Source organism: Tachypleus tridentatus, chromosome 5 (genome assembly GCF_004210375.1).
Source record: "Tachypleus tridentatus isolate NWPU-2018 chromosome 5, ASM421037v1, whole genome shotgun sequence".
Taxonomy (NCBI): Eukaryota; Metazoa; Arthropoda; class Merostomata; order Xiphosura; family Limulidae; genus Tachypleus; species Tachypleus tridentatus.
Window position 1 is genome coordinate 10,348,756 of NC_134829.1, and position 500,718 is coordinate 10,849,473.

At 34.4% G+C, this 500,718-nt stretch overlaps 8 protein-coding genes and 2 long non-coding RNA genes across 35 annotated transcripts; 7 read left to right on the forward strand and 3 right to left on the reverse strand.

Annotated features, from left to right (window-relative positions):
- The first annotated feature begins 20,463 nt into the window (after positions 1 to 20,463).
- Positions 20,464 to 36,504, forward strand: Nxt1 (NTF2-related export protein 1). The gene is made up of 4 exons (XM_076501092.1): positions 20,464 to 20,554; positions 26,594 to 26,680; positions 35,687 to 35,831; positions 36,195 to 36,504. Exons 1-4 carry the CDS (start codon positions 20,534 to 20,536, stop codon positions 36,374 to 36,376), a joined length of 435 nt encoding a protein of 144 aa, XP_076357207.1. The 5' UTR covers positions 20,464 to 20,533; the 3' UTR covers positions 36,377 to 36,504.
- A 20,719-nt stretch (positions 36,505 to 57,223) lies between these two features.
- On the forward strand, positions 57,224 to 175,373 carry LOC143250489 (uncharacterized). Of its 9 annotated transcripts, XM_076501094.1 has the most exons (11): positions 57,501 to 57,871; positions 63,232 to 63,326; positions 63,682 to 64,529; positions 74,225 to 75,103; positions 83,846 to 84,043; positions 104,647 to 104,723; positions 107,182 to 107,292; positions 107,505 to 107,619; positions 121,943 to 122,062; positions 159,614 to 170,287; positions 170,358 to 175,373. In XM_076501094.1, the coding sequence occupies exons 4-10, from the start codon at positions 74,249 to 74,251 to the stop codon at positions 161,513 to 161,515; spliced, it is 3,378 nt and encodes a 1,125-aa protein (XP_076357209.1). In that variant the 5' UTR covers positions 57,501 to 57,871; positions 63,232 to 63,326; positions 63,682 to 64,529; positions 74,225 to 74,248; the 3' UTR covers positions 161,516 to 170,287; positions 170,358 to 175,373. The 9 variants fall into 9 exon arrangements, with proteins under 9 accessions (XP_076357212.1, XP_076357209.1, XP_076357211.1 ...); XM_076501096.1 differs by lacking the exon at positions 63,682 to 64,529; XM_076501095.1 differs by lacking the exon at positions 63,232 to 63,326.
- Positions 175,374 to 183,937: 8,564 nt separating this feature from the next.
- Arfip (ADP ribosylation factor interacting protein arfaptin) lies at positions 183,938 to 220,309 on the forward strand. 2 transcript variants are annotated; one of them, XM_076501086.1, is made up of 6 exons: positions 183,938 to 184,067; positions 184,684 to 184,941; positions 185,410 to 185,573; positions 186,943 to 187,286; positions 209,995 to 210,169; positions 216,920 to 220,309. In XM_076501086.1, exons 2-6 carry the CDS (start codon positions 184,698 to 184,700, stop codon positions 217,070 to 217,072), a joined length of 1,080 nt encoding a protein of 359 aa, XP_076357201.1. In that variant the 5' UTR covers positions 183,938 to 184,067; positions 184,684 to 184,697; the 3' UTR covers positions 217,073 to 220,309. The 2 variants fall into 2 exon arrangements, with proteins under 2 accessions (XP_076357201.1, XP_076357202.1); XM_076501087.1 differs by having other exon boundaries at positions 183,979 to 184,487.
- Positions 220,310 to 235,830: 15,521 nt separating this feature from the next.
- Ostgamma (oligosaccharide transferase gamma subunit) lies at positions 235,831 to 274,168 on the reverse strand. 3 transcript variants are annotated; one of them, XM_076501088.1, is made up of 11 exons: positions 273,975 to 274,168; positions 269,326 to 269,498; positions 268,012 to 268,129; positions 266,728 to 266,810; positions 261,460 to 261,517; positions 259,270 to 259,410; positions 248,137 to 248,223; positions 247,735 to 247,798; positions 247,129 to 247,203; positions 237,656 to 237,746; positions 235,831 to 235,973 (listed from the first exon to the last, which is right to left on the reverse strand). In XM_076501088.1, exons 1-11 carry the CDS (start codon positions 274,062 to 274,064, stop codon positions 235,958 to 235,960), a joined length of 996 nt encoding a protein of 331 aa, XP_076357203.1. In that variant the 5' UTR covers positions 274,065 to 274,168; the 3' UTR covers positions 235,831 to 235,957. The 3 variants fall into 3 exon arrangements, with proteins under 3 accessions (XP_076357203.1, XP_076357206.1, XP_076357205.1); XM_076501091.1 differs by lacking the exon at positions 259,270 to 259,410; XM_076501090.1 differs by lacking the exon at positions 237,656 to 237,746.
- Positions 274,169 to 275,065: 897 nt separating this feature from the next.
- On the forward strand, positions 275,066 to 290,845 carry LOC143250493 (mitochondrial import inner membrane translocase subunit tim16-A-like). 2 transcript variants are annotated; one of them, XM_076501116.1, is made up of 6 exons: positions 275,066 to 275,354; positions 276,150 to 276,327; positions 278,840 to 278,924; positions 282,235 to 282,323; positions 289,322 to 289,441; positions 290,345 to 290,845. In XM_076501116.1, exons 2-6 carry the CDS (start codon positions 276,325 to 276,327, stop codon positions 290,441 to 290,443), a joined length of 396 nt encoding a protein of 131 aa, XP_076357231.1. In that variant the 5' UTR covers positions 275,066 to 275,354; positions 276,150 to 276,324; the 3' UTR covers positions 290,444 to 290,845. The 2 variants fall into 2 exon arrangements, with proteins under 2 accessions (XP_076357231.1, XP_076357230.1); XM_076501115.1 differs by lacking the exon at positions 276,150 to 276,327 and having other exon boundaries at positions 275,068 to 275,354.
- A 9,446-nt stretch (positions 290,846 to 300,291) lies between these two features.
- Positions 300,292 to 326,805, reverse strand: LOC143250490 (transcription factor AP-4-like). Its single transcript, XM_076501103.1, has 5 exons — positions 326,313 to 326,805; positions 323,546 to 323,711; positions 304,530 to 304,701; positions 303,553 to 303,779; positions 300,292 to 303,294 (listed from the first exon to the last, which is right to left on the reverse strand). Exons 1-5 carry the CDS (start codon positions 326,399 to 326,401, stop codon positions 302,872 to 302,874), a joined length of 1,077 nt encoding a protein of 358 aa, XP_076357218.1. The 5' UTR covers positions 326,402 to 326,805; the 3' UTR covers positions 300,292 to 302,871.
- Positions 326,806 to 337,099: 10,294 nt separating this feature from the next.
- Positions 337,100 to 358,674, forward strand: LOC143250495 (uncharacterized). Its single transcript, XR_013028214.1, has 3 exons — positions 337,100 to 337,335; positions 355,480 to 355,617; positions 358,268 to 358,674. It is a non-coding gene; the product is annotated as an uncharacterized LOC143250495 (long non-coding RNA).
- Positions 355,932 to 376,364, reverse strand: LOC143250494 (uncharacterized). Of its 2 annotated transcripts, none has more exons than XR_013028212.1 (2): positions 376,236 to 376,364; positions 355,932 to 358,438 (listed from the first exon to the last, which is right to left on the reverse strand). It is a non-coding gene; the product is annotated as an uncharacterized LOC143250494 (long non-coding RNA). The 2 variants fall into 2 exon arrangements; XR_013028213.1 differs by lacking the exon at positions 376,236 to 376,364 and adding an exon at positions 359,266 to 360,221.
- Positions 374,052 to 393,191, forward strand: LOC143250491 (uncharacterized). Of its 10 annotated transcripts, none has more exons than XR_013028211.1 (9): positions 374,052 to 374,731; positions 382,866 to 382,925; positions 385,016 to 385,103; positions 385,611 to 385,637; positions 389,957 to 390,058; positions 390,490 to 390,668; positions 391,152 to 391,444; positions 392,561 to 392,694; positions 393,053 to 393,191. XR_013028211.1 is itself a non-coding variant. In XM_076501111.1 (9 exons), exons 3-9 carry the CDS (start codon positions 381,811 to 381,813, stop codon positions 393,093 to 393,095), a joined length of 735 nt encoding a protein of 244 aa, XP_076357226.1. In that variant the 5' UTR covers positions 374,340 to 374,731; positions 377,979 to 378,104; positions 381,720 to 381,810; the 3' UTR covers positions 393,096 to 393,191. The 10 variants fall into 10 exon arrangements, 9 of the variants coding, with proteins under 9 accessions (XP_076357219.1, XP_076357220.1, XP_076357222.1 ...); XM_076501111.1 differs by lacking the exons at positions 382,866 to 382,925; positions 392,561 to 392,694 and adding exons at positions 377,979 to 378,104; positions 381,720 to 381,813 and having other exon boundaries at positions 374,340 to 374,731; XM_076501108.1 differs by lacking the exon at positions 392,561 to 392,694 and adding an exon at positions 381,720 to 381,813 and having other exon boundaries at positions 374,644 to 374,731.
- Positions 393,192 to 424,571: 31,380 nt separating this feature from the next.
- On the forward strand, positions 424,572 to 487,259 carry LOC143250497 (cyclin-I-like). 4 transcript variants are annotated; one of them, XM_076501122.1, is made up of 8 exons: positions 424,572 to 424,650; positions 426,646 to 426,823; positions 449,927 to 450,061; positions 462,495 to 462,569; positions 466,010 to 466,150; positions 474,294 to 474,524; positions 481,325 to 481,438; positions 484,510 to 487,259. In XM_076501122.1, the coding sequence occupies exons 2-8, from the start codon at positions 426,710 to 426,712 to the stop codon at positions 484,603 to 484,605; spliced, it is 906 nt and encodes a 301-aa protein (XP_076357237.1). In that variant the 5' UTR covers positions 424,572 to 424,650; positions 426,646 to 426,709; the 3' UTR covers positions 484,606 to 487,259. The 4 variants fall into 4 exon arrangements, with proteins under 4 accessions (XP_076357237.1, XP_076357236.1, XP_076357239.1 ...); XM_076501121.1 differs by having other exon boundaries at positions 424,575 to 424,765; XM_076501124.1 differs by lacking the exon at positions 426,646 to 426,823 and adding an exon at positions 442,678 to 442,750 and having other exon boundaries at positions 424,636 to 424,650.
- Positions 487,260 to 500,718: the final 13,459 nt, after the last annotated feature.

Sequence of the window (500,718 nt, forward strand, 5' to 3'; positions counted from 1 at the left end):
ACTTTAATGAACAGGAGATTCAAAGTTCGTGGGGTTCAACAATTTTCCGTTCTTTTCTACAGGAATATGGAGTCTCTTGGGGTTGTGTTTTGAGTGTCACACTTTTCAGTCTAAAGATTAATGCCATCACTGAACAACTCCCTCTTACTGTTGCAAGCAGGCTCTATGTCGATGAATTTCACATATCCTGTCAGTCCTGGAATATGAAGTATATTGAGCAGTAGCTACAGACTGCCTTCAATCATTTACTGAAATGGACCATGGCAAAGGGCTTTAACTTCTCTCTCTCTCAAACAGTTTGCATGCACTTTTGCTGCCGATGGAATATTTACCCTCATCCTGAACTCCAAATCGGCAAAGTTTTGGTTCCTGTGACAAAGTTCTTGGGGCTTATCTTTGACCATAAGCTGACCTTTATACCACACATCAACCAGCTATGGGTCAAATGTACAAGAGCACTGAACATCATCTATGTTCTCTCTTCCATCACCTGGGGTGCGGATCGATGTTCTATGCTGAATATATATCCTGTTGTTATTCCTTCAAAGCTTGACTATAGATCACTGATCTATGGCTCTGTATAGGAGCGTTCTTGCACTTCCTCAGTTCATAGCTTATATGTTGTTACATGAACCTTTTTTGTACCTCTGCCATTTGCAACTGTCTTTACTATATGCTTCATAACTTCGTTCCTTACCAAAACGTCCCACCTGGAATTATGTTTTCCTTCCTCTGTGGGCCATACTTGTTCAAAATAGATGATCTACCATTGCTCCTTTTGGCCTTCATATCCAAGCACAGTCAGATGAATAGAGTCTGTCCTTGGATAACATTGCTGTAACCACTGGTCAGCCCATCCCACCATGGCTTATTACAGTCTCCAAATGTGATCTGTCTTTAAATAATCTGAGAAAAGCAGACATCCTGATTGAAAATACTGTTTGTTGTTTGTTAAACATCTTTCGAACCATCCTTCCACTCCTATTTATACAGATGGTTCAAAATCAGGTAACTATGTGGGCTGTGCCATGGTTTGTTGTGGTTCAGTGGTTGCACGCAGAATCCCTCAACAGCGTCTGTGTTCACTGCTGAACTGTATGTCATTAATCTCGCCCTGAATTGCATAGATGCCACGTTGGTATTCGCGGGAACGAGCTCGCAGACACGGCAACTAAATCTGTCTGCTCTGGCACTATCACCACTGTGCCTGTTCCATACATGGACTGTGGTCCTGTATTCAAGGCTCGGCTCCATGCCAGTTGGCAGTCCACTTGGAGTGAGTAATGCGACAACAAGCTTTTTTAAATAAAACCCTATATTGGGCTTTGGCCATCTAGCTTCCGTAAGGTTTGGAAAGAGGAAGTTGTTCTGACTGGACCATACATTGGTCACAGTTTTTTAACTCGTCGTTTTCTTTTATCTGGAGCTGTTGCACCAGTGTGTAGTTTGTGTAACACTCAAATCACTGTAAGCCACATTTAACTTTTTTCCATCGTTACGACTCTCAACGACGCCACTGTTTTAAACATGTTCTGTCCCAAGGTTTGTCCATAACGTTAGTCAGTGTTATCAGTGATGGTGACACTTTCCACCTTGGAAATGTTTTTAGTTTTCTAGTGGCCATCAATCTTTTTAATGCCATTTAAGTTTTTAATTTGTACATTAGACCTTTTTAATGAGATTCCCTTTAAGAATCGCAGTCCATCTCATTCGATTTGAAATTTTCAAATGGTCGTAAGTCAAGTAATTCGAAACCAGGAATGGAAAGGCCATTTTCAGGTGACTGACGCTGCTGTTCGAACTACCTGTTAGTCATCCTGACGAGTTATTATGAAAATTTTGTTGCAAATCTTTTAAAACCTTTTTATTACTTTTCTGTTTGAAAATGGCCATAACGTCAAATAACTCGGAATCAGGACTGGAAAGGCCAACTTCAGGTGACTGATGGTGGTTTTTGTACTTACCTGTTAGTCTTCCTGGCGACTTAGGATAATTACAGTTATGCTACAGAAAGTCCTCTACAACTTGTATTACTGTAGTTTTCCTCTTAAACATAGACGTAAACATAGGTTTTATGCCTATTTTTAAACTTTGTTTTATTTTATCTTAATTTCCTTTTATAAATTTCCTACTTTTTACTGGATGTTTGGCACAAATAGCCTAGCTGCTTTGTGCCATAAAACACTAAACCAACCAACCTTTAAACTCCCTTGAATTTACTGCATCCATCACATCTGAAGACAACTCATTTCACAAGCCAACTATTTTGTTAGAAAAATGAAGCTGTCTTAGCTGAAGATGACTTCTTCTCCATCAAAATTTATATTTCTTTCCTAGTTTTACCATTTTCACCATTAAATATAAAATGATAATGCATGAACACTATCAATTGGCTTAGCAATCTAAAACACCTTAATCTTTTAACTCTTTTCTTCAAAAAACAAGTTCAAATATCTTAACATATCCTCATATGATAGCATTACTATCCAAGATGTCATTCTAACAGCCCTCCTCTGAACATTTTCCAACAATTTAATGTCGGGTAAGGAGCCCACGACCGAACACAATACTCTAAATGTGGCATAAGTCACGACTTGGACATTAACTTGTGAAATTTCTAGACTTGTACTCAGTGTTTTAGTAGATACGAACTAGAATCATATGTTCAAAATGGGTAACGTTTGCCTTGCGACTTTTTACTCTGCATGGACAAAAATTATATTGTTGCGTTTTATATTAATTATCACAATACATTTCTTAGAAATATACTGATTTCCTTCCACACTAAAATATTATTGAATCTCTTTCATTTCATATAACCTGGTGGTTAGGGCACTCGACTTATAATCTAAGAGTCCCGGGTTCGAATCCCCATCACACTAAACATGCCCTTTCAGCCATGAGGGCATTATAAAGTTATGATAAATCCCACTATTTGTTATTAAAAGAGTTGGCAAAAGATGGTGCTGACAAGCTACCTTCCCTCTAGTCTTACACTGCTCAATTAGGAACGGCTGACATAGATAGCTCTTGTATAGCTGTGCGCGAAATTCAAAAACAAATAAAAAAAAAACATTCCATACTCCTCCAGAATCTACTTCAACTCCTTGAGATTGTTTAGATATTGGCGAATTTGGTTTTGCTGCCAACAGTTTACACACTTTTAGTTACTCCCCATACTATTTTGAATTTGACATGAGGAGTTATTATTGAGAGGGGTTTGAAGAACATCTTCAAGTCAGAAACCCTCGCTGGTTTCTCCACTCAAGGAGCTTCTGCAGTGAAATATATCTCCACACGCAAAGATGGAATTGTGCTGTCTAGTAATGTCCTAATTTTGACATTTACATCACCACGTCCACATGCCACCATCAAGGCATAGTTATCTGAATTGTAAGATGCAGCCATTTATTTCCAGCCCTCTCAGATGTTTCCAACATCAGCAGTTTAGTCACTCAAAGACCTCGTGTCATGGTTCCTTAACATGTGCTTGTAGCAGTGGTAAGGAACATGATGCCCACGATTACAAAAATAAACTTTCATTATCTTAATTGTAGTGGCTGTTACCGCTCTTACCTTCGTTCTTGTCCTAGGTGAATGGAGGAAAAAGTGGTACAGTGTTTTAAAATGGTTCACAACACTTCCTATCTCAAGTCTCGAAAGTTACTGTCCACCACACCATCTCGGACAATGTTGCTGAACTCTATTTCATTGATATAGTGGGAATACAGGCATATTTCTCCACGCCTCCGACAGAGTTGGTTTCGAATCACATGAAAAATCTTTTAACCTCTGTGATTGATAGAGCTGACGAGTCAACACCTGTCTCTAACCCACTATTCTTTCCTGTGGCGACCCAGATTCACTTCCTTTGGCTCTGGCTGCTGGGATTTCCTCGGGTCCATCTTTTTCTTTTGTCCCAAGCTGTAGAACAATTATTCATTCACGCCCTAGGTCACTGGAGTCTTTATCTACTGATAGAGGCCTGCCCACTCCACCCAGGGCAGATCCATGGTCGGAAACAGAAGGGCTCTTTGCCCAGTTCTCCTTTACATAAGTAAAACTGCCAATTTGATACAATGGAACTGTCGAGATTTGCATTCTAATTTGCATGACATCAAAGTACTAATTGATTCTGACCATCCTGTTTGTCTTTCCTTACAGGAAATATTTCTCAAACTTACTTAAACAGTCACCTTTTGGTAGTTTCCATTGTACAGAAATGACAGGATGTGTGATGGACGAGTGCGTGAAGGGGCAGCACAGTCGATCAGCATGTGCCTGCCCTGTCTTTGACACTCAATACACCCTTGAAGACCGTAGCCATCCGTATTTCTTTTGGTCGTACCATCATTGTTTGTTCTCTCTACCTGTCTCCTGGAAGGACCAATGATCAATCAGATCTTGATGCTCTCATTGAACAGTTGTCATCTCCTTTTTTTAATTATGGGGACATTAATGGACATAATAATTTTTGTGGTGGTGCTGATATTGATGGTAGGTGTAGTTTCATAGTGTGTATACTCTTGGAACATGATATTTCTCTTTCAATACTGGTTTTATACCAATTTTCGTGAACTAAGTCTCTCAGTTATCATAGAGATTGACAGTGACTCACGAGGTAGTGATCATTTTGTTATCATTTTGAGGGTGACTGACCGTGCCCAATACCACTCGACCCACATGTCACGATGGAAGCTGGACCAGGCCAGCTGGCACTCTTTCACTGATCTCTCAGAACTTGATCCTGCCATTGTTTGTAAGTCATCAGTAGGCGACTGTGTGGCAGCAGTATCTGACTGTGTTGTCCAAGAAGCTTCTCAATCTATCAATAACACCTTGACACATTTTCCACGATGTCCTCGTCCATGGTGGAATCCTTCCTGCCATATGGCACTGAAGGCTCAAAACGAGCCGGGGATACCTTTCATAGGTATCCCACACTTTCAAACCACATTGCATTCCAGCAGCCCTGTGCACATGCTTTGGAGGTAAGACGTCAAAGCCGGAAGGAATCTTGGATTAAGTTCACAACTGGCATATCTTCTACTACCAATTCCAAAATCATATGGAAAAAGATTCGGAATGTCAGTGGGCAGTATGCTTCTGATCCTCTTTCGATCTTGCTCTCTGATGGCCAGGAAGCTATCGATGCCCAGAGCATTACTGATACTCTCACCAAGAGCTTTTTCTCGTGCATCTAGCACTTTTGCCTCATCTCCCACCTTCTTAGCCATCAAGATTTGGGCACAGCAATCACCTCTTTCCTATTAAACTTATCATCTCTATGAGTATAATCACCTCTTTACACTGGTGGAACTCAAGTTTGCTCTTCATTGGTCTGGCAGTACATAAGTCAGACCAGATTATATTCACTACGAGATGCTACGCCATTTCTCTCCTCCTTCTCTTGCTATTTTTCTGTTGTTTTTTTTAACCAGATCTGGCAGGAGAATGTTTTTCCTGATGCTTTGGCACCATGTTATTGTTCTCCCTTTTCTAAGCCTGAAAAGATCTCATGGTTCCTTCAAACTACCATCCAATTGCTTTGACAAGCTGTACCTGTAAGATCTTAGAGGGTATGGTTAATGCTCGTTTTTTTGGTTTGTTGAATCAAACAACCTTTTCTCACCCACCCAGTGTGGGTTTTGATGACAGTGCTACAACGAAGACTACCTGATTCGATTTGAAATGTCAATCATGGAAGCTTTTCTCAAGTGACAACATTTTGTTTCTGCATTTTTACCTTGAGAAAGCCTATGATACTATGAGGATGTATGACATACTTCGAGACCTCCACTCATATTCATGGCCATTTCCCTTTTATTAAACATTTTTAATGGACTGCTGATTTCAAGGTCCTGTTCTTTCCCACAGAAACTTGGAATCCTTCAGGGATGTGTTTTGAGTGTCACACTTCTCATTATAAAGATTAATGTCATCAGTGGACAACTACCCTTGCAGTTGCAAATGGATTCTATGTCAAAGTCTTCCACATATTATGTCAGTCATCGAGCATGAGGGTTATTGAGTGGCAGCTACAGACTGCCCTCAATTGTTTATTTAAGTGGACCACAGCAAGTCGTTTGCAAGCACTTCTGCTGCCAACAGGGTATTCACCCCTATCTCGAGCTCCGTCTCAGAGAAGTTGTGCTTCCTGTGGTCCCCAAGGCAAAGTTCTTGAGACTTATGTTTTACCATAAGCTGACTTCTTACATATCAAGCAGCTACGTGTCAAGTGTGCAAAGGCACTAAACATCTTTCATATCCTCTCTTCCACTTCTTGGGGAGTGAATCGATGTTCTATGCTAATGATCTATCATGCTCTCACTCCATCGAAACTAGACTATGGGTCTCTGGTTTTTGGCCAGTCCACGACCTCGGCCTTGAAGATGTTGGGCCCTGTTCACCATCAGCAGCATTGGCTCTGCACAGGGCTTTCTGCACTTTTCCAGTCCAAAGTTTGTACACTGAGTCTCATGAACCTCTTCTACTCTTCCACCGTTTGCAACTGTCTTTACTGTATTCTTCAAAACTTCGATCCTAACCACAGCATCCACCTGGGGTTGTTTTTTCCTCAGTGGACCTTGCATTTTCAGAATAGATAGTCTGTCATTGTTCCTTTTGGCCTTCATACCCAGACGCAGGTGGATGAATTGGATCTGTACTTGGATGACATTGCTGTTTCACTGGTCAACTCATCCCATCATGGCCTATTACCATCCTCAAATGTGAGGTCATCTTTGAGTCATCTAAAGAAGACTGATACTCCTGATTGGAACTTCCATCTTTTCTTTGCCCAACATCTTTTGAACCATTTTTCTATTCCTATTTATACCGATTGTTCGAAATCATGTGACTCTGTAACCTGTGTCATGGTTTATTGAGATTCGATAGTTGCACACAGGATCCCCTCTACAGTTTCTGTACTTACTGCCGAATTTTACGCCATTTCTCTTGCCCTGGATCATGTAGAAGCTATGCAGTTTACGAGATGTACTATTTATACCGACTAGCTTAGCTCTCTACTGGCCCTGTAATTGCTTATTTTTAGATTTTACCCTGTTCTTTTCCATATCCAAAACCAACTGGCCAATTTCTGTTTATTATTTACTTCTATCCTTTTTTATGGATACCAGGCCATGTCGGTATTCGCGTGAACAACTTCGCTGACACCATAGCTAAGTCGATCTACTCTGGTACTGTCACTGCCTTTGCTGTTCCTGATATGGATTATAGTCCTGTTTTCAAGGCTCGATTTTGCGCCAGTTGGCAGTCAACTTAGAGTAAGCAATGCGATAACAAGCTTTTCCAGATCAAACCTTCTGTTGCCATTTGTCCGTCTTGCTTCAGTAAGGATCGGAATGAGAACATTGTCCTAGCTAGACTATTCATTGGTCACAGTTTTAACTCATCGTTTACCTTTATTTGGGACTGATTCACTAATATGTGGTCTGTGTAGCACTCAGACCACAATTGTCTACATTTTACTATTGTGCCGTCATTATGACCGTAAGCGATGGCACCATTTTAGACACGACTTTACCAAGGGCTCACCTCTGACGTTAAACAGTTTCATTGGCGAAGGTGATACCGTCTACTCCAACTGTGTTTTTAAATTTTAATGGCCATTGGCCATTTTATTCTATTTAAGTTTCTAATTCGAAAATTGACCTATGTTTTATTTCAATATGATTCATATTTACCTATATTAATAATTTTACTTTTATATTTTCCCGGTTGCTTTGCGTTAATAAACGCCAACCAAACAACTAAGAGCCGTAACAATTATCAAGCAATGGTAGCTCACTCACTCAACAAATTTGGAGTGACACACCATACGTTAGTATCCAGAGCAGAATTGAAGAACAGGATATGTAGAAGAAAAGAGATAATGGCTCAACTTCTATAAAACGTGGAAAGGCCTGCCCATTTACTTTATCCAGAGCTCCTCATGATATGATGTATTAATGAGATTGTGACCAAGTTATAGAGTCCATAATGGAAGATGTGCAAATTGGGTTGAATTAAAGTAGGTGTACCTCTTTAGAGGACGATCTCCAATTGGTGATAGAACTTCAGATCATTAAAATTTAGATGGACTATGCAAGGTGCCATCTAAAAGTTATGGAATCATCAGATCCTGTAGTGTTGAAACATCGAGTCTTCCTAGCAATAGTGTATAGAACTCAAAATTAGTTAGATAACTGGTTATACAGAATGGAAAAATAAACCACAATAAGATAGGTGTTTCAAATGTTACTTGAAAACACATATTTTAAATAACTGTAGAGCCTGTGTGGAATAAGAAACCCTTTATTAGGATAGTAGATAAAGAGAACTTGTGAGAAAAATGATCATACAGCCGAGACTGAAATAATGCAGCAGCTATTAGAAGTAAAAAAGACAATACTATTATGATATGCTTAATAACCCAAACATATAAAAGAAATAATAAAGTATTAGCCAGAAATAAAAAATACAGGAACGAACTGGATTAATGGGGCAAAAGTCAGTTAATAATATTCTATTTACCTCAAATCAGATGCGAAACTCATTATTTGAAGAAAACCATTCAGTAATTCATTGGTTTGTTGGCGGAAAGCCTTGCAGTATACTAAATGACACTGGTTCTACAGCTAAAATTGTTAAGTCCAATTTGTTACTAAAGGAAATTGTCCCCAGGGATGAATAAAGAAGGTGAATTGATGCTGTGAGAGAAATTGTAGTCATTATTTGACCAAGAAGTGATATATATATATATGGTTTGGTTTGTTTTGAATTTCTCACAAAGCTACTCGAGGGCTATCTGCGCTAGCCGTCTCTAATTTAGCAGTGTAAGACTAGATAGAGAGAAAGCAGCTAGTCATCACCACCCGCCGCAGAAATATCTACTGCTCAAAAAATTATAGGAACAAGTACGTTTTCTTATATAATTTATCTCGGTGTTCCAAATGTGATAATATTTTTATTTTTAGGTAATTTGCCTCATTTCAGTTCCATCTGTATCCATTTTTAATGTGTGATGAACGGTAAAACATGGAGAAATAACTTTTTAAAAATGACCAATATCACCAAAACTGATATTCCATATGAAACAATACTTTAAACAGTTTACATGCGTTTATTCAAGAAATGTTTGAAACATTCGATGTCTAGTGTGACCTCCACAAGCTGTGACACACTCCTGACACTGATTTGGCACACTTAGAATCAGTCTATCGATGTTATCTTGGGGTATAGCAGCCCACTCGTCTACCAGGGCTTGTCAGAGTTCCTGTACATTCTGAGGAGGGTGCTGGCGTTCACTAACACGCCTCGACAACATATCCCAACAATATTCAATCAGATTTAAATCTGGAGATCTGGTGGGCCATTCAAAAGTCTCTATTCCTTCCTCATTAAGGAAGCCCATACAGAGTCTGGTGACGTGGGCTTGCACGTTCACTTGCATGAGAATGAACCCATCGCCGACAGTAACGGCAGAAAGCCTCACAATGGGTTCCAGAATTTTGTCTTCATATCGTCGTGCGTTAAGAGCACCCTTGTCGAGTATGAGTAAGTCTGTGTGGCCACCCAAGCATATGCCTGCCCAGACCATCGCAAAACCTCCTCCAATAAGCGTTGACTTGCACAAAGTTACAGGCGGAAAATCGCTCTCTCCGGCGTCTCCAAACTCTCGCACGTCCATCATCACGAAACACAATGAGCCTGCTCTCGTATGTCCACAGTACGATGGCCCATTGACGAAATTCCCAGTCCAGGTGCTGACGAGCAAACTCCAACCTTGCTGCACGGTTCCACTCTATCAGAATACGCCACTTGCAGGCCGTCTGACCCTAAAAGGTCCTTTGTGCCGATCATTGCAAACTGTTTGGGTCGACACACGGGTTCCAGTGGAATGCTGAAGGTCATTTTGCAGTGACTGTGCTGTAGCTTACCTGTTCCACATAGCGGTAGTCATGATGTAGAGGTCCTCTCTGGCTGTTGTGCAGCGATGACGGCCCTGACCTGGTCTCCTGCTATAAGAGTTCGTCTCCTGGTACCATCGCCAAAGTCGATTGATAACGCTTGGTGACACACCGACGTGATGTGTCACCCTCCTTTGGGTCTAGCCATCCTCCAGCATCTGAACTGCCCTGGCCACCTCATTCTCAGTCAGATAGCACCTGACTGCTTGGGTACACAAGCTGAAGGTACACACTGACACAACAAGCCACAAAATATCCATGTTGGTGTTTGTTTCGAGAATTAATGAATAATGCACGGTTTCACGTGACAGTCTAAGATAGGGTACCTTGAGTTGTATTCTCCTTGAGTGAGGTGAGTTTCATTTGAGTTGTTTCAAACTTCACTCGCAAGCTTAAAAAATACACTTGTAGACGAACAGATGTTTTTCATACATAAATTTAGTTATGACAAAAATGTACTGAAATATGTACTTTTTCCTTTAATTTTTTGAGCAGTATATATGCCAGTAGGTTTAGCAGTAATTCTTTGTCAAGCGACTGGAATGTGGTGAAACCAAACATTCTGGTATATGTTGAGAGATTAGGCGAATTGTATGTGACTTTAAAGAGAGAAAACTCAAATCAGCTTGTGATAAAACAAAAAGTCACTAAGAAGTTAATGTTGAGAATATTGGATTTCATCAAAATCATATGATATGGTTGAACCATCACAAGAGATACAAACTTTAAGGTTAAATTTCGAAGAGCTATATACTGTATTGAACAAAATGAATGATGTGACTTGCAAAATACAAAAGGAAAAGCAATCCAAGACAAAGGTCGACCTTAATTTTCTTTGGAAGTACATTGGTGAGACAATAGCCACTGAGTTCTTAAAGTTCCTGAAGTTCTTGTCCAGACCACTTTTTGAGAGTCAGTACAAATAGAGCCACAAGTGAATTCACTAAACCATCTACTTTTGGAAGACTTCTCACAATGACAGGACAACCAGTGATAACAAAGGAGAAGAGACCGTCCAATCTGTATACGATAGGCCTTGAAATAAAATAAAAAACATAAAAGAGACCAGACAATTTAGTATAGTGTTTTATTTTTGTATTAGGAGTTTTCAAGGGACTTCACAATCCTGGAACGTAGCAGTGTTGTTAGCTATATCTTTAATGTTTCAATTCAGACAACGTCTGAAAGGTGCACAATGTTAAAGTAGGCCTAAAATACCTAGAATGTTCTGGATGACATCAAGAAAATCTAGTAACTACAACTATCTAGAAGTGAGAGATCAGTTATAATTATGAGTTAGTAGAGTGAAGTAGAAGTAAAATGTCAAAGTGAAGTATTCAGGTTATGAATACCAAGTACTTGTTGATCGAGTATTAGTTTTCAGAGTAGAGTGCCAGTCAAAGTAACATACTCACATCAGTGTTAATTTTCGCATACATTCATTTATTTTATTGATTGATTATGAAGTTGTAGAAGTAAATGTATTTATACATTAATCATAATACCATTAGTGAAGTGTTTCCATTGAAATGTCACTTGTAAATTTAGACCCACAAGTTACCATGCACACACAGTTTAAAAGGTAGATAGCCTGTAGACATGTTGTAGAAAAGAAAGAAAAAAAAAAGAACTAATTTTTTTTTTGTACATGGACGGGAATTTTTTCACCAAATAATTTAAATGAATCTCTCTAACAATAAAAACAATGTTACTACTATACTGTAAACCATCCATCGCATAACATTTGTTTCGTACAGATCTCATAAATCCAATAGTCTAATTTTCTCAAAATGACACCTAGACTTCACCGTATAATTTAGTTTTACTGTTACACTTATGACCTTCTCATTACAATTAAATCTCAGCAACTTAAAGTTTTTATTGGTTTATAATTTCCTGTAATGTCGAAGTAGCTTCTCTGTTTTGGTTTTCACTGTTTACCTCATATACAGTAGTATTCTATTCCAGTGCTTCACAACCTTTTACAATATATTTCACCACTATAAGTTTTCCCAACTTATTCGTCCCTGTTTGAAAAAAAGACAAAAAGTTCTAAATTAAAAAGAAAAATTCTTTATTATTAGGACTTAGAGTGAATATAATGTAAACAAAAATAAATATATTTATCAAACTACAATTAGAATAAATAGTAATAACTGATGACTTTTTTTTGCTCTTGAATTTGTAGTACAATTGATAATATTCATTCCCCTGCTATTTACCTTGTCATTTTCATTTACCTTGATTCTGATCTCATTAAGCACTGGGTGAACTATTCACTCTGTTGAGAAACACTACTCTATAATAATCGATCAGGGTGTCAGATACTAAGGCTGTGTTTGCCACTTTCCAGTTAAGAGCTTTTATTATACTTCTTTTCGTATCAATATCTACTGGGTTGTTGCTACTAGGCTTAGAATTCCTCTACAGCAGTGGTTCCCAACCAGAGGTGCTCGCATCCCTTGGGGGTGCCAGATAGCGTTCCAGGGGTTGCGAGATAACATTTCGGTTTGTTTGTTTGTTTTATATTAAGGGTACTGTCCTATATATTCAAAAATTACGTTAGATTTTTATTTCTTATTTTCTTGTTACAGACGTAGTTTTTTACCTTGTTACAATAAACTATCGTTTCTACCGTAATCGGCGCAGACCGAAATCTTAATGCACAACTGTAAACAAACAACACACGAAACGTAAACGCTTGGGTGCACAGGCAGACTTGCGGATTGCAGTCAGCAACAAAGTGCCACGCTTTGAAAAACTCGTAAGAAATAAACAGGAACAAAAGAGTCATTAAATTTAAATTGGCTTATGAACATTTCAAACTCAATGAAATTTCATTTCATGCATGGATGAAAATTTATTTTTTTGTAGGCCATGTAGGGTTTATTCAACTTTTAGTTTATTGTAATATTTTTCTTTTCAAATGTTTCGTTTTTTGTTTATATATCATTAAAAAACTAATTATAAACATATGTTTTGGCCACCTTCACCTTTATTCTTAAATAAATAATTACTGTGAGGGGTGCGAGAACATATTAAAATTTTCTAGGGGTGCGGGGCATAAAAAAGATTGGGAACCACTGCTCTACAGTATGTGTGTGTCACTGACTTGTTGCAGATAAATTATAAAATAAGCAAACAACATGCACTCCACCTGTTTACAAAATAATATCGTTATTAGTTATTAATATTATATGCACATTATTAATATACATATTCAGAACAAGTTAAACGTATGTAAAACACATTCTTTATATTATAGAGATCATAGGGATATCATAAACACTAAATGGTTTTCTTCTTGTCGAAAATGTACTCAGACAGATTCAATAACTTTAGAACTACGCTTTGATGTAATTAAATTATTATTATATCGTTTTCTACTGTTGGTTTTACTATAGTATATTACACATTAGGCTGATCACTTTTACTGTAGTTAACTTCGCGCCGACACTGACTTCACTCTCTTTTGCTACTGTCTTTGTCTGTCTTTTCTTGCTCATTTCGTACTATGTATATATATACACGTTTATTACTGAATTGTCTGCTCTCTATATTTTCGATATCAATGAGTTACAAACACAACTTTCAATAATTGTCTGTTTTTAACTCTAATAATTAAACAACTAAACAATTATAGAATATTCAATCACAAAATAAACTAAATAATAATATATAAACCAAACAATATTGTATATCATGACATAAACTTCTCTTCAGGAATTTTTTTTTACTGCATGCAAATACTGTTCTTATTTTATCCACAATATTTGCTCCAACATTTACAATCCTGTTAATGGCTCCAATATTGAACCTGTAGCTCTGAAGGTACAATGCCCGTCTCATGATCCTTGCACTATTGATTTTCCACCTTTGGAGGTATGCAAGTGTTCGATAGTCTGTCTGGATGATGAACTCCTTCCCCTATAGCTTGTTATGGAACTTTTAAATAGTAAATATGATGGCCGGACACACTCTTTCAATCACAGATTAGTTCTTCTCACTATTTAACAACTTTTTACTTATATATCTTAGTGGAAACAATCCGTCTTTATATTCTTGTAAGAGTACTGCTCGAATTCCAATGTCTGAAGCATCAGCCTGGATAATGAATGATTTGATGCAGTTTGGCATTCTAGAAATCGGCGAAATTCCCAACATAATCTTTAATTTCTGGAATACTACCCAATGTGGTTGTTTCCACTTCACCTTGTTAGGCAAGCCTTTCTAGGTCGGGTCAGTCAATGGTGCAGTTGTTTCAGCATAATATGGGATGAATTTCCTGTAGTACCTGCTAACCCAAAAAAATAATTTGTCTTACTGCGTGGGTATACCTTGTATGCAGAATATCTTTTCCTTTTCCAAAATGTTTTGATAGGTGTGGTTCAATACTCTTTTTCAGTTCTCAATTTTGTATGTCTTCCTTGTTTTATGCTTAACTTCTTCTCAGGCACTGTCCCGAAGTTTCTGCAGTGAAGTGTTTTTCTTCTGTACTTCCTTCAGCTTTTGTGAACTTATATTTGGGATATCACTTTTGAAGAAGACTTTAAAAAGTTTCATATCTTGCTTGCTACATTTAATTTTAGCTCTTCTGATGACTGTGGTTGCTTCAGAAGTTTTACTTTTGTCTAGTCCCTCTAAATTCTTACTACCTGGTATGCTTCTTTTCACCAAGTTGCAGAGTTGTTCTTTGATACACGTAGTTTTAAAGTATCTTACATAATATGAAATATCCACTTTTATTTATGCCATGAGATACTTTCTCATTGTCCCGCCAATTATCACACACAGACATACCTTGCCTGTCATCTGGTTATTGTATACTAGACTGGTTCTTACTGCTACACTACTGCACCCAGTGTCTCGAAGAACCTTTACATATTGGCATATTATGATTTGTTGGCACATTTTCCCATCACTTTTGACACTGTTGATTCATCTGCTAATTTGAGCTAACCATTAGTTGTGAAATGATCAAGCATGATTTCTTGTGTTGAATCTGACAAGCAGTCTTCATTCTCTTTCCTCTGGCAGCAACATTAATGGCGCCAGTCACTCTTTTCTGGTTTCTTACCAGCACTGTCTTTGTAAATAGTTCCAACTGTTTTATGTTGAGGTTTCTGCTGTTTTTTGTTGGAAACGGGCTTACACTCGTTTGCAATGTTTCCCATTTTATATCAAACATAGCATCTCTCCTCCTTTCTGTTTATTAACCTCCTGTTACCTTTGGTAAACTTTTTTTTTCTGGTTATCTATTACTGGTTTTGAATCACTGGGTTTTCATATATTGTTCTGCGAGCTTAATCATCTTCTCTATACCATTTGATATTATTTCCTTCAAGAACTGTGATATGCCAGCTGAACATTTGATCATGAACTGTTCTTTAACTAATAGGTTTGTCAGTCAATCTGGTGAAATATCACCGCAGATATGTCACAAACTGAAATATAGTTGTTTCTACAGTGTCAAGTTTGACTCCTGTGAACTTCTGATGAAAACATTCAGTTCATATCATTTCAGTAAAGTCACTTTTAATTTGTCATAATCCATGGTATCTTCTGATTTTATGCTTGCATATACTCATAAGCTTTTTCTTGTAAGAAGTGGATTAAGAAATACTGTCAAGTCACCTTTATCACAGTTTTGACTTTGGACAAATCTTTCATATCTCTCCAGAAAAGCATCCATGTGATTTTTACATTAATCAGATTTAGGCAGCTTGGATAAGCTGGCCTTACTCCATTGTCATTCTTGGGTCCTTCTCTCTTTGATTAGATAAGCCTTTCGATAACAATTTATGCTTTTATTCTCTCTATTTCAAGTCTCTACTCTCTCTTTTTCTCTTAATTGATATTCTCGTTCTCTCTATTTCCAGCTTCTATCTCATTTTCTTCTTTCAGTCATTTTCTTTCCTTTTCCTCTATGCTATTCTCTCTATATTTATTGTAATTGCTTATTTATTTATCAAAATCACTTGACATGGTTATATGCAGTAATTTTAATCTCTACAACATTTCCGCTATTTCTATAGTTGTGCTTATATAGATCTACGTATTTCTACTGTCGTTCACGTTTTTTTCTATTATCTGTTACTACTGTATAATCCTCGCTGTCAATTGTCAGATGTTAAGATTGGGTTTGCCAATTTTCAAGTAAAGGCTTTTATTTATTAATACCTTTTTAATATAAATGTATAATATGTTGTTGTTGTTGTGCTTAGAATTTTGTGCAGTAGGTGTCTGTAACTTGTTGCAAAAACTGCAATAATAAATGAATTGTACGCATTCTACTTGTTTACAAAATAATAATATTTTTAATATTATAAACATATATATATTATTAATACACATAGTTAGAACAAGTTGAAGGTATGTCCAACAAATTCCTTATACTATAGAAATCACTTGATTCTCTTTTTGTTGTAAAAAGTCTACTGAGGCTTATTCAGTTAGAGTTGAAAAGCTAAACTACATTTCTCTACTTCTAATGCACTAGTATTCTGTATATAATTAATTAAAATGTAACAGGAGTTACAGCAGTTATCATTTGGTATTCTTTATTCAAAATATCCTCTGTTCCTTTTGAAAAAGCGCACTCAGGCCGATTCAGTTACTTTAAAAACGATACTTTGACGGAATTCAATTATTCTTTTTGTGTCTAATTCAAATGATAGTTTTACTCGAAAATAATGTATGTTAGGCTCATGACTTTTAAAGTACGTAATCTCACTTCGAATTCTTTCTTTGCACTGACTTTATTCTGCTATTGTCTTTTTCCCACTCATCTCATACTATTTATATATTTATTACTACATCTCTGCTCTTTATATTCTCGACACATGTCTATTCAAGACGTATTGGTAAAAATTATGAATATAACTTTTTATTGTTTTGAATTTATTAATAAGGAGCTTATTTGTACTATCAAAATTATTTTACATTGTTAGTGTACTATATGAATTTAAGACAAACTTTATACCCCTAAGCTAGCTGAATTTCGTGGGATATTATCAGGATTGACTAAAAATAAATATTGTAGGAGTGAGATTGTATCACTAATGAAACAGCACATTATAATAATTATATTAGCTTAGTTATTACCATTATTAGGTTGATGTTTTATTTTGATCTGACTGTATGTCTTGATTTGAACATATATGAATATTATAATTAATTATACTTGTTATAAACACTACGTTAGGACTAGTTTTCAAGAATCAGAAGAGTGTAAATTAATAGCATTTCAAACACACTATATTTGTCATATCCAGATTTCTTCAGTCTGTACTGTATATACACAACATGGCCAAAAGTATATGAACATCCGACCATCACACCCATATGCGCTTGTTGAACATCTAATTCTAAAACCATGGGCATTAATATAGATTTGCTCCCCTCTTTGCTGCTTTAACAGCCTCCATTCTTCTGGGAAGGCTTTTCACTAAGATTTGGAACATGGCTGCGAGGAAATGCTCCTATTCAACCACAAGAGCATTTGTGGTGTCGGGCAAGAAGACCGAGCTCGCAATCGGCTTTCAAATTCATCCCAAAGGTGTTCGATAAGGTTTAGGTTAGGGATCTGTGTAGGACAATCAAGTTCTTCCGCACCAACCTCGGCAATCCATATCTTTATGGATCTCGCTTTGTGCATGGGAGCATTGTCATGCTGAAACAAAAAAGGGCCTTCCCCAAACTGTTTCTACAAAGTTGAAAACACACGTCTCTAGAATGTCATTATATGCTGTTGTATTAAGATTTCCCTTCACTGAAACTAAACAGCCTAGCCCAACTCTTAGAAAACAGCCCCATACCTTTATTCCTCCTCCACAAAACTTTACAGTTAGCACTATGCATTCAGGCAAATAGTGTTCTCCTCGCATCCGCCAAACCCAAATTCATTCGTCAGACTGCCAGATCGTGAAGTGTAATTCATCACTTCAGAGAATGCGTTTCCACTGCTCCAGAGTCAAATGGCATGTACTTTACACTACTCCAGCTGATGTTTAGCATTGCGCATGGTGATTTTAGGTTTGTGTGCGGCTGCTTGGCCATGTAAACCCATTTTGTGAAGCTCCCGACGAAAGCTGTCGTTGCTTCCAGAAGCAGTTTGGAACTCGGTAGTGAGTGTTGCAACTGTGGACAGACGATTTTTACGCTCTACGCGCTTCAGCACTCATTGGTCCAGTTTTGTGAGCTTGTATGGCCTACTGCTTCGTGGCTGAGCTTTTGTTGCTCTTAGACGTTTCCACTTCACAAGAGCAGCACTTATAGTTCACCGGGGCAGCTCTAGCAGGGCAGAAATTTGACGAACTGACTTGTTGAAAAGGTGGCATCCTATGACATTGCCACGTTGAAAGTCACTGAGCTCTTCATTACGACCCACTCTACTACCAATGTTTATCTATGGAGATTGCATGGCTGTATGCTTGATTTTGTGCACCTGTTAGCAATGGGTGTGGCTGAAATAGCCGAACCCATTAATTAGAAGGTGTGTCTACATACTTTGGCCATGTAATGTATATACAAGCCATTTGTTATGACAACAACTATTATGGTGTGATATGAACGCCTTTTACAGGCTGGCGAAACATACTTATAATTAATTATACTTTTCACAAGGCAGTATGCTAACCCTATATTATATGGGTCTACCATAGTTTCCCTAACCCCTACGGTAACCACCAGTTAAGAGGATGATGGTTCTTCACTCATTTATATAGCTACCCAGGGAAGCTTTAAAGTCTCAAGATTACCATATAAGATGCATTCAAGTTCTACTTCTCAACACCACATTTTTTTCCTGTTATATGGATTTCTCTTTGAAATTCTGAATATATTGTCCCTCTCTACAAATAAATCTATTATTAAAGGTAGTAATAAAGCTGTTTTTTTCATATCCTTCCTATCATTCATAGTAAGAGTAAATTCCAACCCTTATATCTTTATCCCTTTCTTTATTAATTTAACCTTCTACCTTATACTTTATTTATTGTTGCTGTTTAAGAAGTTAAACAGCCATTATGTCCACCACAAGCATTAGTTTACAACTACCCCATTGCCATCCTGTATTTACTTTTAGTTCCCAATATGTTAGATGATGTTGTCTTAAATTAATTTATTATTTAATACATTTTAGATATTCAAGCAAAAATTGATGGTATATCCACTTCAAACTTTCTCAACGAGAACACAGCTTACGCAGTTACAATACAACTGCAAGTATAGGTAATAAAATATTTGCAATAGATAAATCTCATTATATTTGCATAAAGTATACATACAATCGAAATTTTACGTATTAAAAATTTAGCAATAACAGTATAATTTATATATTAATAAGTTATGTGATCACGTACATGATAACATTCTCTAATTTGTTTTAACGTAAACAATTAGTTTTTAAAGAATAAATTTTAATAATTATGATGGCCTGGCATGGTCAAGCGTGTTAAGGCATTCGACTCGTAATCCGAGCTTGGCGGATTCGAATCCCGGTTGCACCAAATATGCCCGCCCTTTCAGCCATGGGGGCGTTATAATGTGACGGTCAATCCGTTAATAAAAGAGTAGCCCGCGATTTGGCGGTGGATGGTGATGACTAGCTGCCTTCCTTCTAGTCTTACACTGTTAAATTAGGGACGACTAGCGCAGATAGCCCTCGAGTAGCTTCGTGCGAAATAAAAAAACAAACAATAATTATGATATGATGCCCCAGAATCAATTATTAATATTCCTTTTATTTCTACAGCCAACCTTCTCTGAACTATAATACTCTCGAAAATGACATCCTTTTAAAATAACAGAAGAGAAAATGGGAGCTGAACTCACAAAGTATCATTATTCTTCTGTTTGTTTGTAGTTTAAGCAATGCCATAAAATGGGCTATCTGTGCTGTTCCCACTAAAGGTATCGAAACCCGGTTTCTAGCGTTTAAGTCTTTAGACATGCTGTGCCACTGTTTCTTTCGTAATTTTTCTACATATGGTTTAGTAAATATTGATGTTAGAGAGCGCTAATAACTAAAGAGGAGAATATAGAGAAAAACAATAAAAAACAGTTTGTGTGTTATTCTTATAGCAAAGCCACATGGGGCTATCTGCTCAGCCCACCGAGGGGAACCGAACCCCTGATTTTAGCGTTGTAAATCCGGAGACATACCGCTGTACTAGCGGGGGGGGCAAAAAACAGTTTAAAAACGTGTATTATAAGAAAATAAGGCTCGAAGTGTGGGAATAGTTTCAGGTTATTTATTTGAAATTGACTTCGGAGCTGTTTAAAAACTGTCGCAGTGTTTTAACGTCTATATATCTACCTACATACGTAGATATATAATGGTCAAATGTTCCTTATTATACACATATGAACATTATAAGTTAATACTAAGAATGTGTGATGTGTATTTATTCATATTATATTCTTTATTTATTCATTTTTTATATGGTTTATACTTTATAGTTTATACGATACTGCTGTGCCATTGTTTCTTTCGTAATTTCTATACTCGTGGTTTTGTAAATTTTGGTGTTAGAGTGCGCTAATAACGTTTGCTTCGAATTATGGCTGCGTTTGTTATAGTGGTAAGATTCTTATGTGTTGATATATATAAAATAAGGTATCATAATAAGACTACCGTATGATTATTTTTACACTATTTAATATTACATGTGTTTGTTATATAAATAGCGATATTGCATACAACTTGTCAGGGAGAGTGTTTTTAGTTTTAGGAAGCTCAACGCATTGTTAGGCGTGTGTAGGTTTATACTATAGTAGTACCACCATATTATGTTAGGTTTAAATTTAACCGAAATATCCAGTTAGGTACTTTTTTTTTTTTATGATAGAAGTAATACATTAATGAAAAGATAGGTTGGTTTGATAATGTTAGTTAATATTAAATAAGTGTAGTACCAAAAAAAAAAAAAATCTTTACGTACGTTTTGAATTGTTTCGAATTCCACCATCACTGTTTATACTAAAAAAAAACAACTAGTTCAAATATTCTGACTAATAAACAATAGCATTATTTAATAAGAGAATGATATTCCTATGTAATGAAATGTGCATTGTGGGAGGGCATAGTTTTCAGATGTCTGACCTCAAGAATGGGTTTGTCACTGTCTGTCATCTAGTTATGGTTAGTAAAACTACACAGTCTGGTTACATCTTAACCATACTACATTTTCTGGCTTGCTAACAATTCATGTTCAACTAATTGGTAGGTTATGGAAATATCCCACTCATCAGTGTAACACTTGGGGATCTTTGGCCTTTCCCTGTTTGTCTTTCTAGGTGAAAGGTATACTATGATTGAAATAAAATGCAGTTTCACAAAGATGTGTCTTTATGGAGCCCCTGCTATCAGGTGTTACACTTTATGTAATTTCTGTTTGGTTATTTTCTGAAGGGAGCTCATCTAGATTAATCAGTGATGTTTCAGTAAGGTATTTTAGCTATTCCTTGTGTGGAGGTATCATCTCAGAGGTTAACATTTTATTTTGCTTAAAATGCATTTTTGATAGATAATTGTCTTCACACTTCCAGTGCATTTTCTTCTTGCCTCATCTGAGAATGAACTTATTTTGAGTAGAAATGCTTGGGGCACTGGTTTTCAAATTTTAAGTATTTATGCCCCTAGCTCAGCATTATTATTCTTGAGGTTCCCTCTCTTCATACTGAATAATTTTCACAAGTGATAACAACAGCAAATATAGAAGTTTCTTTACCTCTCTTTAATCAGTCTGTTTTTTTAAGTATAAGCAGGAACATTTAAAGTGGTAAATATTTATTTCAAAGATCATGAAACAAGTCACCTTTATTAGTGTGATGTCTAAGCTTTTTAATGTAAAATGTTTCCACAAGTCATGGATTTATTGATTAAACAGAAACTCAAAAGTTTTTCTGTTATCATCTGAGAGCAGTACTTTGTTTTCATGACAGCAACAGCAAACAATCCTGTTTCACTCAAGTACGATGTCACAAAAGGTTGAAGAATTTTTGTAGTCTTCTCTGATAAGGTGGGATACTCCTTTTTGATAAGCAGCCAAACCCAGTGCAGTTCTCACAAGTTATCTAATTTGCATATAGAAATTTGTCAATAATACTTAATTTTCCACTGCTGTAGCTCTTCCATCAGTATGTTTACAAAACAACTTGACCTCTAACTTTGCTGCCTGTAACATATTGTCCATAAATAATTAAATGAGCATTTTTTATTACACTTGTTGTCTCATCCACTTGCAACCTACAATGTGAGGTTTTAATTTTTTAAGTCAACTGATCACACAGGTCTTCACTTATGTCAGATATTCTTCTTCCAACCATGTTATATGTAAGTGGAACACTGTATAACTGTTTGGTAGTTGGTTTCCTGAATATAATTTTAAAGATATTAATAGCAGCAGATAACCAAACTTTCTCCAGTAGAATGAGGCTACACTGTGATTCTGTATGTAAATTTGTAAAATGCAAGAAGTGCCTTTGATTCAACTATTATGTTATAAAAATTTTATAAAGGCTTGCTTTTGTGTGTAAAATCCTTCTAGTCTTCTTTAGAAGATGTCTAATGATTTATCAAGTTCATGATGCAATGTTTCAAGATGCCACTTTAATTTATTAGACTTCATGCTATAGTCATACATAACAAACACTGAGGTCTCTCCTCTCCACTAACATTAGTATTTGTGAATTCAAATGATAGTTATCATATTTTCTGAATTTTTTTACATTTCTTTGTATTGTTTAAAGTAGCCCTACTATCTTTAGTTTTCTATGCTCCATCTTTCCTATTGTAGTAAGTAAAGAACTTCTCCATCTTTTTAACTTATTAGATTGATTACCTGGTCTTTCTACCTCTGCCAAACATTGCTATGCATGCTAGTAGATTTGCTGATCATTTGAGATAGGATACTGTCATGTCTTTTTCTCCACATTTATCAGATCAGCATGCCTAGTTTTCAATCACATAGATAGTCCATATTTGGTTATAATTCCCTTCTTCCTGTTTGGGGTTCTAGGCCTGATACCAATGTTTATCTTAAACTCAGTTTCCCATTTTTGTCTATCTCTTGCAATAGTTTTGCATTTTTTATCTTCTTTGTAATTGTTGTCCAAGTCTATCACAGAACACCTGTTAAATTTTCAAAGGATCATAGGCATTTATTGACATCTACTTTGGTAAGCATGAAAGTGCTTACTACTCCCAATTTCCAGTTGTGGAAGTGATGGATAGAGGTCTGTTCCACTTGAGTGATGCTTGAACTCATTTCACTCAAAGAGAAGAGGGCAAAGTCGGGTGCCCTCTTACCAATAATTGTTGATGGTTTTACCAGATTTGTGGTGGGAGTAAAACCAGCTTATATGGAAGCCTCCTCATAATTCTGCTTCAGAGATGACACTTCTCTATCCAGTTCAGTTGAGTGTGGCCCTTCTTTTTGGCCATTGACTTTGATTTGATGATCATGGAAGATGGTTCTCAGTTCCTCATAATTCCACATACAGAGCATCAATTCTGTGCCTTTTGTTGCACTTTGTTTGTTCCATATCTCCTTCATAATTTTGGAGGCAGGAGTTCCCTCACCTCTCAGGTTGAGGAGCTAGGGTTTTTGTTCATAATCCCAGGTTAGGTAATTTCTATTTCATCATGAGGGAGACAGAAAGGTTCCTGTAATTCTGGGTTTGGTTTGTTGTATTCATGTACAATATTTAATCAAGGGTGGGTGTTCTGCACATCAGATAGCTGACTGACTGTGAACAGATGTGTCTGGTATTGCAGGAATAGGTCAGTTTGGGTATAGTTATCCTGTTGTTAGGGTTTTTGTCTCTGTGACTGGTCAGCCTTAGGTTTCATGTCGACTTGGCAAAGAGAATACCTGTTCCAGAAGTAATATGGACAACCGTGCTAGCATGTTATTACTGTTTCATTTTTACACACTTATTTCATATGCAGATGTTTTATGTGTGGATCTTGCTCTCATCAGTCCCTCCACCTTGTCAATGTGGGATACTAGTTAGAGTGGAGGGAAGTGTGTTTTGGAAATTCACATTTTCCAGTATTGAAAATATATTTTGATAATACTTGCTTCTTATCACACACTTCCACTTTTCATCCCCACAATAGCCTTTTTTTGGGTCTGTTAGTTTGAACAATCTTGGAAAAATGAATAGGAAGTAATGATGGAGAGCTTATTTATGGATCTGGGATAGGGGTGTATTGATATAGGTGGAGAGAATCATAAGATTTAACTTGCTCTGGAACAAGCAAGATAAGATTCTTACTAATATGTAGATGGGCAGAGAAAACTAACTTTTGTTTTGATGAAGCTATAACATAAGAGAAAGTAAATATTAACAGAAATATAATTTTGGTATAAAAATATGTCAACTTTTGCAACTGTTGTGTTAGCTTGAAAACATCTGTACAGTCTAAAGTACAAAAATAGTGGATAGGAGATTACTAGGAAAATAAATAACTATAATTATTTAACTTTTGTTCAAAAAATAGTTATGTAACTTGTATATAGCTTCATTAGGAAACTGACCCCTGGTGGATCTAGGATGTACTGTATTTCCCGGCATCAAAAATGCACCCTCCACCATTTTGATTAGCTAAATTTTAAATAAAAAAAAGATAAACATAAGAATAAGTTTGCAGCACTTCCACCAGTCTTACCAAGATCTTTTGTGAATTGTTTAATGACTAATGGTACATAAATTATCATGCCCACTTCTCATTTTTTGTGAGCTATATGGTTATCATATCTATCTTTTAAAATGTATATCTTATTTTACCATTGTAATGTATGTATTATTACCAGTAATAACATTCTTCTAAGCCTGGGAAGTTAAAAATAATGCTGGTATTACAGCACCATATGTACAGTGACCTTTTCTTGTTTTATTTATTTGTTATTTAATACTAAGTAACTTATACATTTCATTCTGGGTCATGTAGAGGGACTTGGATCACTGTCTTGTAGTCCTTCCCCCCACTAGTACAGCAGTAAGTCTACCTATTTACAGTGCTAAACTCAGATGTTTGATTCTCCTTAGTGGGCTCAGTAGATAGCTCAATGTGGCTTTGCTATAAGAACAACACAAACATACTGTCTGGTATCGAAATGCTTCCTCTAAGCTTAGGTTTAGGCCTATGAGCAATGTAACCTTTGGCCTGGAAGATACAGGGTAAATTTTTTAGACTTATTTTTGGGGAAAAATAGCATCTTTAATGCTGTAAAATATGGTAATTGTATGTTATTGGGTCACCAGTGAACTTTGACTTTTACAGTATACAGAAAGCTATTTTTCTGGGGGTGTAGAAATATATAAGTAAAGCTGAGAAGTTACCTCAGTTAAATGATTGCCTATGAGAATTGATTAAATCAGTGTCACATAATTTATTAAATTTCCTGTTATTACTGTTTAAGTATCCAAGTGTATTTGACTAAGGAGCAAAACAGGACAAGCAATTTTTATTTATTGAATGTTCGGTCTGATTAAATAATCCAAAGCCTATGCTTACTGTCTTATATTTAAGCTACCATTATGGACCAAATATTAAAGGGAGTTTCTGCAACTAATTACCTAAGTTCCTACCAATTTTTTAAATTTATTTCTTAGTACTTTTATAGTTTATTTGCTTGAGGAAGAGATATTGTAACAGATTCATCTTCTCTTTTTATTTCAGATACTTATATTAAAAGATATATGTCTGCAAAGTTTAAAAAATAAAGATAACATATTGAGAAAGTCATGAAAAATGTTTACTAGAAACGATAAGAGATTTTGCACTTAACTAAGGAAATCTCACAGAAATATTAGGGATTTATAAACTTACAGGAATGTTAAGGCAGGCCTTCACAAATACTGGGTGTTAGGTCATCATGAAAACTAAAATGCCATCATTATGCCTAGAGCTTTCTCCAATTTTATTCATATGTAGGGCTGTGCTAAAGAAAAGTTGAATGTAGAACAGCATTGGACTCTTCAAAGTCCTGAAGTATTTTCACTCTCTTTGAATTTTTAATTGAACTGTATTTCTAGGATTTTAATGATGGATTAAATTCTTCATTTGTTTTCAGGAATGAATCTTTGTGGTTACACAATGTATTGCTAATTTTTTGCCATTTTGTTTTTCTTAATTCTCTCAATACAACCAATCAGTGATCATATTTATACTCGGACAGGAATAAAGGCAGTTAGTTTTAGCAATACTGTCAAGTTGTTGATATTATGTGATTGTTAATATGCACGTGATGCTGTGAAAGTGAATAACTAATACGTATCCAACATTTTCCTGCACAAAAAGTTGGAAAGTTAGACATATTTGGCTCTTGAGTTTTTGGACAAACTCCTAAATCTTAAAATGTTTGTTGAAGCCTTGTTTAGAGATTAATGATTTATAGGTTAGAGAGTTCTGAACTTGCATAAATAGTACAGAACTGTAAACTTTGAAATATTAAAGGATTTATTTATTATATAATACAGAAAAGAACTTGAAAGTTACTCTTAGCTTGAGATAAAATATATGTTTCTCAGTAACTTTTTAATCTATAATACTTATAATGTTTTAAATTGTGTGAACAGTAGGTTAACTTGTTTTTGTTTTGTTTTTAAAGGACAAAAAGACACAAATAAGTCAGGCTTGTCAGTCTGGGGAGGAATTTGCCAGAATCTACTATGAGAAATTTGACAAGCAGCGGCATGTAGGTGGAAGAATTGTCTCTAAGTTTCTACAACATTCTTGACTTTGTAGGTGATGAACTTGTCTTAAAATTCTGTTCTACATTCATGACTTTGTATATGAAGATATTGTAGGTAAAACTTGTACAACATTTGTTGTTTTGTAGCTGAAAAAAATTGTTATTAAAAATATAATATTCTTGATTTTGTGAGGAAAACAATCAAAAAATGTTTCTTAATTTATATCATTCATGGTTTTATAGGTAAAGAGATTGCTCTGAATTTCTATTGCATTCATGGTCTTCTGAGTGAAAAAATTTCTCCTAAATCTGTGTAACATTCATTGCTTTATAGGTAAATAAATTGTTTCTAAATTTATGTAATATTGACAGTTCTGCAGGTATAAAAATGGTCTCAGTGTGGTGTGAAATGTTTTGTTGTGTTCAGTCATAAGTTGTTTTGATGTATTTTGATACATACTGTCACAATGTATTCTGAAGGAATTTGCTACATACACACACAATATATTCTAGTGTGTTTTGTTGTTATATACAGTTACTGTGTTCCATACTAGTGTTTCTGTTTGATGTTGGGGCTGACTTCCTACTTGTTTATATATTTAAAAACAGCATTTTTAAATATATAATTTTCTCTGCAAGTGGGTTTTCTCGTCATCACGGATTATGACTCCCTACTGTTGTAGATCACTAAAAGGCAGTTACAATGAAAAACACATTACAATGTATGTATGAATATTCTGTCTTTTCATATTTATGAAATCTAATGGACCAAGATGTTTGTGATAGACCAGCACTGATCCACTGATTGGTAGTTGAGAATCAGTGTTCCAGAGGGTTTTATATAGTGAAATTGTATTATTGAATCTTATTATACGTGGGGGGTGGGTACAGGAATGATGAACATCAGATTTTATTTTTCTTGAACATTACTTCTATTTTTGTTGAAAGTTTGGAATTTATTAATTCTATCATCAGTACAATTACTTCAAAACAACAAATTTTAACACATTTTGAATCAATTTATCATCACACATAGATGAAAATGTTTTCCTTAAAGGAAAAGTTAAAGTGAATACAATTCTCATTCTATCAGAATAAATGTGTATACTGGAATGAAGTGCAATTGCATGTTATAAAGAATATATATATATATGTATGTGTGTGTGTGTGTGAGACAGAGAGAGAGAAATAACATTTCACAACACTTCCATTTGTGTGAGTTTGGGCATTTAACACTCCTATGAAAAGTGGGGTCTAATAGGCCCCAGAGCAACTTGAAAGGTTATTAATATCAGGCTAATAATTTTGTATTTAAATGAAATTGCCATTTAAATCCATTAATGAATGGATTAATGAGATTCCCACTGTCCCTATCTACTATCTAGCGAAACCACAGCCAGGCTTGGAGAAATTGGGACTAGAAACGTCTTTTCGTAGGAGTGTTAACTGGTAGTTTGTATACCATTAAAAGTAGTCCAGCAGTTCTCACACTTATAAATGTAAATAATTCCTTGGCTTTTGGTTTGGTATCAAGTATGACACTGCTGTTTGTTTTCCTTTCTGTTATTGATGGTGTTTTATGGTCTGTTCCTTTTCTTCTCGTCCTTTCTTTGGTAACGTTCCTTATGTGAGTAGCATCTATTCACAATTATTCTTCTATTTTTGCATATTCAATCTGCTCTTTCAGATGTCCTCAGACAATATTTTACCCTTGCATCCTATGTTCCAGGTACTCTCACTTAGATTGCAGTCTTTTTTCATATTCTGACATTCTACCCATTAGAATGGTCTCTTGATTCTCTGGTTTTCCAGTGACTTTATCTTCCATGAGATTCTTCCAATAAAAATTCCTTTACTTTTAATCTCTCATTACCTCTATTTGTGGTACCTCCTCCTCAAGCTGAGACTGTTGATGCCTTCAGCTGAAATTGGTCCCACAGTTTTCTGTATGCTTTCTTCCCTCCCCTGTCCTTATACTGCCATGGTTGATTCTCCTCATCTCCATGATTGTTCCTTAATGGCTGGCTCAACTGTGATTTCCACAACTTATCCAGCTACAACTTTTCTTCCACTGCAGATTCTTTTGTCTCTTGCCCTTATTCTTCCATTTTGTTCAGTAATACTCCATGTGGATACTCACATCAGTAATCTTCATGCTTGGCTTTTATTCAGTCCATGGTGGAGAAACAAAGTTTATATCTGCAGGTAGCTTTCTTTTAGCTTGTTATATTTCCTCTTTTTTAGTGGGCAGTTATTGGTGCAGTAAATGAATATGTTCTGCAGTTAACCTACAAGTCAGGGATTTCCCACAGATCAAACCCTTGTGTCTCAAGTGGCAGTGTTTTTCCCTTGGTTTCCTGACTGTGGTTCTTTGGTCCCCTTGATATTGGATTATCAGGCAGCCTTGTCTCACATCTTTGTTTTTTCCCTAAAACCATGGCAGTTTACCTTGCCTATCCTTACTATCCTTTGGATTAGTCATCCTTCTCAACTGCATATCATTCTGACCTGGGATATTTATGTGATTTTTTATTCTCTCACTTTACCTTTAATTGCATCATTTTTCTCATGTTCCATGTTTTATCTTTTCTTTAAGCATAATTCCTTCTCCTCTATGCCTGTGTATGTCAGAGGTCAGATCATATTTGCTATTTTCCCACTCCCTCTGTACTCCTTTGTCTGGATCTTTCTCTCCTACTCAAGACATCAGCATCTAGGGGAGGTAACTTCTTTTACCTAATTCCCTTTCTTTCATTTATCTTTTTTTTTATCTGTGTTCCAATACAGATCATTTGAGATAATTCTCCTCCTGCCCCACACCAACTGTGTTTTACTTTGATCTTTTGTACTTATACCCCTTTGTTGTAGTATTTGTAGACTTTGTTCCAGGAGTCCTTTCATCAGGTTCAACATCCTTACTTTTTCTCTGGCATCTTGTCTTTGTTGGCGAACTCCTGTATATGGGCATGAAGATACTTGATCTCATAATCACCATCCTTTCTTCTAGTAGTGTGTGAGAGCCCTTATCATTTTCCAGTTCCAAGTAAATGAGGTGAATGGGTTCCACAAAAAGATGGCTATAACCATTCAGTCAGTAATAAGGCAGTGGTGTTCTGCTAATGTAAGTGGGACATAGCTTCCAGAGGAGTTGAGCTGTCACCTTGCTGGATAACATGAACTCTTTATACTGTTTACACAACCATTGGAGTTGAATCATCGAAAATGCAGTTCACCTCTTCAGTTGTGAACTATTGTCCTTCTGCTGGATGTTGATACCCAGTAGCCTGTGTTGGATTTAGAGTGAACCATTCAACATATGTTTTCACAAAGGTTTTGGGGTGTTTGTCTTCCTCTCTCAATTTCCTCTGTCTGTATTGTGGGTCACTGTAGTGGTATGTGGGATAGCTTTGGTTCTGTCCTTGGTTATTTCTCATTTTCTTTCATATGGGGATGTTATTGCAAATTTGAAGGTCATAGATTGTTTCACAGTTGGGGGGTTGATTGCATGCAATAGACATTCTTTAGATACTGGGTATCAACTTTCTGGATTGATAGCTCAGAACTAATCTGTGTGTCATAACCAGAAATTGGAGCATTTTTCTCTTGCATGGATGTTGGTACCTTGCTAGGAAGTTTTGGATGTAGTTGACTTACCAAGTACAGTCCACCACATCATAGCCACTCTGCATCCAAGGGCACATCCCTTGTTTACCAACTTTTCTCATTTTGAGATTGAGTTACAATATCTTTCTCTTGTTAAGATCACTTTCCTATCACATTCTCTCCTACGCAGATGCACTTCTCTCATTTTCCATCCTAGTATCTTACACATTCCACAGAAGGGCAAAGAGTATACCTGACTTAGAAGTGGTGATGTTTCTATCTTTAGATATGACTTTCTCGTTTATGGGAGTACCTTTCAGATACTTTTGGGGTTGGGGGGGTGATGTCTGTTGTTCCTGCACACCAGTCCCTTCTTCCTAGTTTATGTGGGATTATATCTCATCTTGTGAGTGGAAGGAAATACCATATCAGAAGTTATAATTTTCCTGTACTAAAATGTATTTCTGATAGGTACATCCTTCCACTCATTCTTCCCACCCTTCCTCCACACATACTTTTGGTGCCTCCTTACTTTCTGTCAAACTACAAAGCAATAGTTCAATAGAGGCAAGTAGAGGCAGACTTACATGCATCACGTAAGTATACTATGCTTCTGTTGGTGGAGAGGTAATGCATGATGATTTACATGAGATACATTGGAATCACTTGATTCCAATAGGGGGAAACAGAAGGTCTGTGGCATGTGTGAGTAAAAATTTTAGATATAAGGGGCAGCAAAGAACAAAAATAGCTAATGTGAGTGAAGGGAAATAGCTATCCAAAATATATTGTCAGAATAGGAAAATGTTAACTTTTAGGAAAAGTGTGTAAAAACTATTTTGTAGAGATTCATAATTGTATTAGATTTTAAAAGCATCATCTAGAAGAGTAAGTATATGGTTTTAGTTACAGTTGATTAAGGAATTTTCAACTAAGAAATGATGATGCACTATGACTTAAATATGTTGAATAATTTTTGTGTTTTGAAGTGATATTGTTAATGGTGGAAAAGTAACTTCTGAAACAACCAATACAACTACGATTTTTGGTTTATAAATTAATTGTATTTTGGATTGATTTCTTGTATACATTTACACTTTAAGAGTATTTTTGTATTATACAGTTATACTGTTTTACAGAATGTCTTGTAAAATGTTACTGTGTTATTTAATGTTTCATTGTCTGCATACTGCAGTGTTTTGTTCAGTCACATTCTATTTTGAATTATTTCTGTGGGTGTTGTGTGAACCAGTGTTCTGTTTAGCTCAGTGGCAGCTCTAAGACATGCTGTATCTGGAAATTGTGTTGTTGTTTTTGTTTTTTTTTGGTATGCCTCCCCGATTGAAAAAAATAGTACTCTCTTACACCCCACTCACTCAAATTTAAAAACCCCTGACCTACAACCTCATCCCATTTCATCTGTCATCTTGTAATTCCATTAAATTAATGAATCAATTATGCACCTCAAAGCATGTGGTTAGAATAAAGCAAATTTCTCAGGTAGAAACGTACATTTATTTCACACAATTCACATAGTCAATATAAGCTGCAGCTTGAAAAGATTCAGAGGTTGCAAGGCAAACTTTGGCAATTTGTTTTTTGGTATTAAGATTTTACCTTTTTATGCTTTTTCTTAGTAGCAATCTTGTCAATGATGTAGACAAAACATTCTTTCTCAGTCGCTTGAATGGCTAAATTAGTTAAGTGCTCCCGTGTCGTGGTTGACCAAAGATAATTTTTATGATTTTTAATTTACTGAAAGATCTCTTCCAAGTGGCAACATAAATGGGCATTATTAATAGAATCTGCAAGGCTGTGCACAGATTTGGAAAAACATCTTTCTCATATTGAACAGTTGTCTTCAGCAGCTCTTCTGGAGTTTCTGGTAGTGAAACTTCTGAATTTTGTCTTTTCCAAAGTATCATATGGCAATTCAGTATTACTTCATAAAGTGACATTCTCTTGACATCATACATATTAGCAAAATTGGCACACCTGAGTATCAGTGTGTCTAGATCAATATCACCACTGATGAGCAATTTAACATCCAGTTCATTTCTTCAAATCATTTACTACAATCCTAGATTTCTTGAACTAGTCCATCTAAAGCTAGGCTTATCACCATTCTTATCTCTTGCACAAGAGTTAGACATTGATTAGTACATCCTCACTAGGGATTCTGTTCCTGTCTAACACATTTATTAGTGGAGATATCCCATGTTTCTACAAACACTAGGCCTTTGTCATTTTAGCTTTGACATAATTAGGAACATTGTATAAGAAAATTCTCCTTCAGGGTGAAAAGATCAGCTTCTTCTTGCAGATTCAGACTGTAGACACTTTTGAACAACACTGATTTTTTTGTAAGACATGTTTCCAAATCTGTAGTAAGTGAACAAAATGAAAAGCCAGAAGACTGTTAAAGGAGTGCCTAGCTTTTGCTCTTGTATCAGCTGTTTCCAGTTCACCTTCACTCAGAGATTGAAGAAGCATAATAAAATCATCAAATGAACTCGCAATTAAGTACACTACCCCATCTCTAGCACTCCAACAAGTGTTGGATTTGTTTTTCACAACTAAATAAATTTTGCTTTTATATTCTTCCATTGAGTGGTTGATCTAGAGAAGAATACATACACTTGTTCTACTGCTCCAAAGAATGTATTATGGAAGTATCAACAGATACTGAATGTATTCCTGCCAAGTTAAGACATTAGATGTCACAATTTGTAAATGTTATCTTGTGGTTTTTCTCACTGAGCCTTGCCACTGAGATCATCTGATATAACAGGTGTGTTGTTGTGTGTCATACATTTGAGCCTGACAATCAAGAAAATCCAACCCATGTTTACAAATTTTCTTAATGAGTAAGTCCTCATATCTAGCAGCATGCTTTTTCTTAAGTACCAAGAATTTGACAAATGCTTTTTTGACAAATGGCCAAATTATTTTGGACAGTTGCTCTGCATGTGACATATCAGGAATTGAATCGAAAAGAATACCAAAGTATTTTACCTCTTTGATCTGATTTTTATTTGTTTTTAACTGTGTTGAATAACAGAGAAACAAATAAAAATTAGATCAAAGAGGCAAAATACTTTGTTATTCTTTTCGATTCAATTCCTGATATGTCACATATAAAGAACAAATTCATTTAGGATGTTGTATGGTAAGTAGGACAATGAGCATAGGTTTTCTCAAGTTTTCTGCATGACCTCTTGAAGCAAAATTTTGTGAAGATGGGAGCTTTATTATTTCCAGTAATATCTTTCATCCTGAATTTGCTTGTCTAATACTTCATGCATCTTACCTTGTTTCATCACTTCCTGCTTCTTCTCTTTGCATTTAACAAATGCTCTCTAATGGTATAAAATTCCCTCAGTAATTTTTAGCTTCTCTGTTTTCTTCCAGTTGAAGAGACCATGTTCCAATTCAGAGTCCAATCTTGAACTTGAAGTACTCTATGGAAAGAGTAGACAGTAGAATAAAACCAAAATGTGACTTCTTTCTTTACTGAATATATTAGCCATGTGCATTCAACATGCTCTCCATCTTCTAGATCTTTGATGAACCAATTTTGGGTTAACCCTTGGCTCACAGCCTTTGTTCAGCATTGTACTTTAGCAAGGATAACACCTGCATTTTGGGAGGAGTTGGTCCCAAGTTTGACCATTGTTTTCTTGAGAGATTATTCAATACAAGGTCACCGATTTGTTAACAATTTAATGTAACCAACATCCTTGAAAATTAGAGCAGCTAGTTCAATAAAGTTCATAACAGAATCAGCTTTTAAACTTTCAACCAGATTGCATCTGAAGTTGTCATCTTTACCCATTATCATTTCTTTCTCATCCTCACTATAATGTAATTCATCTGTATTTTCACCTGGGTCTTTTTCTACCATGGTGAATTTGAAATTTCATCTTTATTATTTTCTTTCTTACTTCCTTTTTTTATCCCTCTAAAAAACAGGCATTATTTTATTTGATATTTTCACTTCTTCACATTATTCAATATTATATTTTAGATTCTGCACAACAATAAATTTCCTTTCAACCATCTTTAATTGGTGGTTTTGTTTTTACAAGTAAAATTCAACTTTATATTGAACAATAGTTGATGTTGTATGACTACACTTGATCATTTTATGAGAATATATTTTTGTGTCAGTTTAACATAAGAGCAGGTCTTTAAGAGTTATGTCACATTAGTATGCAAGTTCAATGAGAAAATTATATTTAAAATTGAATAAAAGTTTTAAAAGTAAGTCAATAAATAAAATATATGAAACATTTACAATGTTGGTGACTAGCCCCATATGGTACCATCTTTTGGGTGGTATCTAGGGGCAATTACCCCTACAAGCAGCCTCTCTTTGCATCTTCACTAATTTTTTCTCAGATCTGTTACTTTCACCACATGCAATAAAATTAAACAGTATTCCTTTTAATATAAATTCAGCAGTCTTTAATTTTCCATGTTCTTGAATTTATTAAAGTGGCATTAATATTTACATTTTGTTAATAATAAGTAATATATATTGATGCCATAAAACCATAATTCCTAGATCATAGTTCAGTGTAAAAGTTTGTCTGAAATGTTGACCACTTGGTTTCATTCTTCTCATTCACATATGTACAAGTTTTACATGTGCACAGCATCATTTCTCTAATAATTAGTGAATCTCAGCTAACAGTGTTAAATCAGTGACTGATATTCACTTTTCAATTATTGATGGTATTTTTCTCTGTATAATTCAGTGTTTCTTCTTGTTGATGCTGTTCTCAACAGCTTTAACTGATATTTTCATAGTCAATTTTATCAGATTGAATAAAACTATTCTGTAACAAGGGAATGATAAATTATTTTGCCATTTTGGCCTTACTTGTTAATCATATTGATCTATATTCAGTAGTTTTCAATCATATTCTTTCATTGTTTTTTGGAAACTGATTTATGGCAAGGAATGATACAATCATCACAGTTTGTGGTATAACTTAATTATAACCTTGCTCTGCTGCTATTTACAACAACTTTTAGTATTTTATTTTTAGTGATGGTTATATTATTTTATGAAGCTTTGTGGAGATGGAATGATAGACCCCTTCTCAAATTTGTTTAAACTTTAATATTAAACAAGTAGTTATATTTAGAAAAATGTGTTTATCTAAGATGATAAAAAATTTTCCATTGATCTATTTAAATAACAACTATGTGAAGAAATGTAGCAGATTTTGTTGTATGTTTAACTTACCATTTGCTATTAATTAAAAAAAAGTTAAGTTTTGATTTTATACTTTTTTTATCTTCTGATGGTGATCTAAGTTTTGAAATGCTAACATTCTAGTGTGAGCAGAAATGTTTTTGAAATATTAAACTTCTGTTGCTTTTTTACAATTTTTTTAGCTAATTTCCAATTTGTATGAACAGTCTGGAAATGTTGTCTGGAATGGAAATTATGTCACTGGAAGAGAAAATATTGGAAAGTTCTTTCAAACTCTTCCAGCTAGTGAAAGTGATCTTCTTAGTTTAGATGCTCAGCCAATTTTAGGTGGGTTTATATGTAAATTACATAAAAATAACTTGGTTTTGGATTATACTAAAAGGTAACTTGAATTTCAGTTATTGTTCTATTATTGAATTGTATTACTTGGTAAGTTTTATATTAGTTACTGCAATAAAGTTTCATTGCTTTGATTTAGAATGTTTAAATGATAAATGGTTATTTATGTTTCATTTTCCTAATAACAATCTAAAATAATATAATTTTTTTTTAAAAACAGTATTTACTTGCAGTTACTGTTTAGTGTACATATGTATGTGCTTGTTTATGGGAAAATTTACCAGGTTGATCAACTATGGCTTGAAAGACAAACTTTAGGTAAAATAAAATTTTACATTATTTCCATCTTAGATGAATTTGTTCAAGGGCAGACAACAATTCTTGTTCATGCTGCTGGGAATATAAAGTTTTCTGGGAAGAACAGATGTAAGTTTTCTGAGTCCTTCCTGTTAACAGCCAAACAAGGAAATGATGGAAGCGTGTGGAGAGTTGTGTCTGACACTTTCAGATTCCATGAGCCTATTCCAACGTGATGTGACATAGGAGAAAAGAATATCTATAGATTCAAATATCTTTTTGTTTAATATCCGTTGTATGAATATTTTGAAAATTGATAGATGTGTCAACTATTTTATTAAAAATAAAATTTACAATCTTCAAACTAGGCTATAAGTCAATTTCTATATTTAAAACAATATTATACTAAAATTTCCTGTACAATATCTTACCTGTTCTCACATAAAAAAATTTTATTATTGCTGCCCTCTATATGCTAAAATCTTTTGCTCACCACTAGCCTTCGTTTAATGTGAGTCATTTGTGCTGTAGCATATAAGTAATCGCATAACAACCCTCCACCTATAGGAACATGTCCTTGTGCAGTTATCTTTCTCCTTAAATTATAGTTTAACTTCACTTCTTGATGCCCCTGCTTACTGTAAGTCTACAGGTTTACAATGCTAAAATCAGAGGTTCTATTCCCCTCGGTGGGCTCAGCAGATAGCCTGATGAGGCTTTGCTATAAGAAAACACACACACTTCTTGATTTTATACCTGAATGATTAGAAGCTGAGCTTCTAATCTCACTGAGCTTTGAGATTTCAAATTTTGCTTACATTTATTTACAGTGTTCCTTTCAATTCTATGTATGTAACTTTGATCTTTGGTAGTCTAAAAGTAGTTGTGTACAAATTGAATTTATTTTGTAAACTTTTTTATGTTTATCCAAACATACTTCTCATCTTGTGTTATTTACTCATTTTGAATTAAATTATGAATTTGCAGTTTAATTTTATAATTTTGTTCAACTGCTACTACTATCTTAGATAAACCACCTGTTGCTGGTAACATTTGGTGCAACCAACTTAATGGCAGAGAAGGTTTCAGCAATTATTTGCAATGAAATGGAGTCATTCATGGAGAATGAAGTTCTCCCAACCCTCAATTTGTTCTCCATTATTTTATGGATGCTGGATAAGGAGATGAAGACTTAAACAGCCTTTTCCCTTTGCTTTGTTTGATGTACAGTCTCATGCAGATGCAATTGATACATCTAGATTTTCTTCAGATTTTCTGGGCTTGGTTCTATGAACTATCTCCTTGATTGCATGACACTCCTTCTGAATATTGTTTGTGATATGGTCTCACCTCATCTTGCACAAAGCTAATTCAATCTTTCTTTCTTTTTCTTAAGCATTGCTTAAAAAAAAAAGTCAGTTCACCAGTCTATATACAGTGGAGTGCCATTAAGCCGCAAAATCGCTTAAGCCCCTGTAGCAAGTCTTGTCCCAAAATGTTTGATGTATTTAATCTACTACCTGGCTTTTTAAAGTTTCTCACACTCTCCTTGTCTTTATAACTTCAAGGGGATATTTAAAAAGGATTTGCTTTAATTTGGGAAATAAAATAAAATATATTACAACAGAAATCGACCGTTAATCTACCTTATCCGCTCTCTATGTTAGCTTTATGGAGGCCGCCATTGTTACCGAATCACACCTCTCCATACATTAAAGTTAATCCGCGGTAAATCCGTGAAAAAGTGATCAATAGTTAAAGTATTATTTTTAATTCGATAATCCGATATTTTTATGAAATTGTATAAATATTGGCCACAAACCCAATAGAAATCACTTCAGTTTCTGAATTAATAGTGAGCATATTAGTTACTGCAATAAAGTTTCATTGCTTTGATTTAGAATGTTTAAATGATAAATGGTTATTTATGTTTCATTTTCCTAATAACAATCTAAAATAATATAATTTTTTTTTTAAAAACAGTATTTACTTGCAGTTACTGTTTAGTGTACATATGTATGTGCTTGTTTATGGGAAAATTTACCAGGTTGATCAACTATGGCTTGAAAGACAAACTTTAGGTAAAATAAAATTTTACATTATTTCCATCTTAGATGAATTTGTTCAAGGGCAGACAACAATTCTTGTTCATGCTGCTGGGAATATAAAGTTTTCTGGGAAGAACAGATGTAAGTTTTCTGAGTCCTTCCTGTTAACAGCCAAACAAGGAAATGATGGAAGCGTGTGGAGAGTTGTGTCTGACACTTTCAGATTCCATGAGCCTATTCCAACGTGATGTGACATAGGAGAAAAGAATATCTATAGATTCAAATATCTTTTTGTTTAATATCCGTTGTATGAATATTTTGAAAATTGATAGATGTGTCAACTATTTTATTAAAAATAAAATTTACAATCTTCAAACTAGGCTATAAGTCAATTTCTATATTTAAAACAATATTATACTAAAATTTCCTGTACAATATCTTACCTGTTCTCACATAAAAAAATTTTATTATTGCTGCCCTCTATATGCTAAAATCTTTTGCTCACCACTAGCCTTCGTTTAATGTGAGTCATTTGTGCTGTAGCATATAAGTAATCGCATAACAACCCTCCACCTATAGGAACATGTCCTTGTGCAGTTATCTTTCTCCTTAAATTATAGTTTAACTTCACTTCTTGATGCCCCTGCTTACTGTAAGTCTACAGGTTTACAATGCTAAAATCAGAGGTTCTATTCCCCTCGGTGGGCTCAGCAGATAGCCTGATGAGGCTTTGCTATTAGAAAACACACACACTTCTTGATTTTATACCTGAATGATTAGAAGCTGAGCTTCTAATCTCACTGAGCTTTGAGATTTCAAATTTTGCTTACATTTATTTACAGTGTTCCTTTCAATTCTATGTATGTAACTTTGATCTTTGGTAGTCTAAAAGTAGTTGTGTACAAATTGAATTTATTTTGTAAACTTTTTTATGTTTATCCAAACATACTTCTCATCTTGTGTTATTTACTCATTTTGAATTAAATTATGAATTTGCAGTTTAATTTTATAATTTTGTTCAACTGCTACTACTATCTTAGATAAACCACCTGTTGCTGGTAACATTTGGTGCAACCAACTTAATGGCAGAGAAGGTTTCAGCAATTATTTGCAATGAAATGGAGTCATTCATGGAGAATGAAGTTCTCCCAACCCTCAATTTGTTCTCCATTATTTTATGGATGCTGGATAAGGAGATGAAGACTTAAACAGCCTTTTCCCTTTGCTTTGTTTGATGTACAGTCTCATGCAGATGCAATTGATACATCTAGATTTTCTTCAGATTTTCTGGGCTTGGTTCTATGAACTATCTCCTTGATTGCATGACACTCCTTCTGAATATTGTTTGTGATATGGTCTCACCTCATCTTGCACAAAGCTAATTCAATCTTTCTTTCTTTTTCTTAAGCATTGCTTAAAAAAAAAAGTCAGTTCACCAGTCTATATACAGTGGAGTGCCATTAAGCCGCAAAATCGCTTAAGCCCCTGTAGCAAGTCTTGTCCCAAAATGTTTTATGTATTTAATCTACTACCTGGCTTTTTAAAGTTTCTCACACTCTCCTTGTCTTTATAACTTCAAGGGGATATTTAAAAAGGATTTGCTTTAATTTGGGAAATAAAATAAAATATATTACAACAGAAATCGACCGTTAATCTACCTTATCCGCTCTCTATGTTAGCTTTATGGAGGCCGCCATTGTTACCGAATCACACCTCTCCATACATTAAAGTTAATCCGCGGTAAATCCGTGAAAAAGTGATCAATAGTTAAAGTATTATTTTTAATTCGATAATCCGATATTTTTATGAAATTGTATAAATATTGGCCACAAACCCAATAGAAATCACTTCAGTTTCTGAATTAATAGTGAGCATATTAGTTACTGCAATAAAGTTTCATTGCTTTGATTTAGAATGTTTAAATGATAAACATTGGCACTTGTCAATTGTATCTGAATAGTCTATACATTAATATTATAATGATCACGCAATGGCCCGAATGAGGCTCCTCGGCTGAGCTGTTGGCGACTTCGGCTTTTCAGTCACAAAGGTTTAAGCTACAGTTAAGCAGGTTGACCCCCAAATAGCGAAGCTTAACAGTGCTTCACTGTATATCTCAGAAATATTTGTGCCACTTTTGAACATATATATAGTATGTGACCACCTTCCATCAATATTGTTGCACCACCTTTGTTGGCAGAGCTAGCTCCTGCTCATTTTTCACTTTGTAAATTAGCACAGTATTATTTAGATGTGGTTTTTGCATGTGACTAACATCTTTGATTGTACTTCATTGACAATTCAGTACTTTTTTCTACTGTTTTCTTCAACTGTGATTGCATTTAATTACTTTTCATAATGGGTTGGCTGGGATCCACTCATCTCGTAACCACAAAGGTATCAATGAGAGTATTTATTCTATGATTTTTGATAATGTATTGTTATATATTATAATTTACGTAGGATGAGTCTCCAATTTATTATATTACTTATTACGATTTCAAATAGCCAGAAATTTTTATTTGAATTCGGAAGGTAACTAAATGTTAATGTGTATCAAATTTATGACACTTGCCAACAAGATTGATACACACAGTTTTCTTTCTTAACACAAGTATATTTTAAGATATAAATAAAAATGCAATTTATAATGATTATTATAAATAGTTCTTAAAAATACTGATTTATTTACAACAATTTTAGAAACTTGCAGGCAATATCCAGTCTAGAACAGAATGTTTTATCAATAGTCCAAGTCCACGATGAGCAAATTAATTCTGAAATATATATGTAAAAACGGCTCGTTTTGGTTGAGAAAATATTTTACATAGAGGAGTGAACGACGTTTTGACCTTCTTCGGTCATCGTCAGGTTCACAAAATTCTGAGTTGTTATTGTTACACCTCACATAAACTAGCTAACTTGGTCTGCATCAGCAACTCCAAAGTTAATATACTGAAGTTGAACAGTTTGTAATGTTCAAAATCTATAAACATTCCTGGTACAATTCTCTAGTTTTCCAATTAATAAATGTTAATCACATTTATGGTTTCCAAGGCTAATAATATACTGACTATAGCTGACAAACAAAAATATTCTGTTACTGTTTCTCAGCTAGTTTCTTTTATATGAACCATACAAGATTCTTGAACATTCAAAAACTAGTATTTTTGTAAACTACATATTGTTGATTCTTGTTCTCAAGAATCTTCTAAATATTTAGAGAACAGGCAGGACTTGTCATTACACATTTAACAATGTTCATTCCATGCATCAAACTGAAACATAGGTATTAAAATAAACATAATGGTAAATCTGTTACAGTGTGTATATGTTTATAAAATTTTGCAGTTTATTAGAAAACATTAAAAATCTTTTGTACACAAAATATCAGGTTTTTAAATTAAGTATTAAGACATATTAATTAACAATTTTCTCAGTTTTTTTCTCAAAATAATAACTAGGCAACATGCAGAGTAATTTTTATTTTAAGATTAAAATGATGTTTGTGCATGAGAAAACATTCAAATTTCACATATGAAATCTTTATAATTTCCATATAATTATCAAATGTTTTCTAACAAAAAACCTCTTTTTTTCTGTTATTTTCACTATCAAATCAAAATCTTTGTACATGTTTGATCGATTTCACTGATCTCATAACCACCATAAGAAATTAGGAAGTAAATATAAATCATGCTTTTTTCTTTCTAGAATGACCACAGGTTATAACTCAAAAATACAAATGTTTAATCTAAATAGCTTAAATGTTGAAACATTATAAATTTATATACATGTATTATTTTTATTATGTTGGCCTTTCAGCTATTGCTGGCCAAGATGGAAACGTATAATGATGCAGCATACATGTACTTCTTACCATATCCAAGAGTATAAAACTAACCTTGAGTCTTTATAAAGTGACTTGTGTTGGCAGTATTTTAATGGACTAGTATTTTGTATATTATGTGTGAATTACATTATTACTGGTTACAAATAAGATTTTAAACTTGTTTTTCTTAAAATATATAACAGTAAACAAAGAAGTAAAAGAAACAGTTATCTCTTCTAGTACCTCTTCTTTCTTATCACATGATCATCATTCCTACCTGCATGTCTTAAACTGAACATAAATCTGTGAAGGTCTAAAATGGTATCACTGAAGCTTTTCTATTCGTTGCAATAGGACAATTCACTATAGCTATTGGATGATGTATACAATACAAGATCATAAACTGCATTGCTAGTGATTTATGCTTTTGATGATCTCTGTTAAAATTTAAAAAAACTTGTAGAGGGAAATATCTATTGGAAATGCATTTTCTGTGTAGGAAAATTATACTTTCCCCCATTGTTTCCTGGAGTGTCTTGATGCTTTTAGCAGGAAAGTACATAAGGGTTGAAACATTTAATACTACATCAATCAAGATATCATTTCTGATATTTAAATTTCTGACTGTTATTTGTTACAATGGAGCAACAGTTAGCAGATGAGCCTGTTCACAGCTCTTCAATGTAAAGTTTTATTGGGTCTGCTGTATTTGGTAACAAAATGCTAAGCAGCTTAAGTACATTTCTGTGGTACACGTATGTTTCACAATAAAATAACTTCCAAAAAAACTTTTTTTTTAAACTCTTCATAAAGACAATAGCTGGTCTTTCTGTGTGTAGCTTTATATATACATAAATATGAGGTATGAAATTCATATGTAGATGAGTTAATTTTATAGCATTTTCACGTAAAACAACATGTAATGGGAGATGTTAGTATGCTCTTTTTGTCTTTATACTGTTTTTTAATAAACTTATTCTTAGATGCACAAAAAGTATAAGAATTGAGATTAAAAATTATATGAACAATTAAGCTGATGAATTGTGGATATTTAGCGTTATGCAACTTCAAAAAGTTAAGTTTATTCTTACTCCCTCCTTCATTAATAGATAATTCGGCTCTCATCTCTTAGGCCATCCAGCAGGGGGGCACTCGTTCTTGGTTCCTATATTTTCAAATGTTGGACCTATTGGGCACACAACCAATGCATTCACCTGCAGGTTTGATATATTCTGGGTGCACTTAAGCTGGTTACAGATTGGTTGTCTTGTTCTAACAGGAATTTCCCCACTGAGGCGTCCCTCAATCTACAGGTCTTCTTTTTTCTCTGCTTTCAGTTGAATGTGTCGAAGTTTCATGCTTTTGCAACCTATCAGAATACAAACCCATTTTTGTCTTTTGTTTTGCATTTCTCAGCTCTAACAATAAGTGTTCAACCAATACTGTAATAACTAGTTTTCCCCTCAGTGTGGATTCCTGTATGTGGAGAGGGGACCTCCCAGGGAAGGTTCGGTTTTTCAGTTTACCTCCTCTGGGATCTAAACATCCACCCACGTGTTTGCCATGCATGGCAGCCCATGAAGGGGAGGAGAGGATCCTGGTGGTTGTGAGGGGTCCAACCCGAACACACCACATTGGCCTTGAATTCCTGTAGGGCAATTGGCTGGTCTACTTGGGCTAGGGTCAACCAAGTACCAGTGTTGGAAGTTCTCAACAGGTGTTGTGGACATTGTGTCTCATGCTGATGTTTGGGTATAGTGCTTACAAAACCCTGGCATTGATGCAGTGTCCTTGCTTGGCATTGTAGTGCATCCTCTTGTAGAGCTCCATAGTGGATGGGGTCAGTGGGCACTGAAATTTCCTTTTTTCCTATGAATCCTACAAATAAAAATTTAAATAAAATAGTGAATAAACAGTCAATAGGTAAACGACCACAGTCTGTGTTCACTGCTGGACTGTAGTCATTTCTCTTGTCCTGGATCTACATAGAAGCTGAGCAGTACTCCAACTGCACTATTTATACTGACTCGCTTAGTTCTCTACTGGCACTGGAATTGCTTTGCATTAGTTCACACCCTGTTGTCACCAATATTCAAAACTGACTGGCCCATTTCTCTTTAACATCTACTTCTATCCAGTTTTTCTTGATATCGGGCCACGTTGGTATTTGTGAGAATGAATTCGCAGACATGGCAGCTAAATCTATGTGCTCTGGCACTATCACCACTGTGCCTATTTCATACATGGACTACGGTCTTGTATTCAAGGCTTGGCTCTGTGCAAGCTGCCAGTCGACTTGGAGTGAGCAATGCGAATACAAGCTTTTCCAAATAAAACCCTGTATTGGACTTTGTCCGTCTTGCTTTGAGAAGGATTGGAAAGTTGTTCTAACTAGACAATGCATTGGTCACAGTTTTTTAACCCATTGTTTTCTTTTATCTGGAACTGATACACCATTGTGTAGTCTGTGTAACACTTGAATCACAATCAGCCACATTTTACTTTCTTGGCGTCGTTACAACTCTCAATGACGGCACCATTTTAAACATGTTCTGTCCCAAGATTTGCCCATGACATTAGACAGTGTTATTGGTGATGGTGACACTGTCTATCTTGGAAAATTTTTTTAGTTTTTTAAAGGCCATTAATCTTTTTAATGCCATTTAAGTTTTTAATTTATACATTAGCCCTTTTTTACAGTGGTTCCCTTTTTAGAATAACAGTCTCTGTTCAATTTGAAATTAGAAAATGGCCGTAACATTAAATAATTCAACATCAGGACTGAAAAGGCCAACTTAGGTGTCTAACAATGGTTTTTGAACAACCCATGAGTCAACCTGATGAGTTATAATTAAAATTTTGCTGTAAGTGTTTTAAAAATTTTATTACTTTCTGAAAATTACCATAACATCAAATAACTCAGAACCAGGATTGGAGAAGCCAATTTCAGGTGACTAACGCTGCTGTTTGAACTTCCTATTAGTCATCCTGGTGAGTTATTATTAACATTTTACTACAAGTTTTTAAAACTTTTATTACTTTATTTTTTGAAAATGGCCATAATAACACATAACTCAGAACCAGAACTGGAAAGGCCAATGTCAGGTGACTAATGGTGGTTCTTCTGTTAGTGTTCCTGGTGGATTATGATAATTACCATTATGCTACAGAAAGTCTTTTACAATTTCTCTTACTGTAGTTTCTCTCTTAACATTGTAGACTAGATGTCAACATTGGTTTTATTCTATTTATGTTTTTAAACTCTATTTTGTTTTACTTTCATTTCCTTTTATGAATTTTACTACATTTACTTTACTTTTACCTTTTTACCAGATTTTGGGTGCAGGTAGCCTAGCTGCTTTGTGCCATAAAACTCTAACTCAACCAACCAACCAACCAATAACTGGTTTTTATGTTTATCATCCCATCTGTCTTTTTCCATCATGTAATGTTCACCATTCAATCCACTCTATATCATGTACTTCTGATAGTTATCACCATCTTTTTCTCTTCCTTCTTCCCCATTTCTCCTTTATAAACCTCATGATATTGATTTTATTCATTTATATCTACAATCCGACTTCATGCATGTGCATTGTCCTGTTCCTTGTCAAAAGGGATAATTTTTTCTCTCAGGTACCTTCTTTCATATCTCTTTCTGCCTGCACTTCTTTTATCTGCTTATCAACTTAAGTATCACGTTTTACTCCAGTGATTGCTATACTGTGGCATCATTCCTTCTTACCCTACTTTGCTCTTTTTTTACACATCTTATATTGACTGTTTGACAAGGGTTTCTCAGTGTCTAAGACTGCAGGAAGTTGGACTGCCTTATCCTCTATTTTCTGTTTTTCAAAGTGCCATCATATTTTCTCATCTCTGGTTTTATATATATATACACACCTTTTTTAAAGCTGTGACATCTTGTTCCCAGCACCATCTTACCTTAAATTCTAGTTCATTCTTTTATCATTACGACGTCATTTGTCAGGCATATTTGCCGTTAACGTCTATGTATCCTTTACCATAGCACATATGACCTCCTTTACCCAGGTAGAGCCTTCCTTCTCAAGACTTCTGCTGTTTGTGAGGGTAATTTTGCCTTCATTTCATTTCCCTACCCCTCAGTATTGATTATTGTGTGTAGTGAGGGGACCTCCCAGGGAAGGTTCTGTTCATTCATTTTACCTCCTCTGGGATCTAAACATCCACTCACGTGTTTGTAGGGCTTCATGATGGGTAGGGTCAGTGGGCACCGAAATATTCCTTTCTAATTCTGGATCCTCCAAATAAAAAATAAAACTGAAAAAACAGTTAATAGATCAACGACCACATCTTGAGGATTCTGAGAAGCAATCTTCAACATCTGTAACACCTGTTGTGCCTCATTTTCTTATCCCACATTCTCTTTCAGACAAATCTTTGGGCTGCTGTCTCCCTTTTTCATTCACAAAAGATTAAAGAAGCTTTGATCTTGAGACATATTGGTGGAAACATCCACATCTCAACACACTGAACTCCTCTTGCATTCAAAGGTGGTTGAAGATATACCTATTGAAGTTGCACCTCTTGCTGCTATGAATTCATCATGAGGAGTTATTGTTGTAAAGGATTTAAAAAATATCCCTGAGTCAGAGATCCTCGCTGGTTTCTCCACCCAAGGAGTTTCTGCAGTGAGGTGTATCTCCACTTGCAAAGATGGAATTATGATGCTGACCAATGTTTTCATTCTGTCATTTACATCATCACGTCTACCTGCCACCATCAAGACAGATTATCTTAATTGCAGGGTATGGCATTGCATTCCAAACCCTCTGATGTTTCCAGTGTCAGTGGTTTGGCCACTCAAAGACGTCATGTCGTGGTTCCTTGACATGTGCTCGTTGTGGTGGCAAGGACCATGATGCCTATGAGTGTGAAACAGACCTACATTGTGTCAGTTGCAATGGCTCTCACCCATCCTGCTTTCGTTCTTGCTCTAAATGGTTGGAAGAAAAAGGGGTGCAGGGTTTGAAAACGATTCATAACATTATTTACCCAGAGGCTTGAAAGTTGCTGTCCACCACTTCATCTTCAACGTATGCTGCTGCACTTCATTCTACTACTACAATGGGAGTGCAGACAGATCACTCTGTGCCTTCAAGAGAGTCGTTCTCAAAACAAATGAAAAGTCTTTTGACCTCCATGGTTAAAAAAGTTGATGAAACAATTTCTACACCCATCTCTGTCCCTTCCATATAGTCCAACAAACTCCAAGACCCACATCCTTTGGTTCCAGGTACAGGCATTTCTTTGGATACATCTTCTCCCACCTCAAAATGCAAAATAGTCATTCGTTCATGTCCTCAGTCTCTGGAATCCTCTTCCAACAGCAAAGCCCTGCCCAATCAACCCAGGGCAGGATCCATGGAAGTCGATAGATCTCCCTTGAATAAGGACAGTAAGGAAAAAACGTAGTCGTAAATAGAAGGGTTCTCCACCCAGTTCACCTACACATAAATAAAAATTGTCACTTTGATACAATGGAAATGTCAAGGTTTACGTCCTAATCTGGATGACATCAAAACACTGATTGCCTACTTCCTGTATGTCTTTCCTTACAGGAAACATTTCTGAAACTTGCCGATACAGTCACCTTTTGGCAGTTTTTTTGTACAGAAATGACAGGCTGTGTGATGGACGAGTTTTTTGAGGGGTAGCACTGTTGGTTTATCAGCATGTGCCCACCCGGGCCTTTGTCACTCAACACACCCTTGGAGGCTGTAGCCATTCATGTTTCCTTGGGTCACACCATCACTGTTTGTTCTCTCTACCTGTCCCCTGGAGAGACATATGATCAATCAAACCTTGATGCTCTCATTGAACAATTGTCGTCTCTCCTTTTAAACCTGGGTGACATTAGTGGTCATCATCACCTCTGAGGAAGTGCTGATATTGATGGGTGGGATCACTCTGTAGTGTGTATCTATCTTTCTTTTCAATAGTGGTTCTTCTTCTAATTCTCATGCACCTAGTCATTCCTTTACTGCTATTGATCTCTCAGTTTGCTCCCCTTCATTATTCTCCAGTTTTTCATGGAGGGTTGACACTAATCCACAAGGCAGTGATCATTTTCCTATAATTTTGAGAGGGACTGGCTGTCATTGGTGTCACCCACCCCACATGCTCCTGTGGAAACTGGATCAAGTAAACTGGTCCTCGTTCGCTGCACTTGCAGAACTTGATCCTGCCATCGTCTATGAGCCATCAATAGATGACTGTGTGGCAGCAGTAACTGACTGTATTGTACAAACAGCTGCTCAATGTATTCTTAAAATCGACAGGTTTTCAGGATATCCTCGTCTGTGATGGTATCCTGCCTTCCACATGGCATAGAAAGTTCAAAACCAAGCCTGGGATACTTTTCTTAGGTGTCCCATACTCTCGAACCACATCGCTTTTTAGCAGGCCCATGCATATGCTCAGTGGATAAGATGTCAAAGCCAGAAGGAATCTTGGATTAAGTTCACAAGCAGCATATCTTCTACCACCAATTTCAAAGTCATACAGGACAGGAGTCGAAAGATCAGTGAGCAATATAATTCTGTCCCCCTCTCGATCTTGCTTTCTGATGGCCAGGAAATAGCTGATCCCCGGAGCATCGTCGATGCTCTAGATGAAAGTTTTTGCTCAGTATCTAGCACTTCTGTTCCTTCATGAACATTCTTAGCCATCAAGACATTGGCAGAGTGATCACCTCTTTCCTTTCGAGCTTATTATCTCTATGACTATAATTGTCCCTGGTACACTGGTAGAACTCAAACTGGCCCTTCATTGGTCTGACAATATATCAGTTGGACGATGTACACTGTGAAATGCTGTGCCATCTATCACCTGCTTCTCTTGCTATTAATTTGCTTGTTTTTAACTGGATCTGGCATGAGAATTTTTTTTCCTGATGCCTGGTGCCAGGGTATTATCTTACCTTTCTCTAAACCTGGGAAAGATCCCAAGATTCCTTCAAACTACCATCCAAATGCTTTGAAGAGCTGTATCTGTAAGACCTTAGAGAGGATGGTTAATACTCGTCTTGTTTGTTTTACTTGAATCAAACAACCTTTTCTTGCTCACCGAGTGTGGGTTTCAGTGACAGCATTCCATCGTGGACCATCTGATTCGACTTGAAACGTCAATCATAGAATCCTTTTTGAGATGATAACATCTTGTATCAATATTTTTTGACATTGAGAAGGCTTATGAAACAACATAGAGGTATGGCATTTTGTGAGACCTCCATAATAATAAGTTGTGTGGCCATTTGCCCATTTTTATTAAAAATGTTTTAATGGACAGGCGATTCCCAGTTCATGTGGGTTTGATACTTTCCTGTTATTTTCTACGGAAAGTTGGAGTCCCTTAGGGCTGTGTTTTGAGTGTCTCACTTTTCAGTGTGAAGATTATTTCCATCACTGAACAACTCTTTACTGTTGCAATCAGGGTCTTTGTCGAAGACTTTCACATCTGTCAGTCATTAAACATGTATATTGAGTGGCAGCTACAGACTGTCCTCAATAGTTTACTGAAGTGGACCACAGCAAATGGTTTTTAACTTCTCTCTCTAAAACCGTTTGCATGCTTTTATGCTGCCAACAGGGTATTCACCCTGATCCTGAACTACGTATCGGTGAAGTTGTGCTACCTGTGGTCCTTGAGACAAAGTTCTTGGAGCTTATCTTTGTCCATAAGCTGACCTTTATCCCCCACATCAAGCAGCTATATGTCAAATGTTCAAGAGCACTGAACATCCTCTCTGTTCTCTCTTCCACCATTTGAGGAACAGATCAATGTTCTATGCTGAAGATGTATTGTGCTGTTATTCAATTGAAACTCGACTATGAATCACTGGTCTATGGTTCTACCAGGACCTAGGCCTTAAAGTTGTTGAACCATCTTCATCATCAGGGGCTTCGGCCTTGCATCTAGGCTTTCTGCACTTCCCCAGTTCAGAGCTTATACACAGAATCTTATGAATCTCTGCCATTTGCAACTGTCTTTACTGTATGCTTCACAACTTCGTCCCTTAACAAAACATCCCACCTGGGGTTGTGTTTTCCTTCCTCAGTGGGCCATGATTTTTTCAGAACAGATGATCTGTCATTGTTTCTTTTGGCCTTTATATCCAGAATCAGTTGGATGAATTGGGTCTGTCCTTGGATAACATAGCTGTGTCCATTGGTCAGTCTATCCCATCATGGTTTATTACAGTCTCCAAATGTGACCTATCTCTAAGTCATCTGAGAAAAGCAGACACTCCCGATTGAAAATACTGTCTGTTACTTGCTGAACATCTTTTGAACCAACCTTCCATTACTATTTATACAGATGGTTTTAAATCAGGTGACTCTGGGCTCTGCCATGGTTTGTTGTGGTTTGGTGGTTGCATGCAGAATCCCCTCTACAGCTACTGTGTTCATTGGTGAACTGTTCGCCACCTTATCATCTTACTGCGGCTTAAATGCAAATTCCTTGGTGGTGTTGTTTTGGATTAGAGCTTGATCAACCAGTATACAAGTCCTCACTTTTATAAGACAGGAGTAAGTATTCAAACTACCAAGTCACGTGGTATAAAGTGGTGCTGGAACTACAATTGACTCTTTGGGTTTACAGAGGTTGTTTCAGGCCAACTAAAATCTGTTGCTTTTAGAAAGGGTATGTAACAGCTTTTTCTGATGTAAATTATTTATATTCTCGTACCATACAACTTTGTTTATATCTGGGATTTTTTATACGAGTATATTCTTTTTACTTGAAGGTACTGAAAAATAAAGGAAAGTGGTTAACTCTGCAACAAACCACAACCCAAACGTGGTAAGCAACGGATAACAATTTTTGTATGCGAGAATCCACGAACGCAAAATTTAATAACAAAAGCCATCCAGTAACCTGAGTGATATTATGAAACATGATTAAGAAATGTGTCTGCTTAGAAAAGTGAAACATGTCAATAGTAACACATTTCAATCAGCTATAAAATGAAACCGAAAGTCGTGCCACACCATATGATGTCTGAAGGTTAAGGTGTAGACTCGCAATCTACTGGTTCGAATCCCCGTCGTCGATCATGCTCACCCTTTCAGTCATAGAATATTGTAAATAATAGTCAATCTCACTATTCATTAGTAAAAGAGGAGCCACAGAATTGACAATGGATGTTGCTGATTACTTACCTTCTTTCTAGTCTGTTACTGATAAATTAAGGACAGCTAGTGCACTTATCACCCGCGTATCATTGCGAAAAATTCAAAAACAAATAAAGTACAAAGATATGTCGGTTCAGTTGTGAAATTGCAGTGTCTATGGATTTCTGTGTGATCATACTGTTGGTTACAGGTGCTAGGAAACCATTGCTCTTGTACACTAAATGACTTACCATTGCTATGCAGAGAAAGGGATGTGCTTTAAACGTGATAGTTATACGACATTCTTTTGTGACGAAAATTTCACAACAAAGCCATTATTTAGATTCACGGTCGTCACATAGCATAGGATAATTTATATACTGGCTCCATGCTCAACCTCTATAAATAATCAAATCTGATATAGATATGCTTATGAGATTCCTAACGTTTTATATGAGTGAATGGATTCCATCCAGCCCATATCTCCCAGTGTAACCTTAAAGTGATTATATTCCAACTTGTTAGTCTTGTGTTCTTCCTCTTTTTGTTAGTTGAGTTTGGGAATCTTGATTTGTGCTCTTATTCTCTGCTTCCTTTCATTCCTCTTTTTTCTTTCTCTCTCCTGCCCAGAGATTTAAGGTGCTTGACTCGTAATTTGAGGGTCGAGAGTTTGAATCTCCGTCGCATCGAACATGCTCGCCCTTTCAGCTGTGGGGGCATTATAATGTGATGGTCAATCCCACTATTGGTAAAAGAGTAGTCCAAGAGTTGGCAGTGGATGGCTTCCGTCTCGTCTTACACTGCTAAATTAGGGACAGCAGGTGCAGATAGCTCTCGTGTAGCTTTGCGTGAAATTCAGAAAACAAAAACTTTATCCAAGGACATCATTTTACTGGTACAGTAACCGTAAGAAAAAGTTTATACTATACTTTTTTGCAAGAAGGTGCACCAGTTTATTGATGAAACAATACCACTTCTAGGAGCTGCAGTCTATGAACCAAGTGAATGGCGATTGATACCTCCAAAAGAAGTCTTCTTCACAATGGAAACATATATGCTACTGTTTTTATTAGTCTTTGTTCACTTGAAAGAAATGTACGAAAATCTCGAACTTCTTGTTAGTAAGACCAAATACAAAGAATATAGTTGGTATTTTGTGAAAACTTAAAAGTACTAAAGTGGGTCAACAATCTGGTTATACAAAGTTTTAATTTTTGTGTGAATGTGACAGCAAAGCACAAAATCAGCATGGATAGACAGCTTGAGACTAGGATAAAAATCATTGAACATGAAAGTTTGGTTGACAGAAAGAAAGTCCTATAACCTCCACTTCACATAACACTGGGTTTGATGAAGACGTTTGTAAAGGCCTCAGATAAAGATGGTGACTGTTTGAAGTATCTATGTTGACAATTCCTTGGTTTTTTGGAAGTGACACTTAGAAAAAGGATTTGTTTTGGTCCACAGATTAGGAAATTGTCTTCAGATGAATAGTATAAAAGAACAATGAAGAAAGTTGAAAAAGAAGCGAGGATTGCTTCTAAAGATGTCATTGACAAATTTTTAGGAAACAACAAAGACCCAAACTACGAAAATATAGTTAATAACATACTCGATAAGTTCAAATAATTGGGTTGTAATATGAGCTTGAAAGTTCGTTTCTTACACTCACATATTGGTTATTTTCCTGAAAATCACGGTGCTGTCAGCAAAGAACAGGAGAAAAAAATTCATCAAGACATCGGGAAAATTGAGAAGAGGTATCAGGGACGGTGAAACATCAGCACAATGGGTAACTTCTGTTTGTCATTGAAATGAGATGCTACAGGCGCAATACATAAAAGAAAGACAACAATATGTAGTTAGTCCTGAGACCAAAAGACACAGAAAATCTATTTGAATGAAAATGTATAATCGTTTGGCATTAGTTCCCCTTCAGTTTTTTTTTTTATTTGTTTGTATTTGCTTAACAAACATAATAGTAAAATATGTGCATTGTGGTGAACAAAGTAATAATTTGATTTAATAAAAAAAGGTTTTTTTTCCTGATTTGTAAGAAATTCTTTAGTGGTAGAAAAATTGAAATATTATATTCGAAATTGTGTAGTTGAACTATAAAAAACATTATCAAAACCAAATAAACTTTTATGAAGTTTGAAGTTGTCTGCCTATGTAATGTCTTACATATTTTCTCTAGCCCTCGGGTGACAACACTAGTACGTATAACGAGGAAACTAAAAAAAACTTTAGAGTAAGACGGCATGAATAGTATTAAGAAATCTTACTACAACAATTCAACTTCATATCCAACGTGTGACTAGTATGGAATTGCATACGAAACTTGACAGAACTATCGCTTTTAAAATAATTAACTTTTAACACTTGTTATGAAAATTAAATAATCATTAAGTATTAAATCACTAAGTAAATTGAATAATAACTCTCAGAGATCCTTTTATATTAATCATTTTACGTAATCCACATAATATAACAAGTAAATGCCACAATCAATTTCCTGCAGTAAAGACTAACGTCTACCTGCTTGCTTTGTTGAATTGCACTTACTAAAATCTAATGTTAATATTTGATGTTACAAACCATTTTAATCTTGATAGAACATATAGAATAGAATAAATTCTTGGAGTAAACCGTAAGTGGCCATTTTTCTTTCTGACTTCATTCACTAATAGTCCATGCAGAACCTCACGGATCTAATCTTTTTCTTCACTACTGTGGTGGGTAATGCCGGAGAACTAGTATTGGGTTTTCTCACTTGTCTTTTTATAACCTCTCTCTGTTCAAAGACCCCAATCTGTTTTGCAAGTGGAAGTTATCTGGCCTATTGACATATTGGGGTTGCGTCTCTGATATCGATACTATGAGATATTTTATTTGTCCAGTCTAAGTCACGAGGTTTGATGAAAAAATTGTTTTGATATTCTGTGAGCTTGCATGTAACCACTGACACTGTTCAGTTCTAAGACCTATTCAGCTCCAATCATACAACTCTTGTAATTGAGACTGCAATGTTGTTAGAATATTATACTGGAGTTTTTGCAGCATCGCATATTGCAATGTCCCATCTAGATTTGATACAAATTGTATGTTTTTATCTTATTACCCAGATGATAAATTTTTTTTTATTATTTAGGTAGAAGATAGCTCTATCAACCTTTAATCAGTCAACATACAATGGAGTTTTAAATTTTATTACAGCACAGTATGAGTATTTCGTTTTTAATTGGTACAGTGACCGATATTCTTGTTTACAGAAAGTTCAGTATTTGGCATAATAATTGTCATGTAAAGCACAGGGATCTCCTGTGTATAATCATACTGTATAGTTACTTGAAGCTAGCCTAACCTTGCTTATATGATTTAACATGAAGCCAGTTCCCAATATTCACTCTTTCTCAGCACCAATTACCAAAACATGGGGCATAGCGAAGTTTCCTACTGTACGAAAACTTTTAACTATCCTCTTGCTGTTTGCATCACTCTCTTGTTTTCTTAATTTCTTGGGCAATTTACCACCTTTCATCACCGATTGGGTCAAGCAATAATAGTTTTAAAACCAGTATGGATCAACACACTGCAAGACTTCCCATCAGTAATTCAGTGAATTCATTCGTGGCCTGTTTTTGAACTGAACTTTGTCCCATAATTCCAAGTGATTCCTGTTTCCAGATATCTAGTTAGAGTTTTGTTCTTTCTTTGATCTGATTGGACTCTTGGAGATTCATTCTTAGTGTTCTGTCTTCTGGTGTATTAAAACTTATTGATTTCTTTCAGTCTTAGCTGTTATATCCAAGTTTCAAATAATACTTCTTTATTTCTGGTACCATTTCTAAAGAATTTTTATTCCTTTTAGGCTTTTGTTTGCAGTTCCCGGGAATATATCGTCGCCAGTTACATTTAAAACACTTTTATCTTGTGCTTTATTCTCTCTATTCTGTGTGATAATTGTAATAGTTATACAACCAACACTAACTACCTCTGAATTCTTATAAGCTAAGGAAACGATTTGGACACTATAAAACCCGAGCTACATTACTTTGTTGATTGATTTTGAAGTGATACACAAGGCTTAATTTGATTATTGAGTTGGTGTAATAAATTAACTTAATATTCCATGCTTTATATTCACTTCACACCAATAATGTGCTTGATATTTCGTCACTTTGAAATAGGTTCGGCTTATCTTTCTCTTTAGTTATTAATGAAGAGCGGAATTTTCAGGAACTGGTGTAACCGAATAACACATGTTGATCAAAGATTAAATTGAATTGGATTTCCCTTAGACTTAGACTTTGAGATTAAACAATATTCGGAATACTAAGTTTACTAATTTTACCTGTTACTGTGCGCACTATATAAGGCGGAGAACTGCATAGTGGCCAATAATACTTTTTCTTCATTTCGCCTATCCAGTGTGCAAATTTTACTCATAGGGAATACAAAGCTGGTTTACACTAACAATTTTTAAACAAATAATGCAAAATAACCTGCTTCACAATATAATTAGAAATAATTAAAAACATTAATTTTAGCAAAACCTTGGAAGAAAGATAAATATCTAAGTTACATATTATATTTTTTAAATGTTATTAAGAATCATAATATTATTATTTACTAAATTATTATAATGTTATTTACAGGATATTGAAAGGCTTTGAAGGGATATTATCAACGTGTAGCTTAGTGTTTTATGCTCGTAATCGGTTGGGTTGGTTGGAAGTTCGAGGTTTGCTTGCGACGTGTCTCGATGTTCTTGAGTAACTGTTTCAATCTAGCCAATTGTTATCTAGGGGTTAATATGCAATGAACTGAAATCCTGTCCAGAGGAATGTGTCACCACTCTCATCCACTTCTGCCTATAAAAGTCAAAGTTCAGCATCAGTTCTTAAGTGCCCTTTCGGTATAGGAGGGATTACTATTATTATTGTGAGAGAGTCTTTTGCCCCATCAAAGTTATCCTGATCTCTCTCAACAAAGAGAAAATTAGTTACTAAATTTAATCTTAATCATCAAGATATTGATAATCTCCTTCCTTAAACTCCTGTAAAATTTTAGTCTCTGGTAATTTATAGATATAGCAATTTTTTTTTTTTTTTTACAAAATAAACGTGGAAATGCGTTTGACCTTCCAAAATGTTAAGTTTATTACTCTTTGTAATATTGTTCTCAGAATACAAATCGAACAAATCTGAAGTATAATTTTTATGAATTCCCTTAACAATTGTGAATACTTAGATTAGGCGTGTGTATGTGCTTTTATGTTTTTGTTATAGTAAAGCCCCATCAGGCTATCTGCCGTGTCGGCAGAGGGGAATCGAACCTCTGATTTTAGCGTTGCAACTCCATAGACTTACCGCTGTCCCAGCGGAGAACTTCAATTATGCAAAAAAGCATATAGGCAAAAAGTGTCCATTTGGTTCTTTACTGTTGTTTTCCCCAGGAATTACCAGTTTGTTATTTAAAGTTTTCCTAAAGTGCCATCCTCTTTCACTGGTTACGACAACTCATCCTATCAGTCATTAGTCTTTTTATTTTTAAACTATCCTAATATGACAGCCCATTTATTTACAAAATTCGCCTAATAACTTCTTTGATCCCTGTCCAGCAGCTCAATATACTTCCTAAGATAAAAAGACCAAAATGCAAATAAAGCCTTGGCCTATTTAGATATGTTTTATATGAAATTATCTTCACAGACAACTCAAAATTCTCGTATGTTTTACAACTTACTTGCATTAGTTTTAGCCAAGATCCATTTTAGAGCAATACAATTACCAGAAATAAAAATAATATACTTTAAAACACATTTATATACATATTCGTTATGGGCCAAAGACCATTTATTTTCTCTTGAGGGAGTTATTTGTCTCAGAGAAAAATCACATTGGGTTCTTTGATGTTTCTTCCAGAAAGAATCGAACACCTGACTTTAGTGTTGGAAGTCCGTAGATTTACTGCTGTTTCACTGGGGACCTCTTGCAAAGAGAATGATAAAATGTGATCTTATTGAAGTTAGCAAGGTTATTCGAGTGATAGATAAGATAAATTCATCCGATTTTTTTGTATCACATTCTGAAGACAATGGAATAAAAGTATTAAAGTTCAATATTGTAAAAATAAATGCTTGGTGCCAGATCTTAAGAGTTTTATCTTGCTAATAATCGGAACTATTGACTTTTGGAGGTAGATGTTGTTCGCATTAGTTGAGGCTGATACATTATAAGAGATTAAAATTCGGGGTCGATATTTCCCAGAAAATAAAAGGTGAATTTATTTTTTACTTTTTCTTTTCGTGTTATGGGTGTGTAAGACCGCTTTAAGGGATCAAATGGTCCTGTGTTGTTTCTATCTTAAAATGTGTGGAGACTTCATAATTTTTTGTACAGTTTTTAAATCAGATAAATTTCGCAGAGCACTTGTTACAAGTTTAAAAAAAAAGCAGTAAAGTACATTACTGAATTGTTATAAATTTAAAAACTTATACATATACCTCTTTTTTTCATAAACAAGTAGGATGTGTATCGCTTAACGATTATGTATTTGGCCAGCAAAAATAACGTGTATTTGAATATTAAATTACAACAACTGTAATTTCTTTTATTTATGTTTGCTCAAAGAACAAAAAGTTATAAGTAAAAATTATTGTGTAACGTATAAAAACACAGCAGTTATTTGGTGAGTAATACTAATAATTAGAACGTTTAACTTTTTAATCTGATGTTTAATGCATGTCTCTTTCGATAGTATTACTGTTAGTGTGAAATTCAAGTATATCTAATTAAATTTAAAGATTTTTTAAATTATTGTGGAACGTACGTTAGGCCTAATTATAAATTCACCTAAAATGCGCATCCTAACAACTACAAATCAACGCAACACTTGTTGAAACAGAATGTGACTAACTGAGGGATTGATTGTCATTCTTTACCAAAGCTACAGCTTGGAGTACAGGGAATATATTGTGGCATTGTATGTATTCAAACACGACTCATCGATTCCAAAATTCAGATTTCTGCTAGAGCCATTAGTAAAGTTGGAAGGCCAACCCATAACCTCTATTAGTATTACAGTTTAATAATTGAATATCGTTTACCAGTTATTAGATGTTTCAAATTATCTTTTAATACCTCAGCATACGTAGTACAGAGTTTAATATCATTGCAAACTTCAGTTATTTTACTATTTATACCCAGTAAGTGAATTAATTAATGTGAATAAGGAAAAGCAAAGGCTTGAGTATTATCATTAACCAGGTGTCTTGGTTCCAGGTTCAGCAGCAGATTATACTCTATCCTGATCCACTGCTTGGTTTCTTTTAGCTACTGACCAGGGGGTAGATTACCTTCAGTTTGCTAGCATTAATTTTGAGCTCTGCAGTTAGTTTTGCTGCTGTTACAGTGTATGTATGTTGATATGGTTTTCCCAATTACAATTATAGAAATCCTTTTTAATCAGATTAAAGTGCATATATAGAATATATTGATTCTGCACAGTAAGAAACTGCAAATAATATTTTGTAAAATTTGTCTTGGCAGTTTTTCTAGTGACTGTGAAGATGTATTGGCAAAACTACAATACTAACTATCAGCTTGCTAGTGTAAATTTTGAATCCTTAAGTTAAACATGTAATTATTAGTATGGTAATTCATTTTGCATGACAAAGAAAAAAGTTTAACAATAACAGAAACTTTCAGTATTTGTTTTTAAAGAGATACCTATTTAACTGCAAACAGTATGTTGTCCTTCAAAATTTGTAGTGCATACTGCAGGGATTTAGATGTTTAAGCAAAAAAGATCAGAAAAAAAATCTGAATCGTGTATATTAATTATGAAGAAGCAGCGAAGGTAAAACATTGGTTAAAATAAATTATGTATATGTGTATACATATATATCCAGAGTGTAAAGGTTGTTCTTTCTAAACTTCATACTAACAGAAATAATTCATTCCCTGGAAACTTCAGTATGAGCAAAGGTGAAAAAGAATGTTATAATATGCCAACCATACAACCTCTGGCACATCCAGTGCTGAGGTTTTTTTTTGTTTTTTGTTTTTTAATTATATGCTATAAACAAAACTTGACATCAGACAAAATGGGATATGTCTAACAAACTTGGATATATAAATATATATTAGTACAGCTACTATCCACCACCTAATGCAGTAGGTAGGAACAATACTGTCATATATTGAAATTGATATTTGTAAGTTATATGCAATGTGTAAAATTGCTTAAAAGTACTGATTACATTACCATTAAACAAAATTATAACCATGAAAGTGTGCATGTGTTGGAGTTAGAGAATGATAAGTTAAAAAATCAACAGCAGAGGTGTTATGACATATGCAACACATCACTTAAATACAAAAAGGAACCTGTCAGCTCAAAAAGACTGTTCCAGTTAATAACTAAACCCTAAAGAAAAAGAAATTCAAAACCAAGTGTTATCATTTAAGTATCTGAAGTCTCTCAAATTTACTACATTTGAAGTCAATCCATTCCAAAGGTAAGCTACCCTGTTAGAATAATAAAACTGTCATGGGAAAATTTATATTTTTGTCTCTTTGTCCAACCATTCTCATCATTTAGTATGAAAACACAGTGCATCAAACCCATGAATTCTCTTAACAATTTTAAACACCTGTCAGATCCCTTTTAACTCTTCCTTTTGGCAATAGAAAACAGTTCTAGAGATCTTAACTTCTCTTTGTCTGATTAAATTTTCATCCCAGATATCATTCTAGTAGCTTTTCTTTGAGCATTTTCCAACAATTTAAAGTAAGGAGCCAAAGACATGAATACAATACTCCAAATGAGGCCTAAACCATGACCTAAACAGTGAAAATATGTTAGATGAGTTTTATGTCATATTATAATTATTTAGCCTGTTCACAATGTTAGGAAAACATGTAGGTTAAAAAAAATTCAATTTAAGACAAAAGTACAAAACCCTGTAATAATGACAATTTTTAAAGGTAGTCTACCTTTAAAACAGTCTGTTCTTCATTAAGAGTAAATTTAGAATGACTCTTCTTTACTCTGTTTTATTTGTTGTTGGTCATCTTTAGCAGAATTACACCCACTTAACCTAGTCTAATAAAACATAATGGAGGTAATTGATAGGGATTCTCTGATGACGTGATCACATTTGATTAACTGGAACTTTACCAACTTTTTATAAATGAACATGAAAGGTTTCTGTCCATAAATACAACAAAGAACAAAGCATATATTTTCTTTATAATGAAAGTTTAAAAAGAGTAGCACAAAAATAAATAAATAAATCTATGGGATAAATTTTACTTTGTACATTTATTTATTAATTTTTGCTACTTTTATATTTAGGGTTCAAAGTTTGCATGCCATAATCTTTCATGTAGTGCCTTTCAACATGGTATTACATATTTGATGTAAGAGTTATCAACTGTTCATTTTATCCTACACTACCGATTTAGCAACAGTTTGTGCTAAAAAAGAATAAATATCAGTTACAACATAGAGATTTGCTGAAAAAATTTAGATATACATTTCTGAGATTTTAGAGGTTATGTAGATGCAATATGCAAAATGTACATTGGACAAAATTTTTTTAACCTTTGTGTTAACATCACCTTGCATTTTAACTTTTCAGAGCCTGAATCAAATTGTTGTTATTGATTCACAGACACAGTTTGAGTACAAATACTTTAGTAACACATCTCTTTTTTTTTTGTTTGTGACAGATTTGTACATTTTAGTCAAAGCTTACCATATTTTGTGGAGATACATATAGTAAATTTGGAATTATAATCAACTTGTTTCCTCCAGTATGGGACCAGTCTAATGGATCAAGTCTGTGCACATTTGATTAATGATTATCATTAATATAGTTCAACATACAAAATATTATTAAATATAAAAAAATTATCAATCTTTGTACTTCATTAGTTGCTTAGTTAAACAGATGTTTTTTTACACTATCAGTCATCTGCTTGTACAGCGGTAAATCTATGGATTTACAATACTAAAATCAGGGGCTCGATTCTCCTCTGTGGACTTGAAAGATAGCCTGATGTGGCTTTGTTATAAGAAACACACACATGCACACTATCAGTAGTTTCCAGAAAGTTACTTGGCTATGAAAAAACAAACTGGTACAAATAACCATTATGGTAACATTAAGTACAGAATAGTGTGTGTAAAGTAAAGGAATGGATTAATATTCAAAACTTTCAGAAATAATTAAATTTGTATACAAAACTGCTGTATAACAATGCAAAAAACAAGCTTTACAACATAAAGTAGAAACTAATCCAGCATCAAGGTGGCTAAGTGAATAATAAATAATGAGATGTCTACTGTATAGCACTTCTCACCATTAAGGATCTGCTGCCTCCTATCCTGCCTCAATAAACAAAGTTAAATACTAAATCCAATTATGGTTTCTCATGTATTCATATCCCATTTTTAAATTCCTTTCAAGTTGTAGTCTCGACCATTCTAGATGACATTTTGAAGATGACGTGTCTGACCTTTCAAAATCTTGAAATTTTTGTATTTCTTATTTCAAGTTCTGATCAACTTGGAAAATAAATAAACAAAATAATCTAGGGATGGTTAGGTTGATAGATGCTATCTTAGAAAGAAATTAACAGGATAAACTTATAGGAGCTTCATGCTAATTGAACTAACATTAAAAATGTGTTTGTTCAGTGTCTACAATGAAAATGGATTATGCTTTAAAAGTGGTAGAAATAAATATATTAGTTTCACTGGTGACAGCAGCTACCTTGTAATGATTTGTTTCACTTGATACATTTAAGTGTTTATAGATATTTCATTGTAGCAGCCATAATGTTAAATCCCTAGTTCTGTATGTTCATATTAGTTTTAACAAGAAAATATCATATGGTATGAAGTTCTATGACCTTTCATCCCTATGTTTCATATCCTAATATTAAAATATCTACACAATAAATGATGAGAATATGAAATATAAGGATGAAAGGTCATAGAACTTCTGTGAACATAATGAAGCAAAATAATATAGCACTGTGAATTTGGATTTTATGAGAAGTATGTCGTCTATGTGGCTTTCTTTTATTTTTGTTACATGTTTTGTAATGCATGAAATTAATTTCATTTCAATTGAATATATATTTGAATTTATTGGCAATGCCAAGTTTATCATAACTAACTTCTGATCAAAGCCATCTACTTAAATAGAGTGGAACTAAAAATTAAAAGTAATCAATATAGCTAATTTAATATACCAGTTTTAATTAGAAGTATGCAATGTTATTAAAAAACTTACAATTAGAATGCATTGATTCATCAGTTGGTTATCTTTGCTGTTCATGATATTCTTGCCCATGATCTCAGTTGTATGTCTTGAGGTTCAGCCAGCTTAGGAGATTTAGGTTAGTCCAAAATTTGTATATATTAAGCTAACAGTGATAAAAATGTGTGATTAATGTATGCCACAGCCTTAGTGTTGACTGCTATGTGATCAGTTGCAGCTAACTGGGATTGTAGTATGTTTGTGAACAATTGGTATAAAATGTGAAGGAAACATGAATCACTTTACAATCTAGCATTGTTAATACCTTTCACAATATTTGTTCTATTAAGTCTTATTACGAGATGAATATTTTGTTCTCAGTTTCATTTGTATTTATTTTCTCTGTTGCATCACCTGTATGACATCTGGGAAAAATGAGTAACATTAATTTACAGTAGCATAATGTAAATCTCTATGTTCTGTGAGGCAGTGTCCTATGCAACTAATGAAGCTGTTTGTTTGTTGTTGAACATGATGAGATATCTGGTATTAGGAAATAGGTGAAGACATTCAATAACTGACCAGCTATTGAAGTGTTGCAATTTTCATACATATTTGGAAAAATTTTCAAGAAAACTAAGTTTTGTTTTATAACATACTGTGATTGAGCTTTCTTCATCAACCAAACAATTCATCATCAGTAAAAACAGTGTACCCATTGCATTGATTAGCAGGATAGGTCATTTTTGATTAAGATTATTTTATTTTTTAACAGGATGATTGGCTTTTGGGATTGGTTTCTTCAGATGTGTTGGGTGCAGTACATTTATGCAGTTTAAGTGAAAACTTGATAAATATTTAAATAATAAGGTATGGCTTTGAGTTTTTTCTAGTATATGAGATGAACCTGATGGATCAACAGACTTCTTGTTCTTAAATTCTATACTATAGTGTAACTCTTGTAAACTTTCAGTAGCTCAAGGCCACACATTTAACTTTAATATTAGAACTTGTAGACTTAAGTCTGTTGCAGATTTTTGTAATCCTCACATGCTTATATTTAGGTTAATGTGCAATATAGTAATAAAAACTACTTTCACTTGTCATTATGGTGTTGAATTTGTTTGTTTAGCTCCTTTTTTGCTTCCTCTAAAATCTTTGCTAAAACATGATACACTCTTGTGCAAATTAATTGAAACAAATGGTCATTTTACAATATTTTCAGCATGGCGGCTGGTGTAGGCTCGCTGGACCTGCTGATTTCCTTCAATAGTCATTTTTTGACACAGATGGCATCATTAGCTGTGTTTTGCAGTACGGTCAATTTATTTTTGGGATATATGACGAAATTTTGAGAAATATGTCATTCGAAATTGCATTAGAAGGGCAAGGAGACCAGTCAAAAAACAACTTCTTACCAACTCAATGAAGAAAAATGGTATCAATGGAGTCTGAAATACAAGAACTGGATGCAATAATAATGGAGGAAGGTGTTATTCAGTGACGAGACTCATTTCTTTGTACAGGGTCAAAGAAGTCTGCATGTTTGCAGATCTCCAGGTGAGAAACTTCAAGAATCTCACATCAATCAGTTCGTAAAACATCCTTTGAAGAAGATGTTTTGGGGCTTTTTCAGCTACTATGGCGTTGGAGGCTTTACATATCGTAGAAGGTATGATGCGAGGACCACAGTACATTGAAGTTTTGCAGAGAAGAGTCGTTCCAGAATTGAGAAAGAGATTTCCAGATGGATCTGGCATTTTTCAGCAAAATCTGGCTCAGTGCCACACATCAAAACTTGTGAAGAATTTTATGACTACAATGTGAATAAAAGTGCTGGACTGGCCTGGAAACTCTATGGACTTAAATTCTATTGAAAATCTTTGGGTGATTTGTAAAGAAAGACTTCGGGGAAAAGGCTGTACTACGAAAGATAAGCTAATTGAGGCCATAATTGAGGTGTGGCACCGTGATCCAAAAATTAGTAAAGATTGCAGTCAACTCGTGGACTTGATGCCAAAGCAGATTAATGATCTTCTGAAAAATAAAGGCGGCCATATCATGTATTAATTTGTGAGTAATTTTTGGATTCTCAGAAATAAAACAAAAAAATTGAAGAAAATCATAATTTTTCGTCTTGTTTCGATTAATTTGTACAAGGGTTTAAAGATGCATGTACCAGAATATAATGTATTTAGTAAAAGGCAGCCCTACATATAGAAAAATAACCCAGAAAAGCATTAAACATTATCATATTTTCAGTTAGCCCTGTTGTATTTGTTGTTAGTCATAGTAAGAAGTAAGAAAATTTTAAAGCTACTCTGTCATACAGAAGTGTGACCACTTGAGTCTAGTGAGAAAATTAAATTTGAACTTTGGGTTGTGATACCACTAAGTATCACAAGTATTTAAATCAAGGCATGTAAAAATAAATTAAATTTTTATGTCTTATTGGCACATTTTTTGTTTTACAATCTGCCTTGTATAAGCTATTCCACGATGTTATATTTAACACTCCTATGAAAAGTCGTTTCTAGTCCTGATTTCTCCAAGCCCGTTCCCCTGGCTGTGGTTTCGCTAGATAGTAGATAGGGACAGTGGGAATCTCGTTAATCCATTCATTAATGGATTTAAATGGCAATTTCATTTAAATACAAAATTATTAGCCTAATATTAATAACCTTTCAAGTTGCTCTGGGGCCTATTAGGCCCCACTTTTCGTAGGAGTGTTAAGTGTTGAGTAGTTAATATGCAGAGACAGTGTGGTACTTCAGAGAAAAGATATGCTGGACCAATATAGAACCTTTTCCAACAAAAATATTTCTTTTTTTAAACCTTTTTAATTTATCTTTCATAGGTTTTCTTCCACTTATTCTTAAAAAAAAGAAAAAGCCTTTACCCTCCAACCCCATTTGTCTTCCATCTCTTTAATTTTCCCCTTTTCAGAAACTTAGAGTTGGCATTGCTTTGCAGTAATGTGAATTTAATTTGCAACACAATTTGCATTTAACTTTAAATCACCAATTACGTCAAAGTAGTCCCATCTAGGATTTATTTTGAATTTTCAATACTTAAGAAGAATGGTTCACTGGATTATCTTTCAAGTTTTTGTTCCAGACTTATATTCTTTAGTTCAGTGTTTTTCTTCTGAGTGATTGGTTCAGTCAGGGGTTAATGAGATCAGAATCAGGGTGAATGGTAGTGTAAATGAGTATTATTAATTATACAACAAACTGAAGAGCAAAAAAAAAAGTCATTAGTTGTTATTATTTATTCTAGTTGTAGTTTGATAAATACTTCTAATTTTTGTTTATTTTATGTTGTATTCATTATAGTTGTGGTTTGATATATATTTAAGTCATAACAAACAATTTTGCATTTTAATTTAATACTTTTTTCTTGTCATTTCGAACTGGGGTGAATGTCATGTTGTGAAAAACTTGCAGAGATAAATGTTAGTGGAAAAGGTTGAGAAACACTGCCTTAATTTTAAAGAAACATTGCACTAACTTAGAGTGACTAGTGCTACTCAGTCTCACTGAAACCTAGGTGAAGTTGTGACATTGTGGTATGATGCAGATAACTAGCAAAACATTTAAGATAGGCCTACTAATAGCAGGAGGTTATTAAATTTCATGTTTTGATGTATACTTCCGAAAGAGTTGTAACAGTTGAGTCACAAAGAAAGGTCAAACATATGTTTATACAAGACAAAGACATAATGGTAATCTCACAGTTTGAAATACAAATAACAATGCACTACAATACAGAAAACATGTATAGTTTACAGTGTGGCAGATGATTTTGTGTTTTTGTATAGATAGGTGTAAGACTAACTAAAGCAATGAAGACATTAATAAACAGTAAGTTTGTCGTAGTGTAGGTTCCTTACTACCATAATTTAACAGACTAGAATATAAAAGAGAACTACTAACAGAGAATGTACCTAATTTAACATGTAAAATAATAAAATTAACCCTTATTTTAACCTGTACAAAATATTTAGATTTCACACAAACAGTAATAATCTGCACTTTAGATATAAACTAATGTTTTAATATCTCGTGAAGCAATTTAAACATACAAGATTTGCTCAAAGCAAGCATGAACAACTCAGTTAACTTCAAGTGAAAGCCAAATGACACCTGAATGAATGAAAATTTAAGTTAATATTGTGAGAAAAACTGAGGAGCTTAAATGAAGTAAAACAAGAGAAAAATATATTAATCTGTCTTCAGAAATTGAAAGTGAGAACTTTATTTATTGCTAGAAGTTACTGAAACATTCTTAAATGTCAGTCTCTCATACTGTATATAAAAGTTTTATCAAACAGAGGTGTAGGAACCAAGTTAGAAGTGTGGACTTAACTTTTTTTTTTTGACCAAGTGAAACAAAGGAATGTGCACTGTAGGTGAACTTGTTATGGTTGGGTTCAGTTACCTTGGGGACCCTGTAAGCTCATGGACTCTGGATTAAGTTTTATTCATCTTCTGTTTTTCTTGAGAGTAAGTTTCTTAATTTTGATGCATTTGTACTAGACAGATTGAAAAGTGAAGGGACTCAGACCCCTTACTTATTTATACCTCTGTCTGTGAGAAAAAAATTTTAATTCTGCATTTATATAATCTGTATAAATATCTGTAATTATACTTTCTCTAGTCAAAACACTTCTTTATATATGTCAGTAGATTGTTAGTTTTGATATGGTAATTACCTCCTTTCACAATATCAGATGTTCTCATTCAGTGCTGCCCTCTGTATGCAAACTTTTTCCTTAAGCATGCCAAAAACCTTCTTGTTTCCCTTATTGGAATCAAATGATTCCAACATGTCTATCATGTAAATCATTTTGTATCACTTCTTGACCAAAAGAAGTGTGATGTACTCACCTAACTTCACATCCACAGTTGGTTTTTCCCCTCTCCCCAGATATTTGGGGACATGCTAACCACTTAACAGCTTCTATTACATTTCCTTATACCCTAATAGATGACTTGCATTGATAGTTAAACAAAGTCCTTATATCGGCAGGCATTCTGCTTCTCCTCCTCTTCTTCTGGATTTACATCTGTTCACAGACACATCTCTTCAGAGCTAGGATGCATGGGTCAGTCACAAAGAAATTTTGAATCATTTGTCTACTGATAAGAACTCACATATCAATGTCCTCAAGCTTTTCATGGTCCATTGGACTTTGAATTGTGATATTTCATTCTGACAGTTTTACAGTGGTAGCACATAACGATCACGTTTTTTTTTAACATTGGATTTCCTGTATTGAGCCCACATACACCACATTTATCTCATTGCATGTCACACACTGGGTGCTTTCAATCTAATAGTGGATCATCTTTCCTGCCAAACAACATTTATTTGTTTAGGTTTTTCCCATGTAGATGCATTTGCCACATTCCTCAATCACAAATTACCCTTATTTTGGTTTTGAGTAATGCCTTCCTTACAGATTCATTATCTTTCTAGATAGCTCAGTCTTATGGACTGGGATTGCAGTGTGTTTTTCCATTCCTTCATTTTCTCTCCATTTAAACCTATTTATTTTTGCTCTATGTTTCACCTTTCCATTTAAACATATTTCTTTCCCTTTTTAAGCTGTGGACATTGATGGTCTGATTTATTTGACATTGATGTTTCACTTACACTTTACCACACTACTTTTCTGTACTTGGATCATTCCAAATACCTGGGCAGCAAAGGAGGGCAACTCCTCCTTTTTACCTGAGCTCTTTCATCTGTTTTTTTATCTCTACCCTTGTTTTGATCCAGTTAGAGCCAGTTTCATGTGATGATGTTCCTCTCAACTCTTCAACAAGTTCACAACCCTTCCCTTTTCTTTAAGCAACTGGAGTTGTCATATACTGAGGCACCTTCCTGAATGGGTTCCACACAAACATGGCTATAACCAGTGCAAAGTAGGATGGCAATATTTTGCAGATGTGGATGGTGTGATATCCTTCAGTATGCATTATACAATCACAAAGGAGTGAGGCATTATATTGCAGTTCATCCTTCGATTTGAAACCCTCTACCTACACCTTCGTGGGTGTTGATGCCCTGTGGCTAGGTATTGGATTTAGAGTAGAACCAATCAAAATAAGCTCTTCCACGTATATGGTTGTCTCTAATCCTCTTTTGATCATATTTCATCTGTGTTGTGGGGCACAGTGGAGTTAAGGGGGATTGTTCTGGTTTTGTCCTTTTTGATATTCCTTGTATCTTATGTCAAGGATGCTGTTGTTTTTTTGGATGATTCTCATCAGTTTTTCTGTTGGAAGAGTTGATTTTTGTTATATATACATCCTTTTGATACCAGGTGACATGTCCCCAGATTAATAGGTCAAAGATATCATGTCATGCTTGGGAGTTGGAGTGGTTCTTGCTTCTCTCCAGTCTCTTGAACCTGAGTTGAAGACAGTATGATTCCCAGTGGCATGAGGTTTGGATGTAGTTGACTTGCCAAGTAGTCTGTCTTGCTCTGCCATTTTACAGCTAGGGGCACATCCATTAATTTACCCACTTTTATACTAAGTTGTATTGAGTTTTATATCCATTTCTTGATTGGGATTACTATCCTGCTAAAGTTCTCGTCCTTTTGGATGTGTGTCTCTCTTTTTCTGCCTTTATTTATCTCTTACATATTAATGATTGGATGAAGAGTATACCTGAATCAAAACTAGTGAGGTTCTCCTCTCATCAGATCTGAATCTTCATCATTTCTGTGAGTATCCTTTGGACACTTTCAAGTGTTACTTCTGTTATTCCCTTGCACAAATCCCACTTCCTCTTCTTTGTGGGATTCTAGCTAATTTTGTGACAGGAGGTAAGTATTTTATCAGAAGTTTTGATTTTTGTAGACTGAAAATGTATTTCTGATGGATACTAACCCCCTCTCACACTTCTTCCCCCACTTTGTATACAAAGAACATTACTGGACAAGAATAACTGATCTTATGAGAGAGGTAATTAACTGTTTGATATACATTTTCAGTATAGGAAAATTATAACTTCCTGAAGCAACAACAACAACAAAAAACAACAACAGTGAATAACACTACTTATATTATCTGGCCAATAGGCAGTGAAAGGCAAGAGTGAGTCCATTTGCAACTGTCATTTAAGCTGCTACCAAAACCAACGTAGCTCATAAATGCAATGATGGTATTTCTGTAAAAGAATCAGACAAATTTAACATAATTCACCCTTAAAGGAAAGTGAAAGTTAGCAACTCACTTGAGCAACAGTGTGTTCCAACTATGGAACTGTGACATGTAATGTTTATAAAATTTTACATTTTAATTAAAGGGGCACTCCCATTCTACAGTCAGAATGACTGAAGAACAATGCTGCCAACATTCTATACCTGTGCAACATTATAGTGCTTTCCTGACAAGTGTTTTCTAATAGAGAAAATAAAAAAACATAGGCAGTTAGAACAATATCAAGCCAACAGTTAATTGTAATTTAATCCCACTGCATATTACATTTGTGTTCTGATTGAGAAATGCCTCTTAAAATATGTCACATAGATGCCACAACACTTAGGTGATTAGAAAGCTTGACTTGCAATATGGTGGCCACAGGTTTGAATATCTGTTACCAAAAATATTCACCTTTTCAACTGTAGGGACTTTACAATGTGTGATGATCAGCCACACTATCTGTTGGTAAAAAGAGTATAATCCTTGAGTAGCTTTGTGTGAAATTCAAAACAAACTAAACAAATCCTAATTCTCAAACAGATAAAACATAATCTGATTTGGTAAATATACCTCTTAAAATAGAAATGAACTACAGAAAAAGAAAAAAACAAAACATTCTATATATAAAAAAAAAGGAAACCCATAAATAATACAAGCAAACACACACATTAACATATATCCTTTAATAATGATACATAATATAAGGAAAATCCACTGACATTGATTTTACAAATAACTAGTAATGGAAGATGTTACATTCACAGTTAAAATAACCCTTTTTACATGAATAAAATCACATCAGTATAGGAAAATAGGATATATTTTAATAAAAATTGGAAGTTACAGGAGAAATTTGAAACAAAATATGTGTAAACAAGTAAATAGTAAAGCTGAAGTATTTACTATATGCATAAAAATAACTTACACCACTATACATATGAAAAAAATGTACTTACTACTACATACAAAACTAGAAAAAATCAGTATCCTGTAAGAATGATAACAATAAATGTAAAACATACCCCTTAGTGAAAAAAACAAACAAAAGACATAGATGAATAATAATAACAAGATTATTTAAACAGGAAGAATAGGGATCTTCAAAAACAGAGAAACAAGGTATGTAGTGTAAAGTGAAAATGTAGTTGCAGAAAGAGTAAACAAACAAGATGTTCTATACAATGTAGTAGGGTTTTTTTATGGAATTTGGTGCTCTGATAAGCAGTATGTCTTTATGATGAGGTGTACTTTGTAGCTTGTTTGTCAGTACTGCTCAACTCTCATGTTTTTTGTGATCCACAGATACATCAGCTCTATACTTTCTGGCTATGGGAGGCTTATCACTGTTCCACAATCCACCAATATTGCATTTAAGTGCCTGTTGTTTAACCTGCTGGCATGATAGCTTCAGTTGGTAAACATCATCCACCAACAGAACACCCAGTCTGTCTCAGATGTTGAAAGGCACTGAACAAAGCTAGGGTTGTATTACTCCAGGTGGCATAAATATGGTGGTCTCATTGTTCTATCTGGTTTGATACATATTGATTTCCACATCATTGTTAGGATCCTTAGTCAAGGAAAATAGTACAAAGTAAGCATGTATATGTTTTCCTTGTTTCTAGAAAGTAGTAGGTTTCACTCAGTGGTGGGTCATCACCCTTGGACTTCCCAAGTAAAACAGAAGGGGATTTCTGCCCATCCTTGCTGACCCTTTGATTGAATAAATTGTAGCCAGTCTGCTTTTGAAAATGGGGATTCTCAGACACCCATTTTTTTTTCTGGTATGAGATCCCTATGGATTCCCCACCACGTTTTCTTTCCCTTTTTTTTTCTGGTAGTGAAGCACAGGAGTCTTTACCACTTTTCAGTTCCCGGTCACTGGGGTGATGGACCATGGAGTTTTCCTCCTGAGTGAGTTTAGAAATTTTAATTTACCATACACATTCATGATTATACTCTCAGTGAGAAAAGGGCAAAACTGGCTTCACTCCTTCAATTTCTCCTGGATGCTTTTTCCCTAATGGACAACTGCCATTTGGAATAAGTCCAGTCTACTTGGTATCCTCCTTGAAATACTGGGTTCAGGATGACATCACCCTATTCCTACAGTTGTGTGCAATAGAGACCTTTCTTTTTGTTAGTTTTGGTTCCAGGAGGTTCTTTCCATGCTTTTGAGTGGGACTTCATTAGCCTTGTAATGCCAGCAACAGGATATGTGTACAATTTTTGTATGGTTGAGCAAATTTTTCATGTCCACATCATAATTATGGATGCAGAATGTCTCTTCCTTTCATTTATGGTTGAGTGAATAGTAATTTCTGCTTGTAATATCAATTACAGGTATTACCACGTTCTTGCAGTTTAGTTAAGGCAACACAATAACCCTGTAATTCTGGGTTTGGTTTTGTACTTGCTCCTGTGATGGTTTTGTGAGTTTGTTCAGTTTCAGCTAAAAGCTAACTTCCTCTTTGTAATTCTGTTTGCTTGATGAATAACACTTTGTTTACTTATGGTTGGGGTTGATGAGTATATGTAACATGGTCCACATGCCCTAGCCACAATATATTTATTTTTATCTTTCTGATCCTCAGCTTCCTATTACAGAGAACAGGTTATGGAACCTCTTCTGTCTAGTTGAAGTTGTGTATCCACATAGATATTTTACTATGGATTGTATTTCTCAGAACAAATTGCCCCCCAGTGGCTCAGCGGTATGTCTGTGGACTTACAACGCTAAAAACCGGGTTTCGATACCTGTGGTAGGCAGAGCACAGATAGCCCATTGTGTAGCTTTGTGCTTAATTCAAAACAACAACAACAACAGAACAAATTGTACTTATGCACATCCTTTTTCTTGCCCATATCAGATTCTTTTCATACTTCAAAGATGAAGAGCATACCTATTACAGAAGTTGTGTGATACCCCACACATTTTATTTTGATCTTGGAACACACCCATTCATTCTGGGCAGTTGCTTATCACTTGATTTCAGTGTTGTGTGCCTAAACTAGTACCTCTACTTTGTGTGGGATTCTAACTTTGTGAAGTGAACATTTTCTTATAGTGAAAATGTATTTCCAATAGGTACTTAACTCCTCTCACACACTTCTTACCGTTCTTCCCACTGCTGGTATTCTTCCTTTAAAGCCTGACGATTCTTAAAAGTGAAGAATGAGCAGGAATAGCAGGAGGAGCTAATTTCACAGATATGGGTAGTGCAATACTACTGGTGGAGAGTAGGCACATAATGTGTACATGTGAATAAATGGCATGAAATTGATGGTGCATATAGACTGGTGTGTTGAGCAAAAAACTTTTAGCAATGTTCAGTGGGTGAAAGATATTTTGTGTGAAAGGTAATAAGAACCTATTGGAGATGTATTTTTAGTGTAAGAAGATGTTAACTTCCTTAGTTTGATAGAAATGTTCCATTTATCCAGAGTGACTAGAGCTACTCATGTACTGGTAATTCTCATTGTAACATTAATTCATAACCAAAAGATATCACCTAAATGACCATTGAAGGATACAACTTTTAACATGAGTAAAATTGTAGCAAGTTTGACTCATCTGTAGGAAAAATGAACATTACCTACTAAACAACAGTAAAGGCAGCTGAATAAAACCAGTTAACTGGTATTAACTACGTGTTATGTGAAACCTGCATATATAGAACAAAGAATGAATTCTGAATAAATGCTGCAGTATTATAAGAAGATAGAAATACATAGTATATTCATATTCCACACTGCTGCATCCTACTTAGTTTATAATGTTTCCTTTTTCCAAAAATTTATATTCGCTTGTATATATTCTGATGTATTCCATAGTTTCTAGTGTCATGTGAAATGAAATGAAATAAATTATTTAAGTTTTCAGTTATTTGGCCTAAAGATTTGACCAGGTATTTGGCATCTGATGAAAACACTATTCACTATGATGAGGTTAATAAGTAAAGTTATTTGACCCTGATTACTCAGATTAAAGGAAAAACTAATTACATTGTAAAAATGAATGAAACAGTCTTTCTCTGAAGTTCTCATCTTTTTAAAAAACTAATTACATTATAAAAATGAATGAAACAGTCTTTCTCTGAAGTTCTCATCTTCTTAAAAAACTAATTACATTGTAAAAATGAATGAAATAGTCTTTCTCTGAAGTTCTCATCTTCTTAAAAAAAATAATTACTGAAGAAAAGTAGACATATAATGGGCCTCATACTTAAGGTACTCAATTAACCTAATGATAATAAAAGTTATTATCTGAAGATGAATATATAAGTAATCACACTTCTAAAGTTTTAAGTTATTCTAATGAAGAAAAAGATTTGTATGAAAATGCTTATACATACTTATAAACAATCTCACCCTCAAGTCTCCAATTAGCCTAATCAAATATGAGTTCAGAAGAAAAATGATGTACTTATTGAGCATGGTGATCAAGTTTAAACTGGCCTGATATTTCCCCAACAAATGAAATAATAATTCTGTGTATATTTTTTGGATTGACTTTTTAAAAGTTACCTTTTTTTATCCTTATCTTTTCAGGAAAATTCTCTAAGAAACTTGAAGATGAATGACAGAAGTGATAGAGATGAGAAAGATATGAGCCTCAGTAATTCTTATGAGCTTTCTTGGAATATTATGAAACATTCCGCACAACTCTCAACCAAGATATTTCCAGAACAGTCAGGGAATTCTTTATCATCAAAAACCAGCTCTTTTACTGATAGAGCTAATATTGTGCATAATTTTCTTGACAGCAAAAATGCCAGTACATTAACAGTTGCTGAACAACTATGTTTAGACACAAGAGACAATGAACAAATGAGCCAATTAGATGCATTACATATGCAAAGAAGAAATGAAGTGATGGAAAGAAAATATCATAACTTTTCGGATCATGAGGAAATAAGTAGTATTTCCAAATGTAATGAAAGTTCAAGAAAAGATCCTTGTATCTTTGGTTGTTCAAGTGCAAGTGGGAACTGTCTTTTAGATAGAGTGAATACCGACAGCAGTAATGAAAGCCTTCCAGATAATCCTAATGACAAAACTGATAAAAATATTTCTTGTGGTAAAGATGATGTTGACAAATACAGCAGTGATGAAGACCTTTCTGAAAATCCTGGTAATAAAAGTCTTGAGAGCTCTTTACCTATCAGAAATAAAATGCATTCAATTTTAGCCCTAACAACTTCAGAAGAATTAGTGAGAGACAAGATTGTTAATCCTGAAATCAAACTTAAAAGAGATATTACAAGCTCTTCTCACCTTATCAATCATAATAAACCAAAAAGTGACACACACTTGAAACCTGCTCCAGGTCTTACAGAAATAAATACTTCAGATTCTGTATGGTCGCAGCTATGGTGTAACATTTTAGGTCAGTCAGACAACTCTGTTCATAAGGAAGGAGTTTCAGAGGTAAGAGCCTTTCCAAAACCTGTTGCACTGAAAATATAACCACTTTTAAATTTACTCCTTGTATTGACTCTTAACATATTATCATAATTGCATACATTATTTTATAGTGTGTAATACAAATTCATATTCAAGTTTTATTTGTTTTTGTTTTATGTATACATTAAGAGACTTAAGTGGTAAACTTATTGAGAGTTTTAAACTTTTTTTATACTAAAGATGATGACAGTAAGATGCCATAACTACTTAGTATGTTTAAGGTGGTGGGAAGAACTTTTTAATGTTTTACGTAATTTCATTGAACCTTATAGATAGTAGCTTCTTGACTATGATGAAGCTTATTCAGAAACTGAGTAATATGTTAGTGAGGGACTTTAACTAAAACACTCTAGAAATTTTTAGATATTGTGGAAATGTCTGACAACATAGTTTATGGGTTTTGTGAATTATTAAAATTAACTATCAGGGATCACTTGGAAAAACACCTTGAAGGTTGAAATTTGATTAATAATCACAAGCATGCCTTTAGAAAGGGGTTTTATTTTTTCATAATGTTGAAAATGTTGATACAGCATTTGCTCGTCTGGATGAGAGAAAAGAGGGCATAAGGTAGCTCCATAAGTTGAAAGTGCACCAGAAAATTAGATAGAAAATAAAATAGGGTGTTCAGGAATTGATTAATGAATATTAGAGGGATTTAAGATTATCTAAAAATGAAATATGAGGCTTTCCTTGACTTAAAGTGTGTTTAAATGAAATTGATATTTTAAATCTCAACCTTCTTGTACATTATTCAGAAAAATGCTAAAGGTGCAAACAGAAGCAACATAACCTTTAAGATAAGTGAGAACACTTTTAAAACATATAAATATATCCACATTTATCCTTCTCAAAAAGTATTGAAATAAATTGACATTCTTAAGTTCTATACTTATACCTCATAAATATAAATTGGTGACAAATGTTGGGAAATAAAATGCAATTTTGTAAAATTAAAATGTATCAAAGTTAATGTAAAATTTAAAAGGTCATACATTATAAAACTTCACTTTTGACAAAAGATCAAATGAATTATGAAAACTAGTGATAACTGGCAACTTTATTCACAGGTTATGGCACATGTTGCACATGGGTTTGCTCTCTACCAATAGAAATTAACATGCTGCATTTTGCAGCTTCACATCTTTGTAGAACCTGTTTTTTTGCTTTCTCATTAGGCAATATGTAACTTGTCTAATCAAACTCTTCTGTTGGCATGACAGTGGGTCATATTAACACATATTCAATTTTCTTTGTTTGAACTCATTTACTTTGGTTTGTGCAGAAATATTAAGTTGTGAGTGAAGCTTTAGCAGCAACTACCTAATATATTTTTACACTTTCATATGTCATTACAACTAAAACATAAAAATTGGTGAAATGTACTTGGTATATATTTAAGATTAAGGACATAGAAATTCTAGGTGAAGCAATGTTTCATTTGCCTCACCTGTTGAACCAACATTGAATTATTTTATTAAAAACTACTTTGCAACTTGCACCAGTTATTTATAGAGTTGCTAACTATTTTCATGTTTTTTCTGATGGACAGGACATAGAGATCATTTGTCTGGCCTAATGAAATGGCCCTTATATTATTCTTATTGTGGTTTGGTTTGATTTGAATTTCACTCAAAACTACAAAAGGGCTATCTGTGCTATTTTGATTGTGAGATTTAATTAAGGAAAACATAAACTTTCAAATTACATGATTCATTGGTTGGTGTATTTGGTGTTTTATGGTACAAAGCAGCTAGGCTATCTGCACAAAATATCTGGTAAAAAGTTAAAATTAAAGTAAATTTAGTAAAATTCATAAAATGAAATTAAGGTAAAACAAAACAAAGTTAAAAAAACAACATAAATAGCATAAAACCAATGTTTATATCTAGTCTGCAACATTAAGAGAAAAACTACAGTAATACAAATTGTAAAGGACTTTCTGTAGCGTAATTGTAATTATTGTAACTCACCAGGAAGATTAACAGGTAAGTATAAAAACCACCGTCATTCACATGAAGTGGGCCTTTCCAGTCCTGGCTTCGAGTTACTTGATGTTATGGCCATTTCAAAAAGTAAAGTAATAAAAGTTTTAAAAGACATGTAGCAAAATTTTAATCATAACTCGCCAGAATGACTAACGGGTAGTTAAAAGAACAGCATTAGTCACCTGAAGTTGGCCTTTCCAGTCCTGGTTTTGAGACATTTGATGTTAAGGCTATTTTCTGATTTCAAATCAAACCAGATGGACTGTGGTTCTTGAAAGGGAATCACATTAAAAAAGGTCTAATGTATAAATTAAAAAACTTAAATGGCATTAAAAAGATTAATGGCCTTTAAAAAACTAAAAAAAATTTCCAAGGTGGACAGTGTCACCATCACGAATAACATTGTCTAATGTTATGGACAAACTTTGGGACAGAACATGTTTAAAATGGTGTCGTTTTTGAGAGTCGTAACGATGGCAAAAGTGTAAAATGTGGCTTATTGTGACCTGAGTGTTACACATTGGTGCATCATTAAGCTAGTCAATGTAAATAATGCAATTTGAGTACTACTTAGCTTCTGTGCGGTCCTGGGCAAGAGAAATGGCGTGCAGTTCAGCAGTGAACATGGAAGCTGTAGAGGGGATTCTGCACACAACCACTGAACTACAACAAACCATGGCAGAGCCCACACAGTCACCTGATTTCAAATCATCTGTATAAATAGGAACGGAAGGATGGTTTGAAAGATGTTCAGCAAATAACAGACAGTATTTCCAATCAGGATTATCTGCTTTTCTCAGATGACTTAAAGATAGGTTACATTTGGGGAACTGTAAGAAGCCATGGTGGGATGGACTGACCAGTAGATACAGCAATGTTATCCAAGGACAGACCAAATGGCCCACCGAGGAAGGGAAAAAATTCCTAGGTGGGATGCTTTGGTAAGAAATGAAGTTTTGAAGCATATAGTAAAGACAGTTACAAACAGTGGAGGTGCAAAGAAGGTTCATGAGACTCTACGTATGAGCTCTGAACTGGGGAAGTGCAGAAAGCCCCAGTGCAGAGCCGAAGTCCTTGATGATGAAAGGCGTCCAGCATCTATAAAGCTGAGGTTCTGGCAGAGCTATAGACCAGTGATCTATAGTTGAGTTACAATTGAATAAGAGTACGATATATCTTTAGCATAGAAAATCTATCCCATCCACAACGAAGGATGTTAGTGATCTTGTAAATTTGACCTGTAGCTGTTTGATGTGTGGTAGATAGGTCAGCTTACTTCAAAAATAAGCCCCAAGAACTTTGTCTCAGGAACCATAGGCAGCACAACTTTGCTGATACTGAGTTCAGAATCATGGTGAATAACTTGTTGGTGGCAAAAGTATATGCAATAGATTTTAGAGAGAGATAGTAGTTAAAGCCGTTTGCTGTGGTCCTCTTCAGTAAACGATTGAGAGCAGTCTGTAGCTGCCACTCAATATACCTCATGTTTGATGACTGACATGAGATCACAAAGTTGTCATCATAGAGTGTGTTTGTGACAGTAAGAGGGAGTTGTTCAGTGATGGCATTAGTTTTTATACTGAAAAGTGTTACACTTGGAATGTAGCCCTGTGGAACTCCACGTTCCTGTAGAAAAGAACAGGAAAATGTTGAACCCACACAAACTTGAAAATCTCCTGCCTATTAAAAAATCTTTAATAAAAATGAACAAATGGCCATGCTACCCATATATGTGGAGGTCTCACAATATGCCATACCTCCATGTTGTATCATAAGCCTTCTCAATGTCAAAGAATACTGATACAAGATGTTGTCATTTGAGAAAGTCTTCTCTGATTGACTTTTCAAGTCAACATAGGTGGTCCACGGTGTCATCGCAACCCACACTGGGTGGGCAAGAGGAGGTTGTTTGATTTGAGGAACCAAACAAGACAAGCATTAACCGTCCTCTCTCAGGTTTTACAGAGACAGCTTGTAAAAGCAATCGTATGGTAGTTTGAAATAATTTTGGGATCATTTCTAGGCTTAGAGAAAGGTAGGACAGTAGCCTGGTACCAGGCATTAGGAAAAATATTCTCCTGCCAGATCTGGTTAAAAACAATCAGAAGAATAGCAAGAGAAGCAGGAGGTAGATGGTGCAGCATTTCATAGTGTATATCATCAGGCCCAACTGATGTACTGCCAGCCCAAATAAGGGTCAGTTTGAGTTCCACCACTGTAAAGGAATGATTATAGTCATAAAGATAATCAGCTTGAAAGGAAAGAGGTGATCACTCTGCTTAAGTCTTGATGGCTAAGAATATAGAGGAAGAAGCAGAAGTGCTGGATACCTGGGAAAAGCTTTCACCTAGAGAATCGGCGATGCTCTTGGTATCAGCTATTTCCTGTCCATCAGAGAGCAAGATCGAGAGGGGGACAGAATTATATTGCCCACTGTCCTTTCAAATCTTGTCCAATATGATTTTGGAACTGGTGCTAGAAGATATGCTGGTTGTGAACTTAATCCAAGATACCTACTGGCTTTGACATCTTACCACTGAGCATGTGCACAGGCCTGCTGGAAAGCGATGTGGATCGAGTGTGGGATATCTACAGAAAGTATTCCAGGCCTGTTTTTGAGCCTATCAAGCCATGTGGCATGCAGGATTCTAACACAGACGAGGATATAGTGGAAAATGTGTCAAGGTTTAGGAATACATTGAGCAATTGCCTGTATAATACAGTCAGTTACTGCTGCCACATAGTCATCTATTGATGGCTTACAGACAGTGGCAAAATCAAATTCAGCAAGAGAAATGAAAGAGGGCCAGTTTGCCAGATCCAGTTTCCACTGGGACACTCAGGTCGGGTGGCATCAACTACAACCAGTTTCTCTCAAATTTATAGGGAAGTGATCACTGCCTTATGAATTATTGTCAACCCTCCATGAAAAACTGGAGAATCATGAAGGGGAGCAAATTGAGAGATCAATAGCAGTAAAGGACTGACTAGGTGCATGAAAATTAGTAGAAGAACCAGTATTGAAAAGAGAAAGGTTGTGATCAGAGAGCGTATGCTCCACAGAGCGACCCTTCCTATCAATATCAGTGCTTCCCTAGAGGGGATGATGTCCATTAAAGTCCCCAAGGACTAAAAATGGAGATGGCAACTGTTGAATGAGAACATCAAGGTCTGATTGATCATATGTCTCTCCAGGCAAGAGGTAGAGAGAACATACAGTGGTGATATGACCCAAGGAAACATGGATGGCTACGGAATCCAAGGGTGTGTGGAGTGGCAAAGACAGGGTGGGCACATGCTGACCAACCAGCAGTGCTACCCCTCCATGCACTCGCCCATCACACAGCCTGTCATTTCTGTACAAAGAAAACTGCCGAAAGGTGACTGTATTGGCAGGTTTCAGAAATGTTTACTGTAAGGAAAGACATACAGAATGGAAGGAAGCAATCAGTGTTTTGATGTCTTCCTGATTAGAACATAAACCTTGACAGTTCTATTGTATCAAGGTAGGAATTTTTATTTACATGTAGGTGAATTGGGTGGAGAACCCTTCTGTTTATGACCATGTTTTTTTTTCCTTATCGTCTTTATTTGAGAGAGATTTATTGACCTCCTTGGATCCTGCCTTGGGTCAGTTGGGCAGGTCTTTGCTGTTGGAAGAGGATACCAGTGACTGAGGATGTGAACAAATGATTGTTTTGCATCCAAGGTAATGCCTGTACCCAGAACCAAATACTCCTTACTGCAGAAACTCCTTGTATGGAGAAACCAGCGAGAATCTCTGACTCAGGAATGTTCTTAAAATCCCTCTCAACAATAACTCCTCGTGATTAATTCAAAGTAGCATGAGGTGTAACCTCAATAGGTATATCCCCAATCACCTTTGAATGCAAGAGGAGTTCATTGTGTTGAGATGTGGATGTTTATCACCAGTATATCACCAGATCAAAGCTTCTTTACTGACTTTGGAGAGCCAGCAAGTACCTTCTGAATGAAAAAGGAAGACATTTGCCATAAAGGTTTGTCTGAAAGAAAATGTAGGATAAGAGAATGAGTTACAACGGGTGTTATTGAGGTTGAAGATTGCTGCTCAGAATCTTCAAGACGTGGTCGTCTACCTGTGGACTGTTTTTTCACTATTTTATTTTAGTTTTTATTTGGAGATCCATAATAAAAAAATTAAATTTCGGTTCCCACTGACCCCACTCACCATGGAGCTCTATGAGGGGCCTTCTACAATGTCAAACAAGGACGCTGCAGCAACAGCAATTTAAGGCCAAAGTGGTGTGTTAGGGTTGGATCCCTCAACCACCAGGATGCTCTCCTCCTCTTCACTGGTCGCCACGCATGGCAAACGTGGGTGGATGTTTAGATCCCAGAGGTGGTAAACTGAAAGAACAGAACCTTCCCTGGAGCATCCCCTCACCTCATACAGGAATCCACACTGAGGGGCAAATTACATGAATAGTTATGGATGTTACAACACTATAACATTGTATGTGGCCTAGTTTAAAATATACAGTAGAACGTTGATGATAAGGGCACTTTTCTGACCTCATCCAAATGCTCTCTGTAACAAGGTGCCCTTGCTATCGAAATTGAGCCACAGAAAGCTGGATTTCATACTGATCGTACTAAACTTTTAAATTTTTAGGCCCCCCATTTTGTTTGGTGTATACATTTAAAGCCTTTTTGTTACATGCATGGAAGCAGTATTTATGTTTATATTGTAAAAGCATTAAATAAATGGAACAAAATATATGTTTTCTAAATTTACTTTTATTACCTGGGTATGAAAATACATTACAGGTAGAAAGTTACCATGCATTTGTACATCACATACGTTAGATAATAAGTGCAGATATGTGTGTAACAAACTTATATTCGTATTCTTTATATCATTGGTTATGTGTTTACTTTGTAAAAATGTCTGTTATAAATGATTGTTTGTCACATTTACACAACTGGTGTTGCAATTGACTCTAAAGAGTTATGACAGTGTCCAAAATGTGTGACAAACCTTGCTTATGTGCATTGTGTTTTAGGTCAAAAGCCAGTTGTTATGCCTGCATAAATGAGTTGATGTTGGTGGATGGTGGTTCTGGCTCAGACAAAGGAGCTGGCTTATCATCATCCAGAGAAGTGTCATTACTTTAAGAAGGATTTCTTGCACTTTATTCTTCAATTTGTTGCTCTCAACCCTCTGAAAATTCTTCTGTGGCTAGAGCATCTTTGTTTCAATGTCCAAACTATGCAGCAGTGGAAACTTCTTCATTTTGGTTTTCTGTGACAGATATGCTATTAGCTCACTTTGTAGAATATTGTTTTCATTTTCACCTCCAGGAACTGTTAAAATTTCATTTACTTTTATTTCAGAGAAGTGGAAGCTCTTCTGCAAATAGTTGTAAAATTCTATTTTTTTCAGCCAAGTAATTTGTCAGCCGATAAACACTTTTTATTCACAAATGATTAAATTTTAGTTATTTTTATTAAACCATGAATAAAAAAGCAAACAACAGCATACTATACTGCATTCCATGTGAAGACTGCAATAAAGTCTGCATACGTGAAACTGGCAGAGGTCTGACAACAAGATTAAATGAATACAAAACAGATTTCAGAAGGCATAACAAAATCAATGTGATAGCATATGCAGAGGAAGCAGGGCATCTATGTACATGGAAAGAAACTAAAATCATCAGCAAAGGAATGGAAAAATAACAGATAAAAGTAATGGAGGCTGCTTACTAGAAAATAACTTAAACACCACATCAGAAATTCACAACTGGGTAGAAGTGACTGTAAGTCTGGTGAAATGATAACAGAATGCTGATTGGTCAGATAGTGGTCAACAGACAGTGATAGTGGATCAATCAAAGTGAGGTGAAGCAACCATAAACTTAGTCCAAAAACATTTGTATAAATATTTTTTAAGGCCCCATAGTGCGATAATATCCTGAAGAAGACTTGTAGTAAAAACCTTCAGAATGGAAATTTTTGTCATAGCATTCATAGTCTCATGCTACCTCAGTATCCACCTGTTTGGAAAAGTTTGACTGTTTGATTCCAGAATGATCTGCCTTGGAACTTCTTTGGTTATTATCTATGTTAGTGATATGGAATACTGTATATATAGTTAGTTTCATTTTGCTGATGATACTTATCTGCTGGGTAAGGCTGATTATTGAATATGCTTCTTTAATACAAAAAGAATTGCATAGTCTTGGTGACTAAGTTAAACTGCAAAGAATTGGTTTGAATGTTGAGAGCATCAAGCAATGCGCATACCTTGCTTTTTGTGCTTTGATTTGTAATATTATGCTTTGTACTGGTATTGAGTTCTTAGAAATTCAGACATTATTAATGATGCTTTAATTTGTATTGTTGTACCATATGATATCATATTCAAAATATTTACAAGTAGTATTACATATACAGTACATTTTAAACCATGCAAGTTTGATAAGTACAGGTATTGTTTAAAAATTATATATTTATTTTACATTTTCTTGCAGGCATATAAGAAAAATTGTTTTGCTTGTTCTTATTTCTCATTATGATTACTTTATATTGAAGTCAGTTGCTAATCTTGAGTAAGAACAATAATTTACTAAATTTAAAAATTGTTTAAAAAGCTGTACTATAATACCCAGAAAAATATTAAGAGTCTGAATGGTGACTGCAAATAGTAATGTGATTCTTATGCAATTTTCTCAAGACCATTTTGAATGACATAAATCAACACAATAAACAAGGAGTGGAAGAGGTAGTGAGAGTAATGATGAAACTTATTTGTGAACATGTGGATGACAAGGAAGTTTACTCTCTCAGTCCTGCCTGTGCTCTTTTGAAACTTCAGAACTGTCTCGATAGATACAAAAGTACTCTAAAGAACATAGTTGAGAGAAATGATGAGGTTAGTAATTTTTTCAAACAGCAGTAATTACTACTTTTTTCATGAGTAAATCTCAATAGTGCTTTGACCAAATTCATATTCAAAGATACAAAGCATTTGTAGGTAGTTGTTAAAAGTATCAAGATGTTTTATGTACATAACATTATATAAGTTTTTCACAACTAAAAGTTTAGTAGTGATTTTAAATAAATTGTATGGTGATAACATAAAGCTGAAATATGGCATGTTGAGTCACATTCACATAAAATATGACTATTACAAAAATAAATAAACCTTAACACTATTATGTGTTTTTTTTTGTAGTTATTTTAAATTACTTGTACATTGTTAGAGTGGGAACCAGAGATGTTGATTCATGTCTCTAACTAAAGCTTCTAGAAGAATAAGCAAGCCTTCTTGCTACTAAATGTTTCTTGTGATTTTACTTTATATGAAAATTATTATTGTGAAGTTAGTCTAAGATATTGATAATTGTATATCTTTAAAATGAGGAAAAACTTTTTGCAATTATAATCAGATATCTAGTCTGTGTTAAATATATACAATGTATAATTTCATATTGACAAAAACTAGTTATCTAGAAAATTTTGTACATTTTTGATGATTCACTTGTATAGTTCCATGAAATTAATTTTATATTTTTGGCAGATAATCTCTAAAAACAGTTTTGTGTTTCTTGGCATTGTGCTTGCATTGCTATAATACTAGTCTTTAGTCCATGCTAATAATGAAATCAGTTTCAATTATAAATTATATTGTTACCATATTATCATTTTGAATGAGTATAATGCTTTCATATTTATATCTACAGTTTGAATAGTGTTCCAAATTTTGTTGCTGTTGCATATTTACCTTCACATACATACCAAAGGGATTAAATAGAATGTGGTTATTTTGGCACAGGTGTTGGTAAACTCATCCCTGCATAGGTTATACAGATAAATATTATATTGATCATCCTTCACTTAACACACACATACTGTATTTGGTGATGTGCTCTACCTAGTTAATACAAAAGTATTTAATGGGTTTACTCATATCACAATTAATACAGAGATACTAGATGGTTCAATTGTGACTTCTTAATAGAGGTATTAAATGGTTCTCATAGTTATTATAGAGATTATGGATGGTTCACTCTTGACATTTGGTTAAAATAGAAATATTGGATGGTTCACTTTTGTCAAATACAACAGATGTATTGGATGGTACACTTTCATTATCTTATATATATTGTAAACTGTGGTGGCTGCCTGAGCATTCATCTGTCTCCATTTTATGGCAACCATTTCACACACTGCATTCGAAAAGCTACACATGCAGGTAAAGCTCAATATTCACTTTTGAAATGATGGGGGAACAAGCAGGAAGTGCACAACAGTTACTTTTTTGTGGTTGGTGATATAAGTATCTTAAAGTTTTTATTCTGAATGAAGCCAAAAGTGCAGCACAATTAACCTTCTTAAAGTGCCTGGAATAATTTAAATTGAGAGATTGACTTTTTCCATCACTGGTAAAAAATATTTTTGCTTGTTGTTAAAAAGATATTGGGTGTTTCACTCTTGATCCAATTAATACAAAGCTTTCAGACATGCTAACTATCTTTCTACAGTACTAATGGCTATAATCTCACATGTAACTGCTCTGTAATATTCTGCACATGCCACAACTCTTGAATGAGTGGCTCCATGTATTATGCCACTATATGATGTAACCATTGTAATGTTGTAGCCCTTCACCAATAGGAGGATGATGTGACTTCCATGTACAGTAAACTCCATGAGCATCAATGCATTATCATTAGCTTATACTTTTTTTGGCACTGCCTGTTTCCAAAACATACTTATCTCTGCTGACAGTATAGCTGTTTCTCGGTCTCTATGGTTTCCACTCTCTTTGCCCATCTAAGCATTGAAAACATCCACTTCAGTCTTTTTATATCCCACTTGAATGGTCTAGACAAATTTTAATTTGCAAATTTCTCCATGAACATCAATGCACGCTCTATCTAGATAGTGTGAAGAAGTACCTCATTCACATAATGTATCCGCTTTTTCTTGATGAAGCATTCAGCATGGGCTTTTGTCAACAGAAGTTTTGTGATTATTCACAATTTATGTCAAGGAAGTGGTCACTGTCATTTGAAGTCATTCATAGCATGATGCGTAGCCAGATGGAGATATGGACCAAGGGTATCTCTCCAGGAGGCTCTGAGGTGGCATTTGCAAATGACCCAGGAAAAACTGGTGAGAATTTAGATTTGGTTTTTCTATCTCCTTCTTTTACTAGGTCAGCCTTAACAGAGGATAATTTTGATCATCCACCTCTAGCTCCATTTATTTAGATGGTTACTTGGGTTTGCGAGGTGTTGGGGTTTTTTCCTGTTGCATTTGACTCTAATATTTGGTTGTTAGCAGAAAGGATGGCAAGTAACTACTTGTTTCATGCTGGGGCATTTGCTGTTCAGTTACATGACAGGATAGCTATGTCTTGTTCTCCCATTTATTGGATCAGCATACTTTTGCTTATCCCTGCCAGGAGGAGGTTTATTTAGATTCTCAATGGAGGGACCTCCTCTTGGACTTATGGGGATATAGATTTGAACTCGTGATCACTTTAAACAATTGACAGTTTTGTTGTATTTGTCTTACACACATGACTGCCCTGAGATATTTATCTTTCGTCCATGGGTACTCCATGTTCTGGTTTCAGTGTTGGTCATTCATTTTACATCACCTCTACCTCTGTCTACTCACCCTACTGTCTCTTCACCTACAACAGATCCATGGCAAGCATGACCATAAGAGAGTTATTAGTCAAAAGGACAATTAATCCCATTCCTCTTGAAAGTTTATTCATATTTATTCATTGTTCCCATTTGGCATCCAATCATCAATCTGTCTTGACTCAACCAGTATTTAGAACCTCCATGCTTTACAATGGAATTTTTTCAAAACCTATGATGGCACTTTGTGCATGGGCTTTGGGTGATAAAGTTCGATGTTACAAACACTTAGTTCTTTATACCCCTAGCAGAATCTTCTTGGAGGTTTGTCAGATTTGTGCACAAAGTTAAAGTGCTGCAGTTCAGGACTCTTGTTTTTTGGTCTTGTAGCAGCACCTTATGTCTTCTGCAGAGTTGTTCAAGCCTTTTCTTGTTACCTGCATTCTTTGGGCCTGTGTACACATTATATGGACAATTGGCACCATCCCATAAACTATCAAAACAACACTCTCAGATTCTCCTTTCAGAAGCCACAAAAGCAGGCTTCCTTATCACACTGAAGAAATCTATGTTGTTACAGATGTAATATCATGCCCATCTGGGTGTGCTTTTCAATATTCATTTGTTTTCAACCAACCTTCATAGGTTTCAAATCATGGAAAGAGCCTTCAGGTTTTTATTTATGTTTGCTCCTACTGTGAAGATGTGGGCATTCCTCAAGCCTCTCATTCCTTTGGAATGAGCACATGAGATTCCTTCAGTGGTCAATATTTGACTAATGGATCATGCATTCTGATCCTTTAAATCATCCTCTCATTACTCAGGAGCAACATTGTTGATTTTGAATGATGATTAGATTGGAACAGTGCTGCTATTGATGTACCCATTTCACCTCTTCAGTGGAAATGGAATATTTATCATTAGTGATGTATTAAGAAACTTAAACCCTCTTCATCCATACCTGTTTTTTAGGTATTTTAGAAAGGTCTTGTTTTTTTTACTGTGGTTATATATAAGGCATCTTTATCCACTGTTTATAGGTATTCCAAATATTTGAAGACTTTTGAATCCTCAGTTCTATCAGGGGTATTAAAATAGTTTTCTATTCTTCAGTGTGAACAACTATTTCAGTTACTGAATTAGAATTTTACAGTTGTTTTACTTGCATTGTCTCATCCTCCTTTTGAGCTCTTAGCTGTGTTTTCATTGTTTAACCTTCTTTATAAATTGTATTTTTTGTTGTTGTTGACTTGTGAATGTCATTTGTTAGGGTTGGTTGCAATCCTTTTGCAATGGACTTTTTTATCATTCCACATTTGTCCTGCTTTATTCTGATAGTTATTTTCTTCCCAAAACTCTGGCATCCAAGAAAGGCGAAAGATTCTCTCACCAATCAATTTGCCAGTCATTTATTTACTGCTTTGATCCTAATTGTTTATGTTCTGTCAAGGCCCTCAAGTGCTATGTGGCTCATACTAACTCATTTCAAGGTACTAGGAACTGATTGTTCATTTAATTGGATCCTTCTATTTCCTGTGACTTAACTCACGTTTTCATAATGAGATGGCTTTGCAAATTGATTCACATGGCCTTGATTATCATTAAAGGAGAGGAATCTTTTTGTGTCACATCTCACTAGAAATGAAAGAGTATATAACTGAGGAAAATACTCACCTATGTTTGAAATCTAACAGATGTGGTTAAAATAGCTACAGGGGTAGTCAAAAACCTTCAGAAGAAGAAACTGCTAGATCATGTAAGTAATGAGATATGAAAGTATTAGGAGTAGTCCACATATCAAACCACACAGTGTCTTACAAAAGGCAGTTCAACCACACCTCCAATTACAAATTTTGTCCCCTTTCACATCAAGTAATTGGGTTTGTTAGCTTATTCATATTGCATATTCTTCTTTTGTTGGGCCTGATTGTACTCTGTTTCGTGTCTTCTCCCACCAGATTTGTCATATTACAGTCTCTCCTTCCTCTTTTCATCACTGGCCTTAGGAGGAGACTTTAATAGGCTGTTATGTGGACACACCTAAAACTTACATCATTGGGCATTTTCATGTGCCTCTGGTTTTCATCTTCCTCCAGTTAACAGTCTATAGTGTACACAGAGATTGTAGTCTGTTGTTTTCAGTCATCTTCATGTGTTTCCTGACACTCCTATATGTATACCATGAATTCTGTATACATTCAAAGAAATTACAAGTTGAAACTTTGTAGAGTGGATGGCAACTGCTTGTTGTGGAAACACAAGTGTATGGGGAAGACTTTCAAAACATTGTCCTCTACACTTGTCTCTCCACAACAGGCAGTTGTCATCCATTTTACAAAGTTTCATCATGAATACTCTGCCTGAACAATCTATAACAAATATAAGTTCCTCATTTAAAAACAAACAAACAAAATTAGATATAAACAAATGTCAACAATAAAACTATAAACACAAACCAAACAAGATTAATCAAGACAAGATTCATCAGATTAATTGCTACTTGATGAACTACACTGTGTGTTCCTCATGCTTAGTATCATCAGAACTAACAAGTAGCAATAGTTGTCTCACATGGAATACTTACCCAAAATTTACTTTGAATGGGAGGAAATGGAAGGTGTTAAACCCATCTTTCACTACTCAGTTCCCACTGTTGAGATGAAGTTTTCTGCAAGAATACTGCAGCAGTATATCTATATTATTAACAATACTGTTTTTGCACCTTTTACAAAATCATAAACAGATAACAATAGGTGTAGTTCAGCCTCACATCTGACTCATGCTTAGTATCTTTAGTTGTAGTAACCTATTGCACTCTTTGTGCCTGATGGCAGTGGTCCACACACAATGCAGTGTTTTTCCTAAAGGATATTCCACTCATTCTTTGTACATCGCATGGGAGAACCCTTACTTCCTCAGTTTCAGGTGTTGGGGATGTTGATATGAACAGTTTTCTCTGGGAGTGATGTCTCCCTTTGTGCATAAGAGACTAGTTGGGTCCATCCCTTGTTTGGCAAGATGCAGTGCTGGAGTGTTCTCTAGAAATTTAGTACAAAACACACTGTTACAACATCTCCTAAGCTGTCGGGTAGGTAAGTCCATTAGGATGGGACTTGACTTAGCCTTGGGTAAGAAGTGAGAGCTCCTCTTCCTCTTGTCATTACAGTATCTGTAGCATGTGTTTCCTTAAGATGAAACTGTATAGACTTCTAACCACACTATTGACTTTAACATTCTGCCTAGGCTTTGTGACACATTTCAACTGGCATTGAGTTGACCAGATACCTTTTACTACACATCCCCCTGTAATGTAATGAAATATATCATTGAATACCTAATAAGTTGAGCAAAGATTATTTTATTCTTGAGAAGGTTGTGGTTTCTCACTGGGTGCTGCTTTATCATGCCACTCCTAGTATCATGAATGTCATGCTCAATGGGGTTTCTCTTTCTGTCACTTTTAAGAAAGGAGCTCACTTTTATATCTGGTCTGCACTGGCTCCTCCATAATATTCAATGCAAGATTCTAGTTCTTAGTGGTGTAGAGTTAATTAGCATTTCTGAAGCTAATTATTTTTACCTGACTGTAATTCAGATACCTCTCTGCATCAGTTTTCCACCCTTCCTCTTTACTTATAGTGTATTTTATTTAACCTTTCAAGAATGAACCTGTGATCATGTACTGGTGCTCATGGAATTATTGTGTATTAATGCCATGTCACCTTCCTTTTAGTGAAGAGTTACAGCAATATGACTTTATATTATAGGCTGGTGCAATAAATTTGGACACTTGTAGGTATGGGAGTTTGTTCAAGACTTATGGCATGCTAAGTAAATTCCATACCAGTGGTACATGAAGTAATAGCTCTTTGGGTGCAGAAAGTTAGGTATCTATCTGAAATAAATTTAAGGTAAAAAAAAAATACTAACATTATACAGTTAAATTTTAACATAATTAATAGAGAGATTTTGAATGGTTCATTCCTGATTTATGTAAGACAAAGATGATCTATTGTTTGTTCTTTATATGGTTAATACACAAGTATTGGTAGGTTTGCCACTACTTATTAAATGTAGAAATAGTGGTAAGTTTACAAAAACAACCAAAAATGTAAAGCATATTGGTAAACTTGTATATTAATTTTTATCATTGTGTAAATTATTTATATTGAGAATAGCCTGTATTTATGTGAATGTTTACACCTGAATATATTTCACTGTATATGTATTCTCTCTAAACTCAGAGAAGAAAGAGAATTGTATCCAAACTACTTTAAAAACTGTTACTTTGTATAGAAACAATCTTTAAGAAATTAGAGAAGAACCTTGAATTTCAGATTTTATTTTAGAAATGAGACAGTTTATCTTTGAATCAAGAGTTCTGAGATGGTCATACTTCTCTTTACCCAGAGCTATCTCAGTTCTGGTCTTTTTTATGAACATAGCTGAAAGTTTGTACTAAAAGTGCACCACTATTTTATGCTTCTCAGTTCATGCCATTTTTCTTTTGAACATTTACTGATTATATGTCAATTCTCTGTCAGTCATGTTGTGTTATTTATACTGGTACATCTAGCTCATTGTACTGTTCTAGAACAGACCTTACTTTCTCAATGAGCATTCCAGTGTTCAGACATGTTTTTGCTCACTTTTCATGTGATTACAGACATTTGGTTGTGCTTAATCATGTATTTCCATCAGTTTCTACTTCAGGTTTTGACTTCCTGTGTGTGTAATTTTCATTGTTTTTACTTGTCTGTCTCTGAATTCTACATTGTTCATGCTGACTTTAGTATTTCCTATGTTGGTTGTTTAATTTCATACTAAAAGTAAACAGTGGTTCTACACACATCTCCAAGTCTCTATCTGTTGGGGAAGTCCAGGCTGTAGTTTTCAGGGGTTCTTGTCTTACATTCAGTTGACTATCAGTTCCTTTCACTTTTGTTTTTCAGAGGAAAGTTATACCTACTGAGTGGAAAATTCTTAATAGGGCACCTTGTACCTGTTACCATCTCTCAATGTAATATCCTGTGTTAAATATTGCTCTTTTTCATAGTGCCATCCTCAGTCCAGTGGGTATTCCCATGTTTTGTTGTTTATGTGTGCTTGCATGGTTAGGCCTATTTCTCTTGAACAATAATCTAGATCTTTTTATGTTTTTTTTTTCAGTTCAGTATTTGATGTGTTAGATTTTTATAATTCCTTTACCATCTGAGTTACTTTAGTTTACCTTTATGATTGGAGTTTGATTATTCTTTGTTTTTGGTTAATTTTTCAGTGTAAGTCCAAGATTTGCATATTAATTACTCCTTAGATAATTTGTATCCTCTGTTACATTTGTGGGTGTTTTGGTTCATTACTTATACTTCCCTCACCTGTTTATGTTGGTTAGTTTGTTAGTTTATTCTTGTCTGCACTGTAAACAATTATTAACAGGGTGCCTTTTTTGTGTTATTCAAGATAGGTTTTCCTTTTGTATACTTTTTCTTATTGGTTCAGTGAGTGGACTTCTGTGTTTGATACTTAATGTCTTAATTTCCTAAGTTTCTTTAATGTGTTTTTTCCTTTAGGATGTTGCTTATTGTTTTTTATTTTAGGTGGAATTCTATAATTTTGCAAGTTTGTTATTATTAGGTCATTAGTAATGTACACTTTCTTTCAGTGTACTTACTTTGTGTCTTTTTGGCTACACTTCACTACCATTTTGTGGACTCTGTCTGAAGGTTTCTGCTTTCAGTTCTCTTCTCCCCTCTCCACTTTTTTTTTCATTTTCATTGGGATTGTAACTCTCCAGGTTGTCTTGCTTTGTCTGTTCCAACCCTACAACACATAGAGGCAGACTGTTAAACAACTGTGACCCACTCAACCTATCTGATTGTTGCCACTCGTAAGTCATGAGATTGAAAGTCTGTCTTAAACCTGTATTTGTTGAACTCTGATCTGGAGCTGTCTCATTTCATCATGGAGTCCCATCTCTCTCTTCAGAGATTCCACAGGTGCTTCTCTTTATATTCCTACTACTCCAGTGTCTCATTTTCTTATGTTTATTCATGAGAGTTGCATCTTCGGTTGTAAGTGATGCCATTTGGCCCTATTTTGGCTCTGTGTGTTTTGTCAGGAGGTATGCTTTTTTGTCTGACATATTTGCATGTTGGATCTTCAGACTCTCTTCATAGCTGACTGGCTTCTGCTTGCCTTTTCCCATTCCAAGTTAGTATATCACACCTGCTTACCTTTTTAGGTAGTATATCACTCCAGCTGGAGTGAAAAAGGTTGGGTTCAATGAGGAGCAAGCTGTCTTTATAGCAGTATCTTGTTTTCTTGCTACATGAGGGGGTTTATTTCTTTTGAATATATAAGCTTCCATGGAAGCTCTCACTCCCTTGAGTTGAGCTCACATGTTTTCTTCTTGACCAACAGACTTTCTCCCACAATCCTTTAAATTTTCCTTGCTTGGTGACTTGATAGAGTTCTTGACCATGGTAGGTGTTCCCCTTCATTCACCTTGTGTCCATGGACTCACCTTAGGGAGTTGGGAGATTTTCCAACAAATTCCTGATATCTGGTCTTATGATGTGGCTACTTTCTATTTTTGGCATTCCAGAGCTTTTGGCACTTTCATGGGCTCTGTATTGTCTCTACCCACTTCTGGGTGGTTATGATCTGTTTTATCTTTTCCACTGTCATTAGGTATATCACCTGGCAAAGATGAACATAATTCAGATCACCGTGTTTTCTGACTTTGTTTCTTCTGTACTGAGCCCATGGTCACCACATGGTGATATTACCATGACACATTCCTGTTATCATGAATCTGGTGGTTGATTACTTACAATGACCCAACCAGGTTTTTCCCTAAAAGTGGTCTCTTTCTCCATGGGTGTTTTGGTAGGTGTGTTATCACTTGGTAATGCTTCATATAGATGTGTTAGCCACTCACTAGATTACCATATTCCTTTCTTTTGGTCTCTGGTTTGGCATCCATTGGCTGTGGGAGTAGATGCTTTCATTCTTGTTTGATGGGTCTTCATCTATATATTTACCTTGCAGTCACACTTCTCTCCATGGTTTTTTTCATTATCCAGACCATTCCTTTCCATGCAGTATTTTTTTCCTCTAGATGAGTTGAGTTCCCTCTGCCCTAATCCTTACCTTTGCCCTTACCTCTATCCTGGTAATTAGTTAAACTACTGGAATTGGATATCATTCACCCCTGCTGTCACCAACAGGCTTTTTTCATGTGGCTGTTGTCAAGTTCCTTACTTTGGTTCACAATCTCTTCCCTCATGTAGCATATGTGCTATCATGTAATTGACATTCCTCATTGTTTGTTCATGTTGGTCTACCTTTAGACTTTGGTTTATTTGCTGTGGCTTTTTCTCCTCAATTCCTTTTGTTCCTCATTTGCCCTAATTCTTCACTTGGTTGTTTGACCAGGATTTGTCCATGTCAACTGATGCTTATTTTAGAGCTGCCCTGTTGAACATCTTCTGTTTCTCCAATTTCTGTAGAGCTATTTTCCCCATTACTTCCATTATTTTCTGTTCCTTTTGTGTGGTCTGTCCATCATATTTCTTTGTTCTTCAAGGTTTGGATCTCGTTGTCCTGCATGTCCTTCTCTGGTTCACCCTTTGAAACCATTGGAACATGTTTCTTGTACTGCCCTTCTCTTCAGTCCTCTTACCTCCTCCTCCTAGCTTACGTTCATCATCATTCAGATATTTATGCCATTAATGTTTCCTGTTTCCTTTACAATTCCTTCTTTTTTCTCATACTTCCTTACTTTCTATCTCTCACATATACTGCTTTGGATCTGAAGTGAGTTCTTTGCCCAGGTTACTTTTTGCTATATTATGTGGCTTGTAGTGCCTTCTATCATGGTTTTTATACCTGTTTGTTTATTTGTGGTGTCCCTTTGTTCCGTGTGATCATTCATCTGTTACCCTTACTGCTTAATTCATCATCTAATACAATTCACATATTCTGACTAGACCCTAGAGGATCTCTGTCTGCTCAATGTTTCTTCATGCCATCTTCATCATCTGCCTATATCTTTGGCAGGTCAAACCTGACAGCCTTTGGAGGGCAGCTGTATGTGGACATTTACCTTTGTGTCATCCTAAGTCAGGTATTATCTTTCTCCTGTTGTAATTTTGCATGTGTCTGATTGCTCTGGAATAAGTTAACATTATTATTAATTATTAGATCATTTTCAATACACTTCATCATATTTCAGCATCCCACCTGGTGCCAGGTGTTCTCTGAAGAGGTATGTTTCATATTATATTAGCACTAGTTATTAATATTTTTATAACATTCAATGATGAAGTGAGGTGTTTCTGTAAGAACACTGGCAGCTTGTCTGGTGGCATATATATGTATATATATATATATATATTTTTAATCAAATGTTTCTTATTTTGCAGTCTAGTCATGGATTTAATGAGTAATGCAGATATGGACTTCTGCCTGTTATTACTGATTCATGATTCTTATAATCAGGGTCTATCTGCATTTGATAATATGGTAACACAGACACCTATTGTATTGTCTTCAGTATGTTGTTCCTTTGGACCCCTTATCATAAATTTCTACTCCTTTTTTTCTAGTGAAGCACAGGAAACCTATCCACTTCTAGTTCCCAGTTGCTGGAGTTGTTGACTGAGGAAGGTTCCTCTTGAGTGGGTTTTGTACAACAAATGCAAATCAAAGTGTATATATCATGAAAACCCAATCAGTGAGAAGAAGGAAAATATTATTATTATACTCATTGCAGTACCAAACAATGACAAATTATGCAGAATCCAGTTAGCTTTCCCATAATGTTTTTGCTCATTGTTCCACACTTGTTGATCAAACCAATTCCCTCAAATGTTTTCTGCTTGGACAGACCACACCTGGCCTTATGTTAAGTATCCAAGCCACTTACCCTAGGTTTTTCAAGGGCAGATCATGCTTGTTGATACTACATCTCATACAGAATGCTTTCACTGAATGTTTCTACTTGGTTGGGTTACACTTAGCATGATCCATCATATCTCAAGGTGCTTCATCTGAATGTTTTTGCCCAGGCAGACTTCATTTGGCTAACATATTATATATCAAAGGAGCTTTTCCTGAATGTTTTTTGGTGTGACAGGTTGCACAGACAACCACATTATCACTTTTTTATCTGTAGATGTTTTTTCTTTTCATATTAAGTATCCAAAGTGCTTCCAGAGAAGGTTCTGTTCTTTCAGTTTACCTTCTCTGGGATCTAAACATCCACCCACGTGTTTGCCGTGCGTGGCGACCCGTGAATGGGAGGAGAGGATCCTGGTGGTTGAGGGGTTCAATTCTAACAAAACCACTTTGGCCTTGAATTCTTGTAGATGGGCGGCCTTTGGGTGGTCCCCCTTGGGTCAATCGGCTGGTCCATGTGGGCAAGAATCAACCAAGTACCAGTGTTGGAAGTTCTCAACGGGTGTTGTGGACATTGTGTCTGATGCTGGTTTTTGGGTATAGTGCTCACAAAACCCTGGCGTTGCTGCAATGTCCTTGCATGATATTGTAGTGCGTCCCCTCGTAGGGCTCCATGGTGGGTGGGGTCAGTGGGTACTGAAATTTTCCTTTTTTCCTATGGATCCTCCTACAAAAAATTTAAATAAAATAGTGAAAAAACAGTCAATAGGTAAACGACCACATCTTGAAGACTCTGGGCAGCAATCTTCAACATCTGTAATGCACGAACCTCATTTTCTTATATTACATTCTCTTTCAGAAAAACCTTTAGGGCAAATGTCCCCTCTTTTTTATTCAGAAGGGACTTGCTGGCTCTCCAAAGTCAGTAAAGAAGCTTTGATCTGGTGACATATTGGTTGAAACATCCACATCCCAACACAGTGAACTCCTCTTGAATTCAAAGGCAATTTGGGATGTACCTATTGAGGTTACCCCTCATGCTACCTTGAATTCATCATGAGGAGTTATTGTTGAGATGGATTTGAAGAACGTCCCCAAGTCAGAGATTCTTGCTGGTCTCTCCCCTCAAGGAGTTTCTGCAGTGAGGCGCATCTTCACTCGCAAAGATGGAGTTACACTGCCAACAAATACCCTAGTTTTGACATTTACATCACCACTTGCACCTGTCACCATCAAGGCAGGTTATCTAAATAGCAGGGTACAGCCATACATTCCAAACCCACTTTGACGTCAATAATGTCAGAGGTTCGGCCACTTAAAGACGTCCTGTCGTGGTTCCCTGACATGTGTTTGTTGTGATGGCAAGGACCACAATGCCTATGAGTGTCACACAGACCCACATTGTGTCAACTGCAATGGTTCCCACCCTTTCTATTTTTGTTCTTACCCAAAATGGTTGGAGGAAAAAGAGATGCAGCATTTGAAAACAACCCATAACATTAGTTATCCTGAGGCTCGGAAATTGCTATCCGCCAATTCATCTCGGACATAATTGCTGCACTTCGTTCCACAACTGCAGTGGGAGTGCAGACATATCTCTCTGTACCTCCAAGAGAATTGTTTTCAAAACAAATGAAAAGCCTTTTGACCTCCATGGTTAAAAAGGTTGATGAATCGACTTCTACACCCATCTCTGTTCCTCCCATACAGTCTAACAAATCTCAAGATCCACATCCTTCGGTTTCAAATAGAGGCATTTCTTCTGATACATCTTTTTTTCCAACCCCATGATGCAAAACAATCATTCATTTGCATCCTCAATCACTGGAGTCCTCTTCCAACAAGGAAGACCTGCCCAATCGACTCAGGGCAAGATCCATGGAGGTCGATAGACCTCCTCCGAATAAGGACAGTAAGGAAAAAATACGTGGTCGTAAACAAAAGGGTTCTCCAGCCACCATGATACAATGGAACTGTCGGGGTTTACGTTCTAATCTGGATGATATCAAAACACTGATTGCTTTCTATCATCCTTTATGTCTTTCCTTACAAGAAACATTTCTAAAACCTGCTGATACAGTCACCGTTTGGCAGTTTTCTCTGTACAGAAATGACAGGCTGTGTGATAGATGAGTGCATGGAGGGGTGGCACTATTGGTTGATCAGCATGTGCCCACCTTGTCTTTGTCACTCAACACACCCTTGGAGGCCGTAGCCATCCGTGTTTCCTTGGGTCATACCATCACTGTTTGTTCTTTCTATCTGTCCCCTGGAGAGACATATGATAAATCAGACCTTGATGCTCTCGTTGAACAGTTGCCGTCTCCATTTCTAATCCTGGGGGACTTTAATGGACATCATCCCCTCTGGGGAAGTGCTGTTATTGATAGGAGGGGTCGCTCTGTAGAGCATATGCTCTCTGATCACAATCTTTCTCTTTTCAATACTGGTTCTTCCACTTATTTTCACACATCTAGTCAGTCCTTTACCACTATTGATCTCTCGGTTTGCTCCCCTTCATTATTCTCCCATTTTTCATGGAGGGTTGACAGTAATCCACTAGGCAGTGATCATTTTCCTATACTTTTGAGAGAGACTGGCCGTGGTCGATGCCACCCTACCCGCGTGCCCCCGTAGAAGCTGGATCAGACAGACTGGTCCACTTTAACTGCTCTTGCAGAACTTGATCCTGCCATCGTGAATCAGCCATCAGTAGACGACTGTGTGGCATCGGTAACTGATTGTATTACACAAGCAGCTGCTCAGTGTATTCCTAAAACCTCGACACGTTTTCCACGATATCCTCGTACGTGGTGGAATCCTGCTTGCCACTTGGCACGGAAGGCTCAAAAACGGGCCTGGGATACTTTCTGTAGATATCCCACACTTTCAAACTGCATTGCTTTTCAACAGGCCCATGACATGCTAGGTGGGTAAGATGTCAAAGTCAGAAGGAATCTTGGATTAAGTTCACAACTATGCATATCTTATACCACCAGTTCCAAGGTCATACGGGACAGGATTTGAAAGGTCAGTGGGCACTACAATTCTGTCACCCTCTCAATCTTACTCTCTGATGGCCAAGAGGTAGCTGATGTCCGGAGCATCGCTGATACTCTAGGTGAAAACTTTTGCCGGGTATCTAGCACTTCTGCTTGTTCCTCCACCTTTTTGGCCATCAAGACTCGGGCAGAGCATTCACCTCTTTCCTTTCGAACTGACTGTCTTTTTTACTATAATCTTCCCTTTACACTGGTGGAACTGAAAATGGCCCTTCGTCGGTCTGGCAGTACATCTGTTGGATCTGATGATGTACACTATGGCATGGTGCACTATCTTTCTCCTGCTTCTCTTGATATTCTTCTAATTGTTTTTAACTGGATCTGGCAGGAGAATGTTTTTCCTGATGTCTGGTGCCAGGGTATTATCTTACCTTTCTCTAAACCTGGGAAAGATCCCAAGTTTCCTCAAAACTACCGTTCAATTGCTCTGACGAGCTGTCTCTGTTAGACTTTAGAGAGGACGGTTAATGCTCGTCTTGTTTGGTTCCTCGAATCAAACAACCACCCGCTCAGTGTGGGTTCCACCATGGACCACCTAATTCGACTTGAAACATCAATCAGAGAAGAAACATCTTGTTTCAATATTCTTTGACATTGAGAAGGCTTATGACACAATATGGAGGTATGGCATTTTGCGATAACTCCATATATATGGGTTGCGTGGCCATTTACCCGTGTTTATTAAAAAATTTTTAATGGACAGCAGATTCCAAGTTCGTCTGGATTCGACACTTTCTCGTTCTTTTGTACAGAAACTTGGGGTCCCTCAGGGCTGTGTTTTGAGTGTCACACTTTTCAGTATAAAGGTAAATGCCATCACTGAACAACTCCCTCTCACTGTTGCAAACGGGCTCCATGTTGATAAATTTCACATTTTGTGTCAGTCGTCGAACATGAGATATATTGAGCGGCAACAACAATCTGCCCTCAATCGTGTACTGAAGTTGACTACGGCTAACTGCTTTAATTTTTCTCTCTCTAAAATCATTTGCATGTACTTTTTCCGCCAACGGGGTATCCACCCTGATCCTTAACTCCGTATCGGTGAAGTTTTGCTGCCAGTGGTCCCTGAGACCAAGTTCTTCGGGCTTATCTTTGACTGTAAGCTGACCTTTATACCACACTTAAAGCAGCTACGGGTCAAATGCACAAGAGCACTAAACATCCTCCCTGTCCTCTCTACTGCCAGTTGGGGAGCAGATTGATGTTCTGTGTTAAAGATGTATCATGCTCTTATTCGTTCAAAACTTGACTATAGATCAATGGTCTATGGCTCTGTCAGACCCTCGGCCTTAAAGATGCTGGACCCCATTCATCATCAAGGATTTCGACTCGCACTGAGGCTTTCTGCACCTCCCCAGTTTAGAGCTTATATGTGGAATCTCATGAACCTTCTCTGCACCTTCGCCGTTTGCAACTGTCTTTACTATATTCTTTGAAACTTCGCTCCTTATCAAAGCATCCCACTTGGGGATGTGTTTTCCTTCCTCAGTGGGCCTTACTTTTTCAAAACAGACGATCTGCCATTGCTCCTTTTGGCCTTCACATCCAGGCACAATTGGATGAATTGGGTCTGTCCTTGGAAAACATTGGAGATTCCACTGGTCAGCCCATACTCTTATGGCTTATTACAGCCCCCAAATGTGACCTTTCTTTAAGTCATCTGAAAAAGGCAGATACTCCCGATTGGAATTACCGTCTTTTATTTACTGAACATCTTTCCAACAACCTTTCTATTCCAATTTATACGGATGGTTCAAAATCAGGTGACTCTGTGGACTCTATCATGATTTGTTGCGGTTCGGTGGTTGCGTGCAGAATCCCCTCTACAGCTTCTGTGTTCACTGATGAACTGTACGCCATATCTCTTGCCCTGGATCATATTGAAGCTGAGAAGTACTTAAACTGCACTATTTATACTGACTCCCTTAGTTCTCTGGTGGCATTGGAATCACTTCACGTTGACTCACACCATGTTCTCACTGACATTCAAAACTAACTGGCCCATTTCTCCTTAACATCTACTTCTATCCAGTTTTTCTGGATACCAGGCCACATTGGTATTTGCGGGAATGTGCTTGCATACATGGGAGCTAAATCTATCTGCTCTGACACTGTCACCACTGTGCCTATTCCGTACATAGACTATGGTCCTGTATTCAAGGCTCGGCTCTGTGCCAACTGGCAGTCCACTTGAAGTGAGCAATGTGACAACAAGCTTTTTCAAAACCCTATATTGGACTTTGGCCGTCTAGCTTCCATAAGGTTCGGAAAGTTGTTCTGACTAGACTACGCATTGGTCAGAGATTTTCAACTCATCGTTTTCTTTTATCTGGAATTGATGCACCAGTGTGTAGCTTGTGTAACACTCAAATCACTGTAAGCCACATTTTACTTTCATGCCATCGTTACAACTCTCAATGACGGCACTATTTTAAACATGTTCTGTCTCAGGGTTTGTCTGTACCATTGGACAGTGTTATTGGTGATGGTGACACTGTCCACCTTGATAAAGATTTTAGTTTTTTAAAGGCCATTAATCTTTTTAATGTTATTAAAGTGTTTGATATTTATTCATTACACCTTTTTAACTGTGGTTCCCTTTTCAGTCTCAATCTCTCTGGTTCAATGTGACATTGTAAAATGGCCAGAACATTACATAACTGGACACCAGGACTGGAAAGGCCAACTTCGGGTGACTAACGCTGCTGTTTGAACTATCCGTTTAAACTACCCGTTAGTCGTCCTGGCGAGTTGTTATTACACTTTTGCTGCATGTCATTTAACACTTTTATTACTTTACCTTTTAGTACTGGCCATAATGGCCAATAACCCAGAACCAGGACTGGAAAGACCAACTTCAGGTGACTGACAGTGGTTCTTGTACTTACCTGTTAGTCTTCCTGGTGGGTTATGATCATTACCATTTACCTAGAGAAAGTCCTTTACAACTTCTCTTACTCTGCTTTCTCTCGTAACATTGTAGACTAGGTGTGAACAATTATTTTATACTTTTTTGTTTTTCAATGCTGTTTTGTTTTACCTTCATTCCCTTTTATGTATTTTACTACATTTAATTTATTTTTACCTTTTTACTGGACGTTTAGCGCAGATAGCCTAGCTGCTCTGTGCCATAAAACACTAAATTAATCAATCAATCGACTAATCAGTGATGACGAGAAACCCACTTGTTGAGAAATTTATATGCAAAAACGGCTCGTTTGGGCTGAGAAAACACTTTACATAGAAGAGCGAACAACGTTTCGACCTTCTTCTGTCATCGTCAGGTTCACAAAGAAAGAGGTAACTGACCGGAAGCTGACCACATGTTTGAAAGGGGGTTGTGTAACTGTGTGTCGAAAATGTAGAGGGCGGTATTAGATGTTTGAATATATAATTTTATTTATTATATTAATATAGGTATAAAGGCGTTCCTTTATATTGGTTTATTTTGGGTTTAAGTTGTTGTATAAGTAAGGCTTCTTTAATTTTACGTTTGTTTCTTTATTTAGTATTTGAGTGTTTTCTATGGTTATGTTGTGTTTATTTGACTTGCAGTGTTCGAAAACGTGTGAAGGTGACTTTTATGTTCTTTGAATCTGGTTTCCATTTTTCTACTTGTTTCTCCAATATAGAAGTCGTGGCAGTTATCACATTGTATTTTATAAATAATGTTGGTGTGGTGTTTGTCAGTGTAGTTTTACATAGTATAGACCTCAGTTTTGTGCGGGTTTTGAATAAATTTGGTATTAATTGGAATGTCATATTTTGTTACTAATTTTGCCAAATGTTGGTTATTTGTTTGCTGATGTCGGGAATATATGGTATACAGCAGTATATGGTTTCGTGGTTTTTTTGATTCGTGAGCTGTATTTACTTTAGTTGGTTGATTTTGCTTTCTGTGTAGGTGTGTGCATATAATGTTTTCTACGGTTTGTGGAGGAAACTTATTGATGTTGGTGAAGTATTGTTTTATTTTGTCTAATTCATCGCTAATTTTATCTGGTGAGCATAGTTTTATGGCTGTGTTTATTTGGTTTCTTAGTATGTTGAGTTTTTGTTTTGTTTCATGTGCTGAGTCCCAAGGAATGTATAGTCCAGTATGGGTGATTTTTCGGTGGATTTCTGTTTGAAATTGTGTATCAGTTCTTGTAATTTTGAGGTTAAGAAATGATATTTGATTGTTTTCTTCCTGTTCACATGTGAAGTTGATGTTGGGATGTATAGAGTTAATGTGATTGAAAAAATTAAGTATGTGTTCTGTAGATTTGAATCCAGAACCGTGTCATCTACATATCTATACCAGTATAGTGGTGGATGTAATGCTGTGTTAATTGCTTGTGTTTCAACTTGTGTCATAAAAATATTGGCTAGAACTGGTGATACTGGGTTGCCCATGCTTAGGCCGTTTGTTTGTATATAGTTTTGGTTGTTGAACATGAAGTTTGTCTTTATCGTGGTGAATTCTATGAGGGTTGCTAACTGGTTACTGGGAATTTCTATAGTTGGGTTAGGGTCTCGGATATAGAGTTCTAAGGCTATCTTGCAGGCTTCAGTGGTTGGAACTTCTGTAAAGAGGATATAACATCGAAACTGGCCATTAAGGCTTTATGATTAAGTTGATTTAGATTAGACTTGAAATTAAAAGAGTCTTTGATAAATGAGCTGGCTGATGTTACATATTTGGAGAATGCCCATGCTATGTATTTACCAAGGTTGTAATTAAACGATTCATATGTGGACATTATTGGTCGTAATGGACAATCTGGTTTATGAGGTTTGGGGATGCCGTATATTTTGTGCGTGAGTCGGTTTTACGTAGGTAGGAATAAAGTGTTTGTGAAATTGTGTTGGCTTTTTTCATTTGTAGTAGTAATTTGTTCAGTTAATCTCGTGTGTCTTTGTTGGATTTGTGTGTATTGTTTTAAATTTGTTAGTGTCTGATAGGATGTTATTCATTTTTTGGATGTATTCATTCGGTGTTCATTATGACTATAAACCTCTATCTGCTTTTAGAATTTTTATGTTTTTGTCTTGTTTTAGATTTTTTGTGCAATTAATGTCTCTTTTTGTAAGGTTGTTTTTCAGTTTTCTGTTTTGTGAAATTATGTTGATGGAAAATTATTATTATCATATTATGTAAACATAAATTTGCTATACATATGGCTCATTAGTTCATAATGAACTGGTAGGAGAAGATAGGAACCACTCTCCTGAAATAATTTAACTTTTCATTAGATGTTGTTTATCCAGAAATGTGCAGTTGTGACAAAGGGATATCAGTTGTTTTTATGGTTAGTAATTATGTGATCATCTAATTCATACATAGAACTAGAAAGTACTAATTTATAACTGTTTTTAGTATTATTACATACTTATGAATTAGAGCCCCAGTGACAGGGTAGTGCACATACCTTTTCAATAAGAAAATCTGGGAGTTAAATGTTAGTAAGGTTAAACAAAATCTGAGAAGTAATGTGTTAGATTGGAAGTTTAATATATACGTGAACAAATATGATAAATAGTAAGTTTCATGTATCTATAAAGGTGTATGTAAGAAAGTAACTTTTAATGTTTATTATTGAATATAATGAAGAAAATATGCAGTATGTCAACCAAGCTACATTTGTCACATCTAGTGCCAGCAAGGACTTTCCTCTAATACCAGTGTGTATGAGACTAGCTAGATTGACAGTAATGGTTGAGATGCAATGTATATTATCAACTTACATAAAGAACAACTGTTAAGGTGTGAACTAGATTAAAGTGGTAATATGTGAAGTCTTTCATATCTAGGAGAGAATATGTTTGTATTTGTCCACAGTATTTACATTAACCAAACAGAACAGTAAAAGTCGTGAATGTTTGTTGAATTTGTAATAACAGCTTGTTATATAACTGTGATAATCTTACAGCTTGGTAAAGAGCTGAAGGAAATAAAAACAGCTGGACATGCAAAGTATCAAATTCTTGTTCAGGAGCACAAAGACAGGTATGCAAAATCTGTTTCTTTAGTTAGGAGAAAATCATTTAAAACTCTAAATGTTGGATGTGTGAAAGTTCAAACCTGACTGATAAGTTACCCTATCATGATGGGTTATGGGTCAAAGGCCATGTCATCTCATTTGTTTACTTGCATTCCAAATTTTAATGAACTACTATTTTTATTAATTTATGTTAATACGTTTGGTATCACATTGTAGATTATAATTCAAATTTTAGTATTATATATTAGTTAATTTTTAATTTGAAAGTAAATATTAAAAGAACACACCTAATATTGATTTTTGTATGTCACATAGTATGTTGAATGCATCACGTGTTCAAATTAGATGTTTGTGATGTCTAAATACTAAGTATGTAATTTCACACAAATTACTGACATTGACAAACTCAAATAATTTCCTGTCTTTTGTGTTTGTTGAGATGTATTGAATCAAACGTAGGGGTCATGGTCACTTCTTTCCATTTTTGGAAACAGTCTCTTATATACACTTACTTCAATATATGATAAGTGAATAACCAGTAAATTGCTCAAAATGTCTCTCTAGTAATTTTCATAGCCATTTTAAAGTGTTAGGAAACTATCTTTCTTTTTTTTTAATCCAAGGTTTCAAGGCTGTTTGCTCGAAATTACATATTTTTTGTAGACAGAATACAGTGTAGTTACTAAGCTGTGGAATTCTGTGTTATCAGTATAGCTATTTATAGCTTTTTGGTTATTTCAAGTATATATACATACCTATAGAACTGAAAAAAATGATTTTATTTCAAATCCTTTACATGTGAAATTCGAAAAACTTAGGAACCTATGGCAAATAGAAAATGATTAAAAAAGGTCATCGTAACTAAAAGATATAATTGTTTGTTTAATTTATTTATTTACTCTTCTGTGTTTTAAGAAAAATAAATTTAAGAAGTAATTTGTAAATAGTAATATTCTCAATACATATATCATGAATAATTGAAATGTGATTATATTTTACCAAATACTTGTCCACTAAAGGCCAGTTTAATATTAGTGGATATGATAACCTGAGTTCATGTGTGTCAGATCAATGTAATTTCTGTAATATTAGCCAGGCACAACTGGAAGGGGACTATAATAAACATATGTAAATCTATAAAGTTTATGAGATTTCAGCTATTTAGACTAAACTCTTGTGTTTTTGTTTTATAATTTATAATCATTTTGGAACAAAAAAGCATAATTTATTTTTCCTAATTTTTTTATGGTAGTTATGAGATCAATCATATTCACAGACCCCACATAGTTAGGGTAGAAAAAATGACAGACAACATATCAAGTTTTAATGAAAACAAATGTTTGAAATTTATTTAGGAGGTTTTAAGAGATTATAGAGATAAAACTTGAGATTGTTTTGGACCAAAATAGTTTTTGATCAAAGCATGAAAATTATTTTGCACTTGGACTTGTAACAAAACAAACTGAGTATTTTTACAAACAAATTTTTGTGAAAATACTTCATTACAAAAATCATATTTTTGTGTACAAAAGACTTGCAATCTTTACTAAAAGTTTACTAAATTTTGTGAAGGTTCATATTCTGTGTCAAAAAGTATAGTGTAAATACTTAACTTTGTGTGTTATACTGAGCCCTTTGTGAGAGGGTGAACATATAGTGATATACTTTTAGCATATGAAAAAACTAAAATACCTAATCCATGAGAAAATCTACATGTAGAGAAAATTATGTGTGTAAAAATGGCTGGTATGGATAGAGAAAGCACTATGTAGAGGAATGAATAACATTTCGACCTTCTTTGGTCATCGTCAGGTTCACAAAGAAATAAAGGGTTACTAACCAATAGCTGACCATATGTTTGAAGGTGGTTCAGTGTAGGAATGTAGAGAGCATGCTTAGATGTTGGATATATTTATTAATATAGGTATAAAGGTGTTCCTTTGTATTGGTTTATTTTGGGTTTAAGTTGTTGTATAAGTAAGGCTTCTTTAATTTTGCATTTGTTTATGTTTGTTTCTTTATTTAGTATTTGAGTATTTTCTGTAGTTATGTTGTGTTTATTTGAATTGCAATGTTCGAAAATGTGTGAAGGTGACATTTTGTGTTCTTTGAACCTGGTTTACATTTTCTATTTGTTTCTCCAACATAGAAGTCACGATAGTTATCACACTGTATTTTATAAATAATGTTGGTGTTGTGTTTGTCACTGTAGTTTTTACATGGTGTAGATCTTAGTTTTGTACCTGGTTTTTGAGTAAATTTGGTATTAACTGGAATGTCATATTTTGTAACTAGTTTTTGACAAATGTTGGTTATTTTTCTGCTTTCTTTACCCATACCAGCCATTTTTACATATATAAACTAAAATACCTGTTTAAGAGGAGATTGCTATTTTTGTAAGAACTATCTTGTTTTTGTAGTAACATTTTATAAGTTTCATTTTCTTGTGCGTTACTGTTGTAGGTTGGTTCGTATCATAAGCGATCAGGAGAAACAGCTGACTGCTGCTGTTGAACGAGCTGTTAATGCAAGGAAACAAGCTTCAAGTCTACAGATACAACTGTACTTTGCACAGTAGGTATTTCCCTTTTGTAATCAGTCTATGTAGTACATGCTTAATTGTTGATGTTAATACTTAATTAAAAAAAAAGATATATATATATATATGTTTTATAACTTACTTTAAATTAGGGAAATTTAATAAATATAATTGTCACTATTTGTAGTACATAGAATTGTTTGTTTGTATTTTATTTACCTGAATATCGTCTTTTTGTTGATGAGAGGAGGAAGATACAGAATTTAGAGACATCAGTAGAACAATTTCTTGCAATGAAAACAACAGAAACAAAAGGAAGAATGAGCAAACTGCAGGAAGGTAATCAACATATGGAAACAATGGTAATTCTGACAGTACATAGATATTAAATATTTTGCTCTCAGCCATATCCCTGCACTTTTTTTATTCCATAGCAATAATTTTTAGAGTGGCTGTTTTGTACAAATATTACAGAATTGTGCAGAGTAATAATTTCAGTCTGCATATATTTCATTTGTGAAATCCTAGTTACAAACAGGCAAGGTTTTTTATTTTTCTGATGTGAAAATCAATGTTAATTTAGTCTTGGTCTTAAGTATTAAGCATACTATTTGCCAACTTGACAACAGTCTTTTAATATTATAGTCTAGTTTTTCCCAGGGAGTCTGATTTATTTATTATCTTAGTCTAGTCTTAGTCAGTAGATACACAAGACTATTTAGTGAAGGAGTTATTATTTAGTTCATTTAATGACCTAATATTTAATAATTATTTAGTTTTAAAGCAGCAGTGCTAAAAGGAATTATTTTAAAGATGATAGTTATGACACATTCTGATATGGTACATTTACCTTACCTCTTCTTACATATTCTCATTCAGTGCTGCCCTCTATATGCAAAACATTTGGTATATTCATGTTCAGAAGTTTTGTTCTGTTTTATTGGTACTCTTTTTGTGATTAGTGATTTTAATAGTTCAACTTCTTAAGTAGAATTTCTTCACTATTATTTTCTCTTTATACTGATGAAAATTTTTGATTTAACTTAATTTCCCAGTCTTTTTTTCTCACATGCATATTTTACATCACTCACTTTTCTATGTTTTACATTTTTCTGCAATGAATTTTGAGGTTCATTTCCCACTTCAGGTGTTATACCTCTAGTACTATTTTCACAGGCTGATGGTGGAGGGAAACCTGTTATTAGATTTCTCTGCTATTATCCTGGGAGTGTGAGGGGTTTGATAGCCCATTATGGCTTTGCTGTAACAAAACACACACATATGCTATTATCCATTGTGAGATTGTTCTCTAAAGAGGATAACCTTCTCCTGAACATGCCCCACTAATCTTCTTGAACAAACCAAGCCTCTTTGAGCCATTGAAGATTTGATAACCTTTTTACTCCACTGGAATTTGGTTATTTTTCCCTACTCCTCTTGCAGAATCAATTTCTCTCACTGTTATCATGTGCCTTGTTCATGAGTCAGGATGTATGAGATTCCCTCTGGTCTTATGAACTTGAGGTGAAGAAGATACGATCCTGTTTTCTACACCTGCCAGATAGCTAGGTTTTGGATTGTAATTGACTTACCACCAGAATGATTCTCTTTACTACCAGCACATGGATGTTGGTTGTTTATGGGTTTTCAGTTGTAATTGAGTTAACGATGTTATGATTCTTATCTTATCCCTGCATGAATTTTGGATGTAGTTGACTTGCTGTGTATGATTCATTGCGCTCTAGTCACTCTACATGTAGGGTACATCCTTTTCATTTTACCCACTTTTATAAGTTCTGGGAGTAAGTTTCATAAATATTGCATGGCTTGGATGACTTTCTGGCCATAATCAGTGATGTCGAGAAAACCCACTTGTAGAGAAATATATATGTAAAAACGGCTTGTTTGGGTTGAGAAAATGTTTTATGTAGAGGAGTGAAAAACGTTTCGATCTTCTTCAGTCATCGTCAGGTTCACGCTCATACGATCATTAAGAAACTAAGAAAATTAAACCAAAGAATTATCAATAGAAGAAATGACATCTATTTTGTTCAATAATGTAGAAAAGAACGACTAACCCCTAATTTTAAGTGAACCTGACGATGACCGAAAAAGGTCGAAACGTTCTTCACTCCTCTATGTAAAAATTTTTCTCAACCCAAACGAGCCGTTTTTACATATATATTTCTGGCCATAGTTTTCTTCCAGTTGTATGAGCTTCTCTGTTATCTTCTCATTTATGTGACATCTTTCTATGATGGGTGAAGAGTATACCTGTTTCAGATATGGTGTGATTTCCCAAATCATATCTTAGGATCTGACTGTCTCATTTTAGAGAGTGTATTTCAAATACTTTTAAAGAAAGCTTCTTTCTTTCCCTCTATCTATTTAGTGTGGGATTTTAGCTATTTATGTGAGCGTAGGTAATGTGTTTTATTAGAAGTTATAATTTTCCTAAACTGAAAACGTAATTCAGGTAGGTGTTTACCTTCTCTCACAGTTCCCATCCTTCTTCCTCACTGAGTGCTTCTATCTTTTGCCCAAACTCAAAATGATAGTTTTGTAGAATTGAATAGAGGGAGTGGCATGCATCATGAGAATATATTGCTCTCTTATTGGTGGAAGGTTGATGCGTGATGATTTGCATGAGAGATGCCTTTGAATCAGTCCTTTCCAATAGAGGGAAGATAGAAAACTTGTGGTATGTGTAAAATTAGTTTTGCATATTGAAGTCAGCTCTGAATGAGAACAGCTATTTATGTGAGAGGAGGCAATTTCCTATCAGAAATACTTTTTTAGTGTTGGAAAATAATAACTTTCATTATGGGGCTCAATTAGAGTTGTACATTTTGTGTGTATAGTTTAATTATTGTAAGTTGATGTTGTATTACTAGAACCACTTGTATTGTTCTTGTTGTTGTAACTAAGTATTGTTACATTACAGCATCTCATGGTTTGTAGAAAAGTCTAGGTTTTACCTCAGTTGGGCAAGATATATATGTATTCAGACTGTATTATTGTTAGTTAAGCCATGATGGGAAGTATCTAAAGTGAGTTTCACAGTGGTATTCTAACAACAGAGATAAAGAATAATTTGTTTTGTCAGAGGGTGTTCTAAAGTAATTGAACCCACATATGTGGACTTTGACAAAAAGGCAACAGTTATTTAAAGTTCTGACTACAACTGTGGAAACTCACAGGGTAATGTAAGCAATTTTATCACTAATTCTGTTGTGTGACTGAGCTAGTGAGTGTGGACTTTTGATAAGAAAAGATAATTATTTTAGGCTTCAGATACAACTGTGATACTCAACAGTGTGAAAAATATTTTGTACATATGTTTGACTTGTTTTGAATATATTATTTTAAAACAAGTGGATTGTGTACTCTCTTTTTATTGTTGAAATGTTTTGGCAACAAATCACAGACACCTAATGTAAAGAATCTGGCCCATATATATATGAAAAAGAAAAAACAAAAATGTGACAATCACAGCCATAGTTAAGTTGTTTCAAGTGGTCAGACATTTCTAGTCTTAATCAGTTGATATTATTTTCATCACAGTCATAGTCTAGTTGATTTAAATGATCAGACATGTAGTCTAGTTTTAGTCCATGAACATTATTTTCACCACAATCTTAGTCTAGTCAACTAAAATGGTTGAATATGTAGTCTAGTGGTTATTCATGGATGTTGTTTTCATCATCATCTTAGTTTAGTGAACTGTAGTTGTTAAATATGCAGTCTAGTCTTAATCCATGGATATATTTTTTAGCAGTGTTGTAAACTACAAACTCAAATGATAGCAATATAATAAAGTATATTATATAACATTTGGCAGATGTATCTATATATATTTAATATTATTGTTAAGAGAAAATATAATAAAGAAAAGCAAAAACATATTTTTAAGCCACTGTCTTTAACAGTTTTAGACTGTCTAAAATTATCAAACATTTTAGTCATGTCTTAATATTTTAGGTATTTTTGATTTTAACTTCTGAACAAAGGTGTCATTCCACCCAAAAAGTCATATAAATAATCATATCATAAAAATGCAGTTAGATTTCCTTTACTTGTCTTCCTGTGGCTTGCTTTATAATTTTACTCAATTTGTTTCTGCAGTTTCTATTTCCAGTTACTTTATCAAGAAAAATAAAGTAATATGTTACAAATAATTAAAAAATAGTATCATATAATTGTGGTTATGAAATTACAATATATGTGAATTCATAATGATGCAGTAAGATCTGTAAACAATTTTATAATAAATCAAAACATTTTCTTCAAAACTTTTTGTTTACTAGTTAGATGAATTATAAAAAAAGAAAAAAGTCAATAGATTAGTTGTTAGCCTGTTTTATAGAGAATTCTAATTTGAGTTACCTAAAGATTCAGATAACCACAAATGTTAAGTAAAATTAGAAATTAAAACAATCTAGAAACAACTGTTAGGTTAAAAAAAAAAGTACTGAAATTAGTTAAGCATGGAAAATTAAATCCTATACTTCAGTTATTCCTGATTTTTACAAGTACAAGCAACACACTCTTAGCTTGTTAATAAACGTTGAATGAATATACAGGGTATTTTAGCACTGGAAATAATATTTAATGACTTTTTTTTTAAGATAAAGGATAGGATAATAGTAGGATCAAAAAGGTACTAATCGTGTGGTTAATTTGTCATAATTTCAATTAGCCAAAAATATACCTAGTTAGCCACAAACATTAATCATTGTTTTGAACTTCTGACTGAAGGTAAAGAAGAGAATGTAGTAATAATAATAATAATGTGTTAACCACACTACTTCTGCTATATTCAGTACTGACTAGGCCTTTTGTCCAGTGTCAGGGTTCTTCAGGTTGACAGTATAAAGTAGTAGTTGAAATGTTATTGATATTAATTTGTTGCTTTATATTAGTGGCTTTACAGATACTAGTTATAAAATGATTTCAGGGAACTTTATTTACTTATCTGACACTATCAAATGATATAGCAATTGGTAATCTTTCTGACCTGCTTTATTTTAAACTCCAAATTTAGAATAAGTTTCAAAATGTGGAATAAATGTGGGATCAAAATGTAAGCTAATAGACCTGATAACCTAATAAGGTAAGTGTAAGCTGTATCTTGCCAAAGGCTAAACTGTTTAAGCTCATGATATTGCTTGTTGGAATTATTTGAAGTGTGTCAACATAGATATTAAAACATATGAAATTGGAAAGGAAAGTAAAACATTAAAAATTAAAACCTGTAAAAAGGCAAAAACTTGAAAAATATGCATGTGACTCAAAGAAATTTTAAAATTATTCAAAAGAGAGATGAAAAGTATGTGTGCATAAATGTCTTAATTTGAAACACTTCATTGCACTGTATGTTACAGGTAATAGCTAGAGTTAGAGGTATGGCAGAAAAAATGAAAAATGAAATGTAAACATTTAACTTAAAAAAGAAGCTCTAGGATCATTTAGGAAGCTCTTGAGATTATGAAAGTGAGATGTGAAAACTGTTATCAAAATGTAGCTTTTTATAGTTTTCATGACAATTATCTTATAGGTGTACTATTTAGAGTCAAAAACTACATTAGGTAAAGAAATTTTATCATAGACAACAGAAAAAAATGAAAATAATTTTTTTTCTGAAACTAAATACTTTTAAATAACTTATTGTCAAATTTCAATCAAGTCCATCCACTAGTTTTATTTTTGAAATGAAATATGATGAAAATGACACTGCTTCCTAATAATCTCTGTAGCTGGTACTCTTAGGGTTAGGGCAGTATAAATGTTTCCAATGAAGACTTGAAAATACAGCCCAAAAATCTGATTGGCATGCAAAGTGATAATGGCATAAATAAAGTCATACAAATAGTGCTATAATTAGTGTAAAGATAGCCACTGCTTACATTTATTAGTGATATGTGATAACATAAAGTCTGAATATCTTGAAATATTTGCATTTTTTGTTTTCTTAAACTTTGCAAATCTGCAACACCCATGAATCTCTATATCTATACTTTGTTTCAAAATAGCAACACAAAGCATGAATTATCAAAATACACTTTTCTCAATGCGTGACTCTGGCTCTGCTTATAAGAAAGAAATATGCAAAAATTATAAGCCATTGGAAATTGCAGTTCAGTTTTGTAGATTGACAGTTTAAATATAATGGTAGTTGAGATATAATACTTAACATCGTATGAATGGAAGCTTCTAGTGGATAAAACAGTAAATTTCATTGAGATGCTCTGTATTTCCATGGAACTAAAAACATATACAGATTATAAAGAGGAAATAAGAAAGTGATAAAGAAGGGAAGGGGCATGGAAAATAAAATTAGCAAAGATTCAGTATAGTTTTAGATTTTCATTGCCACTGTAGTGAATAGTTGGTTTCTCTTTATTTCGTGCTACTAATAATAACTGGCAAAGTAGCAAATTTCTAGTACTGGTACAGTAAAGATTTTTATAGTCTGCATGTAGCTTTATCAATCCATGTAAGAATTGTTTATGATTCACCAGTAATTTCAACATGATGTTTTACGTAACAGCTTTTATTGTTCAGTGCTACCCATTTTATGGTGGTTATGCAACTAGTAGGGTACTCCACATTTAAACATTTTTATCACCCATCTCAAAAACAAATTATTATTCTTTTGGTTCTCAGCCCTTCATCCTTTGCCTTCAGCATTAAATGCCTTCAGTCAGTATAGAACCAAAGGTTTATGTCTGCTTACACTCCTCTCTTTCTCCATTCCAGGGTTCTGTTTGTCATCTGATAACACTTTTATGGTTGGTACACATTGAGTTTTTTGTTTTTACCATACTTGAGCACCGTTTGAAATGACTAATTATTCTTCTTATAACTATTAAACTGTGAATTTCACTTTAAAATTTCATCTACATATACCTTGTCTAACTTCTTCTTCTTCATGTGTCAAATCTGCGGCAGACATCGACGACCATGGCATGCCAGACTTCTCTGTTGTCAATCCTTCTTATCAACTCGATGTTGCTCATTGAGTTCTTGGTGACATAGTTATTGAGGCTGTCGATATATTTAGTTCTTTGACACCCTCTGCTTTTCCTCCCTTCTATTTTTCCACATAGCATCTGTTTCTCTATCCCATTCTTCCTACAGATGTGTCCTAGAAATTCCATTTGTCTCTTTCTTATAGTTTTCATGAGGGACCTTTTGTATCCTGCCAAACTTGTCTAACTAAGACCTGGAATTTTCAAAAACATTGGAGATGATATGATGCAACAATACTCACTTGGCAATAAAAGTGTCAAAGGTTTGAGTAATGTGACACTAACAAAATTACTAAAACTTAGAACAACAGTCAGTTGCATATAAAACATATGACTTGTACAAATTTATTCAATGAAATTTGTCACAGTTAACACTTTTAAAACAATCAACCTTCAAGCTAAATAATTAAAGTCACAAAGTAAACTAAATAATAATGCCTACACTAAAAAGTATTGAATACCCAACACCATTGTCCCTTGGAGGAAATCATCCAGGCTGACATGTAGACTACATTTAATGCTTTCTTCTCCCATTACCACCATCGTGTAGGTGTTCCTTCCTCATTCATATTTTGCATATTGTCTGTTGCTGTACTATATACATTGGTTCAACTGTGAGTTGGTATGTTTACTTTTCATTTCCTTTCTTTTCCTTATAGGGTCACCTCCCTCTATTATATTGGATCCCATTCAGTGGTAAGTGGTGCTCATACTAGTATACATATTGGTTTCTGGGTGGTTTGGTATGGCAAAAAGCTAGGCTTGTCACTAAATATTTACTGTACATTCTTTTACAAAAACAACTTGAAAATACTGTCTGGGTAACCCTTGGCAAACCAACCGCTGCAAGTAGCAACTTGTAAGTTCTTATTTCTGCCCAATTTAGTGACACTTCTGAAATGGATAAAAACTATACCTGGTACAGAAGTGATGTAGTTTCCCATTGGTGTTTTCCTTTGACAAGAAAAGTTGCACTCCATCTCCCTTCCTTGGATGGTTTTTGAAGGATGCTCATCTTGGTACATTTTGCATCTGTCTTTTCATTTATTCAGTATGAGATTCTAGCTATTATGCAAATAGAGGTAAAATATTGTATTAGAAGTTAACATTTTTTTTACAATGAAAATATATGTACAATAGAAACTAGCCTCATCTCATGCTTCCCACCCTGCTTCCTCACTTCATGTGCTCATTTTGTACTTAAACTCAAAGTGAAGACTGGATTAACCTGTGTAGTTAGGGGCTGTATCAGGAGGAAGGGTCATGCTTTTATTAATGGAGAACTGCTACATGTTTCTTTCCTTGCTGAAGTGCAGCAGAATCCTTTTAACCTTCTCAATATGAGTATCTGAAGGTCAGAGGACACGTTATCACGTTTGCAGATATGCATTCAAACTTTTATGGAACTATTATTTGATAAATGAAGTCAAGAAACCTGGTATCAGGTTGTAGGTTTTAATTCAAGTTTATTATTATTATATATTAATTTCTTAATTTGAAAATAAATATTAAAAAAAAAATGTTAAATAATGATTAAAGTGGGTTACACTGGTGTGTCATCTTCTGAGTTTGGTCAGATACCTTTTATAACACCCACAGTACAATGTCTATAGTTTTCTTATTATAAACAGAATTATAAACTCAAAAGTTCTGATATTGATAAGTTAGAATACAAAACAAATATCTTCTTTCCTAATTGCTGAGATATCATAATGTTTATTGAATTCACAGTATTGGCTCTGCCCACTACTTAATCATTTGAAAAGACTTGTTTATTTACACCTGCTTCTTTATGCCTATAAGTTTACAATCAGTCAAAAACTTTACATTTCCTCTGTATAATCCTGTTAATCCTTCTAAATTATTTACGAGAGAAAAACCTATATTGATCAATGCTATTTTCTGAACAGAAATTATATTTTTCCAGACCCAAATACAACATAATTAGAAAGCCTGGTGAATTACAAGAGGTTTTTGTGATATTGTGTAGACATTTGTAATTTTTTGGTATTCATAATTTTTTTCTACCTCATAAGTGCAAAAAATATCCTCACAGCATCATAAGTAATGGAGCTCATTGCTTTTTGAATATTTTTTAGTTACTTTTCTATGCTTTATGAAAAAAGTAACTGAAATTTAAATATTTATTTGTAAATAGTAATAATACGCACGTGCACACATACATTGCTGGCCAATCTTAAGACCAATGAACATAAAGAAAACTATGCATTTTGCATTGTTAGACTCAACCAATTATTTGAGTAGAACTTTGAAAGATGAAAATAAGAAAAGGAAAAATAAAAATAAAAAACATTTTTAGCATTTAATAGGGAAAATGTGAACACTATGAAATTAACCTAAATACTAGCTGGTCAAAAATTTAAGACCATACCAAAAAGAATTCCTAAACAGGGTAAGAAATGCCCAAGAAGAAATCTCAGTAGTGAGTTGCACGGCCGTCATTGTGAATAACTGCAAAGATTCACTTTGGCATGGTTGATATAAGCGTTTGCAGAAGGCTGGCTGGAATGTTATTTCAAGTGGTGAAGATAGCTTCACAAAAATCATGCACTGTTTGGAATTGATGTCCATTTCTGTAGATTTCCCATACCATTCACCTCCAAACATTTTCAATGGGGTTCAGTTCAAGCGAACATGCTGGATGGCCCAAAACAATCACGTTATTTGCCATGAAAAAGTCCTTTGTCCTGCAGGCATTGTGGATTGCAGCATTGTCCTGCTGAAAGATCCAGTCATTTCCACACAAGCAAGGGCCTTCAGTCAATAAGGATGCTCTCTCCAACATGCAAATGTAGCCATCTGCTGTTTGGTGCCTCTGTATAACCTGAAGCTCCATTGTTCCATGGAAGGAGAAAGCACCCTAGATCATGATGGAACCTCCTCCACTGTGTCATGTAGAAAATGTCTCCAAGCTTTTTTTCTTTCCTACTGAGCTTCTTGGGGAATTCTGTGCACTCCAGGATCTTTATTTGTGGTCCAACGAAGACACCAGCTTTGACCTTTGCATCATACAACTTAGGGAAGAAGTCTTGAAGGTACTTGAAGGCTGCAGACTCCTTATCAAAAACAGTGACAAATTGTTTCATAAGACCCAATTTTATGTGCAATGGTAGGAACAACACCTTCTGGAGGTCCACTAGTAGCTCACACTTGAAATTGTGCCTCCCCACAGAGAACTTGGTCCATTGTGACCAGTGCTTTCTGTTGTAGTGTGCTGCAGTGTCCTTGCTGTCCCAAAAGCAAAGATAACAGGGAAACTTGGTAATGCCTCCTTGGAGAGCCATCAGGAATGTTACCATTTTGAAGTCTCTGATAACCTCCCAGCCATACTCATCATACTTCAAGGCTTCTAGCAAGGTCTTGACACTGTTGTATTCCTCTTTGAGGTGCACCAAATGAGCTAGGGGAAGAGACAGATACTTATTCTTGTAATGGAGCAGCACAGCTTTGAGACTTCTGGATGAGCTATCAATGAAGAGGTGCCACTTGTTTGGGTTACAGGCAATTCTAATTGCCTTGCACAGACCGGATACATTGTGACAGAAGCAAGTGTACTAAAATATGCTTTGTAGGCTTCACAGATTTTAGCATATGCTGTCACAGAGTACCTTTTTGCTTTTGTCTTGATAAATTGGCCACTAACATAGCAGAATGAATCAGGAGAATGCTTGCAGCTTCTTGATGCCATCTCTGATAAATCATATAGGTCTATGTGTTCACTTAGGCAGCTAGAACTAAACTGAAGTGGTGAATGGTGAGCCCCTTGTATATGCATTACTATGGAAAGTTCTAGAAAATTCTTGGAAGTTCAAGAAATTTCCCTATCAGCTACTTAGCACTGAATTTACCTGGAATGTTCTGGAAAATTGGTAAATTTGAAAACTTCATTACCCAGGTCGCAAAAGCAAAGTTTGAAGAAAAAAATGTGTCTTTTCCATTTACTTTAGGCATAAGCAATTGGAAAATAACATTTTTTGTCCAGGCACAAGAAAAAGTAAAAATTTTGTTATATAGTTTAATCTGTATAACAAAAACCATTTTATAAATGTAAAATGATGTAGGTATGTCAGTGGCAAAAGAAATCCAAACAGAAATAAAGGGATGATACAGCTGTACATAGATCATTCTTACATGACTTTCAATATTAAGATTTCATGTTACACTGTGAAATCCACAAGTACAAAATGGTTACAAGATCAGTCAGTATGATTAGTCTTTTAGTGAGAGTATGTAGTACTCAAGTAGTTGTAGAATTATCTTGAATGAAACAAAAAGAAAAAATATAAACAATTTGGTGAGTTGGTCACTTTCTGGTTCGTTATTTGAGTGATGGTTTCTTGCCTTATTTTTAGGCTTGTTTAGTAGAGAAACAAAATGAAAATGAGTGGCAATGATTTTTTAGAGTAAAAGTCTCTTTTTCTCTCATTGTTGATGTTTTTAACATGCATACTTGTATTGTGCCTGTTGAGCACCCTGGCCAATTCTACATATAGTCTACAAACTGCATGGTTTATACTTTTTACTGAAGCTATGCCAAATTTTGTAAAGATACTGGTACATTCTGTATGTGCAGTTTCGTGATTGTGTGGTGACTATAAGGTTATTCAAATTGACTTGACTTTGATCAAAAAAAGATAAAAAGAAATGTGAGACATAAGTCATTGAAACCAATTTATTATGAAACCACAAGGGTACTGGTAATATTTGATGAAATGCTGAATTTGGTTGGACTGTTATAATTGCTGTCTAAAAATATATACATATTTATATGTATTTTTCAATTTAATAACACTTTTTTATGGGCTAGATACATTGCACCTAATCTGTAACCACCAAGGTAACCATGAGTAAGTGTGAAATTACCTATACTATAATTTTTGATAATGTATGCATATCTTCTTTCATGGAATTTGATAGACTATTGGTAAGTCTTGCATGCAAAAAATTGATTTTTTTTAATTAAGTATTTTTTGTAAAAATTTGTTCATGAATGAATGGTATCAAACTCACTGAAAGTGTTTACTGCTTTGAGTGCAAAGTGATTTTCATGCTAAGATTAAAAATATTTTTCTTCATCTTAAAATTGCCACTTTTCATTTGCATAATCTTTAAAACTCACTAAATAAATATCACTTTTTTTTCCCTCAATTTGACCAACCTTGTAACTACCATAAAAAAAATTAGGAAGTAAATCAATATTGCCTTTTTTTTCTTTCTAGTCTGACTGAAAATTGTAACGGGAAACTACAGTTGTTTATTCTGATTAGCTTAAAACTCGTACATTGTACATCTATTTATACTTAATTTTATTGTTTTATTGACATTTGAATCATGTTTAACTAGTAATGTTGCCACAAGTTCTAACTCACTTGGTGAATACAGTTCATGTCACTATATCGAATTATGTAAGACATAAGCTGCCCATGAGCATATTTCATGAAGAATTTTCATTGTTATTATTCTTTATTATCTGAGATAATCTTCATTGAACTTAATAAGTTTCAACTTTTCATATTAATATTAAAAACACTTTGCTCTTCATCTGAGAAATTTCAGATATCATTTATGTAATCTCTAAGTCCTTCTATGTAAATATTAAACTTTTTTTGTTAAACTTTATATTTTAACTTATTCTACCCTAACTTTATATGGACTCAGTTGATTTGACTTACTTCATAACCACCATAAAAATGTTAGGTAAATCTAAGTTACCATTTTTTTATTATTATTTATTGTTACTTTATAGAATTACTACATATTATAATAGGAAACTACATTAGTTTAAGGCTCATAATAATTTATTTCTGGTTATTGTTGCTTTATTATCCTTTGAACTGTGTCTAGCTAATAATTTCACCACACAAGATGTAAATAATTCAGTGAATGCATGGCTCAAGTTTGAATGATGTAACACAACAGCTGGTTGAAAGCACACTTCTTGAATAATTTGTATTTATTTATTTATTTTTCTTTATCGTACTTTTATGAAAGTTTTAGATTTTTATAACAACAAATAAAGAAGACCCATGAAAAACAAGAAATATGGTACTTACCTGGATCTTTGCTTTTGCTGTTGACTGTTGATGAAATTTAAAAATACATTTTTAAACTGATGGTAGTGCTACATTTTATAATTTTTTTCTTACTTTAGATAATGCATCTAAAAACACAGATTAATAACATGTGAAAGAGGACAATGTATTTCTGTCTATCTAATTATAAGGTAAGATCCAATAAAAATTCAACAAAGCTTGTTGATGGATTTTCCTTGGGAATAAAGTTTGAACTGAAAGTGAAATAGACAATACCTTGTACAGAAGGCAATGCAATATGATTTGTCATGTAACAGTTTAAAACACTGGATTTCTATGGGTTATAAATAATATAGTATAAGATGTTATAGTATCAGATGTCAGAGACAGTTATTGTCAATTTGTGAAAAAGAAGAAATGACAGGTGGGCATGGCAAAATGGTGTGATTTTTTAGCCTATTGTTCCATAAACAAATAAGGTTAAAGACTATTAACAATTTTCTTTCCTTCAGTCATAACTATATTATGATAAGTAATTTACATTAAATTCCTTACTTTTGGAAGATGTGGTAAATTAATTAGAAAAGAGAGGAAACCCAGAAAACAAATGTCACAATTCTTATACTAGCATGAGAGTGATGGTTTTTTAAACATTTCCTTATAAAAGTAAATGCTTAAAACTTATATAATTATTATAATTTGATTTATTAACTACGTTTTCATGCCAAATTTATTTGTATACATTGATAATAAAGTAGTTTGATTAAATTTTGAATGTAACTCTGTTAAAATAAAATATAAACAAAAAATGTCATGACATGCTCAGAAAAGATACCCCTAGTGAAAGAGTTACTTGCTATTTTTACTTGCTGAAACTAAAACACCACTTATAAAGAAAGTGTTCTGGTATATTCAGGTGCCCTGATTTTCTGAAAGGTGTACAAGTTAAGCTCCAGAAAATAACACATTGTCTGACATTAAATATACCATGAGGCAAATCTGAATGATATGAATTAAACTGAGTTTGAAGAAGGGTGAAAGTAGCCATAATGCATGGTATACATAACTTACAGAAAGCTTTCTCTTAAGAAGATACAGATGATATCTCAGATGAATTACCTGCAACAACAGGTAACTAAGGCAAAAGGTCCTTGACTACCTTTTGTGATTGATGTTTTATGTTAAAACTACCTACTCCTCCATAGGTGATATATTGAAAATTTCTGTATTGAATTAAGGGGCAGAAGACACATTATCATTGCATACCACAGTTTTAAAACCTGTTTGTAAATTTGAAGAATTTGTTTTCATGTTATGTTACTAGTGATAATAAAAAAATTTTTTAATCAACATGTTCAAACCCATTTAGAAAATCAAGAAACTTGTTTTCTTGTTGGCTCTGTAAGAATAACAAATTACATTCATGAGTGGTTTGCAGCTATTTATGTAGTAGATTTTCAGTGTGTTCTTGCAATTATAGAAAAGAAGGTAATATTAAATGTATTTTGTAAAGGTTTGTTGCTTTGTAAGTCTAATGGCTGAAGCCAGTTAAGAAACACTTTGTCATATTTAACTATTTTTTATTTGCAATGACTTTTCAGTTACAAGAATTAACAAACAAGTTATTAGAGAAGGACAAAGAGATTGCCAACCTTCAGACCACCAACTTTAGTCTGTCATCAAAAAGAGAGTTTGATTATTTTGTTGAAAAGAGTTACATGGTATGAAATTTATGGTTTCTTACTCTTAATGCTATGATTCAAAGGAATATATCTTGCCTGAAGTTTAAATATAATCATTTGAATGAACTTGAAACTTTTGATTCACCTAAAGCTTCAGAACATTTTAGTAATTTTCTAATTACTACCAAAGGTAAATACAAACAGTTCAAATATATAAAAACAACAAAATGTTTTGAGTATATTACCTTAGAAAATATTGTAGTTATGTGATTTAACCAATGTTTATATGTCATTACTTAATGAATACACAATTTCGAGCATTAAGAACACGTGGTAATGTGTTTTCAGTAAAATTCATCATAGTGGATAGTATTATATAGGGTACATAGTTAAAATTAAACCTTGAAAAGGAATATTTTCAAAATTTTAAAGAGGACCTAAAAATCTACATGCATATGTTTATTGTAAAATGGTATTTAGTATTCAGCTTTAGTTAATAAGAGAACTTTAATACATTACTAGTTTTCTACAGTTCTTGTTGTTTTCATTAATGCAACTTTCTCAGCTTCCAACTTTAATTATGTTCACATTAAATGTAATATATACAAATGTCAGTTACAACTACTATTGTGATGTTCATTCTGATTCTTTGCATATCTTTCTTGATGTTTCAAAGGGAAGATTGTGATTTTACTGACTAGGAACTTTTTGTTACCATTGTGCATGACTTTATCTGAAACATTGAGTCAGTTGAGATGGTATTATTTTTACATATTTAACAAAGTAGTTTGTTCTTGCATGAAATACTAATACTGAATTTTCTGCTGTCAAGTCATCATGTTTTGCCCAAATATTTTCAAATTCTTAATATTACATGAGTGAAGATGGTTCTTTATATTTTTCTGGGTTTAACAATATATACATATATGCCATAGTTGTAATAATTTATATTGATTGATTAAAACCATCAGCAATCAAAAGTGATAAGCTGCTATGATCATTTGAGTAAACATTGGCAATTAACGAAGTGGTTTGTTCATGTACATATCCCACAGAATGAAAATTAGTTTGATATGGTGCATGACATAACTAATTCATGGTTAAAGTTTTTGAAGTACATTTTACAAGTGTCAGTTAACATCTGTTATTTTAAATTGATAAAGTGATTTAATATTTGTTTTGAAAAATATAATAAAAATGTTTATAATGAACTTAAAATCATATTGTTCCTGCATATCAGATTATTGGGGTGATCAAGGACAATTGAGAGACTGATCAAAGCAGTGTACATATATGTAGCAACAAGGTTAATAGAAGTTATAGTTACTATGTTGTCGTCAAATGAAAATCTGCAACATAATACGACAAAAGATTATTTCCATAACAAATATTATATTCTTCTCACTATTTATAGTTTCTCCTGTGATATGCAAACATAGCAGCTTTTATGCCTTTTACTAACATTGGCTCTTAAAGGCTCTAGGAAAATAGCATTTATGGTTGCCACTGCACTTGTGTCTGTCACAACATAAGCACTGGTACATGTATTTCCTTACACTTGTTGGAAATTGTATATCTAAATCTTGAAGTATACTTAGATATTGTATAAGCATTTTTAACTTCAGTTGTTTGACTCTTTTTGTCAAAAGTTATTTGGGATCAGTGTTTAAGTCAGGAAATGTAGGTATTGCATAAACCTTTTAATTTATTTCTTTATGTGGGTAGGATATAGAATATGCTAAATTTTGTTATTATGACTTCATGTCTTTGCTATTTACATTCATAAAACTATTTCTGTAGTATGTTAGTTCCTTTATACACTCAAAAATGGCACAAAATTCAGCATGTGTCATGAAATATATGTTGAACACATAATTCCTTTGACAAGCATCAGTAAATGCAACCACTCCCATGAAATGCAGCAGTGTTCATAATATGAATAAAAGTACAATTAATGATATTTATTAAGTTGATGAAAGGGTACAGAGTGAAACTTTGAAAGATTCTCATATTAACTCATAGACCGATTTAGAAATCTCAGTTGAAGAAATTTATTCTGATATTCAGGCTGAATCTTTTGATGGTGGCTAGGCTTGCAAGGTAGTAAGAGGTATGCATTAATGTTTGTGGCAATAGTAGAGTGAAATTTTGTGTTGATGATGGCAAAAATGTTCATGGTATTCTCAGGTTAAACTAATTTACCCAAAAGTGTTAGGAAGGTTGATCTTATGAAATTGGCAACATTAACTGAATGGGATTTGTAAAACAAAATGAAAATAATTTTTATTTATTTAATAACCTAAAAATATTGCATTAACTTGTATTAGGACACCTGATAATTGCTTTCTATTGGAATCATGAATTAATTAACTGAACTTTCCCTTTAAGATGTTTTACCATCAATCTTGTGGTACTGTATAGACTGTTTAAATCTAAAATATCTCACTTGAAATGTCAGATTTACCTGCACTGATTAATACTAACCATGACTAATCATTCTTATTCTACATATGGGAATCCATAACATCTGCCCTACCAGTGAAGAGCACTGCTGTCATTGACCTCTTTGCTCAGTGTACAGTGTTAAAGCAGTAATCTCCCTGCAGTAGTGTAGGTATTATCTATAAAGACCATCAAAGAAACAAAGACAGATAGGACAACATCACATTATCAGTTGTATGGACCATATGTTATGTGAAAACTGCATAGACTTAGAATAAATGATTAATTTTGAAACATTTTAATTTAAACTGAGAAGATATTAATTGCAGAGTATGCCTGCCTACTACAGTTTTTCTTCCCTGTGTTTTTCAGGCTGTTTTCCTTTAAGGTAATAATTAAATTTAATATTCATGTTCAGTGATAATTATTCAATGCTTTCAGTGTGTTTACATCCTCACTTCATGCTCTCTTGGCTTTGAAAAAATTAGAAAGAATGAGTTCAACAAAACCATTATTTCAAAAATAAAACACACATCACAATACAGTACAGAATCATCTAATGAAGATAACATGACAGAAATAGATCATGGAGATAATTTAAGATTCCTGTAAACAGAGGGGACAAAAAGTGCCAAAGTAGTTGGTGCTTTTCCAGATAAGTTATTCTGTCAAAAGCCACAGTTGAGCAAATTTTTTTTTCATTTGGAAAAGATGTGCTGAGAACAAAAAGAGGAGGAATGTGTGATGCCAGCTTCAAAAGAGCTGCTTTCTTTAAATGTAACCGTTATATTGGCCTTCAAAAACATTAGTTCCAGTACTCCATTTATTACATGAAATAAACTCTTAGATTATTTCACACTAATTGATAGACAACTTATTATTTATTTTAATCACTGGTACTGCTTTTTCTTATATAAGTTATACATTGCTCTTATTTTGAATATCATAAAGGAAGTATAAAAATAGCTTCCTTAATTGATTTTCTAAAACATCCAAATGTATTTTTTTTTAAATACTTATAGTTCACTTACATATAAATATGTATAATATAGTATACTATGTACAAGGCACATGATTTATATACAGAATACAGTTATCTAGTTGAAATGTAACAAGTAATGAATCATTACTTATTACATTTTCAAATAAGTAGCATTTTGGGTAACAACACTGCTGTTTTTAGCAGGTAACAGCCAAAGTAATATTGTTATTTTTACCTAGTAACATGATTTACACACCTCTACTAACAAAGACAGCAGGCATATTGTTATTGCATTGTGTCCACAAGATCTCCCTTGAATTCTACTTTGAAATTTGTCCATCTTAGAAACTAGAACCTCGTAATCATTGTCAGTGTCACTGTCATCACTTGGCTCATGAGTTCAGCTTTGACATTACTACTGTAACCATTCGTATCATTATGAGTCATATTTTATTCAAAATTATCATTAGATAGTTCAAGTTCAAAATCAGGATTATCATAAATTTGCAGAAATTCATCTGTCTTTTCAAGTGTGAAAACACTGGAACAATTTTATACCAGCTAAGGTCCATTTTTTGATAAAAATTAAACACTTTTTAAATGCATATATTCTGATTTTTTTAATAGCAGCATATATATACCTTGTTGGACACAAATCATTAATTGTACAAATTAGGCTTTGTCTGTTGATTTTCTGTATTGAATTCACATTTATATGGGAAATTCAAAATTCATTATTCAATGACCATATGGCAACAGACATGTGTAATGGATTAAACAAAGAACCACAACTCTTAAAATCAGATCCTTTCTGAAATAGTACTAACTCTTCTCACCCAAAGTGTTCAACAGTGCATCAATCTATTATACTCCTTCAATTTTTTGCCATTGCATCAACTTGTGCTGATCATGTTACTACCCTCCACCAATCATACTGCACCATCTATACTATAACAGGTAGCTCCTTCTATCATTGCAGCAGAAATCTCACTTTCTCAGTTAGCTTTCTTGTGTCCAGAAGTGTTTTAATTCTTTCAGTATGTGACTACAAAATTTTGATTGTGCTTGAACACAAATTTATATTTGTTTCAGACTTCAAGTTTTCACTTGTGTTTCTACTCATTTGTTTGACATGTTTCTGTTTTCCAAATTTTATTTTTTTACATATGCATTTGAGATTTAATATAGCAGATGATTAAATTCAGTTAGACAATGGTTCTGATACAAATGTGTTATCAAGATGGTTGGTATAAGTATTAAAACATTAATTAAAATAAAGTACAGAACAATGCTTCAACCTTCTCAGGTCATCTTCAGGTTAACCTTAATCTTCAAGTGGGTTTCTCATCATCACAGGTTCTGACACTAGTTCCAGGTCTTAGAGAAGACAATATCTCCTGAGGAAGTACAGGCTTTAATTCATGGGGAGTTTGTTTCTTACATTTGGTTGGTAATATTGTCCTGTGTGGAAATTGTTTTTCTGTGGCACTTTTCATCTAATACCAGAGCTTCACTTAACTTGCTGTGTTAAGCATTTTTCTTTTTCCCAAGAGATCATTGGAAAGTTTTTAAGCATTTTTTTACTACCTTCCTTAGCCATACCCATGTGTAATTAATTTGTGTGAGCCAGCATGGATAAGTCTTATTTCTGTACTCAATAATTTGTGTTATTCATATTTTCTCTGCTCAGTGTTAGATAACTTAGATTTTTAAACTTCTTTTACCATCTAGGCTGTTGTAGTTTAAACTTGCACTTGGAGTTTGATTATTCCTTTATTTTTGTCTAAGTATTTACTTCTTTTTACTGTTAATGTTATTTATTTTTTAAGTTCTCTTTCTTTGCTACTTGTCACTATTAATTGGGAATAGCTTTTGTGTCAAACTGTTATTGTTAACTGGGTGCCTTTTTATTTTCATATTATTCAGGGTAGGTTTTATTTTTGTGTCTTTTGTCTTATAAGCTCTTTGAGTGGACTTGTATATTTAAGGGTTATTTATCTTCTATGTTCCTTTAGTAATTGTATACTTTAGGTGTTAATTATTCTTTTATGTTTTTGGTTATATTTCTTAGTTTTGTAGATTTATTAATTTTCTGTACTTCATGGATTCTACATATTTCTAAGTTTTGTTACTTTGTTAGTAATGAGTCCTTTCTCAATGTATTTTTAGTTTCTACACTTCGTGACTGTTCTGCGCGTCATGCGGGTCCTGTCTCAGTATCTTATTTGTTTGGAAACGAGTAGTTATGATAGCCCTACCTTCTACTTTTCTCTCTGTATGAAAGGTTCTATTTCTTTCAGGAATGTGGGTTCTTTGGTTGGGCTCACATGCATTATCTTCACTGAATGTTTCTCAACCAGTGGAATTTCTTCCACAATCCCTTGAACCATCCCATCTCCCTTCTATCTGGGATCAGGGTTAACCTTACTTGGTGATTCAACAAGGGACTTGACCATGGTGGTGATTCCCATTTCTCTATCTCATCTTGAATCTCATCTGTTCATGGATACTTCCTTGGTGAGATAGGGAGCTTTCCTTAATCTTACAGAGATTTTGTGTAGGTGGCCAGTTGAGAAGGTTACCCCCATATCCACAGCCTGGAACCTTTGGCAGTTCATCAAGCTCTGCATCATTTCCTCCCATTTTTGTGGGGGTAGGTGGTTGTGGTTTATTCTGACAGTTCAACTGTTGTCAGCTGTGTCACCAAGTAAGGGGAGACTGAGTCCAAATCTCTGTCTTTTTAGACTCTAGATTTCTTGTACTAGGCCAATAACCACAACATCAATGTTCAGTCATTCTTGTTCATTGATTTATGATTCTTGTGGCTAATTGCTTATCATGTTCCAGCCAAATTCATTGTGAAATGGTCCCTTCATCCACAGGTATTTCTCTGTGTGTTCTCCACTGGGAACACCACATATATATATATGTATCTTTCTCATTCACTGGAATACCAAACTTCCTTTTTTTTTGGTCTACAGTTTCTTATCTCTCAGCTCTGGATGATTTCAGTCAAAATTGGTGAAGTCTCCACCTATATTCTTACCCTTTGATCAAACTCCTCTCCTGTGTCTTTTCCCATATCCAGATCACTGTTTGTTATCTTGTATTGGTTGCTTCACATTGTCTGGTTCAGATGTAATTCTGTTTGCCCTGGCTTTTCCTGGAGCAACAGCCCCTATTCTTTTCTCTGTTTGCTCACTCCTCCAACAGCTACAATCATATGTTTTTCACCCCAACATCACCACACTCCATCTTCACATATGACTTGTTTTATCTAGCCCCATGTCTCAGTTCTGGAACTCCTCCCTCCTTGAGCATCTTTCCTTACCTGTACCTTTTACCATTTCTTGTCTATGTTCCAGAGCTTTGGTTTTACTTCAGACTTTGGTCTGTTTGTTATGGCTTTCAACCATCCAATCCTTTTGTTCCTCACTTGTCCCAATTCTTCATCTACTTGTGTGATTAGGGTTTGTCTGTTTCAATTGTTGCACTATATAGGACTGCCCTGTCATATATTTTCCATTCTTCCACTTCTGGAAAGCCTCCTCTTTCCAGGTTATTTCCCTTATTTAGCATTCCTTTGTCTGATCCCTCTGCCATATTCCTTTGTTCTGTTAGATTGGATCTCTACATTCTTGTTCATGCTCTGTCTGGTTCTCCCTTTGATCCCATTGTAATGTGTTTCTTGTACCATTTTCCCTTAAGACATAATTCTTCTTCCTCCTGTCATATGACCATTTCATTTTAATATTTATGCCATTTCTGTTTCTTGCATCCTTTATCATTCTTTGTTTTTTAATCAATATCTGAATTGAGCCTTCCTTCCCAAGAAGGTTATTTTGCCTTTTCTCCTATTTTCTTACCTTCCTTTTCCCACCTGTATTCTTGTTTAGATCTATATCATCTACTTTGTCCATTTCATTTCCTTCTCTTTTAAAAACTTGTACTGCCTCTTTTTATGATTTTCATTCCATGATGTTCCTTTTTTATTGTGATCTACATATGTTTTTCCATCCCAAATTCGTCATCTAGCTAAATCTTCAGCTGATCAAAACAGCCATATTTTGTAGATCATTCAGACTGGTATATGGTATTGTCTTCGTCTTATGGCAATTCCACAAATTTCTGTTCACAATTAACAGGAACAAGTTAATGTATTATTATTTTTATCTTGTTTTATCAATATACATCATATTTCAGGATCCCGCCTAGTTGTTTGTTGCCTGGTCAAGCATGCTGAATTTCATATCTTAGCACTAAATATGTACACTTCTATACTGCTCACTGTGGAGATATGATGTTTCTGTAAAACTGTCGTTGCTTATTTAGTACTGTGTCTGTATCTGTGTATATATATATATATATATATATATGGATAAATAGCTCAGTTGCATTTATTGCTAATGGGTGATTTTGATCAGCACTATTAAACAATAAAGAATTTATAATCCTTTAATAGTTTTTAAGAGTCATCTGTAGCCATAACAGATTAAGGCTTATGGTAATAGCACCCTAAAAGCATTGGGGATATCTCAACTATTAGGCAGAGTCCAAAATATTGAAGTTAAACAAGTTGACCATTATGGAAAATCAAGGCAATAAATACAAAAGTAAAGTATGTTTTTGCACTGGATCTCAGTAAAGTTATATTTTGTACTACCCACTTCTGCATCCCCAAAGTTTTAAAGAATGCACATTATTTCCACATTTCTAAATTTTATAATCCAAAAAACATTTTCTGTACCTCTTGATAACACCACTTTTATATTTTCAAACAAGATATCTAAAACTTTGTTAAGTACAGTGGAAATGGATTTGGTAACAGTATTTAAGTAATTAATAATAAATCTAAATTTTATGGGATTCTTAATGGAGTTTATGGATAGCATATGAAAATTATGAATTATAACAGTTTGTGTAGATACTTCATTTTTAACAACATTCTTCATATTACTGCTAATAGTATCTTTCTTTGAAGCACTTTTTGTAAAAGTACTTGAGGTATTGATTTCATTAATTAAAATTTGGTGTATAACTTTTTACATATAAAGCCAAAATTACATTCAGCTTTATCAGTAGGTGCAATAAAGTTTATCTTGAACTTTATATTTTTTAAAACATATAAGGGACAATTCTGTTTTATATCTAGATAATTTAAGGTTTTGAATGGGGAAATATATTTTTTACTTATTTCAATAATGTAGTTATCAATATTATTTTATAGCTTTTTAAGAAACTTGATCCATTTACTATTGCTTTTACCTTTACCTCTCTATTTATTGTGGTTGAAATTACTGAATTAGTTTTTATATAAATATTTTTACTTAATATTTCAGCATTTTGATATTGAAAGTCCTGATTTAGTCTACAAGGATGAAGGTTTTTTCTTTTAAAATATAACATTCTTCTCTCTCTCTGTCTCTGTTAATAACATTTTTTCTAACATTATTGAGCAAGTATTTATTAAAATGATCTATTTCTATTGTGTGAGGAAAACCCTTTCTACTTTTGATGTACATACTGCGTGATATCACAAGGTGTTTCTCTCACTTGTTGATCACAGTATCAGTTACAAACAAAAGTTGAAACATGTAGTCTTATGTAAGGCACTTCCACTGGATGGACTGCTCTTGAAATAATCTTATGTACACCAAGGTGCTTCCCCAAATGTTTTCCCCAGGCTGACCATGCTTGGCTACCATAATGAATATTCAAGGTGCTTCCTCTGGATATTTTTTGCATGGCTGGACCACACTTGTTGACCTTACAAACTTATGTAAGGCACTTCTACTGTTGTTTTTGCCCAGATGGACAACACTTAATATAATCTGTTTGTATCCCAGGATGCTTCCCCTAAATGATTTTTTCCTTGTTGTTTCACACTTGGCACATTCATGTATGGTCCTTTAGCTCTAGCCATGTACTCTTATATCTGATTACAAGCACCTTCTTGTAATCCAACTATCTTTATATCACATGCTAATGTTTTTATATATTGAGATACCTTATGTACTATCTGTTGTCCTTGGGTGGAATCTGTCTTGCATGGCATGGTGTCTGTCTATTAAGTTCTGCTGAGTGTAGTTTTCTTTGTTTGTTCCGAGGTGAAAAGGATGCCTGTTTCTGAAGTAGTGCTATACCCCACATTTGTGTCTCCTTTTATAATTGTGGCACACCTGTTCTCTGCTTGTTTGGTAACTGTTTCACCTTCACCAGTGCAATGTGGGATTCTAACTTTGAGTGAGAGTAGGTAGTATCATTTTGGAAGTTAATATTTGATTATGCTGAAAATGTATTTCCAGTAGGTACTTGTCTCCACTCACCCATTTCCCATCTTTCATCCCCACTGATTTCCTGGTGTTTCTGGTTTGTACCTGCCAATTCTTAAAAGTGAGGATTATCCTGCAGTGGTAGAGGAAGTTATCTATGCTAGTATAGATGGCACAGTATAATTGGTGGAGAGTAGTCACATGATCAGCACATATTGCTGCAGTGGTGCAAAAATGAAGGGGGTGTAATAGATTGGTGCACTGTCAAAAATTTTAGCAGTGCTTAGAGGGCAAACCAAGGCTGAAATAGTTTTTGGAGAGTAATCAAATATTAAGAATATATGAAAAACCTTTATTAATTCAATAATAGCTGGTACTTTAAAACACTTAACAACACATACACATGTGAAAATGTTTAGTGATGAAACATAACCAAAAATAAACCATTTAACAAACATTGTAACTGTGTACAAGCACATGTACAAAATACACTAAGAAAGAAAATTCATACACAAGAAAAATAAAATGATTACTCATCTCCTTTAATTATTAGTACAAAGGTACTCAATTCAACCCATCTTAGAAACATGAGACTATGCATACTCTGAATGCACCTAATATATAAGGACATCCCATAAGTAATGTTATTTGTAACACCAAAATTTAAAAGGAGAAAAATAAACTCAAATGACAACTTTAATCAATTATATATATTTTCCATTACTTTCAATAACAGTCTACCAATGTTTCAAAAGATTTTCAATACCATGCTCATAAAAATCAAGTGATTTTGAGACAAAAAAAGGTACAAAGGCTATTTTTTAACTCATCCATAAATGTAAACTGTTTTTCATTCAGATGATGTCACAAGCCTCTGGAAAGATGGTAATCTGAAGGAACAGTATCAGGAGATAAGGGAAATGGGGGAAGATTTATAGTTTAATTGTCTGTACATAAGCTGTTGTCCTTTATCAGAAATAATAAATTACAATGAAAGCCCATTAGCTGTTTCCCGTAAATTGTAGGTAAACACAACATATTTTTTGCAGATATGATGTAATTTTCCATAAACCTCAGTAAATTTCTTTCTCGTACATATTTCAGATATGCATGATTGAAATGTGTGAACAATTACTGTATTGTTCTCAAATACTGGGATTGATAGACCTCTACATCACAGATTAAATTTTCAATTGTACCTTTTGTGAGAAAAAAAGAAATCTGTAATATAACCATAAACAATTGATCCACTGTATAATATTGAATAATGAATTAAGCACAATGCCGTTAATGAGTTAATTTAGGTTACTTTATGATGAGTGGCACAAGGACACAAAATCCCACAATTATTATATATACATCACTGTTGTAAGACCTCTCAGTGGTTTGTTTGTGGACTTATAGCTGTAGAAACTGGGTTTTAATACCTGTAATGGGCAGAGAACAGATAGCCCTATATGTAGCTTTGTGCTTAACATCACACAACAACAACGATTACAAAGAGTCCTCACTGTATTTCTTTGGTTTGCCAGCCTAAGCTGTCTTGATGAGCCTTGAATAGGCAAGACTGCATTCCTCCACAGAGGACATGGCTAATCAAAGAATGCATATTTCCAAGGTCATTTATTACAGTTAACTTCATATCACAAAGTCTTAACACTGAGATCAATTTTTTTGTCTCCATGCATGTGTTGCTTACTGCCATGTTCTTTATGTAATTGATATATTCATGGTATATAATACTCTTGGATGACTTTATGTAATGTTTATATACATGTGTATGATGAAAAATACATATTTGTTTATATACCCATATTGTATATTATTGTTGAGCAGTTATGGTGTTTGCTTATTAATTAATAGATGGTTACATTTAAGTGATAAATTAGTACAGTGTATCTCAAATCCTGGCACATACAAGCAAAGGAGAAAGAAAATAAAGGTTAGCAGACACAATCACTAATTCAACAAGAACAAAAAACAATGTTTGCAGTGGGTATTAATAGCTAATTATCTTCCCACGTGTCATCAATTCAAAAAGAAAATTAAAAGTTGTTACAAGTTGTTGTTTTCTTCAGTCAGTAGAGCACAGCTAGCCCTTTATATAGCTTTGTGCTTAACATCAAACAAACATAATAGCAATATTTTGAATAATCAGAAATGGCAATATTGGAAGCTGTAAAATTTTGATTAGTTTGTCATTTTAATGACAGTTGATATAGTCATAAATTTGATTAATCAATTGTTGGAATAATTGGAAATATTGATTTTGAATATTTGATTCTCTTCATGACAGCTTAATTGTGATTTTGATTTATTGATTGTTTAGATACTTGAAAACAATAATAATTGGATATACTAATTTTGATTAATCATACTTTGAATCAGTCAGGGTGTTTTCCTGACACTAACTGCTATAAATGTTGCTCATAGGTATTTCATTAAATTATTTAGCTTTACTTTATATATGAATAACCCAATTACAAATTATCACATACTCCACTAGCTTATTACAAACTTTCTGCAACTCCCATTTAGAATGTTTCAATAACCTTCTACAGCAGTTTCACAAGAACAGTGGTCTCATAAGTTGCTGCCTTCTAGGAGCTATTAAATTAAATTCAGGTTTCATTTCAGGTATCACAAACTCAATAATCACTGCCAGAAATTAGCCAAATAAGACTTTTCAGCCAGGAATGATCTTCATGCTTTTACTGCTGTACATCACTTTACACCCAGAAAAAAATACAGCTTCTTCACTGCATATGAAATAGAATTGATGTACTCTTCAGGTGTATAAGGGAGGGTTTACTGAGTGTGAGGCATCATGCTCCATAAGAATTCTTACCATTAAGTTAGGTCAAGGAAGTGATTCTCTCAGAACATAACTTTTTCATCAGAAAATTCACTCACTGGTTTGGGAAGCAAGAGTAACCATATATTTTCAGTCAGTGATGTTTAACTCACATAACTAGCTTCTGCAGTAAGTCAAGTTGCAAATGCAAATGTAGAGCTCACATTATACTGTGAAGTATCACCTGATATGATTGAAACCAAGGGTCACAAAACCACTTCAAGTAGTTCAAACTGTTGATGTGGTAGGTATTACATCTGCTCATTCTAGCTGTTTTAGCTTCAAATACAGATAAGTGGTAAATACACATTTAACACATACATTTTAGTATACTACCAAACAGAGAAAGAAAGAGGGGGTTGCAATTCTCTTTGAACTGTTTTACTTGAACTTTTTGAACCACTAGCTATCATCATCTGTTATTGAAACTGATTATGTATTAGGCATTACATTGACTACTTTCACTTATTGTAGCTTGTAATGATTATTTATTTTTACCTATATTGATCGGGAGACTATCAGCGAAGTGCCTAACTGTCAGATCTTTTTTTGCTTCTAACTCGAGTGCTTCCTATCTGGCTCATAATGGAGTGCCAAATAAGTACTTTCATCTGTTTTTCTCTCTCTCTCTTTCCCCCACTTAACAAATTAGTCAGTATAACTTGAGATGGCATCCTTGTTCTCCAAACAGTGATCAAACCACCATATGCAACATTAATCTGTGATATATGAAAGCAGCTTTTTCACTTATGTGTGCTAGAACATGTCATCAGACTAATCTACCAGAGTAGGAGATATGGATGAGTCCAGCCAAATCCAAGATGCTTTCATGCTGCTAGCATGCACCATAAATGGACCCAATCTCCACACTAATATGTCAGTTTCTTTACTATCTGCTATAACACTTCTTTTATGAAGCAGTCATTTTAAGTTGTTGATGGATGAATTTGTGCATGTTGAATAATGCAGGTCTTAGCTATTCCATGTATTCCTGTGAATGTTGTGGGATATATTTCTCTTGGGAGAAAACCATACATCATGTTAACATTGTATAGTATTCCCCACCCAAACATGAGTATGTTATTTAAAGAGTTTATAAGTCTGTTCAGTTGCTGGCCTGGCATGGCCAAGCGCGTAAGGCGTGCGACTCGTAATCCGAGGGTCACGTGTTCGCGCCCGCGTCCCGCTAAATATGCTCGCCCTCTCAGCCGTGGGGGTGTATAATGTGACGGTCAATCCCACTATTCGTTGGTAAAAGAGTAGCCTAAGAGTTGGCGGTGGGTGGTGATGACTAGCTGCCTTCCCTCTAGTCTTACACTGCTAAATTAGGGATGGCTAGCACAGATAGCCCTCGAGTAGCTTTGTGCGAAATTCCAAAAAACAAACAAACAAACTGTTCAGTTGCCTTTTGTGCCATAAGAGCATACAAGTATTCATCCAAGTCAGTTTACTTATGTTTAACAAACTTGGCAAGTATATGATTGTTAGTCTGTATTAACTCTTATGCTAAACTGTCTAACTGGTTATCCTGTGTAGAGGATATTCAACAGTTTCTGTAGGGGTTTTTACCTTGCCTCAGCCAGTTTTTTTCTGGATGGTACACACTATAGTATTTATATTAGTGCCAGATATCTGTACCTGAATATGGCCAAAATAATTTCCTGACTAAGAAATATAAGGGCTATTAGCTGCAGCACAGGCAGAGAAACAACACCTGTTTGTTTACTAGTGCTGCCTGAAATTTATCTTGTTGGATAGCAAGGAGTGACCTTGGTAGATATGGGTCTTTTGTTTGATGTTTTCAGATATCTCAAAGTGTTAATCATGGCATCCATCTGCTAGTGAAAGCTCCTACTGCATGGCTAGATGCTGCTTTGGCAGAAATAGCTTCAATTCCATGACATTGTCCTGGATGAGGTCATAACACAAATGGACAGGATCTTACTATGCAGTGAGATATTGTGTCATTATTTCCATGTTAAAGATCTGTGTGTTGTTGTTGTTATTGATAGACTATAATGCCTTTCAGTTCTTTAAGTTCATTAACTATTTCAGTAAAGCATGGCCCACCTGGACAATGAACCTCCTATCAGAAAAGTAACAGTGATAATGCTTCTTGAAGCTTATAACTGCAAGCGGTTTTCTCTTCATGGTAAAGTAGCTCCATTTTTTTATCCATAAGCATATGATTAAGATACATGGTTACATATTATATATATGTAAAACCGGCTCGTTTGGTTGAGAAAATATTTTACGTAGAGGAGTGAACAACGTTTCGACCTTCTTCAGTTGTGATAGCACTATCCCAGTTCCATTGGTGTTATGTCATTGTCTAATAAGTATTCTCTCTTTTATAATGGATATGCTAACACTGGAATATCCTGTTAAGAAAGCTTTAGGGTTCTCAATGCTTCATCATATACTTTTTACCATTTGAAATACATCTTACCATTATTTGCTATCAGTAAAATTGTGATTATCTCAGAAAAGGCAACTACAAATTGTCAATAATACAATGTTAAACCAAGGAAACTGTAGATTATTTTGTTTATTACAGATTGCCAGTCTCTTACTGATGCTATCTTAGTGGAGTGTATAGAAACTCCATCACCTCATACTGTGTGACTAAGAAACTGCTTCTGTGCATATGAGTGCACATCTTCCCAGCTTGAGTTTCAAGCCTGTTGCATTTATTCACTGGATTACCAGTCTCATGATCTCATCCTTAGATTAAGACACCAAAACATATTCAAAGTAGACCAGGCATTTGTTACCTTGCAGCCCATACAATGTAAGCTCTCAAAATTGTGGGCCTATTACACAGAACAAATGGCATGTCACAGAATTCATACAAGCCATATCTTCTGTTAAAAGCAATATTAAGCCTGTTTACATCATGTAATTCAACTATACAAATATCTGAATGCTATATATAAAGTGTATGAACTTTCTGACGTGTCAAGACATTCAAATGTTTATGATAAGGGATTGGTGTTAATGTCAGTTGTTTACCAATTTAAAATCAACATAGAATCTTGGAAAATCTTTCAGTTTCCTAACATTCACTACTGGAGAAGAACAAACACACTCTGCAAAAGGTTTTATATCTCTGTTTTCTTTAGTGTCCACAGCATTTCAGCACTGACTAAATTCCTGCTGCACCAAAGAAGCCAATGATATAGTTACTTTATCAGACACATTATCTTTGCCTGTACTTTTAGAAATTACTATTCTTCAATACAGTTGGATGAATAGTCCCAAATACATCTACATTTTGAAAGAATAAGTCATTGTGTTCTTTTTCCTGTATTAAGTCAAGATTTTTTGCACTGTTCTGAACCAAAACCAGACCCAATCTGCATCATCTGTGATGTATGGAAGCAGCTTTTTCACTTATGGGTGCTGGAACACATATGTCATTGGACTAATCTACCAGCTCCCCAGTGGTACAACAGTATGTCTGCAGACTCACACTGTTAGAACCCAAGTTTTGATACCTGTGGTGGGCAGAGAGAAAATAGCCCATTGTGTAGCTTTGTGTTTAATTTGAAATAAACAAACTAATCTACCAGAGTATGAGGTATGGATGAGTCCAGCCAAATCCAAGATGCTTTCATGCTGCTAGCATGCACCACATCCAGATCCAGTCTCCACACCAGTATGTCAGTTTCTTTACTGTCTTACTATAACTTCTTTTGTCAATGTCACAATGCTGCTCCAATGTAAAGATGCCTGTCTGAAACACTTCATAAAACTGTTCACTGTTTTACCTCTGCATCTGGGAATATCAGTGGTAAAATCTGCTTGACTTTACTCACAAAATCATGTGGTGCTGGTCAAAGTTTCACCACTGCTAATGTCAGGAGTATGAAGAAGTAGATGATCTAGGGAATTTTGATACTTTGATAATTAGTAGTCCCTTGTCTAGGGCAGCAGAGCAACAGTATGCTCTCAGCAGCTCATTCTGAAGCTTGTTATAATCCCAGGTTTCCTCATCATCCATATTCATCTTGGCAGGATACCTCAGGGCTCAGAGAGACTTGTAACTGCCCAGGGTTTGCAGTCTTTTCCAATTGATACTTGCTGTCTCATACATCTAGGAAACAGCTTTGAATGATGGAGGGCATCCACCAGCTGCATGTTTAGTTCTTGGATAGTCTTGACCAGAGCTAGGGCTATTTTACTGATTAGTAAAGGCTTTGGAGTCCTGTAGAGACCACTCCATTTGGCCTCAGAATCTCCAGGTACCATTCCTCCTTTGCTGTTGCTTTCCTTGAACCAAGATTTATCCTCAAGGGGCATTGTCCATTCTGCCATTCTGGTCATACAACATGTTTGCTAATCTTCTTTAGTCTCTGGTTGCAAAGAGATTGATATCAGGGACTTTCACAACACTGACACAAGTCCTATGTCAAGTAGAAAACTTATTCTGTACTTGGTGTCTCTCCCATAGAACTTTCTTTTTGTTGCTGGTATTTCTGCCAGAATTTTTTTAAGCAAAAGATATTTTCAGTAATATATTGTGGTCACTGCATTAAAATTTATCCTTCTTACCTATTATATGGCATTTTTGGATTAAACATTTCTGTTACAAAATTTTAGATAGATCCAATTTATTTGTATCTAACTTTCAGAAGACTTATTAATAGATTATTTAGAAAGTTGGATTATTGTGAAAAACACTATTAATTCCATTTGTGTGTTTTGTTTTGGAAGTTGATCACATGTAAAGAGCACACATTCTGTTTTAGGTACTTCTTGTCTCTGTTGCATAGACTGAGTCATACTTTATCTTCATGAACTTAACCTGAATTTAATTGAATGCTTTACAAGTTTTGTTATTATTTTGTTCCACCATGGCAGGATGTTATTTATATAGAAATTATTGCCTTGTCTTTATTTGATAGCAGGGAGATAGTTGTCTAATATTGCAGTCAGGTAACTTGATGTTCTTGTATTGGTTTTTAAATAGTTTTATACCATTATGTTTTTCAGTTTTCACACATGCATCACATCAAGTGATCACTTCTGACAATATCTTAACTATACTAAGTAAAGATTACACTCAAGACAAAACAAGGATGCTGTCACTTTTGTGTTCACTTGCTCATGTTGGCTAACCAAGTTTCTCCATGTGAGGTTGGGTGGCTACACTGCTGAGAGCAAAATGTAAACATTTGCTTTTAGTGTTTACACTTGAATTCCAGGTGGAGTATTTGGCATTGAAGTTTCCCATTTCTATATAAATAGGAATAATGTCAGACAGATTAGGCAGGAATCTCTACTCTTCAGCAAAATGTGCTATGTTACATTTCACATACTTTAGTTATCCACACCTGTCTAGACAACTTCAGACAAATTATCTGGAAAACAGCTTGCAGTGGCAAGTGTTCCACTAAGAGTTATCATAATTGATAGAGTATATTACTATCATATCAAACTGCTGTGGCCATCTCACTCATTGGATTAGCATATGGTATGAAGTTAAAGCTAATGATAGTGAACTTCTTAGGGCTGAGAGTTAGTCTCTTGCAAATATGATGTCATAAACTCCATTAAATTTGCTTCCTCATGATCCCCCTGACATTGCAGCAACCTATAATAATGTGGGACCAGTAAAGCTTGCAACATTATTTTTGTGTAAAAATTATTTACCAGCTTGGTGTTTAGGCCTTGGTTTTCATGTTTCACTTTTTTTCCCGATCCTGTGGTGAATGAATGAGTTCTGTTTTTCCATTGGGTACTCACATGGATGCTGTCTGTAATTTATTATTGTTTATAGCTTGTGCATTAATACATCTGGATTATAAGAGTAATTTGCTTGTTAATTAGTCATTTGGCTTATTCATTTATTACATTCAACTAATTGATTATTCTTATGAAATGTCTCAAGAAATTAAGAAAACAAAAAGTATTGATTATTATCACAGGTTGGCTAAAGTAAAACATATTGCTGCAAATGTGTTTTGATACTGAAAGTGAGAAGAGGTAGTGGAAACAATAGAAAATAGTAAACATTTGAAACCCTAATTTCTGTTAGTTGATTATTTTCTTGACACTAATTGATTTAAACATATATATGTAAAAACGGCTCGTTTGGGTTGAGAAAATTTTTATGTAGAGGAGCAAACAACGTTTCGACCTTCTTCGGTCATCGTCAGGTTCACAAAGAAAGAAAGAGGTAATTGACCAAAAACTGACCACATATTTGAAAGGGGTTGTGTAACTGAGTGTCTGAATGTAGAGGGCATGTTTAAATGTTTGAATATATAATTTTATATTATTTATTTTATTATTATTGTTTATTATATTATTCTTAATATAGGTATAAAGGTGTTCCCTTGTATTGGTTTTTTTTGGACTTGAGTTGTTATATAAGTAAGGCTTCTTTAATTTTGTGTTTGTTTCTTTATTTAGTATTCGAATGTTTTCTATGGTTATGTTGTGTTTATTTGACTTGCAGTGTTCAAAAACGACGTGTGAAGGTGACTTTTTTATGTTCTTTGAATCTGGTTTCCAATTTTTACTTGTTTCTCCAATATAGAAGTCGTGGCAGTTAGCACATTCTATTTTATAAATAATGTTGATGTTGTGTTTGTCAGTGTAGTTTTTACACAGCATAGACCTCAGTTTTGTGCCTGGTTTTTGAATAAATTTGGTATTAACTGGAATGTCATATTTTGTTACTAGTTTTTGCCAAATGTTGGTTATTTTTCTGCTGATGTCGGGAATATATGGTATGCAGCAGTATATGGTTTTATGATTTTTTGATTTGTAATATATATTTACTTTTGTTGGTTGATTTTGCTTTCTGTTTAGGTGTTTGCATATAATGTTATCTATGGTTTGATGTTGATGAAGTATTGTTTTATTTTGTCTAACTCATCATTAATTTTATCTGGTGAGCATAGTTTTATGGCTGTGTTTATTTGGTTTCTTAGTATGTTGAGTTTTTGTTTTGTTTCATGTGCTGAGTCCCAAGGAATGTATAGTACAGTATGGGTGATTTTTTGGTGGATTTCTGTTTAAAATTGTGTATCGGTTCTTGTAATTTTGAGGTTAAGAAATAATATTTGATTGCTTTCTTCCTGTTCACATGTGAAGTTGATGCTGGGGTGTATAGCATTAATGTGATTGAAAAAATTAAGTGTGTGTTCTGTAGATGTGAATCCCGCAACCGTGTCATCTACATATCTGTGCCAGTATAGTGGTGGATATAATGTTGTGTTAATTGCTTGTGTTTCAACTTGTGTCATAAAAATATTGGCCAGAACTGGTGATACTGGGTTGCCCATGCTTAGGCCATTTGTTTGTTTATAGTTGTGATTGTTGAACATGAAGTTTGTCTTTGTCGTGGTGAATTCTATGAAGGTTGCTAATTGGCTGCTGAGAATGTCTATAGATGGGTTAGGGTCGGTCTTGGATATAGAGTTCTTAGGCTATCTTGCAGGCTTCAGCGGTTGGAACTTCTGTAAAGATGGATATAACAGTGAAACTGGCCATTAAGGATTTATGATTAAGTTGATTTAGATTAGTCTTGAAATTAAAAGAGTCTTTGATGAATGAGCTGGCTGAGGTTACATATTTGGAGAATGCCAATGCTATGTATTTACTAAGATTGTAATTAATTCATATGTGGACATTATTGGTCGTAATGAACAATTTGGTTTATGAGGTTTGGGGATGCTGTGTATTTGTGGTGTGCATGAGTCGGTTTTGCGTAGGTAGGAATAAAGTGTTTGTGAAATTGTGTTGGCTTTTTTCATTTTTAGTAGAATTTTATTTAGTTGTGTTTCGTGTGCCTTTGTTAGATTTGTGTGTATTGGTTTAAATTTGTTAGTGTCTGATAGGATGTTCTTCATGTTTTGGATGTATTCATTCATGTTCATTATGACTATAGTGTTTCCTTTATCTGCTTTCAGAATTTTTATGTTTTTGTCTTGTTTTAGGTTTTTAATGGAATTTATGTCTCTTTGTTCTTTATTCCGTGTTCTAGATTTGATGGCTTGTGCATGTAGTGACACTAAACACAATCCAACTAGAACATTACATCTGTAATTAATCAAGTTTTAATATTGTATTTACAGATCAATTCACAGTACATATTTGTAATTGAAGCTAAAGTATTAGATCTGTAATAATGTGTAGTAACACTGTACTTATGACTATAGTTTATAACATGGCACATTGTTTGAAACAAAACATGTATGTGACACACACTAAATCTTCATACTTGGTAACTCTGTAAAGTAAGTGAACTAAATCTATGGGAAACTATATTTACCAACATAACTTAATAGTAAGTAATAGTGTAACTAAATCCATATCCACGTGGTAAATTAGAATATAATATTAGGGTTATAAAAAAAATGCTTTGTAAATTAGTATGAAATATTTTGAATTTAGTTTTTATTTTCTTCTATTATCCCTTAATTGTTAATCTGGAGAGCCTCATGTCTAATCCTGAAATAATTAGGATAAAACTAAATGTTTCAGGATATACTTAATTATCTACATGCTACAACATGTCAAAAGTTCCATGCTGGCATATGGGGTGAAATCCTAGTTTTTTTCAGTAACAACTTGCCACTCCTTTTCATAACAAGAACAGAAAATAAGAACTTGTAGACCATTAATCAATGTGGATTTAAAAGTCAGGATGCCTGACAATCATTCTTAACACCTGAATCCCCAACCTGCTCTTTTTTTTGTAAATGTAAATCAACCTTTAAGATACTGTTGGGGTGGAAAGGTTAAACCTTAAATTTCTTATAGTAAATATTTTGTTCTGCTTTTATACATATATATATCACACACAGTTAAAAAAATTGAACTTTTTCTTAATCCTTTGTTTAGTTTTTATCTGACAGATAAACATGAATAGAAATTATCATGTAGTAGTAATTCTTGAAATCAAATCAATTAAGAACACTGTTCATCCTTATATTTTTTTTCATAGTGATCAATTTGTGTTGTATTTGTAATGACTGGAATAATCACGAATTTCACTTTTTCATAACTAATATAGAATATATATCTTCTTTTGGCATAGTCAAATAATATTTTTCTGAATTTTTTTGGCAGTTTCTAAATGGGATAAGGGTGTTTCCATTGACTGGATTTCTCAGTGCGGTAAACATGCATTAATTTTCTTACACAGGTGAAGGCAACATACTATGACCTTTGTCTTTAAGTCTCAAGTTAACACATATATATTTCCACATGGACTTCTTGTAAAGTTGCATATTTAAAAGGCTATGCAAAAACTTCTGCACCTTACTTACCTGTACATCTTACTTTGCTAAATATTGGATGCAGAAAAATGGTTAAGGTGTGTAACCCACAAACTCATAGGATACCTTTCATTGCTTTACTAGAGTATTTAAGTCAGGTATGTTCATAGATCTTCCTCTTGATTTTAGCTGTCATTATTTTTGATCTTGTTTATCTCAGCAGCCAAACTAGACAGAAGAAGTCTGGCTAGTTGTTGGTAATGGAATGCTGTTTTTGTAACTAAATAATTTAAAGAATGTTTGTATTTCAGGCTACACTCTTGCCTTTTTTGTTTTTCTTTATTGTCCTTTTTCAAGTTATTCATCACTCTATAGTCCTGAACCTGTGATTTAAAGAAACTTTTGGCCTTTCTGCTAGTCATCATTGTACCTGAATACCATGCATTATTGCAATTTATGCTTGTTTACTCACTGCATCTTTCTGAACATGACATTTCTGCTCTTCAACACTCGCAAGTCCAGTTGCAGCCTTCTCTGCAGTTACAAATTCTATTACTTAGGATTTTGTGTGCTTCCGGTGTCAGGTGTTTGAGCATAGGAAACATTCGTTCATTGCTAGTTTTTCACAGGAAGTTCATTCCTTAATCACTGTTGAACTTAAAGGTAGGTCCTTAGCAACCATTTTCAAGCAGCTGCACTTCTTGGTGGAAGAATAGCCAGGTAAAGTGTCACACTGTAGAACTAACTACCAATGGTTCTTTTGAAGGCAGGTACTGGTGTGCATCTAATATCTTGCTTGCTTATTCATTACATCAGGCCAGAAGAAATTTTTCAAAAGCTGGTGTTTCATTGTCACAGTTTTTGGATGCAGTATTGAAGGCATGCATTTCTTATGAAAAGCCACCATTAGTTCAGAAAGGGGTTGACATTATATCCACATTCTATAACAGTATCAGAAAAAAAAAAAGGACATTATTTCACTTCTCCTATAATTTGTTGTGAATTCTGAATGTTGAACAATTTCTGCAGCATTTTAGTAGTGCTTGAACAGCATTAATACACTAACAGTAGGGCTTGTCTATCCTACTATACTGGTGTATTAGTGTTGTTACAACAGTAATTGATGGAAACTTGTCAGCATTAGTGATCATGTGCAGCTATGTTTTCTCAGAGTGTCACAGATGATATGGCAAAGTTCTGATAAGGTGATATTTGTTCCAGCCATTCATATCTTAATAACTCTGTTTGAGCAATTGTTGTGAGCATTCAGTAGAAGGTACCTAGCCAAACTACACTTTTTCTCTTATAATCATAGAACCTCTATAACCATAAAATTCAGCTGTTGCAGATGAGTGGTATTGGTTCAACAAATATTTCACAAATGTAATGTATATTTCTCCATATGTTTATGGGTGTGGCCAATGTACATAATGATGGAGTTTGCCCTCATTCACAGGTAATCATCCATTATCAGGGAGCCAAAGATGCCAGCAATTTGACTGAAGTAGACTTCACTGAGCTCTTTTTTTTTTTTTTTAATATTATCAATGAGGGATGGAGTTCATGGAGTGAATTTGTACTAAATGAAGCCTGCAAAGTCAGAGCTTGAGTTCAAAATACAAACAGTGTGACTGAATAACTGTTGTTCTTATTCCATATTTTATTGGTATTTTTATTGAACAAATGACACCACCTGTGCAGTTTCTGAGGTTCCTGTTTCAACAGCATTGGTATAATTGACTGAATTGTCAATCGTAAGTTGAGTAGCAAAAGATGTCATCTCAGTAGAAGAGTTTTTCTCAAATGGCAATGTGATTCAAACAATGTGAGGAAAAACCACTGTTGAGAATAATGCAAATCCTCATGCTGCTCACAGGTGGTAGATATAAATCCCAGATTGTCATATATCTTCATGCACAGTGGAAAAGTGACATCCTACACATGGATTAATGAAGAATAGAGCTCCATGCAGCTCACCTCATATCCCCCTGTACTTGCAACTTCATCTGCATGTAACCATTCAAGGCTGGTCATGGCAATATTTCTAGCAGTCCAGATTGAATCAAGGGTACTGATTGCTTGTGATTCTGATGTAGTTTCATAAAAACTGTTATATGCAACAAGTCAGAACAGTTGTCTTGTAGTTCTTGATTTGTATTTTTCCATGAGATCTAACAACATTGGCATTAGGGAAATTAACATCTTGAAGAACCACTAGGTTATGATTGGCTCTGTCAGCCAGAATCATGCACCTGATGTTGCCTATGTTATGAAAGGAGTGTTATATGAAATATTTTACCCTGAAATCAACACTGTAAGATACAAATTGCACAACGCCTTCAGTATCTTCTGTGGGAGTTGCATCAGACAGCTGAAAGTACTCCTACAATTGTCCTTCTTTGTAACTTGTTAATATTTGAAATTGCTTTGTTGTTCAATGACATGCCTAGAACTGTAATGGCAATATATGTACAAAGCAATGTTGAGTAGTATTGGTAAGATGTATGATTGAGCTTAGTTCTAATTTAAAGCATTTCTGTTATGTGCTGACTGAGTCATTACTTCTTCCATGAAGTACTTCAAGGTTTCTGGCATTGAGTTTTCTACATGCTGTTCAAAAGTTTTTGGTGGAGTTTGTAAGTAGCAGTGTCATACACAGTGAATGCTTCTCAAAGAATAATGGCTACTGTCTTAACAATTACACAGTGTTTCTCTTTGATATTAAATTATTTGCCGCAATATCAGTTATCCTAAAGTACCATTTAAGCTGTGTTTGAAAAACTGACAGTGTTGTATTATCCTGATTGTTCTGGTGTATTAATATTGTTAACATAATAACTCAGCATTAGTTTTTTACTGCTTTGCTTTCTATCCAACCAAGTTTCACTTTTGAGAACCAGAAGGTCAGATAGTGAGTACTTACACTTACCATAACATTATTATTTAGGAAGTCTTAGAGTTAAGCAAATTCTCTGGTTTTCAGAAGATCCTTTTCTTGACCAAGCATACAGTTTGCCTCCTGGTTTAAAATCTCTGACTTATGAAAGAACTGCAAACTACATAAATGGTGTGATACTTCAGTGACCATGAAGCCTTTCAAAGTGTTCACTTGAGCAAAAACAATTTTTCCCAATTCATCACTACAGTCTGTGGCAATGACCATCTTTGGTTATCATTGTTCTGATTGTATGCACTTTTCTTCCCTATTCTGTTCTCATATACATCTTTTCACGTACTTCTTTGCCACAGAGCATATACTTCCACTTGCAATTGAGAGGATCAGCATACAGCATTTGGGAAAGTTAGCTTGTTAATAAACAGAATGAAAAGTCCACTTAAATGTATTTCCTTTCTTGAATGGCATAGATAGTTCTTGGTCAGTGTTAATATTTTAGAATGAGTGTTTTACTGATGCTATTGAGACAGAAAGTGAGAAAATAGCAAGCATGCTAAATAAAGTACGTAATTGCCTACCATAAATAATGTAGGAAGTTCTTTCACAGATTTTAATTTTGAAAGGTTAAATGTCAAATATATCCTTAAAGATAATAACTGCTCTAGTGTTGCAAATCTGATTTGTAAATCACTGTTAGCAATTCTCCTATGGTGTAAAGCTCATAATCTGTTAAATTAGTTAATGATTTTTGTAGTATGAAGTGGAAATTATTGATTGTTTCCATAAGTCCTTTAAATCAGTTATTTAGCTATGTTGGTATTTTATCAAATGTTTAAAAGAACATCAATTTTAAATCTACTTTCAGCATCACTCAGTTGCTGATTGAGACACAACTCATCAAAATTCCTTCTTACTTGAGGATCTTGCTTATCTTTAAATTCTGTTTTAGTATCCAAAGTTGTTGCTATTTTCTTTAGTTTGTTGAATTTGATTATCAAAAACGTTATTTCTTCAGCAGAGTCTTGTAGCAAGCTATATACTTTGCTCAGCTATCATATGTTTGACTGCAGCAGCTTAGATACATTATAGATACACTTTAATGTTTCTGTTTAAGTTACAGTGATAAACACATTACACAGCTGCACATATTTGAGTAAAGAATTAACTTCATTACATATTTCAGAATTTTCTACTGTAACTAAAGTTTTTGATAAGGGGTTTTAAGACATCTGTAAATCTATATTTTCACCTACAAAACAATTATGACATGAAGACTAATAGGTGGTAAATGTATTGTAGTAGGTTTTTATTCCACTAGTGCTGACAATAAAGCCCACCCTTTAATACTGTATCCAAAAAACACACACAGTTTCTAAAGCAAATCAAAAAAGTTTCTTATTTTTAGTACAGGCTGAACAAAGTCATTTAACAATAAATGTAGATTGTTTTCTACAAAGTGTTCATGGTACTTATATGAAACTTATATGCACACTAACCACATTTGAAGCACCATCATGCCCTTGTCTATAAAGTCTTTCCAGATCAAAATTTTTTAGTTCAGAAACTGAAAACTTTGCTTTTCAAGATCAAATGTTGATTGATTCCATATGCCTTTAAGTCCTAGAAATGTCTTGTATTTTCATTTCAGCTGTTTTACCACAAGCTGTAAATCTTCCTAATGTTACACACCTCATAATTTGGCTCAACTGATTCTTTCTTGATGTGTCTTAGGTAGGATCAGTGATTACTGAATAAGAGGGTACATTCTTGACATCATTTATTATGTCTTCCTGAACATAGTGTGCTAATACTGTGAGAGTTTTATTGTAGTGTTTACAAAAGAACCTTCAGACTTCCTCAGCAGTGTAACCTGGCATGGCTTGGTATTTAGGGCTCTTGATTTGCAATCTGTAATTTACAGGCTCAAATTTTGCCACTGATCTTTTTCATACTTTCAGTCATGAAAGTGTTATAATATGACAGTAAATCTCACATTTTATTATTAAAGATTAGCCCAAGAGTTGCCAGTAGAGAGTACTGATTCTTTAGTCTATCACTTTTAAATTAGAGATAGCTCATCAGTAGATTTGCAAAAAATTCTATAGAGAGACAAATCTTTAGCATTCCCTCCAACATAGAATAATATTGATTTAGAAATCTTGTAATGGAGAGAAAGTTCTCACAGTCATCCTGGCATATTTCTTCCATGTGACCACTGAACACCAAATTCGAAATAGGAAAAGTCAGAATTAGTTTAATGATACAGCCTGTTATTTGATGCTAGCAATTACCTTTCTGCTTCATATTAATCTTGAAGTGTTCATTTAATTTTCTATGTATCTGCCACTCTATACATTAACATGATTGTATATGATATGCTGACTATATTTCTACTCAAGTACTTTGATTCTAAAAAAATACAGTTGTGCAAACTTAAAAATATTACACTTTCATTTGTTTCCAAAAAGCCAACAAGGCTCACATTAACATTTGCTGATAGTCAGTAATTGAGAAACATAACCGGGTTCCTCATAACTTTAAACTGGCTTTAAATAATGTCTCCTATAAACAAGCATTGAAACTTCTTTTGTTGAGTTCATCTATATCATATTGGGAGAGACCTGATGATTGATTTAACATTCTTTGATCTGCATATACAACCACAAAAACTTAGCTATATCAAATGAGTGCTTGCTGTTATTAACTGAAACAGTAGAACAGTTGTTAAGTATCTTTGCATGAAATTCAAAACAAACCAAGAATAATTGTTAATATTATTAACTGTTGTGGACTTAATTTCCTGAGTATTCAGTTATGGCTTAAGCCTATCACTGTTAATACCATCACAAGTTAAAACAGATGTAAATTCATTTTTGACAGTATCACTAAGCTTGTTATTTTTCACAATCTCTTGGTTTTCTTCTGTTAAATCATTCTTAAGCCTACTTTCAGCACTTTCTAACCCTAGGCCTGCATTATTGTTATAGTCAATGGGAGAATTAAGACTAAACCTGTTTTCAGTGTTGCAGTTTTCTCAACACCTCTTTCAAAATGAATTAATTAATTTTTGGTAAACTCTAATCCTGCAATTTTACTTCACATTTTCCTTTTCCTTTCTATAGCACCTCTTAGACATACTTCATTTGACACTGTTATTTAGAATCAAAACTACAACTGGAATATGACAAACACAAACAACAGTGTGATTAAATGAAATATTACTTAGCAAATGAAAAAAGTCCATTCTAGTCTTTATAAGTAAGAAAGAAAGGTTGATTTTTAGTTTTACTCTAAGCAGGTAATTTGTAGTGATTAGAAGTTAATTATTAAGATACAACAAAACCAAACACAACTTGAATCAGTGAGTGCAATATATGAGCACAACATAACCATATCTCTACAAGTATTAAGAGACAGCCAAGCCAAATCACAACATCAAGCACTAAATACAACACATGAACTCAACTACAATTTCATAAGTATTAAGAAACATCCAGCCAAACACAATAAGAAGCACTAAGCACAACATATGAATACAACCTAACCACAACTCCACAAGTGTTAAAAAACAGCCAAATCAATCATAACATGAAACTCTGAGCACAATAAATGAACACAACCTCATTTTACTATGTTCATTCAGTCTTGCAAAGAACACATTTATACATAGCACCATTCATGGACCATTTCAGACGAAATATTTTATTCACAATAATTCTTAGAACTTTTTTGAAGAGTCTCTAATTTTTAAATGGAAACAACCTTTTCTACATTGCTTTTATTTTTTTATTTTGAACTTATTGAACTCTAACTTTATAGCATATATTTTGTTTTCTATCTTCTTTAGTAACTTAGAAAAACTAAATTGATTATTGATTATCTGTGCTGTAATGGCAATGAAATGATCTATAAAGCTGTTAAAATATTCTCTTTTATAGTTCTTACATTTCTTTGTTTTCTACAGTGGGTGATGTCTCTTCTGACCATGAGGATATTGCAGTATTTTGTATGGGTTTGAGGTTTTTAATAAAAGGGTTAGTATTTTAATATCCTTTGCTGGCTGAAAATTATGTTGATTGAACTTAACAACCAATCAATCTATGAGCTAACAAAGGTCACAAGGTGATGCTATTAGCTAGACATAGAAAGCAAATGTATTCTAGCACATTTTCTTTATCCAGTTCTACTAGGAGATTGTTAAGTTAAGACTTACTTTAAGATCCTCATGTTTAATTTGGCAGAAATCTGTATTGAGGAAGATCATCATATAAGTGACTGTTTTTTTTCATGGGTGCAAGTATGTTCACTGTGTTTTCTTTTTTGTCTGTCAAATAATAAAATTGTTTTTATTTGTACCAAATTGTTCAGTCTCATTATTTCACATGTACCAAGAGGACTCATTTATCTACCACAGGACATTCTTATTATTTCCTGATAGGATTTGTTGCTATAATGGGTTTATCATATTGATTCTTTTAAGGAAATACCACACTATTATATCTAACATCAGGTGTATCATCACCCTTGAGACATGAGTGTAGTTGCACTCCTTGGCATCCCCTGTTACTATGTTTTTGCTTCATACCCTTCATTTTGTTCTTGGGGCATGCATTATCTTTGTTGCATTTGGTGTGCAGTCTGATAAAAACATTTTGCAACTTTACAACATGTTTGTCCTTACTTATTGCCCTGGCATGGCTATGTGCTTAAGGCACTTGACTTGTAATCCTATGGTCATGGATTCGAATCCCAGTCGCACCAAACATCCTCACCCTTTCAGCTGTGAGGGCATTATGTTATGGTCAATTCCAGTATTCATTGGTAAGAGAGTAGCTCAAGAGTCGGCTGTTGTTCATGATGATTAGCTGCATTCCCTCTAGTCTTACACTGCTAAATTAGGGACAACTAGTGCAGGTAGATCTCGTCTAGCTTTGTGCAAAATTCAAAACAAACTAAACCAAACCTTATTTACCAAATTAGAGTGTATGAGAGTTGAGAGTTATATACTTACTCCTATGATATTTCCTATTTTTAGTATGTGATGGAATTTTAAGTAGTTATTGATGGTATTGATGTGAGCTATATATCTGATATTTTACTTTAGATGTTTACTAAAGAGAGCTTGTAATTTTAATGACTCGGAGAATTTTAGGCACTATATAAAGATGGTAACCAGTTAGTGATGAATAGTGAGTAATGGATGAGAATTTAATGAACATACAGTGAGTTGATAAAAATTGCTTGTAGTTCAGTGTTAAGAGTGAGTTGCATTTATTAACAAGGAAATTCTGAAAGTAAGTTTATTTGTAAATTAAACATAGTCCCATTACTTCTGTTGAAACATTATTAGCATATTAGATCTACAGCAGTATCTATTGAAAAGTTTTGTAATTTAAGTTGAGCATCCAAGTAAAAGCAGTTGTAATAAATGGTCAAGAAAAAAATAGATTAATCTCTTCTTGTTTCAAGAACTGAATCATGTATTTTGATAGCAAATAATCTACAAGAACATTTCACCTTACTGTTAGAATATATTTATAACATTGATGTTAAAATTTGTATTATTTTTGGGAAAATAATATAAACATTTGATATTAAACATAAACTTCAAGATAATATCCTGGGCAAGAAGTGAGATAAAACTCTGCTGGAAATGCTTGTTTGTTTTTTGAATTTCTCACAAGTTAACATAAGAGCTATCTGCACGAATTGTGCATAATTTAGCAGTGTAAGACAACAGGGAACACAGCTAGTCATCACCACCCACTGCCAATTCATGGGATACTCTTTTACCAATAACAGTGTGATTAACTGTCACATTATTATGCTCTCATGGCTGAAAGAGTTGCATGTTTAAAGTTACTGGGATTCAAACCTGCAACCTACAAATAGCAAGTTGCAAGTTGAGTGCCCTAACTGCCTGACCATGTTAGCTCCTGCTAGAAATGTAAAAAAACAATTAAAATAATTTAAAGAAGAAAAAGAAATGTATAATAAATTTTAAAAAAAGATTAAGAGACAATAATTTAAGAGAAAATATAAGACAGTTAAAAACAAGATTCATGAAGCAGTTTTAAATGTACAGAAAAATATCATTGAGGTATAAAAAATACCAGTGACAGAATGAAACATGCAGGAAACAAATTGTTAAATTCAAAACTTAAATCAGTTACATTTGAAGAATTCCAACATAAAATACTGTTTACTATAAAGTATGGAACAAGAAAGCCAATGTGGTTTAAACATTTTACCCAGGGGCAGATTAAGGGCAATTGATGCCCTAAGCACAGCTCAACAGTGGTGCCTCCCTCGGCCCCTCCATTGCTTAACTGGCAAGACATTAAGACTCAATAAGTGCTGAAAGTTAAATAAAAGTTTAAAAATTTATAACTCTTTTTCAGTTTTCTTCCAGGTTAGACACCTTAACTATATTAAATAAAAACTCTTTCATTTTATTTATTTAAAAGATTGGGCATGGATCAAAATCAAGCAATGACTGAGGCCTTTTATTTAGAAAATAAATGATTAATGATAATTAAAAAGAATTATTTTTACTGTATATTTGTTTTTACTCTGAGTTAACAATTCTCACTTTGACGTTAACAAAAATGAAAAATTTACTCACAACCCTTTTATTAAAAAAATTCTCAATTTGATGTTAACAGTTTCTCACTTTGAATTTAAAACCCTGTAAGCAAATTATTTACTTATATCTTAATATTTATTTAAGTTTTAAAAAGTTTCTTCTAGATTTTTTAATTGTGAAGTTTTTGATCAAGTCTTCAAAACTAATTTGGTGTAACAAATTTGCTGAAATACTTAGCAGAGACAAGGCATCTAGCCTGTCTTATCACATAGTTGTTTTGTTGGGATTTTATTTGCTTGAGTTGAGAAAATTAACACTCAGCTGTGCAATTTGTGACCATTAATGTTAAAAATATCCGAGGGCTGTTCAAAAAATACGCGGACTGTTTGAATTGCTCGGCTCCAGTTGGTTCCAGGGGAATCCACTTGGTGTCGCTAGGTTTGCACAGATCACATGATTACGACGCCATTTCCCGATTGCAGATATCTTCATTTGTGTATTAGCTATGCAGTTTTAAGTGAAATGCGATTTTTTCGTTTGGCGGATTTCAGAATGAATGACCTGAAGGAGCAACGACTTGCTGTGAAATTTTGTGTTAAACTTGGAACATCTGCGACTGAAACTTTTGCTATGCTTAACACGGCTTACGGTGATGTTCCACGTCAACTGACGACTCACACGTCGACAAAATCAACACCCTGGTGCGGGGCAAATCGACGTCTGATTGTCAGGGAGTTTGCTGAAGAGTGTGGGATATCAGTTGGATCTTCTTACGAGATTTTGAACGAAAAATTGAAGATGCACCACGTTGCTGCGAAATTCAGCCCTCAGAACTCGTGAGTTTTTGGCCAAACACTCGATCACTGTTCTTCCCCACCCCCCTACTCTCCTGATCTTTCTCCTTGCGATTTTTTCTTGTTCCCCAAACTCAAAAGACCCTTGAAAGGAAGAAGATTTGAGACGATTCCCGAGATTAAGGTAAATGCGACGAAGGAGCTGGAGGACATTACAAAACAAGCGTACCAGGACTGTTTCAACAAGTGGAAACACCGTTGGGATAAGTGTGTGCGTTGGGGAGGAGAGTACTTTGAAGGGGTCCCAGACCTGTAACTTCTAAATAAAGTACATTTTGTTTTATGACATCTGTCCGCATATTTTTTGAACAGACCTAGTATGCAATGCAATGTGTACGTTTGGAAAAGTGCACTCAATTTTGTCTTCTGAAATTATTTTATAAAGTTCAGTATGACCGAATCTGGTTTTTACAGTTTTTTTGTTGCACTGAACTTATGGTGCACATATAAGTGAAACTGCTGAAACTCAGCAGAGAGACTAATTTCCAAGTCCTCTGGGTAAGCATCAATTAGGTTTTAAGAACACAGAGAGTACGTTTTAGTCTCAGCTGATGAAGTAACATCATTTGGCACATCACTTAGGAAAAAAATCTATTTCTATTTTTTTATACACCTCTCCTCTTCTTCTTATCTGGGTTTCTAGTTTGTCAACAATTGTGTAGAAGGTGGTGATATGAAATTTATCTCTGGCATTCAGATCTACTTCTTGTGCATCTCCATCATCAAGTACCTTCTTTCTGACACATTTGCGAGTTTGAGCTTCTTTGTAATCAACATCTGGTAGTATTTCCTTTGCAACTGCTTCATCTTTCAAAGTCATCCCTTAAAGTGCATAGTTGGTCAGCTAATGACCCATACAGATCTGCACATGTTTTTAAGTTTATATCCTCATTTTGCAGAATTTGACTTGCTTTATGAAACTTTTGCAAAATCTCATCCCACATGATCAACATAAAAAACAAATTGTAGCTCTTGCATCTTATTTGTAATATTGTCTGCTTCTCTTCTAGTGTCTTCCTTTTGTGACTGGTCTTCAACTAGATATTCTAAAATTTCCAAAATCTTGAAGAAAGACTTCAAAATTGCTATTGTTGCCATAGCATGTGCCTCCCATCTGATATCAGAGAGGAATTTTAACACACTTTCATTTCCAAGACAAGCTTTAAGAATTTTCCACTGTCTGGTTGAGGCTGAAAAAAATGTGTAGAGCAAATGCACTGTAGAGAAAAAATTAACTACCACTTGACAGCAGTCAACAGCTCTTCAGCCTACCAGGTTTAGTGAATGGGCTGCACAGGGCACACATACGGCAAACTTATTTTCTTCTAAAATCTTTTGCTGCATCTCCTTATAATGTCCAGACATGTTAGTAGCATTGTAGTAAGACTGACCCCTACATTTTGAAAAGTTAAGTTTGCAACTTCACGTAAGTACTGCAATACCTGGTTTGCTTTTCCTCACTGGTATGGCTCTTCAGTTCCAGAAAGGTTAAAAAGCATTCAATAGGCTGCCTATATTTTAAGTATCAAAGTAGCACACTTAACTGATCTATATGTAATAGATCTGGTGTTGAGTCAACTGACAAGCTAAAATAATCAGAAGAATTTACTTCACCAACAATGAACATGTGGACCTTCTAAGCAAATGGTTCAATGAGTTCTTCACAGATGGTTTTGAACAAGTAAGAAGAATTTCCTTTCCAAAATTTCCATATTTTGAAATGTGCCCTGTTAAAATGGATCAAACTGACTTTATGAGCTTAAGCAGCCCTAAAAAATTCCCTTTCTGTAGTGAACCAAATTTTTCATCTGTTCCTCCAAAAGCCAGGCCATGTTCAGCTAATGTACGAATAACAGCTATTACACACTCCAAGACATGTTCCAGGTAATTGAACTCTTCTTTAATTTGTTTTTCCAACTCTTGTTACAAGCCTAAACCTTGTCTGTGAGTTAAGTATGTTAGCATAGTCTCTGTGAGTAGTGCTTCTTTCATGATGATCAATAACAATAGTATTTTGCCAGTCACTGAACCCTTCTCTTTCAACAAAATGTAAGAAAAATTTAAGGGCAAAATGTTTACAAACAAAGCAGTAAACTGACCCTGTTGATGGTGAATACAATAACCACTCTCTCTTGTATTGCTCACCAATGGCTTCTACCCCAAAGAAAAGTTTTTGCTAATGTTATCTCGTTTGTTTATCACTATTGAAAGTATGGTAAGATTTGCCAAATGGTCCATTGTGGTGTATTGGACTGCTTGTGGACCCACTAACTGTCAACACCACAATGGACCATTGCTTCATCTTTTGTGGACTGAAACATTTTACCATAGTCCAGTAGATTTTCAGCAATTATTTCAACTTCAGACTATCATGTAGAGCAACTTGCATCAACATTAACATGAGAGATATCAGGAGAATTTACAGGCAAAGTGAGATCAGTTGTGAGACTTGTGCCAGTTGAGCCAGCCTGCAACACTTCAACATCATCATGATGTTCTAACCTTGAAGTGGATAAAATGATACTTGTAGGTGTGGAGTTTGGTTAAAATTCAATCTTGTTAGAGTCAGATGCAGTACAAATAACTTCTTGTGGCAGAGATGGGTTTTGATTTGGAAAATTATTGTGTAAGTTGAGTGAAAAAATTAGTCAGCTTTCCAGTCATGGCCACTAAATCCAAAGCCTTTTGTTGGTTCTTTTTTGCCAGTTTTCTCTTTTGCTCACTACTTAATTGAACAAGTTTCATCTTGCAGTCTGAAAAATACAGAAACAAAAATAAAATTTAAAAAAAAGAATATGGATCATATATAGTTATAATGATTAGGCAAACACTGGAATTCATAAAGAAAAACGTTGGTAAAACAGTCAAACATACTGAACTCTTTGTCTACATTTCGACAAAGATTGTCAGAAAGTTATCCTAGGACAAAGGTCCATCAGCACATAAACATGAATTCATGAATACCTTTAATGATTTGCTGCATTCTGACTCTTTGAAAACTATTCAAGATCATTCTCAAATCGATTTGAGACTGGCTTCAATCCATTTTATGAGAATTAGTTTTCAGTCATTGCAAAAGTTTCATTAAGGTTATTGCTATGGTAGCTATATGCAAGAAGCAATGTCAATGGTAGTTTACAAATCCGTTGTGAGCCAAAAAGTATTCCAAAGCAATTTGTGATCAACAACACATACTGTAGTAGCCTATATACACAGTGATCATTTTGTATTGGTACAGGTACACATACATAACATATAATCAATTGTAAACTGTACTGCACATTGAACTACTAAATACTGGGTTAGGTCTAGGCTAGAGTACCTTAATCCTAACCAGATATTCTATCTGAAGGATGAGTTATAACCTCAACTTTGAGCTCAGTTTTAACCTGGAGACTTTAAATGAGTCAACAAACCATACATCAACAAAATAGGCATATATCTGAAACTTTATCAGCATGCCTGGATGTGAAGGCAAATTCAAAAGGACGGCCTTAAATTGGGAATAGTCCACTTCATTATTCCAGGCGACAGTAGCGTTTTCAATATACTTGCACTCAACTATTTACAGTATTTAGGCCTAATGTTATTGTCACTCAGTTCTCAGATAACAACACTAACATTAGGCCTAACATACATTGCAACTGAGGCCACTAATGTTAAGCCTAGTACTCAGTACTAATCTTGCTCACATGAACTTGTTCAATTCATGCACTTTTTCAGACAATCCTAAATCAATATTGTTGATTTGTTAGTTCTTTAAAGTATTTTTGTAAGACCATGGTGCCACTACTGCTAGTAGTATGGTGTATATACACAACAACATTAAGGATCATGTTGTCGTACATGTTGAATTCTTAAGCAATTTGACCTAAAATTCGAATTATCGCCTTTAGACTACTCTGATCAGTCAATTGTTTTCCCAATTTTTCAGAAATGTAATAGAACACATACTGATATGAATTTATAGTTGAAATATACTTAAAAGTTTGTCATCGTTGTCTCTGTGTTTCAGTCTCGGATTGTTCATTCGTCTCATAAAAATATCACCAGAAGGCTGGGCTGGGTTGGGTTAAAACATTATGACCTCAGGATAGGATCAAGAAAGAAGTAAGGAGAATATAATTGTGATCTCAATTTTTGAGTCTAAAAAATTACATATTTGACAAACATTTGTTGGCTATTTATCCCCGAAGTAAATCTCAGCTTCAGGTCTATTTATATTATTACTTAATCACAAGGGAATACATATATACCCAAATACTCTTATAAGTTACATGTAATATCTGAATGGTGGCTTTGCTACAGTGGCAATTCTTTCTAAATTTTTTCTTGGTATGATAAATTTCAAAACATGTACTCACACACAAAGGAGTTTTTTTTACAGCAGTTTGTTTGAAGCCAAAAAAATTACAGCTCAGAAAATCTTCAGTGACAAACATTTATAAAAATATTACAAAACACACATGAATAATGCAATACTAATGCAAATAAAACTAAAACAAGCAAGACAGTAACCCAAATATAACATATGAAAACAGAAGCCAAGAAAAAACAAATTAGCTACGTCTCTGGACACATCTGTCACCATTTCATTTGACTTGTGTTTCTGTAGTATTATACTCTTATTTTTCTGTAAATGTAACTGAATAAAGCAGTAAAAATTAAAACAAAACAGTTCCACTGCCTGTAATTTCTTATAAATAGCCACAACAAAAGGAATGATTGAGAAAAATATTTTAAGGTCAGACATCATGACATACAATTATCTTTTACATGAAGTGACAACGTGGAGAGGAAGAAGTGAAATACTCATACTATGAGTAATTAAGAATAAATCTACTTCTAGTGAGTAAAATATGGTGGAATAAAATCCTGAAACTTATTCTGAGGAATTAATGGTTGGAAAATGAAAAGTTGCTGTGATCTTAATGCTGATAATACCAGATTTCATCAGAGTGGCATTACATGGCTTAAAAAAAACCCATTAAAAGGAAGATCAAGCTCCAGCATCACATAAATGTTGAGAGTTTTAATGAAAAAATCACTGATGTGGTTTTACGGAATTCAGAAAAACATGCAGTCAACGCTAAAGATCATCAACTCTGATTGTCTTTTAAAGTATGTCAATGACAAAATGGCCAGCTGAGTAGTTCCATACAATAATTTGCAAGCAGAAGATTAACCTGCTGAAGAGTCCAGAGTTCTTTTTAAGTCCATTTTTAAGGTTGAATCACACTATAAGGTGTATTAATGTTATATTACTCACAGTGTGGAATCACACTGTGTTGTGATGTTATACTGTACTCATTGTATAAAGTGTTTTAAAGAAGAGAAGTTAAATGCGAGATTTAGTTAGTCTAACTTGATGTAAAAGAGTATCTGTTGCTGTAGCAGTTATATTCTACATTTAGCTAAGTGAGATATATATATATATATTGAAACACTATTATTTTTTTTTTCATAAACAGGAACAGTTAGAAGAAATGTTAGCAGACAAAAAAGCTGAGGTTGCGGCTATAAAAAGAACTCTTCAGGAGGAGCATCACCGAAACCAATGTTTATGGAAGCAAACCAAATATCAGGAGCAAGACATAGCAACTTTAAAGTCTCGCTTAGAAGCCTGTCAGAGAGAACTACTATATAGGGATCGTCTACTAGTCATGCTTAAGAAAGAGTATCTAGATACTTGTTCTGGTGCTACAGCAGAGTTTTTCCAGAATCATCTGAAAGAACTGTATCAACCCAAGCTTTCTGGGTCATGTCAAGTCATGAATGAAGAACTTAAAGATACTGATTTGTTTTCTTATAATCCTGACAATGTTAAATCTACCCAAAGAAGCATAAAAAAACAGAAAATTGAAAAAAATACTCAGGCTTCTGAACATGAAAAAGAAGGAAAATTGGAGGTCAACTCTCACCGTAGTCAGGATTTTGACTGTGTGGAAATTACAAAGAAATTAAACTCACTTTCTTCACTTTCAGAAAGTGAGAATGACCAAAAGATATCAGAAATATATTCAGTAAATCAGTCTGTGCCTGCTACATTAGTAAATAATCAAAACTCTGCCATTCAGCATTTATGCAGTGTGGCAGCAAATGAAAGGGATTCAAATTCTAATAATATTTCAAAACATGGTTCTCATCTTATCTTCAGTAACAGTAAATGTGTTGGCTTCTCTGAAGAAAATAACAGGTTAGTAGGTAATTCAAGGAAAAAAGATGCTTTTCCTGCAGAATTTGATTATACAAACTTTCCATCTAATAACATTGGTTTATCTGCTGAAACAGGTTATATCACAAACAGTTTGGCACCTTGTGGTGGAACTGAACAAAATGTCTGTGGTTCATTGTTACCACAGTTATCTTCAATACAATCATATAGTAATTACACTAAAAACAAAACAGTGGGTGTTTGTGGCAAAATGCATGATTCATTATTAGCACAGTTATCACCAGTGGTGTCATCTAGTGAGAAAACTGAAAAGAAAACAGTAGGCATTTATGACAAAAATCATGATTCATTGTTACCACAATTATCCCCAATAGAGTTGTCTTATAGAAAAACTGAAAACACATTTGAAGATGTTCATGATAAAATTGAGAATTTAACAATATATCATTCTTGTAGCCAGTTTGAAACAAGTTTTTTAAGTGATGAAAGTGCAGCTATGGAAAATGTTTCTGATAAAATCCATCATTCATCATCATCACCACTTTTAACACCACCAGATCATTACATTGAAGACATTAGTCAAAGTATTAAAAATACTGGATATCCTTGTGATATTAGTCAAGTATCATCCTTTGTCTTTTCACCAGGAAGTGATAATAGATCTTCCCCTGGTGGCCAAACAGAAGTCAAGCACAATAACAAGACAGCTGCTAGTTATTTCTGTAGTAAACAAACTCAATCATTCCTCACAGATGGACAAAGTGAATCATATTCTGTTCAACCATCTTCAGACGGCTTACTACACAATGTTCATCAATTTTCAGAGCATTTCTTAAATATGCAACCTCCTGGAAGTGCTACAAATAATACAAAAACAAAACTTAATTTAGAATCAAATTCTCTCACTACCATTTCATGGAAAACTACTAGACCTTTAAAAAAATCTGCTAGTCTTTCTAACTTGAGAGCATCCACTAGTCAGTCATTAAATAAAGACAGCATGGACCAACTTCACAGTCCTGTTCAGCCATTAGGTGAAGATAGCATGGATCAGCCTGTTAGTCCTGTTCAGCTAAATGTAAAGGTGGACTCTCAGGGTGAAAAGTTTGTGAAACATTCAAGGTTTGATAATCTGCCATCTATTGAATGTAACATTTCTATAGGTTTTGGTGCACAGAACAAATGCCATATTAAATAATATAAAAATTACTTTATATGTGCCAGTTTATGTTAATCTGTTGTGTTTTTGACATTAACATCACATTTTATATTTCAGTTATAAAACAGTTAGTTTCTTTAATTGTTATTGTTGCCACTGGAAATCATAGTTTAATTTACTAATATGCAAGTTAAAAGTTTCATGGAGATAATAGATTCTAATAATGAATAAAATTCAGCAACTTTAATCTGTCATGTTTCACATCTTGCATACAGTACTTCTGTTATTGGATAACATACATGCTTATTTATTCTGTTCTTTCTTCAGGCTAGTGTTTAGCTTATAATATGTGGGTCAGTTGCTTGTAGACTACCAAAACCTTTATTTTCAAGTTTAAACCTTGAGCAGTAATACTGATTTAACTGCAGTACTGTATTTTACTGTTTTATTGACATTTCAATTATTAATCAGAATTTCTTGCTAGCAAAGAAATCATTTGTCAGAGCCAAAATGTGATGGAACATTTCTAAGAACTGAAATCTTAAATTATACACTCCCCATATGACACACAAATATTGCAATTTATAAGAAATTGACTGGTTATCAGGTGTTATTCTAATCAAAGAGATTAGTGAGAGATTGGTTGTAGCCATTAGGTTATTAGAGAGATTAGTGAGAGATTGGTTGTAGGCATTAGGCTATTAGAGAGATTAGTGAGAGATTGGTTGTTAGGCATTAGCTAATTAGAGAAAGACTTGTTTGGTGGTAAATACCCTAATTAGAGAGAGACTGTTTGCCAGATAGTACTCTAATTAGAAAGAGACTTGTTGTTAGGTAGTACCTTAATTAGAGAGAGAGAAACTTACTGTCAGGTGGTACCAACATTAGAGAAAGTCTTATTGTCACGTATCATCTGAATTACAGACAGACTGGCTGTTAGATATAATTCTAATTAAATACAGCCTGGTTTTCAGGTTTTATCTAAATTTTAAATACTGATATTAACAGAAAAAGTGATTGCCAAGTATTATCCTGATAAAATACTGGTTGTCAAGCCACATATCTTGTAAGAGAGAAGGACTTATAATAGACAAATTAGTTGTCAGGTGCTTTTTTAAGTAGAGAGAGACTGATTATCTGGTAACAGAGAGACTGGTTGTCAGGCCTTAATCTGATAAGAGAGGGGCTGGTTGTAAGGTGTTATTCTGGTAAGTGAGAAACTGGTCATCAGATCTTGTTCTCTAGTAAGAGAGAAACAGATTGCCAAGTCTTGTCCTAACTTAAGAGAGAGTGGTGATACTGGATTTTTCTCTAAGGATAGGTAGTTCAGTTATCAGACTATGTTTGAAAGATAAAAACTGGTTATTTGGTCTTATCTTGAAAAGAAAGATACTTAATTCCAGGTTTTAACAAATTAAAAGTGAGACTAGTTATTTGGTTTTATTAAAATAAATTATGCTGGTTATTAGATTTTATTCTGATGTGTGTGAGACTGATTGTTAGGTTGTTGCTACCTTGAGATTAGGTAACATAGAAATATGTATTTAATTAAACAATTTAGAACTGTACATCAAATTCATTTAACACAACGTTCAATTTTTGTTTTACCGGTTCTTCCAAAATAGATATTAATCCTTCAGTTGCATTTAATGTTTTACTCATAACGTTAAATTCTGACTGAACCTTCAGACACATCTAGTTTAACCACTATTAGATTGAGTGTTAATTCAATTCTTTTTTTAAATGGAGATTGAATGGTGGATTTTTTCTATATATGCTAGTGCAAATATCTTTTGTTGTTGAGGTTGTTTGACTTATGGCTGCTCAGGAACTCCCAGACTCTTGAGCTAGGCTAAGAAAATTTCAATTTATGCTGTCTTGAAAACAAGGCTTTTTATATTCAACAAACAGGGTGTTGGCAGTGTTGTACAAAGAACCAAAATCATAACTACAGTGAATGATTCTTGATTAATGTGTGGTTGTTTCTCACACATTACTAAGGTCTCACACTGACCTTGGTACATGGTATCAAGCTCTTATTACTATTTCTTCTTCAGATACCTTAGAATCTGGCATACCTTTATATATATCCAAGACGTGCTTAAAAGTTCAGGCTACTTGAATTTTTGGTCTTACATGTGTTCTCTTTGCATTCACATCTACTTTGTTGAGCTTACATTTCTTGTTATGATCTCAATTGTTTCTTCAACTCTAAACTGCTTACTGAACAGGGTGTATGATAAATAATTTACATTTGATGGTTATGCCTTAAACCTTATAAACATCCTGATGTTTTACTAACTAAATGATGTGGTGTTGTTGATAACATCATTGGTTTATTATGTAATGTTCCAAGCTGGAATGTCCTTCTAAATAAATGTGTACCCTTGTGGCTTTTTATTATTTCAGTACCTTAGCTCGTCATTGTGTTTACTTATTGTTATCAGAATTTTTCTTGACCGTATTTGATTAATTATGGGCTTCCTATATTTTCTATGCTACATAATACTTTTAATGTGATTAACAAAGTTTTTCCTTCCTCTGTTCTTACCAAGCTGACACATTCCTTCCAGGTACTTTTCCTCCCTGGTGTCCTACTTTTCTGTATTAGACCATTCATGTGGCCCCTACATTCCCTTAATCTACCTCCATCTGAACCACTTCCTTGTGATCCATATTTCATCATTCCAGTCAAATGTATTTCCTTCCCTGTGCCTGTGGGTGTCAATAGTCAGATTTGTTTGCCATGACATATCACAATTTTATCACCCTACCTGTCTTATCTTTTATCCTGATACCTCTTGATACCCTAGAAATGCTCCTCCCTTCATGATTTTTACATTCTACACTTACCACTGTGGTCTACCTTATGATTTAATTGGCCTATTTCTCCCTATCTTCTTCCCAGTCTTGTTCTTCCCTCAGATTCAACACCTTACTCTTTTCTTAGCTTCTCATCTTTGTTGTGCAGTACAGAAGATTTTGCAGTCAGGCATATGGACTGTTCTCAGTGTGTTCATCTCCCACCATCTCTGTCATGTCATGGTTTCTTCTTCATTGGAATTTTTTTAATACCTGTGGCCATACTTCAGACTTTGGTGCTACTCTAACTAGAAAGTTTTTATTCATACTTTATTTTTCTCATGAGCTTTTATCTACTTTTTCTAACATGGATCCCTCTCTGTAGAGGGTAGTACCTAACCAGATATTCTTTTACTCTAAATCTGCACTGTACACCTATGTTGACACATGCTTTACCTTCTATAGCTTTACAATGCTCACCATTGAGATAGAGTGTTTCACAAGACTGCTTGTATATGAATAACCTCATGATAGTTTCCTTCATAAGCATGCCTGTTCGATCACCCATTGCACCATCTCAGGTGAAGAAATTACTCTGGACTTTTCCAATACATTTTCATCTCCTTTTTCTAGTGGAATATGGGAGTCTTTACCTCTTACCAATTCCAAGCAGCTGGGATGGTTGACTATGGAGACACCATCCTGAATGGGTTCCACTAAAAGATGGCTATAATAATTTAGTTCAGAATCGGGCAGTGGTGTTGTGTTGATGTATATGAGGTATAGCCTCCAGAGAAGATGAACCATTGAAGATGCAGTTTACCCATTTTACTGATAGTCTTCATCCTAGCACCATGATAATGTTGGTACCCCACAGCTTTGTTTGAATTTTGATTGAATCAACTTTTTGGTGTTTTCTTTCTTAACAATAGACATTTTTACAAGAAAATTATATCATAATTTCATTTCACTGGTCTGCAACTTTTTAATCAACTGCTCTTCCTTGTTTGAAGCAGCATTTGTTAAATTTTATTTTTCCATTTCTAATTTGGTTTGGATTTTCTTCATCATTTTTTTCATAGTCTTACTTTATTGTATAATTTATCCTTGTAGGTGGTAACATTACATCTCTACCATATAACAAAAAGAAAGGAATTTCTTGTTTTGTGCATTTCTGTTTTTTAATAAAAGAATGTGCTTATTCCTAGGTTTTCCTGATTCTTCTCACAGTACTGATATCATGTCCAGCAAAGTTTTTTTGAAGTGATTGGCAGTAGTATCAATTTTTTTCTCTCCATACTGTTCACAGATTTCCATCATTAATTTTAGGTCTGGCATGGCCAGGTGGGTTAAGGAGTTTGACTCGTAATCTGAGGGTTGCAAGTTCGAATCCCTGTTGCACCAAACATGCCCTTTCAGCCATGGGGGCATTACAATGTGACAGTCAATCCCACTATTCATTGCTAAAAGAGTAGCCCAAGAGTTGGTGGTGGGTGGTGATGACTAGCTGTCTTCCCTCTAGTCTTACACTGCGGAATTAGGTACAAGTAGTGCAGATAGCCCTTGTATAGCTTTGCGTGAAATTCAAAAACAAACAAACATTAATTCTAGAATGAAGTTTATTACATCTGTCTGTTAGCAAATATTGTGGTAAATCATATTTCCTAAAATGTGGTGTAGAAATGCCTCTGTCTCTGTTTTTGTTCTGATAGACATTACTTCAGGAAATTTAGTTAAATAGTCAGGAACAACTAGTGTGTATTTATTTCCTGTATGAGAAGTAAGTAATGAACCTAAAATATCCATAGCTATCATCTGAAATGGCATTGTTAAGTTTGGCATTTTTTTAAGGGACTATTTCTTAAATGCCAATTGGTTTTTTGCCTCTGCCATTTCATACATGACTCGCATTAATTCTTACTGCCCTTTGATGTTTGGCCTAAAGAACAATCTGTCTATATAACTTGGTATATTTTTTACAAAATGCTAAACAGGCTGCAAATGGATTGTCATGATAAGTACCAGTACTCATGACTTTGTTTTTCAAACTGTGCGTAACTCTGTTTATATATCCTTATCTTTCACTTTTCTGCATTGCACATCATTGTTTTCTCCTTTTAAAACTCTGTTTCTTACCATATATGCTGCAGTATATTTCTTTTGTTCATTAATAACATGGTCCAAGTCCTATACTATCTCATAAGCATCTTCACTATCACTCCTTGTTTATTTTACCTTGTTAACTGCCAGTTTATCATCATTCACTATATTTCCTACTCTAATTGTAGATAATGCATGAACATTAGTGTCTTCTACCTGGTTGATGTATAACAAAATCCTGCAAACAATGACCATCTTGTTGACCTGGAAGATATGTCCTATAAAAGTTATTAGCCATCTCAAGAGTGCATGATCTATAATAATAATGAACTTTCTACCATGCAGATAACTACTGCTAAACATTTTGCTTGTTAATAATTTGTGAATTAAAAGTTATTGAGTAATTCATTGTAGCCTTTTCTAGCTGTCTATATTGATATATGTTTGGGTTTTCTTTCTTGTTCTCATCTAATAGTAATAATACTGTATCTACAGCAAAACCTAAAATGTCTTTACTTATGATACACTCATTACTCAGTATTGGTGCTGTTAACAGCACATCTCATAATATTGCAATTGTTTCCAGTATTTATCTGTCTACTAGAATTCTGTGCCTTTTTTAACTCAATTAAAGGTCTGGATAACATTACAAAATGTGGGATAAATCTTCTATAAAACCTTAAAAATACACAGAATCTGTTACTGTTTTTATGTTGGGTAATTCTTGCATCTAATTTTTTTTAGTCTTGTTTTACATCTTTTGTAGTTATCACATAACATAAATCAACTGTTTCTTCCTTAGAAACTGAAATTTAATGGGTTTCAGCATTAAGTTCTTTATCTATTGAACTCATCTCTTAACCTCTCTGAAAACTTGCATCAAAAATTATAACATCGTCTGACTAAGAGAAAAATTCCAAATCTTGCAAACCTGATAATACTACATCCATCAACCTCTGGAAATGTACGAGGATTATTACTGACCTTTGTTACTCTTTAATAAAGCATTTCTTTTACATCTGCTTTTAATTCTACCCTGTGCTTCTCTGGTGTTTTGTGAGGTCTCTGTGCCATATGTTTGTTACTATTTAAATACTGTCTTGTGATTCACCTTATTTGTAAATCATTAAGGTCACATTCTCCAACAAGTATATCTGTATACTCTTTTAAGTAAATTCACAAATTCTTGTTTAAATTTCTTTTCTATATCTCATAAAAAAAATCCCTGGCTAGCTTACTTTCACCTGTACATTTTTATTACATTTTGTATTATGTCATCTAACTGCAGTTATTTTTTCTCTACTACTGTTTACTACTCTTTATTCTCATTGATATTTAAATTTTTTATAAGTACTGTCTCTTTCTTAGATACCGTACTAATATAGAATTATCTGAAGGGTGTGTGTAGCTATTTAACTGTCTTGTGGAAGTTTATATAAAAAACAAAGAAAATAACATAGAGGCTATTCAATGCTGAAATGTCTATTTAATTAAGTAATTCATAACTTAACATCAAATTTGTTTAACTCAACATTAAAATGTTCATTTAACAACTCTTCGAAAACACATATTAATGCCTCAATCTTATCCAACATTTTTACCAATCAATTCAATTATAACTAAATCTTCAGACTTTTATTTGAAAGTAAACACAAAACTAAACAAAGTTATCTGTCGTTTGTCCACCATGGGTATCAAAACCTGGTTTCTAGCATTGTAAGTCTATATTGCTGTGCAATTGGGGAAAACCTTCAAACCTATCTAAATAAACTAATACTGGACTGAGGTTGAATTGTGGAGGTTTTTCACATAGATGCTAGTGCCGATGTCTTTAATTATTGAGGCTGTTTCACTTGTTGCTGCTCCAGAACTCCTTGACTCTTGGGCTAGATTAAGAAGAACTCAACTAAAACTGTAGTAAAAATCTATGTTTTTTTTTATGTTCAGCAAACGGAATGTCTATGTTGTGAAAAAAACCAAAACCGTAGGTACAGCACATGATTCTTGACTTTAATTAGTTGTTTTTCATATGATAACTAAAGCATCGTATTGGCCTTGGTACATGCTGTCAACCTTAGAATTTGGTGCATCTTTGGTTAGATCCCAAATGTTCCTAGAAATTCAGGCCACCCAGCCTCTAACCTTGCATGTGTTCTTTTCGCTTCTTAGAGCTCGTGTATCCTATTATGATTTCAATCATTTCTTTAGCCTTGAACTCTTTCCTGGATGTGGTGTACAATAAATTATTTATATTTTACAACTACACCTTAGACTTTATTAACATCATGCTGTTTTGCTAATTAAATATTGCCAGTTTCATATTGGTAAAATGAGGTACTTGTATTTTTACCTATTGTTATAGGTTGGAATGCATTTCTAAGTAAACTTGTACTTATGTGACTTGGAATTCTTTTATTACCTTTTTTGGTCATTGTCACTGGACGTTTTCCTGATTGTATTTGGTTAGCTGTTGGCTTCCTGTATTATTATGCCATATAATACTTTTGATGTGTTTAACAAAGCTTTTCTATAAAGTTCCAAACACAAAACTTTTTCTAATAAGCAATTGTTTTAAAAGTGAAGTTAGTTATTGGGATTTAGTTTAATGAATTTGGCATTTTATCAGGCTTTATCTTTATATGAGAAAGACTGAATTTCAAATTTTACTTTTCCATAGTCATAAAGATGTTCACATTTATAGTTCAGTTAGTGACATTTGACAGATTTAAACATGCATTTTTATGACATGCTGTACTGATAAAAAAAAAAGCGAGTCCAAAGCTGATATCAGTGCTCGAGTTGTAATGAAAACTTATAAAGAATAGTTTTGTTCTAATGTTACATACATGATGAATGTAATGATGTCATGAGAAAGTAATCACATTAGATTGAGAACGATTAGCATTTTGTAAGCTCTTAAAATAACACAGATGTTACCAGGTCTTGTACTATCAGTTGGTGTTTCCTGTTCATTTTTACAGTTGCTGTAGGTTAAACCACTCTCTTCTGCAACATTAACTTTCAATTAGAGATGGGTGATTAATGGAATTTGCTAATTAATTAATCTCATTAGACTTGGATAATTGGAATAACTGAGAATAGTAATAATCAGATACCCAAATTTCAGTTAATTGGTTATTTTCATGGGTTATGACACTAATCAATAAAGGTAATTAACTCTGCATTAATGAAAAATAATAATGAAATATTGTAATGAAAATAATAATCAGAAACACTAATTTTTGCTTACTTGATTATTTTTATGACAGCAATTGATTTAGTCATAATTTTGATTAATCTTGTATTTTACATTATACCAATTGATATAATAAATATCATACTTCATAATGACAGGTAATTAATTATTTGCCCAACTTTTATTTTCAACTGGCATTTCCAGTGTTCAATTAGATTAGCATCAGTTTTGAACCAGCCATTTCATAGCTTGTATATCACCAACTACCTCCTTCAGATCTCTTATTTAGCAGGGTAGTATGGTTTTCCTTATTATCCTGCTCAAGTTCAAAGCCAGGCCAATTAAGCATATTTCATTGGGTGTTATGAACTAGAATTTCACCATGCTTTTGCTGCTTTATAAATTCATAATTTTAATAATCATACATTTATATCAGACAAACTTACACTCTCTTACAAACATGTCACATATGATGTTCTTGATCACAGCTCAGTGGTTGATGTTTGGGCTTAGTTTAACAAGAAACTTGTAGAGTAAGTATGTAAATCTTTTTGTATCTGTGGCATTGTTGTTGTTTTTTAGTGTTCCAGAAGTTACTACTGGAGTAAGTAAACTAGCCCTTTTGGTTGTCTGTGACATTGTTCTAGTTAAAATATTCCAGAAATAAGTACACCAGACATTCTTGTTATCTGTGGCATTGTTTTGTTTGAAATGTTCCAAAGGGTATTTCTAAAGTAAGTGAACCAGTTTTTCTGGCCATCTGTAACATTGTTTGTTTGGAAGTTTCCAGAAGGTGCCAGTAAAATTAGCATATCAGCTCTTCTGGTTATTTGTTTCACTGTTTTGTTTTGAATTTTCCTAAAAGTATTACTAAAGTAAGCATACCATCCTTTCTGGTTATCTGTGGCATTGTTTGTTTGGAATAGATGAGTGGCCAAACCCCAGTAGGGACTTTATTTTGCAAGTTATTTGCATGCATCTGTTAGAAAACTATGCTATATATCAAGGAAAAACTTATCTCCCAATCTCCCATTTCATGATATTCCTGTTGCTTTAACCCGTCAGGACAACACTGTGAAAATCATGTATGAACCATACTACTATCAAATGGATGTGTTTTACAAGCAAGATTTTACCCATTTAAGAATATCCATAATAATACAAGAATGTAGCATTTAGTTTGTACATAATTTTTATTTATAGTATTGGTATTGTGATAGTATATTGTATGATAATTGAAACATCTGAGAATTTGTTATCAACATTCTTAGCATAATTCATTGCTATGTCATTCCTGTAATACCATGTATTCAAATAGAAATAAGGTATAATGTATTTTGTGTAGTTATTATTCATTTATTTTGGTACAAAAACAACAAGTAACTCAAAAGTATTGAATACCTTGCTTCAGTGAGTTATCATTGTCATCAACAACATTGTCACAATTTATCTAGAATGTTTATAGATTGAGGCATCTCTCTCCAGTGTAACATGGACATAACTCTGTACAAGATAGATTTTGAACCAATAAAGCTTGGCATATCATGGTCTCGTTTCAAAGTAGCAGACTTGTTGATATGTTTTTCTCTTTTGTTTGCATTTTATGCAGATGAGTGATGGATTTACTTTTCTCTTGATGACATGTGATGCAAGTTGACAAATCCATACATGTAATACTAGTCCTTGTAACTTGTAAATTGTGCTAAGAGATATACTTGGATGTGGTTTTTGATGAACATCTCACTCTGAAGGTGCAGTGAATGACAAGTTCCTTTTGGTGGTGTATTTTTGGTAACAATTTCTGTGATAGAACACCTCAGGAATGGTCTTATGGCTGTCACTATATGTTTTTACAAATTTAATTTAATTGAGAACATCATCTTGAAGAACCTTTACTGCTTCAAACAAACTTTGATGGCCTACTTCACCTGCTATACTCAGTTTCTCTTGACTTGCCACTTGATAAATTATACACATTAAAAAGGTTTAGACTGCTTGTATCTTTTTGATTTTCATCAGCTTTAGAGGATTATCTATGTTAAGGAGATCTAAGCATTTTTACAACTACCATTAAGCTATGTGTTCATGTTAAGCTACACCACAAATACCTGCAAAGAAAAGTAAGAGAGACATTGTAATTAAATTATAATGCTTTTATTTTTAATGTAAGCACCAATATATTCTGAAAAATGTTTAGTAATCTGAGATAAATTTATGAAATACTATGAAGTGAAATCACAAGCAGTGAAGACTTGTCCACAGCAGTTGCCTATGCAGTCACAAGTGTGTGTGTACCAAACATACACACAGAGTACATACATACACATAATGAACACATAAAAGCTGTGAAAAATGTAAACAGTATATAAAATATTTCTGAAAGGAGATATAGAAATTATCTATTTCTTCTGATTGGGGAAGGAGTGTTGTCAAGCAGTTTTCACATGTTTCTACCATTTATACATCAGTACAGCAAGAGAAATTTTGAATCTGACACATCAAGCTTTTATATATACTTTGTTGCTTTGTAATATAGGTTTGCATCCTGACACTCATTGCAAATGTTTTGAGTCTGTGCTCACTCACCTAAAAGTTTCCACAACATACTACTGTTATAAGTGTACCAGCCCTTCTGGTTATCTCTAGTATTATTTTATTTGGAATGCTCCAGAAGACAGTACTAGAGTAAATGTGCTAGCCATTCTGGTTACCCATTACATCATTTGTTTGGAATGCTCCAGAAAAACTACTAGAGTGAATATGCTAGCCATTTTGGTTACCCATTACATCATTTGTTTGGAATGCTCCAGAAGACACTACTAGAGTGAATATGCTAGCCATTCTGGTTACCCATGGCATCACTTGTTTGGAAAGTTCCATAAGATACCACTAAGGTAAATATACCAGCCATTCTGGTTATAAGTGGCATTGTTTTGTTTGAAAGGTTCTAGAATATACTACAGAAATGAATAAACCAGTCATTGTGCTTATCTGTTGCATTGTTTTTATATATGTATATGTATTACTAGAGTAGCAATGCTAAACTTTATCAAGTGCCTAATATCTTTCTAATCAAATAAATTTAACTTGGAGATCATGTGCACAGCATATGAATATATAAAAGTTAAAGTGATTGTAAATCAGGAGTTTGTTCAATATATATATGTGTTTTTATATGAGAAATTAATGAGGTAATATAACCTTGAATCTTGTTAGCTGTTTTATTTAAATAAGAAACTTTTGCCTTGCAGAATTTTGTGAAGATTGTATGATACTTCATAAATGTAAGGTATTTATAACTTATTATATAACAACATTTATGAAACATCAAACCTTCAAAATAAGGGTTTTGGTAGTAGTGTTTTTGTTTACTCATTTCTCCACATAGTTCTATAGAACCTTAAATTTAATTACTAACAAATTTGCAGTACCACCTAGTAGTATATTAATGTAGTTACTACAACAAGGTATTGGGGTTTTTATTGTGACATTTATACAGATCTCTACAGTCGTTGAATACAAAATGCTCCATTGTTATTCACCCTTGTAACAGGAAATGATAAAATTATAGTATGGAATTTATTTATCAGGAAACATGAAACAATAACACAAAAAACAAGAAATTATATAACATTCAGGAGATATGGAATGATGAATAAAGAAAATTGGACTTAAGATAATCAACCTACATTCACTGAAAAACAGTTTGGTGCTATGTTTCTCATGTTATAAATAAATATATATATTTTTTTAATATTAACTTGTTCGTAAGTTTATAAAAATAATGTAGGAAGTTAAATTCAATAATATTTCTATTCTGCATACAACTAAGGTGCATTAGTGCACTCATACTTTGTCAACAAAATGCAACTAAGATTGCATGAACTCCAGTGTTTCTTCAATTGGCTCTTGTGATGAACTGTAATAGATCATTCATTTGTTAGAAACTACGTTCTCAAAATATATAGACGTTAAATTTTTTTAATTGTGTAAAAACGACAGTTATAGGACATGTTAATCTTATAAGGAGTACTAGTAATATTATCAATGTATTTTGTTGTTGATCCCATTATTTGACATTACAGTGTATGTGAAACCTCTTGAAGCATCATTTTTGTATACTTTCATAACAGATGTATTTTCTTACTGCTGTTGTTAGTTGTCCATATAGTGATCACTTGTTATATTATATAGAAGCTTCTACAGTCTATGGTGGTTTGATCCTGAGTTGGCAGTAGTATCTCACACAACTCTTGGGAAACTCGGTTATTTTTTGTATAACATTATTATCGTAGAAATAGATATGAGAAACATGGTACAATAAACCAATTCTGCATAAAGTGTATAACCTAGTCAGTTATTACACATTATCTTTGCAGAGGTGTCAATATCAATACAAAATGTTAAGAGTTTAAACCTAGTCACTTATATTATGCCATGTTAAATCAGCGGATAACGGTGGGCGGAGCACAGATAGCCCATTGTATAGTTTTGTAATTAATTTCAAAAGCTGAAAGAAATAACCTGACCTGGCTTAATAATATGTGAGTTACAGGTTCTAATACTCACCACAATGAAAAAATTAACCCTCACGCTTATGATGCATCAATAATCCAAAAGTGAGCAATTTGAGGCAACAGGATACGAACTATAGATATAGTTGGTTTCACACTATAGCAAACTAATCGTTGAAATACCGAAATAGTGGAAAAGTTAAATTTAAATCCAAATGTACCATATAGTGAAACATCCGCTCAAGCTGGATTATTGTGTAAAAAAGACAATGTAATAATTACATTACAATCGAATCGTCCTATTCAATACAATAAGCACCCAATAAAATCAAACTGAGTTGCACTTTTGCACATAATAGCAAGAGTGCAGTGGAAGGAAATGGCCAATACTGTGTGTAAAATTCTTCTTCCTTCTATTGACAAAACGTTTTGAGAAGAACACGTTGCTTGAAGTGCATTTAAAGCATCATAAGTCATACCAATACCAAATATATTAGAATGCAGACATAAAGAAAGAAACGCGTATTTTAATATAAGCAACGTCACAATTATTTCAAAAACAACGATTATTTTATACACAATTATGAAAATGAAACAGTATCCAGTCTCAAAATTGCCATAACATACGAATAACTTACTGTACAAGATTAAATTCAGTAAATTGCCGATGAGATTGAAATACAGTCTTATCTACTCTACATGTTTCGACGTATATAAATGCTTCATCCTCAAGAGTACAATGCTTTGCAAAAAAAAGCGTGATTTGTAGTTACAAGATGACCAGTTTGGACATTAAAGAATTTCACGCCATCTACTGACAACATTAACATCAGATCCATCATTCTCACTTAATAACTTAAATGCCCCCCTGTGGCATAGTGGTACGTCTGCGGACTTACACACTAAAAATCGGGTTTCGATACCCGTGGTGGGCAAAGCACAGATAGCCCATTGTGTAGCTTTGTGCTTAATTCTAAACAAACGAACAATAATAACTTAAATTTAAGTTGTTTTTTTTCTTTACATTTACTTATCTCAGTAGACTCACGTACATTCACGCTAATTAAACTTCCAAGTGTGCTAAAATAAGTTGTTGTTTTTCCGATTAAATTGTATATTTACTTTCACTGATATGTTCTGCTAAAGATGAAATGCTAATATTATTGTTTTTAACATTTCTTTTGTGTTCACTCATTCTATATTTTAAATTTATTCTAGTTTAACCTATGTAATATAGATATTTTATGTATACCAAACTTTTCAATTAAATCAGTTTTATCTTTAATTGTATCATGAATTTGGCTAACTTTGTTTATCGAGTTAGTTGTTATTTTTGTTTGTTTGTTTCTTCAATTTACGAATTCAAAAATCTACGCGAACTGAAAAAAAGTAGCTTTTAAATTAAAAAAAACCTTGTATTCCGGATATATTATTCTGTTTGAAGAAGTTTCATCTGCATAATATGTTCATATACATTCATATATGTTTTGTTTTGTTACTAATTGAATGGTATATTGCCCCCCGCTAGTACAGCGGTATGTCTCCGGATTTACAACGCTAAAATCAGGGGTTCGATTCCCCTCGGTGGGCTGAGCAGATAGCCCTATGTGGCTTTGCTGTAAGAAAAACACAAACACACTGAATGGTATAGAGAGACTTCTGAGGTGATAACGTTCCTCTTCACACAAATTAGCTATATTCTTCAGCCATTCAGTGCGTCTGTCATAAAGATTTGCATGTCACTAGTCTTGAGGTATCTCACACCTAATTCCCCTGAAATTTACATTAATTATGTAAATGATGATATTTGTCTTGAGACCTTCACCATGCACAATAACTCTTCCAACGTGCTTACTATACAAAAACTTCATTCTTCCCCTCGACACCGTATTAATTGAGTATATTGTGACTATATATGATTAATATTTTCGTTTGTGTTCAGTTTATTGAGATTTGTACCATCAACAAAACGTTGCTTTTTCAGCTTACTTTTTAAAAGCTTTACTTTTATCATGACTTGTCAAACGACAAAGATTTCTTCTTAGTCCCAGTTATAAGATGCTGTTAATGTTTAGGCTTAATTTCTGCTGTGTAATTTGGAGACCCATTAATTATCAAAGTTATTGTAGCCATTGTTCAGCATGATGTGGATTATCGCGTTCTTAATGGGCCTTCTCTTGTCTCGTCAGCCGAAATTCTTTCTCCACAGTTTGGAATGATCTTTTGGAATACAACCTTCACGTAATTTTCTTTGGGTAGTATTCGACTATTCGTGAAACAACTTTACCCTTTCAATGTCTTCTGTAATACATTTGTAGGTATGTTCGGTTTCATTTTTGCCTGTGTTCATTTTTTATATTTGTTCTCTTATTCTATGATGGACAGTTCGTGGATTTATTTTATCTTATTGCATGTTATTATGTTTATTTCCTTTCATAGCCCGACATGGCCAGGTGATTAAGGCACTCGACTCGTAATCCGATGGTTGCGGGTTCAAATCCCCGTCACATCAAACATGTAAGCTCTTTCAGCTATGGGAGCATTATAATGTAACGGTCAATCTCACTGTTCATTGGTAAAAGAGTGGGTGGTGGTGACTAGCTGCCTTCCCTCTTGTCTTACACTACTAATTAGGGATGGCTAGCGCAGATAGCCCTCGTGTAGCTTTGTGCGGGCCCGGCATGGCCAAGCGTGTACGACTCGTAATCTGAGGGTCGCGGGTTCGCATCCCCGTCGCGCCAAACATGCTCGCCCTTTCAGCCGTGGGGGCATTATAATGTGACTATCAATCCCACTATTCGTTGGTAAAAGAGTAGCCCAAGAGTTGGCGGTGGGTGGTGATGACTAGCTGCCTTCCCTCTAGTCTTACACTGCTATATTAGGGACGGCTAGCACAGATGGCCCTCGAGTAGCTTTGTGCGAAAAAACAAACTTTCTCTCATAACTCCTTTCTCGTGCCTGAATACCTTTTCCCCGTGTTTATGATTACTTTTGCCCAGGTTTGACAATTTTTCCTTTTATTTCGCTTTCTGTTCCCTATTTTAGTATTGTTTGTCTTTCTATCTACCCTCTTGTATTCCCTCTCTTTCCACATTTTCGTTTCTGAAGCATTTGTCCATGCTTCTAGTGGCTTCTATGAACATTCTTTTCTTTCTCTGCTGTCCCCCGCTAGTACAACGGTATGTCTCCGGATTTACAACGCTAAAATCAGGGGTTCGATTCCCCTCGGTGAGCTCAGCAGATAGCCCAATGAGGCTTTCCTATAAGAAAACACACGTTCTCTGTTTGCCTGATTTATTCCTCTGTACCTTATTCTCCTGCTATTAGGAATTGCTTGGTAATGTTACATTTCTTTTTATTGTATCCCTTCCTTCTTGTGTACATATTATTTGCCTGCTCTCTTTCTTGACGCAGATGTCTTCGTTGGGTTTTTTTTTTCCTCTGGTAATTTGTGGTTTGATATTATACAACGTGTCCTTATTTTATTCCCAGGTTTTCCTTTCTTTACCTTGCCCTTTACTTATATTCCTCTTTTAGATCAGTCTCCATTTTGGATTCCAGGCCATCCTTTTGTTCTCATATTACCTCTACCAGACATCTTCTTACCAATGACAATCACAAACGTACGATTCTGTGAGCTACTTTCTCCTCTGCTGCTGTTGGTCTCAGCCTTGTTGCTTAGAGCCTTTCCTTCACATTTCTTTTTCTCCTAACTCCAACTTCATCTAAGGTATTTTTTACCTAGTCTGCAGTTGGCCATGGTCAATGTGCGAAACACTTTACTACCTGTTTCCTTTGGCCCTTTATCTCTTTCTTTTTTTTTCTGTTTTGTCTGTCTTTTTTTTTCATTGTCCCATTCCTTAGTTTTTTCTTCAACTCACTGTTGACTCCTTTTGCATGTTTATTGGTATCACGAAAGTCTTTGCCCACCATATTCACAATACCTGGCTAGTATTTCATTTCTTTGACTGTTTTTTATCCTTCACTTCATACATAATATAAGAGTTGGTTCCGTAAAGACACCGATTGTATGGTGTACAAAGCATTGAGTATCTACATGTTACAGTCATCTATTACAGGTAGGTAATTCCCATTTTATTCTGTAATTAAGTTTGTAATGAAACATCATAGCTTTATAAGAAATCTAACTTCAAGGAGTAATGATAACGTTGTTTACATTAGAATTATGATATATTTTAACGTATGTAAAATATAGAAAAAACAAACCAATTTTTCAATACCTCTACAATCTTCGTAGTGCCTTTCTTCTTCTCTTACCATTCTTTTTATGGTAGTTGCTCGTTTGTGAGGGTGGATACTTGTTTTGAGATCGAAATCCCTTTTCACATCCACTCAATGTTCTGTACTTTTGAGTGATTTCTTATCTCATTTTAACTGAATTCGGTATATCTTTGCTTGCAAAACTTGGCTTAACTAGCCATTAGGCTTTACATTTCATGTTCTCTATCTATATGAGAAGTTCTTTCGCATTTCGAGATTCTAGCTTCTTCAAGTCATCTCTTTTCTTTGGAGCATCTCCTCATTACCTCCTATTTTGGACTTTGGGATTTCTTTCAGTGACCATACCATGCTTGTTCTACCTTTTGCATTTCATTGCGATCTCTCATTCCAGATTTCCCATTCATTGATGCATCTCCCTGTGATTGAGATATGTTTTTTGTGAGAGTGGATCGTCTGATGCATTAACATTGGACGAGAGTTCACTTCCAGTCAAGATTCACAACCTTCTCTCTTTATTTGTTTTGCATGTTTCAATCTCTGCTCCTACTGGCAGTTCACTTGATGGTTAGAACACGATTTAAAATAGGTATTTTGCGAATTATATGGCTATATATCTATAGGAAAGAAAGGTTACATAATTTGTAATGGATTCACTAATGTATATTTATTTCAATATTCATGTTTGTTTCAGTTTAATATATATTTAGAAATGCATGAAACATATATTGTTAACTGTGTAATACAAATGTCCCGCCTGTTCTCTAAATTTCTAGAAGATTGTCGAGCGTAAGAATCAACCATATACGATATGTGTATGTAAAATACAAGTGATTGCCAGCTGAATTTTTTTAGAATTTCGCTTAATGAGTATAAAAAGGTAGCCATCGCAACACGCGGGGAGACAAGTTAATATTGTTTGTTTGCTACAGTCAATATAGTGACAGTATTCAACTTCAGAAAATTCACTTTGCAAGTTAGTATTTCTACGAAGACATTAGATATGTATACTCCTTTGTGAAAAGTAATCTTGTAAATGAAGTAATTGGTTTGTGAAGTGTGATAATATCAACATATAATTTATTCCTTGTGAACCGTCGATAAAATATTCAGTTCCAGACCATATAGTCTGTCTGTTTAATAGTCTATTTTGGAATTTAGCATTGTAAGACTAGAGGAAAGGCAACTAGTCATCACCACCCATAGCCAACTCTTGGGCTACTCTTTTACCAATGAATAGTGGGATTGACCGTGACGTTATAACGCCCTCACGGCTGAAAGGGTGAGCATGTTTGGTATGATAGAGATTCGAACCCGTGACCTTTGGATTACGAGTCGAGTGCCTTAACCACTTGGCCATGCCAGGCCTTCCAGACCATATAGAAAACTCGGTATTGTTTGTAAATTATTATTATTTATCGAAATAATTGGCCCGGCATGGCCAAGCGTGTTAAGGCGTGCGACTCGTAATCTGAGGGTCGCGGGTTCGCATCCCCGTCGCGCCAAACATGCTCGCTCTTTCAGCCGTGGTGGCGTTATAATGTTACAATCAATCCCACTATTCGTTGGTAAAAGAGTAGCCCAAGAGTTGGCGGTGGGTGGTGATGACTAGCTGCCTTCCCTCTAGTCTTACACTGCTAAATTAGGGACGGCTAGCACAGATAGCCCTCGAGTAGCTTTGTGCGAAATTCAAAAACAAACAAACAAAACATCGAAATAATTATTATTATTGTACGATTATAAGTGCTTAACTTTACTAAATAAGACAGTTCCTATCCATTCGGGGCCTGGCATGGCCTAGCGCGTTAAGGCGTGCGCTTCGTAATCTGAGGGTCGCGGGTTCGCGCCCGAGTCGCGCTAAACATGCTCGACCTCCCAGCCGTAGGGGCGTTATAATGTGACGGTCAATCCCACTTTTCGTTGGTAAAAGAGTAGCCCAAGAGTTGGCGGTGGGTGGTGATGACTACTGCCTTCCCTCTAGTCTTACACTGCTAAATTAGGGACGGCTAGCACAGATAGCCCTCGAGTAGCTTTGTGCGAAATTCCAAAACAAACAAACAAACAATCCTATCCATTCAAATTTCGCAAATGCCTTGAATATAATTGGATAAGTTCTTCTAGAGTTTTATCTAAATTAATAACTTTTTAAGAATTACTTTTCAAATTTGTTCTGTGATCTGAAAGAAAGCTTTAAAGATTTTTATAGACAGTTAAGTCACAAGACCTTTCAAGCAATGATTACTTAATCATTTCATTAAAGTTACTAAAATGTAAGACCTTGCAAATAATAACCTTGAAAGAACATTTAATCACAATCTCCTCATCCTTTTACTTGATCTTTACAACAAACTCGCGAGAATGTGTAGTATATTTTGTTTAAAATGTAACAAAGGTATTTTGAAATATTATAACAAAAGCTAAAAAACATAGTAATCCCAAGAAATTAAAAGGTGTAGTTGTTGTGATATTTACCTTAGACAGGTTGGAAGAATTACAGTTGGAGACTACAAGGACACCTTGAAACAACAAAGTTCCTATTCCCATCAAAGTCTAAAAATATGAATTACCTGAATATTCATGTACCCCAGAGCATTAGTTTAAATGCGACAAGTATACAATTTTACATACTGCACAGCACTGGCAATTAAACAAAAATTAACGAAACTCTTAAAGTAAAAATCGCTAAATCAAAGTAAACTGAGACCAAGACTTAGAAAATAACATGATTCAAAAACTTACCCAGTGACCAGTCAAATTGTTCATAACTGAGAGTTCTTTGTAAGAGCCAAAGTTACCGTTATACTATCTCTCCTTTTTATTTAAAAAAACAAACAAAATCCATACATGATGAAAACTTAGCAAAGAGCTTCAAACCAAGAAAAGCAACAGACAAAGTCTGTAGTAAACTCAGTCCTCGCGACATGGGACTTCTGTCACATTTATAAGCACTCGTCAACCAGGATAGTCCAACTTTGGATCCTGTCAATGCTACCTAAGTCTAGCCAACCAAAATTGGAGATTCCACTAATGCGTAGCATTTGCAAGCCCAAACTGTTTTACTTGAAATTGAGATAGCATACATTAAATGTTGGAAATGATTATCCCTAAGGCATCAAAGAGTGCCTCTCCATGGTGTGAAGCATTCTTCTGATATAAAAAAATTTGTGGTTGTGTAAAGCCCATTGATGAACTGCCCTTGTTGTCTTGGCATTTCTATTTCCAGAAATAGAGAATTAATATCACTCTAAATGTAGAAGGCTCTGATTACATCCATTACTTTGTATGCCCAGCATCTTGGGTATCTTATCCTAATGTTGGACGTGGCTCGTAATTACCTTTATTAAACTGTTGTGTCGTGCAAATAATTGGGGTATCGACATCTTTTACAACTGTTCCACTGCTTGCCAAAAGGATTCAACCACAGTTACCTGTCTCAGAAAAGTTACCAATGACAGCGCCAACCAGAATCTTTTTCCATTGTGCCTGATAGTAAATCACCACACTAAAGCATAAAAATTACTACCAGGCCCAAGACAGCCACATGTATCAAATCTTGGGCCATGTACAAATTGGAGGAGGACCACAAGTTGTGGTGTGGAAAACCAGCATCCATGGCAGAGGAAAAACTATATAATTATTACACATTTTTCTTTCTGTTGTTTTCATTAGATTGTAAAACTTAAAAGCTAAGATTAACCAAGACACGTCTGAAAGTAAGGAAGGAAGTAAACAGCGTGATATGCAGAACATTTGGTATTTCTAATCTCTTAGTTCACTCAGGTGAACATATTAATTAACAAAAATTCCCACACTTTTTGTTTATACACGTTTCTAACCAACTCTGTTTTTTAACAATATAATTATGGTCATAGAATATGACTAAACTACTTTTACTTTAGCTCTTATTGTTCTTGATCGATCTTTTTTGATATCACATATACTTGCTCAAAAGAAATATTACTCCAAGTATGTGTAATAGAAAAACCGTGGAGAAGATGGACTCCGATATCTACCCTTGGTGGATCAGGTGATACCTTCGTGTTATATTAACCGTGTCGTTATGTTTAAGTAACCAAAAATGACGAAGATAGAGCATGTGTACTGAAAGAATTTTCCCTACCGAATTTTATGTTTCCTCCATTCTGGAAAAGACCTACTTATTAATGTTGTGGTTCAAGTTCTACATTTAAGATAAGCTAGTTTATTATCGAGTGCACTCATTACACTTTGGCTGCCGTTATGTTCGTTAAATATTGTATCAGACTTTCTTTAACATGATTCTCAGCCTCGCATTTGCTTCAAATTTAATTAAAATAAGAAAAATCAGTTAATTCCATAATACCACTTTTTGTCAAATTCAAGTCACTTGCAAATACAAACCATTTTCAATTCTTAATTATTTTATGAGGGAATACCATCAAATAATGAGATTCAGGAACGTTGTTTCATGTTTAATTTTAGATTGTGTTCAGTCTCTTTTTTCTTCAAACTCGGCCAAAATGAGGAAAATCAGTTTGATCTCCAAAATATATTTCTGTTGAACCTCAAGCTATTTGTAGATTCCATTCATTTTGAATGGGAAATCGGTATTTTTGTTTGTCTGCAATTAAGCATAAAGCTACACAATGGGATATCTGTACTCTGCTAAATATGGTTATCGAAATTAGGCTTCTAGTGTTGCAAGTCCGCAGACATACCGCTGTGCCACTTATAGACGGTATGTTTGGAAGTACCATAATAGTCTAAATTAAGCGAAATGCCTCATCGGGAGCAATATATTGCAAATAAGGTATAGTTGAAATGCTAGTGGATATTTTTTTGATTGAAAATTCTGTATTGAGCGAGTTTATAACTATGTGGTATAGATTATTATCAGTCTTAGTTCGGCGTAATATCACATTCAAAATACTGCTACAAAAATACTACTCAAAGGAAGGCCCGGCATGGCCAAGCGCGTAAGGCGTGCGACTCGTAATCCGAGGGTCCCCGGTTCGCGCCCGCGTCGCGCTAAACATGCTCGCCCTCCCAGCCGTGGGGGCGTATAATGTGACGGTCAATCCCACTATTCGTTGGTAAAAGAGTAGCCCAAGAGTTGGCGGTGGGTGGTGATGACTAGCTGCCTTCCCTCTAGTCTTACACTGCAAAATTAGGGACGGCTAGCACAGATAGCCCTCGAGTAGCTTTGTGCGAAATTCCAAAACAAACAAACAAAGCTAAATGCTAATACACATAGTCGTGTTCTCTCAGCCAAGGCGTTTTGTTATCTTATAAGTCATAATCAACCAATATAAATAGAATTTTGGTTTAGGACTTGTAAGCTAATAGCTAGCCCTTATAATGAGCTTAAATCTGACGTAATATACCTTGGCATTTCCAAAAAAAAAAAGGGGGTGCAAATAGAGGGGTATAATAAATCACAAATTAACCCACTTTAATAAATTGATTTAATTTTAATTCCGTTTTGAAACAGTTATTTATTAAGTTGATACGTCTTACTATCAACTGGAGAAATTTATCAATTATCTTATTATTACTAACATTTTTTATACATTTAAATAATAATAATTATGTGGTTGCCTATTAGAACAGGGTTCTGTGCTGGAATTATTTCCAAATTCCATCTAGGGGTTATAAAGTGAAGTAATAAAACTGTGGTTGGAATTGTTTCGTATCAGGCTACGTGGGTTAAGATTAAGGGAGGAATTATTATTATTACAGTTTTTAAAGTTTCTTTACTTTTGTAAGTATTATGTAGAATTAAATGTTAATTTGTAGTAGTATGATATTTTTAACCTATATGAATTTCCTGAATGTGTTACCGAAATGTATTAGGCTTGTGTACTGACCGATTCAAAGTCGAAAACTTGAATTATTTAGGAATGAGTATATCCTACAAAGCAATGTCGTGTTATTGTTGTTAGGCTTAAGAAATGTAGGTAGGGTGGAGTACGAATAGACGTTAATATTACACATTATCACTCGGTGTTAATTGTTATATCGATTAGATTTGTTATATATTATTTTGTGCACAACTTAAAAGTATCTTGTGAATTTTAATTTTTTATTATGTGCTCAGTATTCACATTCAATATTGATTTCAAGCTCCAAAGTATTAAGATTTTTAGTAATGTAGATATCATCATCAGTAATTGTCATGAGAGTAAGTATGAACATTTCTTACTCAAAATTTTCTGTGTTAAAAGTGGTACTTATTAATATTTTTATTTATGAATACTCTAGCCTGCCTTAAATTATTTGCTCTTAACTTGGACAAATTTACTACCATTAATAATAAAATCAAGTATTGTATTTTCTAGAGCATTTAGTTTAAAAATTACATTTATTACTATATCCAGGTTGAAAGTAGCCAATGGCTTCTAATGGACCAGCTTCAAATTTGGAGTATGATAGAGACCTTCAAAGTGTTTTACATGATGTTCCATCCATGAATGAAAGCAATGATGTAGTCCATGGAGGTACCCCTTCTCATTCAAAAAGTGCCAGTAACAGTGATAATAAAATTCAGCAATCTATTGGTTCTGGATCACACAGAACAGTAATTCCTCCTGCATCTCTTCCAGCCAGTGGTCAGTGGAATCCTCTAATGCCTCCAGGTTAGTGTCAAGATAAATAGCAATCCTTTAAATATTTCTGTACAGCATTATCAGAAAAGTTTCTTTTGTATTTACTTAAGGTTAATTTGTAACTTTTATGTGATTCTAAAATGTAAACCAGTTATCTACATAATTGTGAATGTACTAAACTGCTTAAAAACAATACAATTTATTCAAATGATCTCACAAGATGTTTTAGCAGGTATTCTAAAAATTTATGTACTTGTGTACAACCTCGTTACTAGACTAGAACCAGCCAATATACAGGTGTCTGATAAATTTTTACTAGTTGTTAAAATATCACTAAATTAAGAGGTTTTACTCTTAGTATTTTAAAAAAGTTATTCTAATACCATATGTCAAAGTTGTTTTTAAAACTGATAAGTTGTAAAAACAGACTATTTGTTTTTTAATATCAATAATAAATACATTTAAAGTTTTTTTTCAGTACTAAATCTCTGATTTTAGCAAATACAAATGTGCCATTGTCAAGTCCTAGTCCCTCTCAGAATGGAGAAGACACAAGATCTCAAGTCACAAGACCTCCTCAGTCAAAGATAGACTCACTCAAACAATGGAGCATTTCAACATACAAATGCACCCGACAGATTATTTCAGAAAAACTAGGGAAAGTAAAAAAATTGTTTTATTATCAATATTTTTGTTTTAGAAAAACTTATTTGTACACATTACTACTATTACTACTGTTTAAACCCAATAATCAGGTTGTATACATTGTCCTGATAAAACAACTTAAACCTGTGGTGTTGATATGGAATGGCATTATCACAACTGTTCTAAGAAAATATAACTGTTTGGCTAATTGCTATGATTTTTTTTACATAACCTCATTTCAATAAACAAATTTTAATAGGGATAAGTCTCATATTTTATGCATGTAAAACAAACATCAGAAAAAAATAAATAATTTATTCATAGACTGAAATTAACTTTGTAATTTTTATGAATTTGTCCATGATTTTGACCATCACAATTAAAATTTATGGTAACTTCAAAGATTGTACATGTATTAATTAAGCAAAGAGGGTGTTAATATAAATATTAATTTCTATTACCAGTATTTTTACCAAACCAAAATATATTTGCTTGAATCGCTCAAGCCAAGCTAGTGATACGTATTCTTGTGGAAACAACAACAATGAAACTATATTTTCAAATTAGTATAGAAGTATTTCTACTATTATCTGAATTTAATTACAGTAATCTGATAATCTGTTTAAACCTAATATAACTTAAATTACTGAATGCAGTTCTGTAGCTATAATTTTGAAGATTAATCTGTTAAAAATGAAATAATTTTGAATTTAATACTAGAATTTAGAATGTAACAAAGTTGAAGTAGAAAGTGATCATGATTTTATTGCTTTTCACCACAAGTTTTATATTTCAATGTTTATTACAGAAAAGGTACTTTAATATTACTCCTAATTACAATGACGTAAAAGCTGAGTTGAGGAGGTCTTCATGCATATATACATATAAGGATTGCTGTAACATGTTGTTAACTCCTCATGTGCTTTTAATTTATTGAAGTGTAAGCTTAATAGTTACTCATACAATTATTTCATCATTTAATTGGAAAATTATAACCTCTCATAAAAGTATTTTACATAAAAATATTCTCATAAAACCATCAGAATTAAAACCAAATTGATGGTTAAGGTGCTCGACTTGTAATCTGTGGGTCAGAGGTTTGAATCCCCATCCCACTAAACATGCTTGCTCTTTCAACTGTGGGGACATTATCATGTGATTGTTAGTCCCACTATTCATTAGTAAAAGAGTAGCCCAAGAGTGACTAGTGGGTGGTGATGAGTAGTTGTCTTCTGTCTAGTCTGTCACTGTTAAATCAAAGACAGCTAATGCAGTTAGCTCTTGTAAAGTTTTATACAAAATTCCAAACAAACTAGGCCAAGAGACTAAGCAAAATTAGATTCTGGTTAAAGACAGACTAAATGTGTTTTATATTTTTTTCTTCAGGGCAGCAGAACAGTGGACTCAGAGCTAGAATGTCAGATTGAACAGCTTCGAGAGACACAGAGGAAGTATACCAACATTCTCCGATTGGCTCGGGCTCTAGCCAGCCATTTCTATCATGTAGTACAGACACAGCATGCTCTTGCTGAGTCTTTCTCTGACTTAGCTCACAAATCCCCTGAACTGCAGGAAGAGTTTCTTTATAACTCTGAAACACAAAGAAATTTGGGAAAGAATGGAGAAACACTCTTAGGAGCCCTGAATTTCTTTGTTTCATGTCTTAATACACTGTGCAATAAGACTATAGAAGACACTCTTCTGACCATCAAGCTGTATGAAAATGCAAGGTAGGAAACAACTATGTTATTAGATTAATAGGCCTTCTATCCTGAACAGTATTTTAAGTTCTTTTTATCTTTTAAGTTTTTTGACAGATTTCTTTTAATTATGCTAGACATAAGAACAGAAGTAATGTTTTTATAGGTTCAGACTACATATAGTTATTTTATCCCTTACCCACTTGGGATATTTTATCTTATTACAAGGGCAAAATCTCATTTGTGAATTGAAAAAATTGGAGAATTTTTATGTTTTCAGGTTTTATTTTTGTAAATAGTAGCATAATATTCAATTATTTGAACTAGCTTGTATTATTTAATGAAGTATAAAGAGAAATTTAATTAAAAAAATCCAAAATATGCTTTAAGACTAAATAAGCACCCTCTAAAAAAAATGGTTTTTCAACATAAAAAAATTGTCAAGATTCTTCACCTTGTTTGTTGTTGCCTTCTCTGGACACGGACTATTACTGGGTAAATATGCAACATTTAAACCTTGTATGTCGTGTGTAACTTACTTAGGAACATGAAATAACTAATATGTAAATACATTGTGTGTGTGTGTGTGTGTGTGTGTATTGTATTTGACAAATTTTCTTTTTCTCAAGTGAATCCTGGACTTTTAAATGGGCAATGATATAGGCCTTTTTATTGATTTCAATGTCATCTAGGCCTAAAAAAAATAAGTATAGAGTAGGTATGTGATAAAACTGCCCTATGTGAAAGCTTTATGACTGTCAGAAAGGTGTCATGAAAACCAATACAGCATGGTTGCACATTTGAAAAAGCTGCCATTAAAACATTTGAAGAAAAATATTCTTTGTCAACTAAACCTTGTGGTAGTTTTGTGTCATCTACACATTCATTTTTATCGGCTACACCTGATGCTATTTTTGATAGTAAAACAATTGAAGTGTCCGTAGGTCAGTCGGGACCAAGGAATTACTCCTTAGACTGAATCTTATTTAAAGTGTAAAAATGAAAATTTGGTGCTTGATGAAAATCACAACTACTTCTAGCAGGCACAAGACCAACTTTTTTGTACAAACAGTGAAGTGTGCAAATTTATTGTGTTTACGTTTAAAGATTTCAAAGTCATTCCAGTACAGAGAAATGAGACATTTATTAGCAAAACGGTTTCACAATTGACAGTGTTTTATGAGCAACATTTCTGCAAAGTTCTTTTGGAAAAACACTTTTACAGGAACATAGAAAAATATAATTTTAATGATTACTAATACATGTATTGGTTAAACTGTTTAGTGTTATTGTAACTGTATCTACCACACTCAAATTATACAATTATTTGGTATCCCTTGCTGATATCATTCTGTATTCCTGTGTTTCTCACCTTTAGCTTGAGCTTGGTCTATGTTCAGATAAACAGGAAACTGTCTGGGGTGATTAAGGTTACATCTAATTGTATGTTCACTTATTTATTTATTTTTTTTTTTTACTCGAGGTTTGAAAGTTCAACTTTACCTGTGGATGTGAATAAGGGTAGACATTTGTCATGTTTTGTATCTTGTTTGTATTTCCGACTCATAAAATTTTATGTGATATCTTTGACTGAATGAATGTCATACTTGTATCTCATAATAGTTTTTACGGAATACATGAACCAGGTATATCAGAAAGGAATTTTTAATTTTGCTGTAGCTGTGTGTCCCTCTGTATTTTTATTCTCATAACATTACTTTTTAATGTAACACGAATGTAAATTGGAAAACAATAGGATAAAATAAACAACAAAATTCTGACCTTTGGCTCTCATTTTGTTTGTCACAATACATGTACATATAAAATATCTTCACATCATTTTGGGGCATTTGGAATCTGGTAAAATGTGTACATCAAAATTATGCATCAGCTGGCACAATGCATGAACAAAAACAAAGCATGAAGCAAATAAAAGTGATATCTGAAGACAGTCTCTGATGAATTAAGGGGATTCTTTAAAATTGTATGACTTTGTGAGCCCAATGTATCTTTCCATATGGATGTGTTTTGATGATATTTTCCTGTCATTCAATACTGTTTTCTGATTCAATCTATTTTATCTTTAAAAAATTGGAATATTGATGGTAACAAGGTATTAGGCGAACATATCTTGTACATCAAAACCCTTGTCTGACGTGATAGAATCGTCAGGATCACATTTTTTCATGAATGAAGATCACTCCACAATCTGATGATCACTCGCTGCTCCTTCATATAACAAGGACAGATTGGTGCACATACCCCCATGAGATATCCCAATTAGCACTTTGGCAGTATTCCTATTCTTGTATGAACTATATGTAGCCTGTTGCACAGTAGGAAGTGTTGGTTTGTTAATGGGGAATTCAGTACCATCAGTTACCACATGTGTTTTAGGGAAATTTTCTTTGAAACTTGATGGAGCATAAAACTGAACTAAGTCACGGTTTGACCAAATATTTTGTTCTCACCGTTGTAATGAAATAAACCAAACTCGTATACAAAAAACATTGTAAACATCTGATTCTGACACACTGAAGAAACAACTCAAATCAAAATTGGTATGATTCTTCCTCAGTTTAACAAGAACCATAAAAAATCTGTCTATAACAGAAAAAGTGTCTGACATTGGGCCATACATATAGGTAAGTACATGAACAGCAGGATGTAGAGTTGCAGAAACATACATTTGTCAAAATCTTGCAATCCAGTGTAGTTATGCATGTCTTGTGGATCATGCCGGAATTTCTCTGCACTGAGTATAGGATCATGTGTATGCATGGCAGGATCCATGGTAGCATCACAAGTGATTGGAAGTGGAGGGAAAGGGGTCTGTTGCCATGTTGCAAGTTGTCACATGAGAGCTGGTTGCATGTTCAAGTGTTGTCACAACATTGCATTCTTTTCCAGTAACATTTGGTACAGGTGGAACAATCTAATATGAAACAGACAGAACAAAGAACAAGTATTATGCTTACTTAGTTATAAGTTACAAAGATATGTCATAGTGTGCAATGCATTCATGGATTTAATGTGAACGTGCTGGTGAACTCTGGCTTGAGGTCACTGTTGCACTCCGATTCGGGCATTTTGTTTAGCGAGCTGCCCTTTACTTTGCGTACAATGTCTTTGAAGATGTCCACAGAAATACAATTGGAACTGTGTTTGTTTGCAAATGTTTTGCTTGAGTTTCATAACCTGAAAGAGTATTATTTATAAAAAAAAAAAAAAAAAAAAAACGTATCAGTAAAATCCACTTGTACATGTTATGATGTACAACTCTTCATACTTTTAAATATTGACAAGTGGGTTTATATGAAATCATAAAGGCTCTAGAAGCAAAAAAAACTGATTGGTGATTGTGGGGTGGTGTGTGTCACTGTTTGTGGATGTATGTGTGTGTTCTTCAGCCCCTGTGGTGGTGGTTGAGGTAGTAGGAGGAAGTAGTAGGTGTCTTTTATTTTGTTTTGTTTTAAAATACTGGAATGATAATTACCAAAAGATGTTTCACTGTAGTAATCTATTGGTACAAAGTGATCGTGGCACATGACACAGCTTGGTCCAGGCTTCCACACACGTAACTTGTCCTTAGGATCAGCTCTTCTGATGGCTAGAATCCCTTGTTTTCAAACACTCTCTCTTTCCTTACTCGTATTAGACAGAAATCTGTGCCTACCACGATTTTTGCACAAAGGAGCACAACATTCAGTTTGCAACATACTGTAGTTTTCTGTTAAACTGACACTGTCAAACATCGAAAACAACCAGACAATTGTACAGATAAATATGGAGCATGGACCCTCTCAACTGTGCTGCTGCCCCACAACTACGTCAGAACTATGATATTATGAGTCGACCATTGCTGTATTTAATGTTTGACCAATCATAGGATGTTAAGCAAAGCACATGATGAAGTAATGTTCTCTGGATTTTACAACATGAACAAGGGTGGTGCTTATTATACTAACTGGCATTTAATGTATTTATTAGTGGACAATAGTACTTTTTTTATAAATATTAGAAAATTTGCTTCTGGAAAAAACTGCACGAGATGTATGTGACTTTTATATTATTTTTCTGTAGTAGCTTAAATCATGGTATATCGTATATATGTGTGTATTTATGTTAATCATTATATTTAAAAAAAATATCTCAAAAGAGAAGTATTTTAAGGAAAGAAACTGATCCACAAACCTAAGAGTTAAGATGTATCGACTGGCAAGTGCATGGTCTTTATGTGAATTAGGCTATCACTTTGAACTGAAAAAGTTTGTGAATTTTATATTCTTTTGCATTTAAATTAGCAGTTTTAAGTTCAGTAATTTAGCATTATTTTATATTTAGTTCATAATAGAAATATGATTCAGTATTTAGAATGATAACCTTGTGTGATTTGTATGTACTACTAGTACCACATAAAAATTTTATATTTTTCTTTTTTACTGTCTTTACCTTGTAGCAAGATCCATACTTATGTTGTTGTTTTATCACTAAAAGTCTAACTTATATATATGAAAAGATTATTCTGATATTTTGCAAAGGGTTTAAAACTCAATGTACAAGTTACAAGTATAAAACTCATGTTGGTTATGAAATAGACTAAATACATTTGTGTCAATAATACAGGGTAGCTGTGACATTTTCACAGTTTGTGTGTCCATACACTGAAAGCTTAAGTTTCAAATTCTGTTATAAATATTTCCTATAATAAGAGGAATATGACCAAGACTAATCTTTTAAAAGCTGTAAAGCGATTTTTTTCTTTGTCATTTAAGGTGTCTGTATTTTATGGTAATCTGTTGTAAATGGATGCATCATGTAACTAGGGTTAGACTGTATTATTTAAACCACTTGTATGATAAGCTGTTATACATTCACCAATGGTGGCAATTAAAGTTTTGTCTGTGTAGTGAAATAAGATACAAGGACATGTGTTGAAACAAACTTGTTTGAAATTTCAAAGAAATAATATTCAAGAACTGAAAAGCTTTAATGCTTTCTTACTAATATATATATATAGTAATTGCTCAAATACACTTTTGCTGAACTGAATAAGAGTGACTCCTAACAGATGTAGTTTATGGTAAAAGTATGAAGTTCATGCTGCTAATCTCATGGTTTTATCAGCAAATTAAACAAAAGTATGGCTGTAATGAAATATAAGCTTGAAATAAATGTACATTTATGAAACAAAAGTAAAATGTGTTTATGTACATATATAAGCAAGAAATTCTAATTAAAAGTAAAAAAAAAAAATGCTTGTTGTTTAATTCGATACTTATTATTCCGAGGATGTTACTTCACTTGGGGCAGTTTTGATCATTATATATGTCAGTGCAATAGTTTTCATTACACTGACATATTTTCAGTGCTATATATTGGGTTTCCAGATTGATCATTTGCATTTGCATGAACTTCATATGAATACAGTATGATCCTGTTTCTTACCCTCACATTGAGGTGTGCTCACTGCAGTGACAAGAATCATGATGTCTATGAATGTGAAATGGACCATTGTTGTGCTAATTGTAGTGGCTTCTACCCCTCTTAATTTCATTCTTCCCATAGATGGGTGGAGAAGACAGAGGTACCACATTTGGAAATGGTTCACAACATTTTTTACTCCAATGCTCGAAAGTTACAATCCACCACTCCATCTCAGATTTATGCTACTGCATTCTGTTCCACTGTTACATTGGGAGTGCAGACATATCTCCAACAGAGTTGTTTTCAAACCATGTGAAGAAGCTTTTGTCCTCCATGGTTAAGAAAGTTGACAAATAAATTTCAACACCTATCTCTATTCTTACCATTCCTTCCAGTGGCTCCCTGGATCCACTTCCTTTGGCTCTGGCTTCTGGTGTTTCCTTGGATTCATCTTTTCCTTTGGCCTTAAGATACAGAACAATTACTTGTTCATGCCTTCAGTTGCTTAAATTTTCATTTACAGACAGGGACCTGCCCACTTGACCCAGGGCAGGTCCATGGAGGTGGGTAGACCTTCTAGTAAAAAGAAACAATGTGGTTGAAAACAGGAGGACTCTCCATCCAATACTCCTTCACATAAGTAAAAATGGCCACTTTAATACAGTGGAACTGTCAAGGTTTCCATTCTAATTTGGATGACAACAAAGCACTGATTGATTTGTAGCATCCTGTTTGGCAGTTTTCTTTGTGTAGAAATAACAGGTTATTTGAAGGATGGGTGCATGGAGAGGGTGGTACTGCTGCCACATGTGCCCACCCTATCTTTGCCACTTGATGCACCCTTGGAGGCTGTAGCCATCCATGTTTCTCTGGGTTGTACAACCAATGTTTGTTCTCTCTACCTATCTTCTGGAGATACCTGTGGTCAGTCAGACCTTAATGCTCTCATTGAAAAGTTGCCCTCTCCCTTTTAGTCCTGGAGGACTTTAATAGACATAATCCCCTCTAGGATGGTGCTGATTTTAACAAGAGGGGTCTTATGTCAATGTTTTAGGAATGGGATGAGTAGCTGCTTGGACAACATAGTCAGTTACTCTTGCCATACAGTTGTCTATCGACAATTTATAGATGACAGCAGGATCAAGTTCTGAGAGAGCAGTGAAACAGGGCCAGTAGACCAGGTTGAGCATCCACTGTGGCATGTGTGTCAGGTTGCATCAACCATGGCCAGTCTCACTCTTTCTGTAGAGTCTATGCTCCCGGATCATAACTTTTCACTCTTTGATACTGTTACGTATACCTATTTTCATGCACCTAGTCAATCTTTTACTGCTGTTGATCTCTCTATATCCCCTTCACTTTTCTCATTTCTTTTGGGGGTTAACAGTGAACTACAGGGCAGTGATAATTTTCCTAACATATCGAGTGAGACTGGCCATGGTTGATGCAACCTGACACACATGCCACTGTGAATGCTCGACCTGGTCTACTGGCCCTGTTTCACTGCTCTGTCAGAACTTGATCCTGCTGTCATCTATAAATTGTCGATAGACAACTGTATGGCAGTAGTAACTGACTATGTTGTCCAAGCAGCTACTCATCCCATTCCTAAAACATTGACACGTTTCCCATGGTATCCTTGTCCATGGTGAAATCCTACTTGCCATATGGTACAATATGCTCAAAAACAGGCCTGGGATATCTTTCGTATATATCCCACACTTTCAAACCACATTACATTCCAGTGGGTTCATGCACATGCTTGGCAGGTATGACATCAAAGCCAGAAAGAATCTTGGATTAAGTTCACAATTAACATCTCTTCTAACCACTAGTTACAAAGTCATGTGGAACAAGATTTGAAAGGCCAGTGGGCAGTATACTTCCATCCCTCTTTCAGTCTTGTCCAAAGAAAGTTGCTCATGCCCAGAGCATTGCTGATACTTTCAGCCATAACTTTTCTGATGCACCTAGGACTTCTGCTTCATCCCTCACCTTCTTAGCCATCAAGACTCAGACAGAGTGATCACTTCTTGCCTTTTGTGCTGATCATCTGTATTAGTATAATTATCCCTTTACACTGTTGGAACTAAAACTTGCTCTTCATCAGTGTGGTAGTATATCAATCAGACCTGATTATATTCACTACAAGATGCTGCACCATCTCTCTTTTGCCTCTTGGTATTCTTTTGGCTGTTTTTAACAGGATCTGACAGGAGAATGTTTTCCTGTTTGCTTGGCACTATGCTATATTCCTCCCTTTGTCTAAGTCTGGGAAGGATCCCAAGATTCCTTCAAATTACCATCTGACTGCTTTGACAAGTTGTCTCTGTAAGATCTTAGAGAGGGTGGTTAATGTTCATCTTGTTTGTATCCTTGAACCAAACAACCTCCTCTCACCCACTCTGTATGGGTTCCATGATAGTGCTCCACCGTGGACCACCTAATTCAAATTGAAACGTCAGTCAGAGAAGCCTTCCTCAAGAGATGACATTCTGTTCTGTGTTTTTTGCCCTTAAGAAAGATTATGATACTAAGTTGAGGTATGGCATTCTGTAATGCCTCCACTCGTACGGATTGTGTGGCCATCCAACAATTTTTAATGGACTGCAGATTACAAGTCTGTGTGTGTTTGAAATTTCCCTTTTTTCCCACAAGAACTTGGTGTCCTTCAGGGCTGTGTCTTGAGTGTCACACTTTTCATTATAAAGATTAATGCCATCATTGAACAACTCCCTCTTACTGTTTCAAATGGGCTATATGTTGACGACTTCCACATCTCGTATCAGTCGTTGAACATAAGGTTTATTGAGCAGCAGCTACAGACTGTCCTCAATCATTTACTGATGTAGACTTCAACATATGCTTTTACCTCTTTCTGCACTTAAATGATTTGCCTGCACTTCTGCCATCAATGGAGTATTCATCTGATCCCAAGCTCCGTGTCAGAGAAGTTGTGCTTCCCATGGTTCCTAAGGTAATGCTATTGAGGCTTGTCTTTGACTTTAAGTTGTCCTTTATTTCACACATCAAGCAGCTAGGTGTCAAGTGTACAAAAGCATTGAACATCCTCCATGTCCTCTCTTCCACCTTTTGGGGAGCGAATAGACCCCCAAAATCTAAAAATCTATCCTGCCCTCATTCGATCAAAACTGGACTATTGGTCTCTAATTTTGCTAGTGCCTCAGCCTTGAAGATGTTGACCCTGTTAGTCATCAGGGGCTTTCTGCTCTTCTCCAGTCCAGAGTTTGTACACTAATTCTCATGTACAGTAAAACGTCTATCCTTACCACAGCATCCCATCTGGGGTTGTTTTTCTTTTCTTAGTGAGCCATGCTTTTTCAGAATAGGCAGTCTGCCATTTCCCCTATGGCTTTTGTATCTAAGCTGAATTGGGTCAGTTTTTGGATTATGATGTTGTCTCCACTGATCAGCCCGTCCCACCATGGCTTATTATCTTCCACCATCTTCTATTTGCCAAACATCTTTCAAACTGTCCTTCTATTCCCTTTTTATACAGATGGCCCTGTTTCTGTGTTCACTGCTGAACTATATGCTATTTCTCTTGCCCTGGATCACATAGAAGCTATGCAGTACATGAACTGTGCTATTTATACCTATTTGCTTGGCTCTCTACTGGCCCTGGAATCACTTCACATCGATATTCACAGTCGACTTGTTCATTTCTCTTTATCATTTATTTCTATCCAGTTCTTCTGGGTGTCTAAGCCATGTTGGTTTTAGTGGGAACAAGCCTGCTGACAGCACAGCTAAGTCTTTCTGCTCTGGTGCTATTATGATCATGCCTGATCCTGTGTTCAAGGCTTGGCTCCTCACCAATTAGCAATTGACTTGGAGTGAGTAATGCAATAATGAGTTTTTCCAAATAAAACCTTCTGTTGGACATTGGCCATCTTGCTTCTGTAAGGATTGGAAGGAGTAAGTTGTTCTAACTAGGCTATGCATTGGTCACATCTTTTAACTCATCATTTCCTTTATCTGGGACTGATGTACCATTGTGACACTGAAATCACAATAGCCCGCAGGTTACTGTTGTGCTGTTGTTACAACCATGATGGCACAATTTTAAACATATTTTTACCATGGGTTCATCCTTGATGTTGGACAGTGTCATTGGTGATGGTGACACTGACCATCTCAGTTGTGTTTAGGCTCAATATGGCCAGGTGATTGCTTAACTCGTAATCTGAGGGTCGCAGATTCGAATCCCCATCACACCAAACAAGCTCACCCTTTCAGCCTTGGGAGTGTTATAATGTGATGGGCAATCCCACTATTCATTGGTAAAAAAGTAGCCCAAGAGTTGGCAGTGGGTGGTGATGAGTAGCTGCCTTTCCTCTAGTCTTACACTGCTAAATTAGGGATGGCTAATGCAGATAGCCCTCATGAAGCTTTGTGTGAAAAAAACAAGCAGTTGTGTTTTTAAATTTTTAAAAGCCATTAGCCTCTTTAACTCTAAGTTTTGGTTCAAAAATTGGACCCTGTTTTGTTTTAACATGATTCCTTTTTACATATTTTAACAATTTTACTTTTATTTTTAATCTTTTACCGGCTGTGTGTCTATTTGCTTTGCGCCAAGAAATGCCAAACAACCAACCTTCATCTTTCTGCTCATATTTGAATCTTCTTTCCACAATGAAAAGTATATGTGGTTCAGAAGTTGTGCAGTCTTTCACATATGCTTTTTGACTTCCAAAGGTATCTTGAGGAGTGACCTTTTGATCCTTTTTAAGAATGCTTATTTCTTTCCATTGCACTGGTTACTTTACGTATTTATTGTGGGATTCTAGTGGAGGTGATGTGCTGTATCAAAATTACAATTTTTCTATTTTGCAGAAATATATTTCCAAGAAGTACTTACTTCTCTCCATACTTCCCACGCTTCATCCATGCTCAAAACTGAAAGTTCTATTTTCTGACACTAGAGGGAGCAACATGCATCAAGAGAGTGTGGCATTCTTTTATTGGAGGAGAGTTGTTTAATGATAATTTGCACAAGACACATTGGAACTAGTGAATTCCTGATGGGTTGAAGTTTCAAAGCTTGTGATGTGCTCAAAATACTTTTTGCATATTGAAGGCAGCACTGAGCAAGAACAGCTTTTATGTAAGAACCTATTGTAAATATATCTTCTGCATAGAAAAATTTTAACTTTTAATTTTATGAAATGGTCTACTTACCTCTTTACATAGTAGTTATTTCTCTCTCGCCTTAAGATTTGCACATACCACTTAAAATATATCTCACCTAATCACTTATTTTGACATGAACCTACACAAGTACATGATGTAATCATCATTTGGCAAAAGCTGTTCACCAGTATGAGGGTGACACATTCTTCATTAATAGTTGCACTCAAAATTAACTGCAGATGTACCTACCTTTGTTCTTGAATTTTTTAAGGTTTCCTGTAGCTTTTGTGATTGATTTAATTGCATATTCTTTGTTATTTGTAGTTATTTTCTTGACTATTTTTTATTTCATTGCATACTTATTCTTTATTTGACTTTTGTGAAACTTGTGATATCATTTCTTAACAGTTGTATGCTACGAGGTGTGATAAGTTTATCTTTTACATTTTTTTTAACTTTGTTAATACTAATTATTCCTTACTTTTGCTTTTATTTCAGAAATGATCATGAATTAATTGGTGCCTGTATGTTCATATGCCGTAATTTCTAGGCCTGTGATCTTTGCCATGTTATGTCACAAGTCTGTCTTTTGAGGTTCTCTTAATTCTAAACTTTTACATAACACTTCTTACATGTATTTAAAACAAAAATCAAGGACATATTTAGCAGTTCTACACAATGAACTCTCATGTTTCTGCAGCTTCATCCTCCCAAAGTTCTGCTTGGTTTTGATTTGAACTTGTTGCTCTTTGTTAGAGGACATGTTATTCCTCTCTCTGTTTGCTGATCGTATTGAGTTTATATTATGCTTTCCTTACCTCCTAGTTTCTGTGATTCCTTTAACATAACTCATAGTTTCTCCACTTCTGCCTTCTCTGATCTTCAATTCCTGGAATCCCTTCTGCCAACTGGAGTGTCAGCCCTCTGTTTCCAATATCCATTTTCTCTGTCACTCAACTTCCTCAGTAATTTCTGTATGCCTTGTGTCATACTCTACATTTTTATCACAAGCATTTTGGGGTGTTCCTCACACCATAGTCTGAAGTGGAAACTGCATGCAATCAGGTTTAGTAAAACTGCTCTCTCTTCTTGAGCCTCTTGCCCATTGACATACATCCCATTATATTTTTTTATATTTGTACTTTCATTTGTTCTTGCATTTTTTCTTTCTAATCTTCTACTTTCTTTTGCCATTTCCTTTCACAGACAGTTATCCTTTGTCTGTTCTACTTATGATGATCCATATTTATATAGAGTTGGCTCAATTTGTATCAGGGTACTTCTTTTTTGCTAACTCAGAGCTTGATTTCAACAGTTATACAGTCATTCAAGACAATAGAAAACTACTTCAGAAAACCAACTTAGACCTCTTTGTTGTTTGATGGACAACTGGCACCCTGGAACAGACCTTTACTTAGAACAGCTTTGCAGTTTACTGAATGCTATGTTCATGCCCACTCTTCACACATAATATTAACTCTGATCACCAAACAAAGTCATTGGTAAATTCCATTACCATGAACTCAAAAATTTGAACCCCTCACAAAATTTTTTTTTGTTTGTTTAAAAAAGAATGTATTTGATACAAGAGAAATGTTGGTAAAAATCTATAAAAAGGGGCTGAAAAATCTTAGGAAAAGTTTGCTTTTGTGAGTGACTAATAATGCTGTTTTAGTCAATAAATGATCTGTCATAAACAAGCTGTGCCTCTGTGCTGCTTTATGCACATAAATTTTGTATGGAGTTCAAATGAGCTTGAATAGCTGTGTGTGGCAACATAGGACAATGTATACAACTCGGTTCCAATATCACACATTGTACTGTGCAGTGTTTGTACATAAATATATGGGTGGGTAGGAATTTGCAAGGAAAATTAATGCTGATAACATGGAATACTTAGTGAAATTAATTTCTAAGGTATAATAGTGCTTATGACAACAAAACTAACATGGCTGTCTCAACTTCTTAACAATAAAACCTACAGTAGGAACTAAAATGATCAAATCAAACTCAGAATTTTCATTGTTAATCATCACAGTTGAAACTTCAATTGCACATGTATAGGTCTAATGCTGATGTTAAACAGATACATCTAATTAAGCCTGGAGATAAGATGTCAAAAAATTAATTAAATAAAGGTGCAAAATTGTCAACTAAACATAAATTGTACATTTTAGAAATAAGTAAGATATAAAAACATCAAAAGTCTTGTAATTGGAATTTTTTACATCATTACTGTTGTAATTGTAGGACAGCTTGGAAATTTACTTAAAATCAAGCTATGAAATCTGAACATTGGATCATTAAGGTTCTTACCCATTGTCTCTGCCTTCAATTCTTCTCCACATTGCTTATCCTCAGTCATCAGTTCCTTTGCACATCCACTTTCTTGAGGACAGAGGGTTTGGGGTTTTAGTTTTGAATGCTACAGCGAGTGTAACTTGCCATTCTCTGGGTTAACATTTCTGGCTCTTTATTGCCCCATTGAGTATTGGAGACAACTTCCTTCATTTTAATTTTCTCAAACACTACTGATGATTTTTTAGTTTTAAACAAAGGGATTTTTTTTCCCTCTTAATTAGTTATTTTCTCCTGTTTGGATGAGAATGATCAGTGTCTTGGATGCCTTTCTTTACATTCCAGTAGCTTCATCATTACAGTTTTCTTCAATTTATTCATCATGATGGTATGGTGTACTGGTTTTTGGGTCTACCTTTTCACTTGACTTTTGCTTTTTGTGTCTTCAGCCAGGTCATGAGGCTCTGCTTACCATATCCACAATCCTGGCCTTCATTTACATTTCTTCCTGGATCTTTGGCTGCTTTTTGCTTCATACTTAGTTGACCTCTTTTACAGTCACATCCCTTTTCTGGGAGGATGTTTGTCTGGAATATCTAGTGTTACTTCCTGTTCCCAGTATTGAAATTATGGACTTGGATAGTTCCTCATATCTATGGAGAGAGAGTCCAATTGAGCAGCACAATCTAGTGAGAAGTAGAGCAGAGGTTTTGCTGTCAATCACGTTACTCCTTATTCTATTTCAGTTTCCAGTAATTTTGTCCTTTTGGATGAAGCAAAGTGTTTTCCTTATGAAGAAGGAAAGGATCTTAGTCTCAATTCCTGTATTTATGATAAGTTATAGAGTAGAATACGTCTAAAACCATATGATCTGGTTATTGCAGTAGCGACAGTGCTCTTCATGTGTGTCTTTCTTGTTTTGTGTAGAAACTTGGTTGTTCATATATTCTTCTATCCATCTCTGTAACACATGGCCTGTTTTCACCTAACTTCTTTCATATCTTCATCTGGACAAAGTATAATCCTACTTAAGAAGGATGTGGGCCTCCTATGACTGATAACTTTTTTAGTAATCATCCACTATTAGGTGTCATGCTTCTGAGCTATTCTTTTTGACACCTGTAGAGTTGATCAGTATTTTCTTGTTTGCACCATCCCTTTCACCACATTAGTGTGCAGAGCAATAAGTGGATCATTTTGGAAATTATAATTTTATTTACCTGATAATATATTTCCAACAGACATATTCCACCATTTTTCTCTACTTTCAGTGCACATTATTCTTGATCCATTTGAGAATGAAGCTAATTTGAATTCATGTGCTTATGGAAATACTGTGAATGGAGGATATGTCACCCTTCTATTTGTGGAGGGCTGTTGTTTCATGATTATTTCTTGTACTACCAAAGCTCATACCAATAAAGCCCACCTCTAGTACAGCGGTAAGTCTACAGATTTACAACGCTAAAATCAGGGGTTCGATTCCCTTCTGTGGACTCAGCAGATAGCCAGATCTGGCTTTGCTATAAGAAAAAAAACAAAAAAAAAACATACCAATAAAAGTAATTTAGGTAGAAGATAGTTTAAAGCTTGTGGTGTTCTCAAAATCTCAATGGTAGCATATTTGAAATAGGTTTTGCATGCAGAGTTGTATCTATTAGAAATAAATTTTCAGGTAAAGAAAGTCTTAACTTCTGTTATGAGCTTTTGGAATCAGATTTCTTTGGGAGGAATGGGTATGCTTATGTCATCAGTTCTGTTATAATCTGGGTAGTTTGGTGTAGGTGGAATCATTTAGTTGCTTGTTGGCCTTAAAAAAACAACCACAGCAGTATTTTTGTTGTCTGATGTGATAATGTCCTTACAAGTTTTAAGGGCAGATAGAGTATGCCTCTGAACTATAACTGGATAAACTGGACCTTAAAAAATTTAAAAAGTAATATCTAATTTTGGCTTTAAAAAATTAATGTCATTTGATTTAGTATGTCCATAATTTTTTATGTTGCAAGATTTTCTTTCTTTTTTTTTTCAGTTATGATTAAGTATTTCTACTGTGAGAAGGAGAAAAAAAGTTCAGAGATATTAGTGACAACTGTCCAGTCCAGATGGAGTTAAGTTTAAATTACTAGGCAGTTACTCAGAAGTTAATTTTTTATTAATTTATCTAAATTTTTAATTAGACATGATGTACTAGTAAGTAATAATATCAGTAATTAGTTAATAAGATATTTCATTAATAGATTTGTCTATAGATTGAAATTGCTTGAAGGGAAAGAACTGAATGGTGTTATGGTAAAGACTTTTGTAGAAAAGTAAAATTTATGTGCTAGGTTTACAAATGTGCATAGTAGTTAAAAACCAAAGCTATGGAGACAGTTTCAGTTAGCATTTAGATACCATTGGCTGTGGACAATGAACAAAGAGATGATCAAGAAGAGAATTAAGTAGAAGGAGTCAGTCTAAAAGAAGAATTTTCTTTTCTGTTGCTAAAGTACAGGGCATTAGAAAGCATGTTGACAATTTAGCTGCTTATACCAAGGGACATTCTGTTTTTGTAGTGCATGTAGAGATGAATGTTATAAACTATAAATTAGAAGAGCTACTTAAAATGCAATACAGGAATTATTTCAAAGACTTAAGGCTATAAATGTCCTATGAGGAGAACATCTTTAAGCTAGATGCTGGAATGAATTATGTAGCAGCATTCAAGAACTGAGTAAAGAATTATCAGAGAAGTACACAGGGCATTGCTTCTTAAACTGTGGTATGTGTACTCCTGGAGGTATATTGTAATCAGTGAAGGGGCATGCGAAACAAAAGGGGGAAAAATAAAAGTAAATAAACTCATCATTATAATTAAGTAATATTTTAATGCATCCAAACTTTTTAAATTATTGTTACTAACAGCAATAATAGTATGAACATCAGTAATTAAAATAGAAGTAATTTGTAGCTGAAGATGTGTAATTTTGTATTTATTTTCGTTATTAGAATAGTTGTGATGTGCAAATTTCTGCTAACTTGAGAGAGCTTCCAAAGTTTGAGAGCCATTGGCTTAAAACAGTAGATGGGCTTATTTGACATGTGTGATAATTTTAAGGGTAAGATGAAAGATGGGTTCCACTTATCAGTCCAGGTGGTAGGATGTTTGGGAAGCTCTAAATATGTTAAAAATAGTGTGAACTAACTTGAGAGAACTTGAAATAGGTAATAACATAATTATAGGAAATTTAGATCAATGAGAAGTTTCAAAATAAGAGATTTAAAGTATAACAAGTTAAGTACTAGTTTTTTTTTTTAAATATCTTAGTTAATTTTATTCAAAGTTAGGAGTACTAGGAACAAAATAGGTAAGTCCTGGGCTTTATTTGAACTGGAAGATTATGATGTAGTAAGAATTTTGAAAATGCCAGGTTATAGGCTATTTGGTAATGATAATATTTTGAGAGAGGGAATGGAGTGGAATTTAATGTTAAGATGGGCTGCAACATGTTAGGACCAAAATAATAAATTCTAGACAAGAGAATGATTTCATATAAGGTACAGTCAAAAGTTTAAGGTTAGACAGCTTTCAATTCTCAGTTGTAATAGGCCACTTGATGAAACAGAACATATCAATGAGAAATTTTTGTAATGAGATCAGGATTGTATGTGGAGTTGAACAGCAAATGGGAGAGATTTCTTGGAGTGGTTCAGGATGGTTTCCTATACCTAGTGGTCAGAGAACCAAATAGGAGGAATACCATTTCAGGCTTATTCTAACCTGTGATGAGGCTATTGTTGCAAGAGATAAAGTAGAGGAACATTTCCTAAGTAGGTTTGATATTTTGCTTCATTAAGAGCTGAAAAAAAGAAATGAAATTTGAGTTTCTGATTTTAAGAAAGCCAATTCTGATGCTGTTAGATAAGGTTTATCATTAGTGGTTTGAAGTAGTGAGTTAAAAGGTGATGTAGGACAGGTTTGGGGATTTTCTAACAATTTTTTAATTTAAGACAGGTATGTTCCTTATATATAGAGTAAAGGGATAATAAAGAAGATTAACAAAGACATAAAAGAGAAAATCTTATGAAGGTTTGGAATGTTTTTAACCCTTAAGTACTTGTATGGATTACAAATAAACCACAGCCAAATAATAATAGCTTCCAATCATTAAAATCTATAAATAGATTTTTTTACTTTTACTCTTATGAATTCACTTAGAAAGGGATGAAGAATTAATTGCTACTACAATTTTTTTTCTTCTTAATTTGCACTGCCTTGAAATAGTATATTGAACTTATGTTCAAATAAAATTTTGAAAGGAAATTGGTTAATCCAAAAGGTATATTACAAACAGCTAGCTAGTAATTTAAAACTAACAACAAAGGTTTTCATACATACGTTGCAGCAAAATGTTAGAACATGATTAGGTTGCTGATGGTGGGATTTTTGTTGAAGATTTAGATAGATCAACTTTTCATTGTTCTTCTCTGTTTTTAGAAGAGGGGTGTTTGTAATGTTCCTGATTCTGGGCAGTTTTCTTGGAAGATAATGGAATTGGCTTGAACATTCAGGTGTTAATTCCATAGTATTAAGTAGAATGATTAAAAGATTAAAAATAACACTGTCAGTCCATGTTAGATTTTCTCCAAAGTATTAAAATAGGCTAAAGATCAGATATGTAAGCCTCTCATTATTAATAGATCAGTAGGGAATGGACAGATAGTTGTAATTATTATAACACCCATTTACAAATAGGTTGTGGTTATTATTGAGATGGTAGAAATCATAAAATTTTCTGTCTGTATAGATGCAACTTGTTAAAGTACAAAATAAACTCAGAAATATCTAAATTTTGCTTACATTTGTTGCTTATTTGTATCTCTGGTTTGAAAACAGTGAATTTGTAAACTTGCTGATATTGAGAACTTAGTTCAGGTTTCTGGACATTTTGTTTTATAGCTTATAATCTTATGAAAACTGGGATTATTATTTTTTATCTCAACTTGCATGCCTCAGAGGTTTTTCTTTCCTTTTATTTATTCACCAAATTGTAAAGTTTTAAAAATATCTGGGTTTGTATTTTGTAAGTCAGTAATAGTATGAATTAAGTAATTAAGTAGGCCATGAATAAAGGCAAAACATTGACTAGATATACAAATAATATGAAATTATAAGTGACAAGAAAATGATGAATGTGTGCATCAAATAAAACTGATTAGTGTGATATAACAATGAAAGGTTTGGGAAGTGTAATGCAAATTAGATTATTTATGTGTCAAAAGTCTTCTGTGCACAAAGAATACCATTATTTTCTTGTCTTTTTTTAATAAAAATGGTATCTATTATAATTACTTGCACTCAAACTATTAACAAATTGAATGCAAGAGGATTTTCATGTTAAGTAGAAAAATACTTTAACCTCTATAACCTCCTAAAAGGATATCAAAAGTTTTTTTAAAAAATAAATGTTTATATTTTATTTTTCATATTCCATACCATATCACTGACTCTAGCTTTTATCATCAGCATACAGTGCAATGAAATAATAAAAATTGGGAAACAGGAAAAAAAGACACAGCTTTTAATTTTTTATAAATTATCTTTTAAAGATTTTCCTTTTGTTAAATTTGTAACTTCAGACCTTTTTCTTTTTAGCTATAGTTAATTTTAAATGTTTTATTTTACTTTCTTTTCCTTTATCACTCATTATTTATCACAATGCAGGTCAAAATTGCCCTTGAAGCATATTATAGTGTCTTTAAGTACAATTAAAACTATCTCCAGCTATAACACATTTATCTTAGAAACTACCATAACTACTATAGTTATGCTAGTTTAAAAATAATCATTGTTAGATTATAGTGTAAAACGAGCTCTTTCTATTGATTAATACATGTTTATTTAACATCTACTTATGGGCTATAAAGCTCAAATAAATTTGTTGAAGGTGAGCTGGCAGCTGTTAGGGGTTTAAATAATGCATTACTAGTATCAACTACAATCATGTAGAGCTTTGAAATGTACAAATCAAAAGGTTATGTAAATATCTTATTGTCTAGATGTACGTCTACACAGCTACCCTTATAATATCGAAGATACAGTGTGTTAAAATATATACTTTTTCTAGTTTATTGATTGTGTGACATCTGAATTTTTTAATAATTTTTAATGTTGATTTTTGAAATAAAGGGTTTAAAACTTAGTAGGCATAAAATTTTGAATCGTAACAGACATAATTTTAATTCACATAAATTGAGAGTAAGGGTATTTAATTACATTTTAAACATTTAAGACCATGCATATAACCTTGGTTATCAGGGATAGCAATAAACTCCTGAAGCAGTAGGAGCCCTCAGCAACATAATCTTATCACTCAAACTTTGATCCATAATGTCTCATCAGAAATTGTTGTAGTGTACATGATTATTTCATAAAATTGTCTTAAGTGAATCTATGATAAGAGAAAGAATTTGCAAATCCATTTCACACATACCAGAATGCATTTTTCTAGTTACATCATATAACCTAGAAATTACAGTTGTAATGCTGAAAGAAGATAAAGTACTCATAACCTGTATGCTTGAGGTTTAAGTAAAAATTCTATTAAAAGTTTAAACCAGAAAAATTAATTTCAAGTACCATTATTAGTTAAGACTAATCATGATATATTCAGGAAAAAAAGGTGTTTTATCAAAAAAAGTAAAATAATGCTTAATAACTTCAAAAAACCTGATAAGAACATACAAATTATGGTTACTATGCTCTTAACTTGGATGTTTTTAAAACTTGCCAAAAACCTCAAAATGCTTATGTCAAGCTAAGTATATGCATAAACTAAAACAAAAAATGATTTGAAAAGGTGAAATTCAAACCAGCCCTATCCCCTGCTGGTACAGCAGTAAGTCTGTGGATTTACAATGCTAAAATTAGGGGTTTGATTTCCCTCGGTGGACTCAGCAGATAGATTGATGTGGCTTTGCTATAAGGAAAACACACACAAAAAACACAAACCAGCCCTTGTGAATGTTCAGGGTATTATACACATACTTAAGACAATAATATCAAGTCATAATTTTGTTGCCCAAAGACACAGATGAACAGAGGCAACTGACTTTTATATACATTAGGTTTCCTTTTGAAAGTAATAAAATTAAAGTTATGATATTAAATATTGGTTTATTAACTATATTTTGATGCCAAGTTTATTCATGTACATTGATAACAAAATAGTTTAAATTTTGTATACAATGCTCTAAAAGTTGTGATCTACCCATAGTGAGAGGATTAACCCACTAATGTTACAAGAAATTACTTTTATTCTTCTCCTACTTCTCCACTATTCATTCACTAACACTGTCTTTATATTCTTCCACTAACACTATCTTTATATTCATCCACTATCAACTCTCATGCTGTCCCTAAAAAACATTCCACAAGATGCTCTTCATTTTTTTTTTTTTTCCTTCACTTACTGACTTTGTTTTTGGAAAAACTTGGAAGTTACCATTTTTATATCTGTATCCTCCAACTGTGCTTCAGTTAGCTGAAAAATATTAAACTCTCTCAAAAATCTCAATTTTTTTTTTCTAACTTGCTTCTTTCCCTTCTTCTTTTTACAGTTTTCTCTAGCTTGTTTGGCCAGGTGGTTAAGGCAGTCGACTTGTAATCCAAGGGTCATAAGTTTGAATCCCCGTTACACCAAATAGTCAATCCCACTATTTGCTGGTAAAAGAGTGGCCTAAGAGATAGGTGGTGATGACTAGCTGCCTTTCCTCTAGTCTTACACTACTAAATTAGGGATGAATAGTACAGATAGCCTTTGTGTAGCTTTGTGGGAAATTCAAAACAAACCAAACCTATAGCTTGCCTGTTTTTCTATCCCCATTTAAACTGTTCTATTTTCTTTTCCCATCTGAAATTTCACCTTTGTTTTTTACTGTTTTCTCTTTTTTCTAATTATTATTCTTTATTCATTTTGAATATTTTTTGCATAATCTCCATCAGTGTAAAGATTTGACCCATTCGTTTTCCTCTTTTTATCTTAGCAAATGCTTATTTTCTTTCCAGATTTTAAGTTTGATTGTTGTTGGTTTAGTTTTCCAGTTTTTCTTTATCTTTGTCTGTGTTTATTGTTTTCACTCCAGTTTTTCATAAAATGAAGTATGTAACTTTGTCTTGAGTTTTTTCCTTAGTTTATTTCTTAGTTTCTTCAAACTTTTTATGATTATATTTTTCTTATACTGGTTTTATAGATTTGTTATCCTATTTTGCACTTTTATTTTTTATCATTTCTAGACTAGTAATTATGATCTTTTAATTTTTTCCTATTCTTACGCTTCATTTTCTTCTAGTTTCAGAAATTTATTTTGAATCTTTAAAAATGATAATTCTTTTATCTTGTAACTCTTTTTTCATATCTTTGTTTTCTAGTTCCATGGGTTTCAAAACATTTTTCTCTTCTAAAGCTATTAGTTTCTTTTATTTTTTTTATTGTGATATAGGTATTAATGTATTCAGTGGTTAAATAGAATTCTGACCAGTGTAACCTTTTTTCCTATTAACCATAAATGTTTCTAATGCATTTGTACTGGTTGATCTTACATATTTTTATCAGTTATTTCTGTATAAGCGAAATTGACTTACTCATTAATCTTATTAACATATCGTTAACTACTTCAAATTTTATTTCTAATTCTTATATGTCACTTTCTATCAGTTTCCATTTTTGCCTACTCAAAATTTTTCTTTGTACTGTTTATGTGAATGGTTTTATATGCTTTGTTTTTTCTTATTATTCAGCCCAGCTGATTAGTTTTGGTACTATATTAACAATACTGTGAACATTGACTTGTGGAACAAGTAGATTTGAGAAGATATTGTTTCACATATGATTTGATGCATAAAGTGGATAAATTATGGGATACAGAAAAATAAGTGCTGTGTTAATGATTTTTATCACAAGTATTGGGCCTTTTGAAAGATACAAATTACACTGCACAACAATGTTTTTGCTTCTTGAACACTGTTGGGTGTTCCTTATAGATTTTTGGCTGCTGATCATGAAAATCACATCCAAATTTGCCCATCACGTACCGTTTCATCAAAAACTTCAGTTTTACCAGGACACTGCTACAATGGAAAAATGATATCAGGGCAACTGGAATCCGTCAGTGCTTGCTGACTACTGTTGGAGACTGCAACGTGATGCATTGGACGTTGAATACAAATGAAAATCAGGAGCAAAACACTTTTAATTATGTTGAACTTAATAGCGTATTAGAAACATAAATACAATTAAATACATTATTGCCAGTAAACAGTTAACTGTCTATTTCTCAGAGTTCCTACGTGATGAAGCAAAACCAAAACTATATTTGCGCATACCCACCAGGTACCTGTCATAATCAGCAAAAACTTTTCAGGAAGCAAAACTTTTCAAAAACACATAGTCTGAATTCACAAAGAATCACAGTTTAGGACATTTCATCCAAGAGGAGAAAATGTTCCATTTTGCATCTACATAGCATTATCTAATAGAAGCAAATATTCCATTTTGAAATCTGCATGTTGATATCAAACAGAAAAAAATGTTATATTTTGAAATACATATGCTGTTATCAAGTTGTATATGTTACATTTTGAAATCTACACACTGCTATCAAGGAGGATCAGCAAAATCTTTTCAGGAAGCAAAACTTTAAAAAAAAAAATTGTTGTGCAGTGTTATATACCAAAGTTTCAGAAAAACAAGAATAAAAATTCTGTGTTGAGGTCTTAGATACAAAAAAGTATGTGTGCTGAGTTGCTAGGAAATATGTGCAGCAATTTTTAATGTGATAATCAAAGTTGAAAATAATTAATGTTGGATTTTTACAGGTTAGAATTTGATGCCTATAGAAATGATTTAGAAGAACTGATGCAAGGAACTCGAGGGGATGCAATGTCCTCCAAGTTGGATGAAGCAAGAAAAAGCTACACAACATATAAAGAAAAGTATGAGAAACTTAGATCTGATGTTTCTGTAAAGATGAAGTTCTTGGAAGAAAATAAGGTTGGTTAATAACACTGTTTAAAACTTGTGTATTGACCTTTACACTCAAGATGTATATCCATGGCCAATAATGTACACTAGTGAGATGGGTTGTTTCACAAGATCACTAGTAGGCTTTTCCTTGTGATATATTTGTATCATTAATAAGCCCATTCTAAACTGTACTAACCCATACATTTACTTGGTAAAGCAGAAGGAGATGACAGTCTGTTTTTATACACAGGTTTTTTTTTATGGTCAGCCATTGCACTATCTTCAATGACGGCATTCCTCCAGACTCTCCATCATATGTTATCTTTCCTTGTTCTTCTGGTGGAGTATGGGAGACCTTGTGATTTTTCAGTTCCAAGCCACTGGGAATGGTGTACCAAGGAGGTGTCCTCCTGAATGTAATCACTTCCATTTAGTAGAGAGTTGGGTGGTGGTGCTCTGCTGGTATGTATGGTATTCAATCCTCCAATTACACACTTCACTTTCATGTAATAGTACCCAAAAGATAGTTTTGTGCTCCAATTTCTATGAGGTTCTATCCTAGGAATAATGTTGCACATATTTCCAAATACACATGCTCTGCTTCTGTGCAGTTGGACCCAAAGGTTGGCCCCTCTATGTCTTATTCATTGTATAATACAGAATATGATCAATGATTTTTTTTATCTGGAACTTAATTTCTTTACACCATTTGTTAAAGGTTAAACAAGCATTGCTTGTTGTATTATAACATGTGTACTATTTAAATGACATATGTGAGTAGAACAATGATAGTTAATTATTCTTTTATTCCCCTTGGTGTAGATTCCTGTATGTGGTGAGAGGACCTCCCAGGAAGGTTCTGTTCTTTCAGGTTACCTCCTCTTGGATCTAAACATCCACCCACGGGTTTACCGTGTGTGGTGACCCATGAAGAGGAGGAGAGGATCCTGGTGGTTGAGAGGACAACACACCACTTTGGCTTTGACTTCCTGTAGACGGGCAGCCTTGAGGTATGCCCCCTAGGGTCAATTGACTGGTCCACTTGGGCCAGGGTCAATCAAGTACCACTGTTAGATGTTCTTAACAGGTGTTGTGGACATTGTGTCTGATACTAGTGTTAGGGTATAGTGCCACAAAACCCTGGCATGTCTTTGTTTGGCATTGTGGTGCATCCCCTCATAGGGCTTCGTGGTGGGTGGGGTCAGTGGACACTGAAATATTCTTTTTTATTATGGATCCTCCAAATACAAACTTAAATACAATAATGAAAAACAGTCCATAGGTAAACGGTCACGTCTTGAAGATTTTGAGCAGCAATCTTCAACATGTGTAACACCTGTACCTCATTTTTTTATACTACAGTTTTTTTCAGACACACCTATAGTGCAGAGTCTCCCTTTTTCATACAGAATAGAAGGGACAAGAGGGACTTGCTGGCTCTCCAAAGTCAGTAAAGACATATTAATGGAAACATTCACATCTTAACACAGTGAACTCCCCTTGCATTCAAAGGTAATTGGGGATATACCTATTGAGGTCATCCCTTGTGCTGCTTTGAATTCGTCATAATAAGTTATTCTTCAGAGGGATTTGAAGAACATCCCTGAGATTCTTGCTGGTACCTCCATGCAAGGAGTTTCTGCAGTGAGGCATATCTCCACTCACAAAGATGAAATTATGATGCTGACCAATGTACTCATTTCTGACATTTACATTACCTCATCCACCTGCCACCATCAAGGCAGGTTATCTTAATTGCATGGTATGGCCATACATTCCAAACTCCTCAGATGTTTCCAGTGTCAGTGGTTCGGTCACTCAAAGACATCATGTCGTGGTTCATTGGCGTGTGCTTGTTGCGGTGGCAAAGGCCATGATGCCTATGAGTGTGAAATGGACCCTTGTTGCATCAATTGCAATGGCTCTTACCTGTCTTACTTTCATTTTTGCCCTAAATGATTGGAAGAAAGAAAGGTGCAACATTTGAAAACAATTCAAAACATTAGTTATCCTGAGGCTCGCAAGTCCATCACTTTATCTCGGACGTATGCTGCTGCACTTCCTTCTACTACTACAATGGGAGTGCAGACAGATCTCTCTGTGCCTCCAAAAGGATCATTCTCAAATCAAATGAAAAATCTCTTGACCTTATTCCAGCAAACCCCAAGATCCACTTATTTTGGTTCCGGGTACGGGCATTTCCTTGGGTACAATTTTTTTTCCACCCCAAGATGCAAAACAATTATTTGTTCACATCCTCAGTTGCTGGAATCTTCTTCCAACAACAAAGACCTGCCCAATCAACCTAGGGCAGGATCCGTGGAGGTCGACAGACTTCCCTTGGATAAAGACAGTAAAGAAAAAAGATGTGATCATAAACAGAAGGGCTCTCTGAACGGGGTATTTACCCTGATCATGAACTACATATCGGTGAAGTTGTGCTACCTGTGGTCTCTGAGACAAAGTTCTTGTGGTTTATCTTTGACTGTAAGCTGACCTTTATACCACACATCAAGCAGCCATGAGTCAAATGGACAAGAGCACTGAATATCCTCCATGTCCTTTCTTCCACATGTTGGGGAGCGGATCGATGTTCTGCGTTAAAGATATATCATGCTTTTATTCGATCAAACTGAACAATGGATCACTGGTATATGGCTCTGGCAGGGCTTAGGTCTCAAAGATGCTGGACTCTGTTCATCAGCAGGGACTTCAGCTCTGCACTGGGGATTTTTGCACTTTCCCAGTTTAGAGCTTATACACAGAGTCTCAGTGAACCCCCTTTGCATCTCTACCATCTGCAACTATCTTTACTGTATGCTTTGAAACTTCATTCCTTACCAAAGCATCCCACCTGGGGTTGTGTTTTCTTTCCTCGGTGAGCCATGCTTTTTCAGAACAAACGATCTTCCATTGCTCCTTTTGGCCTTCATATCCAGGTGCAGTTGGCTGAATTGGGTTTGTCCTTGGGTAACATTGCTGTATCCACTGGTCAGCTCATCCCACCAGGGCTTCTTACAGTCCCCAAATGTGAACTGTCTATATGTTATCTGAGAAAAGCAGACACTCCTGCTTGGAAATAGTCTGTTATTTGCTGAACATCTTTCGAACCATCCTTCCAATCCTATTTATACAGATTGTTCGAAATCAGGTGACTATGTTGGCTCTGCCATCGTTTGTTATGGTTTGGTGGTTGGGTGTAGAATCCCCTCTATAGCTTTTGTGTTCACTGCTGAAATGTACATCATTTCTCTTGCCTTGGATCACATAGAAGCTAAGCAGTACTCAAACTGCACTATTTATACTGACTCGCTTAGTTCTCTACTGGCCCTGGAGTTGCTTCGTGATAATTCACACCCTGTTTTTGCAAATATTCAAAACTGACTGGCTTATTTCTCTTTAACATCTACTTCTATCCAGTTTTTTTGGATACCAGGCCACGTTGGTATTCACGGGAATGAGCTTCCCGAGACTGCAGCTAAATCTATCTACTCTGACACTCTCACTGCTGTGCCTGTTTTATACATGGACAGTGCTCCTGTATTCAAGGCTTGGCTTCGTGCCAGCTGACAGTCGACTTGGAGTGATCAATGTGGAAACAAGCTTATCCAAATAAAGCCCTTTATTAGACTTTGGTTGTCTTGCTTCCATAAGGATTGGAAAGAGGAAGTTATTCTAACTAGACTATGCATTGGTCACAGTTTTGTAACCCATTGTTTTCTTTTATCTGGGACTGATGCACCAGTGTGTTGTCTGTGCAACACTCAGGTCACAATAAGCCACATTTTACTTTCTTGCTGTTGTTACGACTCTTAATGACTACAACATTTTAAACATGTTCTATCCCAAGGTTTGTCCATAACATTAGATAGTGTTATTGGTGATGGTGACACTGTCCACCTTGAAAATGTTTTTTTAGTTTTTTAAAGGCCATTAATCTTTTTCATACTATTCAAGTTTCTTAATTTATACATTAGCCCTTTTTTAATGTGATTCCATATTAAGAATCACAGTCCATCTAGTTTGAAATTAGCAAATGGCTATAAAGTCAAATGACTCAAAACCAGGACTGGAAAGGCCAACTTCACATGACCGATGCTGCTGTTTGAACTACCTATTACTCACCCTGAGGAATTAAAATTTTGCTACAAGTCTTTTGAAACTTTTATTACTTTACTTTCTGAAAATGGCCATAACATCAAATAATTCAGAACCAGGACTGGAAAGGTCAACCTCAGGTGACTGATGGTGGTTTTTGACTTACCTGTTAGTCTTCCTGGCGAGTTATGATAAATACAATTATGCTACAGAAAGTCCTTTACAACTTGTATTACTGTAGTTTTCTCATACTGCTGTAAACTAGATGTGAACATTGGTTTTAATGCCACTTATGTTTTGTAAACTTTGTTTTGTTTTACCTTAATTTCCTTTTATAAATTTTACTGCATTTACTTTAATTTTAACTTTTTACTAGATACAACACCAAACTAACCAACCAATTGAAGAACAATGGCTTCCATAGCAGCAAGATGTAGTAGCATAGACATTAAATATTTCAGAATTCCCAAAGTGTCTAACCATTTAATCAATGATGGAAGGCTGGAATCTTCTTTAACCCAACATATCTCATGCAGCTAGTAAATCAGAAAGGGATTGTATCAAAATTAGATTTTGATCAGTTTGCTTTGTTAATGAATTTATTAATGAAGCTTTTGCTTAGGTTGTGGCCTTGAGAACGAAGATGGGCTCATTCATGTTTGTTTCAGGTGAAGAAAGATTATGCTTCATTTCAACACTAAGTCAGATTGCACATGTGAATAAATTAATCTAAGATCCACAAAAACAAGATGCTTAGGGTGGAACCAGATGTGCAACTGCCTCCCTGTGGTGGGTTCTGGATATCTTCAGTTACATAATGGTAAAATTTAGCACACAAATGCCAACTAATGTCTTAAAATGATCTGCAGTTTTATCAAATAACATACAAATTTTCAATGCACTTGCAGAGCCAGAAGATTCATCCTTAATTTAAGAATATTTTGGTGGTGAATTACTGTCATTATTGTGCAACACTTGCACTCCTGGAGAAATTTATTATAGAAAATTTTGGTTTTTCACTCCACCCTAATTGCAGATGAACACGTGCAGGTAGCAATACAGTTGGCAGTTGACTTGCAGTGAGCAATGTGAAAACAAGCTTTTCCAAATAAAACCCTCTATTGGACTCTGTCAGTCTTGCTTCCGTAAAGATTGGAAAAGGTAAGTTGTCCTAATTAGACACACATTGGTCACAGTTTTTTAATAACTCAAAACCAGGATTGGAAAGGTCAACTTCATGTGTCTAACGCTAATGTTGTAACTTACCTATTAGTCATAATGGCAAGTTATGATTATTAAAACTATGCTACAGAAAGTATTTTAAAACTTGTATTACTTTACTTTCTGAAAATGGCCATGACTTCAAATAACTCAACTAGGACTGGATAGACCAACTTCAGGTGACTGTAGTTAGTTTTTGAACTTGCCTATTAGTCATCCTGGTGAGTTATGATAATTACAATTATGCTACAAAAAGTCCTTTACAACTTTTATTACTGTAGTTTTTCTCTTATTGCTGTAGACTAGATATAAAAATTGGTTTTAATGCTATTTTTGTTTTTAATTCAAAAATTAAACTTTGCCTTGTTTTCCCTTAATTTCCTTTTATGAGTTTTAATAATTTTACTTTAAATTTAATTTTTTACTGGATGTTTGGTGCAGGTAGCGTAGTTGCTTTGCACCATAAAACACCAAACCAATTCAACGGTTGTACTGTACCTAGCTTATGCATGATTCTGGGCAGAGGATGAGGTTGTGTACAGTTCACAGAATCCACTTCTGTGCAGTGCTGTTTGGAAGATGTTTGGGAGTAGTACCATCACATTGCAGTTCACCCCTTTCGTTGGATTATCATTTGTCCAGTTGATGTTGGATAGGTACCTAGTTAGTTGTGTTTAAATGTTGATACATCTTTCAATTCTCAGAACATATTACACATGTGCAAGCATTTTGTTTTTTTGCCCATTTTAGATTAATTTCTTAGTTTCTGGTCAAAAACAATACCTGTTCTAGAAGTATTGCATTGTCCTACAGGTATGCTTTAATTTTTATTTCTCTCTAAGCACACCCCTTTATTGTGGACAGTCACTTTCTGTTGGGTTTGTTATTTGTGCACCTACACCAGCCCATCCATCTTTGCAATGTGAGATTCTACTTTTGTGTGATAGGAGATTAAGACCATATAAAAAGTTAAAATTTTTTTTACAATGAAAATATTTTCTATAGATACTCACCCTTTCTCCCTACTGCTGATGTTCTCCTTTTGGAGTCTGCCAGTTTGCAAAAGTGAAGATTGAATGGGAATAGTAGAGAATAATAAACTATCTGTGCCAGTATAGGTGGTGCAACAGAAGTAGTGGAGAGTAGTTTGGAGTATATGTTCAGAAAAGGCATGAAATTGATGGGTATATTGACTGTTGAGCTGATTGCAAAATTGTTATTTTAGCATGATTAGAGAGTAGACAGACATTAAGATAGCTTTGTGTGAGAGGTAATAAGATTATTGGAGTTACTGTGTAGTAAAAATTGTTTCATTTTGATATAAAAACTTCATAATCACAGGTAAGTATCTATTGGAATACATTTGTAGCATAAGAAAAATGATAACTTTCATTATTGTGTGTTGTTTTTAGCCAACAGAAACAACTTGTTTAACTGAGGTTACTTTGTTGTGTTTAGGTGAAAGTCATGCACAAACAACTGTTGCTGTTTCATAATGCTGTTTCTGCTTATTTCTCTGGAAATCAAAGTATGCTAGAGTCCACTCTGAAACAGTTCAACATCAAGATGAAAAACCCCAATTCGTCCAGCCAGTCATGGCTAGAACAGTAGAATCAGAGAACTGATGTAGACTGGGCACTCTTCATTCTGCTGTCTTGATTTCCTAGGTACTGAACTGTAATGACTTTTCTTGTGATGGTATATTTAAATTTCTTCACATTCACTTCAGCTGTGGACCTGATGTTATTTCTGTTATTGTATAGGAAGAAAGAGTCAGTCAGTCTTGGGATCTTGTCTGAAAAGACAGGGAGGTTTTTGTTTATGTTGTTAAGGCCTTGAGATTGGAAGCACTATTTTAATGTATTTTCTACCACCCTTCAAAGCTGGAAAAGTTTGTGTACTTTATTAATATTAGTTACTCTAAGTTTTAGTAAATACATAAAAATAAATGTAGAAGTTATTAATTCCACCTATTTGCCAATTTGAGAATAGAATTTAGTTCAGACTTGCCAGTATTCCAAGGATAAAACTTGGACTTTTTTCAGAATATTTATTCAACATGTTTTAGCATATTTCTTTGAGAGTTTGAGATGTAATAAAAAAATTGGTTGTAAACCAGAAACTTTATAATTCCTTTCTTTCTTGTATTTCTTGGTAGTTTCTACCATGTAAGGTAAATACTGTTATACTTAGATATTTAAGTTTGTAGGACGAAGGGAATGGCTGTCCTTATGATTGTTAAAATCAAATTAAAGTCAGGGGTTTAGAGTTTTTAGATATGTTTTAATTTTCTTACATTGCATCTGTTGCTTATAACTATGAGAAGACATATGTTTCCTTTTTTTTTAACATATATTAGTGCTTAATATAGAATTATTGAAACAAACAAGTATAATCAAACATGCTGTAACAGTTTAAACAGTGCTTTCAATAGCTACAGGCACTTAAAATTTGGTACCTGTCACTTTACCCTAGTATCTAAAGTTTGGTTTCAATTGAAGGGTTATAAAATATCTACAACATATTACTGTGGCTTGCATAATAAAAGTAACAACTACAGTGTATTAGTGTGGCATACTGTATAAGAGAATAGCTTTAATAAACTTGTGTAGAATATACAATGATGTATTATTTGCTACAGGTGTTTACTATTTAAAATAAAAAGTAACTTTGTAAGTGATGAGAAATACTATGACACAAAGAACCAAATTTAGAAGGAAGAGAAAAATAAGTAGCTCTTTATAAATATTGAAAACTTAATAGGATAATCAAATTCAATTCCTGATTCCAGTTAGATTTTCCAGTTATCTTTTTTTGTGGCTTCATTTAGTGATATTTATGGAAGCGAAGTCAATAAATCCTTTGAAGTGTATTTAAATTTACTAGCTCTTGTTTAAGTCTTTAAATATACATTTATATTCCTTATAAAAGTTGTTTACTAGAATTTGCCATTATCTTTTTTATCACATAAAATACACTTCGTATATTTTTTGTAAACACGTTGTAGTGTACTTTCTATTTAGACTGGAACATTTGATATTAAGTAATAAGTATTCAAGTAAGTTGACTAGCTTTTTTTGTACATTCCTCAGTATTCACATGTACATAATTCTTTTGTTTTTGGTTATAATTAGGATTATTTCTGTTTGTGTATGAAGATTACTATTGCTTTTTTTTTTTTTTCCTTTAATAATCAGAACTACTTGTGAGTAATACCACAAGAATGGGGAATTTATAATGTGTTAAAATGGTTGGTAATGTTAAGAGTAAATTGGCTTTGATGGTATCATTCCACTTATTAAAGTTAAAACAGTTAGACCTGTTTTTTACCTGGATTATACAGGGATCATTATATTCTGTTTTCTCCTGTATAACTCATGTTAGTTCAAATGTTTATGCATGCTGCAAATTATGAATGGATTTTTAACCTGTCTTTGAACCACTAGCTAGATTGAGCCCTTTAAATTAGTCAGCTAGAATTTGATGTTTACATCTTGTTTTATTAGATCATATCATTAAACCAGTGATCTACTGTATTACAGTTTTTATGCTTATTTTCTCAGAAATAAATGTAAACTGACTCAGAGTTTTATTTGACCATGGAGTACATGTATAAATCTAGTCAACATTTTGTGAGTTTTCAAACTTGCAGAATTTATATTCACACTTTATTAGGCCTACTTCATGTTACTGGCCAATTTTGTTGTTGTTTATTATCCATGTATTTGTATTTGTGACGTTATTATGCATAGAGAGACCTCTCATTCCAGAATAAATATGTTTTGTTTTTTATCAATTTGCTAATATAAAGCTGAAATGGATTTGAAAGGGTCTTTTATCACAAAAAATTTTACTGAATGTAAAGCTACTGTGATACTAAGCATTAAAAATGCTTAGAAATTCAATAGTTTCTTTTTTGTTTGCAAACATGATTAAGTAAATGAGAACTTTTGTATAAATGATTTTAAATAGTCACAGTAGCATTTTTTCGTTTCCCATACAAATATAGATATTAAAAGATTTTTGTCACTGAACATAAACAACTGATATACAGATGGCTAAGGCTGAAATCACTGTAATGTAAATTAAATAGTCAAGGTTATTTCAATGCATTTACCAATTTTTCTCCTGTAAGTAACTTTATTTTGTGTTATTAAGCTTGTTTTAAAATATATTTGGCTCATTGTGAAGTGTTTTTATCCAGTTATGTTCATATAAATTTGTCAAAACTGTGCTAGAAAAAACCACTCACCCACCCATGCTAGCTGAAGTGGTAATGTTATGGTAATGCTGATGGTTTTGTATTGTAATATTCAAGTGTTTATTTTCAGTTTTCCATCAGTGTACTGAAAAATAAAGCTGTTGGCAGGTGTATTTCTAAACTAGTTATTGTCCAATCAATATGCAAATTTTGGGGAAAAGTGTTTTTACATTTGATAATAGAATTAGGATAAAACATTAGGAGTGGTGCTATTAATAGAAAAAAAATGTTTTGTTTAAAACTAAGTTAATCTTACATATTTCATATTGTTTTTGTTCTAACTATAGCTTCTTCCTGCTTTATATATAATATTGGAGTTGTGGTAGAGAATACATTCCCTTCTTTCATGCTATTTTAGTAATGTAGTAAAGAGTTTGGGAAATGGCATCTCTGGTGGAATATGTTATTTTGTATTTTAGGTTGCTATAGTAACAAGTGTGGAATAAAATCATAATATCAATATTTTGTTGTGAAACATGATTTACACAATTTTGAAGTTATTTTTACATGTTAGTTATATGATGCAATTGTGTAGCTTGATGCTGAAAATGTAAATTCTCTGCGTTATTAAAACTGAGTTGAATTGATGGTTCTCACAGTTCTTTTCAGGCTTTAAGTACGCTATTATCCAGTTACTAGCAGGTATCACTATTTTTGATATTTTTGAAAAAGAAATAATAGTTGAAATTGTTGCTCAGACCTTTCAAATCAGGTCATCTTTTCACCTCTGAAATAATGTAAGTCTTGTCTTGTTGGGGTTGAGTTTATTATCAAGCTGTCAACAAACATGTAACCCAAAATTCAGGATACTTCTTACTCAAGAGTTAGTATAAATACAGAGCATGTATCAGTTACTCAGAATTATTCACTCTTCCTCCTTCCATGTGACTTATTTTGCACATATTATGAAAACTAACATTAGCTCTGCTTTCCCATTGTAATTCAGATAAAAATCCTTCTGCATCAGTTGTTGCTTTTATTCTACAGTTTTCTCTTACCGTTCATGGAGTTCCTGTGGCTGCATTCTCAGTTTCTGTTGACCAAGTATCTTCAGCTTGTAAATGTCAGATCTCCTGTTAGTGTCAGAACTTTGTGGAAGCTAGTTTAATGGGTTATGTATTTATTTCTTTACTCCAAGAAAATGTTGGTTCTTTTGCACAAGTTTTTATTATCTGGCTCTAGTCTTCAGTAGCAAGTGAATGATTTACATGCTTCTCTTTACTGACTTAGTCTCATTTACCAATGGGCTGTTGCTTGTTCTCATTTATTAGTTTTTGATATTTTATACAGAATTAACTACTACTGCAATGTTTCTTGTAACCTTCAAAAAGATTGTTTCTTGCATCTTTTTGTCAGTATTTTAATTTAGTTTGTTAGCCTGTAGAAGCTCATCATTAGAGCTCTGGCATTGCATATTTCTCCAGGGCTTCATCTTGCTTTTTGATATCCAGTTAATAGTAATCCTCCTTCTCACACTGCTATTTCTTAGATTTCTAGTTCTACTTCTTTTACAACTACAAAATACAAAAGTAAGTGAGGTGGGCTTTCTTCACTCAGATAGTTCGAAATGACTTTTCCTCTTGGTCTTTTGGTAGATCACCTTAGTTTCTGTGATCATCAGATTCTTCAGTTTGGATTTTCTGTGTAATTCTATTATTGTGGTTTACCTTGATCCAGTTTGTATTCAAAATTTGGTTAAGGAAGGTCCAAACATTTTATAGAAAGATGTTCTTGAAATATTGTTTCCCTGATTTTTTTTTCACTCACCTTTTTGTGGTGCCAAAAAGTCATAACCAGTAATTTATCTGTCATTTCAGTCATTATTTGGACATTTTTTGTTTTAAGATGGAAACCATGTAAATTCTTCCATTGGAGTTTTTGGGTAAGTAAAAGTGGATATCAAATATTTTTACTGAAATATCCCAATTTACCTCTTTTTGACATTAGTTTTTCTTTGCTTCTACCATTAGGGGGTGGCTAATCAATTTACTGCCTTTCATTTTGGTCTAGCTACAGTAACTTAGCACAGATTTTAATCATTATGCTGATGATTGGCTTATTCTCATTTAGTTGTCACTTTAGTAATTGACTTGCATTCAGTTAACCAGGAAGTTAGATTTCTTTACTTTGTTGCTTTTCTTGTTTCACAAAAGTTAGTAAAAATAAAGGTTAGTCATGCTAACCTCAGAAGTTAAGTAGTCTCAAAAGCTTTTTAAATTGCTGTTTGAAGACATTAAGTATCATGTCAAATGGAATATAATAACTGAACAACTCAAACACTTACTGCAAATATCGGAGGCAATACTGTGTATACTCAATATCTGCTACAACTAGGATTTTGGTTAAAACACACTTCAAGAAACGCTTCACCCATCTCCTATTGGTTTGCAATTCCTGTAATTTTGTAGGCACCTACCTCTCTCCTCCACATGCCACAAATGTATGTTTTTGTTTAGGGATAATGACTTCTGTATATAAGGCAATTTCCTTTCAACTTTCTTGCTTGAGATACCTTCAGGGGAATCTACATTCAGACCTATTGGCTCAGAGAATTTTTTTTTTTTCTTTTTTACTCTCAAGTTTGGCTCATTTGTAAGTTCTTTTATTTAATCTCATCCAGGCTGTCACCTTTTTCACAAATGCCTTTTTCATTGGATAGGGTGATTTACTTAGGGAATGTAGGGAGATGATTATCTCACATCAATGTTTTTGTGCTTTTGGCAGTTGACTTTTTATGTCAAGAGTTCCTTCCCTTATTTTATAACCACTGTACTGTTTTATATTAAACAGACAACTCTGCTCAAGTGATATATATCAGTAATCAGGTTTGCACTCATGCTGTACTTATTTGGCTACAGTCACACGTATATTTTTGAGCTAGTCATGTAGCACATGTTATGAATATTTTTGTGTATTGTCTTTCCAAAATGCATTGGCTTTGTCTAACAGAAAGGACCTGTCAGTATTTCGGTGGTTGTACCATTGACTAATTCATTCTGTAATTGATGCATTCAGTAGTGGCAGATGATTTGAACTGGTCTTGGGAAAGTCTTTTTTTTCTCTGTGCATTACCTCTTCTTTGTCGTCAGGTATTGGCTAAGATAAATTTCTGGAATCACTGATTTCTCATTTTTTTCATACTGGCCTGCTCTGCTGTGGTTTCTGTTACTATAGTGTTTGTTTCTCTAGCACATACTACTCTATTCCCTTTTTTTGAAAATACCTATGCCTGCCTTAGATGTTCATTTTCCACAATAGCTTTCTTTGTCTACAGCTTCACAATACTTCTGTTATGCCATCTCTTGTCATAGAAATCAGCTTTATGTCTCTTGCAGCTCAAATGTTGGTACACTATAGCAAACATTCGTCCATGGCTGTATACTGGTTTTTTTGGTCTGTGTTCAAGAGTTTTTGCCTTCCAAAACGTTCCTTGTCATTCACCAACACTTCTGACCGATTGCTTCATTTTTCATATACTTATTCCATTATTGTGGCTTGTCTGCTGCTTCTGTTATAAACCACAAAGCTGTCATCTTTATATGCAGCAGGAGTCATCTTCCCCTCTTATCTTCAATCTCTCAAATGATTTCCTTATTTGTACTTTAGTCTTAGCAACATTTAGGAAGTTTTAGCTGCAACATATTTTCCTCAGTTCCTTGTGATAGGAGATTATAATATCTTTTCTATTTCTGCTTCCCATACACTTTTGGAAAACTCTGTACTTACATTATGATATGGACTGCCTACCAAAGTCTTTGAGAGTGGGTAATTAGTATTTTTCTTTAGTGAAGTTTATACAGTTAATGCCATAGTAACATGACAGGAGAACTAGTTTCTTCTCTGAACAAGTTCACTTGATGTTAGGACTTTTGTTAATATGTAAGCACAATTGTGAAGTTTTGCTGAGCTCATGATTGCTTAAATTCAGATTAACAAAAAAGAATATGTTATCTAAAAGGAGTTTCATGTTTTCCCTTTAAAAGAAAAAAAAAATCCTCTATTGATTATGGCTATTACAAATTTAACATAATGGTTTTATGAGAAATAACAAGTTCAGACTGTTCCAAACATTTCATGGATGATGACTTTTGATACAAGCCCTTCATAAAAGACGGTTGAAATCATGGTTTACCCATATGAAATCTGAATTTATCTTGGTATGGATATGTCTTAATATAGGAATTTTTTAATGCCACTAGTGTGGTAATTGATTTTGCCAGAACTTGGTAAATTACGTTCAAAACAAATGCTGTTTACATTTTTAATTCTTTATGATTTGATAGCCTTAGATTGAATCATAAACAAATTGATCAAAATTTGTGATGACGAGAAATCCACTTGAAGTAAAATTATATTGAGGGACAGCTGTTATGAGTATTAACAATTTTACTAATAAAGCAGAGAACAACATTTTGCCTTTCTGAAGTTTACTTATGAAAGTCAAAATGTTCTCTGCTTTATTAGTAAAGGTGTTAATACCCATACCAGCCATCCTGAGATATAAATTGACCAAAAATAATTTTGTTATTGGCTGGATAGTTACCTATTTAACTGTTACATATTATTAGTAAAGATTGGTTTTAAGTCAGTTAAACAGAGTTCCAGTACTTTGAATTATAGCCCCCCTGCTAGTACGGTGGTATGTCTCTGGATTTACAACACTAAAATCAGGGGTTCGGTTCCCCTCGGTGGGCTCAGCAGATAGCCCGATGTGGCTTTGCTATAAGAAAACACACCCTTTGAATTATTCTTTTAAAATCTTACTGATTTAAGAAGTTAAATGTGAGGTTTATATGATTCTATTAGGTTGAGGAATAATTCGTGAGCGTTTTTAAATAATTTCATTCAAGCATTACATGCAAGACTATACACTACTTCAATGCATGAACACATTACACCCAAAATATTTATTATGATACTTTATTTCATGTAATACCTAGGTATATAGTATGCATTGGTTTAAACAAAATTGCAAGAAATTAAATGCGAAAAGCAGATGGTGTCGAAAACGCTTCGATTTTGTCCACTTGACATTCCATTTAATGAGCTGAAAACGAAAGCAAAAATTAAAGACATATGAAAATCAAACACACCATCTATTAGAGCAAAAAATTATCTACCAAATGACATGAAATATTTTGCGAAAGCATTTCATTTATGAATATATTTTTTTAACTTGAAAAAACGCTCACGAATTATTCCTCAACCCAATATAAGCTAGATGTTACATTTAGTTTACAACCTGTAGCCTGTTTTGTAGGTCTATATACAATGAAGAACAAATATGTCTTAAGAAATTCAAACATTTAGTAGCTTTTAAATTAAAGCAATATTACATTTCATTCCTGCAGTGCTAGAGTGAGTGTTAAAGAAAAATTGTCACAGACACTAGTATTCTTTATAAATTCATAGTTTCAGAATCACCAGATATCATTGCAACTCTAAGGAACAGGGTTAGAAACCTAAAATAAAGTTTGCATACATTGTTGTTTGAACAAGAAGTTAATATTAAAAGTTTTGATACGTTCACTTTTCTTTTTTGGTCCAACTTTTCTTTATGAGAGAAATCATTCACTTAGTATTATATAACAGTTGTTCCAAGTCCCTTGATGGCATACGACACGAGTTTGGCTGTTTTTGAACTGACAAACTTTCAACAATTCTTTTGGTATAATTGCTAGTTTTATGTATCATTTTGGCTGATTTCCACTCGCATGAAAAACAAAATTTTGACCGTTTTTAGCATTGCTTTATTTTATGAAAATATTTTTATCTAAATTCCTATCTGTTTCACCAACAGATAGACTTCTTGATTTTGAGGTGGTGACATGCTCATGGGTAGGAAGTTATTAATGGTGTTGGAACATTTATAAACAACTTTAAGTTGATGTTAAGTACTTTCATATGTATATTTTGCTGTTTGCTGGCTGTTATTCTTATAAAATTTCTTCCTTGCCTTATGATGGTCATTTGTGAAAAAAACTCAGGATATTGTAGCTATTTGAAGATTGTTTATTTCTTCATCAGGTGTCATATGATGACATAGTCTTAAGCCTCTTAAAAACATGGAAGCCGTAATAGATGTCTTAACTATTTTATGGTGGCACGAGAAAGAGACATTTATACAATCTTCAAATGACTATTCTGAATTTTATCAAAAATGACCATAAGGCAAGGAAGATATTTGATAGAAACAATAGCCAGCAAATAGTGTCATCTATTCATGAAAATAAAATACTTGAGTAGTAATCACAGTTCTAATATTGTAGCTCTAGAAAAATGTCTCAAAAACAATTTCAAAGTTGTTTATATATAGTAATTATGATTGTCATTCCTCATTCTTTGAAGAAGCATTAAAAAAATAAAATTATAAGGATATTGTAGTAACTAAATCTGACAAACTAAGCCAAATTGTCATCATGGATACATATCCTTATTGCAGGAAGTAACTTGCACTTTTACATAGTCGACAGACACTCCCTTTGTATCGCTTTATTCTTTATTGCTCTTCATTGATGGTTAACTACAAGCATAACAAATATAAATGATCTTGTTGACAACTCTAACACTCAAGTCTAGCTAGGAGGTAAACATTTAAGAAATGAAACTTGTACACGCAAGAATAAGGCATATTTACCAATCTTTCTAGCAACCGAAACTTAGAAATTGTCACAAATGATTAAACGACTAAAACTTTTCAAAACCGAAGTTGTTAAACATGCAATTTAGGGATAACCAAATCTACCCAACATGCTGTCATGTGTTACATGAAATACTTAAAATAAAATGTTATTCCTTATCATTTCATCCATCATCACTTTCTACATTTAATATTATAAAACAACAATAATCGAGTCAAATTATTTATGAAAATACTAAGTTTTAATCAGCAACACAATGACTTTTGAGAAGGTAAAGTTTTTTAGTTGGTCTTATCGTGGTTGAATTCCAACACAGACGAGCATAAACATCACTATACCAGTACTGTTAGGGAATGTTTCGACCACAATGTTGAGGGGCAATTCACATTTAATTTTTTCGTCAGAAACGAAAATGATGTCACAGATCCCAAAGTTCTTATGTGGTTTCAACCACTTCTATTGCATCTGCAACATACATAAGTACTCTTTTACCCATCTTCTCCTTCAAAGTGTTCTAAGTAGTTTGCTTGGTGCCACCATTTTCTGATGCCACAGAAACTCCTGTTTTGTGTCAAACCTGCAGATACTGAACAACATTAGATTTAAAAGTTAGTGGTCAATCTTTTAGTATTTTCTCTACTTGAGCTATGATGGTTGTTAATGCTTCATCTTATAACGACTGTTGTGCCACTAGTGCTATGCACAGTTTACTAATGGAGCAAATGAGATGTTCCTAAGAGCCTCCCATATTACTAGCCTTAAGTGGATTGAAGTACCAGTCAATTTCTTGTAGCAAGGCTTTACGAATCTGTAGTTTCTCCCAGGCTTTTAGATGCGGGTTATGCTCAGTTTCCCTAGCACAGAAGTTTTTACTATTATCACTAAAAACTTTGTGGTTTTCTTGATGACATATCAATCACCAAAAGGCAGTGAGGAATGAATCTGTGTTTAAAGTGTGGGTTAACTTAGTGTTCAATGTTCTTTCTGTTAAACAGGTTAAATACACTCAAAACATTTTACCATTCATCAGCATTGTTTAACATTGAAAGGCCCAAGGCTCAGCATGACCAGGTGGGTTAAGGCATTCGACTTGTAATCTGAGGGTTGCAGGTTCAAATCCCCGTCGCACCAAACATGCTCGCCATTTGAGCCATGGGGGCATTATAATGTAATGATCAATCCCACTATTCATTGCTAAAAGAGCAGCCCAAGAGTTGGCAGTGGGTGGTGATGACTAGCTGCCTTCCCTCTAGTTTTACACTGCTAAATTAGAGACAACTAGTGCAGATAGCCCTTGTGTAGCTTTGCACAAAATTCAAAAACAAACAAACAAAGGGCCAAATAGTCCAGTCACATATACGAAAAAGCTGGTTTTCCCAGTCCATGGTGTTCTCTTAGTAGATTGCTCAAGAGCTGTTCTCTGAGCAATGCTTTGCACTTCTTACAGTTGATTTCTTAATACATATTTGACTGAGGAATGGCCTTGTACGATTCAGTACCACCACCTGGTTTTAGCTAATACTTGAGAAATTCCAACATGACGTATTAATTGGTGAAAACGGCAAATAATTATTTGTTATAGGATGCTAAGAAAGCAGAATAATTTGATGACACTTTTGGGAAGACCAGCCTGCAACAAGCAGCCACCATCTTTATTACACCATTATCTAAATATGGATTCAGCTTTCGAAGTGAACTCTTCTTCATGCACTAACCTTCTATTAAAGATTGGATGACCTTGTTATAGACTCTTGGGCTTACTGCATTAGAATCTTCTCAGATTCATTCAGATCATCTACACTAATGATGAGGTTAGGTGATGATCCTAATTGTGCATATCTGAACTTACAATACTGTTTGAATTTGAGAAGCCATGCTGCTACTCTAGGTAAATTATACCAGTCTGGATATTGCTTTACTATTTTATTGATATAGTCAGTCCAATGTAGGCAGAATGTGATTTGTTCTTTCTTCAATTCCAAATTGTCTGTTTGCAAACATTTATAAACTTCTTCAGACTGAGGCCAAGTTGAGTTATACTCCCACAAGAACTGTAGACAGTGTAGCCAAGAATTTGTCACTTGAGCATCCTTCAAATTCATTTTCCTAGAGGTAATATCTGCTGTATTCTACATACAGCTAGTCTTTCACTTCAGATAGTTGATGGATGTCTCTGAGTCTGTTGGTCACAAATATTTTGAACTTGGTTCTTGTGTTCTGTGTGTAGCATAGGAAAGTTGCTGAGTCTGTCAAAAACCAAGTTCTTGATATTTTCAAATCAAATGCATTCATGACCATTTTCCAGAGCTTGCCTGTTGTAACAGCTACTAAGAAGTTCAGTCTTGGAATACTGATAGACTTCTGTGGAGCTACTTGAGATTTTCCAGTGATGAATGAGTAGTGGACTTTATAGTGTTTATCCACTATATTCAAATATACTACTGTCCCTCAGATTTCTTATTGAAGTGGAATTAGCTGGCTTGTAGCAGCATGGCATTGTTATCTCTATTATGACTTCAAAAGTTCTGAAAGAAAACTGCCAAACCTCCACTCTGTAGTACCCAAGGCATCATCCCAGTTCATCTGTTGTTTGCATAGACGTTTCATTGGAAGCATTAATGGTGCAGTTACCCCGAGTGGATATAAAAAAAAAAACAGCACTTATTATAGAAAGAATCCCATGTTGAATGATTGGTTTTTAAGTTGTCATCAAAGTTCAAAAGATAAAATCATCTTTGTGTGATCTCCAGGACATCACAAGTGCCAGATAGACTTGATTATCTGGGTTCAACTCCACAATGTCCTTTACTACTTTCTCACTTAGAATACTTTTTAGTACTACTGAATAGTTGCTTACTAACTCACAAAGGGTGAATCCTCCTCCTTTGAATGACTTTTCCAGCTGGCTGGGCAGATTCTCCCCATTCTCAACTGTTAGTATTGACATCAAACAATCATCCACATAAAAAGTTTTGAATACAACATTTAATGTGTTGTAATTTCTCCCTGGATTACTGGCTGTTCTTCTTGTGCATAGCCAGTCCAACTTTGTGATAGCATTACACCAAACAAGTAGACCAGTATACAGTATTCGTGGAGTAGATCAATTAGCTTGCCTTTCAGGCATTTTGACTGACATATCAAGTCCTCTGTAAAATATCAACTTACAATTAACTATCATGAATGATGAAATTGCTGTTATAAATGTTATTTATGCTGTGTACTGATATCATCAGCATAATCTTGTAGATTATTCCACATACACATGTCCAACTTTTTAAGCAACCAGTATATCATTAACTTGCTTAAATTTTTACTGCTGACTTTCAGTGCTTGCCTATTTTGTAACTTCTATTTTTAACTGAGCAAGAGCTAATTTGGTTTTTGCTTTATGTAACATAATTGATGCTGACGATGTACTGGATTGGATACTTTTTGAGTGAGCTTGTGTCCGAATTGTGAGTTATAGATCTCGCATCGATGTCATCTATTTTTCTGACAACTTCTGGTGTCCTGTCACATCTTAAGCAGCATTCTTGAACTTCTATTTCCAGTCTTGCAGCCGAACTTGAAATTCTTTGTAATTTGTTCGAAAGTGTTGATGACAATCAAATCACGTTTCTTCACCATGATCTTTCAAACATGACTAATATTCATCATACATCTGTTTATGTCTTACAAATAGTATATTAAACTTTTTTTTTGCTGTCAGATACCTTGTCTTTTCTTGCATCGAACATCAATTTTTCTAACTTCTTGTATAACTTGGTCAGCCCTGATAGCAGGCTGAACCTCATTCTTTTTAATGATAGAGCTTTTTTTTTTTAGAGAAAAGCTGTTGTGTTTTGTCTTGTTTGGTTGTCACGGCTTATTCTTCCAGACAGTCTCACGTCGATAATTTTTAGTAACTTGCATTTCCTACATAGTCGACAGACACACCTCTTGTATCACTTTATTTTCTATTGCTCATCAGTGATGATTATCTACAAACACAAATAATTAACAAATATAAACAATCTTGTTGATAACCCAAGTCTAGCTAATAGGTAAACATTTAAGAAATGAAACATATTTCGGTAAATATGCTTTATATGTGACAACTGGAACTTAAAAATTGCCACGAACAATTAAACAACTAAACAAACTTTTCAAACCCGAAACTGTCAAACACACGATTGAGACATAACCAAATCTACACAACATACTGCCATCTGGCGCATAACAAATTGCATTACATGGAATGTGTAAATTAAAATGTTATTTATCGTCGTTACACAGGATAAAAATACTTATGAAAAACTCAAGATTAATCCATCACCAAAGAAATTATCTGATTTCAACAAATCTCTCTAAAAATTTTATCTTGTTATTGAGATATTCAAACAATCTTTAAAGTGATCAATCCTTCTCTGTCATATACATATAGTAATGCTTAAAACCCATAAAGATGACTGCCCTTTCAGAATCAGTAGAATTAGAATGTAGAATCAGTTCCTTATCAGCTTTTCAAATGACTGGTACAATACCTACCTCCTCGTCTAGGAACGTTCTCAATGTTACATATTCTTGACTGCACAATTTGTTATGTTTAGAAGATGAATTCATTTTCATAAGTGATTACACAGCTTGTTAGATTATGAAGGTCTGGTTCAGTTACATAATTAGTGCACAGTTTATTAGTAGATTTATCGAGGTTCTTTCTATTCACTTCACTAATGGTCCATATTAGGTAAGCTGTAAACTTATAGACTTATAACACTGAAATCTGGAATTCAATTCTCTATGGTGAACAGAATGCAGATAGCCCATTATATAGTTTGTATTAAAAGAAACAAACGAAACCATTCACTGATGAATCAAAGTTTCAATTTCTACCAGTAGTTAGTGTATATTTAGAGCCACAGTGTGATTTAAATTGATCAAAACTTCATGCTGATGTCTAACATAATAATAGCTTAATTTTAATGAACTACTTTAGGTTGGCCAACAAATACTCCTCAGAGCATTTTTGGAAGCCAGTGTCAAATATCCTCACAAACAGATCATAACAATGTCCTACAAGTGTAATGATTTTATCAGCTTCAGAACAGTTTGCATTATCTGTATTTAATGCAGAAATGGAGTTCCTAAAATATAATTTTACCTTTATAAATAATTCCCTAGAACACTTTTATCATTAACTTCTGATCAAAGTAAAATACCTACATAGACTAGAGTCAAAAATAAACTTTGTAATTAGAATAGGTAAATTAATATGCTGAACTTAACTACAAGTATGCAATGTCAAAAATATGTAATGACTAGAATGCATTAATTTCACAAGTCAAGCATCCCTGCCACAATAAAGGGTGTATTTTCAAATGTATCCTGGGGCTAATTCACAAAGAATATAACCCTTTCTACCACATTTTTCTAGTTTCTGAAGGTTATACATTAAATATGAGCTTCTCCTTCCATTTCAACATCCACTCCTCTAATAAAAAGTTCTCTTCAGGCATGTTCAGTGTGTAGAAATTTTATTGGATATTATTGTAAACTGAGTATAATTTGTATAATCCATATCATGAGTTTGAGCCATGCATCATTACTGTTGAAATGTAGAAACTTAGCAATAAGGAATCTCTCTTGGCATGACATTATTGAAAACTGGCATCTGTAGTTTAATACATGTTCAACTGAAGTTATTACACTGGTAAGAAAAACAAGTGCAAGAAATTTCCACATTTCTGAGATGATATCTTTCCAGGAATTTTTTTGCTGCCTTTGCAAAGTTTTTATCCTCATGTGCAGTTTTTAAGAACAGAATTTTGGTGAAGGATGGTGGCTAATTTCATTTTACTGCAATTTGCCTAGGGTGTTATGTGAATTTTCTTACAGGAAAGATTGCTGCAAAGTAGAATATACTATGTAGAGGCAGCAATATTTTTCATTTATTTAAAGATGTATACTGCCTGATGTTCCTTTTGAAAGTGTAGGATTTTGGTACTAAGAGGAGTATCCACAGAATCTTGTGTATAATACTATGTTATTTTAGTACTTAATGGGTGACAGTTGTAGTCTAACAAATAATGTTCTCACGTTAAGAATTACATGAAGCTCTACTGTTTTTTTTTCTAATTTAACAAGACAAAATAATTTAAGAAATGCTATCAGGAGTGTAACAATTAACTTTTCTAGTGCATTTCTTTAATATTTTTTTAAATATTTAATAAATGATTACTTTCACTGTTTATTTAGTCTCTTTCTTACTTATGTTCAGTCAAAACCCTGATTTACTTTGTGATACATTTCCTGAGTGAACCTCATTTTCAAGGATTTGATATGAATCTCATGTTAGTTGAAGTTCATGGGACATATTTATTTTTGACTGTTTGACATTTTATTCTTGAAGGATAGTATAAAAAAACTAGTGTTATTTGGCAAACTTTTCTAATATTAGATAGTATGCTTAGATACTGTAGTTATTTGTTTCCATAATACCCTATTGGCACTTTCTAATAGTACTTCCTATTTATTATAGGTGAGTTAACAGATTACTAACAAAAATAAATTCTGAAAATTTACTTTTAAATTTAAATACACAATTCAGTCTCACATGATCAATCACTACAGATTTCTTCTATATATTAGAATTTTAATTAATCTTCTTAAATATCCTGTATAAAACTATCAACGTTAATAAAAAATCCAGTAAACACAGGATTGCAATGAACATTATATGCAAAAATGTCACTATTAATATTTAGCAGTACAGATGAAGAAAAAAAAAGTTATTGTTTAAAATTCAATTATAAACTCAAATATTTATATGCAAAAACGGCTCGTTTGGGTTGAGAAAATATTTTACATGGAAGAGCGAACAACGTTTCGACCTTCTTCGGTCATCGTCAGGTTCACAAAGAAAGAGGTAACTGACCGGAAGCTGACCACATGTTTGAAAGGGGTTGTGTAACTGTGTGTCAAAATGTAGAGGGCGGTATTAGATGTTTGAATCTATAATTTTATTATATTAATATAGGTATAAAGGCGTTCCTTTATATTGGTTTATTTTGGGTTTAAGTTGTTGTATAAGTAAGGCTTTAATTTTGCATTTGTTTATGTTTGTTTCTTTATTTAGTATTTGAGTGTTTTCTATGGTTATGTTGTGTTTATTTGACTTAATCATAAAGCCTTAATGGCCAGTTTCGATGTTATATCCCTCTTTACAGAAGTTCCAACCACTGAAGCCTGCAAGATAGCCTTAGAACTCTATATCCGAGACCCTAACCCAACTATAGAAATTCCCAGTAACCAGTTAGCAACCCTCATAGAATTCACCACGATAAAGACAAACTTCATGTTCAACAACCAAAACTATATACAAACAAATGGCCTAAGCATGGGCAATCCAGTATCACCAGTCCTAGCCAATATTTTTATGACACAAGTTGAAACACAAGCAATTAACACAGCATTACATCCACCACTATACTGGTACAGATATGTAGATGACACGGTTGCGGGATTTAAATCTACAGAACACATACTTAATTTTTTCAATCACATTAACTCTATACATCCCAACATTAACTTCACATGTGAACAGGAAGAAAGCAATCAAATATCATTTCTTAACCTCAAAATTACAAGAACTGACACACAATTCAAAACAGAAATCCACCAAAAAATCACCCATACTTGACTATACATTCCTTGGGACTCAGCACATGAAACAAAACAAAAACTCAACATACTGAGAAACCAAATAAACACAGCCATAAAACTATGCTCACCAGATAAAATTAACGATGAATTAGACAAAATAAAACAATACTTCATCAACATCAATAAGTTTCCTCCACAAACCGTAGAAAACATTATTAGCACACACCTACACAGAAAGCAAAATTAACCAACTAAAGTAAATACAGCTCACGAATCAAAAAACCACGAAACCATATACTGCTGTATACCATATATTCCTGACATCAGCAAACAAATAACCAACATTTGGCAAAAATTAGCAACAAAATATGACATTCCAGTTAATACCAAATTTATTCAAAACCCGCACAAAACTGAGGTCTATACTATGTAAAACTACACTGACAAACACCACACCAACATTATTTATAAAATACAATGTGATAACTGCCACGACTTCTATATTGGAGAAACAAGTAGAAAAATGGAAACCAGATTCAAAGAACATAAAAAGTCACCTTCACACGTTTTCGAACACTGCATGTCAAATAAACACAACATAACCATAGAAAACACTCAAATACTAAATAAAGAAACAAACATAAACAAACGCAAAATTAAAGAAGCCTTACTTATACAACTTAAACCCAAAATAAACCAATATAAAGGAACGCCTTTATACCTATATTAATATAATAAAATTATAGATTCAAACATCTAATACCGCCCTCTACATTTCGACACACAGTTACACAACCCCTTTCAAACATGTGGTCAGCTTCCGGTCAGTTACCTCTTTCTTTGTGAACCTGACGATGACCGAAGAAGGTCGAAACGTTGTTCGCTCTTCTATGTAAAATATTTTTTCAACCCAAACGAGCCGTTTTTGCATATAAATTTCTCAACAAGTGGGTTTCTCGACATCACTGATTATTATTTCATCACGGAAACTCAAATATTATCACACTCTTTTGAGTATAACTATTAATTGAGCTTTTACAGATTAATATTTTGAATGTAACTAGTAATTCAAATATATGCTTAGTTTTTTAGTTTAAAAGTTAGAAGAACAAATTAACAGATATTTACAGATCTCCCATAAAAAGAGTGATTTTTCTTCCAGTGCACTCATTTACTTCATTTGTATTCAATAAAGATTGATTTTTTCATTCTTTACAGTATTTTTTGTTGTTTTCTGCTTAAATTCAGTCATAGTCTTAACTTGTTGCTTCTCTGTAATTTCCTAAAACAAAAACGTGTAGTTATTAACAGGTACTACCTGGAAAGTGTAGTTAATACCATATTACTTGAAAGCTTATTGTTCAGTGTTTTAAGAGTAACTATTAGCTGAATGCTTATTGACTAGTGTGTTACATATAATTATTTGTTGAACATTAAGTACTTTTGAATATGTGTTAGTTGAACATTTATTAACACATCTGGGGCTTTAGATCATTTGTGATGGAAAGATTGTGTGTTCTAACATTCAGTGTGTTTTAGAATATTACACATATAACTCTTTTTTAAACAAGAATATTCAAATTCATTTACCAAAGATTTCAGATTAAATTTTTGCATCAGCTTTCTCTTTGAATATTTAGAAGTATTTTAAACATACTGAATTAATGTAAAACATAAATTAAGGATTTGTAAATTAAAAATAATTACAATTTCAAAATATCTTTTGAACACAACTTTAAAATCTGTAAGCTACAGGTATGTTTTTGTTCTTTTATTACAACTTTACAGTTAATGTGATTCCACACTTAAGTATAAAGCACTCATATGACTCAAACTTGTTTATTTCCAAATGAAGACAGTGAAAAACAATCATTCTTCTACAATCACTAATCAACAGTTAAAAATTCTGCAATCCTACAAACCACAGTTAGAACATCTGCTCACTGTTGTTCACTTGAACAGGAAGCTAGAATTAAGGAAAAATGATTATCAATGCAGATAAAGCAAAAGAAATGTTTACTAGGTCATAATTATTTTAATCACAAAAACGTCTAGCAGACAACTTTATTAAATCAACAATGTGGTTTAATTTAAACTTTACTTGCAAAATGATCCTGTTAAGAGGTTTACTATAAAACAGAAAGGCAACATAAGCTAAAATTAGCAATGCTGTTTAAAACATTTTAATTCAGAACTATGTAATTCATACAAAAATAATTTCAGCTTTTACAAACAAATATACAGATTTTCTTCTATTCATATATTAACAAGCAACCTCTAACTCAACAGCAACAGAAATGATGGGGCACTTTGTAGGAACCATGTACAGCATTAGTCTTTCTGAAAATCTTCAAAAATATGCATTATTTTATAAGATATCCAGAGTTGTAAACTGATCTATATAACTGATTAAAATCAAAAGAAGTTATGATTGGTCTTTGTCACCAAAGTTTAGTGATGTTTTACTCTAATTCAGGCATTGTTAGAGTACATTATCTGTGAAACATTCTCCATTCCCAAACTTTTTTGTTTTGAGACAGAGTCAAAATCTCTGAATGTTTCTTCTTGCAAATGGAAGTTAGGTTACCTTCAAAGCTAACCTACAAATGTCCTTGGTGTTACAGTTGTAATAGAGAATACAAAGACTTTTTCTTAGCAACATGCAATAATAATACAAGGAAAAGAGGTTTTTGTTTGTTTGTTTTTGGAATTTCGCACAAAGCTACTCGAGGGCTATCTGTGCTAGCCGTCCCTAATTTAGCAGTGTAAGACTAGAGGGAAGGCAGCTAGTCATCACCACCCACCGTCAACTCTTGGGCTACTCTTTTACCAACGAATAGTGGGATTGACCGTCACATTATACGCCCCCACGGCTGGGAGAGCAAGCATGTTTAGCGCGACGCGGGCGCGAACCCGCGACCCTCGGATTACGAGTCGCACACCTTACGCGCTCGGCCATGCCAGGCCCCAGGAAAAGAGGAGACAATAGTACTAAAACAATGGTGAAACAACATGATAAGGTGTGGGTGGTCCACTTTGATAAGAAAGAAAACATTAACTACTTAAACCAAAGAAAACAGCATGGCAAAATGATCCCTGGGTCGAGCTCTTTGTAGTCACGTACCTTAATAATAGACTTCCAGATGTGATGGGATATCAAACCACCTACTAAAATAGCCATATTTTCTGTCACTGAGTAAGAGAATGCTTGTCAATGAATATGTAAAATTTATTTAGTTTTACAGTTTCCTTCCTTTCATAGTTATCTCCTATATTTAAACATGGGTTTTCTCATGTAAAGTTTTTTATTTAATATTTCATAAGAGGCATTGTTTTTAACTATAATGTGCTGAAATTTCTATCTCACCCTAACCTAAACTATTAATTCGTGAAAAAAGACAACATTTGAAGCATTACAATTATCTGAATGATCAAACACCACAATACTGAAAGAACCAAAACTTTTTTACTCAACAAGAAATTCAAACAGTAACAATAAAAAACTTCACATTTCACAGCTTAGTTTTGTTTAATTTTAATTGGTACCTTTCTGAATATCTTTGTAAGTAAGCACACTGCATACAGAAAAGCATTCTTTAAAATCTAACAACGTTTTTATTACTGCAATTACTGGAAATAAATTCTCACCTGTAGGGGTAACCATGGGCTTTTGACCGAAATATAGACAAAATTAGACTGAAGAAAAAGGCAACCAATGCTAAACCCACAACAGCCATGACTAAAAGAGAATATAAACAAAACTTACAAATTATTGTGATGACTAGCCTTGAAATAAAGGAAATGGATAATTTATGGTTTTAATAAAGCACACAAGAAATATTAGGCTAAGCAAAGGTAAACTTTTTAAGCAATGCTTGGTATATAACATACTATTCATACAACATTTTGAATAGAAGTATGATTGGTTGGGTGGTGTTCTATGTCACAAAGCAACTAGGCTATCTGCACCAAACATCCAATAAAAAGTTAAATTATTAAAATTCATAAAAGGAAATTAAGGTAAAACAAAACAAGGTTTAAATTTTGAATTAAAAAAACAAATAGAATTAAATCCAATTTTTAGGTTTAGCCTACAGTGGTAAGAGAAAAACTACAGTAATACAAGTTGTAGAATACTTTGTAGTATAACTGTAATTATCATAAGCCAGGATGACTAACAGGCAAGTTTCAGCATTAGTCACTTGAAATTGGCCTTTCCAGTCCTGGTTATTTGACATTATGGAAATTTTCTAATTTCAAATCAGACTAGTTGTACTTTAATTTTTAAAAAGGATTCACATTTTCAAAAATGTCTAATTTATTAATAAAAACTTAAATAGCATTAAAAATATAAATGGCTTTTAAAAAATTAGAAACATTTGTAACATGGACAGTGTCACCAACTCCAATAACACTGTCTATCATTATGGATAAACCTTGAGACAAAACATGTTTAAAATGGTTCTGTTGTTGAGAGTCATTACGACGGCAAAACAGTAAAATGTGGCTTATTGTGACCCCAGTGTCACACAGACAACACATTGGTTTAGACTCAGATAAAAGAAAATGACAAGTTATAAAACTGTGATCAATGCGTGTCTAGTTAGGACAACTTCCCTTTTCCAATCCTTATGGAAGCAAGATGGCCAAAGTCCAATAGAGGGTTTCAAAATAAAATTTGAAAAAGCTTGTTTTCACATTGCTCACTTCAAGTTGACTGCCAACTGGCACAGAACCAAGCTTTGAATACAGGACCATAGTCCATGTATGGAACAGGCACAACAGTGATAGTGCTAGAGTTGTGTAGCTGTGGTGTCAGTGAGCTACTTCCTGTGAATACAAACATGGCCTGGTATCCATAAAACCTGGATAGAAATAGATGCTAAAGAGAAATGGGCCAGTCAGTTTTGAATATCTGCAAGAACAGGGTGTAAATCAATGGGAAGTGATTCCACGGCCAGTAGAGAACTAAGCAAGTCAGCATAAATTGTGCAATTTGAGTACTGCTTAGCTTCTATGTGATCTAGGTCAAGAGAAATGGCATACAGTTCAGCAGCAAACAAAAAAGCCATGGCAGAGCCCAAAAGTCACCAAATTTCGGACCATTCATATAAATAGGAATGGAGGGATGGTTTGAAAGATTTTAAGCAAATATCTGATTTTCTCAGATAACTTAAAAAAAGGTCACATTTGGGGATTGCAATAAGCCATGGTGGGATAGGCTGACCAGTGGATATAGCAATGTTATCCAAGGAGAGATCCAATTCATCCAACTGTGCTTGAATACTGAAGCCAAAAGGAACAATGAGAGATCGTCTGTTCTGAAAGAGCATGGCTCACCGAGGAAGGAAAACACAACCACAGTTGGGATGCTTTGGTAAGGAACGAAGTTTTGAAGCATATAGTAAACACAGTTGCAAACGGTGAAGGTGCAAAGAAGGCTCATGAGACTATGTATAAGCTCTGAATTGGGGAAGTGCGGATAGCCCAAGTGCAGAGCCAAAGTCCTTGCCGATGAGCGAGGATGAGTATCTTTAAGGCCTAGGGTCGGGCAGGGCCATAGACCAGTGATCAATAGACAAGTTTCGTTCGAATAAGAGCATGATACATCTTTAGCATAGAACATTGATCTGCTCCCGAAGCGGTGGAAGAGAGGACATGGAGGATGTTCAGTGCTCTTGTACATTTGACCTGTAGCTGTTTGATGTGTGGTATAAAGGTCAGCTTACAGTCAAAGATAAGCCCCATGAACTTTGTCTCAGGGACTACAGGTAGCACAACTTCACTGATACATAGTTCAGTATCAGGGTGAATACCCTGTTGGTGGCAAAAGTGTATGCAAATGGTGTTAGAGAGAGAAAAGTTAAACCTTTTGCTGTGGTCCAATTCAGTAAATGATTGAGGGCAGTTTGCAGCTGCTACTCAATATACCTCATGTTCAATGACTGACATGAGATGTGAAAGTCATCAACATAGAGCCCATTTGCAACAGTAATAGGGAGTTGTTCAGTGATGGCATTAATCTTTATACTGAAAAGTGTGATGCACAAAACACAGCCCTGAGGGATTCCAAGCTCCTGTACAAAAGAACGGGAAAGTGACAAATGCACATTAACTTGGAATCACCTGTTTATTGAAACATTTTTAATAAAAATGGACAAATGACCAGGTAATCCATATAAATGGAGGTCTCACAAAATGCCAAACCTCCATGTAGTATCATAAGCCTTCTCAAAGTCAAAGAATATTGATACAAGATGTTGTCATTTGAGAAAGACTTCTCTGATTGACATTTCAATCATGATGGAAGCACTGTCGTCAGAACACACACTCGGTGGGTGAGAGGAAGTTGTTTGATTCAAGTAACCAAACAGGACAAGCATTAACCATCCTCTATAAGGTCTTAAAGATACAGCTCTTCAACGCATTTGGATGGTAGTTTGAAGGAATCTTGAGATCCTTTCCAGGCTTAGAGAAAGGTATAACAACAGCCTGGCACCAGGCATCAGGAAAAATATTCTCCTGCCAGATCCAGTTAAAAACAAGCAAAATAATAGCAGGAGATAGATGGCACAGCATTTCATAGTGTACATTGTCAGGTCCAACCAATGTACTGCCAGACTGATGAAGAGCCAGTTTGAGTTACACCAGTGTAAAGGGACGATTATAGTCAATTAGCGAGAAAGGAAAGAGGTGATTGCTCTGCCCAGGGTTACTTTTCAGGTAAAAAAATTCCACAACTGTTCTGGAACAAACTATAAACTTCCACATCCAAAGGTTGTTACACAAACACTCAGTAGTGACAATTAGATAGTTCACCCATAAAAAATAACCAGTTTACTTAGAAATCACAAAAGACTCTTCCCCAAAATTTATCTTGCCTTCTAAGTCAGCCTTGGATTGTCAGATAACAGACATTTGTTTAGTGATAATTTGGCAAACAATGATTTATAAGTATAATGGTTTATTTTTTAGGGGAGCATACTACCTGAAGAAGACCAATTTTCTATCAAACATGTTGCATGTTCCCAAAAATAATTCATTATACTTATAAATCATTGTTGCCAACTTATTATAAGTATCATGTGCTTCCATACTCAAATAAGATATATACTTTTCTTTATGTTTGTGGCTGAACATTATACTTTTGCTGATATTCAGTATTTAAAAATATTTATCACAAACTACACACCTTGTAATATATTTGTTTGATAAATCTTTCATGGAAATAACCATTTTTGCATCAATTTACAACCATTTTTTCTCCACTTCACTTCAAGACAAACTTTTTTCATACAATTAATACTACTACTTATGCTCTCACAAGCACTTATATTCTCACTAGCACTGATAAGATAGCAAATATGAAGAAAATTACAAAACATTCAGTATCTCAGGTTTCATTTTTATAAAGAACTGCTTGATTAGGTTTATAAATGACAGATTTAGTGTAGTTTGTGTAAAATAAATTGATATATTTTTATATACATAAAATTAATACAATGACCATTTGCACTATGAAATTTTAATTTTTAATGCAAGTTGTGTATATACAAGGTTGACTGTAGGTAACTCTGTATATTAGTTACAAAGAAGTGCAATGAGACTTCAGCTGACCATTCAAGTGCACATTACTGAAATTGCTTCACGTTTTTAAAATATTACTGTTATCAATACTTGATAAGATGAATTTTCCAATAGTCAATAAAACCTCCTAAATAAATACAAAATGTTTCTTTCAATCAAGAGTCTTTCTATCTGTTATTTTTTCTACCCTCACATCATAGACTCAGTTGATTTGACCAATCTTGACCATTAAAAGTGCAAAATAAACCTAAATTACTCTTTTTATATCCTAGAATGACTGCAAATTTTAACAGAAAATTACATTTCTTTATACTTGATTTTATTGTTTTACTGCTCTTTGAACCACATCTAACTTAATAATATGTGAAGAAAATTTGGAAACTGATCACCAAACATTTAGCTAGCACTACCTCATTGAATGATGTAACGAGCTCCTCACATGCATACTTCATGGGGAATTATTATCATTCATCATCTCATCTAATCTAACCTCATGAATTTCTAACTTGCATTTTAGTTACTTGAAAAACATGAAATATAGTATTTTGACCTCATTTTTTTGCTGTTGATTGCCTATAAAATTTAAATTTTTTAAATGTTCATGATACAAGTACAAAAAATAATTTTTATTTACTTAACCTGTTCACACACACACACACACATATAAAATGTATATTTCCTAGTGCTCACACCCCTCACACTGTCACTGAGACAAATGTTTACCATCACTGATGCTGTTTACATCTTCCTCTGCTGGGTCCAGTCAGTTTCATTATCCTGAATATCATCACTAGATGGACAGTGACCATCTTCATCATCATTCCTATGAACACTTGATGCACTTTCACTATCTTCTAAAGCTATCTCAGTTAAGTGCATCAAGCATAGTTACATAATAATTAGGGTTACTACTTGCTGCTCTAGAGATGCAGACTTGGTCAAAACGCAGTTGTGATATATTCCACTTAGGCATCTTATCAGTTACTTCAGAGCTGAGTGGAAAACAATGAGGGAAATCATATAACAACATCAAATGGGATTCCAATAAACACTTTTCAACTCATTTTACTCCCATACTCAATGCACAGTAGTTTTGAATACCAATGAGAAACATTTGTCCTATTCACAGTGTGAGGGGATGGGAGCACTAGGAAATATACATTTAAGTCACAGTGCAAAGGTTAAGTAATGCACCTAAGAACAAAAACTAATAAGAAGCACAAAACAAACAATGTCCTATAACTATCACAATGTAACTGGTTTTCTAACCATGGAATAAAAAACTTAAAATATTTTCCTAAGCTTCTCGATATGAACACTATGAGAGGAATTTTCAAACTGAAGATGAAATTACCATGAGCTAAAACCAATGTAATGTGATTCATCAGTTGACAGATTAAAATTTTACTTTTCTATTGGTTATAAATGTTATAGGATAAAATGCCAGAGAGAATTACTGGCAATTTGTTAATTATAAGATATGTTCAGGTGGGTGTGGCAAATGTGTTTGACTTTCTAGTTTATGTTTCCATAAACATATAAGATTGAAGACTATAAAAATTAGGCTTTGCCTTTGTAATATCTACTTTATAATGAATAATTTGCATTAAATTCTGCATTTCATAGAGGGGTGAAAATAAATTAAAGAAGACCTAGAGAATGAATGCCATGATTTTCGTATGATAAAAGACTGAAGATTTATTTAAACACTTCCTTTTAAAATTAAAAGATATATTATGAAAATTTATGAACTACATTTTAACACCAAGCTTATTTAAATACATCAATAATAAAGTAGTTTAATGAATGTAAGTGTGAAAGGTCATGGTGATGTGTACTTTAACTTACTCATGGCAAGAAGGTTACAGAAGAGTAAAAATTCACACATCTCTAATATTCATATATTATGGATTGTTTTCGAAACAATTCAAGAAATATTTTCCTTGATATGTATTTATAGAAAAATATATAAGAAAACTTAATAAATGAAATTTAGCTACTCTAGAATCATACAGTATTGTTATCTTACTTATAAGGAAAAAGTCTTGCATGAATACCAATGATACCTTTCAAAAATGTAACAGGTGGGACAATTTACTCATACCTTACTGGAAGCCTCAAAAGATGCAACACCATTTCTATGACAACAAACTACAATTGAAACTCGATACGAGTCAATAAAGAAATTTTAACTGGACATTTCTTCTCTCTTCAACAGCATGATCTATTTACTGTTTTAAATGAAATCTATTTCAGATTTATAACTAGTTGGAGTACTGACATATATTCATGAATTCTCAGCTGCTTTTCACAAGCATGAAAACCGATAACAACACAAGATTGTTGTTTTTTAAAATCAGCATATGATATCTTCCATCCCATTTGAATTTAATTTCAATCAACCCTTTCACAACAGGCTTTCTATAATATATGCTAGTTCGTATACACATTTGTACATGTTAATTTACACTATAGCTTATGACAGAGGGTCTGTATCTTTAAAGTTTGATAGACTTTTAGTACACAAAAAATCAGATTTTTTAAAAGTATTTTTACTAAAGTGTTTGTGAAAAATTGAAGTCAGTTTTGTTACCACTCTGAGTGAGAAGAAATTTTCATGTTATGAATAAAAACTATTCTTTGTTCTCAAAAATCTCAGATATTTGTGTAATCTTCAAAACTTTCTAAATACATTTCAAACATTCATTTTCAGTAAGACTATATTTTGTGTGTAATCTTCTCTACCCTAAGCACATGGGGTCAACCTTGTACCTTGAATAGCTTAAGTCTTGTAATACTATATACTTATTTTTATTATACTGACCTTGCAGTTGTGCCTGACTAAAATTACACAACTCGCAGTGACGTGTCACATTTGCACTCGTGTCACTGTATCCAATAACATAAAACTGGCATTTAGCATTTACAAAGTGACCCCATATTTTCTGTGTTTTAATATTTTAATATCTGTGTAGTAATATTTTATAATATACATTCATATTTCCATTATTATACATATATATAGATTATTACTATTTAGAAATAAGTTATTAAACTTATTTTTTCTTAAAATATAGAATGGTAAATGAAGAAGTAAAGAAAACAATTATCTCTTCTAGTTATGACCTGTGAAGTAAGTTGCTAAGTCTTAAAATTTTGCACTTGGAAGATAAGAAATGAAATATTTTTTGTAGGTTTTATATACATAGAGAGTTGAATAACAAAAAAAAATATACATATATATATATACACACCATATCAACACCATAGAATTCTGTTATAATTTATCAAGGTTAGCAACTAAGATGTATTTAGATATAAAAAAATATGAAATTTGATACAGTGGATGAGAAAAACACCAGGGATACACTCTAAGCTGTTTACTGGTTATTCAAGTGTCACTTCAATAGAAGTGTCTATATAAGGGAGATTTCCAAAAATGAAGGGCCACTGTTTTATTCAGTACATAAGCCATATCTCACCAAAATTAAAAATTTGAGGTTCTTATTTTATATTCTAGCTTGTCAATGTTAATAATTTAGGTTCCTAACTAATACAAAACTATAAGCTTAGTATTTTAACACCACAAACACCTAATTTGGACAATTGCTCCTTCATATCATGAGACTCACAAAAAAATCTGTATTTAGGTTTTTTAAATTTATTTTTAATTAAGAAATTAACTTATGTATAATACTGAAATCTGAATTATAATCTATAATTTGATACCAAAGTTAATACCATAAATTCATAAAATACTAGTTCAATACAATTTTGAATGCAAGCCAACAAACATGATTAAAATGCCCTTTGACCTGTGATGCATCACAATAGAGTTAAATTAGTGAAACTGTCACACATGTATTTACTGACATTTTAAAGTCTAAAATCATGCAAAAAAAATGAAAAAGAAGAATCATTGGAGGATGCTTAGCAAAATATAAATCCTGACTAATATATTGTTCAGGTTGACCTAATTTTGACAGCAGTAAGATCCAAGCCAAAAGGTGATAGAGTTACATACAGTCATGTTTGAATAAATCAAAAAGTGTTTTTCTCTGCAAATTCATCTTTTCCACACAAAAAGCAGTTAAATATTTGAATGTAACTACCAAAAGATGAGATGCAAAGTTTTGGATACGTGTTTTGGAGGGCACGGACAAAAAAAGCCAGCATGACAACGACATTATGAAGTGTAATATAACTGTTATGTTTGTACAGTGAGAAGCACTTTAATAAAGTTTAGTAAATATTTTAAAAACAAAGTTTTTGTAATAGTTTTTATCATTTCTGAAGATTACATTTACACAAAATTCATACTTCACCAAAGTGATTCACATTTATAGAATTAAAAAGCTGAAATACTCATCAACTGGTGGAGAATGGTTAAACTTAATTAAATCAGTTTATAAAGTGATCATATATTTCAAAGTAATAACATGAACATAAACTCCATCTCAAAATTTACAACTATAAGAAAGCTTCTTCATAAAGAAAATTTGCAGTTTGCTTTCCATCTATCAAAAAATAAAAATTCTGAGGTGGTTCCACTCTTCAACACTTTACATCTTATTGACCATCAGAAAGGCATGGTTGTTTAAGAATGAATCCAACAACTTTTATACTTTGACCTTGAATCCTTTTAGAATATTCATCCTTGCCTAAAATATCAACTTGCCAAGACTGTTTAAGGCTGGGAGTAATTAACCACAGGCTTTACAAAATATAAATAGGGCTAAGTTCAATTTTGACGTCTTTAGTACATTCTCCCTTTTGTTCATAGTGTTTAAAGTTTGGCTGAGATTGATCCAATAGACTCAGAGGAGTTAAGGTACAAACAAATACATATTTCATCATCAATAGATATACAAGTGGCATGTGCATATGTGGAAACTTCTCAAACTTCATTGAACTATGCAAAAATGAAATTAGGAGAAGAACAGTACATAAGACAATGCCATATGCATAAGAATGGGGTAAGCATATATAACACTATGCAGTACAAAGGGTAAGATATTTGGAGAATGGATCTGTCATTCTCCAGAACTCCTTTCAAATAACAGTGATTATGTATTAAGGTTTTCAGTTTAAATGTCTATAAAAAAAATGAACAAACTTAGAGTGTCACTCTGTAGAGTTTAAGCACTTACATAGCTTTTGAAAGACTATTTATCACAAAATATCTTTTGCACTAGAGATTTTTGGTGGGTATTGTGTGTTGTGGAATGGGTTTACCTGCTTAGGTGTAGCCTTGCAACCACTGAGAAGCCCTACATAACCATCATATTCATTTGGAACTTTTATGTACCTAACTCATATGTCATTAGTTATTAGTCTAAGCCGGTCACTTAGCTGTTTGAATTACTTTAAATACACAGCTCTACCTTTATGTTTTATAAACATTCTGCATTCAGATGCAAAATATCATAACCAAAAAATGTTTCCTACAGAAATAATGTATTTTCTCCAGGTATAAATACATTTCATTTGTGGGAAGCCACACTGCCACATTAAAGTAGAAATGTTTTACTAACTCTTTCTTTTCCTTGGATCTCCTTTACTGGCTGCAGCTTCATTCAGTAAGATCATACCAAACACAACAGCAGCATCTAACCAGAGTTAAGTGAAAAAAACAACACACAAAAACAGTGATTTTTCTTCTACCCTACCTTTACTGCTATTCAATAACAATGATGTCTTCTTCTATCTTAAATGTAGTGTTAGCCAATATTTCTAACCCAAATAGAATGTATTTTCTTCTACTACTAATTGTCCTGCTGCGAGCTAGAATTCTAAACAAACAGAATCTTATTTACTATCACCACCTGCACTGCTAACTAATAACTCTAATCAAACAATTTTTTTCCCTACTATATGTAGGTTCGTGCTTCATCCAATTTCATGGAATTAAAAACTGTGCTAAATTGTACACAATACAATTATCTAGGCATGAAAATGAGCAATATACAGAGGTAAATGAAATAATTACCTCAATGTCAGTGGTTAAAAACATTCACTAAAACACAATTTTTAGCAAGTATCAGTTTAACTTTTTCCTCTTGGTAGCTAATTGTTATAGATAGTTATTTATTTACTTTTATTAACTTCTTTACAACATATTAAGTTAACAGAAAGGATACTGAGGACAATAACAATGTATGTTTCTACAATAAACTGACCACCACTGCTCCCATGCACATATGCCTGCAAAAAAGAAAATTATATTTTTCAATTATCAAAAGAACATACAGTTTAAGATGTATTATAAGAATCTGCCAAAAGATACCTCAAATCTAGTTTACTGATGACATATGAGATTATATGTTTAGAAATTCCTACTAACAGTGTGCTTACTTACACTGAAAATGCATTAAAAGTAAAATAATATTGACATTTTCAACTTGAACAAGAAATAACTACAGAATTACGAGCAGAATAATAGTTTAAAACACAAATATTGTAATTAAAATTCACATCAGCTAGCTGGTAAGAAAAACAGTTCTAAATGTTTATTAATAACACTGAATTACACTGAAACGTACCACATTGCCTCTTGGTGTTCGATGCATGAAAGGAGGTCCTCTGATGTGATTCCACATTTGTCCTGATGTCATGGCAAAAACTATACACTGTAACATAAACAAAACACTTATACATAAAACAATCAAGCTCATATTGAAAAAATAGGGTACCTAAAATATAACATGATGAAGTTTATTATACTTTAAAAGACCAGAACTCAAACATAAAACAATTAAAGTTTCACTGTAACAGTGTAAAGCATTTCTACATATTACATAATCAAGTATAGACAGCAACAGGCAAAATATTTACACACAAATGAATATATTTATACTGTAACTAGACAACACATTCACACAAACACAACAATCAAATTTACACTGTAACAAAGCAGACTTTACACACAAACGAATCATATTTATACAGTAACTAGGTACAATATTTACACATAAACAATCAAAATTGTAGTGTAACAATGCAGACTTTACACACAAACGAATCATATTTATACAGTAACTAGGTACAATATTTACACATAAACAATCAAAATTATAGTGTAACAATGCAGAATATTAACATCTACACACAGAAGACTAAAATCTAGACAGTAACAGGCATAATGTTTCACAAGAAACAATCAAATGTAGCAAGCAGAACTTGTTCAAATAAACCAATCAAGTAGTAACATTGCAGAATACTTCAAAATATCAAGTTTATACTTGTGCTAAGTTGTATTAAACATTAAACAATAAAATTAATGGTGTACAAGTGCAGTACAGCTCTAAAAATACTAATAATAAAATTAAATTTTAATAGGTAACAACATCAAACATTAATTAAACCATTAGGACTACAAAATAGCAGACAAACACGTGCAGATAGCTATACAAATACAACAAAAAACTACAGAAGTATAGACAAACATATATAATTATACAAACTGGAATGACAAACATGTTTATCAACACTTGACGTACTAATGTAAATATACAACTGATCTTAAACAAGACAGCAAACTCATACATATGTTTATATTGTTGTAAACAATGTATCTAAATATGTATGAGTTTGCTGTTTTGCTTAAGATTAATTGTATATTTACACTAGTACATCAAGTGTTTATAAACATGTTCATATATCATTCCAGTTTGTATAAGTATATGTTTGTCAATACTGCTGTAGTTGTGGTTGGTATTTGTATAGCTACCTGCATGTGTTCATCTGCAATTAGGGTGGAGTGAAAACCAAAATATTCTATAATAAATTTCTCCAGGGAATGCAAATTTTGCACAACAATGACAGTAATTCACCAATCAAAATATTCTTATATTAAGGATGAATCTTCTGGCTCTGCAAGTGCATTGAAAATTTGTATGTTATTTGATAAAACTGCAGGTCATTTTAAGACATTAGTTGGCATTTGTGTGCTAAATTTTACCATTGTGTAACTGAAGATATCCAGAACCCACCACAGGGAGGCAGTTGCACATCTGGTTCCATCCCAAACATCCTGTTTTTGTGCATCTTGGATTAATTTATTCACATGTGAAATCTGACTTAGTGTTGAAATGAAGCATAATCTTTCTTCACCTGAAACAAACATGAATGAGCCCATCTTCGTTCTCAAGGCCACAACCTAAGCAAAAGCTTCATTAATAAATTCATTAACAAAGCAAACTACCACTTCTACAGCTTGGGTTTGACAAGGAAACTGATCAAAATCTAATTTTGATACAATCCCTTTCTGATTTACTAGCTGCATGAGATATGTTGAGTTAAAGAAGATTCCAGCCTTCCATCATTGATTAAATGGTTAGACACTTTGGGAATTCTGAAATATTTAATGTCTATGCTACTACATCTTGCTGCTATGGAAGCCATTGTTCTTCGATTGATTGGTTAGTTTGGTGTTGTATGGCACAAAGCTGCACCAAACATCTGGTAAAAAGTTAAAATTAAAGTAAATGCAGTAAAATTTATAAAAAGAAATTAAGGTAAAACAAAACAAAGTTTAAAAAATATAAGTAGCATTAAAACCAATGTTTACATCTAGTTTACAGCAGTATGAGAAAACTACAGTAATACAAGTTGTAAAGGACTTTCTGTAGCATAATTGTATTTATCATAACTCGCCAGGAAGACTAACAGGTAAGTCTAAAACCACCATCAGTCACCTGAAGTTGGCCTTTCCAGTCCTGGTTCTGAATTATTTGATGTTATGGCCATTTTCAGAAAGTAAAGTAATAAAAGTTTCAAAAGACTTGTAGCAAAATTTTAATTCCTCAGGGTGAGTAATAGGTAGTTCAAACAGCAGCATCGGTCATGTGAAGTTGGCCTTTCCAGTCCTGGTTTTGAGTTATTTGACTTTATAGCCATTTGCTAATTTCAAACTAGATGGACTGTGATTCTTAATATGGAATCACATTAAAAAAGGGCTAATGTATAAATTAAGAAACTTGAATAGTATGAAAAAGATTAATGGCCTTTAAAAAACTAAAAAAACATTTTCAAGGTGGACAGTGTCACCATCACCAATAACACTGTCTAATGTTATGGACAAACCTTGGGATAGAACATGTTTAAAATGTTGTAGTCATTAAGAGTTGTAACGACAGCAAGAAAGTAAAATGTGGCTTATTGTGACCTGAGTGTTGCACAGACAACACATTGTGCATCAGTCCCAGATAAAAGAAAACAATGGGTTACAAAACTGTGACCAATGAGTAATCTTGTTAGAACAACTTCCTCCTTCTTGTCCTTACGGAAGCAAGACAACCAAAGTCCAATATAGGGTTTTATTTGGAAAAGCTTGTTTTCTTGTTGCTCACTCCAAGTCAACTGCCAGCTGGCATGGAGCCAAGCCTTGAATACAGGATCATAGTCCATGTATGGAAAAGGCACAGTGGTGAAAGTGCCAGAGCAGATAGATTTAGCTGCCGTTTCTGCAAGCTCATTCCCGTGAATACCAACGTAGGCTGGTATCAAGAAAAACCGGATAGAAGTAGATGTTAATGAGAAATGGGCCAGTCGGTTTTGAATATCAGTGAAAACAGGGTGTGAACCAATGTGAAGTGATTCCAGGGCCACTAGAAATCTAAGCGAGTCAATATAAATAGTGCAGTTGGAGTACTGCTTAGCTTCAGTATGATCCAGGATAAGAGAAATGGCGTACAGTTCAGCAGTGAACACAGAAGCTGTAGAGGGGATAATGCGCACAACCACCGAACCACAACAAACCATGGCACAGCCCACAGAGTCTCCTGATTTGGAACCATCCATATAAATTGGAATGAAAAGATTGTTCAAAAGATATTCAGTAAATAAAAGACGGTACTTCCAATCCGGATTATATGCTTTTCTCAGATGACTTAAAGAAAGGTCACATTTGGGGACTGTAATAAGCCATCGTGGGATGGGCTGACCAGTGGATTCTGCAATGTTATTCAAGGACAGACCCATTTCATCCAACTGTGCCTGGATGCGAAGGTCAAAAGGAGCAGTGGCAGATCCCCTGTTCTGAAAAAGTATGGCCCACCGAGGAAGGAAAACACAACCCCAGGTGGGATTGCTTTGGTAAAGAAAAGTTTTGAAGCATATAGTAAAGACAGTGGTAAACTGCAGAGATGCATAGAAGGTTCTTGAGACTCTGTGTATATGCTCTGAACTGAGGAAAACCCCAGTATAGAGCCAAAGTCTTTCATAACGAATGGGGTCCAGCATCTTTAAGGCCCACGCCTTGGCAGAGCCATAGACCAGTGGTCCATAGTCGAATTTTGATCAAATAAGAGCATGATACATCTTTAGCAAAGAATAACGATCCACTCCCCAAGTGGTGGAAAAGAGGATACCGAGGATGTTCAGTCCTCTTGTACATTTGACCTGTAGCTGCTTCATGTGTGGTATATAGGTAAGCTTACAGTCAAAGATAAGCCCCAAGAACCTTGTCTCAGGGACCACAGGCTGCATAACTTCACTGATAAGGAGTTCAGGATCAGGGTAAATACCCCATCAGTGGCAAATGTACATGCAAACGATTCTAGAGAGAGAAAAGTTAAAGCTGTTTGCTGTGGTCCACTTCAGTAAAAGATTGAGAGAAGTCTGTAGCTGCCGCTCAATATACCTCATGTTCGATGACAGATGAGATGTGAATAGAATGTTATTTATGTGTAGGAAAAATGTTCATGATCACGTCTTTTGCAACAGTAAGAGGGAGTTGTTCAGTGATGGCATTAATTTTTTATACTGTAAAGTGTGACACTCAAAATGGGAAGGTGTTGAAATCACACGAATTTGGAATCTCCTGGCGATTCAATTTTTTTTAATAAAAATGGGCAAATGGCCACGTAACCCATATAAGTGGAGGTCTCGCAAAATGCCATACCTCCATGTTGTATCATAAGCTTTATCAATGTCAGAGAATATTGATACAAGATCTTGTCGTTTGAGAAAGGCTTCTCTGACTAATGTTTCAAGTCAAAACAGGTGGTCCACGGTGGAGTGCTGTCATCAGAACTCACACTGGGTGGGCAAGAGGAGGTTGTTTGATTCAAGGAACCATACAAGATGAGCATTAACCATCCTCTCTAAGGTCTTACAGAGACAGCTCGTCAAAGCAACTGGGCAGTAGTTGGAAGGAATCTTGGGATCCTTCCCAGGCTTAGAGCAAGGTTTGACGATAGCCTGGTGCCAGGCATCAGGAAACACATTCTCCTGTCAGATCTGGTTAAAAACAGTCAGAAGAATAGCAAGAGAAGCAGGAAATAAATGGCGCAGCATTTCATAATGAACATCATCAGGTCCAATCAATGTACTGTCAGACCGATGAAGGGCAGTTTAAGTTCCACCAATGTAAAAGGACTATTACAGTCATAGAGACAATAAGCTTGAAAGAAAAGAGGCGATCACTCTGCCCGGCTCTTGATGGCTAAGAGAAAGTGAAGGAAGAAGCAGAAGTGCTAGATACCCAGCTAAAGCTTTCACCATGAGTAATGGCAATGTTGCTGGTATCACCTACTTCCTGGCCATCAGACATCATGATTGAGAGGGGCACAGAATTATATTGCCCACTGACCTTTCAAATCTTGTCACATATGACTTTGGAACTGGTGGTAGATGATATACTGCTTGTGAAGTTAATCCTAGATTTCTTCTGGCTTTGACGTCTTACCCACCAAGCATGTACACGGGCCCGCTGGGAAGCGATGCAGTTCAAGAGTGTGGGATATCTACAGAATATATCCCATGCCAGTTTTTGAGGCTTCTGTGCCACATGACAGGCAGGATTCCACTACGGACGAGGATATCGTGGAAAACATGTAAAGGTTTTAGGAATATGTTGAGCAGTTGCTTGTATAATACAGTCAGTTACTGCTGCCACACAGTCGTCTGTTGATGGCAGGATTAAGTTCTGCGAGAGCAGTGAAAGAGGGCCAGTTTGCCTGATCCATCTTCCACCGGGACTTGCAGGTCAGGGTGTCATCGACCACGGCCAGTTTCTCTCAAAATTATAGGAAAATTATCACTGCCTCGTGAATTATTACCAACTCTCCATGAAAAATGGGAGAATAGTGAAGGGGAGCATTAAGCATGTCCATTAAAGTCCCCCAGGATGAAAAAGAGAGATGGCAACTGTTTGAGGAGAGCATCAAGGTCTGATTGATCATAGGTCTCTGCAGATAAAAGACAAAGAGAACAAACAGTGATAGCACAACTCAAGGAAACATGGATGGCTCTGGCCTCCAAGGGTGTGTCGAGGGGCAAAGACAGGTTGGGCACATGTTTATCAACCATCAGTGCCACCACTCCATGTACTCTTCCATCACACAGCCTGTCATTTCTGTAGAAAGAAAAGTGCCAAAAGTGCCAATTGGCAGGTTTCAGAAATATTTCCTGCAAGAAAAGACATACAGGATGGTAAGAAGCATTCAGTGTTTTGATGTCATCCAGATTAGAATGTAAACCTTGATAGTTCCATTGTATCAAGGTGGCCATTGTTATTTATGTGTAATAAAGTGGGTGGAGAGCGCTTCTGTTTACGACCACATCTTTTTTCTTTACTGTCTTTATTCGAGGGAGGTATATCGACCACCATGGATCCTGCCCTGTATCAATTGAGCAGGTCTTTGCTCTTGGAAGAGGATTCCAGTGACTGACGACATGAACAAATGATTGTTTTACATCTGGGGTGGAAGAAGAAGATGTACCCGAGGAAATGCCTGCACCTGGAACCAAAGGAAGTGGACCTTGGGATTTGCTGGAATGTATATTAAGGACAGAGATGGGTGTTGAAGTTGATTCATCAACTTTTTTAACCATGGAGGTCAAAAGACTTTTCATTTGGTTTGAGAATGATATTTTGGAGGCACAGAGAGATCTGTCTGCATTCTCACTGTAGTAGTGGAACAAAGTGCAACAGCATACATCCAACATAATTCAAAAATTACGTTCAATTTTATTTCTTATTTTTCTTGTTACAGACGTAGCTTTTTACCTTGTTACGATAAACTATTGTTTCTATCATCACCAGCACAAACCGAAATCTTAATGTACAACTGTAAACAAACAACACACGAAACGTAAACGTGACCTAAATACTCGGCACAACTAATTAGGTTACTTTCATGAACGCCGTCTTAAAGTGTCTATTATTTATTTATGTTATGTAAACACGTTATCGTACTCAAGAAACTTCCAGAAGTATCCAGAATTAATCAATGACGTCATGTGATGCATATTTGAGAATGTTGTAGAAAGTTTTGCAGAGTATATAAACTCATGCGTGATGCTATGATAGTCAATACATTGTTGATTCTGTGTTCGTGCAAAAAAACTTCATTATGTCAAAGAAAAGGAAATGGAATGATGATTATGTGAAGTTTGATTTCACTTGCATTGGAACAACGGAGGATCTGCAAAAACCCCACTGCATGCTTTGTGACACTGTCCTTTCAAATGCTAATTTGAAGACATCTATGCTGCAGGAACACTTCAACAACCAGCATGGTGGAGCAGCTGTTGCAGGCCATGATGTTGAATCATTGAAAGGTAAAAGGGCCTGCTTTGATTCTCGAGCAACCCTTCCAAAATTAGGTTTTATATCTGCTGACAAACCACTGCTGATGGCTTCATACCATGTGGCATATAAAGTAGCCAGATCAAAGAAGCCCCATACAATTGCAGAAGAGGTGATAAAACATGTGCATTAGAAATGGCAACAACTGTTCTGGGAAAAGAAGCCTTAAACAAGCTTAAATTAGTGCTGTTATCAAATAATGTTATTCAAAACTGAATTGGTGATATGAGTTCAGGCATTTTGGACCAAGTTATCTCAGATATCAGGGCTAGTCTCTTGAAAATCTCTCTCCAATTGAACAAAACAACTAATGTTGCAAATTGCAGTCAACTCATCACACTAGTGAGGTATGTCCATGATGGTGCCATAATGGAAGATTTCTTGTTCTGTGAAGATCTGAAAACAACCACAAAAGGGAAAGATGTCTCCCAGTGTGTGAAGGACTTCTGTACGAAATATGATTTAGATATCCAAATTATTGGTTCTGTGTGTACCGATGGTGCCCCTGCTATCCTGGGAAATAAATCAGGATTTTTTGCACTGAGGAAACAAGAGATTCTGCACTTGCTAGGTACTCACTGTTTTCTTCATCGACATGCTTTGGCATCAAAAACATTGCCTACCAAGTTAAAAAAGGTCCTTGACACTTCTATGAAGACCATCAACTGGATTAGGGGTCGCGGTTTGAACCACTGCCTCTTCAAGTCACTTTGTGAAGATTATGGAAGTGAGCATTCAGTTTTGCTTTCACGTCTGGCTGTCACGTGGGAGAGCTTTAACACGCTTCTTTGAACTGTGAGAAGAAGTCAAAACTTTTCTGAAGGAACGTGACTATGATCTGCCCAGAGAAATAGAATCACAAGAATTCAACCAAATGCTAACCTATTTTAGTAAAATTTTCACTTGTATGAATGACCTGAGTGTATCTCTTTAAGGGGAAAACATAAACATATTGAAATTCTGCAAAAAGTTAGATTGTTTCAAAGGAAAGTTATATCTTTGGTGTCAACGAGTTAAAAGAGGGAATATTTCAAATTTTCCATCACTCAAAGAAATGGTAGGTGAGGATGAGTCCCTAATTCCATGTGTGTGTGAAGAAATTGTGGATCATTTAAGAATACTATCAAAGTCATTTGATGGATATTTTGGAGAACTGGAAACTTCTGAAGAATGGATTATGAATCCATACACCTTCAATTTGGATAATGTGTCAGATGATGAAGAACTGAAGGAAGATCTTATTGAACTGCACACAAATGGAGTTCTTGAACTGCAGTTTGAAAGCAAAACTTTGGAACAATATTGGTGTTCGGCAATGGACGTTTCCAAGACTTTGTGAAAAAGCACTAAATGTGCTCATCCCTTTCGCAATAACATACTTATGAGAGTTAGGGATTAGTGTCCTTTTGTCAATCAAGACAAAATCTAGAAATCGCTTGGGTGAACAGGCAGACTTGCGGATTGCTATCAGCAGCAAAGTGCCACGCTTTGAAAAACTCATAAGAAATAAACAGGAACAAAAGAGTCATTAAATCTAAACTGGCTTATGAACATTTCAAATTTAAAGAAATTTCATTTCATGCATGGATGAAAATTTATTTGTTTGTAGGCCATGTAGGGTTTATGCAACTTTTAGTTTGTTGTAATATTTTTTCTTTTCCAAATGTTTCGTTTTTGTTTATATATCACTAAAACCTAATTATAAAAATTTGTTTGGGCCACCTTCACCTTTATTCTTAAATAAATAATTACTGTGAGGGGTGCAAGAACATATCAAATTTTGTTAGGGGTGCAGGGCATAAAAAAAGGTTGGGAACCACTGATGTAAATGGTAGAATGAGGACAGTGGTCAGCATCGTAATTCCATCTTTGGGAATGGAGATACGCCTTACTGCAGAAACTCCTTGAGTGAAGAAAGCAGTGAGAATCTTCAACTCAAGGATCTTCTTCAAATCTCTCTTAACAATAACTCCTCATGATGAATTCAAAGTAGCATGAGGCATGACCTCAATAGGTATATCCCCAATCGCCTCTGACTGTAAGATGAGTTCACTGTGTTGAGATGTGGATGTTTCCACCGATATGTCACCAGATCAAGCTTCTTTACTGACTTTGGAGAGCCAGCAAGTCCCTCTAGTTCCTTCTGAATGAAAAAAGAGACATTTGCCCTAAAGGTTTGTCTGAAAGAGAATGTAGTATATGAAAATGAGGTACAACAGGTATTATAGATGTTGAAGATTGCTGCTCAGAAACTTCAAGACGTGGTTGTTTACCTATGGACTGTTTTTTTACTATTTGAGTTTTTATTTGGAGGATCCACAATAAAGAAAGTGAAATTTCAGTGCCCAATGCCAAACAAGGACACTGCAGCAATGCTAGGATTTTGTGGCACTATACCCAAACATCAGCATCAGATGCAATGTCCATAACACCTGCTGAGAACATCCAACACTGGTACTTGATTGACCCTAGCCCAAGTGGACCAGTCAACTGACCCTAGGGGGCCCTACCCCAAGGCCTCCTGTCTACAGGAAGTCAATACCATAGTGGTGTGTTAGAGTTGGATCCCTCAACCACCAGGATCCTCTCCTCCCCTTCATGGGTCACCATCCACAGCAAACACGTTGGTGGATGTTTAGATCCCAGAGGAAGTAAACTGAAAAAACAGAACCCCCCATACAAGAATCCACACTGAGGGGCATTGTTCTTTCAAGAACCAGCTTTCTTACATGTTCATGATCATCGATAGGATAGCAATCAACATATTGTCAGGGTGACCATAGTAAGCATTCTTCTGAATTACCAGATCACCAACTGCTTTCAAACCTTCTGGACTCCTAATTAACTGCCACAAATTCTTTGCACACCATCTATACCCAAATAATGAATTTTAATACGAAACCAACTAGGAAAATATATCTTGCGAAAAAACAGAGCCAGAGCGTGAAAAGATCTGAATGATTTTCAGTTGCAACATAAGTACAGGATTCTAGTTGCAGTTGTTAGCCATCACAATTGGTTTAAAGCACCTGGTTGGCATCTTTCCAAATCTGATGAGCAGTCCCTATTTGAAACACCTTTCCAAATGTCCCACAAAGACTGCTGATCAATGCTTAACTCAGTATCTTTTAAGCACTGTGGTAGATCAACAGGAATCAGAACAAATCTTACAATACAGTGCTGTTCACATGTAGATATTGTTTTGCCAATTTCCCCCATGAATACATTTGGTCCACATGTAGCCATCGAGATGTTGGAAGAGACAGCAAAGAGGAAGTTCATTCTTGTGCAATATGCATACTGTCTTTTGAGGAGTTTAGAGGGAGTCACATGCATCATGTGAGCATATCATGCTACTGTTGGTTAAGAGGTGACACATGATGATTTAAATGATGGTATATTCAATTAAAATATTCATATACAGAAGGCAGCACTGAATATGAATAGCTAATAGGTAAACAGTACCTGAAGCTTGAGGAACACTACCAACTCTGCAGCACTAGTACGGTAGCGTGGACACTGTGAAATTCTTCATTTTTCATCTTCTCAAACTTCATGTAATTGCATAAATCATATATTTTGGATTAAATTTGAGTATTTTTTATTACCAGATTTAACATTTCTTATCCCCCATCTCAAACACCTAAATCTGTTCTGTGATTGAAGAAAACACAAAGCTTAAATACTGAATATGCTATAAAAATGTTTTGCAAAAGAATCTAAAAACTCACTAAGGGTAAGTGATGCACACACACACTAGCATTTTTATTTTGAAGCAGTAAATTGGATTACATAAACAAACCAGTGTTTTTATTTTATTCAGCAAGGCTTATAAGGCATCTCTTTTTCACAAACTGAGAAATAATATTCAATACAGCCAATCAATGAGGGCAATTATTCATCATGTATCTTCAGTAAATGCTGACCAATACTTATTTTAAATAATTTCGTCATCACTAATTGAATACACAGTCGGAGATTTTTGGAAGTGATACTTGAAAATCTAGTCATGAATAAGAAAAAATAAAATCTCTACAATAACAGTTTCTTAAAAATGGAAAGGAAACCAATAAGCACTTACTAGAGCTGCTATTCCCCATGAAGTTTTATTGTACAAGAAGTCCAGGTTGTTCCTTCTCATGTACAGCAGAGCACCAATCAAAGCAAAGAGGATGACTAGAGCAATAGTTCCAGAATAGTTTGGTGGACGAAAAACACGGATCTAAAGAAATTAAAGCAGAAGAGTTAGCTCTGGAGAAAAGGAGGAAGAAGTGTATGAATGAAGAAAGATTTGCTGGTACTTATCTGTACTTCTGTTCTCTGAAGAGAGAGGTTAACACTTTCTTAAACATACAACACTGTCTCTCTGGAAATTACTGATGGGGAAGTGTCTTTCCTCAACTGAATATCTAATTTTATAATAAAGTGCACCGATAAGAGCTAAAGATTTCAAACCATGATCTAAAAAAGATAGAATATGCAACACAGGCAATAAAAAAACAACTATAGTCAAGTCAAATAAGCAACAAAATTTTGTCTCTAAACATAAAGTGCTAATCAAAGAACACTCAAAATTTCTTTAACAGAAGTGTACCTAAACACTGAGCCAAAAAGACAGCTGAAAAATGATCAATTTAAACAGTAAATAGGATGAGTCAAGTAAACAGCTGAAAAACAGTGTATAAAATACAATGTTTGATGAGTCAACTATTGATTTATCAAGTAATGATACAAATATACTTTGAGGGTCTAATACTTAACTAAAAATCTTTTGGATATCCTTTTCCTTTTACAAATTAATTACTTAACAAAATTAACATGAAATTCTTAAGCTCAGTCAACATTTTAAAACTGAAATATAATTCCATGAAATAACCAATAACTTAATCGTGTTTACAATAGAGATAATAAAATAAACAAATGCATTAATAAGTTACAAAACAGTTGCATATAATACTGTGGACACCTTATTTAGTGTTTGTTGTGGCTCATAGTTCAAATTTCATTTTCTTGCTAGACTCAGATGCTCACACTTCAACATGATTGATGGTAATTTAAAATGTTCTTAATTCTTACAATGATTCACTGCAGAGATAACAGGGTTAACTGAATATTGGATAATGTTTAAAGTTTTGTTGGGTTGTTTTTCTCTTTGTAGGGTTATCTGTAACTGAAAACATTAAATTATGGGAAATACAGCTTTTACTATATTTTTAGTGAAAAATTGAGAAGAAGCAGGAAGGGAACCAAATAAATTTTGGGTGTTACCCACCACTATCTGGTAACTTTGCTCTGACAATGGAAAAGCTCCTTCTGCTACCCCTACTGCTTGTTCAAGATTACAAGAAATTGTAACAAATTTCAATCTACTGGTTCTAACACTGAAATTAAGGGCACAAGCTATGGAAAGTTAACCAAACAACAAATCATTCAGGAATGAGTGTGATAAAATAAAAACTCATAACAGAACTAAAGATGTCTTTCAAACCAGTCTAAAGGATGTAGGATATGCTCTGAATCTAAACTAGATTCAGAACAATTATTACTATTTTCAGTTAATACACCAATCAATTCACAATTATAATTGTCACAAAAACAATCAATTAATCAAAATTAGTTTCTTTTATTATTATTAATATTTGATTATTCCAATAATCTAGCAATTGCTGCCCTTTTGTATGTTATATTATTATTTATACCTTTCTATAGTAAGTTTTAGGTTATATTACTCTTAGTGAATATGAAAATTTTAGCTATTCAGCTATGAAATAATTAAAATCCTGATAAACCAAATTTATTGAAAAACAATGAAACTAGCCAGATACTAATCAGTGACCATTATAATTCTTAACAAGATGCCACTTTAGTTTCTGTAAAAGTTTGTCAATGAATATTGTATATTATTTTATAAAAAGACAAATCCGGTTTCCTGATTAATCACCAGCTGAGTGACCAAAATGATGCACTCATGTACATTCTTTCTTCTATATTTGAAGATCAGACATCAACTGGATACCTATCACTCATTTGAGTGGATGTTCTTTTATATTTACAGACCACAAATATCAACTGATTGATCATACCCGAGTCTTTGTCCTTTGTTTTTGCATTTGCATAAGAGACCGAAAAATAGAAATTCATCTGAGTAACTGTCCTTTTGAGTATATCTGCTGATAAAGTACCAACTGACTAGACCCTACAATCTCACCAGGTGTCTATTCTTTCTTTTGTATTTACATATCAAACACCAACTTACTAACAAATGTCTTACCTGAGTGTCTGTCCTTTCTCCTATCCATCTGGCTATTGTTTCTGCAGCAAATCCAATTCTGTAAAATAATTTGATCCCATTTAGCAGAGAACATTGTTTTATGGAGTAACACAGATGTGATTAATATTAATATTAAAAATGATCATTTTCAAAGTAAATACTTTAATACTGAATCTAAATTTATCCAATTGTTTCTCAAATAATATTTTGAATTTGAAAGCACATCATTAATGCCAGTTCTTTGCAATTTTATCAAACAATTCATGTCTATAAAGAAGCAACAACCAACTCAAGCAAGCATGAATGTCTCATCTTGGACAACTATTAATAAGAGTTGTTAACCTGTGTGTTCAGAAACACACCATAGGATAATATACATGTAATTAAAAAATATAAGGCCCATTATGTTTACCTTAGAAATACTAAAGCACTAATGAAGTCTTCTGGCAAAGAGCAAATATAATAAACTATGCTCAACTTGGAAATGTAGTAATTTGAGGCATTAAGATGTAGCTTACTAGCAAGATCTAAAAGGTTAATCCATGAGTACAGTTGGCAGAAAACCTGTATGGTGTGCGAGGGTTGTGGATTTGATACACACATAGGAAAATTACCACAAGAAAAAACTAACATCCAACATGAGGGACTTCTCATGATCCACAGATAAGAAATATATCAACTGTGTTAAACCCATGAGTACTTGCTAGTAAGTTACTTTTTAACAAATCAAACTATCACAGAGATACAGAGGACATTTATCAGATACAGAAAAAGTCTGAAACCTACAATGGACATGGAATACGAAGATTTATTAAATCTAACACAAAAACATGTCAAAAAATATTTACACCAGTCTTGGAAATACATAAACATTTATTCTCTAACAAGAACATGCCTAAAAATTTAGTGAGGGCTTAAAATATTCCATTTGATCACATTTCTTTTAATCCTATCTGGACCAACAAGTGAAACTAAGCAATATAATTGATTACATAAAAGCAACAATTACGTCATTTGCTGTTTATTGTTTTGAACTTCTAACTAGTAGAAAAGCAAACAGTTGGCAACACCTACCACTACCTCTCTGGCTATGCACATGCCAAACAGTGTAAAGTTACCTTTTTTTTGCTATTTTTACAATATTTGTTTCTTATTTATAATTGTATTTTTTAATGTTTTATAAGTAGACATGGATCTGTGGAGGTCAAACCCCTATTATTTTTTTTAGAAATTAATACAAACAAAAACAAATTATTCAAATCTTTACTGAATATTATTTTTATGATTTTGTCCGATCCAAACAATGCAAATAAGTTGGTTGATTGGATGATTTGGTGTTTTATGGCACAAAGCAGCTAGGCTACCTGCACCCAACATCCAGTAAAAAGTTAAAATTAAATTTAGTGAAATTCATAAAAGGAAATTCAGGTAAAACAAAACAAAGTTTAAAAAATAAGCAAAAAACATAAATAGCATAAAACCTATGTTTACATCTAGTCTATAGCATTAAGAGAAAAACTACAGTAATACAAGTTGTAGAGGGCTTTCTGTAGCATAATTGTAATTATCATAACTCGCCAAGAAGACTAACAGATAAATACAAAAAACACCGTCAGTCACCTGAAGCTGGCCTTTCCAGTCCCGGTTTTGAGTTATTTAAAGTCATGGCCATTTTCAGAAAGTAATAAAAGTTTTAAAAGACTTGTAGCAAATTTTAATAATAACTCCCCAGGATGACCAACAGGCAGTTCAAACAGCAGCATTAGTCAACTTTCCAGTCCTAGTTTAGAGTTATTTAATGTTATGGCCATTTTCTTATTTCAAATCAAACTAGATGGACTTCAATTCTTAAAAGGAAATCACATTATAAAAGGGCTAATGTATAAATTAAAAACTTAAATAGCATTAAAAAGATTAATGGCCTTTATAAAACTAAAAACATTTCCAAGGTGGACAGTGTCACCATTACCAATAACACTGTCTAATATTATAAACAAAACCTTGGGACAGAACATATCTAAAATGGTGCCGTCATTATGACTCTTAACGATGACAAGAAATTAAAATGTGGCTTATTGTGACCTGAATGTTACACAGACAACACATTGTCCCAGATAAAGGAAAACGACTGAGGGCAGTCTGTAGCTGCCGCTCAATATACCTCATGTTCAACGACTAACACAAGATGTAAAAGTTGTCGACATAGAGCCCATTTGCAACAGCAAGAGGGAGTTGTGCAGTGATGGCATTAATCTTTATACTGTAAAGTGTGACACTCAAAACACAGCCCTATGGGACTTCAAATTCCTGTAGAAAAGAACGGGAAAGTGTCGAACCCATACAAACTTGGAACCTCTTGTCCATTAAAAATTTTTTATAAAAATGGGCAAATGGCCATATAACCCATTTATATGGATGTCTTGCAAAATGCCATACCTCCATGTTGTATAATAAGCCTTCTAAATGTCAAAGAACATTGATACAAGATGTTCTTGTTTGAGAAAGGCTTCTCTGATTGACATTTCAATCCTATCAATATCAGCACTTTACTAGAGGGGATGTTGTCCATTAAAGTTCCCCAGGATTAAAAACATAGACAGCACTGTTCAATGAGAGCATCAAGGTCTGATTGACCATAGGTCTCTGTGGGCAACAGGTAGAGAGAACAAACAGTGATGGTATGACCCAAGGAAACATGGATGGTTATGGCCTCCAAGGGTGTATCAAGTGGCAAAGACAAGGTGAGTACACACTGATCAACCCACAGTGCCACCCCTCCATGCATTCCTCCATCACACAGCTTGTCATTTCTGTACAACGAAAACTGCTGAAAGGTGACTGTATTGGCAGGTTTCAGAAATGTTTCCTGTAAGGAAAGACTTACAGGATAGTAGAAAGCAATCAGTGTTTTGCAATCAGAGGGTTTGGAATGTATGGCTGTACTGTGCAATTAAGATAACCTGCCTTGATGGTGGCATGTGGACATGGTGATGTAAATGGTAGAATGAGGACAGTTGTCAGCATCATAATTCCATCTTCGTGAATGTTGATACGCCTCACTGCAGAAACTCCTTGGGTAGAGAAACCAGCGAGAATCTCCAACTTGGGGATGTTCTTCAACTCTCTCTCAACAATAACTCCTCATGATTAATTCAAGGCAGCATTAGGTGTAACCTCAATTGGTATAACCCCAATTGCCTTTGAATATAAGTGGAGTTCACTGTGTTGAGATGTGGATGTTTCCACCAATATGTCACCAGTTCGAAGCTTCTTTACAGACTTTGAAGAGCCAGCAAGTCCTTCTAATCCCGTTTGAATGAAAAAGGGAGGCATTTGCCCTAAAGGTTTGTCTGAAAGAGAATCTAGTATAAGAAAATGAGGAACAACAGGTGTTACAGATGTTGAAGATTGCTGCTCAGAAACTTCAAGATGTGGTTGTTTACCTATGGACTGTTTTTTTACTATCTGAGTTTTTATTTGGAGAATCCATAATAAAGAAAGTGAAATTTCAGTCCCACTGACCCCACCCATCATGAAGCCCTATTGGATGCACTACATCCAACACTGGTACTTAGTTGACCCTAGCCCAAGTAGTCCAGCCGATTGACCCAAGGGGGTCTACCCCAAGACAGCCCATCTGCAGGAATTCAAGGCCAAAGTGGTGTGTTAGGGTTGGACACCTCAACTACTAGGATCCTCTCTTCCCCTTCACGGGTCACCACACACAGCAAACACGTGGGTGAATGTTTAGATCCCAAAGGAGGTAAACTGAAAGAACAGAACCATCCCTGGGAGGTTCCCTCACCACGTACAGGAATCCACACTAAAAAGCAATGTAAATAAATTTAATAATTGCTACTTGTTTGTTTCTAATTGTTATCAAAATATGTTTAAAAAAATGATAGTAAAATATGTTTTGTTTTTAATCAGTGTATTAAATCAATGTAAATAAATTTAATAATTGCTACTCATTTGTTTCTAATTGTTATCAAAATATGTTTAAAAAAATGATAGTAAAATATGTTTTGTTTTTAATCAGTGTATTTGATTTACACAAGAACAGTGTAAGATACTGCATATATCAAAAATAAAACACAATGCTAACTGGATAGTGGTTGTTTAGTCAACAGTAGTACTTCATGCATCAAATAAAAAATGTTCAGATTTTCTTTAAAAAAAAGAACCTTGAGAAAACTTAAAAGAAAAATATATTATTTTGTAAAATACAAAAAAACCTTTACCTAGAGAAGAGGTTTATGATATGAAAACAAAAGTGATTTAAAAATTACTTGAAAACATCAAAACAATAGTAAGGGAAAGAAGGTTAACAATGTGTTAAAATAATGCAGTTAGAAATGTTTTAAAGCTAACACACCCCATTTTCTTTCTGTTTATAGGAGGTGGAATGTCTGTGTGTGTTATTATAAGGGGCATGTACTTATCAATTAATTGAATGTAATAATTGTAGTAGATCAGTTATCCCATCAAATAATCAATCAGCAAAGACAATTAATTACCCAGCTCTACCAATGAGCATCTTTTAGGTGTCATATTTGTATCGAAATATCAAAATTTAAGTAAAAATCTTAACTATTTCAAAAATCTGTAACTCAAGAAAGTTTTAAAATTTATGTTCTGTCATTTTATAAAGTTAAATCAGTGTAATTCACAAATTAAACTAAAAAAATGTTCAAACTAAAATTTCTGCACAGCACTGAGGTATCTTGTCTGTAAACAATTTTTCAGCCCATTTAAACACAAGTTTATGTTAGCTTAGAAGCTATCATCTCTTGCAAACATGATTCTCAATGTTTTCTTTCTTGTGTGAAGTTCCTTCTCATTTTCTAATCTTATTAATACAATATCTCATTCAAATTCTTTTGTATGACCTAACACAACATATTAACTAAAAATCTGTTATTGGAACTGCTTTTTTAAATAACTAAGTATAATGTCAGATCATAATATATTTATCACTGAGGAAAACAGAAGAAGGAAAAAAAAAGTTAACATTTTCTTACTACAGCATATTTGAACAAAGTTTTGGAAATTTCACAAAATCAAGAATTATGGGAAAAGAAAATCAAATGATATTTTAAAGCCAAGAGTAGATAGTATTCAATACTTTTCTACTAAGTTTGATTAAATATGCCTTAGAAGATCCCTTCAAGAGTTTGAAAAAGGTAAATGTACATCATTTTCATTATAAAAATTATTTCACTATTAATCCTGAACACAAGGTCTTAGACCAATAATCGTATTACAAACCTCTGAATGTCCATCACATCTGCTTTTTTTGGTTTTCCCTTCTCTGGAAAATGAATGAAGACTGGCGCAGAATTCTGCCCAAGCTGTTTAGAATAATTTCAAAGAGACATATTATATACTTGTGTGGGTATTAACAAGTTTGATAATAATTGATCTCATTCAAACAACAATGAAAACACATGATCTTGTACTGAATACACCTACTTCTTCACTAAAAATACTAAAATGTTAGCAATAGTACAAGAAGTAGAAACTTTAAGCATCAGGGTAGTGTCATTTGATGTACAGTTATGTGAGCCTAAACAGAACTCCATATTGTAATTATTTTCAAGTATTCTCATGAAAGATATCTGCAGATTTTATTTAGAATATATAAACATTCAATTTAAACATGGATTTTTTTCTCACAAACTCTGAGAGCTAATCTGACATAAAAACATGTCCTGATAACAATACTCACAATTAACTAGAATGTACTATACAAAACTACAGGATTCAAAACTTTTCAGTTAAATTAAATTTTCATTTTAAATTAATATTTTTAAACACCTAAGCCATAGATTGTATAATAACAATGTAGTTATTAATGTACCATAGAATATACAATAATATTACTCCACTGTCTAATGACCTACAATGTTGGTCTATAATGCAAAACTAACTATAAATGAAATAAACCTAAGAACAACAAGGGACCAACTGATATTTCAAGGCTATTCTTACAAACCCACACTGGGAAAATTAAATCAACCCTTTCCAGAAAATCACTGATTTCCCTTTAAACTCTTTCAAGTGCTAATAATCCTTAATAATGTCTGCAAAAACTCATTTCACGAGTCAATCATCCTGTCAAAAAACTAAAACTATCTTAACTGGACCACAGTCCATCTTCTCCATCATCTGAACTAGGGATTTATATAGAGATAATTACATTATACTTAATTGGATTTAATATGCATATGAAATTCTATGTTTTACACTTAACAACAAAGAAATACTTCAATGGCTTGAGTGACTTATCCATCACTATGGCAAAGGTCCTTTCCTTCAGTCAAGCTAAGCTATTGAGTCAGTTCTCATATCCATTAAATATGGGAGTTATGATAACCCAAATGCATTATCTAGTACTATAATTAAAAATATTCTTCCAAACACTTGTCTAATTTACTAACTGAACCATGTTACTCTGTGGTGCCTCAACATGCTAAATATACCTTCAAATAACAAGTTCAATGCCTATAAGAATCAATAGTAACAAAGAACAAAGAAACAGTAAAAGCTTACGTATTGAAACACATCTGGTCCTTCATCAAAATCCACCATACCAAAGAACAGATGATTTGAGAACAGCTGTGAGTAACGCCAGGAGTTGGCCACAATTTGAAATTCATCATGAGCTTGTCTGGCAAAAAAAAATATTATACTACATGTACTGTTTCATAATGAAGAGCTGATTATTCATTTTAGAAGTACAATAGAATTAGTAACTCTCATATATCAAAATAATATAGAGACAATAAGAGACCACTTGGTCCTTTAAGGCTGTCTCTGCACAGTAATCTTTTAGAAGAGTAGAAATTTAAAATCAAACTTTTATTTTTTTCAAGAAATCACTGTTTTCACTTTGAAATTCATGTTATGATAACCCAAGTACATTACTTTGCATCTACTATAATTAATGATCATTTGCCAAATACTTATCCAACTTCCCAGCTAATTCAAGTCACTCTGTAGTGCTTTAATATTCTCAATACAATTGCAAATACCTAAAAATTTAATGAAATCAACAAATCTTACTAATTTAGTAATTAAACCCCTTTTCAATATCACTAATATAAAAGCAAAAAGAAAAAGTCAAGAACTGACCTCCCATTAGAAACAAAGATCCAGTTTGATTGGACTCCATTAATAAAATCGTTTTACTTCTTTATGCCAAACCACCCTAAAATTTAATTACCTGTTTCTTCCCTGTTTCTATTATAACACTTTAGCAAGATGGATATTTTGTGATAGCATTTTGCTTCCTAAACAGAAGTATTTTGGACAAATACTTAGGATACTTTGTAAATCAGAAATCAAAAGAAGATGGTAAAACTTATAAAGAACAGAGAAATTTAAAATAAACATCACATAGTCAAAATACTGAAGATATTTCTCTTGTGTAAGATTGTTAATATGATAAAGAAACTGGAAGTACATAAATTCATAACCCACATACATTTGGTTCATTGTTGCTATAGAATGTTTATTTCAGCATTTTGGTATTCATTTATAAACCCCAGACATTTATTTCCTTAGATATTTTGAAAATTTAAAGGCTTCCAATGACATATTTCAATGTGAAAAAGCTAGGAATTCCTCAGTAAAAAAAAAAATCTTTAGGAATACAATTCTACTTTGTTATTCAAGCACTGCCCCTTGCCATATCAATCACAAAATAAAATTCTTCTCTTCAAGAAAATATTCTGAAAGAAAACTCCTAAAAGCCCTATTTATAACTCAACAAACCAACATGACCTGGTGAATCTAAGGTTTTTAAGGTTAAAAAAATTAATTACAATTCCACATACAAATCCTTTAAAATAAAGATTCCCTTACCTACAGATGGCACACTGTCGTTGGGAGGATAATGCAGTAAGCATGATGACAAAAGAATAGTTTCTCGGAGAAGCCTTCACATATTGCCTAAATTTATCTCCATTCAGCCGGATTATAGGTCTTTTAGTGCTCATATCTACTAACTGTAGGACTCTTTCCCCCAGAGTTGGAACCTGTAAGTTACAGATTCTTCATTTATGGCAAAACTTGGTATAATAATTTCACAAATAGTATAATGAAAAAACTACATGATTAAAGTTATATACTTTATATGACTATGGCTACCAGACACATAGTACAATTCTAATTATTCTATACACTTTACCAGTGCTTCAGATTTGAAAATCACAGGAAACAATGGATTGTTCTTAGCTTTTTCAGGAGATAGATAAAATATAATGAGGCTTATAGGATGACATCAGACAATTATACTTATTGCTTGATTACATGTTACAACTTTAGAAAAATTTCTGTGAATAATTAATATTCAGGGAAAGAAAAACTAATTTACATTAATTGCCGAGTGGAAAGGTTCAAAGTCCTGCAGTCAAATGTGTGTATTTCTATACTTAACAATTAACCTACCTTTACATTATTTATCCCACTGACAGATGCATTGTACTATTAGTATGAATGCCAAAATACCTGCTTTCAATAGCCAAGGTCAGATTGACACATTTATAACTTCCAAGAAACATAGATAAATGAATGGATGACATATCACATGCAAATCAGTATGACTAGCAATAAGCACTTGGCTGCCATCTTTTTTCAAACTATCACCCAAAGTAATGCTATGTATTACTTTCATGTGTGGCTTTAGAAAGTGATATTGAAATATCCATTTAGCATTGGTTGTTAAACAGGTATTTCATTTACTTATCAGGAATATGGTCATGAGAGGGTTTGTTTGTTTGTTTGGAATTAGTCACAAAGCTACACATTGGGCTATCTGTGCTCTGCCCACTATAGGTATCAAAACCCAGTTATTAGTGATATGAGTCCAGAGACATGCCGCTGTGCCACCGAGGGGCATCACTAGAGGGAAGTGCAAAATATGTGGTTCTCACATAAATTTAAATTAGTACATCAATTGTTCTGAGGAGTATAATGCATCTCATACTTAAACATAACATAAGAAATGTGCATTTCAAAATCAAAGGTCAGTTATGCAATAATGGTTATTTTAGACTTTATTAAAGCTGAGCAATTAGTGGAATTCGGTAATTAATTTTTAGGCTCATTAATAAATTACATTCAACTAATAATTTTATTCTCACATGAGACTTGAATAATTGGAATAATCAAAAATACTAATAATGAGAAACAATTTTGATTAGTTGATTATTTTCGTGAGTAATCACACAAACAGATTAAGCTAAACAACCTAAAATTAACCAACAATAATAAAAAAAATAATAGCAATATTTTAATTACTTGGATTGTTGGAATATTTAAAAAGCATTAGTAATCAGACATACTCATTTTGATTAGTTGATCATTTTCATGGCATCAACTGATCTAGTCTGTTATTTCATGTGACATTAATCAATACAATCAATGCTTGTAAGTGACTGATTATATCAATTAATCAAGTAAAAGACTAGGTCTATATACTATATGACTGCAAATATCAAACATTATATGAAATCATTGCTATTACCTAAAATAATTACATTTGGTAAAACCAAAATAGGGATTTGTAATTTGAATAAATAATGTCTACAATATTTCCAGCCTTCTTTCAAGTTTTTTTTACGATAATGCCTAGAGGTTTTCAAATTCCCAATTTTTATCTTGCATATAGTATATGACTGAGTATTATACATACCATATGCTACATCATATACATTATATGTCAAGAGGTTATTTTATACATAATAAAGATGTATGATGAAGGTTTATACTGTAAAGGAATGTTTTTAGATTGGCACTAGAAGATCCAGAAATCTAAAATCTATTAATAAAGTGACAAATTAATATCAGAGCATAAAATAAATCATTTTAAAGTTCAGATCTTTTTAAGTCACTTATGGTCTCATCTTAAACATACAATCTCAATCTTTACCCGCATAACGTGCTTTGGATACAACAGTTTGTTAAATCAGACTAGATTATGAAATTAGTTGAAATAACTACTTATAGCTTCATTATGATATTAAACAATCTTATGAAAAGAGAAATGTTGTCATTGTTTTGATCATGTACAACATTTATCTGAAATTTATTTTGTTTTTTTCTTTACATCAATTTTAACTATTTCTTTGTGAATCTTCATTTGCAAAATTAACAGCCCCAGTATTAGTTCAAAATCTGTGCTTAGAAAGCAGAAGGCTACCATAAAATACCTATTTTACAAAGTAGTAAAATATATTACAACATATTAGCTGATAAAATCACACTGATCAGTGGAAATTGAGGAAGACTAGTTAATTAGACTACAGAATGGCCTGGTGCAAAAAAACAAAGGTTTATTAAAAGTATCCTGTTGAATGAGACCTTTATGTGGCTAGTATTTGGAACTTTGCCTTTTCTTATTTGTGTAAAAAAAAAGAAGTAAAGAAAAAACAGACAAAACATTCCACTGGTAACAGAGGTCATTGAGAGGTATAATTAATAGTCTGCTAGTGAAATTAAACTCTTGGGTATTTCTATCTATAATGAAGGTATTAACATATTATAAATGACTTAAATCAAATAGTATGTTGGACAAATATTTGATAAGACTTCTAGTTACAATAAACGTTATATAATGTAACTGGTATTATCATCCTCCAATCACACATTTAGTATAGATAGGAATTCATTCAACCACAAGACAAAAGAAAATGATCGTGCCATAGCGGTAGATAAATCACTCCAGCCATTGAGGAAATGTTTAGTTGACTAGTAGTAAAGCTATTAAAATTTTGGAATCTATTTAAAAACACTGATTACAAAAAAAAAAATTTACATACAATTCACAATCTAAGCCTCATTAACAAATTGTACACAGTTTTGGTTCAGAGAAAAGATACTGGGATAGTTCTTGATATGGGATCTCTTAGCTTATTTTATCTTGAGGAGAGAATGATAAGAGATGATCTCAGTGACATTTATAAGATTATCCAGTCTGAAGGCAACATGACACAGGTTAAGATGGTTTTATTTTTTTCTAACAGAGTGACTTATTTATGGAGAGTTACATTAAACATAGTACAAGCCAGCAATTTATGAAAGTTTAAGAAGAAAATCAACAATTACCTGAAAAACAAAGTGTGAGATTAAATGTTTTACTTTCCTGTATAAAGACAGCCTTCATAGAACAAAGTGATCTGTGTTGTTCATGTGGTATTATTAAGATTAATAAAAACCTGCCATGTGTCAGACAATTTCACTAAATAATCAAAATATCTGTACAAAACCTCAGGATGAATATTAATTTCAATTTTTTTAAAATCACTATTAATGATGCTAACAGTCAAATAATCAGTAAATGAGAACACGAAATAGCAAATGACTAACACAGAAATCGCATGGTACATCACTAACATTAATCCACTGTGACTTCACCCCCTTTATAACAACTTTTTTCTTTCTCAACCAGCATTCAACTATTTTAAGTAATTTACTTCAGGTCACAACAAATGCAACAAGGATCATAATATTATTTTCCTGAGAAATTTAACTAAGCTTGTAGAACTCCTTCTATTTAGTTGGCTTTCCACATTAGCAATGCATGGTCCATCTGTATTCCTTTAAATATAATTAATGAAAGTTAACATATTGCATGGATTAAATAAATAAATAAATAAAATCATGAAGAAATGTACCTTTACAGAAGGGAATGTAATCTTTCAATTAGCTTTCCCTGAAGTAAATATAATTTTACTTCATTATTTCTGTCTCTGTACAACCTTCCTAGAAACTCAAAAACCTAAATAAACTGTATTATGCATACTCACATTAAAATTTAAATGCAACATTTAAAGAAACTATTAGCCACTGAAAATATTCAGGACTTAGGCCCCAAGAAGTACCTACCACTTGAAATAAAAAAAAAAAAAAGTTGGTGCAATTATGTTATAATTTACATGTACAGATTCAGAGAACTAAGAAATGCATTTATGGACACAGGCCTTGTGCTTAGCTATGCCCCTATTAATTAACATTACCCAAGAAGTTTACAAATTCATGAGACATAACATTCTCATTTCCATGCAGTTTATATATACGTGTGTAAAAACAATATGTAACTAGCACAGCAAATTTTTACACAAGTAATTTATACTTATTTATTACAACTGGTTATGTTGTTGCGTGTTTTTTTCTGTCACTAATTTAAATAGTTATATGATCAACTATACTTTAGTTTCAATATCAATGATTATGTACTCTGTAACTTGAAAATACAGAATGTAGTTCATCATTCACTGATACAATGAATTTATTTCAGGTAACAGATAACTAGCATGAATTTTTATATTAGCAAATTTATATTCTACTTGTTAAGACCTCCACGTTTAACAGACTACCTAAAATTGCACAATTTGCTATTAATTATTAACTAACAATATTTATACTGTTCTTATTTTGACTACGCCTACAATTTTCTTCAACAGATCGATAACAGCACTTTATACAAAATCAATCATTAAAAACAAGAATACCTCTTTTTTCTTTGAATTCCCATTTATCTGAGATACAAAAGTGGCAAAAACTGAAACAATCAGAACTAATCGGAATAATTTATACGGCATATTCTTTCAAATATTAACACATGCCAACCGCACCAACTGTCTCCAACACGTCAACACAGCAAATGTACTGCCGCTCAAGAAAGGGTCGCCCTTGCATTCTAATTGGTCACAGTACCTAACGTCACATAGTTATTCGCTTTCCTTCGTCCGTAAACCGAAAAATTAGATACACGCTGTCTATCCACAGAATGGAATCTAACTCTGGATATTAGTGTTGTAACTCCACAAATGACCCGGCATGGCTAAGTGCGTTAAGGAGCTCTTCCTTTCAGAGTTGTAACTCAAGTAATAGATAATTTTACAATATGGCAAGAAAAACAAAACGACATATATTCTGAAAATAAACAACACTTGCGAAAGATGTGTTTGTTGATTAATGAAAGTACTAAGTAATTGCATATACTTGCATGATCGTTATTTATAATTTGACATTATTCTTGAGAACTGTCTAATAGGTTTAGTTATTATTTCATGTAATTTTACGAATTAAATGTTTATTGCTTGGTTCTTTATTGTTGATTTCCTAATACTTGGCCCGGCTTGGCCATGTGGGTTAAGGCGTTCAATTCGTAATCTGAGGGTCGCGGGTTCGAATCCCAGTTGCATCAAACATACTCTTCCTTTCAGCCGTGGGGGCATTATAATCTTACGGTCAATTCCAGTATTCGTTAGTAGAAGAGTAGGCCAAGAGTTGGCGGTGGGTGGTGATGGCTAGCTGCCTTCCCTCTAGTCTTACATTGCTAAATTAGGAACGGCTAGCACAGATAGCCCTCGTGTAGCTTTGCGCGAAATTTAGAAAAAAACAAAACAAACAAATCTTAATTATTCTCTGTGATTTAAAAATTATAAAGTTGCTGTTTTTATTTTGAATATTTATGTGTTTGAGTTGTTTTCTTTGTGAAAAGCTACGTAATCAGCTATCAGCACTCTGTCTACATCGGGCATCGAACCCCTAATTTTAATGTTTTAATTCTTTAAACCTAGGTACCTGCTGATTCATCGGGGTGGGGTGTTAAAGACATATAGTTACAAAAATAGTAAGTAGGCACCAATTCATAAATTTCTGAAATTTGTAAAGCTTTCGTACTAATTAATAAACTAGTAATGTTTTGTGTAACATGATCATTTGATACGTTACAGTTATTAGGAAAATTAAAGACGAAATTCATTTTTGTATTTAACTCAACCGAGATGTCACCTCTGAGGTGTACCAGATGAATTTCATCCGTTAAGCCTAAGTAGTGATATGATTTGTTGGTGAAGTATATGTGCCGAACGTAGAAAGAAATGGTAAGTTTATTATTTGATTTAATAATTATTTATTTTTAGTTAAGTTTGAATTATTATGTAACTTATTTGTTTTATTTATGTGCCTGCAAATTTTATAACCTGTATTGTTATAGTAATTGATATTACTAATATTAAGTATTTCGTAATGATATGCTATTAGTATGACTAAACTGTAAATTACTTTTTTTACGAGAAAATATTATTTAGTTTCTACTAATACTAGCTAATATCATGAACCACGGTAGCGGTAGTGGCTCGTAATATTGATCACTATTGCGTTATCATTTATTGTTATTTCATTTTCATGTTGTTTCACCGGCCTACAACATAAATGGCTGCGAGCATTGTAATAAAACATGCGCTCTTCTATGTAAAATATTTTCTTAACCCAAACGAGCCGTTTTTGCATATAAATTTCTCAACAAGTGAGTTTCTCGACATCACTGAAAACATGAGCAGTATTGCTAAATGCATCATTGAGCATTGTTTAGGATGGTGTTTAACTTTTTTGGACAACCTAGCAAATAACTGCAGTGTATAACCATTGATGAACAAACATTTTAATATAGTCTGTGGTTTGTATGGAGACTCAGTCCAATATACATACATATGTATATATCTGCATATTGGTCATGGATATAATTTAATGTTTTTATGGCAGAAGTGGCAAGCGTACCAACACAATCATGAACTTATTTGTTGCAACTGTATTGATTTTGCATGTCATTTATTTATGTACAGGTTCATTCCCTTTCCTACATGGCATTACTGACAAGTTTTTTTTTTTTTTCAAAGCATTCCATGATTGATTTGGGATATGTTACACAAATACCTGAAAGGTTACAGAAACATCTAAAACCTTCTGCAAATGTCTAGACTGTCTCCCATAACAGAAATCTTTAAGCTGTAGTTTAAAAGATAACATAAAGCCCAGGTTTAAGTATCAGATCAGCAATCATGGTCATGGCTGATGGTAAGTGTCAAATTATAGTTAACACTGTGTGATTGATAATTTTATAGATACTGCAGATAGATGAGATATCTTTAAAGCTGACTATGAAGAGAGGCAAGAATCCTACAGAAAATGGTGATTCTAGGTAAACCTGAGGCAGAAATGTTAAGCTATATATTTTACTTAGAAAATATTTAGTTTCATATAAAGTATACAGCAGCAACGGCTCACTGGAATTTGGGTTCTCACAGTGGAAAAGGGTCATAGAATTATCATGACCCAAACTCAATCAGAAATCAATAGGGAGAAGTATATATTAATATAATCAGTTAATAATTGTTAATTAACAATTTTGAACCTTGTAGTGTGTGCAAAATGTCACTAAGAGAAATCTGGCCAGTTGCAATCACACCATGAACAGATTTACTATGGCCAGTAGAGAGGAGAAAATGGAATGGGGGAATAAAACAACTATAAGAAATATTAAGAATGCTTATTTGTGTATTTCTCTTGTGAATAGTCTTATATTTACATTAAATATACATATGTATCCATCTATACAACTTGAAAAAATCCATATGGTCAGATATATATGGCTTGACAACTTAAAACTATAAAGCTTGCATGCATGTGTGTATATATATATGTATGTAAAATATTAGCCAGCATGCAATATATAAAGCATGTGTGGTTAAAAAATCAAGTCTATTCTCTATTTCAGTATAGTTCAGTAATCCCTCCAATCTGGTGTTTACATACTCCTGTATACATTTAAGAAGAATATACACATAATGTTACATGCTGATCACCATGCGTTATAGTGATTGTACATGCAGTACCACTATCAATGATAACAATGTGGCAATAATATTAGGAACAATAGATATTCAATCTGCATGAAGCCAATCCAGTACTTTCCTGAAAATGTATAATTCACCAAGTACGTATTCCATTAAACTAAACTGTTTCAAATAGGAATATTGCAATTATACAGATTTATGTCAAAGATGGACATAAACTAAAGAAATAAGACACATAAGTGAAAATGCAATTGCCAGTAAAATAAACAAACTTAAGATTTGACACAAAGTGTTTAAATTATATCCTCATAATTTCTTGTTTGTGTAGTTTTTGAAGATCCATATTTGTCTTATTTAAATTAATAATTTCTGATATTCTTTTAAGTTAGTAATATTAATAATTTTTATCATACAGTATTAGTTTCATAGTAGATGTGCTGTTGACAACTTTTATTTGTTGTCAATGATTTTTGAAAATCTATAACATATATTCACCATACAAAAATAAAATTTTGTTAGATAATTACATACAGAGACTTGATGAAAATATCAACTAGGCTTTCTAATTCTAATTATGATTAGCACTTGCTGTTTTATTAGTTTCAGAAGTTTTAAAATCTAGTATCAGTTGTCATTAAAAAATTGGAAGAAAGTAAAGATTTAATTTTACAAAGGAATAATTAGCATAGTTTTCTTTGAACTTTGTAAAGATTTTTATAAATTTAGTCAAGAGAAATCGTTCGTATGTTGTATATCTTTATATGAGAAACACCATATCATTTGATAAGTAAGTTGGAGGTGTATGGAAAGGATAGAAGAGCTAAGTGTTAAGAAGTAGATGGAAAGGTAACTTAGTAGTAGAAAGAATGGTGGTAAATACACAGGTTTCCAAGTAGGAGACAATGACTAAAAACAACATTTGACCAATCAAGGCCAGCCAAGAAAAATTGTTCCTATTGATATATAGAACCTTTAACATTCATAAAAATACACGTAAAAAATAAAATAGTACAAACTACCAACTCACACCATTTGAAGAAGTACTCCAAAAGTTAAAAGTCTAATAATCAGCCTGGATCTGGACATCTGTTGCTTGGATTTATTTCCTTAGATTTTGAACAAGATAAACACTAAGTGATTATGAATGTTGGGATGCAGCTGAACAAACAAGATACCAGATCACAAAGATTATCAGCTCTTTCCAATATTTCATTTCCAGTGGATAACATGAAAGGTCATTTGGCCATTCAAGTCTATCCAATTTTTATTATCACTTTGTAGTGTATTTCAAACTACATATAGAAAATTTTTTTATATCTAATCCTAATCTTTAAGATACATGTCCAGTCTTTTTTTTAAACTGCATCAGTGCTACAGTTGTTATCACACTTAAAAGTGCATATTTGAATAAAAAAATTTACCTAATTATAATTGGAATTGTGTCTGATTTTTACATATCTTTAGTTCCATAACCTAAGTAGTTTTTCTGTTAAATATGTATGTAGAAGTGAAGAGGGGAATGAAGTTTAATTTTATGTTCCTGGTGTTTTTATTCATAACTCACTTTGTATTTAACTTAATGACTTTATATTATTTAGAAATTTAAACCCTATAGTTAGAACTTTTTTCACAGGTTGTAATAATTTTGCAATTAACTATATTATTGTTATTGAAAATGTTTTTGTCACATTTAGAAATTTGCATCTGTAAGAAGTAAAATTTCTATTTTGCAGGCAAAACATTTGGCACAGATAATTTTTCTAGGAGCTCAGGTTGTAGGCCGAGCCTTTACTCATGCCCTTAAACAGGAATTTGCAGGTGAGATTTAAGTAGACATACATGAATTCAATAATATGTATAACAATTTTGTATGACTGTTAAGAATTAAAACTCTATTTGTCACATGTATAAAACTGAGTAGATTTTATCAAGAACTTGTAGGTACAAGAAGATTTGGATTTAAAATACTTTTGAGATATTTTATGATGTAAATAAACAAGTAAAAAAGTTCCTTTTCAGAATTTTAATAATTTCTAAAATTCTATGAAATTCTATGCTCAATACAGTTTATTTTTGCACTTTATTGTTTATATTAACTAGATTTTTACTTGCTATGAAAAATAACTTTGTCTAAAAAATTCTTTGCTCTCCATGCATTGATATGTTCTACATCTTATGGCTGTTTTATTCTTTAGGTTCTTTGCTTTGGTCCTCGAGTTAACATTTTTCTATTATCTGACCATCTTTGAAAATAATACATACTATTTCTCTTTCAGAGCCCCTTTTGCTTGCTTATGATCTCATGAGGTGGCTGGGGGTACCAATTCAGGGTATGCTTATTTTCCAAAGTCTGCATCAATCCAGGAAAACAAAGTATTCTCATACCTTTCACTCTGTCTTCATATATGCTCACTGTGAGATGGGATATTTTACAAGATTGCTAGAAGAATCTTCTTGGGTTGTTTATATTTTTACTTTTTTGTGTTATCAAGACTGTATGTATTCTGTGGATTATTAATGAAAAAGCCAGCATCCCTGGTTTGGGTTTGCTGGCTATTTGAAATGGGGTTTCATGGTCACCCATTACACTGTCTCTAGTACAATACCTTTTCAGACTGAATTACCAATGGAGATCTTGGCATTTTCTTCCTCCTCACTACTTGAGCAGAGCAGGTGAGACCCTTACCAGCTCCTAGCTTCTGGGGGTGTCATACAGTATGGTCAGAAGTGGGATAATAGTGACAATGTAGTAACATACTCTACATATTACTTATGCCATTTCTGCTGTCATCCTGTAAACCTAGTTTGTTCGAATGAGTTGAGGTGAGCATGTGATATACTATACCCCCTTCTGCAGCTTGCAACTGTCCAGTGGAATTGAAGTGAACACTCACCATTATGAAATATCCTCCTTCTGCAGATACCACTTGTTCAGTTGAATTGGGATACAAACATAATACCAAACATTTCCTTCCTCCTGCAGTTGATATATGATCAGTTGAGTTCATATGCACATGCCAAACCACTGTCTTTAGCATGATTACTGTGCCCTCTTACCACAGCGCTGGTGTTGGTCAATAAAGTTTGATATCAGTATTGAAGTAAACACACAAGGTGCAGTCTGAACATGACCCAACCATGCTACACATTTTGGCTCTCCAACCTCTTGCATGCATGCACTTGGATGGTTGTGTTCGTATTTCACCCTTCTTTGTAACTCGTGAGGTTCAGTTATCTCTTCCTTTCACTCTTCCTGGGTGAAAAATACACCATGGAAGAGGTGAGATGTTATCTCCTGCAGGAGAGCCCCTATAGAACTCTTGACTTAGGGTGTAACAATTCATGAGCTACTTTGAATGCTTTCTAAAGGGAGCTTATCTAGGTAAATGTTTGCATTAGCCTCTCCACTACTTTATGGTGAGATTCTAGCTTAACTGTGTACAAAAGTGTGATATCATTTTGGAATTAAAAATTTTTCCTTACCTGAAAAATGTTTTTGTAATAGATATTCACTTGTTCAGTCACTTTCTTGCCAGTACTTTCCACTTCCAGTGTATTTTTCTATTTCTTGCCTCTTCAAAAAATGAGTTCTGGATACATAAGGGGAGCTGTTGTATATAGAGGTGTGTCACCTTTTTGGGGTGGAGGCTTTGCTACATGATTATGTTATTATACTGTAGCACAATTAATGTTTGACCACATGAAATTAGGTGGGAGTTACATGCAAATATCTGGCAGATACATAAGGAAGATAGCTTAATTATGCACAGAAGTGAGTATCTATTGGGAATACATTTTCAGATAAGTAAAATGTTAACTTTGATAATAATTAACTAATAATTTGTAGATTTTACAAAAAATCAGGAGACTCAGAAAATAGATAAGGACCTCTGAGAACCTATAATATTTCTACTTTTCATTTGCACTAATTCTAATAACAATTCTGTAAATTATAGTATGATCATGCTAAAGTTGTTAACAAAATTATGAAAACTTATTGGTACAGTTAGCTGCCTTTTTTTTTCACATTGAGTTATAGGTGGCACTCAGAATGTTGACATTATACCACTTCCAAGTGGTACATCAGTATGTTGGTGGACTTGTGCTGGTAGAAGCCAGGTGTCAATACCTGTCAGACAGCCCTGTGTGTCTTTGTGCTTAATAATAAACAACATGAATGATGTTATACCATGTTTCTTTTCATTCAGCAAGAAATAATGTAAGAATATAGATTTTATGCTACATATGCTGTGAACTCATTTCAACTTGTATCAAGTTAAGATTTTAACTGTCCCAAGTGACTTGAAAATGTACAACACAAAGCCTTTGAAAGTGTGGAGATATTTGATTGGAGATTTTATCAGTAGATATCTGATTTCCAAATAAACTATAATAAACTTTTATTTCCTAATGAATTTTCAAGTTTATTATGTTTTTGTTAGTTTTACTGTTGCTTCCTTCTCAGGGATTCTGATGAGAACTACCAGCCACCAAATCAAAATTTATGCCAAAAGGAATTCAAAGATAGGAATAAAAACTATCCATAGATGCAGAATGTAAAAGTAGTGTGCAAAAGCAAGGCTTTGTATGACTGGAAACAATGTTAAGGAGCAAAGATATTACAATGTTATGTGTCAAAATTTTGAGATAAAAGAAAAATTGATATGGTAACAGTGCATTCACTTGCATCATCAAGTACATCATTTTCAGAGCTTCCATCATCTTTCCTGTTACAGTATATCATCATTTTCAAAGCTTCCACCATCTTTTCTGTTACAGTATATCATCATGAAGGGTAGGACAGTGAAATGAGCAGTGTGATTTTTCCTACAGCTGAAGACAATGACATGACATATTACTGTTAGTCAGTTAGGCATATTGTTTGGTTTACCAATTTGGATGAGATTTCAGTAATCACAAAACCATCATTGTAATGACTTATTAGAAGGCACAAAGCAGTTCATTGCTTTCTACTCAACCCCATGTATTCCTAAGTGATTTTCCTAAATACTATTTATGTTTATTAAATTAATGCTCTGTCTCTACACTACTTGTATTTATTAAGTTGATGTTTTCTTTCTGAAATTATTTTTTTTATAACAGATGACATTATTTGTTTTAAAAATAGCAAATCAAGCAGCTGCAAAACGAGCAGGTGGAGGCCGAGCAGGAGCTGAAAGAGCAGCAACAAATATACGATTAGGAATGTCTGTTGAAGTAAGTTGACAAAATTGTAATAATGAGACTTTGTTTCCTGTTGAATAACTATATGTAGATAGCAGTTATGAGACAAACAGTAAATAAATTGGTTAGATAACAAATTTTGGATATATAGTACTTGATAACTGATTGGATTTGGATACCTTCAAATCATATAGTAGATGTGGGCATACATATTAAAAATGTATCACACTTATAAACTACCATTTCATTATAGTGTAGTATAAAACTGGTTATTTTTTCAATGTATTTTAAGTATTTTATAAGGATAAGCAGTTATGTATGAGTGAGCTGCTATTACAGGCTATTTAAGGGCATAAACACTTAAAACAGTGCTTTGGAGCACAGTTCTTCTCCACTTCTATTGGCTTTTGGGTTGCGTATGTTACTTCCACTAACGTGACCATCTGCAACAAATAATATTTCTGTGATATTTATTTAAATTATGTAATAATTATCTGTGCTATGACTATCAGAGCTTTGACTCTTTGGTTTAAAAAAAATTTCTTTGCTTAGAATCTAGTGAAAAATGCTAGTGGGATAGATGATTCAGTATTTGTAATGTGTAATGCAGGTTTGAGTAGTATCATGCTAGTGTAGTGTTTTGAGATAATGTGTTGATGCCAGTGACATCTGATTGTAAGATACACTGCAAAATTAATATTCAGTTGTTTAGCATTTCACTAGATAGTATAATATCAGGTTGGATATTTGCCTATCTGTAGTAGTTTGTAATATGCTTTATTTGAATAATATTATATAGATTTCATAATGAAATATCTGATCCTCCTTGATAGCAGTGTGTAGATTTCAAAATGTAACATACAACTTGATAACAACATATGTATTTCAAAATATAACATTTTTTTTCTGTTTGATATCAACATGTAGATTTCAAAATGTAATATTTGCTTCTATTAGATAATGCTATATAGATGCAAAATGGAACATTTTCTCCTCTTGGATGAAATGTCCTAAACTGTGATTCTTTGTGAATTCAGCCTATATGTTTTTGAAAAGTTTTGCTTCCTGAAAAGTTTTTGCTGATTATGACAGGTACCTGGTGGGTATGCACAAATATAGTTTTGGTTTTGCTTCATCACGTAGGAACTCTGAGAAATAGACAGTTAACTGTTTACCAGCAATAATGTATTTAATTGTATTTATGTTTCTAATATGCTATTAAGTTCAACATAATTAAAAGTGTTTTGCTCCTGATTTTCATTTGTATTCAACGTCCAGTGCATCACGTTGCAGTCTCCAACAGTAGTCAGCAAGCACTGACGGATTCCAGTTGCCCTAATATCGTTTTACCATTGTAGCAGTGTCCTGGTAAAACTGAAGATTTCAATGAAATGGTACGTGATGGGCAAACTTGGATGTGATTTTCGTGATCAGCAGCCAAAAATCTATAAGGAACACCCAACAGTGTTCAAGAAACAAAAACTTTGTGCAGTGTAATGTGTAACATGCAAACATATAATATTTTTACAATTACAATTTTTTTTGTTTTTATATAGTTTTGTCATAAAAATGTGGTCTTGAAATATCTTTTCAGTTGCCTTGTTCTTGTTGCCATCATGTCTTTGTTTTCTGTGATGGATAGTATCTACTCCTTTCAAGGAGATATTGTGGTACATCCATATTGACCTGATCATTGATTGTAACATCTTGCTGGCTGAGGTGGTGATGTTTGTATATCACAGTGGTGAATGCTGTGAAAGAATGACTAGTTGTGATGATGCTGTAGCAAAAAAAAAAAAAAAAAGTCTATAAAATGGTTTAGTTCTAGAGAGTTTACCTGTCTTTCAGTGTGAACCATTCTCTGTATTTCATTTTACAGAAAGAAAGCTACAAATCAATGAATATTTTGTAGAGACAACCCTTTATTTACTTTTACACACAAGTACACATACTGGTTCTTTTTTTCTTTCTTTTTTTTGTGAATAATGAATGTTTCACTTAACATCAAACACATCCATTCTGCTTATTTTCTCGAAGTGTAAAACTTAGTTAAGTTTTAAACTCAGGTAGCTTTTACACTTTCCTGTTTGATCCTGCTGTTGTTATGCAAGAAAACTAGATTACGTGATAATAGCACACTGATTCTTTGTAAATGTAGTCTACACTAGTGCTAATGCATGGTAAATCCAGTGCAGACAAAGACCGATTTATATGCCATTTTAAGTATTGTAATGTTGATTCTACTGAAATAATTCTAGTTAGTGCAACAGTCTATATATTGTGCCACATCTATTGGAGCAGCTAGCTCCCTCTGCTGGTTCTGCTCAATCCTCATATTTTCCATTGGCACAGCATCATTTTTATATTTATATATGTATACACACACACATATTTTGCAATTGTTTCATTATTTCTGAATTATACAAGAACTTTGTATGAACTTGAGATTCAATATATTGACTGCAATAGTTCATGTTACAGTTTACAACACTATTGGTATGACTTTGCAGGAATTGGATTTGACTTTATTTGCATAGGGGGTACAGACTTTAATTTGCAGTTGGCTAAATTTATATGTTCAGTTGGTGACTTTTTCTCCATTTCAACCTGACAATGTTGCTAAGGAAAAATACAGTCAAGAGGAAGACAATTTGGACTATCTTTTTTTTCTGGCACTTTCTTATTTTAATCTGTTACACTTTATAACTCTTCAGGAGATTTCACTTTCCACAGGTCAATGGTCAGTACATGTTTGACTTCTTCTGTATATTCAAGATGAGAGTGGTCTTACTAGTTTTCTTTTCCTTGTTCATGTTGCCATACCCTCATATTCTTCACTTTGGTGGAGGTCTGTTCTCCTTCTTTCTACCTTCTACTTCCAGATATGCTAGTAGATCAATAGTAAGTTTTGTGATTTGCACACTTCACACCTAGTTGCAATACCTGTAGCTAAGATGCCCTTCATGTGGCTTTGTCAGGAGAATTAAGTATTTCTCATTAGTACTGCATGGACTTTAAGTTATATATTTATTGTGTAAGTTAATATAGATTGTAGGTTATATATTAATTATTACTTTATTTTCTAGGTAATTTTGCCATCTTGCACATTTGTTATTATTACACATCTTGTACACTAGGTTTGAAAGTTCAATGTTAATGAGTACTTTGTTAACTAGATATGTTTAGATAGTTTGTAATTTACATAACACTCCCACTGGTAACATTTAATTCAATTTGAAGAAATTTTTCATTATTTTTAAATATGTGCTTTATAATCCTAATTTTCATCATTGTAGGACTTAATTTTTTTGTCTTTCTATATTGCTGATGAGTTTGTTTCCTGTTTATAAGTCTGAGCTTTGCTTTGGCTAAATTTCCTACTTTCTTGAAACTAGAATCCAATTTTGCTCTTTGTACTCTACAATTGAAGAGTTTGTTTCCACATCACCTACACAATTCATAGTTATTTATAGCTAGAACTTGAGTGTTCCAGTTTAGGGCCTCACCACTGGGACAAACCTCATCTCCTTATATGTTTTATTAGGTGGTAGGTATTTTTGCTTCACATCTTCATTCAATAGGTCTTTGCACTCATCATACATGAATGACTAGCTCCTTGTAATTTCTTTTTCACAATCCAGAAACCTCACTTGTTTGTTCTTGCAAGAAGCAGCATTAAAGGAATTCCTGGTAAAGGTGGACAAATCCATTCTTATCCCCACTCAGTACCTTCTTCATTTGGAAGTTTTCTTCAATTTCAACTTCAGGCTTCTCCTCATTGTCTTTGGGATATGGAACAAGCTGATCTTTTTATAATGTGGGCTTCCTTGGAAGCTCTCATTCCCAGGACTCGTGCTCATATGCATTCCTTTCAGTGGACACTCCTCAATAAGTGGAGCTTCTATTTAGATTTCTTGGACCATTTTTTACCCTTTCTTCCCCACTCAGGGCTGACTGGCTTGGTGACTAGACAGGGACCAGAACATAACAGACATTCTGATTCCTCCACTTTGTCTGGATTTACACTAGTTCATGGATACATCAATAGAGGGTTGAGGAGTCTTCTTTCCATGTCAACGTTTATGAACTTGTAGCTCTTCGTTGAGTTTTGCCTAACTTCTTTTTTTTATTTCTTGTTGGGGAGGATGGTAATGGCACATTCTTACAACACAGTAGTCACTTATATCTCCAAAAAAGGGGGTACACCAAATCAGATCTCTGTGCTTTCAGACCCTGAATCTCCTTTATTAAGCTCACAATCCCTACATTGTGGTCTTAGCTTGCCATGTTCCTGACTCCCTTAATCTGATTGCATATCATTTATACTGATCTAGCAATATATTTTCCATTGAGTGGTCTTTTGATCTGAAGATTTTCCTGTGGGTGTATTTTCAGCTGGGAACACCTCATATTGATCCTGTTGCTATCTGCTGGAACATCAGACTTTCTTTCATTTGATCTCCCATTCCACACCTGCTAGTTCTGAGAGTATTGGGACTGGACATATTCAGTCAAGGTTGGAAGGGTCATTACATCTACACTTACCCTCCTTTTTAAGTTCTCCCTAGATTTTTCTCCTAATCCAAACCACTCCATTTCTGGTCCTGCTGGAGGTGCTTCATATTAGTCAGCACAACCACATTTTCACTGCCTTTACATTAATTTGTACAACATCTCATACCCTTAGCTCTTTTTCAGTCTCAATTCTGTTAACCTCAGTCAGACATCTTTCATCTAGATATCACCACTCTCTGGCTTCATGCATGGCTTTTGTCAGATCCATTGTGCAATCTAAGGGTCTGATTCTACATGTTGTGTCTTTCCTTTCCAGATCCATAAGACCTTATTCCATGTCCATTTATCAAAGGTATTATTGGGAGGACTGTCCTATGTGAGATCCTTTTCAGAATGGCAGGTTCAGGGTGACACAGCCCTATTCCTATGGTTCTGTTTAGTAGAGGCTCCTCTTCTCATTATTTTTGGTTGAAGGTGTTTGTTTGTTTTTTTCCTGCTCTTATGCTTAAACTTATCTGGTTCAGAATACTGGCAATGGGACTTTACAAATACTATTCCTAAGGTTGAGTGAATGTTTCTTATCCTCCTTGTAATCATGGATGTAAGGTGTCTCTTCCCTGCATTTCTGGTTGAAGCTTAGATTTCTTCTCCTAATTCCAGTTACAAATATTGTCCTGTTATTATGGTTGAGCTGAGATAATGCCATGACTCTGTAATGGCCTGGCATTGCCAAGTGTGTTAAAGTGTTCAACTCGTAAACCCAAGGGTTGGGGGTATGAATCCCAGTCGCACAAAACATGTTCACCCTTTCAGTCGTGGGGGCATTATAATGTGACGGTCAATCCCACTATTCGTTGGTAAAAGAGTAGCCCAAGAGTTGGCAGTGGGTGGTGATGACTAGCTGCCTTCCTTCTTGTCTTACACTGCTAAATTAGGGACGGCTAGTGCAGATAGCCCTCAAATAGCTTTGTGTGAAATTAAAAACAAACAAACAGACTCTGTAGCATAGAGTTTGGTTTCTTGCTCCTACAATGGTTTTGTGAGTTTGTTTGTTTTGGCCACATTTTAACTTCCTGTTAACAATTACAGTTGCTTGAATGTATGACAAGTTTACTTTTGGTTGGTATTCATGTGTATATGTTATAGGGTCCACTTGCTTTAACTACAATTCTTATGTCACTCTGTATTTATTTTTATCCAGCTGATTCTCAATGTAATAATTCTGAGAATGAGTTGTGGAACCTCATCTATCCAGTTGAGGTTGGGTGGATGCCTAGCTAAATTGCCTTGTTTGTTTACTATGGATTGCACCTCTCAGAACCAACTACAATTATGCACATCCTTTTTTCTTTTTTTCCCTTCAGTATATATGCTTTGGTTCATCTTGGAACACACTCATTCATTCTGGGGAGTTGCTTTCTGATTTTTTTTCAATGTTGTGCACTCCCACCATCTCTACATTTGCAATGTGAGATTCTATCTCTTTGTGAGAGGAAGACATAAGACTATATTGGAAATTAACATTTTTTTACATTGAAAATGTTCTTCTGATAAGTATTTACTTCTATTCACACACTTTCCACACTTCCTTCCTATTACTGGTGTTATTCTTTTAGATCATGCTAATTCTTGAAAGTGAGGATTGAGCAGGAATAGCAGAAGGAGGTAACTGTACCAGTATAGGTGATACAATACTATTGGTGGAAAGCAGTCACATGATATGAATTGTATGCTGAGTATGAAAATGTTTTCAGCAATGCTTTGATAGTTTTGTAGGAGAAGAGGTAAGTACTTATTGGAAAACATTATTAATGCAAGAAAATGTTAATTTTTGTGGATTTGAAGAAGTGTATGAAATGATTACCTGTAAGAAAGTCTTGGCATTATGGTGCAATGTACATTATTCATTCTTTTCTGGTGTAAATGCTTTTAAAGTCATAGATTTGATATGTTTAAAAGTATTTAAGAATTATTTTATGTGTTTCAAGAAGTTAAAGATAACTCATTGTCAACATTTTTTAGTCTTCTGGGTATTGACTAATCATAAACTAAGAATAATATTATAAAGGAGACGTAGTGTTTTCAAATTTGTTTAAGCTTGTACATTTTATGTTACATTACCAGGCTAGAGGTATAGTGGCATTTAAGTTTGTCTGCCAGAAAGTTTAAAAGTTACCTAGTACAATTTAACATGTAAGAAGGTAGTTGACTGTTATTGGGTAATTTTGTTTAAGGATTTTTACTGCACAGTTTGTGCATTGGGTAAAAACAAAATGTTACTATGGAAAAAATGGTTTGTGATAGAAAATGTTTTTCAACAATAAATTTTTAAAACTACTTTAATAATGTAAGAAAAATTTTGTTACTGATATTATGCAAGTTTATGTTAAATTTTCTTGTGTATGGTTGTCATGACGACAAGAGTAAAATAAGTATTTTATCGTGTAAGAATTTCAAGTAACCTTTAACCTTGTCATATATTTTTACTAGTTTCTTCTAATGTGTGTTTTGTTTAGGAAGCAAAACAAATTCTAAACATAGAGCAAATAGATGCTGAACAGCTACAGAAAAGCTATGAACATTTATTTTCTGTGAATGACAAATCTAAAGGAGGTTCCTTCTATTTACAATCAAAGGTGAGTTATCTTTAATAATTTTGAGGTTGTAAACATCTCACTGTAATTGTGTTGTAGAGATCAAAGATTGATGTGTGTGATCTCCTCAAATGCCAAAGTTTAGATTGTAGTTTTAACTTAATTTTTTATTCAGAGCTGAAATGTATCTAGGCCCATCTAGAAATATATAATTACCAGTAGTTAAGAATTAATGAATATGTTGAATCACTATAGTGATATCACACTCTAATATTGCATAAACAACACATCAGGGTTCTGAGTAGGAGAATACTTTATATTGCATTCTAATCTTTCAAATGTGATTTCCCACCTTTTTTTTTTCAGTTAGATCTTAATTTTTTAAAAACTGTGTAACATAGTTTAAATGTTTTCTTTATCAAACCTAAAAACAAAGCTTGTTAAATCTTGAGAAAGCTACCAGTCCAGAATCAGCTTTGTTGAATATTTCTGACTTTGGATATCAGTAAAATGTGTTGTACAGTTTAAAGCATAAAGAGTTTCAGATAAAACTCTTCAATTTTTTTCTAGAACATAAAATAAGTGTGCAAACTTGGTTCACTTTTATTTAGGAAACTCAGAATTAAAAGTTTTAAGCATACAAAATAATGCACCAAATACACATTTCAGCATTGAAGGAAGTAAAACAAACAGTTTTCATGATATCAATAGGATAAAACTACAGTATTGTTCAAAGTGGCTAGAGAGACTTAATCAGCAGCTGCTTAGTCTGTATTAAGTGTACTTAAAGCATTTAAACAAAGTGTACAGTTTGCAACAGCACTTTGATCCTTACTGTTCTCCTTGCTAGGTTGTTTATCATAATACTGTGGATAATAAGGAATGACAATCAAATAACCTGTTTAGATAATGTTTAGTTTATTATTTGCTGGTATCTTTTTCTAGGTTGTTCGAGCCAAGGAAAGACTAAATGAAGAAATTAAAGTTGCACAGGCAACAAGAAAGCCTAAGGAAACAAGTTCTCAAAGCTCAGACCAGACATAGCACAGGTTCCAGTAATAGTCCATTATATTTCATATTATTTGTAGACATTATGATTTACTATGTATTAGATATCAGTTGTATAGTAAAAATCATGTGAAGTGAGAGCAGATTGCGATCACATGAAATATGACAAAATGTAATTTGTATTGGCTTTGTCATGAGAATTATACAAAGAAAACTCTTGATATGAAATACAGGTTGAAGAACAGCAACCTCCTGGATTTATTTCCTTTTTGATAAATAAATTTTTTTTTCAGTTAAGGATGTATTATATTGCTGGAATTGACTTATTTTAACAAAGAGTAATTCTAGTGTCTCTCATCAATAGGTTTAAAAACCTTAAGAATTGGTTTCTTTGTGCCATAAAATAAGAAAAATAAATATCTTTTTGACAGCCCCCTACTGAACTCTGTTTTTTTTTCTTAGTCAAGAGATGACAGGTGCTTACATATTTTTATAATATTAAATCTGAAGGTCTCATTACAATTATTTCCTAGAAATATGTCTATCTTTAATAAATATTCTAACTCAAAGTGCTATAACTGCAAGCAAATCATGCACAAACTAACTTCTGACATTTTGATATTCTATACTTGAAGCTAAAATGATAAAATTTATTTAATGTTAACTAAAATATTTGGAAAAATTAAAATCATGGAATTTTTCCTCATCATTTAAAATTGAAACAAAAACCATTAGTGTCATTTATAGATATCTTTGAAAATTATAATAGTTAGAATATCTGCATTCAAAATGAACCATTGTTGTATATAAAAATGTAAATTTAGAATGGTTTTATCAAAAATGTAAAATAATAGTTTTTAATTTTTATAAGCAACATCTGTTGAAAAAGTGACTATCAAAATTTCCAAATGGTTATTTTTTTGCTCTATTTTATTATGATGTGATAAATTGTACTTGGACATCAACCTTTTACCATTGTTGTTGTTTTTTGTTATTTTTAATTTAAATTTGTGCTTATTTTGGTATAATCACTAATCTGCATTGTTAGTATAGAATATGAACTTGGATAACCCTATCCTCTTATACTGGTTGATACTTATGAAATATTGGTTTCATGACTGAAAATATTATCAATAGTGAGAGTATCTAATTTATAAAACACTGTATTCTACTCATTATAAATAACACTTGATACAAATTAACCCCAGGTGCTTTGTGCCATAAGGTCCTAAACAACCAACCAAATTATAATAAATATATATTTTGAACAATATATTTAATTAGCTATGTATTAATGTTTTCTCATTATCTTAGGTTATATTACTTTGACCAAGAGTTAACATTACTTCTCAAAAAAAAGATTCTCAGTTCATAACAAATTTATTTTGGTTTAGACGTTTTTAAAATTATGTGAAGGTTTTTATTACTTTGTACTTCCCGTAATATGTAATTAACTTTATATTGATTCATGATTTCTTTTTTCTCATGCTGGCATGCTTTATAAGAGTTACCGTAGTTTTTGTACATTTGCACAGATATGTTTTCTGTGCTCGCCCGAGAATATTTTATATTAGTTTTCTGTAGGATTTACATTTTTATATTGATATGTTTTATTTAGGTGCCAAAGGATTTACACTCTCATACTGGTATGTTGTATTCAGGAACTGAAGGATTTGTAGTGTCAAACTGGAGCATTTTCTAGAGTGTTTGTTTGCTCAGGTTTACATGAAATTTTACAATCTCACACTAGACTGTTTTATTGTATGTAGGTTTTACTTAAGGTTTTGCAGTCTCATATTGGAATGTTTTTTTTACTTGAATTTTAAATGTTTTGCAGTTTCATATGGGAGTGTTTCTAGTATTTGATTTTTCTTAAGGTTCTTCAATCTCCCACTGAAGTGTTTTTATTTGGATTTATTACAGGTTTTGTATTCTCATATTGGAGCAGGTTTTTTGATTTACTGAAGGTTTTGTAGCATCACAATGGAGACTTTTTTAGTTTTGTTCATTATTCTTCAGTCTCACACTAGAGAGTTTTACCCAATGAAATATATTTGATGTACAAAAATAGTTCAGATAAAGTAGTCTGCTACATAAAGATGTGGTATAAAAAATCATATTGAAAGAGCAAAACTTATAAAAATGTAATGTAAAATCAGTAAGACAAGATGAAACTGGAGAAAGTTTGGCTTTTTTTTAATATTTATGTTTATGCTTGTTCAGCTGCAATATGAAAAGTGAACTAAGTATTATACAATTTAGCCTTGTTTAATTTGCTTGCTTTGACATTGACAAAGTTTGACCTGTAATGTAAGATAACTTTCTTTGTTTTATACCACTTCTTTATATGACTAACTTTGCTCTTTTTTTGTACATGTGAAATGTTTTGATAAAATATTACTACTATAGTTACAACTTTGAATGTTATAAAATTTCAAAATAATGAAAATATATTACTTGGTTTACATAAATTAGTTTGAGCAGGTTAAGGACTTAGTCACAAAGATGGAAATGAAAAATTATAGTAGTGACTGTGGGATGCATTAACCACTAAAAAATAGGAAAGATTCTTTCTAATTACTGTACCCAATGTACAGTAAGGGTGTCAACCTGGCTGCATACCCTAGTTTAGATTAATATACACCATTGGAATGTTTATTTTTTGATAATCCTAAATGTTTTACTTCTTCACCAAGAACAACAGTAATCTAACCATTGTTTGACTGCAGCAGCCTGTTTATTGCTCTTAATCTAAAATAAATGTTAAACTACTGTTTGTAATGGGATGTAACTTGTAGTATATTGTGTAGATCTGTTCATGAACTTCTAAACAGCTGAAGTCCAGTTATTTGGAATATCTGTGGCAATACCCAAGATTTAGATAAAAATTTGATTCTGTACACAGTCTTGATGTTGTCACTCCATCTTTCTAAATTGGCTAGAGTCACCAATTTGCATCTGTATTTGGATTTTGCTGAAGGTTCTGTACTCTCTCATTGGTCTGCTTTAGTGGAGCTTACTGATGATTTTGTTACATCCTTCTTGTGTAAATTGGAGATAATAAAAGTCTGCAATAAACATTATATAATTCCAAACCACAGTGAACTGATGTACCAGTTTTTCCAATCTCTGACTACTGGTACATGGTTAAACATTAAATTTTCTGATCATTATTGCCTCTTTTTATTATTTTTTAGAATATCTGCTTTCATTTAAGGAAACGTAGAAGTACAGAACAACATTTCAACCTTCTTAGGTCATCTTCAGGTTAACTAAGAAGGTCAAAACATTGTTTTGTACTTAATTTTAATTAAAGTTTTAATACCCATACCAGCTTTCTTGAGAAATACATTTTTACTTCAAATGGATTTCTCGTCATCATGAATTATATTGTAGAATTTAATGGTCACATTTCCATGCATGTTTTTTTACTGCTGATGTTTCTAGGATTTGAGAATGGATATCACACTCACATTTTTAATGTGTAAATGATATGCAAATTCTTCATTCATGACAACTGTATATTTTAATTGTTAAATATTAATGCATAATATCAAGAGTTTTAATGCAACTCACATTTTGTGTTCAATTTTATATTATTTTGAAATCATTTAAACTTGTAGTCAGATTGAATCATTGATATCATGGTTACACTATGGTAACTGAGAACTTGCAAAAAATATAAATAACAATATAGAGTTTATATATTTATTCTGTATGTTAGTTTTTACAGTTTACAAGTTCACAACTGATATTGGCTTCAACTATAACAGATTTGTCTGTTTAAAAGGTGACATTTAGCATAGACAATAAAAGCTAAAATCTGTTTAGAAGGTAACACCATCTGCTAATGACATTAGCGTATAACATCTTTATACAAAATAACATCTACTTTAGAAAATAACAGTTGCAGTCAGTTTTTATAGTAATTGATAACACCTATTTGGAAATTACATCTACTACTGATCCAGATGGTAACCAATAACATCTGCATATAGAGAAAAACTGTCGTATAATAAAAAAATAATGAGTTATTATTTCTTTGACATTTGTAGATAATTCCTGTTTAGATGGTAACAGTAAGTTACTGTCTATTCAGAAGTGAACAGGTAACATAATTAACAGTTTTTGATCCATTCTGTAATTTTTTCTCAATGGATAAACTGCCTGGAAAGTTTAAAATCTCTTTTAACTGATTTCTGGTTCTTATGTAAAGCAATAGATTACCATTTACATTTCCCCTTGGTGTGGATTCCTGGACGAGGTGAGAGGACCTCCCAGGGAAGGTTCTGTTCTTTCAGTTTACCTCCTCTGGGATCTAAACATTCACCCACATGTTTGCTGTGCATAGTGACCCGTGTAGGGGAGGAGAGGATTCTGGTGGTTGAGGGGTCCAACCCTAACACATCACTTTGGCCTTGACTTTCTGTACACAGGTGGCCTTGGGACAGGCCCCCAAGGGTCAGTCAACTGATCCACTTGGGCTAGGGTCAATCAAGTATCAGTGTTGGATGTTCTCAACAGGTGTTGTGAACATTATATCTGATGCTAATGTTTAGCACCACGGAACTCTGGCGTTGCTGCAGTGTCCTTGTTTGACATTGTAGTGCGTCCCCTTGTAGGGCTCCATGGTGGGTGGGGTCAGTGGGCACCAAAATTTCTCTTTCTTTATTATAGATCCTCGAGATAAAAAAATAAAATAATGAAAAAACAGTCCTCAGGTAAAGGACCATGTCTTGAAGATTCTGAGCAGCAATCTTCAACATCTGTACCACCTGTTGCACATCATTTTCTTATCCTACATTCTCTTTTTGACAAACCTTTAGAGCATATGTCTTCCGTTTTTTATTCAGAAGGGACTGGAGGGATATGCTGGTTCTTCAAAGTAAGTAAAAAAGCTTTGATCTGGTGACATATTAGTGGAAACATCCACGCCTCAACAGTGAACTCCTCTTGTATTCAAAGGCTATTGAGGATATACCTATTTAGGTCATGCCTCATGCTACTTTGAATTCATCATGAGGAGTTATTGTTGAGAGGGATTTGAAAAACATCCCCAAGTCAGAAATTCTCACTGGTTTCTCCACTCAAGGAGTTTCTGCAGTGAGGTGTATCTCCATTCACAAAGATGGAATTATGATGCCGACCAGTATCCTCGTTCTGACATTAACATCACTTTGTCCGCCTGTCACCATCAAGGCAGGTTATCTTAATTGCAGGTACAGCCATACATTTCTAACCCTCTCTGATGTTTCCAGTGTCAGAGGTTCGGTCACTCAAAGACCTCATGACATGGTTCCCTGACATGTGCTCCTTGTGGTGGCAAGGATCATGACGCCTATGAGTGTAAAATGGACCCTCATTGCATAAGTTGCAATGGCTCTCACCCCTCCAATTTTCGTTCTTTCTCTAAATGTTTGGAAGAAAAAGAGGTGCAATGTTTTTAAAAGGATTCATAACGTTACTTATCCTGAGGCTCAAACATTGCTGTCCACCACCTCATCTCTGACGTATGCTCCACTTCTTTCCACTACTACAGTGGGAGTGCAGATGGATCTCTCCATGCCTCTAAAAGAGTCAGTCGCAAAACAAATGAAAAGCCTTTTGATCTCCATGGTTTAAAAAGTTGACGAATCTCCTTCAACACCCATCTCTGTCCATTACATACAGTCTAACAAACTCCAAGATCCACATCCTTTGGTTCTAGGCACAGGGATTTCCTTGGATACATCTTCTCCCACCCCAAGATGCAAAACAATCATTCTTTCACGTCCTTAGTCACTGGAATCCCCTTCCAACAGCAAAGACTTGCCCAATTGACCAAGGGTAGGATCCATGGAGGTCGATAGACCTCTTTCAAATAAGGACAGTAAGGGAAAAAGATGTGGTTGTAAACAGAAGGGTTCTTCACCAAATTCGCCTACACATAAATAAAAATGGCCACCTTGATACAATGGAACTGTCGAGGTTTACATTCTAATCTGGATGACATCAAAACACTGAATGCTTCTTACCATCCTGTATGTCTTTCCTCACAGGAAACATTTCTGAAACCTGCCGATACAATTACCTTTTGACACTTTTCTTTGTACAGAAATGACAGGCTGTGTGATGGATAAGTGCATGTAAAGGTGGCACTGTTGGTTGATCAGCATGTGCCCACCCTATCTTTGCTACTTAACACACCTTTGGAGGTCATAGCCATCCATGTTTCCTTGGGGCATACCATCACTGTTTGTTCTCTCTACCTATCACCTGGAGAGAGATATGATCAATTAGACCTTGATGCTCTCAATGAACAGTTGCCATCTCCTTTTTTCATTCTGGAGAACTTTATTGGGCATCATCCCCTCTAGGGAAGTGCTGATATTGATAGGAAAGGTTGCTCTGTAGAGCACATGCTGTCTGATCACAACCTTTCTATTTTCAATACTGGTTCTTCTACGTAATTTTCATGCACCTAATCAGTCTTTTACTGTGATTGATCTCTCAGTTTGCTCCCCTTCATTATTCTCCCATATTTCATGGAGGGTGGACAATAATCCATGAGGCAGTGATCATTTTCCTATAATTTTGAGAGAGAGTGGCCATGGTCGATGCCAACAAACCCACGTGCCCCGATAAAAGCTGGATCAGGGAAGCTGGCCCTCTTTCACTGCTATCACAGAACTTGATCCTGCCATTATCTGTAAGCCATCAATATATGACTGTGTGGCAGCAGTAACTGACTGTATTATACAAGTAGCTGCTCAAAAACTGACCTGGGATATTTTCTGTACATATCCCCCACTCTCGAAGTGCATCGCTTTCCAGTGGGCCTGTGCACATGCTTGTTGGGTAAGACATCAAAGCCAGAAGGAATCTTGGATTAAGTTCACAACCGGCATATCTTCTACAACCAGGTCCAAAATCATGTGGGACAAGATTCAAAAGGTCAGTGGGCAATATACTTCTGTCCGCCTCTCGATCTTATTCTCTGATGGCCAGGAAGTAGCTCATACCTGGAGTATTGCCAATACTCTAGGTGAAAGCTTCTGCTGGGAATTTAGCACTTCTTGCTTCTTCTTCCACCTTCTTAGCCATCAAGACTTGGGCAGAGCAGTCACCTCTTTTCTTTCGAGCTGATTTTCTCTATGACTATAATTGCCCCTTTATACTGGTGGAACTTACCAAAACATCCCACCTGTGTTTTCCTTCCTTGATGGTCTGCCATTGCTCCTTTTGGCTTTCATATCCAGGTGCAGTTAGGTGAATTGGGTCTGTCCTTGGATAACATTGCTGTATCCACTGGTCAGTCCATTCCACCATGGCTTCTTACAGTCCCCAATTGTGACCTATCTTTAAGTCATCTGAGAAAATACAACACTCCCAATTGGAAATACTGTTATGTGCTGAACATCTTTTGAACCGTCCTTCCATTCCTATTTATACAGATGGTTCGAAATCAGATGACTGTGTGGACTTTGCCATGGTTTGATGGTTGCATGCAGAATCCCCTCTACAGCTTCTATGTTCACTGCTAAACTGTATGCCATTTCTCTTGCCCTGGATCACATACAAGCTAAGCAGTACTCCAACTGCACTATTTATACTGACTCACTTAGTTCTCTACTAGCCCTGGAATTGCTTCACACCCCGTTCTTGCTGATATTCAAAATCGACTGGCCCATTTCTCTTTAACAGCTACTTCTATCCGTTTTTTTCTGGATACTGGGCCATGTTGGTATTCGCGAGAATGAGCTCGCTGACATTGCAGCTAAATCTATCTACTCTGGCACTATCACCGCTGTGCCTGTTCCATACATAGACTATGGTCCTGTATTCAAGGCTCGGTTCTGTGCCAGCTTGCAGTCGACTTGGAGTGAGCAATGCGTAAACAAGCTTTTCCAAATAAAACTCTATATTGGACTTTAACCATCTTGCTTCTGTAAGAATCAGAAAGAGGAAGTTCTAACTAGTCTATGCATTGGTCACAGTTTTTTAACTCATCGTTTTTTTTTTATCTGGGACTGATGCACCAGTGTGGCATCTGTGTAACCCTCAGATCACAATCAGCCACATTTTACTTTCTTGCCATTGTTACGACTCTCAGTGATGGCACCATTTTAAACATGTTCTGTCCCAAGGTTTGTCCATAAAGTTAGACAGTGTTATTGGTGATGGTGACACTGTCCACGTTGGTGATATTTTGTTTTTTAAAGGCCATTAATCTTTTTAATGTGGTTCCCTTTTAAGAGTCACAGTTCATCCAGTTCGATTTGAAATGAGAATATGGCCATAACATTAAATAACTCGGAACTAGGACTTCAGGTGACTGACGGTGATATTTGTACTTGTTAGTCTTCCTGCCGAGTTATGATAATTACAACTAGGCTAGAGAAAGTCCTTTACAACTTGAATTACTGTAGTTTTTCTCTTAACGTTGTAGACTAGATGTAAACATTTGTTTTATACTACTTATGTTTTTTTTAAACTTTGTTTTGTTTTACTTTAACTTCCTTTTATGAATTTTACTAAATTTAATTTTAACATTTTATGGATTTTTGGTGCAGATAGCCTAGCTGCTTTGTGCCATAAAACACTAAATCAACCAACCACCCAATTACATTTTCCCAGTTAATTAGATGGACACTATTTATAGTATTTTGCAATCAAACTGCCTTTTTATGTTCTTTTAAGCTTTGCCTGTTCTTCCAGTGTGTAAATTGATATAGGAACGTGGAATTTTACAGATGATTGCTTTTTGGTTGTTTATAGGGTTCCTTATTGTTGTTGATTTGGACCAGAAATGAAAGAAAATAAAAACACTTGGGGTTCTGTAACATTTCTATGGTTTCTTTCTTAATCAGTTTGATTGGATAGCCATTGCCATAGCAGGTGTTTAGTTTCCTTGATGATGATTTTTAATGTTGAAACTTTAGATATAATAAGTAGCATGAAATGTAAATATGACAATACTGAACTTAGAAATTTGAAATACTAATTTGAAACTCTTATTCAAGATCTCAAGTGTAATGATGTTCTGATTTAAAAGCTTAAATGTGTTGAAAAACACAGATATAGTAACACTGAAAAAATACTCAGTTGTGATGGTATTCAGACATAGAAACTCAAATGTAGTAACACTGATTTAGGAACTCCATTGTGGGAATATCTGTAACTGACTTTTTTTTTAATGTTGAACTTTCTCAGTTATTTGACTGATAAACTTTAACCTATGTTTTGAACAGATTTTTAAAGCTATTTTTGTAGTATATTTTAATACTAGTTAGTTATAAATTCACACCAGAGAAAGATATGGTATTAAGTTCTTGTTCATTCTTTCCAGAAACTAATTCAGTCTCATTTCTCACACTCAGCCTTCCACTAAATGTAATCTTGTAAAATATTTTCTTTGATGTAAAATTTATTTTTCAGACAGATTTTTTTTATAAAGAATAGCTAAAGCAAAATGTTTATATGTCAGATTTTCATGGAAAATAGAAGTGTACAACCAACAGGAAAGGGAGATAACCCAGGAGGCTTAAGGTTTGGTATGCTTCACAAAAATGAAAAACAGACAACTTGCTATCAGGAGAAAGAGATTATTGTAAGGAACTAAATTTTAAGAGTTTGTTTAAAGCTAAAAGGATGTGATTTGAGGGACATTACTAATGGGGAAAAGATATTTAGATTATAAACAGAAGAAAGTGATAAATTAAAAAGCCTAAAATAATGAAAAATTTTATTAAGAGATAGAAATGTTCTAAGAGACTGATATTACAGATATATATTGATGAAGAATGAAAATGGTATTCTAAAACTGATAAGTGTAACTGAAGTAGTGGTGAAAGAACAGTAAGAATCACTAGTAACTGAATAAATGATATCTAAACCAGCACAAATTTAAATTTATTAGAAATTTTATTAACAAGATCTATATACAGCTTAATTGATGTATGATTGAACAATGGAATTAGATACATGAAAAAGTGTTCTTGAGATGCACAGATCCAAAAAACATTTTTGTTATCACAAGTTAAATCATTTCCATGTTTAAATTGTATAAAATCATTAAAGGAGTGCCTCTCTTTATAAAATAACTAAAACCTTCCTGTGATATATATAATCACTGCTACTAGTTTATTATAGAATAACTCCTACTATAAAACAAATAAAAACTTCCTGTCTCGTATATGAGAACTACTAGTGTTGTTAGATGTGGACATAACTGGAAAAATGTTGAGCTAAATGCATGAAAACTGTGTATTGCTTATAAAATACACACCATAACTTTCCACCAATGCTCATTTGTTTTTATCTTTTGCAGAGATGAATAAAGTTGATTTACTTTCAGAAATGAATATTACTACTTCAGCCTTTGAAACTGGTTAAGACAATAGCTTTGAAAGTGTGGTACAGTTGTTACTTTAAAATTTCCCTGGCAGTTGATATCTTACAAGTTTCAGTGTGAGAAATTATTGAACTAATATATCAATTGTAGACAGAAAGAAAGTAGCTAATTCTTGTTTGTCCACTCAAAAGACAATTTTTAACAACTATACAGTGTAATTTATTTGTGTAACTAAAATGTACAGTTTTTGTGGAGATATTACAGACTACTGTTACTGGTTAGGCACACAGTTATAAGCTATCTCATGTGTCTAATCATGGAAATATTATTCACAGCATATTTTTTGTTGTTGTTTTTTTTCATGTTTACTTGAACTTCCTCTTTTTCTTGCTTCACAGTGTAATGTAAACTTCCTTTATCTAGGATTTTACCAAATAGCAGCAACACCTTAATGGAACACTTTTCTACAAACTCAGAAATGTTTGTAAAATAATGTTTCAAATCAGTAACCAGATTACTTCCAGAACCTGTGATAGAATTGATGCTTATTAGCAATTTTTAGGAATTTCTTAAGTAACAGTTTGCATTAATGGTTAGTCTGTCATAATGGAATTATCTTTGGTGCAAATTTTATTGCACCTGTCACTACTGTTTCTGATCTTTTCTTCTTATAAGATCAGCTGTTAATTTTTAATATTACAAGAAGTATTTCTTTAAAGCAGTGGTTCCCAACCAGGGGTGTGAGATAACATTTGTTTTGGCCACCTTCACCTTTATTCTTAAATAAATAATTACTGTGAGGGGTGCGAGAACATATTAAAATTTTTTAAGGGGTGGGGCTTAAAAAAGTTAGGGAACCACTGCTTTAAACGGTCAAGTATTTCTAATTTATACATTTCCAGTTGGTTTTGAAATTTGAATATCTATGGAATTAAACAAGAGATAATACTAACATTTTAGTAATTTTAACACATTTAAATACAATTTTTTGCAAATATTAGAATTAACAAAAATATTTTAGTGTGAAGATATTTTTATTAGATTGTATGCAATTTGGGGTCAACACAATATACTAACACTTTACATACAAGTTTTGAGACATCTTGAATGGGTAATGAAAAAAACTATTATAAATGTATGAAAGGCTTGTTGAAACGTCATGCATTTATAATAAAGTTATTTTCATTACCAAATTATCTCAAAACTTTTTATTTTTTAAAAAGTGGGTTCCTCATTATCATGTTTAAATACTAATTCTAAGTTTGTAATTTATCCACTTTCAGTGTTTTTAAGTAAAAAGTTCTGTTTTCATATATTAAAACTTCACTACACACCATAGCTTAATAAACACAGTATGATTTGGAATTTGTAACTTACAAATATACACGTTTTAAAGGAAGCACATATAATAGGAACAATAACTTAATAAATGCCATCAAAATTACAATGTGACAAGCCATATTTAATCCAGTTATAAACAAACAGCAATAAGTATATATTAAAATAACAATAATACATATTACAAATATGTGTACAATCTGAATAGTATAAACACTTGCATTTTGTTTTAGCTAAATTTCTGTGCTCAGCTCTAATTTCTTTGCTTAAAAAATTGGAGTACTCATTCAAGTATGAAAATACTGTAAAAACATAAAGAGTGCTACTGAAGACCAATAGCAACAAGAACATTGGGTCTCATCCATCAAAAATTAGCATTTAATATTTTTTTAAAGAAATAATTAAAAATGTATTTCATGTGTACTTAATATTTATTCAAAAAAGTGTAAAAACAGCCAAATCTTTAACTTTTTTTTTTGTAACTTTGTGAAATATTTTACAAAGATAATGTTTTTGGTAAATTGACAAAGTCTAGAATGTGTCCCAAGACAGTTTCAGAGAGTAAGGATGATATGATTACTTTACACCATGAGACCATACAAAATATGTATGTCTCAAAATGGATTATATGGAGTAAGACTGTAGTGGTTTTATTACAATATAAGAATGCCCAGGATGCTGTCCAAAAACAGAGTATAAAGGGATAAGATTGTTTTATAAGACCACCTAGGGAGATTATTGGTGTAACTCATGAACAAATAATCTGCTAGAATTATTCAAAAAGTGAGTACTACTAGGAATGATTAGCTACAATAACTCCTGGTCGAGGAAATGTAACTGATGGAGGACAGTGAATAACATGCTGATGCAGAACAAACTTGTTGGAAAATTGGGATTCTGTGTTTTCTGAAATTGGCTGCATTTTGATTATCCTGGGTGGTTCGAGATCATCGCAAAATAAATTATCACCTTCTACATGGCGAATAGCTTCAACAATTGTCTCCAAGTTATGTCTGGATGTGCTGTTCTGCAATTCTTTAGGTTCTGATCTTGACATCTGAACAACAGAATCAGCATCATGGTGAAGAAAAGGTTTTCTCCCAGATAAATCCTGAGGAACTTCAGTGCTAGGAATTTCTGCCTGAAGCAGCCTAAATTGTGCATCAAATAATTTTTGTTGAGGAGTTATTTGGCCAATGGATGTTCCTAATAGTGGCTGAGAAAAACAAAAGACAAATGAAATTTATTTTGCTGAAGCTTAATTTTTGTTCTTTCTCAATGTCATGTAACCTGTCCACAACAACAATAAAGAAAACTTTACAAACCATAAAACTAGACTATTTTAGGCACATTTTACACATACCAAGAGAATATAATGAGTTAAAAGTTAGAAAATGGACTGTTCTAAAAGTTGATAGGTATAACGAACTTGAAAGAACAACCGTTCCTCCTTTTCAGTACAACTCTTACATACCTCAAACGCTTGTTTATAGTATTTGGTTTGCTCTGTAGTGTGGTCAACACACATCTGACTTTCTAGATTACGAGTCTGTTCCTCTAACGTCATCCGAAGTCTCCTCTCTCTCTCTAACTGAATGCGCAATTCAGTCACTTCAGATTTAACGTCCTCCAAGCAGCTATCAGATTCTCCATGTGGACTCATACTTCCTATTCCTTCATCGGAAGAGTCTCCAGTTGTTGCTAACAATTAAGAAATGGGGAGTTACTCTTACAGTAGTACTTTCATTTCTACTTTTACGTTATACTGGTGAGATTTAAAAGTACAATTCAAAAATAAGTTTAAATAAATTATTTTAAAAAATCTGAAAAAGGTACTAAATCCTATCTAAGCTAACTTTTGAATAATTAGAATATGATCTAATGGTATTCCCAAAACTTTAAAAGTTGAGATATTTCTATAGTAAACATTTCGTTTAATTGTGAAAGCCTATAAACTAAAAATGGGAGATATTCAAATACGTACTAAATACAATAAATATTAACCGTCCTGCTGGACTATTTCGTATAAATACAAATTAAACATGAAAGATGTTAATTCTCTTTTTTTGCATGACTGTTTCACAATAAATACACACTAAACAAAAATGCTAGCTCTATTGATGGACTACTTTACACAAAGAGAAAAAAATAAGAAATATTAACTGCTGAAATATTTCATTTGAAACAAATTAAACGAGCATCTCTCACTATGATCAAGTCATTGCGCCTGAAATGGGAAAAAAGTGATTCATCCAACAAACAAGTGCGAATATCCACTGAGATGGAAAGAAATCGTATGTGATTCACGAGTCTTTAATAAATATTTTATCTTTTATCCTGACACAAAACGTCATTTTTGCATTTCACTCTTATGTAGTAGCACAATGTGTCTTAAAAATTATATTTAATAACTTTAAATATATTAGAGTCCCATTTCTTTTAGTCACTTACAATGTTGAATTTTTTTTCGTTTGGGCAAAGGAAAATCCGAATTGCAGCAGTCACTGTCTAGGACCAACTGGGAGTTCAGGAGTCTTTTCAATTGGCAGTTTTGAGATAAGAATTTGGTCTTTTCTTGCTCTAGTTGATAAATATACTCGGTCGTGTGCTGTAGAATGGCAGCCTGGAGAAACAAAATAACTTTAAAAAACAATTGGCAAAACTAATATTTTTTTCCGTTCTTTAAATATATTATAGGATCATATTTTTGAAGTTAGAACAAACAGTTTTGTCTACAAATTTTTATGTTTATGTAATACGAATGAAGAAATGCATTGTCTCGAGCTTTCTTTAACATCTGCTACACGAACCAACCCGGCAATTTGCTGTGGATAAAAAAAAATTTAGTCCGAAAATCTTCGTGTTTTTTTATTATTATTATTTTTTTTTACTAAACAAAAAGGAAAACATTTGGCACTATATATTATATATTTTCGAGGTCGCTGGACTAGATATGGGACCATGAGAACCAACATGAAAAAGTTGCCATACAATTGTAAAACAATGTAGTGATGAAACATGCTTTCAACATTATAGATGTGGTTATGAATGTGATGGCTTTAAGCGTAGCGATTGAGCTAAACCTTGCGTTGACAATGTCGAATGAAGGAAGAATTTATATGAAGGTATTCCAATCGATTTGACATACCAGCTGAATCGACGATTCATCATTTGATTACTGCACTGACAGCAAAATATAAATTGGGCACAGTAATGTTATTATCTTCAAAAATGGGGATTGGATTATATACAAAGAATCATCATTAGTTTCAAAGTCCCAAGATACTGTGTTGAAGTTGAAGCAAATGCATTATAATTAAGAATAAATATAAGAAGGATGGTATAATGCCCAGTACGTTACTACCACAGTATAATTCTTTCAATCACGGCCCAGCATTGTCACCTGGTTAGCGTGCTCGACTGTAACCTGACTGTGAGGGTTCGAATCCCTGTCACACCAAACACGCTCGCCCTTTCAGCCCTTGGCGCTTTATAATGTGATGGTCAGTCCTACTGTTCGTTGGTAAAAGAGTATTCCAAGAGTTGGCAGTAAGTGGAGATGACTAGCTGCTTTTCCTCTAGTCTTACACTGCTAAATCAGGAACGGCGAGCACAGATATTCCTCGTGTAGCTTTGCACGAAACTCAAAAGAAACGAACCCTTCAATCATTTCCCGATTTCTTTAATATTTAGTTTCTTTGTTTTGCGTTTCAGAAGTTCAGATGTTGAGCTGGTTTGTGTAGCAGATTTTGAAACATTTAAATCCCTGTTACTTAACAAGCAGATTCATGAGCCGGAAAACGTAGTACACAAATGAACAATACAGTCACAGAAGCGATTCATAACAATATAGAATAAACAACTCGTAATACACATTCCATTCTCATGAAATACAATAACTATACGCTAAATAGCAGTTTATGATACATATCTGTGAGGGCAATGTTGAAACTCGAACTGGATCGAAATTATAAAAACCAGTACTAAATAAACATGTGTATAAATAGCTAATGTGAAAGTATTAAAATAAGAATAACTCCACAGAAGTTAAGCTAAGAAATGTGTGCGTAATAAGTGGGTTCTCTTTAATATGAAATTCAAAAGCTGCGCAGCCGTAGTTACAACTTTCTAAAAACCGTTAATGAGATTTCGTGTCCAGTAGTTTTACTGTGTGCTTGTTTGAATAGCAGAGATACAAAGAAATGCTACAAAACGAGTTGTTTTATAAGAAATCCCGATGAGTTCACAGATACGTACAGTCCAATGGCGTTTGGTTTTTGCCAATTTAGGTTTATTTGCAGCCAAAATCTTAAGGCCAATGAACATAAAGAAAAAAAATATGCATTTTGAATTATTAGACTTAACCACATATTTGAGTAGAGCTTCGAAAGATGAAAATAAGAAAAGGGAAAATAAAAATAAAACACTTTTTTAGCATTTAATAGGAAAAACGTGAACACTATGAAAGTAGCCTAAATACCAGCTGATCAAAAGTTTAAGACCATACTGAAACGAAGCGTTAATCGGTAAAAAACGTAACGAAATTTAGTAATTTGTGTTGAAGCATTAGCGTTGTCAACATCTCCCACTGACATCTCCTGTGTTACACTGGGTAAAAACATGGCAAAGGCTAAAAAGTTGACAGAGTTTGAACGTGGTAATTCTGGGTAGGTATTTGGGTTAACTTATTATTCTGTTCCCCGAAGGGGAACGAAAAATAACCCGGGGCGGTCAGAAACTGTTGTTTCTCTTCACCCCACAAGAGGCAAGAATAAATTAGTCACCTGATCTCGAAAATTCAGAATTGTCGAGCTGTAAAAGCAAAGTCTCTCTCAATGTGCCATCGCTGGTGAGATTGGGTGTAGTAAAACTGCTGTTGCAAATTTCTTAAAACACTCTGAGGGAGACGGAACGAGAATTTTAAGTGGTCGGCCCAAGAAAATTTCGCCGGCGTTGAGCAAGAGGATTCGACGGGTTGTCCGGCAAGACATCAGCCGATCGTTGAACCAGATAAAGACCCTTACGGATGCAGAATGCAGCTCAAGAACAATAAGACGGCATCTACGAGAGAAAGGCTTTAAAAAACCGTAAACGTCTTCAAAGGCCACGCCTCCTTCCACACCATGAAACAGCTCAGTTCAACTTTGCTGATAAGCACCAAACATGGGACGTAGAAAAGTGGAAGACGGTTTTGTTCTATGACGAGAAAAAATTTAACCTGGATGGTCCAGATGGCTTCCAACGTTACTGGCACGATAAGGATATTCCACCGGAGACATTTTCTACACGATACAGTGGAGGAGGTTCCATCATGATCTGGGGTGCTTTCTCCTTCCATGAAATAATGGAGCTTCAGGTTATACAGGGGCGTCAAACAGCAGCTGACTACATTGAAAATCTTTGGGGGTGGTTGACAAGGGAAGTCTATAGAAATGGACGTCAATTCCAAACAGTGCATGATCTTCGTGAAGCCATCTTCACCACTTGGAAAAACATTCCAGCTTGCCTTCTGCAAACGTTTATATCAACCATGCGAAAGCGAATGTTTGTAGTTATTCGCAATGACGGCCGTGCAATTCACTACTCAGACCTCTTGTTGGGCATTTCCTACCCTGTTTAGGACTTCTTTTTGGTATGGTCTTAAACTTTTGACCAGCTAGTATTTAAGCTAATTTCATATTTTTCTCATTTTCCCTATTAAATGCTAAAATTTTTTTATTATTTTTATTTGCCTTTTTCTTCTTTCGAAGCTCTACTCAAATACATAGTTGAGTCTAACAACGCAGAATGCATATTTTTTTCTTTATGTTCATTGGCCTCAAGATTTTGGCCAGCAGTGTATATATATATATATATATATATATATGTGTGTGTGTGTGTGTGTGTGTGTGTAAATAACCGATCCCAAGCGGGGTGGGGATGTAATTTCCATATAGTGTGTGTGTGTTTTATAAGAGCAAAGCCACATCAGGCTATCTGCTGAGCCCACCGAGGGGAATCGAACCCCTGATTTTAGCGTTGTAAATCCAGAGACATACCGCTGTACTAGCGGGGGGAATTTCCATATAGAAAAAAAAAGTTATTTTTTTTATCTTATACAAAGTAGTGTAAAGAAGAGTATAATTTTCGGCATGGATAACAATGGACACACGAGTAAACAAATAAAACAAATCTTTATTCACAAATAAGACTGTAGACTGTTAAATGTAAACAGTGAGTTTAGACTATTACACGTAAATAACATCTATTCTTAATCAGGCGCTTGTAGTAACGTGCTACAATTACAATTATACATTTTGTTATGCCATGTTACTATTCCGTTATGCACCTCATCACTAGCTTTTAACGCATTTCACGACGTTAATATAATTAAATCACAAAATCTCATATACTGTTTACAGCGCTCCTTTCTCAACCTAAACAATGTCATTTTCGCTGGTACACATTTATACTACGTATATAATCTTAAAGTACTCAAAGTAAAACTAGTACAATACTATATCAAAACAAGAACTTTGTGTCGATACAAAGAAGTTGAGGCCTAAAGAAAGACAGTTAGGTCAAGTCAACATTGGGAAGGCAGGTGTTGGAATGACAGCAGCTGGCACGCACCAGCACGTGCAAGTCACACAAGGACAACTAGTTAACAAGCCTAACAACGAAACTGAAGCCATGATTTCAAAATTTGTTCTTAAAAGCAAATCGTGCAAGAACTGAAAGGATAGAAAAATCACAAATCTTTTCAGTAATGAATAGAAATAGACGGGTTACAAGTTTATACTGCTAGTTTAACATTTTATCAACAATAAATTACACAGAAATTCTCGAGTTGGTTTGGCTTGTTTGAATTTAGCGCAAAACTACAAGAGGGCTATCTGCGCTAGCCGTCGGTAATTTAGCAGTGAAAGGCTAGAGGAAAAGCAGCTAGTCATCACCACCCACCGCCAACTCTAGGATTACTCTTTTGCCAACGAATAATGGAATTGATCGGCACGTTTGGTGGGATGAGGATTTGAACCTTCAACCCTCACATTGCGAGTTGAGCGTCGTGCGAGTATGTTTGTTGGGACGGGGACTCACCTTCAGCCCTCACACTGCGAGTTGGGCGTCCTAACAATCTTTCTCAATTTTGTAAATACCAAGCATTTTTAGTAACGGTATTAAACTACATTTTGAAGATCCAGGACAATGTCTCATCTCCATAATTAATTATGCTCGCTTTAAAACAAACTAACTTTTGATGTTGCATCCTATTCATAAATACAGATTTTTGCAAAAAATTGGCGTTACTTTGATAAAGCATAAGATGCATACTTTGTGAAAAAGTATAAGACTTGTATGCGGTAATCAAATGCAATCGACTACCAAAATTTCTCTAATTTTTATTTTAAAAATATTCAAGAAGTTTTTGTATGATGTTTCAATTGTGGGGAATCACGTTAAGTTTCTTTACATTGATTAAACCATCGTATTTTTTGTGTTCAGACAAAATTGTTTTTTCGTACCCTTTTGTATTTTCCAATCACTTTTTGAAATTTTTAGTCTTGAATTCGACAGAAAATATGTTTTACAATTGTTTTATTAAAAAATAACCATTTCTTTTTAATGAGACGCTAATTTTGTGCAACAAAGTTCCGAATTTTTGCAACGATGTGTAATTTCTCATCTTAAAAAATACAAGCTATAATTACCAAAATTAGAAACAAACAGACCTAAAACTGTAAACAAACTTTCAAGATGTCTTCAAAAAAGTTAAACTATATAAAAAATATTTGGGTGAGACTCCGTATCCCACGTTTTGAGCTTGTGGGCTTGCGTCTAACGGATGGTCTCTGCAGAAACAAAACAGAGCTGACGACAACACAGATATATTACAAAAAGTTTGCAAGTGCGTTACACTAAAGAAACAAGTGTGGATTACCAGAATGTTTGACAGTGAAAAGTCAATGAAAATGTTTCCATAAATATCAAGACATGACGAAAGCAATACATTATTAAACAGATCTATTTTCAAAGTTTACTATTAAACAAATATCTAGAGTAATAACGTCTCTAGAAATAAAACAAACTTATTTTGTATATTCACATGTTCTCTCCCTAATACATGAAAATATTTATATGAGAAATTGCACTTTGCTGAAGGCTACCTCATGATATTATACTAAACGCTCTGTTTAACAGATTAGGACTGTGTTGGGTTACAGACAACCTAGAAGAGACAGAACAATAACATCGCTTAGTACCAGTTTTAATGCATAAACATATGGAGCCAAATACGGAAGTAGATATCAGGTAGTTCTAGAAACACCAGATAATGTAATTGTTAGGAGAATGGTGTGATGCGACTACTTCCTGACAACATCAGCAATAATTTGATGTCAAATATTATTACTACAGCATCTTGACACCTGGACTTATAAATAATTTGATACTGTAGTTCTCCGAAAGGCCGCCTGAAGAGGGGTCATCTGTTTTAACCACGGTAGTGTGTTGTCAGTCAGTTAGCCACTGTTGTGGTGTCAGCGAAATAAAACAGTGCCGTGAATGACGAGAAGAATTGTGCACTCTGTAGGCTACAACACATACCACATGAACCTCAAAAGCAAGAAGTACTTGTTACCCTTACTTTTAGTTTTATTTACTTTTAAAACAGAACACTTCCAGAACACTTAGCACCTGAATTTTAACAGTAATTTGTTATAAATTAACTAATGCTATACTAGCTACTTAGTACCTGGACTTCAACAACAACCTGATCTCTTCTAGTAATTGCTATTATAACTTCTCGTCAACTTCAGTACTGACTTGAGCTGACAATAACATTATTTAGGTTCCTGATTTCAATTATTTGATCCAACAGAAACGACTACAACAGCTTCATGATACGATCTCGAGTTGTATTACGAGTATTAGGTGTGGAGAATATATATCAGGAAATTTATCATCAATCAATCTTGTGTTTAGATGATTATTCGAGCAACAACTCATAGCATTCCCACATCCACCCACCTACCTATAGTTTTCGTGCACCATAGGAATTAAAACATAGAGAAAAATGTTGCTGTTCGTAAAAGCTATGATATCTCATAAGCATCAACACAGTTAATTTTTGTTTTCAAACATATTTTTCATCGTGAATTGTCTCAAAGTTGATGAACCAGTTCCTAGCCCAGTTCACAAGACAAAAAAATCACAGCCGTTTGACAATTGCAGTACTTCATAAAATAATTATAGAATATAAAATGTTAGGTGTTTGCGATTGTATTACACTAGATCATGCAATTTCAAACTCCTCGTACAACCTCAGCTGATGTTACACCACCACATCTGTCAAACTGCCAACAAGACGCATGCTTCATCCTCTCGGCAATTATACGCTTATTGATACAGTCAAACATGCAACGAAGCATACTATGTGAGAAATAATCCTTCCGTTTGAAAACCAGTACTTAGACATAAAACACAATACAAACTAAACATCACTGTTCGGCAAGAAACAAACATTACAACAACGTAACAGAGAAATAATGACTACAAACATGGCAATAGAACAGTTAAATAATACTACCAACATCCACACCTGTAAACATGAAATTATTTCTTTATTTGTGAATTCTTGTCAGTATAATACAAAATTAGTTTTTAATTTCACTACAAAATTATCAAAGTACTGAAGTAAACAAAACAAACAAAAATCAGGTGAAAATACAAGTAATTTTGAAACGACTACATCTTAACTCTCAAAGTTTGACTGCCTTCCTACACATCCGATATATAGAAAGTTTGACTGCTTATAGCCTTCCTACATATGCGATATATAGAAAGTTTGACTGCTTATAACCTTCCTACATATCCGATATATAGAAAGTTTGACTGCTTATAGCCTTTCTACATACCCGATATATAGAAAGTTTGACTGCTTATAGCCTTCCTACATATCCGATATATAGATTTTTGTTGTTTATTTACTACACTATTGACTATCTGCATGTACCTGTTCATCGTGAGGGATCCAACCCCGGACTTGACTGTTGTAAGTAGATAAACTTAACGCTGACCCACCAGGGGATACTGATGTATGCAACTGGAAGCAATTTGAAAATTTAACATACCAGTAATTTTCTATTTGATAAAAAAAATAAATATCGACCATTCTGGCCTTTTTCTGATTTAAAACCAAAAAGTATCAAAATTCTTTATTTTTTCTATAATATTTTGGCAATAAAGTTAGAACAATTTATTTTACCCAACGTTTCGTCACTGCGGTTACATCAGTACGAAAACAAGAAGTCAACAGAAGTCTTCAAGAAATGGGCACAACTTGCCTTGGAGAGAAATGTGATATTCCAACATTTTCTAACGAAACAAGGTCGACCTGCCACCCACTGAGCGCAGTTCTTGGTAAAACTCAACAAAAATTCCAGTTTAGTCAATCAGCATCAAGTCCTTCATGTTAGATCTTAATTGTTAAAAATAATGCTTGTAATACATGAGATACCTTGTTATCACCCTGGTTCATTTACTGGTAGTGTTCATATCAAAATAGACACACGATTTATTTAAATATAATTTGTAAGTCGCTGACTTTAGAATCTTCATCAAGAGCATCGCTTGAAATGTTTGCTGGCCCGGCATAGCCAAACGTGTAAAGGCGTGCGACTCATAATCTGAGGGTCGCGGGTTCGCATCCCCGTCGCGCCAAACATGCTCGCCCTTTCAGCCGTGGGGGCGTTATAATGATACAGTCAATCCCACTATTCGTTGGTAAAAGAGTAGTCCAAGAGTTGGCGGTGAGTGGTGATGACTAGCTGCCTTCCCGCTAGTCTTACACTGCTAAATTAGGGACGGCTAGCACAGATAGCACTTGAGTAGCTTTGTGCGAAATTCAAAAACAAACAAACAAATTTCAAGTTTCTAAAACAAAGTTCTATACTTTTTGGTGTCTTGATTTTTACCGCGTAATTCAAGTGTCGTTTAGAGAATATCGTAACGTTACTGTGTACAGAAAATTCGAATCCGAGAGTCGCGGATTCAAATCCCCGTCACGCGAAACATGCTCGCCCTTTCAGCCGTGGGGGCGTTATAATTAAACGGTCAATCCCACTATTCGTTGGTAAAAGAGTAGCCCAAGAGTTGGAGGTGGGTGGTGATGACTAGCTGCCTTCCCTCTAGTCTTACACTGCTAAAATAGGGACGACTAGCGCAGATGGGCCTTCGAGTAGCTTTGCGCGAAATTCAAAAACCAAACCAAACCGAAATGTTTGCTAAACAAAAATATTTGGAAAATAACCAAACTAGCAGTAGAAATAAAATAAAATAATTAATTAAATAGAATGGACAACTGCACAGTTCTCATAACGTATGCAGACTGTAATTAGTAATAAAATACAGTTTATTGGGGGGGGACGTTACTCCATTTCCGGAGTGACGGATAATAGTACAAGCTTTCCTTTTGAGTTCCTTGTTAAGCAAAAGTGCAAGTAACGAAGGGGAGGTAGAGTCAACGCGATCGTAAAAGCAGTTCGAGTTGTTTGTTTAGTAATTCCGAGAAGAGCATGTTGGCACAAGGTAAATTCCACACGTGCCAAGCGCTGGACCAGAAAGGTGTCTCGCCGCAAGGAAATACTTCACTGAACATTGCCACTCCGTGCCGCAAGCGTGGACGCCAAAAATTCCTTGCCAAATATGGTAAAGCCGGCAACGCTATCATGTGCCCAGTATGTCTAGTCAGTCACGCGCTAACAGAATCAGCTGTGTGTGCAAGAAGAATGCCACCTTCCTCAAAAAAAAAATCACTTTTACAAATTTCATGTGCATTTTTCAGCATCAGATGTAAGCTTGCAAATTACCAACTTGGATATTACATCGCAAATTATATTTCAATAAAACATACACACGAACTTTCAAATCGATAAAGCTGTACTGAAGAACACGATAAACAAGGGTGATGGAAAAGTTCAGCTACTAACTTTGGATATATCCACGTAGATTAGATATTAAGTCTTTGTTTATGGGTTACGGGTTATCTCATCAGGTGTTTAAACACACTTTTCTGAATTATTCCTGTACCAAACTACAGGTCTGTACTAGCATTTACTACATACCGAAAAACAATAACAAAAATATCACCAATACTGTAAATCTAATTAATTATTGCTAGGGTCCCTCTATTAGACCGTTTGTCAAACGATCATCGATATACTATCCACGCGATAATACCATAGAAACGTTTTTTCATACTGTATTTTAAAATATCACAACATTATAAAAACTACAAACATATCACTAATATTAACAGTTGTTTACTTTGCGGACAGTACCGTTCTGCGTACAATCCACTAGGCTTGGTTTTCCTTACTTTTCCTGTAACAATATATATATAATACTGATGACGTAAGAGAGACGCATAATTATCTATAAAACACGGCATTTATATATTACATTCCTATTATAGAATTTATATACATATTAATATTTCACTGTATAGAACCATGAGATATAAAACACATAAATCAATGAGGAAATAGTCATGAAACAAGAAATTCAATAACCCTAAGGTTAAACGGAATTCTAAGAATTTATGAATGAAAGCAGAGATGGTACAACATAAACTTAAATTTTTCTAACGCAACTCAAGCAATGGAGTGCTTACAGGAAACTGTAGTGGTCTTGTCTCATCTTACATTAGTTTCACTACCACAGAACTGGTAAAAGTTCTCACGTGACTGACAGATCAACGTAGTTATAACGTCGTTTCGTGCCATTTAGTTATTTCTTTTGTCTTCTAGTAAGTACTGGACAAGCACATCAAGAATGTAAAGCATGTTTCTGATGTCCTGGCTGCTGGTTAGAAACCATGATAAACGTACTAGCCATGCATGAAACTCTACCAAGTAAACTACTGTTTCATCAAAATGACTAAATTATTACAGAGTGCAAGCGCACACATATCCATATTCTTGCAACGAATTATATCAGTGTATGCAGAATTAAAAAAAAATAGTACGATTTATTATACCATATGTAATGCAGACGCAATACCTATGGGCAGGTATACATATAAAACAAAATAACCACACGGCATATTTGCAGTTCAGAACAACTCGCCCTTTTTCTATCGTACAAAACGAAAGACCGCAGAGATCCAAGTGGATTCTCTAAGTTATTAAGCCCAAACACAGCCATTTCATAACAATAAAACTTTGCAATAGAAAAATAATTATTATTCTAATCCATGTGAACCATAATCACATTGATTAAAAAGTATTAAAAAGAAAACTTAATTTATACCTAGCTCACCTAGTCAGTAGTGTGTCTGTACGATGTGGTGAACAGATCCATCAGCCATTCATTTATCATCTAGTTCTTTCTGCTTAACTGCTCCTAAGTTACTGAACAGTGTCCCTAAATTACTGACTAACTCGCAAAACAGTGTCTTTACACTGCTGGCTCAATCATCATAGAATGCCCCTAACTTACTGGCCAACTCGCTACACGGTATCCTTAAGTTACTAGGAAATTCGTTACAGTGTCCCTAGGTTACTAACTCGCCCTACGATGACCTAATGTAGTGTCATAGATTGTCCCTATAGTTACAAACTAACACGCCATATGGCGTTTCTAAATTAGTGAATATCTTGACAGATTGTGTTCCTGAGTTACTGGCCAACACTACACAGCGGCCCTGTTCTCACGAAAAGATGCAAGACAGGACAGACCATTTTAGATTCTTGTGTAATAATGGTCATCAAGAAATACATAATATAATAACTTGTTTATCGACAAAAAAAAAAAAACGTAAACAAATCTTCTGCAATACGGTTGATAAAGATACACTATTTTCATAGCTAGTAAAATCAAAGGTTATTTTGTCAGTTTCACTGATTAATATGATTTCTGATCATTGAAATCAACCATGCTTATTATCAGAATTATTAAGGCAGAAAAGTTTTCTCTCGAAAACAACCTTAAAAAGCTAGACATAGAGCACGGCTGATATGAACCAGACAAGAAGCCCATGAAGCAATAACAGATTTTTCACCGGACATTAATACGAATTCATCGATCTTTTTCCAGCTATAATCGTGAAAAATAACCTCTTCAGCTCTACAGTTAGTACAACATACGAGTCTCCTGGCTTCTAGGTGCAAATAACACAAATATTGACAAAGTCAGTCCCAGGAAAGGTAGGTTTATCCTATAAAACTTCCTAGGTCATCGAGTTTTGTGATTTGTTGCACGTTTTTTTGTTCTAGGCGGATCTTTCTTGTTTAAGTCTTTACAAAGATACCACGTCTTTAAAACTATTGTTGTTAATTAAATAATTAGGTTTTTATCAGCTCTTTAGTTGTTCAACTGTTTTCTGAAATAATTACGAGACCATGAGAGAAGTCAATATCGCATCGCTGGTTGACTAGTTTATTCTATGCAAATATTTGATACACGTCACTGATTCACGTTGAGTTACTTGTGTTGTATTTTTAGGTGAAACTGATTTCCTCAAGATGTATTTGAATTTCGCGCAAAGCTACACAGGCCGTCCATAATTTAGCAGTGTAAGACTAAAGGGAAGGCAGCTAGTCATTACTACCCACCGTCATCTCTTGGGATATACTTTTACCAATGAATAGTGGGATTGACCGTAACATTATAACGCCCCTATGGTTGAATGGGCGAGCACGTTTAGTGTGACGGGGATTCTAACCTGCGACCCTAAGATTATGAGTCGAGTGGGTTAACCACATGGCCTGGCATTGAACAACACGAACTGTAACTGAGTTTACATAAAATAACAGACTATGATTAAACTGGAGTCTTACCTTGGGATGAATTATTCTTAACCATTCATTCAAGAACCGATACGACAATGTTTAAATCTCACGTTTCTTATTTAAACTGAAACGTTCTATTTAAGGACTGGCGCTACGCATGTAAATAAACATTCTCATTCAAGTATTAGGAAAGCAGTAACCTCGAGATGTCATCAGAACAACCATCGGAGTACACTAGCTTTCAACATTCTTTCACAATGGTTATTCCATTTCATGAGAAGAAAAAGGTATTGCTTCCATAGAATAACAAAGGCAATTAGAACTAAATGAACTTAGCGACTTTTTGCGTCATTTATTTAAAACTTACACAAACTTAGAATAAACGAAATTTTTTGAAAATTTCTACATTGAAATAATAATGTAGGAAACGCGTGATATGCTTGTATACCGCATAGATTTATTGTGTATTTTAGTTGCATTAAGCTAAAAAGGGCTTCACTAATCTATGATACAGGTCACAAATTTTGTGAAGTTTATTTTAAGTATAGGTTCACAACTTTAAGTCCCCCCGCTGGTACAGGGATAAGTGTACGGATTTACAACGCTAAAATTAGGTATTCGTTTACCCTCGGTAGATTCAGCAGATAGCCCTGATCGAAAGCTAATATTTTACGTAATTAATGAAAGTAAATCTATTAGCTAAGTTAAATATTTGACGTCAACACAAACGTTAATCTTGACCTGACCAATGAATGTAGGTGGATACGATTATTTTTCAACTACCTAGTAATTATAACAATAGAATTTCATTTCGGATAAATGTACAAGTTTTTGTGGCACGGGTTCGTTGTATTTCTCGATTGCATACAAATCAGATCATAATATGAAGCTATTAATACAGAGTAGCTGTCTATAGGCCTTGTCAAACATTTTAATCATTACAGAGAACTGTACAACAATCACAAAAAGCAGCCGACCAGAAAAACAGAGTGCATGATCGATAAATTCTTAAATTTCCTACAACCCCTTTCAAACATGTGGTCAGCTTCCGGTCAGTTACCTCTTTCTTTGTGAACCTGACGATGACCGAAGAAGGTCGAAACGTTGTTCGCTCTTCTATGTAAAATATTTTCTCAACCCAAACGAGCCGTTTTTGCATATAAATATTGGCATTTTTCATTCATTTAGTTTTGTTAACATAATGTCACAGCGACCACCCACTCATAGTATATGGCTTTTCTGCGAGTGAATTCAATTTTTATTCAGGACATTGTGTAATAATTAAACATTTCAGTAACCAAAACCGGAGTTCACTAAATTGCTTTTGTTTTGTGTATGGATATTCGGCTTACCTAATAGTACCTAAATACTCACAGCGTCTTGTGTGGCTACGGTTATTCCGTGTCGTTTAACAGTTAATGGTACCTAATTGTCTATACTATAGACTCTATAGCGTCGTAAGTGATAGCTATAGTTATTTGGTTTGATTTGTTAACACCTGAAGATACCTATATCAGTATATATTTTAAATAAAGATTAAATACGTGATAAATGTTGTTAATTCAAATCAAACCAATAAATAAATAATATTGATAATGAACTATTTGTGCTAAAATAAATAAATAAATTGATGTTAATGACAATCATAGACCTAATTCTAATGTGTAATGACTTAAATATAATTTACAATTATTATAATTTACCAAATTAATCTACTTGAAACCGAAACAATCATTGTTCGAGTATCTAATGGTATTATTTTAAACGTATTCAATCGTTGGACGAGTTATTTATATCATCTGGTAAAAATAATGCAAGATCCAGTCTAGTAACAATATCGAATTAGTTTCTCTCTCCCGTAACTTTCCTCACAGACTACTTTCACTTGTGATTATAGACCTAAGTGCAAAAATAACGTTTCAAGAGTAATTCCGAAACTAATAGTAATAACGCCTAACTTACTTAATTTAGATACACAAATAAACAAGCCGACTCACCAAGTTCTTGTGTAACTTTGCGCGAAATTCAAAACAAACCAAATCAAACGCACCAAGTAAACAGTTTAACTCACGCAATAACTCATTTCCAACACTGAATTCTCTGATTGTCACCAACGCTAATAAACTAACTGAATACTTACTTAACTTTTATTTATGCAGTGATCTCGTATTTCCACAAATTACAATAGGTATTGTATAATCATTAGCAGCTTCCTCTAGCGAAATATTTCAATTAAAACCCTGAAATTTCTTTAACAATCCTAACACAAAAATTAAGCATTACACTAAACTATCCATTCACCACGACTTTTTTTGTTCAATGGTTGGTCTTCTTTTTGTCACTAGGAGTTCAGCCTCTGGTGTAGTAATTATCATTAGTGATTTCCTGGTCTTGGATTGTGAAGCTATTCGAATCTAGCCTAACCTCTCTTCTATATCTAAGTATGAAGTCCAACCTTCCTACAGTAAGAAAAAATTTCAAATTTCCTGTTGATGGAACTTTATGTAGACTTGCTGTTAACATTAATCCATCGTGTTTCACCACTTTTGGAGGTAATTTCCCATCATTCATTACCAAACTGGACCAAACTCTTGTAATTGTAGAACCAGTGTCAATCAACATACTACAAGGTATCCTCATCAATAAACCCATGGATTCGAAGACTCATTTATTCAAATAATGATATTCTTATCTCATTTGGGGCACATGGAGTATTCTCAACTGCACTTTGCTCCAAGACCAGATAATTCGTGCTTCCCTATATTTAGTTAGCCCATTACTATTCATGTGATCTGGTTAGGCTTTGAGACTCGTCCTTAGCGTATATTTTCCTTGGTGTATTGACAGTTGTTGATTCTTTATATTCTCGACTGTAATAGCCAGATTTCCCACACCTGTAACAGATCTTTATGCCAACATACGTTACGAAGATTGTTATTCCCTATATGCTTTTGTCTGCAATTCCTGGCACTATTCTTCCAAGTTACACTCGAAACACTTATCGTCTTGAAGATAATAGATACTAGTTGAGATAATACTTTCAGTTCGTTTAAACTACTCTAAAGAGAAGTTGATGTTTCAATACTACCAATCTGATAAGCTTATAAATTCTAGATGTCGCCTTTAGTAGTTTACCAGCGAGTTAAAGTTCCATCACCGAACGGACAGTTTCATTTAAAGATGTACACCTGTTTTATTTCAGCCTAATTGTCATATCCTCATCTGTTATAGCATTTATCACTTGGTCACGTGCCAATGAGTACATCATTCTACGTGCAACAGAGATGCTAACTGAATAAGCGTTTCTAAATCTTCTACAAGTTCTGCTTATGTCTTCTTCTTTCCTCTATATTCTGTTCAAGAACTTTACTCTGAATCCTTCCTTCTGGTGTGTTTCTCCAAAGTCGTTGTATAAGGCAGCTGCCAATGTTTGATAGTTGTTACTGCTCTCAGCTGAAAGATCACTTAATGTCGTTAAAGTGTATCCTTTTAAATATGTAAGATAAATAGCTTGAGAGTCACTATTTCGAAAAGTTATTTTGGAAGTTATTTTGAACTGAGCATTATATGCCTTATATAGTAACTTTCCACTATAGTCGACTGGTTCTTTGATCAGGCAAAGTTGTTGAACTGGCCAGCCGGTAGTGACATGGTTGAAAATTCGAGGAAGCTATAGATAGTATAGCAATAGCAGTAATAGGTGTAAACAAAATATGTTCTCCTATTTCCATATTTTGTTGAAATGATGTGTTAAGTTGGAATTCATGGGTAGATACATAAGAGGTTGTCACTGCTTTAAAATGTCCCTGACGTACTTTTGTTACTGCTCTCAGCTGAAAGATCACTTAATGTCGTTAAAGTGTATCCTTTTAAATATGTAAGATAAATAGCTTGAGAGTCACTATTTCGAAAAGTTATTTTGGAAGTTATTTTGAACTGAGCATTATATGCCTTATATAGTAACTTTCCACTATAGTCGACTGGTTCTTTGATCAGGCAAAGTTGTTGAACTGGCCAGCCGGTAGTGACATGGTTGAAAATTAGAGGAAGCTATAGATAGTATAGCAATAGCAGTAATAGGTGTAAACAAAATATGTTCTCCTATTTCCATATTTTGTTGAAATGATGTGTTAAGTTGGAATTCATGGGTAGATACATAAGAGGTTGTCACTGCTTTAAAATGTCCCTGACGTACTTTTCCACCTTAATAACCTCTTTCTTTCTGTAATCTTCGTTTTGGTCATTACAACTTTTCTGCATTCTGTTGTTGTCCTTCTGAATGTCTTCAAACTCTTTGTAATCCATTTCTACAACCCCAATTTTTTCGTGGATCTTGTTTTCAATCAACGTTTCGATCTCGCTTTTCGTCCATAATTTGGTCTTAAATAGTTGATGTTGAAATTTCGTCAAAATTTTGCTTCATTTCCACCAACACAATCACGTTTACGAGACCACTTCTGTAATAACGTAGTTTATCGTAGGTGGGTTCTTTTAGATTATTTGATAAAAAAAATACTCCCGATATTCAATGTATTAACGAATTAGTTTATTTCTTCCTTAAAATTTACTACAGGCTACTTTCGCTTGTAGTTAAGCCTATGTGCACAACGTTTTAACATAATTTCTTAACTAATGGTAATTATGCCTAACTTGCTCAGGTAAAAAAAAACACCTTCCAATTGCCACACCACGCGAACCTTCTCGATTATTATTTGATATTAAACTTTCTGGATTTTGCATATTATATCATGATTAGCAACGTTGTCTAGCACATATTCAGATTAAAACACTAATCATAAATCAAAGCAGTGGTTTATAATAAGATCACACAGGAATTTGCTCAAAACTTTAATAAAACATTAGGACAAAAACTACCTTAAAAACAGAATTATTTTTGAAACAACATCTGGAAGATAGATTCATTTTCAACAGTAAAGACAACCCAAAGATTTATAATAATTATAATAAAAGCGATTTATAATTATTGACAAAATCAAAATTTAACCATTTTCTTGAGAACAACTTAATACTTGGCTTGTTGTAGTTGCATACCACTATGTGTGTTTTGTTGTAAATTATAATGTTGCAAGGTTTTCAACAGTTTGCCACATTAGCTTCCTCTCCATCTAACCACTACACTAAACTTATTTAAAATAAATACCACTATGTGTGTTTTGTTGTAAATTATAATGTTGCAGGGTTTTCAACAGTTTGCCACATTAGCTTCTTCTCCATCTAACCACTACACTAAACTTATTTAAAATAAATACCACTATGTGTGTTTTGTTGTAAATTATAATGTTGCAAGGTTTTCAACAGTTTGCCACATTAGCTTCTTCTCCATCTAACCACTACACTAAACTTATTTAAAATAAATACCACTATGTGTGTTTTGTTGTAAATTATAATGTTGCAAGGTTTTCAACAGTTTGCCACATTAGCTTCTTCTCCATCTTACCACTACACTAAACTTATTTAAAATAAATACCACTATGTGTGTTTTGTTGTAAATTTGGTATTTATTCTGAATAAATTTATTGTAGTGGTTAGATAAAATAGAGTTAATACGGAAATAAAGTGTTAAAAAACATGCAACATTCAAATGAATACATATGCACGTATGTAGCTTAAGATTTATTCGTCATAAATGGCCATAAACACTTAAGAAACAGGATAATTAAAAATTGTTAATTTGAAAAAGAGTAATAGGGATTGTCATAAAATGTACAGAAACAAGTGAAGTTAAAATGCAAAGTATATATTTTCAAGTCTACAATTAGACGCATTACAAATTAAACTAACAAGGCTGAAAATACTGTCTACATTATATTTTCAAGCCAAAAATCCCTATTTTTAATTCTCTAAAATTGATAAGTACTGTAGACACGATGTCAATATTTCCAACATTGTTTTGTGTGTGTGTGTGTCAATATAATTTTAGCATTTTCATTAACTTGTTTCTGTACTTTTTTGATGATCCCTGTCCCCTTATTTTAAATTAACAACTTTTTACTAATCATATTTAGATATAGCTTATAATAATTAAATTGGTGTCTCGACCACTTCTTTGTCTATCGTATCCCTGCTCACCGCTAGTACAGCAATAAGTCTACGAATTTGCAATGCTACAATCAGGGGTTCGATTCCCCTCGGTAGCCTCAGTAGATAGTCCGATGTGGCTTTGCTATAAGAAAACACACACACTATCGTATCCCAGCTAGCCAGATAAGCACTAGTATTATCAAAAGGCCTCTGCTAATGGATAGTTTAGATGTAATGTGATTGATATATCATAACATTCTTTATTTCCAGTTATAAGTTATTATTATTTGTTAAGTTTTATGTAACTAAGTTTGCTTGTTGTTGTTTTTTTTTTTTTTAGTTTGCTAATTCCAAATGGTTCTTATGTGTTGTTTCTAGCTACATACAATTGATCTTTCTATATTTATGGGGCTTGTTTGGCCTGGTGTTTGGGGCATTCGTCTCGCCGTGGGGGCTTTATGTAGTAAAGTCAATTACAATATTCGTTGGTAAAGAGTAAATGTATTCTTTCTAGATTATCATCTCAAAACTTGGGACGGGTAGTGCTGATAGTCCTCAGTGTGTTTTATTATTATAATATACATTCTTACATTAGCAAACTAATATAGATGAAATATTATTCTAATATTAAAGGAATATTTTGATCGAAATAACCTTGCTCAGCTTTTCTCCCTCGTCCTGGGGCAACAACGCCCTCAAAGACTGGAATCCAGCGTTAATGCTTTGCATACGACGTCGTTCGTTGCTGTTCGCTATTTCTCGCCGTATTCTTTTCTCTTGTTCAAGTTGCATTTTGGGAGATAATTGTATGTTTCCAAGCCTGAAGAACAAAACAATGGTAAGCTCAGCATTAATAGAATTTATGGTGCTACACGTTTTTTGGTTAAAAGTCCTATATAAATGAAAGCAGTTTTATATTTTTTATTACTCATACAATTTTCATATATAGAAGAAATATCATTTGTAGCATTTTATCTAATTTAGTTGGCGTATTTTGATATCGATAACAATGAAGATACCTAATTTATGAAACAATACACACTGATTTTTCTCTTGAAGATGAGTAAATTCAAGTAAAGATAACAATATATTTTTTTTAATTTCGCACAAAGCTACTCGAGGGCTATCTGTGCTAGCCGTCCCTAATTTAGTAATGCAAGACTAGAGGGAAGGCAGCTGGTCATCACCACCCACAGCCAACTCTTGGGCTACTCTTTTACCAACGAATAGTGGGATTGACCGTAACATATAACGCCCCACGGCTGAAAGGGCGAGCATGTTTGGCGCGACGGGGGTGCAAACCCACGACCCCCAGATTACGAGTCGCACGCCTTAACGCGCTTGGCAGTGCCGGGCCAATATAATAATAATGATTTGTGGTAAATATATAAATAATACTATGTTAATAAACCTTATCCTAATTCTGATTTATTAATAACTAATATAAAATTGATAAAGATTACACTTTATTTACTTAACATATCTTATATTGCTTATCAATTATTTTTCACATTTTATAAGTTAATAATTATTGATGCGAAAAAGAACGGGCCTGATGAGTGTAGCATTTCGTAACTTATTGTAGAAATAAATATTTTAAATATTAGACTCTGGAATGTTTCAGTTACCAATCTAGAAGTCTTTGTGAACAAAAGGTGCTCTGCTACCATATTTTCTGAAAGATAGTGTTGGTAGAACGTGTAGCTGGCACAATGCCAAATTCTTGGTCGCCATTGTATTATTCCGCAGTAATGGGTGTGGAGTTACGTAGACTCCGGTATTACACCATGATGTCAAAGAGGTTAAGTTGGTGGCAGCGAAAAACAAAATCATAAGTAAGAGCGTAGCCCTAATTTTAATAATAAGGTTGTAAAGGAGCCACCATTACAGTCTGTTAAGTTATTATTTTAGGCTCATATTGTGAAACTATAACTTAAACGGGAAAAACTGAACTGTAACGACTAAATATATATTCTTAATTGACAAGCTTTCACCTCTTACTCGAAGCTTTTTCAGGTTGGATTGCGAGTCGTAGGATAAATATAATCGAACACTTTTCCTAGCAATAATAAAAACAATATACATGCTACTTGGTGATAACGTTTTTATAAAAACGTGATTAAATAAAAATTCATTTATTGTATCATACTTTCTTCATATTTGGTCCAACTTACAAAACAAATCCAGACATAAAACTATAGTTAAGTGAAAACTTTTAATGGCGTTATTATTAGTTAAAAGGAGTTTTAATTTACAGGCATACACGATTTAATTCTCCATTGCTATAAGTTAACTCTAGCTAGCTTATATTATTTATTTTTTTCCATTTAGAATCTTAGTCTAAGTTTGAAATAAAATAGGATTTAATATCACGTCATTTTATTACAACAAGAATTTGTCTTCTATTATTTTCGGTTCATTTCTGATAAAAAGCATACAGGATCACACAAAAGGTGCAATGAATTAAAAAAAACACAACCAAAATTCGAGTGATTTCAAATAGTACTAAATACTACTATTGGTAGTTTTATTCTTTGGCTCTTTGTAAATAGTTAACAGTGACAATATGGTATATTTCCTCAGTTTGAGCTCTATGTTTAAACTTGAATAAAGAAGCAAACTAGTCGATAACCACTATTTCTATAACGTTTATAGGGCACTGAAAAACTATACGACATAATTATAAAATAGCCAAGCTTTATAACTTAACTTCTTAAACTTACAATAACAATCTCTCTTCGCAATAATTTATTTGAAAACTGTAAAAAAAAAAAAAGACTACCTTATTTAATTTTAGAACCTTGCGTTGAGGAAGCTCAACACAGAGAACAGACATATTACGAATTACGTAAGTTTCACAACTTAAAATTTAAATATATATATATATATTTAATAAGGACTTAAAGTTAACTTGGGCACGGTAATTTATTTTAACGGTACCTATTTATTAATAAAAATAATGATTTATACTTATGAAAAACTGAAATAAACATAACCATTATATACAAAACTTGTGTATCTGATGAGTTCTCCATTCTAAGCACTAACAGACGTTAATGTGACTTGTACTTAAATAATTTATTGAACGGTGTAACCCAAGTAATGATAAATTATTCTGGCATGCCGTATCGAGCAGCAATAGATAAAAACTTTATTACTTTTTAAATATAGCACTTAATGTGTATTACGTTTACACATCAAACAAAACACTAACATATCTTACACTTTCATTTTTATATAGTGACTTTTTTGTTGAATTGCCAAGAGTGAGAACTATAGAAAAAGTAAACTTATACCTGTAGATCAGTGATGAATAATACTCATCTTTAGCATTTGTGTTGACTGAACACGTTGTTTGCACCGATTACCATTAATCAGTTATTCTATTACAACAGCAAAGTGAAACTAAAACTTCTCTTACCTGCACAAACTGCCAACTACCTCCTCTTCTTGCTTTTTATATTCTTGGATTGTTCTCCTTTTGTCACTGTTTCGATGGTACATGGCCATCCTCTTGAATTTTGGAAGGAAATATTCAGCTCACAACAATAGCCTCTTCTCATCCACAGATCAGTAACAACTGACTGTTTACAACTAGTACTACCATCTGACTCGATTGATTCATCAAGCGATCCGTTTGGCGGGAAACGTGCCAAGCGTAACCTGTTATGTCTCACCCATGGATTAACTTACAAGAATCATGAAATAGATGACAATTTTAGGAAAATATTTTATATGTAAATTTCTTTTTCAATTGATATTTTGAAAATTAAATTAAATTATAGTTTCTATACTTCTCTCAAGCGTTTGGTTTGTTCTACTCTCTTTTTCAATGCGTAAGTTTCATGAAACAACACAGAATCAGCTGGTGTTGCAGCGACATAGAAAGCGCGGGTTTACACTCACCAGCTGTCTTGCAAAAAGGTTAGGAGATTTTAATTCATGTCATATCAATTTTGTTATTTTATTACATAAGTTAAAGAAATAATATTAAATCACTTGATATATCCGTTTTACTTAGACTTTATAGACATATCATTTTAAATAATTTCGTAAGCTTTGTCTTCTTCTTGTGTTATTAGGATTTATATATAAAATACTTTTACGTTCTTGATAGTAAACTTTCCTGTTTGGTAGTGACTTGTGTGGGATTTTAATATGAAAAGAAGAACAACCTAGTCTTAGAGGTGATAGAATGAGTCATTTAAAATTTATTTGTGGGAAATAATGCAGCCTCATTTAAGAACTAAGCTTTAAAGTGTATTAATTCAATAACTGGGATTTGATAGGGTAATTTGATATGATTATCTTATTCAGCAAATTTGAACTTGTTGAGATACGAGAAAATATTAGACGTGTTACATATATATATTGTTTATAACTGGATTACCAAAGTGTTAACTACATATTCGTCTGGTTATGCAACTGCGGCAGTCTTGAACATGTTAAAACTTTAAGTTATTCATTTCAAGTTTAACTGTTTTGTTGCAACTACCGTTCCCTTCTTTTATTGCAGGTTAAGCTTATCGTATTTCAACAACCTTCACTGGTACACAGAATAAGTTCATTTTGATTTAAGTAACCAGGTTTACACCAAGGTAGTAGACTTCGTGGACCAAAAATTTATTAATTACTTTTTAACGAACTTAAAAACAGACGTTCAATCTTATGATAAAATGCTAGTGTATGTAGTTATTATTATTAAGTTGTAATTACAGTGTATTTTTCAGCGTTGTGCTTAATTACTATTCAAAGCAAAGGCAATAAGCAAATAATGAAAAAAGAGAAGGTGTGTGTGTGTTTTCTTATAGCAAAGCCACATCGGACTGTCTACTGAGCCCACCGAGGAGAATCGAACCCCTGATTTTAGCGTTGTAAATCCGTAGACATACCGCTGTACTAGCGGGGCCAAAAAGAGAAGGAAAATAAGGTTTTCAAAATAGGAAAATAACAGTTCTGGTATTTTATATTGTTCAGAATTTAAATAAATCTTGAAATCTAGTATGAAATATTCATCAGTTACCTTCTCTATGACTTTGTTATCAAAACAATATATATTGTGTAACAGTTCCATATGGCGTTGTTTTCGGCGAATGATTATCGAATAGTGTTAAATAACTAACAGCGTATAACCCCCCTTCTCTTGTTAGATTACTTCTTTTCTATCTTCTAACTATTTTAGCATTTAATTATCATATATATGTATCAATTTTCTCTACCAATACTTTTTCTTGAACTAACCTAAGCTGTCTTTACTGTGATGGACTAATGTGATCATCTACGGGTATCAATGAGAGAAAAAACATCAAATGTAAAGATGTCAAACCAATAAATTAAAAGACGCAAAACAAATTTTAAAATACTTACTATAATACAGAAATTCAAAACACGAAGTTGTGGTTAACAGCTGTTCTTTGTCCATAAAATTTCACATTATAATTCCATAGAAAGACAACGACGAAACGTGATTTAAGACAAAATATTAGAGTAGAAATAAAGTTGTAGACAGTGACAAATATTTCAAAATGTTTGGTGACAGGATAAGATCCATCGAGAATACGACAGAGTAAAAATGTGAGATATTGTACATTTAAGAAGGTTATCGTTTATAGACCCAAATATGTGGGACATGATTTTGCAGAGTACCTGTTTGATGATGGTTAAAGGCTGTTTCTGAAAATGCTCCATAACTTTCACTTGGCAAATCTTTTGAAAGATATCTGGTAATTTTATATACAATAATACATTTCGGTGATGATTTCGCACGGTCTGGGATCTGCATAATTGAAATTTGGAGAAAAACCTTCAATCAAAAACAATCAATCAACAAGTTTTGTAGCACTTGCTAATACATACATAAACTACGCACATACACGTGATTTGGGTGGCTGGACCAACATATATTTTGAAATTTAAATTCATGATAAAACGTGTAAGGTGGTGTAATAAGATTTTACAGCGTGGATTTATATAATTGCCGATAGCTTGATTTATTTTCGAGAAATTAGAGTGTGGGGCATTTCCCCCCTCAGAGCCCTTAAATATCCACCAGTGGTTATAAATATATAAAAGTTCGATCAGCGGTACTAATTGATTTACTGTTATACGTTTATTTTAATATCTGCGTTTGTTTCAGTTTGATGCCTGTGACGTATATTATTGGGTGCGTATTGTGCAACACCTGCCTGTTCTCTAAATTTATAGAAGATTCTCAAAAGTAAGAATCAACAATATATATTTTACGAAAACACTAGTGTATCTTCCAATACTGTTAAACTTTTGAGAATCTCATCTAATAAGTATAGAAGCTAGCTATCGCAAGAAGCAGAGATAGATATAAAGAATATTGTTGGTTAGTTTATTGTAAGCCTCGAAAACTATAATCTTCCAAGCTATCTTCCAATATTGTTGAACTTTTGAGAATCTATTCTAACGAGTATAAAAGCCTACTATCGCAAGACGCGGAGATAGATATAAAGAATATTGTTGGTCAGCTACAGTCAGTATATTTAAGCCTCGGAAGCTATAATTGTGATAAACGCTTATTAATTGGAAAACTACAGATATTTGACAACGATTGTTTATAGATTTCGAACATTACAAACGATCAACTTCAGTGAATTTACTTCGGACGTTCGTATTTCTACGAGGACATTAAATATCTTCGTCGGTAAAAAGTCTGCTTGTAAGCGGTGTGAGGCCAGCCAAGAAAAGACAGCTACCTAACTTAAGCGATGTGTTTGTTTGTTTGGTTTTGAATTTCGCGCAAAGCTACACGAAGGCTATCTGCGCTAAACGAGGTGTAACAATATCAACGCAGAATTACTTCGCTCGTCATGGACCTCGACTGTCAATGAAATATTTAGTTCTAGACCAAATAGAAGAAAGATGGAAGCTTGTAAAACTCTTTTATACAAACGAATATTAGTAATAAATGTTATTATAAATTGTATTGTTATTTGTATATTAAAACACATTTGTGTTAATAAATAAAATAATGTGTAGTAATCTTGTTGTCAAATATCATAAATTGGATACATATAAAAATTCAATTAGCTTCTAAATTGAAATTAAAATGTTCGGCTATTTGAAATTGTAATAGGTAAAATACGTAGGATAATAAATTGGAGACTTGTCCAGTTAAATTACAATACGTAACAACATCAATTAATATCAACTATCTATAGTACAACCCTCTTTCTATGTTCAGTATAGTTAAGACATTGGCTATAGTACAACCTTCTCTTTATATTTGGTATGACTAGAACAACATCTAGGACAACCGAAACCATATTCTTGTTATTATGAACACCATAACTATTACAACGTCCTCTGTATTGTTGATTTGATAATAATATTCTTTACGTATTTGGTATTGTTATGACAACATATAGTATAAGTTTTTGGATATACGTGAACAGAATGAAACCATTTTGTCACTTCTTTAGAATGATGAAAACCATACACAGTACAAATGTCTACTCGGATTCGTACGATTAAGATCATATATTTAATACAATTTTCACAACATTCTCGTTATAATTAAGACCATAACAAGCACAAGATAAGACAAAACGTCGCTGGATATGGTGAAACACTGGTAAAAAAGAACAAACAGAAAAAAACAAAGCATTAGGATAATATATAAAAAAACAGAAAGTTAAAATAATAAAACAGAAGATTAAAAATGTAAAAAAATAATGAAAATGAAACAAAAAAGGTGGAAGAAAAGGAGTTAAAAAGGAAAGTGATATAAGAATAAAAAGTGCACCAAGAAAAGCTTTGTAGAAAGCTAGAAGGGCCCGGCATGGCCAAGCGTGTTAATGCGTGCGACTCGTAATCTGAGGGTCGCGGGTTCGCATCCCCGTCGCGTCAAACATGGTCGCCCTTTCAGCCGTGGGGACGTTATAATGTGACGGTGAATCCCACTATTCGTTGGTAAAAGAGTAGTCCAAGAGTTGGCAGTGGGTGATGATGACTAGCTGCCTTCCCTCTAGTCTTACACTACTAGATTAGGGACGATTAGCACATATAGCCCTCGAGTAGCTATGTGCGAAAGTCCAAAAACAAACAAACAGAAAGCTAGAAGATCAAGAGGTAAGAGTGACACACAAGAAAAAATATCTAAAACGAAGTTCAACGCAGATTTACGAATGAAAAAAGTGTTCCTATTTAAACTTAAGAAATCAGTGATGTCGAGAAACCCACTTGTTGAGAAATTTATATGCAAAAACGGCTCGTTTGGGTTGAGAAAATTCCCCTAATAACAGTCTAGAAGAACTGAAAGAATTAGCTAAACTTAGTTGCACTGAATGCAGAAAATAAAGAACAAATCAATATGTGTTTCAAGTATAACTTGAAAGGACATATTGCCAGGAACTGCAGACAACAGCCTGTGGGGATAAAAACTCTTCTCAAAGGATGTTAGGAAGAGGTAATCATTATAAGCATGAGGAACATGGCCATTACATCATGAGACTGTGAGGAATCAACACTGTTAATACAGCAAAATACAATACCCTAATAAATAGTTCCAGAGCCCAACCAGATCAGTTTTTGCTAGAGAAGAACTTTCCAGTTCTGTTTAAAACAACTTGCACATAAAGTAGATGACGTTCCACTTCAATGGTGAGTAGCAAAGCCAGTCTCTTTTAACCTTTTCTTCATTAAATTGCTCATGATAAAAGAGAATGGTCTTTGAGCAGTGACATTTATATTTGTAACCTGGAATCAATTTTATAGATGCACTGATATCCTTATCCATGTACTGACTAGAGGTAATCTCCGAAGCATAAACAAAATCTCACATTTCGTCAGAAGCTTGTGTTCATGTCCCAAGCTTCGAATACAAATGATGGGTTATTAGCTTCATCGCCATTGCAATAATTGATTCCTTCCTGTTGGTTGGTGTCGAATCAACTTGATAAAGTTGATTGTAATCAGCACCGAAAGTTGTAGTTACTACATAACTGTTTTCACTGTCTTGGTTGATGTGTAGGTTTTCGACACTTTCTGACTGAGGGCAAGGACTGGATTTGATATGATGTGGTTTATGGTCATCAACATCAAGAAATTTTTTGTGTACACTGTCTTGGCTGGCAAGGGTTTCGGCACTAGAAAACAAAGCCCCTAAATCTGTTAGCTTCATAGTTCAAGCTTCAACTTTATCAGTTGTTTTATTCTTCTTTCTTTGAACTTATATTTTACCAACTGCTCTTGTATTTGTACATCTGTAAAATAGATGAAATGAACACTTAAAGTGCTTGGGAGAGAGGATGAAAGAGAAATGTCAGGACGGGTTACCTGATAGTTTCTTAACATCTTAGCATATCACTTCTTGAAGCAAGATAAGTCATGACGAGGATACTGCGCGATGCGGTAAGGAATATATGGTGGATTATCTACTTCCATTTAACAAACATAATGGCTTATTGATCAGAGACCGTGGTTAGTATTTTGTGTTCTACTTAGCCTATTGTGGATCAATTACTACTTACGAATGAAAAGTTACATTCTAGGGAGTATTGAATTGTTTTGTTTTCCACTTTGACTGTAAACATATTGTGGTTTATAATTGTTTGTTTTGGAATTTCGCACAAAGCTACTCGAGGGCTATCTGTGCTAGCCGTCCCTAATTTAACAGTGTAAGACTAAAGGGAAGGCAGCTAGTCATCACCACCACCCACCGCCAACTCTTGGGCTACTCTTTTACCAACGAATAGTGGGATTGACCGTCACATTATACGCCCCCACGGCTGGGAGGGCGAGCATGTTTAGCGCGACGCGGGCGCGAACCCGTGACCCTCGGATTACGAGTCGCACGCCTTACGCGCTTGGCCATGCCAGGCCTATTGTGGTTTATAAGTTACAGCTAACGGAGAATAAGGAAGTAAGAAAAAGAGATCCAGGATTTTATTGCCCGTTTTCTAGACGTCAAGGAAGGTTAAACGAACTTTAGAGGCAGTTTTGTACTTGAAAAATGAAGAGTTTTTTGTCTATATCTCTTTGGCTGGATTTCGCTGAAGTCTTGGCTTACTCGCTGCCGTACGAAATTACCATTTTTAACCGGACCCATCCCTACTTAGGAATCAGCAACTATATTTCAGCACGTTTTTTAAAAGTGGACGATTACCTTAGTAAATTTTCCTACTTAGACAACAGTGGTTATTCTTTCTACTGTGTCTTATACTTAGCATAAATCTTAAGTGCTTATTCAGTATGTATTACAACTGTATATAGTACTATTTCATATAGTTATTTCTATTTTTAAATAATTGGTGTGAAGGTAGTAGTAAATGTTGTCGATTGGTGTTATTGTTTAATATGCAGGTATTATTTGGGTTGCCTTGTTTTAGCAAATTTCTTTACAGTAGGCTGTTGAAGAACATACATAGGTAAGCACGTTTTAGTGTCTGTTTACATTGCATTATATCTGTGCTGTATTTATTACTTTAGAAGAAACATTTTTCTGTTTTGAAGAGACTGCTTTGTTGCTGCTCGGTATTTGTTACATTACTCTGTGACATTGATGGAAGCCGGTCATTAAATCTATGATGATACAATATTTACCTTCAAGAGGGTTCTTTGAGAACAAGGTTACATTTTGTTCGTTATAGTTGCAAACTAGTGCATGTGTTTTTGTTTGTTGTACACTTGTTATTTATTTGAATAAGTTTAGTATGATGGTTGGGTGAAAAAGAAAGTCAATGTAGCGAAAAAAACTGGTGGAAAACACGTAACGTTCAACTGAACGTCTATGCATGCATGTAGCATAAAATTTATTCCCTATGAATGGACATAAAATAACTTAAGATATAAAATTAGTAAAAATTTTAAATTTAAAAAGGAGGAATAGGGACCGTTAAAGAAGACAGAAACAAGTTGAATCAAAATGTAAATATTATATTTTCAAGCCTATAACTAGGAACTCTTGAAAAGTAAACAAACAAGGCTGAAAATATTGTCTACATTATTTTCTTAAGCTAAAAGTTCACGTTTTGGCTCCACTAAAATTGATAACTATCGCAGACCTGGAATCAAAATAGAGATTTGTAGCTTGAGAATGGAATATATATGTTATTTCCAGCGTTGTTTGTTTACTTTTTTTAATCCCTAGTTGTAGTCAGTCTTAAAAGTATAATCTGTGCGTTTTGATTAACTTGCTTTTGTAATTTTTTGACGATCTGGATTCCCCCCACCCTTTTAAATTAACGATTTTTCTTAATATGATATTCCATGTATGTAATTAGTAAAATTTGACAATGACTTGCATAACCTTCTGTTTATGTTCCGTAAAATTAAGAGAGTACGAAGTATAATCGCCTGCATATCTGTCATATTACTAAGACAGTGATTATTTAGTATAACTTTCTCCGTGATTTTGGTATGTTAAAAACATAACCAGTACCGGGGAGAGGGGAGGATAGTTAACTAAAACTTAGTCAACAGAGTCGCTAAGATGGTCCGGGGCGAAGCCTGCAGCTGGAATCTGGGAGCAGACCCCAGTTTGCATATTATTTTAGGCCTATTGCTTGTAGATACTAACATGGAAAAGTAGTTCCCATTAATTTAAAAGGCAATTATAGAAGTTATGGGCAAATGTCACAACTAATGATTTCTTTATAATGGAAACGTTGTGGATTCAATTTGTAATATAAACTTAAATTTAAAACCATAAGTTAACTCATTTTTGAATATAATTAATAAAATTTGTTTAGTGTGTGAAATAGTTCAAATAAAATTAGCAAATATCTAAGGAATTAACATTTATTTTAGCTTTATACTATTTTTAATGTAGTAAAAATAATTAAATTAATAAAAATAAAATTATCGCATTTTCTTGACGTCAGATTTAGTGTTTTAAAACGTATAATTTAGAACGTCACTGTTAATGTGCCATAATTATCGCTTGCCGCATCTTGCGTCTTTCTTCTAGAAACAACGGTATGTCCACGGATTTACAAGGCTAGTAACCGTTTTACGATACCAGTGGTGGGCAGAGTATAGGTAACCCATTTGTAGCTTTGAGCTTAATTACAAACTGTTTGCTAAACAGTGATCTTAGAAACATTATGTTTTAAGAACTGGAATGAATTACATTGCCATAATTGTTAAAATATTCATGGTGCACATTGGTTTGATATATTAGAACATGATGCCGTTTTTCAGACATTTTAATAGTTTTAACGGTCGTTTTCACAGTTTTGTAATTAACAACTTAAATAGGTTAAAATACATTATTAATGATAATAGGATTTTGGAAATCACACTGGATAAATATTAATTAACTGAATCATAATATTTATGTTGCTTCACTTATGTTTTCAAGTTAATTATCTTTTCAATGTTTTTATATTAGCCAGCTGGCATATAGTTTATAAATACACAATTTCTGATAATCATGCAATTTTGATAAATATCAACTGAATCTTTACTTTTTCTTCTTCTGAAAAAAGGCAAAAAAGGTTAGTTTGAGGTGCAATCGAAAACACAGTGAATAATTACACAGTGCACGTGACATTAAACAAGTATTAGATTTAGTGTGGCATACGAAAGTTAGTTATAATATAAAAATTTTCAGAGCAACTTCAACATCACCAGAGGAAAAACAGTTTGGTGTATTTTTGCTAATCAATATTGAAGCAATTAGCAAATATTGCTTAGCAAGTTTTTTTAACTTCAGCATTACAACACATTATGGAAAATAAATCCAGCACTAAAAACTTAACTCTTTGTAAATATATCCACTAATAGAAAAAAAAGAGGCAAATTACATGTTTTTATTCTCGCAACGCTTTTATTCTACGCAAACGTTAATATTTCATAGCATCATACATGGCATTTCATGAACAAAATAGTTCCTGTATATAAAATAGAACTTCAAAACTGCAAGAAATACCAGACACCTCAGTTGTCAGAACATAATGGAACAATTATTTCAACCGCAGAAAGGAGTGTCTCAGAGATGTTGCAACTGAACAAGGTTGTCAACAATCGTTTTTCAAATTAATCTAGTTTCTTTTTTTATCATGGTGAGACCCCATCATTCTCTTCACAATGTGATCAACTTTGCTTTTTGAAGAATAAATTGTCTAGTTATTGTCATGATCTAAAAAAAAGTTTAGTGTAAAAAGTATCATTTAATTATTTTGTGAGTTAAGATTTCATGATTGTTTAGTTTCTTTTTATAATAACAGAGTTAAAGCAGGCGATTATTGGAAGTTTTGTTTAATGACGTTGAGGTTTTGGAACATTGCGTGAATTTTATTGATGTTGAGAATATAGATTTATAGAAGTGGAGAAGTTTGGTTTGTTTTGAATTTCGCGCAAAGCTGCTCAAGGGCTAGCCGTCCCTAATTTAGCAGTGTAAGAATATAGGGAAGGCAGCTAGCCATCACCACCCACCTCCAACTCTTGGGCTACTCTTTTACCAACGATTGACCGTCACATTATAACGCCCCCACGGCTGAAAGGGCGAGCATGTTTAACGCGACGGGGATGCGAACCCGCGACCCTCAGATTACGAGTCGCACGCCTTAACACGCTTGGCCATGCCGGGCCTTCAAAAGAAGAAACTTCTTGTTACTTTTCAGTATATTACCCCTATCGCCACGGATATCCTTTACTGTGCATATCACGAGATATTTAGTGTATTACATTAAAAATGCCTCCCAGTGGCACAGCGGAAGTCCGTGGACTCACTCCGCCAAAAACGGGTTTCGATACCCGTGGTGAGCAGAGCACAGATAACCACTTGTGTAGCTTTGTGCTTAATTCTAAGCAAACAAACAAATACATTAAAAATTTAGTGCAACTACTTTTTGTTTGCTCATATTATAGCATAAAATCGTTCTAAGTTCTTAATTTCTTTAGGAAATATAAAGAAACATATCCTGAATTTCCCACATTCTCTAACTTATTTACTACATCTCCAATAAGTAAAAAATATTAACGAAAATTACTAGCTATAATGTTGTAATCGCTCAGATAAAGCATATTTTTCTTAGCTTTCAATACTGTTTGGTTACAGAGCCACGAAATTAAATATCGGTCCCTCTTGCAACACCTACATTCAACATCCGCTTTTTAAGTATTTGTCAATAATTTTCTCTTATGTTTAATATTACATTATTTTTAACCAATAGAAGGCCAAGGTTTATTAAATGGCATATGATATTACGTTGTTTTCTGCACAGAAAATATTTCATTACCCTTTCAGTATAAGTTTCGTTCCTAGAAAAAACACATCAACAGCTCTTTTCACATAGAGCGCAAAAATAACATTGTGATAGTTATGGGACAGTGTCTGCTTTTTGCATGTTGTGATTCTATGCTCTTTGGTGAGTTATATAAATAAACAAAAATTATTTAAATAAATACTACCATTAAATAAAAATTGAGGATTAAGTATTATCAACGATTGACAGAAAAAACAGAGGGCCCAGGTAAGTACTTTACTCCTTGTTTTTATATGCATTCTTTATTTATTGTTATAAAAGCAATTGACATGTAAAAATAGGAAATTCTTTAGGTTATTTAGATTAGGTAAAATAACTCTGTAATAGTTGAATGCCTTAAACACCCGGCCATCCTGGACCTGCGTGTAAGACTAGAAGGAAGGCAGCTAGTCATCACCACCCACCGCCAACTCTTGGGCTACTATTTAACCAACGAATAGTGAGATTGACCGTCACATTATAACGCCCCCCCGGCTGAAAGGGTGAGCATGTTTGGTGCGACAGTTACTTACACTGCTAAATTAGGGACGGCTAGCGTAGCTCGTGTAGCATTGCGCGAAATTAAAAAACAACAACAAACAAACAAACACGAGGCACGCATGCTGCACCTTGGTAAAATAATTCGATGGTGTCACTGGAGCCTCACGTTACCCAAGTTAGTTACAATGTATATTATAATAATGCAAATAGTACTAGAAGTAGTTAGATACGATTAAAAGAACAATAATAGGAAAAAAAGTATAAATAGACTTATAGTGTTAGAATTTAAAGCTACTAAAACTGTAGTTTCATGTTACAATCTGAAGCCATTTAGATTTATTTCAACGTGTTATATAGAGAAAATCAATATAACGTTTTAGTGAAAAATAAATGTTTAAAATGCAATTAGGGATTTTAGACATTAAACAAATGAAATCTGATAACTTTTGAGATAAATAAAAGTGTTTTTTTATCTTAATGAAAATCATTTTGGACTGGTAAAAAAGAGTCAATGTATTCATAGACAAATCTTTAATAAAAGTACTTCATTAAAAAGTATTTATTGCGAACAAACGGTTTACCAATGTTTACTAAATGTCTGTTAAATTTTATGAAGACATATACTGTATTAAAAGTTATGGTATTAAAGCTACATACAAGTACAAGCTTGTACTGAGAAAGTTCGTAGCCATAACCAACTCAGTGGTGAATGTGCAGTGTATGTGTACAATAAAGTGTGAAAACACTGTCTGTACTATTTGGTGGGAATTTCCGAGAAATGAACATCAGCTTTGACGTGTCAAAGTGAAACATTACAACCCTTTCATAGTGCTGTTGGTTGTCTTAAAGACAACATATATGAGAAAGAAATGATTTACACGTTATCCTAAGCAGAGAGAAAAGTGATTCGAAAATTGCAATGCAACAACAGACATTTTGTTCCCTGTTTATAACTCTAAGACAACAATAGCTATATACTTACATAAAGATCTTTAAAAAATTAACTTCGAAATATCAACCAGGTCTATTGATCTAGTTTGCCTATTTCGGTGTATTTTTCTTTTGTAACTCTCTTTTGTTTTATTTAATTGTTTACATAGATCTTTTTAAAATATTTATAACTTATGAATTTTTATAGCAAATGCTGGCTACAAATTTTAATTCACTCTTTCAAATAATTGTGGTGTGAGGCACATTAATCTTGTCCAATAACAATCGAATTGTGAGAAGCATTATGACAATATTGTAAAGGGCCCGTTGGTTTGAATGTTTGTATGTGGTGAGGGGACTCCAAGAGAAGGTTCTGTACTTTTAGTTCACTTCTTCTGAGATCTGAACATCCATCCACGTGTTTGTCGAGCGTGGACACTCATGAAGAAAAGGAGAGGATCCTGGTGGTTTGAGTCTTGCCCCAACACGCTATTTTGATCTCGACTTCCTGTAAAGAGATGGTCTTGTGGTGGCCTCCAGGGTCAATTAACTAGTTATATTGGGCTAGGTTCAACTGAGTACCAGTTTTGGATGTTCTCAATGGGCGTTGTGGACATTGTTTTTGATGACAGTGGTTGAGAAAAGTGTTCACAAAACCCTGACATTGATGCAGACCCTTTGTTTGGTATTCCCTCATACGACTTCATGATGGGTGAGGTCAATGGGCAGTGAATCTTTCTCCTAATTTTATGGATCTCTCACATTTTCCAAAAAACAAAACTACAACAACTGCAAAAAACAGCTAATTGGTAAACAATCACATCTTGAAGACTCTGAATAGCAGTCGCCATCCAATTCTGCACCTTTATCTCATTTTGTCATTCTGCATTTTTTGTTATATGTCTCCCTTTTTTATTCAGAAAGGTTTAGCGAGTTTGCTGGCTCTTCAAAGTCAGTCAAGAAGATACATTTTTGGGACGTCTTGGTAGAAACATCTATCCCCAAAAACAGTGAACTCCTCTTGAATTTGAATACCACTGAAGATATATCAAATGTGGTTACTCCCCATGCTACTTTGAATTCCTCATGAAGAGCTGTTGTTGAGGAGGTTTGAAGAATATCTCCAAATCGGAGATCCTCGCTGGTTTCTCCAAACGAGGAGGTTCTGCAGTTCAACATATTTCTACTAATAAAGAAGGAATTCTGATGCCTACCAATGTTCTTATTTTGATGTTTACATCTGCACGTCCACCAGCCACTATCAAGGCAGGTTAGCTTAAATGCAAGGTGCAGTCATACATTCTCAACCCCATCAGGTGTTTGCGGTGTCAATAGTTGAAGGCAACATGTCATGGTTCTATGATGACAAAGACCATGAACTGAACCCTCATTATGTTAATTGTAGCAGTTGCTACTCTTCTTACTATTGATCTTGCCTCTTAACTGATAGAGGAGAAATAGGCACAGCAATTAAAAATGGTTAAAACATTTCTTACCTGGATGCTTGAAAGTTGTTGTCACCAATTCTGTTACGAATATATGCTGCTCCCACTACTACAGTATGTTTGCTTTCTGTACCCCTGTTAAAGTATTTTTCGTACCATATCAAGAGTTGTTTTACCTCAATGGATTTTCGAGTTGAGAAATCAACGTCTTCTCCTATCTCTGTTCCCACAATTCTTTCCAGTGACTGTCCAATTCTACTTTCTTTAGCCCCACCTTCTAGTGTGTGCTCGGGTCCATCTTCTTCAGTCCCAAGATGCAGAACAATTAGTTATTCACGCCCTCAGTTGCTGGAACCTAAGTCTACTGACATATACCTACCTATTCGACTCTTGCATAATCCACAAAGGTGGATAAACCTCCTTCTTATAAAGAAAAACAGCGTTTTCTCAAACATAATGGTTATCCACCCAGTTCTACTCCATTGTAAAAATGACCACTTTGATACAAAGGAACTGACGAGGTTTCTTTTCAAATCTCGATGAAATTAAGGCATTGATTGATTCCTATCATCCCATGTGTCTGTCATCACAGGAAACATTCCCAAAACCTGCTGATACAGTCATTTTTTATCATTTTTCTTTATGTCAGAATGACATATTGTGTAATGGATGAGTTCCTGGTGGAGTGGCACCATTGGTCGATCAGCATGTTCTCACCTTTTCTGTACCACTCGATAGACCCTTGAGACCATAGCCATCTGTTTTTCCTTGGGTCGTATCATTACTGTTTGTTCTCGTTACTTGTTTCCTGGAGAGATTTATGATCAGTCAGAATTTGATGCTCTCATTGAACAGTTGTCATCTTCTCTTTTAATTCAGGGATACTTTAATTGGCACTATCCCCTCTGGAGTGGTGCTAACATTGATGGGATAGGTCATTTTATATAGTGTAAGCTCTTGGATAACCACCTTTCTCTCTTTAATACTGGTTCTTATACTTATTTTCATGCACCAAGTCAGTTTTCTACTGCCATTGATCTCTCTCTACTCCCTTTGACTCTTCTCTCGCTACTAAGAACAATGTGTAGACTAGTAAGGTCAAATTCCACCTTCTGATCTTACAGAAAAGCGTGTTACAATGTTATTCACTCCAAGTCGACTTAGTCACAGTGTCAGCGAGTTTGTTATCGCGAATACCTACGTTGCTAGGTGTACAGTAAACTAGATCCAAATAGAAAATAGAGAAAATGGGTCAGCTATTGTTGGATATCGACGAAACAATGGCGAGAACTAACGCTAAATGGTTTAGGGCAAAAGAAATGGCACACAACTTGGCAGTGAACACAAAAACTGTAGAGGGAATCTTGCCAGAAACAACCAAGCCACGACAAATCATGACAGATCTCAAAACAGTCACCTTGTTTGAAACATTCATATAAACAGGAATGGAAGAATGGTTCAAAAGATGAAGACGGTACTTCCAGTGGGGAGTAGCCGTCTTCCTCAAAGAAAGGTCACGGATGTGGATTGTAATAAGCCATGCCAGAATGGTCTGATCAGTGGAGGTAGCAACGTTATTCAATGGCAGATCCAGTTCAGCCAGCTGCACCTGGATATGAAGATCAAAAGGAAGACTAGCAGACTATCTATTTCAAAAGAACATAGCCCAATGAGGAAGGAAGACACAACTCTAGATAGGATGTTAAGTAAAGGATCGAAGTTTAATGGCACACTGCAAAGCAAGTTGCAAATGACGGTGATAAAGAAGTTTGTGATGATGAGAAACTCACTTGAAATAAAAACGTATCTCAGAACGGCTGGTATGGGTATTAACACTTTTACTAATAAAGCAGAGAACAACGTCTCGACTTCCTTAGGTCATCTTCGGGTTAACAAAGAGAGAGTTTGCAACTGTGAACAGGAAAAAGTAACTAAATTAAATTTCTCAACCTCAACATCTCAACAACTGATACACAATTCAAAACAGAAATCCACAAGAAATCACCCATACTGGACTATACATTCCCGTAAGATGTGGAAGTTGTTGACATAGAGTCCATTTGCAACAGTAGGAGGGAGTTGTGCATTGATAGCATTAATCTTAACACTAAAAAGTGTGACACTCAAGACACAGCCCTGAAGGACTCCAAATTTCTGTAAAAAAAATGAGAAAGTATCAAGCCCACATGGACTTGGAATCGCCAGTCCATTAAAAAGTTCTGGATAAAAGTGAATAAATGGCCACACAACTTGTATGAGTGGAGGTTTCGCAAAATGTCCAGACTCCACGTGATGTTGTATTAATTAACATATAAACAAGATGTTGCTTGAGGAAGGCTTCCCTGATCAATGTTTCAAGTCCAATCAGGTGGTTCATGGTAGATCACTACACTGAATGAGCGAAAGAGGTTGTTTGATTCAATGAACCAAATAAGACGAGCATTAACCATTCTCTCTAAGACCTTACAGAGACAGCTCGTCAAAGCAACTGGACGATAAAAGGAATCTTGCGATCCTTCTCAGGCTTAGAGAAAGGGAGTACAATAGCCTTGTGCCAACTATTAGGTAAAACATCAGAAGAATAGCAAAAGAGAAATGTTACAGCATCTCACAGTGAACAACATCAGTTTCGACCAACAAGGAGCAAGTTTCAGTTCCACCAGTGTAAACGGGCAATTATACTCGTAGATACTATCGATCCAAAAGGTTTTATGTGTTTGTTTTGAATTTTGTGCAAAGTTATATGAGGGTTATCTGTGCTAGCCATCCCTAATTTAGCAGTGTAAGACTAACAGGAAAACAGCTAGTCATCACCACCCACCACCAACTCTTGGGCTACTGTTTAATTAATAAATAGTTGGATTGACCGTCACATTCTAATGCCCCCACAGCTGAAAGGGCGCGTCTGATTGGTGTGACGGGGACTCGAACCCGCGACCCTCGGATTACGAATCGAGGGCCTTAACCACCTATCCATGCTGGGCTGGTCTGAAAGAAAAGAGGCTATCACTCTCTCTAACATATGATGACCAAAAATGTGGAGGAAGAAAGAGAAGAGCTAGATGCACGAGAAAAACTCTCGACAAGAGTATCAGTGATTCTCCGGGCATCAGCCACTTCTCGACCATTGGAGAGCAAGATGGGAAATATACTGCCCACTGAAATTCCCAATCTTTTCACAAACCCTTCATTGTGGATTCTTGTACGTGGTGAGGGGACCTCCCGGGGCGGTTCTGTTCTTTCAATTTACCTCTCTGGGATCTAAACATCTATCCACATATTTGCCGTGAGTGGCAACCAGTGAAGAGGAGGAGGGGATCCTGGTGGTTGAGGAGTCTAACCCTAACACACCACTTTGGCCTTGAATTCCTGAAGATGGGCGGCCTTGGGATGGCCCCTAGGGTCAATTGGCTTGTCCACTTGGGCTAGAGTCAACAATTACCAGAGTTGGATGTTCTCAATGGGTGTTGTAAACATTGTATCTGATGCTAGTGTTTGGATGTGGTGCTCAAGAAGCCCTGGTATTGCTGCAGTATTACTGTTGTGCATTCTCTCGTAGGGCTCCATGGTAGGGGGTCAATGGACATCGAAATATTCTTTCTTTATTATGGATCCCCCGATATAAATATTTAATTAAAATAGTGAAATACAGTTCATAGATGTAAACAACCACGTTTTGGAGATTCTGAACAGCAGTCTTCAACCTATGTAACATCTGTATCTCATTTTCCTATACTACATTCTCTTTCAGACAAACCTCTAGGACAGATGTATCCATTTTTCATATAGGAGGGATCAGAGGTGCTTGTTGACTCTCTTAAGTCAGTCAAAAAGATTCACTCTGGTAACATATTGGTGGAAACACCCATTCCTAAACACAGTGAACTCGTCTTGCATTCGAAACGGATTAGGGGTATACCGATTGAGATTGATATAATTTATTGTTTCATTAGAGTACTTAGAAATGTTTTCTTGATGTAATTTATTGTTTTATTAGAGGACTTAGAAATGTTCTCTTGATGTAATTTATTGTTGTAGATAGGTGAGCATTTGAGTAAGTGTGTTTTCAGACTTGTTTAAAATAATATTTCATAATTATCCCAACTGTTATTCTATATTCCTCTATGCTACCCTGAATTCGTCATGAAGAGTTATTGTTGAGAGGGATTTGAAGAACATCCCCGAGTCAGAGATCCTCGCTGGTTCCTCTACCCAAGAATTTTCTGCAGTGAGTCATATCTCCACTTCAGATGGAATTATGATGCCGACCAATATCCTCATTTTAATAATTACATCACTGCACCCACCTCCCTCCATCAAGGCAGGTTATCTTAATTGCAAGGTACAGCCATATATTCCAAATCCTCTCAGATGTTTCCAGTATAAGTGAGTTGGTCACTCTAAGACATCATGTTGTGGTTCCTTGAGTGTGTTTGTTACAGTGGCAAGGACCATGGTGTCTATGAGTGTGCAACACACCATCATAGCAATAGCTCTCGCCCATCCTTCTTTCGTTCTTGGTCTAAGTGGATGGAAGGAAGAAGTACAGCATTTGAAAATGATTCAAAATATTACTTACCCAGAGGCTCGAAAGTTACTGTCCACTACTTCACCTTGGCTGTATGCTGCTGCACGTCCTTCCACTACTACAGTGGGAGTGCAGATGGATCTCTCCATGCCTCTAAAAGAATCGTTCTCAAACCACGTGAAAAGTCTTTCGACTTCCATGATTTAGAAAGTTCATGAGTAAACGTCAACACCCATCTCTGTCCCTACCATTCATTCTGGTAAACTGTCAGATCCACTTCCTTTAGTTCTGGGTACAGGCATTTCTTTGGGTACATCTTCATCTCCGGCTCAAAGATGCAAAACGATCATTCGTTCATGCCTTCTGTCACTTGAACCTTCTTCCAATGACAAAGACCTACCCAACAGACCCAGGGCAGGATCCATGGAGGTCGATAGACTTCCCTCGAATAAAGATAAAAAACGTCGTCGAAAACAGAAAAGCTCTCTATCCAATTCGCCTATACATAAATAAAAATGGCCACTTTGATACAGTGGAACTGTCGAGGTTTACATTCTAACCTTTACGACATCAAAGCACTGATTGCTTCCTACCATCCTCTATGTCTTTCCTTGCATGAAACATTTCTGAATCCTGCTGATACAGTCATTTTTTCGCAGTTTTCCTTGTACAGAAATGACAAGCTATGTGATTGATGAGTGCATGGAGGGTGTGGCACTGTTGTTTGATCAGCATGTGCCCACTCTGTCTTTGCCACTCAGCACATCCTTGAAGGCCATAGCCATCCGTGTTTCCTTTGGTCATACCATCACTGTTTTTTATCTTTACCTATCATCTGGAGAGACTTATAATCAATCAGACCTTGATGCTCTCATTGAACAGTTGCCATCTCTCTTTTTAATTCTGGCAGACTTTAATAGACATCATACCCTCTGGGGAAGTGCTGATATTGATAGGAGGGGTCGCTCCATAGAGCATACGCTCTCTGATCACAACCTTTCTTTTTTCAATAGCAGTTATTATACTTATTTTCATGCACCTAGTCTGTCGTTTACTGCTGTTAATCTCTCAGTTTGTTCTCCTTCACTATTCTCCCACTCTTCATGGAGGGTTGACAATAATCCATGAGGCAATTATCATTTTCTTATAATTTTGAGATAGACTGGCCGTGGTCGATGCTACTTGACCTGCGTGTCCCAGTGGAAGCTGGATCAAGCAAACTGACCTGCTTTCACAGAACTTGATCCTACCATCGTCTGTAAGCCATCGATAGATGACTGCATGGCAACAGTGACTGACTGTATTATACAGACAGTTGCTCAATGTATTCCTAAAACATCGACACATTTTTCACGATAGTCTCGTCCATGGTAGAATCCCGCCTGTCACATGGCACGGAATGCTCAAAAAATGACCTAGGATACCTTTCATAGGTATCCCACACTCTTGAACTGCATCACTTTCCAGCGGGCCCCTGCACATGCTCTAAAGGTAGGACGTCAAAGCCAGAAGAAATCTTGGATTAAATTAACAATCTGCATCTCCTCTACCATCAGTTCCAAAGTCATATGGGATAAGATTCAAAAGGTCAGTGTGAAGCATAATTCTGTCTCCCTTTTGATCTTTCTCTCTAATGGACAATAAGTAGCATCATCGATAGTCCAGGTGAATTTTTTGCTGGGTATATAGCACTTCTTTTTCAGCCTTTACCTTCTTTGCCATCAAGACTAGGGCAGAGCAATCACCTCTTTCCTTTCTGGCTAATTGTCTCTGTGACTATAATCACCCCTTTACACTTGTGGAACTCAAACTGGTACTTTTATTGGACAGACAGTACATCAGTTGGACCTGATGATATAACTAAGAGATTATCTGCCATCTATTATCTGCTTCTCTTGCTATTTTTCTAGCTGTTTTTAACTAGATCTAGCAGGATAATGTTTTTCCTGATTATTGGTGCTAGGCTATTGTCCTACCTTTCTCTAAGGCTGGGGAGGATCCCAAGATTCCTTCAAACTACTGTTGAATTGCTTTGACGAGCAGTGTCTGTAAAACTTTAGAGAGGATAGTAAATGCTCGTCTTATTTGGTTCCTCGAATAAAACAACCTCTTCTCGTCCATCCAGTGTGGATTCCAACGTCACTCAGAGAAGCCTTCCTCAAATGAAAACATCTTGTATTGATATTTTTTGACCTTGTGAAGGCTTATGATACAACATGGAGGTATGGCATATTGCAAGACCTCCATACATATGGGATACATGGCCATTTCCCATTTTTATTAAAACATTTTAATGGATAGGCGATTCCAAGTTTGTATGGGTTTGACACTTTCCTGTTCGTTTCTACAGGAACTTGGAGTCCCTCAGGACTATGTCTTGAGTGCATATTATAAATACTAATGCCATCACTGGTCAATTCCCTCCTACAGTTACAAATGGACTCCTTGTCAATGATTTCCACATCTTGTGTAAATTATTGAGCATGAGGTTTATTGAGTGGAAACTACAGATTGCCCTCGATCATTTGTTCAAGTGGACCATTGCAAACGGTTTCACATTTTCTTTAAAACTGTTTACATGCACATTAGCCACAAATGAAGTATACACCCCAATCTTGAGCTCTGTCTCAGTAAAGTTGAGGCAAAGTTCTTATGGCTTATATTTGACTGTAAGCTGACTTTCATTCCACATATTAGGCACCTATGAATCAACTGTAAAATGACACTGAACATCCTTCTTGTGCTCTCTTCCACTACTTGGGTGTCTGGTCTATGGCTCTACCAGGACCTTGGTCTTGAAGATGCTGGACCTTGTTGATCATCAGGGATTTTGGATCTGCACCGGGACTTTCGGCACTCCTCCAGTTCAGAGCTTATACACAGAACCTAATGAATCTCCTCTCCACCTCTGCCATTTTCAACTGTCTTTACTGTATGCTTCGAAACTTCGATCCTTACCACAGCATCTTACCTAGGAATGTGTTTCCTTCCTCAGTAGGCCATGCTTTTTCAGAACAGATGATCAGCTGTTGTTCCTTTTGGCCTTTGTATCCAGGTGCAGTTGGGTGAATTGGGTCTGTCCTTGGATAACATTGCTCTATCCACTGGTCACCCCATCCCACCAGGGCTTCTTACAGTCCCCAAATGCGAACTATCTATAAGTTATCTGAGAAAAGCAGACACTCCTGCTTGGAAATACTGTCTGTTATTTGCTGAACTCGTTTGAACCATCCTTCCATTCCTATTTATACAGATGGTTCAAAATTAGGTGACTGTTTGGACTCTACCATGGTTTATTGTGGTTTGGTGGTTGTGCACAGAATCCCATTTACAGTTTGTGTGTTTACTGCCAAACTGTATGCCATTTCTCTTACCTTGGATCACATAGAAGGTAAGTAGTACTCGAATTTTACTATTTATACTGACACGTTTAGTTTTCTAATGGCCCTGGAATCGCTTCACGTTAGTTCTCACCCTGTTCTCACCAATGTTCAAAATAGACTGGCCAATTTGTCATTAACATCTACTGCTATCCAGTTCTTCTGAATACCAGGCCATTTTGGTATTCGCGAGAACGGGCTCGCCCACGCTGCAGCTAAGTCTGTCTGCTCTGGCTCTGTCACTATTGTGCCTGTTCCATACATGGACTATGGTCCTGTATTCAAGGCTCGGCTCCGTGCCAGCTGGCAGTCGACTTGGAGTGAGCAACGTAAAAACAAGCTTTTCCTTCATTGGACTTTGGCCATCTTGTCTCCATAAGGATCGGAAAGAGGATGTGTCATTGGCGATGGTGACATTGTTCACCTTACAAATGTTTTTAGTTTTTTTAAAGGTCATTGGCCTTTCTAACGCTATTTAAGTTTTTAATTCATAAATAAGACATTTTAACATGATTCCTTTTTACGAATTAAAGTAAAATTAGTTCAATACGAAATTAGACAATGGCCGTGACGTCAAATAACTCGAAACCAGGACCAGAAAGGCCAATTTCAGGTGACTAACGCTGATGTTAAATTTACCAGTTAATCATCCTGGAAAGTTAAAATAATTAATTATGCTACAGAAAGTCTTTTAAAACTTGTATTACTTTACTTTTTCTCTTAGTGCTGTAAAGTAGATTTAAAAAATTGCATTTAACGCTATTTACTTTTTTAATTCAAAAATTAGACTTTGTTTTGTTTTACCTTGATATCTTTTAATACATTTTAATAATTTTACTTTACTTTTAATTTTTTTACCGGTTGTTTGGAGTAGATAGCCAGTTGCTTTGTGCCATGAAACGCCAACTAACGCAGTGTTCGTGCAAGTCAAATAAACACAACATAACCATAGAAAACACTCAAATACTAAATAAAGAAACAAGCATAAACAAACGCAAAATTAAAGAGGCCTTACTTATACAACAACTTAAACCCAAAATAAACCAATTCAAAGGAACACCTTTATACCTATATTAAAAATAATATAATAAATAATATAAAATTATATATTCAAACATCTAACACCGCCCTCTACATTCCGACACTCAGTTACACAACCCCTTTCAAACATGTGGTCAGCTTCCGGTCAGTTACCTCTTTCTTTCTTTGTGAACCTGACGATGACCGAAGAAGGTCGAAACGTTGTTTGTTCCTCTACGTAAAATATTTTCTCAACCCAAACGAGCCGTTTTTACATATATATTTTTCTCTACAAGTGGGTTTTCTCGACATAACTGAATCCCACTATTCGTTGGTAAAAGAGTGACCATAGAGCTGCTACATGAGGGATGGCTATTGCAGATAGCCCTCGTGTAGCTTTGCGCAAAATTCACAGAAACGAAACAAACAGCAGTTCGTACTTTTGTACCTTGTCAAAGAGTTCTGGCGCGTAACTACCGAGCTGAACAATAAAAAATGGAGTCCCGCACTTATTCTTCAACGGTTAGAGCCACTGGGTTACGTGGAATGATAGAAGAAAATACCAAACGTGTTCATGTGAATCAGGTTGTTCCCGACAATGGAGAAAGTTGTTTTCCAGAATCACACGAATCTACACGAGAACCTGTGACCACCCAGATTCATAGTGTGTTGTAAATACACACGCATTACCAATTCCTGTTAACCAGAAGTTGTTTCACTGCAAACTTCCCGATCAATGTCTTGAGATACTTTCTGATACGTCAACTGCCCCTACAGTAACCCCAGAGAGACGATGTTAATTACAAGAGAGAGAACTTCCTGTTCGGTATCAAAATCTTTAGCTAAAAATATAAACTTTTGGTTAAAATTTTAATTTTTTTAAAGAAAAAGAAATATATTATATTTGTTTATTAGGAACTATGTATTGTAACGTAGGAATCGGGCTTAAATCGGTTCAGCTGTGTAAATATCTGTTACTTTAATAATCGTGTACTGTATCGTACACAAAAAATCTCTTATTACGTAATAAAATAGTATGTAAAATAAATGACAAGAAGGCAACCAATCTTTGTACCATTATCACGGAAAGGAAAACTGATTATACATGTACTTTGGTTTTTAGTACACGTAACAGTTTAAATAATGATTTAATGGCTGTAATGTTTACTTATGAATAGGAATTTTTGTTAATTGTAGATACTGACATATTATTGTTTTATTTGTCTATTATTATTGTTCAATGGATTTTACAATCCAAGAGATGGTAATTGTATAGGCTATGCTTTGATTATCTCGATTGAGAAATTTTGTGCCATTTGCTAGAGGACTTTTCATATAACAGTAATGTGTGTCAAGATTACAGAAGATGTACATATTTCTTGAGGTTTGAAAAAATGCAAATTTTGTGAGATATAAAAATATAAGTGAATCAGTTAGAGAATTAAATGACAAGAGAGTTTGTCAATGAGCCAGTTGATCAGCAAAAGATTAATTAGTGACTTTTTACGGTGTTATTAGTTGGTTACTGAGTAAGTGACAGTGAATTAGACAGGAAGTTAATCAGTGAATTTGTTAACCAGTTTTGAGTTCGTTTTGTATGTACGAGAAGAAATTTAACAATTAAGTTACTCCTTAGTTTGATTTGTGAACTAAGTTTACAAACAAACGTAGCCTGTTAAACATGTACATTGCAGTACAACAAATAACCCACTTTCATCGTTGTAAAGCAGATTAGACTATGTGTTATTTTTAGCAAACATATCAGATTAACTAATATATTTATGGCATTTCACTTTATATAATTGACTATCCAATGAACACGCAAGGAAGTTGAAAAATTAAAATACAAACTCGACTATCTTATTAAGTTAGTACTCAAAATGTATAGATTGTTCACTAAATAACTTTAGTATTCCAAAAATAGAACTGAATAGTGGCTAAGTCACTTTTCTTCACTTCATCTATCCAGTGTATATGTTTTTCTCATAGTTAGTATAAAACAAGATGTTTGTTATATATTATTCGTTCACATACAAAGATTGTCTAACCTCTTTAGCCAATATGCAGCATACGTCTAAAACAAGCGACTGTCCATCCAATAAGCATTCAGGTCGTTTTGCGACAAATGATTTAATTCAAATTCAGATAATTATGTCTTATATAAGAAATTCGTACATTATTTTTAGCAGGTTCTGTATTTCCTATTTCGAAATTAGTAACATGAAGAAAATTTCATTCTTTTATCTACCTAAATAAACATTTGAAAGTTAATTAGTTACACACTCATGTAATCAGTTTATGAGTGATAAGTGTTCTAAAAAGAACAACAACAAAAAATTAGAAATATGTTTGGCCAAAATAAAGCTTAACGTAACATAATGTATATAGTGATTAAAAAGCCGCTTTTATGTTCAAAACAAATTACTTTTTGCATACATACTTGCTGACGACATGTTTTGTGATAACTCTTACTTTTTATATCAAGACATAAAAGCCAGTTGTTTTTCACAATTTCTTTTTGATATCCTTGTCTTCAGTTGTATAAAAGTTTATGTGCGTTTTGTACGTTTGTTTACTTTAGATAGATTATACCATATAAATTAATAATCTAAAAACTAATGTATTTGAAATGACTTCTTTAATACTATAAAATAGAACAGTACAAAGTGCTAAACAATGCAAATTTCAATAGTGTATTCTACCAGTTATTGTGCGCTGGTATTTCACGGACTAAAACGTTATATGAATGGATTTTGCCTGGACAAGTAGTTTGCGTGTCAAACTGTGGAAACTGGTCTTCATGGTTCTAATCCACTTGACGCAAAGTCTCCAACCGTTATGAGTGATATTTGAATCCTTCTGTTTGATTTGAGTCGCCCAATAATCTGAGGTGAGAGCTGTTAACTAGTTAGTTACCTTTTCTCTGGCGTATCGGGTCAAAATTAGAAACGACTAGGAGATAGTCCTTCCAAAATGTATCTTGACAACGTAATTGTTTTTAATGATTTCTCGACACGTTTGATGTAAAGAAATAATTGAATTGTTTATGACGGTACACCAAGTAGAAAAATATTCCCCGACTTTCAAATGACACGTACCGTCAGTACACCTGCACCCACCAAGCGAAAAATTAAAAAATCAGCTGCTACAATCACGTGATCAACATTTAGTACAATGGGCTGCGTAACCTTGAAAGGAATACTTGATGTTAGCTGGTTTATCTCCAATACTTCACTCTAACACAGTTGAGTGCCAGGAAAAAAATATATACACACAAAATCTACACACTCAACTTAGAGACATGTTAGGTACCAGTAAAATGAGAGTTTATTGCTGAATGTTTCGGAGCTATCTATGCTAGTTGTTCTTAAGGTTTCAAGCGACAGGCTAGAGATATGGCAGTTACTCAACGCCACCTATCAGTGGGGCCTGTAGTATTTGTTATGTATGCTTATAAGGCTAATCCGGCAGTACTACCTTCCGCTAACTCTTTACCAGCGAATATCAAGATTGAGTGTAATGTTATAACATCTCCATAACTGAAAGGGCGAGGATGATCGGTAATGGGTTTTGATTCCATGACCTAAAGCAGTGGTTCTTAACCTGGGTTCAATCGAACCCCAGGGGTTCGGTGAGTCAGTCTCAGGAGTTATGCTGAGGTCAAGACTCACACACTGTGTGTGTGTCTGTTCCGTTCCCCCCAATCGTATGATTCGTGACGTCATGCTCCACTTGGCTATCATTGGCTGCGGCTGATCACGTCACATCAATTGGCCTTAACATTTGTGCTGCAGGGAACTTCGTGCGCTTAGCAGTCGACTTGTGACTATAGTAATCGTGCGTAATTTGTGATTTTTTCCTAATTTTTCAATCCCTTCATACTAACTATGTCGAGCAAAAACAGAAAGTGGTCAGACGAATACGTACAATATGGATTAACGTGTATATCGGAACATGATAGGAGTCAGCATCCTCAATGCATCATTTGCAATGCCAAGTTGAGCAATTCTAGTCTAGCAAAACTCAGAGAACACTCCCGAAAGCTGCATGGAGATGGGAAATACAAGAACACAACGCTTGCTGAATTAAAGGTAAAGAGAGCCAGGTTCGATGAAAAGGCTACTTTGCCTGCTCTCGGCTTTGTACCCATCGATAAACCGATCCTCACAGCATCGTATGAAGTTGCGTACTTGATCGCAAAGCAGGGCAAACCACACACCATCGGTGAAGCACTCGTAAAACCAGCTGCGTTGAAGATGGCGAATATCATGCTGGGAAAAACTGCTGAAAATAAGTTATCCCAAATTCCTCTTCCAAATAACACCATGAGCAGCAGAATAGATGACATGAGCGATGACATCTTGGCTAAAGTAGTTGCAGATCTGATTTCAAGCCCAGAAAAATTCATCCTTCAACTCGACGAGACCACTAACGTTTCCAATGTAAGCCAGCTTGTTGAATTCGTGCGTTATGTGAAGAATGACGAGATAAAAGAAAATTTTTTATTTTGTAAGCCTCTTACAACAACAGCTAAGGCAGCCGACGTGAAGAAACTTATGGATGACTTCTTCAGACACAACGATCTTTCGTGGGATATGGTTTCTGCAGAATTTTTTTTTGGACGGAGCTCCAGTCATGCTGGGACGAAACTCTGGTTTTGGTGTGCTGGCAAAAGTCGATGCACCACACATCATTGTAACGCACTGTGTTCTGCACAGGCATGCATTGGCAACTAAAACCTTGCCTTCAAAACTAGCAGAATTATTAAAAATTGTAGTGGAATGTGCGAACTTTGTGCGGAATAGTGCCCTGAAGTTCCGCATCTTCAAAGAGCTGTGTAATGAAATGGGCTCTGAATTCGAGGTACTTCTGTGCTATTCTAACGTTCGGTGGTTATCCCTGGGAAAGGTGCTGAATCGTGTTTTTGCCATGCGTGTGGAATTAGCCCTGTTTTTGTGAGAGCACCAACATTGTCATGCAGATTGCTTCGAAAAATGAGTTCATTCTCATTTTGGCGTACATGGCCAATATCGTCAATGCTCTCAATCATCTCAATTAACAGATGCAGGGCAGTGGAGTCAACATCATCGAAGCAGAAGAAAACCTGAAGGCTTTTCAAAAAACAACCGTCATGGAAAGGACGAACACAGAATGATAACTTCGCAAACTTTCCCCTGCTGGACGACTGTGTAAGTAAGATCGAAGATGTGTCTAAAATCGGAGACATTTCTGTACCCGGGAACTGAAACAAGCAATTGTCATGCACTTAGTTGAGCTCGCAAAGTCTCTCGACGGATACTTCCCCACCAGAGAGTCATATCCAGCGTGGGTGAGACAGCCGTTCACGTTTAGTGTTGCGACAGCAGATGTCAATGATGAATACCTCGACGAAATCATTAAACTTCAGCAGAACCAGGCTCAACAGCAACTTTTCAGAACAACAACGCTCTCAACGTTTTGGTGTCACTAAATCGTAGCGTACCCTCTTATTGCTAAGAAAGCCCTTGCGATACTCATACCGTTTGTTACAACGTATCTTTGCGAGCAATCCTTTACGAGGATGATAGACATAAAAACGAAGAAAAGGAACAGACTTTGTTGCGAAAATGATATGAGAGTAGCACTTGTCAAGGTGAAGCCGTGCATTTCTGAACTTGACTCTGAAAGGCAACAGCAAAAGTCACATTGATTTGCAGTAAATATTCATTGAGTTATGATTTTGTTTTTGTGTGAAATTCATATTTTGTTGGGTTTGTTCTTTGAACACAGTGATATTGTGTGCAACTGCTGCATGGTTCATTTTGTACACTAATAAAATATCTACTTATGTTTTGAGTTTGAAAAAAAACATCTTTAATTTTTCCAATTATGAAGGGTTCAGTGAATGCAAGTACGAAACTTCCGGGGCTCAGTACCTCCAACAAGGTTAAGAACCACTGACCTAAAGAAACCTAACCACCAGGTCGCGTAGACCTTACAACGAACAAAACTTGTTTCTGTCGTTTTAAAACAACCTATTATCACGATATAATCTTGTTGAATACTTTCCCAAATTAATAGTACATAACATAGTATGATTAAAACTTTCGACCTTGAAACAATCTCATATTGTCAAACTCTGTTTACTTCTCAAATCTTGCCCTTAGTCCTGGTTTCTGATGCGCGAGTCATTAATGTTGCCATTATTTTCTAGTTGCTTTGAGCCATAAAACACCAAGCCATTATTTCATTTTCTCGATCAAGGTTCCTTTCGGTAGACCTGAACATTAATACTACGAACCAAAATATTTTTTTTTTGTATGTTTACCGAAGGTGATCGATTCTCACTTCTTTGTGACTAAAATCATATAAGCAAGCATGTGTAAAATTTCTAGTTCACAGAAATATGAAGATAAACAAATTATTTTATATAAACATTTGATGATTTTTTCATTAATTTACTCGTTTACGATTCCATTTTTTATATTAATCAGTCATTAAGTTTTCATGTTTACGGGTAATAATAAATATGAATTATATTTAATATACATTTGGCATAAACAGTGGTTGAGCTGGAATTTTAAAACAGGCGGAACTTCCCTTTTCTGACGAACTTGGACATTGGAGAGAGAAGACACGGACACTAATGGTTTGAATCAAGATTATCTCTGTTCCGGACCGTTCCTCCTCAATTTAATTTCTGGATATAAAGAAGGACAACTGTTAGGTTTGATAATTTATGATCATTAATTTTTTTAAACTAATAAATAATACTAAAAGAAGAAAAGCAAGACATAAGTAAATTTCATGACCCAAATGTATCTCCACTTGAAATAAAATTCATTTCGTGTATTATACAGCATGTAACTTTTTGTTTGTTAAATTTATAGTAAAGCCATATTAGACTACCTGCTCTGCCCACGACCGGGAATCGAATCCCTGATTGTAAGGTTGTAAGTCATAAACACAGGTTGACCTACAAGGAGGTAAGTATGTAACAAGAATAAAACACAGCAATTTCTTTCATTACGCACACATACATTTCTTGATTTTTAACCCCTATGTTTTATTCACTGCTCAACTTGTATGGCTTAGATATTTTGATATGCCATATAGCATTATATAAGATGTTTTTCTGTTACAAACCAATATAAACATTCAAAACTTGGGATTTCTTCATTTTTTTCCGTAATAGGTTTAGTGTCAGAAATAATACTATAAAAATCAAATATTCAGATAGAATCATAATCAACATGAAATTATCTCATAGTTACAGTAGTCAAACATATTAAAACTATTTTTGTAAACAACTCATCTGCGTATACGAAAACATTTTTTTTTGTATACAAATTCGTCGTCACACAGTGGGACAGCGATACGTCTACAGATTTACAACACTAAAATCAGATGCCCCGGCATGGCCAGGTGGGTTAAGGCGTGCGACTCGTAATCTGAGGGTCGCGGTTTCGCATCCCCGTCGCGCCAAACATGCTCGTCCCTTCAGCCGTGGGGGCGTTATACTGATTGGCCGTCTCTTTGGAATAGCTGTTTTGATTTCAGCTATCGATACTGTAATTTAAACTATATTCTTTGACATCATGCGGTAACTACAAATGTTCAATTACTTCACATATTTAGACATCAGAAAGGGCCATGTTCCTCCTGTAATCGTACTCGAGAAACTATAGTTCGTGTTTTTTCAGTGTACAAGTGCACAGGATATGTGGGATTTGATATTTAGTTTGTTGGAGATAGTTTTGGGTCGTCTCTTATTAGATCAAGAGTAACGACTGGTGGCTTTGATTGGATATTTATCTGGTTTGAGGTCACATTATAGAAAACTGTCCCACTTTTGTACGTGTTTGGCAAAATTTGTATTATATTCTGTACGTGCTAAGATTTGACATGTGATATTCGTGCATATTTTGTAAACTTCTTTAATGCTTGATTTAAAAAAATATATTTTGATTTCATACGATTCAAAGATTCAAGTTCAAACACAAGCTATCAGACTTTTATAATATCTTCAGGGACAATGACTATTTAGTAAGGGTCATCACTGGTCTACAAGTATAAGTGCTGTGTAAGGAGTTGCAGTAATATTTTATATGGCTGTTTACTGTCTTGATATTTAACTTATGTCTCATTAGTATTCTTCCGGGCAGTGTATTATAATATGTGTATTGTAATTAGTTGTGTATTTCATTGTTATGTAATATTTTTAACATATTCTGTTCTAATAATATTATGTATTTATGTTCATACTCCCTCTATGAGGGCTCATTAATAAAGAAAAAAGAGTCTGCGGATTTGTAAGGCTATAAAGCGGTTTTCGATAGTCGTGGTGAGAAGAACGCTAGCAGCCCAGTCTGAAGTTTGCGTTTGATTTCAATCGAACAATGAGCAAATAATAGTTTAAAACTCATTTAAAGTTCTCAGCACATCTTCAAACAATAGACAATAAAGAATGTAATCCTTAACAAAAGCATAATAATTATTGTACAATTAGTTATAGTTATGCTAGTGCAACAATATTCAATAATTGTTTAGAACAGTGGTTCTCAAACTCTGCGCCGATATCGGCATCTGTCGAATACAGCGCGAATTTCTACCTCAAGGTAGTTTACAGTTTTAACATTAGATTGTGCTACATTCCTTTGGATGACGTTCTCGAATGCTTGAGTTATGAACAGACAGAGAGAGCAGTCTCGTACATTGACCAATTACAGACTGTAATGTAATGGAGGTTTCAATATGGCCACCAAAAGGGGAACAATGTCAACAACACACTAGCACATGTGAGTTTCGAAGGGGGTGACAATTTCATGATAAAACTATATAATTAACTAAACATGTCTGCGATTATAGCAATTATGAAGCAAACTGTGTGCATGATGTAAATTTGCGTAGTTAATTGCCGGCCTTATTCTCAAATAACGCGCAGTGGGCATCATAACATACCTGATTCCGTAGAAATTTAGTTACTATATTTAAGTATGAGTGCGAGCCATACTGCCTATATTCACCAGTGAGATTATATATATTTCAACAAATAAATTACCCTTACTTTTGTGACTGAAAAGCATTGTAGGCAGTCTGGAATATAAAAATGTTCAAATTGCACATTGAAAGCTCCCATCTGCAGATCTTATAAGCCCAGTGGCGAATTTAGGTGAGAAGATTCTTTTCTTTTAGGATTTGTAGCAGTTTTGCGATAGATTCAGTTTTCATTTTCATTTTTTTTTTTTGCTTGCATACTCCCAAATCGTTATGTACTTTTTTTCGTTTGTTCTTAGCTGCTTCAAGCTGATCTTCCACTGGGACAGTTGAACAATATAAATGCTCGACACCTGATGTCTTTTTCTTCTTCTCGGCAGGTACTGAGCATGTCTCCTTGATTTCAGGAGCTCGTTTTCTTGACGGTGGTCTACTTTGTGAATGTACAACTTACTTATGTCGAGGATAACCTGGAAAGATGGTAGGCACTCCCAGAGGTTTCAGTTCATGCTTCAAGATGTCATCTTCTTTTATCTCTCTTAGATGCACTTCTGGAAATAAATGAAAACTATTCTTTAGGGTTTTGTGATTGCAGCAGGTTTTCATAAAGAAGCCAATGGTAGTTTGTTGTTATCTCATTTTTTAAACATACCCGAAATTAAAGATACATGTCCTATAAACAGTAACAAACGTAGGCAGTCATTACTATATATTTTACATATGTTATAAAGCTATTGATTGTATTTTTCAAAAATAAAAGTGTTTTTAAAAAATATTGATAAGTATTGACAGTATTGTCCAAGTGGTTTTATATCTCTCATATAATATTTTGCCAGAAAGTGTTCACTGCACACCCTTTGGTGTCTGGATGACTGAAATCCTTCGCTACTTACATTCTTCAACCATTGTTGACAAACTGCTTAATCAGAAGGGAACCTAAAAATTAAATTGTACTGTAACTGATTTTGAGGATACAATTTCCAATATCTCTGTGCTACATCTGTCTAAAATATTTTTTCAAATTTTAAAATCGGACAAGAAAAAACAGCATTGGGACCAAAAACGTGTTTATTCTGCGCCTAATTTGCACCAGTGGTCACTGCCATTCATGATTTGACTGCTTGATCGCTTATTCATACCTAAATACTGGTATATTTAATACCACAGTCTAAATCAGCACCATATCATACTCAATTCTGACGTCCAATACCTTAATTAGGCCTACGGTGTATAGCCTAGTACATCTAGTAGAAATTAGTACATTACAATACAGTTGGCCCTTTGGGATTTGACAGACGAAAAGCAGACAACAGTTTGCAATTTCTCGAGCTTCAAAGCCTTCATTTTGAAAGAAAAGTTCATAAATGTGAATACTTACTCATGGAAGGAGATTTCTGATGCCTTTTTACGCTTATTTGTGTACTTAAAACAAACACAGTTCTCGGGCATTGTTTGAGAAGTTGGCAGTTATCCGTCAGTGATATTCGGACGTCTATTGCCGTTTTGATAATGGCGGCGACTTTTCCATGTCGTCATACGGCCACGTGACCAGAGCTCTCTCTCTATTTATAACTCTATGGTTTTTGTTTACTTGTACTTTCGACTACTCCAGTAACTTCTCGAACTTTCTCGTTTCTTAAATTTTATATATCTGTCGACTCTCCGGGGTCCGTCAGTAATCGAAATAACTGAAAGGTGTTGTGATCAAGTGTTTGTGGGGTCTTGCGAAGGTTTAGTGAATTATTTTGTTGATTTTTAATTCTTATGCATAAAAATGGAAAGATTTTTTAACAATAATAAGAAGTGAAGAAAATGATGGCAAGCCACAGACCAGTGGCAAAGTTGTCAGAAAGTTAAAAGAATTGAAAAACAAAAAGTTACATTTTTGAAACAAGCATGAATACCAAGCAATGCTTTGCTAGCATTCTAAAAGGTGGCATATAGAGTCGCGAAATTTAAAAAGCCTCACACCATCGCAGAAGAACTGATTTTACCATCTGCAGTGGTATAGTAAACATTATTGTTAGTAAATCTGCGGGAAGACTGCTCTCAAAGGTGCCTTTATCAAACAATACTAACAGTCGTAGAATTCAAAACATGACCGAAGCTCTCAACGATTAGCTAAATGAAAAAAAATGAAAGGAAAGGAATTTAGGTTACAGTTCAGTTAGATGAGGTGACGGATAGTAACAAGGATGCTCATTTGATTTGCTACACATGGTTTGTGGATGGTGACAAAATTGTAAAAGACCTTCTCTTTTGTAATAGTATCACTGCAGGTACAAAGGCTCAAGAGTTGTTTGAGATCCTTGACACTTTCATATGTGAAAACAACGTAGACTGTACTAAGTGAGTTGACGTGTGTACCGATGGTGGTCGCTCTATGTCTGACTGTTATGGGCACTCATATTAAGCATAGCTCTTCATACACTGTAGACCCACTGCATAGTCCACAGGGAAGCCCTTGTATCAAAGTACCTGTGTCCTCCATTGAAGCCAGTCCTGGAAAGAGTGTTGAAAGTGATGAACTTTATGTCGAAGAAGAAGAACACGATGTGCTAAAACTTCTTGGATACTGATTTTTTGTCAAAATTAGCACACCTGTGCGATCTCTTCGAAAACTGAATGCATTGAATCTTTCTCTGCAGGGAAGTAACACGCACATTTTGAAACTCGCAGGGAAGGTTTCAGTCTTCAGGAAAAAGCTACTACTATGGAGAAAAAACATGTATGAAGATGGTGGCAAAGACTGTTTACCCCTATTGCAGCAGTTTGTTACATCCAATGAAGTTCATTTGACCCACGAACTAAAATCTGTTTTTAAGTATCACTTAACACAGCATTGGTTTGAAAATTACTTTCCATGAGAGATGGAGAAGTTTGCATGGATCCAAGACCCATTCAAGGCTAAGGCCCCATCTGAATTTACCTCCACAGAAGAAGATCTTATTGAGCTGTCTTGTGACAAGAATTTGAAAAAAAATTGGCAGCATGGAACTAACTGAGTTTTGGATATCAGTAAAAGATGGATATCCGCTGCTAAGTGTTAAAGTCCTAATTCAATTTGCGATGCCATATCAACGTGGAACAGGAAATGAGGGTGGCGGTGTCCAAAATGACCCCAAGATTTGAGAAGATGTGAATTGCCCAACAGGCGCAAACATCTCAATGAAAAAATATATTGTTTTTGCTTTCAATGTACGTGTATTATTCTTTCAAACGGCTGTTAACTTGTTAGGACATAAATACTTATTAAGTATTAAGTTGTTTGGACCTAACTACTTAATAAACAGAACTGCTATTTTTTTTTTTTTGCCTAGGGACGTTATGAAAAAGTTGCTGAGACACTAAGATCGCCGTGAACCGAGAAAGTTTGGGATACGCTGGTTTAGAACACAAAACAAACAAAATAATTTTTAAAGTAATATTAACAGTTGAACCTGTGAAATGTAAGGTGAAAGGTTTACGAAAGTTTTTTTTTTCCCTCGATACATGCTAATAGTGATATAAAGATTGAAAGTATATAAGATTTTTAAATTATTTACGTCTACTGAATTTGATTATTCAAATAAAATTTTATTTTCTATTTTAGTTTTATTTTAAACTAGAGAGCAATAAATAACGTGCCTTTAAAATATCTCATTAATATACAACTGTATCTATTTTGAAGTATGTATAAACAGTGTGAAAATGAAATCCCTCAAATGACTGATGAAATGTGAAAACAAAAAGTAGTTGTAGAATTAATATTTTACCAAGAGATGAACATAAGTAATGTTTCTGTTTTATCCTAAGTGCGCCTCTAATAATGTAAAACATATAGGCTGTATATATATCCTGTGTAATGTAAGAGAAAGCTGGACTAATCCGTTTATTGACCTCTACTTATCCAGCACTGAATCTATGAAATTTATGTATTAAAAAAAAAAAATTCTTGACACATCCCGGATGATATCTATTTGATTCAACCATGCTTAGCAGGTGCAGATGCAAAAGCCTAGGAGGAACTAGAGAAGAAATAAACGAATGTTTTTTTTTTTAATTATAGTAGGTTTAAAATATAATTTTGTAAATCGTGAATAAGCAATTTTTTCAATATGGAAAAATAATAGCCAGTTTTTAAAATCAAAAATAGCACAGTAGTAGGTGTAGTAAGGATGTTTCCACTACTTCACTTCACTAATAAATTAACAGTTTTTACATAATTACAATGATACTAGCACGTTAAATTATAAACTGTGCATTAGAAGGGTTATAAAGTAATAAAAGTTAAAAATTATAAAAGTAAATTGTTACTGTGCAGTATCAGCAAAAAGAAGCCAGCTTTACAATGACTAATTTACTCCACAAAAAAACATTCTTACTGAATCTTCCTCAAGAAAACGTCTACAAGAATACGAAGCTCTTGGTCTTAAATATTAAACAAGTTTTGAAGTCAGGATGGTATTGTGCAACCATATAATCACACATTTGACTTGAACTGGATTACATTAGACTTGTTATTTATTCCATTCATCTCACTAGTACAGGTGAACAAGGGTTTTAGATGGTTCTGGCAAGTATTACAAGTAATATACTTGAAATGATTCACAACAATCTTGCGATAATTTCAACTCGGAGAAATTCCAGAGTCGTCTTTCAAACAACTACTTTGCTAATAATTCGTGCCTGAATGTTTCAGATGTCATTGAATAAATTGAGAAATGAATTTCTTGAATATGTCATGTATGAAATTAAATCAAGTGTTTGAATAAACAGAACTGTCCCATAAGCATTATCAAAATCTGGGTATTTTGAATTCATTACAATTTTAATGGCGCCATCTGTTGAGTAGCAATTTTAATGTTAATTTTATGCTTTTGAAGTTACAAGTACTCATCTGACAGTTTATTTCCCGATTTCAAGCTTCCCTCTTGTTGCACATTGTGTAATTGTACACTATAGTTCTGATTAACAGGCCTGTTTTCAGCATGAAATAGCAAAGCACTGTTAGCTACTACATCACATTTTTAATTCAGTTGTGCTCTCCACACACAGGACCTGGAATGGTCTATAGTCTTTCTGTTCAAAATTAGGGTTGGCTAACGCAGGTAAACCTTATGTAGGTTTCCATGAATATCTGAAACAAATAAACAAAGTGCTTTTCTCGACCGTAAGTAGGCTTATTTATATATGTGTATGATAATACACCATTCAGGTCCTGACTTTTGGTAGTTTAGCAACTTAAGTGACACAATGATTTAGAGTTGGGATAAGTTCCATTGCAGTGCTATGCGCAGTGATGCCGCGTTCTTATGGTACTATTGAATAAAACAGGTTAAATTTATAGAATTTTTATTGTCAGCCAGAACGTATCCAACATGGTATATCCACAGTCCTTTGGAACAAACAAGAATGAAGCAAGTACCTCTGGTACTTATTTAGTTGGATCGCCAAGGGTAAGAAATGACCAATAAGTATAAATCAGACAATGTTCTTGCTGAACAAAGGACTTGCTTTTATGAATTTTCCATAACGTAATCCTGAAAAGAGAAGTCTGATATTGCTTTAAAGATATGAAAATAGATAATTAAAGAACACAATCTGAAATGATACTGAGAAGATCTATTTGGAAAATGAATTCGAAGTAAGAAGTTTAAATACTTTCCAGACATCATTGGAACATGTGACGAATAGAAGTGGAGTGTGAGGGTTACTTTCTTTATCTTATTAAACTATTGCATCTGCTGAATTGGACTGTCTTCGTTCTTGAATTTACTTAGAAGCATATTCTTTAATATTCCCGAGAAGTCTTCCAAGATTATCAACTCAGTATCTCGATTTAAGAGAGCATTTGGTTTAACATTACTAATGATAGTAATAATAGTTTCAGTTTTCTTATATTTGTAGACTTCTTACATGCTGTGGATCTGGAGGGTCATGGTCAATGTCCATTCATAAAAAAAGTTTTAAAAATGTTCTCTGCACTTTAGGACAATAGGTGCATTACAAGACTTACAGTCACAACCATTGTTTCTCAATCAAAGTAGCCAACTAATTAATTTTGTGTACTTGTTGGCTAACTAGCGACCTTCCCTCTGGTCTGTAAGTTTAAAACACGATTGGTTAACGCAGGTAAACCTTGCGCAGGTTCTTTCTGAATATTTAAAAGAAAGAAACAAACCATTTATTTCGAATATTATTTGGTCGGACATTTTACAATAACAGGTAAAAGTTGATTCTATTTGGTGAATATTTTGTCTATTATAATTTCTGTAATAATTATTGTTCAACTGCAGGCTTTTTGTGCGTATTTAACAAGTTTGACTTTCTGTAGAAAAACACACCTTGCCTTAAGAACTAAAACTCAGGTATTGGACGAAACTAAAATTTGAAATTGGCATACCCAGGTGTATTATGCAGTCTGATGGCTTTGTTTATTTGGAATTATGTACAAAGCTACAAAATGGACTATCTTTGCTCTGCCCACGACGAGTATCAAAACCCAGTTTCTAGCGGTGTGAATCCACAAGTATACAGAAAGGTTTTGTAAAGTCATTGCATAGTTTTTTCTTGCAAGCACACGTAAGTAAACAAAAGATATAGCTGAAGCAAGCCTATTTGGTAAAGAGAGTGTGTGTGCATGCATATTCAAGAGAAAGTAGCAGCTTATCTCGGTTAAAGGGAGTCAGAAAGTAGTTATTTACAGCCATGTGAAAAAGTTAGGACACCCTATGAAAGACTGTGTATTTTTGTAACATTTTTGGATATATAGATATTTAATCTCAATTTTAACAATACTGAGAGATTGTAGGAATATAACTAAACAATTAAACTGAAGAAAAGACTTTCCAAGATCTTCTGTAAATGTATTTCTACAAAAATGCATATTCTAACTGAGGAAAAAGTTAGGACACCCCCACATTTATTCCCACTTAAAATGGCTCAACTCACACATAGGTGTATCACATCAGGTGCACATGATTAGATGATCGTTACTCAGCATTTTGAATGAGGCTTGCCCCAGACATTTAGTTTGGTGTGCTCCTGAATGTTGAAGTGAGAGTGAGTTTGATGAAAGTCGGTGAGTTTCGTAGAAATCCAGAACTATTCTGTAATAAATATCTTGTTCGAATCTTCTGTTATTCTGTGGGTTTGGCTTGTTTATTTAAGAAAAAATTAGTTTTACTCTGAGAATATTACAGCTTGGATAGCAATGAAAAAATTCTGGTATACTGTGAAAACAGGATATTACGTGGTAGATGTTTTTGTTTTCTTCTAATGTGTGTATTACCCTTTTCTCCTACTTTTGTATTTAAGTTTAAAAAGAGATTTTTTAAAGAAAAATAGCATTTTCCACAACTAGGAGTTAATTATGATCAAGAGAAAAAGCTTTTAAGATAATTCTTAATCTAGTAAAAGAAATATTCTAGATATCAGATTTACACTGATGTTACAGACGCACATAATATGCATATCATTGCAACCATTTCAGTGACTAAAGAGGGAGAACTACCGATGTCTGGTGCAACCATAATGACCACTCACACCTTTTCCTTGATGATTCATCTCAGTTCAAGGGAAGCATGAATGACTGAAGTTCATTGCCGTAATATGGAATATGATGGACCTAAAACCAAGTGGGATGATTTGTGTAGGACTCCAAGACATTCACCAACCAGGAAACTCAACTCTAGTTCTGGTTAAAGGTACTCAAGAATAGTAAAAAGAAACTGGGAATGCCATTATTGGACAATATCTGTCAACAAGAATTGATTTTATTATTATTATTATTATTGGACAATATCTGTCAACAAGAATTGATTTTATTATTATTATTATTATTGGACAATATCTGTCAACAAGAATGATCTAATCAATTAGTGAGATGGTGCGCATTAACTGTGGAACTTTGATGACGTTTTTTGTCAGATGATGTATGAATGTTTCTGGTCATGATTACTTGTTATCGTGAATAAGGTAAAACATAATCACCACCTAAGATTCAAGGGCACAGTGAAGGAAGAATTTCAGCTAGATTCCTGCTTGGAATGTTGGTCTCCAGACAAGGTTACACAAACCTTATCTGAAATGTTTAGTTCAAAACTTAATTGGGACCTAGAGTGAAATATATAATTCTGTGACTACAAGACAGTCAACTTCTAATTTGACAAATGTTCAATCCAATTGAAGATTGAATAATTCATCGGGCCGAATTCAAGACTTGGAAGAAGTTTATCATAAAGATATTGGTCATTTACATGAACAATTCGCATCAACGACATGGAAAAGCTAACCTTGCAATGGCTTTATTGGATTACATAGATATCCACCTTCACGGGTTCGTGTAAGAGCTACCCAGTGAGCACTAGCTTGATATGACGCAGGTTTTGTAGTGCCATGGTGTGAAGTTGCAACTTTGAATTAGCCAAAAGGCCGAAAGAAGTCTGCATTATCAGCATCAGTAGCTGTATCTTGGATAGGCTGTCATACCCAGACATATTATGCCAAGCTTCAGCCCAGTCAAGGGTTAACCTATCCACCACATTGTAATGCAAAAACACTAGTACCCACTGATTGGGCAAGATTATTATAGACTTTCTATAGTTTTTGTGCCACATAATATACAAATAAGGCCTACTTTTTGATTGTGTCAAGAAAAAGAGAACCAAAATGTTTACTTGCCTGTGGATAAATTTATCTTTTTGAATGGACTACCCATACTGTACCAAGCAGCAAAGTATTTAAAGCTTTGGTTTTGATGGTGCAGCAATTGTAGGAGAGCCAATAACAGGTGTTGCTCACTGCTGCTACAGTTCCAGGAAATTATAGGAGTGAAAGTTGGCCATAATAATTGCCTTTGGGAATTGTAATGGATAGCTTTTATCTAAAGGTTTGGTGATAAGCCCATTCTCTAAGTGCTGAATTGGTTTTGGCACTTTGTTGTTATAGTGTAGGAGTTGGAAATACAGTTGTTTATTCATACTAGAATAGCTAAACATTGGTAAATCTCGTGACATATCAGACACTTTTACAAAACCAACCAATTCAAACTTCATTCTAGTAACTTGAGATAATCAAGATGTGAATGAAAAGGTGAGTCTCCAACCATGTCTAGGAGGCATCACTCACAGAACAAAGTGGTAGTCATTGGGATCTTAGTTTTTAGCACTGACATAATTGAGATAGATGTACTGAAAAACTTATCTGTCAATTTCACCTTTACAGTACGTAAACTGATGTACTGTGGGAGACTTATCTCATCCTAGAAAGACTTGGCTCAGTAAAAGTGCATTAGACGAATATATATCTATTAGAGGAAGTTACAAAGCCCTGATATACACAAATGTAAACCATGATACAGCTGAATTCTACTGTCACAGTATCATGAAATTCAGTTGTATAGCCCATACCTAAAATAAACTATTTTCCGCCGAGAAAACAAACAGTATCAGCTCAGGCAGTTACTTATCCAAGGAGGGGATGAAGTCCTATTGTTGTTTTGAATATTGGGCAGTTAGTCATCTAAATCTCCACTGCAGTGGTTATCTGCATGATGAGTAAAGTAGAAGTAATTAAGGTTAGTAGAAATTCCAAGGCCTCATTCATCATTCCATATTTGAAAGCAAGTATCTGGTTACCATTCATGTTTATGAAATTTATTGATGTTTACAAAAATAGAGATAGAATCTCCACAAATTCTGTTAAAATAGAAATAACACAAGATTGGCTTCAAGACCAAGCAAGAGGTCCACAATTTACTACCGATTAATTGTTCTCAGTTTCTTCAAGACTGTAACACTATTATAGTCTCTCACTAAAGTACACTTTAACTAAGGTGAGATGTATAAGTAAGCATTCCAATCTCTTTATCGTGCTTTAGCTAGAAGTAACAGCTGTGACATACCCATGGTAAAATTGTAGATTATTTTTAGATACCAATGTGAGCAATAGTAAAAGAAATGATTACATGTTAGAAAATAAGCATGATTGCAGGAATATAATTCAATCATACAAAACTGTCTAGGCCTCAAATATGGAAATGTCAACTGCTTGTCTCATAAAATTGAGGTGTCTTGTCCATCTTTTAAGTGTCTAGATCTTGAACATCACTTGAACCATTCCTGCCATATTGTTTACAAGTGATATAGCAGGATATCCCATAAATGTATGTATGCCTCAATTAACACTTCAGAAGCTGTAGGTAGAGCAAATGAAAAACTCAGATATAACATAGGCACTCATTGCCATACATCAAGGTAAATACTGATTAATTAATATTAAGGAATGTATGTAACATATTCCACTTGTAAAAGTAGTTATTAATGTAGGAACGTGTAGTGTAATTTTATTTTTATAAATGACCAAAGCCATGGTTCTAGTGGTCTCCAAATATTTGAGGTACGAGATTTCCCTATTGCCAGTGACACTGTACAGCGTCAGGGTAAGCCCATAAAAAAACATGTTTGTCCCCGGATGGGACAGCAATAAGTTTTTGGATTTACAATGCTAAAATCATGGGTTTGATTACCCTCGTTGAATATAGTAGATAGCATGATGTGGCTCTGCAATAAAAAAACACAAACACAAAAACGTGTATACAATACTGCCACCATTCAGAGTCGTAACAACAGAACAACAGTAAAACATAAGGTATTGTGACTTGAGTGTCGTAAAGGCTAAACATTGTTGGTGCATAAGTCTGAAATAAAAGAAATCGATAAGTTAAAAACTGTGGCCAATGCTTAGCCTAGCCAGGATAACTTCTTCCTTCTAATCCTAACGGAAACAAGATGGCCAAAGTGCAAAAGAAGGCTTAAGCTGGAAAAGGTTGTTATCACATTGCTCACTCCAAGTCAACAGACTTAACTGCAGACAGCAATGGCATTCCAGGGACAGACCCAATTCAGGCAGCTGCACTTTGACATGAAGGCCAAAAGAAATAATGGCAGACCATCTATTCTGAGAGAGCACAGCCCACTGATGAAGAAAGATGCAACTCCAGGTAGGATGCTCTGGTAAGAAACAGAGTATTAAAGCATTTTGTATAGTAAGTTGGAACTAGTAGATGTGAAGAAGTTTGTGCATAAACTCTGGACTGGAGAAGTACAGAAAGCCCCATGCAGACCCAGAGACTCATAGCCCAGTTTAGATTGAATGAGGGTACAATAGATTTGTAGCATGGAAGAGAAGACGCAGAGGATGTTCAGTGCCCTTGTACACTTGACGTGTAGCTGCTTGATGTTTAAAATGAAGGTCAGCTTACAGTCAAAGATAATCCCCAATTAATCAGAGACCACGAGAAGAATAACATCACCAAAATGGAGCTCAGGATCTAGCTGAATACCTCATTAGCGGCAAATGTGCATGCAAATGGTTTTAGAGAAAGAAAAGGTAATTGCATTTGCTGCATTCCACTTCAACAAGTGATTAAGAGAAGTCTGAAACTGCCGCTTAATAAACCTCATGCTTGACGACTGACACGAGATGTGAAATTCCTTCGACAAAGAGCCCATTTACAACAGTAGGAGGAAGTTGTGCAATGACAGCATTAACCTTTACACTGCAAATGTGACACTCAAGACACAACTCTGAGAGACCCAAAGCACCTGTGGAAAAGAACAAGAAAGCGTTGAGACCACACAGACTCACAATCCTCAGTCCATCAAAAAGTACTATATAAAAGAGAGTCAATAGTCATGCAATGAGTAGTAGCATTTGTAAGCCTTCTCAAGTCAAACAACAAAGTAAAAAGATGTTGTCGCTTGAGAAAGGCTTCTTGATCGACATTTCAAGTCAAATCAGGTGGTCCATGGTGGTATACTGTCCTCAGAACTCACACTGGGTGGGATAGAGGAGGTTGTTTAATTGAAGGAACCAAATAAGGTGAGCTTTAACCATCATCTGTCAGAACTTACAGAAACAGCTCGTCAAAGCAATTAGACAATAGTTAAAAGGAGTCTTGGGATCCTTTCCAGTGTTAAATAAAGGAAGGACGTTAGCCCAGCACCAAACATCAGGAAAACGATTCTCTCGTCAGATCCAGTTAAAAACAACCAGAATAATAGTAAGAGAAGCAGGAAAGAGATGGCGCAGCATATCGTAGTGAGTACCATCAGATCCAACTGATGTATTGTCAGATCAATGAAGAATAAATTTTAGTTCCACCAGTGTAAAGGGGCAACTACAGTCATTGAGACGATCAGTCTGAAAGGAAAGACTTAACTGCAGACAGCAATGGCATTCCAGGGACAGACCCAATTCAGGCAGCTGCACTTTGACATGAAGGCCAAAATAAATAATGTTTTGAGTTGGATGGATGGGTCTAGGCTTAATGGCCAAGTAGATGGAGACGAAACAGAAATGCTAGATGAACGAGAAAAGCTTTCGCCGAGAACATTGGCGATGTACTGGGCTTTAGCAACTTCCTGGCCATCGGAAAGCAAGATTAAAGGGGGAGAAGTATACTGCCCACTGACCCTCCGAATCTTGTCCCATATGACTTTGGAACTTGTGATAGAAGAGATGGTATTTGTGATCTCATTCCAAGATTTCTTCTGGCTTTGACATCTCATGTGCCAATCATGGGCACGGGTATGCTGAACAGCAATAAGGTTTGAAAGTGGGGGATGTCTACGAAAGGTATCCCAGGTCTGGTTTTGAGCCTTCTGTGCTATTTAGCAGGCATGACTCCACCACAGATGAGGATACTATAAAAAACGTGTAGAGTATTTAAGAATAGATGGATCAGCTGCCTGGACAATACAGTTTGTAATTGCTACCCCTCTGTCGTCTATTGATGGCTTACAGACAATGGCAGGATCAAGTTCTGAAATAGCAGTGAAACGGGGCTAGTCGGCCTGGTCCATCTTCCACCGGGGCACGTGGGTCAGGTGGCATCAACCATGGCCAGTCTCACTCAATATAATAAGAAAATTATCACATCCCTGTGGTTCACTATCAACCTCCCAAAAGAAATGAAAAAAGTGAAGGGGAGCAGAGAGAGAGATCAACAGCAGTAAAAGATTGACTAGGTGCATAAAAATAGGTATAAGTACCAATATCGAAGACAGAAAAGTCGTGATCCGAAACACACGCTCTTTGGAACGACCACACCCATCAATATCAGCACCACCTTTGAGAACATACTTTTATTTCAGTAAAGCACAACTTTAGGCTCATTTAAACTCAGTAGTTTCACTAAAGGCCGATATGTGCATTAGTAAAAGTAGAAAACTCTACAATAAATCCTATGTTCATGGCACTAAAATATTTTCTTCTTACCTACTATGTGTTATTATAAAGTATTACTAATTGTCACATGGTTATTAGTAGGTCACTTTGTAATAAGTGAATTGTTAAGGTTGTGAAGTAACTGCAAATGTAATTTACAGACTTGTATTGAAACACAATCTACTGTATTCTGAAGAAAATACATATGCATAATTACGTATACATCAAAATTTCGTCTTCTACAAGACTGGTAAATAAATCAACAACTTTCTTCTCTCAAAATATCTTTCCATTGAGTTGCTCACTGTATTTACAAGTAGAGTTAATATGAATCCGTGTTAGAAACGCCGGATTTACTTTTAATGACACACATCACCAGGTGACTGGTCATTCTCTTACACTGTAGTTAAAGCTTTAAACTCAAGATGTCATCCACTTAGCCAACGAAGGATGTATTTGTTTTTGATGTGCAAGTATACAACAATATTCCTGTAGACAAAGTACATGATACCTGTTAGACAATAACAAAGGATTGACGGTGACCATAACAAAACCAACTCAGTGGCTTTCTGAGCTACGTGGTTATTCAATACTGCATAGAATAATACTAACTAAATATTAAAACAATTAAAGTGTTAATAAAATAATGTAGAAAAATCTAGTATGTCTACTTACCACACAGGAACAGATAAAGCAACTAAAACATATATTGATTACTCCTTAAATGTGAATTTTCAACAAATCTAATAATTGCCTTAGAAACTGTACTTTGGTCAGGTATAATTCCTGTGTGGTTTCCATATTTTTAAACACTTTAGTTTTTGAGTGAAAATGAAACAAACTATGCGGGTCCTCGAACTCAAGTTCCTCTCGATCGTTCGGCTGTTTCTGTGACGTTCTACAACTATGACGTAATAGTTGCCAAACACACTTCGTTGCGCGCCGACCATTGTGTTCCTTTCAAGTGCTGGTGTTTTATGTAAATCTATCGGTGCTTTTTTAGGATTATATACTTTGTGAGACTATTTTTGTCTTGATATTACTACTTTATGTTTGTTTTATGATAACATGGTTTACTACATTGCTTATGGTTGTAAAAATGGTTTGGCATCAGGCAAAAGCTTCTTTTCGTTTCAGTTCAAGGAGAAGGAACTGGCAAGGTGGCGACAGTGGGTGCGGATGATCAATAAGAAGAACTGGACTCCTTCACACCATGCAAAGCTTTGTCAAGATCACTTTGAATGCTCATGTTTTGTGTTGGATCCCACTGTTTTGGATTCTGTGGGTTTCAAACCAGGCAGGTTGAGACTGAAAAACCATTGGCAGTAGACAGGATCGTCCCCACCATCTTTCCTTGTGTAGAGCTGAAGACTGATCTCAGCCTGCAGCATACAGGTTCCACCCCTCTGAAGCCATCCCTTGCCATCACGAAAAGAACAAACTTAAAGGTATGTGTGCAGTATAAAGCGATAAATAATAACTAGTATAATATAATAATTTAAAAAGTACAAGTTTTTAAAGAATGTAACTAGACATACACATTTCACATTTATGAGCGTGTTTTGCATTTGTGGCACCTGAAAGTCAGTAAAACCTTGATTTCCTAGTCTAGACTGTGTACAAATCTATCCCAAATAGAGTATATTCCAAGTTTAAAAGCTGGTAGATCATTTTGTAGATGTTTTTGTATCATTTTTAAATATGGAAAAGTTTGAATAATTCCATTTTTCAAATTTAACATTTCAAAATAAATTAACTATTCAGACTGCTACATCTATAGTTTGATTTTATAGACAGAATTATGACGTATAATTGAAATTCATTTTGTTACGAGTCATAAATACCCGGTACAATGATTGTGGAAGGGCCGAGTATTAGTTACTATAGTCGGCAAAGTGTAAACAAATAAAACCCAGCCTGTGATACCAATAATTTATAAACACCAGACAGGTTTCGAGATGCTTAAAATTGCACGTGAAATAATACAGATCATATTTGTTGTCATGACTTACCATTCTTCCACTGGAAGTATGACCGACTCGCAACTGACCTGGGCGCTATCAGTATCACTCACAGTTCCGCTACTCTAGCTCGTAGAACTGTCCTCATCACTAGAACTTGTCAGATCTGTGTCAAAAGTAACTGTTCTAGGTTCGTTCAAAGTAGGTTCGAATTGATATGGTGCTACTCGACACTGTTCAGAACACAAAGTTAAAACAGACTCCGCCTCTATTTCTCCGTATGCACTGGCCATGTTTATTTATATTCAACGCGCTGGCGTTGGCGGTTTGTTTGGCAACTATTACGTCACAGTACTTTTCCTAGCGGCAAACGTAAAAACTAAAACATTCAGATTGCCGCTCGGAAAGGGCTCTTTCTGCACTAAGTTCTATGTTTCATTTATTAGCATACATTTTTTATACAAATGTGAACCTGCAAAATTAATCAGTATTAGTAGTTCTTTTGACTGCAAAGTTTTCTTTTTATCTGTAAAATTCACCTTTAATTAACTAACTCGCTAGCACAATATAAACCCAACTTTTATAGTTCCAACCTGATAATGGACACTTGACCTAACTTTAGCTCAACTTGCTTTTCATATATAGTTTTAATTGGTTCTTAAACTTCGGAGAAAGATGTAGCCCAATAACTCAGACAAAGTTTGATTTTTATGTACTATTCAAATAGTTTATTAACTTTTAAAAAAAGCTTCAACAATTTGTACCACTGGTCTAACCTAACTCAATTTTTGCACATGGCTAAAACTGTTTCTTCAAGTTTAAAGAAAGTTTCAGCACAATGATTAACACCTAACTCTAGTCTAACTAGCTTTTTTTTACGTGTAATACAGACTATTTCCTACCCATTAGATAAAGTTTCAAACACTGACATTACTCCTATCAGGTTACGTTAAACACGCCCTTCTGGCTTTTCCGCTACAAACAGTACAGATTAAAAAAAAATTATATTTCCAAAACATACGCAACAACTTCCAGCATCTCTAAAAGTACAAATACTGCAAGAAAGAAATTTTCTGAATAACAAAACTAACTAATATTTTTACCTGGTATCTAAACAGATTTGAATATTTACAAATACTAAAGCACTTATGGCCTGATTATCCCTTACTTTCTGTTAAGAGGAATTTCTTAATAAAATTGCAAATATCATTGCTAATGATATTTCACATCCTTAACGATGGTGAAATGATGTAATTTCCGGCTCTAAAGTGACGTACTAACAATAATTGTCTTCGAGAACATACGCACCAGTGAAATGAGTTTGAGATTATATCAACTAACGAATCTTTCTGCGTTTTAGTTGACAAGTTTAAACAGTCAAGCTAGTCCTTCAAAGGTGTGTGTAATAGCTACTCTTACTTGTATAGGTAAAGGAATTAAACACGACCTTCGTTCACTCAACTGGAAACAGCTGGAGTAGGCAAATAAAGTTGTTAAACATCTAACGAGCTTAAAGTACTACGACCGTTCGTTGTGATTGTGGTGCTCATGTCTTTTTCTGTTTTACCAACGCTATTTGTCCTCATTTTCGCCGGAATTTACGCTGACGACGAGGCTATTGTGTTCCCAGAATCAAACACTAGAACTTCCATAGATTCGAACAATGTACAGGTAAGCCTTTTTATATTTTCACTGCTTTAGCTCTTTGGGTACTGACATAAAAACAAACGTTCCACATACAGTTGAAACAAAATCCCTTTAAATATATTAGTGTATATATTATATACAGTTTCATTACTTTAAAATATATTAGTTTGATGTACATAATATATTGCATATATTGTATTATTTCGATTTATGTATATATATATAGTTTCATTATTTTAAAATGTGTTATTTCGATATACGTAATATATATAGTTTCATTGCATATATTATTTCGGTATACGTTTTATATATATATATATATTAATTATTTTAAAATGTGTTAGTTAGATATAAGTAATACTTATAATTTCATAAAACCAACCAATTTTTTATGGATTACTAATAATTGTGTCTGCTGGTGTACCAGAGGTAAGTTTTAAGTTATTACAACCATAAAATGTGATGTTCGATTCGCCGCGGTGAACCTTGAACAGATAGCTTATTGTGTAGCTTTACGCTAAAACAACAACGACAATAACCAAAAACTGTACTAAATGTGAAACAGTGCAACATTTTAATATTGCTACATTCGTTCCCTGAATGAGTATTCTTAAGTTTTGGTTGGCATGAAAATGAAGTTATATTCAACTTTGGAATATATTATTACAAATAAACCATAACACACATTTACATTAACGTATTTTTATGTATAACCAAATGTTAGATAAAATGTTTTGAGCAATACATCTTCAGTATAACACAGGCAATTTAATTAACGGATAAAGCTCGTACAATACTGTACGCAAAGTGATAATGTTATAAGGATAAACAAAGTCAAGAGAACTTGTAGATGAAGTTGGTAAAACACGTGTGTTCTGAGTACCAACCTTTTTAGGATATCAAAGACAATTTACTTGTTAGATGAAGTTGGTAAAACATTGTGTTCTAGTAATCCTTTTCATAATAAAACAACCAATATAACCGATAAATAAAATGCATACAACCCTGTGTTCCGAGTAGTAACCCTTTAAGTGTAACAGCCAATATAAATAATCTTATCCGGATAACATATCTAACATTACTGATGAATAATATTGCCAGCTAAATACTGTATTCTAAGCACTGATCTTTTCAGGACAGTACATACTACGTAACTGGTGGATAAAATTCGAAAAACACTGCGTTATGGTTAGTAATATTCTGCTAACAGAAGTGATAGATAAATGTAGTAAAACTCTGCGTTCTGCGAAATAACAGTCTTGAGACAACACCTTACTTTCTCAGGATAACATATACAACCTTAGTATTGGGTAAAGTTTCTAAAATACTATGTTTTGAGGACCCTTCCAAAGATAACACAACCAAATTAACTAACAGATAAAGTTGCTAAAGCCAATAAAACTGGGATAAAGTTGGTAAAACACTGTGTTCTGAGTATCTTGTTAGGATAACAATCATCATAACTATTGGATAACGTTAGTAAAACACTGTGTGTCCTGACCTTCTCAGGATATAACAACTAGCCTACCTTTTGGATAAAGTTGGTAACAATGTTCTAAACAGTAACTTGCTGAGGACAACACAGCCAACAGAATTAGCATGAAAAAGAACATGTCAAACTGCATATTTAGAAGCAACCTTCTCGGTATACCACAGTAGCGCGCACTTACTCCGGCCCCTTTCAAGGTAATGTCCATGTATTATATCATTTCACTTCTAAAGATTCCACAGTTAATTGCACTTTCATTAGGTAGGCCTGATAAGGAAATATTTACAATAATACCCTTATAATGTTAATTAATTATGATATGGGTTTGTTTGTTTTGAATTTCGCACAAAGCTACTCGAGGGCTATCTGTGCTAGCCGTCCCTAATTTTGCAGTGTAAGACTAGAGGGAAGGTAGCTAGTCATCATCACCCACTGCCAACTCTTTGGCTACTCTTTTACCAACGAATTGTGGGATTAACCGTCATATTATAACGCCCCCACGGCTGAAAGGTCGAGCATGTTTCGTGTGACGGAGATTTGAATCCGCGACTCTCCGATTCGAATTTTCTGTACACAGTAACGTTACGATACGCTCTAAACGACACTTGAATTACGCGGTAAAAATCAAGACATCAAAAAGTATAGAACTCTGTTTTAGAAACTTGAAATTTGTTTGTTTGTTTTTGAATTTCGCACAAAGCTACTCAAGTGCTATCTGTGCTAGCCGTCCCTAATTTAGCAGTGTAAGACTAGCGGGAAGGCAGCTAGTCATCACCACCCACCGCCAACTCTTAGACTACTCTTTTACCAACGAATAGTGGGATTGACCGTCACATTATAACGCCCTCACGGCTGAAAGGGCGAGCATGTTTGGCGCGACGGGGATGCGAACCCGCGACCCTCAGATTAGGAGTCGCACGCCTTAACACGCTTGGCCATGCCGGGCCCAGAAACTTGAAATATCGTGCAAACTGTATATCAGTAACAGGAGCAATGTACCCGGTTTTGCTTTGATTAAAACAGCTGTAGCAATCTTTTATTTATTTACTTTTTGCACGTTGTTATATTTATTGGTTTAAATCAAAACATTTAGTTGTTAAAGAAATCATTTTGATTTGTTTGCAAAAAGTCGTGATTAATATCGTTGATTTCATCAAAATAACTAAAGATATTTGAAGCCATTTTCACCCGAACAACGCCAGATACTCTGCTAGTATGAAGTAAACAAGGAACTGTTCTGAAGTGGTAAGAGAGTAGCCCAAGAGTTGGCGGTGGGTGGTGATGACTAGCTGCCTTCCGTCTAGTCTTACACTGCTAAATTAGGGACGGCTAGTGATGATAGTCCTCACGTACCTTTGTGCGAAATTCAAAGCAATCCAAATCAAACTAAAGAGGAAGTTAATTTTTTACGTGTTTTTCATGAAACGCAAAACATTTTAACTAAAAATCGCATTATGTTTGGTGATTTCATTAAGATTCTCTAAAACTGGAAACTGTATTAAGATTTTCCAACTTTCATTGGATATCAAGTTTACTGAATTCTCTATTAACAGAGAAATCATTCTTTATAACGTTTGAAGAGGAAATTCCTTGCCGCTGGCAATAGACCGGTTTTACGAATCGTCTTGCAACACCTTCCACGTACAAACTTGATATGTTAATCAAAATACAGCGGTAGCTGTATTCAATAAAATAAAGAATCACAATAAATGATCAGCTGCTATCAATGTCTGTTTCTATCCATACCCATTTTAAACTAACACATGATGCGTTATCTTACAGAGATCACCCAGCTTTTCATCCAAAGATCACGTCAAGATTGGCTTGTCTAAATCAGACATGAAGAGTAACCTACCAACGTTTTAGACAGTCCAAACCTTATATCAAGAGTGGCCAAACTTGCTTAACGTAAGAACTACATACGATAAGCTTCAAATGTTTGAGACCTGCATGACATGAACAGATATTACACACACGTTTTTATTGTTACATGCACATTTTGTTACATAAATTTTATATAAATATTAAGAAATACATGTACGTAATAATATTTATTCATGAATGTAGTTTAAATTGTTAATTTGTATTTGTTTCAATAAGCATAAAGTACATATATGTGGTAGTACACAATGTTTTCAAAATACTGGCTGATTATTATTTTAACTATATTGAGCGTGTTTAATGCAGTAATGAACTATGGAAACATCTAAGAAAAATATGCAAATTTGCATTTCATTAGCATTAAATGAGACTGCCAAATATAAGAGGGAAAAACAGATATTTTTAATGACATTTATTTGTCTTGTAAATATCTGGTCAAAATATGGAGGAAAATATATAAAACAATAAAATTAGAGATATTTTAATCAGATACCACCTTACAAAATTTTAGTCTTATCATAATATTTTTCTGACACAAACAGATTTTAATACAATTATCAGGCTATTCACTGCTAGTAGAGGTCTTGTGAGTCATTGAAATTCCGGCTGATATGTTGTCAGTGCTGTACGAATTAGGTCTGTCAGGTGTTGATTTGTAAGGATTGTTCGATGCTTCGACTTCATAAACTTCATTTCAGAGTATAGTGGTTCACAGCAGTATGTTGTGCTAAAAATTGAGATGAGTCACACACTGGTTTTCTTCAGTTGAGGATATTTTATTTCTGGAACTGGCTTCCAAAACTCAATTGTAGAATGAGATTTGTGGATTATCTTTAGACCCAGGTCTTCCTGTAGTTCTATTAGTTCCATTTCCACAGCAGATGATTCTGTAACCATAGGTTCAAGAATTGGACAAAAGTTATTGATCACATTAACCATGAATGGATTTACAAGAAAGGCAAAGCAGGGCTTCAGCTTCTGCAAGTCCTCAAACCTGTTTCGGGAATTATCAAGCAGTCCTTGTAATTCATCTTAGTATTCTTCCAGTTTATGGTATTTTATTTCAATATCAGGAAATTTATTTACTCTCCTTTTGATTTTTGGAAAGTAACTGAAGTTTCTTGACAATGTCTCTTTGAAAAAGTATTATTTTATTCTGAAAGCTGAAAATTGTCCGAGTAATATCAGAAACAATCTTATCCTTCCCATGGAGTGCCAGGTTTGTAGATGATTCATTATATCAGTAAGTACCATTAGATCTTGCATCCATTCATCATTTCCCAGTTGAGGATAGAATCTTTTCTTCAAGAAAAGTAATAATAGGCGCCAACAGATCTACAAACCTATTTAAAGACATTGCTAGTTGACAGCCTGCTCACAATGCAGTATAAAGAGACATCACTGGGTTTATCTTCAAACTTCAGTTCTTCAATAAAATTTTTAAACTGTCAGTGGGACTTCCCATTTAAGCGTATGAAATTGACAATTTCAAGAACAAATTTCGTAACATCTTCATACTTGAATTCTCTGGCTGCCTGGTGTTCACTATGAATAATACAATGAACGGGGAAAAACTTTTCATAAGTACAATTAATCCTGCATTTTTCCCCACCATTGCAAGTGTTTCATCTGTTGCAACACTAATGTGTTTATCCAGTGGAATATCAGCATTTGTTTAAACTCCGTCAAGCGCATTTTTAATATCAACACCACGAGTTGTTTCTTTTAGTGCCACTAAGTCCAATATCTCTCCTTTCACAGTTACATCAGAGAAAACATAACGAACAAATACTGCGAGTTGGGGGTTGTCTTGTGTATTTGGAGATTCGTCAAGGGCTAAGCTAAATGCAAGGGAATTCTTTAAATCATTTTGCATTTGCCTGCAACATCAGTAATGGTCTGGGAGATAGTCTCTCTGTAGTGTGGCATGAAGCTGGTGCTTGTGCTATTAGTCGCTGAAGTTTTATGTTATTTGGATTTAACACTGCATCAACTTCAGCCATATTCTTCTAAACAAACTCACCATCAGGATATGGACATTTGTAGACGCAGCTTCGATATTTTGCTCAGTTGACTACATAGATAAATAAATTAACTTTATAAAGCATTTTTTCATTCACGCCAATACATTTACACTAACCATTGTCCACACTTTCCATATAATCACAAGAACAAAAACCTCAAAGTTATCTTTACTAATCTGTTAAGAAGTCTCATGGTATATGACCGTTTTGTTCCATAATGAATAGGTATATATCTCTGTGTGTGTGTAAACTAGTTGTACCTGATGATGGCATAAGCAATTAGCCCTCCAGTGGCACATAGCGGCATGTCTATGGACTTAGATCGCTAGAAACTGGATTTCAATATACGTGGTGGGCAGAGCACAGATAACCTTTGTGCAGCTTGATGCTTAACTTCAAACAAACATAAGCAATTAAGCATATTGAAACGTTGTCCTTTATAATACAATTTTCTTTACTATCCACTCAAGTCGTCTCTAAACTTTATTATACATTATTTTCTAAAAGATTAAGACTACTATAAAAGCACAAAGTTTTACAACATATAAAAATTACTAAAGAAGCGCATGCATTATATAGTTTTGTAAAATTAGTAATGAAATAAATACACTATTTACCTTTCTAATAGATTATGTGTAGTAAAGAAGTAATAAATAAGCTACTTTTTACGTCAAAATCGGCTCTTCCTCTTGCATAGTCTAGTGTAGTCGCTCGAAAATGACATCAAACAGAAATATGTAGTATTAATCTAATACTTTATTGCAGTGTGGGCTTCTTGCACATATTGGTTTAGTTGCTCTAAACTGATATTAAACAACGGTGTACACTATTGAACTATGCCTCTTGTTCATAATCGGCTGTTCTTTCTGTTTTAGGCGGGCCAAATTTGATGTGAACATTAACCAAGCGATGTTTTGAACATGTCAATTCTAATGTGAGCAGTAGTAATACAATAGAGTTTAAACAGGCTAAATCTGATGTGAACAATAAACTAGTGGTGTTTTAAACAGGTTAAATCTTGTGTGAGCAAGGATCCAACAAAGTTTTAAACAGGCTAAATCTGATGTGAACAATAAACTAGTGGTGTTTTAAACAGGTTAAATCTTGTGTGAGCAAGGATCCAACAAAGTTTTAAACAGGCTAAATCTGATGTGAACATTAACCAAGCGATGTTTTGAACATGTCAATTCCAATGTGAGCAGTAGTAATACAATAGAGTTTAAACAGGCTAAATCTGATGTGAACAATAAATTAGTTGTGTTTTAAACAGGTTAAATCTTGTGTGAGCAAGGATCCAACAAAGTTTTAAACAGGCTAAATCTGATGTGAACATTAACCAAGCGATGTTTTGAACATGTCAATTCTAATGTGAGCAGTAGCAATACAATATAGTTTAAACAAGCTAAATCTGATGTGAACAATAAACTAGTGGTGTTTTAAACAGGTTAAATCTTGTGTGAGCAAGGATCCAACAAAGTTTTAAACAGGCTAAATCTGATGTGAACATTAACCAAGCGATGTTTTGAACATGTCAATTCTAATGTGAGCAGTAGCAATACAATATAGTTTAAACAAGCTAAATCTGATGTGAACAATAAACTAGTGGTGTTTTAAACAGGTTAAATCTTGTGTGAGCAAGGATCCAACAAAGTTTTAAACAGGCTAAATCTGAAGTGAACAGTAACCTAGCGAAGTTTTAAACAGAACTCATGGTATGTGAAAATTAACCTGTATGGAAAATCCTGTTTGTGAGGTTTAAGAATGCCACAGAGTTGTGGTTTACATGAGTCAGTCTTACTTAAATAAAAATAAAGATCTTCAATAATTACATTTTAGTAACAGTGTTTTGTTCAGTTGTTTTTCAGGTGTGTCTGTTAGGTTGTTTGGGATGGGTTTAAACTTGTTTTTATCTGAAAGGATGTCAATATACTCTGTGTTATTCATTACAGTAGGCTTATAGAACATTAACGTTAGTGTCTTTTTTCAAATTTTATTTTCTAAAAAGTGTGATCTTTGTCACCAAATATATGTATTTCTTTAATTAACTTAACTTATAAGAAAAATATATATTATACTACTTCTTTACCAGTCTCAATGTGGTAAATAACTATTTGATATACATATTTATTTACTATTTGTAACACTCTAGAGTGTGTAGTGTGAACTTAACTTGTCATGGAAGTTTTCGTTTATGTCCCTCTTCAATGAGTTAGGAATATTATATAGGGTGTTTATGAACATATTTCTTTACTATCTTAATGTGTTAGAAAACTATCTAACATGCATACTTCTACTTTTATTTTCTCAGATAACTACGTTGAGAGTATGTTTCTTTACTAATTGTAATTTGTCATAGAACTGTATAGTGTACATATTTATATAATAGTCCTAAACCGTTAGAAGACTATGTACTGTATTAATTTATTTACTAGTCTTAATTTGCTGAGTTGCGTCGAAGAACTGTATATGTACTGTTTGACTGTTTCAATCCGTTAATAACTGAAGTTTATGCATGCTTGTAATAGCCGTTATGTAACAGTATAGCACATATATTTGTTCAGTTGGCTTAACCACTGTGAAGTTTTTATGTACTTTTTTTCTATCCGTAATTTGTTGGAAAACTATGTAGTGTACATACTTTGTTACTAGTATTAATCTTTTAGAAACTATGAACTGTATAATCAGTGATGACGAGAAAACCCACTTGTAGAGAAAAATATATATGTAAAAACGGCTGTTTTGGGTTGAGAAAATTTTTATTTAGAGGAGCGAACAACCTTTCGACCTTCTTCGGTCATCGTCAGGTTCACAAAGAAAGAAAGAGGTAAGTGACCAATAGCGTGTGTAACTTTTTTTTACCAGTAATAATATGTTAAATAAATTTATAGTGTACGTACTAATTTAACCCTATAAACATCAATGCACTAGTGTATGTGTTTCCTTCTAGTCTTAATGTATTACAAAATTAGGTAGTACATATATTTACTAGTCTTATTCTGTTAGAGAACTTTTTAATGTATGTACATTTTGTACTGTTCTTAATATATCTGAAAAATGTGTTTGTACTTAACTGGATTTAATCAGTTACTAAAGTGTGCTCACTTTTTACAAGTTATAATGTTTTTGAAAACTACAGTGTGTGTGTATTTCACTAGTAGCACAAATTTGTTAGTAAACTGTGTAGAGTATATAATTTTTATTTGTCTTAATGAAAATGAGAATTATATAATCAGGGGCGTAGATTTTTTACACCCGATGGGGGATGATTTTTGCAACCAGTTATGTGGACTGTTCAATTTGCAAATTGGTAATCTCTGATTACGTGAACCTGAGAGCTGTAAACATGCAGTCACATAGTAATCTTGTTGCCACGATACTTGCATGTATACTTAGGCCTACTGACAGATACTTACGAACTATCGCTTAGATCGAAAAGCTTAGAAGCACGCCGATATTAAAGATGTACATTTCGGCTACTGAAAAAGCCTACATCCAGGCCTAATTATGTAATTCGATTGGTAAGAACACGAAAATCACAAGGACAAACACACAATTTGTAGGCCTGTGATGCAATAAAACAATTCAAAAGACCAAACTGTAGGGGGGATGGTTGTATGCACCATACCCCCACCTAAGATGAAGGGGGATGTATCCCCCATCCCTCCCAGGATCTACGCCCCTGTATATAATGATGCATTTATTAGTCTTAACCTGTTGGAAAACCATAACTGTATAGTGCATGTACTATTTTACTAGTTTCACAGTCAACCTTAAAGCTCACCTACAACTTTATAAAATACTGAAAGCGTTTTTTCAGCTTTGTAACGCGAACCATGAATCCTCGGTCTCTTGTTCGTAGTCGGGCATGCTAACAATTAAGCACATATCTTGCGCGTTTTTGTTACTGAGTTTTAAGAGTTTTAAGTTTTTCAACTGTGCGTGTAGAACGGGTGTTTTTTGTTGTTTTTTTTTAGCAATGCTTGTTCTTTTGTGATTTTTGAATTCCTAAAAAGCGGAGATCTCTAATGTTTATCTTTACAAAGTGCAGAAGAAATCCTGGAATCCCTGACTTAGACTTCTTGGCTGGGAACGAAGCTTTTAACTTAAATCAGAAAACTTATGTATTTAGTACAGTGCAATTGATGTATTTGCTCAAACCATCATAATTAGGCATAGCAAATTTGAAATGAAAATGATTTAAAATTTAAAAAATAAAACAAATTTGTCAAATAGTAAAATTCTGAAGAACAGTGACGTATACAGGGGATCGACCAAATGAGCTCAAGCCCCTGCCTTCTTGCTCTTATGTATCAATGTATCTTCTTCGCTCTCATAAGAATTGTAGGTCTCTATAGCAAGTAAATTATATAGTTATGCTATTACGCAATAATCCACTGTTTAGTTTTATTTTAGGTCATAAAAATGTTTATAAGATCAACTTCATAAAAATAAAATAGGATACGTTTGTTTCTGTGGTTTCTGTTTTGTATATCAGAGGCAATCTACAGTCCCCTTAGTTTCCTCTAATATACTCTTCCCCTCTGATGCTTGCTTTGTGACGTTTGAGAAATACTTTTGTTTTAGTCAATGAGCGCCGGCCCCTTTCACTATCGTCTGTACGTTTCTGACAAAGAATGTCTTGTATGTTTTTAAATGTTATCTTTGAAATGTTAGACACATACTAAATTTAATATGCTACATGCTGATGAAGTGATATTTGACATCAAGTTAGTGTGGTATAGGCTGATAAACGAAGCGCTGTGTGAGTTCAACTTAGCACGTAGTATAAGATGATCAGTACAATGCGTTTTTGACTCAACTTACAGTGACAAATATGTTGATAGCTAAAGCTATTTGGCCTGTGTTGTTTATGAAATCGTATAAGCACTTTTGTTGTTGTTTTTAATATTTCAGATCCCAGAATCGATACTGATCAAACTTAAAGATGTGAAGAATGTCACTGAATTTATGAAACACTTTCTCACCAGAATCCCTCTTCAAGGTTAGTGTTTCACTCGAAACAAGACCAGCAGTTATGCACGGTGTTCTGTTGCACTACAAATGTTAACATAATTTGGCCTCAAGTTTGGTTTAATATTGTGTTTTCTACGCGAAGATTACTGCTGTAAGGTATATGTTTTTTGTGTGTATTGAGAGTTCTATAACACGCTTAATATTCACAGCGTAAACTCAGGTATTATTTCCTAGCGATTTTCATTAAACTTTAATTACGCGAAACACTTAAGATAGTCAAATATGTAATAATTATTCCAAAATATCCCAATAAGAATGTAGTTCACTTAGTGGAAATTACTATTAAATACAGCAGCTCAACTAATTTATAAATGTACACGTTATTTTAAACCTATATAGTAACTATTTTCTATGAAATATAAAATACCTTTTATTGTAAACATTTTATGTGGAACGTAAGTCTTTTATATCATAAAAATTGTATGTGAAACGTAAAACGTGTATTGTAAAACTTTTCTTTTATTATACTTTCCAGGAAGGTTAGGACCTTTTCTCTCAGCAAGTAAGTTATATGCAAACATTTTATCTCCATTGTTTATTTAGTTAGCCTTCGTCGGTTGAAATTTAAGATTTTTGTCTGGCCGGATGAACATTATCATTTCTTGCACAGGCTTCACTCGGTCAAAATTTTCGTGAATAGCGTTCGCTAATATAGAAGGATTAAGTTTTTCCTTGTATAACGTTCATCAAGGTGAAGACTTTGAATTATTTATTGTATACATTATACCATGAATTCAGGGTCGAAAATCTTAGATAGATGACTTAATCGCCGCCTAGGGGACTCTAATATCCAAGGTTCTCAAATTCTCTCATTTTTTAAAAGTGAAACTTTAGAATACAGAAAGTATCACTGTTGAGAACTGAAAGTTTTATTCTTATTATTAATATTTTTTGTATAATATGCAGTTTTAAGATTTGTTATTTCGTTTAATTTAATGACATTATTTTTAAGCTGAAATATGTGTCATTAAACTTGTTACATCTTTTTATATCAATACAAATACAAACCTGCATTGCATTCGCAAGTTAAAATTTTCTATTTCTGGCCGTTTCGCTTGAAGAAGAAATATGCCCAATATGTTAAATATTGAGAAAACACCATTTATGCTTTAATTATATTGTTTCTATTAAGCAAAAGCTATACAAAAGGCTATTTGTCTCTGCCCACCACAAGTAATAAAACCTAGTTCCTAGCGATATAAGTCTACAGATACACTGCTAAGTTATAAACTGTTTTGTTTCTATTATTCATGTTTGTATAATCTACAAGTTCAAGTTTGTTTTTGGTTTTCGTATAGCAAAGCTACATCAGGATATCTGCTGTGTCTACTGGGGAGAATCGAACCCCTAATTTTAGCGTTATAAATTCAAATACTTATCGCTGTCCCAACGGGGGACGTAAGTTGGAGACTAATGCAAATGTAATTGAAATGAATAAATATATAACAACGGAATCAAAATTACTGTAGTATATTTTGTTCAAATACCACACATGACTTTAGCCTAAAAGTAAACTAAATCTTGCTTGCTTTTTTTTTCTTTTTGCCAAAAACATAACTTCTGTTTAGTTAGGGTGAGGGAATAACCCCATCAATACTACTGAGAGTCCTCTAAATCATGGTTTTTCAAACTATGGTCCGGGGAGCCCTTAGGCTCCGCCATAGTTATCTGTGGCTCCGCGAAGAAATTTTGCAATGTTAATATTTTTTCCTAAAACTATGAAATTGAATCAGAATACGTTGAACAAAAAAAAAAGAAGAGTAAAATATATCTTCAATATAACACGTTTATCGCGTATTTGGCCTTTTAATATTTCATTCTTCTTGACACCAGACAACTTTATTTAGCGTAGGGGAAGTTCTCGCGATGAAACTGTTAATACAACCTCACTTACCTTCGACAGTGGCACCACTGGTTGCTAGTAGATATGATACCATCTCAAGATCACATGCGACATTGGAGATGAAAGATAGCCCAGTAATTTTTGTGTGAAACATTGGTCAACCCTAGATAGTGATGCCAACTGCCTTTTAAAAGCCAGACCTGGATTAGCGGCAACATGTGGAACCAAATGAAGCATGATGTCATAGCTGAAACTTGTCCAATTTTGAAACATTGTGATGCAATTAGATGCAGTATTAATTGTTTCAATTTCAAAGTATAGCTATATGAAGTATAATTATATTTATGACAATTATAATTGGTAACTGTTAGGGTAAGTTAGATTCGTTATAGTTTAATTAGACAAATTTGGTACCAATGAGCACTGTGACGTCATGTTTCATTTCGTTCGATATTTAGACGCACGTCAGATCTGGCTTAATATTTTGTTATTTGGCTTTAAAACTTCAGTTAAAAAACAAAAAAACTAAAAATAATAGTTTACTCTTTTCCTTCAGAAAAATATATTATTCTAGTGGCATAGCCTTTTTTCTACAAATCTTTATATCTGACTTATGGCAACACCGATATTGGGTCAGCACATCATTGTATAATGATAAAACTCAAGTGCTTGAACGAGTTTTCATTAAGAAGCTATTTTATGTCCGTGAAAATACTTTTGAAGTGCTAAAGATACAAGAATACCTTTTTTAGGCAAATTAATAATTAGTTGTCACCCTTATAATAGATAAGTGGTTGAATATCAGTAATAAATCTGATACGAGTAAAAATCTTCCTAGGCCTAATACGGGTTCATCGGTGTTATCGTCGTATGCAAGCACTTCAACGCAGAATGATGCAAGAAGTACTGAGACAAGAAACAAAGGAAAGTATGATGAAAGTTTTATTTAATATGGTTTCACATGGATAGGTAATGAAGATGGACCTAGTGGGTTGTGTGTTGAATGTGGAACAGAGTTGAGTAATAGTAGTTTGCATCCAGAGCAGTTAAGAACGGCATCTAGATACCAAACACTCTCAATTAAAAAATCCAGCTTCCGAGTATTTCAAAAGAAAGTGTTTGCAATTAAATGCAAGGAAAGCCACATTTCGTTTGTTTGCCCATCAGGACAACAAAGGTGCTCTTATTACTTCAGATCGTGTAAGTTACCGTATTGCAAAAGCAGGTGAAGCTCATACAACTGTAGAAGATTTGATAAAACCATGCACAAAAGATTTGGTAAAGTGCACGACTGATTAGAAATTTCTTAAAAACATTAACTCTGTGTCCCTTTCTGACAACTCGGCTTCTCGAAGAATCAAGGGTATGTCAGTTAATAACGCGAGTAAAAGGGAATCCAACTTTTTTCGCTTCAGATGGGTGAATCGACAGAAGTCGCAGGTTATGCGATGTTACTTGTGTTTGTTCGCTATATTCATAAAGCTAGTTTTGAAGAAAACGTTAATTTGCAAGCGTTTGCCTACTCAAACAACAGGCGAAGAAATATTTAAACTGATTTATTTATTTATTGAAGAACATGAGATCCAATGGCAGCTTTGCTCAAGTACTTGAACTGATGGGGCTGCGATTATGACTGGAAAATGTTATTTTATATAAAAAATATATAAAATATATTTTATATATATATATAAATATATATAAAAGAAAAACCCGGACATCTAGAGTATCCACTTCTGTCTTCATCGTCATGCACTTGCAATGAAATTAATGTCAGAAGACTTAAAAGAGGTATTGGGTGACGTCATAAAAATAGTTAGTTTTATAAAATCAAGACAACTCAATGTGAGGATGTTCAGTTTACTCTGTGAGGATACGGGAAGTTTGCATAAAAATTTGATGCTTCATACTGAAGTTCGACGGCTTTCTTGGGGAAAAGTGCTTGCTCGGTTTTATGAACTTGCATACAAATTAAAGGACAAATGCTGGATACAGAAAGTGGCTTATTTTTCAGACATATTTGCGTATCTAAATGAAGCGAATGCTACAATGTAGGGTAACGTACTTCAAAGGTCAGAGTAAAATGGAAGGACTTTAATGTAAGCTAAAACTTTGGGATGGAGAACTTTGGGGAAAATCTCAGTGATTTTTCAGTTATGAATGAAATTTCCTTAAGTGAAGATGCAAAAGTTTCAGTCTTGCAGCACGTATCTGATTTGTGTACAACTACTGGTCAGTGCTTCCCTCCTCATTTAGAAAAATTACTGTGGATTCAAAATCCCTTTGTCGACTCTGCAAGTACCAACAAATTGCCTTTGAAAGAGAAAGAACAACTTATAGAAATTTCACCTGATTACACCCTTAAAACAAAATTTCAGCAGGAATAAATTACACAATAAGTAACAGCTTTGAAAATTTTGATGCGTTTTCCAATAACATATCTTTGTGAGCAAACATTTTTACTCTGTACAGGTACAAATATCAAATTTAGAAACAGGCTAAATATTGAAGATGACTTGCACTTACAAGTGACAACCATAATTCCCGATATTGAATTACTTCGTGAACAAAAGCAAACCCCTCTGAGCCACTAATAAATAAATATGTGCACTGTACTTTTACTGATATAAATTTTGCAAGCAGAAATTTTTGAACAAGTAAGTAGAAGTAAAAAATTTTCTTAAAATAGTGATATTTTTAATAAATTTGTATTCTAAAAGCTTGAAGTAAACTATCTGGTGCTTGTGACCAATTGTTTCCATTTTTAGTGTAATTTTTTTATTAAGGCTACAGAATGTTTGTTTTTTCTTTCTGAGTGAAGCTCTGCCAGTATAAAAAGTTTGGAAACCCCTGCTATAAATTGCTTAACTACCAGTCGGGTATCATTTTCATCTCTAACTAGAATAAAAGGGATAAAGTTGTTACTATAAATCATTTTCTGTTCATTTTACCAACAATAATTTTTCTTTCATTGATTGCTGTTGACACCTCTAAAACCAGTTACACAGTTAATTCCCTGAACATTACTGCAGGGAGCAAAATGGCAATGGATAGGCCACTGCCATTTCTACAGATGTCTGGCGGTATGTCCTCCGAGATATTTGAAAATTTAATGTTATGACATTGAACTTTGAGCCATTTTAAGTACAAATACTGTATACACATAGTGTAATATATTGAATTAAAAGAAGTAAGTTTTAATACATAAGTTACAGCTATACATGTCACAATAAATGTGGTCAGGCAATGGCCTGACTGATCTTACCCTTTCCTACAGCCATGCAGAATATATCTTTCAACCTGTTTGTATCTTCTAGTTTTAAACAGTGATTAGAATATTGTTTGTGTCAGTATAAATGATATACAGTTTTCTTACATACACTTTTATTGTATGTCTGACATACAGCATTCTGATACATGTCTTTACTATAAATTTATCTGATACACAGCTTATGATGTGAACATTTATTACAAGTATTTCTTATAAATAACTTCCTGACGGACATATTTTCAGATGAATTGGCACCTTCTGCTGGCTGTGAGCCAGAATCACAGATAGTAGAGCTTCCCAAACCAGTTGATCCACTGACAGTGATATGGCCTCCTTGTACAAGAATAAAAAAATGTGGTGGTTGCTGCCCGAGTACTCTACTTGAGTGTGTACCAAAGCAAACCAGTAAGCTTTCTGTGAAGGTATATGTCTTCCTAATTCCTTATGCAATTTCAAAAGGTGTCATCTTGATGCAAACTTGTTTCACCTACTTTTTCTGGATACCTTGATAATATATCTACTTAATCAGGCTCTTTTTTTTCATCTCTCTTCTCTGAGTCTGTGAATAGTATATCTTTTTAATGTAGGCCTGTTTATCCTACATTTTCTGGGTCCGTGAATGCTGTATCTTCTAATATCATCTTTTTTAATACTGACTTGTTTCATTTGCTTTCTCTAGTTACCTTAACAGTTTATCTTCTTAATATCTTCTCTATTGAACAGTTTAATTTTGTAGTATTGGCTTGTTTTGCAAACTTTGTTTTGGATACCTGAAGAATACATATTGTTAATGCTTGTTGAACTTTCTTTCTCTGACTACCAGGTGTTTTACATTTTATTAATGCAGACTTAACTAATCAGATGCTGTTATTGTCTTGTATATAGTTGCTTATGTATTCTCTCAGGTTATTAAAGCCAAGTATCCTAAAGCAGGTGCTGAAACTTTTGAATTTCAAAGTTTCGAAGTTGTAAAACTTGAAGTTCATGAAAAATGTTCATGTGAATGTAAGGAGAAGCGTTTTGATTGCTCAAGTCAGCAGACATATAAAGCTGATGAATGTCGTTGTGTGTGCATGAACCACATGTCATCTGAGAACTGTGGAGACAACCAGATATGGGACTCTAAGGACTGCAGTTGTAAATGTAAGAATTATTCAAACTGCTCCACAGGATTTTATTTCAACCCTGAATCTTGCAGGTAAGAAAAATCAGTAACTGATGTACTCTTATTTATTAAAATAAGGCAAGAAACCATGAGTTTCATGGAAGCATCCAATTCTTATGAGAAACAATCAAACTATACTGTATACTTAAATGTTGAAGTTAAATTCTGAAGGTAAAGAACAACATGATTAATGAGTATTAGAATCCCACAAAAAAAACCAACCATAGTTTGTGACTAAAGTCAAATATCAGTTTACTAGAACAAAGTTCCTAGTAACGAGAAAAGTAATTTTCTAAGATCTTTTTTAAACTGTTTTGTATTGTAAATACATAGTTGCTGTTAACCTTCTCTTTTTAGAGGTGTTCTCTTAAAATATGGTTTCATAAGATGGTTACCAAGTAATTCAGATGTATCAGTGATCATGTAAATTTTGAATTTAGGTTTTATATGCACATGATTTTATGTTCTTTCATTATAAATATATGCCTTAAAATGCCTACCATAACAATCTACAACAAGGTTTCCGTTATAACAAAACCACCTAAATCATTAGATAATAAAACTTACCAACCAACAATTACTGAATCAAGTATCCTGGTTTGATCCTAGAATGACAAACTACTGTAGTGTTTTGGCCTTCTCCAAGAATCATAGAAATATAGTACTGAGTTTCCTAGGCTACCTCTAGAAACACAGAAATACTGTACTGAGTGTCCTGGGCTGCTTTTAGAATGACAGAGCTTTTGTACTGAGTGTCCTAGTCTTCTTTTAGGATCACAGAACTATTGTACTGAGTGTCCTGATCTGCTTTTAGAATCACAGAGCTTTTCTACTGAGTATTCTATTCTTCTTTTATGATCCAGAACTATTGTACTGAGTGTCTTAGTTTTCTTTTAGGATCACAGAACTATTGTACTGAGTGTCCTGATCTGCTTTTATAATCACGGAGCTATAGTACTGAGTGTCCTGGTCGGCTTTTAGAATCACAGAACTATTGTACTGAGTGCCCTGGTCTGCCTTGAGGATCACAGAACTACTGTACTTAGTGTCCTAGTCTTCTTCTAGAATCACAAAACTGCAGTACTGAATGTCCTAGTCTGCTGGTAAAATCACAGAGTAATTGTAATACGTTTATTTATTTCTTTGCAGAATCAAAGATTTACTTCATTGAATAACCTGTTCTGCTGGCAGAATCACAAAACTAAAACACTCAGTGTGCTAGTCTACTGGCAGAATATTTTAGTCTGGTTTCAGAATGACAGAACTCATGTTCTTATTGTAAAGTAAGTAGACAGAATTACAAAACTAGTGTACTGGGTGTCTTTGTATTCTGGCAGATTCAAAAACTAGTGTACTGAGTGTCCTTGTCTGCTTTTCAGTTCACAGAACTAGTATACTTAGTGGCCTGGTCTGTTTTTTTGTTTAATCACAGAACTAGTAGTTAGAAGGATCACAAATCTGTTATATTGTGTATATCCTTGTTGTGATAGCAGAAGCATAATTATAAAAGTACTGCATGACATTTTTAAATGTTTTTGTATAAAGTAATTTTAACACCTTTTTACTAACACCATATTTTGCTGAATGTCACATTATAAAACAGCGTATGATTATGTGTTGTTGTTTTTTTCTTTTTGACAGATGTGATGTCATTGTCCTTTCTCGAATTGGTCTCCTTTCGTAAAAATCTATAATGGTATCTGTATTAAAATTTATATCATAGAATTTATAGAACTCTATGTAACTCTCTTTAATAAATATATATATATATATTTGTAAATGAGACTGTCTGTTTTAACTTAACCAAACTTTTCAACAATATCAACTCGGAATAAAGGATGAAAGCAAAATAATACACTTGGTTTTACTTCAGCAAGCTGTTCAGACTACTATCACAGTCTAAAACTAAAATATGATACTCTGATATATTTCATTGTACTGCACAATGTATTCAGTACTAATTACTATAACATCTTAAACATTAAAACATGCCAAGATACTCCAGTTTGTTTTAACAAGTTCTTTTAACAATACTGTCATAGCATAAAGAATAAAATACACTTATATAGCTCAACTTGTTTGAGCCAAAACTGTAAAATACACGAAGATAATCTGTTTGTAAATCAACAAGTTATTCAACAGTTTTATCGTGGCTTAAACATTAAAATATATCTAGATAGTCTGTTTTATTTTAATCAAGATTTTAAATACTGTTATCTCTGTCTAAAGAATAAAATAAACCAAGATACTGTTTTACTTCATCAAATTATTCAATAATACTGTAAAAACCTACAGACCAGAATATTGTTATAATGGACTCTTTAAACAACATTGTCACGGCCTAAAGAATAAGTTTTGCTGAGATTATCTGTTCAACAATTTTATCCCAACTTAAATAGTAAAACATATCTAGATATTTTGGTTTAGTTTGATCAAGTAATGTTAACACTGTGTAAACAATATCATTTACCTGGACTTTACTTCAAACTGTTCTGTCGATTATCATATCCTGAAGAATGAAATATACTGAGATACTCTTACTCTATGAACAGTTCAGCAATACTATAGCAACTTCAAAACAAAAAAAGCCCAGATATGCTGGTTGTTTTGCAAACACACAGCATCAACAATGTTGTTATAATAAAACGTACAGAAATAGAAAATTTTATTTGAACAAATTGTTCAACGATATTATCAGAGTAAAATATACCGGGATACTCTCTTTTAATTTTACTAAAATTTTCAGCAACAATATCGAGGCCTAAATGATAAGATATATTACTAAACAAGTTGGTCAACAATATTATCTCAGCCTGAAAAACAGAATATCCTGATATACTTAGTGTTACTCCCCAAAGTTGTCAACAGTAATAAAACAACATAAGTATACTCTAGTTTATCTTAACAAGCTCTTTCTTTTGTACAATACTTTCACTGCCTAAAGAATGAAATATACTGAAAGAGTCCATTTTACTTCAATAAGTTTTTACAATATCATCACTGCCTAAACTGTTTAATATATAGAAATCGTCTATTTTACCTTAACCAAGATTTTCAACAATATTATCTCCACCTTAATAATATAATAAACTGAAAAACTCCTTTTAATTTTTCAACAAATTGTTAAAAATTTTAGTCCCTCGCATGAGAATCTGAAATGTTGAGCTCTTTGCCCTTTCCTCTGATTTCTGCTTGTTTCCAGGTTAGCAGTTATCTTAAAATATGTGCAAACTGAACAAATGTACACCCACACTTTGAGCGTTTTTGATAAAATTCAGCACTTATTTAATTATATTTAAACTTAACTCATAGTAGCCTTATTTCCAGTGCAGAATGTACTTTTTATGAAGGTTTGTTGACACTAGAATGGTTTATTTGTAAACCATCAATATTTGACGACATTTAATCCTCAGGGAATGGTTTATTATGAATTAATTGTTTGATAAGATGTCACCATGAAAAAGAAAAATGAAAATACTGGAATTACACGTTGCCCTTGTGTAACTCAAAGTTACACGAGACCTATCTGCGCTAGCTGTTTCTAATTTAGCCGTGTAAGACTAGAGAGAAAGTAGCTAGTCATTACCACCAACTCCCAACGCATGGAATATTTTTTTATGAACAAATAGTGACATTGTCCATCACATTATAATGCCCCCACGGTTAAAAGGGCAAGTATGTTTGATGGGTCAAAGATTTTAACCTATGACCATCAGAGTGCGAGTCGAGCGCTCTAACCAACTGGCCATGCCAGGCCATGGCAAACTGGTGAACAATCAAGTATACTTAAAACAAGTTAAAAAGAGTAACAACATTAAAAATAGAATAAATAAATATATATACAAAAGAAAGTGTCTGAACAGTTTGTTTGTTTAGAATTAAGCACAAAGCTACACATTGGACTGTCTGTGCTCTGCCCACCAAGGATAGTATCGAAACCCGGTTTCTAGTGACGTAAATCTGCAAACATCCCGCTGTTTCACTGAAAGGCTTATTAACAGTACAAGGTACAGGATTATATAAGCAAAATAAAAGTGTATGTGGAAAAATGAACATTGGAACATAAAGACATTCATCTTAAGCAGAATGACTAAATGTCCTTCACGTAGTTAAGAACTCTAAAAGAAAAATAAACAATGAAAAGCGCAAGTACTCATGTGTAGAAGTGTTTTAAGACATGTTTTAAGTTACTGTGAAACTAATTTTAAATGACTATGTGAAATTCAAGTCTTAACTTTGATTTCACCAAAACAACTACTTTGAAATACATTTCGTTAACAGGGCGAAGTCTGATTATTGGAGATCCTTCTCTCACGTACGACATCAAGCACCCTCCCCTTATGATGTTAGACATTTCTTTAGGGTCCCGTAATTTGATTACATAGATATGTATCTACTTGGTTGCTGAAACAAATTTTACAGCAGAGATATTTAGCTATATACACCTTTTATTTAGTTTGAACAATTATTAAGTTACAAAAAAGCGCATGAGTACAAATGGGTGGAACGACGGCTTCAGGTTGCTTCATCTAAAAAAATCACAAAATGTTATCTTGCCTATTTTTGTCTTGATACCTCACTTTTTTGGTGTTTACATTCCGACTTCCTAATTTTTTATACTTAAATGTTTATACGATGGTATTAGATGAAGCTAGAAACTTACATGAGCGCTTTACTGTGTCTGAAAGGGAAACTTGTTTGTTTGTTTTTTGAATTTCGCACAAAGCTTCTCGAGGGCTATCTGTGCTAGCCGTCCCTAATTTAACAGTGTAAGACTAGAGGGAAGGCAGCTAGTCATCACCACCCACCGCCAACTCTTGGGCTACTCTTTTACCAACGAATAGTGGGATTGACCGTCACATTATAACGCTCCCACGGCTGAAAGGGCGAGCATGTTTGGCGCGACGGGAATGCGAACCCGCGACCCTCAGATTACGAGTCGCACGCCTTAACGCGCTTGGCCATGCCGGGCCTGAAAGGGAAACTACAAAGACAACATAATTTTAAAATTTACATTTAACTATATGGATGGAAAACATATATTATCATAATACAACTTTAATAAATTGTTCAATACTGTTATCAAAGCTGTAACAATAAAATATAACGAAATACTCTGTTTCACTTCAATAATATGTTCACGGTATTATCACAGTCTGTAGAATAAAATATTCTGGTATATTTTGCTTTGTTTAAAAAATCTGCTCAAAATTATTATAACACTCTACAGACTAAAATGTATTAAAATAATCCATTTAACTTCAATAAGTTGTCTATCGACATCATCACAATTTAGACAGTAACATATGCCGAGAAAGTCTGTGTTACTTTTATATGTTTACAATATTATCACAACACGAAGACTAAAATATTTTGGGAAATTTTGTTCTACTGTAGAAGGCTTTCAACTTCGAACCAGTAGCGTAGCACTAAGTCTGCAGGCTTATAACGTCAAAATTTGTGTTTCGATAATCATAATGGGTACATGAAACATTATCTATTTTGTAACATTCAGTAAGATTTTGACAGTCAGGTTTAACGCATCTGTGATTGAAATCCTGCAAGTAATTATTTTTACTTGTGCTTTAATTACTGTTCTAACTTAATTGAAACATTAAAATGAAATTATCATTAAACCAGCTGATAAGGGTAATGCCATTTTTATTAAAGATAAGAAAAACTAAATAAACGAAGCTTGCTGATGACTACTATAAAAAGGTGTATTTAAACCCCACATCGCAATTTGGTAAAATTATTGAAGATACGCTATGCAGCTTACAGAAAAATCAACACATCAGTCGTAAAACATTACAGTTCATTTCACCTAAGCACCCAGTTTCAGGGCGTTTTCACATGTTATCAAAAACACAAACCCAACAATTCTGGTCGTCCTATTATTTCTAATTATGGTGTACTCTCTGAACACTTATCTTCTCACATTGGTCACAGCATCAGAGATATTCCCCACATTTGACATTGTACATTAAAAACATAACACATTTTCTGAATGTGATCTCTGGCATTAAGAGCAATGGAAATCTTCCTCTAAACGCTATCCTATGTACTATGGGTCTTTCTAATCTCTACGCAAACACTCCCCACGACGAAGGCCTAAAGATCCTAGAATCTTCTCTGAGAAAGCTAATTAAATCCAACATTCAATCATTACAGCCTTACCTAAGCTAGTGCTTACACTTAACGGTTTTTAATTTAATAATAAATTCTATATTCAAAAGGCACAGCTATGGGCACCAAGATGGCACCAAACCATGCCAACATATTTATGAGAGAGTTAGTAACGAGTACTGTCCTTTCATAGACATGCTAACACCTTCTACAATTATATTAAATTTACTCTTGATTATTCCAATACCCAAATAAGTTTCTTAGATGTAAACCTAATATTAAAAGATGTAATTCTACTAACTGAATTGTTCCGAAAACTAATGGATAAACCACAATACTTACATAACCAAAGCCATCACCTCCACACACCAAAAGCAATATCACATTAAACATAGCACTTAGATTGAAGACGATATGCTGACAGTAAGAGCTTTAACTATCATATTGATTCTTTGAAAAAAAAATACGACTGAAAGAGGTTATAAACAAAACACTGTCACCCGGAAACTTGACAAAGCTAACAATATACCACGTGAATATACCTCAAAACAGTTGCCTGAAACAAATTATTCTCGTATCCCACTAATTATTACCTATCACCAAAAACTAAAAAAACAACAACCACAGACAAAAGAAAAAACATTTTTACCTCCTTCAACTTAATGATTGACCAAAATCCATTTTTACAGAAGTTCCCGTCGTTTCTTTCAGAAACATTAAAACTTTACATTCATACTTAGTTCACGCAAAAGTAAACTTTAAGCTGACACTAGGTGGAAGTCATCCTTGCAATAAGAACCGATGCTAATCCTGTAAGTTCATGCAGTAAACAGACAAATTTTCCTATAAAAACAAACTAGAGCAAGTTTAGTGATTCTGAATTGCTTTTGATTAGATTGTATACGTGAGCCACTTGCTACTGTTTTTGTAAACGCTTGAATAGTGGGCAGGTACCAGAGGATTGGAAGTTGTGTTTTCGGCATTAGATTAGGGAAATAACGTTTTTATAACCACAAATTAACAATGAAAAGGGTATGGAAAGTATACTGCCCACTGATCTTCCGAATCTTGCCCTATTTGTTTTTAAACATCTGGTAGAAGATATGCTAGTTGTGAAATTAATTCAAGACTCCTTCTGACTTTGGGAGCTTACCTGCTAATAATGGACATGAACCCACTGAAAAGCAGTGCAATTCAAAAGTGTGGGATGCCTATAAAAGGTATTCTAGGCCCATTTTTTAGCCTTTCATGCCTTTTGGCAGGCAGGACTCCAGCATGGAAAACATGTCGAGGTTTAGGAATAGATTGAGCAGCTACCTGGACAATGCAGTAAACCACTCCTACCATGCAGCTGTCAATCGATGGCAGGATCAAGTTGGCTAGTTGGCCTGGTCCAACTTCCACGGAGGTGTGTAGGTTGGGTGGCATTGACCATGGCTAGTCTCCCTCAAAATGACAGGAAAATGATCACTGCCTCGTGAAAGAAAGGTGAAGGGGAGCAGATAGATAGATCAATAGAAGCAAAAGACTGACTGGGTGCATGAAAATAAAGGTTGTGATACAAGAGCATATGTTCTATTGAACAAACAGTTCCATCAATATCAGCACCACCCCAGAGGGGATTGTGTCCATGAAAATCCTTCAGGAAGTAAAAAGGGAGATAGCAACTGTTGAATAAGAACGTCAAGGTCTTATTGATCATGAGTTTCTCCAAGAGACAGAAAGATAGAACAAGCAATGATGGTACAACTGACGGAAACACGGATGGCTATGGCCTACAAGAGCTAATCAAGTCACAATGACAGGGTGGGCAGTGCTAGTTGACCAGCAATGCCACCTATCCATGCACTTGTCCACCACACAACCTGTTATTTCAGTATAAAATGAAACTGCCAAATTCTGACTGTATTGGCAGGTTTCAGGAATATTTTCTGTAAGGAAAGACACACAGGATGATAACAATTAATCAGAGCCTACATGTCATCCATATAAGAATGGAAATTGCAACAGTTCCACTGTGTCAAAGGGTCCATTTTTACCTAGGTAAAGGAAAACTGGGCAGAGAGTCATTATCTTTTTGACCATGCTATTTTTTTTAGCCTGGGTCGAGTGAGCAGGTCTCTGTCATTGGATGTAGATTCCAGTGACTGAAGATGCGCACGAATAATTATTCTGCATCTCGGGGCTGAAGAAGATGAATCCAAGCAGACACCAGAAGCCACACTGTCTGCACTTCAGTTGTAGCCATGGAACATAGTGCAGCAACATATGTTCGAGATGGAGTGGGGGAAAATAACTTCCGAGCATCAGGATAGGAAATATTCTCCAAAGTTTTTAAATGTTGTACATTTTTCTTCTCCACCCACGTAGTGAAATTGCCTTCACACCCGTAAGTGTCATGGTCTTTGATACCACAAGAAGCCCACATCATGGAACCACTCTACAATGTCTTTAAATGACCAAGCTGCTGACACTGAAATATCATAGAAGGTTGGGAATATATTGCCGTACTTTTCAATTCAAGCAATCTACCTTGAGAGTTGTAGGTGGACGTGGAGATATAAATATCAAAATAAGATAATTTGCAGCCAGCATAATTCTATCCTCGAGAGTGGAGATACGGCACATTATTGAAATGCTCTGGCTGGAGAAACTAGCGAGAATCTCCAACTCAGGAATGTTCTTTAAATCCCTCTCAACAATAATTCTTCTTGAAGAATTCAAAGTAACATGGGGAGTAAGCTCAATGGGTATATCCCCAATGGCCTTCAAATTCAGGAGGAGTTTGGTGTACTGTGATGTAGATGTTTTGACCTAAATGTTGCCAGAACACTACTTCTTTACTGTCTCGAATGAACCAGCAAGCTCCTCTCATGAATAAAGGATGAGAAATAGAGGTATGAATCCGACTGTGATGGTAACTGTGTAACGGAGTTGTCCATGTGTGGCCATTTCCAGCTTGGCCGTTTTTTACAATATCATTATTTTTTCAAGTATTGGAGAATCCACAATAAATAAATAAAGATTCAGTGCTCACTGACCCCACCCATTATGAAGCTCTACAAGGGGATGCATTACAATGCCAAAGAAGGACACTGAAGCAATGCCAGGGTTTCATGAGCACTATACCCAAACACTAGCATCAGACACAATCTTTATAATACCTGATGAGAGTGTCCAACACTGGTACTAAGTTGATCCTAGCCCAACAACAGCTGACTGACCCTGGAAGAGCCACCCCAAGACCACGCGTCCACAGGAATTTAAGGCCAACGTGGCGTGTTGGGGTTGAGCTCCTCAACCACCAGGATTCTCTCCTCCCCTCCCCTTCACGGGTTGCTACGCATGGCAAACACGTGGGTGGATGTTCACATTCCTGAATAGGTGAACTTAAAGTGAGGAACCTTCTCTGGCAGATCTCCTCACCACATATAGAAGGGTTTTAATTAATGGTTTCTCAAACTACGAATTACCAAGCCCAATGTAATGTCTACTGTTGATCTCAGAATCCATATAAAATGGAGTCACAAAGACCAATGCCAGGTACAAGAATACAAACTGGTTAGTGTTCAGCCACAAGGCAGGGCTATCCATGCCTACTCATAATATTTGCTAAACAGGAGCAGTTAATACTGCTTCTAAACATAAGTTTAGTTGAATGACCCAATTTTTTTACTACAGTTAGGGATGCAGGGGCACATTTACATGATATGTCAACATCATAAGTCACACAAAGAACAGACAAATACCTTTGTCATGAATAGCTACTTAACAAATGCAGAAGCACAATCGCAGTTGTGAATGAAACTCCAGAAAACAGGCCATTGTCTTGTGAGTTAACAACATCCCATTTGTGGAAAAGTAAGTGGTGGCAAATCCAGCTCTTTTGGGCTGATATATGTGTCTTTATACTTAATACATGTCTGCATATATTCATGATAAGACAAAGTAGTTCCTGGTGGACATAAGATCTTCAAAAGTACTGATAGATGCTACCATTAATAGGCACTCCAAGTAAAGCCACCACCTTGGCTAGTAAACATGAGTGGTAAACTCAATGAAGAGTTGGAGCATGTTTCTGACTTTGTCTTGATCCAGTAAACAATAGAACAAAATATATTGTTTCAGGCTTAATATCTGGGATGGGCATACTGGGGAGGGATGTACTGTATTTGTTTGTTGTTAAGGGAACAATTACACAGTTTGCTATATGTACTATGCATAATGCAAGTAACAAAACCAGATTTTGTGGCATAAGCCTTCAAGCTTACCACTGAAAATAGTTACTGATATGTATTTTCTTTATTAAAGGGGATATTTGTGTTTTCATATATATATTTTGTTACATTACTTCTTCTCAAAGGATATTTTCTTGTAAAAAAAAGATTTAGTGATTTAATGTATTTTCCTTTGTTGTAGTATATTTCCTACTTATTTTGTTTTACTTACAAGTATTGTATGTCAGACCACCCTCTCCTAAAGGGGTGGATGGAGAATTATGACATGTTTTACTTTGTATTGTATGATGTTGTTAATGTTTTGTTTTAAGTATTGCTGAACAGTCATTTAGGCAGAGAGTGAGTTAATTAAACCTCTTGGGCATAATGAGTATTTCTTGAGCAAAGTTTGTTTCTTTTGGCCTTTTGGCTTTGTTTTTTTACAAATTGTGAGGGGAATCTATAGTATGGGGATTTTCTATATGTTTGTTGTCTCGTCTGTTAATTAAAAAGTAAAGAAATTTAAAATATGTTACTTTTCATAGTTCTCAGTTTGAAATCAGTGTAGCACTCAAACTAGTAACTAACTTTAAGTCCTCTAAGTGGTTAGTGATGTTGCATGTGTAAATAGCAGATTGTTTGATTATCTTACAGAGGTGCTGTAATATTAAATTAAAGGGTTAAACTATTCTTGTTGCCAAATCACACTAGATGCTAGCTAGATGAGCTAACAAACATTAGTCATAGGACTGGGTATGCTCAAACGTTTAGGGGTAATTTTCATATATAAGTAGTTAAATTTATGTTTAGAGCTAAAGAGAAGAGAAGTTGTGTAAATATGATTTTGTGTCACTTAAAATTTATACCTTTGCTTTCTCATTTAATGTTAAATGCTCATACATTCATGACTGAGCTGAATTTCTTCTGGGAGCATATAATGATGATATAAGTTGCTAAATACAGTATTTATTTTAACTTGCAGTTATTATGAGCTTGATGAGGACAGACTTATCACATTTTATAGCTTAGTTTTAATCAACCTTACAGGTAAAATGACCTCTCAGACTCAAGAAGTACACAGTTCAATATCTAAAAAAAATCTTCTCAAACCTTTGTTTTAACTAAAAATGACATTTATAAAAACAGGGTTCATTTTAAAGCCTTTTGCTTTTTCATGACATTTATCTTAAATGATAAAGACTGAATTTATTTAAAATTAAGATGGCCATTATACCCCACCTTCCCTACTTTGCTTTGCTTTCAGTTGGATGTTCAAAACTATTAGCACAGGCTAAAGAAATAAATTTGAGATAATGCATTTTATTTCAACAGCATTATCACCACCTAATGAATAAAATATAATGATATAGCCTGTTTCACTTTAATTGTGCAGTAATATTATAGCACCCTAAACAATAAATATAACAAGATATTTTATATTTTAATTTATCAAGGTATTCAGTTATATTATCACTGTATAAAGAGCAAAACAGAAGGTATGATTTGTTTTATTTCAACACTGTATTCTACTATATTCTTGTGCTATACTATATAACTGTTTCCCTATTGTTATTTGTAAAAATATTGAAAGCACTTATACATGCAAGTGTATGTAATTTAACACAGACAGTCAATCAAGGAAGTAGTTAAGTACTTTTTGCTCTAGTTACTAGTTAATCTTGGTTATTCTACAAAGACGTCACATGTATTTTCTTGTGGGAAAGTGTTTTATGAAGTTGTATATACTATGTAAAAGAAGATATCAGTCTTTTTCGTTAACATGTCAGGGGATCCATTGATGATATAAACACATTTGTTTTTCTTTAAGAATAATAAACATTCCCTTTGTTAATGCACTTACACCCTGAGAATCATATTATTATTGTTTCATATATATAATGCTGAAGAAGATTTTTGATAGGTTTTTTCACACACACACACACATATATATATATACAGAATGCTTTGCTTGTCATTCTTTATTTTTTAAAAAATTATTGTTTTGAGTTGAATAAAAATTGTTTATTTTGTTACATATTGCATCCAGTCTATTTCATTTTATCAAAGTCAATTAGAGTCAAAGAATTCAGATTTGCTTGTGGCATGTGTTCTTTCAAACCTCATGTTATTCTGTGGAACATTCCAATCACTCTTAAGGTAAGTCAGTTCACCAAATGATTCAACATTATCACAGACTAAACAGTAAAATATACTGAGATATTTTGTTCTACCTTAATCAAGTTTTACTGAGGATGCTGATTTACTACAGCATAATTTGGATCATTTAGTAAGAGAGACAAATATGTAACAAATTACCTTTAACCATAGTAATTGCAAGGTGATGAATTTGGGTTATCATTATTCAAATTGAATAATGGGAACTCATGCAGTAGTGTAACTGACCTAATAACGGCTATAACATTCAAGTCGTTAAGGCAATTCTCTTTTTCCAGGAATAAAAAATATATTATGATACACACCATTTTTTTCAGTTGTGCAATTATATTATAAAAGCCTAAACAGTGAAGTGTACCAAGAACTGTTTAGTTTATTAAGTTGTTCAGCAATATTATCATCCTATAAAAAATAAGATATTAGGTGATAGTACATTCTACTACAACAATTTATTCAACTATATTATTATACTATTCTTATGTACCTTATTGACTTTAATTAAAAAGATGTAATTATTTCTGTGTAAATATTTCTATTTAGTCCTCACTTGGAATGTGCAATTTTGGTTTTCATAAGTACATGATATAAAACTTAATTTTAGATAAGAAAACCAAAATTGCACATTCCAACTAATGTCATTCAGTTACATCATTTTATTATATAACACGATAACAACAATAAGCCATTTCGTCCTTTCAATGTAAACCCACATGCAAGGAAAAGGAAAGTAAAAATTACATTGGAAATCATTTATACCCAGTTTAAATTCCTGTAAAGTGCTGCTCTACAACTGCTATATATATATATATATATATAGTTACATCATATACTTACGCTCATGGTATATACATTTACGATATATACAGTGGACGCCTTTAAGACGCGGTATTTGGGGGGTCAACCTGCTTAACCGCGGCTTAAACCTTTGTGACTGAAAAGCCGAAGTCGCCAACAGCTCCGCCGAGGAGCCTCATTCGGGCCATTGCGTGATCATTATATCGGATTATCGAATTAAAAATAATACTTTAATTTTTGATCACTTTTTTCACGGATTTACCGCGGATTAACTTTAATGTAGGGAGAGGTGTGATTTGGTAACAATGGCGGCCTCCATAAAGCTGACATAGAGAGCGGATAAGGTAGATTAACGGTTGATTTCTATTGTAATATATTTTATTTATTTCCCAAATTAAAGCAAATCCTTTTTAAATATCCCCTTGAAGTTATAAAGCCAGGATTAAATTCGTAAGCCGCGTTTTAACACGTTCTTAAACTAGCGGTGAGCCGCGATAATCCACGCTCGCATCGCTCGCTCACAAGACTTGCTACAGCGGCTTAAGCGATTTCGCGGTTTACTGGTCCGCGGCTTAATGGCGCTGCACTGTACATAGTAACTAACTTGTGACATATATAGTTACATGATACTTAGAGGAATCAGCTGGTAATTTGAATATTAAAATTGAGACATGGTAACTAACTGGTGGTATATATAGGTACATTATATATATATATATAGTAACTAATTAGTGGTATATATAGATATATTATACATGTAGTAAATAACTGATGGCACATATTGTTACAGAAAAAGGGTAGTATTAGGGTTAAAAGTAGTGAACTTAATTGTAAAGACACTATTCTATTGAGCAACAGATTTCAGCCCTTGGAGAGAGTGAAAGAAAAAGATATAGAGAAGGATATGGATTATGAATATAAAGAGGTTATAGTTATAGGTGATTTCTTGGCATGGCATGTGGATAGAAGAGTCTGTGGGATAAACAGGGATAAAAAGAGTTGAATTATTCTACCATGGAGCAAGTGGAAGATAAAACTGACAGAGCAAGAGATAATATGAAGGGGACTGGTAACAATACAATTTTTGTTGAACCGATGATGGTAATGATGTAAAGAAAAGTAAGTCCAAGGAGCGAATTAATAAGTGCAAGAAGTTTATAAAAGTATTTAAAGGTAAAGGCCATAAATTAATTGTGTCAGGGATACTGCCAAGAATTAATTGTGGAGATGAAATCTTGAGCAAGTCACTAGGGCTAAATTCTGGGTTGAAATTAATATATAAGGATGAGCAGGTTAGCTGGTTGGAAATGGAACAAATTTTTATTTACAATAAATGCAAGATATTGCATCTGTATTATCATAATTTGAATTATAATTTGGATGGGAATAACATTAAAAAGGTCAAAAAAGAAAAGGATTTTGGTGTAATGATTAATCAGTTTTTTAAGCCATCCTAGCAGTGTAATGTTGCTAGTTGTAGGGTATATAGGATTTTAGGTTGTCTCTACAGAAATATTGAATACAAATCTCAAGAGGTTATGATTTCATTGTACATGTCATTGGTTAGGCTGCATTTAGTCTGTTATGTCCAGTCTTGAACTCTTTGCCATAAGAAAAACATTGAATTGTTGGAAATAGTTCAGAGGAGGGTTATTAAAATGGTGCAAGGGATTGTCATATGATAAGAGATTAAGATCTTAAGGGACAACAAGTTTAAGATGTAGCAACATCACCATTTTTTATACTCAACAGCAAGAATTATAGAACTAGGGTAAAGAAATATAGATTTAGAAAAGGTAGAAGCTGTCTTCAGCTGATAATATTTCTAAAATAGAGTGGTTGGCCTATGGAAGGGGTTGCCTTCAGATGTTGTGGAGGCAGCAAAATTGAGTGAATTAAAAACAAATCTTGATTAGTTATATGAATGATAAAGGCTAACTTTAATTTTTTTAAAAGTAGTTTTAGTTTGCCTTAGAGGATGGGACAGCTGAATTGAACTTAAAATTATAACGCTCCAACAGCAGAAAAGGCGAGCATGTTTGGTGTGACAGGGATTTGAATCCACAATCCTTAAGCGCTTTAACCACCTGGCCAATACAAAGAAGAACATTTACCAAACAAGTGCTTCTCTAAGTGGCAATGGTGAAATTTAGTGATTGTTGGAGAAAATTCTTCTTCCATAATTGCACCATTTACTTGAACATACAAATTATTATCAAGTGGAAAAATGAAATGCCTTAGTAATAGTAGAAAAATGCATATGTTTCTTAAAGCACATGCTTAGTAATTTTCATTTTATTTATTTTATAAAATCTCTGTGTATAAATTTATAGTTTCACCTAAAAATATACTGTATATTAAGCACAGTAGGTATTATTATCAAAACTTTGGTTATATTCTTGAGGGAAATTAAAATTATCCTTCATAGTTTATTTATTACAAGTAAAATGCTTCCAAAAATATAAATGAAAAAAATATCAAGTTCGTTTGTTTGTTTTTGAAATTCGCACAAAACTACTCGAGGGCTATCTGTGCTAGCCGTCCCTAATTTAACAGTAAAAAACTAGAGGGAAGGCAGCTAGTCATCACCACCCACCGCCAACTCTTGGGCTACTCTTTTACCAACGAATAGTGGGATTGACCGTCACATTATAACGCTCCCACGGCTGAAAGGGCGAGCATGTTTGGCGCGACGGGGATGCGAACCCGCGACCCTCAGATTAGGGAGTCGCACACCTTAACACTCTTGGCCATGCCGGGCCTATCAAGTTCGTAATGATATGTATCAATATTATGCATAACCCGTCTAATCACACAACTTAAGTTTGTTGGCCCTAAAGAATATGAAAATTCCATTAATTAAAAAAGTTCTCAAACGTTAGAATTAATAATGTTATCAATAGGCTATTTTTATTCAATGCTGATTAGTTATTCCAATACAATAATGATTAAGATTGCTGTAAGTATTAGCGCTCACGGTAGTAGGATGTAATGGGTGGAAAGAATAGGTTTTACGTGGGAACAAGGGACTGACAAGCACATTTAAGGACGCTAGAGTGAGAATGTGCAATTTGTTTGCAGAGTTTGCAAGATGGAGGAGAAATTTGAGACTATCGTAAATAGAGTAAAGGCGATAGATAAAGTGAAATGTAAACCGTGGAAAAGGTGGCAGGATTTCAAGAAGATCTTGAGCTTTTACATACAAGGGATACAATAGCAGATAATGATTTTCGGGAAATTAGAGACAATACTTTGAGGAACAGAAGTGATCAGTTTAACTGTAACAAATAAGCACTATTAAGTAAACACTTTCTACCTTATTCTTGTGCAAATGAGGAACTATGGGAGGGAAAGAAAATAAAGTGGCCAGAGAGGGATGGGAATGAGAAACTAAGTTAACTATTGTTATATTACAACGCTAAAATCAGGGGTTCGATTCCCCTCGGTGGGCTGAGCAGATAGCCCGATGTGGCTTTGCTATCAGAAAAACACAAACACACTATTGTTATAAATTACTTTGTGTTAGACACATAGGTAGGTAAATGGTTAGAAAATAATTAGGTTGTACTCTCCACGGATTGGGGCAGAAAATATAACTGACAAACTAAATGATAAAGAGTGCTATCATTGATACAGTCTTTGTTGTGCACATAGGAAATAGTGATGTAGGGAAGGTTAGGTAAGAGCAATTAACTGATAAGTACAAGAGGTTGGTATACATAGTTAAAGAAAAGGGCCATAACAATTTTTATTCTGTTAGAAATACTGTTAAGATGTAATGATTGGGATGAAATTACAAGATAACTAGTTTTGAACGTTAGGCTAAAGTTAATATGTAAGGACAAACAGATTGGTTGTTCAGACTATGAGATCTGTTCAATATGAAAAAGAGAGTATTTTTTAACGGATGATTCGTATTTAAATAAGATAGGGATTGGTTTGTTTGCATTGGTTATCAACTGTAGGAGCAACTTTAAACTAATCCTCAGCAGTGGAGACGGAGAAAATAAACTAAAAGAATAAAAAATAAGAATGTAGAGGAAAGTATAGTGTAGAAACAAAGTATGTAAGTAGCTTTAATGGTAGACTAAACTGTTATTATTATAATGCTAGAAGTGTAAGATTTTTTTTTTAAATTTCGCGTAAAACTACTGGAAGGCTATCTCCGCTAGCCGTCCCTAATTTAGCAGTGTAAGACTAGAGGGAAGACAACTAGACATCACCACCCACCGCCAACTCTTGGACTACTCTTTTACCAACGAATAGTGGGATTGACCGTCACATTATAACACTCCCACGGCTGAAAGGGCGAGCACGTTTGGTGTGACGGGGATTCAAATCCGCGACCCTCAGATTACGAGTAGAGTGCCTTAACCATCTGACCATGCCGGGCCCAGAAGTATAAAAAATAAAACAGAAGACTTCAGAGCACTAGTCTGAATAGAAGAATTTGACATAATAGGAATAACTGAAACATGGTTAAAAATGAACATCTTAATAACAGAAGTTTATTTAAAATACAGGGATATAGGTTATTTAATAAGAATACGATACCACAAAATAAGAACTGGAGTATCTTTACGTGAAAAATGTAAAACTAAATGATTAGTAAATGTGAAGTAAACATTTTAACAACGGAAGTTTATTTGAAATACAGAGCTGTAGGTTATTTAATAAGAATACGATACCAAAATATAAAAACTGGAGTAGCTTTATGTAAAAAACGTAAAACTAATAGCAATGAGGCTGAAACTGTTTGGATTTTCGTTAGTGCTAATAAGGAAGATTATTTGAATTTAAATTAACTGTCAGATGAAAATGATGAAATTAATGAGAAACTATACAATGGGACAAAGGATTCAGCTGTCAATGAGGTCATAATTACGAGGTGTTTTAATTGCGAAGTGTTAAATTTAGGCCATGAGGGTGTTGAACTTTTTAAAAGTCATTTAAAGAAACTACTAGAAACAATTCTATTTTAGATTTGTTGTTAGCTTTTAACGAAGAGACGATAAAGAGTGTACAGGAAGTATATGGATGCAGATGATCATTCTTCAATTAGCTTTGTTGCTTTATTGCATGTGAAAATTTTGATAACAAAATTTAAAAAAATTAACAGGATAGAAGAATAACTATTTATGTTATTTTGGCAGTTGCATTAATTAGTAATACTGATCGAATGTGGATTTTTTTAATAATCAAAACTGATAAGTTTGTTATATAAAAAAAATGGTGGCTTGGCTGCCAGTTGAAAACCATGTGAACTAACAAAGGGTACAACCATATGTGCATATGATACAACCTTTACAGAATTCCAATAACTGATTTCAGAGCTATCAGCTATTCATTTTAACCTAAATTACTGATCTAGCCACAGTTCTAGACAAAGAAAAGTAAATACCAGCTACGTTATACCGTATCAGGCCTGGCATGGCCAAGCGCGTAAGGCGTGCGACTCGTAATCCGAGGGTCGCGCTAAACATGCTCGCCCTCTCAACCGTGGGGGCGTTATAATGTGACGTTCAATCCTATTATTCGTTGGTACAAGAGTAGCCCAAGAGTTGGCGGTGGGTGGTGATGACTAGCTGCCTTCCCTCTAGTCTTACACTACTAAATTAGGGACGACTCGGTGCAGCGGACTAACAACCTACTCACTTAAATACCTGTTGAAGAATCCGCAAACGATTGCGGCCGTATGTTCCTTGATGGAAGCTAAGGGTGATAACTAACTTATACCGTATCAGATATTCTAGAGTAGGTGGTGTTATTTATTCTGTGTTTGTAATTTGTTGATGTCGAGGCTATGGCGATTTCTAGAAGGTAATAGACGTATAAATAACGGCGATCAGACGAGAAGAAATATAGATAGAAAAAGTCATGCGAAAGCAACGAATTGGTAAGAGAAAATTTAAACTGATGTTAACTGTCGTGGGTGTGAAGGTCCTAATGGTTGATACATTAGAGTGAGCGTAACAATTTTGAGAGCGATAAAGAGAATACGTTATCTCAGCAAAGGGTGTTCTGAGGTAATTGAACCTGCCTCAGTAGACATGATAAATGGCAGACGACTATTGGAAATATAAAAATACAGGATACAATTGCAGTAAGTCAGTGACAATGTAAGTGAAATGTACACGAATGCTATTGCAATAGAAATAGAAAAAAAATAGGCCTATCAAATGGATTCTAAAGTGACTGAATCTGCTTAAGTGGACTTTTGACAACAAGAAAAGAAGTGTGTAGTGTTTAGGGACAACTGTGAAGAATTTAGTGCATATGTTTAACTTGTTCCAAATGTATATATTATATTAAAAACAAGTGGAGTGCGTGCTGTTCGTTTGTTTTCGAATTCATCGCCAACAAGTCATAGACCCTCTGGTAGTAGAATCCTTAGCCTAATACACCTGTATTTAAATTATATTATTGTATACGTTTAATAATAAGTAAGTTTCATGACATACAGGGAATACTAAAAATACTGCAGATATGATTTCGAAAGCTCTAGAAATTATGCAGATATAACATGTAAACTGACTTAGATGATTAAAGAAGGTCAAGAGAGCTGGCCGAGAAGACAATTTGGAAAATGGTTAGCTAGAAATATAAAAATCAACAGTAAAGAAGGCTCATATTTTATTTTTATGAGATGGGTAGGTATTATATTATACTTTTTCCATTTTTAGTAATGAGCATTTAAGTAATATTCCTTGTCCTTAATAGTTGCTAGATGGAATCAAGATTGAAGTAAATGGTCTGCTTATAAATTTTTAGAGTGAGGTTCACGAAAGTCATTTGGTAACAATATTGGAAGATACACTAGTGCTTTGTAAAACAAAAATTGTTGATTCTTACACTCCAAAATCTTCAACAAATTTAAAGAATAGGCGAGAATTTCGCTACACATATTTAACACTATAAATTACGCGCATTCCTAAATACACTACATGGCCAAAAATATGTGGACACTCGACCATCACGCCCTCATGTTCTTGTTGAACATTTCATTACAAAACAGTAGGCATTAATACAGAGTTGGTTCCCTTTTTTGCTGCTATAACAGCCTACACTTTTCTGGGAAGGCTTTTCACTAGATTTTGGAACATGATTGGGGATTCGCTCCTATTCAACCACAAGAGCATTCATTAGTGAGGTCGGGCGAGAAGGCCTGGTTTGCAGTCGGCGTTCCAGTTCATCCCAAAAGTGTGCAATGTGGTTGAGGTCAGGGCTCTATGCAGGCCAGTCACATTCTTCCACACCAACCTCGTCATACCATGTCTTTATGGACTTCGCTTTGTACACGGGGGCATTGTCATGCTGAAACTAAAAAGGGTCTTCCGCAAGCTGTTGCTACAAAGTTGGAAGTATACAATTCTCTAGGATGTCATTGTATAATGTAGCATTAAGATTTCCCTTTACTGGAACTAAAAAGCCTAGCCCAAACCATTAAAAACAGCCTCATACCATTATTCCTCGTCCACAAAATTTACAGTTGGCACAGGCATGTAGTGGTCTCCTGGTATCTATCAAACCCAGGTTTGTCCATCAGACTGCCAGATAGTGAAGCTTGATTCATCACTCCAGTGAACGCGTTTCCACTGCTCCAGAGTCCAATGGTGGTGTTCTTCAAACCACTCCAGCTGATGCTTGGCATTGCGCATGGTGATCTTAGGCTTGTGTTTGGCTGCTTGGCCATGGAAACCCATTTCAGAAAGTTCCTGATGAACAGTTCTTGTGCTGACATTGCTTCCAGGGGCAGTTTGGAACTCGGTAGTAAGTGTCGCAACTGTGGACAGACGATTTTTACGTTCTTCAGCACTCGGCAGTCCCATTCTGTGAGTTTATGTGGCCTACCGCTTAGTAGCTAAGCTGTTGTTGCTCCTAGACGTTTCCACTTCACAATAACAGCACTTACAGTTCTAGCAGGGCAGAAATTTGACAAACTGACTTGTTGGAAAGGTGGCATTCTATGACAGTGCCACGTTGAAAGTCACTGAGCTCTTCAGCATGACCCATTCTACTGCCAGTGTTTGTCTATGGAGCTTGCATGGCTGTATACTTGATTTTATGCACCTGTTAGCAATGAGTGTGGCTGAAGTGGCCGAATACACTAATTAGAAGGAGTGTCCACATAATTTTGGCGATGTAGTATATATATTTAACTAAGAGAAATATTGGTATTAAAGTAAATACACAACAGTAAATCGTTACACTGACGATCGGATAGTATTTGTTTAATGCGGTTTTGGAGATTGTGTAGCACATTTAGAGAATCATGATAAACGGGTGGGGAATATGTGGGGAGATGTAAGGCAATAGGACAGTATTATATGGTAAGGCTTGAAATTTCCTGTTTATGTTGGTAGACATATTGCATGTGGCCATACATTCTTATTAAATTAATAGTCTAATGAAAATTTTATATATATATTAATAATGATGTTAAGTGCGCAGCCGTTATAAATGCCCCTGATTTAATAAATTAAAGCAAAACATTTGATTAACTGATTTCCTAAGTATTCATGTTAAAGGAAAGTTAAATGCTCTAACCATGCAACAGCCAAGTAAAAATGTGGTTAGGGCGCTCGATTTACAATCTGAGTTCGCGGGTTCGTATCCCCGGTCACACCACGCATGCTCGCTTTTTTCAATCCCACTACTCTTTGATAAAAGAGTAGCCCAAGAGTTGATAGTGGGTGATGGTGACACTGTTAAACTAGGGATAGTTAGTGCAAATAACTCTCGTGTAGCTTTATAAAATAAAAATACTTTAGTAAAATTGCTTTTATATGAATTAAAACATTTAAATAAATTATACAACTTTTCATGTACGCGAAATATTTTGTTTTAAAACAAATATAGATAAGATTGAGATTTAAATTTTGGTAACAAGGTCTACTGCGCTTCTTATAAGCGCTATATATTTATATCAATTTTCTAGTTAAATGAGCCACTTGTACACAGAGCGCTTGTGTTGTTTAAACTGGAAGAAATGTAACAAAATTTCCTAAGTATGTGTTTCATCAGTTCGTTAACTTTAACATTAAAATTTTCATTTTCGATTTGATAATCAAGTAAAAGTTATAGCTGTATGATGAAGACTAGCCCGTTCATTAGTAACTTGCTCCTTTGCACTGGCTTGTCTAATGTCTTTGTACCCTTGAACCAATACACTACAGAAAGAAATATGATACTTTTTATTTTTCGTTTCAATATTAAGCATGAAGATAATTCAGAAAGATATAAAAAAAGACAGATTTATGTGAGATATTGTAATAACTATTAGTAATAATTCTTGTAAATTGTATTATTCTTATGTTTGTAAAACATATTTGTGTTGAAAAAGAAAATTGTTGGTATCAATCTTGTTGGCAAATAACATAAATTTAATTCATATTAACCTTTAATTAACTACTAAGCTCAAATTTAAATTACTGGTTATTTGAGATAGTAATACGAAACGTATATATCAGAGACTTGTCCGAAATAGAATTATAATACGTAACATCCACCACTAGATGGATTTAGTCTCGCATACAAGAAAGAGCAAATTTGAAATCGAGGACATTTTTCCAGTACTATGAATATTCGCTAAACGAATATAATGAGACTAAGAGTAACAAATTGTTTGAAGATTTTGCTCAATATTAGCTCATACATTTTGTTAAAAAACAACAATACTATTTGCGAATAGACTTCAACCAAGATTTGATACCCAAAATAATGCAATTCGTTTGTTGATAACTTCGTAAGCAATATTCTTTCAGAAAGCTAAGTTAATCGCAAAGACTGGTCAGAAAAAAATAAATAAATTAGTCGTTTATCCGATCTGTAGTCTTTTTGGTGTTTGGTTTCAGCTCAGTACACATAAAACTTGAAAGAAGTATAACTCAAGAGAACATGATAAGTACACAAACACCAAAATCAAAATTGTTTATAACCTTATTACTTGCAAAGTAAGTATCAACATTATACAAACAGATATGTATTTTCAGTACAAAAGATATATAAACGTCACTACACCATCAATATAATCGCTATTTTAATGGGATGTGTAATATTTCACTACAAGAAAAATATAACCATTATTACCATGAAATATGGACTTCAACGAAATATGTAACTTTTCATTACCAGAACAATATAACCATTATTATAATAAAATATATAACTTTTAATTACAACAATAACATAATCACTACTATCATGAAATATGAAATACAATGAAACATAAAATAGTAATATAAAAATAGCATAACCATTATGAAAGTTAAATCTGTAACATTTTACTACAAGAACGATATAACTCGCGGTATAGTGAAATCCAGGGGCGTAGATTTTTTACACCCGATGGGGAGAGGGATGATTTTTGCAACTACTTACGTGGACTGTACAATTTGCAAATTGGTAATCTCTGATTACGTGAACCTGAAAGCTGTAAACATGCAGTCACAGAGTAATCTTGTTGCCACGACACTTGCATGTATACTTAGGCCTACTGACTGATACTTACGAACTATCGCTTAGATTGAAAAGCTTAGAAGCACATCTATATTAAAGATGTACATTTCGGCTACTGAAAAAGCCTACATCTAGGCCTAATTACGTAATTCGATTGGTATGTGTGTGTTTTTCTTTTAAGCAAAGCCACATCGGGCTATCTGCGGAGTTCACCGAGGGGAATCGAACCCCCGATTTAAACGTTCTAAATCCGTAGACTCACCGCTGTACTAGCGGGGGGCTTCGATTGGTGAGAACACGAGAATCACAAGAACAAACACACAATTTGTAGGCCTGTGATGCAATAAAACAATTCAACAGACCAAACTGTAGGGGAGGATGATTGTATGCACCATGAAAGGGGGATGTATACCCCCATCCCCTCAGAATATACGCCCCTGGTGAAATCTGATACTTTCACTGCAAGAACAAACTGGCCGTTCTTACAAATTTACAATTAAATATCTAACCTTCAATACAAAAACGCTCTAACCCAGTGCAATAGTAACATTTCACTAAAAAGAACGATATAACCGTTATTACAAAGTAACACTGAACTATGTAGCTTTCAACACAAGAGCAATCTAACCTTTATTACAATGTGATATGTAGCTTTTCACTACAAAAATCGTTATTACAATGAAATATATAATATTTTTTCTACAAAAACAGTATAACCATTATTGTAAGAACTAGAATCGTTATTATGTCATTACAAAAATAATGTGCCTTAAAGAATTAAAACACTTTCAAGACATTAAAGTTGTCTTCAATATGCATGTTAAAACGTTTATTTGGAGAGGCACTGTAGATTAACTAAGTAGAAACCATTATGTAAGATTAAAATTCTTTCAAAGCGATACCAGAATATCATGACTGAAGACTACAACTGAAGAGATGAATATTTCGTGCCGGCACACCAGGATGTCTGAAGATTTACAACGCAAGAAACTGGGTTTTGATACCCGTGGTAGGCAGAACACAGATAGTCCATTGTGTAGCTTTGTGTTTAATTACAAACAAACAAGCATATTTTGTAAAACATGTAAACATTAATTATGTGATAAAAAGCGTGTAACCTACTGGCGTCTTTTGTTTTCTCTCTCATATTCTTCTTAACCTTCCGTTTCGAACTCAAATTTGATGATTTGCTGGTAAATTCTAAAGCTTTCTTTCTTCATGGTGATGTACTTTGCTGCTTCAGACGATAAAACGAATAAATTACTCTTAAAGAGATCTAACATTCACTGATTTTAAGCCTTGTACAAAAAATAATATAATTACTTCAGTTTTGTCCTGCGAATGATGTACCTAGTTTCTAGTTTATTGGGTTACAGTGATGTAAACAGCGACCGCCAACTGTGTAATCCATTTTTGAACTCACAGTTTTAACCACGCAAAATTCGTAGTGAAACTCCATCATGCGTGACCTACTTTTGTAATAAACAGCTGCATGGTGGGTCAAACGACCCACTGTCAACTTTTAAATTGGTGCATGAAAGACGTTTTCATTTTGGAGAGATAGTTAACAGCAAGTTTATATTTAAGTTGTTCTGAAAGTAAATACTTAAATTTATTGTTATATAACTAGTGATGTGCAAAGGAATGTGGCTGAGTGTGTTCAAGTCACAGCCTTCCTTCTCTTATGCACCAAAAGTGCCCTTTCTTCTTCGTCACAGAAGATTGTCAACAACTTCGATATATACACTTGACTTAACACTTCGTTTGATGACAAAAACATTAACCTTGAAAATGAATAAAACACAGGTACTTGTAGGATTTTATAACAAAATAGCAACAATTCTGATATGATATTACGTGTTACTACGCAAGAATTCACTGATTAGTTTTAGATTATAAAGATGTTTATAAGATAAAGTGAACAGGAATAAATAAAAATATGGTCGCTTTTTATGAAATTTGACACTGTATGCACTACGAGCAACCACTAGTCCCCAAAATACTTGATTTAGGTTGCTTAAAAAGCTCCCTTTCTTTTCAACGAGACTGTCCTTTTAATGTCCTGTGTTATTCTATTTAAGATTAATTCTTGTATGGTAATTACAAAAGTATTGTTAAGTCTATAAACTGTATCTAACAAATACACCCTCGCCCCACCTACACAAAGTGTTGAGACAATAGAGATGACTCATTTCACATAATCTAACAGAAACATCTCCCACTACCGATTTCTTAATGTTAAGATACAATAGAGAGAAAATGAAACTTTATTTTACCTTTCTTTTATGCAGAACTGGTTAAACTTAGCATAAAATATTTTATATTATTGTACAACAAATATTATTTAGTTCCGGTACAGGAATCTTATTATCGTAACTTCGTGTGACTTTTGTTTATATAAAGTACGGTAAGTTCAGTAGATAGCCCGATGTGGCTTTGCAATAAGAAAACGCCCCCCCATTGGCTCAGCGGTATGTCTGAGGACTTATATCTCTAAAAACCGGGTTTCGATACCCATGGTGGGCAGAGCACAGATAGCTCATTGTGTAGCTTTGTGCTTAATTCAAATCAACAACAACAGCTATAAGAAAACTCACACAAACACACACATATAAGGTACGTAATCTTAAATTCAGGTTTTAAAAGTATCAGAATACCGTCAAGGTCATTTCTGTTCGTGGATATTTAATAAACCTACCTTTGTATCTAGAATAAGATTGGTTTGTTTATGCCGAAAATTATCCATCCTGTAAGGTGAAAATTTTTCATTCTATACAGTAGAAGAACTCTATAGGAACACACCGTATAAAGTAACTGTAGAAAAACACAGTAAAAATGGCTGACATATTTTGCTAACTTGAAAACAAAATTTCACAAATGATTGATTTTCAATTTCCATTTTTGTAAAACGTTACCAATACCGTTAACCTGCGATTTCAGTACAAATAATAAATAACCGAATTTCTTTATTTGAAAATTGTCTATACAGTGGTGTTTTTTTTCATCATCTATAGTGTGTGTACTTGAACCCTCAAGGTTCAAAGTTGCAGTAAGTTATGGAAGGTAAAGAGTTACATTGCGACAAGTTGTTCTATAACTTGAAAATTGTTCACCACTTATAGTAAAAATTAGATCGCTTTATTAATTTTTTGCCAAGTCAGTAAATATTAAGTCGAGCTTGGTAACTCACGACAAAAGAGCCATTTCCAATAATAGTGGTATCAGTATAAGACATTCAATGTGTCAGGTCTCTAGCATGTAATTAACAAACCTGTAGTCACCTTTTTTCTACATCCTTATCTTCTATGACTTATCGCAACTTGTAAAAATTATACACAGTAGAACTCTGAATTAGAACTTCATAAAATTTGACAAGGTTTTAGTAAACATAGCGATTTTATCATACATAAAATTCGGAATTTTTAATAAAGTAAATATACTGAAGATTTGTCTTGGAGTATACAAAAATTTTACTCTGTCAGTATGAGTGCAATGATTTCCATGCTAAGAATAAAAATACTTTTTTAATATTGCAATTGTGTATTTAATTTGTTCAACTTTTAGTGTTTGTGTGTTTTTTTTTCTTATAGCAAAGCCACATCGGGCTATCTGCTGAGCCCACCGAGGGGAATCGAACCTCTGATTTTAGCGTTGTAAATCCGTAGACATACCGCTGTAGTAGCGGGGGGCTCAACTTCTAGAACTCTCTGAGATATTATCATTTTTTCTCAGTAAAACTTTTTATATTTCTGTTGTTTCGCCTACTCTAACTGTAACTTAGCTAAATCGTTAATGCACATTGAAATAACAAGTTGAAAATTATAAAATAAAATTAATATTTTTTTCTCCTTTGAATGAATAATATTTGCCCAATCTTGAATTAATGATAACCACAGTTTCAGTTATTAATCTTTTCATATCTACTTTCTTTTACTTATACGGTTTTATTGCCTAGTTGTACCATATAAGCAGTTTATCCATTCCTGAACATACATTGCTAGCCAAAATCTTAAGGCCAATGAATATAAAGAAAAAATATGGATTTTGCGTTGTTAGACTCAACCACTTATTTGAGTAGAGCTTCGAAAGATGAAAATAAGAAAAGGGAAAATAAAAATAAAAAACCTTTTTAGCATTTAATAGGGAAAATGTAAACACTATAAAATTAGCCTATATACTAGCTGGTAAACGTTTAAGACCATACAAAAAAGAAGTCCTAAATAGAATAGGAAATGCTCAACAAAAGGTCTCAATAGTGAGTTGCACGGCCGTCATTGCGAATAACTTCAAACTTTCGCTTTGGCATGGTCGGTATAAGCGTTTGCAGAAGGCTGGCTGGAATGTTATTCCAAGTGGTGAAGATGGCTTCACAAAGATCATGCACTGTTTGGAATTGACGTCCATTTCTATAGACTTACCTTGCCATCCACCCCCAAACATTTTCAATGGGGTTCAGTTCGGGCAAACACGCTGGATGGTCCAAAAGAATCACGTTATTCGACATGAAAAAGTTCTTTGTCCTGCGGGCATTGTGGATTGCAGCGTTGTCCTGCTGAAAGATCCAGTCATTTCCACACACGCGAGGGCCTTCAGCCAATAAGGATGCTCTCTCCAAGATGCCAATGTAGCCAGCTGCTGTTTGACGCCCCTGTATAACCTGAAGCTCCATTGTTCCATGGAAAGAGAAAACACCCAAGATCATGATGGAATCTCCTCCACTGTTTCGTGTAGAAAATGTCTCCGGTGGGATATCCTTATCGTGCCAGTAACGTTGGAAGCCATCTGGACCATCCAGGTTAAAGTTTTTCTCATCAGAGAATAAAACCTTCGTCCACTTTTCTACGCCCCATGTTTGGTGCTTCTCACTAAAGTTTAACCGAGCTGTTTCTTGGTGTGGAAGGAGGCGTAGTCTTTGAAGACGTTTACGGTTTTTAAAGCCTTTCTCTCGTGCATGTCGTCTTATTGTTCTTGAGCTGCATTATGCGTTCTTAAGGGTCTTAATCTGGTTCGACGATCGGCTGATGTCTTGTCGGAAAACCCGTCGAATCCTCCTGCTCAACGCAGGCGAAATTTTCTTGGGCCGACCACTTGAAATTCTCGTTCCGTGTCCCTCAGGGTCTTTTAAGAAATTTGCAAAACCAGTTTTACTATGCCCAATCTCACCAGCGATGGCACGTTGAGAGAGACCTTGTTTTTGCAGCTCGACAATTCTGCCACGTTCAAACTCTGTCAACTTTTTAGCCTTTGCCATGTTTTTGTTCAATGTAACACAGGAGATGTCAGTGAGAGATGCTGACAAACACTTATGCTTGAACACAAATGACTAAATTTCGTTATGTATTTATCGATTAACGCTTCGTTTCAGTATGGTCTTAAACTTTTGACCAGCTAGTATTTAGGCTACTTTCATGATGTTCATAGTTTCCTTATTAAATGCTAAAAGGTTTTTTATTTTCCATTTTCTTATTTTCTTCTTTCGAAGCTCTACTCAAATAAGTGTTTGAGTCTACAACGCAAAATGAACATTTTTTCTTTATGCTCATTGGCCTTAAAATTTTGGCCAGCAGCGTATTAGCTTACGATAAGAAGGTTCTTATAAACTGAATTATGTGCACTCAACTGAAATGCCAAATATGCCTAATTTTTCATTATAAGTTCGTTGTCTAAACAACAAAATTCTAATAACTTTCAATTATGAATTTTGTAATTCAAAATAATACATTGGTCAATAAAATAGATTGCCCTAAAATTAATATAATCTAACTGGCTTTATGACTAAACTGCAAACGGGATAAAACATTTTATTACTATTGCGAACAACAAATTTACTTTATGACTAAACTGCAAACGGGATAAAACATTTCATTACTATTGCGAACAACAAATTTACTTGCATACACATCAATTACTTCCTCTTGCTTAACGCCTGTTGTCAAAAAATTTGAAACAGAAAAAAAAAAGATATTGATTATAAAGAAGTTACATCAAATAAGAACAATTGAATTTAAACTGTCATGATTGTTAATGATAGATGAATGTAGACTGAGAAAATACATTGATATTTCAGCAAATTGAGAATTTAGGAAGTTAAATAATATACCATTAATTATTTTGTTATTTAGAACTCGTGTTTATATTAGTTAAGCACTGTGAGCTATAGTATTGAAGTTATAAAACCTAAAAGAGCAGAGAATTGAAAATGCACAAACATCACATTACAACCCAAGCGAAAACTGTGATTTTGTAAAGTGTTTCCTTTTTAAAATTAAGAAATAAAAATTTAGATAATATAGAAAGTTCAATTATAAATTATGTTTTAATGCTAAGTGTATTGAAATACAATGATCATAAAATTGTTTAATTGGAGTTGTAACTTAACCCTTTAAAACATCGTAGCGTGCACAATGGAAACGGAGTCATTGGCATAGCATTAATAGGTTCGTCTACATATCAGAGTATTAGACTGGAAAATAGGTTAATAACAGTAATCTTTCATTGGTTTAGTTCTATCAGACAAACTATCAGACTAGAAAATGTTTAATGACAGAAGCTCTTCAATACTTTCCGATTCTAGGAGCAAGTTCGGTATTATATGTGAAAATAAAATAATACATACAAAACAGTGGCGGCGCCAGGACATTTTCGTTGGGGGGGGGGGGGCTGAGGTAAACTATAGAGGGACTTCCCAAAAGGCCATCAATATGAAGTATAGATGGTAAGTTATAATAATGTAAATACCAAGGTACATTTCAGAAAGGTGTGCTATTTTAAACTGCGTTTTCAATGCAGTTTTTATTGGAAATTCATACATTGATTAATAATTCATTATTACAAATTAGAAATAATCTGTTTATGAAAATATGCGTATATGTAAAAGAGGAAGCTCACCTAAATTTCAGGGTAGTGATAATGTAAAATTACAGGGCTAATTAGGGAACACAAACACAGCTTTGATAGGGCATATCGTAAAACTGTGGGCAGCTAATGGGAGTTAGCGGGGGGGAAAAGGTGGCGTGCGGCTGGCATCTGGATCTCGATCGGGCTGAGCCGATCGTTAGCCGTACGCAGAGCGTACACTATGGTCAGCGGCTCGGTGATCATACGCTTAAGGCGTTCGAGGCGGGAATCGCGCGCTCGAACAAAGCAAACCCGCGGCCTGGATATTGAATGGTCATAGTAGCACCAAAACAAAATGTCTAAATTGCAGTTGACCTTCACAGAAAGGCTAGTTTCTTCATAAGTTCACATTATTAACATACAGGCCGAACTGTGATTGTGATATTGTTTTTATTATCATAAGTGTGGCAAGCACCTGTTACAATAATGTAACTACTACATCACATTAAATTAGGCACTTCTAACTAGCCCAATGACAATTTCAAAATTCATTCTAGAATTGTTTAGAAATATTATTTAGTCAGTTAACATGTAAGGTTATGATCTAATCATAAATATAACATTAATTGGATTGTAAGTCACAATTTTAAGTGTATGCTACAGCCATCAGTACAATTTTGGATGGCTGATACACAATGCAAAGTGATCTCACAGAGGATACAACACTGGCTAAATACTTCATAGTTTTGACCTATACACAATACATTTATACATGCATGCTGTGTTTTACTTTTCAATAAAAGATAAATGAAATTAATGGGAAACTAAACACTTGGTTTATCAAGTAAAATCCCTGATGATTTGTTGTAACTTGAAATCAATGTGGTTGTCTAATCTTCATCAAAGCTTAAGATAGAATGGCATTACACAGGGAGCGGCAATACAGGGCATGAATTTCAGTGCATTCAGTACGTTGCTATAGGACGCATGACACATACTTCCGTCTTAATGAAAACATTGAGTTCTACAGATCTATGTCTCTTTGATGTTAATTGTTAAACAACAGCGACGATTGTGTTTTCCATATTTTATGAATATATGTAGGTAACAATATTGGGGGGGCTGAGGGGGGCTTGGCTCATTTGGGGGGACTCAAGCCCCTCTTGGCGCCGCCACTGATACAAAATCAAATATGCATCCAACTCCACATTCAGTGATCAGTCTGTTTCTTTTATCACATATGGCGTGCTAAAGGCATGTAACCCGTTAGCTGTTATTCCGTTTGCTGACAAGAAAACAAATTTGTTTCTATAAACGTTACAAATTACTTTTCTCACAATAGAACATAGATAATAATCAATTAGGTAGACGTGTACATTACATTCTAGCTGAAAGAATAGTTTAATACTTTACTGAAGTAACTCATTCCGTTCAAACAGAGAACGATGAAAAATACAATTAGAAAACAACTTATTTTAGGGAAAAGCTGACGCATAGTGCATAATAAAGTTCAGTACTACACTTACATAGCGAGTTCTTCTTCGGTTCAAAATAATCTTTTTGCTGTGATCCACAATAGGCATATTAGATGAAACTTTTTGTTACGATCTGTATAACACACGTATGATATAATATGAATTATGTTACTTACTATATTCAACCCGACAGAGCCAGGTGGTTAGGGCGCTTGACTCGCAATTTGAGGATCGCAGGTTCGAATCCTCGTCACACCAAAAATGCTTGCCTCTTTAGCCGTGTTGGCGATATAAGTTTACAGTCGATTTCACTATTTGTTGATAAAAGAGTAGCCCAAGAGGTGGCGGTGGGTGGTGATGACTAGATGCTTTTCCTCTAGTCTTACACTGCTAAATCATGGATTGCTACCGCAGATAGCTCTCGTGTAACTTTGCGTAAAACTGAAAAACCAAACACTATATTTTTATAAATAGTGTTCTTTTCCAGAAAAAGTTTAAATCAGTCTTTCTCATAATAATCAACATATATTTACCGAATGAGTTTTTTTAACTCATTTAAAATTGTATACATATTTTATCAAACCAGAATAAAAATATTACATTTTTTAAAAAAGTGGGTGTGGTCACAATTTTCGTTTTAAAAATTATTATAGCTTAATTTGAATCTGATTTTCTTTCAGAGTATAAACTGGAGTGCAGCTGAAAAAGCTGGTGTATGTTCATAAGTTAAACAATATCATTTCTGAAAAAAAGTTCTATAAAGTATAAACTTGTTAAAATACACTAACTGATTTGAAAAGTAGAAAACTTTATTTCCATTTTTTCTTTGTTATGTCAGGCAGTAGTGAGTCATAAATGTAGAACACTGCATAAAAGAGTTCTAACGTAAATTTATACGTTTTACTATAAATTAAATTTTGGAATATAATTATAGAATATATCAAGATATACAACACTTATCAAAACATTGAACAATTACTTGGTGTTATATTTATGTAGACGTATAAACTGAAGTTATAGACAGGATATTGGAATGACGTAAATTAATAGACCAATAGGGTTTGAATATTTCTGTCAGCTGTCTATGATCAGAGGAGGACGTCCTGGATGACATTTGGGAAACAGAAGAGTCAAGTGAATAATATAACAATGAGAGGTTTGTTAGAGACTTGGACACATAAGTTTAAATTTTATTAAGGGTAATACATTTAGTTTAGTTTAAAGTACGCATGATCACGTTATACGAAGTTCCTTTACGGAATAGAACTGAGGTTAGTGTATTATTTATAATATTGTTACTAGTTTATTATTCCACAGTAAATTGTGTTTTAAGTTGAATGTAACTAACGGTAGTAGTATTAAGTAGTAACAGTACTATAAGTAACTAAAGTAATGCTAAAATTAATTTATATTTTTATAATATTTAAGTTTATAAATTTTGTTTGAAATAATATATTGTTTGTCAGAGTTTAAAGGATGTAAATATAAAACCATGAAGACTTTGACCTTTGTTTTAATAAATAAATCTACCAGTATAAGTAACAAAGCCTTCAAAAAAGTTCAGTTTTAAAATCGTACATTTCATTACTCTTAAGTTTTAATTATTAAGTTAGATTAGTGTTAATTAATATCTTTGCAACGAAATCTAAAGCGTTGTATACAAGTTTTATTGATTAACAGTTACAAACTCGTACTGATATATTTTTAAAGCTTAGATTATTTGTAATAAACTTATTTTGTAATGTTGTATACAGTATTTTGATCTTCGTTACAAAAATATCAGTTAACACTAGTCTTTAAATTAAAAATAAGTGTGGCGAAGTATAACCGCATCAGTTAATAATTACAAAAATCAAAGAATAAGAATCTGCATTTTTATTTACTACTAACAGGAATACATTATTGAGATTGAGAACTGCACAGTTGCACGGAATTCATGAAGTCGTAAAAATATTACTTCTAATTCTGTATTATTACATATTAACTTTTGCATTGCCAACAGATATAAGGATGATGAAATAGTTCTCTAACAAGAATATGAATGTAGCAGCATTTGGAATAAATTTCAAACTACCAGGAAAAGTACATGGAAATATGTTCTAAATATTTTAACAGAAATGTTTTAATTAGCCTTGTAACCATATATTTAATTATAAGTGTTAAAAATACATGTAACATTATATTGAAAAAAATGTAGGCATAGTTGTTTGGTATTTCAGACCAAAAGTTGATGCTAAATCTAAAATTGGTAGTGAATATGAATGATTTCTATTTTAAATGGGTCGTCTAATATTTCAGAAAATTAATTCCTACAATGGTATGCCCATATCTAATGTAACTGTTGGTGTCTTATAGAAGACCTGTAGGAACTACAATATATATATATTTTATTTGTTTGTATATATAAACCTTTTACTACTAGTATATTTTCCTTCATGGCAAAATTACATTTGGATTTCTATCTGTGTTACTTATAACTGTGCTGTTGCTTTATTTTTGGCACTAATTCCTGTAATCAAATTTGTACATATGTTTTGAGTTAAAATGTTATTAAATTTGAGTTTTATTTAGAACAACAAACCACAAAATGTCTTTCCATAATGATAACCCAATGCATGTAAACATCTTGTTTATTGTACTTAAAAGATTAAAGACTGTTTGTTTTTAATTTTTAAGTTATATATCCATTATACATGTGGGATTTCTAATTGTAACTTTTTTTAATCATTGAATTTTTTAAATTTTTTGTTGGAAAAAATATTTTCTTATATAAAAAAGATACAAAAGAAAGCAGAGATGGATTTACTAAAGGTATATATTTAAAGAGCTTAACAATTGCCCAATAAAGAATGGCTTCATAGAGAAATTTTTTGCTTTGTTCTCTATAAATATTTTAAAAATAGATTCATATCAGTTCATCTTTCCTGACCACTTACAGGTATTATGTTTTCTACTCATATCCATTCAAAAACTTTTCAATAACCTGTTAGTTATTGACCTTTTACTTTATCATTATACAAAAGAAATTTTTTGTTGAACCTATGATTTGTATAATGTTTCATAAACCCGAACATGGAATACTTTTACAGTGAGGTTTTATGTTGCAAGTATTTTCAGTTAATCTAATCAGAATGTGTTTTTACATCACTAGGTCAGGGAAGGAGGGTGTGTAGACAAGTGGGTAACTCCACTTTTGGTAGGAAGGGTGTGTCAGAATGCAAGTGAAATTGGATTTGACTCCTGAGAGAGTGATATTCATGTTACAACAGGCTCTCTCCAAAGAGAAGGAGGAGTGGAACCCCTTACTGTACAAAACACAGACTCAAGAGGTGAGCTAAAAACTTGAAGATACTAAGCTTAGTAGAAATGCTATGAACTAGTTAATAAAAATACATATTAGAATAGTGAAACTTATAATAATATGTATGAACTCTAACCTTTTGTAAGATACATTTATGATATCTCTGCAGCCCTTTGTTTAGGCTTGTCTGTAATGACTCGCATGTTATTTTTAAGGGGTGAAAAAAAAGTCACTTGGCCGAAGTAGGCTATCAGATTTCTCCTACCACTGCACTACAAATTATAAATTATAGGTGAGAGATTAACACGTTATATGAGTTAACTGAGTTACCCATGAGCGATGGTTACATTGTTTAATGTCAGGTAATTGAAATTACAATTAAACAGTTGGTGTAAGAAGAATCATCAACTAATTGAAATTAGTGATTCTGATGATCAACATTTTTTATTATAATAGTAAGCTGGGGCCTTTTTTGTCTTTAAAAACTAAAAGCTTCTGTTGAACTTTAAAAATGGTGTTCTGTATATAAATTAATTATAAAAACAAACTATTTTCTGTTGGAAAAGTTCAATAATAAAATAAATGAATCCAGTTAAGTTTTCTGTAATGTAAAACATTCCTTTAAGGTTCAAGATACTTCAAAAGAATAACCAGTCATATAACTACTAAATGAAACAAGTAACAAGATCAGAGGAATGCTATTATCAAAAGAATAACCAGAATTAAATATATGTGATAGCCTTTGATGAGAAACTATCCTTAGAAAAAGTTGCTATGTATTGCAGGACTTAAAAATTACAGAACATCAGTATTGGGGTTAATATCTGCCTTTTGAAGCATAGGTTTAAATTTATTATTAAGGAAAACCCATTTTCTTATTGTGTACTTGTGTATAATTGTAAACATATTTTGACAAGGTACAACACATTAAGAAATTCATATCTGTACGAGTTGAGAAAAGAATAGTTAATTAGATTATAGGATGGTAGCAGTAGAAAAAGCAAAAAAAATTGTTATTAATAGAATCCAGTCAAACTGAACCCTTGCAATAAGTAGAAGGCATGATATGTCTGTGCGTGGGTTTTTAATTTTTGTATTTACATTAAATTTTTCTTTAACAAAATGTTCATTTTACATCATGGACATGTCTGGTTTCACTTTACTAAGGACCTCCTTAGGACATTGTTTTAACATGTTATTAATTATTATTTCTCATCCAATTTAGACCACCTTGACAACACTCGTGTACTGTGCTATTCTACTATATAACCATCATTAGACTATATCCCTTCACCAATAGGAAAGTGACACATTTACCCTATTCATTTATACCTATGAGCATTTTGTGTAAGACAAGAGTTTATTCTTTATCTTCACATTGTATTGTTTTGGTTTGAATGTGCAGTTAGTTTCTGATATAATTTTTTTTTATATTTCATTCCTTTAATTTTGATAGAAACTTGACTCTTACACTTTCCACACTTATGGACTCTTTGTTGCAGAAGACATTTGATTCATTTGGATATTTTCTTTGGAGCTTTCCCTGTCTTTTCACTCCTAACTTCCTCTTTCTCCTTATCCAGTCTTGTTTCCACCCCTTCAGGTTCTTTGAATCTTCACAATTTTGAGTAATCTGTCTTTCTTTCAGGCAATGGATGCAATAAAATGGGTCATTGACTCCACTCTGAAGCTTTATTCCCAACTTTTTGTTTTCAAGAAGGTCTCTAGTTAACAGCCCATTATAGATCTGTTACCCTTTCTTGTGAACCAGCTTAACATGGTATGATTGTCAAGCACTGAACTTGTAACGTTCAAGGCATGGGTTAGATTCTTGTCACCAAATATGATTTCCCTTTCTGCTGTGTAGATGTTATGCGTTGGTCAGTCCCACTGTTCATTGATCCAAGATTTGAATTGGCTGGTCAAATTTACCAGGTAACTATGGAACCCCTCACCTCAGTATCTGATTCATTTGGAGAACTTCAGTTTGTTTGCTGAAACATGGAGCTTCTGACAACTGAAATTTGTATCTCGTGTCTCTACAAAAAAACTTCTCTCTTTTGGATATTGAGCTTTGGAGTATACTAACTTGTATCCCATTTAGTGTAAGATATCCAGAAGTCCACTGATCTTTTTTTGTTTCTCTCACTTCATTGCTTCCATTTTTTTCATGGTGGCTTAATCATTTCTACAAGACCCTGAATATTCCCCCTTCTTTTACCTTGCCAATGCTTTCATCTTTTCTTCAGTGCCTCTCAGCTGAGGGGATGCAATTCTGGACACCTTCACTGATTCCAGTATTTGGTCTCCAGAAGAGTGGTCTATCCATATCAACATCCTGAAGATGGTGGTAGTTCATTGATCTGGCCACCAACTTCCATCACAACTGTCTAGACATATGTTGTGATTTATTCAAGAAACTGTTGTTACTTGTATTAATACACATGGAGGTATCACTCTCAAAGGTCTTTGGATTTACAATGCTAGAATCAGGGGTTCGATTCCCCTCAGTGGACACAGTAGATAGTTCGATGTGGCTTTGTTATAAGAAAAAAACACACACACATATCACTCACAATGCCTTTGCTTTCTTGTTCTAGAACTATTTTTGGGCCCACAACCATTACATTCTTATTGTTCACCTCCCATATACTAAATTTAGTGGCAAATTTGCAGTACTGCATGAACCAGATCTTTTTGACATAATGGTCTGTGTATCAGCTGGTGATTCAGAGGATTTGTTCCCAGTTTGGAGAGTCTTCTATCAATGCCTTTGTAACTACCGTTAACCTGATTGCTATGGGTCATGTTTCAAAGGGCATGTCAATGTGTTTATTGATTGCTTGCAATCAAATTTTTGTTGAACTGCTATTTTATGAATTTATGTCAATGTTTGGTGTCAAACTGTAAATTATAATTCAAATTTTAGTATTATACATTACTCAATTTCTTAATTTAAAAGTAAATATTAAAACCTTAAACATTGATTTTTGTGTGACATGGATTGTTGAATGCAGCACTGGTTTAAATTAGATGTTTGTGATATCAAAATACAAGTTAGGAATTCAAATTATGTATATTAACAAGCTAGACTGTAAATTAAGAACTTTGTTTTTTTTCTATTTGGTGAAATACTGTTCATGTACTGAATCAAACACAGTAGCCCCACTTAACTCTTTCCATTTTGGGAAATAGTATCTTATATACACTTACATTTGTATATGACCTGTGAAAAACCAATCAAAAACTTGGAATGTTCCCCTTGTGGCTTTCTCAGTCATTTCCATGTGCTAGAACACCCCATCTCATTCTTTGAAAGAAAGTTTCAAGGAGATAGATTGTGTGTTTAGTCTGCTTGAAATTGATAAATTAAAATGAAATTGTGTGGTATTGATATAGTAATTCATGGCTTTTTGGTTATTCAGATGTATCTATAAAGCATTAAAAAACCTGTTTCACATCCTCTGTACGTGAAATTTCTTAAGGCTACGACAATTAGCAACCGAGTACATAGATCATAACAAGAAGAGATGGCTGCTTTGCTTCATTATTCATCATTCCATATTATGAGAAAAATAAGTTTAATTTATTTCTAAATAGTAATACACACACACACACACACACACACACACACACACACACACACACACACACACACACACACACACACACACACACAAATAATGCATGGTAATTGAAATATTACTGTATTTCACAAAATACACCCCTCGATGTGGATTCCTGTACGTGGTGAGGGGACCTCCCAGGGAAGGTTCTGTTCTATCTGGTTACCTTCTCTGGGATCTAAACATCCACCCACGTGTTTGCCGTGCGTGGCGACCCGTGAAGGGGAGGAGAGGATCCTGGTGGTTGAAGGGTCCAACCCTAACACACCACTTTGGCCTCGAATTCCTATAGACGGGCGGCCTTTGGGTGACCCCCCTTGGGTCAATCGGCTGGTCCACTTGGGCCAACCAAGTACCAGTGTTGGAAGTTCTCAATGGGTGTTGTGGACATTGTGCCTGATGCTGGTGTTTGGGTATAGTGCTCACGAAACCCTGGCGTTGCTGCATTGTCCTTGTGTGACTTTGTAGTGCGTCCCCTTGTAGGGCTCCATGGTGGGTGGGGTCAGTGGGTACCGAAATTTTTTCTTTTTCCTATGGATCCTCTAAAAAATTTAAATAAACTTGTAAAAAAACAGTCAATGGGTAGCGACCACGTCTTGAATACTCAGAACAGCAATCTTCAACATCAGTAACACACGCATTACTCATTTTCTTATATTACATTCTCTTTCGAAAAACCTTTAGGGCAAATGTCCCCTTTTTTTATTCAAAAGGGACTAGAGGGACTTGCTGGCTCTCCAAAGTCAGTAAAGAAACTTCGATCTGGTGACATATTGGTTGAAACATCCACATCCCAACACAGTGAACTCCTCTTGAATTCAAAGGCAATTGGGGATATACCTATTGAGGTTACACCCCATGCTACCTTGAATTCTTCACGAGTAGTTATTGTTGAAAGGGACTTGAAGAACGTTTCCGAGTCAGAGATTCTCGCTGGTCTCTCCACTCAAGGAGTTTCTGCAGTGAGGCTCATCTCCACTCGCAAAGATGGAGTTACACTGCCAACAAATACCCTCGTTTTAACAGTTACTTCACCATGTGCACCTGCCACCATCAAGGCAGGTTATCTCATTTGCAGGGTTTGGCCATACATACCAAACCCTCTTCGATGTTTCCAATGTCGGAGATTCGGCCACTCAAAGACATCTTGTTGTGGTTCCCTGACATGTGCTCGTTGTGGAGGCAAGGACCACGATGCCTATGACTGTGACATGAACCCACATTGCGTAAACTGCAATGGTTCTCACCCCTCTTACTTTCATTCTTGCCCAAAATGGTTGGAGGAAAAAGAGGTGCAGCGTTTGAAAACGACACATAACAATAGTTATCCTGAGGCTTGGAAATTGCTGTCCACAACTCCATCTCGGACATATGCTGCTGCACTTCATTCCACAACTACAGTGGGAATGCAGACAGATCTCTCTGTGCCTCCAAGAGAATCGTTTTCAAAACAAATGAAAAGCCTTTTGACATCCATGGTTAAAAAGGTTGATGAATCGACTTCCACACCCATCTCTGTTCCTCCCACACCTTCCAACAAACCTCAAGATCCACGTCCTTCAGTTTCAAATACAGGCATTTCTCCTTGTACATCTTTTTCTCCCACCACAATAGACAAAACAATTATTCGTTCGCATCCTCAGTCACTGGATTCCCCTTCCAATAACAAAAACCTGCCCACCTGACCCAGAGCAGGATCCATGGAGGTTGATAGACCTCCTCCGACTAAAGACAGTAAAGAAAAAAGACGTGGTCGTAAACTGAAGGGTTCTCCAGCCACTTCACCTACCCGTTCTTAAAAATGGCCACCTTGATACAATGGAACTGTCGAGGTTTACGTTCTAATCTGGATGATATCAAAATGCTGATTGCTTCCTACCATCCTCTTTGTCTTTCTTTACAAGAAACATTTTACAAATCTGCTGATACAGCCTCCATTCGGCAGTTTTCTCTGTACAGAAATGACAGGTTGTGTGATGGTTGAGTACATGGAGGGGTGGCACTGTTGGTTGATCAACACGTGCCCACCCTGTCTTTGTCACTCAACACATCCTTGGAGGCTGTAGCCATCCGTGTTTCCTTGGGTCATACCAATGATTTTGAACTGTTTGTTCTCTGTACCTGTCCCCTGGAGAGACATATGATCAATCAGATCTTGGTGCTCTTGTTGAACAATTGCCATCTCCATTTATAATCCTAGGGGATTTTAATGGACATCATCCCCTCTGGGGAAGTGCTATTATTGATGGGAGGGGCCGATCTGTAGAGCGGATGCTCTCTGATCACAATCTTTCTCTTTTCAATACTGGTTCTTCCACTTACTTTCATGCACCTAGTCAGTCCTAGGTTTTGATCTCTCAGTTTGCTCCCCTTCATTATTCTCCCATTTTTCATGGAGGGTTAACAGTAATCCACTATGCAGTTATGATTTTCCGATCCTTTTGAGAGAGACTGGCCGTGGTCGATGCCAACCTACCCGCGTGCCCCGGTGGAAGCTGGATCAGACAGACTGGTCCTCTTTCACTGCTCTCGCAGAACTTGATCCTGCCATCGTGAATTGGCCATCAACAGACGACTGTGTAGCAGCAGTAACTGACTCTATTACATATGTAGCTGCTCAGTGTATTCCTAAAACCTCGACACGTTTTCCACGATATCCTCGTCCGTGGTGGAATCCTGCTTGCCACTTAGCACGGAAGGCTCAAAAGCGGGCCTGGGATACTTTTCGTAGATATCCCACACTTTCAAACCGGGTTGCTTTCCAACGGGCCTGTGCACATGCTAGGTGGGTAAGACATCAAAGCCAGAAGGAATCTTGGATTAAGTTCTCAACCAGCATATCTTCTACCACCAGTTCCAAGATCATATGAGACAGGATTCGAAAGGTTAATGGACACTACAATTCTATCCCCCTCTCGATCTTACTCTCTGATGGTCAGGAGGTGACTGATGTTCGGAACATCGCTAACACTCTAGGTGAAAGCTTTTGCTGGGTATCTAGCACTTCTGCTTGTTCCTCCCCTTCCTGGCCATCAAGACTCGGGCAGAGCGATCACCTCTTTCCTTTCAAACTGACTGTTTCTTTGACTATAATTGTCCCTTTACCCTGGTGGAACTAAAAATGGCCCTTCATCGGTCTGCCAGTACGTCTGTTGGACCTGATGATATTCATTATGACATGCTGCACCATCCATCTCCTACTTCTCTTGATGTCCTTCTGATTGTTTTCAACCGGATCTGGCAGGAGAATGTTTTTCCTGATGCCTGGCGCCAGGCTATTATTTTACCTTTCTCTAAGCCAGGGAAAGATCCCAAGATTCCTTCAAACTACCGTCCAATTGCTTTGACGAGCTGTTTCTGTAAGACATTAGAAAGGATGGTTAATGCTCGTCTTGTTTGGTTCCTTGAATCAAACAACCTCCTCTCGCCCACCCAGTGTGGGTTCTGTCGACAGCACTCCACAACAGACTACCTAATTCGTCTTGAAACATCTATCAGAGAAGCCTTTCTCAACTGCCAACATCTTGTATCAATATTCTTTGGCATAGAGAAGGCTTATGACACAACCTGGAGGTATGGCGTTTTGTGAGACCTCCATACATATGGGTTACGTGGCCATCTACCCATGTTTATTAAAAAATTTTTAATGGACAGGAGATTCCAAGTTCGTGTGGGTTTGACACTTTCCCATTCTTTTGTACAGGAACTTGGAATCCCTCAAGGCTGTGTGATGTTTATTCACTGTTGCGAATGGGTTGTATGTCGACGACTTTCACATCTCATGTCAGTCATCAAATATGAGATATATTGGGCATCAGCTACAAACCGCCCTCAATTGTGTATGGAAGTGGACTCTGGCGAATGGCTTTAATTTCTCTCTCTCCAAAACTGTATGCCTGCACTTTTGCCGTCGACGGGGTATTCACCCTGATCCTGAACTTCATATCGGTGAAGTTTTGCTGCCAGTGGTCCCGGAGACCAAGTTCTTGGGGCTTATCTTTGATCCTAAACTGACCTTTATACCACACTTAAAGCAGCCTCGGGTCAAATGCACAAGAGCACTGAACATCCTCTGTGTTCTCTCTTCTACCAGTTGGGGGGCAGGTCACTGTTCAATGTTAAAGGTATATCGTGCTCTTATTAGATCAAAACTCGATTATGGATCAATGGTCTATGGCTCTGCCAGACCCTCGGCCTTAATGATGCTGGACCCCATTCATCACCAAGGATTTCGACTCTGCACTGGGGCTTTCCGTACCTCTCCAGTTCAAAGTATACCTCAAAGTATATATCTTGAATCTCATGAACCTTCTCTACACCTTTGCCGTTTGCAACTATCTTTACAATATACTTCGAAACTTCATTCCTTACCAAAGCATCCCACCTGGAAATATGTTTTCCTTCCTCGGTGGGCAGTACTTTTTCAGAACAGACGATCTGTCATTGCTCGGTTTGGCCTTCGCATCCGGGTGCAATTGGATGAATTGGGTCTGTCCTTGGATAACATTGCAGATTCTACAGGTTGGCCCATCCTACCATGGCTTATTACAGCCCCCAAATGTGACCTTTCTTTCAGTCACCTAAAAAAGGCAGATACTCCAGATTGGAAGTACCGTCTTTTATTCAATGAATATCTTTCAAACAATCATTCAGTTCCCATTTATACAGATGGTTCCAAATCAGGTAATTCAGTGGGCTCTGCTATGGTTTGCTATGGGTCAGTAGTTGCACGCAGAATCCCTTCTACAGCTTCTGTGTTCACTGCTGAACTGTATGCCATATCTCTTGCCCTGGATCATATTGCAGCTGAGCAGTACTCCAACTGCACTATTTATACTGATTCGCTTAGTTCTATACTTGCCTTAGAATCGCTACACGTTCGCTCACATCCTATTCTCGCTTATATTCGAAACTGACTGGCTCATTTCTCATTAGCAGCTACTTCAATCCAGTTTTTCTGGATACCAGGCCATGTTGGTATTCGCGGGAACGAGCTTGCAGACATGGCAGCTAAATATGTCTGCTTCAGCACCATCACTCCTATGCCTATTCCGTACATGGACTATGGTGTTGTCTTCAAGGCTCGGCTCCGTGCCAGCTGGCAGTCCACTTGGAGTGAGCAACGCGACAACAAACTTTTTCAAATCAAACCCTATATTGGACTTTGGCCATCTAGCTTCCGTAAAGTTCGGAAGGAGGAAGTTGTTCTCACTAGGCTACGTATTGGTCACAGTTTTTTAACTCATCATTTTCTTTTATCTGGAACTGATGCACCAATGTGTAGTTTGTGTAACACTGAAATCACTATCAGCCACGTTTTACTTTCTTGCCATCGTTACAATTCTCAACGATGGCAATATTTTAAACATATTTTTTCCCAGGGTCAGTCTGTAACATTGGACAGAGTTATTGGTGATGGTGACTCTGTCCACCTTGATAATGTTTTTAATTTTTTAATGGCCATTAATCCTTTTAATCTCATTTAAGTGTTGGATATTTATTCATTACACCTTTTTAATTGTGGTTCCCTTTTCACAGTTTCATTCTCTCTAGTTCAATTTGACATTGGACAATGGCCAGAACATTAAATAACTCGACACCAGGACTGGAAAGGCCAACTTCAGGTGATTGACGGTGGTTCTTGAACTTACCTGTTAGTCTTCCTGGCGGGTTATGATCATTACCTTTTTGCTAGAGTAAATACCTTACAACTTCTTATACTCTGCCTTCTATCTTAACATTGTAGACTAGGTGTCAACATTGGTTTTATACATTTTTTGTTTTACCTTCATTTCCATTTATGTCTATTACTACATTTATTTATTTATTTTTATTTTTTTTTTACATTTTTACCGAGTGTCTGGCGCAGATAGCCTTGCTGCTTTGTGCCATAAAACACTAAATCAATCAATCAATCACAAAATACAAGTCCACTGAAACACAGCCATGAGGTTCACTTTGTAAAGACTAAAAGTCAGTTTTCTATTATTAGATATGGTAACATAAATTCACAGGAAGGTACACAGAAAGTTCAATGTAATAAAAATAATGTGTGTGTGTATATAATGTTGAGGTTTAAGCTATTTAGACTAAACATGTTTAGTTTCATGTTATAACCTTTTGTTATTCTGGACTTTAAAAAAGCATAATTTAAACTTATTTTCTAGATTTTAAGGTGGTGATGAGATGAGTCAAAGTGACACTATATAGTTAGGGCAGAAAAAATAATTTCACTTTTTAGAGATTACACAAATAGTGTTTGAGATTTTTGGGAAGTAGAATAGTTTTCAATCACATCATGAAAATCACTTACTTGGAGAAGTAACAAAACATATTTGATATTTTTACAAACAAATCTTTAGTAAAATATTTCATTACAAAATATAAATTTGTGTATAAATGACTTGGAATACTTGCAGAAAGTCAATCAAATTTTGTTAAGGTACACATACAGCATTGAAAGTTATAGTGTAAATACTTAACATGTACAAGTGTGTACAAGAACTCATGTATTTTATTATTTTATACTGAGCCCATTATGAAATTGTTAACACCAGTTTTTTTTTCTTTTCTTTTAGTCTCCATTTCCTGGCTACAACCCTAGGCAGTAGCAATGGGCTCACTATGTCAACACTGGTCCAATCTCCTTCATTATGCATATCTTCCTCTTTGACTTTTTCCCAAAGTATGCTGTATCTTAATTTACAGCATTACTTGATGGGTTTTTTGCTTTACTCCTCACACTACTTGTGTTCTTGATAATTCAGGAACCACTACATCTTCCATCCTGTACGTTCTCTTTTGTAAACTTCCGAGTTCCATATTTTACCATAACATGCCACTCTTTCCTTTTTGCTCACTTTTGTTGGTTATCCAACTGTACAGTATATTGATGCTGATCTATAACTCCCTCAAAGCCATACAACACTTCTTCATCTCGCTTCTTTTTATACTTTTATTTCTAAGGCTGATCTATGTATTTCTGAAGTAACTGGTAGAGAATGGCTTTGTCAGCAGCCTTCCATCTTTTCCTGGCCATTCTCCTTTTCTTTCTCTGGTTCTTGCAGAACTCTTTAGGGCCTTTCTAATCATTCATTTTCCTCAATCAATTTCTCTACCTAAATGAAACTTGTGTTTAATTTTCATGGCTCCCACAGGTCCTCCATCCAAGCCTTTGGCTACTTCTTTTAAGATATACTTTCTTCTCCTCTAATATTTTTGCCTTTGGTACTGCCATTGCAGGGTCAGGTTTATTTAATTTATTTTCAGACCATTCCAAGACTTATTCTACCTGGTATTATATTGAATGTTATTTTGAGTCACCCTCTTTTCAATATCTTTATATGATTGTTCTGACCCCAGTTGTTTTCTTTGTACTGTATTCTGTATAGTTTTATCTCACTCATGCACATCTCTTTAGAAGCAATCAAAATTATCTCTTCCTGTACTTGGTGATGGGACCTCCCAGGGAAGGTTCAGTTTACCTCCTTTGGGATTTAAGCATCCACCCATGTGATTGTGTGCGTGGTGACCTGTAAAGGGGAGGAGAGGATCCTGGTGATGGAGAGGTCAAATCCTAACACACTACTTTGGCCTTGAATTCCTGTAGACAGGCAGCCTTGGGGGGCCCCCCCTTGGGTAAATTGGTTGGTAACAATCCATAGGTAAATGACCACATTTGGAAGATGCTGAACAGCAATTTTCAACATCTGTAACACCTGTTGTACCTCTTTTTTTTATTCTACATTCTCTTTCAGATGAACCTTTAGGGCAGATATTTCCCTTTTTCATTCAGAAGGAACTGGAGGACTTTCTGGGTCTCCAAAGACAATAAAGAAGCTTTGATCTGGTGAGATATTGGTAGAAACATCCACATTTCAACACAGTGAACTCCTCTTGCATTCAAAGGCAATTGAGGATATACCTATTGAGGTATACCTCATGCTATTTAGAATTCATCACAAGGAGTTATTGTTGAAAGGGATTTGAAGAACATCCCCAAGTCGGAAATTCTCGATGGTTTTTCCACTTAAGGAATTTTTGCAGTGAGTTGTACATCCACTCGCAAAGATGGAATTATGATGCCGACCAATGTCCTCATTCTCACATTTACGTCACCATTTCTGCCTCCCACCATCAAGGCAGGTTATCTTAATTGCAGATTAGGACCATACATTTCAAACCCTCTCCACTGTTTTCAGTGTCACCAATTCAGTCACTCGAAGACTTTGTGTCGTGGTTCCTTGATGTGTTTGTTGTGGTGGCAAGGACCATGATGCCTACGAGTATGAAATGGATCCTCATTGCATCAATTGCAATGGCTCTCACCCATCCTACTTTTATTCTTGCCCTAAATGGGTGGAAGAAAAAGAGGTGCAACATTTGAAAACATTTCATAACATTAGTTATCCTGAGACTCGGAAATTGCTGTCCACAACTCCATCTCGGACATATGCTGCTGCACTTCATTCCACAACTACAGTGGGAGTGCAGACAGATTTCTTTGTGCCTCCAAAAGAATTGTTCTCAAACCAAATGAAAAGTCTTTTGACCCCCATGGTTAAAAAAGTTGAATCAATTTCAACATCCATCTCTTCCCTAGTATAATTCCAGCAAATCCCAAGATCCACTTCCTTTAGTTCCAGATACAGGTATTTCCTCAGGTGCATCTTCTTCTCCCACCCCAAGATGCAAAACAATCATTTCTTCATGTCCTCAGTTGCTGGAATCCTCTTCCAACAGCAAAGACCTGCCCAATTGACCCAGGGCAGGATCCATGGAAGTCGATAGACCTCCCTCAAATAAAGACAGTAAAGAAGAAAAGAAGTGGTCTTAAACAGAAGGGTTCTCCACCCATTTTGCCTACACATAAATAAATATGACCACCTTGAATAAATGGAACTGTCTAGGTTTACGTTCTAATCTGGGTAACATCGAAACACTGATTGCTTCCTACCATCCTGTATGTCTTTTCTTACAGGGAACATTTCTGAAACCTGCCAATACAGTCACCTTTTAGCAGCTTTTATTGCACAGAAATGACAGACTCTATGATGGATGAGTGCATGGAGGGGTGGCACTGTTGGTTGATCAGTGTGTGCCCACCCTGTCTTTGCCACACACACACACACACACACACACACACACACACACACACACACACACACACACACACACACAGAGGTCAAATGTACAAGAGCACTGGACATCCTCCATGCCTTCTCTTCCACCACTTGGGGAGTGGATTGACATTCTATGCTACAGATATGTCATACTCTTATTCGATTGAAACTCGACTGCATCACTGGTCTAAGACTCTGCCAGGACCTCAGCCTTAAAGATGCTGGACCCCATTCATCATCAAGGACTTTGGCTCTGCACTGGGGCTTTCTGCACTTCACCAGTTCAGAGACTTATACAGTCTCATGAACCTTCTTTGCACCTCTGCCATTTGCAACTGTCTTTACTATATGCCTCAAAACTTTATTACTTACCAAAGCATCCCACTTGGGTTTGTGTTTTCCTTCTTCAGTGGGCCATAATTTTCAGAACAGATGACCTGCAATTGCTCCTTTTGGTCTTCCTATCCTGGCATGGTTGGATGAATTAGGTCTGTTGTTGGATAACATTGCTGTATCCACTGGTCAGCTCATCCAACCATGGCTTCTTACAAGTCTCTAAATGTGACCTGTCTATAAGTCATCTGAGAAAAACAGATATTCCAGATTGGAAGTACTGTCTTTTATTTGCTTAACATCTTTCAAACCATTCTTTCATTCCTGTTTATACAGATGGTTCAAAATCAGGTGACTGTGTGGACTCTGCCATGGTTTGTTGTGATTTGGTGGTTGCACACAGAATCCCTTCTACAGCTTCTGTGTTCACTGCTGAACTGTATGCCATTTCTCTTGCCCTGGATCATGTAGAAGCTAAGCAGTACTCAAACTGCACTATTTATACTGGTTCTCTTAGTTCTCTACTGGTCCTGGAATAATTTCACATTAGTTCACAACCTGTTCTTGCTGATATTCAAAACTGACTGGCCCATTTCTCTTTAACATCTACTTCTATCCAGTTTTTCTGGATACCAGGCTACGATGGTATTCGTGGGAACGAGCTCTGACACTGCACCTAAATCTATCTGCTCTGGTACTATTACTGCTGTGCCTATTCCATATATGGACTATGGTTCTGTATTCAGGGTTTGGCTCCATACCAGCTGGCAGTCAACTTGGAGTGAGCAATGTGAAAACAAGCTTTTCCAAATAAAACCCTATTTTGGACTTTGGCCATCTTGTTTCCGTAAGGATTGGAAAGAGGAAGTTCTAACTAGTCTATGCATTGGTCACAGTTTTTTAACTCATTGTTTTCTTTTATCTGGGACTGATGCACCAGTGTTGCATCTGTGTAACACTCAGATCACAATCAGCCACATTTTACTTTCTTGCCATTGTTATGACTCTCAATGATGGCACCATTTTAAACATGATCTGTCCCAAGATTTGTCCATAAAGTTAGACAGTGTTATTGGTGATGGTGACACTGTCCACGTTAGTAATATTTTTAGTTTTTTAAAGGTTATTAATCTTTTTAATGTGGTTCTCTTTTAAGAGTCATGTTTCATCCAGTTTGATTTGAAATTAGAAAATGGCCATAACATTAAATAACTCGAAACCAGAACTGGAAAGGCCAACTTCAGGTGACTAACATTGCTGTTTGAATTACCCGTTAGTCATCCCGATGATTTATTATTAAAACTTTGCTACAAGTCTTTTGAAACTTTTATTACTTTACTTTCTGAAAATGACCATAACATCAAATAATTCAGAACCAGGACTGGAAAGGCCAACTTCAGGTGGCTGATGGTGGTTTTTGTACTTACCTGTTAGTCATCCTGGCAAGTTATGATAATTACAATTATGCTACAGAAAGTCCTTTACAACTTGTATTACTGTAGTATTTCTCTTAGTGTTGTAGACTAGATGTAAACGGTTTTTGGTTTTTTCTCAACTTTGTTTTGTTTTGCCTTAATTTCCTTTTATGAATTTTGCTAAATTTACCTTAATTTTAACTTTTTACCAGATGTTTGGTGCAGATAGCCTAGCTGCTTTGTGCCATAAAACACCAAATACACCAACCTAGCAACTGTTTTTGACATAAGATTCCTCTGTTCTTCAGCTTTAAGAAAATTGGTTGATTAACTTGTCTAGCATGTTTATTTCTCCATGGGAGATGATATCTTTCATTTGTGTTATATCATCTTCCATGAAATTCTTCATTTAATAGCAGTTTGTGCCTCTAGCCTTTGATATCCAGTAGATGAAGTTACTTTGGATGGTATGTGGAGGACTAATTATCACATCAATTTTCCCAGAGGTTCTAATAAGAGCAGTTGTTCAAAAATAATAGTAATTGTAAAATGAGAGAAACACAGGAACTTGTCAAGTGACCAGTGTTTCCTCACAGATATATGTCTATTCATATTGAGCAGGAAATAAAATATTTTCAAGTTCATCTAATCCTACATATTACCTACTGTTAAGATCAGGTTTTCTTCAAGAAGGTTTTTTGGCAGGATGTTATGTATATATTTTTTATTTATTTTCTAAGCTGTTTCCATTTATGATAAACCATTGCACAGTCTCTCATTGAAATACTTTAGGCAGATGAGATTATTTCTGTTTGGTCCATGTGTCTAGTGTTCTTTCTTACGTAAATTCAGCTCTTATGGAACAAGCGAGTCCTTACTTCTGCAATACCCTGCTACTTATGAGAGTGGTATGAAATTGATTGAATGTACTCTTGGGTCAAAATATGGCAGGGGTCATCCTGGAAGTGTAGTGCAGGGCACCCCAACACTAAGAACCTGGACCATTTCTTAGGGTTGTGGCTAACTGGTTTGGTCTTAAGCTGTCTTTAAGGTGTGGCTCTTGGATGATTCATCCCTGAGCCTGCATATTTTAATTATTAACATAATTTCTTGCATATTGGATGGATTGACATAGTAGGAGATGTACTTGATGAGTTTTTCCCTTTCTGTTGTTACACTCTTAAAAAGAGGCTAATCTTTTTAATTTATTTGTTGATAATGTTCCTTCCAGTGTGGGATTCTAGTTGTTTGTTTTGTGAAAAAGTGAGTAGCATGACCTTAAGTTGACATTTTCTTTGCCTGAAAATATATTTTAAAGAGATACATATCCACAGAACCAACTACCCTACCTTTCCCCTTCTGATGTGTATATTTCCATTCTCAAAGGTATCAGTGATGTCTGTGAAGTACAACACGAATTGTATACACTGCTAAAACGTTTACATTGATAATAAGAATGGTATGGTGATTAAATTTTATTATTATATTGTTAAGAAAGCTAATTTTTATATATATTGATACAGAAAAGCTATATTCCTAGGAATGGTGTGGAATTTTTAGAATAATTTAAATAATTCAAAATGCTAGAAAAATGTATCTTTCATAAAACTTGTTTCCCCCTTTCCTGCCCCCAATAAACACACAAAAAGATTTTGCTTTTATTTCAAAAGTGAATACAATTATTATAATGGGGACAAGAAGTAAGAGAAAAGTGTCCAATGGGCAATTATAATGGTTACAAATGTTTAACCTGGGTGCTGATCCATATGAATTCACACTCACGCTTAAGTCTCTTCTTTTTTTTTCTGATAGTAAAGTTAATTTCAATAAAAATGATGATAATAATTGGCATTAGATATATAATAGATAAATAATATTGTGATTAGTTCTATCCTAAAAACCTGATGTGTAAGTGATGTAAATAAAAAATCAATAATGATTATAATTTGCTTGTTTAAAGTAGGTCACACCATTACTGTTATTCATGCAATTTGATGTAAACAGCCACTACTTTGTCATATCAGTCAACCTGATGAGCACTAGTATTGGGTGAAAATCCTTGCCAGTATTTGATGTATATGTAGTATGATTGATATAACATATTGTTCTTTAACTCAAGTTCTTAAGAGATCTCAACCAACTAAATTTTTTATTTTATGAAAATTGTTCATATACAGTAGTATTACCACTGATGTCAATGCAATACCTTTAAAAATAGTTTTCATAAACTTTCTATAATTTTCTTTAAAAAGCAAAGAAATAAATTCATCAATGTTGTTCTTTCCTCTTATAACCAACAATTCTCTTAGGTGGCAGATGCTCTTCTCCACATGCAACTTTTGTGTACGTAAACAACAAAAGTAATAAAATAACCAAATTGGAAAGTGTTAATTACAATCTAGGTGTTATTGTATTTTCTTGAGGTACTAGAACACCTCTTCTAAAGCAGTAACTTCTAGAGATACCTACAACACTGACTGTAAGTTAGTTTCACCAAAGAAAAGTACTAATCACTAATGGGCCCTCTTTTATTATCAGCACTTACAGAACATGTGATAAACAAATCTAATCAAATTTAGAGTATATCCAAGAAAAACTCAATCACCAACAGAAATAACCAAGTCATACCAAAGTTATTTCAAATTCAAGAGCCTTGAAAAGGGCCTCAAACCTGTAATATTATCAGTACCATCACATACCTTTTCTGCTTATTATAACTTGCCATACCGAACTATAAATATCCAAGGAAGATTTACAACTTTAAAAAACTTTTGATACCTCAACTACAAAAAATACCCGATGCTCACATCCTCTTGTGAGTGGATGAAGAATTCGTATCCCTGAACATGGGGATTCCCATCACTGTAAAATAGATCCAAACATTTATTTTGATATATATGGTATTTACCTTCTGTTTTGTTTTGCTTTTCGTTTAGGTAGTATTGCTAGTGATGTAAAATGTTACTAACCATCTATCAGCTGTGGTTGACGTTTCTCTGGCACAGCGGAATGTGTACGGATTTGTACCACTAGAAACGCTCTGTGCTTAATAACAACAAATCTTGTTCTATTTTATCAGTCTAAAGTACTTATTTGTACTGATATAAAAATAAAGTGATTTATTATTGACTTATTGACAATCGCACGATTCTACCTTGTTACGTTTTTGTCGTGCTTTAATTTCAACTTGTCAGTGTCAGGTATGACCCATAATCTTGTATCTGAATTCGCTTATGCACGTGAACTGACATACGGAACTGTATCGCACACGTACCTTGTGTTGGTGTAAATCATGGGTGCCCTCTAAACATTTGTATGTGACCTGGGCAGGGAGTAACGACTTTAACATGAAGCTGAGCCATTTAATACTAGAGGGCAGTGTGAAAAGGGGTTGTTAACCAGTTATATTTACTTAATATTTAAATTTGCTACTTCATTCCACGTATAGAAATAAATAAAAATCAGCTAACGTAAGGAATTTTCAAATTAGTCTACATCTGTAACAAGATGTACAGCTTGAAAAATATATGAATGTTGTAAGTCTTAGGAAAATCTGCTCATATTTTAAAAAATGTAGCAGATAAAACAGGTTTATATATAGCTTAAGCACACCGTAGAAAAACAGCGAATGAATATATAGTATTACTTCAACCAAAAATGCTGTTTAGTTTTTGGGAACACCCAGTCTGCGCAACATTTAAGTATCGTTTTCCAACTTGCTTTGCGCCAAACAACTAATCAAGTGATGATCTTGCCGTAAAAGCACCCGTTTCGGAACTGAATGGTTCTGTTTTTGCACTTTGTTTTTACGTAAATGTGACTGTCATGGGCTTAAAGGCTGTGATAAGGTATGATGCTTTGTAGAAAAGTGGTTGTCATGTTTTCTCGTCGAGGCCATGTTAAAAAACACTCGTAGTGAATTAAAGTTATATTACTAAAATATATACATTTCCATTTTGACTAATTTAACGGACATTTTCCAGTTTTTATCATTATATAAGATAAATTCAATCATTTACGTTATTTTGTCCGAGTTTATTATTGTAGTATAGGTTAATGTGTTAAGATATTTTTTAAAATAACAATATTGGTATAGAGTAAAGATATACAACAGTTAAACTGTTTTAAAAGTATGTATGACCCCTCTCCAACTGCACAGCGGCATGTCTGCGGACTCGCACCGCTAAAACAGCGTGGTGGGTAAAGCAGAGATAGCCCATTGTGTAGCTTTGTGCTTGATTTCAAACAAACAAACAAACAAACAAAAAAGCATGTACGTTAATGAATGTATTGGCAGATGTATAAAGGACGATAATTGTGTTGCGAAACTTCGTAGGTTACTTTTTACCTGTGTGTTAGCAGCACGAGTCTTGAAGTATATTTAATAGTGTATACAAAATAAGATAGTCGGTGAAAAGTGAGTAAGAAATCTGAGCTAGCGAAAAGTTTATGGCTCAGTTAATTTTACTTGGCTCGCCAGCTTTTATATAGACAAATTCACAGCTTCGACAATAGACATATCCAGGAATTAGTACGGGAAAAACAACATTGTCTCAAACAAATATTAAAAATAATGATGATAATACATGGTCTAGAAATTAAGGAAAGTTTAGCAACTTAATCTTAAAGTATAAACTTTTAGTCCGTGTTCACACATGACATATTTCGGAAGTAAATCGTGTAAATTGGAATTGTTATGGAGTGAATGCCTTTTGTTGGCGAAGCGCGATTTTAATAAATTACATTTGTCATCGACAATAAAGAATGTAATGTATAAAAAAACACCTAGTAAATATAATACAATTGTTTTATGATGAATATTATTGATTATAACATAAATTGTAGTTTGTAAATAACTGTGGTCATTTAAAATAATACATTCAAGAAAAATCTTTGCAGCAAGGACAATAATCAGTAATTCATTTCTTTAAGCTTTGTAAATAAGTTATTTTCTTGTTATTTACTCCGAAATATATTTTTTCAATCGTATCCATAAAATATTTGTATATATCTACATTTTGATTATTCAGCATTAGGTTCAGCTGATATTTTTTTTTTCTCATACAGCATTTTTGACACACTGCACTAATAAATCATTATAAATAAAACTGCTTGTGGTGTTGGATGGCATGAACCCAAGGATAGGGGGCTTGGAATTTGTAAAAAGTATTATTACAAGTAAATTATACTCTCGGCCAAGGTAAACTGGTCTTATATGAGTAAAAGAAGTAGCAGCATAAAACTCCAAGCTCTTTGATTATGCGTAGTATTTTCTTGACTTCAATCAAAATAAATCCAGTGTCTTATCGTAAAATATCAATTCTGCAAGTGCGTATCGGGTATAACGTGCGATTGTGTGCTAGTAGGAAACTGCGAATCCTCGTGTAATCCATATGACTTAGTTATTATATCTTTGTTATTTAAGTATTTTTCACATTGTTTGTTAAAAATAAGTTTGTAATCTTAATTACCGTTATTAAATTTTTTTTCTTTACAACTACGAGAAAATGGTTTCTGATCCAGAGTAATTAAGACTGTTTACCAAACATCTTTCATTAAAAATCTCGTTAAAAGTTGGGATTTTGACATGCTGACATCTCCTTCAAACAATGAAAACGAAACAATACGGAAATTAGAATTTTGTCTTAATTTCCTAGTAGACTCGTGTATAATAGTTATACTGGGTATAGATAAAAGCATCATTATGTAAACTTGGTGCATATAGAACATTTGTAAGTAAGATGTGGGATAAAGTGACGTTTGATTCATGTTCGTTTAATTGTGAATTTTATGAAGTGGCTGTCACGTTCCATCATACCAACTTTTCAGAAATTTAGTCAGTATTGTCACGGAGAGACATGCGTACTATTTGGGTTTATTGTACGGCCTTATAGTGCTTGATTTGCCGTTTAGACTTGTGATACGTTTTCAAACATAATAGAGTAAATGTTTTAATTGCCTCCTGAAAACATGCAGTATTTACTTGTATATTTCCTCATGTCGTTTATTTTGGGAAAATCATATAGTCTGGATACAAAACTAAACTTGATAGCCATAGATATGCAGTGAGCAACATGATACATACGAAGAGGAAGCGGTGATATGGAGTGGGGTAGGCATGCGCAAGGCTTGGAATTCTTTTCTTCTAACACAGTGGTTCTTAACTTTGTTGGAGGTACTGAACCCCAGAAGTTTCGTATTTGCATTCACTGAACCCTTCGTAATTGGAAAAATAAAATGATTTTTTCAAATTCAAAACATAAGTAGATATTTTATTAGTGCACAAAGTGAACCATGCATCAGTTGCACACAATATCACTGTGTTCAAAGAACAAAACCAACAAAACATTAATTCCACACAAAAACATAACTCAATGAATATTTACTGCAAATCAATGTAACTTTTGGTGTTGCCTTTCAGAGACAAATTCAGAAGTGCTCGGCTTCACCTTGGCAAGTGCCACTCTCATATCATTTTCACAACAAAGTCTATTCCTTTTCTTCCTTTTTTGCTTTTTTTTCTTAGCAATAAGAGGGTACACTACGATATGGTGACACCAAAACGTTGAGACCATTGTTGTTCTGAAAAGTTGCTCTTACACCTGGCTCTGCTGAAGTTCAATGATTTCATGGAGTTATTCATCACTGACATCTGCTGTCGTAAGTCTAAACATGAACAACTGTCTCACCCATGCCAGATATGACTCTCTGGTGGGGAAGTATCCATTGAGAGACTTTGCGAGCTCAACTAAGTGCATGACAATTGATTGTTTCAGTTCCTGGGTACAGAAATGTCTTCGATTTTAGACACATCTTCGATCTTACTTACACAGTCGTCCAGCAGGGGAAAGTTTGCGAAGTTATCATTCTGTGTTCGTCCTTTCCATAACGGATGTTTTTCGAAAAGCCTTCAGGTTTTTTTCTGCTTCAATGATGTTGACCCCACCGCCCTGCATCTGTTAATTGAGATGATTGAGAGCATTGAAGATATTGGCCATGTATGCCAAAATGAGAATGAAATCCATTTTTCGAAGCAATCTGCATGACAGTGTTGGTGCTCTCGCAAAAATAGGGCTAATTCCACACGCATGGCAAAAACACGATTCAGCATCTTTCCCCTGGATAACCACCGAACGCTAGAATGGTACCGAAGTACCTTGAATTCAGAGCCCATTTCATTACACAGCTCTTTGAAGATGCGGTACTTCAGGGCACTATTCTGCACAAAGTTCACACATTCCACTGCAATTTTTAATACTTCTGTCAGTTTTGAAGGCAAGGTTTTAGTTGCCAATGCATGCCTGTGCAGAACACAGTGCGTTACAATGATGTGTGGTGCATTGGCTTTCACTAGCACACCAAAACAAGAGTTTCATCCCAGCACAACTGGAACTCTGTCCGAACAAACTGCAGAAATCATATCCCATGAAAGATCGTTGTCTCTGAAGAAGTCATCCACAAGTTTCTTCACGTTGGCTGCTTTAGTTGTTGTAAGAGGCTTACAAAATAAAAAATCTTCTTTTATCTCGTCATTTTTCACATAGTGCATGAATATAACAAGCTAGCTTAGATTGGAAACATTTGTGGTCTCGTCAAGTTGAAGGCTGAATTTTGCTGGGCTTGAAATCAGATCTGCAACTACTTGAGCTCAAGATGACATCGCTTATGTCATCTATTCTGCTGCTGATGGTGCCATTTGAAAGAGGAATTTGGGATAACTTATTTTCAGCAGTTTTTCCCAGCATGATATTCGCCATCTTCAATGCAGCTGGTTTTACGAGTGCTTCACCAATGGTGTGTAGTTTGCCCTGCTTTGCGCTCAAGTATGCAATTTCGTACGATGCTGTGAGGATCGGTTTGTCAATGATTACATAGCCGAGAACAGGCAAAGTAGCCTTTTCATTGAACCTAGCTCTCTTTACCTTGAATTTAGCAAGTGTTGTATTCTTGTATTTCCCATCTCCATGCAGCTTTCGGGAGTGTTCACTGAGTTTTGCTGGACTAGAATTGCTCAACTTGGCATTGCAAATCATGCATTGAGGAGGCTGACTCCCATCATGTTCCGTTATACACTTTAATCCATATTGTACTGACCACTTTCTGTTTTTGCTCAACATAATTAGTATGAAGGGATTGAAAATTTAGGAAAAAAATCACAAATGACGCACGATTACTACAGTCACAAGTTGACTGCTAAGCGCACGAAGTTCCCTGCAGTGGAGCATGACGTCACGAATCATACGATTGGGGTGAACAGAAGGGACACAAACACTGTGTGTGTGTCTTGACCTCCGCCGAACCCCTGAGACTGACTCACTGAACCTCTGGGGTTTGATTGAACCCAGGTTAAGAACCACTGTTCTAACGCTAATTTAGTATTTTGTTTCTGGCGTAAGGGTGTGGTGATAATAATACATAAGTAACATTAAATTGATTTGGCAATTTGCAGAATGAATTAATTCATCAACAAGCTTAAAAATAACTTTATCTGAGGTAGCTTTTTCTATTTTCATATTTACATTAAATATAAAGTAATATATGGGACTCTTAGCTGATTGTAGATGTGATATTAAACTTGTTACTCTTCTGAGAACACTCGGATTAAGTTTCTGTTTTGTTGTTTTTTCATTTACAGAGTGAAGACATAACTGCAGAAGAAAGAGACCAGATTGTTCAATGGCTTGCAGAACTGAACTATCAACTACAACTTACACCAGAAACCTTTTTTTTAAGTATAGCAATACTAGATACCTTTTTTGGACTAGTAAAGGTTAGTGTTTATTTTTTTTGTGTATTGTTTATTGGTGAAACTTTTGGTAATGTAAAAAAATGTGATAATTACTGTTATGGAAATCTACTCAAGATATGTGATATTTAGGCTAATAGTATTTGTGGTTAAACAAAAGATGTCTATTGAACAAAGTAGCTTAATTCACATTGTTTCATAGGTAAATAATATTTAATAATCACATAAAACTTGCATGATGAGTACTGCTTGAGAGAAAATATTTTTTAGTTTCTGATTATTTTTGATCTTTTTAGTTTCTTGATGATACCAATAATTTTTCCAAGCCTTTTTTGAACTAGATAATAATATTAAAATTACAGTCACAATTTTTTATTATTATTCAAAGCCAACAAGTTCAAATTTAATATTTATTACTGCTAGGAATGTTGAACAAAATAGAAAAAGGTCTGTTTTCATTACAATATTTAAAACACAAATGGGCAGTGAGGAATTGTTTGGTCCTTGCACACCCATTCTAGAGAAAATTGCAATTTAAACTTACCCTGTTATTTTTCACCAAATCATTTCTTTCTGTTTTTAACTTGTAAAGTGCAGGGCTAATGCCAATGACAATTCATTCCCTCAGACAAATGCCCTATTAGGAAAATAACTCTTAACTACAGATCTTAAATATGCATTCTTTCATCCATAATGTCTCAGACTTTCTCCAAAACTTATGAAAAACTTCAAGCCATGTACAAAAAGTAAATTATGAATTAAGCTAGAATGAGATATTAAATCTGTTAGTCAGTATGTTGGGTAACCAATATGTGAATTAATCAGTTTGTCTGTTGATATTGTGTTGGTACATTTCTGTGAATATTGAGTTTGTGATTTGATTATAAAGTAAACAAAATTAACAATTGCAATTTCTGTGAGATGTAATGTTTATGATGTTAAGACTATTGGTCAAGTTTATGCTAATGGAATTTAGATGTAACATTATTTGTTTTTACTGAATAATTAAAAAAAATCTAACATTAGAAACCATAAAAATGTGTCTGAAAATGAGATTGAAAATTTAATGGAAATGATGAACGAAACACTGGATAAAAGACCATGAAGAAATTAAGTAAAATTAAGGTGACAGTTGTGAAATATTACAAGATTATCAAAAAAAAAGAGAAAATGAAAAGATAAGGAAAAATGTTACTGAGAATTTAAGGAGGGTCAAAATGGGAGATACATAAGGAAAGACAGGTTACAAGAACAATGTGGTATCTCAAAATTTTAAAGCAAAAAAGTTGGAGCCAATGAATGTTAGAAGATTGCAGACCTTATTTGTTAAGGTGTTTCCCAACAGGTGTGACTGTTGAGCAACAAAGAATGAGACTGACAAAGATTTCACACACAGTACAATTTGTTTAATGAAAATCTCTACAACTTACTGCACAACATTAATACCCTATAACATAATTAAATAACACTATATATTATAAAAGGGTGAGTGATAGTGTAACATTATATTTTTTTAATTGGACAAAATTACTTCTGCTTATATATGTCATTCCCACTGTATCTTAGGTTAGCATATAAATGAGAATCGTTAATAGTGTGTCCCAAACAATTTAAAAAATTAGTTTAAATCAATGAAGTTAACCCTCTTTTTAACCCTGCAAAATCTAAGTTTCAAAAGATGTTTACTGTCTGCTGACGGTATAGCGATTCTTCAACACTAGCTTTGCCTGTCTAAGCATTTGTCTTGCTTGTTCCTGTCTTTTATATCCCACTTGTACATTGTCATTCATTTAACTTGCAAATGTGGATTTCAGTAAAATTAAAGAGGAGGAAAAAAAATAAAATTAAGTGTGATATTTGCAGTAATGAATTCCCACATTACTGTTGTGAGCAAGGCAATTAATTCAACCTCCTGTACTCCTTTATTATCTAGCATCTCTATGGTAGGGGGATATACTTTTGGTTGGAGATGTCCATGTTTTTACCCAGTGAGAGATGGAGACATTCATTTGGCCTAGATATTCTGAAGTTTTTTATTGATCATTAGAAGAATTTGGTTTCTATATTCTAACACTTCTTTACTACATCAGCTTCTCATGGGTTCTATTTGGATTCAGCTCCTTGAATTAATCATTTGGAATTGTGAGATTGAAGGTCTTTTCCTTTGTTGTAGGAGAGGGAAGAATTTAGTTTCTCCTCCTCCTCGATTTTTAGCTAGTGACATGATGTTATAAACTAATTGTTGGTATGTTTGTAATACTTTCTCTCTCTCTCTCTCTTGAGATCATCCTATATCCTTTCTAAGTACCCTAGGTGTGGATTCCTGTACGTGGTGAGGGGACCTCTCAGGGAAGTTTCTATTCTTTCAGTTTACCTCCTCTGGGAACTAAACATCCACTCAGTGATTGCTGTGCTCATGAAACCCTGGCGTTGCTGCAGTGTCCTTGTTTGACATTGTATTGCGTCCCTTCATAGGGTTCCATGGTGGGTGGGGTCAGTGAGCACCGAAATTTCCCTTTCTTTATTATGGATACTCCAATTAAAAATCTTGATAAAATAGTGAAAAAACATTCCATAGGTAAACAGCCATGTCTTGAAGATTCTGAGAGGCAATCCTTACCAGCTGTTGTACCTCATTTTCTTATATTGCACTCACTTTCAGATAAACCTTTAGGGTATATGTCTCCCTTTTTCATTTAGAAGGGACTAGAGGGACTTCTTGGCTCTCCAAAGTCAGTAAAGAAGCTTTGATCTGGTGATAAATTGGTGGAAACATCCACATCTCAACATAGTGAACTCCTGTTGCATTCAAAGGCAATTGGGGATATACCTATAGAGGTTACACCTCATGCTACTTTAAATTTATCACAAGGAGTTATTGTTAAGAAGGGTTTGAAGAACATCCCAGAGTCAGAGATTCTCTTTGGTTTCTCCACCCAAGGAGTTTCTGCAGTGAGGCGTATCTTCACTCGCAAAAATGGATTTGTCAGAGAAGCCTTTCTCAAATGACATCTTGTATCAATATTCTTTGACATCGAGAAGGCTTATGACACAACATGGAGGTATGGCTTTTTTCGTGACCTCCATTCATATGGGTTTACATGGCCATTTACCCATTTTTATTAAAAAGGTTTTAATGAACAGGAAATTCCAAGTTTGGGTGGGTTCAACACTTTCCTGTTCTTTTCTACAGGAACTTGGAGTCCCTCAGGGATGTTTTGAGTGTCACACTTTTCAGTATCAAGATTAATGCCATCGCTGAACAACTCCTCCTCATTGTTGCAAACGGGCTGTATGTCAACGACTTTCACATCTCATGTCAGTCATCAAATATGAGATATATTGGGCATCAGCTACAAACTGCCCTCAATTGTGTACTGAAGTGGACCACGGCAAATGGCTTTAATTTCTTTCTCTAAAACCGTTTGCATGCACTTTTGCGATTAACGGGGTATTCACCCTGATCCTGATCTCCGTATCAGTGAAGTTGCGCTGCGTGTGGGCCCAGAGACCAAGTTCTTGGGACTTATCTTTGATTGTAAACTGACCTTTATACCACACATTAAGCAGCTACAGGTCAAATGTACAAGAGCACTGAACATCTTCCATGTCCTCTCCACCACCACATAGGGAGTGGATCAATGTTCTATGCTAAAGATATATCATACTCTTATTCAATCAAAACTTGAATATGGATCATTGGTCTATGGCTCTGCCAGACCCTTGACCTTAAAGATGCTGGACACCATTCATCATCGCAGACTTTGGCTTTGCACTGGAGCTTTCTGCACTTCCCCAGTTTAGAGCTTATACGTAGAATCTCATGAACCTTCCTTGCATCTTTGCTGTTTGCAACTGTCTTTACTATATGCTTCGAAACTTCATTCCTTACCAAAGCATCCCACCTGGGGTTGTGTTTTCCTTCCTCGATGGGCCACCTTTTTCAGACCAGATGGTATGCCATTGCTCCTTTTGGCTTTCGTATTCAGGCTCAGTTGGATGAATTGGGCCTGTCCTTGGATAACATTGCAGTATCCACTGGTCAGCCCATCCCACCATGACCTTTCTTTAAGTCATCTGAGAAAAGCAGATATTCCAGATTGGAAGTACCATCTTTTATTTACTGAACATCTATCAAACAATCTTTCCATTCCTATTTATACGGATGGTTCCAAATCAGGTGACTATGTGGGCTCTGCCATGGTTTGTTGCAGTTTGGTGATTGTGTGCAGAATCCCCTCTACAGCTTCTGTGTTCACTGCTGAACTGTATGCCATTTCCTTTGCCCTGGATCATATAGAAGCTAAGCAATACTCCATTTGCAATATTTATACTGACTTGCTTAGTTCTCTACTGGTCCTGGAATCACTTCACATTGGTTCACACCCTGTTCTTGTTGATATTCAAACCGACTGGCCCCTTTCTCTTTAACATCTAATTCTATCCAGTTTTTCTGGATACCTGGCCACGTTGGTATTCGTGGGAGCGAGCTTGCAGACGTGGCACCTAAATCTATCTGCTCTGGTACTATTACTGCTGTGCCTGTTCCAAACATGGACTATGGTCCTGTATTCAAGGCTCGGCTGCATGCTATCTGGCAGTCAACTTGGAGTGAGCAACGCGAAAACAAGCTTTTTCAAATAAAACTCTATATTGGACTTTGGATGTCTTGCTTCCATAAGCATTGGAAAGAGGAAGTTGTTTTAACTAGACTATGCATTAGTCAAAGTTTTTTAACTTGTTGTTTTCTTTTATCTGGATCTGATGCACCAGTGTGTAGTCTGTGTAACACAGATCACAATAAGCCACATTTTACTTTCTTTCCTTCGTTACGACTCTCAACGATGGCACCATTTTTAAAATATTCAGTTCCAAGGCTTTTCCATAACGTTAGACAGTGTTATTGGTGATGGTGTTACTGTTCACCTTGATAAAGTTTTTAGTTTTTTAACAGCCATTAACCTTTTTAATGTCATTTAAGTGTTTTATATTTCTTCATTAAACCCTTTTTATTGTGGTTCCCTTTTAAGAGTCACAATCTCTCTAGTTCAATTTGAAATTAGAAAATGGCCATAACATTAAATAACTCGATACCAGGACTGGAAAGGCCAACTTCATGTGACTGACACTGCTGTTTGAACCACCTGTTAGTCATCCTGGTAAGTTATTATTAAAATTTTGCTACAAGTCTTTTGAAACTTTTATTACTTTACTTTTTGACAATGGCCATAATGACACATAACTTGGAACCAGGACTAGAAAGGCCAACTTCAGGTGACTTGTGGTGGTTCTTGTACTTACCTGTTAGTCTTCCTGGCAGGTTATGATAATTACCATTATGCTACAGAAAGTCCTTTATGACTTATCTTACTGTAGTTTCTCTCTCAACATTGTATACTAGATGTCAACATTGGTTTTATGATATTTATGTTTTGAAATGCTGTTTTATTTTACCTTCATTTTTTTTTATGAATTTTACTACATTTACTATACTTTTACCTTTTTACCAGATGTTTGGTGCAGACAGCCTAGCTGCTTTGTGCCATTAAAATACTAAATCAACCAACCAACTCATGTCAGTCCTCAAATGTGAGGTATATTGAGCAGCAGCTACAAACTGCCCTCAATTGTTTACTGAAGTGGACCACAGCAAACAGTTTTACATTCTCTCTCTCTCTAAAACTGTTCTCATGAACTTTTGCTGCCAATGGGGTATTCATCCTGATCCTGAACTCCTTATTGGTGAAGTCATGCTGCATGTAGTCTCTGAGACTAAGTTCTTGGGGCTTATCTTTGATCGTAAGCAGCTATGGTTCAAATGTACAAGAGTACTGAACGTCCTTCGTGTCCTCTCTTTCACCACTTGGGGAGCGGATCCACGTTCTATGCTAAAAATATATTGTGCTGTTATTCAATCGAAACTCAACTATATATATTACTGGTCTATGGCTCTGCCAGACCATCGGCCTTAAAGGTGATAGACCTTATTCATCATCAAGGACTTCATCTCTGCACTGAGGCTTTCTGCACTTTCCCAGTTCAGAGCTTATACATAGCCTCATGAACCTTCTTTGCACCTCTGCTGTTTGCAACTGTCTATACTATATGCTTCAAAACTTCGTTTCTTACCAAAGCATCCCACCTGGAGTTGTGTTTTCCTTCCTCGGTGGGCCATACTTTTTCAGAACAGACTATCTGCCATTGCTCCTTTTGGCCTTTGTATCCAGGTGCAGTTGAATGAATTGGGTCTGTCCTTGGATAACATTGCTGTATCCTCTGATCAGCCCAGTCCACCATGGCTTATTACAGTCTGCAAATGTGACTTACCTTTAAGTCATCTGAGAAAAGCAGACACTTTCAATTGGAAATACTGTCTGTTATTTGCTGAACATCTTTCAAACCATCCTTTCATTCCTATTTATACAGATGGTTTAAAATTAGGTGACTGTGTGGGCTCTGCCATGGTTTGTTGCGGTTCGGTGGTTGCGCACAGAATCCTTTCTACAGCTTCTGTGTTCACTGCTGAACTGTTCACCATTTTTCTTGCCCTGTATCACATACTCAAACTGCACTATTTATACTGACTCACTTAGTTCTCTACTGGTTCTGTAATTATTTCATGTTTGTTCACATCCTATTCTTGCCAATATTCAAAACAGACTGGCCCATTTGTCTTTAACACCTACTTCTATCCAGTTTTTCTGGATACTTGGCCATGTTGGTATTTGCAGGAATGAGCTTGCTGACGCCACAGCTAAGTCTATCTGATCTGGTACTATCACCGCTGTACCTGTTCCATATATGGACTGTGGTCCTGTATTCAAGGCTCGGCTCCGTGCCAGCTGGCAGTCAACTTGGAGTGAGTATCTCATTGTTTTTTTTGTTTCCTTTAATGAATTTTACTAAATTTAGTCTTAATTTTTTACCAGATGTTTGGGGCAGATAGTCCAGTTGCTTTGTGCCATAAAGCTCTAAATTAACCAAACAACTTTGAATTTATCATGAGGAGTTATTTTTGAGAGTGATTTGAAGAACTTCCCTGAGTCAGAGTTTCTCACTGGTTTCTCCACTCAAGTTGTTTCTGCAGTGAGGTGTATCTCCACTCACAAAGATGAAACTATGATGCTGACCAATGTCCTTGCTCTCACATTTACATCGCCACGTATGCCTGTCACCATCAAGGTAGGTTATCTTAATTGCAGATTACAGCCATACATTCCAAACCCCCTCTGATGTTTCCAGTGTCAGCGGTTTGGTCACTCAAAGACGTCATATCATGGTTCCTTGACATGTGCTTGTTGTGGTGGCAAGAACCATGATGCCTATGAGTGTGAAACAGACCCTCATAGCATCAGTTGCAATGGCTCTCACCTGTCCTACTTTTGTTCTTGCCCTAAATGGTTGGAAGGAAAAGAGGTGCAGAGTTTGAAAATGATTCATAACGTTACTTACCCTGAGGCTTGAAAGTTGCTGTTCACCACTCTTCATCTCAGACGTATGCTGCTGCACTTTGTTCCATTACTACAGTGGGAGTGCAGACAGATCTCTCTGTGCCTTCAAACGAATAGTTCTCAAACCAAATGAAAAATCGTTTGACCTCCATGGTTAAAGTTGATGAATCAACTTCAACACCCATCTCTGTCCCTAGTATACATTCCAGCAAATCCCAAGATCCACTTGTTTTGGTTTTGGGTACAGGCATTTCCTCAGGTACATCTTCTTCTACCCCAAGATGCAAAATGATCATTCATTCACGTCTTTGGTCGCTAGAATTCTCTTCCAACAGCAAAAACCTGCCCAGTCAACTCAGGGCAGGATCCATGGAAGTCGATAGACCTCCCTCAAATAAAGACAGTAAAAAAGAAAAGAAGTGGTCTTAAACAGAAGGGTTCTCCACCCAATTTGCTTACACATAAATAAGTATGGCCACCTTGATACAATGGAACTGTTGAGGTTTACGTTCTAATCTGGATGACATCAAAACGCTGATTGCTTCCTACCATCCCGTATGTCTTTCCTTACAGGAAACATTTCTGAATCCTGTCAATACAGTCACCCTTCAGCAGTTTTTTTTGTACAGAAATGACAGGCTGTGTGAAGGACGAGTCCATGGAGGGGTGGCACTGTTGGTTGATCAGCATGATCCTACCCTGTTTTTGCCACTCGACACACACAAGTCAAATGTACAAGAGCACTGAACATCCTCTGTGTCCTCTCTTCCACCACATGGTGTGCAGATTGACATTCTATGCTACAGATATATTGTGCTATTATTCAATCAAAACTCAAATATGGATCACTGGTTTATGGTTCTGACAGTACCTCGGCCTTAAAGATGCTGAATCCCATTCATCATCAAGAACTTTGGTTCTGCACTGGGGCTTTGTGCACTTCACCAGTTTAGAGCTTATACACAGCATTTCATGAACTTTCTCTGCACCTCTACTGTTTGCAACTGCCTTTACTGTATGCCTCTGGCACTATCAGTGCTGTGAGTGTTCCATACATGGACAATGGTCCTGTATTTAAGGCTCAGCTCCGTGTTTAGTTGGCAGTTGACTTGGAGTGAACAACGTGAAACAAGCTTTTTCACATGAAAACTTCTAATGGACTTTGGCTATTTTGCTACTGTAAGGATCAGAAATAGGAAGTTCTAACTAGACTTTGCATTGGTCACAGTATTTTAACTCATCATTTTCTTTTGTCTATGACTGATGCACCAATGTTTTGTCTGCATAACACCCAGGTCACAATAAGCCACATTTTACTGTCTTGCTGTCATTATGACTCAACAGTGACAACATTTTAAACATGTTCTGTCCCAAGGTTCCAAGGTTTATCCGTAAAGTTAAACACTGTTATTGGCGATGGTGACACTGTCCACCTTAGAAATGTTTTTTGTTTTTTAAAGGCCATTAATCTTTTTAATGCTATTAAATTTTTTTAATATATACATTAGGCCTTTTTAAATATGATTCCCTTTTAAGAATTAATGTACATCTAGTTCAATTTGAAATCAGAAAATGGTCGTAATGTTAAATAACTCGAAACCAGGACTGGAAAGGCCAACTTTAGGTGACTAACACTGCTGTTTGAACAACCCGTTAGTCATCCCGGTAAGTTATAATTAAAATTTTGCTACATGTCTTTTAAAACTTTTATTACTTTACTTTCTGAAAATGATCATAACATCAAATAACTGAGAACCAGGACTAGAAAGTCCAACTTCAGGTGACTAACAGTGGTTTTTGAACTTACCTGTTAGTTTTCCTGGTGAGTTATGGTAATTACAATTATGCTAGAAAGTCCTTTACAACTTGTATTGCTGTAGTTTTTCTCTTACCTCTGTAGACTAGGTGTAAAAAGTGGTTTTTTTAACTTTGTTTTGTTTTACCTTAATTTCCTTTTATGAATTTTACTTTAACTTTTTACCAGATGTTTGTTTCAGATAGCCTAGTTGCTTTGTACCAAGAAACACCAAACCAACCAACCAACAAATCTTTCCAAGTCTCTGCCAATTAGGGAAAGGATCATTTATCTCTGCAACTCTTCCATCTGTTTCTCACCCTTACAGTCAATTGTAATCTGAATTTTTTGGCCTGGCAGTATTATGTAACCCACTTCACCTCCTTTTATGGTGATCATTTTGAGTGTTTTATTGGGATCCTACAGCTTCCCTTGATTTTCCCATTTTCATTGGAAGTGCATTATCAGATATCCATTTTGCAATTGAGGTATCTTCTGAGTTGCATCTCAGCACAGTCAGCACATCTGATTTTGGTTATTTCATTTATCAGTGAAGTACTTTTACAGGTCAATATTCATACTTCTCTCAATGCTTTTCTCTTATGTTCTTTATGTGCTTGGGCAGCTTTTCTCTGGAATTTTTCCCTTACCCCATGGTTGTGTTTACCAAGACCTGCTGGATTATAAGGAGAAGGTGAATACTTTTGTCATAGTTATCCAGGGTCCCTAACTTCTTGCTTTCACCGAATCCTGCTTTGTGGTGAGTGTTGCTGAGATAGGTGTGCTTCTCTTGATACAATTCCACACTGGTGGTAACCAATTTAATTATTATTAATACTGGTTGCAACAGGCTTATTAAAAATGAGGTGTTTCATAAGACCATCTAGGTGCTTACCAGGTGGTATTATCATGAACTCATGGACTGTCATGAGTAAAACTAAAGGGGATTCTGCCTGTCCTTGCTAGGCATCAGATTGAATAAATTAAGGTTTGTTTGTTTATAATAATGTAGGAAACGTGGTTTATCTGTTGCACTGTTTTTAGATCACTGCTCCTTGGGAATTCCCAATGTGCATTACTACACAGATTCTGTTAGTGGAGCTAGGGAGTCCTTACCACGCTAAGTTTCCATTGGGGTGGCAGACAGAGGTGTTTCCTCCAGAGTGTTAGGAGTTTATTTTCCCACTCTTGTAGAAGAGAGTGAAGTTGGGTGGCCTCCTACTCAAGTCTTTGGAATTTTTTCTCGGGTATCAGTAAGTTAAGATTTGGTGTGAAGCTATCTGGTTAGGGTGTGTATGGTCCTTCTCTTTGATCAGTTTTGGGTTTGTATATTGTTCTTGGAAGGAAATCTACTATCTTTTCATAATTCCAAATTTGAAGTGGACCTATTCTAGGCCCTTTGTTTATCAAAGGTTCCACATCTTCTCTATAATTCCAGGGGCAAGTGGAATACTCCTTGCCTGCTTGGTTAAGGAGTGAGGATGAATGTTCATAATTCCATACCAGATGAATTCTATTCCTTTGGATGAGCATGGCATACATGATCTCATCATTCTGAGCATGGGGTATTGCATTTAGGATTTCTTCAAGTGGAGGAGAGTGTTTGTCCACTTCATTGTTGGTTAATTTTTTTTCATGATCCTGGTAGTGTAAAACACATCACTTTACTGCTACAGGTTGGGATCTAAATCAAAAGTATATATATCTCTAACATTGAGGTCCATCTATGTGGGATATAGGGGCCAAGACCCTTTATTTCCAACCCCAAGTTGTGGAACCTTGGCTGTTTGGTTAGAGCTGGCCTGTAATGACTACTTGTGTATTGTTCCATTCTTGATATAGGAACTCAATTCTGGGGGGTAAAGAGCATACCTGTTCTGGATGTAATGTGATTCTCCCACTTGGGTACCACTTTTATCTTGGTACACCACTATTCTATGGTGACACTTTCTGTATGGATCATGCCTGCACTAGCCCATCCACTTTCTCAATGTGGGATTTTAGCTATATTATCAATGACTGGTAAGTATGTGTTGGAAATGAACATTCTCCTAAACTGAAAATGTATTTTCAATAATACTGGTATCTGCTAACACTTTCCTACTCTGCATCACCATTGAGAGCTGGTGTATGTCTCAAAGTAATTACATTATCTAAATGAGATACTTATGGGCACATTGATGAGGGTAGAGAAATTTGGAAATTATATATTACCAAGAGCATTTAAGCAGGGAATAAAATACTGAAGCATGCTAGACCAATGCTTAAATAGGCAAAGCCAATGTAAAAAATTAGCTACACTGTCAGCAGAAACAAGTGTTATTGGAAATAAATTTTCAGTTTATGAAAATGTTAACTTTGTACTCAAATTTCGTCACAACAGTAGTAAGTTAAAAAAAAAAAATGTATTATACATTAAGGTAGTATTTATTCACAGAAGAGCAAGAAATTTAGGAGTTATCCTGAATCTACTAAAACATCACACTTAAATCCCAATAAAATCTATTTAAGAACAATGTGAAACTATATAAACTTGTGCTTATAATTCAATGGAAATTTGCTATATTTAAAACCAGCTGGAAAATCTTGTAAAAAATCTATGAAAAAGCAAGTCCCATTTGCTCTGTCAGGTCTGCATTATCTTAAATATGGCAATACGTTCTCAGGTGTTTGACATAAAGTAATGATTGGTACCTGTTAGTTAAATGGGCAGTGAAGATCATGGACAAGTAGATCTTCCACTACTACGTCATTTAATTATGATAAAAGAGTATAGTGAGTTGAAATAATAACTTTGTTTATTTTCATGACATCAAACTGTTTATTCTATGTTCATAGATAACTTAGTTGTCAAGCTCTACCTATCAATGAATGATATTAAAAGAAAACTGTAGAACTCGTAATAGAAGAGATAAAATGTTTTATCATTAAGTAATCCAGACAAGCCTATTCAACAATAAACTATTAAAACAATAGTACATAGTTTTAGGTCTTCATATACTTTAAATTATTAGTAATGAAGAACAGTGTAAAAATATCTTACAAAATAATGAATTAAATTGTTTACTATTGTCAGCAGAAATGAAAGATGCTTGCAAATAGTAAATTAACTAAATGATAAAAAGTTTTATCTTTTTTAATTTTGTTTGAGAAGTCACTACAAACACTGAAAAAAAAAGTTATCCTTTTCTTTTTTTAAATTAAAATGCAGGTCAAGTCAAAATACCTGAAGTGCATAGCCATTTCTTGTTTGTTTCTTGGCATGAAAATTTGTGAAGAAGATGAGGTAAGCCTTGTTTTGTTGAAAAATACCTGTGCTTATGTTTTACTCTCTAAAGTCTTTCTTTATTTTATAATCTGGTAATGGATGTATACCTACTGTAATCCTTTGCTTGTTGAAGACCACCAAAGACTGTGTTTACCCCAAATCATTATCAGGAAAACATAATATTGAAGATTTATCTGATTTAAAATAAGAGGAACTTGTTCAGCATAAGAAGCACCTTTAGTTTATTATTGTGGTGTTAATTTCTTTGTTAGATACTGACTTTGATAGAGCAAAAAATGTGTGTAGTGTTTAATTAATTTGTTGATTTATTGTTTATGTAATATTCTACATTTTCAAATGTGCTTTATGCAATTAAGGCATTGCTGCCTTCTTTCCTTAAACATCTTCATTTTCCTTTTCTGCAGAATTAGTATTTTACTATGGTTTAATTTTTTGTTTTTATGATCAAAATTAGTATAGTTTTATAATTATCAACCAACCAACCAAAAATCTAATACAAACTATGAATTTTTGTTTAATAGTAACTATAATAGTGAAGTATATGAGCTAGAAAAGTCCATTTCTTTTCTTAAACAGTTTCATTGAAGTTGCATAACAAGTGAACATTTGTTCAATTTTTATAATTTATTAGTAATATATACTTTTAATAACATCAGTTTTCTCAGTTTCTTTAATTTTGGATTACAGTGGGGGTCAGTAAAGCTTGAATGGTTCCTTCAGGATAGTACAAGTACCCTGAAGTGCCATAAGGGGAAGTTTACAGAACCCATGCTTCACCCCAAGCATACATACAATTTACTCCACCACATGCTAGTGTCATGTCATTTACTAGGGGATACATTTTGCAGATCTTAAGCCATGAAATATGATAGCATGCATACACACACAGCTGCCATGCTTTGTTCCACTGAAAACTTGAAGAAAAGTAGACTGCTCTAGAATGTATTGTTTTAATAATTAAGAAAGCAGCATTTTTAAACTTGTACACAAATCTCTCAGTTGCATAAATACTTGATCTTTTTGATACCTTGAATGTTAATTTAATTATTACTTTTTACTGAAATTGTTTTGGCAGATATATGAAAAGATGCCAGTGGTCACTGTGTAAGAACAATTAGTGCTTCCATACAGGGACCAGAAATTAAATTATTTATGACACATGGAAATAATATGCTTATAAACTGAACTCACTGCTAAATAGTAGTTTTTCTTATTTTCCTACAAAAAAATGTGTGTAGTAGAAGACCTGAATGATGATACTGTTATACAAGCTGTCAAACACGCCATAATGGCAATTAGGTATTCAAACAAGGCTATAACTCAACTTTAGCATAGTGACCTTTTATTTTTCTTGGCCTATCTGTACATACTAAGCACTACCATGCTTAGTGATAATCTGTTCTCAAGAACTTTTGACCATTTCATCTTAGCTTCAAGCAGTTTTTATGAATTGAGCTGCAAATTTCACTTCTGTAACAATATGTATTATAATTGTGAAATTTATTAATGCATCCTCTCAAAAACGGGTATGATTTTGTTAAAGATCATAACTATCTTGTACACAAATAATTATGGTTTTATTGTTAGTTGTTTTTACTAAAAATGTTAGTTATATATTCCAGTTACTTGCATTCAAACTATAAACAAATTGAATACAAGATGTATTTTTATACTTAAAATGGGAATCTTTTCTTCATCTTAGTCTTCATATTTCATTTACATAATCTATAGAATCTCCTATCAAATGTTTTTTTAAGATATGTTTACATTTTATTTTTCATTTTCTCTACTATATCACTAACTGTAGTTATCATCAATGTACAATGCAATGAAATAATTAAAATTAGGAAAAACTATCATACTCTTTAATTTTTTTTAGAATAATTTTTATAGTTTTCTTTTGTTAAATTTTAATTTCATGTATTTTCATATACAGTTAAGTTTTAATGTTTATTTTACATTCTTTCTTGTCCTTTGCTACTCATTGTTCATCAGAAGTCAACAGTGTCCTTGAGGCATATTACAGTTTCTTTGGAAGACTTGTAACCCTTTGACACAATTTTAAATCAGCACATAATATTGAGCTTTGAGAGTAGGTGCAAAGTTTGATGTATATTTAAAAAATGTTTAAATCTTTTAATTATTCATTTTAAAACATAATTAGCTAAATTTTAGTAGTAAGAACAAAGTTCAATTTAAATTGTGTCTCTAACATATTTAGGTAAGAAATGACTGTAAGTGCTATAATTAGTTAAGCAGCCAACAATACTACAGTCAGTTACATGTCTTCTGTGAGGACAACTGCACACCAGTTTCAAAATAACCATTGTTAGATTATAGTGTAAAGTGATCTATTTTATAATGACTATACATGTGTATGTAACTCTAATGTCTACATGTAAGCTATAAAGCTCAAACAAATCTGTTGGGTGTGGTCATGGCACCTGCCAGGGGTTGAGAAAATGTATAACTTGTTCTAACTGTATTCAGAGATCTTTAAAATGTCAAATCAAAAGGTTATGCAATTACTATATTGTCTAGATGCACCTCTAGTCATTTATCATTGTATTCTTGAAGATACAGAAAGCCAGAATAGAGAATTTTCAATGTTGATTGGTCACTGACAATACATTTGAAGTTTCAAGTAGTTGTTAAAGGGTTATTTTGAAATAAAGGACTTAAAACTGGAATAAAATAAAACTTTGAATCAAAATGTACATTATAAAATTAAATTTTTAATATAACAAATTGACATGCACAGAAAAGCTTTTAAAGAGCCACAAATTGTGAAAAGGTTAAAATGCTTTTCTGTGCATGTCAATTTGTTACATTCAAAATTTAATTTTATAATGTACATTTTGATTCAAAGTTTTATTTTATTCCAGTTTTAAGTCCTTTATTTCAAAATAACCCTTTAACAACTATTTGAAACTTCAAATGTATTGTCTGTTACCAATCAGCATTGACAATTCTCTAAACAAACTTCACTCATTTTTGGCTGTTGTAGGAAGAGAAAAAAGATTAACAGTTTGGATCTTTAAATAGTTCCCATTTCTCCACTTTAGTGATACATTTCGGTGATATTGGGAGTTTCACAAACTTCAATAATTATTGTTAGGTGTTCAAATAAAGCTATAACTTATGGTAATAAATTGGTTGTGGCAATCACATTTTATCTTGATCCATCCCTACATATTAAACACTACTGTGCTTAGTGATAATTATTCATAGAGTTATATATATATATATATATATATATGGACTGCTAAAACCTTCATATGCTACATAGGATAGCATTCTAATTAATGGTATCCAATGTGTTTATTCCTCTACAGAAAAAAGTTATACTAATAGCACCTAACGAGAATGCAAAGAAGGAAGTAAAATATAAACCTTGCTCCTTATGTTTCAAGTTGACATATATTGATGATTTGTAGGTAGTTGTTATGGCAGAAGACCTCATTGAAGTCAGCCGTTGTGGTATCAAAGTAGCAGATCTTGTCAGAATGGAGAGGATCATTGTTAGTAAGCTGCTTTGGGATTTGAAGAAAGTTACAGCACTGGATTTTTTGCAAGTGGTGAGTAAGTGGTGCTACTACTGTAGTAGCAGAAAGTACAGTGTTAAATGTAATAAAATAGTAAATACATTTTTAAACAAAGTATTGACAAAGAAACCTATACAATGTTAGTTAAGAGTTTGACTACAAAAAACTGTTCACTTTTAGAATAGTTTTCATGATCAAACACCTAGGAAGGATTGTTTCAATAGGGTTTGTAATTTATTTTGACATTTTTGGAAGGATAAAAATTTGAGTTTTTTGTAACATTTTTGGATAAATATTCATTGAAGTTTTTGGGGTATTTTTCTGAGCCATATTTTTCCTGGAGTTTGTGATTTTTTTAAAGGATTTTTTTTGTGGGTTTTTCTTTACACCTTTTTATGCTCCTTGGTGTGGATTCCTGTATGTTGTGAGGGGACCTCCCAGGGAAGGCTCTGTTCTTTCAGTTTATCTCCTCTGAGATCTAAACATCCACCCATGTTTGCTGCACATGGCAACCCATGAAGGGGAGAAGAGGATCCTGGTGGTTGAGGGCCCAACCCTAACACACCTTGAATTCCTGTAGACAAGAGGGCTTGGGATCAATCAGCTGGTCCACTTGGGCTATGGTCAACCAAGTACCAGTGTTGGATGTTCTCAACAGGTGTTATGAACATTATATTTGATGCTGGTGTTTGGGTATAGTGCTTATGAAACCCTGGCGTTGCTGCAGTGTCCTTGTTTGGCATTGTAGTGCGTCTCCTTGTAGAGCTCCATGGTGGGTGGGGTCAGTGGGCACCGAAAATTTCCCTTTCTTTATTATGGATACTCCAATTAAAAAATCTTAATAAAATAGTAAAAAAACAGTCTACAGGTAAACAACCACGTCTTGCAGATTCTGAGCAGCAATTCTCACCATCCGTACCACCTGTTGTACCTCATTTTCTTATATTGCACTCACTTTCAGACAAACCTTTAGTGCAAATGTCTCCCTTTTTCATTCAGAAGGGACTAGAGGGACTTGCTGGCTCTCCAAAGTCAGTAAAGAAGTTTCGATCTGGTGACATATTGGTGGAAACATCCATATCTCAACACAGTGAACTCTTGCATTCAAAAGCGATTGGGGATGTACATATTGCAGTTACACCTCATGGTACTTTGAATTCATCATGAGGATTTATTGTTGAGAGGGACTTGAAGAACATCTCAGAGTCAGAGATTCTTGCTGGTTTTTCCACACAAGTAGTTTCTGCAGTGAGGCGTATCTCCACTTACAAAAGTGGAATTATGGTGCCGACCAATGTCCTCATTCTGATATACATCCCCACATCTGCCTGCCACCATCAAGGCAGGTTATCTTAATTGCAGACTACGGCCACTCACTCATTCCAAACCCCCTCCGATGTTTCCAGTGTTAATGGTTCAGTCACTCAGAGACATCATGTTGTAGTTCCTTGATGTGTGCTCATTGCAGTGGCAAGGTCCATGATGCCTACGAGTGTGAAACAGACCTTCATTGTATCAGTTGCAATGGCTCTCACCCCTACTTTTGTTCTTGCCCTAAATGGTTGGAAGAAAAAGAGGCGCAGTGTATAACATTACCTATTCTGAGGCTCGAATATTGCTGTCCACCACCTCGTCTTGGATGTAAGCTGCTGTACTTTGTTCCACAGCTACTGTGGGCATGCAGACAGATCTCTCTGTGCCTCCTAAATAATTGTTCTCCAAATAAATGAAAAGTCTTTTGACTTCCATGGTTAAAGTTGATCACAACCTTTCTCTTTTCAATACTGGTTCTTCTACTTATTTCCATGTGCCTAGTCAGTCCTTCATTGCTATTGATCTCTCAATTTGCTCCCCTTCATTATTTTCCAATTTTTCATCAAGGTTTGACAATAATCCATGAGGCAGTGATTATTTTTCTATAATCTTGAGAGAGACTGGCTGTGGTCGTTGCCACCCGACCCGTGTGCCCTGGTGGAAGCTGGGTCAGGCAAACTGACCCTCTTTCAATGCTCTCCCAGAACTTGATCCTGCCATTGTCTGTAAGCCATCAATAGATGACTGTGAGGCAGCAGTAACTGACTGAATTATACAAACAGCTGCTCAATGTATTCCTAAAATGTCGACACGTTTTCCACTATATCCTTGTCCATGGTGAAATCCTACCTGCCACATGGCATGAAAGGCTCAAAAATGAGCGTGGGATACTTTCCATAGATATCCCACACTCTCAAGCTGCATTGCTTTCCAGTGGGCCCATGTACATGCTCAATGGGTAAGACATCAAAGCCATAAGGAATCTTCAATTAAGTTCCAAAATCATATGGGACAAGATTTGAAAGGTCATTGGGTAATATCACTCTGTCCTTCTCTCAATCATGCTCTTTGATGGCCAGGAAGTGGCTGATACCCAGAGCATGGCTGATACTCTAGGTGAAAGCTTTTGGTGGGTATCTGGCACTTGTGCTTCTTCTTCCACCTTCTTAACCATCAAGACTCCGGCAGAGCAATCACCTCTTTCCTGTCGAGCTGATTGTCTCTATGACTATAATTGTCCCTTTATACTGATGGAACTCAAACTGGTTCTTCATTGGTCTGACAGTACCTTAGTTGGACCTGATGATATACCCTATGAGATGCTGCACCATCTATCTCCTGCTTCTCTTGCTATCTTTCTGGTTGTTTTTAACTAAATCTGGCAGGAGAATGTTTTCCCGATGCCTGGCACCAGGCTATTGTCCTGCCTATCTTCAAGCCTGGGAAGGATCTCAAGATTCTTTCAAACTACTGTCCAATTGCTTTGAGTTGTCTGTGTAAGACCTTAGAGAGGATGGTTAATGCTCATCTTGTTTGGTTCCTTGAATCAAACAACCTTCTCTTGCTCACGAAGTGTGGGTTTTGGTGACAGCGCTCCACCATAGAACACCTGATTCGACTTGAAATGTCAATCAGAGAAGCCTTTCTCAAACAACAACATCTTGTATCAATATTCTTTGACATTCACCCTGATCCTGAACTCAGTCTCAGAGACCACAGGCAGCACAACTTCGCTGATACAAAGTTCTTGGGGTTTATCTTTGACTGTGAGCTAACCTTTATACCACACATGAAGCAGCTACGGGTCAAATGTACAAGGTCACTGAACATCCTCCGTGTCCTCTCTTCCATCACTTGGGAAGTGGAGGAACATTCTGTGCTAAAGATATATTGTGCTTTTATTTGATTGAAACTTGACTATGAATCATAGGTCTGTGGCTCTGCCAGACCAGCAACCTTAAAGATGCTAGACCTTATTCATCATCAAGGACTCAGCTATGCAATGTGGTTTTTCTGGGGCTTTTCAGTCACAGTTCAGAGCTTATACATAGTCTCATGAACCTTCTTTGCACCTCTGCCATTTCCATCTGTCTTTACTATTTGCTTCAAAACTTTGTTCCTTACCAAAGCATCCCACCTGGGTTTGTGTTTTCCTTCCTCAATAGGCCATATTTTTTTAGAACAGATGATCTGCTATTGATACTTTTAGCCTTTGTATCCAGGTGCAGTTGGATTAATTAGGTCTGTCCTTGGACAATAATGCTGTATCCAATGGTGAGCCCATCTCACCATGGCTTCTTACAGTCCCCAATTGTGACCTATCTTCAAGTCATCTGAGAAAAGCAGACATTCCTGATTGGAAATACTGTCTGCTATTTGCTGAACATCTTTTGAACCATCTTTCCATTCCTATTTATACAGATGGTTCAAAATCAGGTGACTGTTGGCTCTGCCATGGTTTGTTGTGGTTCTGTGGTTGCGTGCTGAATCCCCTCATCAGTTTCTGTGTTCACTGCTGAACTGTATGCCATTTCTCTTGCCCTGGATCACATAGAAGCTAAGCAGTACTCAAGCTGCACTATTTATACTGACTCGCTTAGTTCTCTACTGGCCCCGGAATCACTTCACATTGGTTCACACCCTGTTCTCACCAATATTCAAAACCAACTGGCCCATTTCTCTTTAACATCTACTTCTATTCAGTTTTTCTGGATACTGGGCCACGTTGGTATTCACAGGAACAAGCTTGATGACACTGCAGCTAAATCTATCTGCTCTGGCTCTATCACTGCTGCACCTGTCCCATACATGGAGTATGGTCCTGTACTTAAGGCTTGGCTCTGTGCCAGATGGCAGTCAGCTTGGAGTGAACAATGCAAAAACAAGCTTTTCCAAATAAAACCCTATATTGGACTTTGGCCATCTTGCTACCTTAAGGATCGGAAAGAGGAAGTTGTTCTAACTAGACTACGGACTGGTCACAGTTTTTTAACTCATTGTTTTCTTTTATCTGGAACTGATGCACCAGTGTGTAGTTTGTGTAACACTTAGATCACAATAAGCCACATTTTACTTTCTTGTCATTGTTGTGACTCTCAACGAAGACACCATTTTAAAAATGTTTGGTCACAAGGTTTTTCCGTAATGTTAGACAGTGTTATTGGTGATGGTGACACTGTCCACCTTGGTATTGTTTTTAGTTTTTTAAAGGCCATAAATCTTTTTAATGCCATTAAATTTTTTTAATATATACTTTACACCTTTATAATGTGGCTCCCTTTTAAAAATTACAGTTCATCTAGTTCAATTTGAAATTAGAAACTGGCCATAATGTTAAATAACTCGACCAGGACTGGAAAGGCCAACTTCAGGTGTCTGATGGTGGTTTTTGTAATTACCTGTTAGTGTTCCTGGCGAGTTGTGATTATTACAGTCACGCTACAGAAAGTCCTTTACAACTTTAATTACTGTAGTTTTCTCTTGATATTGTAGACTAGATGTAAACATTGGTTTTATGCTATTTATTTATTTTTTTAAACCTTGTTTTGTTTTACCTTAATTTCCTTTTATGAATTTTACTGAATTTACTTTTACCTTTTAGCAGACATTTAGAACAGATAGCCTAGCTGCTTTGTGCCATAAAACTTTAAATCAACCAACCAACGTTTTTGATAACTGTTTTCATTTAGGTTTTGATATATTTAGAAAGAGTGTTCATATGTTTTTTTACATTTTGTTAAAGGTTGTTTTCATTCAGGGTTTATGAAATTTCATGAAGATCTGTTTTATGGTGTTTGACATCTTGTTGAAGGATTATTTTCATGAATGCTACGTGTCACTTTTGAAAGGATAATTTTTATGTGTGGTTTTCTGGACATTTTTGGAAGGATTGTATACAATGGGGTTTGTGCTATGTTCAGAAGAACCAATTTTATCGAGTGTTCGTAAGTTTAAGGATTGTTTCATAGATATTTGTGATGACGAGAATTTCTTTTTTTTTGTGACATTTCTATAAGGTTAGTTTTCTTGGAGAGAGTTTGTAGTTTGTAATGGTAATTGAAACAATATAATTAATGGTACTTTCTAATCAGCAAGATTAATATATTAAATATGATTAATTAAATAGTATGATTTAATTTTAATAATGAGGGGCCTACTTTTTAGAAAATAAAGATGGCTTGAATAGGTAGTGAAAGCAACTTGCAAACATACATTTTGAACAGCTTATGCCATCATTACATATAAGTAAGTTTACATAGACACAGGAATAAATAAATATGAGAAATACATGTATGTATGCATATGCGCACACACACAAATAAATATATATGAGAAAATTTCAAAACTTGTTTATAAAAATTCACTTCCTTTTCCAGTCATAATCCAAAGACTATGATAGAGCTTGCCTGTAGTAGTAGCACCCAAAAACATTGGGGATATCCCATATATCAGACACAGTTCAAAAAGCAGATGAAAAATCAGTAGTCATGGAAAATAAGTTAGAGTGCAGAGCTAAGTGCTTATACTAACAATGTATCAATTCTTATTGCCTTTAAATGTATGTGTACAGTTGTGGGAAGGCAGTTTTCTTTAAAGAGATGTATTGATGTCAAAAGTATTAGGTCATCCCTTAAGTAATGTCTGATTTTTGATTCAGAAAAAGAGAAAAGATTTTAAATGCTTTCAATGTTATTTAATCAAAAAGTATCAGGTCATCCCTTAAGTAATGTCTGATTTTTGATTCAGAAAAAGAGAAAAGATTTTAAATGCTTTCAATGTTATTTAATCAATAATATATGTTCCATTATTATTAATTACTTCCTGCCAATGATTTGCAAGCTTCTGAATGCCACTTCTATAAAATTCTTGGGGTTTGGAGGGAAAGAATCTAGAGAGGGTTGTTTTGACATCTTCATTGTTCCAATCTCTTTTTCCATCAAGACAGTTCTACAAGCTTTGGAATAGGTGATAATCAGATGGGGCTATGTCTAGTGATGTGGAAGTTTTTCCCAGTCTAGCTCTTCAATCTTTGCGGATGCGATCCTTGTTGTGTGGGGCCATGCATTATCCTGATGTAACAAAACAAAGCAGGCCTCTTTCAGTGCAACATTCAAGTGCTCTAACTGTTGACAATAGAAGTCTCATGTAATTGTAACATTGAGTGGCAACAACTTAAAGTGGATCACACCAACAATATCCCATCAAATGCTTAAAAAGACTTTCCTAGGAGGTAGGTCCATTTTGGGCTGTGCTTTAGCCACCTTACCTGCACTGAGCCATTGTCTGTGGAACTTAACATTTTTATAAAATATCCCTTTTTCATTTCCAGTCACTAACCTGTCCAAAAAAGATGTTATGTTTACGAGAGTGCAGAGAAGTGCAAATGTCCACTTTTGCTCTAAGGCTGGCTTCTGTCAAATCATGGGGGACCCATTTTTCAGGTTTTGACATCTTTCTAAGGTGTTGCATGTAATGATGAACTGTTGAATAGGTTGAATTAAGCTTCTGTGCTAATTCTTCAACTGTTACAGCACAATCTTTATCAAGTGCAGCCAGCAGGAAGTCATCAACAAACCCAACAGGATGACCTGAACATGGCTCATCACTTAAACTGTAGTCACCTGATCTGAACTTCTGAAATCACCAACATTTTCTTTCGTTGAGTTACTCTACATCATAAACCTCTTGAATGTTTCATGTAGTTGTTGCTGCTCTATTGCCTTTTATAAACTCGTAAAGCATTATGTGCCTAATGTGCTCCTCAGACACATTTATCTTTATAAGGGTTTATTTGATTAATGATCTAAAAAAGTGGAGTTGGGTTGGTTTCTTTTATTTGTCTGAACATTTTTATACACGTCCTACTACATATTTTAGTTATTAAAGCCTTCTACAAAGACGGGGATAATGATCCACTTTCTGTATTAAATTTTCAGACGTTAGTTGTGGGATGACCTGATAGAAATAAAATTAAACCACTGTAAACATTACCCGCTATCCTCTGCCCTTTAATGTTCTAAATATTCATAAAGTAGAATAATAATCACTCTTAAAATTATACAAATTGCTCCCAGCCTCCACCATAAAACACATGATCCTCCTGAAGGAATGATAATAGTGCAACAATATACACTGTTATTCTGAGATTTCTCTGTGTTTGTGTAAACACTAGTGGAATTTTGTTAAAGATTTTAAGCATTGTGTACATAAGTAATGACATTATTTTAATTAAGTATTTTTACTCATGTATGATATTTATGTAATATAGTTATTAGCGTTCATTCTTAGTAGTTCATGTGCAAGGTGATTTTCACTTTCAATATAAAAGTACTTTTGTTCATCTTGAGGTTTGTGAGTGTTATTTACAAAACCTGTGTGTGTGTGTGTATATGTGTATATTGATGATGACATAAAATTGTCAAAATATTGTACCTTTGTAATAGTTTTTATTACCCATTAATACATTCTCCAAGCTGTAAACTATGGTAGGCATAAGCAAAAAGAAAATAAAAAGGTGGTAACTGGTGCTTTTGGCCAATCAGTTCCTCTAGACAGCAGTTTAAATCAATGATATAGCCTTAAGAGCTTTGCCATAACAAAGACGTGGCAAGTTTAGAGGCAGTAAAAATCAAACCTGAGACTCAAATCATTGTCATGATTTTGATTTATTTATTAACTAGTGATAATGCTTAGTAACTTCAGGTTTGTTAATTAAAATATGTAATTTGTTTTGCATTTTTATTTAGGATAGAAACACAAGAATAACAATGGCATTAGAGTATGAAGTTGTTCATCATATGTTGTTAAAATTCAAGAGCATATAAATGTAAAGCTCATTAATATGTTTATCTTTTATTTCTAGTTCCATGCTTTTCTGATGTTTATGTGTCCAGGTCTGCTAATTGGTCAGTATGCTACAGGTTCTGGAGGATTACTCTGTTTGCTGACCAGAAAGCTTCAGATTAGTCTTGCCAACCACCGAATCCTTCAGTTTAAAGCTTCCACCATAGCTTTGTCATTGATCAGCTTGGAATTAGAGGGTTCTTTACCAGATTGGTTTGCTATAACAGTTGCCCTGCAAACATTTTCAGAGGTATGTACCAACAACTGGAGATGCAGATTATTATACTTATAATTCACTATAGAGCAGCAGATCTTGTGTAGTTTAAGTAGTATTTGCCAATGTAATTTAATGGCAAACTACCAAGTCTTTGGTAATCCTGCTCCAATAAATAACTTCCTACTTTTGGGCTTGTTTAAATTTTGACTGGCATCGAAACCACCAAGTAACCATGAAAGTATACATGCTGTAACTTTTAATGGAATAAGTGTAGCTTTGTGAAATTTGGAAATTTTTTAAACTAAGTTTTTGGCTAAAGATTTTTCTGTACATTTATAGTTGGAGTCTGACTATTTTGAATGCAAGTTGATTTTCATGTGAAAATTAAAACTTTTTCATCTTATTTTCACTATCCTAAAACTACACACATGATCACCTGTTACGAATACAAAAAATATGAAATAAATTAGTTATTTCTCTTTTGCAGAATAACTGGAGATTGTAACAGACAATTATTTTATACAGTTTAAGTATTTCAGGAGTTTACTCATGTTTTTATTTATTTTATTGTTTGATTGCTTTTTGAACCATGTCTAATTAATAACCTCACAATACAGACTATTTCATACAGTAATCAGTGATGACAAGAAAACCCACTTGTAGAGAAATATATATGTAAAAATGGCTTGTTTGGGTTGAGAAAATATTTTGCGTAGAGGAGCGAACAACGTTTCGACCTTCTTCAGTCATCGTCAGGTTCACAAAGAAAGAAAGAGAGGAAACCAGATTCAAAGAACATAAAAAGTTACCTTCACACGTTTTCAAACACTGCAAGTCAAATAAACACAACATAACCTAAGAAAACTCAAATACTAAATAAAGAAACAAACATAAACAAATGCAAAATTAAAGAAGCCTTACTTATACAACAACTTAAATCCAAAATAAACCAATACAAAGGAACACCTTTATATCTATATTAAAAATAATAAAATAAATAATATAAAATTATATATTCAAATATCTAACACCGCCCTCTACATTCCGACACTCAGTTACACAACCCCTTTTCAAACGTGGTCAGGTTCTGGGCAGTTCTTTTTTTTTCTTTGTGAACCTGACAAGGACTGAAGAAGGCTGAAACGTTTTCTCTCTTCTACGTAAAATATTTTCTCAACCCAAACAAGCCGTTTTTACATATATATATATATATATATATATATCATATAGTGATGATATTGAATGATGTAACACAAAAGCTATTTGGAATTATACATCTTAAAGAAATTGATTTTATTATTCTACTTTACTTTATAGCCTGCAACACAATTTTTAAATTTCTTTTTGTATATACTGTGTTACATTCAAAATTTAGTTAAGCTATTTCATTTTTAGTATATACTGATGAAATTAATATGTTATAATCTCAATTTTTATAATATAAATTATAGTTCTCTCACTTCAAAGGAAACCTCTGAGAAAAAAAATTAAACTTCAGTTTTCATGTCACGTGACCTCTTCACTGTTGGAAAACTGTTTCAACAGAGTTTCAGCATTAGCTAGTTAGCCACATGAACTAGCGTGTTTGACCTGCATCACACATGTTATCTGAGTACGCAAGTTGCTTTGTCTCGGAATCAGCTTTAAATTTTCCAGTCCTGAACACTATGTACACATAAATTGTAGATCCAAGTATGTATGCTTGTTAGAAAGAAATCAGTTTTCACATTTCTACATCAATGGTTAACATGAAATTGCTACACAGTTTTCCTTGCAGTGTACATTTAACTGCTGTTACTATTCTTCTGTGCTTGATCAACTGCAGCCTTTATGGTGGTTTCATACCTAAATATACTGTAGTTAGAGAAATGGTTAAATTGTATTTAGGTCTTACTATTATACATTACTTAATTATTTATTACTTGTTTTAAAACTCCTATTTGAAAGGTTTAATGATTTTTGAGACAAAGTTTGGAAAGGAAAATTAAAAATAAATTGTGATTGAAAAAAAAAAAAATTTGAAATTTATGCATCTTAAAAAAAAAAAGTTTCAAAGAACTTCTGTAAAGAGATAAAAGATGTATATTCCCATATCTTAATTTTGTTAGTGATATGGTAGAAAAATGGGGAAAATAAAAGAAAAACATTTACTTTAAAAAGTTTATTTATTCAGATAGTTTTACAGGTTATGCAAATGAAATGTGAAAACTGAGATAATAAATAGCATGTTTATACTTCACATAAAAATATGTTATGAGTGAACTCTTCAGTCCTAGTGCAGATACTAGCATATGAATTATTTTATTAGAAATGGGAATTAAATATAATATTGTATTTTTTGAAACTTCAAACTCTTAGGAAGATGTTTGAAATTTTAAACAATTTCATTCACTAGTTTTATTTTTTTAACAAAATACTACGAAAGTGATGTTAGCTAGCTGCCAAAAATCCTGGCAACTTGGTCTAATAGGGTTAATATAATACAATAAAATTTTAATTGTTACATTTTGGTCAGATCTATAACAAAAAAGTAAAAAACTGACCTAAAATGATTAGAAATTTAGTACCTATGTTTGGTTTTTGTTTATTTCCATTTGATTTTCCAGTGAAAGTTAAACCTAATTTGTTATTAAAATCTTAGTAATAACTAAAATAATTATTTATTTCAGATATGTACATAAGAACATAATCAAACCCAACAACAAAAATGCCCTATAACTATTATAATTTAATTGGCTTTCTAAAACATGTCTTAAAATAATTCCCTTAACTGTTCATCCCAAATTTTGCAAGAGCAACTTTAAATCTGAAGGCAAAATAATTAAAAATCTGTACTTAGAAGAAGGTGTAACATAACATTATCTGTTATTCGTTAAATTAAAACTGTATTTATGTTGATTATAAATGATATAATAATGAATATCAGAGAAAATTATTGGCAACTTGTGGAAGAAAAGATATGATAGTAGATTGTGGAAAGTGGGTTTGACTTTCTGGTTTGTTTCCCTAAATAAAGAAAATAAGGCTCTGAGAATTAAACTACTAATATCTGTACTGTAATAAGTAACTTATTTTGAACTTGAGAAATTGTAAAGAAGTAATACAAAATGTAACAAAGAGATTGAGAATTTATTTAATTATGTCTTTTTGAAATCGAGAAGTTAAAATGTGGATATAAAATTAATTTATTAACTGTTTTGTTGCCAAGTTTAAATTTGAAAGTACCTCTGACAACCTCATGACATGCACATTTATCCACAGTGAAAGAGTTAAAGTATTGTTGCTCTCTCAACTAAATTATCATTAACATTTTGAGAAAAGAATGTAGGCCTGCTAGCAGTTTTAGTAATTCATTAAACTAGTGGCAATCATTAGAATATCAACAAACCATCCATACCACTATTAAAAGGCTGTAGAGCTCTCTCTCTTCAACAAATATTGAATCATGGCAAATACTGTAATGTGCATTTGTACTTAGTGCTTTTAATTATCAATTAAAATATCTGCACATCAATCCCATGCTATATCTGTAGACTTTATGTTCCTAGTTGTGTTATCTAAAAAAGGACATTACAATGGCTGTGACAAATTTTAATAGACTTGTTAATGATTGATAATTTAAAGTAACAATATAGGATATAGCTGCTTTGTGGTGTTACATGTACTTAATAAAATTACATGTGATTATTTTTATGGCTATATCCTTTGCTTTATATGTCCCACAGCTGTAAGTATATGGACCTACAACTTTAAAGTCTGGGATTTGATTCTGTATTATGGACACAGCAGATAGCTTAATGTGGCTGTACTTATATAACACAATTACTATGTGACTTAATGGCATTCTTCTGGCAATACAAACAAGTAAAACTAATGCTTTAGAAAAATATATATGTAAAATTGACTGGTTTGGGTTGAGTAAATTTCATGTAGGGGAGCGAACAATGTTTCGACCTACTTTGGTCATTGTCAGGTTCACAAAGAAAGAAAGAGGTAACTAACAGATAGCTGACCACATGTTTAAAGGGGGTTGTGTAACTGGGTGTAGGAATGTAGAGAGTGTGCTTAGATATTGAATATATTTATTAATATAGGTATAAAGGTGTTCCTTTGTATTGGTTTATTTTGGGCTTGAATTGTATAAGTAAGGCTTCTTTAATTTTGCATTTGTTTATGGGTGTTTTCTATGGTTGTTTTTATTTGATTTGCAGTGTTTGAAAACGCGTGAAGGCGACTTTTTGTGTTCTTTGAATCTGGTTTCCATTTTTCTACTTCTTTCTCCAATATAGAAGTCGAAGCAGTTATCACATTGTATTTTATAATGTTGGTGTGGTGTTTGTCAGTGTAGTTTTTACACGGTATAAACCTTAGTTTTGTGTCTGGGTTTTGAATAAATTTGGTATTAACTGGAATGCCACATTTTGTTATTAGTTTTTGCCAAATGTTGGTTATTTTTCTGCTGATGTTGGGAATATACGGTATGCAGCAATATATGGTTTCGGGAATTTTTAATTCATAGGATATATTTACTTTTGTTAGTTGATTTTGCTTTTTGTCTAGGTATGTGCATATAATGTTTTCTACAGTTTGTCGAGGAAACTTATTGATGTTGATGAAGTATTGTTTTATTTTGTCTAATTCATCAATAATTTTATCTGGTGAGCATAGTTTTATGGCTGTGTTTATTTGGTTTCTTACTATATTGAGTTTTTGTTTTGTTTCATATGCTGAGTCCATTATGGGTGATTTTTTGGTGGATTTTTGTTTTAAATTGTGTATCGGTTCTTGTAATTTTGAGGTTAAGAAAGTATATTTGATTGCTTTCTTCCTGTTCATGTGTACATATGATGTATAGAGTTAATGTGATAGAAAAAATTAAGTGTGTATTCTGTATATGTGAATCCCGCAATTGTGTCATCTACATATCTGTACCAATATAGTGGTGGATGTAATACTGTGTTAATCGCTTGTGTTTCAATTTGTGTCATAAAAATGTTGGCTAGAACTGGTGAATACTGGGTTGCCCATGCTTAGGCCATTGGTTTGTATATAGTTGTGGTTGTTGAACATGAAATTTCTCTTCATTGTGGTGAATTCTATGAGGGTTGCTAATTGGTTGGTTGGAACATCTATTGATGGGTTAGGGTTTTGGATATAGAGTTCTAAGGCTATCTTGCAGGCTTCAGTGGTTGGGACTTCTGTAAAGAGGGATATAACATCGAAACTGGCCATTAAGGCTTTATGATTAAGTTGATTAAGATTAAACTTGAAATTAAAAGAGTCTTTGAATGAGCTGGCTGATGGTAAATACATAGCATGAACATTCTCCAAATATGTAACAAGATTGAAATTAAACGATTCATATGTGGACATTATTGGTCATAATGGACAGTCTGGTTTATGAGGTTTGGGGATGCTGTACATTTGTGGTGTGAGCGAGTTGGTCTTGCGTAGGTAGGAATAAAGTGTTTTTGAAATTTTGTGGCTTTTTCATTTTTAGTAGTATTTTGTTTAGTTGCATTTCACGTGTCTTTGTTGGACTTGTGTGTATTGGCTTAAATTTGTTTGTCTGATAGGATGTTCTTCATTTTTTGGATGTATTCGTTTGTGTTCATTATGACTATAGCGTTTCCTTTATCTGCTTTTAGAATTTTTATGTTTTTGTCTTCTTTTAGGTTTTTAATGGAATTAATGTCTCTTTTTGTAAGATTGTTTTTTAGCTTCCTGTTTTGTGAAATTATATATAGTCCAATATGGGACTATACATTCCTTGGGGCTCAGCACATGAAACAAAACAAAAATTCAACATACTAAGAAACCAAATAAACACAGCCATAAAACTATGCTCACCAAATAAAATTAACAATAAAACAATACTTCATCAACATCAATAAGTTTCCTCCACAAACTGTAAAAAACATTATATGCACATACCTAGACAAAAAGCAAAATCAACTAACCAAAGTAAATATATCCCACGAATTAAAAAATCACGAAACCATTTACTGCTGCATACCATATATTCCCAACATCAGCAGAAAAATAACCAACATTTGACAAAAACTAGTAACAAAATATGACATTCCAGTTAATACCAAATTTATTCAAAACCCAGACACAAAACTAAGGTTTATACCGTGTAAAAACTACACTGACAAACACCACACCAACATTATAAAATACAATGTGATAACTGCTTCGACTTCTATATTGGAGAAAGAAGTAGAAAAATGGAAACCAGATTCAAAGAACACAAAAAGTCGCCTTCACGCGGTTTTCAAACGCTGCAAATCAAATAAAAGCAACATAACCATAGAAAACACCCAAATACTAAATAAAGAAACAAACAAACAAACAAATGCAAAATTAAAGAAGCCTTACTTATACAACAACTCAAGCCCAAAATAAACCAATACAAAGGAACACCTTTATACCTATATTAATAAATATAATCCAACATCTGAGCATGCCTTCTACATTCCTACACTCAATTACACAACTGCCTTCAAATATGTGGTCAGCTATTGGTCAGTTAACTCTTTCTTTCTTTGTGAACCTGACAATGACCGAAGAAGGTCGAAATGTTGTTCACTCCTCTGTATATTAAAAAAAAAAATTCTCAACCCAAACCAGCTGTTTTTACATATATTTCTCTCTACAAGTGGGTTTTCTCATCATCACTGATTAATGCTTTAGAAACATTGTCACTTAAAATAATACAATAAATATGTTAAATTATTTTTCTTTCTTGTGTGTTTGTGTTTTAATTTAAAAATTTTAATTCTTTATGGTGTATTTTTCCTCTATTTACAAATAGTACGTGTTCTTTGTAGGTTGAGAAAATGGAGATTATACGCTGTCGAGAATTACTCACCCAAATTTTAACTCCTCTTTACTGCCATGACCATTTTGTTGGTATTAGACAAAGTCAGCCTGCAAAATGCAAGGTGCGTAGAATACATTTTTGGTTACATTTTTAAGTGCAATCTGTGTATTCTCATTTATTTTTCATATCATTTCAGACTTCCAGTTTCTAATTATCAAAGTTACCAAGGGATTTTGTGGAGAAATTTATAATGAAGAATTTAGTTCTAACAATTAATCTTAGTTTTCTTTGTGTATTGTTAGTTGGATAGTTTAATTATGTAATAAACTTGATATTTAATCAGAAATATAACCTTTACTAATGGTTTGCATACACTGTTTTTATGCACACAGTGTTTGTATGTCAAGTGATGACAGCATCAGTTTGTTGATGTTCTACAAACAGTATAGAAATTAATTTTGATGAAATTGTATGATTGTTAATGTTGCAGAGATAGTGTAGGAATTAATCTTGACAAAAGTGTGAGATTGTTGATATTACATGGGCAGTGTAGGAGTTAACTTTGATCTGAATATTACATTATTAGTGTTTCACAACTTATGTAGAAATCAATTTTGATGAAAGCATGATTGTTTCTCTCCCACAGATGACAGTGTTGATACAAACTAGCAGATCTCAAACTAGGATTTTATTAACTTCTTATAATAAAGTGAAAACTAACATGACGTAATAGATGTTATTTTTTTAAAGGATGGTAGTAAGATGAGTTTATAAGAAATATTAAAAGATTTTTTGTTTCACTTCCTTTCAGTGAGTGATCAAAAACTGTGTATTTGTCCACTAATGGTAATGGATAGAACTACAATAACAAAGAAGATAACACTATGCCACAAACGTTTTACTTTTTCTTGTTCCTGGGCAGAAAGTGTTATTTCCCAATTGCTAATGCCTAAGTAAATGGAAAAAAGACCTATTTTTCTCTTTAGACTTTGGTTTTGTGACCTGAGCTCCCTGTACCCACTCTGCTAAATACATGAAAGTGATTTACATTAGTTGCAAATCTCAAAACTACTCACTTCTAAACATTTTTATATAACTTTAGTACAAATACATGTAAATCTTGATTCATATGTTGCTTTATTCAAACCTTCTGTGAATGAAAATGTGCAAATTTGCCTGTTTTTTACATACAAAATAGGTTAATTTCTAAGTTTCATTATCCAGGTCACAGAAGCTGAGTTTGAAGGGAATAATGGCTATTTTCTGTACTTTTACAGCATAAGCAGTTAGGAAATAACACATACTATACAGGGACAAAGTATGTGTTACATAGTGTAATGTGAAGTTGGATGTACAGAACCAAATTAACAAATTTTTGAAAAAAGTAGTTTTTATTTGTGTCTATAGCCATTTAATTTATCCCATTTGTCTCTTTTTACTTAAGCAGTTTTAGTTGACATTTTAATTATTCAGAAATATATTATTTAATTAGAAATCTTTAAGAATGCACATGTTCTGCCTTCTATATGCAAACATATTTTTCATGCTACAAGCCTTGAACTCCTACATACCCCATAACCAACGTGGTTTAGCTGTATCCAGATCCTCGGTGCAGATTCCTGTACATGGTGATGAGACCTCTCAGGGAAGGTTCTTTCAGTTTACCTCTTCTGGGATCTAAACATCCACCCACATGTTTGCCATGTGTGGCAATCCATGAAGGGGAGGAGAGGATTATGGTGGTTGAAGGGTCCAACCCTAACACACCACTTTGGCCTTGAATTCCTTGAGTCAATTGGCTGGTCCACTTGGCTAGGGTCAACCAAGTACCAGTGTTGGATGTTCTCAACAGGTGTTATGGACATTGTATCTGATGCTGGTGTTTAGGTACAGTGCTAATGAAACTCTGGCATTACTGCAGTGTCCTTGTTTGGCATTGTAGTACATTTCCTCCTAGGGCTTCATTGTGGGTGGGGTCAGTGGCCACCGAAATTTCCCATTCTTTATTATGGATACTCCAATTAAAAATCTTAATAAAATAGTGAAAAAACAGTCTATAGGTAAACAACCACATCTTTGAAGATTCTGAGCAGCAATCCTCACCATCTGTACCACCTTTTGTACCTCATTTTCTTATATTTCATTCACTTTCAAGACAAACCTTTAGGGGAAATGTTCAATTTGAAATTATAAAATGGCCATAACATCAAATAATTCAGAACCAGGACTGGAAAGGCCAACTTCAGGTGGCTGATGGTGGTTTTTGTACTTACCTGTTAGTCTTTCCTGGCAGGTTTTGATAATTACAGTTATGCTATAGAAAGTCCTTTACAACTTGTATTACTGTAGTTTTTCTCTTAATGCTGTAGACTAGATATAAATATAGGTTTTATGCTTTTTTAACTTTGTTTTATTTAACCTTAATTTCCTTTTATAAATTTCCTAATTTTACTTTAATTTTAACTTTTTACCGGATATTTGGTGCAGATAGCCTAGCTGCTTTGTGCCATAAAACACCAAATCAACCAACCAACTAACATTTTTTTTCCCATCTTCCTCTATATCTCTGATAATTCTATCCATTTCTCCAACCTCTGTCTTACCTTTACAGCTCTCCTACATTACTTGTCAAGTATGCACTTCCTTTCTGAGGCAGTTCATCAGTTCTGTGAGGGTTTTATATAGGAAAACGCATTCCGTTATTCCTCTTCCTTGTATGCTTTTACATGCTATAGCACGTGGGGATAGACAGGAGTATTGGCTATTGGTGAGTAAAAAAAAAAGTAAAAAAAATAAAGCATAGAGAAAGCAGCATTAATCAAAATGAGTTATATATATGAGAAAAAATTAAAAAATCTGTGTTTTTCTTTTGTGCCTAATCTCAGAATTTGTTAGAATCAAATTGAGGGAGTCATATACATCAAGAGTGTGTTGCACTCCTATTGATGGAGGATTGTCATGTGATTTACCTGTGAGATGCAGCTGAACCACATTGATCAGTAGTACATGGGAGTTAAAAGTTTTTTGCCTATAGAGGGCAACACTGAATAATAATAGGTGCATATGCCAGTAGAGGTAAGTAATTATTGAAAATATATTTTCATTATAGGAAGATAACTCCTGTATACGTTTTGTCTACACCTAGTGCTTTTTTAGTTGTACTATCAAGTAAGAACACTTTGTCTTTCGTAGATGGAGCAGGCTGATGTGGAAGAAATCTATGACAGCATCAAACATCTCTATGGAGATGAGGGAATGTTTTTTATTGGTGCAGTTAGAGAACAGTGAATTCTTCGATCCACAGAGTAATGCTAAAATTAACCTTCACATAACTAGTTTAATTCTGTAGATCTCTAGCTATATTTTTCAACAGCTGTCAACATTTGTTTTGTCACAAAAATCTTCTCTAAAAGTTTTTTCTTTCTGTATAGGAATTATCTAGATACCTTCTGATGGATGCGTCTAGCTATCTGTGACTCTTTAAAACTAATACTGAAAGTTTTATTATAATTTCACCTCGAAATTAGCACTTAGAGTTGGTAAACTACTCCTTCACAGCCCAGCAGCAATATATTGCTTGTTCTACTTTTCCTTTCATAAAAATTGTATTTCCTAAAAGACATTAATTCTGAAACAGACATTTTAAATAGCCTTGATTTGGGTGGGTGAAGAATTTATAATGAAATAAAATACTACACGACTTAGTTGTTTACTATGCCATTATGAACACACTTAACCATAGACTTGACAGCTAGTCTTACAAACTGCCCAGATTCCATGACTCAAGATTTATTAGTATTTATCTCCTTTTCTAATAACTGTTGGTATAATCAAGTTTATATTAAGTATTTGACTAATTTTGGGATTTTTGCACAGCTCTGTCGTTTATTTTCATCTGTTTCATTCAAATAGACTTATCCATTTTTTGATTAGCAGTCAAATACAATCACAAACCTAATGATGTTGAGCACTTTCTGCATATAAATAGTATTTATTTTACTCTATTTATTTACAAATATTACACCATGTACATCCATTTAATTATCATTGAATGTTTTCATAAAGTTACTACTTCAGTAAAATAAACAAACAGGGAAACTAATGTAATTAATTTACATTTTTATGTAGCTTACAAAAAAAACATACATGAAGACATACAGTCAGACTGAAAGTTAAGGAATTTACAATAAACATGACAAGGAAAAGGAACTTTGTGACATGGATTGTGAAAAAGAAAAATAATCCCAGCTTTCAGACAACATGTATGATTTTATTAGTTTTAGAAATTTGTAAGTTGTAAACAAAAACATAGTTGGGTAAATTCAACAATCTAATTTTAAAAAAATTCCTGGTTTTAAACGATTTCAGTGAGAAATAAGCAATAAAGACAATAGTAGCTTTGTTTTGAATGTTAATTTTATTTATGTAGGAGGAAAGTTTTTTTTTAGTACTCCCCAAGCAAAAATTACTATTGGAGGGTGAAAATTAGAATTAGCAGTTTGGAGTTTCTAATATTTTATGCAAACTAAATTTTAATAAGATTTATTTCACAAAAATTTCAATAAACATTTAGAAAATTTGAAGTTGTCATATGTTCTCATGAAAAGCAAGATATTGGGCTGGAAAGTGTGAAAGAATTTTTCATATACTTAACATTCAGAATCCTGTGATTAAAGCACTACCAAACAATTATTTAATCACAAAAAATAATGAAACAAAATTTGTTTAAATGTATCTTTATAGCTGTATTTTCACTAGTCGTATTTATATTCTTTTTTGGTGAAAGATGGAAGAAATTTTAAAAATATTAGCTTACATCTGTAATATAGAAATTTTAATATAATTTAACATTCCAAATACAAAACTTCTTGATGGAGTGTTCAGTCTAGATGTTTTAGGATGTATAATACCAGATGTTTGAGTGATTCACCATCTTTAGGATTATTTACACTCACCAGTAGTAATTGAATTAAATTAATAGTACTTAAATCACCAGAAGGCTAAGAAAGGTTCATTTTGTTTTATAAAATGTTAAACCTGAGGGAATCTTTGGAGAGTTTAGGTATACAACAAAGGAACTTAAATTGAAATATTATATTTGATCTAGAAATGTTACACTTGTGTTCATTTCTAACTATCTTAAAATTAAATAATCGAATGAGAAATATTTTGACTTAGCATTACTTGTTCAATGTTTGTTCTTTGGGTTGCTATAAAATTATCTTGCACATCAAGATTGTTTGTTGAATTAGTTATGAAGATGATATTAGAGTAAATAGTTTTATATGTAAAGAGTGGCACAATGGCAGAATCTATAGCAACAGACTTAAAAGTTGTTTGTACTTGTGCTGTTTTTGTTGTTTGTTGTAATATTTTAGAATAGTATTAATTTATGTATGCAATGGATAGTTGAAGTCTGTACTGCACAGAATAGACTTTTATCACTTTTATAACTTAACCTTGTACAAATGTAAAAAAATGATCTGTAAGATGTATAAAAAAAAATGTAAAAAAAAACAAACTTGTATAATGCACAAAGTGAACAGTTTTGTTTTTCATGTTTAAACTTTTGTTTCTAAGTAGCAGTTTTTAATATAAGTGTACCAAAGACAACAATCATTGATTTCTTTAAGTGTCAAGGTTTTCTGTTGTTTTTGAACAAATTGAGTTAGTAAATATTGCTGTGTATTTGATCTTTGAAAATGTGGTGTATGTTGTTGTTTTAAGATTGACTGCACAAGTCTTTTTAAATAACGTACATTTACTGTCTGACTGAATGTATCGTTTAAGTCAGAAATTGTGGCCAGTAATTTGTGTATGTTGTAGCTATATTATTCATTCCACCTGTGTCTGTAACGAGTGTAGTTATGAAAAGCTGACTTGGCATTAGTTAAAGCTTCATCTGAAGCCGGTTATAAATAAACTTGTCTGTTTTACAAAAATATCGATTGACTGAAGCAGTTTTTGATGACTATACAACTTTAATTTGAAAAAAAACAAAGCATGAAAACAACGAAGATTTTGTTGCTAGTCGCCATAGCAGGAAATTCTACTTATTATAAAGGACTTGTACAAAATTTTCTTACTGCATGATTTTCAACAACTTTTGCTAACCCAACATTAAAATCTTGTTAAAGAAAATTTTACTTCTCAGTAAAGTGGTTTCTTATATGCTATTCAACATTTAACTTTAAAAATACATATATAAATCTGGCTTTTAAACTGAGATGTTTGCTTTGCTTTATTTTTAAAAAAAGTGATTTCTAACCCACGTACTTCAATTTAATAATGGACGAATTAGCTTCAATTTTATTCGTAGATAATTCAAACAAATGACACCCAAAACCTGCATATTACTCTGTGTTGTACAGTTGGTTTAGTTACAAGTCATGCATATACGACTATAGATATAACATTTGATTTACTGACAAGACCTGCATGCAAACTATAAACGTAACATTCTTTTTTATTAGCAAGATTTGTACAGAACCATTAGTGTAACCTCTGGGTTATTGACAAGACCTCCATCAGACTATAAAAGTAACAGTTTATTGAGGAGGCCTGTATGTGACCAGACGTGTAACAAAGCAGCTTAGCTGGCTAATGTGATCAGATTTCTTAATCACCTCGTCTTTGCACAGGAAATTAATTTACTTCTAGCTCGGAAAGTGTAATGGAACACTTCTAATATTCATTAGTACAGGTTTTAACGATGAACAATACTGCTGCTAGTTTTGCTTGCTTATATGCGAGACATTTTGCTTAATACCAGAAATTAAGATTAACTAGTTTACCACAACATTTTTTTAAATTTTTACCGACGTATAATACTAAAAACTGTACGTTATCTTAACAGCTTTCATTATTAACCGATAAAAAAAGAAAAGAGGTTGGTGACATTTCAGATTTGATGGCCGCTTTTTAAAATTTATAGATAACAATAACCAGTTTGAGCTTTATACAAACTAATTAGCTTCCTCGATAATAGAATTAGACGATTAGTAAAAATTGCTACAAAATAAACATCAGATTCATTCATCGATAACATTCAACTAATCCATTTTGACTATATGGCTAAAAAGGTATAACGCTAAAAACGGGGTTTCGATACTCGCGGGTGGTATTTTTGCTCTGGATAGATGGAATGAGTGAAAACTAATAATCACAAGCCTTAATTTCGATTATTTTCATGAGCCGTGACTCTAGTCAATTAAACACGTTTAAATTAATCGAAAAAATTATACGAGCAATATATCAGTTACAGGATAATTGGAATCATTCGAAATGTACACAATTTTCTTTCTCGACAAGTAGTATCAATCTTGTTGGCAAACATCATAACTTTGATACTTCTCTTCATTTAATGAACCTTAACTCGGTTTCAGGCTATTTTAAATCGTAAAACGTACCATAATAATTTGGGGCCTTGTTCATGAAATGAACTGTTTAGCAAAGCCAATTTCATAAGCATTTCATTCTGATGCTTCCACATGTTTATGATAGTCACAAGAATAAAAAACACGGTTGACCGGTAATTACAATAATTCTGCTACCATACTATTTCCAAATGAAGATCAAGATTAAACATTACATAGATACATTCATCAGCCTCATTTTAGTGACATGTAAAAGAGGATCAAGCTACAACTTCATGTGGTTATGAAACTCATCTTTAGCTTAGACGAGATAAACAGAAAATATAAAAAAATCTAAAGCTGCAGTTCCATATCTGGATGGTGTAAGAATCTTCCCAGAAACCAAGCTGATGAAGTACTGGAATATCAATAACGCTGAGCAACAGATAACATCCATGAAATGTGAATTAATGCCTTTATAAAATTCTTATCCAAATCCATGAAGGATCACTTTTGTTCTAAATTCCATCAAATCCTTGAATGACTATATTCCAGAGAAGACTGTAGCTTACATCTTGGACTGAACTGATGCTAGTTTCGTTATTCAGTGGTTGTTGTGGTGGAAGGGAAACCTGGATCAGTACTTCTGAATAAATAGATTATAAATGGAGAGGCTGACAAGGTAATAAGAATGCTTTGACAGTATCTTTAGATCTAGAAGATACTTAAAAAAGGGTCCAGCTACCCACTTGTGTTGATAAAATGCAACAAAAATGGGTCGCAGCTGCACTAAGTACTAGAAGATACATCGTGAAGAATGGAAGCTAGCAATAAGGCTATATCATTATTATATACAGGTATATCTCAATGATTAATCGCCACTCATGCCATACGTTCTTGAAATTAGCCCCATGGATCTAGCTAATCTAGTTTAAGTTACTACATTTTGGATTATGCCTTATCGATAATCGGATGAGTGCTATGCACTTAGGTAAGACTGAGCAAATACAAAACACCTCTTCAAGACATCACGAGACCGTTATAAATCACTAATCATAGTAGCGTTTCAGAACACTAATTGTGTTTACAGGAATAATTCGTAACTTGGGCATTTCATTTCATCATCGAGCCACGAATTTTGCAGTGTAAAGACCATGAAGTTCATCATCGGACACTATCCTTTTCAGTTGGGACGTTCAAAGCCTATAACGACTATGCAGACAACTTACCTAACTGTTCTCTAATCATCACAGTAAATTATATTTCATTCCTACGTGTTGACAGTTTTTAGTTTTCTAATTATCATTTATGGTAATAATTCGTTTTTGTTTATCTGCAGTTACTCTCCTATAACTGTCATTGCTTTCCACTCTTTATTTCCGATAGTTCTCTGATTGTCATTGTTAACTACTCTAGCCACGATATATTTATATTTTTCTGTATTGTTACCCATTTTATTTATAATAAGTTTCTTGTAATTGTTACCGTTATTATTTACAAAAGCCATTCACTAATTGTTTTAGTTAGTCATACATTATTATTCAGGAATAATTGCATTTGTTCAAAAATAGATATCATTGGTAATTATGTTTTGTTCCGTGCATGATAAAAATTGATATGGTTTAAATGTTAATAAGACTGAATTTCATTGTAACGACCAAGTATAGTTGTATGATACATACCACAAGGGAAGGGAATATATTAATAAACACTGCAGTTGTTACTGTAGATGCGTGAATCTGGAGTATTTACAATAACGCATTTAGTTTTCATTGCTATTCGCGTTTCTTTACTCTGTATTGTATTCTCTAATTATCATTGTTAACCATATTATGTTCTCGTGTGTTTACAGCAGTTCTTATATAACTGTCATTGCTAATGATGTTTCGTTCTTACACACTTGTAACAACTATTATCTAATTACCGTTTTATATCCTTCATTCTAGGAACTTAAAAAGCATCTTATATTGTCACTGATAATTATATTATGTGGCTGTTTTATAGTAGTTTATCTCTATTGGTTATTGTTAATGTTTAGTTCTAGAATATTTACAGTAGCTCGTTTGTTTATTTTTGAATTTCGCGCAAAGCTACAGGAGGGCTATCTGCGCTAGCCGTCCCTAATTGGGCTACTCTTTTACCAACGAATAATGGGATTTATCGTAACTTTATAACGCCCCCACGGCTGAAAAGATGAGCATGTTTGGCGTAACGAGGATACGAACCTGGGACTCTCAGATTGTGAATCAAGCACCCAAACCACCTGGGTCAAGAAGAGCTAATAGATGAATTGTCTGGAGCTTCTTCTCAATCTACTACTCTAGAACAACAGACCTACTGCTCTTTAGAGTATCAGATGTTTAGGATGTTTCAGTCTGGTATTGTCAAAGGTCTACAGAAGAAAGGTCTTGGTCAATTCTCTCCCAACATTTAAGGGCAGAGCTAGGGAAGTCTGAGCCAATTGTATCAGACAGGTCCCTTTCTGGAATGAACAGGCTGAGGGGCATACAGTGCAATATCTGGTGCTAAAACTGTATGGTTTAATTCTTGAATTAATCACATATTTTAATGAAGAAAAAATAGCTAAGATTGATTATCTGATTGTTTATGGCAAGCCAGCTGAGGAAGCATCAGATTCATAGATGAGATGTGACTGTTGGCCAAGCTGCTACAAATGGCCTCCTAACCAGCTTACCTGTATTTAAACTTATATTCAGCTAAGACGATGATTAATGCCTAGAACATCATTAATTTGTAAAATTGGAGATTAAGAGTTTGAAAATTTGTCTGAATTGGTGATTCTACACTTGATTCATTAGCAAATTGGTGTAATTGTAAGGTACAATATGTGCACTGCACGATTTCATTTTAAGGTAGAACAGATTTGTGATTGTAAAGTTAATGCGACTTGAAATGACAACAAAATTTCACAAGAGATATCCAAATGTTATTAGATTATAGTTGTTTGATTAACACAGATTAAGACGGCTGGTACCAGAAGATATAATGTTTAAAGCACAGACAGTTCAAAATGGTCTTTGCTTTCAAAAATAATGATTTTTCCTAGGTAAAACAACAAAGATGTATTACAAGAATCACTCAATTGATTTATCAAAGTGGCAAAAACTCCAAAGAACTATTGTATAACGTTTGCTGGATCTTTCTTGGTAGTACACCTAAAATGAGTATTTTTTTTGTTACTGAAATGTCTGTTTCAACCATTTTATCAAGGAAGGAGTTACGATATGCTCGATAAAGTTTATATGAAATAATTTAATTTCGTTATTTAATGTGTGTTCATAATCAATAGGTATTGTAGTTCAAGGGTTCATTGTGTTCTTCTGCTGTACTAATCGGAGGTGTTTAAAAGATTCGAGGAGAGGCGTAGGAATTTTCGGTGCATCATTAGGATATTGATCATAGTTTTTTATTCTAATCTTACAAGATACCAACTGCGAATTCGGGGCACTGTCAAATAGAATCGGGCCCCGTATGCCAGTGTCTAGTGACACCTATGGTACTGAAAACTAAAACAGTGACAAAAATACGAGAATATTTTCTCGCATTAACTAGTGAAAGCATGGAATGATCACTAACAGTTTTCTGTTGTACTGTCAACCAAAACTGTGGTATTAAATGCTAGTTCGTGAAGTTTTTATTAACCAGTGATTTATTTGCTTGTTTCTTTGTCCTTAAGCACAAATCTATAAAATAAATTGTCTGTGTTCTGCCCACCACGAGTATCAAAATCCGATTTTTTAGCGTTGCAAGTCGCAGACATATCGTTGTCACTGAGGGCTGTTAACCAATGAAAGCATGGCATGCAATAATCAATCTGTCTTTATACTAACAGCTAAAACCATGACAAGAACTCTCTCACTTTTTTTAAACCAATAAAAGTATGGTATGAAATTGTTTTAACAATCAAAACCGAGGCAGAAAGCATCTTTCTTTTCTTTTTCTTATTATCCAATAAAGGCACGATGAGGAGTGATCACTCTCGTCTTTTTATTTCAAGAAGAAAGAGAAAAATAAAAGAACAGAGAAGAAGAGTCAGAAAATTAGATAAACAAGAAAGAGTAAACAAATTGGTGAAAAAGCAAGAAGATAAAAATAAAAGAAAACCTGAAATAAAGAGAGAAAATGTTTTGAATTTCGCACAAAGCTACTCGAGGGCTATCTGTGCTAGCCGTCCCTAATTTAGCAGTGTAAGACTAGAGGGAAGGCAGCTAGTCATCACCACCCACCGCCAACTCTTTTACCAACAAATAGTGGGATTGACAGTGACATTATAACGCCCCCACGGCTGAAAGGGCAAGCATGTTTGGCGCGATGGGGATGCGAACCCGCGACCCTCAGATTACAAGTCGCACGCCTTAACACGCTTGGCCATGCCGGGCCTAAGAAAGAGAGAAGATTAGAGGTATAACACAGTAAATTAAAAAGTAGGATATGGAACTTTAAGACAGGAATTAAAAGAAAAACTGTAATATTTAAGGGAAAAATGTCATTCGCCACACAAGACAGTACAGCATCTTTAAATGGAGACGAGTCATTCCGAAAACTAGTAATTTAGGATCATTTTGATAGATATCGATAATTGAAGCTTGGAAGAGCTAAAACGAAAACATTAATGAAAATGTGATAGGGGAGATATATATATGGATTATATTATACTACGGTTGTACGATACTAGGTATTGTGTCATCGTTTTAATATTTTCTCTTCATTGAAGAAATGACATTTTTAATTTGAATTGCTACGGAAATCATTGTTATCCATCTTCTTCAATACCGAATCTTTAACTTTACTGTTTTGTTAAGTTTCATAAAATGCTGAAACCACTGATTTTTTTATATACGCTTCCAATCTCCATTTTTAAAGATAACGATGCTATTGTGCCCGTTTTCTTTGTTTCAATATCAATATAGTAAACAATTGACGAATATCTGATTCAACTTGTATGCCAAATCGTTTGTGATATCTTCGAATAAGTTCTTTTCTCATCTGATCTAGACCATGATTTAGTTTAATCGTTACACTTAAACTATCATATTTACAACCACATCTTGAATATTTCAAACTGGTCTCACTACCACATCGTTTTACTTTACATTTACAAGTTAACTTCGCAATGTTGGTAAGAAAGAGAAATAACTGAGGTAGAAAATAACATTAGTAATGAATTTCAATCTAACACATCAACTACTACAAATATGGAATGATCTATACCTATCACGACTACAGTTGTGTGTATCTGTTACAATAGGTTCTTCCTGGACTTTTCCTGCCTTATCACTACCAAACCCAAAGGAAGAATTTAGAAGGCCAGTTACCAACACTGCCCAGTTGAAAAAAACCATGATGGAAAGGCGCCATGAGAGGCATATTAGTCTCATAATGAAATCACTTCCAAAGTGAAAAGGTGAAATAGTGATTAACTAGCTTTTTATTTTGATGCACATTTAAAACAACCAACTTAATGGCATTAAATAACCTTTGAGCCATAACAACCATCAACCATTGATAGTTGTTCTATCCAACAGGTTTGGAGTAACACACCAGAAGGAAGTATCTAGAGCAAAGTTTAGGATTGAGGTATCGATGATAGAAGATTCCTTTGTCAAAGTTGTGGAAGATTTATAAAAATACTACTACAACTATTTTACCAAGATGCTTAATGTAAAATTAAAGTTGCAAATAAAAACTAGAGACATCATCTCAAAACTACTGAATCTCCAGATGAAGTAGTATTGAAACATAAACTGACTATATGATAATCTATAAAAAATGAAAGTATTAGTTAAACAGCTAGTTAGACAAAGCAGAAGAAATAAACCATAATAAAATAAGGATGGGTCTTTGAATCCAAAGATATTAATGGAGCAACAAGGGGGTAACGGATCTGTAAAAGACAAGAACTAAATAAATTTTAGAGTAAAAATCAACTGGAAATACTTCATCTACCTCAAATGAAATATGAAAATCATTATTTGAGAAAAATCATTTGGTAATCTATGTGTTTATTGATGAAAAATTGCAATATGCTGATTAACACTGGTTCTTTAGATATAATTGTTTGACCAAAGTTGGCAATGTAACATGAAAAATTGTCTCCAGAGAATGAAGAAAGTACAACAATTAACGAGAACAACAAATGGATATAAATTTCCAACAGAAAAAAAATGGAAAGTTATCCTTATCATAGATAGCTTCTATGCATCTCTTGATGAGTGGGCAATTGGCATGGGAACTGGCTTCATTTAGAGGTTAACAGGTAAGAGGTTAAGTTAGCTTTACAATCTATGAATATAAAAATTTCTATGTACTAACACAATTGTTACACTAGAGGTTGATCTTTCATTGACAACAGGGAGGTTGGTCACTGTACTACCAAGAAACAAAATATTAATGCTAGTAACTATGAGAAATAATTCTGTATGAAGCAACTAGGGTGTAGTAGAATCAAATACTTAAGCATGTTTTGAGGGATTGATTGTTAGAAGAGCTGTCTAAGATTTCAGGAATTAAGTTTTCATGTATGATTTTATCCAGAAAAGACTTAAATCAGGTCATGATAAAAAGAAAAGTTGCTACTAGGTCAATGCTCCTAACACCAGATTTTATCAAGTTGACTTGGTATAGTTGTACAATCCTCAATACAAAAAAGAAAAAAAAACTCCAAAGCTACGCAGATGTTGGGGTCTTATTTTGTACCAAAGAAATCAGTGATGTAACTTACAAAATCCAAATTAAAGGTGGACCAAGCCAAAGGTCATCTACAGTGATATGTTTGGAAGTATCTTGGTAAGAGAATAGCCAAACGGGTAATTCAGAGAGGAATTTGACTACAAAAATGTCAAATTGCTAAAGACTAGGGTTCCTGTCAAAAACACTCCCAGAAAATGATCAAGTATAGAGCCACTAGTAGATTCTGTCAACTACTTATCCAGATAGGTCTCTTCTACTGACAGGACAACATATAATAATAAAGGACAAAGAGTAATCCTATCAACATACAATAACTCTTGAAAAAGAAAAATCACTAGAAGATTTGGTGAATGAACACAATGTTTTAATTGTATAAAATGACTATTCAAGAGACTTCATAATTCAGAAAGGAGGCAGAGTTTTAAGCTGTACTTTCAATTTTTTAAAATTTGGATGGTTGCTAGAAGGTGCATGACTAATAAAATTCACAAGAACTATAAAAAAAAATAGAAACTTCCCATAAGTGATAGAAATGAGAAATTGATATAAATACATGTAGTTACTGATAGACACAAGACTGATCATTTATTCAGTAAGAATTAGCCTTCTAGTAGAAAGTTCTGTTAAATGTTAGTAATGAATTAGACTACAGCAGTTACAACTTCTGTTTTCTAATTCTACATGAAATCAGGCCTAAATATGAAAATGGATGTTTAGAATACTGTCAGGCTTGTCCATTACTGTTAAGAGTGCTTTATTTGTCACATCTGGTTGAATGTTTTTTTGAAGCCAATAAAATTATGGTGTAACCTCTTTTGATGGTCACCATATTTTTTACATTATTCTTAAATTCAAGATTTATTGTCTAGTATTCCTCTGTACTCTGTTGTTTCTTATATAATGGTGGCTTCAGCCTGTTCAGTTTAATATGAGCATTAATTTTTTTTGGGTGACCAGTGAGGCTGATAGTGTGGCAATTGTCACATTGATGTAGAATACCCTTCTTGTGGATAAAAATGATTATGAACTTCATCTAAAGCCATTCTCCTACATAATATTGTAGATGTAAGGCAGTTTACTTTTCTACAACTTCAACAAATTCCACTAGGATGTTGTCTACACCCACTGACCCTTGCATTCTTCTGTTTGAGAACCATGTTATTGTTGTATTATTTCTGCCTCCTTTATTTTGCTTTTTTAATTACTTCTGTATTGGAGTCGAGTGTTATAGTTATATAGTTCTTTTCTAAACTCAGTTCAATGTTTTTTAATTGTATTACTTAATGTTAGTACTTTATAATTTTTGTCATTAATTACAAGTTTTTATTTGGTATACCTTAATGAATTGTTTCAGGCTCTCAAATCTTTCTTACCATCATTTTTCTCAAATTCATGTTGAATATTTCAAAATGTTTGTTGTGTACACACATCTTTTTCTAATTTCACTTGTAACTCTTTTCTTTTTTTTTTGTATATGTGATTGTGTAATTCTGTTTTGAAACATTCAATTTTCAGTTCTTTAGTGTTTGTTACACATTTCTATGCCTTTATTGTTCATCCATGGTAGCTTTTTCTTCTTTGCTTGTATTTGTTAAGTCATGCTTTGTATTAGATGTTGTTATGATAATTCAATAGTTATCACTTTTATATTATCAGAACACCAGTCCTGTACAGAACATGCAGACTAAAAACAATGACACAGAACAGGTGAGATGAGAACAACAGGTCTGGGCCTAGACAGAACTGATGGGACAGGAACACTGACCTTGTGTAGGACTAGCAGACAAAAAGCTGGATCTAATCAGAAATGGTTTACTACAGACAGGGGCATAGCCAGAAATGGTCATTTGGAGGGTTTAGTTTGAGTGCTTGATGCAAGCACTGCAGGTGTGAAGCCATGCTAGGAGGGTCTGGGGGCATGCCCCCCCTGGGAATTTTTTAAAATAAAAACATAAAAGAAAAGCCTGAATTATGCATTCTGAGACCACCTTTTGGGCAAATTTCAGAATGGCACACTGAGATGTTTGTCTTATTTTTTAATCATAAATAAATATATAGGCCTATATACATAATACATAACTTAAAGTTATCAGGCCCAGCAAAGTAGGCCAACAGTTCTGTCATCCACATATAAAATATAGAGTCACTCAGGAGAGTGCAAAATATATGTATAGTGTCTATAATCTGTATTCAAATATCATGGACAGTGTATGTTCAGATTCCCTGGATTTCAAGAATTAACTTCACAAATACACAGTGGGTGGCATTGTGACAGGCTGGCAGCACCATGGCACTAACCTAGTACCACTGGTGCCATCTATAGTGAATCATTCACTACAGATGGTGACAATGGTACTGTGAATGTGATGTTGACAAACAGAAGTTGTGATAAACTATCATTCACTATGTCAAGCCTTAAAAAGCAAAAGACACTGCATGGGTTCTTTAAACCCATTCATGAGGCCGAACCTGATCAATCTGCTGCAGCCAATCAGGTTGAATCAGAATTTTCAACTGAATTGTCAGAATCATCACAATGGCCTTCTACCAGTGCTGTCTGGGACACTGAAAATTACATTTCTGATGATGTTAGCATTGGTAAACAGGTAAGTCAACTCCTCATTGTATTAATTTTATATTAAAAATCATGCAAACACTCTGATGAGTTTTAGACTGAATATTTATTGCTGCTAGTGATTGTAGGCCTACAGCTACAGAATGTTAGGCCTGTTCTGTGAAGTACAGCTCTAAGCCTTACTATTCGAGGTTATTGTGCTCTCATAACAATGTTTCCAATGTGCAAAATAACTTAATTAGAACTATGTCTTTCTGTCTCTTTTAGATAAATGCTGAAATCAAAAAATGCCTCCTTGAGAATGCCTGGAAGCCAGGGAGTGATTATGTTTTCCCCCAGTGTGATCCAAGAAAGCTGCATTTTCAGTTGCATTGGCTTTCACAGTGGAGGTGGCTACTCTACAGTCAACATGCAAAGGGTGCTTTCTGCAAGTACTGCTGTCTCTTTGCTCCTGATGGTGCTGCTGTTGGAAGCCAGAAACTAGAACAACTAGTGAAATGTCCATACACAAACTGGAAGGCTGTTGAAGACTTCATGGCGCATGAATTGAAACAGTACCACCAAGACAGCAAAGAAAGAATATCTAACAATTTTCTACAGGTCGTAAACACAATTTCATCTGTGCACTTGCAGCTTGATGCAACTTACAAGCAAGAAATTGAACAGAACTGGCAATATTTAATGCCTATTATTGATACTGAATTGCTGTGTGGGAGACAGGGTTTAGCTTCGAGGGGAAAATATGATTCTGGTCCAATGTTTGTTGGTAAAATTGATGAGGAGGCCATCAATAATGATGGGAATTTTCAGGCAATTTTGTGCTACAGGGCAAAGGGTGATGTCAAGTTTTCAGCAAGCATTAAGAGTACAAAGAGGAATGCTACATATCTGAGTCCTCAAGTTCAAAATGAAATCATCAATGCCTGTAATACTCATGTTCTTGATGCTTTGGTCAACAGGGTTAATGCTGCAAAGTGTTTCTCAATATTAGCTGATGAAACAACAGATATTTCAAGCATTGAACAGTTTTCGCTGTGTGTTAGATATTTGCATGCCAATGACAACTCTGTTGCAATGAGAGAAGATTTTTTGCAATTTATACCTGTTTATGATGTGACAGGCAGAAACTTGGCTGATGTTATTATAACAAATCTGATAAAATATGGTATTGACATGGCTTACCTGCATGGACAAGGGTACGATGGTGCTGTCTCTATGAGTGGGAAATTCAATGGTGTCCAGAGACACATAACTGATAAATTCCCACTTGCAGCCTGTATACACTGCAGTGCCCATTCCCTAAACTTGGCAATTTCTGATGCTTGTAAAGAAGTTCCTGTGCGAAATTGCATGGGAGTAATTTCTAGCATTAAAAACTTTCTCAATACACCCAAACGAAAGCACATTTTGGCTCTTTCAGTGGAGAATAAAGCACTTGAATTGAAAAAAAAAATTTTGAAAGGTCTCTGCTCCACCTGGTGGGTTGAGAGGCATGACTCAGTCATTGTCTTTCTACAATTAATCCATGCAGTTGCAGATGCCCTTGAGACCATTATCAGGTTGGCAAGACAGAGATTCTGCCATGCAAGCCAATCACTTGTTGTGTTCTACAACACAGCCAGAATTCATCATCACTCTACTTACCATTGCTAAATTGTTTTCCTTTGGTTTACCTCTGTGCAACTTACTGCAGCAACAGAGCATTGATTTAGGTGCTGCGATGCATCACGCAGAAATAGTGAAAGATTTAATCCGTTCACTCAGAAATAATACTGTAAATGAATTTAACAACATTTTCTGTGAGGCTCAAACTCTGTATAGTGAGCTTCAAATTGACATCATAATGTCAAGGCAGGCTCAAAGACAGATGTACTGTGCTAACCCACAAACCACTAGCCCTGAGGAGTACTTTCGTATTGTTGTATTTTTACCATTTGTTAATCACTTTCTTTCACAAATATGTGACCGTCTGTCCAGTCACAAAACTCTCCTTACAAACTTCATGTGTCTACTACCATCAGGATCTACCACAGAACAGTCAGAACCTACAGCACAACAATGTGACCAAATAAAAGAGTTGGTCAACATGTACAAGGATGACATTGACAGCACTTCACTAGCTGCAGTAGGTGAACTTAAGGTTTGGTACAAATCACTTGTGAACAACAGACCAAAAAATGTGATAGATGCATATGCAATGTGCAATGCAGAAATGTTCCCAGTCACTTCTAGACTGTTGAAAATATTTGCCATGCTGCCTGTGTCAATGTGCTCAGTGGAACGTTCGTTTTCAACTCTCAGAAGACTCAAATTGTATTTGAGAAATACCACCACTGAAGATCGATTGAATGGCCTGGCCTCATTATACATTCACTATGATATTAAAGTTGAACCAAACTGTGTTGTAGATGTCCTGGCAAGAATGAACAGGCATTTGAGACTTTCATAGATATTCAATTGTATTTCTCTAGTTCTGACAAAACTTGCTGTATTAAAAGAGTGTTCAATCAGAAACTTGCATTTGACTATTTGTCGTGTATGAAATTATCTGCTATGCAATCACAGATCTTTATGAAACTTCACAGGTGGGAACCAAACTTGTCTAAAACGTTTGGGTCCATGGGGGGTTTAACTCATAATTTTTTACTGATTTCCAAAAGTCTCAGCATCTGGATGGGCACATTAGTAACTTTTATTAATTTCCTGGGGTCTCAGCATTTGGCCAGACACATGACTACCTTGTACTCTGCTCCAAGAATG

Excerpts from the sequence above, each read along its gene's own strand:
- Nxt1 (XM_076501092.1), top strand. The coding sequence starts at position 20,534 with ATGGCTGCGTTTGTTATAGTG. Across the intron at positions 20,555-26,593 it reads TGGCTGCGTTTGTTATAGTG|GACAAAAAGACACAAATAAG; the intron begins GTAAGATTCTTA and ends TTGTTTTTAAAG. Across the intron at positions 26,681-35,686 it reads AATTTGACAAGCAGCGGCAT|CTAATTTCCAATTTGTATGA; the intron begins GTAGGTGGAAGA and ends CAATTTTTTTAG.
- LOC143250489 (XM_076501097.1), top strand. The coding sequence starts at position 74,249 with ATGAATGACAGAAGTGATAGAGATGAGAAAGATATGAGCCTCAGTAAT. Across the intron at positions 107,293-107,504 it reads ATACAACTGTACTTTGCACA|GAGGAAGATACAGAATTTAG; the intron begins GTAGGTATTTCC and ends TGTTGATGAGAG. Across the intron at positions 122,063-159,613 it reads TTGTTGAAAAGAGTTACATG|GAACAGTTAGAAGAAATGTT; the intron begins GTATGAAATTTA and ends TTTCATAAACAG.
- Arfip (XM_076501086.1), top strand. The coding sequence starts at position 184,698 with ATGGCTTCTAATGGACCAGCTTCAAATTTGGAGTATGATAGAGACCTT. Across the intron at positions 187,287-209,994 it reads AAGCTGTATGAAAATGCAAG|GTTAGAATTTGATGCCTATA; the intron begins GTAGGAAACAAC and ends GGATTTTTACAG. Across the intron at positions 210,170-216,919 it reads AGTTCTTGGAAGAAAATAAG|GTGAAAGTCATGCACAAACA; the intron begins GTTGGTTAATAA and ends TGTTGTGTTTAG.
- Ostgamma (XM_076501088.1), bottom strand. The coding sequence starts at position 274,064 with ATGCCGTATAAATTATTCCGATTAGTTCTGATTGTTTCAGTTTTTGCC. Across the intron at positions 266,811-268,011 it reads GACCAGATGTGTTTCAATAC|CTTGGGCAGAATTCTGCGCC; the intron begins GTAAGCTTTTAC and ends TATTCTAAACAG. Across the intron at positions 248,224-259,269 it reads CATGGGGAATAGCAGCTCTA|TGTATAGTTTTTGCCATGAC; the intron begins GTAAGTGCTTAT and ends TTTATGTTACAG.
- LOC143250493 (XM_076501116.1), top strand. Across the intron at positions 278,925-282,234 it reads CCTTAAACAGGAATTTGCAG|CAAATCAAGCAGCTGCAAAA; the intron begins GTGAGATTTAAG and ends TTTTAAAAATAG. Across the intron at positions 289,442-290,344 it reads CCTTCTATTTACAATCAAAG|GTTGTTCGAGCCAAGGAAAG; the intron begins GTGAGTTATCTT and ends ATCTTTTTCTAG.
- LOC143250490 (XM_076501103.1), bottom strand. The coding sequence starts at position 326,401 with ATGGCCATGTACCATCGAAACAGTGACAAAAGGAGAACAATCCAAGAA. Across the intron at positions 303,780-304,529 it reads ACGAAAAAAAATTCAACATT|CAACAACTGGAGACTCTTCC; the intron begins GTAAGTGACTAA and ends CTTAATTGTTAG. Across the intron at positions 303,295-303,552 it reads ACTATAAACAAGCGTTTGAG|CCACTATTAGGAACATCCAT; the intron begins GTATGTAAGAGT and ends TGTTTTTCTCAG.
- LOC143250491 (XM_076501104.1), top strand. The coding sequence starts at position 374,609 with ATGTCTTTTTCTGTTTTACCAACGCTATTTGTCCTCATTTTCGCCGGA. Across the intron at positions 374,732-382,865 it reads TAGATTCGAACAATGTACAG|AGGAGCGAACAACCTTTCGA; the intron begins GTAAGCCTTTTT and ends ATTTTTATTTAG. Across the intron at positions 382,926-385,015 it reads GTTCACAAAGAAAGAAAGAG|ATCCCAGAATCGATACTGAT; the intron begins GTAAGTGACCAA and ends TTAATATTTCAG.
- LOC143250497 (XM_076501122.1), top strand. The coding sequence starts at position 426,710 with ATGCAAGTGAAATTGGATTTGACTCCTGAGAGAGTGATATTCATGTTA. Across the intron at positions 466,151-474,293 it reads CACTGGATTTTTTGCAAGTG|TTCCATGCTTTTCTGATGTT; the intron begins GTGAGTAAGTGG and ends TTTTATTTCTAG. Across the intron at positions 474,525-481,324 it reads CCCTGCAAACATTTTCAGAG|GTTGAGAAAATGGAGATTAT; the intron begins GTATGTACCAAC and ends TGTTCTTTGTAG.